The following is a 552714-nucleotide window of genomic DNA, read 5'->3' as shown; positions in this document are numbered from 1 at the left end:
AAAAATCTATGCCAAAATGTGAAGGACAAGAGGAAATAACATTAAACTGAGGCAAGGGATATTCAGATTAGCATTAGAAAAATTTTCTTCACTGTTAGGGTGGTCAGGCATTGGAATAGGTTTCCCAGGGAGGTGGTGGAGTCACCATCTCTGGAGGTGTTTAAGACACATCTGAATCTCGTGCTGGGTGATGTTGTTTAGAGGTTACAGTGACAGTGCTGATTTGATGATCGGACTGGATGATCTTGAAGGTCTTTTCCAGCCTTGATGATTCTATGATTCTATTCCTTTTGGTAAATTATTTCATCTGGGAAAAAATAATGGCAAACACTCTTACCATGTAGAAATACTTGCAAAGAGTTTAATCAAAAAGTTTATTTTTACTCAGGTAATTCATTGCTAGATTCATTAGGTAAAAGGTATGGAAAAGGAGTATTGTTTTTGTAAACTGAATTATGGGGACTGTTTTTGCCTGCTCTTACCTTCATTTCCATCATAAAGAAAGTGAAAACATATATTTTTAGTACATATATTGCTAGCATTTTTAGTCATATACTACAGGGACATACTCCTAACATGTACTTCAATTCAAACTACTTGGTTTGAAGTGTAAAATATTCATGGTGCCTGCAGACATTCCTTTTCGGAGCTTCCTTTTGCTGTGTATAAATAGAACTTAAACACATTACTAAACTTAAAATGTTATATATATTGTTACATGTTGTTATAAGTTAAAATTTTAAATATGTTATTAAACACTTCTATGTTTAGCTAACATGCTCTGTCAGTGCTGGTAGACTATGTAGTCTTTTTGATTCATTTAAGTTTAGATAGACAGATAGACAGACAGATAGATAGATAGATAAATAGATAGAGCTTAAAATTTTAGGAATAAACATGCTGTTGTGTTCCCACTTTGGCAAAGTGAGTAGATAAAAACATACTCAAAATATTTCTTTTCCACAATATCAAACTGCCTACACTAAAGGCAGGAGGGAGTAAATATGCATGGGTCTCTGAAAGAAAAATATGTCTTCATTTAGCATTTACAATGAATCTTTTAACCTCCCTCTAGAAAATGATTACCCTGCATTACATTCGTGTGGCATTAAGTTTGATGTTAGTATAAGTTTAATTAGAGGTAGCCATGAGGAAACTAATCTAGTGCCTATGAAGGGTACAGTCCTCTAGTCAGTTCAGTTCATTGAGGTGATCTGCAAAATCAGGCTCATCTGACATTTCTGGCCACTAGTTTTCAAGATCTTGAGATCTTGACTTAGTTTTTCCAGAAGAGAATATGCTTTATACTAGCTTGCAGAGTTTTGCACAAAATATGTGCTGTGAGGTTTTTCACTGTAGTGGTTTTCCAAAGAAGAACCGATGCATTGAAAAGTTTTTAAATTTTAAGCTACATGACTTTTGTTAATATCTCACTTTTTGGATCAGGGACAGAAGCTAGATTATCATTTGTGTATGCTAGCCATGGATACTAGAGAAGGTAAAAACATATGACAGAAGTATTCAGTTGAAAAATTTAGGTGGTACAATTTTATTTATTAAAAATGGATTCATATTAATATTTTACTAGAAATGGATGTACCACAGAACAAAACATCTAGGAAAGCAGGCTCAGTTCCTTGGTCAGCTGTTTCATGCAAGAGAAGTAACATAATAAATTGAACAAGTTTAGAAAGTATCATCACAGACATAATTCTTGAATTCCAATTCACCTAAATCCAAATATGTCAATATTGTATATTACATTATTCAGAATATGTATATGTATATTATTCAGAAAAGCTCAATTAAAATCATTGTCTTTTATTCCCCAATAAAAAAATTAGTTGTCAATTAATATTTTGAAGTTCATGATAATTCTAAGTCTTTAAAAAGCTTTTGTCTTTTAGGATTTAGACAAAAAAATTGGTACCTCAGGAACAACAATACAGACTTTTCTGTGAGATTTTTCCTTTAATACATTTTAAAAACAACCAAACATATAATTTGCATATAAAGCTTTACATAACTTTGACAGCAGGTATATTTCAGAGTAAATGGAGAACTGGGGAATTGTTAGTGAGAATGGATGATCACCAGGGAAAAGAAGAAAGTAGTGGAGACAGATATGAGCTGGTATGTTAAGAGGAATAAATGTGACTGGACTTGGGCAACTGCCAGGACTGTGATTGCTGCAAAGCCCCATGCACAAGGAGCAAACGAGAGGAGGAGGTTCATTACTCACCTCTTCATACCTTAAGTAAAAAAAATAATCAGCAACTCTGAAGAAGTTTTGTGTGACTCATCTATTAACTACTTCCAGTTTACAAAGCAAGTGGCAGCATAATTTTAATCCTAGTGGACATGTTACAGATAATCCAAGCAGTAAAAAAGACAAGACATTGCCTCAAAAGGACTCTCACTTTAAGTGCATTTGCATTGTTGCATACAAAAGAGCCAGATTATATACAAGAAGAATAAAATAGTAAGAATTCTAATCACATCTGAGGGAAACGTAAATGTGCTTTTTAGTCTCCCTTTTTGTTGTACATCCTTGTCTAATAGCATGTTCAGTGTCCAGCTAGTGGAATATCGTACATCAAGAATTATAAAAACTTTTGACTTAGAGTTGTTCATATATCATATGTATATAAGTGGTCATAAATGTTTGCAGGGTTATTTTGCTGTGACTATGTAAAACTTTTGTTAATACTACTTATTTTGTTCATGCTTATGTTTTCATATTGCTGCTGAAATCAAGCACAGAGTAAGAGAATTATGGGTTTGTTGGGGTCCTGGCTCACAGAAACATTCCTGATCAGGATGGCATTGCAGTTCCCTTGAAAATAATCCCTGTTTATGGGATTTAATTGTATGGCAGAATCTTTTAAGGATCCAAATTAAATATACTATTCCCTCAAGTCTAAAACAAGTAGTACTACTTGTAACTAATAGGGAGTGAAACAGTATGTGAATCAGGGCATCTTTGGAATTCAAAAGAATTTGTGTTCCTGTGTGCATTCTGACCATTGTGTTTTGGTGGAAGTGCTAAATCATTTAAATGCAAGGATCAAAAGATTGAAGTAACTCACCTAGAATTGTTTAATATTTATTAACATGCAGGTAGTGGATTGCTTAATTTGGAATACATCTAGAATATCTAATTTGTTTGTTTGTTTGTTTTCTGAGAGAGATGAGTGCTGGCAGCAATATAGTGGCACAATTTGAAAGGCTCTGTCACACTGAGACTTGTAAATGGAAACAACCATATAGTAGGTCATGGAACAACAAAAAAATCCCAAACAATTCCCATGAAGACAGAAAGCTAAATCTTTGTTTCAGTAGATGTTACTTTCCATTCTGTAATATTTTAATTTACATTCTATAATATTTACTTGTATGTGTTTCTAAGCCTAGGAATTTGGTGGTTTTGAAATCACTGCAATCCTATATCGATTGCTAATATGTTCTAAAAAGATATTTATTTACCCAGATGCTTTGGTGTATTAATTTACACTTATGCAGAACAGAAAAGTCATCCTGCAAATTAATGAAAAAAATTTAGTTAAATGGATGCTGCCTGTGGCTCATGAAGGTCCTAGGAAGGACGATTCTTTGAAGCTGAAAGGAAATTTTTAGGGACACTTGCATTTTAAGATTTTTTGGGTACAGAAGAAGCAAATCTTAAGCCCAGGGTTTCAATTTTGGTCAATATGCTAGATTTTTGCCTCAAAGAACAGCGGAATAGGTTCCTTATGGCAGGGGTTCCTCCAATGCATCAGAGATGTATGTCTGCAGCACAAGTCTTGATGCCAATTATCGAAGCTTCTTGCGCTATGGTTTGTGTGGATGTGGTATGGGAGTGCTCAAACAGGATTTCCTTTGGATGAAACTTGACTGGAAACTCCATTCCACCTTTTGATGATTGTTCAGTTCATCAGATTTTCACTAATCCACTGCTAGACTTTGATATAGAAATTTGGAGCATGTTTAATGCCATCACATTCTCATCACAGCTACACTCTCCCGGCCAACATTTACCCATGCAGGTATAACCATATCGTGTCTAGATTTCCACTTGCATCAAGTGCCTGCATTACCCACAATAAAATAAAACATGACCCAAATGGAGAAACTCACTCCTTGTATCCAGAAAGTCTTTAATTCTTAAACCTTCAGTTATTTCCTGGTATAAAATCCTGGAATTTAATGATATAATGCCAAAGGACACAGAATAGCAAGACATCATTTAACTTAGTGTATTGATTTCATGTAAACATAAATCAGGTGTTTTAGATTTGTTAAAGCACGTCTTCTAGTTCAGCAGTTGGCAAAAATCCCACAATGCATGAAAAAAACCCCAAACCAACCAACCAACAACAAAACAAAACAAACAAAAAAACAAAAAAGTCCCAAATCCTCAACAAAACCAATCAAAAGCCCAGTCTTGCTTTGATGAAAGCTAACCTGGAAAGGAAAACAATTTAGCCTTGTGACCATTTTTATAAAAATGTAGTCAGAAGGAGAGCATAGGATGAGAGGTTATTGAGTTATATTTGCTGCTTAAATCTTGTTTTATTGCCTTGAAATCTGCAAAGGGAAAAAAAAAGTAGAAGTAGTAGAAAAGGACTTAATATCATACAATTCTAGAAGTATATGTTCCTTTTGTGTATGATTGTGAAAAAAAACCCTGTAACTTTTTTCACCAGTTGTATCTTGCATGATAGAAAACTACAAGTTAAAGCCATATTCCTATTCTTTTTTATACTCATTAAAAAAATCCGCTTAGTTGCATATTTTAGAAATGTCTGAGCCTTTGAGTTCAAAATGAGGGGTGAGGCAGTTTCACAGGAAATTGCATTCTAACATCTTGAAATGCAATAGACCTAACCACAGGTTTTGTTTGCAAGGTGTAACTAAAGAAAGTTACTGCTTAATTCCTAGAGAATGGCATAGACCACAGATCAGTCTTCTCTCTGCCTAGTGACTTAGGCAAACACAAAAGACATCGCATGGAATTATCAAAAATTTAGTTGCTTGAAGCCTCCTTTGCACACCTACTTTACTGATTTTTTTTTTTAATTGTTAAAAGCATTTTATATTAGTAGGCTTGAATTATGTCTGAAAGAACAAGAATATAACCTAGGAGTTTTGCATATTAAACTTGATCTTTTAAAAACTTCTTTATTTTTTAAGGTTGCTATTTTCCACTGACACATCATATTTGGAAATGTGGCATATTTCCAGTTTTTTTGCCAGATGTACCAGTATTTTACCTTAAATACCCTCATTCAATTGCAGTATTAGCCATTTAAGGTAATAGCTGGTTGAATTCCACCCTACATTTGTTTTCTAATTGTGTGGCTAGGAACATTCCCTGTAGCTTGACCTAACCTTTATTGCTTTAGGTACTTTAATAATAATACAGTAGTGACTGCATTTATCTGCACGCCTTTTTTTAATTGCCAGTCCATCCGAATGGTTTAGTTATAGTTCCAAATCTGTCTTGAAGTGGTAGGCAATGGGAAGAAAGATAAGAGATCTAGAAAGGTTTTGTTCTCAAAGCACGCTGAACAAAACCTAGTGTTGTTAGCAAGAAAGCCTCATAAGCATAAGTAATTCCAGTACAAATATCTCCCCAAGATCCACCTAGACAATGAAGCTTTAACATCTGACTGCACAATGAAGTTGAAAAGCGATGTTCTATTCTCTTTAACTCAGTGTTCTATGTAGCTTCTTTGTGTTTCTCATCAATAATGCAGCCAGTTGCAGCTGTCTTCATGTTCCACCAAGCTCAACTATAAATTCATTCAAGCTTCAAAACCCCTTTTTATTCATACCTCTGACTTAGAACAATTAATGAATTAAGTTTTAATTGCTTATTTTATAAAAATCTTTGTCTTTTCCAGTGAAATATGTCTAACTTATTTTATTCTATTTACATTGAGAAACAAATGAACTAAAACAAACAAACAAAAAAATCAATCAATCCCAGAAAAACAAGAAGTATGCCTAAAGAGATCCAGGGAACCTGGTATTTACATATTGTGTGAAAAAACTTGTTGAATAAAGGGGCTCAATAATATAAATTTTAAGATGAAGCCAAGAGACAGAGGTGCAAATGAATGGTTTGTAAACTTTCTTGAGTTTAAATGAAATATTTAGAGAAAGATTATTCTATGAATCATCACTCTGACACGTACTGTTTCCCCAATCACTGTTCATTCTTCCAGAGCATTTATTTATGCATCATTCAAGTACCCTTTAACTATTGCTGCTAAAGTATCATTAAAATTTTATTTGTAGTTCAAAGGAGTTATTTTAAAAGTGTAGAACACAGCTACCATGGCCACAGCTAATAATGGGAAATTTAGCATTTAGTAATGAAAAATAAATGCATTCTGATTTTTAGAAATCAACCTGGATTCTGCTGTAATTGTAATTAAATCTATTGAACAAAAATGATTTTTTCATATACAGAGAAAAAAGAAAAAAATCTAAACAGAACACCACAGGCTTTACAGAAGTTCCTTGCAAGGACATATAGAATGTTACCAAAAATATGGCCGTTTTTTGTGGGCTTACTCAAGCTCCCAATCAAGCTCAATAGCAACATTCAGGTACAGAGTGCTTTGAACTGAGTGACTCAGAGACCTGAGGTCTCTTTCTTCTGCCTCAGATTCATCCACTGTTAGCTAACCTAGAGTTCTTTCTTCTCTGAATGTTTCTCTGCCAAAGACTTTCTAAAACCTTATCTTTCCAAAAAACATAATGGAGAATTTCCTTTTTACTACAATCCATCTTTTTGCCCTCACCTTTTCAGGTCAGTTCGTCTTTCTCCAGCTCTAGCCAGTCAGCTCCTGCTCTCCCAGAAAAGATGCAACCTACCTCAAAGCTCTTCACCTCTGTTGCTTCTACAACAGTCCTTCTACCTCATGAATTTATTTTATACAGGAGCTCTTGACAGTTCCAGCTAAGTTTTCCTAACCCTATTCTATTTTACATCTTCATTTAAATGCTGGCATCATATTCTTGGAAAATGAAGTTTTTCTTCTCATCTACCACCTCTTCAGAGACGTATCTCTGACTTCTGTTTCTAAGAGGGATGGAAAGTGCTTCTGAAGGATTTCAAGAGGGAATAAAAACACAACCACTGATAGCCGAAAATTTTGAGCAGAAATCAAAATATTTTGTGAGAATAAAATACTCCTCACCTGAATTGCTGTCTTGGCCCATTTCTTTCTTACTAGATGAGTTCTCTGGCCTCAGGGGAAGTATATTAACTATTAAATACTTACCTACCCAAAGTACTAGGCCATGTACAATGATTTCTCTTTTAATCACAATCCAGAGATGTGAAATGCATTTTTCTTTCTTTTTTAGTTCCTTTAGTTTTCCAATTGCTGCTCTCGTTCTTGCATAGATACCACCCTTTTATGAAGTAGTCGTGACTGCATTCTACAAGTAAACCATATGCTCATATTTCAATAGAATATTATGTTGCCTTTTTCTTTCTCTGGACAATTTTGAGATATAGTTTTTAACGCTTCCTCTCCCCTTTCATCCTTTTTCTGAGGTATTCTTTTATTTCTTTTAGATTTCAATGCAAGTTGAATTTCTTTTTCAAGTGGTTTACATTCTACTTTCAGGTTTACTTCTACTTCCATGTTAAAGTCACTCAGCTTTAAAATAATTTAAATACTCTGTAAAGAAACATTCTTCATTTTCACAGTTCTGTAAAAAGTAGTTCTGTATTTCTAAGCTTAAAAAAGTTTCAGATGCCTAATATATTTTTCAGTTACAATAAGCATTCTGAATACATGTGGCTTATGTCACTACAGATTTCTGAAAGGTTAATTCCACATTCATTCATAAAGTAGATCTCTACTTATATAGGAATAATATCACTATGTCAGTATACTAGAGTATTGTATGTGGACATAAAATGCAAACAATTTTTTTATGAACATAGCAAGCTGAAGTTCTATATTTTGTATTTCTCTCTCTATGATGAACTACATTCTCCATATTATTTCAATCTCTTTTTTTTCCAAGCTGTCATAATGCATTCCCATGGAATCATTTTGTCATGATTTCATCGTGGTTCATGTAGTATATTAGTTTTTAAAGAAAAATGAAACCCTATGTAAATGAAATTAAACCCTAATTAATTAAACCCTAAATTATTTTTTTCACATTTGGGATAATATTTTTAATATATTTTAATATTTTCTATACATATATATAAATTAGATTTCCAAGATTAGAATTTTAAAATGGAAATTCTTTAAGCACCATCTTGGTTTGTTAAGAAAATCAATATAAAAATTATTTCCCCGCCTTCAAAGTAGTGAGTCATTTTACTGGTTTTATATTTCACATGCAAAATTTTCTGGTAAGAAGTTTCAACTTACACTGAAAGGAGAGTGGGTTAATTTCATATCAGGATTTTTGGATAGGAGAGAGAAGTGTACGTATTTATCAGATTTTAAACAAGATGTTTAATTACTCTGTTATATTTAGGGGTATTCAATACATTACCTGAAAATTCAATAAAGGAAAAAGAACATGAATGAGTAACTGTTGCAAATTTGGTTACAAGTCACAAAAGCAGTTTCTTATGCTTCTTTTGACTATGTTGATAACCTTTTCCTGAAACAGGCCAGAGAACACGAGGTGAGGAACCCAGGCTTTTATTGTCATTCTGAAAGAGCCCTGCCCTCTAAGGGGATATCTGGATATTCATGGCTGGAGAAGATATCAGAGGTGACCAGATATGATGCTGATGACATTGTTCTTCATGTGTACTGCAGATCAAAGAAATTGTTGTGACAACTGAGTTAGTTCAGAGTACCCATGGCACCACCCTTCAATTATTACTATTTTCTGTATTTTTATTGGTGCATCCCAGAGCACTGTCAGGTGTTGACAGTTAAATACAAAGCTTGAAGTTATGTTCTTGGTTGAGGAAGGAGCATGAGGAATACCATGTCACACACTTTTGAGTTTATTTTGCTCTCATTTATTCATAAGCTTGAAGAGTGAGAAAGAGAAGAGTTTAGTAATTTTTTATTGGCTGCTATTTTGGCAAATGTGCAGGTGTGCAAACTAAGCTTTGTAGGCCTACCATTGAATGAAAAAAATAGCCTTTCATGTTGTTTCTAAGCACTGATGAAAGAGTAGTGAAGGACTCTTTAGCCTGTCCTTTGCCATTAGCACTAGTTGATGAAATACTCCTATGAACTCTCCTGCAGAATGGGTTTGGATATCTATATGCTGCCCTTATGAGCTGACACACTTTCACACAATTTGTGGAGGAGGCACGTGCACAAGCACATAGGATATATACAAAATGACAAGTTTCTTATATGTACCATTTGAAAACAGAAAGCCTGTAATGCACAAAGAGACAAAATACTTAAATCCTGGGCAAGCTCTTAATAGCACAGGTCATCACAAGTCAGCACAAGTTATGAAGAAGTCATAGGCTGAACCTATGACTCAACTATAGGGGTCAGAACAGTTGCTTTCTCTGTGGCCCTTGCACAGATTTGGCTACTGAAGAACAAGTGAGGGATAGATTATACAGAAAATAATTTATAACATAGTTGGTGGTATATTTTCCATATATTTCTTTATATTTGCCATTTTCCTGAATCACAAGAGTGAGTGATTTACAAAAAGTAAAGCAAATGAACAAGTTTTTCCAGGAAACTAGTGGCTTGTTTAACGTAGCACAAAATAAGTGTGAGGGATTTTGGACTGTTACCTGCAGAGATAAATTCATGGAAAAGAGGAAAGTTTGTTCAGTAAAAAAAGGAGCTTGAAAATGGACATTTCATGAAATCAACCTGAATATGTTTAAATTAGAAATGGAAATAAAATAGGTTAAGTTGGTAAGGTTAAAGGATGACCTTCAAATGGGAATAGCACACAGCAAAAAAACTAAACTATTAAAAGATAATTAATAACATTCTGATCAATTTGCATATGACAAGGTTGCAGGAAAATTACCACAAAATTCTTTTTTTTGATTGTATGTAACAAAAAGAATAACCTTTTTTGTTATTCTTAGCACCAGAAGATTTTGACTGTTACTTTAAGGCTATTTCCATTAGTGTCGTGTGTAATTGTTAATAAGTTCTGTTGTAAAAACAATTGGCTTCGTGTGTTGGGGAGATTTTGTGGTTTGTTTACTTGTTTATTTTCATTTATTTGTTTTTGTTATGGTTTGATGTAGTCTTTTTCTGCTACAAAAAAATGAAATTAGTGTTGAATCAGACCAAAGGGAAAACAAAAAAAATTTAAAAAGGGAACTAGGGAGAGATAATGAGAGCCTCTAATAAGCATCTGGAAAATTGAAAATATAATGAAAATAGTGGAAAAATTAAAACATATAATCTTTGCTTACACTCACAAAATATCAATACGTTTAAGCAGAAATATTTTGATTTCTGTTAAGAGCTCCATATATTTGTATATGCCTGCAAGCTATTTTGAATTGCTGACAGGTGTATTGAGATTCCTTATCCTTTAGTTTATAATCGAAGAACTAAATGGATATACTACATTAACCTCAGAGGGAATGCATTGATTGTGCAGATTTATGCCAATTACAAGGTGTTTAAATCATTAGAAGGATGGGAGCTTTTGTTAGTAGAGCAGAATTGTGAAGAGATATGCCAGCTCAATGCTAGCAAATTACTTTTTAATACGGTGTAGTGTAAAATAGATTCTATTTTGCAAGAAAACAGTCTGAGGAAACAAAACAATTTACTAATAGACTGCCGTGCCTTCTTTCTTACTTCTCAATATGTTCTAAGAATTTAGAAAATCCTAAAGACTTAGAGCCAATAAACTCACTTTATCTCTGTTGAGAACATATTCAGGAATAAAATCTAATTGAAAATCATGTTGGATGGTTTTATAAAATAGTTACATAACTTACTTTCTCTTTATAATTTGTTTGCAATCTATCTTTTGTTTTATGACCAGCCTGTTTGGCGTTTTTCATCAAACTATGAGAGTTACGCTGTTATTTTTCAGTGAGATAAAATGAGGACTACACATAGCTCAGCGGCAGGGTGAAGTAACGGATTGCTAAGTGATTCTTTCCTGCATTAAATATTCAGACTCAGTTATGTCTATTTCAGTAGGTACTGTGCAGAAGGCCTGATGATGGAATTATTTGCTATTGTTTTCTTTATCTCTGAGCTATGCAAGAGGTTATACAGTCAGAATAATAACAGTAAACAAAGAGATGTCTTGTCTCTCAATTGTAACACTCTAGGCTTAATACTGTACCCAGTACTGGCTTCACACTAGATCCTTGTGCTTCCCCTGTGCTGGAAAAAACTATTTACTGTGAGTCCATAAAACAGTTTGTGTTTCCCACAAAATGTCCAGCAGATTTGGTGAAATTTGTTTTTTCCCAGCAACTTCACCCAGGAGGAATAAAAAAAGCAGAGATAAAATAAAATGGCAGAGAGAAAGCCAGGATTTCTGTTCCAAATTAAAGGACAGTTACAATATGTAAGATTTTAGCTAGAGAGATTTTATTGAATGATCTTGTTACTTAAAAGAGATAATGGCTATATGGATAACTGAGAGTCATTGGATATCCAGCAACATAAGTTGTCATTTTTAGTTTTTATTAAAACTTATACTTAGGATACAGAATTCTAGCTGCAGTGAATATACAGATATTCAGGAGAAAAGTTTAATAGGGAAAGAAGATATCAGAAATACATCTGAGATAAATAATAACTACTTATTTTAAGCCTCACACAGTGAGCTGGTTACAAATGCCATGTGTCCTGAAGTGACAGTAACAAGCACCATTGTTAAATGCCTTGGTAAATGATTGGAAGTAAAATTTATCTTTTTTTTCATGTTTCAACAGCAAGACCCAAAAAAAATAATTTTTTTTGTTTAAGGATTAGATTGATTGGTGGAATGCCATGAAATATAACTTGGAATAATATTTCATTACTTGTGATGCCTACATTCTGTTTTTCATGTCTGTTTAAAGAGATAATTATATTGAAATGCAACAATTGACAAATATTTGTTGGATATATATATTGATCATTTCTGAAATATATTTTATTAATGCCAAATTTTGTTTTATCATAGTGATCTGCTGAGGAAAAAAATGCCCACAAGTTTCTTTAATAATTTTACTGTGACGGTTCTGTCCCTCAGAAAAAATTGCAGATTGGAATACCCAGATAGGAAAAAAAATGTCTGTTTCCTCAGTACTGTTTGTTTTATTGTTTCTGGCTCATGTCAATATAGATAACACCTCCATTTTCTCATGTTTAATTACCATATATGCATTACAACCTTCACTCACACTGCCGCTTCTGTATTGTAGTAACATAAGGACTGTATTTTAAGGGCTGTCTCTGATTTCTTATTTTTGTAACACATTATGTCTGTTTAGAAACTCTATTATACTTATTGCTACATATTTTTTCCATCTTTCATGGCTTTCAGTGATACATTGGAAGTTATTATAGAGGGGATTCTCCTGGAAATGCATGTACTTGACCACTGTCTCTTGATTCTAACTACCTGGGGCATGATTTTTTTAGATAAACCTCTCCTGATTGAAGGCCATTTTTTTTGTGGTGGAGGTGCTTGAAATTTGATGGTGTTTTTTTTTACCTGCTGAAACATGGAAAACTAGGGATCTCTGAGAGATTGAGAAATATATATTGAGAAAACTGAGAAATATAAACTAGACTGCGTAGACAGGATAGAGGCTATAACTTCTGCTATAACTTCTGAAACATAATCACTACAGCTAAATACAATTAATTCCTTATGATTAAACTGTATTATTCATAGAAATTTTGGGGTAAAAAATTATACTAGGAAATCCTAAGTCACTCTTTTTGTCATAGATCATGCAGCTTTACTTTGACCAGTCGGACCTTGGGAAAGAAAAATTGTTTGGCATTGCATATTTCTGTCCTTGTGAGTCCTGATCCTTCAGAAACTCATAATGTAAGCATTAAATTGATTTTTATCTTTTTTATACTTTTATAAAACTTTCTGGCATGTCTATGTAATTCTGTGCAAGATATATGACAGCAACTGGGACTGCCTGCAAAAACAGCAGCTGTTTAAACATCAAGTATCATGAGAGTACAAAAATTGTGTATTCAGAAGAGCTGACTAATGATTTGTGCAAATTTTCATGCTTTTGTGTTTTTGTGCTCTTTGAATGTAAATGGAAACACCAGCTGAAAAAGTTAAATAGGGAAAAGAGTAAACAGCTTTCATTTCTTAAAATAAACCTTGCTTTAATAATGTTTTTTGCCTTTAATGCTCTACTTTTTTGCCTTTCCTTTCTGCTGGATGCATCACATGTTCTACGTGATTACTTTACAGATTGAAAAAATTCATATTGACCATCATAATCATAAAATTAAAAACATTTGGAATGGGCATTGTATTTTTGTACAAAAGAAGTTATGGAGCTCTAGTTTAGCTTGTAGTGGGTAGTCTGTAATAATTGGTTGCTTCAGACAGTAGACAAGAGAGCCCCTGCAATGAAAGTGAATAGCAATTCTGTCTTACACTGGTGCTTCAAACTATAAATGAACATGTGGTTTTATTGTCAGAAGCTACAGAATATGTACATGTCAAATTGGTGCTACATCTGCTACAGAGGAGCAAAGCAGTGGTTGAATGAGGTTTGATCAGATTTTGAGGGATGGTATAGGGGTGTCTGATTTCTCAAGGTGTTTCTTTTGCTATTCTGGTATTCTTCAATTTTGTTAAATCAGGTCTTCCTTTTGATTTTATTTTTCACTGCTTTCTGTTCCCATAATCCACTTTTATGCGGTTTATGCATGTTCTGCAGAGCTCATTGAGTCAGAGGTTTTATCACCTCATGTTAGCACATCTCCCACAGACAGCCAACAGTCACTTGATGTTTCCTCCTACTTGTTGCAGACTTCAGACCATTTCATGTGGTTTTTTATCATCACTGAATTGGATCAAAGACAAGTATCCAATTCTTTATAGCAGACAAGTATCCAATTCTTTAACTTTTTAAAAAATTATATTTTTGTCTATTTGGTCAGTTTTTGTTACTGGGTTTTGGAGGCTTTCTAAAATGCTTTCTGTATAAAAATTCATCCCTTTGATTATGCAAAACAGATTGCAATTGGTAATGGCTACAAGAGATTTTAGGAAAAAACTGTCTTTATTTTAGCCTTATTTAGCTTTATTTAGTTGTATTTTAGTGATACTTCTATAGAGGCTGTTTGACCCATTTTAAACACCAGAGGCTAGTTTGTTGACCAATTCAATATAGAGCTGAAATAGTTCTTCATTCTCTAGATAAAATTATGGTGTAAGAACATGTTTTTCAGATTTTACTCCTCCTAGCTGCCCAGTGTGAATGTTTTTGCTGCTTGACAGATCAGGGCTTAGTTATATTTTCAGAGCCTAGGGCAGAGTGAAATGAACAGATAAAATAATAAAAAGTGCCATGCATTTTGCAAACAGAATGGATGGATGCCCATGGGAGCCTTGTTACTTAAAGCAATATTTTAGAACAATCCAGCGAATCCACATAAACTTCTAAAAACTCTAGTGTAACATGCAAAAATTCAGTAAGCAAATGCAAGGAGATACTAAACCACAAGTTCAGAAAAAAAGTCTATGCTATTGATATTGGAAAAAATTCAGAAGAGGGCCATGAAGCTGAATAAGAGACTGGAGCACCTTTCCTTCGGGAAAAGGCTGAAGACAGCTGGAACTGCTCACCTTAGAGAAGAGAAGGATCAAGAGGAATCTCATCAGTGTGTACAAATGTCTGAAGAGAGGCTGTAAAGAAGGCACAGCCAAGCTCTTTTCAGTGGTGTCCAGTGCCAGGAAAAGAGGCAATGGGAACAAAATGAGAAATGGGAGGGTCATTTTGAACATTGTCTGTGTTGCCCAGAGAAGTTTTGCATATCTCCTTTTTGAAAGTGCTCAAGGCCATGTTGCATGGGGCTTTGAGCAATCCAGTTTAGTGGGTGCCTGCCCAAGGCAGGGGGATTGAAACTGGTGATCTGTAAGATCTATTCCAACCCAGTTCATTCTGTGATTCAAAGATCATCATGCACTATTTTACTGGAAAGATGACTTTGAAACTGGCACAGGTTTCACAGATAAGTTGGGGAACCTCCCTCTATAAAGATATTCAAAAGCTGTCTGGAAGTCATCCTGAACAGGGGGTTAAAATGTGTATTCACAAAAAACATTTTAAAAAAAAAGTGGTTAAAATGGGTATTCACAAAAGGGGTTGAATGTGGTAGTTTGGCATTTTGGAAAAAAGTGGGAAATAGCCATGGAAGTGATTTCTCTGAGAGAGGCTGCTGGGAGTTTCTTCTCTGCTTGAGATCACGCCAATAGCTGGCCAGTTCTGAGAACTGACAGTATTTTGGACCACTGAAAAATAAAATCACCTTTGTGAATACCACCTTTTAAACCCAAGCCCAGGAACTTCTTGTTTGTTTCTTTCCAGCCTTGAAAGGTATCGGAGCTCTGTTGTGGCTGGCCCCGCTGCCCCATGGCCTGTGCGGCCCGGTGGGGGCTGGGCCGGAGCCCAGCAGTTCCCGGGCAGGGATGGGGACTGAGGGGGATTTCCCTGGCCCCCAGGCCAGGGCTGGGTTCTGCTGCGGCACCTCCCAGAAAACCCTCCAGGTCCCATTCCAGCAGGGTGGCTGAAGCCTTTCCCAGGGGAGCCCTGGCCCTAGGTTGAGCCAGGCCACGGCTCCTGACATCTCGCCCTTGCCATGGCTCGCACAGGCAGCTCCAGGCCGAATGCCGTCTGCTGCCTTTCCAGCGCTGCCAAGCTGAAATCCAACACCATGAATACCTGTCGTGGCTTGGGCCAGATTTCACCATTTCACTACACAGATGAGACCTGCAGACTTAATTCCTGCTACATGAGAAAGGAAAGTGGGAGTGATCAACATGTAAAGAGACAACATGAAACATCACGGTCAGTAAAAGAAAGAGTCAAGCCTCAGATGGAAGAAGAATGAGGAGATTCTTTAATAAGCTGAAATATTCTTTCGGTAGGACCATGGAGATGGACAATAATGTTCTGAAAAACTCCTTTAATTCATGAAAGAGTATTGGGAGGAATGAAGTATTCAAATTCTAAACCTGAACAAAGGTATCCATTGATGAAGCCAAGCAGATGGAGTAGCTGTGATCCCATGAGACGCTTGAACAGAGAGAGAGATGAAAATGAAGATGCTTTGCCCCAAGGGAGAGAAGAAGTAAACCTCTGTTCCCAGAGATGATGACAAAGACAAATGAAGAGAACTTTTGCCTTTGTATAACTCATCCTTAAATAAATATCCCTTGAGTTCATGGCCCATAAACACACCTCAGAGTGGTGTGAAAATTTGAGGAAAGCATGACGGCAGAATTTTTTTTCCAGGTGGCTGCCAGTCATGAAAATGAAAACCACAAGAAACTGTTTTCTTGTGGAGAACTCTTCTTGGAATGATGAGAGAAAACTCTCCCTACAGAGACTGATGAAAAGATTATTGTGCAGTTGGCACTGCTTTAACATCCCAGGTTTTGTCTCTACAGTGTTAGTTGGGAATAGAAAAAGTTCAGTGCAGGGAAAAAAACAGGTTTCTGGAGGTTTCATTCTGGTTTCTTATTTCTTGTAGTCCTGTTAATAAAGTTTCTTTATTCCTTTTAAGTTTTAAACCTGTTTTGCCCTTCTCCTAATCCGTATCTCACAGCAAGAAATGAGTAAGTACTCTGGTGATTTTAGCTAGAGCTGAAACCACCACACCCAGCCTGAGCAGGGTGTTTGAACCCTATGATCTCCAGAGGTCTCTTACTCAACCATTCTGTAATTTTTTGATTCTACTTCTAAATTATGTTTCTGTGTATCATTCATTCAGTGTCAGTATGCATACATTGTTAATATCTATAAAATTCTGTTCTGTCTTTTTATTTCGGAGGATCTCAGCTGAGAGATGATGGGCACTGATTTATCTAGCTCACAATTACTTTCTGAGTTTTTTTCAATTATGCAGAAAAAGAGCTGAAAAACCATACAGTAGAAACTGAGGGACTTATACATCTGTACTCAGTGTATTTGTTAGAGCTTTGTTCACATGCCCTGACCCTCCATCTGTCTTGTAACCAAACAGGGATGATCTATTATCATGACTGCTTTTACTTGCAAAGTAGCAGCATAAGGGGCCAACATTCTTCTCCTCAGTTCCCTTTGCTCCCTGAGTCTGGTGAACTTTGTAAGGTACAGATCAGTACAAATGTTGCTATTTTATGAGCAGTGGCATTTTAAAACTATTAATTTGTTAGGTAATTTTTTTAACTGCCAAGGTGCTAGAGGGAGGCTACAACATTCTTCATCTGCCTTCTCCCAGACTGGGAAATCAGGAGATATAAATAGAATTTCTGACTTTTTTTCATGGCAGGTTTAAATTCTTTCTCCCAATGATCTTTTCTGCTATTCATTAATTAATTTTTCCCTCACCGCTTCTTAAAAGGGAACCCTTCCACTTTCTTCATGTACATTTGATGGGAGATGAAGCATTTTTAGTTCAGGTAGATATTATTTATCTGTCATTACATAAACACACTCAAAATTATTTACCTTCCCAAATTCAATGATTAGAGCAATTTTCTTAGCTAATTGCCTATTTCCCCTGTGAGTATTGGTAACTATATGGCCTACAATATTTTTGAAGTCATAGCTCTAGCAGAAGACAGAAGAGTGTCCTGGGATGCATCTATAAAATAGGAAGCCTTTGACATTTCCTTTTTGCCCCTAATTGACTGATAGCCTCTAAAAAGGAGGCAGAGTGATTGATGTTTATGTGGCTTCTGCTGAGGCTTCAGAGTTTCTCCTCAATGAATACTTTATTTTCTGATCTTTCTGTATTTTTAGGGAAGATATTCCCTTCAGATGGAATGCAAACATCTGACACATAAAGGTTTGTCTCTCACATAACTGCACTCATTTTTCTTCATTTTTCCCAATGAGCAAAACTGTAGACAACTCTAGAGTCCTTCAGAATTTACTGGTGACTCTTGCTCTTTTTTCAAGGTCCTTTATACATGTTACCATCAAAAAAGAAAAAAGTGCTTCCAGTAACTGCTGCTTTTTATCTGAGAGGCTTCACAGAACTTCCACAAAATGCTAGTTCTCTTTCTCTCCAGGGGAAGCTTTGACTTCTGGCAAAGTGACTATAGCACAATGTAGTAGCATTTCAACTTCACTGCAGGGGAGGTGTGAGGAAAATTAATGTGCATTTTCTAAAATTAAGCCTGTTCTTTACATTTTCCCATTTCCTGGGCAAGTATAAGTTGCTGGCTTTATTCCTTGTCTATAAGATTAAAAAAATAAATCTAAATATAATTTCATTACAAGGAGAAATTTGGGGTGTTATCACAGTTTAAGTTTTTTTACATTTTGCCAGCAAAAAGCCATGGCATATATAGATATGTCAGTGTTAAAAAGGTGGTGTGATACAGCTACAAAGAACCTAGTTTTTCATAAACAAAAGTTGAGAGATGCAAGCCACACTAAAACTTTGGCAGAAGAAAAAGCTTAAATTATTTTTTCTCTTATGAAAATGCAAGAATTGCAAACAAATAGTAATGCATACTTCCTGTCATAGAAAAGATGTTATTAAATTGATTTTTTTGATGTATAAAAGTACATTTTGAGGAAAATTATAATATTTTTTGACCTCTACTAGCTGTTCAGCTGTTAGAAAATAAATACAAGGGAGAGTCATTTGTACTCCAAATAAAAAAGTTTCATATCACAGTGTCCACAGAAGAAGCAGTGGTCTTCATATTTTGTCAGAATCCGATATGTATTACATTGGGAAAAATAGATGGAGTTGTTCTGTTGACTCTATAAGATGTGTTTCTTATTCAGGATTAAACATTTATCAGAGTTATAGATATTGCCATATCCCAGCAGGTTAACTTGGTAGTGCTGCACTTCTGGCCAGTAAAAGTTCTGTAGTGAACAGAAGAATTCACTTTCAGTACTGCCAGAGGTACACAGTGTCCAGGGGAGAGGCTTTCTAAAAGTACTTTATTTATTTTTTAATAATGAATAAAATTAAGTCAAATCTTTCAGATAACTTGAAATAAATGAAAGAAGAAAGACTAAAAAGGACAAATGAAATAAGCTACTTGCTGGCAAAACTGGAATATAAACTTTGGGAAAATGAGACATTGTAGATGTAAATTTAGACTTCTGAATTTACATTTTAAGTTACATTTTGTCAGATCAACTGTGTAAAGGAAGTTCTGTCGAGTTAATGGAAACTGGAAAGAGTCTGACCCACTGACGTTAGGACTTGGAGACTGTAAAGTCTTTTCTTACTCGTTATATGTGTCCATAAATTATAGGTCATATAAATGCCTAGGGAGAGCATATGATCCTTTAATTACTAGAGCAGGTAAGCAATTCCACAAGATTGAGGATCCCAGAGTACATGTAAAGAATTATAAAAAGCATATAAAAAGCTAAGGTAAAGGAAGTACACTTACGTCTTAAGGCATCCTCTCCAAGTCATATACTGGATTCAGAGATAATTAATGCATTATGAAAACTCCTGCTGTAAAATGGTGAGAAAAACCATCCATTCAAATCATATTTTAACACATTACATTTTCCTTCTGTTACTATTATAATCATTATGAAGTTCAGGGTAAAATTTCAATGTCAGGTCTTGTCCTTTTTCATAACTCTTTTTTGCATATGTGTCTGGTATAAACATTGTCCCATTTCTAACTTGTGGATTTTTTCAAGCAGTGTTCTGCATTCACTGCTCTGAAAGACTCATACTCTTTTCTCTCCAGGAGAGAGACCTTGCTCATTCTCAATTAGCAACTGAGGACCACTCTGCAAATGAGATAACTTCATCTCTTCTCTCTCCACAATCTTTCTTTAAAAACTCATGATTTGATACTTCCTTTTTTTTAAAGTCGCAGATTTTTCCTCTACTGCCACCCAAACTGAGGGTGGGATTTATCTGTTAAATTACATCTGTTAATGTAATATAATGTAACATACAGTGTGAACACCTAATCTATTGATGTCTTTTATGTTACTTCCAAAAAGTCTTTTATTTGAAAATATTCTGACCAGAAAGTATTCCATTTTAATGGAGGAATTACTTCTGTTTTTTTGAATGCATTCTGTATATTTTCACTACTACAACTTTTCAAATTTTTGGTCTTAGATATTCAGTTATACAAAAAAAACCCAAAGAAACAAAAAAAACACAAAACAACCAAACAAAAAAAAGTCCCAAAGTGTTCTGTAAATATTGTAAAATAAAAGAGTTAATCTCTGTTATCCCATCAGAATATTACTTTCCAGCTTTTCTGTGTACAATCCAATATGTCTGCTTAAAAACTTGGACAGTTAAAATCCTCTTCACAAAGCACCTGAAGACTGATTCAACAACCTTATCATTAAATACATATATGCACATAAAATACATTTATAAACTATAAATATATAAATATATATGCAAATATATTTATATATTTTTTAAATGTAGCTAATGCTACAAAGATAAAGTTTTACTAAGGTATGTCCATTTTAATATTTAAAGGATCCTTAACATCTGTCATTGTCTGATACTAGAAAGATGTGATTGCAAATATGCTTTTTCAGCCCTTCAATTCTCAGAGCCTCTTATATGATTTTTGCAAACATTGTTGCAACAACTGATGGAAAGCCTCTCAGGCATTTTTTATGCTGTATTTTTGTTATCTGTGCTCGTTTTTGAGTGGGGCTATAAGAATGTGGCTCCAGTGAGCCTTTGTTTCTCCAGTCGTTGCATGGCAAACGGCTTTCTCTCTGAAGAAAGTGGAGCAGTCTGGCCGTCTCAGCTCTGTCTTCCTCAAGATAATTTGCAGGACCTACTCTCTATTGCTCAGTTTCCTTTACCCTAGTCTGTAAGGATTCCCTGGTGTTTTATTTCTGACAGCATTTCTTAATCTTTGTGCTTCCTAGACATTTCTTGTCAAAAGGATTCAGTCTCTCTTTATCTCTCTCATAATCATTGTGAGGCTGAAAAGAGTATTACACATGATCTAGTTGTGGGGGGAACGTAAGGGGTAATCTCTTACTGACTGCCAAGTTCCATTTTCCTCTTGGCTGGGTGACTTCCATCTTTATGAAAAGAGTCTTAAAAATGTTCCATGTAGTAGAAAGTTCAGAAAAGACTAATTTTAATTTGGCAATGCATGACATTGGTGTGGAGTAGTAATAATGGCATTTCTTTCCATTGCCATCCCACGACACTGTGCAGTGTGAAATGTTGCACCCTATCTATTACAATATTACACTTTCTCAAAGGGCTTAAAGAACATAATTTCCTAAATGTAAAAGATTATTTTGAAAATATGTGTAAAAATATCATCATGACCTATAAAATTGAAGCATAGTCACTGAAGACCAGAGTTCATAATTTCATGATTACACCAAAGTAACACTTATTCATCAGAAATCTAGCCTATTGCTAAGCTAATTTAGCTTGTAATTTTTAGGTAATGCATCCTCTATATCTGAATGTTTTTTGGATCAGAGACTATTTGTATATTTAATTGCTCTGGAAAAATATTCTTGCTTTTAGACAAAACATCAAGCAGCTATTTGATAAAAAAAAGAAAATCTCTTTTCTTGTCTCTTTTCTTGCCTCCTTCTAGAGACTTAGAAATCTTGGCTCCCAATGCTTATGAGTTTAGAAAGATGTGGGAACTTTATATGCAGGTCTTGCTTTCAGTAGGAAAGGTAATACAAGTTAATAAGCATTAAGTAAATTAGAAAAAGTAAGGTAGGTACCCATAACAACAAAGAATTAGCTTCCAGTCCTAAGTCTTAATGAAGATGAAATTGTTTCCAATGGTGTGCTAATATCTGAAGGAAACCACAGGATCTTCAATGAATTGTTGAATCACAATGAAATTGCAAATTGGTCTTTATTCACTTTGTTATTGAGTTTATATATATATATGTAGTATTTTGTTATTGAGTGTATATATATATATATATATGTAGTATTTTTGTCTTCCTTGTCATAAAATAAACCTTGGTTTCTAAAGAGACCACAGCCCCTGAGAGGAACCCCTCCTTGGATCTGTGTCTGAGGACTGCTCTTTATCCTCAGTGGTGCTGAGGAAAATTCGCACTATGAAGAGAATGAGAGACACGTGCAATGAAGGTACAGCTGTTTATATATCTATAAGGTTGCAGTGGTTTCCTGTGCAATCTGCCACAACTTTGTATCACTATCCACAGTACTTTGGGAGTGTTTATCTCCCAGACTGCATTTTCGTTCAGCATGACACAAGACTGGAGGCACCATCAGAGCATCCTGAGGTCCAATGGCTGCATCAGAGGTAGGAGCCAAGAGCCAGCACCACAACAGCTCAGAGAGGAGCAGGTCAGCTGAGGGTCCCAGCCTCAGGGGCTGGGTGGCATCCTCTTTGAGATTTTGAATTTGAGGATGGACATGGACCCATTGCAAGGCAAGGCAGGGCTGTGGGGAGCTAGAGAAGAGCACTTCTGTAACATTACTCAGGCAGAGGCTGACAGCTCTGGTGACTGACATGGGTTCTAAGAATCTAAGCAGGACAGGGGAAGCACAAGAAGGGAATTCTTTCCTGAATTTGTAGTTTAATGTACATTTGATGTAGTCTTTTTTAAACCAGATTGGTTTGGTTTATGTTGGTCATGAGTCTACTTTGATTGTATATCTGCAAATTGAAGGGGACCAAGAGCTTAGTAAAGCTTTCTGGGGAAGGGTATGTGAGTTCTTCCATGCCTTGACAAAACTAAATTCTTTCTTTGATTATTTGGAATTGTTAAAGGCTTTCACAGGTTTGAGAATACAAATATTCTAGATTCAACATGACGTGACATAATTACAAAAATATTTGACAATTTCAGTCTCAGTTGTTTTCTTGTTTATTTCCATCTACCAGCAGCAATGAGATTCCACTGATATCAGTGGAGAAGTGGTATTATGCATGGTATGATTCAGGTCAGTGTAAAGTCTCACTGGATTTTAGTGGTAATGCAGCTACCATAAATAATGCGTCTTTGTTACAGTAAACTGATCATAGGGCCAATTAAGGCTGAACTTCTGTGAAATAATATATTTACAGTCAGTAAGGTACTACTTGTTCTAATTATTTCATTACACAATTAGCAAGATACATTCTTCTCTAATTTTCTTATACTGAATCAGGTGATGGTTAATGGCAACAGCTAGACAGTAGTCTAGGTTATTGTCCAAAGCACAACTTAACGTGTGTTATAGAGGAAATCAAAAGAAAACCATCACTGCAAATGTGATCAGTGATATCTCCAATGTTCTGTTTCTTTCATTGTTGAATGCCGTAATTTATTGTTTCTTGATGAAAAAAACTTTGCAGTCATAACTAAGCAACCAAACAACCACACCCAATGGCTAGATAATAATTTTAAAAGATTTTAAATCATTTTATGTTCATACTTCCTTTAAAATACCTACTTGCTTATTAATGGTTCCTGTGTCCACAGAATTTTGTTAGTTCTTTCATAACTTTAAGACTATTAAATCCTTTTGCACTACTTTAGGAACAAAGACATAAAGGCTAATTTAAAAGAAATGCTATGAATTGTTATAAATACGCATTAATTGTCTGCACTACAATATAGGGAAACCCCATAAAGCAGAAAAAGACATAGAAACATGAAATAAATGTAAAATTAGAAGGTGAGCTTACTAAACTGGAAACACATACAAAAGAATTGTAACTATCAGCTCACTATTAGATGTATGTATATGCATGTATGTATTTAAACTATTTTAAAAATCTGTAAAGGAGCTTTGTACCTTTTCTATTACTTAATGAAATTTCTGTGCATTGCTTATTGGATTTATTAATAAGGGCTTGTCTTTGTCATGATAATGTCTCTGACTCCTTCTGACATGATGTTTTCGTTTTGCAAGTTAAAGATTGCATGCTTAATTAATTTTTATAATAGCTATGATAAGATAACCATTATACCTTTGGCAAAATGTCATTGGGAACATTTTCACTTAAAAACCAGAAATGTGAAGTGTTTCTTCGACATGTGAAGTAAATGTGACTTGTTTTTACCTTACTCTGTACTGACTTAAAAGAAAATTGTAAAGCCTTTATACTGCCTTACCTCCAATCTTGGGAGCAAGTTTGACTTCACAGAAAAAAATCTTTTGGACTCGTAGCACAAAAAAAATACTGGTCTCAACGTTTTTTAAAAGGCACTCTATTACTATTTAGTGGGAGTTAGTCATGTTCTAAATAAAGATTTTCAAGGTTTTTTCTTCTCTGCAATTGCTTTTGAGTTCTTATGGTTACTCAGATTCTGTGCAAATCAATCATTTTTCTGGATCTCTTTGTTCAAAGTTTTAGGCTTCCAAGATGAAAGAATTATTCATTAAGCAAAGATTATATACTTTTCTGCTTTTATTTTTTTATGCTCAGCAATGAGCTGAGGATATAGGCTACACGAATACAAATACATCTCTACCTAGTAACACTTAATTTCTTTATTTCTTCTCAAATTCTTGATTCGATATTTTCCTCTTTTTATAAAGAGTGAGAAATAGAAAAGCGCAGGCATGCAAAAGGACTTGTTGCTTGTTCATGTCACACTTGGTGTTGAAAAACTTTAATATTATTGAAACTTATTTTTTGAACCATCATCTTACTTAGGAACCTATTGTTTAGCAACTTAAGATTAAATATTGATTAAAAATATTTAAGACCTGTAAAAGTCTTAAATAAACCCCTTAGAATGGCTAAGAGTTTAAATGTAGTGTGATAATTTATATTAACTTATGCTTCTCAAAGACATCACAGAAAAGTTTTAAGCTGTTTCTGAAACATAGTGACATTCTAGTTTGGTTCAAGTTTTCAGAGAAATCTTCCCAAGCAAAGGGTAGTCAGGGAGAAAGCAGGAGAATTCTTCTTTGAAGCCTAAGAACTGGACAATTAAGTTTGGCAAATGCAATAAGCAAGGTAGGAGTTAGCAGTGTGGCTATGAACAAGAGGGATGGGATAAAATGGGGCATACCAGGGACGACAGCATTTGGCCAAGAGTAGTGTAGCAGGTGAAGAGAAGTCAGTGGGGTAAGGCAAAAGAACTGACATAGTCAGCAATGTTGTAGACTGGGAAATTGATTTTTTAGTCAGCATTCTGAAATAAAATGATTTGGGCAAAAGGTATGAATACAAGGGCAGTAGTCCAAAAGTTCACAAAAGAAAGATATAGGTGTTCCAATTCTATGTAAATCACTATATACAGCTGACCTAAATAGAAAACTTAGCAGTATAAAACTCTTAATGTGGATCTTTAATCACTGTCCTGTATTCCATGAGGGTATAAATTTCATCAGCATACATGAGGAAAACCCTTTAGGTAATTGCTTGCTCTCATATATATATATATATATATATATATATATATATATACATTTTTTTGTTGTTGTTTCAAGAGAAATCTGTACCTAATTAAACACTCCTGGTTTTAACATGTAGTACCAGAATAAAAATGCAACATTTTACAAATTATAAAATTCTTTTGCATATTTTTGTAACAGAAATGCTGTAATTGACAAGCAGGCTGTACCACAGGAGAAATTATTTACAGTGCCTGTGTGCGTTACAAAACGTTGGTCTGGTAGGGATGTGCATCATCACTTAACAGCTGAATGAAAATTTTGTTATACCGAGCAACTTAAAGTAGATGGTAAAAGACCCAAACCACACTTTTATATTATTGGTGCATGAAACTGAGAAAGGTCAAAACTTGGCTGCACAGCATTTGTTTGAGGGAAAGAAACATCAGTGAATGAACTACCCTGGTCAAAGCTATAAGCACATCTCTCTGAACATTCAGTGGAAGTGAAATATTTAGTGTCAGAGATTATGCTTTCACACCAGAAGCTGTCAGATGAACCCTTATATCCCATCTTGAGGCATCAATTGATAGATTTGGAGTAGTCCTAAAAGCCTCTTACAGTAAGACTTACTGAAAACACTTCTACTCTAGCTGACTAACCGTAAGTTAACACAGCAAGTAGCACAGTTTGTATCCATGATCCTTCCCAAAAGGGAACTTTGACATTTGTATATATTTTCATGTAGATCAACCAACTAAACTGGGTAATACCCACTTTCCACCCTGAGACATTCCATTTAAAGATTCAAATGTGTTTTATAACTCAGAGGTTGAAATTCATTCCTGGATCATGGATCAGCAGGAGATCATAGGAGAAAAGTTGTGGGTATATGGTATTTTAATTGCTAAAAAATGTACATTAATACTTTCATTCCAGTTTTCCCAGGGCTGTTAAATGAAAACTTATATTAAATAGAAGATTATTCTTTCTGAAACCCTGTTTTAGTTTCCAGTAATGTCTGTAAAAGATATTCTCTCCTTGAAGCCCACAAGAGTACTAGAATGTTGTTGACAATTCTGCCCCCACCCTCCAGATACGTTCGTAGCATATTGGGCATGGGGATGTATTCAATTTACTCTTAAGATACATAGTCCCATTTAGCCAACATTAGTCCCAACAGCCAAACCATCTGTTCAGGTGGGGAAAATAGGCTAAAAAAATCAGGGTGTTTCTTTGGCTTCTTGCTGAATGAGAGCTTCCCACTTATGTTCCCTTTTTTAATTTGGGAAAACAGGTACAGTATTTTCTAACAGAAATAGAAAAACTTTATTGACATAAAGTCTTATCATATTGGCATAAATCAATGAGAAAAACAAAAAAAAAGAACCTTTTGCTGTTCTACTTGATAGAGTTGTCATGGCAAGATTGGATCTATTTGATTTGTGGCTGAGATTTTCAGTTGCAGAATCTGGAGGACAGTGACTAAACTCTGCAATGGTATATGCAAATATGACTGAAAATGAGGACAACTGTAAAGATTTCAGGTAGAAGGTATTATGGCTTTAAAGATGGCATCAAAATTGGTGTCAGTACTCTGCTTCCCTCATAATTTCTTTATTTTTTGTTTTATTTTTTTCTTTCTGGTCCATCTGTTTAATTAATTCATACTTTTTTTACCTCTTCTCCTGCCAGGACCACTAAAAAGGCATTATTCAAAGCTTCAAAAGATCTTCATCTCTGCAAAATAAGTCTAGCATTTTCATTTGCAATGAAGATGCAAACTTTTCTCAGCTGGATTTTTGTGGCTCAGCATCAGTGAGTTTCTAATTAGGTAATGGGATTAGGTAAACCAATCTTACCTCAAAAGAGAGCACATTTAGAGCTAGGCCCACTTCCACGTGGCATTTTCCAGGTGGTTGGGGTTTTTTTCTGCTATTTTTTTTCTTACGTTTATAGAATTAAGGTCAATTTGTATTATTTTCAAATCTGTTTATTGAGGATATGGGGAACACTGATAATTTATTAAAACTGATGTTATCAAAATACCAAAGGATAGTGAAACCTAGAAATTATGAAGATCAAAAGCCACCCAAATTCTTTTAGGTAGGTGAAGGCATTCATGGACATGAAAAATGACCGTAATTTACATATTCTTTCTGATACGCATATTTATGACTATTTATCAGTCACCTCATAAGGTGAAAATTTAGCAGTCACCTATTTAAAAAGAGTACTCTTCTTGAAACTGGAGAGTAACCATACACAAAATAAAGGATGATTTAATGTCTCATCATTTAACACGTCATCTAACTGCTATTTTACAGTATATGAAAATAGATCCTCTCTTTGGACACATTCGGGGGAATTTTAAAAAATAATCCCACATATTATATTCTAGTATTGGCATGGGCTTTTAAATATCAGAACATATAATTTTTCTGAAAAGTAAAAGCTACATTTCTAACTACAATGGAAGGTATAGAGGAGGAAACTGATTCCACGCTTGCAGTCCTTTCTTGCCAATTTTCCCACCACATGGACCCAACTGAGTGTTGGAAATTGTGCCATTCCTATACTTCCTGTGTTTCCATTAATGATCTTGCTTCCATGTTCTCTTGTCAAATGAGGACACTATAGATGTATTCCTACCACTTAACTAACTCCATGTTTTCTTAGTTTTTTGAAAGTTTTGAAATGAAACTTCATGAATATCTGATTCTTGCTTCGTATGAGAGAACGACAGCAGGAAGCATCAGCTTTCTCCTCAGCCTTAAGTACCTAAGCTTCCCTATTCAAGGCTGTGTCCTTTAGCTGTCAACACTGAGTGGCTGAATATTGTGAGAGATGCTTATAGAGTAGCAGGGTGCTTTTTCCCTCCATTTGTTCACTCCATTGTTTGCTTGCTGAGTTGTTCCAGGCACTTTAACAGTGAGTCAGTGTCTTCTAAAGAACAGAAGGGCTCCTGGTATTTTTTTTTATGTGTTTTTTTTAATAAGATTGGAAGTTGTCTATAACACATGCTCTCTGCTCCTGTGTTAAAAAGTCTATATAAGCAGGTATCCTGAACCATTTTGCAAAGTGGTTGTGCAGAAGCTTTGAAGTGTTAGAGGAGCTTTGAAGTGTTACAGTGTTCAGCCAAAACAACAGTATATTCTTCTGCTAAAAAGACTTAGAATATCTTCTTTTTTCAATCTGTTCAAAGTTGTGAAGTATAAAATAGACATACTTTAAAATACTTGTGTTGGCTTTGTCCAAGCTGTACAGCAGAGATATTTCAGGGACTAAGAGCAGTACTGACATAATGAATTAAAGACAGGAGATCATCCTTTGTGTGGCCAGTAATGAAGAAAACTATTTAGAAATTCAAAGTGTCTTTAACATCCTCAAGTTATCTAACACATAGAAAATCAGTAAAACATACATAATTATCAGATGATGAAAAACATTAACTTGGTTTTGGTGGATCAGACTGAATTTTACATCAAAATCACAGGCACCATCATTTAAAAAGTTTCAACAGAATGGTAATTAATGAATTTGATATACAAAATAAAAAGCCTACTGAGTCAAACTAAGCTGAAGAGCATTGGGTGTGTCTATGAGGGGAAAAAAAACCCCACAAAATATTGCAGTCTTAAAGATTCAGCCAGGAAGAAAAAAACATGGGAGAGAGGAGTGTTCTGGAATTTAGTACATTCATAATATACCTTGCAACCATGAAACCAAAATTGTTTTGACTATGTATTCTACCCAAATATTTGTTTATTCAAACTACCTAAAATTGTCACAATAACATATTAAAATCCCCAGACCGAGCAAAATTACAGAGAGCTGATGAATTTCATTGTCATACAGATATTATTTGGAAGTAAAAAAGGCAGGCTTTCCACATTGAAGCTAATGTTTCTCTCTAATAGCAGGGATAATGGGATTGAAAAGCTCCTGATATAGCCATTGCCAAAAAATACTTGCTGTATAGCTCAGACTCTCTCTGGTACAATAGGTGCCAGTATGTGTTGATAAAAGATTAATCATATTTATATATAATTAACTGTTTGTGGAAAATACATCATACCAGATCTGACAGAATGAGAAGGGTGAGTCTGCCACAGTTCCATGTCCTCAGGTTCACCAGTTGCAAGGCTGAAGATGCATTCCTGGCAGACACATGTACACAGATTCAGCATGCATAAATAAACATGTACACCTTAGCTGGCCACAGAGATCACAGGCAGATGCACAAGGCACTCGTGCAAACCCAGAAAGCGCCAATTTACTCATCCTCCTCCCCAGCTTGGCTGAGCAAGGTGGAGCTCCAAGAGTGAGAATATATATGTGTGTACATACGTTATATATGTACAAATATTGGATACATTTGTATACTGGTCTGTACTTCTTCATCCACACATGAGCTGGATAGGATTCCTCAGGTCCCATAGCCAACTCAGAGGTGGTTCCATACATTAAATTTATAGCTCAAAGCCTTATGAGAATACTACAGTCTGCTAAGTGGCATGGATAAACAGTGACTTGATATACAGCAAATAGTTTTCAAATTACTGAAATTATTGCTGGAGACAAATGACATAATGCTTTCTGACAACAAAAAAATTAGTTCAAACCAATTGTTCAGATTTTTTGGTTATATTTTTTATACTCTTAGAATGCTGAATAATGGCACACATCAGACTTTAAATTTAAAATAAATTTCCCTGAACAGTCATTCTGTCTGCATTCATATTCCCATTATCTTGATCTGTGTTCATTACAAACTTGTAGTGCTGTTGCAGCAGGTCAATGTCTTGTGACAGCTTCTGTTTCACAGCTGCAGTTTCTTATTGATGAAAATAAACTTTTCTCTATACACAGATATCCATTTTGCTAAACTGAAGAGCAGTAAAATTCAATTTTCCCAAAAACTTCAGAAGCAGATTGTGTGTTTCATAGACAGGCACAATGGTTGCATTGCTTCAAGGGGAAAGGCTTGCAGTTGGAGATTGGTCACTTTTGTGGTGTTTGCTTGCTCTCAACAGGGAGATAGAAGGACATCTTTCAGATACTGCAACTCAGTAAGCTGCCATGTTTCCATGTAAGATGGAAACCTGAATCCAGAATCCCACTCTCAGTCTTTCTTCATCATTTCTTGACCAGACAAAAAAAAATGCTGTAGAGCTCTGTGGCTCTCTAATCGTCTTCTTATAACATCTGTGCAGCGTCAGGGTAATGGACTGGGGGCTCAGCAAGTTTAGACTGGAGAAGGAACAAAAGTGACTGGTGCTCTCTCCCTTCTCAGATGTTTCCTGACAGGATATGTGGGTTCTTAAATCCCATGGCCCACTTCTAGACAATCAACCAGCCAAACCTTTCCACTTAAACGTCTATTCAGGTTCTACTTCTTACTTCTCCTGGCACAGTTCATGCAAGTCAATATCTAGCTCTTGAAGTCATAACTTGAAAACCTTCTTCCTGAAATAATCATAAAAATAACATTCTATAAGAACTAACATGTTATGAGAATCAGAATGAGCAGGACCAATGGTATGGACAAGTCCCTTTGTACAGCAAATATGCATGGAAGAGATCTTCCAGTCTCGGTTTTCATCAGGGACTGAATACGTGCAGGCAAGCTGTTCAACACCACATTTCTGTCTATTTGATAGAGGCCAGCCCAATTATCCTGTAATTCTGCATATAGCCAACAACTGAGAACAGATGTGAAAGAACATCCTGAAAATAGAGTGCAGTGTATATCATATTTACATTGTCATAAAACTGCATGTGCAATCTTGTTTTCAAATAAAGATCTGTGAGTCTAATATCTTGTAATGTTACAGGGAAGATACATCAGATGATCTGGAATGTCCTGTTTATATGGACGAAATTTAAAAATGAAAAATAGAAGTAACCCTGGAACAAATAGAATATATGCTTTGCCTACATTCAAGTCCCAAGCACGAGTGAATATTGGAGATTACCATGATTTCATGCAAACTTAAATTTTTCTTTACCTGTATGAAGATCATAATTTCCTTTGTGAATGTTCTGTACAGATCAAGAATAATGAATAAAAAGTAAAATCAAACCACCTGACTAAGGAAAAAAAGGGGAATATTACTACCGAATTATTTATATTTTAGAGATATCTAACAAAAGATAGTTGACTTTATGTTGTATAAACACAGCAAGGTTTATATCTATTGTAAGATAAATAATAGGATAAGGGAAACTGAGTGTGAAGCACACAGAAACTCCTAATATTCCTTCACTACCTGTTGACTGTTGTTGCTGTGGTTTAATAGACTCTTTACAACACAAAGTGCAAGGTAGAAGAAAATTTTGGGACGTTGAATGAATATACAGGAGCTACTTTTGTAAATTTGTCTTTATTTTTTAATTCTTTTTAACTCCAAGAACTTAAAACCTGTGTTAACAGAGATTCTGAGTATAGACAAAAAGCAGAGGTCAATATGTGGTAGTTTTTCCACATTGAGTTCTCTGACCAATTGTCAGGAAAAGAAAATTAAAAAAAAATAGAAAGCCAGGTACCTCATAATAACTGTATTACTATATACAAATTAGTTAAATTAAATTTTCATTAAATTTAACAGTGTAAGAGAGCTGCGACTATAAGGTAAAGATAAATTCAATCCCTCTAGGCATCCTCTAAGCAAATGTTTGCAGTGGCTCATAATTTTAATTTTGTAAATTTGGACTGCCTCCGAAACAAGGGAATTTTCTGTATTTTTCACATGATTGTACTAGTCTATCCATAAAAAATAGAACTTTTTCCATAGGCCAAAATAAATACCCTACCTGTTAATGCCTCAACTCAAATCACATTGACATGTTTATAGTGTGTTATAAAAATGAGGCAAAATTGGATACTCTAACTGTATGTATGTGTGCACAGTAATATCAGCATTATAAACTAGCTTGTGTTTGCAATTAGAATGCTTCCTGTTAGTGGAAGTAGAATCATTGCTCTGCTCTGCTGAGCAGATAAGAGGATTTGCCACTAATCCACCAGTCCCTACCCTACTTCCCTACCCACTCACTTGTTACTATAAAGTACTTTCACCTGAGCCTGTTGGGATAACGCACTGGCTGAGATGCAAAAGATGTTCTGCAGGATGCAGTTTTTCCATATGTCTCATTGATCCCCCATACCTTCTGTTGAAAGTTAGATTCCCTCAAGACACCTGTGTCTGGCTGGAAAATATCTGGCTTTGAAACTAAGGAAAATGTCCGTAATGCCTCGTGTAAGGCTGAATGCCGGGGAGGAAAAGTGAACTAGATCATTCTGACAGCATGATAAATGCATTAAGCAGCATATCTTCAAGCTCTTCATAGTGATGAAATGCTATATTACTGAAGAAGGTAAAAATATGAAGGGTTTTCTCCTCTTCATCTTTTGATTAAAAATTTATTCAAAAGACTGCATGTGCCACGTATTGGGAAGCTCCCAGCTCTCCTCAAGCCTTACAATATCAGTGCCTTAAGGTAATTTTAAGGAACAAAAAGGAGCTGTGCTAATCATCAGAGCCGTGTTTTATTCAAAACCAGCAGGTATTAATCAGTTGGATTTGCTTAACAGGTGAATCTCATTAACATAACATGTGGGAACAATTTCATCTACTGATGTTTTCTGAATCAGGGATTTAGCTATAAAAGCCATTTTAGGTTTTTAATTATTTATTTATAGCATGCAGACAATCTCCATGTTGCTGTTACAGTTCATATTCTAAGAAGGCACTTTCTAAGTCATTATGGTTATCCTTTTAAAACTCCTGCCTTTTAATGTTTATAAGGAAATAACAGCATCAGGAACTTATTTTAAAAAGTTAGTATTATGTGTTTCCAGTGTGACTTGTTCTATAAACAGTTGAAATGCAGCATATAAGAAAGGGAGCGTTTTGTTTGTTTGTTTTTAATGTAGAGAAGTCTGATATGGCCTGAGAACTGAACCTGGAGCCATTCTGATAAGGTGATTCAAGGAAATCTCAATAAATGGCTATGGTAAATTTAAAGGTCTGCTAATTCAATTGTATGCTTCTTTGTATTTTGAATATAAGATAAAATGTAGCTGTGAAGAGAACTGAGAATGTATTCCCCTTTTAGCTATTTCAAAACCTGAACTGTTTTATTTGTTGTCTCACCTTTTGATATAAATTCCATTTAACATGCATTTAAAAAAGAAGTAGTGGTTTGGTTTTATACTTTTCAGAAAAAGTATAAGTGCTATCTTCTCTTTAAAAATGTGGAGGGACTGAATGGTAACACACAGATACTCTGGGAAGACAAACAAAACCACAGAACTATACAAATGCTTTAGTGGTAGAGATTAACACACAAGAAATGTTCTGCTTGAAGAATTAAATCAAGGGCAAATAAGGCAGAATAAATGTGCATCTTATTTTCATAAATCCTTATTGAAATGAGAAAGAATTACAAGAAGCTGGGAATGAAAAATGGAACTTTAAAACTGGATATTTTGGCAGAGCCAGCTGCTTCCTCCTTGTTCAAGTTTGTTGCATTCTTAGATGTAGGTGTTGCATTGTCTATTCAGACTAGAAGACTGAGAATTTTAACTGGATTAAACTGATTAGTATGCAATGTAAGATCAGGTTATTTTGGTATAATAAAAGTAAAATTTGTGGTAAACAAGTAGTTTATTTGGTGACTATGTCTGTGTTAACTCTACCCCACACAAAACCAGCACAGCTTCTGCAAAATTTTTTTTTATATGTAGTTTCTAGCACTTTTTTTGGTATATATAGCACATCCTTCAGATTTATATATACATTATTCTATTTATATATGATTTATAATGTTTTAATGCACATAACCTCATGCACTATATATTGCTTGTGATGTGAATACTTTGGATACTGTATAGATGTAATATGTATACAACATATATTACAATAAGGTAATGTGCATATATCTATATAATGTACACACTCATATAAATATCTTGATTGAAACGTGTATTTTAGAGTACGTTGCTATTCCCTAGATTTGGGTGCCTCAAATAAGGTTGTCTCATCTAACTGTAATAACCTGTGAGAAGTAGTGCCAGCTTTGGCACTGACAAATTTGATCTGGGGCCAAGAGTGTTTTCGAAATATAATTGTAAATAAATAGTCAGCTGGACAACAGGATCACGAATTTTTAAAACCTGATTTAATTTTGGTCTCACCTGCAGTTGCACTTAGGTTTTCTGAAGACTCTAAGTGTCCAAACCTTTTGACTAACTCCACGGGAATAATTTTAAAATACCTGACATAACATACCAATATGAAAATGTCTTCTCCTTTCTTTACCTAATTACTTGTTTAAATGCAAAGTAACTGATTGTTGTTTCTGTTGCAATGCAAGTCTTGAATTTCTGGGCAAAACTTTGCTCTACTAAATGCAATACAAAATGCTCTCTGTGTGAATGTTATTTAATTTTTAATTTTTTTTTGTTATCAGAGATGTAAATTTAGTACCAAAGAATTAAATCAGAAATAATGTGAAGAAGGGCAGGATTTTGTATGCATTGTTACACATTATGTGCCTAATACTGTGCTATAAAGCTTTCTGTCACAGTGACCTTCACATTCTGTCATACAAAAGGAATTATTCCACATAAGACAATGTAATTTCTTTCTGAGTTCCCTCCAGAATATCACATTCAGAACACTTTTCCAAATTTTTTGATTCTGAGTCATATTATTTTGAATATTTGCGTAAATCTTTGAAGTTACCGTGTCAGTATCTAAAGCTCCCTTTAAGTTTCCATTTCAGTCATGTTGATGCTGGGCAGTGCTGATATTCTTGTGATCAGCCTGCATTAGTTGCTTATAAAACATGTTTCCTCAAACATCTTATGTAATGAGGGTGCCCCTTGCATTGAATGTTCCTGGGGAAAGATTAACCAAAAATAGTTCTATTTTTTTTTTGTTTCTGCATACTGGATAATTTAAGGAAAACATTTCCATTTTCCAGGCACTGTGAAGCTGCAACTAGGGTTTGAAAAAAAATAGAATTAATCTTTTGAGCTTACTGTTAAAAAAATGAGTCCTAAGACTGAAAGAAATATTGTATTTTATGGACCAAGTAGAGTTTGAGAAGAAAACTTGCAAGACTCCAACCAGTGTTGAATATATTCTACGCTGTGTACTATGCTGGGAAGAGCCTTCTGTACATCATCACTTGTTTTCTTCATTTCACAGCCTTTTTGCCTAGTTGGGCATCTGGAAATTTTGTATGCTTACAGCTGTGCAGATAAAATCATTGCTTAACCTTTTATAGAGTCCTCTGAAATGACTTTTAACCTAATCACTTATGCCTATGTTCTTAAAGATATTTTGTCAGCAAATGCTAAAATAAAATACACTTAAATTCCTTTTTTTTAGAAGATTGTAAAAGACCTGTGCCTTCTCTGCCTTTGGACCCATCTAGAAAATGAACGTCGACATGTTACATCATCTCAGAAAAGCAGTCAGCTGGGAGTGAAGTTTTGGGTGGTTTTTTTAAGCTTCATTTAACAAAAGAGAGAATAAAATGGTCTAAGGCTTGCAAACTGAAAAGAGAGAAAAATTGGTAAAGTCACGATTAACTGAGCACTAGCCTTATGATGTACAGGACTGCTGCAGTCATGGAAATAAGTTTGCATCCTCATACTTATGCAGAAAGGAATAAGATCATGACAGTACTCTTCCTGAGTAGTTAATTTAAAAACTGTTTTCTCTGAAGCACTATTGCATGGAAGAATGGATATATATCATAACTGTACAGATATGGATAAATATGTGCACTTGGATCAAGTTTCTTTAGTGCCTATACTTGACACAGCTATGTGTGGAACAAGAGGAATATTATCTAAACAACTAAAATTGCTCCAGTGGACAGTTTACCTGCAGTTGACAACTGTAGCTTCAAAAACTGTGTATTTGAATTCTTGAGAAATGAAATGGATAAGTTTGTGTGAAATCTATAATCTATTATATTTTTTAAAAAATAATCTTTTTTACCATTATATTTTTTTACCATTATATTTTTGAATATGCAGAAATATTTATTCTTTGTTAAGTCATAGAAAAGACAAACCTTTGGCAAAGTTATGATGAATGTTTCCAAAGTTCTTTAATAAAGATACTCTGCTTTTCAAACAGCTAAGTATAAAATACATTAAATGGGAACATCCTTGTCAATGAAATGAATTATATTTTGTTTTCAATTATAATTCATCTTCTTTTAACCCAATATGAATTATGGGACTTGTTAACTTCTTTTAATTATATTCCTTAAGTAATTCTCTCCTAACTGTATGTGCAACAGATATAATCACAATACATATTGACTTAAATAGTTAAGAAAACTTTATTGTTTTGGTTTGCTTTTATGTTCCGTTTTTGGTAATGTGCTGCCAAAACCCCTAAAAATGAATATATCAAAGGACCAGATGTGATAGGGCACAGAGCAATTTATTCTGATGAAAGGTGTCCCTGCCCAAGGCTATGATGTTGTAAATGGATGATCTTTAGGGTCACTCCAATCCAAACAATTATATGACTCCTTGATTCTATTTATCTGAGTTTCTTCCATTTAGCTATAAGAAGTAATTGTCCACAGCTTTTTATAGGGTTATGAAGTACTAATGCATGTTCAGCTCCTTTTTGCAAAACCAAAATAATGTAGGTCTTTTACCTGTGGATATGAATGTCCTTTAAAATACAACTCTTACAAAATTGAAGCACCTCACCTTAAAATGCAATTCACTATAAAAAACTGTATCTTCTGCAAAATTTATTATAAAACAAAGTCCTTGAGGACACTTATTGGATTTTAAAAGCTTAGTGCAAGTAAGGACTTCACTCTCATCTCCATCTGTTCTCAAGACCTAAGACTTAAGCTAACTCCCATCTAATCCCATTTTCATGGAGCTTCATATTCTAAATTATTTTCTTCTTGGATATCAAAAAGATAAATGTTGACTTTTTAAAGTTTATTGCTATTCATGTCTGAATTCTGAGTTTGAGTTCCAGAAATAGAAACTATTAAAATTATACTAATTTATACTAAAAGAACATAAGAGGTGATGTATTACCAGCATGGATTCCTAATTACATAACCTTCACTTCAGGCTTACATATTCTTCAGCTGTGGTACCAAAGGTGTCTTTGACAGTACAGAAGGCAGCAAAATGATGGAGACTGTGAAATGTCTTATACTTTTTTTGTCAGTGGGATCCAAGAATTTCCAGAGCTTGGAGGGGGTTCTGCTTTCTATTTCCTGCATTTGCTTTAAGAAAATGGGATTTTTTTAATTTTTGTTTTTTGCCAGTGTAATTTTTATCAGCATGTACACTATTACCACCAATATTTTAAGGAAATAAGTTAGATTTTTTAGATGGGAAAAGAATATGTAAAAACAAATCTCCTCTATATGCTCAGAGTGAAGAACTTTCTTCTGAGTTTGATCACACTCCAAGTTTATCCAGCTTGGTAACCTCCTGGCTATATGACATGATTTCAACCATATTACTTTTAGGAAAACAGTCAGTGCTGGTGCCAGGAGCAGACAGCTTGAAGGTAGCCCTAGCACTGATTGAGACTATGAACAGTGGTACATTTGCAGCTGAGGCCTCTCTGAATGACCATATGGATTTAATGGGGCTCAGCAAGGAACAAGCTTGTCCTGTTTGGCACAGCTATATCAACTCACTGTAGATGTAACCAGGGGTGGCTTAAAGCAGTCCTGCCAGTTACCTCTAATGAGGTAATCCAAGCCAATCCTAATCTCATAAAATTTAAACTTGCTTTGTCCTTTCATTGATTCTATAAAAACTTTAAAAATTAATCATTCAATTCTATCCTTGCTCAGCTTCTAATATACAATTGGTATATGAGGGTTGAATGACTAATTTTATCTCTTTCCTTAAGATAACTTCATTCTCCTGGGTTTACAGCAAAGAAGAAATCATTCTGCTAGAGTCATCTTTTGTTTCAATCTTCTAATACTGCTTCTAGAAGCAATTCAGACATCTCCCACTTTCCCCACTGTAAATCCTCACTTCCTCTTTGACTTCCCCACACAGACTTCTCAGAAAAATTAACACACTGGTAAATTACATACTTGGAAAAACAGGATTTATGTTAACTTGACTTTCATCATTCTTCTCTATAGATTTATGATGGGAAAATTTCCTGTCTTTTCTGCATTCTGACAGATATAGAAAGAAAATCAGGTAAACATTTTTATAGTTAAAATACCTGACTTCTTAAACCAGAGGATTCCTAATTTTACCTTTATAGTATATTTTCTTGAACATATATTAAAAATAATCTTATCTGCTCATATGTAATCATCTAAAAGTTCATAAAATAATATTTAGGATAACATTGAAAAGACACCTTTTTTTTCTGTATAAAATATTCTCTTCTGGCTTTTTGGAGTATGACTGTTAATACACATCAGGGTACTCAAACCAGGACAGTAGCTTTGGCAGAAAAGGATAAAACTTGTCTTACTCCAAAAGAATTAAAAAACAGAACAGAAAAAGTACACTGGAGACAAGGAAACATGAAACAAACATTCTGGTTCTGGATACTATTAAAATGTGCCTTGACATTTGGAAAAAGCATGTAGAAAAAGCTTCACCTACCATTTTCCCTTTTTTTAAACAACAGGTTTTGCAGAGAGAAGAGCTCTTACCTGCAAAGTATGGGTTTTATTAGAACAGTAAAAGGCATGAGTAATACTTTGAAGAAGCTTAAAGTACCTACAAAAACTCAAGGTAAAACAGAACAGGAATAAAAGATTTTGTAAATAAGTCTTTCCAACCATGTTATTCTTTTGTGTGTGATTACTGTGAGGATGTGAGGGACAAAACAGGTAGCCCAGAGAAACTGAGGATGCCTCATCTCTGGCAGGGTGCACAGCCAGGTTGGATGAGGCTTTAAAAACCAGCTCTAGTGGAAGGTGTCCCTGTCTGTGGCAGAGGGGTTGGAACTAGATGGTCTTTAGGGTCCTTTCCAACCCAAACCATTCTATGTTTCTTCTCATGGGTTTATTCCCACTTTTACTGACTTTTGAATTGCAACAAATTTCAGTTTCTTCCATCTGCTTCTTTGCTGTACACAGGAAGACTTCCCAAGAGAGCAAATGACCACAAGGTAGTAAGAAAGTAGTTATGGAAAGTGCTCCTTGACATAAGGTATGGGAAACTGGTTGCCACTTATTCAATCTAACATGAATCTAAATAAAATAGTAAAATTGTTCCTGTTTACCACGAGGTTAAATTGGATATTTTCTTTTAAATAATTGCAGAAATATTTTCCCTGGATAAAAAAAATCCTCATGATTTTTGCTTCTCGAATTTACATCTATTTGGAAGGAATTTAACAAATAACTGCAAAAATAAAGATCAAATCACTAGAAAGGTTGTAACCAACTTTGTAGCTCTAGAGAAATTCAAATTTAAGTTTTACTTTCCACCCATTTGGTGCTCTATCTTCAGCACCTTCGTCTTCTTCAACCGAGTCTTGCAGAGGAACATCTCTGTGTAAGTAATTTATATCAAATGCTATTAGGTGATCGTTGGCTTGGAAGACTTTTTTTGTTGGGTCTTGCTCCTTTTTTTTGAGATTTTTATTTTTCTTTTTTAAAGGCTGATTATTAATATATTAAGCAATATTTTTATTATAATGTGGGATTGCTGGTATGATCAGTTTATGTCTACTCCTGTGTCTGTTTCTCCCAGAATCTGGCTATTCTTTGTAGAATGTTGACAAAGCAGATGATGATATCAATTTGAATGATTTAATATATCCAGTGCTGTAAAATAGCTTGACAGTCTTTCTGTTCTTCTTCTATTGGTTTTTCTTACATAAACCCTTGCAGGTGAAAACAAGGACACCTTTAATCATCCTTGAAGAGAGGATTTTTTTTTCCACAAAGTGTGGAATTTAGATTTAATTTTGAAAAGGGATATTGCTAACCAAATAGAAAAACCTTAGCTGTCATTGATCCTACTATAAACCTAAAAAATGTAGGCATTTTTTATTAAGTTCATTGAAAATCCAACCACATTAACCACTTTACAGTATCCTTTTATCTAATAATTTCTCCCTTTGGGTGACACACAGAGAAGATAATTATAAATCATAGCTATACATTTCAGATCTTCAAAATTATACTCACCTTAGAGTTCATTTTATTGCTTATCTATCCAAGCATGATGAATCTCCAAGACATAAGTTTAAGTACAGCTTTGGTTTTAAACAGTCTGAAAATAAATAATTCTGCAAATAATTAGGTGTTTGGAAGCCACTGACAGAGTAATCATGCCCTGTTGTAAAATAAAATATATCACATAGATCATATGACACTGGAGTGTTTGGAAAGGAAGATTGATCTCCATTTTAGTAAAAATGTGGTAAAGGACATTTTTCAATCTGTAAGCTTTTCGTGAGAAAACCCAAGCAATACCTCATTTCCAGTCCCTTCCCATTAGAAGTTCTTGGACTCCCTCTCTATCAGCAGCCTGTAGCATGCCAATTAAAATAACCCTTTAAAACATATTACATAGCAATAGAAAATAAAATATTGATTTTTATTTCTATAAAAAACCCTGTTGTTTCAAAACTGGAGAAGTTTTTGACAAATTTCACATAAAATTTGTAACTTTGACCTCTTTGTTTATTGCATATTTTCATATCACGTACTCTGTAAAACACTGAAAACCTTGACTCATTTATCTGTATGTTTCCTTATTAGATAAAATATAATATATAGTGTTTTTAAATTGTTTATGTATTCTACAGGAGATTACCTGTTTTAAACAATTATCAATTCTAAAGTAAACTTTTAAATACCTCTGGTTTCCTTCCTGGAGGTTACTTAAAACTAATGTAGTTCTGCAAGTCTTTCCCTAAAATGGTTATACTTCACAGAGAGAAACACTTCTCTTGATTATTACAAAACCTACCACTGAAATCCTACTGATTCCTTTTCTTGTGTGTTAAAATGTGTTGGACTAAAGAACCTAAGAATTGTACTTTCAAAAAAGGTTCCCTTTCAACTTGGATTTTCATTTCCTGTTGCTCATGTTGATCAGTTATTATGAGAATGAATAGGTGAACTTAAAAGCCTGTGCTAAAATTGTTTCCCTCCTTAGTACATCCATACAGGGAAAAAGCAAGAATAAGGGATTATTATTATGACCATCAAGTTAGCAGCTTTTAGTCTGGCCTTTCCTGATTGTAATCAAGCTCCTTATCCTGACAGAAAAAAAAAAAAAGAAAAAAAGAAAAAAGGCAAAACTGTGTACTGTCAAAGAAACAGTGGTTTTATGATTTTTTGCACATGATTTATTTATATGAAAGAAAATTTTATGATTTTGTGTTAATTATGTTACTTACTTTGGCCCTTTACTAAACTAGGCTGTTTACTGATTTACTGCAAGTCACTGTCTAAATCTATCAGATTATTTTAGGAATTTCATAGAAATCACATAGGCAAATCAGTTTTGTTGCTCCAGAAATGCTCTTCTCAAGAAATAGGGTTAAATGGGAAGTAGGAAGAAATTAATGCTGACATGAGCTCATATTCTTTGACAAAGCTTGATCACCATTTAATCATTTGACAAGCACAATTTTGCAATTTTTTCAGTCCAGATAGTAGCTTTCCTGGCTCATTCAGTTTAGCTTTCCCCTGTAAAGGCAAAGCATTAGTAAATAACACCACTCACTTTCTTCAGCCATTGAAGTAATAACATTTAATATTGAACATGTCAGCTTTCAGGGTCAGCCAGCTCTGTGGCTTTTGTAAAACATTGCTAAAGAACAGATGATATCAATAGATACTGTATTTGTAGACTTTTAAAACTGTTTTAAATATGATACTTGACAGTCATTAATTTGGGTTATTCTGCAGCCTTGACTCTAAATTGCAAGATCTGGAAATCATATACAGAAATAAGCATTAACCCTTCGTCACTGATGTAAGTAAAGTGCAGATAAAAGAGAAACAATACAATACTAGCATAAAAATAAATAACTTATATTTTCATTTTTTTTTCTTTTCACTTTGAGCAAGCCCTCCCTAACTCAGGACAATCTAGAAGTTTAGACTATGAGGCAATGTTGTCAATCCAGCCATTTCCTCGGTTCCAGAGGTCAGAGTCATGAAAGTAAACATACAGTTATCCTAATCAATCACTGTAAATAGTAAATCCTTGAGTAATAAATTGTGTCTATTCATTGTGTGATATTCTTCAATTTTTATTTCTTTAGGACAAGGACTTGTTAGTGACTGGAAGGAATGGCAGGTTGAAACCCTGATTGTCGTGTACATAATGTAAGTCAATTACAAAGTCAGCATAAAACAGTATGTGGTGGAACTTCAGGAGCTCAAATTCAAAAAGTAAAATATATGCATTCATAATTTTAAATTAAATTCCTTTCACAATATCTTTCCTAATGCCAGAAGTGATTAAATTGTTTGCCTAGTACCTCAGATACCAGATAATGTTTGATTACCTGTGAATTAAATGAAGAGTGAGTAAAAAGGGTTTTTGGGGAAAAGGGGTGGCCATATTCCCTATAGTGAAAGAAAGCAACAAAAAACCTCACTAGAACTGCCTTGACATGAATGTTTCTTAGAAATTCCTTATTTGGCAGGAACTCTTTATTTCTGGATTTCATTTTAGATCCTCATTCATCTTCTAATATTGCTATAAATGCAGCTACTGTAACTGTTACTTGACCACCTTGGGTAAGATTCTACATATATACACATGAACAGTTTCCTCTTTGAGGTTTTTGTTTTATAGTATTTATTCTTTTGGCCATGAATCAACTGAAATGTACTTATAACTTATTATTACTACAATATAGTAATAAGTAATAGCCTTTTATGATTTTTTTCTACACATGATCCATTTATATAAAAAAAAAATCCAATTTTTTTTTTAGTAATGTTACCTGAAACCTTATAACATGTAGAGCTGTCATATACAATACTCCTTTTTGTCCTGAATTATCAAAGTTGCTTGAGTGCAGATTAGCAGTATTTCAGTAAACTGAAAAAATATTTCATATTATTTTGTGTGTATATTTAGTACAATAAGGGAAATAATGCAAATTTTTTCTTAAATTTGATATTGATGAAGGAATGCATATTCAGTTTATCCAAAACCATTAGAAAAACACACTATGATAAAGATGGCTGAAAATATAAAACCCTCAGGAAAACAAACAATGTTTTGGAACTAGGTTTTATTCTGTTAGCAAATGAAATCTGTTAATATCTCATTCTTACTTGTAAGGTATTAAGCTGTCTTTCTCTCCCTTTTCTGTGGTTTCATCTTTTCCCCCTGTAAATGTCTTAGCACTTACCACACTTAGGATTCAGAGAATAAACTACAGAACTAGCAAAGCTTATCCTCTACCTGTTTTTAAAGTCTCTCTGCTAAGAATATGTAGACATATGATCAAAGATATCTCTTCTATCTTTGATGCATGAGCATAAATCCTGTAAAATTTGTAGGAATTATGTGCATACTAAGTGAAAACTACCCCTGTGGGGTAATAAAAAAGAGTCTGGTAAGATCAGTGGAGAGAAAAATGTCTGTGCCATACATTTAAACGGTTCTGAAATGTCTGGGGAAAAAAATATATCTCACTTCCTACAGAATATTGTGAATTCCCACATTATCAAACCCCATGTTTTTCTCCTTTAGGAAGGATTTCCTCATAATGGCTTGTCTCTGCAACTTCTCCAAGGGAGGTAATCTATATTTTGACTTTACGTCCAGATTTCTACATCACAGAAAATGAGGTCGTGAATCGTTCAGTGCCATCAATTTAATGTTTATTCTGCTTCTGTGGGAGACTTTCACTTTCCTATCTGCAGTAAGTTACTTACCAGTATAGCAGCTGTAATAAAAATAAGAGGGTTTTATTATATCTTTTTGATCTATCCATATCATGTACTATCTTTTGCCCTCATGTTGCTTTCTGAAGGCAAGCTATTTCATAGAAATGTTCAGCTTCACCATTTGTCAGAGCTTAAGGTTTCATTACCGAAAACTCAAAATAAAACTTGGAGATGACTTCTAACAAATAGAAACGTAGGTATCTTCTGGGTCATATGTTGGTTTTCAGTAGAAATATATAATGGGTTTCTTTTATTTCAGGATTTCTTTCCTTTTTTTTCCTTCAGTTGTTTACTGAAAAATACTTTATAGTATTATATGTGACACTGCTTTTCAAGAAAATTATTTTCTTTTGGCATTCTAACCTCATTCTACATTATTATTGCCTTATTTTGGCATTTATTTTGCATAATTCAACAGTACAGTCTGCAGCGGGTAAACTATATTTCAAGAAAAGAGAGCATCCAAATCCCTCTGCTGAGGGATGTTTTACAAGAATTAGACTGCAGGCTGCATTCTCTAAGTTAATACCAGGGAATGCAGAGCAATGAGTAATGGTGATCATAAAGATCTTCTAAACTTCTAAACTAGACTTCCCTGCTCTAAGTCAGAGCCTTATGCAGTCAATGCTGTCCACAATGGACAACTGCACGGTTTATGTCACAGAACTTCTGCATGTGTGTGGCTTTCCCAAGCTTCTCAGGCTGAAACTTCCCCATAGCCATCATCTGTTTGGTCCAACAGTCACAGGAGATGTCTTGTAGATGTTAGGCTGCTGATGTAGATAATTATGCTGCTGATGCTGCCCATTGGAGAGATACAGTGAGGAGTATCTGTAATATTTCACCTACATATGCTTATATACACCTACTACTGAGGTAATAAGGAAGGACACCTAAGAGCAATTTGGGTTTCTCATGCTAGTGACCTTCTTTGGAAAAAAATATAAGTATGTTATACTTATACATTCCTCCCTGGAAGAGAATGAGAGAGAACACGGAAATTAAATAATGTTCTTGTGAATTTTTTATCAGTCCTAAGCTAACCTTTCCACAGTATTTGCTTAGGCTTATAAGAACTAACCACACAGATTTGAAAGATATTTCCTCAAGGATGCAATCAAGGTAAGACTCAATCCTCCTGTGTCTGAGGACACAGCAGAATTCCACCAAGCTGCATCAAGGGCAGAGTGTTACAGAGATCAAGGTCAGCCAACAGCTGAGGATGACAATGAGGCAGACAAGGATGGAGACATGACTGCCAAACTCTGTCCCCACAGTCCCCCCCTGCTCATGGTGACCAAAGCAGGCCTTGAGAGTACCACACAGGTCTGTAGCAGTGCTGTGGCACAGCTTGGCCAGGACAAGGGACAAGAACTGCAGGGTAGGGCAGACCTTGCTTCTCATGGTTCATTCTGCACAGCTCTTTCCACACAGCTGTCTGACCTGGGGTCCCACAACTGCACCAAAATTTAGACTTAAGCCTAAGCAGCAAACCCCTGGGGGTTTGAAGGAAGAAGAAATTACACTCACGCTTAAAGTCATTTGGATTTCAAAAGTTACAACAGGATTTCATTTCAGTCATGTTGGTAGATACTGAAAAGAGAACTAAAACAAATGTATCATGTACTTCAGTTATACAGTTATAACTGTATAACCCAAACCAACCAGAAGGTGCTGGCAATTTTAGATAGTTTGTAGTGCTTGTTACCAGGAGACAGCAATTGATGGTGTGAGGGGGATGTGCTGCTCTGTTGTGTAAATAATAAAGGGAGAACTTTTCTGTAAAGTCAGCTCTGCAAGTCAAGCCTGAAAATTCTTACACAAATTTCTAAGTTACTAATTATAGAATTTAGCTGCTATGAGGGTATCTACCTTGTTGATTTGTATCATTAGGAAATAAATATACTTTGCTTTTGCATATTCTTTGTGCTACAAATTAATAGGTACAATGCAATTAAGATACTTGTTAAAGCTGCTGAAAACTTTGTGATTAAACTCAGGTTCAGACTGGGATATTTGGCAAAGTTTATATGAAATATAAATTTAGATAGGATTCACTGGCTCAAGGAAATAGGATGATCTCTTCAGGGCTGCATAACATTTTACTGTGTGACACTATTTTTTTCAACTCTGAGAAAGATGAGAACTTGTATGTTTTTTCTTTGCAAATCAAAAGATATATTTAAAAAAAAAATGTGTGTGGGGGGAGAATTTTGCCAGAGCTATTCTAAAAGGATGTTGAAATCCAAGTAATCTGCATACCTGTATAAAAGGAACAGCTGATATCATTGAATGTGTTTTTCAACTCATCTGCTTCAACGGATGAAACTGATTCCAGCCATGGACTTAGCTATGCACCACATGCAAATTCCCAAACAGGGGATTCAAGAACATTCATACAATATGAACCTGTTTTTCACAGTCCAGTGCGTTTATTGCTGAATAACAGATGTTAAAAGGAAATTTAGGCACTGAGGGCCAGGGCTGGATTAACAGCTCCCAAAACTGGCCTGTGCAGCCATGTTCCTGCCAAGTCAGTGAATGTATGATATGCATTTGGCTTGTGTTCAAGTCTTACTGTGTGAAAGCTAACAATCTGTGTCAATCAAAAGACTGATGGATTGAAAAATGGTGTGCAATTTTAATTTGATGAGAAGTTGGAGATAAATTTTGATGTCTGAAGTGTGCACTTACTGTTTTATGGCAATCTAACACTGAAGATGAGAGGATTAGAAAGAAAAATAAGAATGTGTTCAGGTATACTAAGGTAATTGGTGAGTCTGTACTTCTGTTAATTTCTTTATAAGCAATAATTAAATGTGGTAAATGCAGAAGTATATTCATACTCAGACTGGAAGGGAACACTGTCACAAAAAAAACCAGCCACCACTACTGTGCTTCCCATCATCAGCATTTTAATAGTAGACACAGAGTCTTGTTTAGAAACAGTTACATTTGAAAATTATTGCTAAAGTTTGTCACTTCAGGTGGTAAATTCTGTTACCTGTATTTAATGACCACTTTTGTGGTCCTTTATTGCATAACAACAGTAGAAAGGAATTTGCCTCTGCTGACACTTTTCTCTACCACTTCTCACAATTCTTCAGATTCCTCCTTTAGGACTTATTGACCTGGTTGGGAATATGCTTTCCAGTCTGTCTTAGCTACTTTCATTAGTGATCTGGGGTCATAATGTAGAACAATGAGAAGAATAACCCAAAACCTGTATGTATTGTCACTTTATACTGAGGAAAGGTGATTTTTTTTTTTTTTTTTTTTAGATTTTTTTTTTTAGATTTTTTAGATTTCCAGACAAAGGCAGTTTTAAGTATATTTCCATTTCTGTTAAGGCATAAAGGCTTAACTATGAATCTCTGGATCTTTTCAGTCAATTTTTATAGCACAGAAAGTGCTAACAGGTGACCATGTAATGCAACTAGTAGCTTTTTTAGGGGGGAGGTGTGGATGGAGGCAGATGGTTATGTTCTGGGAGGTGTAGAGAAAAGAAATCTATTAGGTAATTTTCTATGCCAATTCTTTTGCAATTACTGTAATGAGAAAAAAAGACCAAATTGCTTGGTATTGCAAACGTTTCCTTATTAAAAAAGTTCAGTGTTAACTATACAAGCAGTAATCCCACTCAAAATATTTGATAAGCTGTTTAACAGCAGTTTTAGAAAGACAGTAAGTATCCTTGGCTTGGCTTTTCCTTTCTGCTCATTCACCAACATATCAGCCAAATAATCATAACTCTGTTAATTCACACATCCAAATACTCGGGATAAGAGTCTATAGACAGAAAAAATTTTACAATGGCTCCAGCATAACTTAACTATACTGACCTAAGCAGTACTGTATTTGCATTTTTCAAATGCATACTTTAGTACAGGCAACAAATAATTAAAGTCGTTGATTACACTGTGATTTGTTGCAGTGATTTTTAAAAAGCCTGAGTTAAAATGTATTGATGTCCTGAAGAGGATCTGCATTATTTATTTTTACTATTCATCATTTTTAATATTCATCATTTTTAATAATGAAATGATTGTTCTTAATATAATTTAGAGGAAAATCTAAAAGAATAGTTTAAGTTATCTGCATCCCTTGCTTAGGTTAAGCAAGTTTAGATATTTGCTTTGTTTTGAAGTAGAACCCAGGTAGAGTTAGAATTCAGCTGTGAGGGTGTGAATTGCAACTTATTGATGTTATGGCCTCAGAAAGGACAATAATTGAGATACCTTAAACCTAATCTCCTGTATTTTAAGGCTAAAAATCCAGTCAATTGTATATTATTTCTTGGATAATTATGGAGCTTGAGTAGAGTATTTAAAATTCAGAATATAAAAAAGAATTCCTAGTGAAATTTTTGAAAATACTCATAAAATCTCATTCAAGAAACCAAACCAAACGAAATAGTCTTACCATGTTTTAAATGGTACTGTTCAGCCTCTTATAAACACAGGAAAAAACCTCAAGCAAACAAATTGATTTAAAACCTCCTTTCCTTTATAACACCATTTCCCTTGACTTTATACCGTCATTTTCTATAAGCAGGTATTCATGAAAAGAGAAACCAAAATTTTTACATTCTGAGTAGGTACTTTGTTATTAGTCTTCATATGCCAACTGTGCAAGAGTTTTCATCATTTCAAACGCTGTATGGATAAGTTTTGTAAAATCATTTCTCCAGAGGCTCACACAAAGGATTTAGATAAAAGCCTGAGTGGTCTGTTTAAACAAAGACAGTTCAGTGTAAGCTCTCCATGTAACGATTAAAAGATGTCCATCTGGGAGAGGAATAGTATCCTACAATTCTAAGAGGATGTTACTTTTGTAGCCAAGGCAAAGAATGTTTTAGTCAGGCTTTGAGTGTTTTTTTAAAGAGATATAAAAATTGGATAAAGATGCCTTAGAACAGTTCCTTACTCAGCTAAATTCCAAAATGGAAAAAGAGATGTTATACTGCACTCAGAAGGACATGCCTTATTTATTTAGTCTGCTTGGTATAAAAATATTGTTATCAAACTAGTAAAAAAAATAAGTTTAAAAACCCTAAAGCATACCACCAACTAATTTACTCAGTGTAGAAACTATAAGTTTCCATATCCTATTTAAAAGTAAATTCTAATTTTAATTTCTTGAAAGGAACCCATATTATTTATATGTACTTTAATATTAACATCATGTTACCCTAGTAACTAATATTTAGTTGTAAACATGTTATGAGCTATGGTGAACACTTTTTTTGAAGAACTATGCCCAGTATCTACTGAGGTACCCTGAAGATAGTCTAAGAAAGAGAACAATGGGAGCTATTAAGTTTTGGTAATGAGGGTTTTCTTTTTTGAAGGTTCCACATGTGACACTTTAAAAGAAACAAAATTCCCTTTTTGGTTAGTTCAGTATATGACTCAACATTAGAAGTCTATTCTTTAACATGATTTTATTGAGCATTTTACATTAGCTTTCATTACAGTGGGATTATTCAACTAATCTTCGGGTAATTAACCTCTATTTACCTCTGTAAACTTCTGCATTGGACTCATGAGCTGTCAATATTATCTCTCTCTAATCACAGTGCATCAGTGGATGAGCTATTTTATGACAAATGTTAAGTGTAAAAGTATGATGACTTAAATTTAGAGCTATCTAATCAGAAACAATACAAAGACAACTTTTCAAAGAAGTGTGCCCAGAGTTATTAAAAGGAGCTGATATTTGAAATAATTGCTTCTTTATGCACAAACCTGAAACTACAAAATAGCAAGTGCAGAAGTTTTCTATTAGTTTACACCATATCAATGGGGCTACAGAAAGCCAAATCAGTGACAACATTTAGAAATTAAGGGCCAGATTCACTAATCTAAATATGGTCCCCTATGTGCCACTCAGCTGATCGTGAGTGGGTGTGATGCAGAAAAAACTTTAAGCAAAGATCCCTGACATAAGGCAAACTAACCAGTTTGCCAGGACACTCGAAGAGGTGGGGTGGTGTAGGGTGTGTATGTGGGGGTGAGATGCTGCAGTGCTTCTCAACCCTTCTTTGCACTGGAAAATCTGGCAATCAGCTGATTAAGGGTCCACTGAAGATCCTGCAATGCTCTGTGAGCAAAGCTACTAAATAGGAGCTCTAAATGGTGCATAATCACAGCGGCAGCAGCTGCTTCTGGATCTCCCACTGAGCTGTGGGCACAGGCAAATATCATGTCGTAATTTGGTAGTTACTATTCTTTGTGGTTTAACTGTACTGGACATTGCATTACTCTCTCAGCATGAATTCCATTTCCCCGGTTGCTAATGTTTATTCTTGACACTTCAGTAGAATGTAATGTGCCTGAAAACATCTTAGACACAGTGTATTGCTCTTTTCTTGAACTGGTGTATCACTACTTTTTTTACTTTTTTTCTTTTTAAAGTATCACTCAACTGCATATGATCTGTTGATCTCCTCTCTGCCCTTCCTGAAATGGACCTGTATGGATTTTTTGGTGGTATTTCTGAAGAGCTAAAAGCTTTTTAAAGCTTCCCAGTATCTTAGGGAATTAACTTAGCTTTTTCAGTGCTTTTGAATACTTTTCTCCCTCCTGTGAAGGAAGGAAGAAGGAGAAATGGCATAAAATGGATTCTGGTATTTGAGTGCTATGAGAATTAGGGATCATTCTCTGCTTGCACAGGCTTCCTTACACCACCCTGTTGGGAAGGCAGCAGACACTGGTATCAAAGCTGATGTTGTTACAGCCTCAATTATTTCTCCCTTGTTTTTTGATTGCCTGTGGCTGCAAATCTTGTATATGATTTGATTTCATCTCATCTCACAGCTCTGAAACGCTGTGAGAGGGTTACTCCGAGTTTCAAGCACCTTTACTTGCATTTGAAAGTCATGTAGGTTTGACAAGAAGCCATTTTAAAGTAATGCTGTTAAAAACCTCTAAAACCCTGTGGATATTTAAGAAAGATTTACTATATTGGTTAAAACTAGAATTAAACTAATTCATATTGATATGAGCTAGATATAGTTTGAATCACGATGTCCATGCAAGGTTTTATTGTGGTTTAACAATGCATTACTAAGCTAATATAAAAAGTAAATTTGCTTAGGTTTAATTATAGAAGAAACATGGTTTAAAACCATATAAACTCTGAAGTTTAGGTTAGATGCCTTGATTCTCTATTGTTTTTTAGGTCACACTTTCCTCAGTCAATATATCAGCATATTCTTTAAATAGTCTACTTTACAAATTAGCATTGAGTAAATACTTTACGAAGAGTTCTTAGAAGTAATTACTGGCAAAGGGGTGATTTACAAAGAAAGCCATAGTGTAAGAATTCTTTGGAGCATGATAAGAAAGTTAACGTTTTTCCAGATAAATTATTTCATAAAAGCCTGTAGTTGGAAAATTAAGTCCTTTCTGCAATTTTTCTATTGCAGGGAATTATTTTAATTCTACAGAAAAATCATCAGCCAGCTGAAATTGCTTCTACTAGAGAAAAAATATCTTAATGATTTACAGTGTCTAACACTTAGCGAAGAATTAGCAGCACTATTTATCTAACAGCACCTCTATGTCATTTGCAATTCTAACATCTGTAATATTAATTTGCTTTGTTTCTCGGTGTTATCTCAAGCTTCCATTTAAAATCAGAAACTTCATTTCATATTTTTTTACCTTGAACTATTCTTGTTCTAAATTAGTCATCCATGTAGACTGAAATATGTGAGCAAACATCCCAAAAATAAACATATTTTTATGTTTATGTATTAACATAAAAATAAAATGAAAATATATTTAGGTGGTAAGAAATCCTTGTGAACGTGACTCCCTGTGAGAGTTTTATAAAAACCGATTTAAGTTGGGTGCCTTAGACTAGACCTCTCCAGGAGCTCCTCAGGTGGAAAAAGGAGCACCATTGCTGCTGGCAGAGAGAATGAAAAATGTGTAATGTGAGAGCAGTGAAATGACAGCCGCAGTTTGTTCCCACTAACTATAAATCTATGCAAATCTATAAGATGATGGCCTTTGGAGAAGTCCCTGTATTAGAATAGCTCCAAAGGTGCAAACAGCTTGTCAGGAAGCTTCCTTTTTCTGCAGGAGCCTTCAGTCTTGTGTTCTTCAGTGCTGTGTTATACAAAACCTGTTGTTTTGGGGTCTCATGTTACAAAACAAATATGTTATAATAAGATTTTCCCTTTCATCTGATTTTCACTTTCCTTAATTCCCAGACCAACCTGAGCAAATAATTTTAATGTAAAAAATGAATAGATGTCATTATTATCAGAAGGTAGAATTATACTTGAGGCCTGAATCAGGAATAAAGTCATTCATGCAGGCTGTAATCAGGAAAGGATAGGTGCTTTCCTGTGATGTGATGTTATTTAATCATTGGCTGTTACATCACCATTTCCCTGGCTGAGTCAGTTCTTTCTCTACTGAGGAACAGAGAAGGGCATGGGCATTTAAATGCAGAATCTTTTTTAATCTTCCAAGACATAGTGAGGCTGCGGGGAGCATGGAGTGCTGTGGGGAATCTCACACCCCTGCAGTCAGAACATGAAAGCAAGAAGGGCGTTTTTACTGCATGGGTGAGCAGGAAAAGATGATATCACCAGGAAAATTACTGTTACTATTTCTCTATGAGGAGGTAGCCACCTCCAGAAATGTATTATTGTCATAGTAGTCTATATTAAAATAATACCTGATTCAGAGGGAATTGCTGTCATTAATGAAGATTCTGAGAATCTAAAAAGTGGTAAAGCTGTAAATCCTACACAATAACTGCAGAATGGTCAGCTACTGTTATTTAATCAAACACATAATTTGTTTGAATATATTAGGCCATTCTAAATCCATTAGGTTTATTGTGGTTGCCTGTAATCTAGCTGATTTATAACTTAACTCTCAATTTAGCCTTGTTGTATTGTGTGGTATAAATCTACTGTGCTAAATAAGCATCAATTTGAAAGAAAGTCTCTAAAACCAGAATAAATGAAAATTAACATATATCTGCTGCTGGATATTACTTAATCTTACTTCTAGCTATTTCAAAATATCTGTTTAGTGATATCTCTCTTCATTTTAATCTGGGAAAAGATGAGTTTTCTACCTAAATCTTTTCTGTAGTCTCAGCTGCATGCAGCATTAAGTAGAAACCTCCTTTCCATATTAGTGGATCTGTTCATTTAAACTTCTGTCTTCAAGCTGTAACCATGTGGTAGTATGGGAAAATTAATTTTTTTCATGACTTTTAGCAATTAAAGAAAATAACAGCAAGGATTTTACATTAGTAATTAAGTGTCTCCCTGTATTTCCTCTGCTACAGAACTGCTACACATCTGAAAAAACATCTTGAAAGGAAAGTTCTTTATTCTTTTAATATTTTTTTGGTGTAATTTTCTCCAGTATGCCTTATTTTTCAAGGGATAACCAGGCAACGATTACAACTCATTTTCACAGGCTGATGCTAATCATAAATGCAACTAAACCCATTGGCTGCCTAAAAGAACAGAAATCCCCACAAATAAGAAAGGCACACAGAACTGCAGCCCTGTGAGAAGGCAAAGTTTGTGCTGCTGGAGGTTGGAAAATGAAAATTAGGGAGTGTGTAAGTAAAAGGAGTTGATGAGTATCAAAGAAACTATTGGTCTTTTTCAGTGTGTATTGAATACATATGTAATAAAATGTACTTTACACATTCTCATTGTGGCTTACCACTGAGTAATCTACACTTTGCTAAATTCTGGGTATTCTGCATACAACATAATTTACTGATAGTAAAGTTTAGCTGAACTTTAGCTGCAATCAAAGCTATACGAGGTTTTCACATTTTACCAGTCACTTCTTTTGACTAGGAATTTCTAATCTTTTTTTTTCGTGATAGCAGCCTAAATAACCACTTTTCTTTGCAGTCAGTCTTTAGATAAAACATTAGTGATATTTCACATCTTCTCTCCTTCCCTTTTTTGGTTCAAGTTGTTCAAGAGGGATTCCCCTAATAGCAGTCCTCTTCTCCTAATATGGCTATAAGAAACCCAACTTAGTAACTGCTTTGTGCTTTATACTGATGACAAATGAACTCATGTCTGAATGTCACCATCTGTACTTGTTTCTGCCTGGTCAGGATCATAAAAGAGCATTTAAATTGCAAATTTGCTCATGATTTCCTATCCCAAATATCCTGTATGAGTACAATAATGACTTTGTAAAATACCAAGAGGCAAATTACCCTTAAATCCTTATAAAACATTGTCAAGGAGGTGTAGCTCTACTATATGAAGACTTCCCCTGTGATTCCAGGGTGTTGGAATGACACTTTTTTCTTCTTTTTTTTTTTAACAGATTCACCAGACATGTCTATGTCATAGAGAAGTATATTCAATTTATATTGTGTCTACATTTCTTTGCTATTTTTATTAAAGGATTTGTTATATTATCAACATTGCTGTCATCTTATTATATCTTATTGACTTTCTCTCACAGTCTAGAAGTTGTTCAATAAAACTTGTCACTCTTTAAAAATTGTATTCTTCCAAGTATAGCATTTCGTTGAACCAGACAAAGTGAAAGAACAGCTCTATTTTTGATAGCACAGCAAACACATTGCACAAGAAAGACTGTATAAATCATCCAAGAAATTAAATAATGCTCTCTTTTAGTAGTTTTTTTAAATTTCCCTTCAGTTTGCCAGAAGAAAATATCCATAACTGTTCCTGTGCAAGCAGAGAGGTGCAGAAACAAATAAAACCCTTAACAGTGGTACTCTGTGTTATTTAATCAGCCTGAATGACACTGAGAGAAACAAGAAATTAAAAGCCACCATAAATGTATGAATTCTTAATTAAAAAATAATGATGAGGTTTATTAGCCAAAAATTTAGAAACTAAAATTCTTAATAATCCCATTTTATTTGCTGGGGACATTGGTCACCTTTATGCCTGTCCCCAGGCATGATATCCTGCCAGGACTTCAGTGGGAGCTCCTTGCTGGGCAGCAGCTTGCACACAGCACATCTAGTGCTCTGATATAAATTATTGCTATGTAATTTAAGTTCAAAAGTATATAAACAAGCAGAAGAGAGAAGAGACTAATTTTTTTTGTACTTGGGAGATGTGAGACCCTTCCTCCTTCAGCAGAAGTCTGGAACTTGAAACTCTCTTCAATAACTTTGAATTTCCCTTGCAAGGAACTGACTTTTCCATTGAAACTGAAAATCCTTTTTGGTACTTTACAACAAAGAAAATCCTCACTTGTACGTGAAAACTGAATGCACTCACCTCTTTCCCCTCCCACCTCCCCATCAAGAAACGTACTGGTTCAACAAGAGGTGGCTCAGTGTACTTCAATCACTGCTTGAGCACATATCCTACATGATATAGTCTAAAGGAAATCCAGGCCTGAGAATGAGACTATGAGCCATCTGCTCTTATTTGAAATACTCACAATGATTGTATAAACTATCTTTATACCCAGCAGAACAAAATGAGCACCCTAAGAAGGCTATTATTTCAGAAACATTTTAAAAGTACTCTTCATGATACCAACCTCTTCCTTTAAGTTTCTATTAATTTCCCTGAGGAGACCAGTGTGCTTTTCATTAGAAAATACATCCTTTCTCCTCATGTTGCCTCTGCAGGATATCCTGTCTTTAGACCTTGGAGCACACACTCACTTGTAGGCTCCCTTCAGGAAGGCTGCAATTGGGTCACCCCAAAGCTTCTCTTCTCCAGGCTGAACAAAGCCAATTCTCTCAGCCTTTCTCTCTAGGAGAGGTACTCCATCCCTCTGATTGTGGCCTCCTCTGGACTTGCTCCATCTGATCAATGTCCTTTCCATCCTTCCTGTGCTGGGGACCCAGAGCTGGGTTCAGCACTGCTGAATAGTGGGATCTGACCAGAGTGAAACAGGCTGGCAGAATCCCCTGCCTTGCCGTGGCCACATTGCTTTGGTTGCAGCCCAGGGTGCAGCTGGCTTTCTGGACAGTCAGCACACACTGGCAGATCATGTCCAGCCTCTCATCCCACAGCACCCCCAAGTCTTTCTCAGCAGGGCTGCTCTCCATCTGTGCATCCCCAGCCTGCACTGGTGCTGTTGTCCCAGCCCAGGTGCAGCACCTTGTGCTCGGCCTTGTTAAGCATTGTGAGGTTCCCTCTTCCTGAGCTTGTCCAGGTCCATCTGGATGGCATCCTATCCTTCAGCTGTGTCAGCTGCACCACTCAGTTTTGTGTCATCTGCAAATTTGCTGAGGGTGCCCTCCATCCCTTCATCTATGTAATTAACGAGGACATTAAATAACACTGGTCCCAATACAGACTTCTGAGGGATGCTATTTGTCACATTCTTAAAAATTAATCAGAAAAAAAGTTATCTTCTTCCATTTTTCTATAAACAGCAAAAAGATACTAGATTTTGAGGGAGACCAAAATTACCAAGTAATTTGAAGGGTCGGTAGTGACTGTTTTAGACTTCTAAAAATGTCATTATTTAAAAGTTATCTTGAATAACTTAAGGTGGAGCTGTGAAATTAAACAAAGTCTTTTATCTCAGGTATCAGTGAAGGCAACTGCTAAGCAACAAAGAATTCTGCCATGCCCTTCTCTTGCTCTCTTCCCTGATTAGTATTTTGCCATGAATTAAATAATTCAGGTAAAGTTGTTGTTATAAAGAAGGATCTTATATCCTTGTTGCTGGTAAATGCAAGAGGGTAAAAATAGGTTATCACCTTTGCATTAGGGCATATCTAATTATTTATACAGAATGTAACAAGGAGAAGAGGAGACTGAGAGCATCCACACCAGTTGCAAAGTATCCAGCGTGACTATTGCATTCACGGGAAGTGTACACCAGTGTTCATGTACTCATAAGAAATGGAAAAATTAATAAAGTTTTTCTAACTGAAGGTTTGATCCCCATACAGGGATCTTAGGATCTTAAGAGCTGGACTCAATGATCCTCATGAGTCCCTTCCAACACAGAATATTCTGTGCTTCGGTATCAAAGGCTGAAAATCAGCTCCAATTTTGTAATGCACGTGCAACTTCTACACAGGTACTATCATACACAGAACTCTCAAATTGAAGAAAAACATTCCAGTCTTGGGAAATATTTCTGATCCTGATAAAAAGCTTTTGGTAAAAGATTTAAAAATTCGCAATCTTGTGATTGCTAAGGCAATGATATTCAACAAACCTATGTCTCAGCTTCTCTGAGAATTAACCTATTTGTATTGAGAAATCTTGTAAGGAGTACCATGCCACTCACAGAAAACTACACAAACAGAAGTAGACTTTAAATAGTACAATTTTCTTCCAAAATATGGAAAATGTATAAAATAATGATATGTTAGCTGCAATAAATAGTATTTTAAATTATTTGTTTGTATTTAAGCATTAAGATTTTAATAAATTTTTCAAGAAATTTTGTTTCAGTGGCCTTCTAAAGGTATATTTGAAAGTTATTTTACTACAGTAATAAAATATTATGTAAAAGAATATGTGAAAGATAAACAGGATGTTGTAAGGCGAGCACATGATAACATTATATATAAAGTTTCAGTTGCTCATTAAATATAAAGTTACATTTAACATCAGCAAAGAATTAACATCTGTCTAGATGCTAGACCATCTAGTCTTTGATAATGGTATTGGTAGGGCAAAACCTTGAAATTCTAATGTTGTTTATAAACAAGCTATACACTATTACTCATGTGTAATATTTTTTTTAATTGACTTAAACCCATTTATGATTACCCTATATCTTTATAGGTTGCTTGCAATAATCTACAAATTTGTAACAATTTATTTCAAATTTATGTCTCTGGAAAGTTTAAAATCATTTATGTGTGAATAAGAATAAATGCTTTCTTAGTCTCTTCATGAAATAATACAGAATATGTATTTGAACATTAGCATTCCCTACTTCTGTTATAAAATAGGCCATGGCAGTTTTCTATGAAATCAGGATGTTTTTCTTTTTAAATGGGAAATTCATTTGGATCACTGAATGTATGTCTCTGAAACAATAGGAGAGGCTGGCTGTTTCCAAGCAAAGGTTTGTGGCATTCCTAGTATAATGCCAAGGAGATCTGTCACAGAAATGCTCAGAATAGTGGGGATTCTGCTTCTGAGAGAGGGAACGACCAATACAGATTTCTAAAAATGTCCTGTTTTCAGTGTGGCACGTATCTGAGTTTTGATGAATGTTTCAGGCTTCTTCCCAGATTTTACCAGGTCTGACTGCTGTTTCTATGTTGTACAATCCTTGGATGAGCTAGTGACTTTCACAGAACTGTGTCTGCTTGGGAAAAAAAACAAAGCAACATGTTCAACTGAGCTTGTGCCAAAAATTTTCATTCAAGATTCCTGAGAATTTTTATTCGTTACTGAATCTCTTCCTGTGCTTTCTGTTTGTCATAAAATATCAACATTTTTTAAAAGAGCTGCAAAATTTGCTACAGGGAATGTAGTACGTTGAGATTTCTAATGAACTATTGCAGTTAATCATTAGATTATTATTCAAAACAATCAAAAAAACTCTAAAAACAAAAAGAAAAGGGACATCAAATAATCTCCATATAACCATTTCAATTTTTCATCCTGGAAAAGAATCACGGGGAGCAGTGGTCCATGAAGTGATATTAATTATTAATTGTTGAAAAGTATTCTGTGATTATTCACAAATCAATAGATCCAAGTCTTCTGTTTGAAAATATGTGTGCAATTTAATTTGTAAGGTGAGGACACAAGTAATGCAAGTATTGCCTTTTACAATTTCAGTAAAGCTAATGTAAGGATAATAACTATATCAGAATGTGTTAACTGCTTCACTTATTTTAGCATAGGAGATAAGGAGATGATGTGGTAGATATAAGGGATTGTATTACGTGTAACAAACCATGTTATGCCTGAGAATTCATTCAATACAAGTTGTTGTATGCTATTAAAATGAAGAATTAAAAGAAGGACACCTTCTATCTGTCTCCTACATCAGTAAGTTTTAAAGGCACTTCTTTAAAATCCTTCTTTCCATTGTTCATAATGCTGACAATGCAACCAGCAGTCACAAGATAATTTTTTCCTTTGTTTGTTTAACACTGAGCAGAGTAGTACTCTGGTTAAAGATGGATAAGAGTGTACAAATTGCATTTCTTCCATTCCTTGTCTCCATAATTCTAAAATGAAGATCATAACCAAATACCTCCCTTTCTGTATCCTACAAATATATAAAATAAAATTAAAATTTATAAGCAAATAACACTGTGAAAATACTAATTTGCAGCTAGAGTATGTAAGATTTGAAGGTTGACCTGCTGCAGTTGTCTCCGTACTTTCTCTTTGCTCGCTCATATGTCTGTTGCTATCATCCAATACTTTTGTTTGTTTCTTGGTATAAACAAAATTCATCACATTATGACAGCATTGACAAAAACATTTGACCATATATTATGGTAGCTTAAGGCATTATAGTTGTCATTCTCGATAAGATAGCTTTTCATGTTTAAAAAGCAACAATTTATTTATATACATTTTGACACCTATTACATAAAGGCATTTACCTTTCTTTTCATTAGAAAAATTTCTTAAACTCTGACTCCCTTACTGTCTGTGTGTAACTTCTTTTCCATCACGTTTTTGAGTAAAGAAAAACTTTACTAGTTTTGTTTGTAATGCTGTACTATCACAACTGTGCCTTACTAGATCATCGGTCTTTGTTCTAGCAAACAAATAGCAATCCAGATGTTTTTCCATAGCAACTCTTTCATGCAAAACATGAAGAACAGCCAACATTTTGTTGTGGAAGATATGCAGCAGCTTGCATGGGTGATCATAGGTCAGTTTTCAGTCACACCTTTAATCTATTGTACTTTCCCATAATGAATTTAAGATTCCATAAGCTTGGTTTTTTTTATAGCTGATAAAATAGTTTTTTTCCCCAAATTATTTTTAGTTCCTAATACCAAATCACTACTTCCCCTTTTTAAAAACAAATTATTCTGGAACAGAATTGTATGACGTGACTCACTGCTAAATTTTATCTTCTCTAAGGTGGAGTGCTTTCAAAAAGAAATAGCTGAGAAGGTGTAATTACACATATTTTATTTTTAACCCATTTTCTTCTAATTTCTTTGCCTACACTTCTCTGCTCTGAATAAGCACTGTTGCTTCTATCTTTAATCTCTTTGATATCTAAATGTTAGAATATTTGACACAAGGGCTTAGAAAAAAATTCTTAATTAAGAGCTCTGTGAACAGTTTTGCTGAATGCTCTATTATGGTGCTCAAATGCTTTCTATCCACTTGTTAAATTCAAATACAACCCTTGCTCTTGAACTTTATTTACATGTTTGTTCTAATATTTTTGAAACATCATTAAAAAAGAAATTAAATCTTACATGGAAAATAGTATTTGGTCAATCTTTTTATTTAAATATAATTCCAAGCTTTTGGAGGTGTCAAATATTCGTTTGCTGGTGGATAATTTCTTTCATATGCATCTGCTTGCCATCAATCTTTGCTCTTCTACTTTCACTAATTTGAAGAGCTCCAGTGGTTTTCAAAGGCTGCTAAAGCCTACATCTGTGCACAGATAACAATGCAAAGATGCAAATTTTTAGCCTAAAATGAATTAATCTGCCTAATGGAAATGTTTATTGCTGTCTTTTAAGACTACAGTTGATTTAAACTTAGCTGTGATTTACAGAGGAGCTGACATTGACAAATGAGAGGATTTCTCTGGATAAACCATGGAGTAAAATCTTACCAACTACTGTTACCCATGTGTAGTAATATGGGAAATGTTTGCAGCTCCTTGCATAGAAAATGCATTTTTTTTACTCCAAGGATCTGTTTGGACAATAAATACGTCTAAAAGAAGGAAAAATAGTGATGTTTCAATGAGTCAATTCCTGTCTTGATATTTAATTTTTTAAGATTGAGTCATGAGATTATAGCAGTAAGGAAACTTCATAATTTTCTGGTTCTTTCTGCTTTTCTTATCTTTCAACTTCCTAAATCTCTACAATTAATGTTACTTGTGTTGATAATGAAGTGGTGCTTTCAAAGGATTGGCCACAGCTTTCAACACAGAATTGTTCCCAACAGAGATGTAATTCCTAAAATGTATGAGCCAAGAGCTGCTTTTCTGACTCACCTCTCAGTTATTTCAGTGTATCATTTAATAAAAGCAATTATATCTCTGTAAGAATTTTACAGATGAGACCTAAAGTCTTTCTAATGGTTTTCCAAAATGATATGTGCTTTTATCCGTTAACTATTTTATTATAACTGCTGAAACAGTTAACTAGGCTGCACCTAGACCAACATCCTTCAATAAAAGATGTCTTTGCTGTTACCTAAACTTCAACAGTTGTAACAAGAAAACCTTGGCATTTTTCTGGATTTATAAATAAAAGAATATACAGTCTGTCTTTCTGATGCTCACTTTGTGCTTGAGAAAAATTTGTTGCAGGAGATATAAATTCCACATCAGTTTCATTACTTTAGCTTGTGATCTCAAAGCCTTTGACTACCTGCACAAAAGAACTCCATTGCACAGCATTAATTTTATTTTAGTGTCTTCACATTATGCAAATGTTTGGGCTCTTGATATATATGTGCATATCAGTCTTATAACTGAATCTTGGAATTTCACAGTCAGAATGTATATGGAACATATATATATATATGTATAGGGAACAGGAACTTTTGTCTATTCTTTTGGTAAGACACAGTCTTTTCATATTTAGTATAATGCCATGTTTGTCATCATCCATACAGACTACAGGCAGTAGGTATTTGTATGTCTTTGGTGATGGTGTTTCCAAAATTTGTCCCCTTTGCAAGTTTATCTTGTTCTCAGTAGTCCTCTGGTTTGGTGGTTGTTGTTGTTGTTGTTATTTCTGGGGTGATTTATATTTTATTTTATATTTTATTTTATTTTTTATTTCAGTAAGTTTTTTGGTATGCTTAAATAGCAATGTGTGGGTAGATTTGCTTCTCAACCCTCCCAATTTTAAGAGTGGTGCTTGTTTTAATACATCTGACACCTTAGGTCCTAGGAGTCATCTTTAATTCACTCCTCACACTCTTCTCAGATAGTTAGAAATACTCCCTTGGAAAATATGATGGTTTTCACTCCATACAACATTTCTAGATTTCTTATTCTACTTTTCCTCCCTTCTGACCATAACACTGAACTACTTTCCAATGTCCAGTTTGAATTCCTCCAATGTGCCCTTCTTTTGGAATTTGAAATAGCTTTGCTTTACATGTAAAGTACTATGCAGTGGGTGGCTATACTGAATAAACAACTCTCTATATACTGTACATTACAAAAAGAAAACATGTTTGGTTTTTTTATTCCTTGCTGCTGGCTTTAAACCTTACCAAGTAATTACCTTAAATGTCTCCCAAGTGGTTATGATTTCAGAGTTGAAATTCTGCATAATTTTGTGACCTGCTGAACTCTACTTTCCCATCTTCCTATCTGCTTTAAAAGGTCCCTGACATGTTCCCATCAATGCTTCTAGTCTCTCCTGGCTAGCTTTGTTGCTTGAGTCTTGCATTTCTTCCGCATCTGTCACAACGTTTCCTTCCCTAATTTTCTGCATTGGTGAGCTGCCCATTTCTGCCTCACTAGTACCAAAAAAAAACCAGCTCAAGTGACTATCCCTTTTGTCCTGTGTACCTACATAGAGAACAGAATGATAAACCATTTCCTTCTAAGTAAATAGGATAGTGGGTTATTTGAACTGATTTTAATACACTGGAAAACTGACTAAATTATCTGTGTGTGTGAATGACTCAAATACCTGCCAAGTGTCTTAATTCCTCTTGGGGACATGGTTGTGTGCTTTTGCTTAATGTTTTATGCCTTGTGAAGAATAAATGAACAAAATTTTAAAAACCTGCAATTCCAATGGATGTTTTTATCTCATAGATGAAAAAAATCACATAGTGTTTAATATAAAGGATTTTTCATGTTTTCTCACACTTGTGGGGTTTATTTACTTGGATTTTTTTTTTACCCATTGCTAATGGGACATAGCTCCTGTATTGGTTCTATGCATGTAAACCTTCAGGGCACAGAAAGACTGTGCTACATATTAAAAATAAAGTAGATTTATAAGCCATACTTTCTCAGTGACAGCTTCCCTTTCAGGGGAAGAAATTATAGATTCACCTTCCCCAGTATTCTGGGTTCTATTTAGTTTGGAAGGTTAAATGCAAGGATGTAAATGAATGAAAGTGTAAGAGTGTGCTTCTTCTTTGGAGGGCTATTTTTGTCATCATTTTCAGTTGAGAGCAGTATGATTTAATGGCCTAAATTTGAGTTAGGGAAATGGGAATTTCAGCTGATAGCTAATGACTTGTGAAACTGACTTGAACAAATCTTTTATGATGTTCTCATGACAACTCTTGGATTTAACTGTGAGTAACATTAACAAGCGCTTTGGAAAGATGTCATCAGACTACTGACTGCGACTCTGAATGGAATCAGTAGACTTCACTTTACAGGTCTTTCTCTACTTATTAACTGCTGGCCAAAGTCTGGCTCTGAGATAAATAAAGCCATAAGGAGGTAGCCAAGAACATACAAAATATTTCTACCTTTGAAAAATTCCTGTGGACCTTACAGTCACCAAAGCTGCTACAGAGACAAAATGTACCCACCCCTGCTATGAAAAGTGGAGCTTGCAGAGATGTCTTCCTATCACTTGCAGAGTACTGCAGCTGTGGGATGTGACCTACAGTCCTTTTTGATTGCCTGCATTTTTCACTGAAAAATCAGCCTAAAGAGGAGTGTCTTCTATTCTAGCTCTTAATTTGTGGGAAGACATGCCACTAAAATAGAACTCTGACGTCAGAACAATAATGAACATTGTCCTTTATACCTGCATTTCATATTCCTTTGTTATAAATTCTTGATTTGTCACTGGAAAGTTCATATAAAAGGCAGTGTGAACCCTCCTTAATTTTGCATTTTTTTCTTGCCCTGCAGCTGTACTGAAAAATCACTATTCTACAATTAAAACCATTTTACTTGGTGGCACACTTCATGAGTCTGGTTGGTCTGTTGGCAAAAGTTTCTTGTATATGAACATGTAATTCCAGGTGAGTCATTACTCAGTTGGATGAAGCTCACAATTACGTGCAATATCCAGTGACAAAGCTCTTTGAGAATTTCTGGAAATGCATTAGGTATTTAGCTCTTAGCCAACATGACATAAGACTTTACTGGTTTGCAGTTTAGAGATTGGGTCTTAATTTCAGCTATGGTATAAGTGACGTTATGAAAAGTTACTAAGATACCTCTAAAACTATTACTATACTATTACTATACTATTACTATTACTATATTCAAGGGAAGGGATCTTATTATGAAAAAATGTAGATAATAAAAAATATAGTCTTGCATTTTTCAAAATCAAAATGTGAAGATTAAAAAAAATATGTATGATTTGTACTCAGAGTGAGTTAGGTTACACCTATTGAGGCTGGTTAAGTCATGCAGTACATATAAAAAATTATCTTCTACTTCTGGGTACAAACTGCTGCAAGAGTTCAGGTGTTTCTACAACTGCTGGGCAAGAATAGTGCTCTGAATGCCCAGGTGGAACTGGGGAATGCTTGAATGGAAGAATGGTTTCTTCCTTTTCTTTCTCCAGCGATTTTTTTGAGGAAGACTTAAGTCAGCATTTATATTTCACCCTGGCCAAATACACAACAGAGTGCCTGGAGAGCCAAAGTGGTTAACTATTTTCAGTTTCACAGTTTTAAGACAAGAGTTTCAGTGAAATCTATAACAATCTAAACTAAGCCCAGGCTGGTTTGCCTTGGGGTGATGGAGAGGCATGTGTTGAGTCTGGGTGTAGCCTAGACTTTCTGAAGAATATCTGTGTCCTTTAGATGAGATAAAATGCCAAGGCTATAAATGGAGATTCTGTGACAGTCTGACACTTTCAAAGACTGTATTTAAAAGTTTATTTAATGATTCCACAGTAAGTAGAAAAAAAAGCAATGGGAAATAATTAATTCTTTTGAAAGTGTGCAACCTATGCTGGCATTGAAGTTGGTTATAATTTGCCGCTTTGTTAACTCTTATTACATTTGCCTCAATCATTATATGGAAAGAGAGGAAATTCCTTTTGGATTACAAGAAGAAATAATTTAAGTAACTCAGACTTTTTTAGCTGAAATATTAAAAGTGCAAGATTTTTCACTGCAGGTAATTGTCAATTTAGGTTAAAACAGTCACCATTTTAATAATTAAGCTTTATAGCTGATATATGGAATGAATTAATGGCAGAAAATTTGAAAACTCAGTAAGAAATTATGCAAAGTCATTTATATGCAAATCCTTACCTATATGTAAGTTAGTATGTTCAGTCATTTCAGGCTCTGGCTTTTGAAATCACTGATCTGGAAATGTGATAGTAACCTTTTTCACTAGGACTGTTAGATATTCCATGCATTTCTGATATTGTTGTAAAATCTCTTTCCAGAGAAACAGATAAATAAATATTCCAGCTGTCTCCTGTCTTAGTTCCTGGGCATAAATTCATGAAGGAAAGAACAACACCTGTTCAATTTCTTCAACAGTGATGAATTTATGTGGCAGGACAGGATGTCTGTTTTAGTCCTGTGGTTCAGTACCATTTTTGTAGTTGACTTCTGGTCTTTCTGCTCCTGTTACTTTCAAGTAAAAATTACCTCAGCCCTATGAAAATGATTTTTATGGGCTAAACTCTGTGTGGAAACAGTACTTTGCAGCTGCTGTCATCCTAGACTTTTCTAAACAGTAGTTTTGCAAATGCTCTTACACTTAATGTTTAATATATTCTTTTTTATTTACTTAAAGTTAGAATGTGTGATACTTTCTATTTTGTATGCCCCGTAAAGGCGAACCAACATATAATCTTTAACTGAAAACACACAGGAATGCATTTATAGAAGACTGGATATGGAATTTTAAAATAAATATTTTTAATAAACTTCAAGTCTTTCTGAGGGGATTGCTGTTAAAAAACGATAATACTGTTGAACCAGGCATTTCAGCGTGCTTAGGACATAGCCTAAAATTTGTGAACAGAATGCTCTACTTCTGTCTAAATCTCATTTCAGTAAGGTATTTTGCAAAACTGATATAGGTATACTTGGGAGTATTTTTTTATTTGCTTAGACTCTGTGGATAATCTAAATAAAGCAACTGAGAATGATCTTGCTGTCTTTACCAGGACATGCAGGAATGATCAGCTAATAACCTCTGTGTCTCCAAAATGAAGAGGCTTGAAAGAAAATGAAGAATCCTGGAAATCTGGGTTCTAAAAGGAAGGTAAGAAAATGGATGCAATTTGAAAAAGGAGATAGAAAAAGACAAAGATGTGGATATTTATAGAAAATGATCTTCTGAGGAATCTGACTGTTAAATTTAGCCTGCAAAGTGTGAAGTGTAAAAGTTAAGGGATGGGTAGTCTCCTTTTCTCATTCTCCGGGGGAAAAACAACCAAAATAGAAATTAGTCTTTCATCTCATCTTTCCATCCCAGGTTAGACCAGGAGCCCACATTCTTTCTCTCTCTTAACCCAACATTACATTTTTAAAAAAATTACAAAGACCTGGGATTCATGTAATCCATATATGTGGCTCATATAGGGATTTATGAACCACATAGATGAGTTGGCAGGAAAAAAATATGTGCCCTTTGTTCTGATGGTGGATTTGTTGAAAAGGAGTTATCACTGTGAAAAGTTTTGGATCTGAAAAATCAACATCTTTTCACCTTCCAAGTTTCTAAGGTGACATAAATAGGACGTGCTTTTCAGCATGACTGGGCAAAAGACCATGCCACTGCATGATGTTTTTTCCTTGTGTTAAGTGCAATCAATAATGAGCTTTTAAAAATGCCTGTTGACAGAAGTGTGAAGGGAACATATCAATCAGCTTCTGAATATAATGGCTCTATGTTACCAGAAATTAAGTACAGTAAATATCAAGATCATTTAAATTAACTTGATTCATATTGCTTCTTAATACTAGGTTAAACCATGAGTACAATACAAACAGCATGCAAACTACAATTAAAAAAAAGGTCTATTTAATATACGTTTTTTTCTCTAGAATTTCCACCGACATCTATAAGAAAAAAATGCTATTTTTCAAACAAGCAGCAGGTATAAGTGGTCTGGATATCTTGATATTCAAGATAACATCCACACATGTCTGCAGGAATTATACTCAAATTTTTTGTATGTATCTAGCTGCTGAGAAGCCTTTCAGGTGCCATGTACCTTGTGGTTCTTGTGGAATAGTAGATATTTTGGATGTGTTTTGCACCAGGAGGTGCTGGCTCCTTATGCTGCAGGTAAGAAAAGACTCTGTAAAGTATTGTTCAGAATGGTAGATTTATGAGCTAATGCTACAGAGAAAGAAAAGTATGGCTAATTTTACACCTTAGATACTGAGAACTCTGAATAATGCATCATTGAATGGTTTAACTATGAGGGCACAGCACACCATGCAGACCCCATCCATAAAAAGCATGATCCAATATTGATTATTTGACCTGTTACTGCATTTTCTTACAAGAAAATCACTCAGTTCATCACTTCTACTGTCAGGCAGAAAGGGTGTTTGTATAAGAACTTCTTGATGCTCTTTTAGCTAAAAGCAAGGATACCAAGGTGGTGTAGTCATCTCTACCATGTGGGAGCAGCCTGCAGGCTCCTTTTGTAAAGACTGGCCAAGCTCATCCTGAAGACAGGGGCTGTGGAGTGCCCAACACAGCCTGAGGACCATGGGCAGTGCAGCCAGAGGTTCTCCCAGCAACTGCTGGGTGGTCATCACCACCTTGATGTACAATGGTCACCAGCCAGAGCATTGCAACACTTCAGAGGGAATCATCAGAGCCAAAAAAAAGATGTCACGGGAATGGAAGAGGGAGATTTGTGTTCATGACAAAAAATTCAGCTGTGGTGAAGAATTACAGGAATTGGATCATTTTTGTGGTAAGTCGATGAATTGTTTGGTGGTTAGAATATAATTTATCAGGGAGGAAGTCAAATAAAAAAGAATTAAAGACATGTTTTGCCCTAATATCTGTACATGAAATCCCCTGAAAGTACAAAGCTTCCCAGCACTTCTCTGTCCTAAAGTCTTGGTGATTCTGTCTCTCTGTATTATGAAAATATCCGTTGTATTAATAATAAAGTGTGGAATAAGATGTGAGTGGGAGTGTCAGTGTGTTGACAATGTCAAAACATGTAAGGAATCACTCTAACTTAGGCTATCTTTGTAGTCAGAATGGAATCAATCAGGGCATAAACCTTGGGATGGTTGGCTGCATAACCTAATAGTCCTTTGTATCTGAGAGGTGTTGTCTGATAATAAAGCTCTGAAGAATAAATATGCTTTCCTAAAATGTTGCTAAGATTGTGTGACTTTAGAAGGTCTATGTTTTTATTCTGAGTTCTCCCAATCACAGCCTGATTGAGAGCCATGTTGTTAGCTGTCTCCAGAAAAATTTCCTCCTACTGCAGTCTCTTTAAAAGCCAAGTCTATGACTACTTTAAAATGTTAAAACTTCTTGTAAGCAGTTTCTCAATCATTGTACAAATCCCGATTAAGATGTGAAGTGCACTTTGAAAGTAAAATTGCAACAAATGTGCAAGAAATGGACTTACTGAATGAATAAATTTCTAAATAATTATTGAAATATAAATATTTTTATACTTTTCCCTCACCAAAAAAACCCACAACTCAATTTTATTCTATTTCCTATTAGATTTAATTAAAATGTGATAGTTTCCTTCTGAACAGCTTAACCCTGAGGAAGAACTGCAAAAACAGCTGCAAGCAGTAATTTGTAAACTCAACAGCCATGCAATCAACTAAGAAACTATCAAATTACTTCTGGAATTAAAATCCCATCTATGGAATTTCAAGTAAACCAAATAAGTCTTAATGTTTATCATCTGTCAAACATTACTTTTAAGATAGTGACAGGTAATTCGTGAGAGAATTTTGACAGGAATTATAAAACAATTAATATTTCATTGCCCAACTGACTGCTGAGGGGAACAGATGACAATAGGGATGAGTTTAAATGAACAGTAAGCATCTTCATTTTTTCTGCTATAATCATGTATAGTTTTAGAAATGAGATCTCTGTTGCTACACTGGGTCTGAACGAATAACTTTTAAACTACAAAAACAGCCAAGTGGATAGAAAAAAAATTGAAGAGAGATGTTAAGAAAGGAAGGAATTGTAAACACACATATCTCAGTAGGTGTGTGCAACTCAGAATGATAGTTCTGTCCGAGTGAGACATCCTAGAGACTATTGGTGTAGAGGAAACTTCTTCAGCTTTATCAGGAACTTTCCTGTGATGCTTTTCATGAATGCTAAAGAAAGGATCAGATGTCAATTACAGTAAAATAAATCCTGAGTAATAAAAACTCTATTGGGGAACTGTATTTTGTGTGGGTTTTTTGCTGCTATTTCTAAAAACACCTACACTGCCTGAGTAACAAGACATGTAAGAAGCCCGTAAGAAAATGCAGCAAAAATTATGCTAAATCTATAACTGAGAAATGAATTCAGATATGATGGAATGAGAGAGCACATCTATATTTAATAATAATACCTAGAAGATTTTCTGTCTTAAACTATATCATAATTTGATAGAAAAAATGTATTCAGTCATTGTTTCTTTAAATATGGTATCTAATCCATAACTTATAGCATAGTCTCCATTTGTAAACTTCCAGACTTCCTGGACAGAGAGGAATACAAACATTAGAGCAAAGAATATAACATGAATTTAGTGCAGTAGCTGGAGTGATCAAGGATGTGAACAATGCAAAATGGAAGAACAAGCAAAAAGCCTGTTCTCAGGATTGAATTGTTCCTTCCTACTGCAGAAGCAATTTAAAGAATAAATAGCCACTTACCACCAGGAAGGTGATCTTTTTGTAACTTGTGCATGCAATGGAAAGGTGTCATATTCAAGGGATAGAACAACTGGAGCATAAGATTTTTTTCTAGCAGAGCTTGGGAGAAAGCAAGGATTAGAAATGCTGGGAATCAATTAATAGGAATACCATTAATCCAGCTGAAATGAGTGAGGACAGAGGATGGGCAAAATTAGGTTCAGAATATTATCCATGTTTTGTCCTGGGTGGTAGAATAAAGACCCTCAAAAAGTACTACAAGAAATTTAGGAGTCTTCAAATATTCAAGTTTAAACTTGTAGCTTCTATATTTAATTACTATATGGATGAGGGTATTGAGTCCTGCATTAGTAAATTTGCAGACAACACTAAGCTGGGAGCGTGTGTTGATCAATTGGAAGGTAAGAGGGCTCTGCAGAGAGACCTGGAACTGTTGGATGGATGGGCAGTCCAACAGGATGAAGTTTAATAAGTCCAAGTCCTGCATTTTGGGCACAACAACCCCCTGCAGTGCCACAGGCTGGGGACAGTGTGGCTGGACAGTGCCCAGGCAGAAAGGGACCTGGGGGTGCTGGTGACAGCCAACTGAACATGAGCCAGCAGTGTGCCCTGGGGGCCAGGAAGGACAATGGCCCCTGGCTTGTATCAGGAGTAGTGTGGCCAGCAGGAGCAGGGAGGGCATTTTTTCCCTGTACTCAGCACTGGTGAGGCCACAGCTGGAGTGCTGTGTCCAGTTCTGGCCCCTCAGTTTAGGAAGGATGTTGAGATGTTTGAGCGCATCCAGAGGAGGCAACGAGGCTGGTGAGGGGCTTGGAACACAAACCCTTTGAGGAGTGACTGGGGGAGCTGGAGTTGTTGAGCCTGGAGAAAAGGAGACTCAGGGATGACCTGATCACTCTCTACAGCTCCCTGAAAGGTGGGTGTAGGCAGGTGGGGGTTAGTCTCTCCTCCCAGACAATAACTGACAGAACGAGAGGACACAGTCTTAAGCTGGGCCAAGGGAAATATAGGTTGGATATTAGGAAAACGTTTTTCACAGGAAGAGTGATAAAGTAGTTGTATGACCTGCCCAGGGAGGTGGTGGAGTCACCATCCCTGGATGTGTTTAGAAAGACTGGCACTCAATGCCATGGTGTAGTTGAGGTGTTAGGGCGTGGGTTGGACTCAATGACCTTAAAGGCCTGTTCCAACCTAGTGATTCTGTGATTCTGTTATAAAAATTAAATAAATACAAACTTTCAAATTTTTGACTATAGTTGTGCTTTTGCACAAATTCTAATATGGTAGCATATTATATCTTATTTTCCTAAATTGTTTTCAAGTTCTTAACATTCTATGGGTTGGCTGTCCATTTAGAAAACAACTAGGTCTACCAAAACTTGGTAGCAACTTTCTACTACCTGGCTTAATAACTAAAGTATCTGGGGCTGGAAGAAGTTCCTGATGTAAACTTTTAGAATAATAAGGCTGATAATTTTGTCAAAACACCTTTTCCTTTGCAACTGAACTGGTTTTTTTTCTATTTTCATTTTTTTTTTTTAATGACACCTATTTGTACCCAGTTTTGCATATCATATTCCACAGTAGTATTTTAGTCTGTTACATTTGTATATCTAGCAAAACAGCTATTTGTGATAAATTTTCACTACAAAGTTAAGGTTCAGTTTCTTTGATCCTATAGGTTGTTTGGATTTTATGATACGTTGTTCCCACTGGTAGGTTTGTTAAGCAGTGATTTTTATCTTAAGAACACTCTTTTTTAATTAACTGACTGTAGGCTTGATTATTATTAAAATTATCTTTAAAAAATCTTGGTTATTTGAATTTTGGTCATCTAACACAAAGTTTTGTACAAAGACCACAGTCTTTGCTTTTCTGACATGATTTCTACAGAGGTATTTTCCTGTTGACAGAAAATCAAGCAACATTGTATATTCTTGAGGGACCACCTGATATACTCGACCATTTCTTGTTTAACAACATATCCAAGGCTACATAGGTCAGAATTGCAAGTATATTACCCCTTATAGGAAATCTTTTTCAAAAGATTAATATTTATTTGAAGCTTTAGTGTGAAAGTTCAGTCCTCAATGATAGTTTCTCTTTATAGATCCACTTCTGTTTGTAACATCTTTATTGTTCCCTACAGTTTCCTCAGGAGGAGAACTTGTAAGGGAGCTGCTGATCTCCCTGGTATCCTGGGAGGGAACATGTGGGAACAGTACAAAGCTTCATTAAGGGGGGTTCAGACTTTAAATTTAGGAAGCATTTCTTTACTGAGAGGATGGTAACTTACTCTTCAGGCTCCCTGGAGTGGTGGTCAACACCCAAAGACTGTCAGGGTTATAAAGGCCTTTGGATAATGCCCTTAACAACTTTCTTTAACTTTTGGTCATCCCTGAAAGGTATGACAGATGGATCAGATTGATGGTTTAGGTCCTTTCCACCTGAAATATTCTAATCAAGTCTAGTCTACCCTATTCGTATATTTTTCTGCAGTTCTGTTTAATAGTGTGGACACAAATGGTTTTCAGTGACCCTAAAGCCTGCTGACAGAATAGCCTGACTCCTGGTCTGTGATGATATCCTGTTTTGCTATCTAAACACAGTGACTTTTCTAAACTTATTCCTGATAAAACCTATAAAGGATTGCTTGAAGAATGCTAGCTCATCTGGATAAAAACTGCACATGGGGCAATCCTAAAAACTTAACACTGCGGATGATCAAGTCCCAGTGACAGGAAGTGTTCTCTGCAATTCTAATTTACTGATCTGAGCAAAGCTTTAAAGTGCTTGACTGCAGGTGTACTGGAGGCAACAATTCCATAAGATAAGCTCCCTCTCTTACACACTAAATTGAATCTGACCACTGATTTCCCAGTGTTAGCAGTGGGGATGGAGTTAAAAGGACATGAGAAGGAAAGGTACTGTGCCAAGCAGTCTTAGTGGGTGTGAGAAGCACACTGTGCTAAGGGACAGAGAATCAGTCTCCATCATACTGCTTGTCTTCCAGCTCTGATAGAGTCAGGACAAAGAAGATGTTAAGTATTTCCTATGAGGCATTTAGCTTTATGCAAGATCTGATATGTAAATCAAACATGACTTCTATCCTAGCACATACTGTTGATGTGTTTATTTGATTTAAATTAAAATTTCAGATAACTTCAGATAATAAAAGACTGACCTGGCTTTTATTTTTTTTTTCTCTGTTGTGTTTTGCTATATTTCTATAATGTTTTTTCATGTCTTATTTTGTTTTGATACTAAATACGCTTTTGAGAGCAGATTCTTTTACACATGAGGTGTGTATTATTTTAAGATCCTGATTCTGAGGGAGATTTTAAGACACCTGGGTGGTTGCTAAAAAATGCAGTGTGGATGATGACCCAAAGAATGGAGATTTGTGTCATAAAAATGCCTATTTGTCACAAAAACAGGACGTCAAATGATGTTCAGAAACATGCTTAGTTATTCAGTGATGGCACTGAAGTCTTCAGGCTGTTGATTCAGGTTATGCTACAGTGTGACTGTTGGTGTTTGGGGGGAGAATTCTCGTACAACTGAATAAGAAATGTGGAAGCATATATAGTTATGTATAGATGCATATATGCCCATAGGTATGTATCCTACAGCAATCAATCCTTTCTTTTATGCAAAGATGATTGACAGAAAAGAATAAAGCAACACTAAATAATTTAATGTATCATATAGTGTGGCAATTCTTAAATTTTGTTCCTTTCCCCTTCTTTTGCAATTTACAGGAAAATAAAATGTCTCCAGTTCCACCCATGCATAACCTTCCCTTGCAGGAACTGGACATTTTCAGTGGCTCTGCTCCCATAAGTGATTCGAAATACTCATGGGCAGCCTTTGCTCTGTAAAAGCCACTGGCTGATTCATTTCCTTGGCTGTATAAGTACTGATTGGCATTTTTAGTAAAACCTTTTTAGCTTAGCCTTTTTCCTATGATTTGTGATTTGGCCCAAAGAAAAAGTGTCCTAGTTTAGCTCTGACCTACTTCTAGTTAAATTGACAGCTTGCTCTTTGCATAGGTTTCTTTATTAAAATCAAAGAGTGCCCTCAAGCCACCAAGTTTTGAGGCAAACCCTAAAGCTGTCTTAATATCATTGATGGAGTTACAGGGTAATTTCAGATATGTAGCATTTCTAAAATATTTTACAGGACAGCAAACTGCAGCCAATTCAAAAAGCCAATATGCATATCATAAATATTAATATAGGAGCTATTCTCGATGGAAGGATATTCTTTGTAAGAACATCAATATAATATATGTTGTAACCTTTCTTTGAAATGCAAAGTTATCAAATATCCTTCATTAATCTGGGTGATTTTTTTCCTAGTGACCATGACTTTGAGAGTTGTTATAGTAGTTTTCCATAATCCAAGTTACTCCTTTTTTAAAAAAAGATCTAATTTATGTTTTACCCTTTCTTCAAAAAAATATAAAATATGATGATTTTCATATTCTAATTGTTTTATTCTAGGGTTTTAATTTTATATTGAGAAAAAAAAATATTCCTCCCATCTAGTTATTATTTTTCTTGTATGGTAGCAATGCTTTATTTTTTTGTTTCTTTTCTTTTTCATTTATTTTTTTTCTCTTCAGCATCCTCTCTACATGAAGTTTTATCACAAAAGAAACAAAGCAGTGTATAATGACCAGGTGGTTGCATGTAAGCATATTCTTGTATGTAAGGATTTTGCACTGCATAATTCAGGGGATTTTTGAATGCAGAGTGATTGGTGTGATATTTCCTTTAGTGAGCTCAGCCCTATTTATTATTTTTATCCTATAATTCGCTGTTAACAGCTGCATACTCCTTTTCCTCTTAAAGAGCAAGGAAAAAAAGCATTTTCTATGTTGGGTTTATTTTTCAACTCACTGTCTCAGCTGAAGTTGAATATTGAGGTGTCTCAGTTACTAGGTGGAGAGAAACCATCACTTTTTTGGATCACATAATGCTCAACATCTGTTCACCATTTTACCCTTTCAGAAATACTTCAAGTGGTGTAAAAGTATATTACCTATATGTTTGTAGGGTTTTATGCTTTTCTGTAAAAAACATAAATGCAAATATTGTGTCCACTTCTAAAAGTAAGGGGTTTCTTTTCTGATATTTCAGTAAATTAAACTGGGAAAAGGAAAGAGGAAAGGGAGATGTTATGCCCTGGAAGTGATGAGGTTTTATGGTCCTTAATTTCTAGGTAGGTTAATTAATTAGTCTTGCACTCAGAAAGCAAAGAAATTTTTCTCTTGACTAGTGACAAAATATTCTTGTTATGAAGAGTCTAGTAGTTCTAGGGAGACACAGAAGTTAAATCAGTTATTTTTAGAGCATTCAGGCACTTCTAGGCAGTCTGGATTTAGGCTTTGTTAAGCTGTGGATCCAGCTCTGGCCATGTCTTAAAAGGGTAAGTGAGGAGCAAGACACACACCAGCACCATGTATGACCCTGACAGAGAAGGGGTCCTTCCTAACGTGCAGGGGATGGCCTAATGTCTGATTTTAGTCACAGAGAGCAGGAACCAGTGGGTGTCCTGTGTGGGGGTGACCACTTTTTGCTGTGTTGAGTAGAACAGCAGGATTAGAAAACAGAGACACTGCTGCGTTCTGCCTCATGGAGGTTCCAGAGGGAGTAAAAGTCAACTTAAAGCACACCCTACAAGGAATGAATTTTAACTTCTAAAAAAGTTCAACTTACAGTTACAACAAGAGGTGCACTGATGTTGGTTGGTGTGCATTACCCTCCAGACTGTACTACCCATCTATTTTTCAATAGTTCTTGTGCCTACTATGTGGTGATGCAAATGCCATCTGGGCTTTTTAGGACTCTCTTCAGTTAAGAAAAAGAATTTGCAGCTTTTGAGATGACACAAGAAGGGTAAAAATGTTTTATTTATAATATTTTATGTTATTTTAACTTTCAATTACTTATTGATGACATTAGTATGGGCTGCATGCCAGGCACCCAACAAAGCTGCTGTATCACTCCCCTCTGCAAATGGACAGGGGAGAAAAAGTAGAATGAAAGGCTCATGAGTTGATAGGACAGGGAGAGATCACTCATGAATTACTAGAATGGGCAAAACAGACTTGAGGATATTAGTTGGTTAACAACCAAAATTAGATCAGGATTAGATAAAAAGTAAACCAAATCCTACAAACACCCTCCCCGCAGCGTCCCCTTCTTGCCAGGTTCTCCCTTGCAGTGGTGCAGGGAGACAGGGAATGGTCAGTTCATTACAGGTTGTTTCTGCTGTTTCTCTGGGAGAGGAGTTGTTGTTCCCCTCCTCCAGCATGGGGTCTCTCCCACAGGAGACAGTCCCCTACAGACTTCTCCAGTATGAGTCCATCCTATGGACAATGGTTCTTCAGAAACAGCTCCAAAGTGGGTCACTCTTCCATAGGCTGCAGTACTTCAAGAGCAGTCTTCTGCAATGTTGAACCCCTGGGGGGTCACAAGTCCTGCTAGGAAACCTGCTCCAGGGTGGGCTCCTCTCTCTGTAGTTCTGCAGGACCCTGCCAGGACCCAGCTCCAGCATGAGCTTCCCACCCATCCCAACCTCCTCTCAGGCATCCACCTGCTCCAGTATGGGTATCCTCTCTCCACAGACTGCAGCTGGATCTCTGCATCACTGTGATCCTCCACAGACTGCAGCTGGATCTCTGCATCCCTGTGATCCTCCACAGACTGCAGCTGGATCTCTGCATCCCTGTGATCCTCCACAGACTGCAGCTGGATCTCTGCATCCCTGTGATGCTCCATGGGCTGCAGGGGCACAGCTGCCTCACCATGGGCTGCACCATGGGCTGTAGGGGAACCTCAGCTCCAGTGCCTGGAGCACCTCCTGTCCTTCCTTCTCCAGTGACCATGGTGTCTCCTCACAGTTGTTCCTCTCACATATTCTCATCCCACTATTCTTTGAGTGCAATTACTTCTGTGCAACAACTTTTCTTCCTTGTATTTTATCACAGGGGTGCTACTACCATCACTGATGGGCTCAGCCTTGGCCAGCAGTGGATCCATCCTGGAGCTGGCTGACACTGGCTCTGACAGACACAGGGGAAGTTTCTGGCAGCCTCTCACAGAGGCCACCCTTGTAGCACCCCTGCCACCAAAACTGGACCACACAAACCAAATACATAGTGCCAGAAGCCAGGAAACATATTGCTGCTACTGTACTTGTTATGTACTAAAACAAAAACAGCTTCAGAAATATTTATAGTGTCAATTTTGGTTTTCTTAATGAATTCCACTCGCTCCAAGTTGTGAGAGTAAGGAAATGGTTCTATCTTTATTGTGCCATCTGTTCATGACAAGGGATGGAAAGGACTTGAGAATGCTGAGCTTTTGTTGTAAGTGTCAACCTAATGCTACCTTGGGGAAAAATATTTTGAAACTACCCTTGAAGTTACCTTGATGGTTAGAATTGTAACAAGAAAGTTACATGAGAGAACTGACAGGCTGCTGACCTGCTTTGCTGAAATAACAATGATCAGAGAAGCTATTTTCAGCGGTTAATTTAATTTTCTGTCAAGTATGAATAAGTACAGATGTTGAAGGTCAAAATCTGCGAGGAAGTCCTGATATACTGCTTGTGTCCAAAGATCCACCAGCAACTAGAGATCAAACTCATGTCTTTCTCTCTAATTGACAGCAGTCTCATACTGAAAACTTCCACTTATTTTCTGAACTTTGCAGATATGCATTTCAAACTTTTAGAACCAGTCATCTCTCTAAGGGCATGCAGTTTGCTGCATTATACAGTTACAGTATCTCTAAAGTGTTATTGTCTCCCTGGAAAAGAAATAAATGTTATATCTATATTGCTTAACAGCTCCACTAATCAAAAACTGTCAATAATCTCTCCCTTTTATTTCTAGTTTCCTTCAGAAATTCACTTTGATAATTTTTTTTTTTTTTTTTCTGTGGGAGGTTAGAAGACTTCCCATTTACACTTGTGAGGGTTAGGGGGGCTTTATTTTTTTTTTATACCACATTTTCCCCTTTGCATGTCATCATACTGATTAAGATCAGATGCAGAACCTTGCCATCAGATTGGCTTTATGAGCACTCAAGAACCTAGTCCTTTCTCTAACATCTTCTTTCCTCTTTCTTGTCCTCTGTCCTTCTCCTGTCCAATTTTGGCTCTATGTAACCTCTCATCTCAAAATTTCTTTGTTTATCAAAATGAAACTAAAACTTCAGATTATTTTACTGAATTTTTTTAATTTGTGACTTTTAATGTTAAATTTGGAAGCAGGTGACAGTGGCATCACCCTACATTTAAAAAAACATTTATTTTGTTGAACATAAGAAATATATTTGATAAAAACAAAATATTTTTTATCCATCAGTGCACCTAAAAGTAATGTGAATCTAATTTTCTGAATATTTTTCTTTGGATTTCATTTCTAAGAAAACATTGTGATCTAAACCTTATAAAACTTTTACTGTATCTCTACTTTTACTTCTTTGTTAAGTTATGCTAGTTTTCACTTTCATTTCAGTATGAACTAAATCCAGGTGTTTTTTAAGAGGGATCATATTTCATGTAATAACTGGACATTACAAGGTAGCTGAACTCAGGCAAATATATATTTCATTTTTCTGTTTACCATTTTTTAGCTTGTTTGTTGCAAGACCTCTGACCAGTTTTGCAAAACTGCTTGAAGACCAGCAAATGACATTGAATTTTATACAGCTTGAAACCTAAGCTCAAGAGATACTGCTCAGGTCTCCAAGATAGTTCTCATCATCAGAAAAAAAAAAAAAAAAGAATTAAAGTTTGTGTGGGAAATAGGTTGTTTTTTGAATAGTGCAATATCATAGAAGCAGACTTTACTCTTCTGTATTGCTTCATGCCCAGGAATTTTAATATACTTACATATATACATTTATTTATATCAATTTGTCACAGTGCATGTTTAATTTTTCTTCCTTTTTTCAGCATTTCCTCAGCCTCTCACATGTACCTACACACAGGTAAAAGAGAGCTAGAACTTTTGCTTAGGAGACAAAAAAAAATCTACTGAGCATCCTGTTTCTGATATGTATTTTATTTGGGAAATACAGGCTTTAGGGAAGGATGCCAAAGAAGCTTTTTGTCCTCCTTCTTGTTTCCTGGATTTGGACTCTAATTTTCATCTTGAGGCTGCAAACATACTTACAAATGAATGCCCAGAGATATGTTATTAACACTCCAGTCTTCATCTTATGTGTTACATGAGAATTGTTGAGTGTACATTGAATCAGTACTGAACATTCAGAGAAAGCTGCATTGGTAAGCTGCTCCAAGCCTGCACAAAGGTGAAAATAAATTTGGTTTCAAATACAATTATTTGTTCTAGGCAACAAACAACTACCTCCAAGGCTTTGCTTCCAAGGATGGGTTTACCTTTTTACGCTGGTTCGTCTCTGTCAAGCAAAGTAAGCTCCTTTTCTCTTGGAAGGAAGATTGTGCTGCAGGGTTCAATTACAGAACATCTTTGAGTCTCTAATTAAATTGTCTCCATTGTAATTATATGGCTTTTAAAAATAAATCTTGCAAATGTCTTTGAACATCTGTTAGAAGTTCAACATTTTATTAAGAGTTTAGCTGCAAATTTTTAGAGATTCTTAACAGTAGGAATTACATGCCTTATAAGAGATTAGGTTCAATGAGTAGTGCTGTGTTATACTTGATACAGGCTTGGTAAGATCACTGCAGGATGTACTTTTCTTTCTCATTCTTTCTATTGTCAAAATCATTTCAGGGATGACTTTGTTACAGTTTGTCCTGTAGACAGAAGGTGTCTCTTACTTGGGACACTATAATGGAATAGAAGCAGGCATATTTCCTCTGCAGTAGTGCTCTGTGACTAATATTTTTAAGCTAGAAAAAATTCCTTAAATAGCAAAAAGAAATAAATGTAAAGCCAAGCCCACATGCATAGGGTCCAAAGAAGACCCATCTAGTCTACAGTCCTGCTTCTGCTCCAGTCAATACCCAGTGTATTTCAAAAAACCCTGTGAGCATGAGCAGAACTTTTGCGCTCTCTGGTGATTTGGGTTGAAGAGCTTCATCAACAGAAAGTCTTTTGTGTCTGGCTTTTAAATTTAATCTGGTTAAGGTATATGAATTAGATTTCAACACATTTGGTGATGTACTGTGCCCCATTACCCACTTTGCAGTCCTTTTGCTCCAAAACATTTTTAGTATAAATTTTACATGCCACAAGAACTATTTCATTTTCTGAGCTTGTCAAAAACTCTTTATAGAATAGGCCTAGTGATTTGCTGCTGGTCATTTTATAAGTTTGCTTTAAAGACTTTTCTATTTAAATTTCAATCTGATAAAGATCTGTTCAGCATCTTGCCTGCAAATAAAAGCTTCTGGTATGGGAATATCTCCAAATTACAGCAGAGCAAACAAGGAAAACACGTTTCACTTAATATTCTAGTGTATATTACCTCTTCTGAATATTTTCTTTATACTTTGACTCTCTAGACTCTGCTCTGCTAGACATTTTTCCAATGCATTTCAAAAAGGATTTATCATTCATGATTTCCTTTACTTAGAAGCTGTTCCCCTCAGTCCTCTTTTTTATGTTTTCTTTTTCTTTTTTAATATTAGGCTAACTTACTTATTTTAATATAGAAAGTCTCATTATCTGATTCTCTTGTTTGAGTGAAGGAGGAGGAAAAACATGTCTATTTTCTATGTATACATGTGTATTTTCTATGTATATGTGTGTTTAGCTATATGTGTGAGGGCCATGAGGCATTGGAACAGGTTGCCCAGAGCAGCTGTGGATGCAGGCCAGGTTGGATGGGGCTCTGGGCACCCTGGTCTAGTGGAAGGAGTCCCTGTCATGGCAGGGAGTTGGAACTAGGTGCTCTTCAAGGTCCCTTCCAACACAAATCATTCTATGACTCTATGAAAGCATTTTACCCCAAGAATGTGTCATGATTTCTAACAAGCTTCCTTATCTCCATCATTAGTGATAGTGACAGCTTTCATACAAAGTCTTTTTCTGAGATGTGATTCCAACATCTGGGTATTTGTAAATATCTTTGGAGAATCCTGTGGAAAAGAAACTTCATTGAGAAACTAATCAGAAAACCTGCAAAGTAGTTACAATTCTTTGGCGGATTTTTCAAAGATTACAAGGAATTCAAAATTCCTGACAGTGAAAATATGGATGCTTTTGTATTTATTTCAGTTATAGTTTATTATATATCCACAGCTTAAAAGCTTGAGTAAAATAAAATAGAATTAAAGCTTTATGTCAAGATTGAAAGAAATTTGTTCTTCTTTACTGTCATTTAATAGATGCTATTGAATCAGAATGTGGAAGAATGAGTTGAATAATATGTATAGCAGATAGTTCATAACATCAGTCAATGCATAACAATGCTAAATACTTTATGGATAATACCATGAACTTAGCCAGTGAATGGTACTCAATTACATTCTGATGTGGGCTCTCTAATATAATTGTGTTTCTGCTATTAATGGTCTCTAAATTAATTACTATGCCACATTGACAGTCTACTGAGAGGTTCTTCTAGTGCCCCTTAGATTGAAATTTTTGCCAAAAGACTCACTTCCACAAGTATTTCTACATTGCAATATGTCACATATAAAAATTCTGTTATTGTTAAAATTCACTTTTATCAATATATTGCAAATATAATTCAAATCTTTAAAAATTGGGTGTTCTTTTACTGCATCTGACATGCTTAGCTATAAAACCACTTTTTTTTTTTTCAATACAGGGTTTTGCTCCTTTTTTTCTGCATGCATATTATTTTCTCATAAAGCAGAATTTAGAAATAATGTGTTATTTATGAGAAGTCAACATTTGCTGCCAAAGGTGTAAAACAAAACATTGGTCTTGTGGGAACAAGCTTACTTTCTTATTTTCCTATTTTGCCTTCAATTTCAGTCATTGCCATTTGGGAAAATCTTTGTCTTTGTAAAGAGAAAGATATTACTCAATAATCAGAACACATGTGATGTTCATAATTTTCTTTTTTATAATTTTTGTTTATAATTTGCTAAGTAGAAAGTATAGGTCTGAAAAGAAAATGTAATACATTCCTAGCTGAGTTTTCTGTAGTGGAAACAGCAATCCTGTGTTTTGCTGTTATGTATTCCTGGCTTAATGTAGTTTTTTCACAAAGATAATGAAGTCACTCAAATTTAATTAATGCAGAGGGCCAGTCAGGAAGTGTACTATTAAATGCTCTATTAAATATAAATGTGTGCTTATTTTTTTTTATAATTTTGTTAATGTGCTAAATGCAAGTTGAGGAAATTAGTTTATCAGCCTAGAGAATTCTGGTCTGAGTTTTCCCTGTTTTGATTGGTCATTATTTGGCATTTTTAAATATTTTTTAATATTGTCTGGTTTTCTCTGGAGTTTGTGAAAAGAATCATGACTGGACTGGACTTTCTCAAGTTGTATCTTACGTGGTTTCAGAATAAACTGGACAAGTGGAAGGAAAAATTCACCAAAACCTGTTTAACACAGTCATTACATGATTTATGCACTAATTGAGACACACCACTGGATGCAGAAGGGGAGTATTGCTCATTTGTATTTTACAATTCTGTCTACATATCTGCTATTTGTGACTTGAGACAGGAGAGTTTATTTGCTGAACCTTATTCTTCTATTAGGATTTCTACATGAAACTGTGGATAGCAATTATATAGACACTTTTGTGAAAGTGTTTTTGAATTCCTATTGTCTGGTGGAGGTTTATCTTTAAAGTAAACATCTGCTTCTTTACTTTTCTTGAGTCTTATTTAATTTACCTTTCTGAAAATTTGAAAATAGGCATAGAAACCAAACACAGCTGAAAGTAGCTAATTCTGCCTTATCTCAGATTCTTCTGTTGACGCAACACAGGAATATTTTATTTTTAAGAGAAAGAAATTCTGAGGAGTTAAAAAATCAGAAATATTTATATTTTTGAAAATGTAGTCATCTCATTTTTCCCTTTTTAGCATGGTAAGACACTTCCTATCTTGTTGACTTTATATTTTCTTTGATTTTTCAGCTAGTTTTAATATTTTTTTGATTTTGACTAGAAGTGAAGAAGTAAATTAATTTGTGTTCCTGAGTTATTTATACATAGATCCCATGTCTAATTCCAGATTTCTAATGCAAGTTCAGAGTTGATGTAAAATATTTGAAAAATCTTTTCTGTTATCTCTTCCCTTATTGTTCACGTGTACCAGGTCCTAGACATATTGGAATATACTTAGAGTGTTTTTATCTCCATAGGAAATTTTCAAAAACTGCATTTTTTAAAAAAGTTCCATTGGGGAGAATGAGAACAATCTTGTGGGAGGGGGGAGGTTTAGGGTTTTTCGTTTTTTTAATTAAATGTACTTATTTTCTGCTACAGATTATACTAAAAAAGAGACCTCTGTCCTAAAAAGGGTAGTTGAAATTTTGAGAACATAAAAAATATCAATATGAGGAACGGGACAGGGAGAATTTGGGGCCTGAATTGCTGTATTTCTTTCTTGCTTATCATCAAAGAAAATAAGATTTCTTTTCTTTTGTAATTTATAAAGATACACATTCTTTTGTTACCTATAGTCTTTGGTCTTTTCCTCCTTGATTATTTTGAAATTGACAGTATTTCTGAAAAAGAAAAGAACAAACAATTATCTCACTTTAAAAGAAATGCTCCAACAGAAAAACTCCTCTGAACTTCCACTAATTTAAATTCTTGCTTTGTACATTATTTTTTTCTGGATTACAAAATTACATCAAATGCTCTATTCAATTACTTAGTTTAGTCTCAAATGTTTTTTGAAAGCTCAGGATTGCTTCATGTTCAAAGACATGTCTAATAGCATTCTTACTCATATCTGTACAAATGTCTATGGGATATATCAGCATATTTGCTATTATCTGTGGGGGGAAAATGATGTAATGGTTCAATTCTTAACTTTAATTAACTTGGTTTAACATCCTACTTACTGTAATAATTTGAAGCACCTACTGCTCTAATCTTTCCCTGACACTGTACCGCCTCAGTAGTTGACAAAATTTTATCAATTGTATGCCCTGCTCTAACTGATAAAACCATCTACTCATTCTGATGCAGATGGATTATATAAACTCTCTCCTGAATATCTCAAGAATTCATGTCAGCATCTGGCTTGGAACTGTGGCAGGATTTTCAGCCCTGGCAAAGAATGTCAGGAACCCTCAAAGTACTAAGATACTTCACAAATGTATCTTTTTTAATATTTTGATGTCTTAATCAGCAGTGAGGCATCTGAATATGGTACCACTAAAAGCAACAAAAATGAAGCTTTGAAAAAGTTCCAGTTGAGACTTAATAATCTAAATTGAATGACTCTTTGCAATGACTCAAAATCAAGTAGTCACCCGAAATATAAAAATATTATCCTGTGAAACATGTAAAACACCTTGCTTATGGGCTTGATACTCTTTATTAGGTTTTTCTATGTAGTACTTTAGCAATGTTTTGGAGTCTGCATCTATGAAGTAATGTATATAAAATTATATTTCTCACACCAATTGGTATCATACAACAAACTCTGCTAAGTGCTTAGACTGTATTTTGAACAAAATTGTGATAGCTATTCCCCAGCATTCTGGTCCTCGTGTTCTTTGCCACAGATTTGACAAAATATATATATATATATATGTAACAGGAAGCTGATCATAGCCCCATTTGAGCTAGGTCTTCAGAAATATTTTCATGTTAAAATGGAAAAAAATATATTAGCCAGGGAATCTCATAGCCATACCCTTAGTGGCTTTGTCCAGTGATGCCTGTGACAATCTTCAATGTTTATAATATTATATAATGTTCAAGTAGGTCAGATCTGTGTGTGCAAGAATTTCCTGTGCAGGGTGCATGCTGCTTGCTCCAACTGAGTAATGCTGAACATCTGGGCAGAGTCATGATGTGATAGCCTGTTGCACAACAGATTCAGAAATGTTAAGCAGCAAGTAATCTCTGCCTCAGGAGAGTGGTGTTGATGTTGATAATATTGGTTTGCCTGAAGGAATTCACATGCTTTCTTAGACTTTGGTCCAACAAAGCTCGCATTTTATTCATGCGAGCAAAATTTCCTCACTGGAATATTCCAGTAGTAATCAGCAAACCTCATGGCAGTAAAAAGATAACAAACCCAACTAGTTATTATCCATAAAGAAATCTTTCCTGTTAAAATTCCTACAGTCAAGAGATGCTTTTAAATGTGTTTCCCTAAAGAGAGGGAGCTCAGGCTTACACAGTTGTGCTTTCTCTTCCTGTCGGTGTCTCCAGGTATCTTTTCCCTTACAGTTTTGAGTCCATTCACTCTGCTGGTTGAAATTAGCAACAAGGGCAAGAGGTCCTTGAGTATTACAGGCTTTATGGCTATAATCAGCCCAGTAGAAAAAAGATTAATGAGTCTGAGCTCATACTGAAACCTTTACTTCAATAAACATCAACTCTATACAGGCTGGACACCAAGAATAAAATATTTTTCTTGGTACCTGCCTAGCAGTCAGGTACAATCTTCAAGAAAATTATTCCTATTACAGAAAAACAATAATCATTCTTTTTCTTGCACACTGAAATACTCTGCCTAAACAATGGGCATTCTGTATGTTTCTAACAGCAAATATACTGAAAGAAATTTGATGTGTTCTAGTTTTATCAAAACTTCAAATATTCTTGCTTTCCAGAACTTTATTTGAAAAAAAAATTAAATACTGAATAGTTATTTTGCAGGTTGTAAGGAACCTCTGGATGTCCCAGTGGAGAACAGGACTCACAACCAAAAATCAAAAAGGACAGATTATCTTTAAACTTGTATAAATCAGCCAGATTTTGTACATGAGCTGAAACTGCAGGCCCCTGTAAACTTATGGAAAAGGAAAATGGAAGAATTAAAAAAAAGTGCTCTATTCCTCCAGGAGATGTGGGATTACCTTGTGATCCCAGTTATGCATGAAATGTGTGCCTGTCTTTTCTGATTTTATCCTGCCATAGAGTTAAGTAGGGACTACAGTAGAACTGGGAATTTTTTTTTTCAGTCTCATAAAATTTAAATAATTGGTATATTTATTTATTTATTTATTTATTTATTTATTTAGTCTTTATTTATTTATTTATTTATTTATTTATTTATTTATTTATTTATTTTTATATATATAAACTATTTTAGTTTATTTTATTCTTAGTCTAATTCTGAATTTTCTTTATCTTGATTTCTTACATTCCCTTGGCACTAAACTCTTCCTGAGCACATTCTGGAATATGCAATTTCAGAAACAGGTTCTTGGGGGACCTCTTGTATCATGCTTACAATAACATTTTCTCTAAAAACCTTGGATCTTGAAAAGACTTAATATATAATGTCATTTTTTCCTCATTTCTGTATCTACTGTTTTCTACTGAGTATAAAAGTCTACAGACAAGATTCCCAAAATCCAAAATTGTTCCTTGTCTTTGGAATATTTTTGTACTGAGCAGATAGACAAAAACCACAGTTATTGGTAACTATTTACTCTTGTCTTTCTACTGTGACTTGGGAACTTGACATTATCCTTTAGGATGAGGTTTCCTCAAACTGGCCAGGTCAGTATGGTTTGCTTTTTGAAATTTTTTTCTCCAATTCTACTGAGCTCACTTAGCTATTCTACGTTAAGCTACATCGTGCTTATGCAGTACAGCAAGTAATCATTTACTTGGAAGTACCTGAAACTTCTTCTTACATCTGCTTTAATGATTTTTCTTTTTAGTGCAGAATAGGAGTTTGAATGTATCTTTGAATTGCTCTCATAGCAATTAACATTTTCTTGAGAGGCTGAAACAATGACTTTTGGAAGCAAAATTAGCAGCTACTGGAATTCTTTTGTTCGTAGCCCATTATGCTGCTCATTCCAAAAAGTATTTTGTGTCACTGATTCACAGTGATTCATTATACCTGAGAAGACCTACTTGTTGTCCATATTTCTTAGCATTTAGATTTCACAAATACTGAATTTTGCTTTTAATCCTTCTTTCCAAAAGATTTGGCAGAAGAAAAGAAAGAACACAGCTCCATCTTTGCAGCAATCTGAGGAAAAATATGCAGACATTAAATTTGTGAAGAAAAGATTCTATTCAGCCTTCTAGTTTGGTTTCCTTTCTCTCAAAAACAAAAGCTATTTTAAAAAAGGGGGAAAGGGGGGAAAGCATAATTATTACAATAGAATAATTTGAAAAAGATCTTGAGAAGAACATTTCCCACTTCAGGAACTACTTGTGGCCTGTTTAAGTACATGACACATCTGTTTACCAACTCCTTCTATTCTTTCATTTCCAACAATGCTGCCAGAAGCCTAGCTTGTTCTCCATCGCCCTTCAATATGTAGCAAGTTTTATTTCACCTGATAAATAATTTATACGAAGCATAAGAAAATCTTTGTATGTGACTCAATGCCTGCTTTACCATTTCATTTGCTCAATGCCTGTTCAGGAGTATATTCATGGGCAGTTCCTCTGACTCAGAATTTTGGGAATATTTTTATTTCGCTGTGTTTTTTATTGTCAGGGGTTTTCTTTTTTAAATTTCAATTTTCTATTCTACTACTCCTTCTTCATTCTTCTCACTACAGGTGTTCCTTTTACTATTGCTCATTTTGTCCTTTTCCATTATTGCTGTAGCACTTCACAGTCTGAAGCTGTTGCTTTGGAGCTCTTTCTCAATCAAAATTTGCATATCCCAGAATTCACTCCATCTTGGATTGAAATCTATGTCTCACAATGAGTTTTATAATTACAGATAAGACTCATGAATTTTAGATAATTATAAACTTTTACAAAAAAGCACCTCTGTTTCAACATTAAGTGATGTCTCTTTCAGAAGTTTCATAGTTTTGGAAAAAACATACTTTGCTGTCTCAGCTAGACTTAGTTTCACACTGTTACAATTGCTTTATGTATAAAAATAACTCAGTAGTTCATCTCTTTGCTTCTTCTTTCTTAAATTCCATCCATGATTGAAGGTGTGAAGTGTGTTTAGTGAATTTTGCCTTTCAAATGGCTTTACATACTCCTGCTTTCTCACTACCAACTTTATCTTCCTCAAACCTCCCTTTTTATGTAATTCCTGTCCCTAAGTATTTCTGTGGATACCACTTCTTACAGAACAGGATTTTAGCTAGCCCTCTGGTAAGAAGAGATTTATTAGCATTGCAATTGTGAATTCAGTCATGGGTTGTAGCTTCCAGCAGATTCCCAGCATCCCTAGGAGAGGATCTGGTCATTTCTGTTAAGGCCATACTGTATTCTTTAAAACGTCATTGGCTGAACATAAGCCCCTCCAACAGTCTCTTTCTTGAAGGACACAACAGTCCTTCATCAGAGGCCACATCTGAATTTTAAGTTCTATGTACTGTACTGTCATCTCATGTAGTCATTCAAGAAGAGCAGAATGACTCAACTAGAAAAACCATACATATTGCAGGAGAGATTTTCTTTTACGGGAAGCCCTACAGCTTTTATGAGGAATATACAATTAATGCAAATTAGAAATTCAGCTGATTGTATTAATTTTTCTTATTAAAAATCTGTCACAATTTTGTTTTTTTTTCTTCCATAGATCTCAATATTCTTATTCCTACTTATAATGATATATAAGAAAAATTTATTGTGTGTTTAAAATATGGTTCTTTAATTAATTTTTTTTCTTGCAGACATAAACAAGTCATTTTGCTTTGTAAGGTGATCCCAACTTCATTTGACAGATCATTACTGAAGTTATGTTTCTTATAACTGAAAACCTCTCTTAAATTGCACTTTTTAAATTGAGATTGGAGATGGTGTCTTCCATCCTCTGTAGTCATGTATTGTCCTAAGGAGAAGAGAGCTATTACTCTTCATTTCTTGCTAGAGAAAGTGTAAAGAAACTGATAGAGTCAAAGTTTAGGAACTTTGTTTGTAACAGGGTAAACACTCCTTTGGTTGTGTGCTGTTTCTCAGTGTTTTATGAGCAGCAAGACTATCTTCATCTCAGATGTGTGGCAAGCACAAGATGCAGAAAAGGAGCAATGAGCTATGGAAAAGGCTGGTGAGCAACTCTAAGAAGGTCTCAGAGAGAAGTGGAGTGACTGCTGGTAAAGGATGGTCTCAGAGTATTGCTGTAAGTTGCACTTGCTTGGCTTTGCCTGAAAATTGAGAATTCATCATTCGCGGAAAAGAACTGGTTATGTAGGAGCAAAGACAGAGAATGAAGGCAGAGATAGCATCAATCTCTATACCTTGAAAAATAAGCAGTTTGAAATCAGTGTAGCAGGAGTCAAGTTCCAAGAAGACAGAGAACACTGAAATTGGGGATATTTGTGCAGTCTTAGGTAGTGCCTCGTGTCTTCCCCTGTTTACACTGGTTATATGTTATGATATACCAAGCAGTTGACATTTGTGTCCCTTCTTCCTCATGCTCAGAAAAGAGGATTTACGCCTCAGACTGCAAACTAGATAGAGTGCTGTTAATGAATAGATATTTCATGGCTCCTACATCTCATCTCTTGTTTTGTTTTCTTTTTTTTTTTCCCTTTTTCTATTTTCTATTTTATTTTATTCTATTTTATTGTGGGGTGAAAAACCTGTCTGTAAAACAATATTATTAAATCTGTCCACATGGATCATTACTCTGATATCTAAGCATTTCAAAACCATTATTTATCTTTATTATCTCTTCTCATAAGGGGCTTTTATGATGTGATTTACAACAGGAGAAATGCATCAGTGTAAAAAATGTTTGATATATTTATGATTTTCAATGCTGTACACAGTTTCTGATATACTCTGCAAAATGAGCACTTTAGCACTTTATGTATTCTAGCACTGCTTCTGTTGAGTGCTATTGCAGGCAGTAGTGTAGTTCTCAGCAGTTGTGCTGATTGGGTATTTGAGACTTGTATTGGACAAGAAGAAAGTGTAGAATGTAAAACTGACAAAGGTAAAAAGACCAGTGATATTTTTAGTAAGTTTTATATACTGTTTTATGTTTGCTTTCAAGATATGAAAATAAAAAGAAAGTTAAAATGAAACTAAATTTGACATTGAATTGAATTGGCAATGACATTTTCAAAATGCAGTATTTTCCATGTGACTATGAAGAGTGTTTGTCATACCTCTGGGGCCTTTTTGATCTTCAAAATGAAAAAATTATTTCTTTCACAAAAGTATTTCAATTGAGCCATTTTGCTTAGAATTTCCATTATTTCAAAAAAACCAAGCCCATACCTCAGAGTAAGGTAAACCACCAAAATAGATTATAGACATCAGTTAGGTGTAGTGAGTTTTTCACAGAGAAATTATTTTCTGACATACATGCAGAGGCAACTTCTTAAGCAATACTTTGAAATTTTATGAAAACAAAAGATGAGAAGTGGAAATATGTCCTTAGAGTTGAGCAGTGGGTATTAATAAATTTCCATTTTCCCACACCTACAGTAATCTTTCAGTAAGGGAGACTCTGACAAGGTGCAGACGTGCTGGTTGGTGGGACTCTACACAGCTGTGAGGGGTCTTCCAGTTTGCTGTGAGATGATGGCAGGTTAGGAAGTGCAGAGTTCCCTTTGACCACATTCTGGGGACAATCCTGCTGCTTACAGGACCATGACATGGCACATGCTGGGGTTATTGTCCTTCCTTAGATTGAGGACAATATCCTAGTATAAAGCTACAACACTCTCCATCTGACTGGCAGAAGGGGAGATCATGAGAATGTCATGAGCTGCTCACGCAGTTGATGCTGTCACATACAGGAGGAGAATCAACATCCAGAGCTGAGGCAAGCAAACCTTGCCTCACTGTGCAGATTCTCTCACTCTCAGGCCAAGGATGACCATCCCAAATCTCTCAGACAAGCATGAAATACTCATGTTGGGCTAACCACTGACCTCCCTGTCATTCAGACACCTCAGGTGTTCTACCAGCTGTGTTATGGACACAGCATGACTAAGGTTTGTGCCCACAGTTCATGTGGGGACCAACCCTCTCTTGGCTACCCATAAAAAAGTATTTTTCTGAATTTTTCTTTATTTTAAGACAGAGTTAAGAAACTTTTCAAGGAAACTCAAAGTTTGCTGCTATAACCCTGTAATAAATAATTTAAACCCAGGGATTCAGGAATTTTCAATTTGGTGAAAACAAGATAGGTCAAGATGTTTGAAAATCCTTATTCGGAATAGTTTTCTGACCTTTTCTTTCTGTCAAATTATAGCAAGTTTGCATTGATTATGTGTGAAACTGGATTCCCCCAGAACCCACACAGTTTGTTCTGGTCAGATTGTTAAATGGAACTTTGTTTAAAGGGACAGTTCCACGGTCCTGTAATTCAAAACAGAAAACTCCTTGATCATTTTGAAATACATTTTTTAAGATTTGTTTTATGTGGGCTAACATCATTCACAGAAGGTGGGCAGAGGTAACTGAAAAGCAGGATATTAGAAACATGACTCTTGTCCAGCCTAAATTATAGGTGACTCTGGTAACCTCTTTTATGATAATGTGAAGGACACAAATGTACCTATATCAAATTTATCTTTTATAAACAAATCCAGGCTGGCTTAGGTGATCATCTCAGGCTGGCCAGAGGTGAGATAACTGCAATCTGAAATAGGTATCGCTTCTTGAGCATGACACTAACCTGGCTGGTCACTCAGCCTGGGCCATTTAATACATGATGAGATGTCTATCCTACATCACAGAAATTTTGTGTTCCTGGACAGCTTGGTGCAAGGGCAATGCAAACTGGGGTCTTTGAAGAGAGATTGGTTCAACCTCACAAGGACTGCGGCAGTGATGTAATGAAAAACACATCTTGTCCTGGAGACCCAGTGCTATTGGTAAATGAGGATCCAAGTGCAATGAGCAATTAAGACATGCTCTCAATTCAAGTGCTGTTTTACAGTCTTACAAAAAATTGAGTATTTTAAAGTAAAATGCCAACATTTTCCCAGGTGATCTCAAAGCAAATGAAAACATAGGCCATTTTAGGAGGCTTAAACTCAGTTTTTCCATATTGCAGGCTGCTTTATCATGCACTTACCAGTGAACGTGTGCCATCACTGAAATGTAACATTTGCTGAGTGGTTTTCTTTTAAAAAACAATCCAAAATATAAATATGCATCTAGGGAAACAGAACTTGGAGTTAAAATATGAGTAGCTAAACATGAATTTTATTGTTTCCATAGATTTTCATATTCACTTATGAAATGAAAAATGACTTTTGCATTTGCAACACGCCTGCTAACTCATTACCTCTATCTTGCAATTAACTGCAGTGGGTAAAAGCTGGCTTTCCTATCAAGAAAATATACACTAATCCTCTTTCACTTTGTTGTACCAGTAAAGGATTTTTTCCCATGATCTTGTAGGATGCAGATACATCTCTGAATCCCTGAAAATACATTTGTTGGTGCCCTTGGAATACTCCAAGTTCTTCTTAGAGCTGAACTGCACAGTTTAATTATTTTTTGACATATCTCTCTTGGCCTTTTTGAGAGCTACTTTTAGGTGTTATAGTGTTGCATATGGAAGTACCTGCTTAGCCCTACCAGGGGACACTGTGTACTCTTTCTTATTTGCCCTGTCTTGACACATGATTGATACCCTCACTTACCAGCACACACACCACTGATACCTTTGAGCTTTTGATTTTTCTGAGCCTGAAGATCAAAAAGGATTATTGCTTCAAACTGAACTATGCCAGTACATATCAATAACCACTAATTATTAGCAAATTATTAAATGTTATTTCCTTCAATAGTTATATCTATACATAGCTATCTTTAGGCCTTTTGTTGCTGTAGTGATAAAGGATAAATCAGATAATCCAGGAAAGAAAAAAGAGGAAGGGATGCAAAATGTGAAAGTAATTAATATTTATTACTGAAATTCTCAAATGGATAACTTCTGCTATGTGACCTGCAATCTCTTTAAATGTATAAATAGGGAAATATCTTTATATTCCAAAAAAAAAATAAATCATATACTAACTAAAACAATAAAAGTAATAAACGCTCAGTGGAAATCTAAATATGTATTATGAAATTAATTTTTCTTATATGCAGCTTGTTCATAATTTAAATTCTTCCTCTTGTCCCCCAGTGATGTTACCATTTTTGGACTCTACATGTTATTTGTTTTGCCAGGAAAGTGTAGAAAGTTGCCTTGGAAGAACTTGCTGTGGTATAATAGAACACAGTGAAAGTAAAGATGTTTTGAGGAAAGAACGTGACTGAGGAAACTAGTTTTTCTCTTTATACCATATTTCTTCCCCACTTCCTCCCCCCACCCTTTTCTGCTGTGGAGGAGTGTTGTGTCAGAAAAACTCATGGCAAAGAAATAGGGAATATTGGAAGAGAAAAGGAGGAATAACAGCATATGGTGCTCTCCTGAGAAAGCATCTTTTTTTTTCCAAAGATCATCTTTTTCATTTATGATTGTCTAAAATGACAAGGGGTACAGGTTTCATATAGGATCACTAGAGCACTGGTGATTCCCAAATGCCCTTTGAATCCAGGAGTTATTCCAAGTTAATTCTGGGGAACAGCAAGCAAAATAGCTTTTCAGTCATGATTTATTTTGTTGCTTAAGCACTACAAATATCTCTCCTAAGAAACACACTGGTATTTTATTTGATTTAAATGAGAGACATTGGCACTGTTGGTGAGCCTACAGAGCATTTGAGCAAATTAGCACAGGGGTTACTGCATCCATATGTGTGTTGCTTTGGGGATTAGATGAATCTATTCAGTGAGTCAAATGCCTAGATTTAAATATCCCACAGATTCCAGGAGATTTGTGGGAGCTGTCTGTATTCAAAAAGGACATTTACCAAAGGAATAAAAAAAACCAAACCTGTGACAACCCAGCACATTTTAAATCTGAATCTGAATACGTGTTTCAACGCAATGTGATTCAATTCCTAACAGTACCATCGAGGCAAACTAAGATGCCATTTTCAGAAATAGTAAATTAATAAGTACACTCTGAGGATTTGTAACTCTCCAAAAACTTGCAAACTTCAAGTGTTTGGTCACAGTATCCAATGCCTTCTGCATCTTCTCAAAACTTTGGCAGACATTAATGTTCTTTTTCCCATTAATATCATGTAAACAAAAAGGAAAAAAAAATTGCTTTTCACTCTATTTTTTTTGAAAAGCTGATGTTCAAGAAAAAAAGTCAGAAGGGCATACAAGTGTTTCACCAATATTTTTACTTATAAAATACTCTGGTGAGGAATTTTACGCAAGGTTGAGATACCTAGGAAAAGAAGATCAGTATATGTCAACCAGCTCTTTTGTAAAATAAATTGAATGAATGAATGTCAAGTCTTATTGACTAATATTTTCAAAGGGCTGTCCTGAGTCAAAATCCTCTAAGTGTCCATGGACCTTAGTGCAGATGAACTTGAAGTTCTGGGCATGTTGGTGGTTTGGCCTTAAAGGGATAGCATTGTTGATGCTACTCAGTGAAAGAAAATCAATGAAACAGGTGGTTCTGTGTTCTCTGCATTATAACAACCTTTAGGTTACTGGAAACTAATGGAAAATTCATATTTTCCCTTGATTTCCCTTTTTCTTTTTATTTTTAAATTATATTTTGATTCTTGTCTTTCCATATGATTTTTTTTTTTGGTAGTATTTTATTTCAAAATTAAACAAAAAAAAATTCTTATGAAGCTTTTAAGTTTTGTCTTATGACCCTTCCAAAAACTAAATTAAAGTATTTTCATTTTTATTTCTCTCTTCAGGACTTAGACTAGGTTTTGACTTGAAGAGTTCTTTAAAATGTCTGTAGGTAAAACAGGTAAAACAGTTTCTCTAACACTCTTTACAATGATGTTAGAGAACCATATGTCACTGAACTAAATTAAATCTTGAACGTGTTAACATGAAATGGGTCAGCCCACTACCACAAAATCAAATTCTGAATTTTAAAATTTGTGGGTAGAGTTATAGGATGTAAATTGGTGCTAGTGGCAAGGCTAGAATTTGAGATTCTGTTAGTAATCAGTCAAACAGCCTAATGTGCTGCATTGTGTTGGCTTGGGCTGGGGTGGAGTTAATTTTTCTTCAGAGTAGTTGGTCTGGGTCTGTCCTTTGGGTTTGTGCTGGAAATGTTGATAACATAGGGACATTCTTGTCACTGATGAGCAGGACTTGCACAGAGCCAAGGCCTTTTCTTCTCCTCAAACCATCCTACAAGTGTGTGGGCTGGGAATGCACAAAGAGCTGGGAAGGGACACAGCTGGGACAGCTGACCCCAATGGACCACAGGGATACCCCTCACCATTTGTCATCATGCTCAGCATATTGAGCTGGGAGAAGAAAAGGGGAGGAGGGCAACATGGAAAGTGATCTCATTTGTCTTTCTAAGTCACTGTTACATGTGATGGAGCACTCTTTTCCTGGACATATCTGAACACCCACCTACCCATTGGCTTTTCTCACTTTTACACTTCTAATTCTCCCCACCATCCCACTAGTGGAGGAGTGAGTGGCTATGTGGTACTTAGCTGCCAACTGGGATTAAACCTTGACATAGATTCATGGTCATTTCAATCATTTACATCTGAAATCATGCAATTAATTTGTCTCTTTTTATTGACTTCTAATTTTGAAATGGAATAGTTGCTATTGCTTATATGCTTATATGGTTTTAATCCGCACTGGCTCCAAACATTTAATTTAAAAAAAGTTGTACATGTTCCAAATCCTCAGTGCTAGAAAGAGGACACAGTGTTCTTCAAATACATATGCATGTCAACAATAGAGCTCTTACAGCAAGGTCACTGTCAGTTGATTTAATGCTTAGACTCCAGTAGAAAGCACTTAGAAGTCCAACCATTACTGTATGACTCACTTGACACTGCAGATAGAGTGAACTTCTGCAGATATGCACGTTAGAACTCTGGTTGTCACTAACTTGTGACTGATAGCGTAAGATGGCTAAATGATTAACTTGATGTTTGCATGCCTTGAAAACAGATAATAGATCCATAAAATCTGGCAGTATATTCAAGGCAACACACATAAAATACATTAATGTGGCATTTAAGTTGATAAAAACTGTCAGCATTATAAAGGAATGCTTTTCCACATCTTCTACATCCTTCTGCAACTAAAAGTTTCAAGGTCTTATTTTTCACTGTTTGACCAAAGATCATGAACTTTCATGGCACCCACCTCATATGCTTAAGGCTTTCCTGTGAAAAAACTATGGCAAATTGAGAATCATTATCTGAAAAAGCTTAAAATTGGCTCAGTTCACTGTGCTGTGTTAATGCTACCAGCAACACAATTTATTTAAAAAAAGTCAATTTCAGCTTCAAAGACGACCATCATTCTAGAGGAGACTGCTCTAGTAGCAGAACGATTAAAATAACTTTTCTTGTATATCTACACTATTGTACAAATCTAAAAAGCCGATGCTACACTGATAGTAAGATTGACACTTGCCAGTTTCTCTTTGATATGGAGTTGTAGTTACAGGAAAAAAAGTATAAGCTTATGGCAGGAATTGTACAGGACCAAAATATATACCAAAAGTATTTGAAATAGAATTCTCAAATGATCTTATATCATGGGGAAAAAGTGATGCTAAAAGTCCTCAGGATTTTTGAGTGTTTTTGGTAAATGAGAATAGGGTTCTAATAGCTCATGTCCAGAGTCAGTTATCACATGGCAAAGGTTGCAACACTGTCTTTTAATAGGTTATGAGTAACTGATGTGGAAGAAAAGAGAAGTTTAATAAAGTTTAATAAAAATGAACTTAAAATTCTGTTTTACATCTCTCCCTGATCTGAACTTTTATGGGAGGAGTAACCAGTGCCATGAATGGATAGACACCTGGAATTGCTCCTCAAAAACCTTTTGCTTAAACCAGGTGAGTTGTATTAGTGCCTGTTTGATGAAGTTTCTTTAGGCAGAAGGACACGGTACAAACCCATCAGCATCGGTTATCTTCACTTCCCTACTACTCATTGACATAATTTCAGTGCTGTGGAGGAGACAAAACCATTAAATTTCTCAGCTCTTTAAAAACTGGTTGTCAAGAATTATTCAGGAACTTCTTTCCAATATGTTTTAATAAAAAAAAAGTGTAAAAAAATTGTAGGATATTTGGAAGGACTGAAAGGAATTCTGAAAGAAAACAAAATAAAGTTGCATAACTGTGGTTTTAAAAAGGAATTTAGTTAGATTGCATGATTCACATGAAACATTTGGAAGGCTTCCGCTGACAGCACCTTTTCCTCTGAGCTGACATCAACATAGAAGGAAGATCTCAGGTACACAATGCTCTCCACTTGTGGCAAACAGGAGACATAAGAGGTTTAGCTAAGAGAGTTTTGCTTTGCCCACCATTTCTGCAGTGTTACTTTGAAAGAAACTTTAACTCCATGAGACCTAAAAATCTCAAGCTGTGAAACTGAAATGAAGAAAAGTGTAAACTCCGTGTCAAGAACTGTATGATTTACATGATGCACTTTCTGGTGATGCTATGCACACAAATAAGACACCACAACAAAAAAACCTCACTGAACGATACCATGTTCTGCTCCTCATGTATAAACGTTAACTAAAGCTGAAATTTTATTCCTTGTAAGGTGGCAGAGCCAAGGAGTAGAACCAGAGTGTTTCTCATGGAGGTGAATATTCCCAGCTCACTGTTGGGATATATTCTTGGACAATACCATGAAATATTGCAATTACACAGATGATGATCAAGACAGCACAGATATTATCCAATAGGAAAGCTTTTGTGTTTGTTTTGGGGTTTTTCTCATGTTTCTCCATATAGACCTCTGACAGAGTGGCAAAGTTCTCTTTTAACATTTACAAGTTATCCCTCTTTCTCTTCTCTCTAGATTAAAAAAAACAAACCCAAACCACAAAAAAACCCCACTGATTAATGTATAATCTTTAATAATCTAATAATTTATTTGTAAATTCTTTAATATCACATACAAAAATATCTCAGCCTCTGAGAGATGTAAAATTTCTGCAATTTGCTCTTAAAAAAGATTATATTTTTTTTTTGTTCTGGACCCTGTTATTGATTATAGTATCTGCCAGGGAGATTAAACCTTCCTTCTGTGTTTACATATCAAAGGACTAGATTTTCACATCTTCCTGAAGAACTAATTAAAACCTTAATTCTTTTTAATGGTAATTATGTTTTAAAGCATTAAGGGCTAGCCTGTCTGTGATGATGTATGGATGATGTCTGTGATGATTGAAATTATCAGACACCTTCAGCAACTGTTATGCCATGAAAATACTAAACTTTCAAGAAGAGGGAAGTGCAGTTTTTTAAGATTTAACTAAATTCATACAGTGCATTTGCATTTATTATAACCACACTGAGAAATGTTAGTGGGAAACTGAATGATGTGCTTGAGTTTGGGTTTAATTTGGTTTGGTTTAGCTTGATTTATTTTTTTTTTTTTAGAGACCTTCTTTATTTTCTTAATTGTTCTTTGTTTGTCTGTTTATTCATTTATTAAAGTAAAATTCTTCAAGGTAAGACTTGTTTGCATTTTTGTTCAGGTATTCAGATGAAAAGAACATAGCAAATTATGATGAATTTGAAATGTATGCAACATAGCAGAAAATAATGGCACTCCCTAGGACTTGAAATCCGTGCAATTTATTTTAAAAAATAATGTTACTCTCTGAGACAAAAACAAAAGGTAAGACTTAGTATACAGTGTCCTTGTAGTATTAACCTAACAATATTTTTATATAATGTAACTGTCCCTATATTAGAAACAATGTCTCAGATTTTGAAGGTGTTATACTGAAGATTAATATTATCCTTTATCAAAGTGGGTTCAATAACCTTTATAGTTCCATATCATATATTGTGCCCAATTCAATGATTTTTTTTTCTCATCTATAAATCTAAGAAATCTTTCAGCTTTTCTTCATGCCTGATAAAAGCTTCAGGATTACATACATGTCTAATGAAACTATTGCCAATTTACAGAAATACATTAGAGGTTTATGCAGCTGTTATTTCAGTCTTTAATCTTGTTAAGCCATTGAACAGCTTTAGAACAGGAAGACCATTTTTCCAGTTGAAGCCTATTTTCTGCCTTTATGCTTTTTCTGGCCAAATAGAATTATCAGTCATTATCTCAAATCACTAAAAAATCACCTCTGGTCACACTACTCCTTGGCGAGGGATGTGTTTCTTTCTTTTAGTTGTGTGTTACTTATTTTCTTTTAGTTTCTGACAATGCTGGCAAGATTTCATTAGGGTAATAAGTGGTTTTAGTCTATCTACAGCTTGCTTTTGGTGTCAAAGGAACATTCAAAGTTTTGAAAGCTACATTTTGTTTTATTCTCTATGTATTTCATTGTTAAATGTCCTTTCAAGTCTCTCAGTTCACACCATGATCTGGATTTTCTAAAAAGCCTGAATGCCTCTAAAGATTCGGCATCTAGTTCCTTTTAACATTGTTTGAAAATCTCTATCTGAATCTAGTTTTGTCATTAGGAAACCTAATTAAGGGTTTCCTAATCAAGGGAATTTTCACTCTTTTGTTAGGTATCCAGCTATCCATAAACAGTTGCCTTTTTAGGCGACTTGCCCAGAGATGCCTTCATTTTAATCCTCCTTCACTTTGGATTGAATGTTTCACACCTCATTCCTTTGATAAACTCCATTCTGTGTGGTTTTTTGCTCCTCCTCATTTTTGCCACTCCCTTTATGGTGCTTTTAGGAATTTACTTGTCACAAAGTTCACTTGATATTATTTGCAATAATTATACAATTGTAAGTGTGAGCTTATGAAAATGAAATTTCTCTAGCTAGTGTTGGTATTTAGAATTAAGCAAATGAAATGTCTTCCATTTTTATTCTGACAAGCTGTATATTTAAACTTGGGATTTTTTTCAAAGTAGGCATATTTTTACTTGTGTCTAAATTAGAAATACAGCCCTAGTCTATTCCAAGATGTGCACAGCAAAACTGCCAAGGATGACTGAAAAGGTCACTGAGAGCTTTCTTGTATCTGTTAGCACTCGGGGATAAGTCAGCATTGATTTGTGTTTGCCAACAACCTCAGGTGACAAACTCAACAAGTGGAGCTGCCTTATTCCTGCTCTTGCTATATACTGAATCTTTTTCTGTGCTGCAATATGAGCTAGGGCAATGTAAAAATGATGAGAAATTGTCTCAAGTTCTCACATGAAAGCCTTTCCTTGCCCTTTGGCTGCCTCCACTAGCCATAGGTTTTTTTCCATCATCGAGTTGAAGAAAATGCCTTAATTCAATCATATTTTATTTTGTTAATAAATGTGGATCAGTGTATAATTTTATTTATTTTTTCTATCTGGTTAAGGTTTTTAAGGCCATTAAAAATTGTAATGTAGATGAAGAGTTAAAAACTGGAGAAATATTCTTTAGAGTTATAACTAACACCTAACAAGTTATTCTAGGTACAATTTGCTGTTCTGCTCAGGTGATGTCTGGGTGAGGAGAGGTGGAGCAGTAGCTGTTCAGGTTTCAGCAGTTCCTTAGAAATTCATCCATTTATTCTCCAACAGTGTGGGAAGATGGTGTTTCTGCAAAAATGTCGTTCCGATTGGGAACGGCTAGAAAGAACGACACTGGACTCTCAAGGGAGTCACAACACGAGAAATCCTTTAGTTTATTGCTTCAGGCCTGTCTTATAGACAGATACGTGGAAAGTACAGAAAAGAAACTCTTATTGGTTAACAAAGTGCTACATCACCATCATTGGTCAGGGGCACACAACTCCCCTGACTACCTCCTGCAAGGAGAACAAGAGGACAGACAAACAGCACCTGGCAGTTGTTTTCTGTCTCTGAGGATTGTTTTGAAATCCTCCTTTGAATTCCCAGGCTAGCTTCTCAGGCAGGACTGAGAGGCTATGGGCCTGCATTTTCTGCAGCTCCCTGCAGCCTGTTCCAAAGCTAGCATCCATACAAAAACACAACCATAAGCATGCAAGAGGAAGAGGAGAGAGCAGGAGTGATGCTGAGGCAGAGCATCAGCAGCTCCTGGTGTCCTTGGGAAGCTGCCATGGCTTGACAGCTCCTTCCCTTGTCAGCCTGCAGGAGGACTTTGCCTGTGTCCCTGTAGGCTGCAGGGTGCTTAGGTGAAGCTGACACACGGGGAAATGATCACAAGGGTGACTAAAGACCTGTCAGGTAAAGTGGTCAAGATTAATAGATATAGGCACTTAGGTCTGGCTGCAATAGTTAAGCATTCCTGGTCTGGTTTAGGTATCTTCCTTCAGGAAAATTCTTTTGAACAGAACAGGTTCTTTACAACAGAAAAACAGATATATTATCTCCAGGTAAATCTTTCTGAATACCACTCTTAAAATACACCCTAAATAAAATTCTAGTTGCATGCTTTTATTTATCCATGAATCTTTCTTTGGGCTTCAGTGCCACCAACACAGGGTTTACTTTTCCTCTCATTTATATTGATGGTCTTCATATATTATCTCTACTATATTAAATCCTATCTAGCTTTGATTTTCTTGCTGTCCTCAAGCTTCTGATAGCTAACAAAGCAAATAAAGATGAATAAATAAGATTGATTGATACTGAACATAACAGACCACCTTTGCTCTCTAGAATGGAAACTGAGCAGTGCAAACACTACAAATAGGCATTCAGAAAAGGCACTCTGGGAGGAGATGCTAACTTTGTCACAAATCTGTTAAATGCAATATCCAAAAGCAATGTATCAGTGTCATCTTCAACAGTCTTCAAGACTGTGATTTTGTGCTTTATAGATCTATGTGCCTGAATAAAAAAAAAATCAAATTATCATCCCCTGTATGTAAATTATAAGTAGTAAATGATGGTTCTTGCTAGCAAAATGACTAGAAAATTTGTATAGCTTATAAGCGTTTATTTCATAAATATCTTCTCACTTAGCTGCACCAACAACTTGCAACTCCCCAAGTATTTAGATATTTTGCTTTGGATAGTTACATTTTATTTGATCTATGATTCACAGGTATTATTTCTATACTTGTGCTGATGATTTAAACACTTAAAAGACGAGAAAAGGATGACTGTTGTTTCCAGTGGCAAAAGAAATAAAACCAGCTGCAATTTAATTTGAGCTGTGTACCTAATTCAGTTTACACTTCTGAGAAAATGGGATATAGCAAGGACACCTCCATAGCACCACAGCTTCTTCACTGCTGATGTGCTGCACACACACTCCCAAAGCTCCCAAAGGGACCCACAGTCAAACAAATGTCAAATCAACAAGAGAATTGGGTAGGAGCTCATGAAGGCTTCATGTCAGGGATGAGAGCAAATGGTATCTGATCTGACACAAAGTTACAGTGGCAAAGGCAATATCTAATCCAGCATCAAGCACGACAGAAAAAAGTTAACCTTTCAGTCATTTTTAATGTCTGAAGCACCTGGAAGGAGGGAACCAATGAAAACTGATGCACACTGATGCAAACCAAGTGCCAAGAAACTGCCAGCAGCTTTCCTCATGTCTACAGAGCCAATGTCACCTGACTCAAGAGTGGATCCACTGCTGGCCCAAGGCCAAGCCCATCAGGAGTTGTAGCGGTGCCTCTGGGGTAACAGAGTTTAAAAGGGACCCCCTACAACTGCATCCCTAGACAGGAGTGATAATATGTGAGAGAAACAACCCTGAAGACAACAAGGACTGTGAAGAAGGCAAGAAAGGAGGTGCTCCAGGACAACTCCACATAAGAGCAGGAGGATGCCTGAGGGAGGCTGTGACCCCATGGGAAGCCGGCGCTGGAGCAGGCTCCTGGCAGCACCTGTGGGCCCATGGAGAGAGCCCACACTGAATCAGGTTTGCTCCAGGACCTGTGACACCCTGAGGGAGCCACCCTGCAGCAGCCTGTTCCTGGAGGACAGCGTGCTGTGGAGGTGACCCACACTGGAGCGCCTTGTGAAGGACCCACTGGAGAAGCCCATGGAGGGCTGCCTCCTGTGGAGGGACCCCATGCTGGAGCAGGGAAGAGCATGAGGAGTCCTTTCCCAAGGAGGAAGGAGTGGTAGAACAAGGTGTGAGGAACTGGCCACAACCCCCATTCATTCCCCTCGGCCATCCCACTGCAGTGGGAGTGAGCAAGTGGCTGTGCAGGGCTCAGCTGCCTGTAAGGGCCAGTGAAGAACAGACAGGAAAAAAATTATGTCTTTTATTGCACCAATACATTTGCATCTGAAACATGTTTATATTCCTCTTTTTCTTTTTCAGTTTTTCTACTTTGTCATTGCTTCAGGTGCCAGAAGCAGCAGATAAAATGCTCTTATGGGTTCTATTAGTCTACCAATTCTCAGCAAAACTGTATTCAAAGGACTACCTGCACAAGAGATTCTACCTTTGATTACTAGTCCATAATTTGTTTTCTCTAAACTTCTCCCACTTCTTTTTAGACTGCTGTAAAGGCTTTATCATGCACATCCCTGTGTCAGAATTCCACAGATTAGCTATGAGCTATGAAGAATTTCTGTTTTGTTTGGTGACTCTTTTTTTAGCTACATTTCTTTGACCTCCTTTGGCTTTATTGGATTAGTCCTTCTTTTTCATTTTTTCAGTGTAACATATGACTTTACCAGGAAGTATTTTACCCCTTACTAGCTGTTTCTTTCTGCAATTTGAATAACCTTTATTAGTCTCTGTGAGTATCTCTCTAACTTTTTCCTGCTTCCTTTCTGAGATGGTTGTGGGGGTAGTAGAAATTGCAAAGAATACCCAAGATAGCTTTATACAATATCATAAAACACCATAATATTTCTTCTATTGTTTTTCTTTTCCTTTTTTAAATGTCTCCTTTTTTTTTTCTGCTCCTGAGTATTGAGCTGAAATTTACACTGACCTTTTCATTACAGGTCAATTCTAAAGATTTCATTCCTTTGTGGCAAAAGTAATCTCAGAGCTCATCACCTTATATGTAAAATTGAGATTATTTTTCCTCATGTGTATCACTGTGCATTTACCAACACTGATTTCATCTGCCATTTCATTATCACTTTATTTCTTCTGCAGTTCAGTTGCCCTTATTTTTATTGCCTTGAATAACTAAATATCACCAACAAATTTTGTCTTCTCAAAAGACTTCTTCTTCCTCCCTTTTTCCAGATGATTTATGAAAGTGTTGAAAAGTCCTGGAATGGCAAAGATCCTGTGTGACTCCACTTTATTTATTAGCTAATTAAATTTAAAAATCAACCATTAAAACTATATTAGGCTATTTTTGTATTTCCTTGTTGAATTTTCCCCTTTTAACAAAACAGGTGCTGAATTTTATTTTGGTGGTCATGTGTTCCTTAAATACCAATTTTTTAACAACTTTAAGTAGATATGAGCAGTCAAGGATATCATTTGACAGACTTCCTTGGACCATGAGAGGGGATTTTTTCTGCTTAGCTAGAGTCTTCATATTTTGTGTGGAGACGTTTTGCAGGTCCTCATGGTTCTCAAGAGATTTTATTGATGTGATATAAGTGGAAGCAATCACCAACAGTATAAGTAATAGAGATAGATAGTGTTAGCCTAGCATTTATTATGTGTTCTTATGTTTCCATATTGTGTTGTTGTGGACAATGTTCATGTGGATAGACTGATCTTAAATTTCAATGAAATTATTAGGAAAACTGGAATTATCTTCAGTTTATAAGAATAATTTTACTTTGAAGTATTATGCACCTGGCTTTCAATGCAATATTTGGCATTTTTGTTTGCACTAGATTAGATTATTATTGATTATAGTTTGATGCAAAATATTATTTTAAAATATATATTAAATTCATTAAATTGGGCAGTTTCCCAAACCTTCACATTAGTTCTCTCTGAAAAAGCTTTTCTGTTTGCAAGTGGAACATGTCAGATAATATCTGGAAATGAAGATTTAAGGGGGTCATAACCTTATTTGAACAATAGAAATAATTGCATCAGGCTAATGCTCTAGGAATTATAGAATCAATCACTTTTAACACTTTTTGAAATGTGCTTTCACACCAGTAGTGGGTGAGAGTGCTTTTAACGGGGGAAAAATGTAATGTCTGAAGAATCAAGGTTTTTTTTGGTTTTTATTGTTCTTGAGAAAAATTCATTTTAAGGTCACTGGGATTAATCCAAACAATTCCCTTGAATTCAGTCAAAGACATTGATGTCTTTTAACACTTTAGCAAAAACAGCAAAATAGAGAAACAGAAAAAAATTATGTTGAATGTAATATTTTCATTAAGATTGAAACATCCTACAGTAACATGCTGAACTCATCTAAATTTCAGAGAGGGAAGGTCATTATCTCTTTTTGGGGAGGGTTATGATATTGAAAGACTAGATTTAAAACTACATGCATGTTACTGGTGCTGATCTATGTTGCATCTTGTCCATGATTTATATTTTATACTAGTAAAACAAAGTAGTTTTTCATTATCTAAGTAGAATAGTCTGTTGTTTCAGGACAGAATTACTTAGGAATAATCATTATGCAGAGACAATTCAAATTCACTGAACTGACATGCATTTTATTTGCAGTGTTTTTTACACTCTTTTGATTTATAGGTTTGGGGTTTTTAAGCTGTTGGAATGTGTCCATATGTTCAGCAGAACACAAACTGTTTTCTATTCAGTTCTGTATCAATGGAACAGAATATTCAAAATATTTTCTAAACTCCTATAAACTTCAGAGTATAATTAAAAGTAGTAGAAGCTGCAGGAGATTTATAAGAAGACTTACAGTCCCAGATCATAATAAGACTAAAATTTTACTTATGGAGAAACTCAGGGAATTAATCCACAGAACTTTTAGAGGGTATCCCAAAGATTTTTAAGAATTTAAAACCAAGAAGTTTTACTTGTGTTTACATTTCTGTTGGTTTTGCTGTACTAAGCCAAACACCTTGTGTTTGGCTGAGACAATTATGCCACGAAGGCATCCTGTTTTGGCTTGAAGACATAAAGATCAGTAAAATTCAGAACTCTGATATCAGTGACACTTTGTTTTGATAAGCAGCCAAGTGCCATTTTAGCAATTTGTGCAACATTTGCTACTTGAATTTGCCATCAGCTTCTAAACACTCATTCTTGTCATGTCTTTTTTTCCATCAGACAGAACAGTACCTGATACTTTTAGTACCTGCTCTCTGAAGTCGTTATACGTTGCAGTCAACACACCTCTTAATATCTTTTTTGATAAGTTAGGTGGGGTGAGCTGTAGGTGTTATCTGCAGAAATACATTTTCTATCCAACAAGTAATATTTGTTACTCTCTTCTGTATTCTCTCCAGGTTTTCCATCTTATTTTACAGAATGTGGACTACAGAACTATATTATTCTGATATGTCTCACTTATACCACATACAAATAACCACTATCCCCTTCTTTAGACATCCAAGGTCATGTTGTCACTTTTTGCAGCAAAAATTGCATTGACAGTTTGTGTCAAATTGTCTACATACTGTACATGTGCCATTTTACTGGTTCAATCTTAATTCTGCCAATTAAGAAATCTGTTCCTTAGTATATAAATTTTTATTTTAAAAAGCTAAATTCATTTTGTTTGAGTCAGTTTGACCTAGATCCCTATTTTCTGCTACTTCAGTTGCTTTTACTTTGATAGATTTTATGGCATAAGTGTTTGTTTGATGCTTGCTTAGACACAGGTGATCAAAATGATAACTAAGACTCCGACTCAGAAAACTGTATATTTCAATCATTAGCTTTTTCAGAAAATAAAAACTAATTAGAGTATTTTCACAAATGCTATTAGTTATTCCAAATTTAAAAAATAACATATCAGTAGTTTTAAATCACAAGGTTATGGAAATCTTCATGTTTGCACATAAACCTTATCATTCTAACAGGAATCTTCAAGTTCCCAGAGAACATAGCAGTACAGCCAGCCTAACATACTGAGGCACTGGAAATTAAAAATAATAATAATTCACTGGTTAAATATGAGAAATAATTTAATTTCAAACACTTATTTATGTTGAAACAATTGTTAATGGCTTTAAACTGCTTTGTCCATTTCTTGCATTTTTTTTCACTAGCCTTTGTTAAAGAAAACAGGAAAGTGAGAAATATCCCATTTTTAAAAATTTTGCTCCCCTGTTCTGTTATTCATTCCTTTACTGACAGTAGCAAAGGGAAAAATAAAAATTAAGGCATAAATAGAGCAGTTCTATCACACATGTGATAATATTATAAAGATAAATTATCTTATATTATTGCAACCACTGTGGTCGCAATATTTATTTGAAAATTTCTGTAATTTTTCAAGCTTCTAATTTTGTTGGAAAAATAATAGACTCCATAAATGAGGTCAAATTTTAGCCAAATTTTATCAGATATATCTGAGGCAATGCTGAGCATTAGATAAATTTTAAGAGGGATTTGGACCCCTCACACCTGACAAACCCTGGAAAATTACTGCACTTTCTATTGTTTCAAAGAGCTGTTCTATTTTATTCCTCCTTCACTTGGCTCTGCATCCTCCATTTTGCCACCACTTTATTAAAATACCTCCATGCTCTTTAAAAAATGGCTTTGCTTAACCTCAGATTTAGACTTTTTTCACAATAAATAATCCTAAAAAGTTAGAGAAGCTTCCTAAATCACTGCATCTATTAGGGACTGTAGTGATTTCACCATACAGCCTTTGAATTCTCAATGAGATACTGTGAATGTCCAATCTCTCTATTTTAACTTTGATCTCCCTCAAAAATATTCACTCCTTAATCCAGTTTGTTAACATTATTTCTCAGGGTAAGAGTTATCTCAGGATGTGTCTTGGTGTGTCATTAAATGAAAATGGGCTTTTATACACATACATTTTATTCATATTCAGCCATTGAGGACAAAAGGAGGCTTATCAGGAAGGGAAGTATTTACAGAAGTCTCTGAGAGCCCAAGTAGACTGAACTGGGCCTGACTACAAATAATATAATATAGGAGGGTCTTTCTATAAGTATTGAGCAATGTTATTTTTGTTCATGGTAATGGAAGATACTTCACAAGCTTAGAGAAAGTTTGCATTCTGAACTGAATGGAGCCAAACCCTCAATATGAACTAAAGAAGAAAGTTTGTTTCCCTAATTTTCTAGCTGAACAGGTTTTACATACAGGATAATATTATATTAACAAATATATTGCATAGCCTATGCACCCAGACTTATTTTCTTCATTGCAAAGTGATGAAGTGGACAAGTGAAAGCCTGGGCTCTCTCAAGATGCCAAGGACGGCCATGGGCAATACTGTAAAGCTGAGTAATTGTGAGATTTCAGTTCACTGCAGTGGAGCAGGAGACAATACTAATAGCCTGTGCTCTGAGAGATAGTGCCTGCACTCTGGATCAGACTCCCTTGTCTAACAGAACATGATGAATTCAAGTACAGGACCTCCTGGCAGGAATCTCAGTGTCCCAACACAGCGCTACGAGGCTCTGTCATGCCAAGTGACACAACCTTGATACTTCTGTGTCTTAGCTCATCATATTTCCTATTTGAATTCTGAATTCCTTTTTATTAGTTGACCAGTTGACACTGTATATGAAACTCTGTTGACAAGCATATATGCTTGTAGATATTTAGTGATCAAATAAGCTGTTTCCAGCTATTTCTTTAGCTTCTCCTGTCTTGTAGAGTAACTGCAGTTCCCCTATTGCATTCATGGTGATGAACCTGACAAAAGTGTTTTACAGGCAGGCAATTGCCAAGTCAACCTTCAGATTAACACTTAAGATATTTCCTTTTATATAAAGTCTTCACACAGTAACATCAGTGGTGGTTTTTTGTTTGTTTATTGTTGTTTTCATTTGTTGTTGATTTTTTGTTTTGTTTCATTTTTGTTTTGTTTTGTTTCTATTTTTGGGGTTATTTTGGTTTTGGAGGTTTTTTCCCTAACTTTGGATTTTTGTAAATTACAAATTATTTTACATTAAATGCTACATAAAATTTTGGATATGTTAAGCTGAGGTTTCATGGAGGACTTCTGGGTTGTTAGTTTTTCATGGGCATTAAATAACTTTATGCTTGAATAGCTCAAACTCTACCTAAATGAGGGGAGTGTTAAAGTTGCACTGAAGTGGAACTTATATCTACTCTTATACTATTATACTTTGAGAATATCCAGCTCTACAGTGTATAGCAGAATGGGCAAACAATTTTATTTTCTAAGTTTTCGTCCATGCATATTACATAACACCGTAACTGTTGTAATTTTGTTATATTGAAATTATTAAGACCTCAATTGACAATGACAGCAGTTGATATGTCAAAGCTTGCCAAAAATAATTCAGACATTTTGAAATTCCTTCTAAAACATCAGCCTTATCCTTCTGCTATGTATTTTAATGACATTGAGGGTTTCTTGAAACATTTAATGCTATTTCATGATGGCTCCTTTAATCTCCTCTAGGTTCATCCTCAAACATAGAATCCCACAAATCTACCTGGTCACAATGAGATAATGCAAAGTATGCACAAATTATCTAAATCTAAGCATAAAACAACACTATAACCTTCTATAAAACCAGCTGTTGGGTAATACATACTGTATATTACAAAGTATATATGTAATATAAAAATTCTGTGACACTATAAGCCAATGTAATTCAGGGGACATTTTTATTTTGTAATGAAATGTCAAGAAAGAACTTAAGAACCTACAGAGAAAGAACTTTTGGTTCATTACTAGTTAATACTTAAAACACACAATCTTTTTCAAATTAAAATAGTATCTTTTTTAAAGGTATAATTTATAAGTGGCAGAAGGCTTAGAAATGAAGCACAATTTAAGAATAAATGTTTACTATCACCTGTCTTTGTATCAAAATTTCACTTTTGTACTTTGACTTTTTTTCCTTTTTCTGTCATGTCCACTGAAGCAAACATGTCTTAACTAGAAATGCATATATAAGAATAAATAATAGCCTACCCATGAACACAGCTCCATCCTGAGTTGTCCTTCAATGGAATTAAGGTGAGTTTAATAATATCATGTCCTCACATATCCCAGAAGTATACAATATTTTCTGGAAATAATTTAATTAATGAGAGTCAAATTAGAGGAATTAGATCACTTCAGAACAGATGCATATAGAGAGATGATTACTTAGAGACTGTCTGAGTTTCTACCTGTGGTTAATATAATTTTTTTTTCTCTTTTTGTTTTTCTGTCTCTATGATTTTCTCACTTATAAATTAGAATATGAAGATACTGCATCCCATACAAGGAAGATACCGTAGGATGAATTGTATTGAAATTATTCATTTCTTACTGTTCTGGAAGCTGCAACATCTAAGATGGACAAGTTTCAGATGTATTATCTTCCTTACTCACTGTAGATGATGTGTGACTTTTAAATAAAGAAAAAAAAAGATGTAAGATGATCTAAAAAAAACATTTCTTCATCAGCATCCATATTTTTTCCTTAAGAACTATGTACTGCAGTGTTTATGTTGATTTATTTATCTAGTTTATCTATTTGATCTAGTTTCTTGCAAAAGATAACCCATGCTTCAAGTCACAAAAGATGGGTTTCCAAGACTTTTTGTAGTAGAAGAATGACAAAACAACTTTGCAACAGGCTTTATGAAATGCCTCTCTTCTTCCCTGCTTATTTTTAAGTCTTGATTGAACACTGGCTTAAAATAAATTCTCCAATCATTGAAAACAGTTCATGTTATCTCTTGAATAATTCAATCAATATATTCCACTACCTATAAAATTAGTCAATCAGCAAAATATTTGTCAGTCTATTCAACTATAAAGTATTTTTATTCTAATCTTAAGTGATATGCAAAAAATTTTCTTCCACTTTAGATGTTGGTAGGTAGATGAAAGGAGCCTTCAATATGAAGTTTTCAAGAAAAGAATGTATGTGCTTGATGATTGAATAGTTCCTTTTAACCATAAAATTGCTCAGGGAGCTAGTATTTCTCTGCTCTAATGCAATCAATTTGAATGAAAAGGATTTTTCTATTAAAACAGAACTCTAAGCAAAACTTGCTAACCTGCAGAAATACATTTAGTTGGTACAAACTGTGCTGTAAATCTTCATCCAAACTTTTTAGCAATAGTTCAGTTAGAGTTCATTTTAAGTCAAAAACTATTATAAATATGGGTGGAGATAAGGACTGAAAAAAGGTTGTAAATTACAGAAATTTTACCTGTTGTAAAATACAGAAATTATATGATGGCTATATCTAATAAGAATAAGAACCTGATTTGATGTTTGCTTTCCTCACTCATGGACCCAGTAAGTGAGATTTTGTGATCAGGGAATTTTAGAACACGTGTGAAAAGTCCTGTATATACATAGGTCAGATTTCTTTCATATATGAATGCTAATGAATATTCATGAGTGGTAGCTGAATTTTCACACTGTATATGCTTTCACTCTATTAGGTGCAAAAAAAAAAATCTTGGTTTTGCTACAGCAAGACCTGAATCAAGACCCACTTTTTCTTTAGTCAGTTTTTCTGTAGTTGGTACTCAATCCAGATTTAACTTACTGTCCCACATGCCAGCAAAAGGTTCCTGTGTCTCTCCTAAGTTAGTGCATGTTTTTGTGAGCCCTATGCCTGTGCCTGCACACCTATATATAAAGATAAGGGCACTTTATCTGGTCCCAACCTTAAGCCTTCATTTTCTTGGGAAAGTACTGCAGATGTATATACATGTACTATTTTCCTGAGCTCAGGAAGTATTTTGTTTCACTTGGACACAGTATAGCCTTATAAATTGGGTTTTGTAGAAAATGCAGGATAGAAATTATTCATGTCTCTATGAAAATAGATACCTCTGACTAATAAAGCCAGAAGGAACTGTGAACTGCTTCATATGCTCTCTGCATGGTTCAGAGCTTTTCTTATAAACTGAGAATAATGATTTCCTACTTTGCTCTCCAGAAGAGCCTCACAGAGCTGAATGCCTGGAACACTGTTCATGTACTGGACCCTTCTCTTAAGACTACCAACACCAGAATCATTGCCCTTGTTTACTTTGCAGGGAGGCCTGCTTCTGCAGTAAACCTTAAGATGTCAGTCTGTTAACCATCCATTCAAAGGATGCATTCTAATGAACCTGCTCAGCCTGAATTATTCCTAGTGAGATGTCCAGGTGGGAGAGCTGGGCTGGATGCAGCATGCCAGCCTAATTCCTGCAGGTTGAGCATAGCTGAGGAGTCCTAGAAGGAAGAGGACTAGCTCATACTCAGCCTTACAACAAGAGTACAGGAAGGCAGACATACTGTAGATCCAGAAAAACCTTAACTTGGCCATTTTAATGCCACCAATGAGAGAACTTTAGCAGTTCTCTCCCAAGCTATTCTGCTGCCCAACTGAATAAACAGAAAATAACAAAAAATAACAATGTGGAACTGACGTGCGTTTGTCTGCTAGTCACCAGCTCTGCCTGTGCATTTCAAAAGCCTTGTCTGACCAGTGCTGACATATGGAGCTGCTCAGGGATGAATCATGAAGGAAACATATGGATTAAACATTTATGGCATTAAGATTCCATAGAAGCAGAAGGTGGCCTGTGTGGGCCCATAGGGATGATTCATAGAATCACCCCTATGTTTTCTTGAGGGTAAAAAGAAACTTCATCCCATTTAATGTCGTATTGGCCAGCTCACCACTGCTTTTATATCCATTTAAAAAGTTCATGATAAGATTGCATGGAGAAAAGCAGCATGACTTGGTAATTAAGGTGCAGTATTAGCTTGTTTAGCTTATGGCATTCCTTCAAACTGCACTGATCAAACCTCCCGTCTTTCCAGATGCAGAGCTACCAAAGCGATTTTATGCACAGCAAGGCTACAGATTTATGTACCTTCCCCAGGCTGTATTCCTATTACTGAAGTCATCCAGTCTCTCACTATTCAGTGTTTTTGAAAAGTCTGCTCAATATCTGATATTTAAAAAAAAAAGTTATGCAGGAAATTTGACTGGAAAACAAGTTTAGGATTCTGCTTTCCACTAAGGATGTTGAAATCTGAAAAGGTCAACCAAAATTAAGGCCAATGTTTTTTTACAGAGGAAGCAATCTACAAAGCCCACTTTCTCCTGCCATTGTGAAGTGGCTGAAATAAGGAAAGGGCAGTGTTAAATATGCTTTCTGCTCAGTTTGTCCTCCCTGCTTTCCTGCTGCTGGGGGACAAAATGCCAGGATGTATTAGAGTGGTTTACAACTGTCTCTGAATTGTTATTTCTGAGGAAAACTAAGCAGCTATTGACAGGGCAGCTAATAGCATCTGGAATTTTTGTAGCAAAAATCTTGTTTTCAAAAGACATTTCCTTTCACCCATGAGGAAAATCATAGCTGGCCATGACAAATTGGTGTAACAGATGTATTATAAATAGGAGTACAACACACATGGGTAATTCTTAGCCAGAAATTTCATGAAGCTCCTTTTATATTTCTATATGCACATAAGTTATATATAATTCATATTGTATATGGATGTGTGCATCTAATTCACAGGTTCTACTCACAATTCAGTCACATAACACAATGCACATTCATTATGCATGATGTGATAAATACATATCTGTCTCACACCTATGTGTTATCACCATCATTTTGGTTTAGCTTCGGTTTTTCTTTCAGACTCTTTCTTGTTGGTTTCAGTTTTTATTTCATCCAACCAAAATAAATTCCCTGAAAAGTTTAAGGATCAATAAATTAAGTAAAAATTCAGAATCCTTTTCAGCTAATTTATTCTTTTGACAAAAAAAAAAAAAAAAAAAAGCAAGAGGATTTTTTATAATTCCTTGACTTCAAAATGTTTTTGGGAGGATTCAGTTTAAGTCTTATAAGTTTGGGGTTTGGCTTTTTTTTTTAAGGTGGTCTTTTTTTTTTTTTAATAAGTAAATTAAACTTCCAGTGTGTTATTTTAGCTTGTATGCAACAAATTGTTCATCTCAGTTTTTACCAGCTACTCAAAAATCCTTTTTCTTTTTCTTTTTTAGCACAGTTTCCAAAGGATTAGTGCCAACCATGAAATAAGATCTACATATGGATGACAATTGTTAAATTCCTTTCAACAATCTTTTAGTCCTAGCCCTTTGCAAGGAGAAAAAATATACAACAATACAAAAATTCTTATATCACTTAGACATGGACTAGTATGAATTGTGAGTGTATAATTTAATTTTTTTGGAGGTGTGATTGTAGGTTCATCTATATAAAGGGTATATGAATTTCACTTTTTCAACAGAGAATGTAAGATGACAATCACGAGCAAAGAAAAGAGAAAAAATAAGTCCCCTATCTCATCCTATCATCTCTTTTCACAGACCTCTAAACACCAGCCAGTTTGAACTTGGACCCTGAAGCCATCAAGGAATCATAGCCATCATCTCCATCATATTGTTTACTCACAGCTAATTTAGGACAAACTTGTTGAAAACTATTTATTTGAATATTTATATAAATAATTAGTAATGGCTTAATTAAGTGTTAGCAATGTGTATTGCCAAGAGATGTCAATTTAATATTGTTTCCAAGTTTGAAGCAGGCCAAAGTTTTCAGTCTTTTAAACACTGTTATCACACTGATCTCTAATTCTCTTAACACAGATGTATATATTTGCATATATATACACATATATGTGTAATCACTTGCAATAAGTTGAAGAAAACTGTGATTATGAATCATGTTAGTAAACATTGCAAAGGAAAAGGGTGTTTTAGACTGAGTTTAAAATTCTAGAGATGTAGCTTCTGGTTAACTAGGAACACATGCAAAATGTGTGCAGGTCTCCTTGGGTAAGACTGCAAGTATCTAGGAAAATGCAGCCTAGTGATCTGTAGGTTTTTTGCAAATAAATAAGTGATGCCTTTCTAAAGATAGAATTAAGAAAAGTTTATTTGAAAAAAGAAGGAAATAATGAAAAAGTGCTTTAATATTAAATTTATTAATATATATATAATATAAATATATAATATTTATAATATAAATATAAATATATAATATTAAATTTATTAATATAATCAACAAGTCTTTTATGCAAAATTTTAGTTAAGTATAGTTTGGAAGAAGGGAAAATTGTATTGTTGATTGAAAAGAGGCAGTTCAAAGGTTTTAATATATAATTAACCAATTAGGTCTGATTTACATGGAAAATGCTCTTGTATAAAATCAATATGATAGTACCCACACAATCATGGTATTCATTCTGAGATTTCACTAACTGACTAGTTACCAGATAAGTCAAATCAAGACAGTGAGCTACAGATAGTGGCACAAACTACTCCTATATCTCATTTTTTATCTCTAAAGTAAGAGAGAAACTTACTCTAGCTCCAGAAATGAGAGATCAAAAAGTGTCAATATTAGGGTCAAAGAAGACTGAATTGCACAAGCTGTTCTTGTGTTTTTCCCTATGTATCTATCCTTGACCAATGCTGCAGTTACGACATTGGGACAATTGAGTCTTTGTTCTGATTCTTCTTCTCTTCTTTTGTTTGATAGCTAATATCTTCTGACTTGCAAATAAATAGTCTCATATTTCTGTGGGATTTAGCACCTTCTAGTAAAGAAATATTTGCATGTTGTTTGGGTATTTTTAATGTTCTATATGAACATTCACTTGAAAAATTTAGATCATTATTGTACAAATGTTTGCAAACTCATAAAAGCAGTCATAATTTGAGGATTACTTCCAGAGAAGTGAAAACAAACAAACAAACAATATAAACAAATAGAGGTTATTTTATGACTGGCAAAGTGTTCACTTCAGAAAATGTCATCATATTGATAAGAATATGTTTCCTCTGAGTCTGTTATGCTTTTCCACAATATGAATGGCCTCATCAGATCATGAAGCATATGCAGCTTTTTTCAAAATGTTAAAGGCTAGCCACATGAGCTTGACTTGTTTATGAAATCCAAACCTTAATTTATTTCTCAATAGATAAAAACAATAAAAACTTTCAAAAAATATATTTTGTGTGATATTTTCACTCTTGTACAAAATACAAGAATTCAGTTCGCCTTCCAAAAGGTCAGCAATAATTGCAATTCTAAACCATGCTGTTCTCATGCTCTTCTGCAATTATAAGTGAAAATTTATATTTTCACTAAGTGGCATAATCATAAAAAGTCACTACCTAACACAACAATAATAAAATAATGGATGAGGTTATAAAACTAGGAGTGCAGTAAACATGGTGAATTAATTTTCAGTTTGTTGGCTGTAAAAAAGTCTCTCTGAATCTTTCATTAAATATTACATCTGTTTATAAAATAATTTTTAAAACTATTATAAATAGTGGGTTTTTAGAAATATTTTCAGGTGGCAATCAAGCAGGCTGTATTTTACATTGATTTTCATGTTTAAGGTGGTAAGAAAAACATAACCATAAGGAGCAGTAAACTATTAAAGCTAATCTGAGGGAATGCAGCTAGCCATCAAGAACTGTATTACAGATGCTATTTGTATGAATGCATGAACACATTTTTCATCATTAAAAGAGTACTTTTATGTGGAAAGATTTAAGCAAACTACCTGGTGTTACTTCTATTCTTTCTCCAGCTGCTTGCTATATTGAACAATGGAGGTGACAGAGACATGCATTGAACAATACCATTAGTCTCCTACTACCTCCATGTTTAAAGTAATATTGCATTCTTTTTCAAACTCTTACAACTGAACAGACAATCTAGGTCATCATGCTTTATCTCAGATTATTTGAAATTGTCTGTTTTCTGAATTCAGTGTTTTCTAAGATGTGGTACTCAACCAGTTTATTTTATAAGCAAATGCACTGGTTAAACAGAAGGCTCCTTTTTAGAGTTTTGCAATATTGCTTTACAGTTTGTTGGGACAACAAAAAATGTATGACAACATTCAGCTCACTCCAGAATACACTTGAAAACTCACAGAATTTGGTGTTATAATGGACTGCTGTTTTGATTGTGCATATTTTTCACTCAGCAGTAGTGATACTGAAATTTGGGTTCTGACTGATTTTTGGCAATGGAATTGAGCAAAACAGATTGAATTAGATAAAGTGGTCTTGAAAAGAAATTGGCTGCTGATCTCTCTTCCATATTTTTTCCTGTATTCATTGTTCAGATTATTATTTTTTCCTATTCATATTAAAGAAAAGCCATTCATATCACTAAACACTCTGATTCTACTGTGATAAATGCCAGGTTTTAAACATTTCAGCCTTGTATCGGTAAAAGACGAATGAAAAGCTTGGCATTATCAATTGCTCATATCCCGCTTTAATTTATCAGCTCAGAGTGTATATAATAACATCATCTGGAATTAAAAGCCCAATATTTCACTGCTACTTAGTGTAACAAATAATCTATTATTTTATATAGGTGGCAGTAAACCCCAATGCCATAAATGGAGATGAATAATAAAGAGATAACATAATAATGATGAATAATAAAGAGATGATAATAAAGAGATAAACCTTCTTTGAAAGGTTTATTGTCTAAACACAAATTTTCAAGTGTCAGAATTCTGACTGATATACAGATGCCTCTTTCCAGTCTCCTGGCTACACCAGAAGAGCATAACCACCAGAACCCTCAAGAAGACTTTCTTCTGTGTAAGTTCTTCCTTTCTGCTGTTTGAACCATGCATTCCTAGTTTCCAGGGATGAGGTATGATTTGCAGCAAGAGGGACAGAGAGAGAGGATGAGTTGGCAGGCCTGGGAGAGCATCTGAGATCTTATTTTTGAGATCCTGTATGTTTGGAGGAAGGTATAACTTGGATTTAGTGCTTCTTCCTAATGCAGAGACACGTATATCATCAAGTGCCACTGGGAAAAAAAATACAGTTTTGCTTTTCTTACTTCAAAAAATTTACAGTTCTGAAATCCTGAAATAGCAATTAGAAGCCATGGATGGTAAGTTAGAGACAAAACTCACCTAAGCTTTTGTTTCAATGCTCAACCTCCTATTTGGTGGAGACTTCAGACTGTTTCAATGTGTGTTTTGTTATCACTGAGCTGTATTAAATGCAAAAAGTTAGTTTGTTATTAGAAAGATAGGGTTTTTCTTGTTTACATTTTCTGGAAGCTTCCCATTGGATTGTTTTGGGACATGGCTAAACAGCAATGCTTTCCATTGATCCTGTGAAATGTTCTGCAGCATGCAGCAAAAGACCTTGGAGAACCTTTCTGTCTCTTACCAGAAGCAGTTCCCAACCCTTGAAATTCCGCACCTTTGCATGTCATCCCACTGTTGGAACTATCTTTGAAGATGATCTTTGTCTGTGCTGGGAAGACTAACTCAGAAACAGTCTCATGCTGAATGTAATAAGCAATTGCTTTAATTGGTCCCACACATACAGGTTACAAGCATGAGGGATGCAGCTTCATGTGGAAATGCATGGCTTTCTGAAGGCCTCTCAAGACCTAGTCACTCACTGCAGTCACTCATCTTTCAGACACAGGCGAGTAGGGCATGGACACCTGACCCTGTGGCCTGACATGACTGAGTCTCCAAGTAGAGAGGGTGAGAATTAGAGAAGTATTAAGACAAAGAATTTGTGAAAATGGAAAAGGCACATAAAAGCTTTTGATTCCTTCTCTGTCACTGCCAAACTGTTGAGACCAGAGCCATCCAGGAAGCGAAATTTGCCAAAGACCCAGAGGCAGAGCTAGGGCATTCCTCAGAAATAGTCCAGCATAGGAAGATGCTGCATTCTGTGAGAGGCCTGCAGGCTTCCCACCTGATTTTCCACCTAGACACCTCTCACACACAGCTAGACATGCACAAGCTGCCACCAACGTCAGGAAAATGTGCTTGATGTGGGCAGTCCTTGCATAAAACACTAATACTTTTTGTGGAAGGCAACATCACAGAGTTATCGATCTACTGTTATTCTACAAGCACCTTTGAAGTTTTCTTTATGTCTTTGTTTTGCAATTTCAGTTGAAAAGGAGAAGCCTAGTTCTAGTTTTTTTTCCACATGGAGTGTATGATGGTGGTAGGGAGGGGAAGAAATATCTTTCCCTTGGTAAGATTTGTGTGATGGAGTGGGGAGAAGCAGGCCACTATAATTGCTGTTCTTTAAAGGCTGTAGCATTAAATAGCAGCCAGCACTTTCCTTTCTTTATACTTTATTGAGTAGATGAGATTCATTGATCTGCTTTCCCTCCCCTATTTTCTTTCTTTGTGAAGAATTCAATTCTACTTTATGTTCAGACATTACTTTTTCATGACTTTTAAAGTTTAGTGAGGTCTCTAGCCAGGTTCCATCTGCTACTGTATTCTCTGGAAAAGTACATTTCTCAGTCTTTTATTTACTGTCAGGTTTTACTCTGACTCTGTTTGGAAGATAGCTTTAGGAAATGGCTTGTATTTATTTCAAACAGTTCTGGTGATAGGGAAAGCTTTCAAGGGTTTACAGGTAAAAATGACCTTATACTTGGAATGCTGTTGTCTTGTACACTGTGGCAGTCCAGTGCCTAAACAAAACAAGCTCAAATATTGTCAAAAAAAAAGTCATTTTGAAAAGAGGGGTATTCTAAAAGAAATAAAGTTATTTGCTAAACCTAGAGACAAGGCTGCAGAGAAAAAGTTTGGGGTTAGAAGAGATATACTTCTGCCATGGAAAAAATCACTTCATTTAGAAAATGTCTCAAAACTGGACTGCTGCTAATAAACCTGTGGCTACAAACAAGGAACTGGCTTTAGAAGTTTGGGAAATAATATATGTAGAATTCTTACAGAGGAATTCAAACAGTCCTTCGAGTTTGAGTGCACATGCTTTGATTCATATTTTCTGATGACTTGCATGGTGCTTAATGTGAAACACTCATGTACTAAAAGCTATCGTTCTCTGTGCAGCTCTAATGCTTTTCAAGTAAATAACACCTCAAGGAGGAATACCTGAGAAATTCCTAATGACGCTAAAATGTCAGAGTTATGCTCCATGCCTTCTGTCAAATGTTGCAGAGAACAGTCTGAAGCTGCCTGCTGGAAATGATAATTGAATTGTCCCAAAAAAGGGATTTTTTGGAGTGGAGGCAAGGTATATTTTATGTTATGCATTCTTTATATTCTTTATATTCTATGTTCTTTACATAATCTTCATCATTTACCTTTAAAATGTTTAAATATACAAACCAAATACATACTTCTAATGGAAGAATGAGAAAAAAACAGGGCAGAATTTGTGTCACAGGAGGAAGGCTAGAGCAAGTGAGTGATATGAAGCATAAGCTGTATTTATAGTTTTGAAGATCTATTCCTTCAAACAATGCCCCTTCTGCTGTACAGAGGAAAAGTAGTTGACTGTGTAGAGTGAATGTATTTTCATATTTACAGATTACTTGACATTGTGTATTTCAGCAAGTAGTAAGTTTTCTTGCTGTACAAGTTTCACTTCATGTGTGACAACAATGGAATTGCTCTCAGGCACACCAAATTAAACTAGCAATAAAATCTGCAATAGCCTACTTTTATTGCACAGTGACATTACTGTGTTGTGTACCTTCAAAACTGATTTAAAGCCTAAAACTCAAAATGAAAAACATTTTTATTATAAGGAGGTTGGTAAATCCTTTGAGTGATTGTTGAATTTGTGTGGATTAAGCAACGCTATTACTCCAGGAAAATAATATTTTGGTGAAGAATGTCAAAGAAAAAAAAACATTTATTAGAATTTCATTGACCAGTGAAAAGCTGAAACCACATATACTCTTGCAAAAGAGATATTATCAAAGGTTATTTTAATATTTTGCTATTGAGTAATTCATAGTTACAAATCATATTTATGGTGGGTGGTGGGGCACTTCAACAGGTTGCCTAGAAAAGTTATAAAAGCCCCATCCCTGGAAGTGCTGAAGGCCAGGTTGGATGGGACTTTGAGCAACCTGGTCAAATGAAATATGTCCCAGCCATGACAGGGAGGTTGCAACTAGATGACCTCTAAGGTCTCTTTCAACCCAAACCATTCTATGATTCTGTGATTCTGTGTTGAGCTGTAGATCAATATTAGTCCTGTTACTTGTTACTTATGGTCTCCTTTTTCCTCAACATGGAACTTTTTTCCTTGCTGATACTAGAAGCACAAATTTCAAGTCCTTATAGCATTATATTAGACATGAAAATTCATGGTCAGATATACTCCACCTGTTCTTCTTCCTGTCTGGGCCTTATCTCACATGACCCCCAGCAGGAGCACACTGCTTGTCCTCCCTCCATAGAGACTGACCAGCTCTGCTCATTCTGCACAATGGAATTTCTCTGCAGACTTCCACATTCCATATCAAAACTCACTCTCTTGCTACTGACTTCTGAGCCCTCTAAAATCACACGCCCTCTAATATAAGAAAGATATCGGGTGCAGTAAGGAAAATTCACTAGTCTGAATACACAGGTTTTGCTTCACATAACCTGTATTATTAAATAGAACAATAACTTAAAACTATTTTTTGAGCTCTTGATCGGGTAGGTCTGATTGCTTTGGGTGAGTCAGATGCCTGTCTTAGCTACAGAAAATGTTTACATTTGCTGTTGTTCATGTTCATTTATCTGTGAGTAGAAGATAATAGGCAAATAACATCGGAAAAAGGAGCACAGTGATGGCTTCTGACCTGCAGAATAGCCACAAAATTCAGAAAAGGTTTTCCAGTGTTATTTAGAATGCTCTAGAAAAGTAGCTGCCTTTGAAAGTCATTTTTAGAGGCAGCTATTTCACCCCATTTTCTTCCAATTTTTCAATAGACAAGAAGCTCAACTATTTGTCTGTACAGCAACTTGTGAAGAGTACTCTTTCACATGACAGCACACAACTATTTACAGCGCAAGTTTAATTATCAAACATCTGGTTTCCATAGCAACAGAAGGGCATTTACTGTACAAAAATAGCTTGCACATTCGTTTCAAGGCTAATGCATATCTAAGATGCAAGCTTCTGGGCTGAATCACATCAAAGTTGTAGTGACAAATTACCATCTTTGCATATAATGTCACGCCAGAACCATCTAAAAACTGGTGTAACTTTGATGTGTGTTTTCAGTAAGGATTTTCTGTCTTTCAACCAAAGGTAGGATAAATAAATATGTAGAAAGAGAAGATTTCAGAAACTTTGCTTCTTGTTTTGCCTGTGGACAATTCCCTAAGAGTGGCAATTTGTGAGTTGTTTTATAATTATTAGTCCTCTATGGGGAACAAAAATTCAGTGAAAACCTTTTTTTTAAAGTTACACTCGAAATTTAGGCAGTCATTTTCCAAGCAAAATCACTGTTAAAGTATTTTTTATTCACAGCTAATTTTTTGCTGATGGAGGTTTGGTATCAGAATTGCTATTTTGCAGTGGCTTTTCATTGGTGATTGCTGTAGGGTGTATAGCCATAGAATACATTAAATTCAAATTCAGCAATTCTGAATTCAGCAGTTCTAAGCCTAGAAAAACACAGACTCTAGCTGCTCAGGCATTAACACTTGTTTATAATATTAAATGATTTAAAATTAAGGATGTAGTCCAAATAAACAAATTTTTCTGGTTTATACCGTGTATTAGGTCATGTTATATAACCAGAGGTGTCAGATCTGATCTTCAAATTCTATCAAGATATAACAATACACTTCTATAACGCAAACAAAAATTGGTCTTTTTCAGATTAGTATTGGTTACTTGTAATAACTGTATTTAGGATTTCAGCATTTGAATATATGTTTATGTCTAATAAACTTCTCTTCCTTTGTGAGTAATACAACACCATTTTGGTGGTGGTACTGTAGCAACAGTTTAACAGTTTAACTTTGCTTTCTCATCCACTTTTCTCTGTCACCCATACCTGAGCACAGAAAAATGTCATATTTTTAAATTTGTTCTATTGTTCAACACATGTGTACTCTAATGATCAGAGTAGAAAAAATAAGCATAGACTGCATTTTTGTCATGGAGAAAACTAAGCTGGTTGCTGTCTCCTGTTCAAGGTTTCCTGTGTACATGGTGTATTTGATCAAGGAGGCCAGGAGCATGAAATGAAGTGTCTTCGCTTTGCATCAACAGGTTCAGATAATTTTAGCTGCTGAAAGTTGCATGTAAGGGAAACAGTTAAAGTTCAAAAATGTTTAGTGCATTGCAGTCTAAAAGCAACATCTTTAAAGGCATCAGAAATTAACTGGAAATGAAACTGTTGGCAGTAGAGTAAAACATTCTCCTTGATATGCAAAAGAACAGCCATCTTTTAGACCTTGTGAAATAGATGGCAAAGGTCTACAGGCTCCAGGAACAGGTTTTAAAAATTCATATTGGAAGAAGGAAAATATGCTTCACATAGCAGTAACTGCAGCTGAAAAACTAACAACTGTTGTTTCTTTACTAAACAGAAGTACACCTTATCACAGGATATTGAGATGAATCATAAATCAGAATTCAGAAACAATATTTCACTCAACAAGAAATTCTCTTCCTAACAAACAAAGGAGCAAAAATATGAAGTCTGAGTACTAAGTACTTAACCTATCCATCCATCAAGGCTGCTAATACCACTGCTCTTCTGAATGGTAACAGTGCCTGGGCCTGGCTGGGATGAGTCTCAGCCATCAATGCCCATTCCATCTGCTGCCTTCACCAGACAGGAATGAGCTGACAGTCCTCACTGCCTTTCCCAATGAAATGGAGCTGTAGAGCTGAATGTCAGTTGCCTAGCTCCCACAGCTGGTGACAAAGATCAGATGGGACAAGTAGCAAAAATAGAGATTATTTAGAAGGCTGAAGTGCCCAGGAAACTCTCGTCTATTAGAGACATTCCAGAGCTTTAAAATTCAAAAGTTTCAACCTTTTGAAAGAGAATCAGACAAACTGAAAGTGATACAGGACAGATTTGTTCTCATGACAACAGTTTAATGGAAATGGAAAAGGAAATTAGCCCTTTCTTCTCATTAAGGAAGATTGAATCAGTGGATTAACTTCTAAATGCTGAAACTTTTAAGTAAACCAAATTTAACTGGAAAAGGAAGTAAGGTGATTATGCATTTGTTTATGAGCTTCATATATCCTTTTTTATATCTGCATGATGTTTATGATATGCTGTTTTGCAGCTGTTAATGACATGCTATTTTTAATAGGTTGGTTTTTGTAATAATTGTAGCAATTTGAAAAATATTTAATGTTTTGTTCATTAAAATGCCTTTTTTAGGATTATACCCCTGCCCAGTTGCTTTGTTCTTTACACTACAGGTTTTTCCATTGTTTCTTCTCTAACAGATAGAATCTGTCCTATAACTTATTTGTACTGATTTGTACTGATGAAGTGAGATACTAAAAATCTGATTTTCATCCTTCTTACATAATGAGTTCTCCAGGTCAAATTTTGCAGCACCAATATTTTTTTCTATTGCTTATTTCTACTAGATATCAAAGCTCCATTTTAATTTACTGTTCCTAGCTTAAATTTCTCTTTTTTCTTGTTTTGTTGTTGTTTCTAATGAGCTTGATGCCACTAAGATTAAAAGGGACGTTAAAAAAATGAGCTGTAAAACAACTTTGATCTCCTAAGGTGAAGCATATTTTTGTGCAATATTTTTTTCCTCTGAAGCATGTTAAGAGTTGAATTGATCTGGAGGGAAAAGAAAAAAAAAGAAAAACAGGTGGGTGAGAAAATGAAGAGGAAGAAAATGTGTGAACCTTTAAGAAAAATAAGACCTGCTTACTTTCAGCTTGTGTTACCAACTCTTTCCTACATTTTATTTAAAACATATAAAGAATTCAGACCGCCATTTTCCCAAATTCACTGAAGAAAAGAAGCTATTTTCCTGAGAAATTGATTAAGAATTTGGCATGCCAAAGCTTTTTTTTTCTCTTTGATATATGAAAATGTTTCCTTAATTGGGCTATGCTCGAGATTGTATATTCATTAAAAACTAGAAGAAAGGAAAGAAATCTACTTTGGATACAATCCAATCCATTGGATACAGATCCAAAAAATTTCCTGGTTTGTTAGAGACTAGTTAAAAGCTTTAAATTGTTTAAACAGTCACAACACCAAATAGCAACCTTAATCTAAGAATGGAATAAGCCATTCTAGAGATTGTGTACAGATGGACTAGGACTTTTTCAATCCTAAAAGGTTTAATACCAAAATTTAGCTGAGGATCGGAAGGCAACGTCAAACGAAAAATCCTGAGTGATAAACTGCCAAGGTGAGTGAACTACAAGGTTTCATACAAGGAGTAACGTGAGTCACAATGCACCAGTTTCAAAGTCACTGTCAGTTGCTCTGTTTTCAGTTTTGTGAACAAGGTTTGAGAAAGAGTTTTTAAAAAATCGCTGCTTGTCTTTTGTAACGACCCTGGAAAAGAGGGATTGTTGGGTTCTTTGCTTACTTGTTTGCTTTACATTGTCAGAAATTCTCCTCCTGTATGGAAGATAACAATTTTTACATGTTTAAAAGGACAGAAAGATTTTGGATTATGTTCATCATTTATCACAGCTTTACTTTCATTGTTGGTTGTAATTATTCATGAAGACACAAATAGAATTAGGCACCTGACTGTCCTTTGTGCCATTGAAAATCTCATCCTCTGTACAAAATTTAGTGTATACCAATTAATATTTCTCAGTTTGGTTTAGACTTTAGACTTAGTTATGTATTTTGCTTTTGGAAGAAAGGGCTGTTAGTTTTCTGAATATTTTTCTCGTTTTCAGAGACTAAAACAATATTTTTCATTTATTAGAGAGGATAAATAAGGATTTTTAGTTCTGTTCCAAATAGTGCTGCGTTAGTATAACAGCATTACATTTTCCCCCTCAAAGGGAATGTAGGTGTTTGCAAAATTTGGACCTTTCAAGTTAACACATCAGTGCCCCTCACATTGAAAGGGGAATCCACTAACAGACTGTACTTAGAGCTAGTAACAAATGAGGTTTATGTTTCTCTCATTGTCTCTTACTAGGGCACAGTTTTCCTGATCTTTTTACATGGCACAGTCCTTGACAAGTTTCAATATCCCCTAAAGTTAAATTGGGAAATTGTGCAAGCTTGACCAACTCTGATGATTCATAAGATTGCTCATATTGTCATAAAATAAGTTCTGATATGTTTCCAGAAAGGAGAAAGTAAATGATAGAGACACAGACCAATGTACAATTGCATCACTGGTCTTTGTGGTTGTAAAGCCAAAAAACAAGTCTGAAAAACAAGAAAAGTTCACCTCTCAAAGCTATTCCTTCTTTAAATTACAGGTCTCAGGAGCCTAAATCATGTTACTCTAATGCCCAGATCTGATATTAATGAATTGTTTATTGACCTCAGGACTGACTCAATGCCCTCTGGATGAGGCAAGGAAAGAGGAGGCAGATGACTGACAAGGACCATAATCTATTTCTGCACAAACATGGAAGAAGTCTCACGATTTGTCAGAAGATACGTTAACAGGAAAAGCTGGAAGCTGGTCAACACTACCCACAGCAAGGGGAATAAAGACTCTTGCTTTTTCTTTCCAAAGGTGCACTAACAGAGGTCTCAGGAAATTTCTTTGTTTGGAGAAGCTGCTGATTCTGTGATTTTTCTGGAAGAACTCTGTGTCCATGCAGTATCCAGCTGGACTCATGGAATCTCTGTTTCCCTTCTTAAATGATGCTTGTTATGAGCAGAGATATTAAAAAAAATGTGAAAGCCTAGTTGGAGAAAGGATCAGACAACTTATTAGAGATGAGAACAGATATCCATCTTATGTCAGAGGCTGAGGGATTCTCACATGTAAAATTCTGCAAATGTGATTCTTAGCTGAGATTGCCTTATCTGAGAAATGTTCATTTATCAGAGAGATATGCAGATATGTTTTAGCTCTATAGCTGAATAAGCATTTGTTTATCTTCCCCAATTCAGATAAAAACATAATTTAAAGATGAATCAAGCAAATATATAGAGGAGTTTTTATGCAACTTCCAAACAGCAATTTAATTTTATAACAACCAGCAGAGAGCAGTGCTACTTTGCAGTTTGAATGTGGTCACATTAAAATCTTGAAAGATTTTTCTGCAGAAACCTATCAACAGGCTAGCTAGACCTTTTTAAATATGCCTTTATAAAACTTATGATCTTATGTCAGTCATGAACTTTTACTAGTTTTCCTCTGAAATTAATCAGGAGAAACTGGAAATATTCTGACAAATAGGGGGAAGAAATTTCAGTTCTATTTCTAGAATTCTTTTTGCTTCACCAATATATTCAAATTTTCTCCTTATTCATTTAAGTGTTCTATTAAACTGCTGTGGGAAGATCAAAAAAAAAGAACACTCAAGTGTCAATTGGAACTAAGCAGTAAATAAGTATAACACATCTTATACATGTGCTTTCAATCACTCCTAGTACTGGGAATTTCTTATTTCCCCTCTGTTTGGATATAGTGAGAACATCTGAAGCTACATCATGAAATGGGGAGTGGAAGAGGAAAAAAATGCTTTTTGGAAAAAGAGAGAGCATTCATGGCAAACTTTTGTCTTTCATTCTTACATTCTGTAGAAAAGACAGATGAGATTGATCAGACATCCATGTAACACAGGTTTTTTGAGATATGTTTGTCCATAAAGTTACAGATTATCTGGAAAAATGTGTAAAAGGTGAAGACCAGCAGGTGTGATTTTCACTGGATCCTGCATGCAGAACCTAAATCTGAAGTAGTACCATAATTCTAGCCAATACAAATGGGCACGAAGAACAGGTTGCCAATCTGCCTGAACAGATTAAAAGCACTATATGTACTTAAAATCAAAAGCAACCAGTATCGTTAACCATATCTCCTTCTTGGGAGGTAAAATTCCCAGCTGAACATTGGATATTTTTTTTTTATTTATTTTTTTTCCTACTCTTCTGGAAAACTTGAACAGGATTTGATTTTTTGAAGAGTAGATTGGAATTTTTTTCATTTTTCTAATACTTTTAAAACATTTGTATGATCACTGACTTGCCATCATGTGTTATGATTCACAGGATTCTTTAACTATTGTGCTTATTTTCTTCTTGGGACATCACAAGGTACTTAGGAGACTTTTTATCCCAAAAGAATATCTAAGAATACCATGAATATTTTACACATTCTTAGTGACAATGTAATTGATTAAAAAAAGAATAAAAAATTAAATATAAAGCTTGTCTTACAGCTCTTGATCTGACTCCTTACTGTGAATGAGCAATGGAAAATCCTTTAGTTACAAAGTGAGGTACCCTAAACAGGCTGAAATCATCCTTACCATTTGTCACATTCAAATCTGTGTGACTTCAGCATTCATGTCAGTGCTCAGAGCACACCAGAAATCCAGTGATTTCTAACTCTAGCTTCTCCTTAAAAGAGTGTATTTGGTAATTGGTGGCATCCAGAGCATCAAAAAAGAATGATAAAGATAATCCCAAAGGATTATCAAACTAGAAATTAACTAGGTAGTATCCCCACTGTTAGAGGAATGTTAAACTGAAGGCTGGACTATAACTCATGCCTCCTGTTGTCTTAGCTAATACAGACTTGAAGATCTCTGAGTTCAGGTCAGAAGTTCTTTTATGCACCTGGTTATAAGTCTTCATCAAAGATATGCTTCCACAGAAGAATCTTGCAGGCAGTAAGTGATGGTTATAGCATATTTATCATTACTAAGGGATGCATTCTTTGGGTTCTACTTACAATGAAGCTTTGTATGAATTACTATCAAGGCTGTAACATTTTGCTTTTATATCATTGTGTGGTTGATAGTAAATCTTAATATCTTATTAAGCATAAAGCTTCCCTAAGAATTGAAAAGTGCTTCAGGGAGGTGCATATTTCCATGTAACAGCAGCAATTTTTTTGTCTTCTTGATTTGGTACTCAGTGCTAAATAATGAAGTTTGGAAAAGTGAAAAAATAATTGTATTTGTAAACAAGCAACAGGCACGTCTTTTATAAAAAACATGCTAATACCATTTAAACAGAGACTGGGCAAACAAGGTATTCCTTTGTAAATGATTAATCAAAACTATCAATGTTAGAGGCTTGGTAACAGTTAAAAAAAACAAAAATAAAACAACAGTGAAGTACTTCAAAGAGAAACATAACATTTGGGTTAGATGTATATTGCCTGACAGTATGTGATGTTCAACTAGAGACATCAAAGCTTTGAATAGAGCAACTGTTAAATCATTTGCCATGTGATCTGTTATGTGAATTCTCTGGCTGATAAAAAGTTGTGTAATTCTTTTTTTTTTTTTAATTTTAAATTATCTCTGATACATTGATGTAATTTTTTTTAATTTTTGTGAATATAGATATATATATGTAATACAGTTCTGCATTGCACTGTGGAATGAAGTATAAGGAATGATAGCAGCAGGAGCACAGTGGTGCAGAGACAGGGTAAGCCAAGGTCAGTTGTGGTCACTGCCCTGCAGTTGCAAACCTTTTCAGAAAGGGAATGGATCAAGCAAGATGATGAGTCAATAAGCTGTAAGGAAAGGGGAAAAAAAAAAGCAAGCAACATCCTCAGGGATATAGCTTGTTGCTACAAGCTTGTCAGTGAAACTTAAGCTGCATTCTGAGCCTGACCTGGGTGTTATATTGGATTCTACTTTCTTTGCCAACAAAATGGGCATGAAGGCCTTACAGATGCCTTTTTCAAATGTTCAAAATATTCTGCAGACATAAAACAAACGAGGTTTGTATTCCCGACACATCTGCTGTAGCCATGAATCTATAGTTCTGATGATCCTTCTTTTGTTCTTAAAAAAAATAATAATTCACAGCAAGACCATTAACTTAATCATGCCTGAGAACCTGAAATGTGACAATTTCTATTGAAGCTGATCAGAGGAAACGTGCTCCATGTTTCTATAATATCTGTGATGCTGCTACACTGTAGAAGGGCAGCTGCACAACAGGAGATGTTAGGTTTCCCAGTCTTTTGGCATTGTAGTAATTTAATTACCATTCAAAATTTAAGTTATTTTAACTCCTGACACTTTCTGATCACAACTTCTGTGACCTTAACATAAAGAACTGTACATTTAAGATTTCTCTGGTATAATAAGGCAAGTAAGGTCTGCGATAGGTCAGAAATTAAGTTGCATGAGTGTGTCCTACATTGTTGAGTTTGTTTTTTGTGTTTAGCTGCTTTGTATCTCTGGGGAAATATTTTAATTTGGATGTAAAGGACTTTCTGAAAATTCTACCATACACATCACTTTACTGGTTATTATTGCTTAGTTGTAACGCAGTCAACTTCTCAGTGAAAAGAAACTCTCATAACAATCACACTCTCTAGAAACCATTGGAGAAGGTCAGTGAAATCAGAAGATGCCCAAAGAAAGTAAACAGAAAGATTATTTCCTCAGATTCATTCATTGGCAATCTGAGGGCACCATATCCCTCTGACGAATTTATTCTGTGGTACCAGGTGCTGAAAAATAAACAGCAAGGCAGAAAATCCTTTGATACTGATAAAAGTGAAGAAGCAAAGTTTTTCTGTGCTTTTATATTTTAAATTTTTGAAGAAAATTTTAAGACTTGCCATCTCCAGGATTGTTCTACGAGATGGGAATTGATTTTCTGAAGAACTTTGACCCTGCAAGTATTAAACTTCATAGACAGTCTCTTACATGTCCATGGCAATTTAAGTCCATACATTCCTGAGTGAAAGAAGGACATGTAGCTTTGCTTAATACTTTTTTCTCACTGTTTACATTAAAATTAGCAAAATTCTTGCAACTTTGGTTTTTTTTTATTGTTATTATTTTTTTTCTCTTTAGCCTTCTCTTTTTTCAGATGTTCACAGTCTTCTTTGAGTTATTTGCTGGACCTGGAAATTCTCATACCTAAATCAGAATGTTTTTGAAAACAGAATTGATTAGATAAAATGCAATGGTTAATAAATGTTCTCTTCACAATAAACTAAGCCTCTGGAAAAGAATTAGGATGCTAATGGAAGTGGCCTTCATGTAGTGCTGGAAGTGAGAATGGTTTCAGGGTTTTGAGACAGCCAAGTTGAAACAATCTGAATCAGTTTCTCACAACACCCTGCTGTATTTTTTTTGGTTTTTTCTACTGTGGCATGATAGTTGTCCAGCCAAAGAAAACTGCATTAAAAATTATGAGACATGTCTCTGGACACAACCCCTCTCAAATTTAGCTGTCTAAACTGTACATAGTATAGCACTGTACTAGACTGAGCCTGGTTAGTTGCCTTAGGTACTTATTTAAATTGAATCAAATTAAATACATATACTCTTTCAGAGGGCAGTTCCTCTGGTCTCTCTGGGGACACCAGATGAATGGTATAGACTGGATGTCTACTGTTCAGATATTTCAAGTTTGTCTAAGTAAATTCAACTATTAATTATACAATTATGAACAGGCAGGTAGAAAAGGGTGCCCAAGACTTTAGCTTCACAAGGCGTGCAAACTTTGATGGAGACTGAGGTAAGTTAGGACAAAAGCCAAAACCATCAAACCATTGATTATGATATGCATCCCTGAAGAGTGATTATTCTTTTATTTATTTTTTTTTCTTTTTATTATGAACAAAAATGGCTTGCAGAGGCATAGTAAAAGGTACATTTATGCACTGGTAATGCTTTATAAATAATTAAACAAACTTTCACAAAACTGAGAGTTCTTCACTCATGAGTGGTTTAACTGTTTTCCTAGCTTTCTTACGTAGAATGTTAGGATTTTTTTCCTTATAGAAGAGGATGCCTGTAGCCAGGTAGACTGATAATCTTGCATGCATTGGTGTGGTACAGGGCACAGGGATACTCAGAATCAGACTTTCTAGCCATCCACAAGGGTATTAATATATGTTTTCTGTTGAATCCCTTCTCATCAATCTGTTATGAATGTCATTTATAAAACTTCAGAAGTAAACTCCATGCATGTATTTGTTCAGAATGCCGGAGGCAAAAATAAAGGTTCTGCAACCCCTTCCTCTTGCCCTGAATGCAGAGACTGTTACTCCATATCAAAATTAATGCAAAAAGCTAAGAGGGAAAAACCCCCAAACAACACAGATGTTAAAGAGCAAGAAGCAACCCATAGCCTAAATAGTATGAAAACAGAATTCCTACAATTGCTGAACTTTTGTCCAAGTAACATGCAGTTGCTTCTTTCTTGATATGCTTTTGATTATGGCAATGTGAACATAAAATTTTGCTTTGAAATATTAAGCTGTAACTGAACCCAAAGAAACACTCACATCACACCTTCCTATCCTACATTGAGCAGAATTTGAGGACACAATTTGAACACTAAATTTTTACAAGAGATACTCACTTAAAAATTTGTTTTCCTTAAGGCTTGTGCTGACTTCTTAAGGCAGCACAGATCAATCTGACTAAAAAAACTTCTTCTGAATTTGAAAAATGCAGCACAACACCTTTAGATTTTTTAAAAGAGCATTTGATAATATAAATCACATTTATATTATACTATATTATTACATACATTTACACACTTACATTTTACACATAAAGTAAATAGATACCGCAGGGTGATCATGGGCAATATTTAAGCTGGATGAGTTCCCTGTGATGGAAAATTGCAGACCATTTCCAGGAATGCAGCAAACAATTTGGAGGCAGTTTAAGAGGGAGTGAACTACTATGATACCACTCACAGAAAGAAAAGATGCTTTTTGGTATAGCCTCTCTCTCACCTGTTGACTCTAATGGTAGGAAATTAACCCCATTAAGAGCTTTTAGCATCGACTTTATCACCTGAAAACATTTTGTCTTTAGAAAACACAAAACCTGTTGTGAACCTTTGATTTTGTTATTCTGTGTGGCGAGAGCATGAATTCCAACACACTAAAATAAACATATTCATCAAACTTTAGTTTGTGACCAGTGCTGAAGAGCCTTTTAGCAAGAAGCTCTAGCATTGCACAGGTAAAGTGAACTGTGTATGTAGCCTTTATCACAGATGGCTACTTTTGCACTAGGTGGTTCAAATACTTGAAGTTTACTGTAAAACATGACTATCAGAAAGGTTTTATTAATTAATCCTAATTAATCTACAGTGAAAAGACAGAGAAATGGATGTCAGGATGGTGAAAAGTCATTCAGGATTCAATTAATTGTGGGTATCCATGAAAGGAGAGCTCTCTAGTAGCTGGTAGTAGACAGGGATTCTTACTGTGCCTTTCTCATCACCATACTTCTGGTTATTACTTCCTTCTTCTTTTCTCAGCCTTCTGTGTCCTAAACCAGCTTCTTTTGGACTTGCACCTCTCATTTCTACGCTGTACCCACAACCAAAAAGTCCCCTTAATACCCCTGTACTTTAGGTTGGTGAAGTCATCTTCACTTTCACAATAGATTTGCATGGTAATTAAGATCACCATTTAGACTTACAGCTTTCTCCTGTAAAATTAAATGCAAAGATCTCTCATCATGACATTCTGAAGGGACCAGTGTGCTGTAATTGATTCAACAAAAAAATTATAATACATCCACAGCCATACCTTGGCTAAGAAATTTGGGAGTTTCTATTTTTGAAACACTGCTCGCCTAAGAATAATTCTTCCAGATTGTGAATGCTGAGTTGGTAAGAGAATTTGGCCTTTATTGGTTTCATCTTAACATTCAACATACAAAAAATGTGCCTTCTCTACATGAGATAAAACAAAACAAAAATTTAAAATAAATTAAATAATTAAATTTGGCATATATAACTATTAAATCAAACAGCTGATCTCCTGTCTATATATATGCATAAAAAGTTCTACATTCAATTACTGCTCGAATCTCTGTTTTGTTAAGTTGTATCTCAAAAGGGCTGGAAATGCTTTTCAAAGTTACCTGAATTCAGATCTTCTAAACACTTTCTCCTCATTTGATTTTTTTCAATATTTAAGTAATAAGTAAACCACTTAAAAGCTAAACATTTCTTATTAGAATGATAAAAATAAAATATTTCTAATTAATGACATTTAAAAGTTCCTATGAATTAAAAATGAATGAACTTTTAGTTTTTCATTCTGGATCTAATTCAAGTCAGAATAGGTGTAAATAATTTTTTTCTGTACTATATCTAATTTTATTCATATCTTTATATTAACATCTAAAGTTCTTTTATCAGTTAAACTGTCATCCTTGTGTTGTGCAGTAGGCAAAGTGTATTAGGTATTGTACCCGAGTACTGTAAATAAAATGCTTTAATTGATTTTGTAGGTTCATTCCATTAGTAAATCAAACACTAAAAACCACATCAAGATCACCTTTGGCACATGGATAAAAGAGATATCACTACCCATAGCTGTCCACTTATTATGTGTTTTGAACAATAAGAATTCAGAGAACTGAGAACTGATATTTGTATTTTGTATAAACTCAATCTGCTTGGAACCAAGTAATTTTTAGCATAAATATCTGTATCTACTGATGTAGACATGTATTGCAATGCAACCTTTGTAAAATTGGTTTCTCACTTGCTTACATGTTTTTCTTACTTGTACAGGTCTATAATAAACTCCCCAATTTATCTAAAGGTTCAGTTATTCTATGATACATTGGTAATTGAAATTACTTTCTAGCACACCAATAGCATGGACTGTTGGTGCTCATTTTATATTTATGAAAGACTCCTGATTCACCCTTTTCCAGCCCACACATTCTTGTGTGTATTTGTTGATAGTTTAATAATGACAGACTGCTGTAAGAGGCAAATTAACTACCTGTGGGTCTGGCTCTGTAAGTCTGCATGCCGTGCAAGAAGCTCTTGGTTTGGGAAGACTGGGTCTGTTCTTTTGAGAGCCACTGAAAAATTATAGCTGAAAGAGAAGGAGAGGTACACAGCTGATGTTTACTTGTTGAGATGCTTCAGAGTTGGTGTCGATGTGAGGGTGCATGGGAGAATCCAGGAGACGGGTTAGTAGCAGTGGCTTGGGGATATTCTGGGTGACTATTTGGACTGCCTCATAGAAGACTGAAGTTAGGATTTTCATGATGGCCTTCTCCAAAATGCTCCCAGGAGCATTGGCATGAGGCATGGCAGCAAGGTTACACACCACAGTGCAGCAATGACAGGTATTTCACTACATTAGGAACTGAGAAGCTTCTTGAGACAGAAGGAACCCATAAGACAGACTTTATTCTGATCAAGGTGGAGACAGACTGCTGCCTACGAAAATTAAGAAGGTCATGCAAGATTATTTAAGCTAGGAACTGGAAAAATGCTGACAAGCATGGACAAGCACCTTGTTCAGATTGATTCAAGTTGGCAGTATAACCTGAATGATATGCATCATACCTCTGAAAAGGCCAGAAGGGAAATGAGCAGAAATAGAGAAGGCGAGTCAGTTTCCCTAAAATGTCAGCTGACTAGTCTGGGAAAGCTAAGCCAAGGGCAAAACTAACAAAAGCTGCCTTCTACAACAATTCTAGAAACCTTTAAAATATAAATTTTTTTGTTACAAACAGCAACCCTGACATTATAAACATCTCAGAGGTCTGGTGAAAGAATAATTAACAGGATACAGTGTTGCCAGGCTACAAGGTTTGAAGGATGAAAGAATGAAATGTACAGGTGAGGGAAAATTATGTGAAGAAGAATAAAAAGTTTAACGCCATAAAAATATCATGGGAAAAGAGAAACAAGAGAAAAACAAGAGAAAAAAAGAGAATCCTGTGTGGAAATCCGACACTCTAGTAATAATAATCAAAAAAGAAGTAATACAAGGATCATACTTTGGGCTTTTTAATGTGGAGGATCATAGTGCTAATATGTAATACTGCAAATGTAAAATAGGTTGCAACAGGATGAGATTTTCACTATACATTCACAGACTGTGCCATTGCTGCCTCAAGACAAGAGGCAGAGATAAGGCTGTTGTATGTGGTAAATGTCCACTTCCTAGAATAACTATCTTCACACTCTTATGAAAAGATGCCTTTTGGGCTTTGGTCCTGAGTAATATGCAGGGCCTAATTCAAATGGTATTAGTTGAAGAGCACTCCATAACTGCAGTCAGTATAAAATTAGGCTTAATATTTCAGTAGGAAAGAACACACCAAACAAATCCTGAAAACAGAGATTCAGTTTCAGGAAAAGGAATTACACAGAAATGAGGCTATTAGCAAGAATATCCCCAAAATTAATACTCCAAAAAGCCTGCAAGCAGCCTTGTGGCTGTTTGAAAATACTGCATTGGAAGCCCAGGAAAATTTCTTAGAAAAAAACCCAACATAACGACCCAGTAAAAGCCCTGTTTAGCTAAGCAGAAAGCTTAGACCCTACTCTATAGAAATGATTAACATTAAAAACCAGAATAGTTGTCAAAATGAGGAGAGCAGCAAAATCACAGCATATAATATGTACACAGGAACTTACAGAAAACATAAATTATTTAGGAAAGATACTCAAATGGATAATAAAAAGGTGTTTAAATAGCTTAGAAGCTGAAAGTCAGCTCATGAAACAGCTGGACCATCTGATGACAAAGTGTGTGAAAGTGGCATCTGAAGATAAAGTCACAGCAGAGAATATGAGATTTATTTTCTGTATATTTTTTTTTTACTGTTAAAGATGTTGGAAAGTTTCCAACAGGTGCTGCATTTTTTTGTAGCAGACTGGTTAGGGAAGCTGTATCAATTTGAGCTAAGTATACAGGAAGAATTTGACTACACAGAGTAAGTTAGATGACAGTAAGTCACCAGGATTAGCAGCCATTCATCCAAGAGCTGTGAAGGAACTCACATGTGAAATTGCAGACCTGCTAGCCAAAATGTGTAACCTATCCCCTGGTGCTGAGTCAGGGGCCTGGAATATTGCCATTGTAAGCTCCTTCCACGCAGGGCTTCTGAGGTGTTTACTGAGTTTGTCTTTCATCTGTGGTTAAAATGGAAGAGCCAGTATTAAAATATGAGATCAGTGAGCACATTGATAAATACAGATCGTAAAGAAAGAATCACAATGGCCTCTGGAAAGGGAAATCCTGCCTTGCTAATTTGTTCTCAGTACATGGTACATGGATGCATCTGTCAGGAAGGGAGCCAATGTTTCCCTGACCTCAAAAAATTCAGGTCCAGGTCACAGGAAAAAGGCACAGGTTGTTGAAGAAATATCAGAAAATGTGCAGGACTGACAGGATCACAATGAGTTCATCCTGCCTGAAGTCATGGACTCACAGCAGACCTGCCCACCTTCACACCTGCTGTGACAACCTTGCCTCCCTTTTGTCCCAGTTAGGAACTGGGAGGGGTTGTTTGCAGAGGTGTAGCTGCCCAGGTAGAGCAGTATGCCTCTATCCTGCTAGATGTTGAGCATAAGAATGAGTGTCCTGGGCCACTAGGTCAGATTTATTGACCTGCTCTCCCAGTGAAAGAGACCATCAAATTGGCGACTTAACAATTTTTTACATCCATCGATTCATCAGAGTTTTCACACAGTTCATAAGCAGGAATCTTCTCCCAGTAGGGAAATGAAAAACAACAGGTCAAGAGGCAGCCTTGAAACTCTCACTAATGAAAGTCAACAGTCTTGTTCCAAGATGCTGAAGAACTTTACCTAGACTTCTGCTCTCATTCATAGTGCATCAAGCGAATACCACAAAGCAGGGACTAATATCAATATATAGGTATCTCTATAGTATATTTATGTTCCATGTCAAGTGCTTTCTTCTTGTTGAGTATTTGACCCAATACGAAAATCAAAGGTGCTCTGTCACAGAATCACATTGGCCTGACCTGACTGAATTACATCTTCCAGCATGGACACCAGAAGATGGACTTCACTAGAATCTTGTGCTGTGGAGAGAACCCAGGAATTTGTGCCTCAGCTCTCCCTCAACAGGACCACTGTGACCCTCTTGACAAGTAAAGGGAACATCCTATACTTTGAGAATTCATGCCAGATGTTGGCATGGTCCTGGTCAAAGTTGTCTAAGAACATATCCAGGTCAAACTTGTCCCAGAGCACAGAACAAAATTCTGCAGACAGTCTCTCTGAGCATGGAGAAAAGCAACAAAGAGCTTCTGAGAACATGACCACAGTTCATGTCAGCTCCAGCTGGTCCTGGTTGTTCTCACCGGCCTTTGGGAGCCCATTCTACAGGTTGTGAAAACCAACACAAACAATGGTAGAGGAGAAGCCCATGCTAAAGGTCATTCCTTTTCATCCATCTGCTACACATCCATAAAAGTGTGTGAGTCCAAGAGGCAACAATGTGTTCCTTGGCATGCCCTCTTCTCAGAAGTGTAAAATTGCCTGCAAAGATCTTTGTCGTAGAAGTAATGGATGACTGAGCATATGGCAATACCTTACATCCAGATGTATTTCAGGGTCCAGAATTTTTTCCACTTCTCCTGATGTTCACTGAAGGTATATGGGTTGTTGCAAAGTGAAGCCAGGCACATCCCCAGTTCTCCAAATCCTTGCTCAACTGCTTTCTCACTCTGTCTTTCTGCTGAGGAAATCTTCTGGTTTTCCATCCATAGCTGCAACCAAAGAACTTGGTATTTTCCTCTCCTATACTTCTGCATCTCTAGGTTCAAGTGAGTCAGGAGACATTCCACCATTGTCAAGGAGCTTCTCCACTTACCACAGTCCCTGAAACATGTGGGGGTTTTTGTTTTATTTTTGTGATATCAGTTCTCTATCATCTCTTCAGGCAGGCAGTAGATGAACAGTCAACATCAATATTGGTTGTCTATTTTGAACAATGTGATGCAGTGAGGCAGATTCCCCAGTAATCCAGTCCTCTAGCTAACTGTGCCATTGGATGAAAAGAGCCTTGATATTATCCAGTTACTTGAAATCCCTATTAATTTCAGACAGACAAAGTAAATTCAAATGAGAATATTTATTTATATCATCTACAATTGGCAGTATCATGAAAAGTAATTATGAAATACAAGAATAAATATATTAAAAACCCCAATACATTAATCTATTACAGTGTGGTTAAATTTAAAATGTCTCTCACTCCCTCTCTTCTCCTCTTTCTCCCACTTTTTTCAATTTTTTCTCTCTTCAAGTGATACATCCTCATTTTGATAAGACCTCCTTATTATTTCTTAACTTACCTTAACCAAAGAAAAAACTCTTCCCACTTTGCCTAGCAAGATGATGCTCAATAAGATGCATGTGCAACCTGAAAGCCTGCTGAGGAAAAAAATCCCAAACTTTTCCCCTTGAACCATTATTCAGTTGTGTGAATGCACATTGCAGGCTCATCTCCAGCTTCTCCTCCACCAAAATCCCCAAGCGTTTCTCAGCAGGAGTGGTTTCAATCTGCTCATTCCCCAGCCTGAATTGATGCTGGGGATTGCCCCCACCCAGATGCAGGACCTTGGCCTTGTTGAACCTCATGACCTTCCCACTGACCCACTTGCTGAACATGTCCACATCACTCTGGATGCCAGCCTGTCCCTCTGATATGTCAGCTATGTCACTCAGCACATAGGTTCAGAAGTCATTATGTTTCCATAAATTAGGCCTGTTTCTGAAAGTCAGTGCCAGAACACACATAATTGAGCAATCACTTGTCTTTCCAAAAACTGATTTTGAAATTATTTTATTTTAAAAGAATAATAATTAGTTGGATACTGATGCCTTTCCAGGACTTAGAGAACATAAGTGATGAAAGAGTATTCAAAAGGATTACATTTTCCTGGGTTTCCATTTTGTCTCTCACTAGCATCTGATGTCTTGACGTGCTGAACGCTGCCTTGGGCAGACATTCTGGGATAAGCCACACAATTCTCATGAATCATCCATAAAAGTAATTGTTAGGAGAAAGACCCTATAAAATGGGATTTCAAAACAATGAAATTAAATTAAATTAAATTGAATAAATGTCTGTGAGAGAACAAACTTATCCTTGAGACTATTAGAATTTAAAGGGGTTTTTTTCTTATTATAAATATAATAGGACAGGAGATGGTGATACTGTTCCCTGCAAAATGAAGCTTGAAGAATACCATATGCAGACAATCAAAAAGAAGAATTTCACCAGCATCATCTTCCTGACTTTGTTTATAGGCTTGAGTTTATAAAATTCCATAACTGAGCATAAAATTCTGTAAGTTCTGTTTAAATGGGATCATTATTAAATAGGCAGTTAATCACCAACATTACAGAAACAAGTGGAAGTGAATATAATAGTTTTATGTACACAGTAGGCTGGGAATCCACGTACTCCATGGAATGGAGCTAGAGATGTGTCTGAAGGATAGTTGGCAACACAAATACAAAGGTACCAAGGAAGGAGATACAGAGATATGCAGATATCAGAAGTTAGAGATATGGGCAAATCTAAGCATTTCTTAATTGCAACAGGAGAAAAGTAAAACTGCTGGAAAGAATCCAAGAGGAAAAGTCTCTTTAGATAGCATCCCAGTTTGGCTGAGTAGACTTCTTTGTTAAAAAGAGTCAAACTGATGAAATGGAGGTGTTTTAAAACTGCTACCAAAATGGCTAACCAGTCTTCTGGGAGGAAGAAAAAAGAAGAGTTTGTAAATGCAGATGAAGAAAGAACAGGAAATACATTCAAAAGCTGTCATTTACTTTGTTGCCTGGAGACACTGTGAATCATCAGAAAAAATGGAGATAGGCTTACGGGGGTAGTACACTGTAAAGCATTTGTCCTTTATTCACGTTCATAACTTACATAAGTGGGTGCCTTTAAATTCTTTTTCTAGTACAGTTATTTAAAAATTTAGCTGCAGCTGGAAATAAGATGCAACTGTCTTAATGAAGTTCCCTTTCAGCATGGATTTAGAATATGAATAGCTTCAGAATTTACACAGCTTTGCAGGGTTCTACTGTTAATTTCTATGTTACTCAGGATTATGAGCATTATGCATTTAGTTTGTAATGAATGTGAACTATTCTCAAAAGAGTTACAATTATTCCTCTAAAAGATTTGGTGGCTACTCTCCAATTACTAGTGCATTAAAGTTCTTAGGCAATAAAAGCCCTTAATGTAAACAAATGATAAGTATTTTAACCAGTTACATTGCTATAGCAGCATTGTTTCCACACAGCTTTTAAGAATATTGCAGGATTTCCTCACATTGGGAATGGTAACAGGCTCCCACCCTGATATCTACTTTGTTGTTCTTCCCCCTGATTCTTGCCATAACCACTCAATGCTATTGTAACATCATCAGGCTCTGGACAATTGACACCTTCATGAATATACGGGGATAATCCACTGCATCTCCTCCCTTGCCTATCCCTGATGAAGAGTTTATAGCCAGTGATTTAGTCATCAGTTTATAGCCAGTTTACAGTCAGTGATTGCTGACTTTTGTGATACAAATAACCATCTCATAAGCTTCATCTTCATCTTTGAGTGCACTATATCACCCTGATAGGCAAGCAGAACAAAGATTGAGTGTACAGATAGTCTTGTTGGTGTTTTCTGTAAAAATCTGCGGAAATCACAACTCATAAATGATAAGTCGACATAATTTTATGAGAAAAATGTAACAGGTTTTTCAAATTGTTTTGAAGCTGCTCTAGTAACTCAGATAGAGAATCAATAAAGGTTTATTTCTGAGTAGAAGGTCAGTTGCAGTAGGATATTTCAGGTCAGCCATCTGCCCAGTATGACAAAGGAAAATGCTTTGAGCAGCACTCATATATCTTTTTCCCACTGCCAAGTCTGTAAGACCAGATTTGTATTTACAGCCAGGTCAATTGATATGAAGAAGTGCAGAGTCAGATTTACGCCTTGAGGGCAACTATATTATGTTTTATCCACCCCAAGGAAAGGAAAAATTAAGGAGGACAATATAAAACAAATGCTCAGTTTTAATGGAACACTGCTACCGGTGCCCAACTCATACACTTTGTGAGTTCCTCTACACAATTCAGCAGATCCACCTGCACATTACTGACAAATGAGTTTATCAGTAATGTCAGAATCATGGGTTCACATTTTGAGATGGGAATGCTCTCACTTGGTAGATCTTACTGGCTAAGAGGAAATAATACATTTATTATTCTTAGAATGGTTGCCAAAATATCAATTTGCATTCACTTAAGAAAAAAGCCAATTAATTTATATGTTAATTTTAACTATCAGTTCAAGGAAGCATACCCTGGAATGAGAAGCACACATGCCACAGAGTCACTACCATTTTATGCTTTAGGAATGGTGTCCTTCTTAGAGCTAAAAATTGGAAACTAAATACAGTCTTGTTATCGTTAGCCTCAAAAAGGAGCCTGAAGGTGTTAGAGATGGAACCAAAGCAGGGGGCCCTGAGACTGTGCCTGATACTCCTATTCACCCATTGTGTGATAGGATTGATAAATTATTTAATAACTGCTGCTTTTATTTGGCATTATGTCTTCATGGAGTGATATCCTGTAGCAGTGCATTCTGCTCTGGCTGAATATGTTTCATTTCCTTTGCACATGTCTTGCTGGCATGGAAGATAATAGAAAAATAAAACTGCTAGGGTTCTACCTCTTGCCAGTTTTGATAGAATTTAGGGAAAAAAATAGCAGAATTTACATGTAAAAACTTACATTATGTTCTTTCATCATGATGTAAACTGAAACAATTTATCCAACAAACAGTTCATTTTAATGTAATGCTAATTATGCTTCACCAAAATCCCCTTAAATCTTACACTGGTCTTAGAATGTATTGACTGTTTTTATGTTGTTATGAGGTTTTAAAACTTTGAGCTGGAGAGCTAGAAGTATTTTGAGAAACAGCAGATGAATGCCAGTCTTTGATCAACACTAAACATTTGTAGCCAGGAAAGAAGGGTAACAAGAAGGAAAAAGCTGAGAAATTTTAATGAAATTTGGTAGATTTGGCTTCCGTTTTCCATTTAAAGAAACTCATAATTTTAAGACATTAAAAATTAGAAATTAAAGACATTTAAGGCATTAAATAATCTTGCAAAGATTTTTAATTGTTATATCCAGAAGTTTTATTCATAAGAATACAGGTGAAGCAAAATAAAAGATAACAATATATTTCTCTGTCATTACCAGTGTGTGTACTGTGCTTTGAAAATACTTAGTATTATTGTACATATTAAGTCCAGAAATTTCAGCTATTTTACAATGGAGTTGAAAATAAAAAAAAAAAAGTGAAAGCAAATCTTCTAGTTATGAATAATTAAATAAATGTAAGCCCAGAAATATTTGACTGATTTTTAACAGAAAGTAAAACCTTCAATTTAAATTTATTTTTGTTAACTGCCATTTTCTGCCAGTTACAATTTCTGATGGTTTCAGTCTCAGCTTTTCTTCCTCCTTCTTCACCAGCTCTTGGAATGAATGGGTAGGTTTGGGTAAGAGCCTTGAGGATGAAAGGCTGAAAACAGTGCATTTCAATTTGGAGAAAAGCATCAATGTGAGAAACAACTGTAGAAGAACAGATGCTTCACATGCACTTTTTTGCACTTAAGTATCAATAGTAACTCTTCCCCCACTTCCTCCTCCTTTTTAAAATACTATTTATCAGCATCTATTTTTGGAAATAAAATACTTTCCTAAACTTCCAGTTCTTTGCTGTTTTTTGCTTAGGTATCCCCCTCATAGACTCCTGCAATGACAAGCAGTTACAGAAATCTATTCATTTTGGCTTTAAATATACAGAAAAAATGAAGTCTGACCACTTGGGGTCTCCAGTCCACCAGGTAAAGGACATCAATTACTTAAATAGCTATGACAGGAGCTAGTAAGAAATCAGGTTCATAAAATCATAGAGCAAGAGGCTATGCCCTCTCTTTCCAATTGCCAAGCAAACCTGACAGATTTCACTGAATGTGGCAGAATAATTATTAAGCTATTATTAATCCACTTTTATAACATAATTCTCATTAGTATGAAAGTTTTGAAGATAAAATGTAAGGATGAGAGAAGTCTACATATTTCACCCAGTAGGTATTAATTATCCTCAAACTGTATAGATTCCTGGCATTTACAGCGACAAATTCCTGAATTTTTTGTTCCAATCTGTTTAATATATGTAAATCTTGGATCTAAGCTCAAGGCTTTTAATGGATTGTTTGACTTGCCTCTTAAGTAAGAGTAAGAGACAATGTACAGTGTTGGGTTGTCTATTTTTTATCCTTAGGCTTATCTAATTTTCTGGGGTTTTCATTAACAGTATCATCATCCAGTCTGAAACTCAAGAATATAAACACCCTTAATGATAAACAACAATCCTTAAATAATGTATTTTCCACATGTATAAATCATGGAACATTTCTCAGTATAAGAGGATGATGCTCATGCATCTAGAATCTAAAATCTTTTCATGGCTTTCCTAATTCACCAATCTGCTTTCATTTATACTTTCACAGTAACCACACACTCACAGAAGAAAACAATGTCATCCTGCTGTTCACTCATTGTGTATGCTGCAGTCTCTGTTGGATTAACTTTCTACCCCTCAGTCAGAGTCTGTTTACTCTTCCCATTTTGTTAACTGGTTGTCACAGTAGACTCCCTTCTGCATTAGGCTCTTAGGCTTTATTGTAAATTTGAATACAATTAATAACTGAACAATAAGATATCTACCATAGACCATTAAAATCCATCAATGTGTATGTGAAAAATCGTGAGTGAAGCCAGTCACAAGTCACGTGACACTACCATTTTATCACTCTCAAAGACAAAAATCTTCCTTTTGTGTACCAGCATCACTGCTAAAGTTCTTAGTGTATCACTGACTCCATGAAATAGTGATATTAATATAAAAAACTTGAAATTACAATGATTTCATCTTCACCATGAGTATAGAACCAATAATTATTTGTAAAACACTAAGATAACAACACAAATTGTGTGTCTGTGGCAACCAGCTGACCATTAATCCTTTTCTGAACGATTTAGAGTTTTCAATTTAGGTGCCCAATTCTGGATTTTGTAGCTTTTCCCCTGTGATCAGAAGCTAAGTCTTATCTCCTGTGAATATGTATGGGGATCCTTCAGCATTTTGCTCCTGTATGTGAAATAGTTGTCTGTTTTGTGAGTGAACAGCTAGTCCTTGAAGAAAATAAAAACAATTATTTTTGTACAATATGTTTGGTAGTAAAAGCTTTTTCCTCTTTACCTCCATTTTTTCTTCTCTGAACAGGTAATAATTGAAGTATATATTTTCTTAAGACATTAATTGTATTTTTTTCTTCTTATTGGGATAGCTGAAAAAATATAAGAATTCCTTTGGTTTTGCATAAAAATCAATATGATCTTGAAATGTTTTTCACTTCCTTTTCTGCTGCCATTTTTGTAATTGTGATTCAGCACTCTTAAAGAAAAAAAACAGAACTAAAGAGACATTGGCCAGCTGTATCATATATTCTGAGCAGAATTTTCCTGTAACAAAAAAATTGTGAAAAAATCCAATAGCTTTAATTACTATTGAAAATGGTGCAACAATTTCTCTGCAGAATTCAGGCTGGGCCAGCCATCATTTTCAGATCTCTTTTTGTGTTTAGACTGTTGTACACTCACATCTGTGTTTAACAGGCAAAGGCAAACCAAAACAGGACTATGCAAATGACAAGCGCTGCTCCTGCATCCGCTCAGTTTCGGAAGCGTAAACCTAACCCTAAGTGGAGCAGTAAAATCAGGATTTTGCTGAGGCTCAGGTGCCCAGCCCAAGATGGTGACAAGAAGCAAGATACTGTGGGAGCAATGTTGGGCCAGTGCTGTGCTCTGTCCCTGGAGCTCTAGGCTTTAAGGCTTTGTACAGCCTAACCCCATGGTGAGAAATAAAATCAAGCTTTTTCTGAGGCTGTGGTAGTAAGCCTATGGTTGGTGCCAAGAAGCAAGAGGGAGCAATGTTGGGGCAGTGCTGTGATCCCCTTGCATGCCTTTTGTAGATGCAGTTTCCCAGCAGCTCTAGATTTGTGAGTTTCTAAGCTAACCTAAATGTTTCCCTAACCATAATCAATGAAGAACATCAGACTATTGTTGAGACAGAGGTTCACAGCCCACATTTGATGCCAAGGAGCAAGGTATAGGGAGAGCAATGTTGGGGCAGTACTGTGCTGCCTTTGGCATGCCTTTCACAGCTGCAGTGTGCCAGGAGCTCTGGGCTTTGTGGTTTATCTAAACCCTAAACCAATGCATAGGCCTAATCCTAAACAGAGCAGTAGAAGCAGCTTTTTTACTAGCCCAAGGAATGTGCCAAGGAGAATGGTGTGAAGGAAGAAGTATTTTGTTAGAGTATTGTTGTTATTAAATTAAATTAAATGGAGAGAAACCTGCCAAAATTATACTCACTGATATCTTATAATCCAGGAAGAAGTAAGCAAAGGGATGAAAGAAAAGAAGAACCTAAAGAAATTAAATGCTAAAATAAAAGAGAAAATTCTCAATCAAAGTGAAAACAATAAAAGCAAATGAGATGACATGAAGTGCAGGAAAACGGACCAAAGCTTACCCAAATGATCCCCAGTGAAATCTTGAAATCAGAAAACAAAGTGTAACAAACACTCTGGACAGAAGATATGAACAAATAAAATGCAACGGAAAACAAATAGAAAATTTGGAAATGGAGTGACTGTCACAAAATGGATTGAGATTAAATGAGGTACAGTGAAAAGGATTGAAACTTGCCATAATTATACTCATTGAAATGCTGAAATCAGGGAACAGAATTAAGTGAATGGACAGGTGAAGAGAGTGATTAAATGAAATGCTTAAAAAAAAGAAGAGAAAATTTTGAACCAGAAGTGAAAACAATAAAATGGCAGGGGATGGCAAGACATGCAGGGAAATGGACCAAGCCTTCCTGAATTGCTACTCTGAAATTGCAAGATTTCACTTCCTTTCATGAAAGGAAATGAAATCTTGAAGATATCAAAAAAGGTGAAACTAGTTTACCAGAGTGGACTTCTAATAAAATGAAATTCAGTTTAAAGAAATAAAAGATAATAGTGAAATGAAGTGGTTGTAATCAAATGTAATGGGATGACATGAAGTGCTCCCCTTTAAATGCCTTTTGTGATTGCAACATCCCTGGAGGTCTAGGCTTTATGGTTTTCTCAAGCCTAACCGCAAGCTTAAGCCTTAAACAAGGAAGAGCAGTAAAAGCAGCAATTTGCTGAGATGCAAAGCACAAGAGTGGTGCAAAACAGAAAGATGTGGAGGGAGCAATGTTGGGGCAGTGTCATGCTCCCTTGGCATGCCTTTCAAAGCTGCAGTGTGCCTGGAGCTCTGGGCTTTGTGGTTTTCTGAACCCTTACCTCAAGTGGAATCCTAACCCTAAGGGGAGCAGTAAAATCAGGCTTTGGCTGAGGCTTAGATGCCCAGCCTCTGGGTGATGACAGAAACAAGGTGTGCTATGCTCCACTTGGCACAGCTCTTGTAGTGCAGTGTCCCTGGGGCTCTCGGATTTGTGGTTTATTCAAGCCTAGTTGTAAGGGACCAGTAAAATAAGCAATTAGAAAAAGCACCTCAACATTAGCCAAACCCTGCATCACAGAGAAGTGGTGAAACCATGGAGCAATAAATCTCTGTTCCAAGGACACCTGCCCAAATTCATGGTTCTTCTCCACAGAATGTAAGATACTTGAACATGGAATATTTGAACATTAAATTTCCTTAAAACCCAAATCCCTACAAATAACACAGGAGTTGATTGACACCGTAAAACAAAGGACATTCTGGCACAATATATTGACTGTCATTGGGCTCTTTCCAGATCAATCCATATCACTTTACTGTTGTGCAGAATAGCAATATTTTGCTAAAAATTAAAGACCATCATGTACTAACCTGCCATAGATCTGACTGCCAACCAGAAGAAAAGCAAAATTCAGCCCCTTGATTGTAGTTTTGTAGCACGCAGGCTGGGACAAATAATACATCAAAGACTCACTAAGAGTACAGCTAAGAAACTATATGGTCTTTCATCTGGGAGCTATCAGACTATTCTGACATGCTGTATTACATTTGGAATAATTACTCACTCTAGCACAGAAAGATGGATAATGTAGAACCCGCTCAGGATATGGGAAGAAGAGGAATGATATAAACACAAAGCCAGTTTCTGCTTAGCAAGGACAAACAAAAAACTCAGGAAAAAGAAAGGCTTTGGTTGATGATATTTCTAATTCTATATTTCCTGCTCAGATACATTAGAGTAGAAATGGTTGCTGATTAGATACAGGAATATCAGCGGGAGTTACAGCTACTGCATAATACAGAGGACTTGGACAGTGACCTACAATGCTACTTCATCACCTGTGTTGAATCATCTCAGACAATATTAGCCACCCAAAAATTAGCTGCCTAATCTATGCTAGTGATGTGGATTCCTTCAATGGAGATAAATGAACCTCTTCAGTGCTACTATTCTCATCCCTAGGTAGGTATTCACAGTGCATAAGATGAATTGTCCTTTGGAGATGCTTCACTCTCTGTGAATTTATCTACATTATTATGATAGATCAGGTACCTACATGTTAGGTGGATGAAGTTGGATTTGATAAAATTCATGCTTATGCATTTGATAGTAATGGCATTTCTTCTGTTATTAGCACAAATCCATGAGGGTATATCTTACTATCTTACAAAAAGATACCTTGGGAACCAAGGCAGAGAAATTTGTGAGGAATAATTTAGCTTGAGAAGAAGACTGATTTCCTCTAGAGAAGAGGCTAAGCAGCCACTGACACAAAAATCTCTCCATCCCTACTGCAAGTCACAGCAATTATAAAAGAATGGGAGCAATACCTACCATCTGTGAGGTTTAATAACATCAAAAGATCTTCCATGCAAAAGTTATCATATAAAAGCATAATTTAGAGTACTAGCAATGTCTAGGGAAGCACATCTTATTATTACTGTTCTTTTTTCTCCACTCTTGAAAAAGTAGACACTTGAAATTCTTAGAACAGTATTTTATTCCTGTGCGCCATGAACTGTAATTTTTTATTTGGTTAACAATGCTAACTTACCTTTTCCAATAATAATTTATAGACAGCAAATTAAATAGTATAAAACTATTTTAATAATAATAATAACAAATTATTAATTAAAAAAATAAACCGTTTGAACAAATATGAAATGCCAGTTTAGCCCATCAAAACTGGCATCACGTGGCATCAAAAACTGATATTTTTTTTTCCACCAACAATTCAGAAACATTTCCTCCTAAGTGGTGGTGTTTCACTTTGTGAGCTTACATGCACATTGAACATAGAGGACTGAATCCCTTCCCTTTCACTTAAAACATAAAGTAGTAGATTAGTTGTTAAGAAAGCTGTTTAAGTCAATACTGATATTAGAGAATAAGAAAATGTAGGACTAGAACACTTCTTATGAAGCCAATAAGAAAGCTGTGGATATTATTTTTTCTGCAGAGTAAAAGAAAGAAGATAGCATTCAATAAAATCATACATGAAGCTTCTTTTAAGCACTTAAGAAAAATGGATGTAAAGAATGGTATGTCACAAAATGTAGGACACACAGAGTAACTTTAAAATGAGTGACTGTTACACACATTTTAAAGATATACAACTTTGATCAAGTTACATGTCAATATGACATGAGCAAAAAATCTTTTGCAGCATTTTTTAGAGTTGTTTAAAGATATCTTGAAAATTCTATTGTCATTGAAAGTTCATTTGAAATGTTCTTTTCCTCTCCATTACCCACTCCGTGGTGTTTTGACAGATTTTATATCTTTAGCTGTAGTACTGATTAAAACAAAGCTGTAATTTTGTAAAGTAATAAGATAAGCAAATACTATTCAAATTAAAGGGAGAAAAAGCAGTGCTAAGGGTGAGAGGAGATTCAATTTATTTCAAAGAACATGTTTTATAGTGCACAATTTGAAACAAAAATGTAGCACTTCCATGGAATTCAATCTTCTTTTTATATACTTTCAGAGAATTACCTGTTATCTGCATTAGGATCTTGGATATTTTGGATTTTGCTTTCCTTATAATGCCATTGCATTTTTTCATATTTCTAGAAAAGTAAATGTGCATTTTTAACAATGAAAAGGGTGATTTGGACAATAACATCACAATTTTTAAAGTACTCCTACAATTTAACTTTGAATTTGGTGGTAGTCCTGAAGTTATTTTGAATAACCTAATGCATTCTGAGGTCAAGAATCATTCAGGAAACTTCTGTTTCAGGGAATTAATTTAAAAGCTGGCTTTGGAAGAAGAAATACTATGATTAGTGTTTTTACTTTGTGAGTTTACTTCGGATGAACACAGGTGTATAATAGGCATAGTTTAAAAAACATTTCTACACAGACAAGCTGTTATAAGAAAAAAATAGGGTGATGATATTGTAATAGAGTCATAGAATCATGTAGGTTAGAAAAGACTTTTAAGATTATCAAGTGCAACCATTAACACAGCACTGCCAAGTCCACCCCTAAACCATGTCCCCAGGTGCCACATCTGCACATCTTTTAACATCTCCAGGGACGGTGACTCAACTACTTCTCTCAGTAGGTTGTTCCAATTCTTGTCCCTAATGACTGGGGAAAAGAATACTCACTGTATGACATTTGTTCCTCATCTGGCATGACCCTGAAGCATTTTCAGAACTAAGACTCATTAGTCATTAATCTCGTCTGCAGGTTATTAAATATCCCAGTTGCCAGAATTCATGATGATCAAAACATTTTCAAATGAAGAGAGAGTAGGAGAGGGTTTTTGTACTGCTGTGCTTGGCAATGACCTAAAGGTCTTAAAAATGAATTTTACTCTTAGAACAAATTCTTTTGGTAAACTTGGAAATGTGTTGCCTGTCTGTCCTAAAATTATCATAAGAAATAATAGTAGTTATGTCTAGAAAACTTGGCAGCTGCTGTGGCTGTCCTTAAAGGCATGAACACCTCACACCAAAGGGAACAGTTTTTATGTCAGTCATGACTCAGGGGTAGGCACTGATGAAACATGTAATTTTAATGTCCTGGTTCAAAAGAACACTTTAATTTACAACAGCGCTTAAATGTGTGCACTTGTCTGACAATTCATTCCTAGCTGGACTAAAGGAAATTAAGTGATAGACTTTTAGGAGGACACAGAAAATTTATTCACTTTAACAGCTGTTTAAATTACAATTACTTGATATTTTATTCCTCATTATTGCATCCAAACCTTGATGCTTCTGAAGAATTTGTGTTGTTAATAGATTTTTAAGTGGAAACTCCAGAAGTATTTTAGAGATTTTAATAAATATTTACAAGTGGCATGTTTGTGAATTGATGCAGAATATGCAGCATTCAGCACTCCAATGAACTTTAGTGGTTGGTTGAAAATCTGGGAATAATTCAAACTTTAAATGTCTAAAATAAATATCCTCTGATGGGACTTTTCCACTAAGGCTTTTTGACAGAGTAGCAGAAGTGTACCTCTTTATTTGTTATTTTGTGTACACCTACACAGTTCTCAAACTGGAGTTTAATTCTCTTACACAAATGGACTGCTTTTTATGAGGTAATGTACTAGATGTAATTATCATCCCAAGAGTTTTGTTCAGAGTATTGCAAATTTTTTAATGCCATCCTGTTCATCATTCAAGCAGTGAAAATACATATTCATATCATCATTAATATTTAGTTAAGCAAAAGGCTTGTCTACCTCTATTCTAGCTTGAAAACAAGGAAGCTCTAAGAAATTGCTTTTCTTTCCTTCTTGGTACCCTGCAATCCACAAATGGCTGCTTTCTTATTTTGCAGGATGTCACAGCTCTTCCTTTTTCCCATGGAAGCAATTTTTTTTCTGGTAGTAAAATATGATTATGACATCCAGACATATATCTCATGGCACTCTGACTCCAAGTCCCCAAATACCTGATTTCTTGAAGGATTATAGGTGTAGGATGAAGGAAGGTTGAGGAGAATAAGATTAACAACCATATTCAATTTCAGCAATTTACTTTCATGGACTTATTCCTGTAAGAGAATTAGAAATCAGGTCCCATAGACACAGAACCTGGCAGGCATTATGTGGAAATTTCCTGTTCTTGACCATTTAATTAATTCAATGGAGCTGATAATTCTAATTAATATCTTCTCTGGTTTTTTGAATATTCTGCTTCACCCATGGAGAGAAGAGATGATCTCTTTTTGCATCAATCCTGGAAATACTATTTGTTACTTTTAACTATGGATTTATTGCTAGATAGAGACACAAATTTGGAAGCCTTTCACATTTTGAAATTTCACCTCTGTTCTTAATTTCAGCCTGTCACCCAGTGAATTTATCAGTGTCATTTATGTCTTGTAGTTGTGAATTTTTATCAAAGCCTCTGGCATTGCCATAAAGAGTCCAATTAAAATATGTTCAGTGTATTTTGAAAATTTGACTTTGCTGCAGTTAAAAGAATGAATTACACTGACTCACCTGGAGCATTTAATAATTTATGTTTTAAAAGGGGTTGTTTATGTACTCTATTGAGTTTGATGCTAATGCATTTGAGGAAAAAAAAGAAACAATTTTGAGGATTTAAGGTTTAAGTTTTCAAAGTTACCTCTAATTCTAGGTATATAAATTAAGTGAAGTGACTAGATACTTATGTTAGTCAAGGACTCACATTCTGAGCTGCAGCTATTGCTTACCTATGACAATCAGGGCAAACCATCCAAAGGCATTCCCATAATCTGAGACTAAAAATTAAGCAGACAACAGCAAAACCAAAACACTAATATATATTTCAAAATCTGGGATGCAACCAAGACTCAGAAATACTGCTTACAAAATTCCGGTTTTTTAGGATTTATACTGCATGATTGGGCACTAATGCGAATAATGAATAGCGAGATAAAAAGATAGGGTTCTTGAAAACCTCATTTAAGCCCCTTTTCCAGTGAAAGGTTGGAGCAGATGATCTTTTGAGGTCACATCCAATCTGGACTGTCCAACAATTCCATGAGTAGTAGACTGCAAGAGGTAGCTGCAAATTTCAGGAAACACCAGGCACACTCATGATAGACTCTACACCATCTGCTGGATAATAGTATGTAACTGGGGAGTTAAATAATGATATGAACACTATGTGTATAGTCACCTTGGGGGAATCAAGTACTAGGAATAATTTGTGTTATTAAAGTTCCTAATATTCTTATTTGTATTAACACAGAGTTATTCGAACAGGAATAAGCATATATTCAACAGCCTCAGTGAGATGTGTAAATAAAATAAGTTTTTTTTTGAGGAAAACGATTCAATGACCTGGATCATAAAGATACATTATTCCAGTCATAGTGAAATATGTGGAATAGGAAAGCCTGCATGAAGAGTAAACACTCTTTGAAATGAAAGCTTAAGTCTGCTTGGGGTTCTTCAGCCTACTATGTATATCCTGCTCAGAAATAAAGGGAAAGAAAACCAAGATATTGTTTACTAGTGGCAATAGTACTAGTATTATTATTACTACTACTACTACTGATATAATTAGTACCATAATTATAATACAATGTATTATTATCATTATTCTTAATATCATCACTGTCATTATCATTATCATTAACATAATATCTTTAAGAGACTCAGAGCTGTAAAATATACTGGTTTGTGGTCTAAATAATCAGTTACAAAGCTTTTTATAATACTTTTATGGTGGCCACTGGGGCACATTGTGGATTATCCTTTGAAGCCACATCCTAAAGCGTATATATACCCACATACCCATCTCAGGAGCAGATCCTCAGTCAGGCTGTGGGGACTGGGAGCTGAAGTTGAACTATGAAAAGCTTGGCAGAGGGTCCTCTAGGAGCTTGAAGGAGTACAACTGTTATCCTAAGACACAGTTTTCTTTATTTGTGTGGGTTTTTTTTTTCATCTGTAATGTGCCAAGCTCTGTGCTATCTTCCAAAACAGTGGAGTGTTTATGCTGTGAACCAGGAGCCTGGAGGACTCTCCTGGTGCTGCGTGCAAGGACAGAGTACAGCCACAGCAACTGGACTTCTGTCACTTGTTTTCTCAACTTCCAAGTAGAAAGCACCTTCACAAAAAAACCCTGCTTAGACTTTGTTTTGGTAGGATCTCCTGCTTGATATCAACAGATAGTTTGGGAGTCAACTAATGCTCATATATCAGGACTGGGACCTAAAAACAAGAGCTGGAGAGAAAAGAAAATTATAGGCTGCTGGAAAGAGGGCAGATGATAGAGAATGTGCCTTTTCTCACTGTTCATTGATATTAATACACTGATAAAAATTCAAAGAAGGAACTATTGCAGTACTCTATTCTGTAAAAATATGAAGAAGCTTGGAAGAAGACCACGTCCTTCCAGAGCTCTTAGGCTCTGATATTCTACCAAATTAATGGTGTCCTGGTATTGGCTGGGGTAGAGTTAATTTTCTTCTTGGTAGCTGCTATGGTGCTATGTTTGAGATTTAATATGAGAATAATGTTGATAAGACAATGAAGTTTCAGTTGTTTGTAAGTACTGCTTGAGTCAAGGACTTTTCAGAATCTCTTACTCTGCCAGTGAAAAGGTAAGCTGTGAGGGAACATGGCCAAGACAGCTGATCTTAATTGGACAAAGGATTTTCTATACCATGGAGTGTCATGCTCAGTAAACAAAATGAGGGGAGTTTGCTGGGGATGATTGCTGTTAGGGAATGGGCTGGGCATGGGGCAGCAGTTGGCAAATTATTTTATTGTGCATCACTTGTCTGCTTTTTTTTTTCTTCCCCCGTCTTTCCTTTATACTGTTGTTACTATTGTTATTATTATTGTTATTATTGTTATTATCATAAGTATTATTGGTTTATTATTTTCTCCAAGGAGAAAAACTAATCAGAAAAATATAAGCAGGTGGTACATATTTAAAAAATGAGAAACATTGGAATAAAATGAGGTATGCGATATTTTATCAGTGCTCATGGTTGCTTTATGCTCATCTGGACTATACCTAAGTACTGACTTATCATTATTTCAGATTTTCATTCTATGGCATATCAGCTGCACATTACCTTACTTCACCTTGTCACCCAGATTGGCTCTCATTCTTGATTCATATATATCTTGCATACCACAGCATATTCATATCACTATTCTTCAGAGAGTGCTTTAATTGTGCTATTTCCCCCATCCCTTCTACACACAAAAGCTCTTGCCTTTCCTGGATAGACTGACTTTGTGCTAAAATTAAGACCAATGAGTCAAACTCTTTCCTGTTTGCTTGCTAGCAGAAGTCAAAATTTCTAATCAATCTGTTTCCTTAGGACTATTTTCAGGACACTTACTACCCTCATAGTAATTCTCTTTTATCTGAGCATCTATACACAGCAATAGATCACATCCATTCTTGTCAAAGAATTTCAAAATCCTCATATGATAAAAATGAAACATAGGTATGTGACAAGCAATCATAAAAGTTTCTGGAGAGAGAGGGGAAAAACTCCAAAAACACCGTTTTCCAAAATCTGAGTCTTTGTTAACTGGTTTGGAGGCCCACAGTTGAAGTGAGCTATTTGCATTGTTAGCAGACAGTAACATGGAATGTTACACAGATGATCAAGCATTCATGCTCTAAAGTCTTTCATACAAAGAAAATCATTATAATGTTACCAGAAAGAGATGTTACCAAATACGTTACCAAAAGTATTTGCTTTTTGCAACAAAAGGGGTTGTCTGTGAAAGGCCACGTGGTATTTCACACCTTTCATACATTTCATTCAACGCCTTCATTTTGGAAAACACTGATGTTTCATGTGCAACCCAGATGCTTTAGCTAAATACAGTATCCCGCACCAGGATAACGTCTTGTACAGGGACTCATTACCATGACAGTTTAAAACTGCTTGTAAAATTAGAGAGATGCAGAGAATGAGCCATAACCTACCCTGTGCTCAGATGCTGCCTTCTACACCTCAGTGCTGTCAGGATCATTTCTTCTTTCTTTGTGGAAGCCAATACTATCTTGAGATATATTCACCCTAACCTCCTTGGTGACTGTGTGGGCTCCTGGGCACAGAGAGGATGGTAGGCAGAAGTGAGATGAGAGCACCTGCATCCTGCAGACTGCCTTCTACCCTGGCACTCCACACTGAGTACCCATTATCACCAGAACAGCTGGATTGCTGGAGTAAGACAGGTGTAGCACAACACTCTGTTATGCCTTTTGTAGTCCTAATTGCTAGTTTCTGGAAAGAACAAAAAAGATTCTTATAGCTAAATAAATATGTATGGAAATCCCTTTACAGCTTTAGATGAGAAACTGAATAAAATGCTTTTCCACAGATCAGTAATGTCTGTAGATATGAGCTAGAAATTTATTTTTCAGCCTAATTGTCATGGTATTAAGTCTGTTATTTCTAACATCGCGATGAACTGGTGTGGACATTCCACTGGTGAGGATTTCTGAACTTAAAATTTCAAGCTCTCAGGGGCTGATTGCTCCCAAGGGAAAGTCTTTCGGGAGCTGCTCACTCTCAGGATTGTTTGTGTAAATAAGGTTTTACTTTCCCAAAACCAGACACAGATGCTCTGAGAGTGTTTTCTCTCTTGTCCCACCAATGGGATGTTATTCCTTCTACCAATCAGGGTAACCTGGATCAGAACACCTTATTTAAGGGATGAGGAAACCCTGAAATAAAGACTTCTTATAAAAAAAACTCTGTGGCTATGCATGATTTCTTGGAACCCTCACTATACTTCGTATCCTCTAGCAACAAACTGGTTTCTTACAATTGAGTGAAAGTCACTGTGCATTCACAACCCTCTATTTTCATAGCTGTCAAGGGAAAAATGAAGACTACTTGGTTTTGAAATCCTTAAGTGCTTTATTTTTACAAAACATCAGTTTATCAGATCACCTGATATCACATTCCCATCACATCCAAAGCTGTCCAGATTTGAGCTCATAGTTCAGTTCCAAGAAAGCCCCTCAGTATATTCAGTCACTTTGTGGGGCATCAAATGTTATGTCCTGTACTAAGGTTTTACACATCTTTGGGTAATTTGAAATTATTTTTTTTTTCTTGTGCTTTCAATTTTGGAAACTCAGAAAAAGTCTTTCCTGCTTAGCTTTAATTATAGTTGCTTGTCTTTCCAAAGAGGATGTTCAAGGACTTTGTTTAAAAATCATTGGTTATGTTCAATGGTATAATCATGTTTATTTTTGTTCTCTTCTTAATATAAGCCCAGAGCAAAGAAATGGGAGGTGGGCTTTTATGGTCTGGGAAATAGTAAAGTAATTTCTATTTTCACAAATAGAAATTCAAACCTCTTATGGATAATAGTTACAATGTTAACAGAGTCTACTGATGAGGTATTTTGCTTTCAAAGTTAGACATGTGAAATATAGCTGCAGTTGCAAGTAATCTGGGTTTTACTGTCAAGTAATTATTGCTCACCTTTTTTGGGAAATAATATTATCTCCTACATTTTTAATGGGATTTTTTTTTCTTCCTATTAAAGTTCTAACTGGTCTTGCTATCAACCTCTGATATGATCTGCTAGCTGTATAAATTGTGCAAAAAGTTAAAAGGAGGTTGGCAAGATGGATTGCTGTAAGGAATGGTTTTTCATATTGTAGGTACCTATGAATATTTAACATAACTTTGTATATGTATTTTTGGGTTTACTTCATGCCAGAAGTTCCAGGGACATGAATGTGAGATGATTACATTCAACTTCAAAAGTGAACCATTTGGTACCTTAAATGAGGTGACAGTTTGCTTAAATCTGACTTAAATCAGACTTAAATCTGACGACAGTTTGCCTTTTACTAAAAGTGAAATTTTAGCTCCAAATTAGTAAAATTTAGCTCCTGTAGCTCCAAATTTACAAATTTTGGTTGGTTTTCTTACCTTAATGATGCAAGCAATCGTGGTTCAGAAATGGTGTCACATGTCTTTAAAACTTCCTGTTGTATTGGACTTGCAGGATTGTATTTTCAAGCTCTTGGTAGGGCTTCATAAAAATCCACAAGAGGAAAATGCTACAAGAGGGCTTATCTTTTCATGCCAAAGACAATTACACTTTCCCATCCACCTCACTCTACTTGGTAGCTGGCTTCATATGATTTCTTCCATCCTTGTTGCAAAGAAGCTTATACACATTTATAACTAATGTCATCTACTTCTCTTTGGGATTGTATTGGCTGTTCAGCATCTGCAGAAAAACTTAGCTCCCTGTCTCAAAGTTGAATTCTCAATGACTCATTTATCTGACAGTTCTAATGTTGGCTGTAATGCAGCTATTGACAAGTCCCCAAGGAAGAAACACACCATTTGTGTTCTTACTTCCACCATCATTTTCCCAGAGGCAATGGATTCAAATCAAATCTTCTTTCTTCTTCCTTTAATTTGAAATACTCTCAAGGTGAGGATGACTGTACAGGGATCAGAATCATGACACAGCAGTCGTTTACTGGATTCTAATTATTAACGATTTTCACAGCTGTCATACAGTATCTCAGTTTTAATTGGTTGTACTAATAAAAGGAGTATTTCTGTGCACTGAGATGCAGACTATCCTCATATAATTTAGGCAGCCTGCTGTAAGCAGCCTTGTGGGTAAGTATTTAGAGACTGCTGCTTACTACAAAAAGCTTCCCAGAAATTAAAATAGTGCATTTGAAATTAAAATAGTGAATATGTTACATTATTAAAGTCATAAGCCATGCTCAGCCAACTAGCTCTGTGGCACTGGAGAAGTTTTAATCCATCAGACTGTGTTCTTTTTTAATTGTGTTCCACTTGAATTTGTTCAGAGACCTGTCCTAAAAGAGAAGACCATAGTTTATTTTTAAAAATTCTTAAACATGAGTGGTCACAGGAGTTGAAGATTTTGCACAGCTAATAAATTAATAAAAAGACTTTTCTGGATTTAATATTTTCTCCCATTTAGTTATTTGATTCCCTAATAAAGATGGAATGAGGTACTAATATAATAGCTTGAGATCCCAGTATGTCAGTTATCAAATCAGGTCAAAAAAGACATGAAATATAACAAGTAGTGATTAGAATGATGTGGCCTAAATCTAAAAGAATGTTGCACTGGTTGGGAGTTATCTTTCAAGTTTTAATTATATATCTAGATAGAAGATGCATGAGTTTTGATGAAAATAGCGTATGTATTGCTGGGATTTGGAAACCCTGCAAATAAACTATTTTTGGCAATTTTTAACAGATTAAGCAACATTACAGACTATTCTGAGCACCATTGGGATTTGAAACTAGATCAATTACTAATTATCATTCAGCAATGATTCTACCACCTTCTCTATTGTATGAAAATTAACATTGTGTTACTAAGAACATTTTAATGAACAGACTTCCATTCGAAATTTGTAATCTGATGAATCTGAAATGGTTTTTTTTTCAGTATGACTTATATATTCCAAGTTTCTCTGTAGCATTTTTCCCAAGTCCAAGCTTGTTGTAAATTATCAAAATCAAAAGAGCTACTAAAATAATATAAAAATTAATATATATGGCATAACAAATACAGATTCTTGGTCTTAAACCACTCTGATAATTCTTGGACTCTAAGGCCATTTGAGTACTTGTGGTTTAAAGTAAGTACACCTATCTTCAGCTGAACATTTCCTTTCTATGTCTTCTAGTCTGACTTCTACTGTCATAAGGAGAATTTGAGATCGGTATTTGCTTGAAAAATTCCCAGTGAGCCCAATGGGCTTAAGAAGATTGTCCAAGAATGGACAGCAGGACAAGAGTGGCTCAGCAGGACCCCAGATAATATCAGAGGCACAGAGACACATCCAGAATTACACCACCTTCTCCTACTCCCCTGTGTCCTCATCTCCAAGGGTGAGAAGGAGTGGGTGGGTGATCAGGCCAGGGGAAGCAGCATCACATCTGTGATCAGTGTCTGAGGGCTGGGATCCAGGCATGCAAAGATGCTCATCAGCTGTGCTGTTCAGACATTGCTTAAGTGCACTTGCTACAGGTCTCTGACAGCACTACTGCAGAGACATTTTTCTTTCTTTTAAAAAAAATAGAGCCAGTAAGATCTTGTAAATGCAACATCCATTTTATGAAGCTAAACCAAAAGACAGTAAAAGAAAAAGTCAGGGGTTTGGTTCATCTTATTTTCTCTTGGTGTAACTTCAGGATAATTCAGAAATCTTCTAAGAATAATATTATGTTGAATACTTTTTTTAAGGACCAAAAAGGTTTTATACATGTGTAGGGTTACTATGTAATTCATAGATTTCTTTTCTTTTGCATCTATGTGCATGAAAATTATGTATAGAGCTGCAATCATGTGCATGTCTGTCTGTGTGACTTGACTGGCTTTTATAATGATAGACATCAATATTACTCATTAGAAAAAGAATGTGCTCTGATAGCACACATATTGCTTAAAGCTGTTGGCAAAATGCATAATCAAAAAACCAACATTTTTCTCCTGGTGATATTATTTATTTATTGTTCCTATTGCATCTTCTACAGATACTGAGATACTGAATCATTTGTTTTATTATCTCTTTGTACTTTGCAAAACAAAAAATCCTTATCTACAGAGACTTCAATGGTATTCAAATTCTTTCTAAAAAGACATGGAATATATTGGTTTTTCTCTCATTTGTTGGACAACAGATATCACTTCTGACATCTGAATTAAAATTACTCTTTTAGGCAAAACAGCAGGACAACTTTAATTTTGTTAATATTTTGAAGAAAGAAGGAAAAAAGGCCAGATCATTTATAGTATATTAAAGAGAACATTAAAACGTGATTCTAGAGTAATATGTGATTCTAGAGTAATCTGCATGTTCAGTTCCTTTATCTGAGGGATGAATATTGGTACTATCACTGTTTTAAAGGTTTTGAATTGGTAATATCACAATGCTATTGTGATATATAGCATATATATATATATATATATTATATATATATAGAATATATAGCATTCATGCTATATATTCTTGCTATAGCTGTTTGAATTAATTTCCCTGTGCCTGTCAAATAGCAAATTAATAAATGCACATTGGTCATCATTAATAAGAAACTGGTACTTACTATATTTTCCAGAGCTCACAAAGTGAGCATTTCATCTTCTAAGCCTAAGGAATTGCTGCAGTTATTGCTTTGTGTGCCAGAAACTAACAGGTAATCTAACAGCTGGATTCGCCAACGCAAGTGACTCAGTTTATGTATGCATGTAGAGCTAAGACATAAAAATTTCTTTCAGAACTTGAGGAATAAAAAGTGTTACAAATTGCTAGACTTCTGTCTGTAAACCCTCCACAGATATTTATCAGTGCTCCCCACACAGAAGTCAGTAAACCAGGTCTTTAAATTACAGGAATGATTATAGCAGCTGCCATCCTGGCCGGAGGATAACTAATGTTGTCCCCTTCTGAAAGAAGAAGGTTACTCATGCCTTTCAGAAGCAGTTCCAAGGCAGAGCTGGCTAATATTTTTGTTTGCTTTACAGTGTTTTCAGTAAACTTTTAGGAAATAATATTGAGAACTAGAAGGTAGCAGCAGTTCTTCCGGATCTTCGCAGTTTGCCATTAAATAGAGATAAAATCTTATATACATTTCAAGTACATTTTTCTATAAGAAAAAAAATATTTACTCCCCACCCCACACGTCTTCCTTTTGTATTAATTTTCCCTGTTACCCAGCACTTGTTGGCAGAACTTGGACAGTGATATTTTACTGTTCTAGCTACAAACTCAGCCTGATCTAGGTCACTGATGCACAGAGCTTTCCGTTTTCATTTTTGTTCTCTGCTCATGGGAAACACATAAAGAGATTAAAGGGATAATGGGTCTGATTCAAAGCCCTTTGTGGGTAATAGCAGAGCTGACAACAATTCTGTTTCACAGCAGCTTCAGAGGTTTGGGGATTTGTTTTCAACCACTCCATAAAAAGTGGATACTTCTGCTAATTGAAATTCTTTTGAAACGTTCATTTTGACTGTAAAATGGGACCTTCTTGAAACAGGAGGCCTGTTGCATGAAGTCAGGGAAATGGTGAGGGTTTCATGTTAAGCCCCTCTTCCTGATAATGAGGGACCAGGTCTTTCATCCTCAAACTAAATAGATCAGAAAACCAATACTTCCTTCATCCAGACCATTAGGCAATTATGCATAAGTGGAGAATAATTTCCATTGACTCAAGTAGTCTTTGAATCAAAATCATAGAAGTAAATATGAGTTTCCCCTCTTAATTTTCAGCATGCCAAAAAAATATTACTGCAGCAATTTCTCAATATTCTTGGAGCAAAGTTTCTTTTCTTTACTCAGTCTTAAGTGCTGTAACACTAAAAACCACATTGCATATTGTTTGTAAGAGTACTATTTTTACTATAGGGAAATCTAATTGAAGTTTTTTAGTAAAATTTCTAATTGATAAAAGTCTTTCATAGAACTGACTAAGAGAAAAAGTAGCAATTTTAATTTTTCAGAGTTGATGAGCTTAGTGAGATTAATTTATGAACTCACAGAAATCAAGATGAGTTGCAATTCCAAATGAATATTCAGTTTGTAATCACAAAGAATTAATTATCATCTAAGACACACCTATATGGAACCACATCAGTGTCACTCATGATGAACAGATATTGCTTTTAAAAGCCATTTTATAAATACAAACCAGTTGTTAAAAATACTTAAAAATGCGTAATTGGAAGTTTTAAAAGAATAAGTAATTTTGTTTCCTTTTTTTTTTTTTTTTTTGATTCTGCTAATAGTTTGAGAAGTCTCAGTCTTGAGAATTGCTGTGATCTTGCAAGCACAACTCTCATTGTTGGTAAAGAGTGTGAAGAGTGTGCCCATAAGAGTTATCAGCCTAGATTTTCTTTTTTTATTTGTTTATACACAACTTTTGAAATCACAAGTCCACATATTCTCAGCATTTCCAACCTGATCTCCAGCTTGCCACTACGTGGAATTTTCATATTTTGGAAGACATTTGTGCATAGATGTACAATATAGAGAGTACATAATTGATGTGTGTGCTTTCAGCACTGAAACACTTATGAAATGTTTTATATAGATATCATCGGATATTTATGCTTCATGTTGTGCAAATTCTTTTAAGAAGTAATGGTTTGATTTATTATGTACATGTGAATTAAAGATGGTGAGAACAACACTAACCATTTAGCAATCAGTACTTCAGAGTTCTTTTGCAACTACAGCATTTTTCTGTATTCAGAAGAGTAGAGCCATGATTGCTGATTTTCAGGGACCTGTACTGTGTATGTTGCATGCATGCACAAGCTCCCCATGACCCTCTCCATCCACCATTAAAAAATTACCATAATTATTCCCAATTCTGTGAAGAGCTCTGTATTGTACTATTGCTCTTTCCTTCTTGGAGACTTAAACACAGCTGGATAGAATATGTAAATAAATGTTCATGTTTTCACACTCTGAATGAGCAACAGTGGACAGGAGAGATTCACTGACTACAATATTGGAAGAAAACAGCCTAAAGACAGCATCTGAGCTGTTACTATTTGAGCAGCATGGAGCTTAGTGAAGCCTGCAAAATACCTCAGGGTTAAAAGATCTTGGGGTGTCTTAAGACTTTAAGCCCCATTATCTAAGAGCTAGTGATATTAAGGAGGCTTGGGGGAATGCAGTTTCATGAAAGATCTTGGATTATTACTCAGGCTAGAAGATCAAGTTCGGGACAGTCAATGTGAATAAATCTGAGTTTTCCAGACAGATGTAAGAGCTTTTCTAAGATACTTTTTAACTCCAAATGTCAGCCTTCAGAGTCTCTCTCTCCAGGATCTTCATGTCTGGGTTGTAGTTTTAATAGGGTACTTAATCACAAGAGACTGTGGAGTATCTCCTAAGTGCTTTTCCTCTGTGATGCAGGAGCATTAAACCATTTCATGACCAAAAGAAGCCACAAGCAAAACCCGTAATTTAGACAAGAGAACCATAAAGACCAGACAGTGCCTTTCACCTGATGTATCAGAAACAACATGAAGAATAGGTTACATATGTGAAGCCCTCTCTTTTTATCACAAATAAGCTTTATAACGACAATTGCCATATTTCAGCTTAGACTCCTTTTTTTCCTCAGTATTCCAGTCTGTCAAAATGTGTCTCTTTCTCCATGAAATAGCTTCAGGTGAACAATCTTTTCTCACAGCAGAGAGAGAGAGGCAGCATGCTAATGTAAAGCCTCTAAAACTAATCAGCACAGGTGTTGAAAGCAAATTATTTGGCTATTGGCAACTGTACATCAACTCCTGTATGGGAGCTGCTGCACGAGGTTGTTCCAGCCTTCAGTTTGATACAAGGGCACAGAGAAGCTTTGATATAGATCAACACCCATCAATACTATCTTGGTTTCAGATGTCAATCAGTCATAATGCCTTGCATGAGCAGTACATAAACTGGTACATGGATTTTTTCTATAAAAAGAATTAGTATTTTATTTTTTTTTGGGGGGGGGGGAGGGAGGTGTTTGCTTGTTTCGATGTAATGCTTCTGTTGCAGAAAAGCCAATTTATCAAAAAATAACATTTATCAAATTTATAAATTTATCATTTTGGTGGAGAGCAACAGTGGTACCAACTCAGATTAACAGAATTGTGTTTTGAAGTAAGCATCAAAAGAAAGGGATATCATCAGAACAGAGAATACTTACATTTTTATCTTGATAGGAAAAAAATTCACTATACTGAATTAAAGAAGAAAACATAAACTTTTCCACCAATGTTAAGAGAGGTGTTAAGGCAGAATTTTTTATTTCTCTGGAAAATTTTGAGATATTTTATCAACAGCACAGCACTTCCTACCAAATAAAAACAAACTTTCTCCCCATTTCTTGGCCTACCTAACTTAAAAATTCCAAAAATATTTAATTTATAAAATGAATGTATTGTATATAGTTAAAACTTTGCTAGCTTTTTATCAAACTTCATGCAAATTCTCTGGTTTTACTTCTGTTTCTTTTACAAGCTATTAGTCAAAAATGGGAAACAAATGTTAACCCTAAATGTTAACTCAATATTTTCCTTTAAAATTAAGTAAAAGACAGAGTTAACACTTCTTTAAAGCATTCACAATAGTGAATAAAGCATTCACAATAAGCATAAAAATCTAACTCATTGGCTACTGCCACTTTGAAAAAAAAAGACAGGTATTCGTATTTATTTCATAGCCATGAAAACCTACCCATGATGGGTTTTCCTAAGGATTTGATAACTTTGTGATAGATCTGTGACCCATTTATACTTAGTCTCCAAGCAAAATATGCAATGAGAAATAAGATGCTTAGAGATGCATGCCTACTCTTCTCTTTCTTTTTAAAAGCTGAGACCCATGTTGAAGGCTAATTAACCTATAAAAACTACAGTGTTCAGCTATTACATACTGACAAGTGGTTTGTTTTCATCATGAGCAAGCTGCAATTAATATTTGAGTACATATTAAATTATGGCTATTTTCATCACATCTGCAGATAATACCAGATCATTTTTGATAGGTATTACTAAGGGAGAAACAGATTCAGAATATCCTTAACAGTAAATTTACTCTTTTGAAATAAATAAATAATTTAATTTGGTGCATTTAAATAAAACTTAGGGCTTTTTTCTCAGTCAACCTCTCTTATGAAAACACAGTCTAATAAAATAATTTAATATGTACAGAAGAGAATAAATAAATTATTTCTTCACACACATTTGTAGCAGAAGAAAGAAAAGTGCCTTTATGAGCTAATGAATAGCTACTGGGCACAAACCCAGAAAATTTGCAAAAGTCAGCAATTGAGGTTCAGATAGAAGTTCATCATCTGAACAAATTCCATGTCATCAAGGACAGAAAATAGGTTTTATTATGTTTTTATGAAAATGGGTTATTAAATGCAGTATTATTTTGTAATTTTTTTTTGCAATTCTGCATTTATTTTTCCTCCTTTTATAAAGAATTGGTAAAATGATTGTTCAAATTTGTATATACTACATTCATTTTGTTTCTTTCCTGTCTGCAAGTGTGACAAAGGCTTTCCTGCAATTGCCTGGGTCAGGGAAGTTTCCTCTTGGAGAGGGAAGATAATGTTAGTAGCAAGACCAGAGCACTGATATGGGACTCAAAGGATGCAGATGGCATTCTTAGTTTTAGCAGATCTCACTTATAACTTGAAAAAAAAAAAAGACATTTATTACATCCCTTATTTTATTTTTTTGAAAAAAAATTATTAAAAATATATAATACTTACAGAGAGATAACACTTGGAAGAGAGATTATTACCATAAAATACAAGTAGATGTGGATAATCCAGATTCATTCCTAGGTTTCAGTGCTTCTGAATGCCTCTCAGTAGGAACACTTCAAAGGTACCATGACAAAATGTTCTTCCCTGTATAAAAATTAGAAAAATTCTGTGCGTTTCTTATACTAATTAAAAAACCGTGATCATGACTTCTGAATGAGAAGCTGTGGGTAGTTTTTCCTGTGAGCAGAACAGTGCTGGAATTGCATAATGGCTTGCTTTGCCTTGGAATCAACAGCTCTTGGGAAATGCTGTATCAGAACTGAAGCTTCAGCTTGGTGCCTTCATGTTTTTGTAATGAGAGATAATCTGGCACACACATCTACAGAACAGAAAACCTTCATGATAGGGATGTCCGGGAGTAGATTTACTTCAGAAGTAAAGAGGTGCAGTACATGTGAACTGTATTTTCTGTTTGAATCATTCACAAGCACCCTGAGGGCACTCTCTCCTCATCTGTGAGCCTTTTTTCCCAGACTGACTTTGCAACTGACTTTGTCACTATACCAGCATGGTCCCCAGGGACCACCGAGGGTTTCAGCACCCTGACATCCTGCAGGAAGGTGTCCTGCAATGCATCTCCTACAAATCCCCCAGCTTTGATTCTGCAGCAGCACATCAAGGCAGAGGAGTCCCCGAGTGTGCTTCTTCCAAGGAATGGATATAGGACTCGTACAAAGCTCTGCTAGTTACATAATTTGTGTTACACTGAAGTTGACATTAGTTTACTGTGACTAGAAGTAGATTGCTTAAAAAGAAAAACAACAACCAAACCAAAAGTATGCTTTTAATCACATTTCTACTATTGTCCTTTATCTCCATTTTGGTGGCTGGTGTCCTTTCTGACAGACAGCTAAAGCAAGATGGCCTAAAGGCAGGGACAGGCTGTGCTGAGAAGAAAAGGCTGTGCAATATGAGATGAGGGCTGAGCAAAGACCAGCGTCACAGAGCTCTACAAGACTGGACTATTGGGAGCTGTGTGAGTAAGAATCACGTCTGTGTTCAGCAGATGGCATCAAGAGTGGCGGGAGAAGCACACGGTGATGTTGGGAATTATTTCACAGCTGTTGAGCTGCTAATCCATGTCTGGGAGAGGCAGGAAAACCCCCAAAATTTCAAGACTGATGGAAAAGCAATTCTTATTTATTCAGCAGCAAAGGATCTGGCAGTGAAGTCACACAGCTCTGACCTGGAGTCAGTTTCTGCAAGAAACCACAGAAAATGGTACAGCTAACAGAGCCCAGATGGTTTCCCTAGGGTTAGGTGCAGGTCATGCATACAACCCTCATGCATTGTGACAGAAAACCACTTAGTTTTTACAGGACATTCCAAATAGGCCAGGTTCTTACTTTTTCATATGCACTGAGTATCAGCACAGTTCAGCATACATACACTAACACGTTCCCCGCACCAAGAGACACCTACATCCCCTTCTCTGCACTACAGATACCATTTCTTGCACTTACAGCAAACGCTGAATTCATTCACAGAGCACCACACTGCTGCTGTGGAACTGAGGAGAAAAATCTGAGCTGAAGCAGCTGTCCTTTTTATTGAAGGTTTGGAGGGATGCTGTGGTAGCTCCAGGGTGGGAAGGCTTGCCTCATTCATCCATGGGCAGAACCACCCCTCCACTTCTTTGGCAGCCGTGGAAGCATCTTCTTTTTATCTCTTCTCCTTGGGAGCTACGAACGTGAAAAAAACCTGAGCCATTTGAAAGCATTTACTGATTAAATAGTCCTTGCTCTCTTCATCCTCCCACAGGCACACCCCTGGGCCAGGCTGGAGATGCTGGGCAGACCAAGTCCTAAAACCCATCTGCAAGGGATTATCTGTAAAGGGGAAAATTGTGTACTTAAGCCACACTTCACAAAGTGGCTTCAACTCTGGAGCTGAGACTTCCATCCACAAAAATTGCCTGAAGTATATACAAATGATCTTTAATGCCAGGAACATACCAATCTTTTTTATAAACTATAGCTGCACCCACATATATTTCAAACTACTTTAAACAATTAAATTATCTGAAGACCACATCCTAGATTTGAATTACACTGTCTCACCTTTTAACTCACATTTCAAAAATTGTGAAGATAAGAGAAATAAATTCTTTCCCATCCTTAGAAATCTTTTATATTTTAGTTTTCTTATGGAGACTTATAAATCCTACAGAATGTATGTTAGCTATTTTCAAATTATATTTTTATTAGTTATTTTTATTCCAAATGGAAAAAAACCCCACCATTTTCAAACTTTACAGTGTGCACAGTTGATTTTTAAATGCACATAGGAGTATTTTATCTCCTTTTGATGAAGAAATAGGATAAATGTGAGAATGAAACAATACTTTTTCTTGGTTGAGAATAAAACAGAAAAAGACAACTGATAATTTTCTTAGCTCCTACTATTTATGGCCTATGATTTGTTACTTGTCTCTTTTAATTTGTGATAGTTGATTCTAAAAAAATAATTAATAAGGCCGATTAATGCTGATAATTTCCTTGAGAGTAGTTACAATACTTTGTTAAAATTTTATCCAAATTCTCCTCTAGTTAAAAATACCCATTAATGAGATGCAAGCCATTTTTAGACCACTATAAATAATAACAGTACTGAACATGATATACAGGCTGAGCATAAAATTTAGGATTAACGAATTATATAAAGACTATGAATTTCCTAGTTTTGCTTGAGATTTTCTGCTGTTAGATTTCAATGTATATGGGTTTAAATTCTCCAAGCCTTGAGGTGATTTGAAAAGCCCAGAATTTCAAAGTAAAAAAGTCGTATGGAATTTATGGAATTGCTAATATCCTGTTTACATGTAAAAAGAGAGATTTTAATGTATAACTATATTTGGTTACAATCTGAACAAACCCCCATGTCTCTCTTTGGGCCCATGTGAGTGAAGTTTTAAGTGGATTGAGAAGAGCTTTGAGGAAAAAATCACGACAGCAAGGAATATTATGGAATATAGCTGCAGAATTTTTTTGCCACCTACAGACTGTAAAAGGCTATTTTGGTTTCCATCATTTCCCCAGTCATATTTTCAGATTACAAGCCATGGTGACAAATGACACATTATTTTATATAAGGGTGCCAGAAACCGGTAATTGGAGTATTTTTTTTGAAGCTTAGTTTAAACTAATTGTTTGGAAAAAAGGAGGGAATATGTCCATAGACTTTTTTTGACATAGCTTTGTGGACTATTATCAGTCTATGAATGGAAATGAAAAACAAACCAATATCATCAGAAATTGGGAATCCGTTCCTCTTTTGCACCCTGATATAGGAAGTACCAAGGTGCTTAGAGATGATCCTGTGATCTACTTTCTATGAAGTGTGACACCTCTCCTTGATGGCGTTACATTTACTACTCTGACTGCTGTCTTTTCCAAAAGTGGATATTGAAAATAGATTAATTCTGTTCTCACAGAATCAATTAATAGCCCATCAGCCATGATGTGTTCCCAGAGGTGGTAGGACTTGCGACAGGAATGGAAAATCTAATGTTGCAGTTATGTTGGACAAAAAACACTCTCTATTTCCCAAAGCATCTTAACATCTTATATATTCATGTTACTTGTCCACTACTCCTGGTAGTTTCTTTTCCTGTGCACTTTTACAAAGCCCGAGTTCTCCTATCTTTATTTCCCAGCACTTGCAGAATGGGGCTTATGTGTGACAGACATATGCACAAGTGTTTGACTGCCAAATGTCAGAATCCCTGCCCACAATAAAAGTGAGCTATACTTTCAGAAGAAAAAAAAAAAAAAAATACTGGATGCTGTAGTAATTTTGCAAAGTGAAGAAAAGACAAATGACCTCCTGTGGATAGGTAGTCAATACAGTTTTACATTACAAGGGTGTCACTTCTTTGGTGGGTAAAATTCTTCCTTTCATTCTCACAATTTTTAAACAATGACAATTTATCTTCATGCTTTGCCTCTATTTCTTCCCTTTTTAATGCTGTTCCTCCTTTGTCATGTCATCCTTGTTGGTGACTTGAGCGGTGTCAGTCTGCTGAAGCTGAAGAATCTAAAACAGAAGCCAATGAAGACAATCTACCATCAGCTTCTTCTGTGAAATTTCTTAATTCTCCATACTACACAAAAACAATTCTGGCTCACCCACTCTGACTATAAATGTTGCTTCACATTGTTGACTACATCTTAAGCTTACCTGACATCTGATTTCTGTATATGTAAACATTTTATGTTGTGTTTGTGCTGCCTGAAGTAAAAATATAACACAAATGTAACCTTCTAATTGTGTGTAAAACTGGAACACATGCTTATTTTACACAATGTGTTTGATAATTATAAAAAACACTGTACACTTTTTTCACCTGGTTTGGTAAACTTCAGCATATTCTTATGGCAATGAAACCTACAGCATACAAGTGTTTTAATACATGTAGGAATAGTTTGAAAGATATTGCACTAAAATATAACCGCTTCCTTTTGTGAAATGAAACTTTCTTTCTTGCTTGAGCTATCCATTCTTCATCATCACACAAAGAATGAAACTGGAGGTCTCCATGAAAGAATGACAGATCTTGCTACACGTGGGGAAACACGATATGTACTGATTAATCCATAGGTGACCTTGACAGTGAAAACTGAGAAAGTTTTCCCTGTTGGAATTTGAGTGTGGGATTGACTCTAGACAAAATAATTAAAAGATCATAAAATATTATTTGTGTCCACTTTGTTAAAAAACTTCTCTCTTGGGTGCTGAGTTTCTCAGCAGGGCATGAACAAAGAGGGTTACAGTTCCACTCCTGTCTTTGATTAATTTTTGGTTCATTACATTTCACTCATTTCAATTCTCAGACATGTATTTCAATCATCCCAGCCCTCACATAACGTATAGTTTTAATAATCTACTTTTTCAGTCTTGCCAGGAGAACCGTCAGTTCAACCTACTCAATCTTTCAATAGAGCCACAACAGGACAAATAGCTTGGTTAGTTTGTAGCTATTAAGAACTCTGACATCAATTCAATACTAAGAAACAAGGAAAGATAAAGATCTGTATCTCAAGATGAGAACTGAAGTACAAATCTGTTCAATTAGGCATGAAACTTATCACTGCATTTTCTAATGCGTTTATCAACCCAACAGCTTCATTCTTCAGAGCAACTCTCTTAGCTTTGCATTTAGCTTGCGTGAAGCTGTCATTTTAAATCTTTTCCCCCTTCAATAGCTCACTGCACATTATTCAAGGTAATATTTATAAAAGGAGCGAGTAAGGAACAGAAGCATTTTCGTGTGTGCCAGCTTGGTCGAATAAAAGTCCTTAACTGCAAGATGCCCGTGAAAACCACTTTTCATGATAAGAAGCCTAACGAAGTTGAAGCGAAAAAGGCTATCGGGGGAGCTACAGAAAAGCAAAGCTCAATCTCTTTTTAGCGGACTTTTAATTGCCACCACCCTCCCTGACATCCTCAGCCTAACTGCAGAGAAACTCTGCTTCCAAGAGCTGGAAGGGGCCCCAGAGGATGCGGGTGACACCATAGCTGCTCCCCTCACTCCGGATTTAGCAAAATCCCCGCGACGGCCGGGCTCTCCCCGGCACCGAGGAGGCGCAGAAGCTCCGCGGGATTCCCTGCCCGCAGCTCTCCGCAGCGCCGGCGGGCGGCGGGCCCGGCTGCCGGCAGCGCCGCGGGGAGCCCGCTGCCGAGGGGCGGCTCCGGCGGCGGCTCCCCTCGGGCTCTCTCCCGATGCTTTTTCCTGCTGCCTTAATTCTCCTCCTGCCTTCGCCGTGGCAGGTGTCGACTTCTGGCGGCCCCGTCCGCGGGGAGATGCGGCTTCCCCGCGGCGGCCGCCTGTGCGTATGGGGGTGTGTTCATACATGTACATACATACATGTGGTAGAGATATATATATATATGGGTGTGCCTTTGTAAGTGACTGATAGCTGCGTTAGAGCGCGGCGTTGCAGCGCTGTCCGACGGGAAGAGCCATGCCTGCGGGCACGGCGCTATGTGCACTGCTGGAAGCACCAGCGTGCGGACACAGGAGGGCGAGGATCACGCTGGGCTTTCGGGAGGCACAGGGCGGCTTGTCCCTCACTCCTTTCGCTCCCTTTGGGCTCTCCCCTAGTCCGAGGCAGCCCGAAAGAGCGGCGCTAGCTGCGCGCAGGTGGCGGTGGGCGCCGCCGAGCGCTGCTCTGGGTTAGAGGCTGGGAGACGGGGCGGGGAGAGGCAGCGCCGCTGCCGCGCCAAGCCAGCCAGGCAAAGTGATACCACCAGCACCAAATTTCTTCCCAATATGGGGGGGGTCGATGTACGTTCCCTCTGGCGAGCTGCCAGCCGAAACCCAGTCACACAGCTGGCAGAAAGGGCAGCCCGGGCAGTTGAGTAAAAGCGGAGGCTCAGTGAGGCAGAAGCGGGGCGGATAACTTTCCTGCCGGGCACGGGGTGAGCGGGCAGCCGCAGCTCCCTTAGGAGCGGTGAGGGCTCCGCGGGCTCTCCCGCGGCCCGGGGAATCACCGCCTTCCCCGGGCGGTCCGGCAGCTCCGGCGCCGCGGCCGGGACCGCGCCGTCCCTGCGCGCCCGGGGGTCGCGCTCACCCGGCGGTCCCAGCTGCCGCTGCCCGTGAGAAGCTGCTCCCGCCTCGCCGCCCGCTCGCCCCTCTCCGGCACGGGGGCCGGCCCGGGGGAGGGCTGCGCGTCACCGGATCTGCTGGCGCCGGCAGCGGGGCGGCGTTACGGAGCGCCCCGGGAGCGGCGGAGGGGCGGGCGGGGGTCCCGGGCGGGGCCGGCATCGCCGCGCCTGGCTGCGGCCGCGGTGGCGGCGCCGCGCCGCCTCGCCTCCCCTCGCCTCGCCGCGCCTCGCCTGGCCGCTCGCCGCCGCGGAGGGGCGGCGCTGCTCCCCGCACGCCCCCGCCCGGCGCCCCCGCTCCGTCTCCGGGAAGGGCGCGGGGAGCCCCACGCTCCCCCTCAGCGCGGCGGCGGAGTTCGAGCCGGCGGCGGCGGCGGCCGGGGTGCGATGCCGTGTTAGCCGGCGGCTCGCCCCGAGGTAGCGCCGGCGGGAAGGAGCGCGAGTTGCCGGGGCTGTGGCTGACACCATGGGCACCGGGCGGGGGGGCGAGGCGGCCGGGCTCCCTGCGCTCCTCGGCTGAGCCCGGGGATGTGCCGGCGCCCGGAGGAATTATTTTGGAACTAGCACGGAGCGGTGGGAGGAGGACGAGCGGCACAGCGCTTCACGGCTGCGAGGAGGTCGTCCGGCGGTGCTGTATAGGCAAGTAAGCGCTTGCTTCCTTTTCGCTGCGTTCCCTTCGTCTCCAGTGACTTTTTTTTTTTTTTGCAGCTGCTGGTCGCTTGCTCCCAGTTCGGAGGCAGGATGGTCGGCGGCGCCAGCAGCAGTTCTCGGGGGTTGAGGTGCGGGGGATTTGCAGGGGAGCCCCGCTCCAACTCCGCCGGAGTCCGCCGCGGGCATCCCGCTGGTGCGGTGCTCCGGTGCATAGTCGGGAAGGCAGCTCTGTGTCCCAGCGCTTCCCGCTTCTGCAACTGTAAGAGATGATGCCTTCTTACAGGCATCTCCTAATGTAAAATGCCTCCTCTTTGCTGAGTTCGTACTAAATCGCAGGAGTCCCTTAATTTCTTTCCATCGGTGTTTCTTGTGGGAGAGAGGCAAGATGCGTGTTAGCCTTTCGTACGCACTTATGGATTCAGATAGTGAACCCAGAGTTTTGATTTTTATGCCCTTAACTTTCTTGTGCCCTGCCTAGTGTATTTATTTGAGATGCTCTTGCTGTGAGGTTATGGTTTGTTCAGCCTTGTTTGTTTGCTTTTAAGCCTGTGGATATTTATTGCTATACTTGACGTGGCAATGAAACGAAAAGTTGACTGTAATTTATTTCAGTGTATAGAGGACAGGTTGCAGGCAGGGGACTAATTTTGCTCTCAGAGTAACTCCACTTCAAAGGAAGAGGCCCATGGGGCTGTAATCTCTAGCTGAAAACTCGGAGAGCTCAGAGCAGACCTGTCACGCTGCAAAGAACGAGTTCTCTTCACCTTCCAGCAGTGATAGCGTTTAAGCTAAGCTGCCTCCCTTCCCGTACCTGTGAAAAGACCTGACTCTGAAATGCAGGGAATAGAGATGTGAATTCTGGGCAGGTTTGGGAGAAAGGCAGAACTTTAGACAATGTTTAATTAAGTTTGCTCTTAGTGATTTCCTCAATGTCTTCTCTATGAGCCTGAAAACTGCAATCTGTTACAGTGACCTTGATGCATGTTGTATTCTAACATGAAAGCAGCATAGAATAAAAGTATTTACATAGATTTACAGCAAAGCTCTGATGTTTCGCTAGGAGCTCAGTCAGTTTTAGGTGGCAGTTTCAGCAGGGGCACTGGGCATGGTATGTGTGTTGGAAATAACTTGGAAAAATAACTTGCTGATAGTGACGAAAGTAAAAGTTGCAGTGTTGGAAACTTATGTTTCTGCAGAAATGCCATTGTGTGTGAAATGCCTGCTGAGTTTTTGATATTTCATTTTCTAATCAGTGAGACCTGTACTGAAAGGAGTGTGTGGGTGTGTGTGGCAATCTCAAGGCTTCCCAGGTTAATGCAGTTTGAGTTTTAAGCAGCAAGAGATCTTTCTTATGCACCAAAGTACACATTTTTACGTAGATGCAAGGTTGACATGATAAAATTAAAAGATGTTGGGATGTCAGTAGGGTGAACTGACTCAAGTTTATAGCTGAAATATAAACTAATCCTTTCCCATAATGGTGGAAGGTAAACTGGCTGAAGGGAGTGTCATTTGTTTCAGTGCAGTTTATGGAGAATGTTCTCATGGTTTGTTCATATTTCTGTCTCTCTGATGATGCTGTGAAACACAATTAGAATAACTACTGCTAGACAGTGGGATGCAAACCTATCCGTTACTTAAAACACTCAGCTGCCTCATACAACACTTATTGTGCCTCATATTGAAAAAAGTATAGTTTTTGGCAAAGTCTGCCTATGGTTCTATTGTAGTAATTCCTTCCTCTGTTGCAGAGTGGCAGGCTTTCACTAGGCATGTGCAAGGGAGAGCATGAAACACTGAAGCATGCACTGATCTGGAATTCATTTGGGCTATGTATTACATTCGAGGTTTCCACAATTAGCATAAGTGCTTATGCCTGATTATATGAATAAACGGGGTTTAAAAATTGTATTAGTTTTGTCACTTTTGATGCATATTGCAGACTCCTTTCTTTTTAGCCCTTCAAACTAATCAGATGCTATACTCGTTGCCTGGAGAGGAAGAAAACATAATTTAACGATTTATCATTTGGCTTTTGCAGTGTATTGTCCCATAGCTATGAGATAATCTGATGAAGGTCCCCATCACTGAATTAAAGAACATGGTGCTCTATACTTTCACTTACAGTCAGATTTTCCCTCTTTTACATGGCTAAAGAACTGAGTTTTCACAAGGTCTGAGAAAAAAAGAAATGTTGCTTTTTCTTTAAAACTCAGAAGGAAAGGGAAAGGTAAGACTTGAGGTCTTTAAAGACTCCATTAAAAACATCCACTTTTAAGATATTAATCAACCTCCTTTACCTTCACACATTTTATCTTTTACTCAGTACTTGTCAGAAAGCCTTCCTGCATGTTGATACTTTATTTTACAATGTGTATAGCTCTTAATTTTAAAAATTCAGGAGTGGCCAGCACACACTTCACTGTAAGGGAATTCTAGAATCACTGTAAGGGAATTCTAGAATATTATTTAATGTTCTGTATCCCACTTGGGTTGTATCATTTGAATTGAAGATTTCCAAAGTACACTATATTCAACTTTACAGTATGCATTTTTGTATTAATTCTATGTAAATTTCTTTACTAGAGAAGATTATTGACCTTGATTCAGAAATTTCAGGGCAAGCTCAGAAGTTATTTTTTTTTTTCCTAATTTTTTCATGTCTGCTCAGTCATGCTTTTTGGGCATAGCTTCCATGAACTGACCGAAAGCAAAATTAAAAACCACCAACAATTAAATGTGATTTTTCTAGTCAGCCCAACCCAGTTGAGTGTGTAATTTCTCTTTATTCACTTTAGGTTGAATATTAAGACATACAAACAAGAGCTGTAGTCTGCTCTCAGTTCTTCCCTCTGAAGTGCTCAAGTACCATTTCTTCATTCCTGTGTCCTTGTGCCTGAGCTGTCAGTATTTCTTTCTGGTAGTCATCACCAGGTCTGCTTGCATTCATTGTTTAAAAGCTAAAGAGTTGTTGTGAATGGTAAGAAACACCAAATGGATTTTGTCATGTTTCTTGGCCCTTCACATGGCTGTGCTTTCAGTTCATGTTTCCACAGAGAAGCAGAATGTGGTTGGGTTGAATCCCAACGTGAGTCTGCTACATCAACACGTACCTCTGGCAGTACGCTGTGACACTGGCTCAGCATGATTACACAGACAAACTTCTGCATTTGCTCAGAGTTTCATCTGCCATAATGGAGAGTCAGAAAGCCTTACTGTAGTTGTGGCCAACCTGGATTTTCTGCATTCCTGTTGCAGATCAAAGGAAAGAGAGAAAGCATACATTAGAAAAAGCCTCAAAACCCCAGAACTCTGAACAGGTCATGTCTCAAAGATACAGCTATAATCAACACCAGGGAATGCAATGGAGACACGTCCAGGGAAATTCACACACATATTTAATTATCCAAGGAGGAAATTATTATTCATCTTGAGAGATTTAGTAGGTGATGTGTCTACCACTGACGAAGAAGAGGAGCGATGTGATATGGAAACAAAGCTTTTTTCCACTGCACAATTCAGTTGTGGCTGTCACTGTGATTTGGGAATCTAAGCCTTATCTTCAGTAATTAGCTCAAATTGGCCAAAAGAGGTGGAACACTCTGTTGTATGATGAATCTGGTGCTGCAGCAGCCAAGCGCTTGGTTGTTTCCTGGGGATTTGCTCGCTTCAATTTATTAAAGTAATGAGTAGAGGAAAACTAATCAAGAAGAGTGTTTAGGATGAGATTAATTTTCTGATCTATTCTCTGGTTTATTTTTGGTAATGTTGGGCAAAACCATAAAAGTTGTCACTGTGATACTTATGTGAGAGTAGCAATAGTTTTGACTGACATATATAAATATATGTAATTTATTTATTTACCATAATTAAATAAACAAATGATCTATAAAATGGGATCAAGGTTTTGCACATGAGGCCAGAACATGGATAAATGATATGGCTGGACACAGTTTTCTGTACCACTCAGGCACTTCAGAGACAAGGAATGGTTGGTTTGTGAAAAGCTGTGCTGTATGTTCCACTGGGAAAAGCAGGAGGGCCCCCATGCCAGGAACTGAGCACAGAGGGTGGCAGTGGATGTTCCCAGTGTGGAATAAAACCTGGAGTAGGGTGAAAGTCCCACACTGATGCACACAAGGTGCTTTTCAACAGCCACTGAAATCCCTGTGTAAGATGTGGTTGATGTGAAGGCACTGATGCTTTACTGCTTTAGTACTGGCATGGATACTGTGTCTGTGAAAGAACATGGCTTCAGGGTGCTGTGGGTGCAATTGATTGATTGCTCAATTCCACAGGTGGTCTTTGATCTGCAACAGGGATGAATTTCAAACTTTTTTTCTCTATGAAGTTTGTTCCTGGCTCTTAGAATTGGGTGTTCATTGGTTGGTTGAGATTTTGGTTCAGAAATGTGCTTTTAAAGTTGCTAAACATCAAGCACTTCTGAAGTCCTCATTGCTTGAAGCTTCTGAGATAACACCAGATGAGGTGCAATTTATTCATCAGATTATTCTAAACTTTGGCTTTATGTTATTTTTTGTTCATTCTCAATGTGTACTTGGTTTCATGTTGAAGATGTTAGAAATGGTATATTTTAAGTAAATTTTATATTGCTTTTGGTCAAATTATTCAAATAGACTCAGATTTAAGTTTGAATAAAAGCAGTTTGAGTAAAACCAAACACATGCCTTTTCCCCTTCACTTTTTGTATTAAATTTATTTAAAAAACAGCTGACCATAAAGAAGTGAGAATGGGAGTGTTATTTATGACATTCATATTTCTTCTGCTTTCTGTCAAAAACTAAAGGGAACTTCATCGTCTTGTACAAATGACAGGCTATCATGAGTGATAGTAATCGTATCCTCTGATTCTTTCTTGGTGTAAAGACTATTTTGCTGTTTTTATTGAATTTAATGTAAAAATGTCATTGATTTCAACAGGTATAATACTAAGAACTTGAGAATATTTAAAAATCTCTATAAATTTAGATATTCATACTTAATGTAACTGGTAATATTTGCCTTAATATAAAGCACTGATTCTTAATTACAGAATTGTTTCTAAAATGATTTGCTGTTTTGCATTTGCTATGCTAAATATATCTTCATTCATAATTATGTGAGCCAGCTTTTTCTAGTTTCTCTATATGCCAAAATGTTTTGATTGACTCTTTTAACAGTTCTGAATAATGAACTGTATGCTTCAGCTTCAACAACACAAATGGACATTGATTTTCTTTGACTTGCTTTTGACCCCTAAGTAAGTAGAGTCATTAGAATTATGCTTGAAAGAGCTTTGCTCTGCCTCCTATCATTTTATATGTATTATACACAGGGTTTGGGAACTAATCTATGCTAATCAGACTTTTTTCAAGTGAAGGAGGAGGGGAAAATCATCAGCTCTACAGTTGTCTTGCTGCTCTAGGTTTCATCACTCACAGCTGTCTGCCTGTATCCATTACCAGTTGGTATTGCAGCTGTATGTCCCTGAATGCAGCAGAATGCACAAACAGTTCTCCTCAGGACTGTTTAATTAGTGATTAAATGGAAAACATTTAGGTGAAGTGTAAGAGTTTTGTCAGTGCAATGCAGTTGTTTTCAAAACACGCACTGATGCACGTGTGGAGATCCTCACTGAAGATGGGTTTTGAGTAAAAGTCAGCATGAGATCTGTGTCTCTACAGGTTTTAATGTCTGGAGTGCCTTCATTCTCATTCTGTGAGTTATGTGTTTTACTTTTTTTATGGAACAGATTTATGACACAGAATGTAAAGGTAAAATGTAAAAGATAAAAAGGTAAAACACAGAAGTAGTCTTTTCAAGGTCAGCTGGAGAAATGGATTCAAGAGCAAATTTGGTTTACAGTGCCAAGGAGCAGGTGTAGTTGACACATTAAGAATGGGGCAGGATAGGGCCCTTCCAGGGGTGCAGTTCCTGACAGGATTCCCTATCCCTAAACTGAACAACTCCATTACTCTAAATGCAAAAGTAGCCACTCTGCTGCTTTTTCAGCTGGAGCAACTTCTCTGTCAAATGCAGTGACATTTGTGAAGGAGTTTTATTGGAAGAAGCATACTGCAACTGTGCTAGAGGCGTTTCCAAGCAAAGTGTGTAGAAATCATGACAGCATCTGATGATGATCACCTCTCATTTTATTTAAGCTCACTGAGATAAGAAAGGACCTTCCTGGATAATTGAATGCACGAGGAGATAATTTCTTTCTACACTGTGTCATTAGTCTTTCAGCTAGTTAATTCTTAAGCATTTGTAGTAATCGTTCATCATATGCTCCTTTTCACAAGTTATTGTCTTATGCAGTTGTGGTGTTGTCTGGGCTGGTTCCTTGGGGTGTCTTAATTAAAGTTGCTTAGATTTCAGTTTATTAATCTGTGTTATTCATCAGCTTTCCTTTTCACTACATTAAATAACTTATTTAACCCCCAAAGGGAGAGCTGATCTTACTGATCAGTGATTATACGTTGTATTATCCTCCATCTTTTCAATGTTATTTATGTTTGTAAAGTTTTCTTGTTAATTTAGAAAAATTCTAAACCTTCAGATTTTTGGTAGGTGGAATAGAGTATTCATTGCATGCTTTGTTTAATGTAGACATCCATTGTTAACAGTGATTTGATATTTCTCACTACGCTCCCACCCTTTCATGTACATCTTGCTGCCTTTTTTTAACCTCTTTATGATGCTACAATACTTCTATCTGAAATGAAAATCCCAAAGTTAATCTCAAGCATTATTCCCTCATGTGATACATCTTATGCCCAGTTGATTGTTTTCTCAGATCTAAGATTCTGTAGTTTTTTGTGCTGTGCTTTTGTGTGTTTGTGTACAACTTTTTATTGAGATTAATATATAATTCTTTATAAACCCTGTATTTACTGAGTCCATGACTTTTGCTCTTTGAAACAAGACTTGATTATTGGTTTTACTGTTAACTTTTTATTATGATATATTAGCTGTATTTGTTCAACTGCAGGAAAAGTTATTTTTGCGGAAAAAGCCCCCAACATTTTGGGAAATGAAAAATAAAATATTTGGGCATCAGTTCCCTTTTGGAAAATTACAAGAACATTATCCATCATCTTCCTTTTAGTCTAAGGAGTTTTGAAAGACATAACATTTTCTCTGCTAGTTACTGCATGATGGTACTGACCACTATGTGTACACACACCTGTATGCCTTCTCTACAGGTTTTTGATGGCTGTGGAACTGTAAGCCTGAGATCACAAGTAGCTGGGGTCATAAAGGTCTAGCCAGACTGCATGAAAGAAGGCAGTAAAATATAGTGGGCTTGCTTTTTCATTCTTTATGCTGTGATAGAAAGAAGATATATATGACCCTTGAAAAGAGGAAAAGGTGAATAGCTGCATTTCTAGAGAAAGCACAGAGAGTACTGCAAGAAGGACAGAAGCAAGATATTTGATGAGAGAGCTTCTGTCTGTGTTTTTGAGGGGAAAGAGGTGATTTACAAGACTTCAATTGTTCAGTAATCTTCAGAATTGCATCCTTGAAATACCGGCAGAAGAGTTGTGAAGAGTTCTGCCAGAAAAGTATTCCCTTTCCGTATGAGAAATGTCTGGGTAAAGCTGTATTTGTGTCATTGCTCTCCAAAAGTTCTGTGAATTCCCCACATTTAAAGCAGGAACTCATGTACAAGAATTCAGTTGCATCCTTAGATGGACTGCTTCCTTCTGTAGGTGCCTCTCTGGATGTACTTGAGAAGCTCTGTTTTTTTGGCTATCTGAGGTTGGCCTCAAAGTGCAAAAGAATCAACAGGGAAAGCATTGAGGTTCTTGTGTTGCCTCATGTTAGGAGAGGTACAATAGTGGTATCATGGATGCCTCAGGATTTCTCAGGATTTCTCATTCTTTTTGCCCTGAAATACATGAAAATGCATGTACCTCTGTCTTAAGATGAATTCTGCCATAAATTTGGCTTCCTATACATGCCAGTTTTTAAAATAGACTCTACAGTGTTCAGAAGTCAATGGAAAATACTTGAGGTTATGAACCTCATTTCACAATTCTAGTATCTTTAGGAAAGTTGTCTGGGCACCTTACTTTCCAGCAGGTAGATCTGGAAAAAGCAGCTGGAAGCACCTCTAGGGCAACTCTAAAAATATAAAAATAAGATTCTGTGACTTCTAAATGCTAATTCTGCTTTAGAGAAAGTAGATGAGAAGGAGGCTGCTTTCATGGATCAAATGTCAATATTACTTGAGTTACAAAGCAATGCACGAGCTTAACTTACATCCCTCATTTTATGGCAATAGAATTGTCTTTTCTGGATAGCAAGAAGTATCTTAGATCTTCCTACTTAAAATATGTCTCTCTGGAGGCATTTAAAGTGCTGAAAAAACCTCTGCAAAAGAGCTTGCAAAACCCATGAAGTGCTTTGAAGTTCTGCAATTACGGCTAAATGTCACTTTCTGCAGGTTTATGCTGTGTAAGTAGCTGGAGATGCTATTGTGGGAAAATCTTTAAAAAACACACCTCATAGTAGTAAACTGTATTTATAAGTGTATAAACTGTCCCACTGTGTGTTTGAAAGCTGTGGTCAAAACCCATCTGTTTGTCAAAGCTTTTTGTTAGCTTGAAAACAAGGTTGAATTACATAAGTACCATCTTTTATTTGAAATATTTGCTTACCACCATGCATCTGAAATGCACTTCTATTTAGAAATCATGATAAACAACCTGAAAACATTCATTTAACTACCACAGTGTAATGCTAGACATCAAAATTATGGTCTCTAATACAAGCTTCTGTTTTCACAGTACTGGGGCCCATTTGGGGTGAAGATTAGGAACAGTGACTTTTTAGTTTCAGACTATGCAAATTCAGCATAGTGAGTGCTCTAGATTGGGAATAACTGTATGTACCAATGGCACATATCTAGGCAGCCTTCAGTTTAGGATAAGGATTCCTCTAGAGTCTGCAACTCAAATCTTCAGAATGCTGTTTAAAACTTTAAAATAATGGGAAATAAAAATCCATGAAGCAGTAATTTATAAAAATAACTTTGTGTGTTACATGCAGCAGATATCTAAAGTGAAGGGTACTGTTGCTCACAATCTATAGCTGCTGGAAAAGAGACACTGTATTGTTCTCTGTTTAGAGAAGTTGTTCTTGGGGTAATTCTCATGGCAGTTGTATTGCTGATTTCCATAGCAGCCTGCCTACAGTTTCTAGGAAGAAGAGTGCAGGTGTTTTGCAAGAGCAGGACAGGCATGATGTGTGACTGAATCAGCTCCTTCCTCAGCCATGGGGAGGATGTTCTTCCACTGCATGCTCAGTTTTAATCACTCTGGGAATCCTTTGATTTACTGAAATACTCAAGGCAGCTTTTGAAGTGTGAAATTATTGTATGATGGTCCCTTCTGTCTGACTAGCTACCCAGTGTGTAAGGCCTCCCTGAAGTGCTCCTGTTAAAAACTTGGTCATGATATCTCTGCTGCAGGTCGGTGAACATGCTGCAGGTGGTTCCTTGTGTCAAACCTCACATTTGGGGTGGGTGTTCTGCCCCAAAAAGCGTGGGCTCTGTTTGTCCTCGCGGCATTACTGATGTCTCTTCCTATCTCCCATGTTGCATGTTGTAGCACATCATGTCAGTTTCTCCTGTGTTTGCATTAGGTTTTTCCTGGCCATCTTCTTGGTTGGTGTCTCACAGGACAGCTTGTGATTAGTTATGGTTATTTATGAGATTCATAGTTCTGAGACTTACTTTTGGGAAGCCTGTGAGATCTTCAGCATAATAATCCTAAAATTGTGTGATACAGTGATATAAAAGTACATAATTCAGGGAAGAAGTGGTGCATGGGGAATTTTCTTTGTTGTTTGTGTGTACAGCAGTGAGCATATACAGTGCCTCTTTGAGATAAAGGTGGCATCATGATAGAAATTACATGATAGAAAAGACTTATCAACTCATCTGAAAAACTTAAGGAATAACATTTGTTCCTATGTCTTGTTAGTGATACATACATACAGGGAATATAATTCTTTTAAACATCCATTAGGCATGATTTTTTCAGCCAGTTTTTCCCTGAAGGGAAGACAAAATTGTTAATTTGAGAACAACTCATTCTGATACTTCTGAGGATGGTTCCTAGTTAGAGCTTCACACTTATGATTTCCATGTTACAGTATTTCTGTTGTATCCTTTCCTGGCTTCCAGCTTGGACACTGCATGTTTTACACATATTTGTGTGCAGAGTAGATAAATGTCTGTAGCAGATAAATATCGTATGTGTGTCAAATATGATATACTGTGTGATTTTCAGCCTGGATAGCCCTGGAATTTGAAAATTTGTAATAAAATCATCTTTGATCATGAGAGCAGCCACATTACATGGCTGGATTTTCTTGCAGCTTCTGTTACACCTATGTAAAGTGGAGAGTGGCCTGTGCTTGTACAGGGATTGACCCTCTTTTAAATAATCTTTCTCAGTCTGCATACCCTTTCTCAAATCTATTCAGAAGTACAAGTAAGGATCATCTTCCTGGCCTGTTAAATCTTCTCTTTACATGCCTCTGCTAGCTCTTCCTTCCTCACATCAAACCGAGTATCTCTTTTGTTTTCAAAGGTTTTCTTTAGTAAAGCCAAGCATTAGGTGCTGTATTTAGCAGCTTACTGAGGTTTTTGTTCTTACCACTGTCTGAATTGCCTGAAATTTCCACAATACATGTTTTTCTATCCCTTATGAAAGTAAAAACTCTCTAGTTGAAAATCTGCCTTTATAACATTCAGTTGTCATCTTAACTTCTACTAGGTTGCTTGCAGGAGGTTTCCATCTGGAACTGGTTTCAGGCCTAAATGAGAAGTTTTTTTCAGTGGATCATTTTCAATAGTTTTGTAAGAATAGCTTTATATAATTCAGTGAGATCTTAATGCCTATTTCTTTTAATAATGGAAATTCCCGTTTTCACATTTTTGTCCTGTTAATCCAGTAATAATATCTACTGTTTGTAGATTGCTGTGTATTAATATATCCTGGCTCAGGGCATGAAAATAGTGTTTCTTGTTCCAATAACTACACTTAACTACTTAATTTTAAACTATTTAACATACATTTCTTTGATGAAATTACAGATACTTGATGTGAATATTTTTAGACATCTGCCTTTAGGCAGTACATAACAGACAAGGGCAGATTACCTGGAAATTTACTTTCAGTTTGATAAGATATCCATGTTTTCTTTATGGAGGAATCTTCAGCATTTGGGGCAGTGGACTTAGATCTGTTTCCATTTGTTTAGCAACAGAAAATTCAAAGTGCCAAGATTTTAAAAATACAGGAAAAAGATTTAAGAATGAACAGCTTGATCAAGAGAAATTACACGTGCTAGTTTGAATCTTAGTGAATTAAAAAATGCAGTGAAATAGTGAAGAGACATCTTGCTCTTGAATCCACACTGTGAAGATGAGGTGTAGGGAGACACAAAAAGAAGACATGGGTTCTGGAGTTCCCTGGCTCCTCCTGAGTCACCATCATGCTCATGAAATGTTGGAGTGGGCAATGAGCTTTCCAATGAGTGGGCAGTGCTCGCTGACCTGCCTCCTCCTTGCCAAACAGATCTTGTTCTTTTGTTATACTCCATACTCTCTTCCTCAGAGAGGTTGCAGTCCAAGAATAACATAGCAACCAAGTGTAGTGCTGGAAGAAAGGAGTGGTGAACCTCTTCTAACTAAAGAGAGGTGAGTGGGTGTGGTTTGTAGGCTGGTCAGAAGCTGTGTGAACAACTTCACACAACGTTGTCTGTTTCAATTTTTTTTTCAAATTGTCTTATCTATACTGTAGAATTTTACCTCAAACTTTTCCTCTGTGTAATATTTTTGTTACTGAAGTTTAAGAAAATTTCAAAACTGTAAGTTTTAATTTAAACCTACTTTTTTCAGTTTGGCAATGCCAACTGTACAGAATAGGGCAGGGTCTTAACTGCGAACTGCAACTCTGAATTGGATTTAGTCTGTAATCATCACATAAATTTATGCACATTGCATAAATATCTTTTGGTTCATTTATCTCACTTAGCTGAAATTCACACTTTGTGCACACATGGTTAGTACTTGGCAACTTCATTAATGAATGGTTACATAAAGGTTTATTTCCAGTTGTTAGAGACAGTGGATGAATATAGTGTGTTAGATATTGATTTACATGTGGTTTTGGTTTCTCAGAATGTTTTGCATGATCTCATAGCAAATTATACTTGGTCACTACTTTCTCTGATGCATTACTTTTTGGAAGAGCATTACACAAAGCTGGAAAATAATTTGATTTGTTGTAGGAGCCTTTAAAGTGGATTTGCCTAAATCTGTTCTTGACATCAATTAAATTTATTATAAATTCATATTTGCTCATTTACCGGTCTCTGTCTTAACTAATACATTGTAAGGAAAAACACTTGGAAGTCTTAGAATTCATGTACTGTAATAGACAATTGAAGGGATCTCTCTGAAACCATTGTCTGTGAATAGAGCCAAAAATGATAAATAAATATTTTATTTTTCCACTACGACACTGTAAAAGGAAATAGTGGGTTATTATTTAGATAGCTAAAAATTCTCTAAATAAATTGCATTTTTGTTTGTGTTTAAAAAAACCACAGCTGAAAAGATGGGAAAGTAGCCCATGCTGCTTCTCAAATTCTGACTTAAAAAAATCTTTTCCTATGTTAGTATTTAATTTCAAAACTTCTGTGTGGGCAAATGGGCAAATCTGTATGTGAATTTGTTACAACATTACAGTTTTCCTGTTATCACAATAATTAAACTAAAACTGAAATATAGGAATAATTTGAATGGAAGTGGAAAGATATAACCTAGAGTGAAGCCAGCTAGAAAACACTGTCAAACCAGTTATGAACATTTGCTTTAGGATGATTTCACCGTCTTACTAAATACTCATGTTCTGGCAAGGCCTCTAATGTATGAGGCGTGTGCATGTAGGATGAATGGAAAGCACTGAGTAAATAGCATAGTAGTAGCAGTCTGAGTTATCCCTTTAAAGTAGAGAGAGAACTGCCCATACTGATTCTGTCTCTCCCACAGCACCTCGACAGCTACTCATTCTGCAAGATGAATCAGCAAGCAAGTGTATTAATTGCTGGTATGCGACATTAAACCACTTAAAATATGTGTTTTGCTTTCTTAGTATTCAACAGATGCCCATTAGGAAGAATTTGTCTCTGCTTTACTTTGAGGTGGTAGGTTATCTCTCAGGAATAAAAACTCACACCCCTGGTGGATGTGTTGATTGCCAGTTGGATTAATAATGGAGGCTGTGTTACCCAGCTATGTGTTTGCACACAACCTTTAGGAACTTTCACTGTCAGTACAGTTCCTTGTATGACACATTTTGCTGCAATTGAGGATGGGGAAGAGACTGCAGACACATAAAGGCTTCACACATACAAGTGCTGCCTACCCTTCACCCTTGTGTGGGTATATATGTGCAGCATGATAGCAGAAACTTCATTTTCCTAGGCAATCAAATTAAAAAGCCAGTCACCTCTATGCCAACATGTCCTTCGGTTTTCTGTTACTCTCTGGATGTTTGGCCCACTGTGTTGTATTTCAGAATACAATTGTGTGTTTATAGAAAACATATTGTGAGTCCTAGTTAAAGCTTATTTTGGCCAAAATGGTAATTATGATACAACTAGGAAAGGCAATTCATTAACATAGATGGGCATGTGAGACATAGGTTTCCATTAATTTGTCTGAGTACCTTTTAAATTATGTCTGGGGGACTCTGAAATTTACTTTAGTGTTCAACAAATGGCCCAAGAGAAACAGTGATCAGTGGCAGAAGGCATTTAGTAAAGAAACTGGATGGATGGATGAAAGGCTTCTTCTGCATAGTTCCAGGCTCTGCAGTTCATCATTATTCAATCACAAAGATTAGAGCAAATTAGAGCTTAGAAACTATGAACCAAGAGCTTCCCAACAAAATGTCCAAAGTCACAGGGGAGCCCTAACAAACTGATTCAAATGCACAGGGATAAATTCCAGAGCCCCTATTTGTGTTTAAATATTTATTACCATTTTAACATTTTATTTTCCTATGACATATGTCTCTTTCCCATGCCAGATTTCCAGTCTTTGAAAGAACAGTAAACATTTCTGTCTCTTGCAAAAAGAAGAATCGCTTCATACTCCTTCATTCCTGTGGCAGTGACAAGAGACTCTACTTTGAAACATTTTATTTACTGATTGGAATTGAAGTTTTTTTTCCACTAATGAGTATTTATTGTTTGGATTTGGTTTTATTTTCTTTTTTTCTTTTTTTTTATGTGAAACCTAGCCCTCCAAGGAACTTTATAACAAGATGTTTTTCCCCCTGCATTTTTGGTAGTAGGAGCAGTAGTTCCTAGAGTTACTTGGATCCTCCCATACTCATGCAGTGTTCTTGAAAATTGAATGCAGCATTCAGATACATTTTAAAACCATGCTAAACAAATTGCCCGTAGAACTGTGGGAAAAACATCTCGTTGCTGACAAAATTGACACAATTTGTAAACTGGCTTAATGCGTCTGTTGGTTTCTGTTCAAATTAAAGGTGTGAAATGTTTTTGTCTAGCAGAGTGTATTTTCTATAAAAAGACTAAAATTTCACGGTGATAAATTCTAGTAAAATTTTGCTCCTGGCAAAATATTGGTGCTTGCATGCTATGGATTCCCAGGAAGCTGTGAGCTTTAGGCTGAATTGGACTTGGGAGTACTGAAAAACATTTGTTCACAGGCATTTTTGGAAGTGCAAAACCATCTATGTCAGTGTAGCGTGTATTTCAAGGGCTTTTCATATCCTACAAAGACGGGAAATACCTTAATATATCTTAGAGGTTGGGGTAAAGAGCAAAAGAGAAATTTGACAGATACGCAATTCACCTTGGCTGTTTAAGTGCTGTGTAACAACCGAATGGAAATCTGTAGCGGAATGAAGTAAGTGGTCATGTGCACTCCTTCCATACATCCTAAGACTGCTAATCTGAAAGGCTAGTTCTGAACAAACAGCAGGATCAATATGCAGAAAACCTTGTAGACACATGCATGCAATTTAAAAAATAAATTTTTTTAGCAAGAAGACTATTTTAAAATTCGTGTGCAGTACTAAAACACAGTGGTGGATTTCCATCTCTCTTATGTCTTCACTTGAGTAAGCTGGTTTGCTGATAATATTAACTTCCTCAGTTTTTTTCATCCTCTTCTAGTGGATGTGTGCTTTATATTCAATATATTCAGGGTGCCTTATTTTCAACTAGACAGAAAAAAAAATAAAATTACTTAATCTGGTCGCATCAACCAAGCAGAAAACTGTTATGCTAAATCAACTTTCCTTTACCAGAGGTTGACAGATTAAATAGTGTCAACTGATAGATATTCTAAAGCTGGGGAACAAGTCAGACAAGTTTATATCACAAATGAAAATAATGAGCTATGTCTAATAAATTTGGAACTCAATGAAAAAAGATAAACTGAGTTCATTTGGTCTAAAGCCAAGAGCATTGCTACAGGGAGTGTATAATGCACTGTGATATAATTTCCAGTGGTAGCTTTATGAATAAGAGGATAGGACATATAGAACTATTCAGACAGTAAAAATTTATGTGTCTCTACTATTCATTGTGAGTAGTAGAATCTTCCACTCTTAAGAGACTCCCTTGATCAAAGTTCCTGTTTCTTCTCCTGTGTTGTGAATGCCTGGTGAACTTTTGGAAGCTGACAAGGATTTTTCTGGTAAACTGAGGGAATGCTGCCATCCAGGAAAGTCTTCTTTTATTGACTGCCGTCTTACTAAGCTTTTTTTTGTTTTGTTTTGTTTTTTGGTTTTTGTGGGGTTTGTTTGTTTGTTTTTTGTTGATTTTTTTTTTTAATCACAGAGCTGGACTTCATTTGCTTAATGAAGTGATGGGCCTTAGTAACTTTGGGCAGCATGGCGGAAGAAATGTGGAAGAAATTCCCCTTGCCACAGCTAGTGACCAGATGGTCTTTTCCTATAGATCTTCTACTCTGATAAACATTAAATCTCTGCTTTGCTCTTGTGAACCTTAAAAATGGTTGCTTAAGGAGGAACAGTGTTTGGGTATAAATCAGTCACAGTCATATGATCTCTTTATACACTAAGCTAATATTATCCTCAACTCACAATTAACAGTTCCTCTTATTTTATTCACCATATTTCCTGGTTATACTGTAAGTAGTCCTTTCAAAACTGCTCATCAGCCCAACTAAAGCACAGATGATAAGTTGTCTAATGTCTTTTTGTGTATTATTTGACATTCTGTTCTTGTAAATAATTTATTAGCAGAGAAATTGCAATGGAGGCTTGACTCTGGCTTCTTTCAGATGTTCATCTTGACAATTTATGATCTTTCACAAAATATTTATGTTCAGGAACAAAAATGGACCAAGAGACAGATTTGATATTGCATCAGTGGGTTCATTCCACTTTTACATGTTTTTCAGTAAAAGAGATTTGAATCCCAGCTAATCAAAGTTGAATCAGCTCAGATGAAATGTTAGGAAGCCGAAAGTTTTGAAGCAGCATGAAAGAGCTGGAGTGCAGTCAGTGAGGGAGGTTACCATTGAAGCTGTCTGGAAACTCGGTTTGTTACAAAGACTATGCAGTGTAACCTGTTTCATGTTTGTCCCTGATACTTCAATGTCTCAATCAGAACTCCCTACAGCCCATTTTAAAGGTATTGGGGATCTTTATCTGTTGCTTTGAACATTTTCACAGTTATTTTGGTCTCTATGAAGCAACGTGAAAAGAGTAAGTTGTGATGTAACTGAGAGATATTTTGAGATAATTTATTTCCATGTTGCAAACAGAAATTCACATTCTGTGGAGTGACAAAAAGGCCAATTGTCCTCCCAACCACCTTTACATTACTCAGTCTTTACATATAATACACATCAATAACTTTTTATTTATTTATTTATTTTTAATCTGACTCTTAAACTGAATTTTCAGTCTGTGGTTTGACTTCATCAAGATCAGGCTTTTGGAATTGCTGAATTCCCTAATTTTAGAGCTAAAAGGAAAAAAACAGAAGTTGATTCTGCATATAATTCACACCTGCTGAAATGCTGAAATATGTGGTTTAACATTGCATTCATTAAGCTGAATCTAAGTTGTCTGATGTGTTATGCAGCAGTGATGGTGATGCCCATATTGAATGGCTCTTAAGCTGCCTTGTGTCTGCAGAAGGCTGTCTGCATGGGAATTAATGTAATTCTTAAGTGAGATTTTAAACTAGCACATGTTAGGTTGGCCTTTATTCTCAGATATTTTGCTTTTGAAGTATCAGTTTATCCCTTCTCTGAGAAGAGCATAATTTGCTGCCTCTCACAGCGCTGTCATGCTGTACTGGTGGCATTGACACATCATGTCAGCCAACAGAGGTTAAAATAGATTCTCTTCCCCATATTAGCTGGTGAGTGAATGCATAAGTTAAAATAACCCCTCTTAGCTTTATTCTGGAAAATACTCTGAAATTCTAACAATGAGTGGAATAAGGTTGCCGGGATGTAGCATAAGATCATGGATAATCTGATTGACATTGATAAGCTCAGCAGTGAGTTGCTGAATCAGTACACCAAGTTCTGCTGCCTTAGTAATACTGTTGCTGTTTTACTTGCTATACTGGCTATATGCAGAGTGGTAATTTGACCCAGGCGGTTTTTATGGCTGTGCCTTTCCCGATCTCATTAGTGTGTTGTCTTTAGATTTCCTCTCCAAAGCTCTTGCTCTGCTCACACAGTGCAAAAACAGGTTGGAGTTTGAGTACACTACTCAGCCAGAGGAAATGTGCCCAAGACCTGTTCAAGGAGTGTTCCTGCTTGTCCTTTGTGACAGAGTGTTTTGTGATGTGTCAGTTTGTCTAGCAGAGAAGATAAGGTAAAGCTCCTTTGAAAAATAGAGACTTTTAAAAAATGTGTTAGCTTTGACAACGACCGAGTAGAATATGAGGAAATGTTTGCTGCTTCTGGAAACTCAGATAACTTCAGGAATTAAATGAAATGTTGAAATTATTTTTCCTGCATGTATATTTTAGCACATCAAGAGGTTTCTTTCTCAACACAAAACCTGTACCTGGACACACTCTTATGCCTTTTGTATTTCTGGTTTTCCTCCCTTTAAATTTATACCTATATCTTGGCAACCATACTTCATTTTTAAACAAAACATGTTTTATTGTCATTTTTGCAAAAGTTTTACCCGGTTTAGCCATCTATAGTTCTCCTGTGCATGCCTTGTCACAGGATGCCATTCCTGTCCTTGCAGAGAAACCACTTCCTGAGTCTGTTTCAGATAAACCTCATTCTTCCATGAGCGGTCTCTCCCTGGATGCTCACTGAAGCTGATCACCACACCTGTCCACTTCTAAGATTTTTCCTTCAGCATTCAGTGGTCACTTTGCAAAAAAAAAGAAATCCTAGGAAGAATTTAATAACACTGAAGGAGGTACAACAGCTGCCAATACATAAAATCTTGCCAATATTAATAAGCTCTTTATAAATGTCCACACGTCTTAGCAATTAATGCCAGCAGAAGATGTGTCTTAAAAAAAAAAATAAAAAAAATACAGTACAACCTCCACTTCTCCAACCCCCTTTATAAGTCCTCAGTTTTCCTCTGTTTCTATGCCAGGTGGCTTAATTTGACTGTCTTCAGATCCCAGAATTTTCCTTCTGGGAGAATTTTCCGTCTTCTTACTTTATTAGTCCCGTTTACAGGTAACATTGTTGAAGTTCCTCATTTTGTGTTTATTCATAGCCAAGAACAAGTTCCCAGGTCTTGTGTTCAGATACCCACATTTGCACAGCATGGCTCTGCACGTTTTGTGGTGTGGATTGAACTCAGATCATCTCCAGGCAAGAAACCCATGGAACAAGGCACAGTGTCTCTGGCATCTTGTGGGACCACATTCCAGTAATCACAGGAGACAGATTCTCTGTGCACATAAATAATGTGTGTTCAACAAGAAAATTACCATTGCATTTCAGTTACCAAATAAATCTTCCTGATATTATTATAGCATATTTATATTTTCCACAACTTTGTGAGTTTGGGGCTTTCTAAGCTTTGAAGCTCAACATCAAGAATAAACTTTGAAATTATATATTTGTATTCCTATTTGTTTTAATAGTTTTTCCATAGAAAAGGGGTGGAGTGTGTTCTGTTTAAGCATTTATTGCTTTGATTTTTGATCCTTTGCTTGCAAATAATCAGTATTCATCTGAGTACAGCACCAGAAAGGACACAGATATTAAAAAACAAAAAACAAAAAAAACCAAAAAAACCTTTTTTTCACTGTGACACTTTGAAAAGAAATAGAAATAACCTTTTATACTCATTTCAAACAAGATTTTTTTGTGTGTTTCTTGAAAATTTCTTCAAATATATTGCATGGTCAACCTTGTGAATTTGCATTTCTTTAGTTTTTGAAAGATTAAAATTTTTAGAAACCTTGTATCTATCTTTTGGGTGGGACTTAGCTCTACTGATGACAGCAGCATTTTTCAGCTCATATTTTTTCTTGTTTATGTAGGCATTTTTATGTTTATCCAGCTATGAAATGTATATTAGTAGTGCTTCAGACACATGAGAAGTTAGATTATGTGTTTTGACTAGTAGGAAAAAGCAAATAAAAATGATGGTTCTTATTTACAAAACTCTCACATTCCAATTTCTTTTGTCTATGCACCAGGAATAAAATTTGCTGAAGCAAAAGTTGTGTTACCATTTGCCAGAAATAAGGACATGTGTGATTTTCTTAGTGGGTGGGCTTTGACAGTACATCTGGGTCCATGCACCCTTTACTTTAGTTATTGAAGGATTTGGATAGGGCAAGAAGTGGTTTATCAGCTTCATGTTTGGTGGATGGGGGTATTTTAATCCTCTCTTTTTTTTTTTTTTTTTAAGAAAAGATAAAGTTATTAAGATTACAACTTCAGGTGTTTAAACCAGTCAATATATTTGTTTTTCAGTTTGTCTTTACATATCACGAGATGGTCCAATATCACAACATACCTTTATTCCACTGAGTGTTGCAGCATTCAATAAATAGGAATAACAGATGAATTGGAATTCTCATATATTTACAATATGATGAGTTGCAGCATTATTTACTATTACTGAAATAAGGCACAGAGCCACAGGGCAAATGGAACAGTGAAATAAAATAGTGAATCTGCACAAATACCGATCTAAATGTCATTTGATGAAAAAGTAACATTTGACTCTTGAATTCTAAGGTAGATTTGATTTACCTTTACTTGTGTGATATTTGCATACATAATGTGGCTGTATCTTATAGACCTGTTTTATAAGCACTTTATAAGCATTTGGTATGGTATGGGACATAAAATTGACTTCTTTATAAGTGGTTAACATTTGGATGCTTCTTGCACACTTTTTCTAGGGAATGGAGCAGTTCAGATAAATACTTCTATATTAAAGAAAATAAGTTTTAACTGATACATTCTAAAACCTTATTTTTACAGTTTCACTGTCTAGAAATTAGAAGTACAACTTGTGATATCTGAAGTGAGATATGCATTCCGAACTTGTCTTTTAATCCTTTATTGAACAGGTGGACAGTTTTGCTGGTCTGTCCTCATTTTTACTAGGTTATGGACAAGTTTTCAGTGTGAGAGCAAAATGCCTTTTTTTCCTTTTTCAGGTATTTTTAGAAAGTACCTGATAGTATCTGGTACTGGGAAGCAGACATTTTAGGATTAAAAGAGTCATGAACTCTGTATATGCATTATTGCCCCATAACCAAATGATAGGACATATGCTGTAGAATTTTTGGTATGTAAAGATGCCTGCTGCTGTAAACACTGTCTTTAAAGTATTGGAGCAAGCTGAAAATGCCAAACCAAAAGAAAAAAGACATTGGAATACCTAGTGGAATCCAAGGCAATAAATATTTACTTGTGAAGAAGCAAACTTGTGAACTGGAACCTGAAAGCTGGTTATAGTGAGGTGAGTGTTGGTCTCTTCATCCAGGTAACAAGTGATAGGACAAAAGGAAATGGCCTCAAGATTCACCAGGGGAGGTTTAGATTGGAGATTAGGAAAAAAAATTTCTTCACTGAAAGGTCTGTGAAGTATTGGAACACGCTGCCCAGGGAAGCTGGTGAGTCACCATCTCTGGGGGGTATTTCAAAGATGTGGAGACGTGGTGCTTAGGGACATGATTTAGTGGTGGACTTGACAGTGTTAGGTTTATAGTTGGACCTGATGACCTTTAAGGTCTTTTCCAACATAAATGATCCTAAGATTCTGTATTTCTATGGCTTAATATACTACAACGCTGAAGCATAACTTCAGTACACTGGGAACTTCAATTTTCTGAAGAGAATGAGTTAAGCCTATGTCAGATTGTCTGAGTAAGACAAATAGGAGAGCTGAAACATCTCTGAGTAATCCTTTATTGTTGCATGAACAGTTTTTGGTTTTCCTTTTTAATTACTGGTTTCTTTGGATGAATCAACTTGTTCAGTGTTGTTGAACACCTTTGCTGTTTTCTGTTGAATATTGAAGCTAAACAGTTTTATTTGTCTATGCTAGATTAACTTCAGATACTCGTTTCTTCCCTCAACTTCCCCGTCTTCCATTCACACAGAAAACGCTGTGAGAGTAAAGCCCAGGTTTAGTTGCAGGAACCTAGCACAAATATTGAGGCAGACTACAGCTAGAAACAAAAATGAAAAATCTGGACAGAATGGGTCAGTATCTGGAGAATAAAAGGCTAAGAGATAGACACAGTGAGGAAGAGTCCTGCAGAGGGGCTGAGACAGGGAGAACCAGGACAGGTCTGGCAGCAGGACTAAACTGGGAGGTAGCATCTACATGTGTGTTCCCATTAATGAGGGAGGCAAAACAGGTTTTTGCAATTAACTGACTGATTTAATAGTTAATCTGCCTCAGCTCCCTGTTCTCTAAGATATTGACAGGTATTGACTTCAATTACCTCACACAAGTAGTAATTAGCCTCTGTTTCAGTGTTGGCTCCTGAGGTATTTACTGCATGTGACTATATTGTAGTCAGGTGAATTTAAAAAGTGGATGCTCTGGTTTGCTGTGACACAGATGGATTTGTATCTATATTTAGTTGAGTGAATACTTTCTATTTGAAACATTTCTGTACTTAAATTCTCATATTAAAAGCTGAAAACCAGAGTTTTTTGAAAATTAATGGTACTGCACAGTTATAGTAGTTTTTTCCCCTCTATCCTTCTGAATTATAAGCATTTCAAAAACTAAAATTATTCCAGAATTGAGCTTTATAGGGAAAAATGGCCTAATACCATTTAGGAGAGCTCTGAGTTACAGTAAATAACTAAAGCTAGAACTTGTCTCATTTCAGGTGAGTATATGGAGACTAGCAAGCTTGCTCAGAGATTCCCTTGAAAGTAATATGCCAATTCAGGAAATAGAAATCAAATATATCCATTCACCAACAGAGTTCTTCATAGTCATGAATTGATTTTAATGTCAGTTCCAGTTTGCTGTGAAATTTTTGAAGCATTTCCCAACAGATGGGGCTTCAGTGATTTAGTTTTTGTTATCAACTGAAGTGCTCAGTTTTTCCTGGTAGCACTTATTCAACTGCTCTTGAGATTTGTTTCCTGCTGTTTTGAAGCCTGTCCTGTCTTGCTTTGGCTGAAAATGTTGCTCAGTTGAGTGGTGATTTTATGAGGAAAAAATGTGAGAGGGTAGTTGTAAGATTGACTTTCAGAAGTCTTGCAAACCTCTGGCACAGAGGTCTGCATGGGGTCCCTTAGTGACCAGAGGAAGCTTTCTCTGCATGAAGTATTTCTGTGTACATGCAGATTTTAAAGTTGACTTTACTAATTAGTCAGTAGAAATTTCTTTCTTGAGTCACACTTGCTGTTTTTGCTTCCTGTAGGACTTAACCCACCCAGAAATAATTGTACTTCTTGATGTAATTTGTAATACTTGATTAACTAAATGTTCAGAAGCTATAACACTTACATTTCTATGCCTTCAAAACTTGTTTATTTAATAGATATTTTTTAAATATAGCTTAACCTTCTCTGTTGAAAATTGAATATGTAGGCCTTTGCTTTTGCAATTTAGTATGTAGCCCTTTGCTTTTGAATCAGCATATTATTTTCTTCCATCTCCTTCATTAAATAATTGTTGGGAACTGTCAGTTTATGGACATTTAATTAAGTAATTTGTTTCTCATAATTAAATAATGAACCACAACAACCGACCAAGTAAACATGCTCAGAAATGATGTCTGAAATATTTTTCCATAAGTCTGACACCAATTCAATGGCTGTATCTCGGGTAATAAAACTGATTTATTATATTAGATAATTTGATCAGTCCAACCCAGTCAAGGATGGCTCTGATTGCTGCTGAAAGGGCTTAATTAGGATGGCATATGTTGTCATTAAGGCTTTGTTGGTCAACCATGGTTATTAAAAACCCTACTTTTCTTTAAGCTATTGATTTCTTTATTACAGTGGTATTCCACAGAATGACAATACAATAAACTGGCTTTCTGCTTCCATGAGATGAAATAGAAACTTAATCTTTATTTCAGGAAGGAGAGAAGAAAGAATAACCTCAGTTCTCATCTGAATGACTTTGTGTTGCCTGCTGCCTGCGTTCAGTGAATCCTGAATATGCTTCCAGTGGAGTAGCAAACATTTGATTTCAGCATTGTGCGAATGCATAAACATGCTCATGCCCATCAATCAACGGAATAAATGGAATATTTAAGATTTCTGTGTTGAAATTATCAGGGGAAAGGTAACTTATTTCTGACTGAAAATTCTTACTCATCATTGGAGTGCTTTGAGCATCCCTGTAACACAAAAGGCTGTTTGCCTCTCCTCCCATATCTCAGTTATTCTGCTCCAGTATAGTGGAGCAGGTCATCTTCCCTGTTACAAGAAAGTGCTCTTTAAGCTTCAGCACTGAATGGCATTTCACTTGCAATTTTTAATTTCATGAGGGCATTGGAAAGAGGAAAGGTGGAGCCATGACCTTCATTCTGCAAAGCTTCTCTGGTTAGGAAAGGGAATGGATGCTGCGATGCGTGAAAATGGGTGTTAATTTGCTGCCTTACAGACTGGCCTTTGTCCATATTGCTTTACTTAGTCCCTGAAACAAGGACAGGGCCAAGCCAAATCTCACCCTTTTGCTACCTTCATTTTTTCACCTGCTTTGCAATAGTTCTGTACGTCACTATATTTGCTTGAAGGCCTTACATCTTCAAACCATTTCCTTTTCTTCTTGACTTTGCAAATAAGCTTTTCAAGATGTGGAAACTGTTTGCAGCTTGCACCCAGCAACTACTTCCTATCCCATTCTACCCTGCAGAACAGCAGAATTACTGAAAGATGAGCTTTATGTTCAAGCATAGCTTTACTAGTTTGGCACACAGCTGTTTTGAAAGTTCATTATACTTCAAAGGAGCATAATATTACTTGAAATGTATGTTGCAAAATAGAGATGAAGCAAAACCTAACGTTTTCTGCATATTTAAAGAATATGGTGCTTTTAATGACTAAAAAATGTTAGGGCTGGATTGTAATGCAGAAAGTTGAGAGTCTTTAGGGAGATGTTTTGACTGTTGCAGAATGTAAGGAGGATCCATCAAGGACAGGTTTACAGAGAAGCATTTACGTTAATCAGTTTGTGCTTTGCTAGGGAAAAACACGGGGATTCAAGGGTGATGAAACACCATGAGACCATTGATAAGATTATGTTTTGAAAGGAGGTTTTTGCAGTGTTTCAGTTTATAGCTGGATTATGTTGCATGATTCAATAGTACATAAATAAAATATTTCAGGAAAGCTGTGGCATTAGTATCTTCTCCAAAAAGACAGAGATGATGATGATAAAATACCATTAGAGTAGGTAAAGGTGGGGATTTTTTATTTACTGTCATCTATGATGAAACAAAGAGATAAATAAGATTTTTAAGTCACGTAGGAAAGACTTACCTGCAATATTTTGTGAGAAAACTTGAAGTGTGAACTTTCACTAAGTGAGAACACTTTGCTCCATGTCTCCACAGGCAGTTCTCTGAATAGTGAATGAATTTCATAAGATTAATATAGATATAGGTTAGAGTTGTACAATTATTGGTTATTGACTGTTATTTATGCTTCAGTAAGGTTTTAAAATTCTCTGTTTCTGCAGATGAAAGATTATTTTGGGTTTTGATCAGATCTGAAAACCTTTCTGTAATTTTTGCTGACTCATCCACTCCATGAAAATCTGTTGTATGCCTGAAATGTTTAGTGAAATATCTTCTCCCGAAACGAAAAATATTTTGAAATAAATCATACATAAAAAAATGCAATACAGGCTGTCTTAAAAAGTCTTAAAGCTTATTTTAAAATTATCCTGGTGGAATATTATTTTTCTTGTCATGTTTGTTGAGAGTACAGTGATAACTGATACTTATTATTCAGTAGGACTGACAAATAACAATCAATCTGTGATTTCCTTTGATATATTTTTATTATGTTCAGAGCAAGAATCTTGCTCAGTGGCTGTAGCTACAATTTAATCAGTAGAGAATATAAATTGCTGCTTTGACAGCCTAATGATGTAGAAAACTCTGAGGAAGAAGTAGTCAATAAAGAGGTAGATGCTTACTGATCATACCTTTCCTCAAAGGAAAATCTTACTTGTATTGTGTTAGGTTTTGATTTTAATGGTGCAACAGATACCTTAAATGCTAACACAACTTGTCTATTAAAATAAATTAAAAAAAGTTTAACCAAGTAAATAATTTTTTACTTTGTATTACATGTATAATGGAAGAGATTTTCCATGCCCTTGAACTATTAGCAATGTAGTCAAAATGCTCTATTACTCATTCATGTAGTTTATGTTGTATAAAGCTAGACTTTTATTGTAAAGATACTACTTCTTTATTTTTAATTAATTTTTTAAAAAAAGTTAAATGCAAAACTAATTTTTCTTGGCTTTCTCAATAAGGACTAATATTCTTGCAGCTGACTTCAGCTTTCAACTTCATCAGAGATCTGCAATTTTTTTGGAAATAGAACTGTCTGACTGATTTTGTAGTTAATTTTCCTATTCAACATGTAAGAGGAGCATGGTGAATACTTTATCTCATAGTGTTTTTTTAAGAAGGTGTTTTGTTCTGCCTCAAACAAAACAGGGAGGAGTTTGGCTTCCAATTTCCGGGTGTCCTTTTTCAGCCTTTTCACATTTGGGAACAAAGGAGTGTTATTTTGAGAATTACAATGTTATTGCTAGAATGAAGTCAAGCAGAAATAAATAAAAAGTCTGTGAGAATCAGTACCTCTTTTCAACACAGTAGGAACTTGAAAATTTTTAGGTGTTGTAAGTAACTGGTAAGCTTCCCATTCCATAAGTATTACCAGAGACCAGGTGGGAATACAGTTGCAAGCACCAGTCAGGTGTCTGAAAGGTTAAACCAATGAACAATATTCTCAGTCCCCTTTTCGATGGCTTATCGAGAAAAATACACAATACAAGCAGTTACTCTGTCAAATACAAAACCCAAACCATATTTTTAGTCATTTTGTGTTGGGCACCATCTGGACTATATGTGATTTTAGGATTGCATTAAGACTTGGGGTTTTTCAGCTTCAGAATGATGGAAATCTAATCCACAGTTTTAAAGTAAGGCAGGTGAGAAAGCTTTACTCTGTTTCAGAAGCAACATAATTTATTGGTTATCCCTTAGCTAAATTTGTTCTTACTTCAAGAAATTGCACAGTTCCTACCATGAGTATATAGTATATATACAATTTTTATATATAGTGTTAAATGTTAACACTACACATGTATTCTTATACCATTACATATTGTGACTTCAGGGGGTATTTAGATGTCTAGATCAAGACCTCCTCTCAGACTCAGTGTATTGTAAGTGTAGATTTCTGCAGCAGTTTGGAGCACCTAAATTAGACTCATCCTTAATAAGCTCAGAAGAAATCTCTCTGTTGCCTTTCTAAAGAGGCTTAGAGTCTGTAATGATCCTGCTTAAGCATTTAGTATGCTTAATATTTGGTGATGTGAATACTACTGTATGTTTTCTTGAAAGTGTGCTGCTTAACTGATCTAACATACCAGATTAGGATTTGATACCTGAAGATAAATTTAGAGTGTGAGTAGGCTAGAAAGGTATCTCTTCACCTAATTTGTAAAGGCTGTCACTTAATTAGCCCTTCTTTAAAGCACACTGTGATTTCATGTGTCACAACTATTTGGGGATTTTATATGATGCTAAAGTAAATGTCATTACAACTGTGATTTGACAGGTTGTCTGTAAAATAAATCAATAAATGCTGTATTAGAAAGGGTATCATAATAAAAAGGTGCAAAACACAGAACAAAAAGGGAGAACACTCAACTGTATTTTTTTCCCCTGTTTGAAAAGCAAAGTACTTATACTTAGAGCAAGCTTAAAATGTTTTAAAAACAAGTCAGGTTTTAATACAACTGGAGAAGAATGGCACCAGAAGCAATTGGACATTTGAGTCAGACTAAAATACAGAATGGAAACCAGCAAGTGTGGAGGACACACTCATGGTTAAGTAACCAATTGCTAGGTATCATCGTGTCAAGCAAAACCCACCAGGCAGTGTTCCAATCTAATCTGTCAGCCTATGAATAGGTTCTTTGCAGGAATCATACAGTATAATTAAAGTTTAGGAAAGGTGTTTCAATCTGTGTCTCCTTAAATAATGATAATCCTCATTAAGGAAGGTGCTTAGCCCTCAAATTTGAATGCATGCATCTTTTTCAACAGTAAGGTCCCATTAAAACCAAAACTTCAAAACTAAAAAAAAAACTAAATCCCAAACAATACTTTTTTTAAGTTTGCATGAACACCCATATATATGCATGACAGGTTCAATTTGATTGTGCCAGATGATGTGCCATTGCTACTAGTACTGTGAAAAAAGTAGAACTCTGTTCTGTCTACCTGACTTGTAAATTGCTCACTCCTTAGTAATGCCAGTGACATTTCTGTTGCTACTCTGGGTAGAAATTAAATTCCCTGAAACATTTTGATGACAGAAGCCCTAACTTCTCTGAACTTCATTACCTCTGAAAACTTTCCACCTGTGTTTTGCACACAGTACCTCAAGCAGAAACCCTTGCTCTGTGTATGTTCATGTTGAGTGCTGGAAGGATATTGTCATAAACACGGTGCTGAAGGACTTCCCATGCTTTCTCTTCAGTGTTTCACCTATAGTGGGCATGCTAAGGCATATGGCTATTTAAAATCAAATATGGATTGCTTCCTATTAATGAGTAACAGAATACTGTTCACACTGATATTTTTTAGCTCTTTGAACATATGATTGGCTCAGAAGAATCAGACTAGGCTATCTAAACAAATTTAGTCTCCTTCCCTCTGGATGTTGCTACTTTGGCAAAGTCCGTGTGGGCCACATCCTTTCATGTTTTTGCAATGGGTAACTAATAGGTTTTATGTGCTCCCAATCTTAAAGAACAAGGTATGTAATGTACCCTCTCATACCTGCCAATTCCCATTCAATTTTGTGGGCACAAGGGTTCTCAAATGTTTATATGATTTATATTTATATATCACATTTCCATCCAGACTGCTGTTTGGGCCACCTGCCCTTACTTGGCAAATATATTTCAGGGGAATTGGAGCAACTGGCTCCTGAGGAATGTCTTTAGTTTATGGAGTTTTTTAGTAAAGGTTAGCAGCTGGAAATAAGGAAGAAAAAAACAGAGCAGAATGATTTTATGTATTGGTGAAGCATGAAGAAATTTACAGATCCCATGGTCTTGGCTCACCATGCAAGAAAACCTCTGACTATTTCCAAGCAGTGTAGTTGCTTTGAATGTTCTGTTCTGTGTACCCAGGTGAAAAACAGGAAAGCAGAGGTCCTGTGCTCATGCCTACCCAGAGACTTGTGATGAGTAGAAAAAGTTCTTGCCTTTAGAGAAGTTCAGGGCCAAGACTGGAGTACCCAGGTCGAAGTGCTACCCTTAGGCAGGACTCAGATGTGTCCAGGGTCAGGACTGAATTGTTTCCATCAGGACTGAGATGTGGCAGGATACTTAGACTTAAATGTGAAAAAATTTCTGCTGAATTACTGATAGATAACTGTTACAGAGCTCTTAACCTAAGATAGGTTCATGAAAGGACTGTGCTCAGGCTCCAAAGAAGGCTGTATTTGTAAAATATTTTAGTATTAAACATAAATTAAACTAATAAAAGTAATAATTAAGTTCTAATATCAGTCAATGTTAAATAAAAGGTATATTAATAATGCATTTTCTGTAGTTACATTTTATTTCATTTAATACATAAGGATTGTGTGTGTTGCTAAGTGTGTTTTCAAGTGACCTGAAGTGGTATCTGCTAAAGATGCTCACTTGAGTTTGTGGGTTCCTGTGGTGGTGGTTTGAGTTAGACTGTTATGTTCACCAGCATGGTAGGAGTACATGGAGAAAAAAAAGATTGTTTTGTAAAGACTTGTAAAATCAGTTGTGAGTGACAAAACTGATTTGGAGTGGGAGGACTCAAGGAAATGAGACTGGAAGAGTGGATGCCTCTCTTCCTTTCAATTAAGGCACCAGGAGCAATTTTCCTAAAACTCAGCCAACCAAGAAACAAAAAATGTCATACTAACTCCCACATTTCCATAAGAGAAGATATGCTTTACAAGCCCATGTAAATTTATTTATATTTGTATATTTGATGATTTTCTGGAGTTCTGTGAGTAGATAGAACTATACTCTAGATCTTATCAGATATAGAGATTACTGTATTTATAGTTTATTTTCCTTTTATTTATCTAGATTTATTTTATGTTGGCTAGTTACCAGTGTAATAGTGTAATTTTGTACAAGTGATTTGATATCCATGTTCGTCACTTTCTTGACTGATTTTAAGTAGGGAAAAAAAAAAATCCCTGTTTTACAAGCCATTCAGTGTGAAATACTTTAAGGAATGTAACAGATTAAAATCTTGCAGCTATAGTGGCAGCTATAGTGGTCATACGCATAACCTTGTTATAGCTGTGAACCACAGGAAGAGATGAGAATGTTTTGATATTTCCTCTATTTCTGAATTGGAAAACAATACAGGTACTGCATTATCAGAGTAATGGAAATTGACATAATACTTAGTTTTATATGTTAGGTATCTGTATTTACTGTCTTTGCTTGACTGTCTCAGAAAAGCAGAATTTGCAATAGAAGCCATGGAGAGATTCCTGTAGTGTTGACACTGTGTCTAGAATTTTTGTTCAACCCTGTGTTTGCTTAATAAAGATATGTTTGTGCATGCACTTCTCTCTATATAGATGCCTCTATGAATATAGTTTAAATATGTATTAAAATATGTATTTACAAGTAAAGTGATGTAACAATAAAACTATTTAAACATAATTAACCTGCTATTATTCTTGCCACAGAAAATATAATAAATTGTACAGCAAGTACCAAGTAGTAATAATTTTCAAATTTCTATGCTCTTTGAATTTTAAGAAACATTCTTTGAGTTCCTTTTCAGGTCCTTTCATGGTTTAGAATTGTAGTTTGGTTCTTATAGCTTTGTTATCTAGCTTTCCTTGTTCTTGGGTCTCACTTTTATGTAAGAAAGCAATTGTATCAATTTAGGTTCACTGAGCCTTGGTCTTTATTAAATATTATCATTACTGAGGAATAGCTTTGTGATCAATTTTTGAAATGCAGGTTCAAACTTTGCTGCTTCTGTTGTATGCTGCATTTAACTCTCCAAAGGAGAGGATACTTAAGGTGCATGTTGTATTGTTATGTTCTGCATCATAATCCAAAATTAGATTCAGTAAAATAGGCCACAAGTACCTTTCATATTTCTGATTCAATATTCCTTTCTCTGAACAGATTTTACTTTTTGTTTTTTTGGGGGTTGTTTGGCTTTTCTTCTGGCATAGGTGTTTGGTACACAGCTGAAGCCTGTAGCTTGTGGGCTTGGAGGCTTTTCACTGAAGCCCTTCATAGCTAACTTGTGGTAGCCTCATAATGTTCAGGTTGGAAGTTTCCTGCCTCTGGAGGGTGACTGAAGCCTGAGATCATTTCCTTAGTTTGCTATCTGCTGGAGAAAACTTTCCTTTATTCCCTGGAATTCAAGTCTACATTTTTAAGTGAGAACCCATGTTAAGGGATCAGTCTTTGGACAGATCTCAAGTGACCCGTTCAAGTACAGTAGTTTATTCCATGTTTGTTGTTGAGTGTAGAGGAAACCTCTAGTGAAACATTGGTTGGTGATTGTAACTCAAATGAAAATGGCAGATCAGAAGGTCTTGCTTGCTGTTACTAGGTCTGACTTGTTGGCACTTCTGTTGGTTCCAGCTGGTCTTGTTCACATTGCAAATTGTAGAGTCCTAAGAGGAAATAGGTGGTAGAATAATAGTCCTTGTTAAAAGAGAAAAGTGCCTTCTAAACACTGATTTAGTCTGGGAGAACAAGTACTAAAGTCCAGTTAAAAATAATACTGTTACTGACAGATGAAGCACAAGGTAAATCAAAGTTTCTCACATGCCTGTTGTATTCTTTAGAATCACTCTGAGTAGCTATTTGCAGTCATTTGGTGAATCATTATCATGACCTATTCACAATCCTTGCAAGGTTCTCAGTCATAACCATGGTAGATATCATAAGACCATGATGAAGTTTTTTGAGTTAAAATGATAAATATACACATTTTGTTAACCTTCTGCTTCAGATTTAAATCTGCTCTGTTAGTATTCACTAGGCATTCTCAGAGCTGTAGTAGAGACATCAGTATATATTCTCTCCTATACTAATATTAAATAAATATTTGCAAAGTCACTCCTACATTGGTAAACTTCTTGTGTGAGCTCCCTTCTGGTCTTTTGGCAGTGCTACAGCAACTATTCATCACTCTGTTTAGGATTTCCATTTTTATTCTACTGACATGTATTAACATTGTGTTATGATTTTAGGTGTTGACACTGTTTCTAAATTTATATGTTCCTGTTTTCTTTGCGATATCTGGAGTTGTAGAAACACCACATCATGCACAGTGATTGCCTAGCAAGTAGTCAGGGTGAACATTTAATTTATAGATTTATCCATTACATTTGCATAATTTAATAATTTAAGTATTTGGTTTATTGCTACCAAACTATGCATCCATAAATTATTTTTTGTAGGTAGTATTTATAATCCTTTAATAATTTAAATATTTGTATTAATGCCACTATTTAAGTATATTATTATTTTTATTGATTCAGTAGTTTCAGTGCTTGTGGTGCATATGGTGTCTAGACTGACTTTATATCACAGCCAGCTATGTTTTGATGATCAAATTTGGTTAAATACTTTCAGGTAGAAACACTTTCACTGAAAATGTCATTTTCAAAAGTTTTAAACTTGAAATATTATTTGAAAACTTCAGCAAAACTGTTTTTGCAATCCCCAGACTGTGAGAACATCATATTCTGTAAGAGAAAAAATCTCTAAAGCTTTTCAGCATAATTTGAGTATGATAATGTGTGTAAGATATGAAGTCTATGAAACTGTAGATTTTTTTTAGTAGAAATTATATGGTCTGTAAATGGAAACAGCTTCAAAATTATTTTTCTGGATTTTTTTACTGCTTTGTCTGTGAAATATATTGTTTGTTCTTTAATACTAGCTATTTATCAAGTCTTTCAGCCCTTGATCTAACCTTACGGCTGGGTGTATTTGCAAGGTGTGCAGAATTCAGTGATATCAACACAAATGACACATATACATTGTTAAATTGTTTGGAGACAAGTTTTATGTATTTTGTATTTCTAAAGTCCCAGTAACATGGCTGTAGTGCATGGCATGTACTCATCCATGCTACTGCAATGTAAATAAATAAAAATGGATAAGAATTATGTGTTTTCACTCAAATTCTTTTTTTTCTTAATTACTAATCATATGGATAGATCCCACAATAATCAGTTCTTTAAAAGTCTGGAGATCTGGTTTTTTTTGCAAGTAATCTCAGAAAAAAAAATCAAAATTTAAAAAAAAAAAACCAAAACTCTTTTTTTTTTTCTTCTTGGAAGATAACTTAAGCATATCATGGGTTAGGGTCTAGAAAGCAAGAAGGGGCCTCAGACCTCCAGTTTTGTAGGGTTTCAAAACTCCAGAAACTGCAGGAGTTTTAAAATGTCATGGAAAAAATGATCTAACTAGTGTAACAGACCTCTGATACCAAAATTTGAGTTTGTGTTGAAGCTTCATGAAACAGCAACACAAAAACTATCATACAATAGTCACGTTCCTGCCAAAGTATTACCAACACATCAGCAATCAATTACAGTCATCCACTGAGGTCAAAAGCACATGAGTAGTTTGTAGTTTGCAGTAGAATGTTTCCTGAGGATGAGCTGGTTCCATGAGTAATGATCCTGCTAATGGGATGGAACAGCATTATTGCAGAAAGAATACTTTTAGGTATTAATCATTAGCCTCTTACACATACACATACAGTACTCTAGTAAAAAAAGTCTTCATTTGTGATGACACACTGGATTGAAGTTTTCTCATGTTCTTTTGCTTGAACTGAATGTTTCAACACCTGTTTTTAACCTGTGCTTTTTTTTTGTGCAAAACACATAAACAAGATCTCACTTTAAGCAGGTTTAAATCTTGTGTTCTGCGGCATTTTAGAGGGAACAGGTTCTCCTTCCAGCACAATAGTTGACTGGATAGTAGTCTTTTCAATAGTAGATTGAAATAGTAGATTTCAAGAGTACAAAGTCACATGTAAGTGTAAAGGCCATTTAGTAAGAGAGATCTTACTGTTTTTTGTGCAGATTAATTGATCTGAAAATGAGGTGCAAAGCTAATGGGAAAAAACAACAGTGGAAAGCATTGAAAACAACCACAGTTGAAAAGAATACTGAAGAAAACGCATGTTATATAATCACTGTAGTGTCAAATTTATATTAAGAATTAATTCCAAAGAATTGTGAAGATTCAGTGAATTAAACCTACAGTAGGCAATATATCTTTCCAGACATAAACACATAATTTGCAAATTCCATGAATTTCCATGAGTTAAGATTGCACATAGCACTCCATTTTATAAACTAGTAACAAGAAGTTCTGTATGGAAATACACTGCCAATATTGCATGAATTAGATCTGCTGTGTAAATAATTTTCATTAACTGTTAGTGGAGAATCTGGTCAAAGAGCTTTAAGAGCAACATAACAGAGGGAGGGGTCTGTTTTGGAGAAAAACATCATGCAAAATCACTTGCCTAAACTAGCTTTTAACCAGCTCTCAGGTTTTCTCACTGATCATGCAGGAAGTCTTTACAGTCTTTTAGTACTGTGGACTTGTTTGAGAGAAAAAAAAGCATGTCTTTATTATGGAGAAAAAAAATTGTTCAAGGTAGTTTCTGGAACTGAGTAAAACCAAATATTGATGCACACTTCACAGAGAGGCAATATTAAAGAACAAAATCACGCATCTTGAAAACCACAATAAAAGCTTTCAGAGATTATTTGATAAATACAGAAAGGCTTATTTAAACATAAATGCTGACAAGTGATTAATTAGTGGAGTGTGTACAGCCAATGCAGATGTACACTGCAGAAAACCATCCTGACAGACAGATGTTGATGTACTAATCATTTAGTGTTGGTAAGTGATGATTAGAAAATTTGAAAGGGGGCCTTCACTACCAGAATTTGTCTGTCAACTCTGAGGTGCTGGGTTCTGCACTTGGGTCACAACAACCCTATGCAGCACTATAGGACTGGGGCAGAGTGGCTGGAAAGCTGCCCAGCATAAAAGGACCTGGGGATGCTGGTCAATAGCAGCTGAACGTGATCCAGGTGTGCCCGGGTGGCCAAGAAAGGCCGATGGCATCCTGGCCTGCATCAGCAATAGTGTGGCCAGCAGGATCAGGGCAGTGATTGTGCCCCTGTACTCAGCACTGCTGAGGTCACACCTTGAATATTGTGTGCAGTTGTGGGCCCCTCACTGCAAGAAAAACATTGAGGGGCTGGAAAGTGTCCAGAGAAGGGCAACAGAGCTGGGGAAGGGTCTGGAGCACCAATCTGAAGAACAGCAGCTGTAGGAGCTGGGGTTGTTTAGCCTGGAGAAAAGGAGGCTCAGGAAGGACCTCGCTCTCCACAAGTTCCTGAAAGGAAGTTATAGCTAGGTGAGGGTTGGTTTTCTGAGTAACAAGTGATAGGATGAGATGAAATGGCCTCAAATTGCACCAGGGGAGTTTAGATATTAGGAAAACTTTATACACCAAAAGGTTTGTGAAGCGTTGGAACAGGCTTCCCAGGGAAGTGGAATCACCATCCATGGATGTATTATTCAGAAGGCATGTGGATATGGCACTTTGGGGGTCTGGTGTAAGGGTGAACACAGTGCTGTTTGGTTTATAGTTTGACTCCATGATCTTTAAGGTCTTTCTCAACCTTAATGATTCTGTGATTCTAAGTATTGCTGCGTTTCTCAGAGCTAAGTATTGGTTCTGCCATGGAAGATGTAATAAGTAGGACAATCACACTTTTCAGGAACTCAGGCAAACACCTCTTACTTCAGATAGGAAAATACTGTCTGTACTGTGCTATGATTTCTTTTACTGTGTGATGAGTTTTATTGACATGTTAGAAGAAAAAGCTTTCTAGCATATAGGAAAGAATATATAGTATATAGAATAGCATATATACTATTCTAGTATACTAGAATTTATCAAGGAATAACTTAAAAGAGCTATTGAGCAGGAAAAAAAGAGTGAAGAACTTGATGGAGATTTGTTCTTTTTTATCCATTACTGTAATATTGTCTTGAAAAAAAATATATGTTTGAAGTGTTGTTAATTTGCATTAAACATACAAATATATAAAAATAGCTACCATACATTTATCAAGGTATTGCAGCAATATTTACTAAAAATGTGTAGTTCTTCCTATCTGTAAGTTTAACTGATCATCTGTTATCAAATAAAAAATCACTTTTAACACATGCATTCAGCACAATACACATCCAAGTTTGAGCAGCTACATGAGAGAGGCTACATCCACTTGCACGTTTTGGAAGGGCTTATAGTTTCTCCTAGCAAAGTTTGATAATATTTAATAAATTTGTATTTTAAAATGGAAATGACATTTCTGGATGGCAGACTTTATATTGAATTCTATTTGATCTTTTTAAATAGTTTTGATTTTTCTGTGTATTTTCCCTTCTGGTAATTAACAGCTGAGCTGTTAATTTCTCTCATGATTTGTTTTCAACCAGGTCTGCCCTGCACATCTCGCTAATACACTCATTAAAAAAATACTCCGAGTTGCAAGTGTAAACTGCACATAAAAGCCTTTTCAATTACTTTGCAAACAGGTTCAGGTTCTGTAAATATGTTTACCAAGCTGTACTGAAGTATGTTGAGAACTGCCTATTCTGAGTCGTTATAACTGGAATATTGTTTGTAGCTGAAAATTTGTGGTTTATGTCTTTTGTGTGGGAATAAAGGGCTTGCTTTTCCCTTTGCACTCTTACAAAATGCATGTTCCTGTATGAATCAAGAAGTATTGGTTTGGGATTTTTTTTCTGAAATTGACAGTTTTCAGAAACTCATTGCTTTGGCAGATCCAGTATTGTGTTTATGAAAATTATCAATGCCATAGGCTTGAGGTACAGTTGCAAAATATTAAAGCCACATAAACATAGTTAAGCTTCCATAATCAAGTGTCATTCTTAAAATAGTTGTTCGGTGTTTAAACTTTTTTTTAAATTTACCTAATGACATTTTTATTTAGAATTACAGAGCTATGTCACTATTTGCACTCTAAAAAAATTGTTTGTACAGAGATTATTATGTGTAAGTTTTAAATTGGTTAATGCCTCATAAAAGGTTGTTTTTTGGGGGGTACTTTGTAATATCATAGGACATTTCTGCAAATAATTGCTTTTTTCTGCTTCTTTCTTGCCTATCTCCAAGTGGACAGATTTTATTCATTTGAGTAATTTGGGAATTACACAAATCCTGTAATAACTTTTACTCTGGATCACAGTGTTGAAAGGTTTAATACATCCCCATACTAGGTAGTACAGTTGAGCTGCTATTTAATGGCTGTTATGCTGTGAATGATTTCAGATTCTGTGATGTCTGTCTGTAAAATAACAGGGCAGGAGCTGGAAGAGGATCTAGTTGTGGTTCCTCAGCTTTGCCTGGAGTCCTCATATTGTCCTTGATGAGCACTGACAGATGGGGATGGCTGGCTCTGTACTCCATCATATCCCTTAGGCTACATCTCCCCCTTGTTTTCTTCTGTGTTTCTGATCCTTCACTCTCCTCTTGTGCATACTGGAACCTATTCAGTGTTCAAGGTCTGAGAGGAGATACTGAAACTTCCATTGCTGGTCCTGCGCTTGGTAGGGCTTCTCCTTGCAGCTCTGTCCCCAGCACAAATGAAACAGAGCATGCAGGGGACAGCTGCTACAACTGATCAAAGCAATGTGGTGAAAGGTGCTGGTGCCAAGTTAGGGAGGCATGATGAGTTGTTCAGGAAACTTGGACACAGTAGGAAGTCCCTTAGAGAGAATTCGTTTTTTACATTAGCGCCAAATTTAGAATGTCTATAACACATATATGTGTATACCCTACATGCATGACTATTTCATATAGTCTAATTGATTAGTGGCTTCTGACTGTTCAAAGGAGTGGAAAACAGACTTTTGTGGAATGCAGGTAGAACTGAAAAGGGCTCAGGAGTGTGACAGCTTTCTTGGAGCCATTTTTAAAAGGAAGAATCATGCATAATAAAATTCAGTATTTTAGCTGTATGGAATAATGAAAAAAGTCTAGGTGGGAAGACAGCTCTGAAGATCATATGGTCCAACTTTCTGTTGAAAGCAGGGCTTGAGATTAGTCTATCAACAGCCCTGTCAAGCTGAGCCTTGAATATCTCCAGTGTGGCAGATTGCACCACTTGTCTGGCAGCCTGTTTCCAATGTTCAGTTGTTGAGGAATACGTTCTGTGCCAGTATCTCTGTAAGCAGCTGCTCTGGGAGCTGCAGGTTGAGCTCTGGGTGTTGAGAGCCCCAGGCGAGAGGCCGTGAAGTGACAGCTCTTTGCAGAATGAAGGGCACAGGGAGCTGTGGTCCAGCCAGGGGTTCGCGTACTCGGGGAACACGGCGGGAGCTGATGGCTCCAGACTTCGGTGCGCTTACACTGTGAGGTTATAAAAGCCTGGGGTTTCCTTTTTTGAGGGACCCTCCTCAGTAGCACCCAGCTTGAACTGTTATTTTGTTATTGCACCATGATTAAAGTGTTTTAAGCATCCAGACAACTGAAACTCTTCTGTGGAAAACGTTGTCTGAACGTTTGAGTGTGGGGGTGTGTAAGGAGCCAAGCAGGGCACCTGTCAGGTCACTGGAGGCTGCTCAGTGTGAAGGGGCCTTGATCCCAGCTCAGGTGGTCTGAGTGTGACTGCCAGAGTGTCTCCTGGATGGCTGGACAAGAAGGTTTCCATAAAACAGTGACCTTCCCATTGTGGGGTGTTTTTTTAAAAATAATGATGGTGGTGATGATGATGATGATAACAATAACAACAACAACAATAATAATAAGTATTAGTATTACTATTACTAGTACTATTAATATTAGTATTATAATAATATTATGAGGTTGGTATTTCCACTGTTTTTGTTTCTGCCTGTTGCTTCTGGTTGTGTCACTGTTGATTCTTATATATAGTGTGCTTCCATCTGTGCTATCAACTGACTTTAAGTATTAGAAGCTGTTTGTTATGTAGGCTGAATAAGCCAAAATGCTTTAACCATGTTTATTATGTCATGTTCTTCAATGCTTTACTCATCTTGGAGATTTCTACTTTGGTGGAGAAAATTTGGTGACCTCTGTTTTTTTCATTGTTGCTCTTGAACTGTGATTACCCAAGTAATGCCAAAAGAACATATTGAAATTGTGGACTACTAAATGCTGAAGATTGGGGAATCAAATATGATAGAATGAGCAGAAAGGAGAAATAACTTATAAATATGGTATTAATAGTACTTCAGAATGTGTACTTGTGTTGTGTTGTGTTGTTGTGTTTTGGACACAGTGCCTGTCCCCCATCCCCTCTCAGCTGATGTATAAATTATTGTGGTTTTTTTCTGTGCTTTTTAAGGAATCTTGTTAGGTTCTTGTTAAGGGGTATTTTCTCAGCATGTCATGGAACCGGTGTTAGCAGATCATTCCTACAGAGGATAGTGATCTTTCTGTTCTTAAAACTATGTGATAGTCATGGTGTTTTATTAAATCAGTACTCATGTAATTCAAACAAGCCTGGCTCCATGTCACCAGAACCTGTTACTCATCATCCAGATACTGCCTGAGCAACCTTGAAGGGCAGTGGATTGAAGTCTAGTCCTTTCTGATATTCTTGGAGAACTCTGCCCTTGGAGTTCCTGATAATGTGTGAATCCATGCTCCTTCAGAGAAACTAAATGCAGTGTCTTTTGACCAGGATAGAAGGCAGTATTTCCAAACAAGTTTGCCTAATATGATGTGGAAGAAGGTACTTCCAGCTCATAGTCTTTAGTAATGGGTTACTTGCCAGAGGGAAAGAAATAAAGTAAAATAGTCAAAATAATTTTATTAGCAAGCTGCTAATAAGTGTAATTGTGGTGGCTTGTATCTTATAGAAACCAATGTCTCTGTATGCTGTTGTATCATTTCTTTTTTGCTTGAAATGATCACAACATCTTTGTCAGCTCCACTGCCCATTTATTATTTGTGGGTAGTTCTTAAGAAAAACCCAACACTTTGTCTAACACTGTCTGTGGTCTGTGTAATATTAATTTTTCATGGGACATGACAGATACTAGGTGAGCATCTCTTGGTTAAAAACAAAATAAAAACCACCATCTTCTTTTACAATCACGGAAATCAACAGAAGAGTAGAACTGAACAGTTATAGTTCAAATTTTTCAGTCTTTTCTACATTACTGTAGTATTGTGTTCTAAGTGAAAACCACTGTAGAAATAACACACTATCTCTTTTTCATTGCTTCTCTTCCACAATATCCACGGAGTGCTTGGTTTCTTAATCAGTTGGTTTTCTTTGTTTATAATCATAGGGGAAAAAAAGTAGGATATATCTGCATTATGAGACTTTAGGTCCAGGTGACCAGCCTTTCTGGAGCAGGGGGGCTGTGTTCCTTCCTCAGTGCTGGGAACTTTGCAGAGCTTGGCTTCCAGAAACACACATCTTTACAATGAGCTAATTCAGCAGTATTTTCCTCTTCTATTTTCATATGAGTGAGAAAAGTACTGGAAGTATTTTCAGGGCTACCTCTGAATCCATCGTAATATAACAGAATGTTCAATCATTAATTATATTCCCTCTTCAAAATGCTTGTTTGTTTGTTCAGATAAGTCTGCCTGTCATCAGGACACAATACCAAATGGGGAAAAAAAACCCCAAACCCTAACAGATCTTATGTCACCTTAATATAATTGAAAATTCCCCAAACACTAAGAGATATGCTGAACAGTAACTTAGTTCTTGGAAAGGGTAAGACTTTAAAGTAGAGGGTAGGAATAATCTCTGGTCCCTTAGGCTAGAGGAGAAGCAGTTGGCAGCTTATTTTTGCTATGCCTCCTAGTCCAAAAAGATACTGTCTTAGAAAATTACTTGTAAGCTTAGATGTACACTTAAACCCACCAGGATTTCATTGTTCCTGTGTCTAAATTGTTATACCTGGGAGTGGTACCCATCTCTCATACCTTGGGATACACTCCTGTGTGTTATTACCTAGCTGTGTGCTGGGACAAGTTCCAGGTATGTGCTCCATTTTTCTCATGTGTCGTGATTCCCTTTGAAGACTTCTATGCATAAAGCAGGGAAGGAGCTAAAAGGTGTAATGCAGGTACCAGGGTTACTTAGTGCTCTGTAGAGTGCTTCTGCACCACAGTTTACATGTGCATAGTATTTGTAACCCATCTTTTATGGTATAATAAGATTTTCGTGAACACACAGTGAATGTGTGGGATCTCAAAGAATTAGGGACAGCTGAAATTCACTTATACTCTTGGCAAGATCACAATAGCAGTGAAGTATACAGATTCCAAAAGAAAGGGTATTTATTGTGGGCAGGAGAGAAATAATCTGACAACATCTAGGATTAGAAGCTGTCCCACTGTGAAAAAACTAGACAGTGTTTAAGATGAACTTCTGGAGCATTTTCATCCCCTACTGTTGTCAGGCAAGTCAGTGGAGCTAAGATGAATGAGGTGTTTGTGTAGTGAGCATTGTGTTCTTGTTGGTCCCACTGTTGTGAATACACATGCAAATAATTTTCTGCAGTCTAAATGGGGTGCAGCAGTACCTTTTATCTGTACCTTTTGGTGGGCATTTGGGTCTGTGATTTCTCCTGGTTTTCACTTTCATGAGACTGGATCTCAGTGCAGTTTTATGCCTCTAAAACAGGGAGCGGCACTTTGGTTACCCAGAGGTAGAGATGTACCCTTAGCAGAAGGTCCATCTTTGAAAGAGCTGGATAGTTTAAAAAGTTATTTCTGATCTGGAAAATCAACTTAATGCTGTGGCATCTATTAGTTATCATTACCACAAGTATTTCAAACCAGCAATCTTTGAGGTAACCACTGGATAGGAAGTTAAAGCAGGACCTTGCTTATTGTATAGGAAGGAAAAATGCCAGAAAGTGACTGGAATATATAGGTTTCCATACTATAAATACTGAGTATGATGATTTTAATCCCTTTCTAGTAAGTTGTTAATTTGTGAGAACTGAAAAATATGGCAGTCAAAATAGGCACAGCTGCCTTATCTGGAACTGTCTCCAGTTACTTCTGAACTCTGTTTCTGTAGCTGTCTAAGTCTGTGTGGATTTCAGTGACAGATGAAGATTTCTGGTTTAGACACAGGGAAAGCCATTATTGCATTGCTTTCATACTCAGTGATGATAACTTCACCCCATGTTGCTTTTCCAATTATTTTTCTGTTGGGTTGCACAGTGAGTCTATTTTATGAAGTTTGGGAAATCAACCCATAACATTTTCAGAATTTATCTGTTTTGCTTTCTGACAATCCACAGTAATCTTGTGGATAGCTATGATTGCTGTCTGTGGTGTGTAGCAGAGTCTTGCTGAGTATAATGCACAAGGGCTTTTTTTTTCTTTTCTTTTTACATGAATTTTGTAAGTATATAGGAGAAAAGAAAAAGTAATGGAGATCAATTATATGTATTTAAAACCAAAAAAACCACAAACAACAACAACAACAACCCCAAACCAGAAATGGCTTTATAATGTCAGTGTATTTTAAAATGGTCTACAGGTGGTATCTTGAATAATGATATATCATTTTGAGAGACCTGCTATCTCACTGTGCTTTGTACAGATGCATTCACCTTTTTCTGTCTGTCTAGGGAAAAAAATACTACTACTTTCCCAGAAACAGTGTTTCTAAATCAAATCAAACTTTCTGGAAATAATATGTAATATTTCAATCTTACACACAATTAGGCACTGAAATGCATACACTAGGTAAAATAATTCAAAGTCACATGCTCTGTCTCAAAACCACTGAGTAAACTATAAAGCTACATGTCTCTGTTTCATGGCTGTTCTCTTTGTCTCATCTGAAACAGAGCCAGAATGATTCACTTCTGAAGATAACTGATTGTTATGTGCTTCCATATATTTGAATGGGGAAGTATTGCAATAATTTTAAAAATTCTATGTTTTGTCCATATTCAAAAGAGATGCAGAGACATTTTGTAGACAGTATCTTCATTCTGTTGAATTGAAAGTTTCTCAATTACAGTTATATTGGAAAAAAAAAAACCCAAAAACCAAAACCTAAAAAAACTCAACCAAAAAACAAGCCACCCTCAAAACTAGGAAAAATTTGCACATGGTTTCATAACTTATTAAAAGAGAAATTTAAATTCAATTTATACATTTAAAAACTGAAGGAATAAGCAGCTATGATTCTTAGTAGCTATACACACCGTAGGATTATGTGGCACATGCATGATCACATTCTTAGTTAATTGCTCCCTAAATATATTTGATCATTTTTTGTCTCAAGAATTAGTGCTAAGGTTCCATTTAGAAAAATGGACTATCCTTGGCAGCAGCTAATCACAGATAATAAAATGGAAAATGCAGCAAAGTCATTAATAGACTCCTATGGCATGAAACATCCAAAGGTAAAAATACCAAATAGAAACCTTAACTTTGTAAATTATTGACTTAAGCCCTTAGACTTAAAGGATTATTAGAGGGTTATGAGGATTTAGAGATCTCTGTGATTATGTCTTCATTTTATCTAATGTGGCTTTAATTTATGATTTAGGAATTTAATTATTAATTAAATTTAATCTTGGGAGTTAATGCAAGTGTATCTTTAGTTCCATTTTGTTTCTTTTTTTTTTTTTTTTTTTACATTCTTTCCAATGTAACAATACTTCTTTGGTGCTGGAATACCTATTATTTACTGATATTATTTAATACTGATTCTATTATACAGTAGCTGTAGCCATGGATCTCTAATTGATACCTTACTACACTAAAAGACCTAATAAATTTAATAAACTATTTTCCTTTCCATATAGTAGGGCTGTTCATGAGTAGTCTGATGGTGGTTTTGTTTACATTTCTTTTCAAGCAAGAAGCTATTTAATTTTTCTTCTTTTACTTTCCTGTTTATTTTTACAGATGTTGTAGTTTACAAGAGACCAGCACTAAAGATCTGGCAGATTTATCCTAACAAAAAGGCGATTTGCACTAGTGAGGAAAAAAATAATTAGAGTGTGTATACAATCCCATAACATAGGATAGGCCTTAGAACAATATTGGTTATAACTGGTCCATTACCTTCCCTGAGAAAGAATGGATAAAAACACCCTTGTGTCTCATTGTCTCTGCTTATGGTCAGGCTTGCTTTGGTGCTTTAATATTTCATTAGTTGCTTTGTTTTGGTAGTGTGTTGTTTTTAACTGTGAGGCATATGAGTTGTTCAGCCCCCTGAACACCTCGTGGGAAAGGAGGGCACAAGCTCAGTTGCTTGCTGTTTTCATGATGTACTCAAAGAAAGCGAGTTGAAGCACATTGTGGCATGGAAATTGCACAGCAGAAATAAATATGTAAGGAGTACAAGACATTTGTGTCTGTGCTCTGGCTACCTTGCTATTCCTTTAGGCATCTTGTTACTAAATCCAGCTGCCCTCAAGTTTTATAACACAGTTAATTTGGTAATCAGCTTAAAGTCATATGAACAGACACACTGCATGTCACTGAGCATGAACATTTTCAGTAGCCTTTGCATAACTCCTCCTTAAGCAAATCAGGTTGTCCTGCTGGAATCTGAGATGTATCTGCTGTTTCTGGAGTTTCATCTTGAATATGGACTCCACAAGTTTGCTGTCATAGTTCCCATGCAGACATCTCAGGAGGAAAAGAGTTGATCCTTTGCCTCTTGGTTGGAATTTTTTAGTGCTCAGGTGCGGCACTCTATGTGTGTGTGTGACACTGTTCTTTCACTTTGCACTTAACAAATAACTTCTTTGTGTGTAGTTGGATTCTGATCTGTTCTAGGAAGAGGCTAAGATATCTGTTGTTCCATGCTGTCCAATATTCCTTTCAAGGACACAGAAAAAACTTCACCCCAAACCCATTTCTAGCAATGACCATAGTTCTTGAGGCGACCTTGCCCTACGATTTTTTGCTAGTAGTGGCAGCTGCTGCCTGCATCTACCATCTGCCCTTTCCTATAATCACCTGCTTATAATCTACTCATGCATCATTTCTCCTTAAAAACAAGAGCTTGTACTAGTACCCGTTGGAACCATCTCTTTCATTCTAGGCAGGAAAATAGTGCTGAGGAAAGGATAGAGCTTCCATGATGAGGATGGCCAGGGCAGTGCAGTTTAGGCATAAACACATGCTTAGATAGCAGTTGTCCTTAGTTTTAGAGAAGAGGCAGATTCCCATGTTTTCCTGCTAGAGGTTTGGTGATGGGAGGAGGAGGCATTTAAACAAAAATTCACTGTTTCTTTTCTCTACCTTAATAGCTTGGAGAAAGGTTTGAGGTTTTTATTTTTTGTTTGTGTGATTGTTTTTTTCTGGTTTCTTTTATCCTGAATCTTTTGTGTTTTCTTGACTGTATCTGCCTGCAGAAAATGAAGATTGTTCGCTTCATTGGTAGGGCCTGAGTGAGGCTTCAGAATCTCCATAAAATGTGACAAAACGTTATCTAATTACAGATCAATATGACCTCAGTAACTAATGAAATTTTATGGAACAGAATCGTACTAAAACCTCATTATCCTTGGGCCTGATGTAAGTAATTGAATATCCTGATTTGTTTTTGTGAGGGTCATACACCACAGGTAGGAGAAACTGTCAGTCTGCTCTCGAAAGGAATACTTGTGATCTGAAATATGCATAATGTGGTTTAAGCAGACTTACATCATCTGCAATTACATTTCTCATTCTATGCACTGAAAAAGAATTAGGCTGCTCTTTTTAAATGCAGGTTTTTTTAGAAAAAGTATGCTAAAAGGATACAGGCTTTTAATGAAGATTTCTAAGGTTATTTATCAACCTGTTTACTTTTATTCATTATGACCTGGCTTCAAACAATTATTGTTCTGTCTTGTCAAGTTCGTTGACTGCCTTTGTAATCACCTTGAAAATATAAGATATTTTAGTCCATCTTTAGAATGGACTCAAATGTGGCACATCACTCAGGACTGAAAGGATATTGTCAAAGGGACAAAATTGCTCATTTATTAATAAAGGAGATCTAGCTGTCTAGGAGGTACAGAAAATGACTGTTGGTTTCCATTCTCTCAACAAGAGAGTTTTATAAAAGAGCTGTCCTGCACCCTTGAGGTAATTAAAGAGGTTTAAAAAGGTTTGGAGAATGGCTCAAGAAAAGTTGTAGTCTTCAGAGTTTAACAGCTGCATTCGCTCCTTAGACTTCAGGTTCTTAATCCAAAAGGTTTTTAACCCAGGTAAGTGTTCATGGCTACTCAAGGTTTTATTTCAGCAGTTTTCCTATGTGTCTGGCATTGCTCACTGCCCTACCCCAAAGAGGATTGCAGGACTCTGTTATATTAATTCTCTTTCACATTCTCTACAGTCATTGATGGTAATGCAAGATAAAAATAGGCTGTAAAATCCATGCCAAATCTGAAAATGCCCCAAGATTAATGTCTTGGCAGAGGGATCTATCTTTTAGTTGTTCCAAAGAAATGAAGAGAAAAATAGGGCAAGGAAGGCAAGAGACCAGCACTAATGAGTAGGGAACTGCTGGTCAGACTAAAGGGAAGGAAGCAAATACATAAGCAGTGTAAACTAAGTTGAGGAAGGCCAAGGAAAAGCTGGAACTGAACCTAGCAAGGTGGATGCAGAAATTAACAGGAACTTTTACACGTCAAAGAAAACCAGTCAAAGAAGGTGTATGTGCAATAAACAACGCTGGAAAAGTTATAACTATGAAATGAGAAATGTGAGGTACCTGACAAGTTTTTTGCCTCAGGCTTCAATAGCAGTGTCTCTTTCTAGACTTCTTGGATGGGGCAACAGGATGGGGACTTGGGGAGCAAAGTCCTTTTCACTGTAAAAAAAAATCAGGTTCATAACTACCTGAGGAACCTGAATGTACATAAGGGACCCAATGAGATTTATCCCAGAATCCTAGGGAAATAGGCTGATACAAGCTGCCAAGGCACTCTCCATGGTATTTGAGAAGTTGTGACAGTCAGGCAAAGTCCCAGGTGACTGAAAAAAGGACGTCTTAAAAGATGTAGCCATCTTTTAAGAAGAGTAGAAGAGAGGGCCCTGGGAGCTACTGACCTGGATTGCTGAATCCAGCTCTGGGGTCCCCAGCATAGGAAGGACATGCATCTGTTGGAGCAAGACCAGAAGAGGACACCAGTATGATGAGAGGGATGGAGAACCTCTCCTCTGAAGATCAACTGAAAAAATTGAGATTGTTCAGCTTGGAAAAAGAGAAGACTTTGAAGTGACCTACTTGTAGCCTTCCAGCATTTGAAGGAAGCCTACAAGAAAGATGGAGACTGTTTACAAGGGCATTTGGTGACAGGACAAGGAGGAGTGGCTTCAAACTGAAAAAATGAGTTTAGAATAGATATTAGGAAAAAATTCCCTGTGAGGGTGGTAAGGCACTGCAACAGGTTGTCCAGAGAGGTTATGAAACATTTCCCATCCCTGGAAGTTCAAGGCCAGGCTGGATAAGGCTCTGAACAATGTGTTCTACTGGGAGATGTCCTTTCTCATTTTGGGGATGTTGGGACTAAATTATCTTTAAGGTCTCTTCCAACCCAAGCCATTCTATGGGTCTTTGATTCTTGTGTCTACATTGCTTTCGTCTCATCTTCCATATGTGCCTCAAATTTTTAGACAGTTGGTACTGTCTAAATTCTTTTTTTGATTTAAAATACTTTACCACTTGCATGTTACAATTTTTAGTTCTTTTTCATTCTTTTTCTCTGTTTCACTTAACATAATATGTCAAAAGGTTGTTCTTGGTAAGTGCTAAACAAACACTGAAGAAATGTTTATACTATGGCTGCTTTTTTGCAAGTAATGTGATAAATCCTGTAGCTACGTTGGTGTTCCAAGCCATCAATTAGTATAAAAACTGCCAAAACTCATTTTTGCTTTAGAAATATTAATCCTATATTTCTGGGATTTTGCCTCTGTCCCTGGGTTTATATAAAGGTGGCACAGAGCTGGTAAAATGCTGCTGCTCCCTGCCTATTGAGTTATCCTTACCTCTAAGTAATGGTGAGTCTCTCAGAATATAGTACCATGAAGACGTATCTTGAAGGCTCTCATTTCTCATTGCAAAATGAGAGATACTCTCAGTTCCTCGGTTCAATTTTCTCTTGGCTTCATTTTCAGCTTTTGCAGGCTTTCTTTAATGCACTTGTGCTGCCAGTTCCATAGCTGTTTAATATTTCAATTTATATCAGTATGAAAAAGTGGAATTTATCCTTTCATTATTCAGCACTTGTAGATATGATTATGTGCTTTGTTTCCACAAGGAGGGAAAAACACTGTGCTGAATCTGTCCTTTTGGTGGTAACAGAAATGTACAGGTGTTAGTGCATCAGTGAAAAACGATTCTGTACACACTTTTTGTATATACAGAATCGTTTAAAATGTGCACATGAATTAATGAAATTTGGATTTTGTGTGTGCAAACTATTATTTCACAGTCCAGTTTGTTTTCGTTTCAGATAAATAATACTTTGTTAGCTGATGACACTGTTGTATGCTACCAATTGCTCCATTCTGATGATGGATTCCAAGGATAAAATGCTCTGTGATTTCTGAGCTGAAAATAATAAACATGGATGTGCTGTCCCAGGATTTTCCACACAATGGAAGTTCTTCTGATATCAAACTTTTGCTTCATCACGTCTTATTTTCTGTGTTTTTCAGAACTGTGTACCAAAGTACAACTTAAGGGATATTTCTCTGTCCAAGGGCTGCCATTTACCTTCATAGGGATTGTGCACATTCAGTTTTCTTAGGGTAGTGATGGATTTTCAGTGTTCACATCCTTTGTAATAAATTAGTACTGCTGAATGTACACCTCTGCTATTAATGGATTTCCTGGTAAATTAAACTTTTTATCTGTAGTACAGATTATATTGGGTGAAACAAATTAATTGATTCCTTAAGTTTATGTTTATAGAAGAGAACAATTTATAAAAATATTTTTAGAGTAGGTGTTATAGACAGAAATCCTGGTACAGCTGTTAATAGGAGGGTGTTATTTAAATTGAATTTCAAGGGTGAAATATGCCTTTATAAATATTTGTGAAGCTTCTGAAACAAGTATTTTCTCGATTGTATAGTTTCTGGCAACCTGCATAATCAATTAAGGATGAAGAGAAAATGTATTTTTATCCATTTGGTTAAACAGAAATTCTGCTTGGTTTACTTAAGGTATCTGTTGTGGTAGTAGACCAACTTCCATGATGTAGGCAGTGTATGTGAAGTCTGTCTCATAAATTATGTCTTATGGGGAGAAAAAGGAAGAGAGTGAGGAAATGCAGACATTAAACACACATACTGAGACTTGTCCACAGTCTGATAGGCTTTATATCATGATAAAATGTAAGCAAACCTTTTATATTAGTGTTTTTTCCCTTATTTTTTTTTAAAGTTCCTGATACATATGTAGTGTTACCTTTGTATCATTGAACCAGTTTTAATCAGATTAATAGTGCTTTTGCATTATAATTGCTCCTGCCTGGAAGATGTTTTCACAACACTTGCCAGTGTATAAACAATAGCCATAGAAATCTATGTATTTTAAAAAATTTGTTTTAATGAATTTGTGATTTTTTTCTCATTTCTTGTTTTGTTTTGTTTTTTTTTTTTTTTAGTAGGATCTGACTCTATTTTTGTGCACTTGCTGCCTCCTCACTGGTGGGGCAGTGAAAGCAGTACAAAAGACCTTGAGGCTGTGCAAGGGCTTCTCAGCAGTAACAAAAACATCTCTGTGTTAGCAACACTGTTTTGAGCACAAATCCAAAGCATAGCCCCATAGCAGCCACTGTGTAGAAAATTAACTCTCTCCCATCCTAAATCATTAGAGATTGGAAGTCCCAAGGCCCGCAAGACTCCAGATAAGCTAAATCTATGATCAGAATGTGATCCGGCATCATTGTGGATTTCACTGAAACACCCTTCCTTTTTGTTGTCTTTAGTGAAAATTTTGGGCACACTGTACTTGCTAGTCTGAAACTGGAGTCAGATATGAAACACAAACAGCTGTTCAATCTGTAAAGGACTGATTTATGGTATGCAACTTTTTCTTAAGGGAAGAATGTCTACTGTTACTTAAGTGTCCATAGATCAGTGAACAGTCTCTACATTTAAAGAATAAAAAATATTATTAGGAATTTCCCCATTAAATAGACATTATTTTTTTAATATACCGTATCAATACAACATAATTACTGATGCTTTTTTCAGACATTTTAATAACTGCAAGGATCACTATTGGGTATTTTGCTTTGCTTCAGCTTGACAGTTTGATAGCATTTTTAGCCAATAATTCCTGCGTCAAACAAGTAATGGCAGATCAGTAAGGAGTGCTCCTTCTGGAAGGACACCAAATTTTGCTTCCAAGATTTAGAATGAAGACTGTATTGCATTCTTGATAAGATGATAGTTTCAGAGTTCAACATATATATTCTCATTTTTTTTATTTGAATCTGTTTGGCTTCAGTGTACAGACACTGTACGTTAAAACTTTATTGTTTATCAGATAATGATTATTTTACATTAAGGAAGTGAATTAATCTCAATTACATAGTCTCTAAATGTGCCTTATCTGCCTTCAGTTGGATCTGTATTGCACTGAGAAAGAGAGATAAAAATTGCTATCCACATATCACAGTTCCATAGTTTGAATGTTGTGACCTTAAAGTGTGCAATCACATTGTGTGGGTGCTGTTTAGGACCAGCTGTTTGTGACCAATTCAATTTCTTTAAGTGAGATAGATTACAGAAACAGCTGGCTATCACATTATTAGAGATTAAATCTTAAAGACACTGCAATTAAAATAATTATGTTATTGTTTCTTTCTGGCTGCAGAAATGCTTCTGGGGCTATGGAGATTAGTCTTGTTCACAATGACTATATATTTAGAAATGACTGACTTGTTTAAATGGTGGAAGAAAAATATGCAACTCTAGTATAACTTTAATAATAGAATCATTACTTGAAGTAATTTTTTCTTCTTTGTTTCCTATTTGACTGAGGAAGCTCACCGTCCTTGGAGTACCTTTAAAAGTCTATGCTCTGGGCAGGTGTAGAGCCATTGAGAACTCCAGTTCAGGAAGCTTAGGCTCTTCTCTGCTTCCCATAAAATGAATAAAATGCTGTGCAGAATTTGGATTCTATTATGAGGTTGTCAGTGCTATCTTGACCATCACATTGGTTTTAATTGATGTCAGACCTCAGGTAGTTTTACTAACAGTCATGAGGAAACATCTAAAGCTTACATAATCACTCAGCCACCATCCTTTTCTGTGCTACTCATGGGGATTGAGTCATCCCCCCAAAATAACCCTGCAGAGATATGTCTCTTGCATCCTCAGAATTCTTTGGGACAGCTGTGGTGTTTGATTTTTAAGTGAAAATATTAGATACACACCTCTCAATATGGATTGAGGCAGTTTTCTTTACAGGACCAGGCAATTTGCATTTCCCATAGGAGCTTTTTCTCCAGCTCTACCTCTTGTTTTATTTTTGGTACAGCCCAAGACAGTCTGTAGTGTGCTTTGGAGGGAGAAGGTGCAGGAAGAGTGTTTTCACTCTGGTTCCAGATAGTGAATAAATTATTTGATTGTTCCCTGGAGAGCAAAGCAGCATGGCCTGCCAGTGAGCTTCAAGCTGCCTGCAGGACCTTGGGAGTGAGACCAGATGGGCTGGGAACCTGCCCAAGCCCTGGCTCCCGTGTGCTGCTGCTCCCGCCAGCCTGCCTGCTGCGCCCCGAGCTCCCATCAAAGGCGTGTGAGGATCCTGCTCCAAGGCCGGCCCCTAAGGCAAGCCAGAGCTTGAGCCTATTTCTAACAGGCTAACTAGGCCCTGGGGTCTTCTGGCCATACTGAGTGCTTTCTGGAGCAGTAAAGGGAGAGATAAATCATTTATAGAGGTGAAAGCTGCTGCTTCTCTGGACTGGTAGGAGAGGCTGGTTCTAAAGCCCTTGTCAGTCGCAAGTGATCCTGAAAAGTGGTACAATGTCATGATTTCCTGTTCTGAATTCTGATGTGGGGATCTTATATGATAGTCTGGAGGGGAAACAGAAAGTAAAAAGGACAAAAAAATAATCTTGCCAGTAAAAGAGATGGCAAAGGCTTTTTGAATAACCATCATGATTTTTCAGATGCAAAATGTCAGCTTTCATTGTGTCTGTGTTACCAGGCATGCTTTAGCTTGACTGTTTAGATTAGAGTGTTTGTTGTAGCTCTGAACTGTGGCAGAAATATGGGATCAATGTTTAACTAGTGCACCTCTAATTCCTCATACGATGAAAGTAAAATGATAAGGTATGAAAGATATTTTACTAACTGCACCTATTTTCCCTTGCCATGCTAAAAGTCAGTCTTCAAGGCCATTCTCACTCATATGACCTCTGGTTGCAGCTGAGTTACCGAAGTACTTTGGTTAAGTTGGTACAATGATGTTCCTGGATGTTCAGAGAGAGTGGGAAGCCTTACCTTATTATCCAGAATGGAGACATGAGCACGGATGGTGGGCTGAAGATGTTTATCTGCATAGTCTGGCTATTTCTGTCTGGCTGCCCACGTATTTCCTTCCCACAGACTTTTGAAGATGGTTGTATTGGGTCTGGCTGAGGTGCTCATTTTCCCACAGCAGCCCTCACAGTGCTGTGCTTTGTACTGGTCGCTAGAAAGGTGTTGATAACACCCAGTGTTTTGGCCACTGCTGAACAGCACTGGCACAGCATCAGTGATGTGTCTCAACATTTACCCCTAGGCCCTTTCCCCAGATCAAGGGACTGAGGGTGGGCAAGATCCTTGGATGGGACACAACCAGACCCCAAATTAACCAAAGGGATATTGCTTACCATATGACATCAGCTCAGATGATATAAAAGCGAAGAGAGGGAAAATAAATGGGGTAGTATTTGTTATTTACAATGTTTGCCTTCCTGAATCAACCACTCTGCATGCTAAAGCCCTGCTTCCTGGGAAGTATCTGAACATCACTTGCTGATGGGAAGTAGAGAATAAACTTTTCTTTCCTCTTTGCCTATACACACACAAAATTTTTGCTCTCTTTTTAGTAAATTGCTTTATCTCAAACTATGAGCTGTTTTCCATCTTATTTTCTCTCTCCTGTCCAGCTGGGAAGGGGAGTGGTAGGACGGCTTGGAGGGCAGATGGTGTCCTGTCAAGGTCCACCCACCAGAACAGTGTATGCAAAATAGATAAAGCAACAGCTTAAGTAACTGTGACACCAAGTCAAATGATTGAACACCAAAATTTCAGAAAGTGCAATCAAAAAGAGTAGAGGCAGTATTTAATGATGGCATCAAAGCACATGGCAAATAAATGCTGGTTCCACAAGTCACAACAAAATTGCATGGGAATGCAGTAGTAGAGCTATTCTTAAAATTCTGCTGCTATTTCTGAAGATAGGGAACAGTTTTGCTCCAATTAGGCTAAAATGAAGTAGACGCCTAAGACAGTATGGTGAAAACTGTGGATATGTTCTGTAATTATCCAAGGATAGTCATATTTAATAATTATTGAGGTAAACAGTGGAAAATATTTGAAGTGCTCCTGTGCAAGAAGCCACATAACATATGGCCATCATCACCAAAGCACAGTTGAATGACTGTAGGAGGACTGTGAAAGACACATTTTGTTTCCTTCTAGGATAACATATTTTCTTTACATATATTCAGTCCTTTGGGTTTTTAGGGGACTTGGAGTCTGAATATCAAGTGTGGAGTGAGCAGTGAAAAGTCTTAGAGGCAGAAGGGTGCACTTGTATCATTTGCCATGAAGTGTTCAAAGGCTTGTTAGCACCAACATGGGTAATCTGGAGTGTAGCACATATGTGATGTACAGGGGCTTTATAGGGAGAAACCTTAGTGTTAATGTGGGCCTCAACTGATACATATGTGTGCTACAACAGAAAAAGTTAGACTGAACATGACATTGCCCTGATGTGATCAAGGACCATGTAAGTTTTTTGTGTGTCTTTTCCACTGTACCGTATAGCATGCAGAAGCATTCTGTAAGAATGTAAGAAATTTGGAACTATCAGGATCCTTGAAGGAGCTTGAGGGTCCATCTAATAAAGTGTGTAAACGAGATGCTCATTGCTAAAGTACTGCTGCATATATTGCACTGAGATTTGTCCTTGCTGATTTTTTTTTTAAACTAGTAAGAGTGTGATATTTACAGAATGGCTTTGAGTATAAACAGAAAAGCAGCAATATTTATACCAAGACCGGTGTTAAATATAACGAGGCTTTATGTTGTCTCTCTTTCCACCAGCTGATCTCCTTCAGCAATACATCCAGTGGATTTACAGTTGTATGCCATTCACTATTTACCCATCTCACCCACTCATGCACCTCTCTAAACCTGCCTCAAATCCCAACCTGCTGTGGCCTCATTCCCTCTCCAGGCAGGTACTTGGCTCCTGCTGAGGTGGTGTGTGTGCTGACCAGCCCACTGACCCTGGCAGTGACCTCAGTGGTGGTGTCTTGTCTCTTGTGTGAACAGCATCTCCTGTCTGGTTTTCTGTTCCAGAATAAACCAAAGCTCGGATACAAACCTAGGCATCCTTTTAGGCACCAAAAATTCCTTCAACAAAAAATTTCGTTTTGTTTTATGTATTGATAGCTTTTGGGAAGAGATTTTTCCAGCGCTGTTAAACACAGCCTGTTTCCTCAGAGAGCATAGATGCGGGGGTCTGAAGAAAATCTCTTTTTGATTATTTGGTAGTCTTTTGTGACACATGGAAGATTCAGTTTAAAAATGGCAATCATATAACCTGCTCAAAAGAAAAGAAAACATGAATGAAAACGCAAGGGAGCAGTACTTCACCTACCTTAAAAATGTGAATAGTCCTCTCTTGTTGGGTTCACCTCATTACAGATGGAGTTTATATTCTTTTTGATTTATGTTGGTTACTTTGGAAATAGACTTTTATGTATTCCCTTCCTTTTAGACGGGTTCCTTTCCTCCACCAGGTAAAACCTGAATTCTATTTTTCTGCAAATGCTGACAAGATAGGAAGTAGTTCATACTCAGGTGAGCCATTTTGCTCTTTATCCATGGTATCATGGTGTTCTTGCTAACCTGAAATACTATTGTAGGGCATGCTTATAATAAAGGAAGGAGTGCTCAGAACTCTTCCTGCAGTGACCTGTTGCATTTGGCAAATCTAATTAAAAAAGACTGTGAATGCCTTTTGTTGAGAGGCTCTCTTTTCTTTCAAAAGAACATGTTAATCAAGATGTGATGCTACTCATTTTTTGACAGAACTCTCTTCAGATGTTCCTGGTGTTGAAAGGGTTTTCCTGCTTTAATAATTTGCAGGCTTTGAAGGTTTTTCTCATCTCAGGTAGATGGAATGTCAGACATAATTTTTTTAACCAACTGGTTGGTTAGAATAAAAAAGAAATTTGTTGTCAACCTTTAATTTCAAACTCTTGTATAAACAGAAAAAGCTAAATCCAAAGGTTTCCAAGTTAAAATATTCTTGTTTTGTTTTAACTCTTTAAACAGAACATTGTAACAAAACTGTTCATGTTCCCTTGAAATCTGAATGTTAATTGTAGCACGCAGAATAAAGGAGTTCTAGTTTAGACTGTCTGATTTAAGTTAGGGTATTCTGTGCTACAAATTTCTGGTGATGGGGTACTAAGCAAGGCATAAGTAATTCTAGGTCACCAGGTTTGGCACTATGTGTGGCAATGAGTTCAGAGAAGCCCTCTCAAGATATGCCTCTGGAACCACAGCCATGTAATTCTTTATTCCTTGCTTAGGAAAAATGCTTAGGATGCAAGGCAAGGAATAAACGATACTTTAACTCTTGGGTATGGGACAGCTAGAAAACTTGTTCCAATTCCATGTTCTAGGTCCACTTTTTATAAAATAATGGAGATTAGGACCAAGCAAAACGAATAAAGAAAACCCAAAAGACTTTAAAAAATGACTTCTGGTAATTATCACTAAGCATTCTCTGCATCACTACGGAGAATTTAACAATATGAACACAGTAAATTCCATTAAAATCTTTCTGTTGTAGCATTTAGTAACCATAGTAATGATCAGAGTGTGAATTCCCTCATCATGGTAGTACTCTATGCTGGCAGTAGTATGATAGTAGATGTTGGCAGCTGCTGTTCAAACACACAGAAGATAAGCAGGGAGCTGGTGAAGGTTAGTTATTACATAGCTAATAACATTGCCAAGTCACCAAGCTTTGTGCTGCGACTCATGAGGTAGGACAGTGATTTCAGAGAAGTCTTCAGTCTCCTCAGTTCACATCTCTGGAGCCATAGCACAAGCCATGTAGATACAGAAGCTGCACATGTCCAGGAGGGAGGCAGTAGGTTTCCATAGTGAATGTAAATGCTGAACTGGTGTTTATCCACAACTAAGCTGCTTTAATGTTTTTACTCACTATAGAAGTTCTAAATGTCTTTCCATAAACAGTTACAACATGATTGTTCTTTGTCTTCATATTAAATCAGATTTTAAAGAATATATTCTGTGGGTTTTGACCATTCTTGTGTATCAGGATGAATTATTGGTGTATTTTTTTTCCACTGACTGAGCTGTGTCATTTCCAGCGCAGTTAATGATGCAGATCTTTAGCCCTGATAGAAAAGAACATGGAACAGCTGTCACCACATGGCTGGGTCTGTGCTCCCTGGTTCCTGGCAAGACCAGAAGAACAAAACTGCTGAGCTTATGCCTATTACCCATGACCCAGATGAGGTTAAAAGTGCTGCCAGTGATTGTGCTAGTAGCAGGGAGCTGAGGTGAAAAAGGAGTTGTCATAGAAACTCCAAGGGATGAAAATTCTAACTTTGTTTTTCACACTCAAATTTAAATTTCTGATCAGGCTTCCTGGTTAGATTTGACCTTTGGAAGAACCACTGTCTCTCTGTTTTACTGTACAGATAGCTGTAGGTTCTTTCCTATCTCCTGTAATCTTGTTTCACCTTTGAATTGTGGGTACCTGATGTGTGCTGCTCTCAAGGCTCCTTGAAAATGTCACAAAAAAAAGAACAAAAATACCTTGGCTAATCGCTGGTGCCTGCATATCCTGCCTTCCTATCTTTTCATTGTCCTTGTGTCTCAATGTGTTTTACATAAAAATGTTTCTGAAAACCAAGTACTTGACTAGGAAAAAGAGTAAGACAGCACATTTTTTCGGTAGTTTTGTAAATTTATCATGTCTGTTACTTTTCCAATGTGAAGTGCTGGGGTTTAGAGGAGAGAGAGCATTACAACAAGAGAAATGGAAATGCTACTTCAGTTCTGAAATGCTTGGTGTGGTTCAGCTTCAGTTGTTCTCACAGCCTCATATCCAGCTGCATGGAAACAGATAAGCATTCAAATTAAACACAAATACAGATTCTGTTCTTTAATATCTTTCCTTGAGTCCCTCATCTGTTTTCAGTGGTTCTGTGTCAAGGGGTGTATTTTTTTGTTCTTGTTTTCCTGTTGGTTTTTGATTTTTAATAAAATATGTAGCCTTCTTTGTTCTTCATTCAAGAGCAAATCTAAATAATTTCATCTTGAGGCGCTTGTCTGACAAGGCATTCATGTCTCACTTTTTACTGGACTGTTTTAAAATCTTACCCCCAAAGAATCCAAGTATTTACTACAGTTAGATTTTCTTTGTTTTGTTCTGGTGTCGTCCTGAAGGCTTTTTGGCTTTGAGGGATTTGTCAAGGTTAAAGAAAGGAAGAGTGATTTTCAGGCATTGTGTTGCACTATTTCTGAAGACACTGTGTGGATGTTTTTATTTGTCAGTTTTGTAACTGCTTTTGAAATCTCTCTTTACATTTTTCCTGAGAATCTGTATTAAAAGGCTGAGATAAACTGCATTACAATGAAATATTGTCAAGGTGGACTATTGGAAGCAAGAATAAATTAAAAGAAAAGTCTCAGTGTGTCTTGGGATAATGTTCACCTTGTAAAATTTTGCTTCTCTTTTGTCACTTTAAACTGATCAAATGTGCTGGTTAAAAAAGCTCCCTTAAACTTTCAAGCCTGGTGAAGTTGAAGAATTTGGTTATGAAAATGAATGACTATCTACAGATGGACAAAAAGATTTTGTGATGCAGATATTCTTTCACTGCCTTTCACTGTTGTCTCTGCTGTATTTCAAGGGTACAGATGATAAAGAAATCTTGCTCTTTACTGAGTATCACTGGGCTGTCTTGAGTCTTTTGGGGAAATGGAAATTTCTGCTTTCAGTAGAGGGATGTTTGATGCTGTGAATGCAAGTGGGAGTCTAAAATTACTAATGGGAATCTTTTGTGAATTACCCGTATTTATGTAGATAACATAGATGTGAGCTAAATCACATATCCTTAAAACTGTGGCTTGACATAGATTCTCAGATGAATGTGCACATAACTGCATAAAATGCCTGGAAAAGAAAGACTGTACTAGGATGCTGAAAGAAAATTACAGTGGAAGTAGTGGTGGTAGACTGAAATAACTCACCTCAGTGCTTTATACCCTGCATGCTCTCTTCATAGAAACAGTTACAAAATAAAAGTATCAAAACCTAATATTGTAGATGGCACTCTAGAGTTGAAACCTGGAAATCATTTAGTCTCAAAGAAGTTTTGAATTCTTCTGTGCTAATCCAAAGTAACAAAATATTCTGAGTTAGCCAGCCTCAGATGAAGATCTGTATATAGCAAGCTGCCTCACAGGCCTTTTGTTTTCTCCAGATCCCACTAAAGCTGAAAGTGGAATGAAAACAGCTGTTATTTTGTATTTAAGATTTTAATTTGTAGTCCCAAGGTGCAAAGGAAGATAAGAATTATGAAAAAAGAAAGAGATTTGGACTGCCCAGGAGATTTGTCTGAGTTTTGGGATTTACTGATTCATAGATACAAATGTAGTTGTAATTATCAGCTGTGTCAACTGATGTTTTTAATATCTATTTTGAGGATTCTAAATTAACACTTCACATTTTTCAGAGGACCGGCTTTCTAAATAAATATTTTTTTTCCATATTTACTTGAGCTACATGAACACTTTGAAAAGCTGTTTGAGGCAACTGTTTGAGCCTCACAGTCCAGATTAAAAATATTTGTGTTTTTATTTTTCCTCCTCTGTGAAAAGATGTTATTTTGCCAACATTTTGCAATTAGGTGAGTCCCTTGCCTTTTATTTTAAAATAAACTCATCTCTGAATAAAAGAATCTCTTTTATTCATAGATTTTATTCCTAGTTCATAATCAAAATATTTTCTCTCTGTGATAACCAGTTCTTTTCAAAACAGGTATCAAAGTGTGTTTGACTACAGATCAAGGTTCTTTCCATTTGTCAAATCTGATTTTTGTTGGAGTATGGGTAAAACTGGTATCAAGGTCATCATAAGTACAACTTTTACATTTCTCCTAAATTTTATGTATTTCTTCTTGGAATAGCTTTCCCATGACTATATATTCAGTTTTGATAGCAAATTGGCAGTTTGTGGAAGTTTTCTAGGCCATCAGGAAACCAGCTCTGCTCTGTCTTTTCAATGTTTATAGAAAGGTAAAATGTGTCAAAAGTCAGTGTATAGAATATTTTAATTTTGTCAAAAGGTTGAAAATTTAAAATATAATTTCATTTGTTTTCGAAAAACTGTTCAATGTCATGAATTTCTGGCATGCCTAGAATTCTTCCTTGATTTTTTTTCATTGCAATTAGTTTGTGTTTCTGGCTAACTCTGGAAAAAAATGAGTGTGTCTGTGGCGATGAATCAAGATTACTTGCTGGAATGCAGGCTCAAGAGAGCCGGAGGATAGTGGTGATTTCAGAGTGGTTATTAATGTGTTAATGAGTGAAACTCACAACTCATTTCATCTAAAACAAGGAAGACCTGTCAGATAGCAATGTATTTTTGTTTTTATGCTACTTGGGGAGAATTGGACATGTTAGTAGCAATGTGCTCTTTATACCTCCCATATTTTTTATGATATTTCATTCTTTATAGACAACTGAAAATTGGGGCAAAAACCATTACAAGCTTCTGTAAATGAATGATTTCTCAGTCTTGACAACCCAGAAGTGATCATTTGTCAATTTCTATGACTCAAAGTGCAAACGTAGCGGAATTTTCAAGTTACATTTTAGAATAGCTGCCATTTGGTATGGCACTCATGTCCCTTTAAATAATTCTTTTCCTTTTAGTACTAAATGCAAGATTCCAGTAAACTGTATATGCTAGATTATCCTGATGAAAAATGAATACATTAATATATGCATGTGAGCATGGGAGTGGATATAGTTGTGAGCTTCTATGTAGCCTGCATAACAGTCTATTCTTTAATATACAAATGAGAATCCAGATGATTATTTTTTTCTTCTCAAAACTATGAAAAAGACAATTTCAAAATTTAAGATTACATGAATTACATAGCTCATCTCCTGTATTTATACAAGGTCTGCAATTAATCCACGCACACTGAATTTCACTTTGCAGTAGTTAATTTCTTCTCTGAAGACCAATGCATGTAAATTTGAGGAATATTTTCCACTTCTTAAATGTGGTATCAGGAAAGCAAATTCTCTTTTTTTTTTAGAAACATGGTTTATAGAGACACATATATTTTTCTGTATTGGTAAAACTCAATATGAAAATATTTTCTGATATCTGACATCTGCATATGTTATGACAGTAAAAGTGGAAGTGGTTTTGCTTTAACTTACTTGAATGGAGGTCTGGAATCTTCATGCTAAGAGGTATTCAAAAATTGACTCAAGAAGGCTTTGAGCAAATTAGCTTATGTTAAAGTTGCATCTGACATTATAGCTGTCCCAGCTTTGAGTATAGGTTTACTAGTCCTCCAGACCCTCCCTTTCAGCATTTGTATGACTGTTGAAAAAGGAAAAAAAGGGGAAGGAAAACAAAACAAAACAAACCAAACCCCAAAAAACCACTTATAAAAAGCTTGAAAGGTTGCTCTGTGTTTACATTCAAGAGATTTTGGCTTTTTTAATGCCCTCTTTTTGACAAGTATATAAATCTTTGGGTTTAAAATGTACCGCAAAGTAAATGTTATTATTTTTAAGTCAGTTATTTTGTGATAGTTTTCCAAGAAAATAAGTCTTGCCTTTGGTGACTAGGTAAGCATTATCTCTGTAGCAAATACAATTCTTGAAATTAAATCACTCTTGATTTACTTGGAATTAGTAACCAAACATGCTACATAGGAGCACAGAAGGCATTGAAAATGTTTCTGATATTTTTGTGGTTAGAACAAACATGTAATACAGTCTCAACAGTTAGCTGAGACTGTATAAAACATGTTTGATATTAGGCATTGCAAAGATTTCAAAAGATGTGTCCTCAGGTGTCTGGGCAGGTACTGGTGATGCCTTGAGAAGGCTGACCTAGAACAAAGGCTAGACAAGAGTTAAGAATAAAGTAGGTAATTATTGAAAGGCCTTAAAGGATCCACCTTGGGCAGTACAACAGCCTGGCCAGGGCTACACCCAAGATGAACATAAAAATGGTCACGAAATGGATGACTGGTCACGGGGTCTCACATTTTTATAAGTTTTGGTCAATCTGCACATCAGGGTTAATTGTAAAATTAAAGCTTCAGGTTATGAAGTCCCATCCTTTGTGTTTTCTCTCTTCAGTACACCCTTGCTTTTGCTTTGGGCTTGAAACTTGTAATGATTGTCCTTGGTATCAAGCTAGAAAAGAAATTGTTGTGTCCACCCACTCTGTGAAGAGAGCTCACTAACACTTAACATGAAGCTCAAAACTACACATCTAGACAGTACAGAAACTGAAAAATATGAAAGCTAAAACTTAAGGCATCAGTGAGAGAAATGCAACAAGATTTTATTCTTCAAAAGCTGCAGGGGAGCAAAAAAATAACAAAAACTCCTTTGTTGAAATAAGGAGCGAAGGAAGCATGGTCTGTGGGAAAATGTCATCTGAGTGCTTATTTGAGTTGCCAGCCTGTGTGTATTTTGAATCTGGGTCCTGGAGAATTAAACAGGTCTAAATTTCTCTTCTGTGTCACTTGAAGTAGATAAATGAGTCTTTGATGTTAGGAACTGAGAGTCCCTGAGAAATGGGAGACATGGAAGCAGGGATCCTGCAGGGGTGATCTTCAGTAACCCTGCTGGAAGATGCTGTGATGACAAAGGAAGACAGCAGATACATTGGAGGTATTCTGTTGAAGTGGCAAACTGAGTTAGTAGATGCAGAAACTCATTTTTCTGCAGGTTGAGTTGGAGACATTATTACAAATAATGTCACGGATTCAAACTCAGTTGGAGCGCCACCAAAGGTCAACATGTGCTCAACTGTGATGCTGATGGCAATGCATCTGTGAAACTGATTCCAGCAGATGAGGAGAGGTGGACTGAAGAGGCAGGAGTGTTCTTACAAGGTGTATGTCTCAGTGCCATGAGTTGCTCAGATCCTGCATGCCAGTACTAACCAGTCAGCATAAGATAAAAAGAAATGAAATTTGAGTAAAAAGGACAAAATAATGGTATTGACAAGTCCCAGTTAAATAGGCCATGTAGGTAGACACATATCTCAAACCAAGTGTAACGTGCTGACGTGTGACCTTTGGTCAGGGGGAATCGTGAGGAGAAATCTCAGAACATTTACTATTTAATATAATGAAAAGAAAGAAATTGCATGTTACATTTAGTTAAAATCAACAGTCGGTGCAAAGTCTGCTAAGATTGAAGCCTTTTTCTTTTTGTAAGTGTGCCTACATAAGCCTATGGTATACAGGGTAGCTGTGCACATTGTATCTGTTGTTAAAAATCTGATTCAGTATTTCACTTTCCCCTTAGGAATTCAATATTACTATATTAATGATAGAAAAGAATAATTAATGGAAATGCCTTTGTGAACACTTAAAGAACTAGGGAGTCCTATTTTACTTTGTTTATACTTTTTGATGAAGAGATATATGCTCAAGTTATTACTTCTACGAGACAAATCCATAAAATTTAAGAAAAGCAATGATGCAACACAGATGAAGTGCAGAAATATAATGGAATTGCCAAAACTATATTCAGGAGATATTGTCCTTAATATAAAACTATTAATTTGGTAAATGAATAGAGGGGTTTACTCACTTCATTGAGCAGGAGACAAAAATTACAGAAAAAAGTCATTGTGAAACTGGGTCAATGGAGCTTTACAAAGATTAAAAATGAACAATAGAGCTGAATTAAAAGGAATGTTAGCTTCAGATTCTGATATGTACATCTGAATTTCTGCTTTAGCTCCTCATTTCCGACTACCTGACAACAAGGAGATAAGAGATGCAAAGGTATCTTTGAGACAGAACTTTTGAAATAACTTAGAGGACCATGAAAACTGGGGAGGGCATGATTTAAACAAAAACTAAAACCCTGAGCCAACTGAAACTTTACTAGTGTTTTTTACTAACTTTAGAAACTGTTAATCATAGTGGACTAAATCACACAGTCAGAATCACACAGGTGGAAGACCTTTAAGATCATTGAGTCTACCTTTTTGTGTAACACTGCCAAGTCCACCATTAGATGATGTCCCTAACTGCCACATCTGCACATCTCTAAAATGCCTTTGAGGATGGTGACTCAAACCACTTCCCTGGGCAGCCTCTTCCAATGCTTAGTAACCCTTTGGGTGGAGAAATTTTTCTTACTGTCCAATCTTAACCTCCTCTGGTGCCACTAAAATCTCCCCTGTTTACACTGAAGGCTGGAATGGGAGAACTGGAAGGTATTTAAGCAGTGAGGGTAATTAGGAGGGGAATTATAGAAACACCAAAGCTCTTGAGTACCTGCTGCTTTCTATGCAGTCATATTTGGTGCCAGAGCAGGGTTGACTGCATGTTAGTTCGGTGCACCAGTCTCATCTTCCCAATTCTGTTCACTAATATATAGAAACCAAGATACAGGCAGATAAAAGCGAGGCAAGAGAAAACTCCCAGGGCAGGGAAAGGGGTGTTTCATTAAAGGTGACCCAAGAGGCTGTTCCTGCCATCACTCAGAGTGCTCTGTGGGATTCTCTGCCTGAGGGTGCCTGTGTGGGGCCAGTCAGGGTTGGGCACCTCTGCCCTCTCCCAGCCATGTCCACTGGCTGTGCTGTCTTGGGTCAGCTCTGAGCCACAGGCACTGAGCTTTTTTTGGGGTACCTGTGTCAAGTACAGCTCTCTCAAGTACAGGTCTCTGTGTGTCGGTCAGTCAGGAGCTGCTTACTGGGTTTGCTATTCAGCACTTGGGTAGAAGCTATGTTTAAAAATATATCAAATAACTGCAGAGAAGCAGGGTTTAAACAAGCCAGTTTTGGTACAAGAAAAGATTTATTGAAAATTTAGGAAGTAAAAAAAGGGTGGGAGAGTGCAGTTCTGAAACATTTTTTTTAATGAGGGAAGGAACAAAGGACAGTTCAAGATGTGTTCGTACAATAGTCTGGAGCACACGGTGTGACTCTTGGGAATGGTCAGGGCCAGAAGTTGGACTCAATGATCCTTGTGCATCCCTTCCAACTCGGAATATTCTGTGATTCTCTGAAAAGCTCATGCTTTTGAGGTGGTGCTTGGGATAATAAGAGGCTGGACTTGATCTCACAGTGACTCCCTTCCATCCCTGTGACCTTTGCAACCTATGTGTGAAAACATGCTGTGCACGATGAATACTGGAGCAACCAAGCTGATAAAATAAATCATTAGTATTTCACTGCCTCTCTGGTGGCTGGAGAGAGTTTGTTCCAGAGGGGAGCCCAGCTGTGGGAGTGCATCTGTTCTGCCCAGTTGTGGACCTGGAGGCACCTAAATGTGCTGTATGAAAGGACAAGTAGTTTTTACTTGGGAATTTTTCTGTGCATAACTGATCTTAGAAGTGAGAGGCTTTTGAAAAGTCATCCTAATTTCTAAACATTCTGATTGAAAGAAAAGATTTTTATTTTGTAAATAATCATATTTCATTTGCCTAAATGGTAATTATTTTACCTGTTTGCTGTCTCTTCAACCTAGCTGCAAGATAGTATGCTTGGTGTGTTGTGTTTCATTGTTCCTTCTCCTCCAGGAGGTGAGAAAGTGCTAGTTTGTAAGGAGGTAGATGTTGCCAGCATTGGAACTGCTGTTTGAAGAATTTGTGGGAGGAAAAGAAAATGTGAAATAAAGATCCTTTTCTAGGAAGTTCTTCTGTTTTAGAAAAGATTGTAGGGAGTGACTGGTTTCTTTCCTATTAACAGAACTATGCTTTAGCTTCTCATATTTTTTCTGTGCCTATTGTCCTGGACAACAATCCCCATTTTTCAGTTTAATTAGCACTAAAAATCCTGCCAGTTTTGTTTAAAAGAAAAAAAAAAAATCTTGAAAATATATTTCATGTAAGGAGTGCAGATTCCATATTAATCACTTTATATTGACAAACTTTTCTCTCTGAGTGTGGATACGTGTTTTATGCACTTAGCTCCTCATTATTTTAATACAAGTTTCTACTTCAGTTTTTGAACTTATTTTTCTCTTTTGTTTTTCCCCATGCTAGACAGAAGATACATACAGTAACTTTGTAATATAATTATTTGGATTTACAGTTCCACTGTACTTCCAGATACATACAGTCATGAATGCATATCACAGTTTTCAAGAGAAAAAAAGTGAATTTTGAGAATGTTATGGTGTTTCTTTCAGACAAAGACAATAGCTCTCCTTAGCCTGATTCCATAATGGTGTTATGGTAATCTGATCATCAGACTGCCAAGGGAAAAGAGTCTTACAGAACCATGTTATGTGAGAACTAATGAGTAAGAAACTTCAGGGGATTGAGTTGCTTTTACAATTACAGGTAATTACAATGAATGAATTAATTACAATTAATTAGCGGCATAATTGGGATTCACGGACATAACAGTAATATGGTTATTTGTAAAACAATCACACAAAACAATCTTCTCCCCAAATCCATTTTAAAATCTGGCAATTATTTGGTTGGTATTATTAAGATTATACCCAGGCTTAATTTCTACCTTTAATCTCCAGTGTCCTCAAAGTATTAGAGGCTTTTTGATACACTGTGATCTCCCACACTGTAAGGTTAGAAAAAGCCATCGTGCTCATTTTGTGTTTATGTAAGGCCACAGATGCTCATAGTTAGCTGGTATTTCCTTGTTTCTAGAAATTCTTTGGTGAAGTTAGATAAATTGAACAGAGCTCAGTTACAAAGGAGTTGAATGTGGTGTATCTTACTGAATTCACTAGAAGATTTTATAGGAGGGGATTCACACCTTAATTCATTAAGATTTTATGAATTCTTTCAGGATACCAGGAAATTATAATAACAGAGCAGCAGGGTTAGCTTTGGGTGAAGTGATTTGGAGAATTAGAGGTGAGAGGTCTTAAGAAAACTTTATGTTCTAGATAAGATTTATACATGGTTTTTCTTCTTAAATACAATTAGAAAGTAGCAAGTTTTTTCTAAATGTGCCTTCTTAGACTGTGGTATTTACAATTCACCACATTCTCAGGTATCTGTGGGGAACTGTGATGTTATTGCAGTGTAGTGCAGCATTCTATAGTGGCTTTACAATGCTAAACCTGATTCTTACCAGACTAATTCTGCCATTTCCAGTTACAATATCAATAGCATTTAAAGCCTGTTGCTACTGCTGAGTACTTATCCAAATCTAATAATTAAATACCACGTGAGTTTCAGCATACTGAATTTACCTATTGATCCTCTTAAAAGGATATAAAAAATTACTAAGAAACTAAATGTAGTGTTGACTAATTAACTATTTGAACAACTTCAAGTCTTGTACTGCTGAAGAATATCCAGTGGTCTTTTAATAGTAGGTTACTGGTTTATTAATGAAAACCATTTTTGCTCTGGATTTTCTTTGTCATTGAATCAGAGAATGGTTTGGGTTGGAAGAGACCTTTAAAGACCATCTAGTCTTTTTGCCATGGTCAGGGGCACTCTCCTCTAGACCAGGTTGCTCAAAGCCCTATTAAAACTGGCCCTCAGCCTTGCCCAGGGGCCTTGCAAGCCTCACCCTCCTCACGGCATGTGGCAACTGCTGCTGCTGCTGGCATTGGCTTCCTGCTGCTTCTCAAACTAATGCTTTTCTCTGCTAACTGTATTGAACAGCTGGAAGTTTATAATAAGATCCAGCTAAAAGAATGTGACTTCTAAAGTCAGCAATAATATGACATTGTTATTAATAACAGCTCGTTCCCAAAGGTGTTCCTGCTCTTTTTCCAACAGAGAAAACTTTCAAAAACACATTTATTTCCAAATTTATCAACCAAATCTTTGTCATAGCTGTATATTACTCTTATTTGTTTAAAAGAAGAAAAATTAAAAATACGAATCTTCGTGGGAAAGAAAAAGTGACTAAATAATAGTGTCTTTTCTAATGAAGGACACCAGGTATTTTCTGCTTTTACACTTGCTGGTACTCATCCTCATATATAATGAGTAATTTCTAGAGGCAAATAATTGTGTTTAAGATATTTTATCATGGTGATTTTCAAAGAATTTATATCTCTCTTTTATTATAAAAAATCAAAAAGAAGGATGTTAAAAAACAACCACCTCTTCATGAGGCTGTAGTCTGAAACTAATACAATGTTGCCAAATGTTGGCTGAGGGTGTTTAATTTTTTATACATCAGAGTGCTCAAGCTCCCTAGAATGAGATGAAGTGTGTTAAATGCTGTGAGTGGAGATCATGCATCTATGCTACACATACAGCACCCCAAGAAAGTGAAATTTTTATGTTTACATCTATACTGAGTACCCTGTGATATGCCACTAGAAACTCATTTCAATACTCAGTTATTTTATCTTGCCTCTGGGAGCTTGGATTGTGGTCCACCATGCTCATTAATTTCTGGTGCTTTCATGGTTCCTTCAGCCCAGTGGAGCTTAGTGGTTGAGAAGTGCTTTATGCAATACTGTTTTTGTTGTTTAGAAGCCAAACTTCTGATTTGTATTAAAAAAATAATAAGCATGGCAGTAAAAGCAGAATATGAAAATAAAGCTGTTTCTTGAGCTATGATACTATTATTTGGATATAAATATTTTTCAGCATTTATATTTAATGCTCTGAAAAAAAAAAGCAAAGGAAAAACAAAACTTGGAAGTTAAATGCAAGCATCTCACAGCTGAAGTCATAGCATCTGTTCAACACAATTTTAGACTTTAAATTACGGATTTCTCTTTTTTTTCTTGCTTAGATTTGCCCCTGTAGAGAAAATTACTGCAACTTCATCCAGCTGTTATTCCAGAAATGGATAAATAAAGTCCTTCCCACTTGTTGAGCAAATGTCAAATTTATAGAGATCTGGGCTCACTTCACAGTGTATGTAAATCTGCAAAGAACTATTTTGACTTCTACTACCAAATATTTTTTATTAAAACAAATGAAATTTTTTTTTGTTCGTACAACAATACTTTGGCAGTTCTATCGGTGTATACTTATCCTAAGTTATAGTTCACAGGTGTTGCCTTACTGGAAAGAGATAAAAAGGGTTTTCTGCAGACCACATGGGAAGTTTGTGTAGCAGTAGGAAGTGGAAAGCACATCTCAGGACTGAAACTCCTTGTGCTGTGCAGTCTCCTTTGTCTCTGTGTAAGAAAGAAGGATGCCAGAAGGGATCTAGTGCCTATAGGCAAAGCAGATTATTTGATGTGTTATATTAACATCAGTCCCAGACATGGAATTTACCTCTGCAAAGATTATCTCAGGTATTTTTCCTGTATTGTTAGTCTCTTAGTTTACCTTCTGGCATCTAGTAATAGCTACTGAAGATTTTATCCCAAGATATCAGCGGTACTTTTCTCATGTTTTAAAGATTAAGCAACTCAAATCCCTGAATATATTTGGCATGTTAATTTTTTTGAGCCATGTAAAATTGCTAAATTTTTTCCAAGTTTATTTTTTAAATAATTTTGTCAACATGTAGGAAGTTCTTTTTTTCCTTCAAAGACTGTTTTTCTTATTTTGTAATTCTAAGATGATGTTTGGTTAGGATTATTTAAAAGGAAAATTAGATTGATAGCCTTTCAGATGTCAATCCTACGAAAAGTACTATCTTTGAAGTTTTCCCTGAGTGAAATCTCACCTCTTCCTAACACATTATTTGTTTTAAAAGATAAGTAATTTCATATCAAGCATTCTAAAGGTGAACTTGTTATTTTTAACTGCCAGGTTTTTCTAGGTCCTTTTCCATACTACAACAGTTTCTAACCTTAAGGCAAGATGGGGACAGATGCCTTTGAATGAGTAAGTAGGAATAGAGACTTAAATGTTCCTGTATGATCCTGCCAAGTGTATAACCTTATGCAGTTGGATAAGTCTGGGGGCCTTGAGGAAACATTAGTGCGTGGTAAATGTTAAGTTGATGCTGTGGCTCCAGAATATCTTCCTAGGCGAGGTGCCCAAAGGAGCTGAGGAGTGCTGGAGGGCTTTGCAGAGGGAGCCCAATGCCCACAGCGTGGGCTCCGGGATCCTGCCTGATCCTGCCTGAAGAAGCACCACTGCACCTGGGGCTTTAGCGGGGTGTGTGTGAAAGCTTCACAGCTGAAAATCTTCCCACTTAGCAGGTAATGCTGAGACGCTGAGTCTGACAAGATCTTCTGTGAGTGAAGAGGCGCTTGATCCTGTGAAGCTGAGGCTCAGCAGGAGACGCTGTGTTGAAGGCTGCAGCAGAGTGAGGCACTTTGCTCGTTCAGTGACAGGTGTGTTTTTCCTGTGTAAGAGGCAGCACTTGGGTCCCTAATGAGCTGGGAGCTCAGCTAGAGATTGTGTGAATCAAGAGCTCTTGTTTGTTGCACTGGCAGATGTTGTTTCTGCAAGCAGCAGACATGATTACTGTCTGGATGGCCTTAAGATGTGACAAGTGTTATCTCCCTGGAAATTTGTCATGCTTGACCCCAAGCAAAGACAGACTAAAGCCTGTCAAATAGGCATAGCCTACAGATGTGCTGGCTGCTTATCATCCAAAATCACGGGGAGTTTTTTATTAAAAACAGAGAAGAATGCGAAGCAGTTTGAATCTGAAATGCTCAGTTCAAGCTTAATCGTCTTCAGTTGTAATAAACCTGTGGAATAAGTGGGATTTTTAGGAATATAACTGCATGTTTATTTTCAGGAAAGGGATTTCAAAAAGGGAAAAAAGTTACAAATTAATTGAAATTCACCTGGCTGTTAAGTTTTGCATCATCCTTTTTCAGAGTTTCCTGAGAACTCTATGTTTCAACATACTATTTCTTTGCTTGGGAAAACCCCCAGATACCTAATTCTAGCTGTAGTTACTTTAATAAGGGAAGTTTCATATCTTCCAAGTGGTGTTGAAGATTCTGGCCACATATTTGAAGACGTTGGTTGAGCTATGGTGCACTTGTTTCTGGTTACATACTCATACCTAGAGGGAAAAAAAATACTGTAAGAAATAAGTATGTCAAAGAGAATATGGAGTTCCTGTTTTTCCTTTTAACTCACACAAATAACTTTAGTCTAGAAGGTCAGAAGTGACACACCATTTTTTAAACTACTATTTTTTAAACTACTATGACACCTGATAAGCTTTTATGGACAATAGGGTGCTTAGTTCTAGTCAGTTGTTAGTGTGGTGCTTGTGGTCCTGAACTCAGCAGTCACATGGAAGACACAAAGTCAAGTAATCTCTATTTCTTTTAAACAACAACAAAAAAGAAACCCAAAAAACCCCAAAACAAACTAACAAACAAAAACCAAAACAGAAGGACAGAAGGATGGGTAAGGGAAAGATGGTAAGCAAAAAGCTTGAGTAGCCCGCACAGTGATAAGAAGAGTGATGCATCTTGAATCTTGTAAAATGGTAATCCTCCTTCATTTCCTCTCTTTAACCTGTAATAGCCAAACTGAGATGGAAAGCACGTGTTTTCTGGCAGGGAGTAGATGCTGTGTTTTCAAGGCAGGCTGCTCTGCATCCTCAAGCCATGTCACAGAATTATATTTCTTTGTTACCTTAAAATATTTTAAAGTTTCCAGAAGTTCTGATGAAGGAAATAGGTTCCACAGTAAGAGTCAGTTAAGGCTAATGCTATTCCTTGAGATTCTGATTTTTTTTTCCTGTTTTCAGTTTAAGTGTAGATCTTCAGTGGCAGTATCAGAACTTTTACTTGGCTACTTCAGATCATCTGCCCTCTAGATAGAATTTTTCTTCTGAACACTTTATCTTCATATCACATACATTATTTGCACAGGAATCTTTACTCCTACTGATCAGAGGAGGAAAAGTGACAGTCTCTTTTAATTAGAATAGCAAATCATAACATTGCTTCTGAAGTATTTATATCTGGTTGTCATGAAATGGATATAGAAAAGTATTATCTCTCAGTATTTACTTCTATTGTAACTACTTAATAGTAGAGAGAGACTGACTTTCCATTGGAAAATTTAAACTTGAGAAGCTAGATGATAAAGGAAATGCTTGAGGTCTCCAAACTGTCCAACATATTAAACCATACTCAGTGATTTCTGTCACTTTTAAAGTAACAAGTATGTAGAAGAAATTTGGCTTGCACTGAATAAAATAATATAATATAGGCTTATCCTAGACAGAGATCTGAATGCCTTCCAAAATTGATGTCAAAATGTGAAGAATCCTTCCACAAAACCTTGTTTTGTGGTTGTACAGCAAATTCCATATAATTTTACATATTCATCATGTATATACACACACACATGCATATATATATATGTGTGTGTGTGTATATATATGTATGTATGTGTGTGTATCTTTATATCTATATATATAGATATATATATGTTTGTATCATGCTGGTAAACATTAAGAAGATGAAAGGTGATGACAGAATATCAGTGACTTAACCTTGCTGTCCACAGCCCAGATGAGCAGTAAATCCTGAGTGATGGTTAAAAAATCTCCCCTAATTAATCTAGAAACCTATTTAAAGACTGATTTTTAAAAATTTACAAGCTACTGGGAAAAACATTAAAGGCATGAGGCAGTAGACATAGTAGTGCACTACATATTGAAGCTGACATCTTCTGTTGCTACTGCCTTTATATGTGAAGGAAGGTAAATATGTTTTTCTTCAAACACCACCATGGGAATAACTATAGCAGCTGTCCAGTGATCACACTGCTAGAGGAAATAAGATGATTATTTTATTATGGTTGTCATACTAACAGCAGTAGACTGCAATGCACAAAACCTAAAAATAACTTCTTAAGGTGTAATAATTAAAGAAATATCAGCCTCTTGAGTTTAATGATGGTTGAATCTCGAAAGACTCATAGTACTAGGTTTGCTTTGTTGTTTGGGGTTGGTTTAAAATATTGTTAATTTGTTCTTGAGCTTCCTTGAACTTACCTGAATATATAAAACTAATATGTATTTCACACACAAATATATGTATTGGATGAAAATAGTACAGTTGATGATACAGAGAAAGGAAAAAAAAAAAAGACTTGTCTATATCCATAGACAGTGTGGGAGGAAAGATCTGGGCAGGGAAGAAGATACCACTTATCGAATACATTTACCTATAATTATGTCAGCCATAGAGGCAATAATGCATTGCTGTATCACAAAATAAAAGGGTATGTAATGAGTCTGTGTGGAAAAGAACCACCTAGGAGAAATGTTCTCTATTTCTGATTTGAGAGCTCTAGAAAGCACAGTGGGGTATTGGAATTGCCTGTGAAGTTCATTACAACGTCTTGTTTTACATAACAAAAAGGTAATTTTTTGCTCGTCTATTTGTTTAATATATCACAAGAATCTCTGAGAGGCAGAGACTTGAAAGACTCCCATAGTGCATTCAGCCTTATATAGAACCATGAAGTTAAATTATTATGCTGTATTAAATGCCACAGTTTCAAGTAATTTCTCAATACATTTGTAAGTTATGAGACTGGATTGTGTAATTAAACAACTGTCTAGGAGAATGAAAAGTTGTATGATTTGTTTTTTGTTGTAAAGACTTCTTGTAATGAAGCTTCTGTAAGACTATTCTCTAATAGTAGCTCTTAACATAGAACACAACAAAAAAAATTAATACCTGTCTGAGCTTAACAAAAATAAAGATTGTGTCCCCAAGAAGAAAACAGCAAAAGACTCATTATGTGTAGTAAAATTGATATAATGAGTCAAGACCAGACTATTGGCTAATGCTTTCTAATGTCTCTTGGGCACTGTCTCTGGATTTCAGTGTGACACTTAACCACTGTGATTTCCTTCTGCAAGCCTTACTTGAGATGCTATAATTGTTTAAAGAAAATTGCTGACCAAAAAGAGAGTCTCAGGGACTGATGTCTTAGAAGAACAGTGTTTTAGAGCAAATTGAAACTTTTTGACAAGAGCCCTAGGCTTTCTATTTCTGAGATACACAAAGTCTGTAAACAACTTACATATGCCACTTGCTTGTTGCCAGATGCTTACAGCCAGGTTAGTTGAGTCTCAAGAAGCTGAAGGGAAGAAAATGTATCCTGATTTTAAATTTTCTTTAGTCTGGGTTTTTTGCATGGATTGTTATTTTTCCCAATGCAATGGGAAGGCTGAGAGAAGGATTGGTTCATGTGAAGGTTATTAAAAAATGCCAGTATGATCCATTAGACCTTATTTCCTTTTGCTGTTTTCCATAATAAAGAAGCAAATACTGGAAAAAGCCCTAGTCTGCCTTATAGACCAGGAAAAGTGTCTATTATGATGAGTGTGGTAGACTTAAAAAAATAAATATATACATTTGTGTTTGGTTTTGTTTCACAGCACAGTGACAGAACACAACCTGATGATGGTTCTGGTTCTCAGAATTTGATCTACAACATTAAGCCTTAGTTACCTTTTGAAAAACCATGTGTTTTTTCGTGAAATGTTATAACCAGTGTATCCTGTGACTTCTCAGTGCCACTTTCCTGTGTTTGCTTGTACTAACCAACCAATCTCTGTTATAGCTTGCATAGAAAAGTGCATAGAAAGCTGCATTTGTAGAGCACATGTTCTGTATTTTTGTATGGCAGTACCTGACATCAAATCAGCATGAAATACACTTATTTCCTTGCAGCCTATTAATTTTTACTTTTATTAATTCACTTTGATGTAAGAAATATTAGTGAGCCAGAGTAAGGTTTAGAAGAGTTATTGGTAAATGAACAGTTTTTATGCTTAAATCTAGATTGTGCTTTGTATTTACATCTCTATAAAGAAATAAGCAACTTTCTTTCTTTGTGCCTTGTGACAGCCTTGTGAGCCATCTGTGAAATCTGCTGGAAGATTGCTTAGACATGTCTTTCCTTGCATCAGTCCTGAAGACAGTCACTTCTAAAAAGTGGTTGTTGTAAAGATCATTTATGTAATGCAACTCAGATTACTAACGTGTTTGAAATATGAACGAGTCTAATGCAACATAGTTTTGTAATTAAGCTCCTCTCAAAATTAAGCCTCACATAAACTAATTAGAAATTTTTGATGTAGTGAAGCTATATGTTTAACAACTTTGAAAGTTATGACTGAATGCTACTCTTGTAAATGAAAAAATATAAACAAAACTTAAAAATTGGGAGTGGGGAAGATATCTTGGGGTGTGTGCAAGAGATCTTTTGAAGTAAAATGTTATAATGATATCACAATGTTTTAAATCCAAATTCTTATATATCTTTTTCCTTCTAAGATCTGGTTGGTCTGACAGCCAATTTTTTTCAAAGGATTGTGGCTGATGTGATTGTGATGAGGATCTGGTGTATGGTATTGCATCAGTTCTGGGTTATAATACTGTGCATTTATGAGAGAAAAGGCACAACTCTGATTCTCATACTTTTGAGCCCTATCATACTTGGAACATTTCTAGCCTGTTTGCTTTATCTGAAAATATTTTTTTTAGTGCAAAACTAAAATATTATCCTTATTTTATGTGCAGGATTGTAGTACCAGCCGTGCTGATATGGATATAAACCACTGAATCCACCTGTTGAATCAAATCTTACTCTCAGCTCCATTTCCCTTTTTCTTTGACTGAATGCTCATGTTCTTTGCTGGGATATGATAGGAATTGTTTTGGAAACAGTTAAGAATTATAGATTGAAAGGCAAAAATTTGAAGTCATAACATTTCTTTCTTGTTAAAAATTCTATGTTTTGGCATTTGTGTGTTTAGTAAAATTAAAACAATTAAAGGTATTAATAACTTTAAGCTAGCTGCATTCCCTATTTTCTTATTTTTTATTTTTATTTTTTTTTAAATTGAATGGAGTGTTTTCTCCCAGGCTGTCCTCTCAGGTTTGGTGTATCAAGAGCACGTAGGAGGCATGGCTGGTCCTACCTGTGACTGTACCATTTGTTAGGAAGTTCCCCACATTTGAGAGCAAAGGGACGAAGTTTTTCGAGTACAGAATTGCTCTAATTGATGAGGGCTACAGGCAGGGAGAGCCAAGACCAACAATGGAAGTCAAGGAACATGTAAAGCTTCACCATCAGCTTAGAAGTTCTTAATTAAGGAAATTGCAGGACTCTTGCATAGTTTGGTTTTGCCTGGTTGTTGTATGATTGTTTGAAGTTGTTCTTGTGTTCACATAAGACTTTCTCAGATGCTTGTGCTGGTTAACTTAGACTGAGTGTCCAGTCTTTATTTAAGAGTAAAACATCTTAAAATAGCATGAAATTTTTTCAGATATTTTCATCTGTGATAATTAAAAAACAAATAAATTCTTACAAGGTAGGATAATAAAGAATCTATTAGAAGCACCCTTTCGTAAAAAAAAAAAAAAAAAAAAAAGCCTTTGAGGTGATTAACTGTATTAATTATTTCCAAAAATATTGTTACCCATTCCAAACCATGAATATTCATTATTTAATTTCTTTTTTTCAGAGATTCATTTATTTTTTTCATAGGTTATTTTGCATGCATTTTATTATTAGAGAAAGTCATGATATGAATTAATTTTTTGCCATTGTCAGTGTTTCTTCTCATTGTTTTTGCAAGCTGCAGATTGTGATGTTTCAAAAAAAGTCATGGCAATAGAAGCAATGAAGACAAGGAGTTTGATTACTCATACAATGAAACTTGATACACTTACAGAGAAAGTTATGTGCTGAGGCTGCTTGCAGTTGCTGGAATTTATACTCGATAGCTGAAAAGAGATCTTTCAGCCTTATATCCTATAATCTGGTCTGGCCAGTGCTCAGTCCTGGACACTACACTGCTTGAAAGCCAGACTGATTGTTTATGTGATAAATAATAACATTGGTTTGGGGTGATGATTCTTTTATTTTTTTTTAATCCTCCCTGAAGAGGTTAAGTACACAGTGGGCCACAGTAAAATTTTAGTGGTGATAAACTTCGTTAAGCTTTTTTGCCTCTCTCATTGCTAAGTGCCATTCTGTGATTCAGAAGGGTCCCTCTCCTAAATTCCATGGTTAGCCATTGTTGTAATTTTATTTTCATTTTAATCTGTTGTTTGTGCCATAGTCTGCTGCCATGAATCCCATCTAAAAACCAAAAAGCCAAAAACCAGCAAAACAACAAAAATCCTAAACAAAATCCCTGAGGTCTGAAAAGAATCCCCCAATCCCAGGGATTTTGGATCACAGTGGACTGTGGAGTTTGGAAAAATAGTGTGTGTTACGGGCTTTGTGAGGATATAAAACACATTTTGATGCTTGACCCTCTTGGACCAAACAGGTTTTCCAAAGTTTTTTGAGACTGAGAGATGCTTGAGTTAGATGATCAAGACTTCTGATGTCAATCTTCTGTTCCTAAATTTAAGATTTGAAAAACTTCAGCTTGGGTGGGATGTCTAGTTGTCCATATGGAACAGGATGTTATTTTCAATATATTGCCCTCAGGAACTGTTTTAACCAGCCTACATTTTGCAGTGTTGTCACTTAAATAAGAAAACAGGAACACGAATCAGAAAGTTTCTTAGATTTCTGGGTTCTGGATACAAGTGATCTTGGATACATTATATTCCTACACATGGAAACTTAAAGAAGAGCTTAATTTAAGTTTGTCCCCATATAAAGTCCTGTGTTTTATAAAAACCTGTGTTCCTTGAAACTCTTGTTTCTGGAAGAGAGGAGAAAATACCACCCATTAGACTTCATCTGACAATTAGAGTATCAAGATATAAAATTAGATGCTCAAAGCTGTTGTAAGACATTTTTGTAAGACTGGTTTTAATTTACAATTTCTGAACATTCCTTCAATTATAATAATAATAATAATAATACCTAAAGATTTATATTCCTTCTAATCATTCTATTACTACATCAAGTATCTGAAAATAAATTTTTCACTCCATTCCTTTCAATGGAGTGAAAGTAGGTTCCCAATATATACAAATTATTAGGCCTGTTAAAATTGCTGCCTTCTATAACAGAACTATGGGGAAAAACCCCAACTAATACTCAGGAGTTTGATGATTGTCAGATTTCCATTTTTAATATTTTTGGTGTTCATATGCAATCTCAGCTTGCTTTGCTTTCAGTTAACTGGAGGTAGGACCTCCCTAATCTTGGATTAAAGTAGCTACCAGATAAATTTTAAGTGCTGTATTTCACTTGTTACAATCAAAGGAAAAGGGTTTTCTTACCACGAGAGAGAGAGTTGGAAAACTCAGCCTTACTTCTCTTCATGCCAATATTTTCAAGGTTTGCCATGTTTCTAGAGTACATCTGTGGAGGTGTATTCTGATAGCTGATAGGAAAAGGAACTCTTTATTCTTTGTACTTTATTGCCATCCACCACATTTGGGTAAGCTTGAACTATTTCCAGTTAAAAATTAAAAACAAAAGAAAAAGAAGTGCAGCTATAATATATGTGTTTACACCCAAATTAACCAATCCTGTGCGAAGAAATCTTAGTTGCAATACTAACCAAGGAAATATAATTATTTAAAACATTTTTTGTGTATGTTGTGCATCCTTTTCTTTGTTGTATATTTTGACATGACTCATGACTGTGGAATCCAGCTCGGCTGTGTTTAAAAAGCATTTCATTGTGATAGAAGAATGGACAATGGAAAGGTGAACCTGTGTGATGAACTTTCATCAAGAATTTTCTTGCATTAAAATATCTTATAACTTAGAAAAACTGAGAATTTAAAGAGACATGACTTTTAAATTCTGTATGTAATGTGACTTTAATTTCTGCTGCAAATGAAACTTTTTGGTGAAATTCTGTCATATAGCTAAATGAAAAGGTAAAGTTAAACCTATGTTTTAAGAATGGACCTTAGAAAGCAATGTTGATTCAATCCCCTTGAACATTTAAATTGAACTGCTCTTACTTGAAAAATTTCATGTTATTTTAGAAAATTGCTGCTTATTTTGTATCTCTTCAAACAATATCTCCTTTTCCAGATTTTCGGGTTTACTTTCAGTATGTTTACTTACTGCTGGAAAGACATTGTCACTGGAAATCCAGTTGTCATACAAAGATGGGATAAAAAGGCTTAGTTCTCCAAGTGAATGGGCAAAAGAAGAATGTGTGACCTCTGGTCTGTATTTGACTGAAATCAGCCTGTGATGCAACTTAAAATCCTAAAATGAGGCTTTAAGTGTGAGCTTGTAGTAGGAAGCTGAAAGAAGGAATTGGTTTCCGTTGTGTTACGTTGTGTTACGTATGAGTTACACTTACTGAGTACAACATACAGAAATGCTGGGATGATTTAGCTTGGCTGAGCTCATAAATGACAGGGGAAAATTTGTGAGCTAAAAGTTTTGTGAGATATTGTCTAGTTCACATTTAAATAGCCTGAAGAGTTCAGTTCATGTCATATATTAATGCAAATGAGCATTTTTGTTAGACCACTAAGTACTATTGCAAGAAATAGCATGCTTTGGGACACATGGTCTTCCTCTTTAAATACAGCCAATTTCTAGCAAAAACATCTTAAAAGCAATGGTTGTTATTTTAGTCTAACTATGTTAGTAGTTGGATAGCTTAGGGGAAATAGCTTCTGTGATCTAGAGATGTATTAGCTGGAGATGGAGGTAACTGCCTTTGACTCACTGGGGCAGAAATAGAAATGGTTCTCAGTAGGGTAAGCAGGGAGATGTGACATTAAAGTCCATTTTTCTGTAAAATCACTGTGAAGACTTTGGTCAACAGCAAAAATAGCACCCTGAAAGCCCTAGCAGAAACCAAAGCAAGGCCACCGTAGCCTTCCATCCTGTGGTAGAATATGGGTAGGTAAATCATTAAACAGTTACATTTTCTAGGGAAGATAAGCATACCACTGAGTGAAATTTCCTGGTTCCATTTACTGTGTATTTCATATAAATTTACTGTATTGAATATTTTCCTTCATAAAAGGGGACTTACTAATTGTGAATTATTTTTGGAAGCTGTTTTATTTATCTGACATGTAACTCCATGGAAAACTGTATCAAACATTCAGAGGATGTAGATTAATACAGACTGCTGAACTGACTGATGATGAGCCTGCACATAAGCTTAAAAAAAATCCTTCCCTATCTCCATTCACTCTTCCTTTGTATTATGTCACATAGCTATACTTCTGGAATAGATGGTACCTGAATTTCTTAATAAAGTATCTAGAAAGAGCAATCCAATTTCCCAATATTCTTGCAGAATTTGATAGAAGCTAGAAATTATTTGATCATCTATTATATTTGAGATTATGGTGCCAGAATTTGTGGCATTTGTGGTTCAAAGGATAGATCCTTAGTCAACTGCTACCGTGTTCAGCTCTTACTACAATAGAAAGTGGTGTCAAATACAAACAATCTATGCCTTCAGGATATCATCACTTTCTGTAGGCTACTGTTTGTTTTTCAAATGATGTTTTTTTTCTTTATTAATAGCATATCAAAACTGTTGTGGACCTTTGATTTCAGTAAATAACATGTAGTGTATAACTCCATGTGTGAGAAAAAGTTAAAAAATAACTCAAACCAGGTTGAAATTAAGTTCACAGAAGTACTGGTATAAAATGCAACTTTCAGGTTTTTAAATGTTTTATGTTGGCCTTATTACTTCAATATCAAAATATCAAAATATTCACATTAATTGCTACATACTGCCATAGAGCAATTACCTTGAAATCAAGTAATTACAAAACTCTTAAACGCAAGCATGTCATTATCAAAAGATCATTGCAGTAGTTGCAGTTCCCAAGTACAGAAGAGTTAAATTTCTAGCTTATATTTCAGATTTTTTAACAAGTGATTTTTATGATGAGAGCAATGTAGTATATCCCAGATTGTTTAGTTACTTTGTGCTTTAGAAGATGCTGGGCTTGCAGGCTATGTATAGTAGCAAACAGGGCTAGAGTTTAGTTGTTGGCATGTTTCCTAAGATGCTTTGGCTTATACAATTAACACTTTCTCAAACAGTATTTAGGGACAACTTAGGACCTAAGGTGGGTCACTGGCAGTTTCTGATAACTGATGCAGATAAGGCTTCTCTGTTCTGAAATAGAAGGGATTTTTGCATGCATGCCAAAGCACTTACTCTCAGTGGCACAGAAGAGGCTCGGCACGTTTAATTTACCAGAGTTCATGTAACTGCAGAGTCCTCAACTGAAATGCTCCCAGAATCACAGAGGCTGAAAATTGCAATGAATGTAGAATTTCACTGTATCACGTTAAACAAAAATTGAAATGACGTTAATTATTTATTTTTTTTGTCATTATCATAAAGCAGAGAATTTTAAAGAAATTCACCTGGTTTCAAAAACCAAAGTTTAATTGGTGGTATTGTGCAGCAGGTGAAACATTATGGGCCTTTATATTTTTTATCTTTAAGAACTGCAATATTTTTACAAATCCAAGCAATGTAAAGATTGGTCACATTTATAGAAAATGGTTTATTCCATGTCAAATGAACCTGAAAGTTGGCAGGAAGGAAGAATAAGGAATAGTATATTAAAGCCATGAAAAAAAAAAAAAAAAAGAAAAGATATTATTTGAAGCAGAATTGCCTGAGGACCTTGCTTTGTGGCTTTTCTTTTTCTGTACCCAGGAAAGTTTTAATGATTATAAATTAAGTGTTTTATGTCCTTATTGTTACTGCAAACAAAGTACTATTTGAGGTGAAGGAATTTAAAGGTAAGGATTGTGGAGACTTCCTAGCATTTGATACATCTTGGCCAGGTTTCATGCCAGGTTTGGATTTGGACCATTAGATTTTTCTACCCCATAATATTTGACTGACTCGAATGTGTTTTAAATCATTGTAGATTGTTTCAATAGAGGAATATTACCTAAGCTCTGCAACTTTTAATAATTTTTTTCAACAGTGTCTTCAGGGAAATGAGTCTTGGAAACTGTTGATATTTCATAATTCCATTAATTCTTCTGGAATATAACTAATATTTGAATCAAAACAAGCAATAAAGTTGCAAGAGGAACATATAAATCCTGTGAATATAAATTAAAAAAGAAAAAAACCCATTATTTTTGCACCTCTTGCTGTTCCCTGGCAAGATTGCAGAGTTAAAACCATCATCAATTACAGTTCACAATTCACAGAGTAGGATTCCAGTAGAATTAGGATTTAACCCAGTGACAGAATTCCCATTGGCCTTATACATAGGATAGCTAACACCATCAGCTAAGCAGAGATGAGCTACTCTCATCTGAAGAACACCACGAGATTTTGTCTTCTTTGTAACCTTCTCACCCGAGCCTGTGCTAGGAGAGATTTCCAGTGGGTGTTAAAGGTAGCTTACAGAGGAGAGGGAGCTCAGGTTTGTGTATTTGCATGGTCTCATCTGTAGGGCCTAAGTGGCTTTGTGTGCATTCACCCGCAGGCCTTATCCAGTGGTCCTGGAAAAGTTATCTCAGCCACACCAACTAGCAGTATAAACAGAAAACTCATGGCTTCTGACATTAATTTTGTTTAATGCAAGTGTATTCTTGCAACATAATACAGGATTTAACTTGATTTCACTTGTTTAATCCATTCATTAAAGATTTTTTTAAGAAGAAATTGGTTTGGTTTGGGGTTTTTTTTTGGGTTGTTCTCTCCCCTCCTCTACCCTCAAAAGCCTGATTCAATAGTCTGTATTTATCACAAACTAACTGTTAAAGTGTAGAGACAGAGGTGCTTAAAATAAAGAACATCTTGAACTGCTAAATATTTGTTTGTGCTGAATTGGATTGAATGTAAGCTCCAAACAGTAATTAAAGTTGTTTAGTAAATTAATGATTTCTTGTGAAGGGGAGTAAGTTAATCATTGAGGAATTCAGCTCTATTCTATTCCAGAGTGCCAAAATGAGGGAAAAAAGAAATTTTGGAACAATTACTAGCAGAATTCTTTTTGTAGTGAAATGTTTGGAAGCCATCCATGAGCTGCTTTACATTTCTCACGTCTATGAACTCCTTTTAACTCAACTTAAAAAAAAAAAAAAGGTATCTTTAATAAAAATTGGAAAAGTGTTTGCATAAAGATGGGAAACTTGAATGTCAAGTTCTAGACAGTATAACTGCTGTCTCTAAATTGAGACTAAGGTATACACAGCAAAAGTATTTCTATTCTGTTTATGAGGTCTGATTGATTATAAAAAAATCATAACAACATATGCTAGAAGTCAGAGAAAGAAACTACAATAAAAATCTTGACAATTTTCCTTTTCCTCTTCTTTCTCTCCAAACGTTGGAAAGTCTTTTTTGTCCTTTTCTGTTCACACTAACCAAGCACAAACCAATGCATAGATGTGAGTGGAGATATTATGAAGAAACATTTTTATCTTTAACTTTAGATGTGCTAGATCAGAATTCTAACCAGTTTCATTCAGGAAATAAAAAAAAGAAAGTGCTTCAAAATTTTATGGCAGAGGAGAGGAGCAACTTAGGTTTTTTTTTTCAGCTTCCTAACTTTAAGCTACCTTAAAAATAATTTAGTAGTAAAAAATTCAAGAACAAATAAATAAACCAGCACTGTAAAGAAAGAAAATGCTATTTTCTAGCTTTATTTGTTGTGATTGATTTAGATGCCTAAGCTTTTTAAAGTGTGTTCATACCTCTGAAGTGTATAACTTAAATGCATTTCTCTTGTGTTGCCAGAATTTTAAGATGATTAGCACCTTGTGCACAGTAGAAATCTCAGGGTTTGAGGTAGCAAGTAAAGAGTTTAGCCACTGAAGGCATTCGATACCACAGCAAAAGCACTTTGAATGAATTCCCTGATGAACAATTCACAGAATGAAGATTGAGATGCAAAGGCCCACTGCTCCAGGGCTTCACCAGTATTAGAATGTTTCATCATATGCCATGCATTGCATGGCATGTGAAAAGACAAGGCTAAAACTAGTCTCACAAACATTCTATACTTAAAATCAAGCATTTGAGTAATTCAGTTGAGCTTTAGGAAACTAAAATGTTCTTAAAGCCAAGCATAAAAACAGTGGAAGAGGAAAACAGACTCTGATAATCTGAAAGAATTAATAAATATGATACACTAGCTATTAGATTGGATTTACGTAATTGTTTTATATGTGTGTTTCACTACATAAAGCTTGAGCAATTGGTGCTGTTTCTGGAAGTTTCCTGATTATGCTAAAATTGTATAAGCAAAATAATGTGATACCATAAATCAAGATGCAATAAATGGTTTGGCCTTTTTGTTTGCCATTTATAAATGTCTGGTTTGCATTTGCCATTAGAATCACAAATGGTACCTCAGGGCGCAAAAGGAATTAATGGAATTAAAACTTGCTTGTGTTGTGGAATCTCTCTCTCATATTTATTGTGTCAATTCTGCTTACTGCTGGGTGCAGAGTGATTTTCCTCAGCAGATGGAAAAGAGTTTTTCCTTACAAGTGGCACATTTAATAAGCAGATTAAGTTTTAGGTAGAACATTTGTGTATGGAAAGTTTAGAAATATAGATGATCAACCATGCCACAGCTTTGAAACTGTCACTATGAAAGGAAGCAGCATTATTATTTGAAACAAGGTGAATTAGAATTTAGATATAATTTTTCTGCTGTTGATAAAATTAGATAAGTAGAAGAAACATTTAAGTCAATACAACTAATGTCTGATCGCAGCTGTCATTTATGGACAAGAGGAGTTTAGTTATTCAGTGTGATAGAGCAGGTCCATCTGGTTCTTGTGGATTTTCAGAATTTATTTATCTAAGCCAAATCTCAGTTCACAAAGCCCAGAATTAGATCTTGGTTACTATGATGAAAGACACAATATAAAGATTTAAATGAATCATGGACACTGTATTTCTGTAGAGCAGAGAAAAAGGAGAAGAATGAGGTTTAAGACTGTTGATGTTTCATGCAGAAAGGGAGTGACTGAAAAGTTGAAGTCCTGAGCTAGAGGTGCCCTTATGTATTCTAAAAAGTCAGAGACTCTTCAGGAAAAGATAGCATAAGTCACAAATTGTGTAGAATGTTTTGACTCAGAAGTGGGCCCAGAATCTCCTGGTGTTTTCATCTTGTAGTTGCTGTTTATTGTCTTCTGGTGGTGCCTGCCCAGCTTCTGCAATGAAAACGTGGTTTATCTTGCTTCCGTGTAAAACTGGGGAATTGGATTCCAGCATAATTAACTCCTGTCAGCTCTATGTTCTGCTGGGGACTGTGGGGCGTACTGTGGCTTCAGCACATGGGCTTCCATCACACACTTGACAATGCTCTTCTTGGTCACTCATCAACTGTTATCAGAATCAGTGTGTGCAACTTGCTGTTCATACTGCAGTCAGAATTTCTTCTGCTAAGCTTTCTGCTATTCTGAAATTGTAATCCCTCTGGACATCTTATGAAGTGTATGTCTGATTCATCTGCTGGAGAGTTGTCTCTTGACTTTATAATTTGTAGTGGACACCTGCATTTTTGAAGTTGAGTGAAACCATGTCATGTTGGCTCATCTTAATCTCAAACTGAGATTAATTTGGCTTGAGGTCCTGTGTCTTTCAGAGGGAAAAAAACCCCCATCATCAGTGTCTACAGCATTGTAGCTGGGAATCTGGAACTCCTTGTAAAGTGGCTGTTTAATGCCAATGATAATTTCAAAGTTAATATTAGTTATACAGTGAAATACCATCCTGTAGGAATTTTGAACCTAAGTGTTAGGATTTAAGGAAAATCATATATTTCCAGTCTAGATGATTAGAATCATCAGTGATATCAAAAAATTGAAGGTTGCTTGTCAAGTAGTACAGAAAAAAATTGAACTTCTTAAGTTCAAAGAATTTTAAGACTCTGCAGTTTTTACTACATGTGGAATGAAATTGTGGAAATATATAAAAAATATTTCTTTTTTCTGAAATATCAGCTTCTGTGTGATCTTGACTATGCTACTTGTAAAAATTTGTAAGATAAATACATCAAGTAATGACAGGATTGGTTCTGATGACTTGGTTAAATTAAGACAGTCTTGTCACTTAAATGTTGTCAGGTTTAACAATGAAGTTGATGAGAGTATCTGAACTATATCTGGAAATTTTTCTGTATCTACAGAATTGAATGGCATTGCCTATATCAATCTAACAATAGTTCAGAATTTCATTTTAGAGTTAGAATTAAATAAATGTCGATAAATCCATCAGTCAGATTGTGCTTTCTTCACTTCACATGGAGTTCAAGTGTTGTCAATCATGTTTTAATTTCTGACTTATTTGTATGACATATGTGTATCTACAAGTACGTCCAGCAGGTTTTTTTTGTTTCTTTGACTCATGTCCCTTTGTTTCTTTTCCCAGTTAAGCATATTCCTTTCACCAGGGATATATATCTGTTGGCATGTTTTCTTCCTCCTTGGCCTTGAAAATTTATAACAATATGCACCCCAGACATTTTACACAAAATAATTTTCTCCTTTAAAATGTTCACGGACACTTAGCTGTATTGAGAATGTGAAGCATTACATCCAGTAAGATGTGTCAGATTCAAAATCCATACTGGCAGTACTGGTGTTGTACTCAAGTACAAGCTTCTTGTACTTAATGGAAAAAAAAATGCTAATGACATGAAGGAAACAGAGAATAATACAAATTAAAACTGGAACAAATGTTGCTTTGGGACAGATGGAGATGAAAATGATGTGTATAATTCAAAGCCAAAATAAATAAGAGAAAGCAATATGTGAACAAATGCTTAATCAGTCTGTGCTACTGAAAGCTCTTCTACCATTCTAAACTTTTTTGGGTTTTTGTTCTTTTGTGTACTTTTTCATATCACATCTGTATGGTTAGAATTTAAACTTTTGTGCTGTGAATCACCTTTTGGTAGGTTTAGAAATTGCATGTCACATGTTAGATGGTGTTGTAATCTAGATGATACATCTTAGTTGAGTCTCATTTTTTCTAAAATGCAGCTGAAAATTGACAAATGGAGTTGGGACCTCTACACAATTTTTAAATAAGTTAGTTTAATAATCTGGAAGATATTTTCGTGTTTCATGAATCTAAACTGAAATTATGGGATAATGCTGCAAAATTTCAGAAATGGCATAAATTTCTGCCTAGCTCAGTGCACAGTAAAATGTGGTAGGCATTATTAAAACTCATCTTAATTACTTTTTTAAAAAAACCCTCACAATGCTACTGAGATGTTGAGAGAACCTAAATTATACTCTAGTTCTGTGCAGGAGCGTTCCCCAAATGCTTATTTTTGCAATATGTTATTGTTACGTATTTTTCATTTGATTTTGCATTGCTTCTTTGTATGGTATCCTTGTTTGCCTTGATACTTTATTTTTTTGTTCTGTGTTTGCTTTTCATTCTTCTCTACAAAGCAAACAGCATGGAATATAGTAAACAAACTGGAGAAAAATGAATACTCTGAACATTTGTCTTGAATTATTGGAAAGCATGCAATTATATTTTTATTTATTTGCTTATTAAGAACCGAACAGAGAAGAGCCACATGTTCCCATATTTCTGATCAGCCCCAGGCTGTGCACCAGCTCTACAGGTTATATACTGCAGGAAATAATTCACAACTTCTGTGGCCAGTCTCTTCTTCTTTCACTCTATTTCAGTACCTTAATTTTTTATGTCTCTTTAGGTTCATGTCATGGCAACAGTTTCTCCCCGTGGCTTGAATGTATCTGTGGCAGATAAGTTTGTGTTAAACAGTGTGATCCTTACTTGTGGCTATTTGGATCAGATAGATGGTCTAAATTTCATTAGGATGCTGAATCTGTCAGCTTTGTGGGATCCTTGGGATTACTTGAAAATGATAAAACCAAAATTTATGTTCTCAGGGTAGGAAACGTTATGTCATAATTTCCACTGCTGAACATGAAATATTTCTGAAATATTGTTCAAACCCTTACAAGAATCTACTTTCATAAAATAATAGAAAAGGAAAGGAAAAAACTGCAAAATAAACAAAACAAAACAAACCTAAAAAATCAGGATCTTCAGGTACTTCAGGGTTATGAAAAATAACTGCTATGACTAAATTATGCCTTTACATTAAGGTTAGTGTCTTTTTCCAGAACACTTTACTAATTAATATAATAATAGGCCACAAGCCAAACTGAAAAAATAGTCAATTTTCCTGCTCCAAATATATTTCTCTTATGCAAATTTTTCCTTATATGAATATTCAAGATACATATGAATAGCTGCATATGCACATATAAACAGATTTATCTCTGTATATATGCCACCACACACAGAACAATTGCTGTACACCCATTTAGCACTCATTAGTATACGAGGATTTTGTTAATTCTGTACATGCTGTACAATGGTACAACAGTGCTTGCTTTCTAATGCATCTTAACTGGCATTGTCAGTCACACCCAGAAGATGTTGTCAAAGAGGATTTGATTCCTTCTACAGAATGTATCTAAGCTATGTGCAATGAATCACTCTTGGAGATGCTGATGCTTTTCTCTGAGCTCAGGAAGCTTTCTCTGAAAGGGAAGCTAAGGCTAGATGTCTACCTTTTAGGTGTTGAATCATGCATGGTAAATTCCACCATAAAAGCCCCACATCAGTTGTCTTGCCACCGTTCTGCTGACTATCTTCTGATTAAAGACTGATTGTACATTTGTCTGTTTTGATCACTGTAGTATAAAAATATCGCTCCATCTTCCAAGGAGGAAGCGTGACTTGTTTGTTAAGTGGGAGAGACAGCAGTGTCACAGAAATGACTGAAATCTTCAGAAGGGAACCTGCTGGTGAGGAGTAAAACAGCTGAGATGGCAGTTGGGTATTTTGTTTGTCTGACTGAAAGAAAAAAGTGGAAGCTCATGGGAATGACAGACCACTGTCAGTAGTGAATTGCTCTGAAAGAGGAGAAGAGACATTTTCTAACTTACTTGTCATGATGTCCTTGACTAGAAAAAGCATGTCATAAAAGAAAATGTTTAAAACTTTGAACATTTTTCTGTTAGTGTTTTAGTCAGTGATTATATTCTGTTGTAGAGAGATTTTGTGGTGGAAAAGGATCATTTTTGTCCTTCAATCTGTCAATCAAGAACCTTTCTCTATAGCAATGAGTGGTGGGGAGAACTTGATACAATCTTCAATATTTTAAAATATTTTTGGATGAGTAAAGATACTAGTTTTTCTTAGGAATTATTTGCTAGTTACTTGCATTACTTGATATAGATAAAAGGTGTGTTTAATATTAGAGAATCATTTAGTGATGTAGATAGCAGTTGTTCCTTGAAAATAATCTCAAAGTTTCATAATTTAGCAATTTGCTTAACCAGCTTCTTTAAGTCTTATCTGAGCATAACTTCTAACATTTCCATTTACCAAAGTAATTCTAAAAATATGAAAATACCGGGTGTACTTTATTTATCTCACACTAGGTTTTTTAATCTGCAGTAAATCAAGTATCCTTCTGACTCTGATATAGATTATGGTGAAAATCTACCATCCTTGCTGTAAATACGGTAACAAAACTGCTGTTGATTATATTGTGTTTGCATTTATTCCTTCTGGGAGCCTCACGTACTGTACTACCTATCAAGTAATGCATATGGTTGTGTTTTCATCTGAGTTAATAATTCATTCCAAACAACTTGTTTTTCCTTTCAGCTTTAATGGGCTAGTTATCTGTGCTTTACAGCCATGGTCAAGATAATTACTTTGAGTCCCTGCCACAAAGAGAAAAAACCCAGTGCACTGAGATGACCATGCTTACGGTGGTGCATAATGGGAGAGCCTGGGATTTTCTGACTTATTTGCCAATAGTGTGTTGTTTAAAGTGTTTCAGTGTATCACTGTTACAAGGAAAGGTTTCCTCCATGTCCTTCTTACTGATGTACCCATTCAGAGAAGAAAGAATTCAGCATTCATTTTCTCTCACCTTCAAGAACCGTGTAGGAAGTTGCAGAACCTTTTCTTGGGTGGATCCATCCATTGTGGTAAACCCATTAACTGTGATACAACAGAACAAGAATTCTAATCCAGAGAGAATGAAAGAGGATAGCAAAACACTGAGGCCTGGATTAGTCCTCTCTAATGCTAAAAGTTTGAGGGTGGTGTGTCTACTGACTACTCTGGGCTTCCCTGCAGTAGAAAGAGAGAGAGCATCCTCCACAGCACTCAACATCTGGATGGGCTTGACTGTGCTGCAGAAGTTCCTGTCTCTCCACTAACTTCCCAGCTCTCCACCAAAGGGAGCAGAAGGCAACATTCCTGTTATCCTATATGGCTGAGCACCCACTAGGCTTTTCTTGTAAAACCCTTGCAAGCAGAGTTCACAGCAAAACATAATTTTAGTGACCTTCAATACAGTCTGTTTCCAAAACATATCTGCTATTCCTTTTCCATAAATAATACATCTGTGGCTTGGGGCTCCTACATCATGTTAGCACTAATCATCAATTGCTTTATCATAAGAAGTATTAGTGCTGTTGTGTCAGTGGTGAAGGAGACAACGTGATGCAAATCTATCTTATGGCAGTCAAAATAATTATGAAGAGGAGCGCTACTGTGTTCCTGAGGATCAGTAGTCTACTGGAATAGTCTGTATTGCTAACAACAAAGTAGTCTTTAAAATCCAGTATTCCATTCAAAAAGCCCAAAGGAAAAAAAAGTGACAATTGGAATAACCTGCTTGAGCATCCATTCTACACACTTATAGGATAATGAGTCAGTTGTGTTCATCCTGGTTTAGTAATGAAATCTGAAATACCAAAGAAAATAGTGATCTGCACTCAACTGGTTAGTCATGCACAGAGTTCTCATTCTTGTTAACATACATGTACCCTATGCTTACTGTAGATTTGTATTAACCTGATTTTACTGTTTGGCTTTAATTGCTTCAAAGGCGTTGATGTAAAATCATTAAGAAATAGTGTAAAATAAACCTTCAAAATAATAAAAAAATATCTTCTCTTTCTCTTAATAAGCACCTTACTGACTGAGGGAATTCCTGCTCACAAGAGTAAATCAGGTGCTTTCTATCTCTGTAAATCCAGAAGAATTCATTAGTTGTGCAACTAGTCTGTGATAGAAGCATGTTAACCTTGGGCACTAGACCAGAGCTATCTTGAAGGAAAATGCAACATATGGGAAGACAGAAGAAAGTGTGTGCTGTGGGAGGTTCTTTTTATGAAATATGGAGTCTCTGTGAAAGCTGCCCAGAAAATTAGGAAAATGGAATTGATCCAAACACAAATAGATTAATAGACACACTTCAACTAGCAACAGAGTTGACAGACAAATTAGTTAGTAGTTGCTAAAATGAAAAATTCATCACACAATTTCCATCATGTATATTGTAACTGGCATGTAGTTTGAAAAATTGCTTCATAAAATTAAATTGGACTGTATAGATCTTGTATCTAGTTTAAATTAATTTAGATGGCTGTGTGGATCCAAGTGAAAGGTCAGTCCATGCTTCATTTTCTGCTTAACCCTGAGAAGTGACACCTTATGTGCACGGTATTTCTTTATTTGTACATCTGTTCCCTAGGTATTTCTCTGATATCCCACATATTCTGTAGCTAGCTACCTGTTAATTTTTGCTTAAAATAGATTTAAATTATATCAGTTTAAAATTCTGTAACAATTATATAGCAATCTCTTCTGAAATGTCAAAGGCAAAATATTTTTTCTCTTGTGCTGGTGGTAGGCTGTTAGTAAATTGAAAATGAACACGTGTAGGTAGAGTTGCCATGTGTTCATACGGGTATGGGGTGGTAGGAAACTTACTCTTTTGAGGTCACTGACCAAAATGCATGCTTAAATATTGTTTTGAAAGTTAAGGAACAAAGCAAGAATTTTTCAGGTGGAGTATCTTCACTGTGAGGAGGAATTCATTCATTGTATAAGGAGTGTTTGAGTTGGTGTGCATGAAGATCTTTTGCCCTAGAACATTTATATAAAAATATTTTGCCAAATCAAATTCAATTTCAGACCTAGAGTTGAAGGTGTCATAAAAGTATTAAGAAAAGTCAAGTCTGAATTATGAAACCAATATAATTTATAACAGAATATCACAAATCAAACTGACAAAGTGGTACTTGTTAGCAAAAATGTTCATGTATCAGGAACTTCTGTTGTGAAGTAGAATGCAGTGGGATGAGTGCAAGATATAAGATATAAGATATTATTTTCTCCGTTTATCTCTGGCTATGTTTCCTCAGAAAACTAGTAGACCAAGTCTGGCTGGGACAGAGTTAATTTTCTTCACAGCACTTGATATGGTGCTGTGTTTTAGATTTATGACCAAATGGTACTGATAGAACACTGGTGTTTTGGCTATTGCTCAACAGCATCAAGGTTTTCTGTCTTTGTCTCCACAGTGAATAGATTAGTGGGAGAAAGAACTGGGAGGGCACATTACTGGTCAGATGACTCAAACTAACCAGTGAGATATTTCATGCCATTGTGTCATGCTCAGCAAGAGAAAGAGGAAAAAAGGGTTTTAGTCCATCTTAGGACAGGCTGGCAATCTCTCCATGAGAAGTGGTTAATGATCAATTTTGCATCACTTGTTTTGTTTTGTTTTTCTCTTCTTAAACTTCTGTTTCACTTATTAAACAGGTTTTATGTCAATCCCCAAGTTTTCTAGCTTTTCCTTTCCTCTTCCTTCATCCCACTGTGGGTGGAAGAGAGCAAGGCTGTGTGGTTGTTTAGCTGCTTTCTGGGGTTAACACACAGCAGCTTGCTAGTCTAATAATTCACTTGCCTCTCTCCTATCCCACATGCTATTACGACCTAGGAACCATAGGGTTCAAAAGTGCTAAATGATCTGTGTGATATTCTTTACAAGTTGGGAAAGCGTATGTCTTATTTCTTACTCAGATTATGTGTAACGTATCACTCAGTTTTACTGTTTAGCCAGAAGTCTCAGATTTGAGGAAGCATTATGCTTTATTTTTTCAAAGCAACATTAGAAAATATGCCATTATTAGAAGATTTTATGCCTGAAAGCTGTTAGAATTGGTAGGTTTTGTTTGCTGGAACTTGCAGCATCTGGAGCTTGGGCTGTTCAGAGCATGGAAAACAGATTACTGACAAAATGGGGGAAGAAGATCCCCAAATGGTAGAGGACCTATCTGTACATTTCCTACTACAACCAACAAGGCTCTAAGTTGTCAGTGCAGCAGTTTCTTTCTGGGAGATGATAGAGGGACATCAGTGCATCAATAAGTGTGTGTGTTGATTTTCTCTTTTGCTAAGCACAGACTGTGTGCTCCGAAGTGCTCTCTGTGTTCAGAAGTAAATGATGTGCATTTTGGAGGCTCTGTTTCCATGCTTTTACCACCAGCAGTTACCTACTGCAAGACCTTGAACAGGCCAAGTTACTCAGATCAATTGATAGTCCTTGGAGTAACACCCAGAATTAAGTCCAGGATCTTAAAAAAAGATTAAAAGAAGAACAGGCAAAGGCCTGGGAGAGGTCTGATGAATTCAGAAGAGGAACTTTCAAGACATTTCTTGAGAATGGCTATTGACAGTCTATGTGACATCTGGAACAACTATCGTCTTCTGTTCTAGAGGAGCTTAGGTAAACCGGTGAGACCTTCCAACACTTGTCTTTTTATTGAAATTTTAAGTAATAGATCCAGACAACAAAAATGTTGAGCCATTTCCCCATGGGAACTGACAGTTGTATTTAAAACTCATTCTGTATTCCTGCTTTAGGGGACCACCTGTAGAACAATAGGTATTACAATGTTTAGCATAGAAAGAAGCAATTTTTTGAGTGTATGGTAGGCTGTGTCATGTTATAAGAAAACAGAAAACCATAAACACTTATAACCTCAGATTTTGAAAACAACTGTTTTCCATCACTAATAAGTTCAAAATTTTGCATAAATGCTTGCAACCTTATCTCGCTGTCTGCTGTTCATTTTGTAATTTGTGAGTGGGGAACAGACCTTATAGAACCTCTGTAGATGAAACTTCAGTATTTAATGCTTCTGCTTGTTTCATACAATAGCGCTGGTGGGGAGGTATTTGGCCCTTTTTGGGTCTACCTTCCACCAAATCAACCAGTAAGTATGTGACTGATTCTGCAATTTTTTATGTTATTTGATTCAAAGCTTTGTCTGAAAACTTTAGCTTTAATGTAAATATGATGTGGAGTTCCATACTGTAAAGGAGGTCTAAATGTATCCCTTCCCTTCCTTCTCAGAGGTGACTTTTAAGCATGATGTTATTTTGTTTATTTCTAAAATATGCAGTGGATAATACGAGAGACTTGTGTGTGCACAAAATCAATGTCCTGAGTGCCATTTCAGAAACATGAAAGCAGTATACTATTTTATAAATATTAGTTTCAAATATTAAAGAGAAAAAATTTCTATATTTTTAACTACCTGCAGTTAATTGTGTACTAAGAATTCGCATTATCCTCAGAAACATGGGGTTGAAGCTAAATTTTATCAGCTGTATCTGTTTACCATTTGTGACAGGTTTTCCTTTAAAAGTAAGGAAAAAACATTTTCCTGTATTTTATCGGCAGATTATTTACTTTAGTGGACTCCCTATTAATTGAAGGTGTTTGTATAATAGTTTTGTTAATAGTGGTTCTATTAAGGCAAGAGGGCAGATATAGGTTAATCCCTCAGTACAGTTTTAGTTTATACACTGCTTGCAGTAATGTGCATTTACTAAATGTCTTCTTCCTCTTCTGCATTTCCTTTCAGAACCCAACAAACACACTTTATGTTTTCACAATACAATGTTTCTTTGACTATTTAACTGCCTTGGCTATCTAGGCATTTCTAAAGTAAAAAACAAACAAACAAACAAACAAAAAAACCAAAAAACAAAACCACCAAAAACCCCACCCCAAAACCAAAAAAAACCCCAAACAACCAACCTGAAGTCCTCACTTTTCCTGGTATTTTCTTGCTTTTCACACTTGTGTGTGCTGAAGCTCACAACATTTAGAGATTAAGAAACAGAATAAGGAAATCAAATCAGTGAAAACTGGATTCCTGTTTTTTTTCCTCCTGGCCTTTCTCATATAGAAGTGATAAATGCTTGAAAAAGCAATTGGTTCATATGTGTATGTCAAAATCTTACAGGGCCAGAAGGAGTACAATAGGAGTAACATAATTTTACATTTATACTAGTTACAAAACTTCAGGATTTTCTTTTATTTTAAGAATCCTTGGATCCCAAGAACCTGAGAGTAGTTCAGATTTTGGATATCTTCTTTGTCTCTCAGAATTACTCTTTAGCATGAACAGTTTCAGACTTTATTGAGGGTGCTGTCTTTGAAGAACTTTTTCAGGTCAAAGCATTTGTTAATTATTTGCTTAATGGTACTATAAATTGCATCTAAGACTACTCTCGATGAAAACAGGTTGTGAATGAGCATTATGTTTTCCCTGAGGTCTTCAAGATGATCATGCTTTTCCTTTCCTTACACAATTAGGATCATGAAGTTTGCATCATGGACAGGTTTCTGGCTGGTAAGGGACGAGCAGCATGTAACTATACATTCCTTTGTGTTCTGCCTTGATTTGTGGTGCAAGCCACTGCTGTTTTATCCTTTCTGTGAAATAGGCATATATTCTCTCAGAACTGAAAGACCCAGTCCAAACTGGGTAGGTAGATATAGACGTAGATATAAGTGATACAGGAGAGGAAAAAAAATCTTTGAAGATGAAATTTGTAAAACCACCTGGTATGTAACAGATGTGGGATATACACCTTTCCTTCTCTGTTAGTTTTCTATTGTACACAAAGACAAATGTTTAGATAAAAGTCCTTAAAAGTCCTTAGAAGCAGGAAACAGGGTACTTCTAATAAGTAAAATTTGATTTAATGTAAGTATTAATAACACAAGAGACATGCAGTGGAGCTTATTAGTCCTTAGAAGCTTAGCCAAACAGATGGGTTCTGCATTTATACTAAAATGATACAAGTGGTATAAAACTCAAATGATTTATTGAGAAAAACATTAATACACTGAACCTCAAATTTAAGCACATCAGGAGCTCTGTCAAGGTTTAATTACTTTAGTTTATAAGAAATGAAGAGTTTAAACATTAATGTAGTTTTCACCATTTACTTACTTATAATAAACAAACCATGTTAAACCATGAGACCATTAGAGCCATGAACTGTTGAACATCCAATTAGAGAGGATAATTTCTAGTATTCTAGAAAGATTTGGGGGAATTTATTTTAATGAGAAACATAAAGCTTCTCAAGTGTGGTCCTTCCCTTCCCTTCCCTTCCCTTCCCTTCCCTTCCCTTCCCTTCCCTTCCCTTCCCTTCCCTTCCCTTCCCTTCCCTTCCCTTCCCTTCCCTTCCCTTCCCTTCCCTTCCCTTCCCTTCCCTTCCCTTCCCTTCCCTTCCCTTCCCTTCCCTTCCCTTCCCTTCCCTTCCCTTCCCTTCCCTTCCCTTCCCTTCCCTTCCCTTCCCTTCCCTTCCCTTCCCTTCCCTTCCCTTCCCTTCCCTTCCCTTCCCTTCCCTTCCCTTCCCTTCCCTTCCCTTCCCTTCCCTTCCCTTCCCTTCCCTTCCCTTCCCTTCCCTTCCCTTCCCTTCCCTTCCCTTCCCTTCCCTTCCCTTCCCTTCCCTTCCCTTCCCTTCCCTTCCCTTCCCTTCCCTTCCCTTCCCTTCCCTTCCCTTCCCTTCCCTTCCCTTCCCTTCCCTTCCCTTCCCTTCCCTTCCCTTCCCTTCCCTTCCCTTCCCTTCCCTTCCCTTCCCTTCCCTTCCCTTCCCTTCCCTTCCCTTCCCTTCCCTTCCCTTCCGTAACATTTTTTGAATGCTTATTTTCAAGACTGTGTAAACTATATTGAGATTCACACATGTGAAATTAGTTTCATGTCTTGTAGTTAAAAGAGTTATAAAGATCCATGGACCTTGAAGTGCTGTTGTACTTTTAACTGAGGATTACTGCCCAATTCAGAATAAGTTGTTATGATAGAGGAACAAGAAGTTCACTTTGTTTTTCAGTTGTCTTGCAATTACTTTGTGGGAACATGAAAAGCATTTTGCCCTACTTTTTGAATTCCACTGCTCTAAATAATTTTATGTGGTAAATATATCCACCATTACACTGTTGGAACTGAACAGAACTATTTTGAGTAGATGTATGAACACATAAGTAAATTGGATACTATATTTGTTCTTCCTAAACTGTCAGTGCTAATTAAGAAAGTACACTAACATTTCACTTCCTAATAAAGAAATCTCTTATGGCTGCTCTGGAGGACTTATTTAGCCATTTGTTTTGTTCTTTTTTTTTTACCATAAAGATAGTGTCAATGTACACAATGGAGTATTTTGAATGAAAAATTCCATGAATATGACTTAACAACTATTAACTGAGTTTTGTTCACAGGGTCAAAAGCATATTTTGAAAATTTTGTGCCGAAGTTGCTTGACTCTGCAAATTGATGAATATCCCACCTGAAGAATTTTAAAAAATCACTGATTTTTGAAAATTTGTGACTTTTTTCCTACAATTTTTGAGCAAAATTCTACACCTGAGAATTTACATAAGTAATTTTAAATTGACACAGATATATTTTGTCCCATGTACACCCATTCTAATGGTTTGATTTATTTTATTGACGGTTTTGTATAGTGATTTATTTAATATTTATTATTTAATATGTATCATTATTTTAATTTTATATGTATTATGATTATTAATTTTAATAATAATAGTAAATATTTATTTAATATGTATTATGATTTATTAGTACTTTTCCAACACTGCTTTTACTATGACACCAATTAAAATAATTAATTAGAAAATTTTCCTTTGATAGAAAACTGCAGCACTTTGCATTGTTGCTGTTGCTGTGACCGTGGGAAGAACAGTTTTCTGTCATGCAGACAAGCTCTTCAAACACCTTTAATTTTTCTCTGAAGTCCTTATGCTCATTCTTATTAGTAGAAGTGCCCTATTTATTCTATCTATCATCTGTCTATCTATCTATCTATCTATCTATCTATCTATCTATCTATCTATCTATCTAATCTATCTATCTCTGTTTTAGCATAATACTATATTCATCTTAGGGAGGGAGCTATGCCATGTTTTGATTCATCATGACTCCTATCCAACTGACATCTGAATGTGTTTGAAATTACTGAGAATCCATAGGATTAAAAGGTTCCTTAATATTACCAATATTACCATTTTTTCAAGTATCTGTTGTGTGTGGGTACTTCAGGTCAGTCATTTGTTCTGGAGAAGAATTCAGAAACCAGCAGACCTTTGCTTAAGTCTTTTGAAGATATTCTAAAATGTATCTAGCAGAGGTTACAGGTAGGTGTTTGCTGTTGTGCTTAGCTTGTGCAGTTCACATTTTTCAAACATATATTGAGTTTTCAATTATTTTCCTTTGTGCAGCAGAGGAAGGGCCTCTGCAGCACTTACTTTTAGTTCTTCTTTCAATGCATATTCTGCTATTATGTCTTTACTCTTCCATTTAATTAGTATTTGGCTGTTATTCAACAGCACACCGATTTACTGATAGATTGGGTTTGTTAGTGGTGTCTCAGAGTTTAGGAGTAGAGTCATAGTACAAAGGAATGGTTTGGGTTGAAATGGATCTTTAATGACCATCTAATTCCAGGCCCTCTCCCATGGGGAGGGACACCTTCTCTACACCAGGTTCCTCAAGGCCTCATCCATCAATGGTTTCATGATATAAATGTGATTAATAATCTTTTAAAATTTTACAGTTTAAATTTGATACCCAGAAAGATTCTTTCCTCCTTCTCTGCCTTTTATTACCTCTCCTAGCCTTTACTTTAATCTCTTTACTGTTACCCATAATTTTCATCTTCATGATCCCTTAATCTATATTTTTTTCCTCACTTCCTCTCTTGCTCTTTCCTTTCTTCACTTTGCACTTTTTATCCCTTTGATATATTAGGTATTTAAATTTCATATATCCTTTCATTTTTCTTTTTTTCCCATAAGCATATTATCCATGGTTTTCACCTAATTATAAAAATTAGGCAAAGGAATTTTTTTTCCCCTTTTTCTGTTAACATAGTAAGTTCATTCTTTCTCTTTGCCTTTGTGTTTTGTTTTGGTTTTTTTGCGTGTGTGTAAATGAAGGATTTCTCCGTCAGCCATGTTCTGAGATATCTGCAATCAGGCTTTCCTGTATTTTCCTCTTTAAAATGCATTCTTCTTGTTAAACATTGATTTTTTTGTTATTTCCTTATTCCTTTTCTGCTGTCTCAGGTATCTCTGTTGTAGTGCATGACTCTCATTGCTCACCCGCTTGCTCCCTTTCTGAGTTATCAGTTTTACGTTCCTTTCTTGGTTGTATTCCTCCTCTTTTGTTTTTTGTTTTATTTTTTTTATTCAGTTAGTCTCTTCATATCTATTCATCCCCTCTTTCCTCTCTGCTCATCTACCCATTCTGCCTTTCAGTGTACCAGTCTAACAAAAATACTGTTATTGAGTTATATTCTTCTAACCACATCAGTTCTCTCTTTAAATCCTTTTGTATTCCATCTTTTACCTTCAGTTTCTTTTCTATCCCTTCCAAACCTTGCTGTAGTTTCTGATCTGTGAACCTCAGCGTCATGCTCCAAATATCTTCTAATTATATGGTTCTTCACAGTTGTTTAGCTCCCAGTTAGCCTAAGATTTGGTCTCTATCAATTCTGTCTTTCATAACAGTGCCCCATTTCTTCTCCACTATGGGCTTTCCTGTTTTCTGAGCACCTAACTTCAGCCTCAGAAAAACAAGTCTCCTTCAGTCCCACTGAATCACAGAATACCATCTAACTTGTCTTCCCAGTAAGAAACTCATGCTATCTTTACTGAAGCTGTATGCCCTCCTGTGAAAGGTGCTCTGAGAGCTGATTGTAAAGGGCCATGTAAAAATGCAGTGTTGTATAAAAGGTAGTTAATATTACTATGAACTAATATTATTTCAGACAAATTTAGAAATCCTACTAAGATACTTACACTTTATGCTTTTCATCTCACTGTTTTTGACTCACCTTGTAATGTACTTTCTGCTTCACTAAAGGTATGATAATGAGGCATGAATAATTGAAATGAAAACCTCTTCAGAACCCCTTCTGATTGAATCTGTTGAGAATCATAATCACGGACTCCTGAAGTTACAGAAAACCAGCGTATTGGTGTGCAGCTAAGGTCTGGGCTCTGCGTGAGTTGCTTACCCAGCTGACAAGCTGTCCTTTGAATTAATCTAGTTTCACCAAAAGTATCTGGGGTACACTAATGGGCTGTAAAAGAAACCGATAATCTTGTGTATGCACGATGAAAGATCTTTATGGATAAAGTAATTAAATGACAATGGAATGACAGTAGTAGCTATTGGATGCATCTTGTGTACAGAAATATTTTGCCAAGGAGCAGAAAATCCACAAGAATAAGAAATCTTTATGTTTAATACACCCACAATTTTCTCTAAAGATGGATTTTTCCCTGTTGTAAATATTTATGTACTTTGATTGAATTTTGAAGCAATTAATTTCTGACTTTTGGGACAGTGTTTCACAACTCTAAATTTTTAAATTCTGATCACAAACAATTTTTTTGACAACTTTTATTTGGGAGGTTTATTTTGGACAGATGATTTCTTTCTCTGAATTATGGATATTACCAAGTTTTATAATATCTGCCTTTTTTCACTGAATAGTTATGTATGTAGATAATGGGAACTAGAAATATATTTAAAATATTAATAAGAAAACCAGGGCCTAAAAAGTTAAGAAATGGCAACACTAAGATTACCTGTGCAAAATCAATGCATTTTCTGATCTTTATTTGTGTGGATAAAACTTCTAATTTCATGATGAACTGTTGAAAACTAAAGTGTCTCATTGGATCTGACTTAAGATTTGACCTTATTGCTCTCTACAAGTACCTGAAAGGAGGCTCTAGCCAGGTTAGGGGTGGTCTCTTCTCCCAGGTAACAGGTAACAAGAGAAAATGGTCTCAAGTTGTGCTAGGGGAGGTTTAGATTGGATATTAGGAAGAATTTATTCATGGAAAGGGTTGTCAAGCATTGGATTGATTTGCATCAGTCCCTGCTGGCCAGGGAACTGGGTGAATCACCACCTCTGCAGGTGTTTAAAATCCATGTAGATGTGGCACCTGGGGACAGGGTTTAGTGGTCGATTTGGCAGTCCTGGGTTTATGCTTGGACTCGATGACAGAGGCCTTTTCCAGCCCAAACAATTCCATGATTCTATCATTCTAAGTCTTGCAAATCTGTGTGCTGTGTATTTCTGCTAAAATTAAGGCATGCCCATTTCCTGTGTAAATGCCTAAAGAAAAAAAGCATTTTTATTTATGGTTCTGATGTAAAACCCAATTTACTGATTGGTTCCCTGTGTTCCTGGATGTTATAATACATTATCTCGATTTCTAAGAACGTGCTTTTAGCATGAGGAAAATAATTTTCTCAGTTTCACTCTTAGAAAGACTGACATTTTTTATAGCTGAAATTTCATTGGAAAAAAAAAACAAGGGATATCCAAAAAGACCTACTACATTTTCTGTCTGCTGTATTCTCTGTGTTAAAATGAGTGCAAGTGCTCTGAATTATAATTGTATTCTGGGTTAACTTGGATTTAATACAGATCCTTCTGTTATAGGCAGACTTTTAAGCTAAGGACTGCAGCTCTGGACATTATCCAACTTTTGCAGTTAATTAGGGCTGTAGACAGTGTGCTAAATTTTGAATCTCTGTTGTATCTGTAGTACTGCTTCCCCTGTATCTGAAAGAGGTTTGGCTATTAGCAGGAGTCTGTTGACTGAGATTCTGTCCAGGAAACCTGAAATTATATCTGTGAGCTGAAGGATTAATTGAAAGAAATGGAGGTCTCTTGAGTCTTTCTTTCCAGCATAACATTGCACACTATCTTTTTTTTTATTTTTCCAGGACAGTATTTTTCTTTTATTTCCCATCATTACAGACAGGCACCTTGGTATCTTTTCCGTGTTAGGCCAGTCTTAAGACCGTCAGCCTTCCAGAAGCTACAGTTTTTCTGCTGTTCATTTCCTCTTTTGTCCTCTTTGTAATTGTTTTCTGGAAATTTAATTTTAAAGTTTATAATCCTTATGACCTGAGGTAGTTTTAAACAGTAATAGAAAACACATGCCATACATATTTTCAGTTCTGTTAGCATTCCTTAAGGACAATTTTTACACGACCACCCATTGTAGTAGGAGCTGTCTTCCCTTTCTGATATCTCACACACTATATTAAATTCCAGGTCAAATCATGGTGTGTTCTTAGATGTCACTTTTCTTCCTTCAGTCTTCATGAGAGTTATAGTTTGATCAGTCATGCCCCAGTCATACATTGTTCAATTACGTTTTTAAATTGACATTAATTTGATTCCTTTTTTGTTCAAGCATTTTTATATAAGTGGCATAATACTGTGTAGTGTCTAGTATAATATTAAGGCATTTTTTAACCTTTGTAATTAAGTTTTATATAAAGGAATATCAATTATGGAGAAAAAAAAAGATTCAGATGTGGAAAATGTAAGTTCAGATGTGGAAAAATCAAATAGTCGTAAAATACTGCCAGTGTGCCTTATTAAGTGCATCTGATACAGAAAATGCAGTTTAAGTTCAAAAGCATATCTTTTAAACACACATATTTTTTACATGTGGGAAACATGTAAAATACTTGACTATTCCACTATCAGTACAAAGTTCTATTTGCTAAATGTTAAACATTGTAGAGTTTTTCTATTCTCAGTGCTCAATACTCAATATACTTAATTGGTAGTTTCCAATTATCTATATCAGCAAATTACTGTTTTTCCAGTGGAGGAGAAGGTTTGTTGGATTTCCTTCCAGCCTTGCAAATTTTCACCCACAGTGACTACAGGACTGGTCTTAATTTCTATTGATCTTTACTGTGTATTTAATAGTAGGGTTTATGTTTTATTTTTGATTATCTAAGGTTATGATAGAGGCAGTTTTTTAAGGAGAGATACTATAAACCATGCTGTTAATTTAAAAACGCCCTAAAAGGGCAGCAGATGACTATGGAGCAACTCAAAAATTCTCATTTCCCTCTCAAATATCCTACAATGCTGAGACTACTCTATTTTTCAATTCAAGATTCTGATTAATTAATTAAAATTAATGGTTAGAAGAGAGAAGGGGGATGGAAGCCATAATTATAGCAGAGAAGCAAAACTTAGGAAGATTAGTTGCAAGGCAAATGTGTCAGATTAAAGCAGTACATTTTGAGTGAAAGGAAAAGCTGTGGGAAGTGAACAGACATATCTCATGGAGAATACTGAAAAAGCCAAAGGCTGAAATGTGAGCATTCAAAAACTGAACAGTTTCATTAAGGAAACAAGTGTATGGTTAAAGTCTAAAATAAGCATACTATTATTATTATTGATAACAAAGGAAGATTACATTTTTCTTCTATACTGTTGGAAGTTTTTATATATTTCACTTCAGGAAGCCTTATGTTAGTTGAATAAAATGGGGAAGAATGTTGGTAACTCTTGCCTTGAAAAAAAAAAAGTGCTTTGTAGGAAGTGAAAACATAAAGCCCTCTATGTCCATTATGTTTCTGCCCTGCTGTAATGCATCTCATAAAGCAAAGGCTTCCAATCTGTGTCTGTCTCCCTTCTGAAGTCAAGAAAAAAAAGTGTGAGAAATGGATATATATAAAAGTGTTAGGACATAGTGGCCAAGACAGAGGAATAAATATCATGCCTATAATTTTGGTTGTACAAATCTTTTTCTGTACTAGGAAAACCAGAGCTGTTTCATTTTTGTGAGAAATTCTCAAGTTTTACTGCAAGTTTAGTCACAATGACTTTTTCATCCTTTGACTGAGCTGCTGGATCTCAAAAGTAGCCTATAAGAAACTACAGTCCTCAGTGCTGTGGGTCCTTGTCTTTATGCTGAGATGAGCCTTAGTCATGTTGGTCTGGAAGATGTGTGTGATCAGATAAAAATGCAGCCATTGCTGCACTCTAGGGCTTGGTGTGGGAAGACCTGAGGGTAATGCTTATTTCCATACCATCCATCTTTAATCTTAGGAAAGATGAATAGAATAAATCAAAACAATATACTGGAAACCTGCACGTGATAGTTGAGCTCAGATGGATGAAAAGGACTAGTCTGGTAAGTAACTGCTTGTCAGGCATGAATCCTAATGTTGTACCTATGCAGTGTTTTATTTATGGGGTTTTTGTTTATTTGTTGTGGGTTTCTTGGTTGGTTGGTTGATTGGTGCAATCTTGTTTGTTTTGTTTTGCTTATTTTTTATTGGTTTTTTTTCTTTGTTTTTTTTAAACTTAATGGGTTAGAAAGGAATAGTCCGAGTACTTGGACTTTACACTTCTTTTGTGTCTGGAAAGAATTGTATCTTTTGAAGTAGCTGGTGTTGTGTAGGCATGTGGGATATAGAGAAGAGTGAAAATAGAAGTTGACCTTTGGTGTGCAGAAATAAAGAAGAAAATAAAAAAGTTTTGGGTTTTGTATCAGTTGATTATGGTAATCAAGTAAATGACAACTATCCTGAGGCAATAAGTTTTACTTTGAGAAAAGACTACTGCCAATGCCTAGTTACTGATTCTTTCCATGTACACTGATAGAGAAAACTGCAGACTAAATATATTACAAGATAATATGGTTTCCTTTGAATCAATGGATTTATTGAAGCCATTTGGGTTAAAATTTCCTGAAGCAAAGCTTATAGAATCCTTTCTGAGCTATTTAAGCAGAAAATCATTCTATTGACATCTTGGTCCTTCCATGTTCCTCTGGGGTCTCATGCTTTGTTCCACTTTATATACTTAATGCTCCTCTCATTGTCTGCATTTCCCACTTAGTTCATTTCTTTTGATGTGCCTCTTACGTCTTTAGGAGAAGTCTCTTCATATGTACTAAATTTTCACCTAAAATCTCCTTGAAAACTCACAGCTTTTGGGCTTATGCTAAGCTTCTGAGGTGACTGGACTGAGCAAAAGAACCTTGAGTGTGTAAGCTAGAAAATGCTTGGAGGACAATGGCTGCCATTCTCCAGCAGCTGCCCAACTGAAAAGAATACACAAACCTAAAAAATTTCATAAAGCAGCAGCCTTGGAAGAAATTCAGGTTGCAAGGCAGGAACCAAGTAAAGATACAGCACTGTAAAAAGATGGTGAGTTGGAGGAAAATGAATCCCAGGATTAGCAAGCTGCAGAATTTATGCTTAGTGAACTGGTAAAAACTAGTGAAGGAGGAAAATGAGAGCTATCAACAGCTGCAGAGTATGAGAAGCATAAGAAAATGAGAGGTGCAGGCAAATAGAATGGCTTGAACAATTACATTCTGGAGTGGAAAAGGTTGGAGACCTTTTTCAGTTCTTAAGTAGACAGACTCTGATTTGAAAATTGAAATAAAACAATCAAGAAAAGCTGTGAGAATCTGGTGTCTTCTGAAAAGTCATTTAAAGATTCCTGTGGCTAATGTGCAAATCTGAGATATTCTTTCCTAAAATGGTAGAAGAAAGATTCTGAAAAATTACCTAGATGACTGGCTTTATCATGATCCATATGTCTATATCTCTACAAGAGTTGCAAGGGAGGAAGTGCTTACTTGTGAAAAGGAGCATATGTCACAGTCTGCCCCAAATTAATTTGGACTAAAGTAAAAATTATAGAAAACAATTCTTTTTTTGAAAAGTGAAGTGAAAATGAGCTGCATTAGCAAATTGTGACCCACTGAAATCAACCATCTCAGTGGGTTTTATAAGTTTCATTAAGCAGTGCTTTCATACTTGTATTATAAGCAATTACAAATACACAATCTGTGATATTCTCTTGCCATACATTAATGGTTGGAGAAAGTGATTGTGAACAGTTGGTGAATACATTGTATTTTGGTTCTATTTTTTTGTATTCAAGTAGTTAAATTAGCAGAAAAAGGTATGTTTTCTGAGAAAATTTAGTATGAGTGTACTATATTGATGAAATTATTTTGAACCCAATATCTTAATTAGTTTGAGTCTTATTTCTTTATCCAATCACATTGTCTTTAAAATTTTTAAAGCTGTTACAACAGTGCACTAGTTATCACTTTCTACATAAGTTAATTTTAATGTTGGAAAACAAATGGAAGTTTGGAAGTGGTATTGGCAATCTTTAGCGTGTTTTTCTACTCTTGGTTTATCACAATACAAACCAAGCTTTCTGGACAGAAAGGTGTTCATATATGCTGGATAGTGAATATCATAAACCATAAAATAAGCTGAGTTAGAAGGGACTCATCAGGATCATCAAGACCAACTCTTGGCCCTGCACAGGAATGCCAAACATGACACAATGTGCCTGAGAGTGTTGTCCAAATGCATCCTGAGCTCAGACTAGTGCTGTGACCACTTCCCTGCTCACTAGTCACTTCCCCTGACTAGCTTAGTGCCGTTTCTTCAAGTTCTGTCAATAGTTATGAGAAAGAAGAGATTGATACCTGCCCCTCCTCTTCCTTTCTCAATGAAGTTGTAAATTGCAATGAGGTCTCCCCTCAGTCTTCTCCAGGCTAAACCAAGTGACCTCAGCCTCTCCTCATGTGACTTCCCCTTCCAGACCCTTTACCGTCCTCACGGCCCTCCTCTGGATGCTCTCCTAGAGCTTAATGTCTTTTTATATTGTGGCACCCAAAACTGCCCCCAGCACTCGAGATGAGCAGTGTGGGACAATCCCCTCCTTTGCCCAGCTGGCCATGCTGTGCCTGATGCCCCCCAGGACACGCTTGGCCCTCCTGGCTGCCAGGGCACTGCTGACTCATCTTCAACTTGCCACCAACCAGGACCCCCAGGTGCCTTTCTGCAGCGCTGCTCTTCAGCATCTTCCTCCCCAGTCTACTCTGACAACCAGGGTTGCCCAGGTGCAGAATCCTGCACTTGCCCTTAATTTGTTGAGTATTAAGTGCCCTTAATTTCTCTGCAGTGTCTCTCTGCCCTTGATGGTGTTGACAGCTCCTCACAGTTCAGCATTGTCAGGAAACTTCCTTAGTATTCCTTCAAGTCCTGCATGCATGTGGTTAATGAAGATGTTGAAAACAGCTGGGCCAAGGATGGAGCCCTGCAGGACCCCAGTAGTGTCTGGTCACTAGTCTGGTGCAATGCCATTCACTTTAATTTTAAACATTTTGTTCTCCCTACACTCAGACTCAGACTCTCACAGCAAACCCTGAGATCTGAATTCAGTGTATTACACAATTGTTAGGACTTTGCATGCAAGCCTTTGAGGGTGAGCAGCTTTTGCTGCTATTTGAACTAGCTGTTCAAAAATCCTAGAAAGCTGACCTGAATATTCCAGCTTCCAGGAAGAAAAAAGAATATTCACAACAGTTTTGAGTGGTTTACTGAAAACAGAAAGTGCTGCAAAGAACTAGTGATTTCAAGAGGATAAGCAGTAATCTGTGCTTCTCAAAAGCTTCATAAAATTTCTCAAGTTAATAGAGAAAATACAGAAATGGTGATGAGACTGAATGAATGAGTGTCATTTGTGAGGCAAGGCATAATAAATGTGTCTGGCAGCATATACTGGTAGGGCAAGCATTTTGAATTAGATTTGGGTAATGATGTGTAGTTGCTGATGAAATGAACGTATTCATTGAAAAAGCATAGCCAAAATGTAGAATAAAATCTGTAAAAAGACATTATAAATCCACTGTTTTCAGATCTATAAAATTAGGGAAGTTTTTTACTGCAAATGTTGTATTTATTCATTACTATGTAGGTGGACACTTAAATTGTACTATGTAGCACTCATTTATACAGTTATTGATACAATTTGTACCTGTAAATCTGTTCAAAGTGATCTGTTGGAATCTTTCATGATGCAGAAGTGTTGAGATAGTATCTGAGACCAAATTCAAGTATCTGCTTTGAGCCTCAGATTGGGAAATACTGCAAGATCAAACAAGACTTGAGAGTACCATAACAAAGCAAATTGTAATAATGAAATCAGAAATTAACTTAGAGCATGACTAAAAATTCAGACATAAGAAATATAAAATAAAACCAAACTAGTCAGGGTTGGATAAAGGAGAGGTTGAAAGAGCATAAATCCAAGCTGGATTTAAATAGAATTGTTGCAATCGATACTGAAAAAATTTTTTGTAACTCCTTCTGCTTGTGACAGTCTCTGTGAAAATAATTGCAATATCTAAATTAAAGTAATCAATCAAAGATTAATTATGTATCATCAGATAGTCTGCTGCTTGAAGTGTATGAATTTATTGTTATGCATGGGTTCTTGCCAGAACAACTTTCTTTTCTTGTATTAAAACATAAGTGAGAACTTGGGGTTTGCTCATGGAGAATTCCTGAAATCTAATTACCTTTTATTTTTACCTCCTAAAAGTGTTGATTTTTAATTGTTTAGCTGTCAATACATTTTTAAGTATGAGAATTCAAATGTATTCTAGAATTTACAGGTTTGGCTTTGATTTTTCTTTTTTTTTGTGTGTGTGTGTGTGTGTGTGTGTGTAGGAAGTTGAAGAAACAACACATGTACTTGAGGGTTTGGATGGGTTTTTTAATTGTGTTTCAGTCATGATAATTTGAATTTTCTTTCTGTTTGCCTTATCAGTCTGTTTGAGTCCTTGCAGGTAAGAGCAAAAAAAAAAATAAGGATTGCACTTCACCAATAAGATGCTTATTACTGGTTATGTATTCTGATGAATTTAAAGTTTTCTATATATAAGAAAGGCTAGCAGCATCACTGATGTTATGGAGGATTTGACTTTGTTTCCAATTATTCAGGAACTCTTCTTGCAAAGACTAAGCATGTAACTTTGTAAGTACAAGTTGTGTCACAAACACTGGCAAAAGACTGCACTGTGTCGAAACAAGCACTCTCAGCTCCAACATTTCAACATTTTTGCATTTTTGAGGAATGGTTCTTAAATCATAACAGAATTCTCCTAGTTTTGTTAAGCTGTTTAAAATAAAAAACAACCTATATGTTTGTCCATCAATACTGATTTAGCATAAATTCTCCATTTTGCTATCCTGTCCTTTATTTGTAAGAAAAAACAATGGATCCCTTGCTGAGAGTAGAGTGACTATTTTCATACCCTACACTTGAGCTCACACATACTCATGAATTCATAAAATAAAAGAAAACCCTGTGTAGAGATTCAGGTGCATGTCTGCATCCATTCCTTTTTTTTTTTTTTTTTTTCCTCTTTCTTAAATATTAAGATTCCTTCTGTTTTCTTACCTAGTTTTCATTATTTTTAACAAGCCAGTGGGCTATTTGTACCATATACTCTCTAATGTAACATTTACAATTTTAATGATAAATGATATCTTAGATAACTGTGAGAAAAGTGCTTCATATACTTCATACTGTCTCCCATCAGCATACTGTAACCATCTGATCTGACCTGGCAGACATGATAAAGATTTTATGTATTTTTGAGTATGTTTCCCTTGTAGTATTGAGTAATGTTTAGATTCTTTCTAGTAGGATAATTAGAGGGGTTTTTTTTGGAATTAGTGTAGCAGCACTAGTAATGAGCTGCTATTGAGTATCACTAAGAAAGCATTATTATATCTCTTATAATTTTCACTTAGAGTCTCAGTCACATATATCTATTATTGTTTCACTATTCACTTAGTGTCTCAATCATATATGTGAAATAATTGTTTCTTCACGTTTAGTCTCTATTGTAGGAAGAATTTCCTGTCTCCATTTAAGATCTATTGATCAGTGGCAACTGCATTATTTTCACTAAATTACTGGGGTTTGGGTTATCAAAACATTATTTCTTAAATGTATACAGGACTGAAGTAAACCACATCTATTCTCTGGAGAGTGCATTGCTAATGATGATGATGATGATAATAAATGCTAAACAGTATAATTTCTATTAACCCCCTAAGTCATCTGAAGCCAATTCAAGTCAAAGTAATTGGAAAAAGATCTATTTATTCAGAGTTTGAAACAGAATAGCTCAGCTCTGCATAAACAATGTAAATAAACATTCAGGAAAAAGTATTTATCAGAGTTTTCCATCTCAGAAGCTTTTGGAAGACTATCAGCAAGCCCATCATGAAAAGCCTAAAGATTCTTTTGAGGCACTGTATCAGGACTGGCTTCCAACTTGAGCTTCCCAGCTCTCAGTTTTGGAAAATTTGATTAAATTTTTGGTGGTCCATTAGCATTAGGAAGATCTATCCCTTGAAAATGCCAAAGGCTTTGATAATGTAATGTTAGTAACTTAAAAAGGCAGGAGGGGAAATGAAGTGGTTTAGGTCTCCTTGCTGAAAGTAAAGTAGACTCAGTGGTTAGGATCTAAATTTGGCATGTGTCCTGTAAGTTTCCTTTAGACGTCAGTATGAAAAAAGACAAGTCACAGTGATTATCTATTTGTTTTTTATATGTCTTTATTTTTATATCTTATAGTGGATTTATATTTTGTATTTTAAATTCAAGCATTAGTCCATGTTAAATCCCATTCTACATTTAGCCATTCAGTAGATGTTGTGGAAGCCTTGGGCAGAAACAAAAAAGGTCAAGTTTAAAGGTGGAGTCCATATTATTCCTTAATGCAATCTGAAGCATAGCATCATAGAACTACAGAATGGTCTGGGTTGAAAGAGATCTTTAAAGTTCATGTAGCTCCAACCCCCTGCCATGGTCAGTGACATCAGTTTGCTCAAAGCCCCATCCAGCCTGGCTTTGAACACTTCCAGAGATGGGACATCCTCAGCTTCTCTGGGAAACCTGTTCCAGTGTCTCACCACTGTCACAGTACAGAATTCCTTCTTTATATGTAATCTAAATCTACACTCCTTTAAAACCATTATCTGTTGTCCAATTACTGCAGACCCTGTAAAGTCTCTGTGTCTGCAGCACTGACTCCACTGTGGAGGAGATATGCCTGTGATATTTTATCTCATACACTCTTGGAGAAACATCCTATGGTTAACAAGGCAAGAGTTTATTGGGCTGCTTCCTAGAGTGACACAACACTGCACTATGAGATTAAATGTGCTCAAGCTTCAGGCATCCTCTAGGGCATCCTGTCATCCTATGGATTCAGTTTTCTCTTTTAAACACGCTTAGGGCTGAATCTTCACTAAACAGTAGCAGAAAGCAGCTAATGTTCTGTGTTGCTCTTCAATATATTTTTTTAAAAGTCCCTTGTTTCAAAATGTACTGCAAATTGCAAAATACTTGTCTTTGTTGGAGAATATCTGTAAGTAATGTGCATGTGCAGCAAGAATGAACCTTCTTGTGCACACCTACTGCAAATTTGTTTTGTTTTCGTTTATTCTGAAGTGTCTTATAAGGGTAATTTTTAGGAACGTTATAGTGATTTATCATGGCAGCCTCCCATGTATCCAGCAATAGAGATCTGTAGAAATGACGATTATTTAGGAAGAAAGGAGCTTAAAAAAAGACTTCTGAAACCTCTGGTGTGATCTTCATGCATTCTAAAGAGCTGATTTCTTGAGTCATCTCACAATGAGAATGCTTCTGACTATGTTTTTGGGTTAAGGGAATGCGTCAGACAGCTTTCTCTCATGATGTATAAAAAGCTAGCATCCAAACAAAAATTCTTTCTGACAAAAGCTGTGACTTGTGTCAAAAGTGAAAATTAAATGCCAGATAGATAATTCAATCTAAAATGACACTTTAGCCTTGAGGACACGCTGTTTTTTATTTTTTTTATTGTTCAGTCTGTAATTAAAAGCCAGACAATATCTCAATATCTGAATGTAGGGTGGTAGAGAAAGATGTACTACTATCTGTGAAATAAAAACATGCCAAGAAGTAGCTACTGATGAGTTCAGATTTTCATTAAATTTGGTTAATTCACAGGTGTTGTAAAGTTAAGAGAAAAGAATCTATCTGGGTAAAACTCTTAAATGAACACTTCTTTAAAATATGCATATGAAAATACATTTTTAATGTTTTCTGAATACATAATAAATTAGGAGGAAGATAAGTGGGAGATATATTTTCTAATGATTTTTATTGCTCAGGTTGTTTTTTTTTTTTTGATAGGATTGATTTTCATGGTTGTTCCAGTATAATCGAATTAAATTTAAAGGAAAAAAATCAAGCAGTAGTATCAAGTTAATCTCAGATATTTCCAAATTATGTTTGTTAAGCTTTCTGTTAAAAATCAAGCAGTACAATACTCTTTTTCAGAGAGGGGTTAGTAAAATAAGGGGAGAAGGAATCCAGCTAAACTAAGCAGGAAAAAACCTTTTAAAAATCACCAACTTAAACAATTATTGTGTCTATGCATTATTTGTACATCAGGTTATTTACTTAAAATGCTCATATGTAAAAACATTGACCAGAACAGTACACAGGCTGTGGAAGATTAGTTTGTTTTTTTTAAAGCTGCTAGGCCTAAATCCTTATGATTATCAGCTTTGTGTGAAAACTTAAATGCTGGGCTTTTAATCATACAGTTTTGAGCTCTAATGCAGCTGTAAGCCTTTCACAAATGCAGCTGCTGTAACAGTTCTAGACTGAAGCAATAACAGAGAAACACAGCATTCTTTTCCCACCAGCAGGTTCATTCTGTATTCACCATTTAAAAGAAACTCCAAGTCCATTCATTAAGAAATTGTAAGTCCACATCTTCTGCTAGATTATAAAGTTTTTCCTATGTGAAAACATTGTGTTAACAAGCTGTTATACTTAATTGGTATAGCAAAACTATATGTGCTACTCTGTTTGTAAAAGAAATACTAGATATATTACATTTCTAGGTTTCTGTGCAACACTCTCAGTATCCCATACAAGAAAGAAAATAAAGTATTGTTCACAAGGATGATGTTAGAATGGGTACAGGATGGATGGAAGGCAGGAAGGCAAGGAAGTGAGGAAGGAAGGAAGTGAGGAAGGAAGGAAGTGAGGAAGGAAGTGAGGAAGGAAGGAAGGAAGGAAGGAAGGAAGGAAGGAAGGAAGGAAGGAAGGAAGGAAGGAAGGAAGGAAGGAAGGAAGGAAGGAAGGAAGGAAGGAAGGAAGGAAGGAAGGAAGGAAGGAAGGAAGGAAGGAAGGAAGGAAGGAAGGAAGGAAGGAAGGAAGGAAGGAAGGAAGGAAGGAAGGAAGGAAGGAAGGAAGGAAAGGAAGGAAGGAAGGAAGGAAGGAAGGAAGGAAGGAAGGAAGGAAGGAAGGAAGGAAGGAAGGAAATTATAAAATAGGGTAATTTAACACGTTTCTTTACCTGTCTCTATGTATGGTATTTAAATAATGTTTATTGGCATCTCTGGGAAGTCTTGGTCATTAAAAACAGACTGACACATTTTCATTTTTGATTGTAGTAGTGTGGGCACAAACATAATGAAAAGAATGACGTATCTTAAGGGAAATGGGAGTAGGTTGAACATGCTTTCCAGGTCTATAATTAGGCTGAATTTGCAAAAAATTAAATCTGCCTAACTATGGTCAATAGTAACAGCATTTCTTAGGGATTTCAGATATTTAGAAACTTCAGAGCAAAATTTTTTATTTACTTTATGTCCTATTCCTGCTAAAATAGCTGAGAGAGGAGTGCTCTATGCTGGTTTGAGCTTACCAGAGCATTCCTAGCATAGCATTTTTTTTCAGTCTTCTATGCCTCCTCAAAAATATTTTTTATTCCACACATGGGCATAATCTGTATAAACACTGGCTGTATAATAGTTTTGATTGGAATGTCCCTTCCCTCTTAATTATTTTCGTTATTAATAGCTGTGCATGTGAAAAGTACAATGAACTATGTCATATCCAGGTAGTGCATGTTTTTTTCTATTGTCTTTTTGGCTGTTCAAAAAAACCTCAGTTTTCATTTTATGTGGCCAAATCTGTCAAGTAATTCATAGCTTAATTTAATACTAAATTATTAAATATTGTATTGTAAAAGCAATGCAAGTTTTGATTGCAGATGTTGATTGTGGGCCAAATTTAAAGCTGTAACAGAAGACTGGCTTCAGGCCAAATTCTCTACCACAGCTTAATGAAAACCAAAATGAAGATTTCCTGATACTTCTTTGGAGCTTCATTGCAGATGGCTAAACTTATCCTGTGTGATTAACTTCAACAGCCTCCTATCAAGCAGAATGGAATCTAGTAAAAATATGTATTTAGGACATATAAAAGTAAGAATCAGTACAGCTTAATTAGCTGTGCACCTACTTTATCCAATTAGTGTTATTGGAGCAGCATTTGCCAACAAGTTTCTCAGTGATTAAAATGCTGGATGCTATAATATTTGGCTCATGCTTCTCTAATGCTGGCAGTTCTTGTGGCAACCAGTGGTCACACGAAGTTCTTATGTCCATTGTCTAGGTGATATACACTCCTGGAAAGATCACAGCTTCAATATGCTGTTGTAAAATAAATAGAGATGGAGCTCTCTCATCCCCAAAGTAAACTCTGGATTTTGTTGTTATGACTTTCAGTGGTTGTACCACGGAAAAGGACCTCTTGAGTCCATGAGTCATAAAATGGTGCAAACCTTTCTATTGCATGTAGCAGAAATGCAGAGTCTGGAACTGGTCATAGATGAATGCCAAGGATTCTCTAAAGCATTGTCTTCTAGCATCACTTGCAAGATCTCCATGGCAAATAAAATCCTGGTGACTTAAAAAAAATAAACCTTGTTTTTTATTTTTTCTCTCTAAGTGATCATGTTTTTTTAAAGCTTCTTTAGATTTTAGACCTATCCTGTATATCAAAAAGAATTTGGGAATTGTAGACATTCTCACTCTGGTTTTACTTCAGTTCTTTATCTTTCTCGTAGAACTGTGTTGGTAGGTACTGAAAAAAAAGTCAAACAAGATGCAGTGGTCTGGCCTCCCTGCAATTTTATCCCAAACTTTCATGTAACTTTGACTACTTTATGAAGAAAAAGTTTTCTTTATAGAGATTTTTTGGATCTCTCAGCTGTAGCTTTCCCCACCTGCATTTCACAGACCTGATGCAAAAGTTTTATAAGAGCTTTGACACATTTATGTGGCCATCTAACAGACTGAGCTTAAGGTGAATGAAGAGGATCTACCCTGGGATAGTCATGTGTGCGAAAGATAATTTAGTGCGTAAGCCTCTTTTATGAAAACTTGAATGCTTAGGCAGTTAGGAAGGAATTTGGTGCCTGACAAAATCTTTCTATGCATTTAAAAATACAAGCATCTAGGTCATGTCTGTAATGACTTGGAGTTCTATGTTTCATATTCTGTTTTTCAGTAAGAAACAAATGCACTACCTTTTGTTTCTCCTCTTTAAAGGACCTTAAAATCCTTATCTAGGAATAGAGTTCGTACCCTTCATCAGTGGAGCTATTCATCCAGAAAGATACTAGTGAATGAAGAAATCTCTCTTGCACTGGATGATTTGCCTTAGGAAAGACATTAGAAATAAGCCAAATGGAAGCAGCAATATTATATTCAAATCAAAGCATCTGAGCAAATTCAAGTATCTTCTATGTGTATGTGTAAAGCTACAACATTCACAAATTAGATCTGCGTGTTTTAATATTATTATGCAATATGTTGTGAGGGAAATGTTTGCACTGCCTTTAATAGTATAGTTTTTGGTTATTTAAACTATAGATTCCAAAAATCCAATTTTCTTTTCACTGATTAGTAGTTTGATTTTAAAATTTGTTTTAATAAATTAAAAGCTCTGTAGTTGGTTTCACAATCAGACTGAGATTATTTAATGATAAAGTATAGTGGAATGAGAGTACAGGACCTAAGCTTCTCATATCTGGTAAGAAAATTTTAATGAGTCCGATAGTACATGTTTGAATTCTCAGTGCAGCAGCAGAATGCTTGTTTATTTGAGAACCATTTTAATGAGAAATTAAAAACACTACATTTACACTGTTACAAAAAAAATCCACATTTTGGGCCAATACAAAATTCAGAGTTCCTTCAGTTTAATCACTTCTGTTTCTACAAAATTAAGTTATCGTTCGTTATTTTGAATACTTAATGGTCTTGGTTATCTCAACCACATTTCAAACATAACCCAGATAGTATTTAAGTCCCAAATTCTTCATATCATTGAGTTTATAGAAAAGTATCTAATGAACTGCTTTTCTCTTTACTCAGGACTGCTAGTCATTCTTTACAATTAATCCCTTGTTGTTACAGTGGTCTGGCCTCTCTGCAGTTGTATCTCAGACTTTCACATAACTTTAATTGTGTTAAAAGCAAAGAAAAAAAGCAGAAAAAAAAATATATTTTAGCTTTCAGCTTTAGTTTTCTCATCTACAGTCCTGCTGCAAAAGTTGTATAAAAGTGTTTTGATGCATAATGGTTATGTGCCCATTTAGCAGAGTGAATCTTAAGATGCTTGAGGCATCCAGAGGGGAGCTAGCCTGAGGTAGTCGTGCATGAGAAAGCTACTTTAGTGCACAAGTACCTTTTTTGAAAACTTGTGGCCTGGAGGGCCAGTGGTATCATGGGGTGCATTGGAAAGAGTGTGGCCAGCAGGTTAAGGGAGGTGATCTGCTCCTTCAGCCCTGCTGTGTCCAGTTCTGGGATCCTCAGTACAAGAAAGATAAGGAGAGGGTTCAGTGGAGAGTCACAAGGATGATGCAGGGACAGGAGAATCTTTCTTATGATGAGACACTGTGTGAACTGGGCCTGTTCAGTCTGGAAAACTTTGAGGGGATTTCATTAATGCATAGAAAAGCAGGTGCCAAGGGGATGGTGCCAGCTCCTTTTTGGTGGCACCCAGCAACAGAATGAGGAACAATGGTCATAAACTAAAACACAAGAAGTTTGACCTCAGCATGAGGAAGAACATCTTTACATTGAGGGTGGCAGAGTACAGGATGTCCAAGCAGGTCATGGAGATGTTCAAAACCCACCTGGACAAGTTCCTGTGTAACCTGCTCTGAGTGACCCTGCCTTGGCAGGGGGATTGAACTAGATGATCTTCAGAGGTGCCTTCCAACCATAAAAGTGCTGTGATACTGTGATTCTGTGAGTATTACCTGAAAAATGGTCTAAGGTGTCTCAGACGTGTGGACACATCTGCAAGTGTTGGAATTCCACTGTGAATGAATGCCACAACGTTTTTGGAAGGTAGGTAAAGGTAGATTGTGAAAAGTTTTAGCAGGAGACAAAGATCTCTTAAAGTTCATTTTATGTGCTACAAGGAAAGTTTGGTGAAAAAAATATGACTGTGTGGTCAAAAATCTTTACTAAGGAGAACACATGTAAAATTACTCTTCTAGATATTGCAGTTTTATTGTACACTGAAGAAGTCCTAAATGCACTGAACATGGAAGAAAATGCAGCTTCACATTTGCATTGTACAAGATGAGCTGTTAATGTTGGATGCTGTTTTGGCAATCTCTAGTTTCTTGGACTGTTTACCTTTAATAGTTCACAGGTTAAATCTGTCTTTACCCATTGTGATTGCTATGTCTGGAGAGCAATCCTACAAGTAAATACAGCTTTTGATGTACCTTCTGTAATCTGCTCAGTTCTCTACCATTCTTGTACTGGTGCCATGCCAAATACTACTGAAAAAGCAAACATTTTAAGCTGTGCTTTAATACCTAAGTTGCTTGGTTGCTGTTAATTAATGTGTCACAAGGAAACCATAGTTGTTAAATACTAGGAAAAAAGAAAGTCTTTATACTAAATTATAACTATAATAAAATTACATGGAATTCTGTAATATATAGGCTGGACAACAGTGGACATTGCTCAGCTGTAAAGAAGCAATCAAAGGCTTTGCCAATCATATTCTTCTACATCTCTGATTAAATACCTTAAAAGTGGTGTTTACCATTTCTTCTTACACGTGCAACATTCTTCTGGTCTTTCTCTAAATCCCTAAGAAATTTTTTCTTCAGTTCTGATGTTTTTCATTTCTCATGACCAGAGTTAAACTCACCCCACTCTCTGGGCCAGGGCACTTCATGTTCAAGTGGCTTCCAGCAGCAATCTTTGATGCCAGTCTCTCTGGCAAAACTCAGGGGACGAAGGAATATTAAAATGAAGATCTGATCTGGAAAGAAATACTGAGCTCAAATTCAGAGCCTAACAAAATATAAAGTAAATAAAGCAGTCACACATGGAGCTGTACATGCTGTGGCAAGTGCAAGCCGAGGTAATGTGTTGGAAAGCTGAGCCATTTGAAAGAAGTAGTAGGAAGCTTAGTGGCTTGTGTGACTTCTCGAGAGCTTGTAACTGATAGCAGAATGTACCCAGCATGTGCAAGCTGGAGTACTATTCAGGAGAATTCATGTCAAAATGAATGACTTTACAGGAGATGATAAGAGCTTATAAGTGACTTGTCAGGTATATTAGTTGTGCTTCTGAAACAGGTTCATAAAACAATGTGGTCCCAGCAACACATATATTAGTGCCAGAAAAAATCAGCAATTAAGTAAAGGCAGGACTTGCAGGCACAATCCCATTCATGTTGACTGTTCAGATAAACCAAATAGATTTGTCTGTCAGTGAGCTGGCTAGCTATCAATACTTGCTGGGCACCAGATCCTTCAAGATCTGAGACAGCCATCAGGAGCTCACAGCCCGTGCCACAGTGGTTGGTGGGACCTGGGCAAGGCCACAAGCAATGTTGACCAAGCCCTCCAGACATATATAGGAAGCCCTTAAGATATGTCAACACCCAGGGCTACAAACAGGACATGGTCATGGCATGGCAGTTTGAATGCTAGGGCACAGGAAGGGTGATGAAGCTGGCAGCTTGACCAGGAAGCAGTGGTACCCACCTGGCTGAAAGCCATGACCTGGTTTAAGCTGTGTATACCATAACTGATGGAGCTGCCCAGGCTGAGCTCCTGGTGGGAACACACAGCTGCCCTAGTGCCAGCTGTGGGCTGTGCTCTGCCAGTACCAGCCAGCACCAGTGAGTACCCCTGTGGGAGGTGTGCCCAGCTGGTGCCAGTGGCATCCTGGCATTTTTCTGAAATAGTGTAGCCAGAGGGACCAGAACAGTGATTATTCTCCTGTGCTTGGTACTGGTGAGACCACATCTTGAATCCTGTGTCCAGTTTTGGGCTTCTCAGTTCAGGAAGAACATTGAGGTGCTGGAGCATGTCCAGAGAAGGATGACAGAGCTGGTGAAGGGTCTGGAGGAAAAGTCTGATGAGGAGTGGCTGAGGGAGCTGGGGGTTTTTAGTCTGGAGAAAAGGAGGCTCAGGGGAGACTTTATTGCTCTCTACAACCACCTGAAAGGAGGCTGTAGTGAAGTGGTGGTCAGTCTCTTCTCCCAGGTACTAAGTGAGAGGACAATGAAAATGTTCTCAAGTTGTTCCAGTGGAGGTAAAGATTAGATACGAGGAAAAATTTCTTCACTGAAGGGGTTGTCAAGCATCGGAACAGGCTGCCCCACGGGAAACAGTGACTCAGCCCAGGGTGAGTCACAGTCTCTGGAGTCATTTAAAAGGCCCGTGGATGTGCCACTTAGGGATGTGGTTTAGTAGTAGAATTGGAAGTGCTAGGCTGTGGTTGGATATCATGAACTTAAAGGTTTTCTAACTTTAATGATACTAGGATTATATGATATTAGGTTTTTTGTGGGAATGATATCTGGGCTATGATTTCCATCCTAGATAGTCCCCCGAAAAAATGGATCAATATTATGTCTATGGAGGTAGGGCAGTTCATCTGGATGGTGTTTTGGTCTGGGGGAGAAATATGAGAATAGGACTGGTTGTCCTAATTTGCTTTAAAAAGAGTTCTTCCTTTGCAAAGAACATGTTGTTGAGGACTTGTAAGTTTCTAAAAAAACCCGGAGAAAAAGCAGGCTTAATTTTGGTGTCTGTTTTTGTCCTTCCTTTCAAAATGTTGTCAGAAGAGGTGGAAATGAAAATAAAGATGGGTTAAATGGCATTGATCTGTCAGTGACTGGCCTTTCCATAATATATAGGTCTGATTTATTGAGTCAGTCAAAGTTGCTTATTAAGTAACCAATCCATTCTGCATTCACCCCTTTAAACCAAATCCAGCTCTCATAGATCAGGACCTTCCACATTGCACTCAGATAGGCAATCTAAGCCATTCATGGATCAGGACAGTGTGGCCTAAAATCCTTTTCTCCTTGATGCCTAGGATGTAACTCCTCACCATCTAATTTTGAGGTCCTTGTTTACTTCTTTATAACTCCTTTGACCAGATCCTCTGCAAGGTCTTTCTATTTCTGTGCCTGAAGGAGGGACCAACAAAAGACTTGGCAAACACTTAAAACTTTATTTTCTTGTCCTTTCCTTTGATGTTTTTAATGTTTTAAATATAGAGACATTAAGATCTGAAAAGTGTAGAGTCATGTGCAAATAGCCCTATATAATGACTGGGTGTATATATCTTTTCCTGTGACTTCAGCCCTTCTGTGATGGGTTGGTGTACATGATAGCAGTGGAGATTTTATGTGTCAGCAAGATATACAAGTGCAGAATGCGGCAAATCATCCTTCATTGTTCATCATCTTGTACTTCATCTGTACAGTAACTGACAGCTGTGGTGTTCTTACTGCAGCCTAGCCTCACAAATCCCCCCAAACTACATAGACCTTGTCTCCAAGAAGTTACTTAGGCAGAGATCTTCCTCTTTTATAATGTGTTTGTTTACGCTTTACTCCATACCTGCCTTTCATGTATTAGCCTGGTAATGACCTTTTCTTTTATTTGCATCTGCTGTTCCCTTGACCTTTTTTCCAGCCCAGGGATTGTTTTTCAACACAGGCAACAGTGCTCTTTTATTTGCTGATATGTGATCATAGGCTAGTAGTGGTAGTTTTTCTAATTCTCAAATAAAACAAACCTATTGGAAACAGTGGAATCCTTGCATGGGATAGCTGTAAAGTCTTCATATTATGTTGGTTTATGTTGCATCTTGTATCTGCAAATTTTCTGGTTTGATTTCATAAAACTTTTATGAACATCTTAAAAGACTACAGAAAAAACCCAAACACTAATTGCAATAAATTTCTTTTTGAAGTGAGGTTTACAAGTTATGGAAATTGTATGTAGTTTCTTAGCCTGTTTTCTTATTATTGAATAATATAACTTTCTTAGTTCAACTTCCAGTGAAATCATGGATGTTTATTTTCTCACTTTTTTGCCTTTACATCTTTTATGTTGTAGAAAGCACAACATCATTGCAGCTTGAGCAAAAGCATATTTTTGTTGAGTAGCTAAGAACATAGTCAGGATAAGGGTGTTAAGTAATATCCATGGTAAGAATAACTAGGTGAATTCCTAGGTGTGCAAATGCCCTTTTCATTTTTAGCTGAAAAGCAGAAATACAGCTGAAAGTGAGTAGGAATTAGGGGGGAACCAAACCAACCCAGAAAACCTGATTGTTTTTAACCTTTCCAGTTTTCTTTCTTTCCTTTTATTGCATTGTGGGAAATTGCATGTCTTTAAGTTTTGTGTCAAATCATGGATTGTTTATTCTCCTGTCTTCTCTCTAGAAGGAGAAATGCATGCAGTGGAGTAGGAGTTTTCTGCTTGAAGCTTTTTCTTTATAATGCATACATACTATGTTTCTTTATGTCAGAAAAAAAAAACTACACCCCATTTTCCTTAATTCCCCGATATTCTGGGCCATGTTGGTGCTCTCAAGAACTTTTTTTGGCATTGTATGGAAAAGCTGCAGTTCTCCAAGGAATTCTTTTAAGAATTATTCTTTCTTGAAAGGTAAAGTAATTTATTTCAGTCCTTATCTGGTGCTTTAGGAAACCATTTGTTCTCAATATCATTTTGGAGGTCCCAACATAAAGATGACAGCAAAGAACTTGAGTTTGTTACTGTACACTATAGAACTTACATTTAATCAGGTAGCCTGGTCAAGCTTCATATTTAATTACTTTTTATCTTTATATATGTATTAGGGAGTTTCCTAGGTACTCGAATATTCCCAATATCTCCAGGCAGTTCTTAACTGTATCATGGGAGGATAATGAGGTGAATAACAGATAAGAGTTTTATAAATGGGAAAATCTCTTAGTTGAGAGCAAGTACAAATCACTTTAAAAGTAACATATGAAAACTGAGCTTTAGCAAAAAACTCAACAGTCAATTGAACTAAGGCCTTAGTGTAATTTGTTATGGTGATCTTTCAGTTCAAGGAATTTTTCCTGTGGGATGACTTGTTCTTTGGGGGGGGAGGGGAGGAGGAGAATTAATTTTTGTTTCAAGTTTTGGATGCTCATTCTTCACCAGATTTTCTTCAAAGCATTTGGACCAGTTTGGTGGACCATAGTAGATGTATTGAGCAGGAGGGAGAGTGTTACTTGCCTGTTAGTACTTAAGACTATGCTATGACAGTACTTCCTCTGCAAGCAGCCTTTAATTTTTGAAAAGGATGAAAAAAATATTGCATGCAAGGGAGATCACAAATAAGAGGTCTTTTAAGCAGTTTGCCAGGAGCCTGTGTGTCCTTGTCATGAAGTACAACCTTACCTTATGGTCAACTTCACTGAAGCCTGCAGAGAGAAATGGAACAAGAGGATGGCCATTTGCCCTTTATTGACTAAAAGGAGAATGTCCCTGAAGAATCTGAAATTCACTTTTAGCTACCTCTGACCTAATGTACCATCTTTATCACATACATTTTTTTGCTAACCCCAGGTATGTTCATGTCTCCAAATGAATCTTCATCAGCTATGCGTACACGCTGAACTTTTCCACCTCAGAGCCTTTCTAAAAACTTCTGAAATCTTACATTCTGGTGAATGTAAAAATATATCTTGCCATTAACAGTTAAGATTTCAAACTGTGCCTGCTGCAAGCACTTCTGTTTGACTTCTGAAGACTATAATTTGAAAGTCTCAATGAAACTTTTCCTATTTACAGAAACTATAAAACATGTTGCACTTTTCCATTTAAAGCTTCAAGAAAACAACAGAGAATTTATAACATAAATTGCTAGTTTCTAAAGGTTCCATTTAATACTAATAATGTCATTCTGAAGCCTGAGCAACTCAGCTAAAGAGAAGCTATTTACAGCATACTGCTGTGATCGTGGTGACAAAATCCCACTGAGAGATGTGTTTGCACATTTTCTAAGTCACAGTTCTGTTTTGTTTCTACAACACATATTTTTTTTTCCTCCTCAATTCTTTCTAACATAAAAGAATGATAATTTAGTGTAAAAATAATCAATTACACAGTAGAAAATAATGGTCTGCAGTAAGGTTAAAGAGTGGTTCTGGCCATGTACACCATCTCTGTACCACAAATTGGACTCTTTATTGAATGTTATTATGTGATCTTGAAAGGTAAGAGAGCATTTATATTTGCTGGAGATTTATCAGAGCCTGTGTTTAAATTGGTTTAGCTTATAATGATATAAAAATTTTGTTGAATTACAGAACATCAAAATGTTTTTCTATTATCTTCAGCTTTCCCAGTGTTTCTTGACACTGTTCAGTTAATGTATCTACTAAGAACTACTCTCCCTGCCTCGAGTACTGGGTTTTGCTTTTGAAGCATGGGCCAAAAGTACTCAACGGTGTGTTGTAATGAGATCTGTTTCTGCAGTTCTTGTGCACATCATCCCATAGGAAAGATACACACTGCCTTCCACAAGCTGCAAGCAGGCCTGCTAAATCAGCAGATTTAATGGCCATGCTGTTCAAAAAGACAAAGGTGGTTCTGGTAGTCAGTGATTTCTTGATTGCTTGAGGTGCTTTGCACTGCTGTGTTTGAGAAATGTGCAGTTGAGTCAGCAATCTGACATCTTTGCTGTGTTTGGAAAGAATGAAAAGTAATCCTCCTTAGAAATTTTTGAATCTTGAATGAAATAAAAAGGAATTTTATGTGGTTTTTTTTTTTTGTTTTGGGGTCTATTTTGGATTATAGTATATAATTTTGATTCTGTCTTGAAAAAGGCCAAAATAGTAAAATAAATGCTGTCCAGTAATAGACAGAAAAGGTTTTACCTTGAGCTAAGACAAAAACAAGGTGAAGTACCACTTTCCAGATAAATGTGTGTATAGACATATGATGCATCTCTAAGATGGAACCTACTTACTTTGTACAATTGGTAGTAAAGTGGCTTAAAGAAAAAAAATTCAAGCTCTGCCACTCCATTATGAAAGGCCTAATATTGCTGAGAAGTTCCTGTGCATAGATTTAATTGATCCTTCTTCCTCATTTAAAAGAATAGGTACAAGTTAATAAGAAAAAAAAAAAAAAAACAAACCTCAAATTATAAATTCATCAAATATTTAAAAGATTTACTTGTATACTCATCTTTATTTTTTTTTTCAGTGTGATTATTATTTGACATTGGGTGAATTGTAAATTTTTTTTTTTAAAAAAAAGGAAAGTTCTTATCATTTTGAGAAACTAGATTTTATCACATTGGTAAAAGAGTAAGTATATGAGTAAGCATAATATTCCAGAAGAAGTAGCTGCCTGTTTTGTTTTATATACTGCTGTGTATGTTTATGTTGCTACTTAATTGCTTGGATGAGAAGATAATAAGTCCTTGTGCATACACAGTGTTTCTGTTGTAATCATTTGTAATTTACATTAGAATAAACTGGTAGAGAGGCACTTAGAAAGCCCTGAAAATATTTACACATCCTGCACTTTAAAAGTTTTAAATCAAGCAAAATATTTGCAGTTAATTAACAGACTTAAGTAACAGCCTTAGTAACAAGAATAGTCAACACCTTCAAAATGATTCTAGGATTTATGTCTTTTTGAATCCAGTGTGATCATCTGGCTTTCATTTTCTGACTAGTTCATCCTTTGTAAACTAAATTATGTTTTTAGAAAAATAATTTATGAAATAACAGATATCATCCCTTACTAAGAATAATTCTCATATATTAACTGTATTATCTAAACTGCTGTCCTCTCCTTGTTCCTGTCCTGTAATAGCAAATGTACCTTAGAGAACAGAGACTGTCTAGGACTGCCTGGATCAAAGATAATCTTGTGTAGACTTCAGCTCTGTAATGAATGAAATATATCACATGTAAAATAAAAATCCCAAGGATGAGATGATGAATAGGATTTCTGTAAGCAACTTTTGGACAGTGTGGAGAAGTTTTCAGTTAATTTTCCCTATCTTGTGCCCTAAAATATTTTGTATTCTTCAAAATGGATTGTGAAAGAACTAGCAACTGTTTTATGGTTTATCTAAATTAAAGCTAAGGTGATTGTGAGAAAAATGCCTATCACGTATTATTCTTTGGGACCTGAAAGAGACAAAGACTTTTTATTCCTTATTTTATAGTTTTTAGCAACATTGTAGTTGTAAAAAAAATTAATCCTTTATACCAAATACAGCTTTCCTGAGACAAAATAGTCTTCAAGTTGTATTAAGGCTATACTTGAGTAGAATTTTTTTAGATTGGATATTTTCTTAATATACATATCTGTGTGCTCATCTGGCTTTGCTATGAGAATGTGACTGTATTGAAAAGTTTTTTAAACTGAATTCAAGATAGAGCTGTGGTATGTTGTTAAACATAAGAACATGTTGTTAAGCATGTTCTTTTGGGGTGACTGTTTCTTGGTATAGACCTGCCTTGGACAGGTGAGCAGGGGTGGTGTGTGTGTGTGTGTAGTGGAAGATTCAGATTCAGGTATTTTTTCTGTGTGTGTGTGTGTGTAAAATTTAGGGTAGACATACAGCTTGATTCATTGGTTTGTCAGTTATCATCACAAGTGCAAGGCTGCTGAAAGATGGAAGTAAGGCATTTCTTTAGATGAATACTGTACTCAAAGGCTAATGGTGCTATGTGGAAAATGAGAATCAATTTTTACTCAATGATGTACCTGTCAAATAAAAGTATAAATGGAGTATCTCTTTCACCATCTATAGGTATAAACTTAAAATTCAAATCGTACCTGTAGGAAAATGAAATATATTTACATTTACATTGAACAGTTCTTAAAAGAAGGATGAGAAATGTCAGTACTTGTAATGTTTATTATTACCCATTTGGGTTAATATATTGTGATTAATTTAAACATCTCATTTTCCTACTGCATTTTGTGCTTTCCTTGGATCCTGATTATTTTCTTATTGTGCAGGAGAAAAAAGTGTACTCAAAGGTGATCTAACTTTGCCTGTGCTTGTTAGTTGAAGATGGTAATGAAAATCTGCTAATAAAACACCTGAAGATGAACCTGAAACAACACTGATACTTCTGTTCTGATTGGCTGGTTATATGTATATATTAACCTGCTAGATATTCATATGGACTGTGCATGAATCAAGTGTAGGACTGATTTCTTTTGGTAGCATATGTCTATCAGCAAAGTGACAGCAGAGCTTTCTGTGGTTGCTAATAAAACAGAGTACCCTTCCAGAGAAGTTAATCTACATTGCAAAACATTTTTGTAATTCCATAACATGGGACTATGATATAGGAGAGGAAAAAAGTTATGCTGATGACATAGTAGGAAAAAAATAAAAATAAAGCATTTTACTTGTTATGTAATTTTTTATTGCATCTATATTTAATAATCTGATATTTGAATTAACTTGTTATCAGTAGGGCATAATGACTGCACTGGCATGTTTTATTTGAGGATCTTTCCAGTCATTCCATTCAAAGTGGTTTGACATCCTCAATTAAATTAATATGTAGAAATAACGAAATAACAGGCCACTATGAAAACCATTTCATTTTTGATGAATCTCATTTATTCAAAATAGTCACTGAACCAATACTGAAAGTAGACATAGCTTCCACCTTGTAGCTGCCTACATGATGTAGGCTCCCTGTAGAGGTAGGTACTTAGGAAATTGAGAGGACCAGCCAGGTGGAAGTGGTTAGACCTACCCTATTTGCAGAATAATTGCTTTCTTTATAGGGTGCTTTGGATCCTTTCCAGATGATTAAACCCACAGCTGGGTATTTTAAGAATTGTGTCTGTATTTGCTGGACAAATAAGAATTTTTTTTTTTTTTTTTTTCATGAAATGTGGTGTTTCCATCACTTACTTTTGTTATTGATATTTTCAATATGCAGCACCACTAGTGATAAAGTCTAACTATATGGACTTTGTCATTCTGAAATTTTGTAGCAGACAGGCAACAGTCTACCACACTTAGTATCTAAAAGCTAAGGTCTTGGCTTTGTGTGTCACAGGTTTGGGTATGTCCTAGTGATGAGCTTCAACTGTATTTTTTAAGATTTTTTTTTTTTGTAATCTCTCTCAATATACCAGCCATAAAAATGCAGCAGTTAACAATCCCATTTAAAATCTAAGTACAAGATTTTGAACACAGGGGACCAGCTGAATTCCACTGTCAGTTCAGCTGGTATCTGAGACTCCTTTTCAAATTGCCTTTTGATGTGTACAGTATTGACATGTACTTTGCTCCTCCCATCCCTGCACAGCAGCTTCTCCCTTGAGGCCCATACAGCCAAATGTTCTTTGCATGGAAATACAGGTTCAGAGTGAAAGGGGAAGAGAGGGGGGAAAGGAGCATCTGCCTTTCTTGAGGAACTGAAAGCTGGTCATGATGCATATCTGGGATCATCCATCACCTCGAGCATCACTCACTGGCTGTGAAATCTCAAGCAGGAGAACTTATTGCCAGCCTATGGCATTATAAACAGAGGGAAGAAGAGGCCAACTGATCAGAATCCAGATTTGATACAATATTAAGTTGATGATCACCACTGACAATAAAGAAGTTGGTGTGTCCATCATATATCCTTAGTGTCAAACATTTTAAAATGCATGTCTGCAACCAGTTGGCGCACAGTAGTATTCCATTATGAGGAATTTTTAGTGGCTGAAGACAAAAGTCTTTCTTGGTCATGGTTAACTTAAGCAAACACTTATATGCCTTGAATAAAAACAAGCTAAAAGCAAGATAATTGAAACTAAAGAATTATTCTGCTTAAATGTAGGTTCTTTTTGTTTTCAGTTTTGATTCCCATGCTGCCAGGGTACTGTGACAATAATTTCCTAGATGGTATTTGTAAATAATTTAGTCTATCCTTGCAGTTTGAGGCAGGAATATTTTTAATTATTTATTACTTTGAACATATATATTTGGAATATGTCAAAGGAATGTAATTTCTACGGTTTGTGTTTACTTGAGTCAAGTTAATTATTTAACATTAGGTCCCCTATATACCTCCTCTCATACTGCAGCGTAATAGAGCCCTGTTTCCACTTTATTATGTTTTCATGGTTCAGTCTGGACTTCTAAACACCTGAGCCTGTGTTCATTACAAAACAGACATTTCTGTAGCTTTAGTCTGTTCTTAATTGTTCTCATGTTAGCGGAGATCTCCTCAGCTAGAAGAATATTTTCTGTAACTATTACCAGGAGCTAAGATCTTTAACTTTCTTCACCATGCTAATGATCTTCATCTGTATTGCTTCCTGCCTATGTTAGCCTTTTTCACTAGGAAATATGAAGATCATGTGTGGTGTTTCAAAGCAACTCAGATAATCCTCTTTAAAGTATGAATGTTAATATCTGTGAGACAGAATATAGTAGGATTTCATCAGAATAGTGATTTTACTATAATTCTACTTTGTAATGTATTTAATTCATAATCAGTTCCAGATTTTTTCTACCAGTATTTATTACTTTTGCAATATACAATAATTTATTAAGTTTTAAAGATTATTATACCTACAGTATTTGCATGGGATGTACATTATACCCATGCATTTCTTGGAAATTCATATCTAATGATGTTTACTATTCATTATTTACTTGATATTCCTATTATTTATTTGCAAAGGAATTACTTAATTTCTGTTAAATTGCTACTGGCTTATAAGGGGAGAGAACAATTTTCAAAGCATGGAAAACATTTGCTCATCTTAGACGTATTTATGCACTCATAGAATCCCCACACACATCTTCAGGGATGTGGAGATTCCCCACAGTGTCTCACACATTCTGTTTTCAAACTGAAAATGCTTCTAAACACTATGGTACATCAGGCCCTCAGAGAGACACGTGTTGAAATTACTTGTACATCATTAGTGTGTTTTTCTTTCCTGTCCTCTCTTTTCCCAATGCAAGTAAGTAGATGTAATTTAATCTATCTTGTCTATTCAGCTATTTTATTTACCATGTATTGTTTACCCAGTATGTCCCTCCATTAATAAACAGCTGTGTTCTTGATGGTGGAAGAAACATCTCTAGAAGATATTTCTGAGGGTCTGAGGGAGCTGCCTACTGCTGTCTTTTTTTGTTGATCGTAGAAAGAGTTGAGCCTACTGTGACTATGTACTGAAAAATTAGTTTGTATGTATCTGTTTTCCTTCAGAACCACATGCTACATAGTAATGGCTGTTTAGGGCGTGTTTCCTAAATCTGTTGGGCTGTAGTTTAGCACTTCTTGTTTCCTAAAGTTATTTTATTTTTGTCACTCATATGTCCAAGTAGGTCATGATGGCTGATTTTATGGCCCTTCACTTCTGATCCCAGTTACAAACTTTTTCACCGAAAAAAATTTACTCAAGGTTTTTTTTTTTTTTCAGTGTTTTGTTTGGTTGGGGTTTTTTTAAGTATTTATTTTTGTCTTTTTCTTAGTAAGTTACATTATTTAGATTTCTTGTACTGCATTTTTTTATTATGTCACCTGATACTCTTCTCTGGTTTATCTTTAATACATATAAATATATTCCAGTTTGAAATTAATTTTTCATAACATCTATTATGTTAATTATTTACTAATTATTGACTAATTATTTAATAATTATTTGGATCTTCCATAATAGTTTACTGTTATCTTTTTTCTTGATTATCAAGCTATTAGAATTCTCCATTAATTGTGTTTCTTTCACATTCTCTATCAAATTACTTTTTTTGAAGATAGTAGCAAAGCAATTTTTTCATGCTTTGTTCTTTTTCATTTTTCTAAATTACCTGTGCCCCACAGTATTCAGACCTCATTTAATCTCTCTTGTTACCATGCAACTGTCATGATGCTTTAGAACTGCCTTTATATTCATATACTGATGTATTTTACTTTAAAAGTTATTATTCTTCTCATTAATGTCCATTGTCTTTCAACTAATTACATCAGAAAATATTTTCCTAGCCCAGATGGCTTTTTTTATCTCTTATCAACTTCTTTACTGAAGCCTAATATGTCTTTCTTTTGGGATTTGTAAATGTCCACAGTTATTTTAAGCTTTTCCTACAAGCTCTCTTTAGCAAAGGCAAAACTAAGACTATTAAGGCTTAGCTGCAATCCATTGTATCTGTTCAGAAACTTCATTCTGTCCATATAAGCCAAGTTCAAGGGCACCTCGCTTAGCCTCAAATCTCCAAAATTTGCAATAAACATCGTAACTTCTTTCTGCCACTGAAATATGTTATGGTTTGGAAATGACAATAGATTTCTATAATAAAGTCTGCTTTTTGTGAGTAAAAGGAAAAGAGCTTTGCACAATACAAGGTGGATTTTTCAGCTGCGTTATAAAAACTTGTCTGTGTCGGTACTATTACCTGAGTCTGCACAGACTGCTGTTTTCTGAGAAATTCTGTCTGACTGTGTCTTGCAAGCAGCTCTACTTGCTGGATCCAAAAAGGTCATGTATATGAACTCAGAGGATGTTTGCACATCCTGTTTAAAATAGAACCTAAAACTTGAGCAAACACTTAGGTGCTGAAAGAACTGCCCAGACAGAAGATTTGGTGTCTTCTACCTGCTTCTGATGGCAGCAGAAGTTTGGAGTAAGCTGAGGAAGTATTTTGGATCTCTTTAAATTAGATCTCTATAAATTAGGTCTAAATGTTTTCATTTAAAACACAATATAAGTTTGTATTGAAGAGGAAGCTGAATCCAGTTCTGAACCCAGTAACATATCTTTTTATTTTCCTTATTTGTGGGATAAAAGTAGATAATCAGACAACAGAAGTGTAATACATGGACAAGGGCATGTCCATATATTTTTCATAAAGAGCCAGTTTAACAATGTAAAATTGATTGGCCTGAGCTTCTTAAAACAGAGAACTCTATAACTCTGCTCATGATGTTGTGCTCAGTTACAAGTCCTCCTGTCTGTAGCTGGGCCATGTTTGCCTTAGATTATAGACTCTGCTGTCCGGTACTACCAAATTGCTGGCACAACCCCACAACACAGACATAGCCTAAGATACAATTTTCTTTCCAGGGGCACTTCGGGACATGGATTATGAGTGGATTTGGTAGTGCTGTGTTAAAGATGACCTTAGAAGTCATTTCCAACCCAAATGATTTTATGATACTATGACTTTAATTGATGCTCATCAAGAACTAATAGTATTTGTCTTAAAATGTGTCTATAAAAACACACATGTTTTTTATGTCACTGTTCCTGAGATTAAATGTCTGGAAAGAACCTGATATAGTATATCAATACAAAGAAGCATTTGTACCACTATCAAAAGCTGTGGTCCATACAGCTACACAAAAACTGTGACTGTAAGAATTAGTGCTGCCTCACCAATGACTAAAAAAATACTGAAAGCTTTGAAAAAGAGAAACCAGAAGGAAAAGCACCTGTTGGACTAGGTAAACAATTCAGGACTGTTCGTTCCACTGATGTTTATCTGCAATTTACTTAGACATACTTGGTTCTTTAGATATTAATGGAGCTTCATTGTCAGCACGTCAGTTCCTCTTTAACACTACTTCTCTCTCCATCTCCACTTCAGAAAAAAATAGATGGGATGCTCATTTTATCCAGTTTATACTACAGAAAGGCAATAAACATCTTCTTTTTCATATGCCCTGGAAATGCTGCTATCCCAGTCTTCTTTCTTTTTGTATACTTTTGAATACCTGTGTACAAGATTCTTAAGCAAATATGTACAGGCTCCTTCTCTTTAACTGCTGCAATGAAAAAGGAAAAGGTTCGGCTTCTAAGACTTCGTTCATGTAATAATTAATACTAATGGTACTACTAATAGTAATTCTTGCTACTGCTTTTAAATTATTCAGCTACATATCTAAAATATCTGTAATATTCAGCCTGACAGAGGGAAAGAGTTCCTCTTTGTTTTCCTATACATGAAGTTTTCTTTTTCTCTTTTTAAATTTATGGAAATTCCTAGTTATAAAGGATAAGCTAAAGCTTCCCATTGCATGGAAACAAGATGAAGAAAAAACAGATACCTCTGAAAACATACAGAAAATCATCTAGTTTACTTTAGTTGGACTGACTATTTCAGAATTAAACCAGATTAACTGTATGCAAAGTGAAGCCTGGTAGGATTTAGGTATATTGGGGTGTGTCCCCAGGGTTTTTTACGGTCAGACAGATAGTGGGATTCAGACCTATCAGTATTAAGTGCCCTGTCATTTTTCTTGAGAGTCAATATCAGAATTGGTTTGTATCAACCAAGAGTCATTTGAATGGGGGAACAGTACTGAATGAAGCAGATTTATATTAAAATGCTTGCAATTCAATTTGCTTTCATTCTAATGTTTTCCCTGAGGATATTTTCAGCTCTAAGGGCAATAAAATCATAAGCTTAAGTATGACAGCTTGAAAATTACATAGAAGATAAGGTTCCTTGTAGAGGGGTCTGTTTTCAACTAACAAATCACACCTGTTTGCCTCTAGGTTGGTATCTAGATCTAGAAACTCAGATTTTACCATTTGTTTTACCCACAGCATTTTGTTCTTTACATCATTGGTATGAATTTGTCTCATGTCTTGGCAGTGTGCTCACCTTTTTTCTGCCTTGCCTGTGAAAGTCCTATTCACCCTTCAACTTTTGAACATGGAATCTCAGATCCAGGCAGCTGCTCAAAAGGGTCATCCTGAAACAGTGCCAGAGCAATTTTCTTATTTATCTCCTTTTCTCAATTCTGCTTTTGTTTGTCTGAGCTGTACTTAAGAAAGGGAGATTGTATGGGGAGTTGGTTGAGTTCAAAAAAGGAAGTCTGTGCATGAGTGGTAGAGTAGTAAAGTAAATTGGCAGTGTCATCACAGATGGGAGACAGCAGATACTGCTTCCAAGGTCTTAGTCTGCTGCTTGACAACAAAATAATGACTCACTAATGATAAAGAAAACATAGCTTTAAATGTCACTGATGATTGTTGTACTGTAAGGGTATTCCTATATGTGAATACCCAAATCTTGTTGCAGAAGGTCTGATAACACTGGATATTGGTACAGAGTATATGTAGGGCACGTATGTCCTTACTTTTGAAAGATGTAAGGGAGACTGTTGGTCAGAGTCCTAGTTACAGTACAAGTCCAATGGAGCTTGCATATCTAATTCACTTTGTCTGCTTTTTGTAAGCTCTCAGTCAGGAATATACACCTTTATTTCCTTCTCAGTTAAGAAAATTTCAGTTTCTTTTCTTTAGTGGAGATCTCATTGTGGTCTTCAACAGCCACAAGAGGGGCAAGTACCAATCTCTTTCCTCTTGGAAAAAGCCTGAAGGTGCTTCAGGGAAGTTTTAGGTTGGATGCCAGGAAAAGCTTTTCACCCAGAGGGTATCTGGGCACTGAAACAGGCTCCCCAGAGAAGTGGTCACAGCACCAAGCCTGTCTGAGTTTAAATGTATTTGGACAATACTCTCAGGCACTCTCTCAGATGTAATTCATGGGACTGTCCTGTGAAGGGTCAGGACTTGATGATCCTCACTGATCCCTTCCAACCTGGCTTATTATTTGATTCTATTTGTGTATGAGTTACTGCATGTGTTAGATAGAGACATAGTAGTAATTTTTATACACACTATGTTGAAAATAATTCTAACTTTTCCGATTCCTTGAATTTGTGAAACATGACCACTTCACAGTACTTTTCTACTTGGTATTTCTTTCATGTTTTACATCTGTCTCTGCCCACCAGTACAGGCTCAGATCAGACATCTTACTTCCGACTCTATTGATTTAGCTGCAATTAGGACTAAAGAAACTATCCAAAACTTTTTACTCCTATGGAGTGGAGAGAAACAGCTTTCTGCTTCAGCAAATGCTTATACATATTTATTGCCTAGCTTCTTTGTGGATGTTATGATGAGCTTGTTTATCAGGGAAAATGACTTGAAGTAGACTCAGATCTCAATATCTCTGATTCCAATTAGGAATTTAATAAATGCTGAAGCCTTTTAAATCTTCCACTTATTCATAATGTAGCATGACAATAAACAGCTGGTGACAGTGGAAAAATTCAACAGGAATCTACTATCTAGATTAATTTATTTTTTTTTAAAATTAGATTGCAGAGCCTGCATCTGTGACCGTGACATGTCTGACTTCAGAGAACTCATTATTACTTCCATTGTGCTCTAGCAGTTTTCATCCTTCACAGGCAGAGGCGGTGCAACTGCTTTGAAGAATTTCCATGCTCAAGGGAAGGATAAACATTCTTTTATGGCTTCATGCCCCAATAGGAGGACCAGGTCTTCTTAAACAGAAGAATAAAATTAAACAGTGTTAGAGAGACATATTTATCAGTGTTTCATTTCACCTTCCTACAGAAAGATTAACTGTTTTCATTCTTTAAAGATATTCTGGCTAAAATTCTTGGGAGGTTTCACAGCCCCCTGGACACATCTGAGGAGCTTCTCTGAGTTTTGCAGATCTGTCACAACTCCTGAGTTGTGTGTAGTAGTTGTTGAAGGACTGCTGAGTGTCAGGAAATGGCAGTGATTCCTGCACTGCGTGTTCCCTAGGCTTGCGCTGCCCAGTCACGGTGTTCAAGGCAGCATGATAGGCATTTCAAGGAGGCACAGACTTGCAGAACAAGCAGATATCAGAAGTGCATGGACAAGTCCTGCTGATCTCGAGGATTCCAGACCATCCAGTTGCTGGATGTATTAAATTTATCACAGAGACACTGAATTCATACATTCATACAAGAAAATAAATGCAGAAAATGCTGAATTTATGTAATCCAGCTGTTGCTCAGTGTATTTGCATATGATCCTGTGTGAGGAAAGATGGCAGTTTTTGACATTTGAATCAACTAAAATGTCTTAGATAACTATATACCATCTCCAGTAATTGTTTCCTCTATAAAATATTTTTGTCTGTTTTGCTGTAGGAAACAAACAGGAAGTGGTTACCTTTTTTTTTTTTTTTTTTTAATTCTTTCCCCCAATGGGTGTGAATTTACAGCAAACTAAGTCATTATCAAGATTATAAGTATTTTTAGCTTTTTAGCTGGGTGTTTACTGTATTGCTTTCTTATGTGATTAGAAAACGAAGAAGTAGAAATTTTGATGTGAAGTGTGCAAAAACCCATGATATTTTGGTCCTGATGACAAAAATGACAAATGACATTGCATTTTGGTCAATGACAGAATAAGTGTACTTTGGACATGGCCTGTGAGGACTGGGACTAATTTATAAATGTACAGATGGAGCCACACATCACGCTGCACTGCTCTTTAAACTTCTGCAGCATGGGTCCTGTCTTTTCAGTCTTTTTAAATGTCAGCCGTAAGTTTTTCATTCCTGTCTTGAGAGTTGTTTCATTGTAATATCAGATCCAGAGAATTCTAGACTTCTGCAGTTTTGAAGCACTTCATCCATCATACTGGCCAAAGATATTATAATGCTTGGCTTGATGCATATTAAAAACCCTCTTATGATGCTTATGATGCATCAGTGGATTTCTGCACTCCAGTTTTCTCAATTAAAGCATTGTCTTCAGAGTACAAAATTTGATGTACTTTTGATCATTTGGCCAATGATTATAGACTTTTTCTTACTGACAGTCATTTAGGAAAAAAAAAATATTTTTTAACAGAACAATTTTGTTTGTTATCATTATCTTTTTCTATAGATGCAATTTCCTAAGAAAAGATCATGAGTGGAAATAATCCAGGCATGCTGGTTTTGAAGGTTAAATGTTTTCAGGGGAGATCATAATTAGAGATACCATTTTCATAATTTTATGGTTTGACTTATTTTCCCTTTGAGCATTTCAGACTGTTGCGGGCTATGGGGACTTTCTGTCTACATCAGTAAATTAGAGCTATTTATGATGGTAAACATGAATTAAAATCCCTGTATATCTTAACAGAAGAATATTTCATCATCATCCCTAATGAAACACCGGTGATAAAACAAATAATTTGTACATTTGGAGTGTCACATGAAGCAGGCTTTTTTTCTGACATAATACACGTTTTCCCTCCAGCACTTTTTTTTTTTTTTTTTTACCAGTGCATGATTGCCAGCTCCTCAGCAAAACTTCTGCAGGTCTAGTAATGGAATTTTTTCTGAATCACAGTAAGAATTATCTCTGCTGGAGTTCAGCCCCGATAAATTCTGTCAGCACAATGTCTATCCCCCGTGAAAGTCCTGTTTCAAGGGTGAATTTTAGTCTTTTGGATAACATTTACATCTTGCAGCTAGCAAACTACTTGTACTTGAGCACCCTTGTGCATCCAAATCATGGCACTGGTGGAAGCCTGCCAATATTATGAAGACTAAAGTTTTTGCTAAATGTACATTTTATAATACCACTTAAGCGAAAGATAAGAGGCAGAGGTTTAATTAAATAGTTTATCATTGAAAAAAGCATGCCATACCTTAAAAATGTATTTGAATCTTGCTTTTTGTAGCTATTTTCCCTTTTTATGTGAATGAAACAACAGAAATGTAAACATGACCCATTAGAAATTACACATAGCAGTCATTCATCGCTGCTCTGCACTTTCCTGTTCTTTGTCACAATGGGCACAAAATGGACACAAATCGAAGCAAAAATCAATGAATCCCTGCCAAGAAGAAATACAAAGCACATGCTGAAGGTCTGATATTCATTACAAGCAATTTTATGTTTTCTTTAAAGAGATGGTCAGTGGCAACTTTCAATATTGTCCATAACACCAGTGGTAATAAATAAACTAAACAAATGAGTCCAAATGACCGCAACAGAAATTAAAGCTTGAATTTGTCCTTTTCACACATCTGTGTGTTTGCTTGTAGGAAATGAAACAGTTTTGAAGCTGGTGTCTGGGCTGCACCCAGTCTCAGTAGCTTTTGTGGCCGAAGCATTAACATTTTTTAAATTGCTTTTCAAAATGTTCTGTACCTTCCCAGTTCATTTTTTTGTTGGGTGTTTCTATATAAAAGCAACACTTTGGAGCACAACTGATTTGTTTTTCTTGTGTAGTTCCTGTTTAAATGCTAAATCTGCATGCACAACCTGTAAAGAGAGTGCATTAATATTTGATATTTAATTAATATATCCATGGACGTATTTTTGTGAATATAATGCTGGATTTGGTTTTGGTTTCTGCAGATAAAAAGGATATAGGATGAAGTTTAATTTACATGAAAATTAGCTTTTAAAGATGGTAATTTAGAAAAACATGTCAGAATGAACTTTGGGAGATCATCCTGTACAATCCTCCCCAAGACCATGAGATCAACATTATTTGAACCAATCTTAGAATACTTTTACTTAATAGGTTCTTAGAACAGAAGTTCATGGCTTCCTTACTTGATTTCTGTGAACTGCTCAATTGCTTCTACTCCTGGAGAATTCTTATGTGTAACTCAAGCCATCCTCACTATGAATTAGTTCTACATGTTTGTGTGTGTAAATGTATTTATGCGTGTGTATTTAAAAGTACATGTGCTTCCTTTTATCTATTCTGGGTTATATGGAGCTAAATTCACAGTCTATAGGTCATATTGAGTGTGTTTGATCATTTTTATTGCCTTCCACTCAGCTGTCTCCATCTGCTCCATGTTTGTTTCCTTGATGTATTGTACCCAAAACTATAAACAGTAGTCCACAGGAGGCTTTTTTAGTGCTTGAACAGACTGGATGGAACAAATGCTTCTTCATTGTAGTTATCTCAAGCCGTCCTCCATTGACAATGTGAGCTAGATAAACCTTATTTCAGCTGCTCCAAGAAGCTTGTTTCTGATATTAAAATGAAACTTTATTAGTAACTTGTGTTGGAGGACAGAATTACACATCAGTTTTGGAAGTAAAGATAACCTGCAAAAATAGTAAGTAATGTTACTGTCAATGATATTTCAGATGTTGCATCACTCTGAAGGTCACAACTTCAACACCCCCTACCCCACCCCAAACCCCCAAGCCACAACATTGCAGTGACAGCTGTGTTTGTACAATACACTGTGTATGTGTTCATGTCTGTGCTCACAAAACCACTGTACTAATCTGGCCAAGCTTGTTCTTCGTACATTCTCACAAATAGGTAAGTGAAAAATACAGCGAGCGTCTTTTGAAGGTAAGAAACAATGCAGTGCAGCTCCTGACCTTTCCTGGTCTCTTAGGATCAGTGGAGCATTGTGTTTAATACTGTCCATTTACTGAGATATTGATACATGGAACAATAAGGGATATTTATTCTTTTTTTGTGGAATGGATGGCTTAATCATGGATGTGGTTGTGTGAGTTGGAGTGCACCCTCAGTAACTTTTAATGCATAAAATGCTTCTCCCTTTATCTTACATTTTTATTTCTTTGGTGTGCTTTCTCATATGGATAAATATACTCTGCTGTAAAGGCAAACTCCTTTTTGGTAAATTGCTATAATATTTCTCAAAGAAAAAAAATATAATTAAGATATATACTAACTTGATGAGATTTTCAATAAAGTCAAATTTAAGTCCAGCATTAGAGTTTTGAATCTGTGTTGCTCTGATATTTTTGAATTTAGAAACCCAGACCACTATGCTAAGCTGCAAAGACCCTCTCTGTTTGACATTTCAAACTTATTGAAAAACCTAGACTGGTTTTATATATATTTATATATATAAATGTATTCCAAATCAGGCACATATAATCATGGTAACAGAGATAGCATTTTCTGTAAGTCTCTAAAACCTTTAAAAGCTTATGCCTGGGAAAAAAATGTGAGCTATGTTCTCTCTTACTTTATGCAGAATGTCTCATCTTCCATGTCTGTCTTTCAGGCATTCATTTAGCTGTTCTTACATGTTGTCAGATTGCTGTTCCTGTTTGATACTGCACTGATTTTGGTGGGACGCCTTTCAGACACAGTAGCCTATCAAATATTGATCAGTGCTGAGGATGTTCTACCTTCCCTGACAAAAACTACCTTAATAATACATTAGACACGAGATTGAGGCATTACTGAAATTGATCCTGTCACACTGTATTTCATTTAGACTAAACCTGCCTTTTAAAATTTGCTTTCATATTTTCATGCTTTTTCTGTGTGATTTTCTTTTACAGTGGATAACCTGCTATGTATGTTCTGTTCTAAAGCTCAGAATTACCATCCTCTGCTTAGTAGTGATGGCATTAATATGTATTGTGTGCAGTGGCAGAGAGCTGTGTTCAAGAACTGAAACACCTGTGGGTGTAGATAAAACAAAATAAAACAAAAAATAATTTTTAGTTCAGAGCTTTAAAAGTTCCAGGAAATTGTATGAAGGTAAAAACTTAATATTAGATTAATGCTAGTATTTCATAAGTCGTATCAAAAGCTGCTGGTTTCATATAGTGTGAATAAGGTTTGAAGCACTTTGCAAAAACAAAAGGCTGACAGGAAATTAAATTCTGAATAAGAAATAAATATCAAGAATATTATGTTGTGGTTTTTATTCATTGAAGAAAACCCCAATGAATTCTGATGATATTAGAATGGAATGAATGGGATTGAACATCTCTCACTTGACTAGTTTTATGTCTGCTAAAAGGTTATTATCATAACATAAAGTTGATAAACTTTTAATGTTTACAATATTTTAGAGCTTTTGCCCTAGTTAAAGCTTTCTCCATCAAAAGTGGTTGCGAAAGTGCAACGTGAAGAGGTGTCAGGAATTGCTCATACACTAAGAAGTTTAGAAGATACTCTATAGAGATTCAGTCATGAGTTTATCCTGTGGAAAGTGGTGCTCACTGGGGAAATCAGAAGGAAATTAATAACCATCTCACTTGTAAGTGGTAGCAATGGCTAATTGTGCCTTAACTAATAGTTGATTGAAAAAGAAAAAAACCAAAACCAACCCACACCTGAAGTGCAATCTGTTCCTTACTGAAAAATAAAATAAGAGAAAAAGCCTTAAAGTACTTTTGAAAGGGATACTTTGCAGAAAAAATTTCTTGTAAATTTGGGAAGAATGTGGTTTCAGCTAAGAAGAAGCTTTCTGTAAACAAGAGGTTATTTAGGGGGTAAGATATGTACAGTTTATATATCAAATCATTAAGTAGCTGGTGTCGTCAAAGTGCCTATACTGACCTACAGAAAGGCTTGGTGAACAGGAGAGGCCTTCATACAAAGTAGATAATGGCCCAAAAGTGAAGAGATACTGCTTTGGTGCCTTTGGATGGTGATGTAAGGTGGATGTAATTTGGGGTAATCATCATATGACTGATGGAATGTGAGAAAATTACTTTTTTCTTTTTAAGACTTAGAGCATTTTCCCTATCAGTTCCCCACAGCTTTCTTTTTTGTCTGCTATGATTGAGGCCTTCTGATTACTTCTATACATTTCTCCCCTAAAGATTTTGTTACTTATTACTGAAGTAAAGAAAGTGACGATGAAAATATTACAAAAGCTTAAGAGAGTTAGTTCTAAGGTATTGTTTGCTGATCCAAAATTTGCTTGAACTAACGTAATTATTTGGCCTCCAAAACTGAAGTAGAAAGGCAGGTAGAAATATTGTTTTTATTAACATTAACATTAACATATAAATATAGTTCAAACGTGTCTGACAGATTTCCCTAGTTTTGGCCCCAAAATGAAGGTTATAGTACAAATGATAAAACATCGTTTGTAAGGGTCACTTGAACATTTTTTCAATTTGTATTTAATCTTAAAAAATGGGGATAATATCTTTTAAATGAGTTCAGTTTGTGTTGAATTTGTGACTGAAGTAGACTCTAAGAATTTCAAAACCACATAGAAATCATTCAGTCTCCAAAGAGAAGCATATGTCAGCCTATAAATTAAAACAAACTCTTATAAACAACATTTTAGGGAAGTTGAATAATCATTAGTGGCCATAAAAATACAAAATACTGTTTCTTTTCTTCACAAGAGAAGATTTATTTTCTGCTATTACTTCATTTAATAATCTTAATTTGTGTATATTAAAAAATGTTGGTAAATTTAAATAATTTTGTTTTTATATTGTTACATTTCATCATTACATGAATCACAATGAATTACATTTTGTTTTGAAATCAGAACTTAGTCTTTTTGCTAAAGTGTTTCGGTGAGCAGGGTTCTTTTGATGGATTGTAACAGCTGCCCCATCAACTGCAGTAAAAAGAAGTGTCATGACTGACCATTATTTAAGTAAAGACATTAGTTAGATTTATATGCTTTCTATGAAGGTAAATGTTGATGCTAGTGGAATGTTGGTCACCCAGTGAAGAGCAAATGCAGACGGTTCTTCTCACAACAGTGGTCCCTGTAGCATGTTCTTACAATGTTGCTACAAGTGAAACTGTGGGCTTTGATATCATGACTGTACCATTGTATAAAACACTGATCTGTCTTTACAGGACCAGAACTTCAGGGGTGATTTCTTAGTGCTGTCAGTTACTATGGCTTTAGAGGTTCCACTGTGTGAAATTATAGTTAGACTCAACACCTTCTTGTTAATCAAGAATAATCTGATGAGAAACCTGAAATCCTTAGTGTCCTTGGAGATAATGGGAAAATTTCTACTTGAGTCATCAGAGGCAAAATCTCATATTCAAAACTCGGAACAAATAAAACATAGTTAGTGATAGTAAAAGATTCTTGGAATTGGTTAGAGTTGTGCAGAATTAATAAAAAGACAAAAGTGAGAAATAAAATATAGGGCAAGTTAGTTAATAGTTTCCACTTGTAAATTATGTAGGTTTTCTCATATGTGTATGATACTTGGTTATACATTTTGTCTTCACTGTTTAATTCCATCTGATTTCATGAAATGGACAGAAAATTATGAAATGTAGTCATTGCCAGAATAATATTCTTTCAAAGCATTGAACAGCTTCTAATACTTAAGATATAACTAATCCTTTCCATTTTCAGAGTAAATCTTACTGTTTTTGAAGATTAGAATGTAAAAAGAAATATCTGCCCACTCCTTTGAAATTCAGTATTAGACATTGCAGTATAAAACTTTAGAAGAGGCCATGTTTTCAGCAACATTGCTATAAAGACAGATTAACTTTATTTTTCATATTTAATGCTGTATTTGATACAAAACTTTAATATATAGCATGTATTTACAAAACAATATTCCACTGAGGTTTGGTTTTACTATACTCAGTCATTACTTCCCTTACCCAGTGAAATTGGTCAGCATATTGTAGTTGCCTCATGTAAGTTTTCATTTGTTAAACCATTTTTCTTCCTGTTGCTGATGCAAAGTTTTTGTAACAGCAGTCATAGAAGTCAGTGTTTTCATAGAAACAACTTGTCATCCAGTCACTTGTGCAACAGTTATTACAATCATTGCATCTCAGTAAGAAAATCTCACCCCAATCAGTTGCACAAAACTGAGTGTAAAAAGCGATTATCTATCACTCTAGGGTGACTGTGTCTGTGAGGAAAAGGGCAATGTGCTTGTGTAAATGAATCTAGGTGAACATTTGGAGGGAAAATGGAATTATTATGCAGCATTTACATTATGCTGAAGGCACCGAGTCTTCCTCCATAATTGCAGCCATAATTCCTGCTGCAGCAATATATAAAATTTTATGGCATATATGATACACATAATGAAAGGAAGAACTATTAAAATGATGATTTTGTAGCAAGCTGAATGATGTATAGCATAGCAAAAAAAAAAGTAAATAAGATTTGTAATTACTAAGTGCAATTTAAATAGTATTTGTTTGTTTTATTGAGTAAAGAAGGAGTAGTGAACTGTTTACAGTTTCTTACAGGCAGCATAAAGACATTTATTCCATAAGAAAACTGTATAAACAATATACTTTGTTATGCATTGTGATTGGGTCCTACAAGTCAAAATGAACTGGATCCATGGATCCATGCATGAGTCTTCCAGCTCATGCATGTTCCTCGTGCATCAGCTTAGGTAGGGTTAATATGTCCTCCACTGCCAAGAGGAAAGGGGCAGCCTTGGTGGCACATATGAGCAGTGTCTTGGTGTGGCCCCCTCTGTCCCTCTTTAAACACCCCCTTTCTTCCACTCCCATGACTTTGAACATCCTCTGTATGAGTCTGAGAGTGTCAAGAGGTGGCGGTTGTTGGGTTTGCACAGCCTTGTTTCAAGCTCTGGATCACCCATTTTGCTGCATTGTCCATGTGCTGAGGAGTTAGTGAGAGCCAAAGGAGGGCCAGCACATCTGTGTCTTGTGACAATGATCTCACCCCAAGGTTTTTATTAAAACCCAGCTGAATTAATGGCTTTTTGTGGCTGAAAAAGTGGGCTGAACCTGAACGAAATCCTGCTGTGTTTAATTTTCTTTACTTATCCCCTTTTATCTACAACAGATGAAAGCAAATAGATTATTGCTAATCTTAAATGGGATATTTGTCTGACAGTGGTAGAGCTGGTGGCCTTTTGCTGTTGGTTAGATGACTGTGAGTTAACAATAGGATGTTGAAAGAAGCAGCAAATTATCTACATTATCTGTTTCTGATATGCGTCAAAATGCATTGTTCATTCTAATGTTATTCAGTGCAACTATATCCTGAGATACTTCTGCACCAGCCATTCAGGCCTTTTGGAACTGGGATTTTGAAGCTTAATGTTACATGCAGATAGGTGTTTCTATTTAACGATTTGGAATTTATTTAGTGAAGGAAGAGTGAACAGATAAAGGAGGATATTCTTTACTGCACATTAACTGGCATTAGAGCTCATCACTGACTGAACTCCACAGTAGCCACTTGCAAAAATGTTTTAAATAATGGAATGATTTCTGTGTTAAATTATATATATTGGCCTTTTCTCTATTTTTTCCATAATTGGCTGAAGAAAACTCCATGATGTCTCTTAATGACTTTTTCAAAAGGCTTTTAATATACAAGGGCTGTATATGTTTCATTCAATTTTTGTACTATACCCGTCTTTGCACTTTCAGAGACTATGAATGGTCTTGCAGCACCTGATTTCTGTCTGGATTGGCAGGGTAAGATACAGTAAGTAGGTACCTGCTGAATGTGACTGACATCAATTGTTCTTTTCACCCAAGGATCGAGAAGAGACAGTTAGACCTTGTACTACTTATTGCTGTAGAGCAGAAGTGTGGATCTCTCACACACTGACATGTTTAACATTTCAACGGTTCAGATCTTCTCCCAGGAATTCTAATTCTGCTTCAGCAGGCTAGTCCTGACATGGTTTCATGAAATGTGAAAGGAGAGGCAGTGGAGAGAAAAAGGAGGAGTATTAGTCAATGCTTTAATTTAATGGCCCTCTGAATTTTAATCTCAAAGTAGGACACATTTCTGAGATCCTTTGTTCTATGTTTTAAAACAGTGTCTCTGAATGGAACTACCTGTGGGATTGCAGAACACAGAGTATAGTGGGGCTGAAGCATCAGTGTGTTTCTGACTTAAAAAGCATGAGAGCAATTTCTCAAACCTGTTGCATTTTTTAAATCACAGTCAGCTTTCTGCATGCTTTCTGAGAGTAGGAGGTCAGCTGCTGAGAATTACATGCATTCTTTTTAAAAAAAAAGATTGTAGAAAACTAATTTGGAGAATTGCCTAAATTCAAATAGCACTAATATATGGCAAGTGTGCATTAATTAAGGAAATTACGTCATATTAAATAAAAAAATCTATGAGCTATAGGTTTCATCCTGGATACATCTCATCCATCAAATGAGCTGCATATAGAGAAACATCTTCTTTTCCATGATACAAAGCAGATTATGATGTATCACTTAAACTTTTGTGGAGTTTCTTCCCTTTCTGTAGCAGAACTTTTCAGCATTTTACAGGGAAGTTTTCAAAATTCTTCCCACTTATATTTGGTCCAAGTTAGCTTGCATCACTCTGTAAGTACATAAATTAACATAGTCAATTTTTTTTTCTTTCTCTAGGGTTTGGGAAAGAGGCTATACAGTATTATTCTAGTGTCATTTTGTTTTCTGGTTTTGAACTACCTTTTGTTGGAAAATGATTATTTTATCTGAAATACTAAGAGGAAGAAGAAAAAATGTTCAGGCAGGTCTTTGAGAATACTAATTTACATGACCTGCAATTTTCATAAGGATGATAAATATGATACCTCATCTTTAGAATTTAGAAAGGAGAAAGCTATGGGATTTGAAGCTAGTCATATAGCAAATTCTTTCAGTCCAAATTTTTTAATATTTGTGTACATACATTAGGAAATTTCCAATACTGTAACCTAAGAATGGATGCTGTTGAGCCTTACCAAGTATGCCACTTCCAGCTTTCTTACATAACTTTCAAATATAAATAGATGGCAATTGAGTTTGGGAGGAACTCCAGCATAAATTAAAACCAAGGCCTAATATATTTTGTAAAAAGATAAGGGGGGAGACACAAAAAATTAAAAATACTAATAAGGATAATAATGGGGTTGTGGAGATGGTAAGACATCACAAGCAAAAGATTAGAAGTGAAAATGATAAATGAGTGCAGATATGTTATGTATTTATTATTAATTATCAACTTCTTGGTATTCTCAGCTCTATGCAATTTAGTGAAATTCATGACTTTCCCCCAGTGAACTGAGAAGTCAAACATCACATAGAAAATACAGTTAATTTTCACCTAATATAGAGATTAGTTGCTGCTTTGTTGTGGTCCACATATATTGGGTGAAAAAGTAATTCAGGAAGTATGTTGAATTTTTGTTCTTTTTGTGTAGGTTTTTGGGGTTTTTTTGAATGGCTTCTACTGAAAATGGAAGCTAAGCAAAGGAGGTCATAAAGGAGATGCCACATGATAAACTTCAATGAAGTCCAAAGGAATTACAGTTTTGAAGCATGTGGTCTTTTACCAATGACTGAAAATTCCTGCAGTCACTGCAAATAATCTCACCCCAGCAGCAGAGGCTCGTAAAGTATCTCTGACCTGAAAGTCACCTTTTATTTCTTTTCTGTCATCCATAAGCCTTAAAATAAAGGGTAAAATAAGGCTACAAAACAGCAACAGAAGAAAGGAATGTATAGGAAGTAGTCTCTAGACGAGAGGGGAGGGGAGGGGAGGTGCGGGAAGGGAAGGGATCTCTGCTGAATTCTTGTCTTAAAAGCATGAGGAGCTATTTTACATTTAAAAAAATCTGAGAATAGCAGTTACTTATATTTCTCCTATGTTTTTGTTTAACCACAACCTACCTGACTTATTGTGCAGAAGTGGTGTTGGGTGAACACACTTGCTTCCCCAGGAAATGGGGAAAAATGTTCCAAAGCCATATCAGAGCAGGCTTCTAGATGGAGTGGTGGGAGATATGCGCAGGAAGTGAAGGTGATTTGATAAGATGGACAGTGTAATGTGTTTTTGCAGTGACTACTGCAGGGTTGGTATCTTGAAGTTTTACAGGCAACTAGTCCAGGGAAAAAAGAATTCCTAAGGCAGCTAAATGTTGTCAAATACACTGAAAGAGACTGAAAAAATCCCACGATGTTGGAACTCTGTCTGGAAATTTTAGCCTGTTATTTGGACTTTATAATAATGGGATAGTTCTTTGGCCAAACATGGAAATCTTCTGTGTACACTGATACTAGACCACTATCGGGGTTTTTTTTTTTTTTTTTTTTTTTTTTACATTATTATTCATGCCCATATAGAAAGATGCCACAAAATCAGGGCACAGACATTGTCTTCATCACACTTGAACAGGAGTATTGTCTAGCTAAATGTAATCCAGAGACTTAAGAGAGCACATAAACTCTGTTTCTCCTCTTTTGAGGAAGGTCTGAAAATGCAAGCTTTATCTTCCTATCCTGTTCTTAAGAAAGTTATTGGATTGGCAGATCTTAAACTGTTTTTGAAAGGTTCACTGCTGTGCTAGGGTCCTCTTTAAAAATCATATACATAGCACTACTCTCAAACCTTGAGCAGGACTAGTCTGTTCACAAGTGGTTAAGAAGCACTTCCATTTATGTATATAATAAATAATGTGTTGAAGAAAATTTTCTAGATATTGTGTTTCATATTAATGGATGGCTTCAGTAGCAGGATGTAGTAATTGTCAAACAGTATTCTAAATCCTTTGATGAACCCTTCTTCAAATAAGATGTTCATATGTGTGTTCATATGACCTCACTTTGCCATAGCCAGCCAGGTGCATTGGGAATGGAGGGAGAATCCAGAAAGGGAAATGCCCAGCCTAGTAAATGGGAAATTTAAAAGAAATACATTCTTTAGATCCCAGATCATATAAATTTGGTTTACAAGATTTATTCCTTAAAAAGAAATCTAGATAGGCAGTTTTTTATAGGCTGTTCAGGGGGTTTCGCTAGATAATGTTGAAGTATGTTCAAAAGTACAGAGACGCTTCCCTTCCTCCTGTAATTGTTTTAAACTGAATTTAAATGATGGTCTGTAAAGGAAAAAGCTTGGGTTCTTGGTTGTCTCAGACTTTGTGCAGGCCATTATCCCAATCCCTGCAGGCATGAGCATGATCAGTTTCATGACCCCATTACATAGTGAGGGGTTTGCTTTTGAAAGTGAAGGAAGCACTGTTTTACAAGAAGTTTATGTACACCAAGATTAAGAAGGTGGCACATACTGTATTCTCAAACATTATGCCACAATTGTGACAGCAGATTGTTTATCACTTGGTTTTCCCCTAAGACAGTCTCTTTAAAATAGGAGAGAGAGACCATGAGACTTCATGTCTTAAGGATGATTTTTTTTTTTTAGTACTATTAAAAAGTAATCATGAAAGTTTTTTCTCCCATGATTTTTATAGATGTAAAAGCTTTTCTCAGTTTCTTCCACCACATTGTAAGAATCTAAAATACCTGTGAACCTTGATGGATATTTACTACTTGTCACTCCTTATCATCTTTCCCAAATCATGCTCATGTTCAAGTCGTAGGTTACAAGTTCTCACAGCAGTACTGTCAGACTCTCATGACATTTTATAGGTTTACTTTTAATGATTGTTAAAACTGCTTCTTGAAAACGCTACTATTTTTACAGAAGGCATTTAGTATTCAGAAGAAAAATAATAAAGAAAAAGAACCTGACTAGTTTTAACAGCAGGAAGATTACACATGAGAACATGGAGAAAACCATTTTTTTAGGCAGGGTTTGATGGCTGTAAAACCATGAGGAAATGCAACAACCTGGAAGTTGTGCTGTTTCTAGGAGAGGTAATATCAGCAACACACACACACACAAAATCGTAATTTTCAAAAGTGAAACATTTCCCAAAGAGTGAAACACTGTCTAATATCTTCTTTAGCATTCTAGTTTTCACCTACTTTAAAATCAGGATCAGTCAGCTATGCTTTATGAAGAATTAAAAATATGGTCAAGTATCACATGCAAGCATTAGAAAACACTTTTGAAGTTAGAACCATCAAAAAAGATTCCTTCTCAAGTCAGTATATTATACTTCACAATTTTTTTTCCCTGATAAAATTTCAAGCTCAGATAATGCTGCCTGATACCAGGATTTCTTAAGACCATTTTTTACTTGGGTGTATTTTTAATTAGCAAAAGAAGATACCTTTTGGGTTCTCTGAGTAGCAGAGTCCTTGAAATTAAGTTTACAGAACATGTGCTATGCCATCATTTCTCATTGTCATGTATATGTCTCAGATTTAACTTGTCTGCCTTTACTCTCAGTATGTCCTTGTAGTTTACCCTGGTGGCATTGCTGTCACTTACCCTGAAAGCAAGAGGCTAGTCTTTTCCCTGGGCTATGTGGTCGTCAACAGATTCTAAGAATAGTATTTTGTTCTACTGCATGATCTTAATTTAGCTGAACTTCCTGCCTTAATCATTCCTTTGTGACAGGTTTGCCAAATCTCAGCTCCTCAAACATGCCTTACAGCCCCACAACACCCATATTCATTTCCTGCTTCAGTGTCTTGTACTAACATTGACCAAATTTCTCTTTATTTAGTGTGTCACTGGACTTCTGTACAGAGCTTGTTCTCTTTACATATCTGTCTTTCACTTTAATATTTCTAAAATGATAAAGGATGCTTTTAAGCAATTGTGATTTAGATGGTACCCAAAACTGCACTGAAGTAATTTGTTTTCAGTAGGCATGTCACAAGCAATGAACTTTGATAGTTCTGGTAATCTCGTGTAAAGATTTCTAAAATAAAGCCCAGTTAGCATAGCCATGTGACTGAAAATGCAGGGAATTATTTCTTAATGCATCTCTGACCCTCTTTCCTCGATATTATTACTTATTGCCAGCTTATTCCTAAGATTTACATATACTTCTCCTTTTCCAGTTTCTACCTTTTGTTACCTAAGTCTGCTAGGAGGAAGGAGAGAGGGAGAAAAAAAAACAATATGTAAAGAAGTTAGGTTCTTCCATATGCCTAAAGTACTTTACTTCAGCTTACCAGTCATAATTAGCATATGGAATACTATTGATGCAAAAAAGTAAAATAAAATTATCTTAGAAAATAAATGTATGTAATGAGGAAATTAAATTAGTTTTAAAATATGTTTCCATTTACACCTCTCACATTTTTTCTTTCTTTGGTTTTCTTATTAACTATCTCTTTCCTCTTCTATCATGTTTCTCTCCTCCTGTTAAATACTTTTTCCTCTTTCATCAGTCTTGTTGGACTGGCGCTGTGTTGCTGTGTTACTTTTATTAATGAAGTCTCACGCTCTCTCAAATTTTGTTCCTACTTCCATTACTTTGGGGTAAGATGTATACTGAAAAAGAGCCCTATAGCTTCCAGTAGTTCCCCACAGGATGAGGGGATAGAGTCTTTAAACTATAACCTTTCCATTCCCTGAAATAGATTTTAAAGTTAACAAAGAAATTGTGACCTGAAGTCTGTCCTCTCCCCTAGTCTCTTGTCTGAAAGGCTTGGAAAGTAAAAAGGAAGAGCAAATCTCCTGCTTTGCTTTAGTGACTGTGTCTGAAGTGGAGAAGTCCTTTGGTACTGTTTAGTGCACCAATATAGATATCCGTGTACTACACTGGTGAATTTTGGTGATATAATTGGAATTTTTGAAATTTCAGTCCCTTTTGATTTCAAGACTTAAGCTTAAAGTCTTTCACATAGGTTAAACATTGAAAAATACTTGAATTAAATAAAGGTTTAAAAATTTAAGTCATCATTGCGTATGCAGTGTGACTCAGTTTCAGTTACACATTCACAATCTAAATTTTCCACCGGAACCCACTTCTAAAAAAAGTTCACGTAAAAAGTAACCTATAATGAGGCATCTTCTGATACTCTCAGGGGTAGACACTTCAGAGCTGTCATTTGAGCTAGTTACGTTCTGCCACTTTCTTGTGAGTTTCCAAAATATGAAGTTCCTAGGTCATGTTCATCATTATCAATGAAACTGGCTTCTGGCATTGAGGTAATTGTATAAAACAACCTACATCCATGGTTTTTAACTGTCTTTTCCTATGCAGTAGAGTGGCTGTGGGAAAACTATTAAAAGTCACCCTTTTACTAATTTCTGAGTCATGTAGCCTGTTGTTTTGGAGAGTATTACTTGTCATGGACTAAATCCATAGAAGAGTCTGTACTAGCAGCTTAAGAACAAGAACAATGAATTTGCTGGCATTGCTTAATTACTTTTGCTTAATTCTTAATTAGGATTGCTTAATTCTATGAAGAACAACTGGCGTAATACGACCATGCCTGTGGGATTTGGGTCTGATTTTGGGTCTGGCATTTCCCTAGAATCAATTTTTCTATGGTGGCTTCACAAACCTTCACGTTCACTGTGTTGAAGGTTGTTTTCTTCTTCTTCCTCAACCCTCAGTGTTCCCAAGGAAGCAAAAACTTCCTCAGTTTGATGTACCCTAACTCCTTTCTGCTGACCTACAAAGTTTTAGATTCCCTTCCCCATTCTTTTCACTTGTGGTAAAACCTTTTCATCATGACTTCAACATCTTCCAGTCTGCTTGAAAGTATAGTTCACATTCTCATTATATTTTTTCATCTACATTTAGTGGGAAGTGAAAAACAATCATAGAAGAAATTAGTGATATTAGTCCCACCTTTATTACCATTACCTTGCATTGTGAATGTGTCTGGGATTCTACAAAGAAAAATCCTCCTGATTTTCAATGCTCGACATCTTTGCTTTCAGTGAGCTCAAGAATGAATTAAGTAAAATCTGAACAGTAGTTAAAATTATATATAAAATTGTATAGAAAATGTAATAACTAAAATGAGTAATTCCCACAATGTGACCCATTAAAAAGGGGAACTACTTACAGCTATCCACCCATGTGTGCCCTGCACAGGTTTCATGGTGTGGCAACTCAGTGTTCTTGGATCAGCACAGTTTACCACTAGCCATTGTTTGTCTGAATCAACCTCTGCTTCTAAAAGTGGAGCACACCATTGTTGGTGTTTTTTTCTGACTTACTGTGAGAGCCTTGTAGCAGGATTAACACCCTGCAGGATAGGGATGTATGGACAACTGGGATGACCATTTCACAATCCCATTTCAAATCACTTCCATAAAAAAGGATTTTCAGTGAGGGGTGCTGCTCTCACAGGGATATTTTCTAATTAGCTGTAGAATATTTCTCACTGGCTACTTAACTTTAACTATACAGTGCTTTCAGTGCTGTGTTTTCCTATGTGGCATAATTTGCATACCTCAAATTCCCTTTTTATACGTTTTGACAATGTACTACTGCAGGAATAGTTTGACAGTAAATAAACTTGACTTGATGATATTACAACAGTGTTGCTACAAATGCCTGCTTTCTGGATTCCAGAGTAGTTAAAGAGGCTTTTGCTGCAATCATACAAAAACTCAAGTGGAAGATCTAATTATGTTGATTAATTTTGAGCCAAGTTGTTGGTGTTTGTTTTCTATAAGTACTGAATTCTTCTATATAGAAATATTTGCTCTTAAAAAAAAAAAAAAGAAAAAAAAAAAGTGAAATGTGGTGAAAGCTATAAAAAAAATGATCATGGTATGTCTATTAACTAGAATTTCCTAGTTCATGCACTGCATTATTCCTCTTTCCTTTGCTGGCAACCCTTTGAAATAGGTTACTGGGGTGTTTTGTTTTGTTTTAGGTTTTCTTTTCTTGTTTTTTTTTGTTTGTTTGTTTATTTGCTAGGGTTTTTTACCTTAACCTGAGGAAGTGGGTTTTTTTACTGGTAGCCTTTATGAGTGACTTTTCAGATATGGCAAAACTAGCAGCGACTGCAATAAACCTTGGTCTTTCTCTCTGTTGTAACTATGCTGTCCCAGGGATGATAAAACCAGTGCATAGGTTTTATTTATGACCACTAGAATTGTATTCATGCTTGTTGTAATAGGAATTCTCAGACAGGAATATTGCTGTTGATTACAGGACCTGGTAGTAGAAGCTAAGTTGCAGTTCAGACTTCTAAATCCCTCAAATTGTCAGTTAAACACATCGCTTTAAATATTTCTAATAATCGATATTTTTTCATTATTGACTTGATTATTTATGGGAAATCTGTAAGTTCATATTTTATAAAATGGAAGGAAAAAAACAGTAGTGGAGAAAATCAACAGCATTCAAGGATCAATGATCTGTCACAGTAAAGAGCAGTTTGTCTAAGCATCAGTGCAACACAGAGATGCCTTAAATAGGGATGCACTTTAAATAGGAAATCTGTACTCTTGCTCTTACAACCTCCAGGGTTTTTTTTTGTTCTCTGGTATTTAACCTAGGTGATTCTGATACCAGAGTGAAGTCATTTGAATTCAGTGTCTCTGCCAGGAGTGCTGTTTACCAAAAATAAGTACCTGGTTTCTTCTGTTTTTTCCAGCTTGCACTGACTCAGTTTTCTTCTATAGATTCCTAAACAGCCTCTGTGCCCATCTTCTTTACCATCTGGTAGCTTCCAGTCATATTGCTCAAACCTTCTTACATCTAATAGCCCAATTCTATTTCAGCAAAGAAACTGACTGTAGTTGCAAAATTTGTGATGGTGGCAATTTCTAAATAGAAAATAATTCCAAATAACAATATGAAAATATGCACTGAAAGATGAATTATGCCACTTATTTTAGTGGGCTGCTGTGACTCCTGTTGCCATCTCAGTGGGAAGAACTGATAAGGTCTAATGCCATTACAAATGTATTATGTTGTGATACATAGGTTGGTAATGTAAAATAGACAGTTTTTTGATTTTGTGATTATGAAATAGGAATATTCTTTTCAATGGTAGGAATAATTTCATAAAACCTAATGACAAAACAGTCTGAAAATATGTTGACCTTAGTCAACTAATTTCAATCCCATCAAAATAAGGAAAGGTCGTAATCAGATATTGGTTTGGCTGTGGGATTGGAAATATGTGATTTTTTATGCTTTTGTAAACTGGGCATAAAATACATACATATTGTTTTAATTCAATAATCTGTAATAAGTCTGATATCATGTCCTTTCTTCATTTAATCTGGTTTCAGTTTTCATTATTCATTGCATATTATTATTTTTATTTTTTTTAAGGAGGTTATACAGATTTTTAAAAGTTCTCAGTGAATGATTATTTTTTCATTAAGAACTACTATTAACTCTGGACGTGACACATCCTGATACATGCAGGTATAAATATATTTGTCAGGTGTTTATAAAGGATCTAAAAATCTCAGATAAGTGCTTCTCAAGTATTTACAACCATTAGTTTATTTTCTAACCTCCTTTAGGACACTGATAAAATGTTTTTGGCTTGTTTCTTTTAACTTAAGTTAAATCAAAAGATGTACTATAATGTGGAAAGTCTCACTGAATTTTTGGCATTAGGCATAATGCCAGAGGCATGAAATTTACATTTGAGTGTGAAACAATTGCCTTGGCAGAGGAGTGCCAGTATATCTTCTGTATGAAAATTTTGTGTTGAGAGATAATGGAGGGAAAATCCAGACTGCAGTGCCAAGTAATCAGAGAAGAACTTCTTTCTATCTCTGACAAAAGGCACTTTTATTTAGGCAAAACTGAGAAATTGTCTAAATCATGTCACAGTTCATGCAGCCTCCAGAGTAGTGAAGAATAAGGAGACATTCAGTACAAGCTTGGGCTCTGACGTGCACTATCCTCTTTGAAATCACGTACATAACTGTATTTAGACACATCTACTGAATCACCAAAGGGTAACATTGGAAAAGTGAGAAACCAGTCAAAAGATTTATTTTTTTGCCTAACAGCCTTCCAGACTTTGACCCAGAGCCAAACTTTCATGCTCCAGTTTTCCATAATGCATTTCACATAAAGACATGCAGCGACAGCCCATTGCCATTTAATACCACTGTTTTCAGATTATTCTCCTCTAATGCTGCTTTTCTTTCTGAAAGATTGTGTATTGTTCCATTTTTGGGGGTTTTGGGGTTTTGGTTTTTTTTTTTGCCATTTGCAATAGTTTTCTTTTGCCAAGCCAGAACAGACTGGGTGACTCGTTAGGTCATTTTGTGGGTGTTTGTTCTGGGGGACACTAAGTAATTGTTAATGCAAACAGCACTGAATAAACAAACAAGATGCATTCACTCAGTTAATACTGCCTTCTGGATCACTGAATATGGAAAAATTGTTGTTTATAGAGTGAATCATTAATTTGGCTTGTGTATTAAATAGGCTTGCCACTAAAATAATAAATTATGACTGGCAGATAAATACCATACTGGTTTTAACCAACCTAAAATGAATGAAACATTAAAAAACATGTTAGCTACTAATTGCCAACTTCAATTCTTTTGAAGCATGAGCTTTGCTAAGAGCTGGACATTTTGTTAAAAAGCTTTGTCAGGTAATTATTTTCCTCCCTGCCATAGAACTACACAGGTTTGCTGATTCCAAAGTTCATCTCAGTCCTTGTACTTTTTGGGTAGATTGAGGTACATAGAGCTTAGGGTCCTCCAGCTTTGTGAGCATCCTTCTTCTTACACTGATTACTAAAACTGTAATTCTGTGCAATGGATATACAGATCCCCCTTCCTGTATTGAACTTTGTGAGGAGGTATGAGGCTTGAATCTAAAGACTGATGCCAACTTGCTGAGAAATTTTTCAGCAAATGAATCCAATATGTAAATTACTAAAAATCATTATGTTAACTGAACATAAGTAACTCAGTGGTCAAACAAAATATAATTCAAATGTGCTGGAAAGCAATAACTGAATGAGGGTTTATTAATCTGCAGTTACTCAACTGCTCCTTTGATTTACTGTGGTGTCTGCATGCCTCTGACCATTCTTCCAGTACCAAACACCTTGTGGCAAGCTAGATGGAATGAATATGCATTCATGGAATTTGGTTTTGAAGTAACATTTCTCTTTTTCCAGAAATATTTTTATTTCCTGTAGAGCACAAAGTACTAGCTATGCTACATGTAAGAATAATTTCTAAATCTACTTTCCTATTTATAATAGAGAATGTTTGGGGTTTAGTTTTAATTATTGCCTAAAAAAAAAAGGGCTTTGCAGAGTTACAAATGTATGTATGTTTAATTTCCTAACACACAATAAATGACAGGTATGATTTTTTTCAGGCATTTTTGCAATGTAGAGCCCAAAATATTTTGGCAAGAATGGAGGCAGAAGGATTTCAAGAGGCAAACATTAGTAGTAAACTATTATAAGTAGTTGCTGATCAGTGATTTGTGCCTTTGAAATATGGTTGTAGTCTCTTTCCCCATTAGCAGTTCAGACATTTCTCAGAAAGTAAGAATTTCTTGTGATTTTTCTCCATCAAGTAAGACATATACAAGATGTATGCAATGATATCATATGCTAAATAAAACTGCACTTGATAATGTAATATTTTTCCATACACTTGTTTGTGCATACAGTATTGTATTCTTACTTTGCACCAGTAATGCTGAGAATTAAGTGTTTCCTACTATCAGTACTATTTCATTTGGCTTGTGGTATTTCCTACACTTCACAAAGTGTGTCTTCTTGATTTGTGCACACAAGAAATTTTCTTTTTGTTTGGTATCTTATTTCATTCTTGTATCCTGGAGTATTCAGTCATGGAATTACTTTGTGAAATTACATCTATTATACCACTGGAATATGACTTGATTTATTGTAAGAAGATCAGAGCATAGCTCAAGTGCTCAGTGCATTATCCTAAATGAAGCTTTGTCTCTGAGGGCTGCCATAGCCTTCATCTTTGCCATTATGCTTTAGCCATTGATTTCCCTTTAGAACACAAACGCCATAAAAATACTGCTTGGTAAATGTTTCTTCAGTATTGAATAACTGCTTTTTCTGCCAAGGGGGTGTCAAAGTCTCTTCTCAACCTGTCTGTCACACACTGTTCCTTTTACATGCATCAGCAGGGGTGAACTAAATAGGTCTGATAACTCATTTTTGGAGGAGATGCAGATTGCAAGTCAAGTTGAAAGGACAGCAAGTAACTTTTCAAAGCTTGCTTGTTTACGTATCTCTGATTGCAGTGGTACCCAGCCCCTTTAGAGAAAGGCACACTGCTTTCTGCAAACCAGGCTCTGTCCTGGAGCTGTTTCCTCTGCACCTCCTGAATTCAAAGCCACAGGCAGCTCCTTTCTCACATTCTGAAGCACAGTTTGTCCCAGAGCAGCCTAATGGTGGGGAGGGGCAAAAAAAAAAAAAAAATAGGCTGAAGGAAGCTCCTATGAGAGCTGGAAAGTTGCTCAGGTGAAAGTGGCTGTGATTTGGAGATGGGGTTGCAGAGATTAGCAAGAAGCTTATCACGGATATCTGTAAGCAGTGGGTTTCACAATTTATCATTTTGCAAATGTTTTATTTTTGCAATTACTTAGGTTTATATTTTCTTCCTTTTTTCATGTATTACAGGAGGATACAATTAGCAATCATTGGGGCTTTTACCACCATAAAATATAACATTTCTGTATGATGCATGATATGTATTCCTGTAATTTAATTATCTAGAGTGTTTATTTGGGGTATAAATGCTGGAAACAATGACATTTCTGAGATGATTTATGGGGTACTGCACTTTGTAATCAAACCTTCTGTGTGCTGTTTGTAAAATATCAAGTGTTATAAAATTGCTGATAGTCAGAAAAAGAACATTGATAATGGGCTTACATTCTCTGTGCAGCTGCAGATGAAAATCTGTAGGAAATAGAGGGGAGCAGAAGCAGTGGCAGCTGTATTGCAAAGATTAGTAACTGAGATGTTGCCTGCCTGAGAAACACATAAACTCTCTGCAAGGAGTTTTATTTTGTGTTGAGAATTATGTAGTTTCAGCTTTACATTTTAGACAATATTTTATTAGTAACAATTCTTTTTTTCCCTGTGATAATACAAGTATTTCTGAAGTAAGTAAATAAATGTATTATATCTAAAAACAAAGAATAAAAACAGAGTCATACTGAGTTGTAGAAATGAACAGGTTTAGATAAGGTTTAGATCAAAGAAGTGCTAAAACAGAAAGAAAGTGGAACTGTCATTGACTGTGGAACCAAAGTTACCCAAATCCAAACTTTGCAGAGCTTTTATTAAGGCAGAACATAACACAAAAGAATAAACTTTGACTGCGGTAGGAATTAGTGACCTGCCGTAACCAGGGCCGAAGAAGGGAGAGCACTGTTCATTACTACAGTTTATTTTTCAAAGATGCATGCTCTTATAGTTCCAGGAGGCTAAGAAGTCCTCAGAATATTTGGCCAAGGTGAGTAAAGTCTCTTTTCGACTTCAGTTTACTCAGCTGATAAAAGAGTTCATAAAGATTACAAGGAAACATACTTTGCAACACAATGACTGACCCACCAGAGAGAAAAGCTTTGAAACAGTAATAGTGACCTTGATTTTATGAGCATTTTTGATAGCAGAATTACAGATCAAGTTCATTGTTGGATCTTGGTGCTCATGTAAAGCTGATAAGGAAGGAATGTTGATGGGTCCTTTTTAAAATTTCTGAATTGTAACCTAGCCAACCTAGGCTATCTATGCTAGAAGTTAGTCTAGAGCACAGGCTGTGAACCAGGCAGAGCTCAATTAATAGAGAACATTAACCTTATATCTGTGCTGTTCAATAAAACTGCATTCAGGGCAGCAAAATAAATCAAGACACTTAATGAAAGTATTTTATTATTATTAAGTTTAATTGTAAGTATTATGACTTAAATTTTTGTACTATGTGAGGAATTAAAAATTTTATTTTAAACTTAAGCTAGTGATGCAAATTTTGTGTTGATCAAGTACTATACCTATACAAATAAAGGCAAAGACATAATTAACGCAAAATAACAATGAATGAAACTTTTGTTTTGCCCAGGACTGTTTTGTGTTTCCTGAAAATGTTACTGACTGGTGCATGAGTGGTTCTATTGCAGACCCAGCAGCAGGACACTTAGCAGCCTCTGCTAACATCCTGTCCCAGTGGCTTTACCACATAAATAAATGAATGCATAAGTGTCCACAGCAATGAACACACTTTAAGTAAAGGCCAGGCAAAGTAATAATCGCAGGATTTAGTGTGACATTTTGCCAGCACTCACTCGTACTCCTGACTTTTCTAACATTTGTTTTTCAACTCATAAATATTTCTGCAAAGTAGGCACACTGTTAAATGACAGCAGCTTCTGTGGAGAGATTAGGTACATTAATAAAATGTGAGACAAAAGATACTGGTGAGTGATGGATTTTAATTTGGGAAGAAAAGATAAAAAGGTTTTTTTAAAAGAGAGGAGAATGTTCTGGAGAGCAACACTTAATTGTCTCTGGTTTTGTTACTTTTGAGTATACTCTTACTTATGAAACAAAAATTGGAAAACACAAAAAAGAAATTTACACTTACAATAAGAAAAATATGTTTGAATGTCCTGTGAAAGGGAGGAAGTGGTGGAACACAAGCTTCCTTTGATTATATTCAATGAAACCAGGTTGTGTACTTTATAAGAACAGGAGCAACTTCTAACATCTTTCTAATCCTATTGCAACTTTGATCATTTTTCCTTTTAACCAATGGCTATAACTGGACCTAGCAAAGAGAGGAGCAGTTGCTTCTCTCAGATAACTTTTATGTTTTGCTATATCTTTTTCATTCTAATGAAATCTTTCTCTCCATTTTAGACAAATATCACTTGCTGTGTCATAGCACATGGATTTCAGGACCGCCTGTGAAGAGGTAGGATCAGATTTTTTTTTTCAAACAGTAGTAGAATGAAAATCACTGAATTCTTAATCTTTTTTATATGCAAGGTACCTTTTTTCCCCCTTTTTTATTTCCCCCTGAAGTTTTAGGAATTATATAGTCGATGTCATTCAGCTGATCAGTTCATGGTGGCAGATGGACTTTGTAGTAAAAGATGAAAGAATTTGCTCAAGTGTATTTATCACTAGATCTCACCTCTGTTCCCATTTACCTCTTTAGGCACAATGTAGGTGCAGGCAGATACATTTTGTGTGAGCTTTGCTCTTCTTGAATTGTTTATATCTGAAAGCCTGTGCATGGAGAAAAACAGTGGAGTCAGGAATCTGGTGCTGCTCAGCAGAATCAAGAGGGAAATGTAGAAGTATGGGAGGGAGGTGGGCGGGGAGAAGGGAAGCTGTGAAGATGACCGAAATGAAAAGCAATTCCATTCAGATTTAGTGAGGTAAGAGAGTAATTTTTGCCTAGAATTAGTTTCATAATGTCAATGCAAAGTACTTCAGTCTCCCTCCACTAGAGATGAGGGAAGTGCTTTCTGTGTTTATACTAATTTGCCTTAAAGAAAGCAAATAAAATGTATTTGTAGACATTAGCAAGGGCATCTTATTTACTCAGTGATTGTCTATGAACAATTGTTTTAATGTGATTTTAACAACTTCAGCAATTGAGACACAGTGAGAACAATTTACAGCAAATTATGTAATGATTTTAAAGCCTTATTATAATTAAAAAATAATGACAATTACCTGTAAACTGAAAACCACAAACAGCATTTAGGAAGGTAGGACTGGAAACAAGAAAACTGGCTACATCTTTAGGACCATGATCCCTTGAAAAAATACAGATGAAGGGATTGGAACAGCACTAAAATCAAGAACTAACTGCAGCTAAAACCAATTGTGACTTGAGAATTAGTTGGAATAAATTAGGGGAGAAGAGAAAATAAGCAGAATAAACACTTAATCATGACAGCATCTGAAAGGAGTAGTAGGGTCAGAAAGTAATATTAAAATGAACCTTGCCTTTGGGAAAGAATACTGTGATGTTTTTCCAGGATGGTATATATCAAGCTTTAATACCTCAGAAGATGCATGGTGTAAATTCTATAGCAGTATATCCCAGATTATTGGCATGGAAGAAAGCATTCTTATTAATCTTGAGGTTTAGCTTTTCAGATAGAATATTTTCAGTTGGAAGGAGCTTGCAATGATCATGTAGTCCCACCTCCTAACTGCTTCATGGCTGACCAAGAGTTAAAGCATGTTATTAGGGCATTTTGGTACTATTATTATTATTATTATTATTATTATTATTATTATTATTATTATTATTATTATTATTATTATTATTATTATTATTATTATTATTATTATTATTATCATCATTATCATCATTATCATCATTTATTTATTTATTTTTAATGCACTTATGCAGGTAAAGAGGAAGATAAGTATTATTTTCATAGTTTTTTATGTTATTCTTTAAACTCTGTAGACTCTTTAGGGGCAGTTAACTTCACTCTGTGTCCAGCAGATATAATAACAAGAGCAGCCACAGAAAGATGACTTGGCATATGTGTCCTGTCTTAGCCTTTACAGCACAAGTACTGTACAGACAGATCTGTTTCATTCCATATCTAGTTTCTAATGGGGGCATTCATTTCAAATTTAGCTCTTTAAAAATCAGCTGATTTGTGGAGCTTCCATGGTAGACAAGGGAAGGAGAGGATGATTCAACCCATCCTAAAAAAACTCCACAATCTGGAAATGGCAAAGAAAATCCTTTAACTGGCATTTAAATAAAATTAAATGAGGTGGATTCAACCCCAGTTTGTATGTTTTATGTAAAATGGGGTTTGTACCACAGAATCAGTGGTGTCACTTCCAAGACTATGGTCCATCTCTTTCCTTCCAAAAAGAAGTTAATAAAATACAGATTTTCAACCTACTTTCATCAAATGCCTGTGTCTAAATAAATAATCATCAGCCTTATGCTTGCACATGGTGTCATTTTTAACTAAAACCTTAACACTATGATTGTAATGCATCATCTGCTTTGATTTTTCTTTGAGGGAAAATACAATGAACTAGATCTGAAAGCCCAAGAGAGGGGAGGCTGCTGCAGCTCCATGTGCCCAAAAGAGTCATGAGGGTGAAGATGTATCCCCAGTAGGCATATGGAGGCAGAGCACACATGCATGTATCCATATATATTTTTATGTACATGATGGGCTACACAGATCCAATAGCAGCACACAGAGCACTCACAAACAGCACCAATGTCCTCATGCTATTCCCCTCTCTGGCTGAGCAGGATTGAGGTCCACTTATTAGGGTATATGTACATGTAGATGTATATACCTCACTCGCTCATGTTGTGAGTGCCTCCAGCAGTGGGGTTTAGACAGTTTGCCCAGTGTGCCCAGCACCTATCCCTGAATCCCAGTCTCCAGTCTCCCAGTCTGAGTTGGGCTCGGGTCATGGCCTGACAAACACACTGACTAGAAAACTGCATGTGACCAGTCACATTTTTTCCACCTTAAGTCTTTATTTTCAGGTACTCATTCCCTACCACAAAGCACTGAATCCCTTCCCCTGTCTTTGGTCCTCCCCTAAACATCCCATAATGGGTCCTGTGCAATCCAAAACTGCATTCCATTGTGTGCCCATGCTCCCAGGCACTGACCTCCACTTACTCCAAGAGGTGCTATGGCATTTTCTTACCATTATGGGTTTCACACAGACACTGGAGCTGAAGCTGTTCTAGGACAGCCCTGGCAGGGGACCCAGACTGGGTGTCCCTTTCTGAGTCCCTAATTTGGGTTCCCACCTGTTGTCGTGGTCCTGTAGTCCTTTGAGCTTTGACTGATGGAACTGGACAGGGATGGACTTTAAATATCGTCCAAGTATTAATTAATTACTTAATAAAATATTTCACTTGAGGTCAATATAAGGTGTAATCAGGTCAGGTATTTCAAGACACAATATATATCTTTCACCTATTGCTTTTAAGAAAATTTTCTTCATACCTTAAAGTTTGCCAGATTTGTCACCAAAATTTCATCTGTTACTTGAGCTTCTTATCCAAGTGGTGGTAGTGGCTTAAAAAATGACCATTGTGCCAGTACATCCTTAATTAGCTCGTGGTTCTATTCCATCTTATCACATCTTTGGCACTAGTTTAGTCACTTCAAGCCACAAACATTTTGCTGATGTCTTATTTATTTCAACTATTGATATGAAAGGTAAAGTAGCTGTAGACTTTGCACCAGGTATTTTTGTTTAATTGGTTCTCTAGTCAATGCATTTAAAACTTTCAGGCTTCATCCCTTATTGTATTAAATTCTCAGTCATGATACATATGTGGGAAAAATATCTCTATGCCAGAATAGTTGCTAAGAAGTTTTTAATAATGGCAATAACATCTTTTGTGAAGCATCTTGACTAATTGATCTTCCTCCTCCCCTTTTTGTTTCCTTTCACCTGCATATCCTGGTGCTGTAGCCACTACACTGCAGAAGAACTGAGCTTGCTCTCCCAAACTGGTGAATGCAGCTCAGATTCTTGTTGGCACTTCCATCCTTAGTAATGACAGTAAATGGTTTGAGCTGAGTTTCAATTAGCATAAAGCAAAAATTTTCCACATAGATGTACTGAGGCTAAAGCATGTTTTTCATGGTGTCTATGGCATACTAATTTTTTATTTTTCCTTAAATGACTTTTCATTCTAATTAGCTGCTGCTCTAGTGCACTGGAGGTCTCTGAGGGAACCTTAGTTCTTTCATAGTACTGGTGCTTTCATGCATCCCTAATTTCTTCTAGTGTCTACTAGTGAGATTTGGTTTGAGATTTGGGCACTGAAATGGTCTTGTCTCCTTACAGGTATCTGCATGTGCACTTTGTGCCTAAGTTCCTACAGCAGATCTGATTGGAGCAGTCAGGGTTATTATAATGTGAGATTAAACACAGATATGTAGACAGGTAGAGTTTGTTTTCAATCTCAAAATGACTTCTAGGATCTTAATGATTATTTTCTCCCCCAAGCACCTTATCTTCAAACTGTCTTGCCTTTCAAGGTACCTTAAAGTAGTTTTATTCTGCAAAAAATAACTTCCATGCTAGACAATGGAGACCTTACACACATACACGTATTTTTTTAAGGGAAACTATGTGTTATCTAAAGAGGTGACTTTTTAACTTTTTTTTGTCTGTGTGTGTGTTTGGCTTCTTTGTTTTCTGCTTGTGGGATTTTTTTTTCACTGTTTCATACTTTGTTATTCAGTATTCCATACTTTTTTTTCCCTCAGTGATCAGCAAATATATCCATTTTGTCTGCTCTGCTATTTAACAATTTCTAAACCATAAGACTATCCTGCTTCTCTCTTACCCTTTATCCCGAGCTTTTTGAACTTTACAAGAGCATAAATCACAGAGTCACTGGGTTCTTAAAATGCTCTCCTGTACTCACTTGACCTTATTCTATATTCTGAAAACTATCTCTTGGAAGATAACCTCAGTCTCTGACATAATACTGTCCTCTGCAGTGAAAGTATCCTTCTGTTGAAGTTGAAGACTTGGGATGATTATAATGCATTAGAACATTTTCCCCTGTTATTTTTTTCTTTTTAAGTTAGTATTTTCCTTGTACTTTATGAACAAGCTGCATTAGTAGTTTTTTAACTTTTTGAAATCTCATTCTTTACTTCTAATAGCTTGGCTTTTCCCCCCCTCTAATATAACATCAGACTTATTCAAGTTAATAAATACTGCATTCATTTTCCTGCTAACACTATATTCTTTTTTTTTTCACAGTAGTGTCCATTTTTTCTTTGAAGGATTAATTTGAATTGGTAAACTGTTTGTCCTCTGCTTTATGAATTCTATAAATATTCTTGAAGACTTCACAAGCTTTATAATTTGATGTGTTCTGTTATTCAAAGGTGTAGTGACCTCTATTTCAACATCTAGCTGGGGGGGGAGTGGGGGGGAACAAACTTTCCTGCAACAAAACGTTTTAAATTTTAAGCCATATTTAACTTTCTTGTGAATTTATTCCCTAAATATTGTTATATACTTTTATGGTCTATTTCTGATCAGCTTTGTACCATTTTTTGATTTACACATTTCAGACTAAGCTGCTGTTTTCCTTTCTTTATAAATCCTGTTAAATTAAAAGTGGGATTTCTAATACCATGGGTTTCTGTGATTTTTCTTAAATGGAGCTTCATCTCATGATTTAATCTCAAAATCACATGATGGAAAATGACTCGTAATTTACAATATCCGTTAGAATGTCCTGTAATAGGTGCAGTCAATTTGAAGAAAAATACATGTTCTCACAATAGTCTTCAATTTTATATTTCCTTACCTCTTGGGTTCAACTCCATAGTCACACTAAACTCATTGGCAATTCAGACATGACAGTGGCATCCTTACAGTGTCAGAAAAATAAAAAATTCACTCCAAAAAAGTATTTTAGCTTAGCAAGAAGCTCATATATATATGTATTTTTTTCCAAACGTTTAATTTATGTATGAAGCAAGGATTTTCTCTATAAGAATTCATTCACTCAATAAAATCACTTAGAAAGAGTACCACAATAAATGCTTACCTGGAAAATACCTGACAAATCAAATTAAAATAAGTTCAAGTCCAAATTCAGAATTTTTCTGCAGTACTTTCAGACTGGAGTGTAATTCATATGCAGGAATGGACTTGCTGTCCCTGGGATTGGAAAATGTTGGTATCTGATTGAAGAGGCTCTGAATGACAAGCTGAACACATCCTTGTGTGTCTGGGCTGCATTCCAATTTTTGACAATATAAGTGCTTTTCACTTAAGCTAGCAATACCTCCACAGAATGTGTAACTGGACTGTTTAAAAAACATCCCATATATGGTTCTGACACATATTCCTTCCTCTTGAATCCATTGCTATTAGCTCCTTAAATCCGATGCCATTACCTCCTTAAACCTCTGATTCAATTTCCTTTTTTATTATTATACTTACGATTATGAAGCAGTGACAGGCATATCTCCAAATATTCAGAGGTCAGCCTCAGTTCGAATAAGCACCCAAAAGGGTAGATATTAATCTGAAGGAGCTAGGTACACATTTAAGACAGTTTTGTAAGCCATTCTCCTTACTGCTATCATGTTCTTGATAGCAGAAATAAATTTCAGGGCTTAATACCAAATTGCAGAGGCTTACTTTATTTTAGGACATAATAGTCAAAGTAAAAACTAAAAATCCAGGTCACCTTGTATAGAAAATGTGCCAAGATTTTATGTTTTTTCCTCTTTCTTTCTTCAACTTGTTTGTGGACTAAACTATTCTGGGATATTTGTTGAAGTCTTCCTACTGACATAAAACTATGATAATCAAAGCTAAATAAATTGTTTTATTACTGTAGGGCCAAAGACATAGATGAAGGAGAAGATATAGACATGTCTTGAAAACTAATTATGAGTATTTTAAATTGCCTGAAAGATTGAGAAACTGTCTTTGAGAAAAAAACAAGGGAAATGTTTTAGAATTATTTTTCCTTGTCATAAATGACAAGTAAAAAAAAAAAAAAAAGACATGAAATGAAAAAAAAACCAACAAAAAAAACCACCCAGAAAATCTCCTAGCAGACTTTTATAGGCTAGATAAATTTATAAAAATATTTATTTTGGAAATTCTGCAGGAAATTCCCTTCTAAATCAACAGGTAACTTTAATGATGTTTCTCCTGCAGTATTTATTTTGATATGTGTTTTGTAGGTACTCTGCTTCTAGTATAAATGTAGAAACCGTAGCTTTCATGTGTATTTCCTCTGAAATGAATCCTTAAATATTTGTGAAGGCCATTTAACAAATGTGGAATGTGTGTTTTGGTACGTAAGAACTTCTAAATTCCTTTTAGGAAAGGAATCTTTAGGCCAGGTCTTTTACACAGTCCCTATGGACATTGTTCTGTAAGTCAGGCTATAATTTTTAAGTAAGCCTGTCTTTTTTGACTGCCTTGTTGCTAATAATGATCAGAGTTTGACCATATTCTCTGGAAAGCAGTCTGCCTTAAGGGCTCTGCCCACTTACACTGTTCTCTGATAGTGACCTGAAGCAGAAAGTTCACCACAGACTGGTGTGTCAAAGCAAAGAGAGATCAGTTTTCAGCCCCTCTTGTAATTATATTAGTTCAGGAACTGTAAGCAGTTTCCAGGGCATCAGCTCTTGCCACATTAATATTCTCATCTAAGTCAGCTTAAAACCATATTGAATGAGGTGACAGAGGCAGCCTTGTGTGGGTGCAGCATTCACTGCACCTGTTACTTAGGTACCACTACCTTCCTCCATCAATGCTTTTGCTTGAAGCCACAGGCTCCTCTCTCATATGGAAACTTTCTTTTTCACCTCTTTACAATGCTTCTATATGCATTCCTTAACACACCTTCTCAGCTTCATAAAAATGTGCAACTTGAAACACTGTTTTCTTCCCATCTTTGCAGCACAGGAGCCCAGCTCCATAAATATGATAATGTTCTTGGTGATTTGGGCTCAGTCAAGGTTTATTGCCTTAACAAACTGTTATCAGCTGAGCTTTGCTTCTCTCTGCATGTTTGCTGTGAGGTGATGCAGGGTATCACACATTTGAGCACAAGAGGATGCTTTGCATGGCCCAGCAGCTCAGCCAATGTGCTGTTTGTGTCTTATTGCTGTAAGACAGGAGCAGGGCTCACCCCTCTGCCAGTGACATGGGGAAGGCTTAAAGGGAAAAGTTTTAACACAGCCTCACATGGAATGTCTTAGAAATTGGTATCAGGAACAAAAGCATGTATCAGCCATAGCTCTGCACTCCCACACCTCTCACGCACATGCACACACACATGCACACCATCTAAGCTCCTCAAATATGAGAGAGGGCAGGGCTGTAGGTTATACAGCTGATCAGAAATTTTTTTTCTGGGCCACATGAATAAAACAGCAGTTTACATGAAAGTATATATACAGGTTGTCTTTCCTAATTTCCAGCTCTGGAACAGGAGCTCTTATCTTTATTTTACTCAGTTTGTGAAATACTTTGAAGGAGGTGGATGAGAGGAGCAAGAAAGTGGTTTCAACAGACAAAAATGAAACAATTAAATTCCAGTCTTTGTTCTCAAGGTCTTCTTTTGAAATTACCTAATGAAACTCAACTACATTCTTCTACTTAACATGGTTGTTAATGCAGCTGTCAGGTAGGAGAGAGAAGGAGGTAGTATAATTGAAGATTTAATTTTGAACAGTATTGTAAACTAGCTTTCATAAAACCCAACAACAGTAAAGTGGTTCATTACATTTTAGAATGTCTGACGTAAATAAGGTCCCTGAGTGTGTGTGATCAATCTTTCCAAGGGCCAAAATATTTTGCTGTACCCAAGCTTGATTTCCTTGTTCAGGCTGAATAAGCATAGCTCATATGCATTTAGAAACTGACTTGAATTTTAATTTTATTCTAATGTCTAATTGTTCCTGCTGTGGTTGCCTCTAATTCCTACAAGTAGCCCCTCAGCTTTTGCAGAAAGACTCCAGAGATTTTATAAGGTTACTGACTAAATCAGAAATGTGCAATCATGTAAGATTGCAGAGTTACTATACCCAGTGTATGAGAGGCAGAATTTATTCTACTGCCAGTTATCCAGGGAGGAGGAAAGGTATGTTGCAAACTTTTTTGCAGAAGAAAGTAATTTTCTAAGTGTTAGCCCCTTTGTTTGACCATAATTATTTACAATCCACATTGTTCAACTTCCCCTTTCACTTCACCACTCCAAGGAGAGAGGAGGCATCTTAGTGTGTAAAGAAGTTCAAAGGACATAACCATTCTTCATTTTGATATTGTAGCATTTTATGTATGATATGGGAGAATTTTTCAGTGTTACTGAAAACCTAACTCCTTCTGTGATCCTTTTATTTTATCTGTGCATGTTTCTCTCTTACCTTGTTCACAAAAAAAATAAAAACAAAACAAAACAACAAAAAAACCACCTTAATTTTAGAAAAATGGTGTAGGATGACTGTTGACCAGAGATTCAACTGACCTCAGTGAGTTCAATGCATGGAGCTCTTCATTTTTTCCTTCTTGTTACCTAGATCAAAAAGAATACAAGCAATGTCAGCGCCACTTTCAAATTCCTGGCAGAGTTATACACATTTGCTCCTGGCATCCAAGAAAAAACAATTTCCAAAGTTTGAGTGTTGAGTATGGAGCAGAAGTGACAGAACAGTTTGTCAGTGGAGAACATTGTATAAAGCTATTTAAAGATTGTCCTCGACCTTTCCACCTCTTTTAAAGCCTTGTGAGAGAGATTTAAACTTCTCTTTTGCTGGTGGCCTACTGTCAGTTCCATATTTGTGTTTGTTCTCTCCATGCTAGGGATGTAAGAGCACATTATGGGGAGATCTTCCAAATCCTCTTTTAAACTCTTGCCTGAGAAAGAGCCCTCAGATTCAGCCAGGTCAACCTTGGCACTTAAAGTTCAGAGAAATACTTTTCTTTTCTTTATCTCCTCTTAAGCCAACTTTTTACAGTTGGTGGATTGAAATCTGACCTCTCTGAAGACAGTGAAAGTTGTATTATTGGCACTGATGAGTCAGAGCTTTTCAATACTTTTTATATGTGAATTTTCTTCTGAGACACGTGTATATATCTATATCTCTATTTCTCTATATATCTCTATCTATCTATGCAAATACTTATGCTGGTAAACGACTTGTAAGGCTCAGATTAATTAATTCAGATTAATTAATTTCAGATTGTTTGTAATCAGATTTCTCATACAAAAAAATTGCTCTACCAGTGGGAATTTTGTCCATTGACAAAGTGTTACACAGAGTGCTATTGTCAACATAACCTTCAGGAAAAATAAATAATGATGGTACTTTGATGTGCCAACTTTTTCGGTGCTCACCCTCTTATGTATAATGTTCCAAAAGATAGTACAAGTAGGTACTACTGCAAAGGCACTGTTAATTACTGAAAAATAATTTTTATATATTGAAGAATCCTACAGAATTCCTGATCTTTAGCCATAAATGTAAAATACAAAAATGGAGCAAGAACTAAGTTACCACAGGGAGTTTAGTATTTTTTTTTTTATTTTCTCTTATTCTTAGCTCAGCATCCTCATTTGAAAAGGAACATTAAAAAGTTGAATAAATGTTGTATTCACAGACAAGGAATAAATAGCCCACAGCTGGGTTAATGCAGCTGTTGGTACTCATATCTGGGTAGTTTGGAGATGTCATTGTGTGTGTTTCTGTGTAAAAATGGTGTAGTATGTGGAGGATCAGCTTTTATTTTGTGTCTTATGGGGTGTCATAATTTAATGAAAAGACAGAACATAAGAGCACAGTTGATTTGAAGCAATTTGGAAAGAGTTTCACAAAATGATATCGGGTGAAACAGCACCTTATTATTGCAAAATCTGTTATTACAAAAACAGCCTTTACTGTTTACTAGGGTAACATTTGTTCTCTTGTAGTCTAAACACAGTGATCATTGAAAATAGTTTTGTTTATGATGACTGTACTTAGCTATCAAGTATTCTTATTCAATCACCACTTCTAACAATTCTAAGAGCTAACTGAATTTTTTTTTTCTTTATTCCCTCCTTAAAGACAAAGACAGGGGTTTGTTTGCTGCAGGATGGTAATCAGGAGCCTTTCAAAGTGCGACTGCACTTAGCCAAAGATATTTTGATGATCCAGGAGCAGGATGTGATCTGTGTGTCTGGTGAGCCTTTCTATTCTGGTGTAAGTAGTTTTTATTTCTTCTTTAAGATGTTTTTCACAAAGAAAAAGTGCTGTGTGTATGTGTGGGGGGGTGCATACACACATCTGTATGCATTTGCTCCCATGGATTGCTATTTAATTTTATACTGTTAACACTAAGTGTATTTAAATGTTTCTTTTAACATTAACAATAAATATTAGCAATACTCATCTAAAAAGCAGCAATAAGATAGTAAGTTTTATGCATGACTGCAGTACTGTTTCTCTTCACTCACCCTTGGGTATTGGAGCCACTGAATGTGGGAGGAATGACACGAGCAGTGGTTTTTGCAGGGCGTGCAGATACCTCAGCGTACGTAAGTGTCTGAGTGTTGTCTGTGGAATTGATGAGACACTTATGGCAGGGCTTTGCTGGTAGAGAAGTTACCATTTATCCTCTGCTGCTTGGGGTCCTTCCTGTGGTAGCCCAGCACTAGGCTTCAGCAGTGCTGTGAGGGTCCCCAACTTCAACAGCATATCATGTTAGCAGAGATGGAACACTGGGATATGGGGGTTTGTGTGTCACTGCTTTTACATGATGTGTCAGATTCCTTATTTAAGCATCATGTTGAATTTTGTGCATGAGAAACGACAATTATTTAGAAGATCTGTAAAATTTTATATAGAAAAATATTGTGGTGTTTAGAGCTATTGTAATGCAAAGTTTTTATTTAATATTAGGAGATAGGTACAAAAATAATAGAAAACATTTAGTATCCATTTCTAGAGACATTTTTATAGATGCTGTAATTATATTTTGTAGAGATATTTTTAAGATTTATGTGAAACTATCATAAACCTTCTGGTTTCCCTTTGAGAAAAGTTAGATAATCATAGAATTTTGTGTTAAATCTTGTGAGGCATAGTAGTGTGATATCTGTTTATAAAAATGTTTTGTTAATGCTCTTATGTGTTTTATTATTTAATTGCTGCTGTTGCCACATACTTGCATCTCTAAACACAAGTACAATAAAAAAGATGCAAAGCACAAATGAAAAATTAATTGCTAAAATGTTAACAGTGCAAAGAGTGTGAAAGATTAATGAAAAAATCTATCAAATTATCCTTCTCATGATTATGAATATCTCAAGGTGAATTCTTCAGAGCTTTTCTCTGAAACAAGAGGAACACATTGCTTACAGTCTCCAAAGAGTCTGGGTTTATTTGCATGACAAATCTGACCTTAGATTCTGACTGTTTTGTGCTGAAAAAATGCAGTTTGCTAATACAGGTCTGTATACTTTATATGGAATATAGATGCTCCTTTTACCAATCAGATTCCTCTGTTCCTCAATAGACAGGACATCCAGCAGTCAGGATAGAAAGAAGTTATGAATTAAAGCTCAAGCTGTAGTTGTTCAATTAGCAACATACACTGTGGCACCATTATTCCACCAACACTATTCTGACATTATTTATTAAAAGATTTTATCACTCAGAAATATGACTTTCATTATTCTGCTGCAGTATCTGTAATATCCTGCTGAACTTGTTATTTAAATGTCTTCATGAAATGCATATTAATTTTTTTCCCCTTTTTACAGCAAGGATTTCTCTTACAGTTTTCCTCTCCTTAGATTTGCAAAGGCTCTATAGAAAATAATGGATTATTTGCTTCCCCTGTTAAACATCCCCATGTTATTTGCATATTCAATGCATAACTCACTAATTTATTGATATTACTGTGTTGATGCAAAGTTTCTTTTTCCTGGAAGTGTCATTGTTAGAGGAGTGACTTTTGAACACTTTACCATGATTTCCTTTGGGTTTAAGACTAGGTTTGTTAGCAATAAATTCATTCCAACTAAGGATGATTGGCATTTCACAGAGAGGTAACTGTCCTTTTGTCACAGGTAATTTGAATAATCTGGAATCATGTGCCTTGATTGTATACTGTAATAACATAAATCCCACTGGCTTCCTTTTTTTTTTTCTTTTTCTTTTTTCTGTTTTCCCTTAGTTTTATTCCTGATTTATTAGGTTTAATTTGTTTGTTTGTTTGTTTGTTTTTCTTATGCTTTACTTATTTGGTTGATTTTGTTTTTTTCTTTCTGTCATTCTAGATAACTGACTGCATTTATCTTTCTTTTACCTGAATTCTACAAAGCAAGGGTTTTCATTAATAACTGACATTGAATACCTCAGAGAATAAACTCTAAGCATAAATATAAAATTTGTAACTGAGGAGCAGTAATATTGTTAAATTTTAAAGACAAGTAGCTATTATAAAAGTAATTTTTAATCTGTTTAAAAAAATCATCTTTAAGTAATTTGATTATAAGGTTTTGTTGTATCACTTCTGCACTGGTATGGAACGAAAGGCTGTGTTTCTAGTTCAGAACAGTATCTCTTCTGTTTGTTGAGTCTGAATCAATTTGCATGCTCCTCTGTGTAGGACAGACTTTAAACAGGCACTTAACGTTCCAGCAGCATCCAGATCTGCATCCTGCAGAATAATCTAAATAAAATCAATGGCTCCTTAGGAATGAAGTGCTGTTTAATGTGAGTGTGTGGGATAAGGACCCAGTTCTTAATTTGGAACATTTAGTTTTGGTGCTAAACAGTTCTAGTTTCCAAAACTAAAGAGGTGGAAAAAACCATTATTTCTTCTTTCATTGTATACAGTTTGAACTGAGAAAATAAAATGTATAAAAGATTATAAGCAAAATAAACAGTTCTATACACAAAAAAAATAAAGCCTCTGATTCTTTAGTGGGCTGAAAAAAAAATGATAAGCGTTAATGAGCGTCATGCAGCCCTTGTACCTATAGCAATTCCATACAGCATCAACCATCATTCAAATGATCATAAAGAACATCTAAATCTGAGCATCAGTTGCATCAATAAGTATTAAATATATTTATTTTTGTGTGCAATAAGGAAGTCTTGCTTTCCAAGACAAAGAAATATAGCAGGTTCAGCATCATGCTGCTAGCAGATATCCAATGTATAGCTGAGCTCCAGTGCAAATGACCGAAAATGGGATGAGAACACATTGTGAAACTCAAAGTGTAGAAGGAAGTGTTGTTACTAATACAAATCAAATCCGTGCCTGTAGAGAGGCTTTATATCATGGGAAGTGTGTGCCTCAGTTGGAGTAGCTCATGTTGGAAGATAAGACCACTGTCCTGTAGGTCAGGTACACCTTTTTCTCCCAGAGCAGCTACAAAGTGTCCCAAAAACAGCTGAACTAAACCATGTAGGAACCTCATCACTATTGATGGAAGAATTAGATAATATCTTCATATATTCTTTCAAGCATATTTCTTGAGTTACTTGAAATTATACTCACAAAAGGTTGCTTTATGATGTTCCATATAACAACGTGCGGCGAGGCAGCTCCCACGCTTTTTAGATTTTAGCCTGGACTAGCCAGGGTAGCCTAATGCTGAACTTGGTGACAGCTGTGATGGGAGAGGAGATAGCCTAAGGTATGGCATATCTGAAGTACATTTGTTCCTAGGAACGATTTTTGATATTGGCCATTCTAGAATCAATATTTTTATTTTAGAGTTAATCCTCACAGTTTCTGTCACCTTTCATGAATATCTGAAATTGAAGGAAAAAGATTATTGTGCTATATCAAGATAAGTAGTTTATCTGTCTAGGAAGCTGTGGATTTTCTTTAATAAAATTTGTTTATTAATTTTGTACTCAGAATTTTTTCTACACATAGAATCTATGTGCATGTGAGATCCATAAATTAAGGATATGACAATGTACCATCTGACAGGCTGGATGATTTCAATCAGCTACTCTTTTTTCTAAAGGAATCAAAATAAACTGCAAGCAGCTGGCAAATTGTTAGCTACCGGGATAGTTTGCATTTTTACAAAATTTTCTTAAATGTTCTTTTAAAGGGTCATAGATTTTACAAAATACTGCTAACTCACCTGATAGTAACACACAGATGAGCCACATTTCTTTCAAGTAATTTATTTCTATGTTGCTGTGCAGTAAACACATTAATTCATTAAACATTAATAAGTTCTTTTAGTGGTTTGATTTTTTTAATTAAGGATCTTTGGGGGAAATTTTTGTGAATGTCAGTCATAACTCAATACTAATAAAAAGGGAATGAAAGGGGCTTTTTTTTTAAATTGATAGAGCAACAGCTCTCAAAGTAGCATGGCATTTGTCCAAGCGTTTAACTGAGGTTGATACAATAGTGTCTAAATGTAGCCTATGAACTGTAATTGGTTTAACAATAAAGAAAAAACTATCAATAAACACCTTTACCAGGGCCAGGATGTAACACTGTTTCACATTTTTGCTCTGCAGCCAGATCTGTTTTCTGATATTATTAACCACACAGTCTTTTTTTTTTTTTACTGTAAACATAAAAATATATGATATTTCACTTTTAGAGTTGTCTTTATGCTATTGTGAAATCAAGTCCTGAAAGATTCATAAATATATACAAAGCCCATAAAATATTTTAAAAAATAGTTGTTAGAGATTGTTTATTTTTTTAGTTTCGTATAAAAAAGTAATTTAAATTAAAATCTTTACACAATAGAATGTTTTCCTTGATTTTTAAATTAAAATCTTTACACAATAGAATATTTTTCTTGATTTTTAAATTTCAATAACACAGTTATTATTAATTTTTAAGAATGAATTTAAATTCAGAACACATCACTTAATGATGACATGCCTGGGAAGTGACATGAAGTTATTACATTTTCTTTGCTTGAATATTTAGTTTTTTGAGACTTCCTGAGATTTAGTTTGTATTTGTTACGTTGGATCGTTCTCTTTTGAAAAATATGAACTTTCTTGTCATATATTTTAGTGTTGATAAAAGAACACTAATTCTTTGGTAATTAATGTTAGCAATTTTAATTAATAGAAATAGAAGAGAAAATTAAAAGCTTAAAATGGTAAATAATAGTTTTGACTTATTCTCTCTATTGTCTTCATTTACAATTTTGATTCTGAGGTGTGGCTGAATATTATAAACAATGCCAAGATGAAACTCCCTATCTTGGAGAGAATTGCAAATATGTGCACAGATAGGTCACCTTTCAAGCACTTTCCATTCTTGTTACCTTCACAAAGTAAGAATCTTTGGAGTTTTTTTATCTTGTTGGTATCTGTCAGCTATTCAGTGGAGTGAATCCATTTTTTTCACTGAAGTCGTCAAGTATCTATCAGATGGGGGTAACTTTCTTCCCCCTGCCAATCTGGACAGCTTTAAAGTGACAACCTGACAGATGTAAATATGATTATTTAGGCAAAGCCTAAGGCAGCTTATTTTTCTGCAGCTACTTAAAAGTAAAAAGCAAAGCAATCAGCTGAGGTTAAAAATGCCATTTATAATGCCAGATTTGAAAGAAAATAATATCTTTTCCTCATTGGAAAAAGGCTTTTCCTCCACAAGAAAGAAAAATAATGCAAATCAGAAAAAAGAGAACCCAAAACATTGATCAGTGGCAGTGTATTATGCAAGACAGTAGCTGGAAACTACGGAGAATGTTTGTTGCGAAACCTGGTGCGAGTTCAGATCCTGACCACAGGTTTATCGGTTTCTCTTTTATTTCCATATTAAGAAATGCAGTATTTCTGAAATGAATCAATTGTATGAGTAGAAATTTTATAAGCAGGTATTTAAGTGGATCTTTCAGCTTCCAAGAGTAGGCTGCAGGAGCGGGAATATTTTGAAGTAAGAACAAGTGATGGGTTGAGAGCTTTTTTTTTTTCATTGTAGTCACTGTTAACAGCCTACATGATACTGCTGTGTTTGCCATCCTCAGTCTCCAGCACAGCTGCAGGGGAAGGGAGATTTCCAGTCAAACAGGCCCTCCCTTACTGCCAACCTCCTCCAGTTGCATGAGGAACTGAAATAATGAGAAAAGATTCAAATGCCACATGATGGAAGTTGTTAGCAGATGAGCAAGTCTGCTGGCAAACCTTGTTAACACTGTTAATTCAAATTGGAAATGTGACTGACCTGTGTCCTGTGTCCTTTCCACTTAGAATGAGCATAAAGCTTGCCTATGTAAATTAATCCAAAGAAATGTCACTAAGAAATAGAAAGGCATTACCAGAAAGAGAATTTAAAACCTTGAAAATGTATGCAATAATTGAATAAAATTTTTGAAATTCCCATTTTCTTACTTCAAAAGGTAGTAGGATTACTAATAGCTGATAAGCTATATGAGAGTGTGACCTTGAATATATTATGGTATCAAAAGTTAACAGGTTGATCCATGAAGTTGCTGCCAACGTATTTATTTTATCTTTATACTATTACATTTTAAAATTTTTGTTCTAATATTTTCCTCCTTTTTTTCCTTCTACATGTTTCCATGTCCCTGTGCTATTGTAGAGTCCTCTCCATGTCTATTCCTTTTTTCCCACCTACTGTTTTGTGCTGCAAACCTTTCAGCTCTTTATCATGTTCTTCCATACATAAAATACCTTGGTCTCAGTTCTATCCTCAGGAAAGAGAGGTCTTGTTTTCTGTCTGTACCCAGACAAACTAATTCTTCATACCTTTACTCTTGTAAGATAAATATCCACACTCACCAGGTGAATAACCACACACTGGGAAAAAGGTTGAGAAATGGTATATTTAAATTTTACATGCTGTTATTTCAGTTTTGTGAAGATTTTTGAAGTTTCTTCATCCTTTTGTTCAACATGTATTTGACTTCTTTCATAGAGACACATAGAAACATTATTTAGATTATTGGATGCCATTAGATGACTGATTTATATTATACAAGACAGATAGTTTGAAAAGATTACTAACTAAATATTCTTTTTAAGAGTCAGTTAATCAATTATAAACTTTCTTTTACATCACATGTCAGTCAGTATGAAATAGTTGAATTTTTACTCTGCTCCAAGATGTAACTTAAAAATTAACATTAATTCTTGACTAAATATAAATAGTTAATTATTGCCTAGGATTCTCTGTTTTCCTTTCCTCCCTGTTTACTGTTGCTCTGTGCTCACATTGTCATTCTTCACTTCTGATCTCACTTATGATGACATTTATGTTCCCCAGAAGATCAGGTGGATTTTAAGGAGAAATTTTAGTAGCTCTTTAATGAAAGCCTCAAAAACATTGTTTCTGTTTCACTGCATAGTTCTGAGGAAGATTATTTTATTTTTTTTTTTTTTTAGCAAAACTCTACGCTGTCCTTTCCAGTCAATTTTCTGAGAGGCATGGAAAATGCTGAAAATATGTCAGCAGCTTCATGTTTTTCAATAAAATGATGACCACTTTTGTTCCATTCCAGGAAACAGCAAGAACACTACTCTGAATCTTGCTTTTTAAGGGTCTTAGGAGCTCTAACCTTCCCTCTGCTTGGTATAATGTAGATAACAAATGTGAAAATGGGACTACAGGCTCACTGAACACTGAACTAAGTATCTTTTCATCTGAACCGAGTTTTATTTTGTAAATTTGGAGATGAAGTTGCTTTTGGAATTTGCAAATTCAATCATAGAATATCGTGTGCCGCAAAAAGAGAGGAAAGCATAAAAATATTGATAGAGAATCAATGGAACATCAGTAATTTTAACCTAAACACTACAAATAGTCAATCAGGATACTTAGAGCACTTACTCACTTGTACATTTTTTTATTCCTTCCAGAGATCTTACTGTGTTTTATTAATGAATAATTGTAAATCGTTTTAAGAACTTAAAGCTATTAGACCAGAGAAAAGCATTTTATTATTATTATTGTTCATTCGAAATGGTAATTAAAGGCATCAGAAAAAATTAATTTACTTCATATTGCTGGTTAAACTTCTTTAGTGCATTAATCATTATAATAAAAATACATTACAATATAGTGCTTTGCAGACAATGTATATTCCATTCACCTGGGTTGAAAATGGCACCTAAAATTAAGCTTGGTTTGGGGTTTTTGAGGGTTACATAAAATAAGTCATGTGCAAATCAAAAAGTAAAACTTACTTGGACAAAGGAGTTTTCTGCCAAAACATTTCAGAGCAAGTATCTACCATCAAAATAAAGAAGCAAATCAAAAGGGAGGGATTCATCTTTCTCAAGTTAAATTTGACATCCTGACTCTATACTTGATGAAGTTGATTAACAGCTAATTTGGACACCTGCTTTGACCCACCAGGATTGAATGTGCTTATTTTTTCTTTATTGATTGCAAAAATAAACTTGCCTTGACCAACAGCTGATTAGAGCTGGGGCTCGATCCCAGTCCAAAATTCTGGTGTGTGAAATGTCTGATGCTTCTAACTGTTTTGGAAAAGATGTTTCACTATAAGGTTTATGTGGGGTTTTAAAGTGTAGACTAGTGGGTTATTGATGGTTTACTAAAGAAATATATAACTTGTATAGAATTCTGATTTGTACTTTTGAAGGTCATTTGCATGTTTGTTGTTGTTACCTAACTTGATGTAAAGAAAATGTAACTCTTCAGTTAAGCAAATTATTATTTCTTTATTGTAAGACTGAGAGGTGTGTTGAATTAGCCTGGATTAAATACAGTGCAGTGCCTTCACTGCACATAACACATCACTCAAGTGCATGTAGTTTGCAATATATTTTTGGAGTTTAATTCAGTTCAGTAACTCTTCAGTCCCAAAATTTTTAACATCAGCTTTCAATGGAGACAGAAAAGAAACTAGGAAAAAATAGTAGACAAAACCCTCTGATAAATTATGTTGTGCTGAAAAAGTGTCTTGAAGTTTTTCTGGTTTCCTTCCTTGCTTCTAAACAGTTTTGCCTATTTAGAAATCTTCTATGCTGGCATGCATTTTTTTTTCACATAAAAAAAGTAATGCTGAACTCCAATGTGAAATATTTCTAGTTTTCTTTCAGACAGCACTGGCAAACTCACAGAAGTCCCTGGATCAGGTGTTTTCAGGACTATCTTGAGTCTGCCTTTGCCTGAGTGAAAATCAAAAAATACATTTTACTGACTTTTTTTATGGGTACTTATGTTTGTGTTGGGCTAAGAAAGACAACAAAGACAGAAATATTCTGCAGTATCATTTTCTAATTAAATTTTTTTTTTAAAATGTAGCTTCAGCTTAAAATATGTTCAAATGCCAGTACTTACAGTGACTACTGACATATCATGAACTACAAATTTTATGAAGTTACATGTTTTTCACTAAGAATATTACTTTGTTTGAAACTGAATCTGTGTGTTATCCTTTATTCCATTCATGGTTGATGTAACACTAGCCAGTTCAAGCCATTTTAGTGAAAGGTTGCTATTTTTCAATGTCATCTCAGCACGAGTGTGTTCAATTTGATTTGAGCATGTGTAGCAAAAAATACCAGAATATGTTGACTAGAGTGTACAAGTCAAGCTCCTGTTCTTGACTCCTTGTTCAACACAAGCTGGAGGTGGAAATGAGATGAAGTTAACAGGAAAAATACAGCTCCCAGTGGAACCTCAGCTGAACGCTTTCTGTTCATTTATGTAAACTCAGCATAGACCACACATCAGACTGTAACCTATATCGGTTTATCCTGAAGATATTGTCAGTACCATTAACTGCATCTGATACTGTGACAGACAAAAGATTTTCTGAGTCCAGTTTGTGGCCTGAACCCAGTTTATGGGAACTGCATCATCCAAGTTACTATTTAGAGGTTTATGCTAAAAATAAAAAATGAAGTGTTTGGCTATTTAATAGCAAAACATGTACCTTTTTCTTGTAATAAATATTTGCAAGCATTTCACATTTTGCAAGCATTAGCCTAAATGAATAAATGGTAGTCTCATTTTCAGCAATCCATTTTGATTCTCAGTCCAAAATATTGGATGTGTTTACTCTTGCTCTTTCCACAGTTACACAGTTCATATTTGTCACAAACATGAAAAAAAAAGCCAAGGTGACTTGATTTTCACCAAATTTTTGCAATAACTGTTTTCCAAAACTTTTATGTGGTAGCACCTTAATTTTACTCTGTAAATAAAGGAATAAAAAAATACTTCTGTATATATTTCATCCTTTCTGTCACTGTTGCATTCCTCCTGATCTCTTCAAATCTGACTGACAATGGCAATCTATGCTGATTGTGCTGAAATAAATACAGTTAAATGTAACATACACACAGACTTATGCCATGTGATAGATATATAGGTAATTAAATGAGTATAAAATCCAGACCACATGTAGAGGACATTCAGAATCTATGAAATTGATATTTTTGGATCTGGATATATGGTATATCTGCTGCTACGTTATTTTGCCACTACCTAAATGTACTAATTCTAAATGGTATATGGTTATAAAGTCAACACACAGACTAGGAATAAAACAAAAAAGTCTGTTTTGTAAATGATCAAATCTGAGAGACAGACAGTAGTCTTTTTATAGAAGAAAATTTTTAGACAAGGAATATAAAATCAAATTAATATAATATAAAATATATTAAAAATAGAATTAAATTAAATTAAAAAGGCTGCTTTTAATAACTGTAGGTTATAGGCTACGATTTTGAAGCCATTGCTCTGAGATCAGCAGTGGCTGTTTTTTGTATTAGCTTCTGGTGCTTCTGGTTTATTTTATTTATTTATTTATTTTTAATTTGGATTGTTACTGTGCTTTAAAATGAATTCATGCAATGTGTGCACTTCTTAGTCTTAGGTCAAGATCAGTGAGTGGCCTCGGTATTCACAAGTTGTTTTCCTTTCAGATGAAGCTGAGTTGGGAAATGCACTGCAGGAGTGCACAAGTAGTGATCAGCCTGCTTGTGGGACCAATTTAGGACTAGTCAAGCCCTTAACCTCTGAAATGTGTGTGTTGTGCCATAATTGTCCAGCTCTAAAGTTCTCGTTTTTATGCATTGCAGTACTTGTTAGGATGGTGTGAATTGAACAAAATGTTTTAATGGGGTTTTTTTGAGACAGGATCTCTTCTTCCAGATTTTGTCTTTCTCCTGTGGAGCATAGATTTCATGGGATTTTCATTTCAGGAACTCAGAACTTCATTAAAACAACAAAAATCAATGTTGAAAAAGCTTCAATATTGAAGTATGAATATAGTTGTTCTGGCAGAAGACATTAAATCTGGCAAAAATTGATTTATTTTTTCCAGGAAAGAACAGTAACAATTAGAAGACAGACCGTAGGAGGATTTGGGTTAAGTATAAAGGTAAGATGGTTTTTTTGTCTATTTATTGCATATTTACCCAAAGTGTGTCTGTATATAATCAGTGTTACTGTTAATGAGTGCAAACTATTTAAGAGGACTAGAAACAAGACAGGGAACATATTCTTGTATGTTGGATACTGTTACTGCAGGCAACCAGAACTATGCTGCCCTATGGAATGGAAGGCAATCATTCCCTTAATATTCAAGCTGACCAACTCAGTAATAAGATTTGATATAAGAGTTGAGAAATGTTTTCAACTGTATAGACTGTACTCATGTTGAGCTTCTCTCTAATTTAAATAATTATTAATGAATGCTAAATTATAGTGGCAGGCACATGGAACAGCCAATAAGTTCATCATCAATTCTGCTACAAAGAATATCACATTAATCCACTGCAATTCATTAGTGGAACAGAAAGTGTAATTGTGTGCTCATATTGTTTATTTTTCTGCAGATCAAGCCCAGACAGTAATTTATCATATTACCATGTTTTTGCTTTTGTCAGTAAGATTTAAGAATGCATACAAGTGTAGGTGATTCTTTTTAGGGGAGAGAGGAAGGGTTAATAATTTTTGTCATTGTAATCTATGATTTTGAAAACCTTAGCTTTGAATCTGTGTGTCAACACAAGATTAATTTTATCTTCTTAAACACAGCAGTTCTCAGTCTCAAGATAGCAGTGGAAAAAGTGAAGTGTGCTTCACTTAAATGCAAGGAGGCCTAAATTATGCATATAAAGAGAAAGTATAGGTTTTGCTATGAACTTCTGCTAGTAATGACCTTATAACTGACTCATAAGAAGGATTAATGTGCATTTGTTGTCATTGATAAGAATATGACAGAATAGAAATATTAATTTTTTAAAATGTCTTAGTGTGCTTGCTGTTATCTTGTTGACCCATGAAGATCTCTGTTCAAGGAAAACTAATTGCTATTTTGTCACCAAAGTTTCTCATCAGTTTGGTTAAAAACACTCAAGTTTTTTTTCCTCCAGTATCATTATAGGTTGCAGTGCACTGAATAATGATGAAGTAATGAATGTCAGTGTAAAATCAAGTACATGGGTAAATGAGCTTTTATTTAGATGCTGCTAAGAAATAACTGGTTAAAGGACTAGATAATTGGAGAGCAAATCTCAAGAGTCAATAAACTTGATTTTACATGTGCTTCACAAGGAGTTATCATGTAGAATTAGCATCGCTGACAATCTCAAGATCACATTTTTTAAGTATTATATACATTTCATAAAATAAATTATAATTTAGAAATATAAATTAAATAGTGAATGTGCAATGATCTTTCTTAAATTAGTAAAGTTATTCTTAACTTTTTTGAGTAAGATATTTATTTTCTAGGATTATTTTCTGTTATAGGTGTTTTCATCAGAATTAACCGAAGTATTGGAAAGGTGAATATAAAAAGTCAGGTGTGAATAGAAAATCTTTGATTTTTTGAAATAACCAGCAATCAGATGATGAAATCCCTTCAAAAATGTCATTAAGAGCAGAGTTCTCTTCGAAAAAAGGAAACTCAAACTTGTTTGGATGGCATAGATTAGATAATGAAAATGACAGTGTTAATTCCATGGTCCAGGATGTTCTGTTTATGTGTTTCAGGTAGTATAATTTATAACTTTAAAATTATTTTTTTTCTAAAAAAAATCTATCTATGTGGGATCTTTATTACTAGTTCTACATTCTCACAAAGATTAACAAGCAGCTGGATAGCCAATACAATCTAAAAAAAAATTAAATAATCTATTATTATAATTTTAAACTATTGTAAGAAACAACTTAGAATGGGAACTTGCAGTAATTTTTCATTTTTGCTTTAGTAGGCAAACTAAAGTTTTTGAAGACTTACTGAAGTGGACTTATTTATGGCATGAACTGACATATCAGATTCAAATACTCTGAAAAGTGCCAGTTTTCTGTTTAAAATGTGTTGTTCAATCATGGTTTGCTTCTTGTGGATGAATAAAAGTTTGCTGCTATGTTTTTGTTTTATTTTTTAAGATTCCTGAACTTTAATAAAAACTTATATTTGTTATTAATTTTAAATAGGAATGTAACTATTTTGAGATTGTGCCAGAAAGTACAAGTTATCCTGAAGGAGTGAGAAGGACTGAGACCTCTCCTCCTTGTGTCAGTAACTTCCATAGCCCCTCAAACTACAATAGTTTCTGCTGTCTTACTACTCCCAGACTAATTAAAAATAGGGGTTATTTGGGGACTTGCTTTCTGGCTGTGCTGTATGTCAGAGGATGCTGTTTATCTGAGGTGTTAATTACAGCAGCACAGTGATTAATGACACTCCCTTTAGAATACTTGCTTGGGCTTTGTTATGAATTTGCCTAATTTTGGCAATCAGGTCTGGGGCATTATTGCATTTTTTTTTTTTTTTGTGCTGGCTTAAAACATCCATTTACTGTCAGAAATCTCACATGAAAAAGTCACCTTTCAACTTTCTCTTGAATAAATTTTGAAAATGTCTTATCCCACTGCAAGTATTTTGAGCTCCTGGAATTATTCTTCTTTCTGAAGAGCAGAGGACAAATTGTTAATAATTCCAAAATTAAAGTAATTATTTATTTTAACTTGTCTATGAGGGAACTCTTCTCTTCTCTTATAAACTGGGTATTCCAACTATATTTGTAAAAATCAGAGATTCAGATAACTGCTTAAAAAGAAAACTGATAAAAGGTTGTCTTTTGTTCAGGACCTAAATTTTAGCCCTTGAATAAGTAGGTTATAATCCACTCTCATAGGTTTTGAAAACCTGGTGTTTGGCTATATGTCTTAGCTGAGGTTAATGGTGAAACTGTGGTTGAATTTGAAGCAGACCTGCTCTGGTTTATTTTCTCTTTTCTGAAGCTTTCTGTTAAATGTTTGTGTGTAAAGGAATAACCGTGAATGTAGATGTAGAATTTAAGAAGTGTAATATTTCAGTCATTTATCACATCTCTGACAAGCTTGAGATGCAGAACCTTGACAAAAGATGCTCAGTGTATGATTTCTGAAAGAACATCCTGTTTTTCTATAATTGGAGTGTAGTGTTCCTGGAGAAATAGGCAGCAAAATTGATAGTTCATTAAACAAATTGAGGTTTTTGGTTACAGTCTGACTTCTGGCCACCAGGACTCGGTGCACTGCTATTATCCTGCGCCTGTTTTGATAATTCTTTTAAAATGGTGAACAGCATCACAGATCTTCTGAGATTCAGTTTGACATTCCAATATAATTAAATCAAAAAATTCAGTGTACAAAGACCTTAAAGCTGTTTTTGCTAATGGAAAAGCTTTCTTTTAGTATGAAGTCATAGTCCCCTACATTGTCTAACCCTGATGATAGTGAAGTCCAACAATTGGTCTGATCATTTATAAACTCTTTTTTTAAGAAAATAAAAAATTAATTTCCTTGTTATACTTAGAATCAAAAACCCCAGCCTTTGTCAATTAAAGTTACTGCTTTCAATTGCCCTATTTTTCATATGTCAAAAACTTCTGAAAAAAAAAAATCTTTTGGACATAAAAACTGGGATAAGAAAAAATCTTTGGGAGTGTATCATGTGACACTTTGAAAAGAGGTGTGGGTGACCTCTCAGCAGTAGTGGCCAACATCCAGTGACCTTCAAACAGCTGCCAGTGATTAGAGCTTCCTTTGCCTCTTCTAGCAGGATCACCTCCACAGGTGGGCAGCTGCTGTTACTCCAGGCTTATCCCTGCTTAAGGAAACAGGACAAAGAAAATTTACTTGACAAAGATCATTGTTAGAGTCTTGTAGAGGTCTGAGCCATTAAGTTTTCAATACCACTATTTGATGTATTTCTGTCCATCCTTTGGTCTGAGGTTGTAACTACATGTACGTACTAGAGGAAGAGAAAATTTAAAGCAGTGGAAAAGTTCCTTCTGTTCCCAGAGGTTTCTTCAGAAGAATGTCCCCTGAAAAAACAGATATTAGACATGTATACACTTCTTCCTCTACAGGACAATGTAGTATGGAGAAGTATTCTCAAGTATGGAGAATGCAGGATGCAAGGCTGGAGTGTCAAGCTGAAGCAGCATTCAACAAGATGTTGGCAGAATATATACAGTTTGCTACAGATGCTGACAGTGACTGGGTATTGATAGCTGATCAACTATTTGCTGTTTGCAGTTTGATTTTTTGTTTCTTAAAACAGCAGGCACTACATCCTTTTACTCATTTAAAAAGAAGCCTTTGTACAGGTCAGAGAGGAGATAATTCTCTCCAGTAGGACATCTACTGAAAGCTTCCTCAGATCTGTAGTGTAAATGTATTTAGGTAGATTCAATACAGTGGGTGAGTATTCAATCATGTTGTGTGCATTGCAGGCTGGCTTAGTAATAAAAATAATTTCTGACTTTAATTGACCTCCGGTCTAAGGAGTCAGAGAGGCCGTTTTAAACCTTACACTTCTTTTTTGGGCTTTAAATATCCTGGGTAGTGCAACATATGTGTAACATTGGAAGCTTAGGAAGAAGGAGACACAGCTATTTTTTTTCTGTTTGTTTGAAAAATTTTGATGAAATTATATTTGCATGTGACTAGAAAATTTGGAGGGTATAGGTTAAAACTTACAAATTTAGTGAGCTTGAACTCATTATCTGCAGTGGAGCCAACTTTTACTGTTGCTGCACTTCTGGTGAAAACTGCTGAAAAATATTCAACAAACTATAATGCTACAATTTATTTACCCTGAATACATCTCTCAGCCTAACTGAAATGATGGTAGCCTCTGGTTTTTGTGGAGTCAATACTCAGTCTGTGCTAGAAATACCAATATGTTCCATGCTTGTCAACACTCATCTCATGCAATGCCAGTAGAACTTTACCTGTGTATTTTTTACATATAATTGTTGTAATATTACTGAGATCCCTATTAAGTCATTGTTTTTAGAGCTATTTGCATTGCTAGCCACTAGCAAAAGGAACATTTATCCTATTTAACATTCTGCGGTTTCACAGGAAACTGATCTTTATTCCATTACAGAAAGAGGTGTTGAGTGCAGGGGTCTGTTCAGTTTCAAACACTTTGATATTGCATGAAGAAGGGATGTGTGCCATTCCTTAGGGATTGAAATACCTATGTCAGTCCTTTTCACAGCTTGGCACTGGATGCCTGGACCTAAAAAAGCCATAATTTCCAAAGTAAATTTGTCTGCTGAAGAGTAAGCAAACACTTAACCAGGATTCCTAGGCAAAACAATGTGGCAGACATTGGTTTCTGGTGACCTGAATTTGTACAGCTTGCAGTTGGGGGTATGCTTTGATGCTCTTGGCACAGGAAAAAGTATTTGTGTCTCTCTGTATATTTGCCTTTACCTTCCTTTGAATTTCCTTTTCATTTAAGATTTATTTGTATTACTTTGTTCGTAAGCACCATAAATGTTTTCAGTCCCAACAGGACAAATTGAATGAAGCAACAGCATTGAATTGTTGTTGAACTTTGAAGCTATCATCTGGTTTTCCTTTATTTTTCCCTGTTTATTGAACACCCACTGTTCCATTTCTTAATGTTTCTTTTTCTGTTCCTTGTTGCTTATGCCACTGCTTTCCTCACTCTTTGTGCTTGTGTGACAGACAGAAACAAATAAAGGCTGCTTTTGAGATGAAAAGTGCAAACCTTCTTACTTGTGCTTTTATTTACCTCCTTACCAGCGTGAAAACTAAGTGGTTGCAGTGTGGTTGCCATTGTTGGATGTCCATTCTGCTTTTATGGGACACATTTCATCCATTAGACTCTTCAGAATTCACAGAAACTGATGTCCTTTTTCTTCAAGTCTGATAGAGTTCTGAATTCACTCAGTGAGCTAATGATAGCAACTGAGAACTTCTTTATGTGAGACAATAAGGGATTAATCACAACCAAATATTCATTAAAAAAAGAGGAAGTGCAGAATCAGAGTTATTTGCTCAGTGTCTAAAATGTCTAAAAACTACATTTAAGAAAAAGGGTAAAATCTAAGCAAAAAGGTATTTTTAGTGACTGACGAAGATTGTAATTTATTTTGTTTTCAGGGTGGAGCAGAACATAATATTCCAGTGGTCATTTCTAAGATTTCCAAAGAACAAAGAGGTGGGTATTAGTTATCAGCTTATTGCACTAATTACATTAAGGTACCCTTTAAAGAAAGATATATTAAATCTTGAGATTCTTTACTCAATGTTAAATAAATACTATTTTCAAATTCTTTCTCTCCCATGTCTTTATGATCTCTCTCTTCCTCAGAAACTTTTTCCAGAAAAGTACAGAAGGGATATTTGGAATAGTTTTTAAAGTCTTCAACGTGTATATATATATATATATACATATATATATATATATATATATATATATATATATATTTAGGAAAGATTATTGCAAAGCATTATTTTTAATATGAGAAATAGGAAGGTATAAATAGAATGAAAATGATTAACAAATTTAACAAAAAGCAATGATTTAGTGGCTTTGACCTCCCAGTAGTTATTTTGTGGAAGATGTAGCAGATGAAATGTTTGGCTCTTAAATCATGGTAACACAGCAGGGGAATGCATGACTTTTTAACCTGGTTAGTCAGGTAGTATTGAGGCATAAAGTCTTGACCCATACTTATTTTTAATAATAGCAGAGCTGGTGCTGAGTTTCTGTATTTTTAACTGGCAACATTTTGAAATTATTGGAATGATACATGGATAATAGTTAAACAGCTCAAGATGTGCACAGTTTTGAGGAAGGTTATGAACCAGTGCTAATATGGGGTACTTAATATCTTTGTTATGTTTATATGTACTTGTGTAAAGCCAGAAAAACAAACTTGGGAACATTTCTCTCCATCTGTAATGCAATAATTCTAGAACTCAGCTTCTTCTCAACTAAAATGTGCCAGCATAAAAAAAAAAAGTCTTGTATTCACCCCCTCATATAAAGAGAGGTATGGAAGATTCAGCATATTGAGAGCCAAAAGCCAGCCCTGAAAGGCATATGTGAAAGCTGGATTAAAGGAGAATAAGGAGTAGCATGAAATGAGCCCCTAAGGAAGGCAATAAGGTTAACCTTAAGAAGTTATACTTCTGACTACATTGTTTTCAGTATACATGTAACTAATACATAAATATGTGGCATATTTTACATGCAGTAACTATTAAAATGATATTAAGCACTGCAGGAAGAATAAGAAAGATATACTTAAGTTTAATTGAGCACATAGAAGTGCAATTTTATTTCTGTAATAATTTTTTTTTGCTGCAGTAGCTGTTGCATTGTTTCTAGCCCCAATACCTAGCTGGGATATAATCTTCATTACTGCTTTCAATAAAAATACTGCGGATTTTTAGAGAGCTAGTTTTGAGGGACATCTCTTTTGTAGGAGACTGCTGTCTTGAGATGTGGAAAGTGTTATGCTCTGTTCCTGGACTAGAGAAAATGCTGTTTGACCCAAAGCCTATGCCTCGAAATAAATCAGAATGTCTGTTCTGCAATAATTTAACCATCCATTGTTAAATATAGCTCATAGGACCATTCCTTCAAGCACGGACTTGAGTATCATAATTTATGTCAATATTGGTTCCAGTTTTACAGCTCTTGTAAAAAAGTTTAGTTTTTGGATCAAGTGCAATACTAGCTTTTTCCAGACAGTATCTTCTGTGATAATATGGAATACCATAGGTAATAATCACAAGTAATCTGTTAATATCTCTTAGTTCTCATGTTGGGGGTTATTAATGCCTTTATAGACATTTAAATAATCTTTGTTATATTTCTGGTATAGTTATAAGGTGTATTTGAATGAGATAGCTCTGAAATAGAGCAAAGTGTTTAAAAATTGGAAGTGCAGAATTAGGTTTTATAAATGTCTTTGTGATGCAGCTTTGTTTTAAAAATCACATTCCGTTGGGCTGGTGAATTTTTTACAATATATTTATTTTCTAGCTCTTCAGTGTATGTAACCATTACCCATTATTTATAGTCCCTGGTATTTAGCAGAGTTTATCAAATATGCAGGATTTAAAGGGTCTTTTATCTTCAGTAAAAGCTTAAAATTTAAATTTGTTATTCATAAGTAGCTCTGGAGTCTCCCTGTTGCTTTTTTCCTCTCTGTAAGAAGTTATCTCTCACAGGCAAATAGGACCTAGACCTGCAGTCATTTTCTATTCAGAAAAAAATACACCACACCTTACTGGAATGGCCTGAAAGGTGCTAGTGACTGATGGATGAAGTTTCATAGTCGTGTGCTTGGGCTGAATTGCCTCTTTTGTTGTAACACTGATACACCAGCATTTTGGGTTTAAAAAAGAAAATGCAAGCAATTTATTTGGAAGTTGTATGTTGGGGTTTTTATCGTGTTTTTGTTTGAAATTGTAAAAGATAATGCAAAAGCATTAAATTAAATAAGAATTCATGTACACAAAGTGTTGGATGTTTTGTACAAAGTGAGTGAAAAATATGCTTTCTGTTTTCAGCGGAACTTTCAGGTTTGCTCTTTATAGGAGATGCAATTCTACAGGTGAGTAAAACTGCAAATTATTTTGTCTGTATTTTTCTGTAAAAGTGAAATGAAATCTATGCTTATGAAATGTAGAGTAAGTCTTCTCTTTATCTTTTTAATAACAGATTAATGGAATTAATGTGAGAAAATGCAGGCATGAAGAAGTGGTGAGCTTTTCTGTTTTTTAGTCTACTTTTTGTCTCTTGTAGTTGCTGAAATGATAGTGTGCAGTGATAGTAATGCAGTGGTATCAGCTGTCTTACTGTTATTCCTAACAAATATGACTGTACCTTCTAACATGATAAGCAACAAAGTGCAATCTTTTCTTCCTAAATCTGTCTAGTTGCTCTTCTCAGATAAGCTTTTCTATATTAAAGGTGATTGTTTTATTATGAAGACTTGAGCTGTACATATTCCATAATTTCTTCTTCCAGCTAATAGCTGTCAAATTTTAGCAGTGCTACACCTTTCTGGCTGTGTGGGGTCATTTTAATTTCAACAGCTGTAATTTGCACTATGTTGGAGATTTGTTGTTTTGTTACTTTTAATCCTATTTAAAAAGTTAGAGAAAACTATTCATCTGCCACTCATCCTCTGGCTGTTCCTTATGAGGGTGTTCGTCTCCTTTAGTTAAGGTGCTGTCATTTTGGGTAGAGAATAAAATTTTATTAAGGAGATTTCTTCTAGAGAAGAATTTTTTGAGTGGTCTGTAATAGGCTGGTTCCACTGGTGAATCAGCTTTGTTAAATGCATCATGTACCTTCATCATATTTGACTTTTTGACGCTTTTAAAATACTTTCAGAAGCAGAAAACTCTTTATTTCAATAAACAATGCCAGAAATTAGAATATTACCAAAGAAATTACCTTTAAATTCTGTTTAGCTCCATAGCATTTGTACCTGTATTTTTAAAACAACAATGTAGTGATATATTTGAAAGCTTATCTTTCTGAATCTTTGCCAATTCAAGGTCGCTCTTTGTGTTTCATCCAGCATTCTGCCATATGACAGATCATTGAACATGTGCTGTTCAGGTATAGAAGGCAGGATTTAATACAGGTGAAGTTCTGATGAACAAATTTAGTGCAGGCTGAAAGCTTAGATCACTGCACTGTTCTTCAGAGTGCTTTTGCACTCTTGTTTCCTTTTGGAAATCTGTACTGCAAATCCTACTTCATTCTTCAGACCCTTAACCATACCCCCTTCTGTATATAATAGCTAATAGTCATATTTATATTGCTTTTAAGTTCTGTCTGTGCAACACTGATCAGGTTGTAAATATTTTATAAGTTTGCTGGAGTTGATTTGTTTTATATGCATTAATATGGAATCTCAGTGGGATTTAAATGTTGGAATTTAAATGTTGGAATTACGAAACATGAGAAAGATATTACTAAAAGTGTAGCCTTGTACCCTTGAATACATGTTAAAAAATAATAAGGACATCAGGATTTTATTTTTATAAGGCATTCTCTTAACCCTCAAAATGATACATGAATCTGTTGGGTATTTCTGATAAAGTTGAAACCCATTCACAGGAAGAAAATAGATTTTGGAAAAGGTGAAAGGGGGGATTGACATAAAGTAGCAAGTGTTATGATGTTAAAATTTGATTTATACCTTGTTTATCTAACATAATCTGCTTTTTTAAACTCCTTGTAGATAATTCTCTATGAATGAAAAAAATGATATCTTACCAGTTTTGAATGTACATTTATGTATTTGCAAATGTTTTGGGAATTTAAAAAGCAAATAAATTTTAAATTAAACCCTCATTTTAATTCAGAATATTTTTTAAATATTTTTTAAATATTTTAAATATTTACAGCAAATATTGACTAATACTTAAATAGGATCAAATGTCCATATGACATTTTATAAAATAAAATATAAAATAAAATAATATATAAATATATAATATAAATTGAAAAAAAGCCAGAGTAAATGAACTCTGATAATCCCTTTTTTTTCCCAAAACATTCACTGTTATATGCTTAGTATTTATGGAGTAAATTTGTTGTAAAGCTACTATAGTAGTAATAATATATGTGGTTCTCCATTGTGTGGTAAGCTGTGGATTTAGGCTTAGTCATCAGTAAAGAGTAAGTTCATCAGCTGGTGTGCCAGCAGGAGTCATGGGTCTGCAGCACATCCTTTGCAGATTGACTTGTTCTAGGACTTCTGTCCTGTGGGGTCTTTATCAAATACAGGATCTCTAGCTCTAGTCTCAAGGCAATATAGAGAAAATAAGAAGCGTTTGGAGCCTGTTTGCTTGCAGCAGGGAGTTGAACAGGAGTTGAAACTTAATTTTCAATCCTTATTGCATTAAGGTATTTTTGAAATGGCTCTGCATGACATCTGAACTTGTCGCTTTGTTTCGTTCTGTTTTTTTTCTGTACCTAATTAAGGCTTAGCAGGTACAATGTTCTCTAAGGATATGTTAGTGTTTGGGTTGTCTTAATGTCTTAGAAAATATTCATTGTAAACCAGTGTGTAATTTTTTTCAGTGGGTAATGCTGAAGATACCTGTAGAAAATTCAGACTTGTATCTGCAGTGTGACTCTGATTAGCATTCGTTCTTTTCCTACATGCAAAACATGTTTCTGCTTGTGGAAACTTCTTAATCATATGTCATATCTTCATAGCTCTGCACTGAAAAAATCTGTGGCATAATCACTGCAGCCTATCATATGAAACTGATGATTAGTAGACTCTGGTATTTCATCTTGCTTTACTGATAACCATACTAGGTATATAAAATGTTTTGAGTTCCAAAATTAGGCATTTTAATCAAACTCATGGCATCTTTCATAGCAAGGAGAATCTTTCCCCAATGATCTTATTTAACGTTGTGGGCACTTTGTTGTCTTTAGTGTCTTTCATTACTTTTGATACACTAATTTAGATAGATAGATGGATAGATAGATAGATGGATAGATAGATAGATAGATAGATAGATAGATAGATAGATAGATGGACTAATATACTCTCATAAGGTTTAGTCAGTTCTTAGACCACTTTACTGGAAGCCTTTACATGGTTCCTTTGTGATTTTTTTTTTAGCTTTAGGTGAATCACTTAATCTTGAGTTTAGTTTTCTGCTTGTAGAAGGTGAAAATATTGTTCATACCATGAAAGCCCATGATGAGTTTCTATCAAAGACTGACTGTCAGCTTGTTGTTTCTCTTGGGTTGTAAAGAGCCCCAAATGAGTACAGCATAACATTGCTTCAGTCTTAGTGCTCTCATGTGGTAAAGACATGCTCTCTCTGGTGAATACTGGAGGAAGCTGCAGGAAAAAAAATAAACTAGCAATTATCTTAAAAAATATCTCTCAGCATCTCTCAAACTGGCAGTTTCCCCCCAAAATGAACTTCCGCAATATGAAGTTACATGTAGAAAAAGAGTCCATTATATCTGTTTAAATACACAACTTTGTGCTCTTTTTATTCAGGATGTTTTAATTATTCCTTTTTCAGTAGACTCTCCTTTAAATTTTGCAACAAGAATTTTAGAAGGCTGAAATTAGGATTACTCACAGACAGACATATGAGTTTCGGCTTTTGTCTAATTAATAAGGTCCAAACATGCATAGCTTGTCAATCCACACACCTGGTGGATGTGGTTATCCACCATAATAGATATGATCATTCTTAAGGCTGAAAATTAATGTATTTCTAGATTTTACCTCCATTAATTGTCCAAACATAAAGATGGATAGACAAGCACCAACATAATACTGTTGTGTGGATGTTTTTGGTGATTCTGAGTCTAGCCACATCACTAAAAGTGGACAAGATTTAGTAAGAGAGGGAGAGGCCCTTGAGCCACATCTGAGTGGCTATGAGTAGGAGAGTATGTCAGTTCAGTTGGATGCTACAAAAAACCTGTGTTGGATTTACTGTTCAGGGTTGTAGTGCACCAAATCATCTAGAGCCAAGGTAGAATCCTGTTTGAATGAAGGCTGATATGTTTAAGATTGTCTCTGTTCTTAATGTTGTGAATAAAACATCTCAGGTAGTATCAATAACTATAGTTACATATCTCTTTGGATATTAGCATCAGTTTTTTTCTTTTAGGAAATGGAAGAAATTAAATGATGTGAAGTAATTTCTTATTTCTTCTTTTTGGGGAACATTCAGGGAATGTTTCAAATGAAAACTGATAGCTCTCGTGTTGGTTAATGTGGCATTTGGACAATCCTTGAAAAGCAACAGGAAGAGCTCATGTAGTGGCAGGTAGCTATAAAGACAGAATAGATATTCAGGCTTTGGTGGACTTTATGTAAAGGTAACTACAATATGTAACACCGTGGTTCAATTCAGCCAGTGATTGTATTTTGAACAAGACACCATTTTTTTCCAGCAGAATGATCTGATGTGAGATGTCCTCAAGCACTGAACCTTTTGTTTCCCCCTTTTTTCAACATTCACAACAGGGTTGTAACTGCTGACTCTCCATGAGTCATTTATGTTACATGAAAATGACAGTGTAGAGATTGTTGTTGCTTAACTGCATTCATCTGCAGCTAATGCACATCTTACTCTGGCCTTTCTCTTTAAAACTATGGCCTCATTCAAACTGATTTTTAAAACTCCTTATGAATAGTTTTGGCAGTGTTTTGGTAAATGTTTTTAAGCAGAAGAATGAGCATATTGTATTTTTAAGACAGAACTGGAAACCAAATGATGTGAAATATCACTCCATCTTGACTTTGCAGATGTGTCTTTTGGTAAATTATGTTTTTATCCTATCTTTGTTTCTTTAACTATGAATCAGACACCTAAACTATTATCAGATTTAGCTCCCTGAATTCTATGAAGTACTTCTGAATCTGCTATAGAAAAGTACCCCTGCATTAATATTTTGGAGTTTCATGAAGTAACAACAGCAACCTGCAAACACAGATTGCCACTTTCTCATGTTGCAGAGATCCTGAGCTTTATAACTCACAGCACAGCCATTTAATCCTTTCTCCTCTAGACAGAATGGCAGCTTTAAATGTGGAAGCTGCACAGTCAGTGCTTCTAAGACTAAAATCAATCTAACTTCTGAATTTAAAAGTGAAATGTAAACTTTCTGTAAGTCCAATACTTTTTCTCTACAGCTGCTGTTTTCTATCTGAGACTTAGGTACTACTACTACTACTACTAATAATAATTTTATTATAAAATAATAGTAAACTGATGTCACCTTTAGTAACCTGGCATAACTGATGAAAATACCGCTTATTGAATATTCTAATGCTCATGAAATTTGAACTAATAATGATCTGTCATATATTTCAACACCGATTTGAAATAAGTGTCCATCAAGTTGAAAAGAGCCTAGCAGCTGTAAATAGTCTACTGTTTTCAGCTGTGTGGTGGAAATTCCTGGAATCTGGATATATCCTGGAACAGTGTTCTTAATATGTGCTTTTCTAATCTGGATTTAACTATGTTTTTTCAGTGTTTAAATATTTTTCTAATTGTGCCAAACTCAGGAAAAACTTGAATTTATTCAAGTACTATGATGTTATACATTTAAAATATGTTAATATGTTGCTAGTCTTCCTAGTTTATATTTTCATTTATTTTTCTCAAGATACCTGTAGATCTATTAGTTATTTTATTAAGATTTCATTTTTTAAAACTACTCATCATTACTGCTGAGTTTTAATAGAAGGGAGTAGAACATGCTGTCATGGCTAATACCAAGCCTACATGATTAATATTGTTATTTTCTTATTACATAGCTACAGTCCTCAAAGCAAAAAATCCATTAGGGTTTAGTGGGATAGAGTGAAAGATTGAATCACCAGCTATGGCACAGCATCCTTCAAATAACTGCCCTTGGTTCCTCCTTTGTCATACAGGTCTATTAATTCTGAAAGCCTGAGCTGCAAAGGAAGGAAACAGTTGAGGAGTGGATTTAAAGTGTGTACCATCAAATATGCTTTGTTTGTGACCTTGTTTACATTGATATTTTTTATTTTTACTGTAAAGGCTCAGGTTTCTCTGCTTCCTTAGGAAGCAAATAGAAATATTTTCATGTTTATTTGTACATGTGTGCACTTTACTCTCCAAAAGACTTTTTGAAACATTTCATTCTGCACTGCATCTCCCAGTTGTGGAGCTGCACCTCAATTAGACATTAGGTCAGGAACCCAGTGTTTTCCTTTCTGGCCACAGCCTTCAAAAGGCAGAAGAAGTAAACAGACACAAAACATTCCAACTTAATGTAGGAAGAATGAAAACTCCTGTGGGCATGGAAATTATCTTCTCTGATCACTATTAAGAAGATTTCATTTATTCATAAGGACTAGAAAATACTGTCCAACTAGCATCAGTTATATTTTTTTTTTAAACAGGTAACAACCATGTGATATAGACCGAAAGTAAATGTTCACCTCCAAAATTCAGCCTCTGTATATCTAATGGCTTGATGTGGACCTCAGAGAGCAGTGGGAAGAACAGAGCAGGTGAACTCATTTAACTAGCCAAGAGGAGTCTCAAGTAGGAGATGTGCTCGAAGAAGTGTAAATATGCACACACATCGTCTTCTGACAACTTTCCAGCAGTTAAAATACCTGCTTTAATTCAGAACAGTTGTCTTCTGACAACTTTCCAGCAGTTAAAATACCTGCTTTAATTCAGAAATGTCATTGTTTCTGGCTATAGTAAAATCAAATGGGTGCCAGGAAAAAAAACTTCTAATCCACGGGTTATCTAATACCTATACATATTTTTAGGTCTTTTTTTTCTCTACATTGGGTCTTTATCTTTTGACAGTTTGTTCGGTGGAGGAGGAAGAGGAAAGGAGAATGGACTCTATATAATTTTTCAATAGACTCCAGTGTTGGCCTGTTCCAGCCAGATACATGGAGGTTTCCAGATGGCCCACCCCATACTTCTCAACCACTAGTATGGTACAGTATGGTACTGGTGTTTTGGTATCTCTTTGTCAGCACTGGGCCTATTTCTGGATGTTTTTTTCTATTTGTTTTGCCCTGATAGTACTGATGTTGTTATACAAGTTCAGTTTGGTACTACCTGTTTCTTGTTAGATGTTTTGGAAGACTGTGGCCAGCAAAATAGCTGTAGTAGTAAGACTTTCACAGGTCACAAGAAGAATTTCTGTGCAGGTTTGGTTACTGAGGGAAGTTCTTCAGTAAAAGTTACAACAGTTACATGTTCTCTAGATTTTTGAGTGGAGACATGCAAGAGTTACCTCCCTGTGCTGTTAATACTTTTCTGAGCAAAATGGGAAAAGAGTCACTCCTCAGGCTGAATTGGCATTACCTAGATGATGACATGTATCTTTAAATATGATCTGGAAAATGTTCATAGCTCTATTCCACTTCACTTGCCCTTGTCAAGCCAGTAGTGATTGAGAGCATTTAAAAGATTTTAATTCTACTGACCTGTTAAAAGGAATGTCCAAGGGACTGTTCTACAATCAAAAAATTCCCATATTTAAGCACTGGCTTGCAGTAGGAAGTAATGAGGATGTTTCTAGATTTTCTGAAATGCCTTCCCTTCTTATACTCCCTTCTGAGTATGATATACTTACGTTGTAAATGGATAGACAGGCATGTTTCACAAAATCTCCACCATTTCTCAGACGTCTTGAGGTTATTTTGACATCTTTTGTTCAGTCATGTTTACATGGGAGGTCGAATACAAAGCATATTCAAAATCCCCTGTGCACTTCTGAATGAATCAGTGATTTCAGAGAAATGTTGATGAGAGCTAAAGTTTATAATAATGAATGTTAACTGATAAAATATTTTGTTTAAATAGTAATCACCATGAAAGATTACAAGTTTTCACAGATTTTTTAAAGCATCTTTCCATCAATCAATAAGTGAGGTTTTAGGGTAAAGCGAATCACCTGCACAACAATGGCAACAACAGATCTTTGAAACAAAGTTGTTTTGTTTTGTTTTGTTTTTTTCCAAGTAAAACACTGGGAGCTTTGGAAATTGAAAGCATTAAGACTTTAAATTTTTAATTTTACTTTTACAACTGCAGATTTTAGTATGCTAGGATCTTTATATCTCAACAGGGAAGTGCTGTCTTAATGGGGGCATGCTTTGTTGAGTCAAAGCATCTGTATTTAATGTTCATTAGATATCATGGAGTTATGTAGTATCAGCAGTGTTTTTCTTATTTTCTGAACTTTTATAGAAAATGAGAGCACAGAGAAATTTGTAAAAATAGAATCATTAAGGTTTGAAAGGCTTGGACTTTCTAAAAGTGAGGCTTATACTTTTTGGATTCATTTGTAATATTCTGGCATAATAACCTAGCAGCAATGTAATAGAATTATACAAATCATTCTGGTTTTCTTTTATTGTTGATGTTGCAAATTTTGTTTCAGAAAGCACATTCACTCTATATAATAGTCTATAAATTATTGTTTTTATAAGATTTTGTAGTCTCAAATGGTAATTAACTGCTGGCAAGAATGGATTTCTGTGGTGTTATTGCTTAATTAAGAAAATAAGAAAAGGTAAAATAAGGGTTGCAATTGGATAAGAAGCCTAATCAGTTTTGATTAATATATCAGATTTATGCTTAATTTTGAAAGTTACAAAGGCCTCATGCTATAAAATGATTAAAACTGTAATTCAGCACTTTTTTGTCATTGTGCTGAAATGCAAATTATCTTTTTTACTTCTTTGGAATTATATGCTAATCTTTTTTGTTTCCAAAATATCTATAAATGTTCTTCAGTTAATTAAAATACAGCATGAGTACCTCCAAATCCAGCTTTGCCAAGACCTCTAAAATTTAGACACTGATGAAAATGATCTTAAAAATGTTAAGGCAATACGATTTCTGAAATTTTCAAATTATAATTATATTGGATCCCAGTTCAGCAGAATACATATGTATTTGCATAAAATTATGGATTTACCTATTTTATTGAGTTGGGGATTTTCTTTTTTATTTTTGAACAACAAATTAATTTTCTCAACTTCAACCAGATGCAGTGCAATTAATCTGGGGCATAAAAACTGTCACTACATTAACTGGCATGAAAAGATATTACAGAATCACAGAATTCTTATGTTTTCTCAGCTGAGAACTTTTCCCACTGCGCACTTTCCCTGAAGTACTAAAATATCTTTCTCAGAGAGTAGATCCTGAGCAGCCAAGAAGCTTAGCAGAATTAACTGCTTATATTGATCTAAAACATTACTTCAAATATAAATTTGTACAAGATTTTTTTTTTTTTGTCATATTGAAGTTGATAACATTTAAAACTGAACAAATAGGAATAGGTTTGTATGGTAATATTTATTCAAATATAGAATTAGAATTTTATTTCAAACTCTTTAGGACCACTTTTTATTCATTTTTCATGAGCATTTATATTCTGGTGCTTGATTAGTGTGACCATTCATGAAAACTAAGTGTTAAGGTCATATTTGCCAACAGCAAATTTTATATTGAATATGTAAATGTGAAATTTACTACTTGCTGTGTGTTTGAACCCAGCCTTGCAATGGGATTAGTGTGAACAAACTCTTGTTTCTGAGAATGATCTTTCTTTTTTTCCCCTGACCTGGAGCTCTCCACAGTCACAGGCAAAATGTTCAAGCCATGCAACACTTGTATTGTTTTCAACAATCATAGACATATGTCTGTTCAAAATATGTCTTAAAATTTAAGACTTTACTTAAAAAATGCAGTGTCAACTGGATGTTTTTCACTCTTCAAGCATTAGGAACAGGAACAATAGCTGGCAGGTTATACAGTCTGGTAATGTGTATGCATTTTGAATACTACTAATGAGCCTTTCAAAAATTGCACACATAAAAATTTTACTGTCTTAGAAATTTCATATAGAATTCAACCAGGGGAACACTTTCTTTGCTGGTGAATTTGAATTGTGGCAACAAAATGACTAAAAGAGCAGGAGATTCTTCTGTATTTCATAGATTATTAAGGAGATTTGTTGTTTTATTGGTAATCAGGGTTAAAAAACTCAAACCAGTCAAGATGATTACTATAATAAGAAAAAAAAGTGCATTATGATCAACTATGAAAAGAAAGAACTCCAAAATCTTTAAATGAATAATTTTATTAGAATTATTTCTTCCTGTTGAGGAGTACACATTACCTGAAAAATGTGGAGACCTTAATTCCAAGTTATTTTCTAGTTTCTGTCACAGTTGATTAGGAAAAAACATTTCTACTTTTTACTTTATTTTGATTTTTACCCTTACTTAAAAAATAAAAAAAAAAGTTTTTGAAAAAGCAAAACTTCTGTATGAAGCTTTTTTTTTTAGTATGTCTTCCAGAAAAAGAAAAATGCATACCCATTCATAAGAGGGTTTCTAGTGATCTTTTTTCCAGTTGTAACTGGGTAAGTCTAGGAATCATGCAGATAAATGGAAAATAGTGTTTTATTCTGTAAATATTGCTGATTATTTCTCTTTATGTAACATGGGTAATGTCTTTAATCTTTTGCTATATTTTGTATTTTATGTGACTTCTGTATGGAGAGGGGAGAGTCATAAGTGCTAGGTCATTCTTCTAAGGTTTTCCTGGATAATTGGCTTTTGGTTTTGAGAGATTGTGTACAATGTTTTTCTTCAGTTCAGCTCATGATTATGTACTGGATTATGTTATTTTCTCTTACACTGATAGATCATGCATTATATACTCTATTTTTTTCTAGACTAGTCATTGCATTATCATGCATTGTATGATATAGCTCTTGCAGGCAAAATATTAATATTCTACATAACTGATTCTAATATTATTACCAGTTGTGCTACTTTTCACATTTCATTTATTAGTAATTTAATTATTGAAGCTCTGGCCTGTATACTACACAGAGTCTGTCTTTTTGGGGCAGCTCTTAGCACCTGAAAGTCCTATTCCCATACAGTCTGTCATTTTTTTTGCAGATTGATGGATGGTAATCAAAAGCTGGCTTAAACAGATGTTGGGGAAATTTACTTGGTTTATATTATATGGGATGGGATATTTAGTTGGTGTATATTACACATACCTTAAATAATCTTCTGTTTTACATCCAAGAGAATGTGTCTTATTAAATTTCTCTGCTTTCATTTAAAGATGGTTTTATTGATATCTTACTATCTGAAACTCTTATTAGAGAATTGCACCACCAAGGACTGGTTGGTAGCCTACAAATAATTAGTAAATTACAGTTCTGGCTTATTCTCAACACTATATTATATTGGACTAGAATCCAATGAAATTATCCTATTTGTATGAGTAATAAAGATTGATTCCACAAGGGTTTTGTGCAGATATGATGAGTAGGAAGAATTTCTACATATTATCTCTGTACTAAAATATAGCCTGCTTAAAAGAAAATAAAAAAAAAATCTTTTAATTTTAATGTCATACATCTTTAAAGGTAAAGGTGTAAAATCTCTGGAGCCTGTTTAAAACGTGTTCCAGGTGCTACAGATATTGATTGCTCCATAACTAATTGAAAGGAAAAAAAACCAAACCACATTGTCAGCATAGAATACCATCATGGTTGCTTTCCAATTATGATGAAGTCCAAAAACCTTGTGTCTTAAATAAGAAATCCTCTGTAGATTGATGGGAAAGCCTATCATTCATCATAGTGGCACATCACTGCACACTCAAAGCTGTGCAAGCTGTGTAGAAGTCAATAGGTGCTATTACATTATATTATTATTATTATTATTATTATTATTATTATTATTATTATTATTGCTTAATTTCTGGGCTATACTGATGAGTTTACTGACATATCTACAATTGTAATGAAAGTGTGTTGTATGTGAAGATGAAACATACATGTAAATCAAACTAATTGAAATCAGAATTGGGCTTATGGATTATAACATTTGATTAATGGTGGAGTTGAGTAGGTTACCTAAATAAAAGTGGTGATTTTATAAGTCTCATAGAGTTGTAATATACAGTTAGAAAACTACCTTGAAGATTTTTATTGTCCAAAAGTATTCAAGTTTCCTATTTAACAAGAAAAAAATTGTAAATTACATGCTGCTTAATTTCAACTGCACTGTGAGAAATTCTATTGGTATTTCTGTTGTTTTCAGTGTTTTTAAGAGATTTGTCTTGTTTCTCTTAGCCAGTTGCTTTGAAAGCCATTACATATCTAATTCAAAAATATGTGTTCATGAATTAGCTTTGACAGAGAGAAGGTGCCCAGCAGCCGAATACATAATCACATTTAAAAAGTGGAATATCTGTGAGTGTTTTAAGTGGAGAACTCTGTAAAACTGTGGAACTACCAAGTTCATTTACTGTAGCTGAATAATCCTGGAGAAGTGGGGCCATTCATGGAGTACATAATGTGAAAACAAAGATAGGCAGCCCTGAACTCTGGCATTCACTACAAATAGATATACCGAAAAAGCTCATAAAGCTTGGAAAGAGTTTGGCTTGAGGCCTTCTAGTTCTTTTCGGGCTTTTTTTGGTGTTTTCATAGGTATTTACTTGTCCTGAATAGCTGCCTATCATGTAGAGCTGAATGGCTGTTAAATGCATCTCTGTGTATTTCTTCTATGGACCACAGGCCTACACCAATAGTAGTCCATAGGTTGAGAATCATTAACAGGACCCATTGTTTGATATTAAAATGAACATTTGCATTAGAATCAACTGCCAGCTTTGATGAGTCAAAGAATATACTGGCAGATCATGGTAAATAATGTATTATAGTTGGAATCTATTTAAGAAGTTGTTAATTTTCATATTTCAGAATATGGTATGAAATGTTTCAGTTCAAGGACCCGTGATGTCCCATATGACCTATGAGTCAGGGCCTCCAGCATGTGCTCTCAGTTTTGGAAAACATAACATTTTTTAAAGTTCCAACTCCTTGATTTGGAGTAATGGCTTTCTAATTATTTAATATGAACTGTGATGACCAGTACATGCAGCTTTCAGTGAAACAGAATTCAAAATTAGGGTATATAACTTAAGAATGCAAATTATAGAATATCTTTATGTGTGATATTATTAATACTAAGATTAATTAAAGAAAAACAGGAAAAAGCTGCAGACTTTTCTTTTAATAATTTTTTTTGTTTGCATTGATACCTTTTGCTAAGGCATTCCTATATTACTTTTCAAAACATAATCACACAACTAAGCAATAATTAGTTGCCCTGTATTCCGACTGAAAGAGTAATAAACATTTTCATGTTGACTGTGGAGCATAAGAAAGGCTAGAGATTTCCAGAAAGGTGCTGTCAGATCTTTTAGACAGATTTGGAAGTGCTTCATTCCACAAATGTTAGACTTAAAAGTTTGAAACCATATTCTTTTTTTCCCAACTTGATCTTAAATAGATCACTGAAGAAACAGTAATAATGTTTTATTTTTTAAGTGCATTGAAGAAAGAACTGACAGGAGTCTATGTCCCCTGTGTGATCTATATTTGATCTTCTATTGTTTGGTGGATATTTTTTATTTTGTAGGTTAATTATGTTCTCAATAATTTTTTATTAAATTAATCTATTTTTCCTAACTTCTCATTACACTTATTCATATCGCTTGCATCTGATTATTTTAGTCATTTCTGTGAAGGAAATTCTGTATGTGTCTCTCAGTGTTAGCTAATATAAGTGGCCTACTTGGCATGTAGGCTTGAAAGATGATGAGATCTATTTTTAAAAAAGGATCACTTAGTTTTCTGCTAATGCTTTCTACAGCAGTCTCGAGGTTGCATGTTCTGGTACTTCTGTAACTAAAGCCCATGAGCCTGTGAAAACAGATAGAGCAAGGATCAATGAAGGAAGCCTGAATATACCTACAGGATGACTGGTATAATTCTGTACATCTGAGAAACAACCTAATGGTCTAGCTTAAACACATGCTGTCAGCTGGGATCAAGAGTAATTTTACTTCTAAGTGGCCAGCCTGATGGGACTTGTTGAAAAGCATGAAACCCTGAATCTCTGTGTATGTTACTCTGAAATGACCTTTTGTGTAGTGCCTTAGTAGCTGGTGCATTCACTAAGCACAAGCACTGCTTCAGTTCCATTGCTGTGTCATCTTGCAGGTCCATTAACCTCTATCTGCACTTTTCAGAATAATTCCTTAGTGGTGGGCACTAGAGGGTGTCTTTGCTGTAGGTTCTTATGTTACTGCATCCCCCTGCACTTTTTCAAAACAGTGCTAGTAGCAGGAAACAGAAGCAGAGGAGAGCTCAGAATAGAAAGGCATGTCTTCCTGTATTCTTGGGAAGTGCACCTGTCCCCTTGTTTGAGATAGCCCCTGACACCTTGAAAATTAAACCTTCTAATCTTGTTTTCATAGTTTTTAGCCATGTTCCCAGGAAAGTAAGTATAAACACAGATGTTTATACATTCTTTCCAAGAAGCGTCTTTTGATGGACATTTCGCATGACCAGTGTGGTTGGGAAGGTGGTAACCTAACTATCCAATCCCTGGTCGTTGTTCAGAATCTATAAATACTGGAGCCACAAAAATAAACTCCTCCTTTTCCCTATCATGCATTGAACCGTGTCCGTGTGAACCATTCCGTGTCCTATAGCGACAAGCCCCCAGTTCTAGTGTGAATTTGAATTTGAATTTGAGTCTAAATATCTAACATGGGTTTTGGAGCCAGACAGCTAAAACTTAACAATTGTGATAGTGTCAAACTATAGTCTGAAGTGTACTTTCAGTTGTGCAGTCTGAGTAGGAATTTCTGCCATAAAATGGAAGTATATTGGAAAGAGAAGTTTTCTGAAGGAAAAAAAGCTTTGATACCTCTTGATATTATATTTTGTGATTCACTTCAATTGTTGGCAAATACTGTGATAACTATTAGATAATAGGAATTAAAAACTCACTATGCACTAATGTGTTCTTAATAATTCTGTATTAACTATATGGCTTTTACTAAATAAAGCAGTTGATTTTTAAAATAAACTCAAATTCAAGGCAGTTGTGTGCATGAAACCCTGTAGCTTTTGACCTCTGTGTGATTGTGTTAAAATGTGTGCTGTGTTATCTGCTGATGGACTTGATATTCGTGCATTGTGTAACTGTAGAGTGGCTAGAAAGGAGTCTTCTACCCCTTTTTTTTTTTTTTCTGTTTTCCCAAAATTTATAAAGCTCAAGCTATTCACCAGTAAATTTATTTTTTCTTTAAAAAATGAAGAGTGAAATTTGCTCCAGTTCAAGAGAACACACATCTTGGGATAAGTGCCCTGTTTTAAATCCTTACCACTTTATTGGTGGGTAAATTTCACTGGTAATTTGAGAGGGGATTTATAATCTTTTTCAGGAAAGAATACGTAGTGAAGTCAGAGGGACTTCATGCTTCATTGCTTTCCTGAATATATGGAAAGAGACTTCAGCATATGCTCAAATGTTTTCTTGAACTGGGAATTTAAAATAAAATTAAAAGGCAATATCATTGTAGACATTATTAAAAATTCAGATTACTGCTGTTACTATGCAGATATTTTCTTCAGCAATATCACACATTACCATAAAATTTACTTTTTCAAATAACCCCCAAATAACAGTCATTACAGTAATTGCATAGAAATATAGTCACTGTTGCTCCAGAAACACTGACTCTTTTAATGTCAACATTTCACACAGCTACTGGGCTTTTTGCTTATCTCACTTCATTCATGAACACCCTAACTTGATGTTAGGCTGTTTGTGGTAGAAGTAAATTAATTCTTGGTCCCACTGGTAGTAAGGTTGTATATTGCATAAGAAAGTTTATTGCCAATATTTAATGTTTCTGTTTGTGTAGTTCTCTTCACATGAACGTATTCTGAATTTTATATATATATATATATATATATATATATATGATTTTTAAAACAGCAGCAGGAATTTAATATATATATATCAATAGTGTTGATGAGGAGATGTTAGTATTTTTCAGTGTCATGGCTTCTTTCTTTTACAGGCATGGCTTTGTTAGATGCTGAGCACCAACAATGAATAGCTGGTATTACTCATTAGCTGAAATTAAAAAATAAAGCTAAATAAAGTAATAAAAGCAGTACGAAATAGCTTTCCATTATTTAATCCATACAACTTCTATATCAACATACTATTATTAATTTTTAACTAGAAAAATTAAAACTTAGGTAAATTCATATGCCTAAAATCTAAGGCTTCACAGAATATTTCAAAAATATTAACAAAAAACCCCCAAAAACATGCATCTTGAATGATCTGTATAGCCTCTGGAAATAAAACAGCTCATTACCTTTTAATGATACAAACAATAAGCAAATCTTTTAATGGTGTCTGGTCATGCATTTTCTTCAATTTAAGATGCATTGCTTTAGAAATTGACAGATCTCTTCTGAAGGGAGTTTCTCCATGGCATACAATGGGAATATATAACCTAGTTAAAAATAGGAAATATTATGTCTACTATTGAACTAAGTTTTTGTCATACAAATATTCCCTGGATTTAGCACTGGGAATTTTTCTCACCTTCACCAAACACTTCATATATGATAAAAAGTTGGAAGGGACCCATCAAGAACATCAAGTCCAGCTCCTGTGCAAGACACCCCAAGAGTCACACCATGTGCCTCAGGGTGTTATCCAAACACTTCTTGAATTCTGTCAGGCTTGGTGCTGTGACCACTTCCCTGGGGAGCCTGTTCCAGTGTTCAACCACTGTCTGGGTGTAAAACCTTTTCCTGATATCCAAACTAAACCTCCCCTGACTCAGTTTCAGCTGTTTCCTTGAGTTCTGTCACTGGTCTTGGGAATTAAGCAATTGATACCAGCCTCGCCTCTTCCTGTCCTGAGGGTGTTGAAGAACACAGTGAGGTCTCCCCTCTGTCTCCTCATCTTCAGGCTGAACACACCAAGTGACTTCAGCCACCTCAGCCAAGATTTTACCTCCAGACCCTTCACGAGCCTCATGGCTCTCATTTAGACACTCTCTAATAGCTTGCTGTCTTTTTTAAATGGTGGTGTTCTCCAGTGCCTCCAGCACTCCAGGTGAGGCTGCGCCAGTGCAGAGCAGAGCGGGACAATCCCATCCCTTGCCTGTCTGGAAATGCTGTGCCCAGGATACAGAGTTGGCCCTCCTGGCTGCCAGGGCACTGCTGACTCATGTTCAACTTGCCAGTGACCAGGATTGCAAAATCTTTTAAATATTTTTATTTTATGCAAATTTAGAAATGGCTTCTCTATTAGCAGTAATGAACTGAAAATCTTTTTACTTATATAGCTATGTTTCAGAAACATAGCTTTTTTTGTTAACCATTTATAACAAAATTTTGTTAACCATTATTTTGTTAACCATTTATACACAGCGGGAATGAGGCCCTAATTTAAATTCAGTACTGATACAGACTGTTATTTGTGGCTAGCATTATCTTTAGTAATTTGATTGTTCATTTCTTATGTAAAGTAAAAGCAAAGAACGTGTAATAACAGTAAAGCTTTCAACTGAAAGCTAGAAGAATACAATGAAGTAATTAAAATTCTCATTTTCTTCACCTAACCTTATTTCCCAGAATGGCTTTGTTAATAACTAGAAAGTAAGCAAAATGGGATCAATAACTCATCTGCTCTTTGTTGTAATCATTACCTAGTAGTTTTCTCTTTTAATCTTTTATCTCTCTTTAGTCTTTATTCTACATGTCAAAATTCTGGATTATTTGCTTCATACACTCCAAAATACAGTTCACTGATACAAGTATTGCTGATTTCAACTAAAATGTGTTCCAGCTTACAGTTTTCATCCTGTGAGATAAAGAGGTTTGAGGGAGAGAGGGGTTAGAGAAAAAGGTCACAGTAGGCTACTAATGGCCTGTTACAGGCTTTACAAAGCAATATATTATCAAGTGAAATCATGTAGACTCTTGGAAGAACGATTTAGGGCAGTTACTGTCTCAGCTTTTTTCACAGATGATATCCACTTATTCTTATCTTAAAAGGTGACTTTATAAATTAAACATAGTCATGCTGTAACTTCTTCACTTATTTATTCTCTGTTCCTGAGCAAAAATAAATACTTTTTTTTTTTTAACAGCAGAAAGTAGCTGTATTTTCCTGAACTTTTTCTAGTCTGTCGAAGCAATAGAGTACATACCTGTAAATTTCTGCTTTGGCTCTGACTACTCTGAACTGTATGACTGCTACATAAGAGAGGAAAAGAATGAATTTTCTAGGGAGGCTGAGAATATAGGATGTTTTCTCTGGTTGAATTCAGGACTTTGGAGTTTTGGTCTACTTTTCTGCACAAGTCATCTTTCTAGGAAATAATTGCCACTTACAAATTTAAGATAGAAAATGCTTCAGAAATGGGAACTGCTCATCAAAGAGACTCGTGTTTCAACCTAAATGATTCTATGATTCTGTGTTACAGATGAAGCTTTTGGCATGAAGTTAGTTAAATCTGTTTTGATGTTTCTGTGTTTATTTGCGCACATACATATAAATACATACTAAACTGCAAAATGTGCATTGGCAACCACTGTGCTATTTTAAACAATAAAGACCCTAAAATTTCAGTTACTGAATTAAATATTCTGTCATCATATTGTCAGCCCTCTGTGGCAACCAGCATGGAGTAGGAAATACGGTGTTTCAAGGCAAAGTTGACATTTTTTCCCGAAGAATTACTTTAAGTTAACAGCATAATGCAGTGATTCCATGTGAAAGCATCCCAATATGGTGATACACATGCATATAAATAAATCTGTTGAGTAGGTTATTGACAGGCATAATTAAAGAATAGCAATACTTCATACATTTTTTACAAGGCTTTCTCACAAGCAGCAGCATGATGGAAGGGTTACCTGTGTGTTATCCAGCTACACAGGAGAAAGGGAGCAGATATGTGCTAGTTTAAAATGTTTGCCTAATGTCTCACTGTGTAGCAGCTCTCTGAATGTGGCTGCCTGTGAGCTGGCTCTCTGCACACTATGAACACAGTCACTCAAAGAGAGGCATGGTGCAATCTTCTGTCATTGTAAGCCCAAATTAAATCAACCCTTGAAGAGTTTTGAAGTTATAGGGCCAGAACAGGAAATGGTTGTTCTCTGAAACAGATCTGATTCTTCTTGGCTCTCATGTTATAAGCCAATTCAGATGTTCCTCCTCAGCTATTTAATACAGCATTTTGCTTAGTTGCTTTTGTGCCTCCTTACGGCCACTCTTGGGAGGTGCCTGGAGTCCCTCACTCTGCTGTGTATCTGCAGCTGTACCCCAAAAAAGCTGAAGATGAACAAAAGCCAAAGGGGAAACTATGGGAGAGCACATGAAGGCTAAAAGTATTCACAGCTGGATAGGTGCTTTGCTCATTCTGTGTCCAAAATGCAAGCTGCCCTTTGGCAAGACCTAAGCCTGTGCTTATCTAAGATTTAAGGCTTAAAATAGGTTCTTTGCCTCTGTGTCTATGATGAAGATTAGGTCTCTCATCCATGCTATAGTGCTTAAGCTAAATTTAACTCTGAGTGTTGGAACGACTTGCTCATAGAATTATGGCACAGCTGTGGAAACTACTGTTGTTTTGGTTGAGGATTTATAAGACTAAATTCATATGCATAAAGAAAATATGTATTTATTTTTTTAAAATAAACACATGCTAGGGAGGATGATTCCACACCTGAAAGAAGGAATTACATAGCTGAATGGAGCAAGTTTTTCAATAGCACAGGTCAAAGCCAGTACTCATATAGGAGGCTAATGCCCCCCTCACCACATTAACTGCATGTGTGGCTAGAAACACAATTGACAAGCACATAGCAAGTTTTATGTCTCGGTTTCTTCTCAAAAAAATGTAATTGCAATCATCTGCTAAGCAGTTATAGTCTGCTATGGGAAAGCTGTATGGTGCTACTTACATTTCCTAATGCATTTTGGCCATAAATTTATTTCAAGGTGTCTGCCTATATTTCTTTTCCAGGTACAGGTCCTTCGCAACGCAGGGGAAGAGGTGACCCTAACTGTGTCCTTTCTGAAAAGAGCACCTGCTTTTCTCAAACTGCCACTGAATGAAGACTGTGCATGTAAGCCTTTATTACTTGGCCAAAAGAACCCTCAATTCAATACCCATGAACACTTGCAGCTTCTGAAACTACCATGCATTAAGAGTGATTGACAGCAGCTTTTACAATCATCCTTACTGCCTAAATATGAGTCCATTTGCCAGGGCTTGTGTTAACATTGACCTCAAGAGAAAAATTGCTATCTATGGTTGAAAAACAGATAACCAGGCATTTGGCTGGTGTGAATCAGTAAAGTTGCAGGAAAAACAGTAGAATTACATTAGTTTGCAATAGCTCACATCCACATGCAGAGTATTTAAAATCAATTTTTCAGGCAGCATCAGCTAGTATTTTAGTCCCAGAGAATTTTTTCTAGTAAATGTGAAAATGAGATTTTGTGTATATATTTAGAGGACTTAATTTTGCTGTTTAAAATTCAGAGGCTTTGGTGGTGATGTCTGTCTACCTAAGAATAAATTACTCTGGAATGGTAAGTATTTTGTTTTAGTCCAAACTGAGTTGTAGTGAACTAGACCCATGAGAGTCGTATGAAGACAGCTGTCTTCCTTTAATTATATTAAATTGTAAGTGTGGATGCATAATTATAGACAATTGCAGCATATCTAAGCATATTTATATATCAGCCTGTGCCTTTTGCAGCCTCTGCTTTCCTTCTGCTTTTTGCTCCCTAAGAGTGAACTAAATTGCTCAAGTTTTAAGCAAGAAAACAATAAATATTTGATTTCAATACTTCTAGCCTTTGATTTTAAATTAGCAGGAATAATCTAAATAATGAAATAACATTTTATACAAACATTTGATGGAATATTGTCTTTTCCTCTTGTCTATGTATTAACTTTAAATGAAACAAGAAAAAAACCAGAACACTCTATTCTAAAATAATAATGTGTCCCAGTACCTCTGTCCCTTTTATGAAAGGCTGTGTGTCGTGGTTTTAAACCAGTAATTAAAAATTATTTACTTCTTGCTGTGAGATATGGATTAGAACAAGAGCAAAACAGGCTTAAAACTTAAAAAGAATAAAGACAGTTTATTAACAAACTACAAGAATAAGAACACCAGAATAAATTTCCAGAAAACCCTTTTATCTCCCACTACTTGACCGTTTCTTTGTACACGTGACAACATAGAGACAAAAAAAACTTTAGAACTTTGGTGTTTAAAACAGTCCCAATTCTTGCTAGAGTCTTTTTATCAGTTTTTGTAGAGAAACAGAAGTCTCTTTCTGCTAACTTATGGAGTTTCTCACAAGAAAACTATTTCTGTTATAGTTTTCTATTGCTCTGATGTCAGCTGCCTGGAAATCTGTCATCAGTTCTTCTCCTCTCATTTCACATCACTCTGAGGTGTGTATGGGCCATGAGTCTATGGATGTCATTTTAAGGATAAGTCATTCAAAGGCAAAAGTCTTCTTCATCTGTCTCTGTGAGCTTTCCTTGAAAACAGTTTTCTCATTGCCCCCAAGGCTTCAAAATCTTCGCTTTACTCAGTTCCAGCAACTCACTGTATCACAAGTACTCTCTCTTTTGCTCAAAATTTACACTTTAAACACTCTGTTCCTCCCAATACTGTGTCATGAATTGAAGGAGTCTTTTTCAACTACTATTGTCCATCTCCATAGCTTTAACAGAAAGATATTTCAGCTGTAAAGCATCTCCTTATTCTCTCTTTCCTATTTAAAACTTAACTCTTTTCTTCACTGTTTTTGGTGGTTTTATGATGTCTTCTCTATGTTGATTTCTCTCTCTCTCTCTGTCTTTCTGGGAAAAAGGAGTAATCTGTACGTTTATCCAGGTAATAAAAGAATTAAAAGCTTTAAAAAAGCTGCAAGAGTTCATGGTGTCAGGTTTCAGTCCAGCAGCAGCAGAAACTGAAAACTAAACTAAGCTGGCCAGCTCTGCTTTCTTTTCCTCCCCCCACTTCCCTTGCGGCCTTGTCCGGCCTAGGTGGGGGGGGAGGGCGGGGAAGAAGAGGCCACGACAGAGCCTTGTTACCTTCTCAAAAGCCAGAAACAAAAGAGGACCAGAGTGCTCTGATTTTACATCTTAAGGAGGTGTTTACAAGTTGACTTTACTTTTTAATGGTCAAAACTGCTTAGACATTCTTAGAAATGACTGATAATTGGTCAGGAGGAAAGACTCCCATCAGCCACCAGCAGTTTCAACTTCCTTAGCTCTCAAAGCTATCTTAAAGGTAAAGCCACCCCATGACACTGTGGTACCACAGAGTAGCCTGCGTGATGCACAGGAATGTGCATTTGCATGGATCCTATCATGTCACTCTTGAGGTGTAGCACTGTAATTTCTTAAACCATTACAAGAACATTCAGAACTGTAAACTCCACTGAGAGTAACAAAATGGTTATCTGATGAGTTCCTTCAAGTAAAAACCAACAGAGAAGGTACACACTTCCCTTTTATTATCAAATTTGAAAGAAATGTGTGATTTTTCTTGTCAAACAGACATTAACTTTTTTTTTTAATCAAAGCACTGGGAAAGTTGTTCTTGAGCTATTTAGCTTACAAAGACATTCCACTCAAGCCAGAAGACTGGTATTGGCTGAATGGAGAAAGTAAATTAATGCTGTATATGATAGAAGTTATTAGGGTATGGGGAGAATGGATACATACACATACAAATTTGAAATATGTCATCATAGATGAATAAAGAATTTTCTTGTGAATTTGTGTTTGTATTTGTCTTAGGTGCCCCCAGTGACCAAAGCAGTGGCACATCCTCTCCCCTCTGTGACAGTGGTTTGCATCTCAACTACCACCCCAACAACACGGTAAGAGCTTGAATCTCCTCAGTGGAATTAAACAGAGGAATATTTATAGTATAATAACTAATTGGAAGTACAAATAAAGGACATTAACAGGGAGGAGCTCTAGCTAACTCAGGAGACAGACAGTTCTGTAGAAGGAAAAAAAAATAGCCAGAAATTATGGCTGGGAATTAAACTGTCACAAATTATTACAGCTGAGATTATACCTTGATACATGTGATTGCTGTTTACATGGGCATTAGGGACTTTGCAAAAGTTTTCCTTCTATTTTTTTTTCTCTGCATAGGAATTAAAATTCCTAAAATTAAAATATATCTATTTATAAAAAAGGAAGAAAAGTTTTTGAGAATATTTTCCATTACTACTATTGCATGCATTATCTAAAGTTTTTGGCAAAAGATGATTAGGTGCCTATTTTTAAGGTGAGAGTGTTTTACTTCTGGTAATGTGTACTTAAAATCTTACCTGAAGTGGGATAACACTATGGAACAGAATGTCTCTGGGACAAAATGCTACAGATGTCTGATCAGATATTTACTAAAAGATGCCTCTGAAGTGCAACAAGGGACTTAAATTTTTTTTTTAGCCAGAAAATGCAAAATTTTCTTTATTTTATTTCCTTTATTTTATATAATTTGAGGGTTTTTGTTGAGTATTTGGCTTTGTGATAGATGAAAATAGAAAAACCACAGAAAAAATAAACCAGTATAGATTATAATTTAAAAAACAAATATTTAAAAACCTGAAATGTAAGCCATGCTGAGCAGCCACTTCTAAATTTCATCTTGTTTTATTGTACTTTCATGTTTTTCTATTAAAGGTTTTAAATAGCAGCCCACAGATTTAAATATCAATACCACAGATTTAAACACAATCATCATCTGGAAAACCCTTCAGAAATATACAAATTTTAGGAAGTGGAAGTTATAAATAGATAACATCAATAAAATATATATCAAATAACAATAAAAATAGATGTAATTTGCACAGCATCAACAAAAGCAGACCTTTCTCATGTATCTATATAGATATGAATGTATGTATGTAAAAATTCTGTGGCAGTAGATCCTAGGCTGATTTATTCAACTAGCTGCTGTAATTCTAATTTTGCTTTTATGATAAAAACATGCTTTTATTTGTGAATTCTTTTTTGCAGGTGTCAAAGCTTATCTAGATGAGCTCTAGTTTCCATTTGAACTAGAAATAGCTCAAATAGAAAGAATTAACTGAAATAATTAACTGAAACCAAGTGTTCTTCTTTCCATTTAAATAATATAATCTAGTATCATGAGTCTGTAATTCACCCTAAATTAAATTTTCTAGCGATGACCAAGATGTGGTTCTTATATGTCCCCTTGTCATGGGAACAGAGTTCTTCATAAAACCAAAGGAGCCCTCAATATGAATTCCTAAGTTACATACAACTTTTATGCCACAGCTCTTCCTTTTTCTCAGAATATTTTCAAGAAGGAGTTCTGTCAGCAGTGTAAACATGTGATCGGTGAGCAACTGGCTCATGGTTGGACACAAAGAGTTATGGTGAACAGAGTGAATTTAGGCTGGTGAATGGTCACTAGTGGGGTTCTGCAGGGCTGTATCTCACACACAGCGCTCATCAACATTTTGATCAGTGACTTGGGTTCAGGACTCAAAGGGATACTAAATAAGTTTGCAGTTGATACAAAAATTTGGACGAACTTTTAACTCCCTCAAAGACAGAGAGGCTTTACAGAGACCTTGACAAGTCTGAGGGCTGAGCAGCCACCAACACTCTGAATTTTAACAAGGGCAAGAGCTGGATTCTGCACCTGGGAGAAGGCAACCCTGGGTGCACACACAGAGTGGGGAATGAGAAGCTGGTAAGCAATGTCACAGAAAGGGACCTGGGGTCCTGGTCACTGGCAAGTTGAAGATGAGTCAGCAGTACTCTGCCAGCCAGGAGGGCCAAGCGTGTCCTGGGGGGCATCAGGCACAGCATGGCCAGCTGGGCAAAGGAGGGGATTGTCCTGCTCTGCTCTGCACTGGGGCAGCCTCACCTAGAGTGCTGGGGGCAGTTCTGGGCACCACAATATAATACAAATACAAAGGTCTTAGCTCCAAAGGAGGTCAACGAAGATGGTGAAGGGTCTGGAGGAGAAGCTGTATGAGGAGACACTGATGTCACTTGGTCTGTTCAGCCTCGAGAAGAGGAGACTGAGGGGAGACCTCGGGGAAGAGGATAGGTAGACCCTGATCTCTTCTGTGTGGGTACCAGTGACAGGGCCCAGGGGAATGTTGTGACTGCAAGGTTTAGGTTGGATGTTAGAAAAAGGTTCTTTGCTTAGAGGATGGTTGAGTACTGGGACAGGCTTCCCAGGGAAGTGGTCACAGCATCAGCCTGACAGAGGGCAAGAAGAGTTTGAAAAAAATTCTCAGGAACAGTGAGATTATTAGGGATGTCCTGTGCAGTGCCAAGAGTTGGACTTGATGAACCTTGTGGGTCTTGTCCAACTCACATTCCATGATTCTGTGACTTACAGTCATAGTCTTGTTTCCTACTTTATAGTCTTGCTGATTCATATGAAGGAGACTTCTGACTCAGAACTTGAAGTAGAAAAGACTGGTTTTGGTCTTTTGTCAACAGTTCACAGTGTTATGTAGTCTAAAGATAGGGTTAACATTTTTCTTGTAGCCATATTTAGGCCTACAGTTTGTATCTGAACTTTTACTGCATTTCATCTTTTCCCCTAGTTTAATCACAGGTGAAGAAAGGTTCCCAAAATCAGAGAGAAAACATTAAAAATTCAAGATGTTCAAAACAACAACCTAGTGTAGTCTTCCTAGCCAATAATTTATTTATTTTTATTGGATCTATGGAATTTTTCACCAGAGATTCAGTGTTTTAAATAAGTGAACTACCTATGAAAAGCCTGCTGCTCAGCTAACATGATATTTACTGTGATATTTTGTTTCATATACATAAAAGATATATGAACATATATGTAAAAGTAAAGTTCAAATTTGTAAAGCTTTATAATTCCATAGATCTTACACAACATGCACGCTCTAGAAAAATAGAAGGTATACTTATTTTTTGTAATATTTATTTTATAGAAGATACCAGTATAAAAAAATATGAAGTTTGAGTTTAAAAAGAATGTAAATCAGCAGGTTTAATTTTACTTATATATTGATATACTGTCACTTGTTACTTGGGAGAAGAGGCCAAATCCCACCTGGCTACGGCCTCATTTCAAGTGATGGTGGAGAGCAATAAGGTCTCCCCTGAGCCTTCCTTTCTCCAGGCTAAACAACCTCCCTCGGCTGCTCCTCAGAGACCCGTTTCCATCCAGACCCTTTTCTGGACATGCCCCAAAACCTCAATGTCCTTGTTGGAGTGAAGGGCACAAAACTGAACATGGCACTCAAGGTGAGGTCTCACCGGTGCTCAGTACAGAGGGACAATCACTGACTGCCCTGCTCCTGCTGGCCACACTATTGCTGATCCAGGCAAGGATGCCATTGGCCTTCTTGGCCACCAGGGCACAGATGGCTCATGTTCAGCTGCTGTTGACCAGCACCCCCATGTCCTTTCTCATTGGGCATGTTTCCAGCCACTTTGCCCCCAGCCTGTGGTGCTGCCTGGGGTTGTTGTGACCAAAGTGCAGGACCTGGAACTTTTTCATGTGAATCTCAGACAATTGGCCTCAGTCCTTTTATTCAGCCTGTCCAGACCCCTGTGCAGCGTCTTCCTACCCTACAGGAGATCTACTGACACTCCTACCCAAACTTGAAGTCATCTGTCAGCTCAGAGTGCACTTCATCTTCCCTTCTTCCAGATCATCAGTATTAAATATTAAATAGTTCTGGCCCCAACACTGAGCCCTAGACAGCACCAGTCATGACTGTCCACCAGCTGCATGTATCTCCATTCACCACCACTCTGGGCCCATCCAGCCAGCCAGATTTTTACACAGTGAACTGTGCACCCATTGAAGCCATGAGCAGCCAGTTTCTCCAGGAAAATGCTGTTCCAAGGGCTTTACTAAAGTCCAGGTGACAAATTCTAGAGCCTTTCCCTTGTCCGCTAGATTGGTCATCTGTTCATAAACGAGGATCAGGCTGGTCAGGCAGGATGTGCCTTACATAAACCTGCGCTGGCTGACCTGATTCCCTGGTTGTCCTCTATGTGGTGTGGGATGGCACTCACAGTGATCTGCTCCATGGCCTACCCCAGGTCAGACTGACAGGCCTGTAGTTCCCCAGATACTCCTTCTTGCCTGTTCTGTAGATGAGCATCATATTTGCCAATTTCCTTCAACTGAGACCCTGCTGGTTAGCCAGGACTGCTGGTAAATGATGGAAAGTGACTTCCTGATCACTTTTCTTCAGTGGATCCCATCTGGCCACGTGGACCTGTGTGTGCCTAAATGCTGCAGCAGATCACTGACCACTTCCCCTGGTATTATGGTGGCTTCACTCAGCTCCTAATCCCTGTCTCCCCGCTCAGAGGTTTGCTACCAGGCAAATAATTGGTCTTACTATTAAAGACTGTAGTAAAGAAGGCATTAAATACCTCTGCTTTTTCCTCGTCCTTTGTTGCTATAAGAAGGCACTTAGAAGAATCATGCTCTTTCAGAAAATTAACATCATCATTAGCACTACTTTATAAAGCATTTTATTAAGAGGGGTTGTATTTTTAGAAACAGATGTTGATAATTTAACTTTTTATAAGCATTTCTCATGCAAATCTATATTCTTGAAAAATACTGGTCAAATTAGACTCTAGGTATTTATATACTCATTCTTTTAGATATGATCATAAACATGATAAAGTTCAGTCTTAATATAAGCCATGTCTTCTGTAAGTAGGTAAAATTATTCATCAAAAGCATGTAGTTTTGACAATTTTGACAATTTTCATCACATGTTAAATTCATTCCCAATTACCAGGTTTTGAGGTGATATCATTAGAGAAGATATGTATGTAAATGTGTACAGAGCCACAGGAAACAACTGAATTATGGTTATATTGTGAATAATTTAGAGATCCTATTCAGAATCTTTGCAGTGCTCCCTAATAACTAATGACAAATGATTTAGGAAAAATGAAACACTGCCAAATTAAATATAGAGTCTTTGAAGTCTATCTCATTCTTTCCAAATCTGCTGAGTACTTACAGTGATGTTTAAAACTGAGAAGGACCTTTTAATGTTTTTCAGGATACATTATCATGTTCCTCATGGCCAGCATCCCCAGGACTTAGGTGGGAGAAAAGGTGGTGTGATCTTCGATTAATTCCACTTCTTCATTCACGATTTTCCCAGTACCTTCCAGGATCAGATTTGTGCAGGTAAAGAAGTTCTGAAGGTTGAAACTTGACTTCTTGGTTGACAGATGCATGCCCTAGGGAGTTGCCTTGTTGGAGAAATTGCATTATTATTTCCACGGCAGCTGACAGAGACATGAAATATAGGAGCTTTCATAAAGGTCCTTCTAGGTCCACCTTGGCTCATATTCTCCTCTGACATCAGCTGGGACCAGGTATGTAGGGAGATGATGGGTGACCTTTCTACTTGCATCTACGGCTCAGCATATTTTGCAGTTTGAGATGAAACACACATCATCTTGTTTAATAGCTGCTAATGCACCTGTCCTCAAAAGCTTCTTTCTAAGTTGCTTTTTTTTTTATGCTGTTGATTTTTACAATGCATTATGGTATTGAGCTCTGCAATGTGATAGTATTTTTAAAATGTGTTTCCTTTTGTTTGTGTTAGATACATCATCTGATACCTACACTGGGTGAAATAATCTTTTTTGAGAGCAGCAAGGACTGACTGCCCTATGGGGAAGATAAGCCAAGAGGTGGCAGTGAGGCTGGACAAAGCATTGCCTATGCAGGCAAAGATCCTATCCCTCTGCTTCCCATGGAGGGACAGAGAAGGCTTAGGGACAGTCTTCAGAGGAGTCCGTCATGGTCAGATGGGACTCAATTTAGGCTGGGAGGCCAGTCTAGAAGTCCAAATCAGTGGGATACATGTCCAGGCACAGAAGTAGCTGCAAGCATACTCAGACAAGGACCATAAGCAAGAGCCTGAGCTCATAAGTATCTCCCAGATCTTGTACTTCTTTGCTTTATGTTTATAGCTACAGTAGGGACTTTTTTGTTGTTGCTTCCATATAGCTAAAGTCATTTTTTCCTGTGTTTTACTTTGCATGTGTTAACACTGCCAATTTGTTACAATCACTGGGATAGCTGTCCAAAGCTCAGAGTCAGGTTTAACTTTATTGCATCATTGTGATGGGTTGACCATGGCTGGCTGCCATGTCAACCAAGCTTCTCTATCCCTCCCCTTCTCAATGGGATGGAGGGGAAGGAAATAGTATGTAAATAATCTGGTGAGTGAAGATAAAGGCAGCTTAATAAAGAAAAAGCAAAGGCCACACATGGAAGCAAAAAACCCAAAATATTTGTTCTCAACTTCCCATCAGCAGTTGATGTTCAGTCACGTCCTGGGAAGTAGGGCTTTGGTACATGCAGTAGTTGCTCTGGAAGACAAGTGTCATAATTAATGTGCCCTCCCTCACTTCCTTTTCCCTAGCTTTCATTGCTGAGCAGATGTTATATGGTATAGAATATCCCTTTGATCAGTTTGGGTCAGCTGTCCTGGCTATTTGCCCTCCCAAGATTTTGTTTCCCCAGCCTATTGGTGAGGAGAGAATGCTGGAGCAACAGCTTTGATGCTGTGCCAGCACTGCTTAGCAGTATCCTAAACTTTGTTTCGTTATCAATATCTTTCTAGCTACCAATGCAAAGCACAATATATGAGGGCTGCTGTGGGAAAATTAAAATTCATCTCAGAAAGACCCAATACAGACCAAGAACTTGACCTTGTTTAATTTAATACTATCCTAATAAATCAGAAGAAATTAGGAGGGAAGACAAAAATATTCTGTAACGATTACTGTTTGTAAAGCAATGAAATAGAAATGAAAGCAACTACAAAATCCAACAAGGCAAGTATATAAGACCATACTTGTTAAAAGTTTTAATTGTCTAGCTATTGTATGGATTCATCATCTGTGTAAGACTGAACTTCTCATACTGAAATACTCCTGTGAGCTCTAGTATGTAAAGACTTTATCTGTAGGAAAGCTGTGTACTGGTACAGAGCAGGTTACTCTGTAATTTATTCTTCTAATCTATCCCCTAGAAGTGGATTTATGAAACCCTGAGAAACTGGGGGAAGAGAATCTGTTTGGCATTTTTGTGGAGTTAATTTTATTTCTTATTGGTACTCAGTAAACACTTGGAAGTTGCACAAATGTTGTCCACTGCCTCAGTTGGTTCTTAGAGCTGTTGTTAGAATTACACTGCCTAGGTCTACCAGCCATTTCTCCTATTCACAGAGCTGAAATTAATGCATGTGAGGCAATAGTTGTTGTAGAACGTTGTGGAGCTAAAGCCAGCCAGCAGCTTTTGACCAGTAAGAGCAGGATCATATTTACTTGGCTGCATGAACCTTGGTCTGTTGAGGAGCAATGGCTGGCCCAGGGAGGCAAGGTGTAAACCACAGGCTACAAAGGCTTCTTGGCTGTGCTGAACTGGAGCAGGATAAAGTCACCAGAGAGGCTGGAGGTGTTTTACTAAATTCTGTGAAAGCTTTCAGCTCTGTCTTTAACAAAGTATCTTTAACAATGAAGCATAAAGCACCCAAAATCATAGCAGTCAAATCTGAGATCTGTCCTGCTGTATACTTCAGATAAGGTATTGAATTGAATAGAACTGCTTATATGGAGAATTAGCACATAAGCAGCTGTACATGGATCTAGAGTTTTAAAATTCAGTCATCTGCATCAATAAAAAAAGCTTAATGTTCATATTATAGAATTTGTACATAACAAAGGAAGTGTCTTAGGTAGTAATGATATTCCTGAGATTTGAATTTCTAGAAAGTAAAAGTGTATTAATATGAAACATAATACCTGAACTTGTACTCAAACCTTGAAAAACTACTCTGATATTTTTTTTCCTTGTGTCCTTCTATTCTGTCTAACATGAAGAAGTAAGTCTTAAAAAAACCCAGATACGCAGGATGCATACGAGAGAGGAAGTGGGTTTTTCTTAAGGCACACAACCAACATTTTATGTTGCTAGCAAAACAGCTTATTTTAAATTGCTGTAAACATTTTTAAATGTTGCTCCCTCTCAGAATTTGTTATGAGAGAAAGGTAGATACTTTTTATAAGAGACTGCTAGAAACTACAACATAAAAGAAAGGATATTAAAAATAATATAAGGAAGCAACATGAAATGAAAGCTAATTCATTACATTTTCCATGGTTAGCATTTACAAGCCTGTTTTCACTATGTAAAGCCTAATAACTTTTTGTATTTCAGAGTTTTATATGGAAATATATTGTTCTCATATACAATATTAAATCTCATAGTCATGTTGTAGCTTTTCCAGTGGAATGGCTGAGATACATAAATTCTGGAGGGTATTCATACAGAATTCTAGAAGACACTCAGGTTAATCATGCAAAGCTTATTAGCTTCAAATATGGGTTTTGTGTTCCAGAAGGCCCAGAACCTGAAACATTTAGATAAATAAGTGTTTATCCATTGTAAAATTTTTTTGTGTATTATAAAGTGATTAATCTACTATTTGTTCCATTTAGTACAAAACATCTATTTAATACATTATGTTTTCAGGTCTGCATGGTATTATGGACTTGGGCTAATAGACTTATTCAAGAAAATACTATTATAATTATCTAAGGCTATCTACTTCCAAGACACATTCAAAAGTAATTTTTAGGTGACCATGTATCATACTATTGATATTTGGTATTGATACTTGGGTAATAACAGTATGGATGAATTATTTTTACTTGCACAGATCAAATTCCTAGGAACAGCAGGAACAATCTGATACCCCAAAATGCACCAGGTTCACTGTGTTTGTAGGTAAGGGAAATTTCTGCTTGAGGATTGAATCTGGAACATATTGAGGTTTTTGTACTTGTATTAATGTTGCACATTAATAGATCTCTTGGATCCCTGCTCTGATTTATGATAGACTGTGCAGAAACAAAGCAAGTCCTGAAATTAGTGCTACTTCTCTAAAAGAGATCAACAATTTTAAGTCCATGCTATGTACTTCCTGTGAGGATTTAAAAATTTATTCTGGAAAAAATTGCTATTTATATTTATATACATCTAAAATAAAAGGTAGAATAAATAAATACTAGCAACATTACCTGAAGACTTTTTTTAATAAACCTTCCTCAAAACTTTACCAGAATTGTTGTGAAAATGAGTCTCTGAAAGAAGTCTGTCTTGGTTAGTGTTTTTGTGAATTTAAAGAAAAATCTTTACCCCTGGGAAAGACAACTAAACTGGTGGGTTTAAATAAACCACAGAACCCTATGAGATCGTGTCAATATAAGCCTCATGATTCTGCAAAAGCTGGTTCTCGTGCTAGAACAGTCAAAGCAAAGGCATGGCTCTAGCTCATTTTTATTGCTTCTCCTGAGTGAAGAAACAGTCTGTTCTCAACATGGATGGAGTGAAGATAAATATTAACCCTACATTCTCTACAGATAGAATAAAATTTTAAGAGGTGAAAGACCCAAAAAAACCAGCTTTTCAAAATTGATATCTGTCTTCAGATGCCAGAAACTGTCATTAGTGACACTCAGTTTTACCCTAAAGATAACAGGCACTTTGCTTGAGCCATTCTCAAAGAATCTGAATGATGTATTTAAACTATGAATTGATCATTGACAGTTGGGTTTGTAGCAGAAAGTCAGCAGTGGAACTTGGTATTCTCTGCATATTCAGTAATCTCCTAATCTGGGATACGCATTATTATTGACGTTTTTTGGTTTTGAAGGCGGAGACCTGTGAGCCTTACAAGAGCTTTTAGCAAGAAAGGCTATTAACTGAAGAAATTAGGTCAGTTACTGCTTTAGCATCTGAAAAATTTTCTCTTGTTCTATAATTGCTCAGTGCCTGCTAGTGGAAAATCAGTCTATAATGTGTTATAGATTTATGTACATGTGCCTGGATTGGTGCTGGGGGTAGAGGCAGAGGTAGGAGTGTATTTTGTTAATGATCCTGTATTCAGAAATGCAATTGGAAAAATCATTAATGCTACCTGATCAATTTTGACTTCTCCAAGTTTTCAATTGGTAGTTTAGAAGAGAAACAAAATTTTATAAGCTTGAGCAACCAATAAGGGGCTGCTCCAGACAGTAATGCAACTGTGTTTAGAGACTGTATAATAAAAGTAAAACAAAGGTGTTGAGAAAAAGATGCTGGTATTCACTTAATTTACCAACTTATTGCCTATGGTTTACAATGTACTTTCCTTCTCTATAGCCTGTTGTATTAAAATATTAAGTCTTAGATATGCATCAGCTCTTTCACTTGTTCAGCTTCTGAAGCTGTACAGCCTGATGGTCAAGGATCTGTAGAGCTGGTCTATGGAATATTTTTATAGTCTTATGGAAGCTTAATATTGTCTGAATTGAGCTTTTATCATAATTTTTTAATATGGCAAGTATTTATAAAACAGGAAAACCAGTATTTTATTGGTGTTTACTGGCTGACCTTCATTGTAATTGAAAGAAAAGCATTTCTACAAGTATTGTTAAAATGATATGCTAGAAGTGATAAAATTTTCTTCTGACCTGATCTGTTATGATATGTCTACAGGCAAAATGCGTTCCAAGTAATTGCTGTGGATGGGGTTTGCAGTGGAATAATTCAGTGTCTCTCTGCTGAAGACTGTATTGACTGGCTACAAGCAATAGCAAGTAACATTTCCAACCTCACAAAGCACAATGTAAGTATGGATCCAAGTAAGCCAGAAGGTTTCCCAATCATATTTGATTGTAACTGTCATAAAAGCCTAATGGGTTCACACACAGAATTATCTGCATATAAACAATGCTTGAGGCTGTCTGAGAGAAGTCAACTCAGGTTTGTCGTCAAATCAGACTCTGTGAGAAGTCATTGAATGGGAAAATATTCTTCCCTACAGTCATATAGTTCACTTCATCGCTATCAGAGTTACTCACTTCTTAGCAATACCAATTAGGATTAGAAGCAAAGACCAGACACACAGGAGGAAGTCATGTGTGATACAGGAACACATTTGAAATACAAAAATTCTGTACTTTCTTCATAGTACATCTCTACAGAAAGTGGAATAACCAGGTCTGAATTAGAATTTAGGTCTGTCTAGGTATAATTTATCATGATGGGAAAGGCAAGGTGCTTCTGTGTTGTAGATTACAAACGTTCATTATCAGCAGTGATTAAATGCATGTATTCTTTGTGAACTGCACTCTTTGAGCTTGTGGCATAGATACCACTTTTTATTGAAGCTGGAATAAATGTTATGTAAAAGCTTTAGTAAATACTAAGTTCAATTGAGAGGTCTTCTGGACCTGCCTGGGGTGTGTTTACATTTAAAAATGAACATGTGGTTCGTTCATATCATTCAATAACATGCATGATACCTTCCCTGGTTTTCCTCAAAAACAGAGAACACATGGGGAACTCCATTATTTTGAACTGAGTTATAACAAGGAAGCCCTTGAGGATTTAATTTATATTTCCTTAAATCTGCTTTAGCTTCCCAAATCTGTCTCTGAATTTGCTTTTGTTTCAAATATAGGGAACACATTGAAGGAAGTTGTATTTTATGAAGATTTATAATCAAGATGCAAAACTGTGTTCCATCTGGCAGCAATATGTAAAAGTCATTGTATTATAAAAACATGACAGACATGAATTCATCTGCCATCTGCAAGCTTCCATGCAGTACCAGCGAACTTTATGGCTATTTATTCATCCTTAAAATGCTGTTGCTATGTAGAACCTTTCTTGTCTCACTAGGCATCCTGACAATTGAGACTTCTGGGTTTTTTTCTCTTTCCATCTCTGCTTCAATCTACTAGTGGTTCTTGCTACTTAAATCAGTGGAGTTTTTTGCTTGTAACAATAGACAGAGGCACCCAAATTTTACAGGTGTTTTGAAGCACTTCAGCTCTGATGAGACTATAATTTTAATTACTTAGCATAACTTGAAATTTGGCAACTTGAAATTTGGCAATGCAACGTTATTACATGATTTTTTTTTCTCAGTACAGTTTATAATTCTACACTAGTTTCCATAAAATAGAGAAAGAATTTATCTAATGTTTTATAAGAGGTAAATAGCTTAAAGTATCCAGCCCTTATGTCAATCTTTGTACTTGCTTTATCCCAAAGACATCCTGTAAAGTAGCTGTGAGAATTAGGTCTTATGATAGTTATCCATGAATCTATTTTTAGAATTGTCCTATTTGTTCATAGCTCTTATGAATTTATGGAAAACAATGACACTCTCCTTCCTGTAACATACTTTTCTTTTAAATTGTCAGTTGCCAGAAAGAATTAGTTATTTGACAGCATATGTGATAAGTGAATATAAGAAACCTTAGGAACACAGAGGGGGGAAAAAACCCAAAGTGTTGAACAGAAGAATGATTAGATGTGATTAGAGGTCCCTGTAGTTTCTTTCTTTACAAGATGGTTATTGACATGCACATACTGTTGATGTTAGCATTTTTCCTATCTGAGAGAGGCATTTACTCACAGTCATTCTCCCTTACTGTGTTACCCAGTGCCAAAGAAACAGAGAGAGTTAAAGAATTTATTTAATTCTTTGGGCAAATTGACGAATTTTTTGTTTCAGTTCACTTCTCATTCCTCTCTAGAGGTTACAGAATATAATTTGTTTCATTTAAATACCATGTAGCTCATAGAAATATTTGCTTACATAATGTTTCTCATATCTATCTACCTTTTGAAAAAGAAGGAAACAAAGAATCAGAAAAAAAGGACTGTAACAGCTAGATTGTTTATTAAAGAATTTCCTTTACCCTTGAATCAAATTTGGGCTCTGTACATTTTGGGAGGATTTCTCTTGCCTAACTTTAGATGTCTTAAAGCAGAAAGTCCAGAGTGAATCTTATTATTTACTGTTGACATCCATTTTATAATGAAATCAAATCCCTCAGGACATGTCTGTCTTTCCTTTGACTGGTAGAGGACCCTAGGGTGGTGAGTTCAAACTTGACACCTAAGGAGGTAGATATATATCCTGATATCCTGTCACTGGTGTCTTTGAGGGGCCAAAGCAAGTTTCTCTGAATAAATCTCCCAAAGAAATGCCTGGATATTTTTGTAAAAACATAAAAAAAAAAAAAAGAAAGAAGGCGGCATACTAGTCTCAGTCAGAAAATCTGAATTATTTCACTTTTTCACACACAAACTGGCTGAAAAAAATTATCTGAAGGTTCAAACTCCAAAAATGTGAACAATTCCTACGTTTCCACATGTATCTACTAGTTGTGAATATGGGTCTCTGGCTCCAAAATACCTTGTCAAAACTATAATCAATTTATTTTTTTGTAAGGATACTGTCAAAAAACTCTTCTCTCATGATCTAACTTGTCCATATCTGACACAAACATGATGTGACTGAATTGCAGCATCAGCAGTATAGCCAATATCTACCAAGGAGATAACAGAAATACAGAAGTAGAAGCAAAACCAAAATGCCTTGACATGATCACCATTTTTAAAAGACAACGTTGCTGACTGAATAAAGTCTGGAAGATGATGTTTGCAATTGTTATTATGCAAAAAGACAGTTAAAATCTTAATGAAGAGATATAGAAAATTATATTTTGCCTATTAAGAAGAGATTAAAAAAAATCCATGTGCTGACTGATGTAGTTTACTGCATTTCAGATTTTCTTTAAGAGACAAACCTCAGGTATGCACTCTTTTTCTTCATTTTCAGAAGGTCAACACAAGCATCCTCCAGCGTTTTAAGGATACTGAGAGTGATACTGCTACTTTTAATTTCTTTTGTCCCAAGAAACACACTCTCATATGATGTGAAATACATTAAAATTACACAACACGAATGGGCTTGTATACTGGAATGCAACCAATATGCATACTTTATAAATGCACTGTTGGAAGTGACTTAATATCACACTGTAATTGAAGAGGTGATGAATTTATAAGGATCATTCATTTCTGAAGATGGATTCCTCTCCAACTTGAGTCACTTGACTTGGATCTATGCTAAAAAATAACCAGTTTTATCAATAGCCTCAAAAACCAGAAGGGTTATATTAAACCTGAGGTTTAGTCTAAGCAATCCCAATACTGAAGTTCATGTGCTGAAATCTGAATATGCTAAATTGAATCTGGGCTTGGGAACTCTAATTCCTCTACGAACTGATGAGGTTCTACATCTTTTTGTTGCCAATTTGGATGGCTGGCCAAAGCCATTTAAAAAGGGAACAAGCTGCTGCTTCTTTTCTTGCTAATGCTCCAAGTAGGAATTTTCAATTCAGTTGTTCAATTCAGCTATGAACTATTTGCCTATCCATGAACTTTTAAATTGTATTCATTTGGGTGATAATTGATACTGATTTATAGTCTTTAACATCTCTTTTATTAAATAATTTTAGGATGACAGTATCTAATTGGTCATGTAGCTTTTAAAGAAATTGCACTCTGGAAGAATCTAAGAAAATAATCCAAAATCATGTGCTCTATAAAGAACTACCAGTTGCCAATACACCCCTAATTTATGCACTGCAATTGTCAGGAAACTTAAAGGCAAATTTTTTAATGGCTTTAGTACAGTGAGTGTCAGACATTTTGGGTCTTTTTAATAAAAGAATAATAAAAAAAATACATTTGAGTTAGCAACTTCTAGCATATAGCTTCATAGAACCTTTGGGGATTTATCCTCACAGTTTGGTATTTGTCACTTGTCCATTGCTTTCTCTGTGGCAGATTTTTCAATAGCGAGGGCAATAATATATCTTTACCCTTTCCTCTTCCATAATTTCTGTGAAAGACACTGCAACAGTTACACATTTATGCTTTTTACCTTGAAGCCAGCACTTGACAGCAAAGAAACAACATGAACTTCATCAGACAAAAATGACAGGCATCTGAGGTAAAGTTTCTAAACTTTAGATGGCAAAAAGTTTTAAGATTATCTTGAGAATCCACAAGTTATTACAAGATTTAGTTCACAGTAACTTCACTTTATCCCATTATATTGAATTTTTCTGGGTAAAATAACACATTTGTGAAATTAATGAGGCAAACATAGTTTATGATAGAAGCATAGCAATAGCATGAAACCTAGGATTGAGAGATCTACAAACTGAGTATTGGCCCAATGGGTGTGTTTTCCAGAACCTAAGCCTTTGTTTTGAACAGAGTTGAATTGGTATGCTTAAAAAGTGCTTTTTAAAAATAAGGAAACTGCTTCTAAGAGAAAAAAAAAAAAAGTTTCACTTTCAGTAGAAAAGAAGAAAATGATAATGCCTTACCTTTACAATGCTGAAATCTGGGTACAGGGATACTTTGAGTCACTAGGTAGAAGAGGAGGCAAAAAGTAAAAACAGGAGAAAAGAACTGATTAATACAACCTGTTCTACTTGTAGGAAGAATAAAATATCACAGGACTACAATCAGTGTCAGTAATTTATTGAAAGAAATTAGTAAAACATGTTTCATTTTTTTTCTAGTGGATGCTACCACCAGTTAAAACATACTGCGGAATGTTTTATTACATGAATAAATCAATATCACTCACGTGAAGTAAACTCATATTTTAGTTTTTTAATTACAATACAATGGTTAACCATTAGAATGCTCTAATATTAGTAATTTTTGAGTTTTCAGGGATTATATGCTCTTAAATGTCCTGTGATATGTGTATTACAATAATATTTATCTTTTTTTGGTTACTCAGCTATGCGTGTTTGAAGAAAATCAAAAAATACCAGCATTAGTATCAAACCTCTTACATTAAATTCTGTAGTAGAGCAAAAATCGAATACTGACAGTAATTTAAAAGTTGAAAGCATTATAAAATGAAGGCCAAAAAAAGAGAGAATTATAAGAAGTCTATAAATTATTACTAATGCAATATTTTTACATACATGATTTAGATTTCCCAAGACACAAATACTCAGATAAAATGCTTAGACATTATTAAGTAAATATACATTCAACACTTTTTTAGGCAGTATTAGCCATTCAGGTGGCCACAGTGTTCTGACACTTTGAGGTTTTTTTCTGCATTCCATTCTCAACCTTGTAAAGGGAAGATGACACAGATAGTCATTCCAGTACTGATATTGAGGTCTCTCTTGGAAAATTTAAAAACCAGAACTGAATACACATGTAACATACTGCTGCCATTTTTGTCCATGTCTGATTCTCTTAAGGAATATTGATCTACGTGAATAGCTTTAGTCAATGCAGCATCAGGATTGCATAACATAAATCATCCCTATTTTTCCTCACTTTTTTTTAATGTAGGCTGTTACGAGCTGCACAATTAAAAACACATTTGTTTCCAGGTCACTTTTATCCAGTCTTACATATGGCCTCGTCTGATATTTACTTATATTTTTGGCAATTTGAGGTGTGTCTTATTTTACAAACTTTTTGTTTGTATCTTGCTTAAATAATTGTGGATCATTTTATACCCTCTTAAATGTATGGACTGAGCTGCAAAGAAATTTAAGTCTTGCCAAACTGTATTGCTGTTTCTCCAGTTTCATCTGCATTTCTATAATGTACCTGAGTATAAAGGACAATGAGGCAAGTAGGAAAACAGTGCAAGAAAAGAATATTTCTTTGATAAATATTTCTTCAAAATGTTTATTTCTGAATTATCTGGGAAATTTGTGACAAGAAACTTCTGTCTTCATAGTTGGAGTATTTGTTAGGACACACTGATTATGGTGACGGCACTCATCATAAAGACATGCAGTCTTGCAGTATTGCTTTGGAATATACAGTGTAGACTTCAAGTACTCATGATAGGTTTTCAAAATAAATTGAATTTTCTTTCTGTGCTTCTCCAAAATGTTACAATTATTCATGCTATTTTTAATAATGTCTTTTTTGTTTTGCTGTATACAAGTACACAACTTTTGCAGTGCTCAATAATATCTGATAAAAATAAAAACATCTGTATTAGTATTATATAGAACTCTACAATACAATTAAAGACAAATAATGTCCCTAGAGAAAATACAATAAAAAGCTCTTCTTTTTAAATTTATTTTTTAATGTAAATCTTAAACAAACAAACCAAACATTCTTGCAGAGAGAATATTTTTTGAGTTTTATATATGATTTTCTCAGTAAAGATTCCCTGCACTTTGATTCATCCACTTTAGTATGGAATCAAATTAAATGTTAGCCTTGTGCTACTATTTGATTTAAAGCAAAACGTCAATATTATAATAGTATTTAAATTAAAGCAAAACATCAATATTCAATATGTTCTTTATTCTCTGAAGATTTATGTGAAGCTCTGAGACTCTTTCTCCTCCCTCATTCTATTATTACTGAAGGCTTAAGTTAACACATTACAATAAAAAGTAAGATCTCTTTAGTTATAGGACACTTTGGAGGGATGCCACACTTGGTCTCAAAGTTCCACCCTGGCAAAAAGCAACAAGAAGCCTGTCACTTAGTGAAACAAACCCAACACCAAACAACTCTTGATTGATTTTAAGCGGCAAAAACAATGATGACCAGAGTAAATGAAATTGTAGTCTAACTGGGAATACAGGTAAGCCATTTGGGGGTTTGCAGAGAGGTAACACATGGAAGAAGAAAGGACTCATTATAAGTTGCCCTTTCATGCCAAAATGCCAAGCTGCCCTTTCAGTAGCAGCTGGAGACTTCCAGCTACTGTAACCTAGTTTTTGTTGCGCAAAAAAATGTCCAGTATTCCACAATTGGTTTATTTTCGTTGAGAATGTTTTAAAAGCGTTGTTGAATCACAAACTGCTGTTGATAGTGTGAAGTGGGAGGCTGGGAAATAATAAGCTCTCTTTTTGTATTCCTCCTCTTTGCTATCTTAAAAAATGCACAACAAACACAAATACAATTATTCATATTTAAAGCAATGTTATCTTGTTTTGACATCCATTTCTCTTACTTTTAAAATATATTTTTAAAAGGTGGCTACGTCAGGAGTTTTGCCTTTCTTCCACAACAAGAGAATTAAAAGATAAAAAGAATGAAAGAATTTTAAATGCACTCAAAAAGCTATAAACCACCTCAGGGTATACATTATTAGCAGCCTAATGTGTTGAAAGCACTTTCTCCATTTGGTTTTCTTGCTTCATAAAGTGCCACAGAGAGCAAGTGAATTCAAGTAGTGCACAACTTATATTTGCCTGCAGAAAAGAATGCAGTCAGAGGCAGAGGTGTGGGGTAGAAGAAAGGGATTCCAGCCATTCCAGGGCAGGTTTTAAAGGTTAGAGCAGATAAGCCCAGATAGGCAAAACAGCAAATGATCACTAAGCTGCAGAGGAAGTGAGCCTCAAATACTTGGGGCTTTGTTTCTCTACTAACAAAAGGTATGAAACTGTGACAAGTTCTTTATCTCCTAAAAATACCTGGAATAGCTGAGTGGCTGAGTGTGGGGAAGTCTGAAGTGTCTGAAATCCTAGCTGTGTTGATCACCTGTGTGGACACCAGCATGATTGCAGGTGTTTTGTTGGTTTTTCTCACCAGTTTGTTTATTTCAGAGAATGACATCATTACATCCAAAACTTGTTTCAGGCTGTCATTGAGGTCATGAAGTCAGGCTTGAAAAACTGAGAACGACGCACCTTGTTTCATTCTCATTTCCCAGGGCAAGCTACTCTCTGACTTACTGTGCTAAAAAGCTATTAATTTCCTTTGAAAACTACTAACTTTTTGAACAGTTTATAATGAGTGTGTGAAGGTTTCAGCTTTTCTTCTTTTTCTTCTAATTGTTTACAGTTTTTTTAACAATTTTGCAGGCTATAAAAAGGCATTTCCTAATGATACCGATCAGGAACTGTAGTACAGTAAATCAGAGGGAATTTTTTTTACTGCATTTATGAAATCACTTGATACAGCTTTTGCCTAAATCTATAAAAATTATATGAAATAATTTTTTTTTTGCTCTGTCTCTTTCTGAAATAAAGCCTGCAATCCTTCACTATATGGAATAATGTCTCAGAAGTTATTAATCGCATATATTTGATGAATATTAAAATGAATATACATTTTTATATTTGATGCATGTAATCACGTAATTCTTATTCCCCAATTTTGCTTTTTTTATGAGCCAATTACCAGTTATGTTTGGGTAGTTTGTCAAGAAAGCACTTTATGTGCTGAAGAGTACATAACAGGATCCTAAATTCTATTTTTATATGAGACCTCCTGTGATAGGAAAGGCAGTCACTAATTTTTAGACACACAGAATGAATAAATAATAAAATACTACTGGAAAGGAGGCAAGCAGGCAGTTAAAGAATGCCTGCCTGTCCATCTCACCTGTGACTATTTAATGGTTCAGTGTCATAAAATACAACATAAAATGGAACTGGGGGATAATATGATTTGTGTTAATCCTTATACTTACTTTTAGCTGTATTAGCAGAAAGGTGATGTAAGGTCAATGTAGATACACAATTCAGCTTATCAGCATGATAATTCTAATTTTATTCATAAGGCAACTTTTTAAAAGTTAGAAGGCAAACCTAAGTTGTATTTCTAATTACTGACAGATGTTCTACTTCTCTTCCAGTGTGATGCATTGAAATCACACAAACAGTAAAAATTGTTTGCTTAGCCCACTGTTCCCATTATCCACTGACCATTCAAATAATATATCACATTGTTCAGAGATAGATTTAAATATGTACAATGAATCTATGTAGATGTGATATATTTGCATGTTTCATTAGTTTCCTGATTGTACAGATGAGAAATCTTAATAAAAAAACAGAGTAAAATAGTATATGTCCAAATTCCAAAAATGTTTATATGTCTGTGGTGAACAAACACACAAGTGCTGTTTACTCCAGGGAAAAATCTGTTACCTGCCTAGGAGAAAATATTGTTTTCACTGTGTTTATTTCCTAAAGCAATTTTGTAAAGTGATAAAAAGGATGAAAAATTTCCCGTGGTGTGTCAACATGCTGGTGCTTCTCACATAATTCAGTCAATTTAACATTGTTAAAGGAGTTTCAGCAGTTCTTCCTCTCTGGTATCTGATTGTCAAGGAACTTGACTCCTCTTTTTATAACTATTTTCTGCTTTAGCTGATCTAAGTAATATGACAGAAATGGTAGCTCTTTGTCCCTAAAAAGCAAGATCCTCTCCACCCAGTCTCCCAGTATAAAAAAGGGATATTAAAAAAAGTCTTTAAGACTTGAAGGAAGTGAGCTCATCCACCTAACATAGGCAGTTACTTCTATCCCATTAACCATATAAAGACTGCAGATATCTCCAGAGGGTAATTCCATCTCCTTGAATTAAATACTTACCTCTCCCACTTCTAATAGGAAATGGCAAGAGTGCACTTTTGCATAATAGCCTACGGGTTGGTAAAGTCACCCTGACATGAGAGACAGGAGCTCTCCGTGCTACTCAGCCTGCAGCCTGATGCCATCTGCCGCACTGCTGGCCAGAGGATCTCTGGAGAGAGCACAGGGCTCAGGCTTCTCCTTCCAGAGGATCTTTTCTGTGCTATCCACAGAGCCACACATAAACTTCTTGCCAGTGCTGTTGACAGGAGACAGGAGGCTCGCCCATACTGTCTGGTGGGGTTCATCCAGCAGGAGTATTGCCCAAGTGCAGCAGATAAATGCTTTCCTCCTGCAGCCTGAGTACTGTATCTCCCATATCCTGGTGGGTACTCTGATATTACCCACCATGACCAAATTGGACATTCATTCCCTATACTGCAGCGTAGATTTTATTTTTGCAGATTTTTTAACCTTAGTTCTCTGATTTTATAAACAGTGAAGTCCCACAGACAGTTGTTTCAGCACAACTGAAAGGCTGGGTACATAGTGTAGATACACAAGCAAGATGAGGAAAGTCCACACAAATTTCTGCAGCCAAGTTTTCCATGAAAGAGAAAGATCAGCAAAAACAGGTCTCATGTAGGTGTCTTGAACTTAGCAGCTGGGGATTTTCTGTACTTGTGAATGTTGTACTCAGATAAGCCTTCTTTCCCTTGTCTGTCTTCCTTTGCAATTCCCAGAAGTTTTAAATAAACTAATGAGAATGTCTCTCAGGTTTCGAGAAGAAATTAAAATCCATGCTTCTTGAGATTCTCTTTCCTCATAGGAAGTGTTCCGTACCATTTTGGAGTCCTGAGACTTCTTAATTTCTGGCTTAATTTGTGTGAAAAAAATAGCTTTGGGGAAGTCAGATTGATGCAAAATGTTTTGGTCTGCATGAGCAATGGACTCATTCATTGCTGAATAAAGGGTGTAAATAAAAATATTTGTTGCTTTTCTTTTCCTCTTTTCATTCCCATTAATTTGGCTGGTGATTTCCCTTCCCAGGTGCATATGTACCTGGGGAAATTGTAGCCTTTTTATAGCTTTATTATTGCATAGGGAAGATACAAGTTTTACTGGGTATTCTTAAATATATATTTGTTTAATATTTCTTCACTGGAATACTAGCCTACAGCAGCTGTGTAGATTTAGAACTCCTAGCATCCATTGCTCTGTTTTACTATTTTGTTCAGAAAGGAAAAAATGTTTCTCTTCTCATGTATGCATTATGAAAAAGATAAATTGAGGGTTCCCATTCATGGAGAAGGAGGGAGTTAATCAAAACATTATGGAAGCAAAATGATTGAATAACTTAAACTCTCTCCAGAATATAAAAAAAAAAAAAAAAAAAAAAAAAAAAAAAAAAAAGTAAAGTTTAATGCTCAAAACCTTTAGTAAGGTGCATTTTATTGGTAAATGTCCACAGGATTGTGAAAATAATTTTAATAAGGACCCTTCACAAAGAAAGGTTCTGCCAAAGACACAGAAAGACCTGACGTTCAGATACCTGTTCTACTGTTTCAGATCCCATTTTGTGTATTAATGTTATTAGTCGCTTCCATGAAGAGTTCTGAGGTGTTGAAATGAGTTTTCTCATTTCTCAGTGAGATACTTCAGATATCTGCAAAGAAAGTCATGGAAATGCAACTACAAAAATGAAAAAAAATAATCTATGAAACAAGTCAAATGTGAAACAAAAAAATATGAAGTGCCTTAGCTTTATATTTATTAAATTAAATACAAGTGACCAATGACATCAATGTTTGGGCTTTCACCTGTACATATTTTTCTGTGATAAAGATGTTACAGGGAGTGAATATATTATTTTTACCAATTATTTAGTTCTATGCCCAGGCAAAAAAAACCAAAAACCCACTGGTGGCTTCTCAAACTTACATTTAAATAGTATGTTCATTCCATTAAAATGTATTTCTCATTTTGTAACTATAGAAATATTAATTTTAAAGGGTTTCTGTTTTTAACATCATAAATAGAGTGTTTCACAGGAAGAAACGTGCCTTAGGCTGACATAACCCCTATGGAGTCATGGAGCTAACATTCCTTTCCAGTTTCTCTTTAAATAATTTATAAGTCACAGAGCGTAAGCATGTTTGATATCAGAATTATTTCCTTTTGCACCAAATTAACATAAATGGATCTTTATATTGCTGTATAAACATAAACTATATTTTAAAATGTTATAGCAGGCCAAGTCCTAAGAGGCTGTTGACAAGCTGTTTTAAACAGATTATTTTTAAAGTCATGTGCTTAACGAGATAGTCAGTATACCTCTCCAGATTATTTAGCAATGTGTCTGCACCTTAATTAAGCTAACTACTCTTGCTGCAGCAGTGTGGCTATTAGTTCATTCATTTACGAAACAGCAACCATAAACAGCATTTTCATCTCAAAAATACAATAAGCAGCAGTCACGAAAATGGAGTATGCAATGTGACTAAAAAAAAGAGTAGTCCCTGTTGTTCAAATAGGAAGTAGAACTTTAGAACATCCAGGCTTGCAGATGGCTCTGCCAGTAAATTAATTTTCCATTTACATGGCTGGATAGATTGTATGCCAAACCTAGCTTAAAGCAATTATAGCAGTCTGACCTCTATTTAGTTTCTGATCCAAAATCCACTTCACTTTACCTTTGTAAGTTCATAGACCAAACCAAAATAAATCACATCTTGTTTGTTTTATGCTTACATTTTTTTAAAACCCGTTTAAAAATAGACTCATGGAAACTTCCTACTTCTGGTTATAATACAACTCAGTCATTACAGTGGGGTGACTTAGGAGGCAGTTTGCATCTTTACCAGGTCATCAGCAAATGATAAAGAAACAAACTTGCCTCATTCCTGGTCTGTGTAGCTTCACTGGCCATGTTTGGTTTATGTTGTCAAACTACAACTCTGAGGCATGCTTTTTTTTTCCCTTTAGATTTGAATAGACAACCCTTTAGCTCCAGAAATGTTACCCTTTCAGCTTGAAAAAAGATTTTGTTGGGTTTGTTTGTTTTTGTGGGTTTTTGTTGTTGTTGTTTTTTTGGTTTTTTTTCGCATGTTGCATCTTCTATCCCAAGCACTAGAAGATTAGAAAAGTTCATATGAATAAAGGGATTGTTTTCAACAGTGCCAATCTTTTTATCAGCCTTTCATCATCTTCTTACTAGCTCTTTGTATTCTCTGTATTGTCTCTATCTCTGTGTTTACTCCTGTTATTTCATTAGTATTTCCTGTTGAGCACAAAGGAGTCTACCAGTACATATAGTGTTACCAGTGCTAAATAACTTCTTTTACATTTTCACATATGAATACTTTTATAATCAAAATTCACTAGATAGCCATATTTTCTGTAAGATGCTTGTTCTACTGGTCCACTGGAAAGAAAAGGAAGTGTCATGGCTAAATGATTAACTCTTTAGTATCCCAAAACAGAGGAAATCAGTAGTTCAGTAGAATTTGTAATTAAGAGTGGGCTTGGGAAGTATCCCTTGTCTACATAGAACCAGAAACGATAGGACAAGATGAGATCTCAGCTGGCAAGCAGTAAGACTGCAAATAATTTTGACATATACCATTGATAACAGAGAGGAGAAGAAAAGGGTAGGCTGACTCCATTTTGAAAATAAACTTATTGGCAGACAGTGACAATAAAAGAAAGGTATTGAATGCTCTTTTTAATCAGAATTTACTCAAAAGGTCAGTTGTAAACAAATTATTGTCACCATTAATAAGTGTGACACAATCTTGAATAAAGTCAGATCATCTTAGAAATCAGAGAGGGTATTAGGTATGCATTAGTGAGAAGCATTTTAGATATATGCATTCCAAATACATCCTCATTACTTAAAACTTACAAGAGATTGAGCTCCTGTTCTAAATCCATTTGCTAAGTACAGGAAATTTCTAGATTAAATAAACTGCAGTAAAGTAGGAGCTATAAATTTTGTGTGGCACAGAACAGCCAGTGCATATGGTTTCAGAGTAAAAACTCACTTCATATAGCTGTATGTTTTCCAGTTCTGACCAGCTCGAAACTAAATCTTCTGCAAATTGTAATGAGTGTTTTAACATCCGCCTAATTCCTGCTAAGAACAGTTAGTACTCAGAGTGAAAGAGTTATTCTGTATTTGATGGAATTGCTGCCTTCATATATTGCTGGGATTCTCTTCTTGGGCTTTGAGCTGATGCTCTCACAGCTTTATGAATAGGCATGACAGTGTAATAGTCATAGTAATTCGGATATTTAGTTGTTTTTTTCAGTTCTAATTTCTTAAAATAACACACCATTTTCATATATAATACTATTTTAAGTGTTTTTGTAATATTGTCAAGTTTATGCAGTTAATTTTCTCATTGTGGCAATATATAATAATGTAATCACATACAATTTTACTTACTACGCAGCATCTGTTTTTGTTACAGCTTGATATATGCATTTCACTTTTAAATGATAGCTTTTATGTTCCACTTATGCTATTATCTTCATCATTATACCTTTGTTGAATAATTTGTTTCCTCATTTTTCTTTTAACTATAGAGCTGGAGTAATTTTCTCAGTAACCGTGCACATGCCTTTTTCTTTCAGGAAAGATAAAGTCCATAATAGACAGCTAGAACATCACTAAAATAATGAGAGAAATCATTGTGGAAAAAGAAAGAATATTTTTTTAATTGATTCCAGTAATTTAAGTGTCATGAGGATGATTCTTCCTCTGATACTGCTTATAATGTTGAAACTTAGAGAAATGTACACATCTTGGTATCTTGAAAATGTGGGATAATATTATTTGTATTTATTAGCTTATGACATTATAGAATCTTAGAATATCATGTTGGAAGGGGACCTCAAGGATCATCTGATCTAGTCTTTCTTGCCAAAGGCACAGTCTAGACAAGATGCCCAGAATCCCATTCCTGTGAATCTTAAAAGTATCCAAAGTTGAGGAGTCCACCACTTCCCTGGGGAGGTTATTCCAATGACTGATTGTTCTCATTGTCAAAAATTTTCCTGTTGTGTTCAATTGGGATCTCCATGGCAGTATCTGGTATTCACTGCCCCTGTGTTTTCCCTATGACTTTCTTGTAAAAAGAGAGTCTCCATCTTCTTTGTAGTCACCTTTTAAATACTGGTAATATATAGTAATAAGGTCTCCCCTAACCCCTCTGTTTTCAAGGCTGAACAATCCCAGTACTTTTAGCCTTTACTTATGGCAAGCTTTCCAGTCCTTTCATTGTCTTTGTGGCCCTTCTATGGACCCTCTCTAAGTCATGTTTGAACTACAAGAAATACTGATAGAGCAATTGATTGACTAAACAATCTCCTTTACTGCTGAAATGCAATTAGACAGGGAGTTGCTGTTCTGAAATCTGTCCAAAATGCACACTAAAGAAAAAGTCGTCTATAAATTTTCTTTTAACATCCTCAGTGCCTGTCTTAGCCTTTTTTATTGCCAATAAATTGGAAATTTATGAAGGGTTGGAGAAAATCCCACTGATCTTAACTATTACACCTCTCACTATTTAAGGATTACAAGATCGTATCAAAAACAAGAAAAATACACCACCTACTATTAGCGTCAGTTTAACAATATTGTTAAAATTAAATGGTTCTTTAACACACTTCTCAAAGAAGAAGGAAAAGAAGTCTGAGCTTGAAAATTAATTCATCTGTGCAAAAACCTTTACCCTACTCTTTTTTCTCCCTTGACATCTTCTACCCCTTGGCCTACCTTTCATCCGTTGTCCCACTGACACACAGCTCTTTACACTTATATATTGACCAGTGCTTGAGCATTCCTGTTTCAGAAACACCAGAAGATACTTGAGGAAACCCATATTTACAGAGATTTTTGCTTTCTATTTTATAATGAATTCTTAGTCGTGAGGTGAAATTGGAGATCAGTAGAGAGAGCTGTATTCCTTAGAAGGGAATGAAATTCAAGACTTTTTAAGTTAATGCATCAGCAGCTTGTTAAGAGAAAGGTTAAGGAGAGTCCAATCTTTCCTATTTATGACAATCTGGAAGCTTTATTGCAAAAGACTTTCTCATTAAAAGTCAGCTCAGGGTATAACTGAATACAGTGCTAGAGTGAGTCCATGATTAATCTGAATACAGAGTAGAGTGAGGCCTGTTCTGTGTCACGAGGAGGGGCAGGGTGTATTTTATAAAATATGAGGACATGTCTTTTAAATATACAAGCACTACAAAGTAATTTTGTAGTGTTTCAAGTAAAATTTAAAATGATCTGTTATACAGATGAATGGGGAGCTTCCAGCAGAAATAGGTACTGAAAAACTCAGGAGTTTATACCAATCTTACAGTGACATATGAAATTTCTTTTGTAATATAAAATTTAGCAATTGTGTTACTACCAAGTTTATTATCATGTGAACCTAATTCTCAACAACTATTTCACATTATGTCAAGCAAATAATCTAAGTAATGTAATAACAAGTGATTTTTTAGCTTATAAGTAGTTTATCTGGTGCTGTCAGCCAAATTGTCTCATAAATATTGCTGTTATTCCTGAGAGCTTCAAGACAATAGAATAGTGTAATTCTCTTAGACAGAAGAAGTGAAATGTGACATAATACTGCAAAGACAAGGTGTTTTTATAATTTTATCTTTAATCCACTCAAACTAAAGTAAATGAATGGGTTGATTATGGAGTGGATGATATAATACCTATAAACACTACAGAAAACCTCTTTAGCTTTGTTGCCTCAGGTAAAGGCATTTGTCTATGCTACTGGCAACTGGCCAACGTAATGAATTTTGACAGCAGGAATTAATTTAGACTGGTATGTTGTGGTGTAAGTATTAAATGTATTTTAAAAATCACTGGCTACATTTCTATAGGTTCTGTCAAGACAGTTGTCTCATGTTATGTATAATTGTATATGATGCGATGGTATGAAATTCCTCATTTCTTCTGTTATTTTACTACCCATTTTGTCATATTAAATGCTGGACTGTGAACTGCAAATGTTATCTGTAAAAAAACTGAGGAATCCTGAAACAGTGCAAACTTGTCAAACTGTGAACTCTTCATGAGAAAGGTCAGTAAACTGCCTATAGACTGAGGACAAATGAGCAAAATAGGTTTAGTTACAGTCTTCAATAAACTGCTTTATTCTATTTCAGTACAGTCAGAATGAAAAGACCAGGTTGGAAAGAGGGACCTAAAAGGTAAGGAGCCATTTGACTCACTAAAGAAGTGGCTCAAAAGCTGTGGATAGGACTTTTAGGGGGAAGGAATACAAGGAGAGAGATGAGCTTCAGCAAACATATAATTAACATATAATTAACATATAATTAATATATAATTAACATATAATTCAGCAAACCTCTGATGAAAATCTAACTTGACTTGTGACATATTTTTCTTCCAATACTGACTAACATTTCAAGTGGAAGCTTCAGCTAGGAACCAAAACTATAGATGTCTAAATCTGAATCCTAAACTGAATTTGTAGGAGTTATGGTTTGCAGCTCCCTTCCCAAAGAAGGCTGAGGAGGGAGGAAGATGCCTCAGCTGTAACGTATGTGCTGGTGAAATCACTTAAGAAGTAGGTAGAGAAATTGCAAAGGAAAGCTGACAGAGAGAGTGAAATCTGGAATGGGGGTGTGGAGAAGGTGATTGGTAATAAGCCAGGAAGATCTACAATAGCACCTACTGTGAATGAGGAAAACCTAGCTAACAAGACATTTCAACTTCCAGATTTTCTTCACAGGGAAATGATCCCTTCTCAGGCAGTGATGAATTAAAATGCTGCCCACAGGAGCTGAAGCTTCAAGCCTAATGACAGAGTGGATTAAAAATAAAACGGAAGCCTTGCAGGCTGAAAAAGCTGTGAGATTAAAGATCATTTTTCCCATGAGGAAAAGATGTATTGGTTGGTCATGAGTGACTCACTCCTGTGTGTGATGAAAACTTTGCTCTAGCATCTAGACCTAATATTGTGGGAAGTCTTCTGTCTACCAAGAGCTTAAATCTGAGGGCTATTGCCAAAGCCATCTAGTCAAATGACAATTAGCTGGGACTGCTCATTCATGCAGGCATGACTGATTTCAGTGTCATTAAGCAGATAAAAAGTGACTACAAGACTCTTGGAGGAAAGCTGAGGGGATCAGAGCTGTTGTAATGTGCTAGTCAGTTCTCCTGGTCATTCAGGAAAAATGTGTGTCACTCAGTGCCCATATGCAAAAGTAGCCTCCCAAAGTCGGCTCTGGCTTCTTTGACAATAGCATGAATTTACAAGAAAATACAGAGTGAAATGGAACTGGCTTTGACTGAAAAGAAGAATAATGTTTCAGCTTAAGAAAAACTACACAAAGGGCAAGCAGTTTCTTCTTTGGTTCTGTGATGGATTACATAAGAAGCAAAGGGATTAAACTGCAACTGGAAGGAGTCTGGCTCAATATAAGGAGAACTTCCAATGCTAAGTAGAGGTGTATTTGCTAATAGATTGACTTATGAGGCATTAAGAGACTCATCATGGCAGGACTTTACAAATGGGTTCGACAAACAGCTTGGATCGATTGAGTTGCTTTTCAGCCATATGTTGCCGTTCTTTTGTATTGTCATAGAATGAGCAAATTTGTATCAGTGCTTGCAACTTGCATTCAGAAATACTAGGATAAGAAAAACTGTGGACACTATTAAAGTTTTTTCCCTGTTCCTTTGTCATTCTGTGAAAAACTCTAAAAGTAAATACTGTACAGTGGGCATTATATTGTCTAAATGTTAAGTTGTAATGAAATGGCAAGTGAAAAGGAAAATTGAAGTTGGGCTTGTCTATATTATTTAATTGCCTTGAAAAATCAAGAGGTAATGAAATCTGGTATTTTCAACTAGGGGAAACACATAGATGAATTTTTAATATTTTAATTTAACAGTTTAAATTTGGTTTCTGCTGGAAAAATGACATGACTTCCTTACTCTGTAGTGATAAGTAACACCAGTTTTTTATTCTTCATGTGTTGGTACTGCAGTACTCATATTCCAGTGAACAACTACTGTTATGATATGTCACAATTATCCAGTTGCATTTCATTATCTGAAGCAAGGATTCTGGTGTCTCCTTCTGAGTCAGGGTTTTTTCATATCTTTTCAATTTTTATTGTTCATAGTCCTTCTAATACATCTTCAATACAGACATATGCTTCTTTCTTTCAGCTGGAACCATAATAGCTTCTTCAGGCACTGGATTTAATTTGTTTTCAGTGTCTCTAATAGTATGCATTCTGCTGTTGGTATTTTTTTTATGGAGATTCACAGTTATAAAACTGTGTTTGTAGCACATGTATCTTCTTTAAAGAGGCACAACAGCAGCATTGTCATTAAGGTAACATCCATTTTAAAGAATGGCTGTTAAATATTTCAGGATTAAGTGGCACCATTCATCTGTCAAGTACAAAAATCACAACACTTTTTAAAAAAGAAAATTTTGATTTGAATAAAATTAATTGCAGACCTTTTATTGGCACTTCACAGATGTTTGAAGAGCAGGTTTTGTGCTTTTGTCCTTAGGGCTCCCACTGTATTTCTGTGTAATAGGCACAAATCTGACAAAATTTCTTTTGATACCGATCCATTATTTCTGTGCTTGTAGTATTAAATGGAACACTGAATCCCTTTGAGTGAGAAAGGTTTGATAATATGCAGGTTTGTGTTCACATTTCGGATGGCTGTTTGTGCTTTGATAGTGCTTTTACATGTCCAAAACAAATAATAACTGTCAATATCCAAATATTTTCTTGCGAAAGTTCAGCATCTCACTTAGGAATGATTTGCATTCATCTGCTTCTGTTTTTGGAGGTGCACTCCTGACTTTTACTAGCCATAATTACACATTTTAGTGTCCCCAAAAGTATTTATTAAATACCTGCATTTATTGGAACTCACCAAAACATGGGAGCTCTCTGCCTGTTTTGTACTGCTGGCTAATACAAAGGCAGTCAGTAGAATTTAAAAGGAACTTTGTAGAGTTCTGCTTTCCAGGTGAGATCTCAAGACTATCTCAGGCCTCTCTTCCTCTACTTCTATATGGAAGTTTCCATATAGGGTTTTCCATATGGATTAGGATGATCCATGAGAACTGTTATACTGTACCAAAATAAAGATCCATCTAGTCATGTGCCTGGTGATAAAAAAAGGAATAGTTAAATTTCCTTTTGTCTTTCCAGCCATCTGCTACTTTAGGACTTCTTCAGACAGCTGGATAGGGACTTCCTGAATAATGTCTACAGTGTCCTCATTGTCTATAAACTTTACAAATATTTGATCTCTTTTTGTAATTTTTTTTGCTCCCAAGAGAGATTTTATAACATTGATTATATAAGCTGAAACATATCATCTTGGTTCTCACTTTTGTTCTCATCTAGGAACCATAGTGAGGATGACTCAGCCTGCAGGTATCTATAGGAACAGACTCAAAAGCAGAGGTCATGCTTGTGCTTATGCATTATTCAGTGTTGAATCAAGCCTCTCCTCTCTGTAACTGTTTGCATATTCTGGAGATTTTCCCTTTCTTCCTTCAAGGAAGTTGATGCTGAGTTCCTTCAGGCTGAGTGTGTTTGCAATCCAGTGTGTCTAGTCTTGAGAAAAATCCAACTAGGACATGAAAATGCTAGAAATTATGGAAGTGAACACAATCTTTTATCCTTTGAACCATTCAGCTGGTAAAATGTGATCATCACACAGCAGAGAATGGTGCCATCACTGATAGGTCAAGAAGCAGATGTGAATTAAATATTTCCTATGCTACCATATTTTCCAGAACATACTGACTGATCATTTTGCGTAACTTGGCTTATATGGATTTTTAGTGTGAACTCTAAAGTCTACTGCAGCTTGTAAAATCAGTACCAAGAATTGCTATATTTGTTCTGTAGGCAATTATACATATATTTGAATGCATTCACCGATATATGATGTGTTTTGTGGGGGCTGTTGCATGCTTCTTTCAAATCTTCTCTGATTCTTTCAATGCACATATACTCTTGGACAACAAAAAAATCTTACCACAACTTAACTATCCCATTGGGTAAACAAACTCCAGCAAGGATGGAAAGTAAGACTAGCCAACTAGTAATTTCAAGTGTTATGTACTCTTTGTTATTCATTAACATAAGACTATCACAGAATGGACTCATGTTTTCTTCCAGATTTTGATGATCTGGCTTCCTGTTTGGAATCACTTAACATCCCAATGACACAAGCTGTATTGTTACTCGTCTTCATCTCTATGCATGAGATGAAGAACTATGTAAGGAATTTACATTCTTTTCAAGCTATGCTATTTTAATTAGCTGTTAATGAATGTGAGTCAGTAGTTGTGTAATGCAAACAATTGATAGAGAAGGATACAGAGTCTAAATTGTTCAGGGAAATCCATATAAATTACAACAAGCATAGATTAAAATAATAAAAGGTTCTTTTTAAGTTGGAAAATTACTGTGACTGTCAAAATTATATATCTATGGACTGCAAGAAAATGGGAGATCAAATCATATGTGAAAGTTTGGAAGTATCTTATTTACTGCCTAAGTCAGCAAAATGCACTGGTGCCTGTTTGTTTCAAATGTTGCCCTTCAGTCTTGGCTGTTCCCCTAGGTACTCCAGGGCAATGGTATCTGTCAGGATCTCTGCCCTAACAACTAACAGCTTCTCTGTTATTCTTTCATGCAGAGGACGAGATGTATTACCTGAATCTTAATTGTCTATTAATCATCTTTCCCATTATCCCTTTAGAATTTTGAATCTAGTTTACAGTATAGTTTATTTTGAAACAGGATCAAAGCAAGTGTGGTCCACGTGGAGTTTTCAAGCATCTGATTGCTTCTATTTAAATTTTTAAGGATTGGAGAAACCTGATATCTCTTGATCTTACTACTCTTAAGTGTCCTTGGTGCTCAAGTGTGCTTGGTGATATCCTTATCATCTCATGGGGATCCTGTGATAAAATTGAAATAGCAAATTTCATTAATATAAATAGGTAAGAAAGGTCAAAAACCCCCCTAATAAATAGTAGTTTTCAAATTACACTTTAAAATCCTCCTATAGAAACTGAAAATACTTCTTGCTGTACTATTTGCCCCAAGAGGCTCTGAAACAGTATATCTCAGCAGAGTGAACAGTTCAATTCAGCTTTAATTGAATATGAAAATTTAAATCCCAGTTTTTATGAGCTTAATCAGCTGCATTTCAGCAGAGGGCAACAATGATAGGCTACAATTCTTGCAAAAAACGTAATAGCACGGAACAATATTCTTCTGCATTTCTGCTTCTCTGCCACAAAGAATTTTAAATAATAAAATTTTAAAAGCCCCAAACATTTGCAATCATTGTGCTCACCTGAAGCCAAGGCCTGCTCATTTGTGTACCTGCTGAGAAGTGCTGTGTTCCATGTTCTTGTTTGTTTCCTCTGCAGAGCAGTCACAGCCAGCACTGTGAAAATATCCATCTGTGGTTGCAACATTTAGTGCACAAAAATGACTGAATTTGGCCATGAGACGTTTTTCATTATGTTCCACTTCATATCATCTCCCTGCCCAGTATTCTTCATGTCTGTGATGTCCAAACATACTGTGAGATGAATTTTTGGAACATATCTGGTAAAATGTATTTGTACCATAAACAATCAGTTATGTTTTGAACTAATCTTCTTTGAGAGCTTTCACTAAAATATATTTTTCCCATCTCTGAAAGTTTTCAAAACCAGAACTCTGGATGGAACTCTGAAAAACCTCATCTAGTAAAAGGTGTCCCTGACCATGGTAGGGGTTGGAACTAGATGATCTTTAATATTGCTTCTCATCTAAACCATTCTATATTTATATGTTTCCATTATTGGTCTTGTATTATCACCAATAACCTATTTGATTGTCAGATGCCAGATACTTCAGTGACCTTCTTTTTGACTCCTCCTTCCTCCTTCCACCTTGAATTGATCATCAGTTCCCAAATTACTTTCTCTATGGTATTCTTAGGTTTTTTTTTAACTAATTTGCGTTCATGGAAATTGAATCAGACTAGAATATCATCCCTCAGCACCTGTTTTGTTATGCTTGAAGTGGAAACTGGTAGTTCTTGCTACCTTCAAATCAGCCTACATTGTGTTCAGAGAAGGGTTTGTTTTCTAGCTGCTTCTTCTTCTGTCTCCTTTTGTCCCATTCCTGATTTTTAATTGCTCTGTATAAACACATCTTTCTAAAGAATATTCTCAGAATGCCCCATTTTTTTTAGTATCGTATCTTGCTGGTGTGTTTTATTTAGAAATATTACATTCTTTTATATTTGCAGTGTATTGTATTGGTGTCCTGTGATGAAAACAAATTTAATTTTATTTAATTGCATCAGTTACATAGTGCTGTGTGCTATAATTGTGCTCAATAACACATAGTAGTACAATGAGTTAAGTGGAGTTATGGAAGACTGAAGCAACATTTCTCTTTTAGATAACCAGTAACAGAGATTTATTTTTTTTTCTCTTTTCATTTCTGTTAAATATTTACTTTTAGGTTTTAATTACCAAATATTTTAGATCTGGAAATTAAATTTTACTCAATGTACATTGTAACATGCTGGGAAGAACATATACATGCTGCCTAATTGTAGAACATTTTTATTCTGTAATGTCCAATATTTATGCACGTGAATGATAAACATGTAGCTGTTCCTAAAATTAATCATACTTAACAATTTTTAGTTTCAGATAGACTTGAACAACTATAATGCAGTTTTCAGGTTTCTGTAAAAGAAATAAAATAATGCATTTCAAGAAATCTCCATTTTACCTGAAAGATAAACGTAGTTGATAAAACAACCATGTAATGTAGATGCTTAGATTGTACTTCAGAAAATGAGCTGTCAATTTTTGAATGATAAAATTATATTTCAAATATATATTTACATTTCAGAAGAACATTCACAGTACACAATAAACCTAATGTACTTTGTTAAAGAAAAGAAAGTAATCTCTGTGTTTGGAGTAAACAAAAACAATCTTAAATTATTTAACATGTAACTTGCCGCCAAGTAGATATTTTCAGTATTTTGTTTAGAAAAGCAAAATTTCTTTTTCTTAACATTGTTCTTCGAGAACTTTAAATTTTCAGGCTATTAGGTGTAGCCTTTGCTTAGATGAAAATACATGGTTTTGACAAGGACTTTAATAGTCTCTACTAGCACAAACAGGGATTTAGCATGCTGGAGTAATTAACATTTCATTTAGGAATAAATCCCAGAAGTCTTCAAAATATTTTTATGTCAAAAATGTGTGATTTATCTGATTTTTATTTTAAAAAATCACATAAGTTAGTTGGTATCTTGTATAGATTAATGTTTTACAATTTCTGTATCCATTGAATGTCCGTGTTCCTCTAATGCTTCTCCTTAACTAACATTGAGGAAAGGAAGAAGCTGAGGCTGATGCACATGCAAGAAGGCTAGAGATGTTCTTCTGACACTTTTGATGCAGGATACGTTTGAAAACTGCTTGCCAGCATATTCTTGACAGTGGGAATTATCCTTTGATAGCAAAACTGTAGGATGTCAGTGACAAATTTGTTCAGATTTTGCATGAGGAATTCAAAGAATTCAAAGAGCTTGCCATTGCAGCCTGGTTCTGAAGTCTGCAAAATACATTGCCATTCACATCTCTGCATGTAGTTGTTTAGGGACAATATTGTAAACCCTGGAGGAAATTCAATGGTGATTCTTCTTTTCTTCTAAAAATATGTTGCAGGTTGGTTGAAGCAGTTTAATGTTATACTGTGGTTTCAGGGATTTCCAGATAATTCAGATACATTCTATATAGATACCTAGCTGGCAGTATCTTTAATTTAAATATGTTTTTATTCTAGGTATTAGGTATCTGTCATGAATGTGCATTTTAGATTTTCTAGGTTGTCAAAGGCTTTCAGAACTTATGCTTAAAAAACAACATTTTTCTTCTAGTAATGGTAGGAATGGGTATGTTCTACACATAATTCTCTTTGTATTGGACACTTCTGTGTCATAAAGCTGGCAATATTTGTTCAGATGGAGTCCATGAACTTCAGGGCTAAATAGAAGCTCATAATGAAATAGGTGTCACAGACTAGTTTTCTCTTTACTTTTCACCTAGGCATATTATTGTCTGTTTTAAGAAAAAATCGAACAATTATCACAACTGATTTTACATACTTGATTTTGCACCTAGGATTTCCAAAGCTATTTCAGCCCAAATCTTCATCATTCCTTAAGGAAAGGAACTTGCTTTGAGTTTAATGACTTTGGTGGTGGGCAGTAAGTTGCTCTGAAATAATTTTATTTAGAGTTAAATATTCTAGCTTATTTTATATCTTCTAATAAGAAAAAAAAAAAAAAAAGAAAAAAAGAAAAAAAGAAAAAATCATAGTGTTTCAGAATTTAGAAATAATTTTGCATGCATGCACCTCTCCTGGATTCTAAACAGCAGAATGAACCACAAAGTGACCACAGAAATATCCCACTGTTCAACTGAGCTTGCCAAAGGTATTTTCTATTTTGCAAGCATAATTTGGATGGGAGAATCTAATATATGTGTCTAAAATACAATTTTTTTTTGGTTTTGTTTTTCCTTCTAGTGACTGAGTATTAATCTATTTTTTTATTCATTTTTATAGATTAAAAAAATCAACAGGAATTTTCCCGTAAACCAGCAGGTAAGAAAAATAACATTCGGGGTTTTTTAAATTTATAATTCTAATTCTCACTTGAACTGTCTTTAATTGTGTGATAGCTATTCATTATTCAACCTGAAGAATTGTCAGTAGATTTTCTTTAGAGAGAACCTTGGTGATTTTAATTTCTCAACTCAAAGGGAATTGGATTGTTTCATCAAAGTAAGAATATACCTAATCTTTTCAAATTAACCTATTTGATGCAGGTATATATACTTTTATTTAGATTGTGTTTTACCAATTTTACTATAAAAGGGGAATGTTATCATTATCATCTACAGAATTAGCCAGAATAAATCAGTGTTACAGAATTCTAAAAATGTATGGTCTTTTGGTGTGGGGTTTTTTTTTGTGGTTTTTGTTTTTGGTTTTTTTTTTCTTTTTTTTCTATTGACAGATGAAGGCATAACAAATTACTATTTGCACAACTATGTAATTCAAGTATGAATAAAAATTACCAGGATAAAACTCAGTACACTGTGCAGTTAATGAAGTATATGTTGTGTATGACAACTATTAATTATATAATGACAATCTCCTTTTAAGAAACCTGTTAAGGGGAAACAGAGTAACCTGATTCATAAGGAAAGAACTGCTTCCTAGTAGAAGGAGAGAAATATATATTGGACTGACCTGTAAGCTCACCTTCAAAAGGACAGATTTGAGGAAGAAAAGTGCTTTCATCTGCCTTACACAAAATCTTCAGTTAGTCAATGTATTTCTCAGTTGCCTTTCTCTAGTCCAACTTTATTTATATGGAATTGTGCTGAGTGTAACACACAAAGGAGGCAGATGCTTCTATTTTATTTTCTGTTTTCTTCTTGAGAAAATCCACAAATGTAAAAAGTTAATGAAAAGAGTATAATACTACTAATATTAACAATAATAACTATATGGGTAAGTATACATTAAGCTACAATATATCAAGTTAACATTTGCTTTTTGAATTTTAATATTTTTCATATAACATTAAATGCAGAGAGTGCAAAGATATGCTCCTATCCCAAAAGAAGGAAGAAGATACTGGCTAGTGAACAAAAAGCAGTTAGCTGGCTCCCTTTTCACTACTATGATTCACCCTGAACTTACCTCTTTGCCTTTATTACTGTAAAAAAAATAGACCAAAAAAATTATAAACAACAGTTATAATGTTCCACCACTCTAACATATAATTCAGGAATCTCTGCTGTTATGGAACTCTCAGCACACAGGGTCAACAAGGCATTTTATTCCTCATTAGAACTCTTGTGGAAAGCAAAAATACCTTTCCTGGCTTTAATAGCTTTTTGGCCATGTTATCTGTTAGGACAGCCTGCAATTATAATGCATTCATCTCTCATCAACACCAATCATTATACTCCAAGGGAATTACTCTGGAGCACTTCAAGAAACTCAGTCAAAAGGTCAAAATAGAAAGAGAGGCTGATTTGATGGGCAGTGAGACTGGTAAGATCTTGTTGCCTGTGAAATACTGGAGAAGAAAAAGGTTTCTTTATCTGTGGATGTCTGACATTTTATGGAACATTGAATTCAAAAGCAGATTTCCTTTTGGGCTTACCTTATGTAGAGAGGGTTGCAGTTTTTTAGCATAAAAGAAGTTAGGAAAAAAATCACCATATTTAAGTGAAATAATTAAATAATATTTTTGAGTAGAGCTGGAAAAGGCTACACAAAGGTTAATTTCTGTCTTTATGTGCAGCAAATGTTAACGTGGTATGCAGGGAAGAAACAGGATTTTTACTTATTATATAAACACATATTTTATCTAAAAATTAAAATATCATCTCAAATACTCTTGCCATCTTGATTTCTTTTAAATAAAATTAATTTTTGTCTAAGGGGTTGAACAGCTAGTTTTAACTTCTTTCTGCAAGCACATCATGAACTTGAAAGCTGTCTTCATCCTATCATGCTTTTTTAAAAAAAGAGGTGTGCATATTTAATTTCACTTAAAAAATACCCACAGGTTTTTTTAATGAGCACTAGTAGATTAATTGAAGGTTATTTTCACTTAGAATTTATATATATATATATATATATATATATATATATGTGGATTTTAATTAGTTAAGTAAAGAGGGAAGGCAGTTGTCAAACTGGAATCCAGGAACCAACCCTTAGGATTCCTTCATGAAAATATTCTTGATATGGAGAAGACAATAGGAGCACAGACAGACTTGTTAGCATTACAGTGATGAAAAAAATGTACCTGCATAGGTGTGTAAGATGCTGCAACTCCAGTAGTGTTATCCAAACATCTCACTGTTGCAGCAAGTTAAAAAGATAAAAGTAATTAGAAAAGACTTCTTGTCTGCACATAATGTGTCAGCTTTCCTTTAACTCAGTAATTGTGAAAATAGATTTGTCTGGAAAATCGTTAGAAAGATAAGATACATTAATTAAAATTTAAAGATCAAATATGATGAGTATTGATAAGAAGGTGGTTATTATATGGACAGCATGAAACAATAAGAAGTTCTCAGAATGGTGGTAGTACATTTAATAATGGTGGAAAGATGATGCAAAAAATTCTGGAAGAAGACCCCACAGGCAAAAAAAATATTTTTGAAGAAGATTGTGGGAAAGGAGTGAAATTAAGTTTCCTCTCTGGGTTAACAGCAACAAAAGAACACTTGAAATGGTAAAAAATAGAAAATCAATTGTGTTTTTTATATTGGAACTGTATGTGTTGGATGTAAATAGTCACATTTAAGAATATAATAGCAAGTAGCTAAGAAAAAAAAAAATAATTTTGGACTCAAAATGTACTGCACATTTCAAATCTGCACTAAAAATTATGATGTTGTAGACAAAATTTCCATAAATTCAGAGAATAAATTATATAGACCTCATAGCAGAGACTCACAAAGAATGGAATATTTCAATGCTTCAGCCAGAGACTTCTCTAGCTGATCAGCCAAGATGGGAGTGGAATGATGGGCATGTTTCCTTTTCTTGGAACTCCTGACCTCTGCTGAGCTGTTACACTGATTACAGCAAATGTCAGCTCCTGTGAGAGCCATCATTAGGCAGGTGAGTTTTGAAAGGCAGCACTGACTCCCTGCTAAGGCTTTCCGTGGTGGTGTAATGAGGACAAGCACTGCCCATTCCTTTTCAATTCCGAATCTTTTCATTTTCCACCATGGATTTGCAAATGTGCTGGTCTCGGCTGGAAATCGACCTGATGGCATCTAGAGAAATGAGCATTAAGACAGTCCTTATAAAGCCTTCTGATCCTTTTCAGGGTGAGAAACCAAACGCTAGAGATTTTACTACACATTATAACTCTCATTTGCTGTTTGGGATTCATTGGGATTTGACTTTTACTGGTTGCCATGCCAGGAGGATGAATTGACAACATCTGGCTTAGGTACACAGTGGAATTCTAGGCTTAAATCTAAATCTTAGGCTGGCCTGCAGTTCACCTCTTCCTGTCGCTACAGAACAATTGGTAAATTGCAGCTGGGAAAGTCATAACTTTCTGACTCCCATTTTAACTTATTTCACTCAACAAGGCAGTGGTACAAAACAGATATTGCACGTGGCAAATTCAAGGAGTAGATTTTTCATTTCATGGATTATGGCTATGTTCACGTACATGTTCACAAATGTGATAAATGGACATTTGGTTCTCTACTACATGGGCAACAGTCAAGTCTCAAGGTTTCACTTGAAACAGATAAAAATACCATGTCAGAGCAGTGTATTTTAATTTTTTTTTCCTATATTGTATGTTTCATCTCTGTTAGGACGAATACAATGACTGTGACCCTCCACTTTTCATACAGTGAATTCACAAGGAAAGTATAGTGGAGAGGAATGCTATAATCCTTTTCATTGAACACTATTTCTCTTCTTTCTACATGTAGCATGAGAATTTTTGTGATACTTGTATCTCCAGAAGATAGGAATTTTTCATTAAATAATTTTGGCTTTTAAGGATAATGTGTCACTCTAGAATTCTTCTGCTTTATTGGAAAGGAATTGGTATCTGGTCTATTCAAAGTTGACAGTTTATAACAAGAATCATGTGAGAATTTGAAGGAGCGTTTAACTGTCTTTAATTCAGTTTTAAAACAAGATCATGGCATAATTAACTGATGCCATGCTAAGGCCAGAAACTGGGGTATCACTGTGCAGTCAAGAGCCCTGGTTTTTTTCAGACATTTTACATTCTTGATGGCCAAGAATGGGGTGATAGGATACATCTGATGGCATTCACAAATATACATGGCTATGCCCATTTGATTTTACTTCTTATATAATGTAATAAAAACAACTGTACACAGATGTACCAGATCGGCTATGCTGCATCACCTCATATTCCTCTTTAATAGGGTGTTGTGAAGTTTTATTAAAGTTCTACAGTTAGAACAATCTTATTTAAAATCTTATTTAAATCTTATTTAAAATTCTAGAAGTTTGACTCGGTGAGTTTATTTAATAAAACCAAACTTATATGTACTATATAAAAGTGAGTACACACAAATGTCATGGTGACTGTCTTGTCTGTCAATCAAGCCAGTGTTCTTTGCTGCAGATGTGATGCATCTCTGTTGCATCTGAAAATGTGAATTCCATCCCTCAGGTGAATTGATAGGACAACATCTGTTCTACTGATAAAAACCTGTATGAAATGCAACACATACCTTTCTTTTTTTATTACTAATTGCAGAGTAATAGGCTCCATTGCTATTGTTTTGGTAATTTGAAAATGCAGTGATTAAACAGAGAGTTCTTCTGAAATCTGACATGTCCTCAAAAGAAATCAAGTCAGGTCTAGAAGTACATTAAAATCAGTGATTTTGTTCCCCCTCCTTAGTGTAATTTGTTTTCTGTTTTCTTTTTTTTTTCTTCCTAATTTTGCATGTCTGTTGAATTAATTATTTTCCAATATTCTGTTCTGTGGTACCTCAGAGTAGCCATCCTGCAGCTCTTGACTGACAGTTACTGAACTTTCAGATCCAATGATACATCTGCTCTGTCACCATCTGTTGTCACAGTCAGGATTTGATCAGGTTTATTTTGAAGGAAAATCTCTGGAATGAAGCTTCCATTGTTAAATGATTATAGAAACACACAGGGGAAGCTGAGTTCTTGCTGTTAAATTAAGCAGAAGTGCACAATAGGGTGTAAATTGTGTTGAGCTAATTCCCTGCCATTGTCAGCCATCTATGGTACTCAGCATGGATTATTGCTATATAACATACACCCTTGAAAGGCTTATGTTGCTTATTGATACTTTATTGAGCTTTCTGTAAAATAAACTGAATATCTCTTCCTATATATTTCTGTCTATATTGAAAATTTTCTGTGGTTGACATGAAATGCTTTCCCTGAGCAGTTTCTGTAATTGTTTAAGATACTTCTGAGGCAGTCTCTGTTATAAAAGCTATGCTTCTTGTGGCCAATAAAAGATTTTTCTTCCTTTTACATTGTAATCTAGAATAGTTTTTGAACTTCAGAGCATGAAAAAATTTTAGAAGGGCAATACACACGGTAGATTGTTAAAGATTTTAGGCTGAGGAAACCATGTTGACTTTTGAGAGGAAGGTCAGACAGCTTCCTGAAGCTAGTCGATTACCTGATGAGCTAGATTCATGTTGTGAGTCACTTGATGCAGTTATTGGGTAGCAGTGCTGCTGTCCTAGGGCTTCATACCTTATAGCTCATGAGAGGATGGAAGTAATTTGGACACCTGCTGGAAATGTAAATGATACAAGAGAGTGATTAGGTCAAGTTCTTATTTAAATCTCAAAATATAACTCTCAAGCTGTGCATCAAATAATTTCTGCATGTCCAGCAAATTCAATTTTGCCTCAAGTAGAATTTCATCCTCATTTACATATTTTTCTCATTTATTTTCTTGTATTTTTTTTTCTAGTACTAACTCATTAGTGTAACAAGTATTACCTTTTTCTGTCCCCATCTGCAATTTTAACATCTCTTCCTGAAAATTCCTTTCAGTAAGAGTAGTGTTTCCTGACAAAATTCAATGACCAGATCTGTGTTGGCTGTGTGTTCATACTTCAGTCAATACAGGGGTGAATGTGCTGTATCTCCACTAAAAGTTTAAATAGGACAGGTGAATGATGGGGGTTCTAGATGCCTTGCTCAATTCTAGACCTTTCAAATTGAGTGAAATAAACAGGCATGTCCCACAGCTACACAATAAATTGATAAGTAGATAAAAGAATAATTACTGTTGGGTTTGGGAAGAAGAGTTACAGTTACTGTACATTAGTGCTCTAAAGTAAGCAGATAAATATATAAATAAACAAGTGCATTTGTATTAAAAATTTATATATTTATGCCTATCTTTGGATGGCAAATATGGCTTAAATATATTTAAATGGTAAGTGAACAGCCTGATCTACTGCTTTTGAGATAAAGGTACTCTTAGCAGATCCCTCACCTTGTTTGTACACTCTTGGGTGTGGATTCAGGCTCTATCTGATCCCACAGGTCATGTTTGACTTTCTGTATAATGCCACAGCTTCAACAGGAGTCATATACCTCAACTTTTAGGTTTCTAGTTAAATTAGAAGATGAAAGGTGCAGGTCTGACCCACTGACTTTGTGAGTACTGTAATTTCTAGGTTACAATAATAAGCTTTCCCTTGTAACAGGGTGCTACCTTTTGTAACAGGGTGATCTTAATATCTTAATAAAAGTTGATCCTGTCTGAATGCATCCTGAGGTGTTCTGAATCAGGACGCCCTAGCAGATGTAATGAAATGAATAATTGCTTCCTGTTCTGTCATAACAGTGTGACATGAACAAATACTTGTTCTCCCCAGAAGCATAATTCTGTATCTATGATGAGGTCAGACAGTGAGAAGCCACTGAGTTTAAGTAACAGTCAAAGGCATTGCTTTTATTGGGTCATTTTACCCTGTCTTCTATTTATATGCATGACATGATTCAATCCCACTTTAAGTCTCTGAACGTGTTTGGATCTGATATATTGCCATTTACCCAAGAAATGGGATATGTAACATAAAGAGGACAGTGGAAGGGATGCTTGCAATTTAAAAGACAGATTTTCTGCAGGACTTGGATATTTATGATGTCTAAGACTGGAAACAAATAGCAAACATTATACCAAGAAAGGACCTTTCATTCTATTAGAATGAATGTTTCCATCTTTTTCATGTACCTTTTCATTGGATGAGATAGCTACTATCCAAAAAGGCCAACAAAGCAGGAGGACAGGAAACAGTTTTCAGCATTCTTGATTGGAAATGGATGCCTTAATGATGCATATGTCCTGTAGAGGTTTCTGAAAAGTGGTAACCAAGAGAGAGAATAAGAAAATGTGAGAAACAGAGCCATCATCTTGAGCCTGTCTGAGTTCAAGAAACATTTGGACGATGCAGTCAGGCTCATGATGCTATTCTTAGGGGTGTTCTGTGCCAGGGCCAGGAGCTGGACTTGATGATCCTGGTGGATCTTTTTCAACTCAGCACAGTCTATGATGCTATAGATGCTATGATGCTATCTAAATGCTTTATTGTAATGTCTCTTTTTTGCATCAAGTGAGTATAAAAGTTCTCAGAATAATATTTAGAAGGAAGGTGTTCAGTAAGCCTATACACACATAACTCCTTGGGGAATTGTGTCATCTGAAGAAATTAATTGGAATCAATGAAGCATACTTTAACTATAGATTTTCTATTGTAGGACCATGTGGGACTCAAAAAGGCATAAATAAAGTATATTTAATTACAGTTTACTTCAAGAGGAGAAGTGACTAACATTTCATTTTTCTCGTTACTTATTTTACATTTGTGCAGATGATTGGTGTTTCAAATCATAATTTCTGATAGGAAAAATATTTATTCTCTTGAGCTTCTAAGAACAGTGGTTAAACAGAGCTCTGTGGACTGCAGGTGATCATTGTCTTTTCTCTCTCATCTCAATAATAGTCCATAGCACCAGTGACAGAGTTGCTACATGAATTTCATAAAATAGTTAATTTATATAACAGTATGAAGCAATTGACAATTTATAGGTTACCTACAAATGAAGAAGGAAAAATTAACACTGAGAAGTATTAATCACTAAAAATGTGTGAAGGAAAACTGTGAAAAAAATATTTTAAAATTGTAGCTAATTGCAAATGCAGAAACATCTCCTAGAAATACATAGTATTACAACACTTTTTTTGTCTTTTCAAAGAGTTATATGTCCTGGTAAGAAGAGACTGTTCAGTGAGGAATATCTGTTATATAAAATATCTGTTATTAGCATATTAGAAAATATTTGCTTTCAATCTTAGTGTTTTTGTAAGTAAAACTTGGTAAGTCTGTCATATTTTATGACACAGCAAATAGAGATTTACCAGTGTCAGGTCAAGAAACTATACTCAGGAGCTGACAAGTGACAAAATTATTTATTTATTTATTCATTTAACAAGAAACATTTTTTGTTGTTGGAGTATCTCTCAGCAGTGCTGGGAAACGGACAAACAATAAAAAAAAAGGTCTACTTATATAGAATGTGCAGGTCTGAAGGTCTGAGGAGGTGTAAATAGGCAGGTAATTCTGTGCCTGGCCTTCTTGCTCTAAAACAGGTCTCCACCTTGATGGCTCTGGCAGTAAGTGCTGAGTTACCAGAGTCACCCAAGACAACTCAAGAGTACCCACAAAGTCCAGCAGGATCAAGATACAGTAGTGTACAGTTTCTAGCTGCTTTCTGCAAATATACATCCAGAAGTCCTGCTGCTTCCCATTATTTGTTTAACAGCCTACTGTTTGCAGCACGCACTTACTACAAGCAATAGTCACTCATCACTCCAGCCCATTGCTCCCACATGCCTGCCCTGATGGCAGTGGGTGGAATAATGCAGCCGCCTCTTCTTCCCCTCCTGCTGAAGTAGGCTGCTGTTCAAAACCAAACCCAGACAGTGGGAAAGAAGAGGATCTGATCCTATTATGCAAATAGCATTCAGACCTCTGAGACTGCAAAAAGAAAGCTTGAAAGAGAAGATGCTCTCTGTGAGAGGAGTGACTTCTGGCTAAGTATTAATCATGAGTTTACATCCATCAATTGTTAAATAATGTTCCTGCAGGTCATGGTTTGCACTTCACAGGGCCTTGAATTATTCTGCCAGGATCTCTTCTTCAATCAGATGGATTGCGCTCTCAGAGGAGCTTTTATGTTATCTTTCTATGGGTGAAGGGGCTTGCTTGTCCCTCTGTAGAACTCTGTGCACAGACAAAGAGCCTCAATATCTTACACTGAAATTTTGGCTTCATTCAGGAGGCAATCTTAATTTTACGGGTTACATCCCTCCATTTCTCATGATAGTGGGACACTGTGTTAAAAACAAAAACTTATATGAGTGGAAGAAAGCTCTGATACTGCAAAATGAGTCTCATTTGGACTGAGCTTTTCCAAGGAAAAATCTTGGCATATGACCAGCTATAGAATCCTCAGGATAGCCTAGGTTCAGTCTAAACATCAGGAGAATGGAAACTGTCTATATTATAACAAAACCAAAAACCCATCTTGTTAATAAATAAGATATGGAAAGAAGCATGAAAATAATAGCATGGAGAACATACTGAATATTGTATTCTTCATCTAATCAGCCCCTAAGATTTTTTTAGCTTGCAATGGGAGTATTTTAGCAGTAGCTATCCTCTACTTTGCCTCACTTTCAGAATGAGACTGTAGTCTGCTACTCTTTCTCAGCATATTTGTATTTTAATACCACTGTTTACAAACTGATATTTAAGGTTATTTTGGAGTAGCTTCATTGTTCCTTTTTTCTTCATAATCCAAGAAGAATTTTATTTACTTTAAGAATGTGTAAGAACAAGTTGCATATCATTACTTTGGTCCTTTACTAGCAACTTTATTCTTGTCTCATCTGACTTCCCAACTCCCTTTTCCCTTCCTCTTCAGTCTCTGTAGGGTATCAGGGTCCTTCACAAATCATAACCTTTTCTCCACCTGTTTGCAATTGAGAAGGGTTGATAGGAATCATCTTTCATTGCTGCTTGTGAGCAATGTCTTCAATCTCAAGGGTACTTTACCTGCAAGCAATCTGTACTAAAAATTACTTTAGAGAGTGTATTTTAAGGATGAAATCTCCAGTGAGAAACTTGATACACTGCCCCTCTGAAAATTAGGGTACATAAAAAGTGGGGACGTTTAGAAAAATCCTAGGCAGCCACAGATGGATTATGAAATGTGAACTATCACATATGATTTGTATATAATAATGAAATAATGTGAAACTATAATAAAAACAATGCTGAAGCTGTTTTGCTTAGAGTATTAAGTCAAGACTACTTTAAAATAGATTCCAAGACAGATATGGCTGCTTTGGGGTCAAAGACTCTCAGAATAATTTATATTGGGTGAGTTTTTGTAGGTCATCTGGTCAGAGTCCTGCTCAGAGGATGGCCTACATAAATCAGATTGCTCTGGACTTTCCCCCATCGGTTTGTGACTATATTTAAGAATGGGGATTTTCATAGCATCTCTCACCAAGAGAAGTAATAGAGTATTTTAAAAATACTGAAATACATCAGTGGTGCTTTGCTACATAAATTCTTTGCTGTATTATGAAACCAACATACTGAGTAAATCTCTAGATCTATCAAAGTATCTACTCTGGATTTTAACTGCAGAGTATTTATTTGTTTTTTATAAAAACAGCTTATTTTTCAGGCTTTTGTGATTGAAAGTTCAGATTCTGAAGGCAGATGAAAGAGAAATCAGTGAGCTATAATATTATCTCTATTCAGCTATAGTAGAATAGAAACTTTAGTTTCTATTGTAGTAGAAACTTTGGGACCAGTTTGTTTAAATACAGGTTTAATCTGTTCAGCTGTTATTTTTTTCAAAAGTAGTCTTCATTTCTTTTATATATATATATTTGAAATACATGTTGAATTAAAGGAAGTGTATAAATGGTGTTAATTTTTTTTTAATTAAAAAATAATTACTTCTGTTATCTGTATATGTTAAATTTATGGATTAATTTACAATTTATTATTACATTATGTTATTTGAACTGAAGTATATACTGAAGTTTTACTGCATTATTCATTTTATATAAATCAAGAAGAATTATTTTAATTTTCTATTTTGAAATTAAGCTTAATTAGACCTATTGCTTAATGATCTTGAAAACTCTGAAATCATTAGACAAAAGATTATTTTCCATAGCTAATAAAAGATAAATTTACTTTAGGGAGTGTTCTTTATTGATTTGATGAAAAATTTATACCACCTCTTGGTTTTATGTTTTTTCTTCCCTGTTAGATAGGCAATGGTAACATTGATTTGGCCAAGACATTGTGCAGATGCAGCAAAATTTCTCATCTGCAGGTTTCTAATTCTATAGGAGAACTGCGTGGCCTTCAGTTTTTTCTCACTAATCCTCCACTAGAAAGACTTCTTTGTTACTTTGCCTCTATACACTGATTGCTGGAGATAAAATGACCAAGAAGTTAAATAAGAAAATTCAAGAATAACTTTGCTTCAAAGCGACAGCTGTCCCCATGAGCAGTTGTAAATACTGACTACACCACACACCAACAGTGCCATGCATCACTTACCATCATGTTTCTGATTGCAGTAGCCATTAGTCATTGAAGGATTCTATGATATTGTGGCTTTTTAATTGACTCTAATTAAAAGTGCTTTATTATTTGCATTTCTGTTAACGTGAAACTTGTGTTCAGGTAATGGTTTACTTGGTTGAAATAGTGGAGTCATTCCCCTGGTGCTGTGAGCTCTTAAAAATTAGCAGCTTTCCTTGAACTTTCATAAATTGGTTTTTAATTACAAAAAAAAACTTATCTACTTACCAGTTGACCTTTCCTAGACCTTCTTTCTCAAAGCAAAATAATGTTGTTGGTAAGGAAAAAAAACCAAACTAACCCATGTCTACTTCTTCAGTCATTCTCTCTTTTTTCAAAATATTTCATTAACTGAACATGGATTATGAAACCTGAAAACCAGTGGATTTATGCAGAAAACCGATTGTACTTTTAAAAGTAAGATTTCACCTCTTGATGACTTTTTTCTTCTTTCATATTGAGTGCTTGAAAAAAATACTGTGTTTCTGAAAGGCAATGTAATACTGGTCTAAAACTTTTCAATTATTGGAGATTTTATTTATTTTTATTATTCTAGTAGTTTATAAGTAGTAATTGTGTTCTCCGAGAACCCTGAGAAAGTCTTAGAGACAGTTTCATCTTGCAGAAGTCTTTTTATTTTGATAATCAGATAGGATTGAAAATAATTGCTTCTTAGTAGCAATAGTCAAAGAAATTTTGCAAGCATTAATAGCTTCAGTTGCCATTTAACTTATTGGAATGAAAATTAAAACAAGTACCCATGAATTGCTTTACTCTGTTGAATTTTGATGTTGATTCCATGCAGTATTTAAATAAAATATTATAAGTCTAAAAAGGTTTTTGTATATTTACATATATATGTGAACTAATAATTTTCAAGCTTTGTTCTCACAAAGGTATAAAAATATTTCTAAGTCAGGTCTTGTGAAGTCATTAATACCAAAAAAAGGATTTTTCTCATGCATGCTTATCTTGCTGTGCAAACAGCAACACCAGAGACTTTAAAGACAGCTTTAAGTATACATTGATTATTTGCAGGTTTATTCTGCCTTTGTGAGCACTTTGAAGTGTAGACATCTAATTCTGTAGAAATGTAATTCTGATGTTATGCAAACTCAAAACATTTATTACTAAAATTCATTACACACAACCTATTCCCCATCATCTGTATTTTCTGTATACTCAGTCATTTGGGGTTTTTCCATGTGTATTGTTACCATCTCCTTTGGACTGAGTTCAGTAAGCTCAGGATGTGAGCAAGGCAGCTACATGAGCAGTATGATCTCACAGAGACAGCCACATAGTCTAAATTGCACTAGTCCTGTCCAAGTTCTGCTTACCAGTCTTTTTCAGAGAAACAATAAAAGAAAATAAAAAATTATCTATAGCCAGTCACTGAAATGTAATCTAAAGGTGCTCCTAGGACAAGTTAAAAATGTTATTAAATGTTTCTGTAAATATTTAATTTGCCCTGGTACTTAAAAAAGAAAAATATGTCAGTTGTTTGCTCAGTGGCACCATCAAAAATCTGAAAGACACTGTCTGGTGACTTGTAATATTCTGATCTTTTTTCTTCATTCAGCATCTTTCAGTAGATGATTCATTTCATCTTTCACCCTGAGGAGAACAAGATGGATTGTGATATGTTGTTCATCATAAGGAAGAGGTCATGCCCTCCAGCTTGATTATTTGAAATAATTTTGTTTGACCTATTTTTATTTTAGGGCATGAAAAATACATGCTGTGTACATTTGGAAGACGAAAAAAAATGCCATTAATCAAAAGATAAGTCCTAAACCCAGTCAAGCTACTAGGCTTAAAAATAAATGATGTTTACTTTCTTGTCACCTGAGTGCTGAGCTTGCTGTATTTCACTGTTATCTATTTTAAACCCTCAAAATTTCCCAGAAATTTCATCCTGGATTAAAATTTGCAGCCTTTCTTGTGTCCTCCTAAATTCAGTAGGTAAAAAATGAGCAGGTAGGAATTCAAATATGACCATATATCAAAGATTTTATTTTTTTTTTTTTCTCTTAGACAATAAAGCAGAACCCTGTTGGTTGCAGTTACGCAACATGAAAAGGAGGGGGGAATGATGACAGCCTAATATGTAGTAATTTTTTAGTCAGGAAATATGTGAGACCTGCACATTTTCAAAGTGTTTTCTGAGAGCTGCTCTGTGGAGAGTAGCAGAAGAGATCTGAAGCCTGTCAGGTCAGCTGTAAAATGCATCTGATGTCATCAGGGCTGAGTCTCCTCGGTGGTAAATGTGGTAATCAATTGAATCTGCTCAGGGATATGCTAAATTGCTTGGAAGGTGAGTTATGTGGTGGAAGAAGTCTACAAGAAAGAGAAGGCTCATTCAAGTGAGGAAGGCAGATTACTTTAGATAACACAATATTTTTTTCATATTCTAGCTACCATATCTATTTAGCAGGAAAATGCTTAATGCTATATAAAATGTACATATCCCTGGTGCATTTTTGGGGAGTTTACCACATGCTGGCTAGCTACTCTAGCTCATTTTTTATCTTTTTTAATTACCCAGTCAATATCCTGGAAGACAGGACTAGTGTGAGCTATTTTTGTACCGATTCCTACTCATAATTTCACACACTCCTGAAATTAGTATAGATTGGTATCTAATACTGCAGTTTGCATCCAAATCCATCTTTGTAATAACAGCTGCATAAGGTCTTTCTTGGAAAAAGTCTGTGCTTTCTAAATGCTAATCACCTCTATTAAAATGAACAAATTCAAATTGTAATGAATTTTAAATATGCATAATTGTGCATTGACTTGAATAATTTAAGAGAGGCAAAAAATCCCAACTTCTAATGTTGACATTTTGACAAAGGCACAAAGTTGCCCAATTAAGGTTCAAATTAACTTTGTCGTTAGAAGAATTTATTTCAATAAACAGCTACTTAGAAGTCTTAAATAAGTAAAATGAGTGTTTTGAAATAAGCTGTGTCTATTAATATGTAGCACTGGATGAAAAACCGGATGGGTGAGACAAAATATTTCTCTGGATTAGTAGATTATAACAAGAAGAAGAAACCTGGAAAAGCAATACGCAGTTCCTTACCTGTTTGGAAAACTATCCTGTATCCACATGTAGCCATCATTTTTCAAACCTGTGGAGGGAGTAAAGGTAATAAGAGGTCAATATAATCCTGATTTATAGCAAGATCTGGTATTGGTCTCATTGGGAATGTCCAAAGTTTTCCCATGGGATGCTGTTGGATATAACATAAATTGCCTGAAGGTTTTTCAAACAGCACTGTTAATTTTGGACAGAGCTCTGTGTAGGTCCAGGCAAGTTTTGTTACTGTAAGCATCTGTCTTTGCTCTGATTTTGATTTTGTTTGCTAAGAAAGTAAATGTACTCTGTTTTCAGTCTTTGATACCAGTTTTCATTTTAAAGCAAAAAAATCATCCTCCATAATGAAGAAATATTTCCTGTTTTCTCTGACACTTTAAGACCTGATAATATTTCCTCAATTTTTGTGGGGTCATTTCAAAAATAGAACAAGACAAAGCCAAATGGAAAAACCTTTACTCAGCCTTGGTCTGGTAGCAAGAAGACAATATAAGTTCTTACACAGAAGAAAATTAAGATGTGAGATACAATCCAAGTGCAATCTCAGATTGAATAATCTGTTTGTAGTTAAATGGTTCAAAAATATGAAGGTGATCATTAGAGCTGTTAGTGATAGCTCTAAAGTTTTAGTGGACTTTTTTTTTTTAATGAGGAAGAAAAAAATAATTCACCCAAATTGTAAAAAAACTATGTAAAGTCTATCAGGCTTTTTACAAACCTAAAATATGAAAAATAGGATAGGAGACATTTTAACTGAATTTATAATAGGGAAAAAATTTTCTAGCATCCATTCAAAATTCTGTGTGGTTAGTTGACTTTCAACATTTTCTTTTACTCAGTGTAAAAATCCTAAGCCTTTCCCTAAGCTAATTCCTAAGCAGAACTTTTTTTCCAATGATTGCATTCTGACCACCCTTTTTCTTCCATTTTTTTCCCACATTTCCATTGTGGTTTTTAGTGTTTTTCTACTAGCAATTGACTATCATGAATTTTTAGACCACTCAGAAAATGATTTTTAAAAGTACAGAAAAATGTATATTAAAACCAGGGTAGAGAGTGTTATCTGAGTTTTTCATTGCTCATTACTTCCCTCTATGTTGTCTGACATATTTATTTGTCTTCTGATTCCATGTGCATCCTGTTGCCCTACAGCAGAGTTTCACATAGTGAGTGTATCAGACTTGCAAGATAAAAAGCTGTCAGTGCATCTGTTCTGATCTTTCAATTGCCTCACAAATTTTCTTGCATTTTTGTCTTATTATTCTTCCTACAATATAATAAAATCTGTGTAAAAACTCTGAAAAGTCTCTCTGGTAGTCAAGGCTATTTAAGTCATTTTTTTAGCAATATATTGGACTGATATAAAATATGGTAATTTATCTTTCTTGATTAGGATGTCTGTGTGATTTAAGAACATATTAAATTACAAGATTATGGATTTTTGACTGAAGAAATTGTCCTGTTTCATTTATCATTTCAATATAGATTTTTTTAAACTGTCCATGATTTAACTCATAAACCATAATGACTTATTGAATCTTTGTTACTGAATCAGCAGCCTCTAAGTTAACTAATTTGTGTCACCATTTGATTTTGAAGAATGAGCTGCTTGAAGTAAGTTAGAAACCAGGACTGAAAAAATTATTTTTCAAGTGGAATGTGAATCATAAATAAAATCTCTTTTCACCACCTCTGCCACATTTGTTGATAACAGTCAACAGTTTTGTAGGGACTCAAAAAAATGATAAGATAAAAACTAACTAGATTTTTGAACTTATAAAGGAGCATGCTATGAACTGTCTATGATTAACATTTATATCCGTTCATCGTGTATCTGATCCTCTAAGCATTTTTTTAAGAAATCAAATTTCTAGAATTTCTGGAATTTCTGGAATTTCTTGGGGTGCCATATATGCCAAATCCACATGTGCAGCTACACTGAGATATGGTCCAGAACTATTAAGACATATATCTTGTTCATCCAATATTTCAGTTCATATATAAGCATGAACTATTAATTTTTTAAGTTACAATGCCTTTCCAGTAAGTAAGTTTCTCTAAGTTCTTATAGGTCAAAGCTTTTTTAGAAGTCAGAAGGTGTCCCAGTAGCAGGAATGTTTCAAAAATGTCACCTATTTTACCTCAGAAGTGAAAATTTTCAAGTTTCTCACCTTCATTGCAATTGCAATATTTAATTTCACACATTTAGTATGTTTAGATAAACTGAGATCACTTTAGGAACTTAAAATTTATCATAGTTCTCATTCAGAGTTATCTATTAAAAGAGTTGGGAAGTATTTGTTTCGTTTTGCCTTGTTTTCCAGAATATAACCTGTACTATTTTAATCCACACATGTGGATATGCACATGTACTCAAACAAATTTGTGTATGTTCCTAATTATAATCATACAGCCTTTGCTTGACAGTTCCTCTCTGTGTTGAAGAGTAGGTATTGAGTCTGCAGGAGAAATGCTTTTCTGTTAATAAAACTTCTGGCACAGCAGGTTGTCTGGAAAATCAATCTAATTTTTCCTCATGATCTACAGAAGCAAGGGAGAAATATCTAAGGGACCAATTACCTTAAATTTCATGGCTACTTTAGTATTGAGTCAATCAAATATGGAATACCAATACATCTGCACAGCATGGGTGACTGTATCCTGTTATCTTGATGAATAGTCGGTGTAGAAATATGAAAGACAAAAACACTAAGGAGGGATTACATACAGTGTTACAGTGATATTAAATATCATCAGGCAAGATGATATCTTACTGTGTGTCCAATTTTAATGAAAAAAATCAAGATGAAACCAAATTAATTCAATTGAATTAATTTTGAAGCATAGATGTCTCAATACCTGGAAATTAGAGATCATGCATTTTCTTCCAGTTATAGACGGAAAAATGTGCCAAAATTCTGCGCATGGTGGTACAATTGGTTCATACTTAAATACCTGTTCTGTGTAATCCATCTCAGTCACTGAGATCTAGAGACTGCAATCAAGTCAGAGGGATGAGGATCTTATTTATGGATAGCATATGAAAAAGCAGAAATGAAAGAAATTTGAATTAACATTTAATTGAAATAATTAAAAACTTTTGTTACTTTACCAGTCAATTATTTGTTTGGGTTTCTTTTTCCTTTTGAATAGTTCTTCATTCAGGAACTAATGAGATTTCAGAGAACATGGCTTTTTAGTTATTGCATAACAACACAGTGTTTAGCACTCTTTTTGATGGTTGAATATTGTGATACAGACCTGTCTTCTTTTTGACTTTTATAAACGTGTTTAGTCACCAAACGAGCAGATATTTCAACACATGTTCTTCATTGAACCTGAGACGGTATGACAGTTTTAGTGTTTGATATTGACAAAATAATTAAGTACTGAGGTGTCACTGTAGTATGAGAAAAATGGACCTTCTCCCTGTCTCTGGTTATAGACCATAGAATATCCAATAAACTGTGAAAGAGACTAGTAGTGTTGATTTCATACAAGGGGATTTTGAAAAAGCCAATCATTTCCAGTGTGTTACAATTAAAAAAAAAAAATACCTTCTCCCCCATCCCCCCCAAAATATAAAGGAGAGAGAAAAAGAAAAACAATAGATTCACTATTTCTTGTAATGCATATTCTGTGAAGAAATGTTGCTAAAAATTCTCTGCCCAAAAGAAAAGAAATAATCTAGTGTAAATTCCTTTTCAAAAAGTACACAGCATTCAAAATCTGGGATGATAAAACATGCAGTAAAAACATTAATTTTAGGCACATTCATACCATTGGTACACTTACTGACTTATTGACTTTTTTACCTTTTCCTTACATAATTATTACCATTTTCCTTACATGATTATTACTGACATTTAAGACAGAGAATGTCCCATATTTGCTTTGTTAGTGTAGAAATCGGTTTCACAGAGACATTTAAAAATAGATCTATCCCATTAGCAGCACTGTATGAAATATGGGTTGAACTATTTTTCATAGCAGTAGTGTACCTGTGCACACTGTATTTTATTACTAATGGCATGGTTATTAATCAAATGTTCCATGATGTCTACTCCCTATTCAGTGGTTCTCCAGAAGTTGTCATAGTGGTGACTCATATTATTCTACTCTTTAAGGATTTGATTTAAATAACTCAGACTTAATAGGATAGGTAGGAAATTACATCTTACTTGATGTAAGAGTTGGAATAAGTTCTAGTTCAAGCATGTGTGTCAGAAGATCTGCAGGTAGTGGTAAGAGTCTGCAGCATTCTGGTTACTTCTTAGCTGTAGACGAAATCTATTCAAAATAGTGACGGAAAACAGTCTGTTAATCTCCTATTTCTAAGCAAAAAGGTTCAAAACTCATACACGAGAGATTTTCAGAGAGTAAAAAAAAAATTGACATTAATTGGAACTGAAATTTGCAAGATCATATTGTTTAATGTGTAACTGTGAACTTGCACGTGAGCATCTATGTTGCTATGTAATAGCAGTTGATTGACTCAGGATTCCTGAGTTCACTTGCATTAAATTTCACTGACATCATCAGTCAGCAAATATGCAGAATACACCTTTAACACCCCTGGAGTATGTGGTTTAGGTTTTTTGTTGTTGCTAGTACAATAAGTATTTCTTGTCACGTTTTTGCATTTTCCTGACAGGCATCCTTTATATAAACTGCCAGTGTACTGTATTGTGTCTGGGGTTCAAGGTTTGCAGCTATGTTAAATTTGACAAACATCAGTTTATGCACGTGAAATACTTTGCAACACAACAGAATTTCTGAGAAATTCTCAACACTGTTGATTTTTTTGTCAGATAGTCTACATGGGCTGGACGGAAGAACGGGAACAAGACTCCCTTCAGGACCGAATGTACACACCAAAGTTTCTAGCACTGAGGGGATCTTCCCTGTATAAATTTATAGCACCTCCAGTAAGTATGCTCCTCACATTTAGTGGGAATAAATGTTAAGGAATAAAATAATGTCACGTAACGTGTACAAGTCTTTAACAAAGAGATATCTCTCATTGGGCTACTAGGACTGCAACTAACGGCATTGAAAAGTTCCAAAGGGTGTGGTATAGAAGTGATAGAAAACAGCTCTTCATCAGATGATTTGGTATCTAGCAAGAATTTATTTTCCCCCACTTGAATGAACACTTAGAAAAATAAAAGAGAAATCTGCTCATGTTAAAAGGGAGCTTTTAATTTTCCCATGGCAGACAGAACAGGCCCAAAGCAAGATGGTTAGATTTAAACTGAACAATCATTCTAGTGAAACTTCTGAGATTTGGGAAAACATCAAAGTTTTTCACATGCTGTGGAGATGGCAATATATTTCTATTTAGATTCTGTCCTGAATGTAAGTTTTTGCTGCTTAAGAGCACTAAAAAGAAGGTAGGGAATCAAATGAAAATGTTTAAGTTAAATATCTGAATTGGAATCTCACTGGAAACACTGGGTAAAATTTTAACGTTCATCTTATATTCAGTAATTTACTTTCTTACAATGTTACGGTACATCTAAGCTGCAGTAAAAATCCTCTAGCTAACTTTTAAGCCAGTTGCTAAGGAGACAGTCGCAGTCCCATGCCTGCAGCAGGAAGAGTCATGTGGATTAATTTTTCCTGTTTATTGGGTGACCTTTCTGACTGCTGCTAAACCCTGTGTTTGTCAGATCCAGGCTGTAGCTCCTTCCTGCCTGAAACAGAATCATCGAATAGTTCGCGTTGAAAGGGAACATTAAAGGTCATCTAGTACAACCTCCCTACAGCAAGCAGGGACATCTCCAAGTGGAGCAGGTTTCTCAGAGCCTGTCTAACCTGGTCTTCAGTGTTTTCAGAGATGGGGCATCTGTTACCTCTTGAACCTCTTCCTGAGGTAGTTCAAAGCCATCTTGCAAATCTTTAGATTGATCATCAGTAACTACTGGTGTTTGTTTAGCAAAACGTTTAAAAACATGTGAAAGACATGGGGAATGGAAGTAAGTAGGAGCTGAAAGCTTCATGGGTTCAATGTTTTTAGACCAGGATCTTGGCTCTCTCAGTCTATTAGTGGAAGCTTGGCTTTTTTTGGTGGATATTTTTCAGGATCAGATTAAAATGTCAGATTATGCTAACAAGCACCTTAATTCAAAACCAGCTCTCCTGTCTTTGCCAGACCTACTTGAGCATTTGCTGCCTGTCAAATAAAACCAACTCCATTCTGGGTACTAGACAGAATCAGAATAAATGATGAGAAATCCTGTTCAATACAAAACAGGAAGATTATTCTTTTTTAAGAACTATGGAAGTTCTTAATGGAAGAGACCACAAGCCTCTTTACTGAAGAATCATGAATTTATAAGAACAATATACTTATAGAGGGTAAATGTCTGATGGGCAGTGATTAATGGATGTGAAAGGAACATGTTCACATGGTGATGTAAGGAAAATTTTGTCAAGCTGCTATTGTATAAGGCAAGAAATCCATCCTCTGGTTTTTGTAGCTCTTGTTTCAGCTCAGCTGCAAGCACAAAATGAATTTGTAATGTCAGATTCTGGTTCCCAATCTAAAATAGAAAAACTGTTCAAATGCAGAGAAAAATATTTTCTCTTCATGAAGTAGGAGGGAAGCAGAATGATAACCATGCTTTTTTTAGGACAGAGGAAGAATTCCTACAGAGCTGCCTTAAAGACTTAGAATGTTTGGGTTAGAAGGGACCTTAAAGGTCATCCAGTTCCAAAATGTAATGTATATAGTTCCACACGTCTAAATTCCTATTTTCTATATGCAAACTTTTCACACATACAATTATGTTTGCTATTCTGCAAGTTTGTCTCTTCCAGGGATTAGAAATTATTGTGAACAAAGTTTCAATGACAGTTTCAGAGCTTCTTTTTAAGAGATGTATAAAGTGTAGTTAAAATAAAAACTGTTTTAATTACATGTGAAGTATAAACTACTTGGACAAAGTTGTTTTCTGAGATGTCAGAAAAGAGATGTCCTGCAAACTTTCTAAACCAGAAAATCAAACAAAAGTATTTCCCCAGTCTCTGCCAAAATCTAACACATTAGGGAAGCACATGTTTAAATGATGTCTATCAACAGCCTCCCCCTGCCTCTTTTTTTATCTGTTTGATCAATAGTACTTCTACTTCAGATAAAAGAGCAATCCTAGTGTTTCTTATTTGCATTTTGAAATTTTTAAAGACAATTACTCCTATAGTATTATTTTTTCTATTATTTCCTGATACATTTCCTTCTTTAGAAATATTAATTGTATCAAGTCTGGTAGGTTTCAATATTGTCTGATTTATAATTTGAAATTTACTCGAGAAAGAGCCACTAACACCCTTTCTTTTTCTACTCAATATTTTAAATTAAAACATCAAAAGTGACTGGTGCAGCAATTTCTATGGGCATCTTAATTCTCCAATTGCTTTTGCTTTGCACATGTCTTTACACAGAAAGCGTTTTGGTTTGACCTGAAAAGAAGTCCCTTTACAGGTACAAACAAAAGCAGGAAACCAGGGCAGAAGAGGGAGCACTTATATTTTCCCCCAAAGTATGGAGCCTATTGTAAATTTTTAAGCATAGCTCCAAATGACTTTGTTCTTCAGGAGCAACAGTAATGACTTTTCCTCATAGCACAGTATGACTTCACCTGGTGTGACGGGGTGTTGTGGGCTCAGTGGGGCTGTAGCAAGACTCCTCTCCCCATTTTTCTGTTCATGGTGAGAAATTTATCTTTATGTCCGTAGGAGAAAGAGTAACTTTGCGGTTTAATACCCTCAGTTCAATAAGATAGTAAAGACTGCATTTGACAATGACTTCAAATAAAGAAAATCCTAATAGAAGAGTAACTATGGCACTGTCTTTTCGAACTTTTCCTTCCTGCCTGTGATTTCCCTAAAGGACTTTCCATTACAGTAATGTTTATAACTAAAAATGAGTTAGGGATAGAATTTTCTCATACAACATCAAAATAATTTTGATCTATTAATGATTATTTTCTGTTTAGATAAGAGGTAAATTGACCTCATAGAATATTTTGTTCCTTGGGCTCTGGAAACTATTTTATTAAACATTTTTCAAAAAATTCATCTTGAATCTTGTAGAAACAGTAACATATGTTTTCATCAACCTCTTCATTGTGCCTAATAAATTTAATGATACAGCTGTCTTCCTTTGGATATGGGCCACTGTCCAAAGTGTCTTACCATTAAGATGATTATTCTTTCATTCATAACCTAAATTTCATTCTAGTTTGTGCTTTCCTCTGTATTTTGAAGCTTTAAATATTGTCCTGTTTTCTGCTTGCATTTTCTTTGGAAATTTTAGACACTGTTCTGATATTGCCTTAACTCTTCCTTTACTGAGTATATTCATCTACCCCTTTCTGTCTCATTTAAGTCTTAACACCTACCCTTCCATGTTTTAATTCTTTTATATATGCATTTTTTCTGTGTAAAACAGTTGCCTAAAATATTAAAAAATAAACAGTTAAAAACAGTTGTGAAATCCCAAAACAAAGAGGAAACAAAAAGGAGGAAACAATCTATTCTTCAAATCTTAGTTTGTTAGAATTTAGGAGTAGATTAATCTTGGTAAGAAAAAAAGAAAGTGAATATCTGCCTGTGTTGTTTCTTGCTTTGTTTTTTTCCCCCTGGATTTCAAGGCATGTGGGGTAAGTGTTTGGGACATTCCAAGGTTGGAGACTGGTTTTGTGAACTTGCAGACACTGTAGGTGGCTGGGAGCAAATAGTGGCATGCAGTTACAAGGAGGAAAGTGGTGAGAATCATGTTTTCTAGTAGACAGGGCCCTGGCTCTGTGAGATGAATTCAAGGGCTGTATCCTCTCAGGATCTCACTGCAACCCCTGCAAGTTCCCAGGGGAGGTTTCGTTTTGCAGAGAGCAGTCTGCATGCAAAGGAGCTGCATTGTAAGGACAGGGAAGATTTCTCCTAAGCATTGCCTGGATGGAACAGTCTGCTCCCTGCTAGTTGTTCCTTTGAGGCAGTGCTTGGCCTTTCTGAATTTATTTTAATCAATGTAAATAGTTTAGGGATTTTTTTTTTTTTCTTAATAAACTTAATTCTTGAAACCAACAAAAATAACTTTTTTTTCTGTTTATTTTGTGTTTTGTTTGTTTTTTAAAGGTCACAACCTGGGATTGGACACGAGCTGAGAAAACATTTTCAGTTTATGAGATAATGTGCAAAATTCTCAAGGTATGATAAGAAAATATAAAATAAATTACCACTTTGACAGACAAAAGCATAACACTAACTACCTTGCAAAAAGAGATCTATTTTTTCCCTTTAAAGTGAAATATCAAAAGTCCTGATGTCAGTAGATACAGAATCAAACTAGAAGGCATGGGAAAAATTGGAAATAAACTGCTTTTGACTAGAAAAGTACCTATTTCTCCATAATGCTGTATGGGATTTACAGCTCCACTTTAATGTCACATTTAACTAGTGTAGCATTTCTTTACCTAACTGAGGACCTAAAGAAGCAGTGATCAGTTTGGTCGCTTTCAAATATGTTGATGGAACTAATAGCAGCTGCAATGTATGATTTCACTAGGACTGAGAGCAGAATCTTTGAAATATGCAATACTATTTTGAAAAGTTTTGTCCTATTTTTTCCATTTTCTTCAGTCTTCCTGGAGTGTAATAAAAGGGAAGAGATAATGATACATGTTTAGAAAGTTAAAATTATGAGTAGCAAATTAAATAAGACTAATATTGTACATAGTTTTTAATTTTTAATTGTGAATTAAATCAGAATTATTTTATGTGGTCTTCTCTCTGTTTTAAAAACAGTGAAAAACAGATGCTCAAAATTTCTTAAATGAGAAGGAAAAGAGATGCCTTCTTCTATTCCTTTGAAGTGCTTTCTGGTTTATGTTGGTTTTGGGGGGCTTGGGGGCCAAATTATGTAAAAGATAATTTTAACATTTCTCTAGTTTTATCTAGGCAGAGACAGACTAGTGTCAACAAGAAATATGAAAATACTATGCTTCTAAAATATTTTTCCCACTGGAAAGACCTTTTACTGATATAAATGATACATTTCTCAGGTTTTGTAGGTCACATAGGTGCGCTACATTTTCCTTAGGGAGGCAGATTAAAGTTGGAATGGCTCAATAAAATTCAGAAACTTTTTGCACTTGAGACTTCAATAGAAAAAAAATAATCAAAAAAACCAACCCCAAGACCAAATATATAGTCTGAAAAAATCCACCTTCCTAGCAATCTGAACAGAGAAGTGAAAAGTTTACTTTTGCCACTGTTGGCTGTGAGGTTTGGGGTCTTATCAAGGAGTAGAACATGCCAAATGGAACACATCCCATCACTGTGGCATGTCCTTCAGTTACTGAGTGCCTGCAAATATTGGCTCCTTGGAAGTGCTCATGCTGGGAGCTGAGTAACAGGACAAGTTCACTCAGTGAAGGCATTGCACTGAGGGTGTAAATGAACAATGCTCCAAGAACACGGTCAGCCTTTGGAAAGGTTGAAAAATGCCACTTCTTACGTGCACTTTTTTTCCCCCATTCTCTTTGGTAACCTCTGCTTCAGGCCTTGGGCTTAATGCAATAAGCACCAAGGTAGCTCTTTGTCAGAGAACTGAGCACTTTGGAGCTAGGGTGACTCTTCCTTATCACTTATCCAAAGATTTTTTTTTTACTTTTTGAATAGAAATCTCTGGAATGCGTGCTGTATAATTTTCTGTAATTTCAAGGTCCTTCTTCTTTTAGCCATTTGCATTTGTTGATGCTCTTCTTAAGTCACTTGCAATTTTAGGCATTTTTCTTTTCCCCTCTTTTTTCTATGTCTCCTATTCTTGTATAGCAATACATTGTTTTTTTTGTTCTTTTTTTTTAATTTCTCAGCCATGTAGCAGAAGTTATTACAGCCAAGGAGACAGTTCACAAAGCAGTAAAACCTAAACCAGTGCCTTCCTGGCACTGATGTGTGGAAGCACATAAAAAAGTACGAATGTGCTGGTTTTTTTTTATCATCCAACCCTCCAAACTATCTGGGAAGATTTTCCAGCCTCAGTCTGTATTAACAGAGAAGCAATTCCAGCATAAGTAATAGAAAAATATAATTTATATGTTTCTTTACCACTTTATTGATATTCAGTTATTCATTTATTGTCTGTAAATATGGTCAGGCTTATAAAATGCTGAAATGTTCCAAGCAAGTTCTTTAGCTGACAAAAACCTGTAAATAATAAAAACTGGAAGTGGAAAAATCATTGCAGTGGAATTGCAGGTTCTGACATTGGAGCATTAATCTTCACCATGTTCTAGTTTTCTACAGCAGGTGCTATAGAACTTAGCTATGGTTTCACTAAATATAAAAGCAAATAAAACCAAGAAAAACAGCTTCCCATTACACTACTATATTGAACATCTGTAGAAACTCAAGGTTTGTTCAACTTTTATGCCAGCATCTTAAAAGTCTCCATTTAAGTAATGACTGGTTTTTGGACCCATTGGAACAAGCCCCATGGATATTACTGAATCAGAGGCCACATAAAAAAAAAAAAAAAATTACTGTGGGGTTTTGTGATTACCTTCAAACTTTTTCCCTTTTATAGTACCTCAAATGCTACTTTTGTTATAAATCTATTTGGCTTGGCGAATGACACAGCTTTTCTGGCTAATATTCACTTCAAGTAGAAGGAATTGCAAGTGGGCTGTGCTAAACTTTGCATGAGATAGCTGAGTGAGTTGTGCTTTAGAGTTAAGTGTTACCACATAATTTACTAAGCAAAGTGTATCTCTATTACATGGCTTGCTTGCATTTGAATGAGATATTTAAAAAAAATCGTCCACATTTAGACTTATATTCATCAGCTGTCACTCAAGGTAGCTGGTATTTTCTCCTGTGTATATTGGCAATTTCAATGACTGTCCCTTGTGCCACAGGGACAGGACTTAACATGTCTGTATCTATTTTTTCTCCATTTTTCACTTAAATGTAACTAAAATTCTGATGAATTTAAACAGTCTAGATTAGAGAGAGATTTACTGTACCAAGTTTCTCTTTTTAAATAGAATTGTAATTTTCCTTAGTTTGAGAGATTTCTCTGTTTCTCTTCATGACAGAAGCACTAGAGTGGAGAAAATGAACTACCAGATCCTACTGAATGTTCATTAATATTTTAGTGTTTCAGGATAAGAGAATAATTCCTCTTCTGGTAACAATAAAAATATTGAAACAGTAAACAAATATTAATATCTACCCACAATACTTTGTCTACTACAAAGTACTTAACTGATTTAAACTTCAGGAAAAGTATATAGTCCAAAGATGTTAAATAAAACCTAAAACTTGTCTTCCACCATGACCAATATTTTCTTTATATTTACTTGCATGTGTTTAGTGTTCTTTTTCATCTAGCATCCATTCCAAAGACTGATTCCTTTCACAAAAAATATAGAAGATTGGGATGCCATTTTCAATTGTCACAATGGCCTTAGTCTCGAGCAGCTACAAGGCAGGATGTTCTGTACCTTGTTCAGAGATATCAGAGATTATTACGTGGTTTATAGCTAGTGGATTCATATTTATTACTCATCAAATAAATCTATTTTGTTGTAACTGTATACTTTTTTTCTTTTACTTTCTGCATCAGATTACAAAGAAAAGGAAGAGAAAGCAAGGCATTGAGTCTGAATTCTAATTTGATTAGGACCTCCTAAATAACCAGGAAGACCCTTAAAATTTGAAACATGAAAATATGCTTTAAAAAGCAGTCTTTTCACTGTGTGAAAAAGAGTTTTATTGACAAAAATTCTGCAAAATATCATTGAGCCTCTAATTCAGTATTTACAGTTTTATATAGTAAACAAATAAAAATTTAAAAAACCCCGAACTCTCAAAACCACTTTCATACACTACCATAAAAAAATGTAATATAAAAAAAGTTCTGTATAAAGTTTACAAACTACCAAATAAAAATACTTACCACATAAATATAAAGCTCTTCATTGTCAAGATTTCGAGGATGAAATAATATTTTTTGACATGAAACCTAAGTAAAGCAAGCTGAGTACAAAAATCCCTTTTTATTTAATTGGTTTAAATTATTCATTATGAAATAATGGCAAACAGCAGTGGGCTTTGCTTGATGTAAAAGGAGCATTTATGGAGATGCAAATAACTTACCTGGGGGCATAAATTGGCAAGCATATGAAATAATTGATTAAAAATTCAATAGATCTGTTGATTAAGGGGTGGAAGCAGAGAGTAAAGGCACTGAAGAACTCCTTAAGCCTAAAATTAAGCAGGTAAAAAGAAAATTAGTAGAAATCAAAGTTAGGCAAGTTAAAATGGCAAAGAAGGTAGGAACTGTAAAAGCTGTGCTGATTAGTCAACTAAAGGTACCAGTAAAAAGTTGATAGCATTTAAGGCACTCTTTTTTTTTTTTTTTTTTTTCAACACAAGTTTATTCAGACTAATGCCAATGGGACAGTGACACAAGCATGTGGATGAAAAATCTGTGATCTGTGTTAAGAAATTTGTCAGGCAAGATAATGTAATGATACCACTTTTGACATGAAAATGTATCTATGAGTCATTTTCAAAACAACTGCTGGAAGAATTTTCTATCAATAAATATTTCTAATTTATTCTCCCAGAAGCTTGTTTCACCTTATCCTTTATTTTTGGGAGTAAAGCCCTCCTAACAGCCAACTAATTTTTATGTTGCAATTGAAAAATATTCAATATTCTAGAAATGCAGGTAATTCTGTCACTACAGAAAGGCAGGTGGCCTTATCCTTTTCAGTATTTCAAAGCTGATTTAAATGTATATGTCTTTTTTGGTACCTCTTGATACACAATTTTAACATATGTGTTTTGAGAATCTGTGCATGTGTAAGTGTGTATAATTTAACAAGATTTAAATACCTTAGATAAATTTGTCAATAGTTTAAATATTTAAACAATTTTTCTGTATAGGGAATAGAAGAAAGTTTGTTACATTTTTTCAGTTAAATTATGAAGAGTAACATAAGAAATTGCACTTCTCTTTTCTTTTTGCTTCAGTAACTTTTGTTCTTCAGCTCATCCAAAAATCTCCATTTAATCATGAGAAAATGCTTTCTATAGTTCAGTCACCTACATTCTATCTTCAGTGTCACGCAAAAATATTTGGAGATTCACAGTTAGAGCATACTTTATCAGCATAAAACAGGAAACATATTCAATTGTCAGATCAGCTCTGAAATGAAATGTGAGGATAACTGTGGAAGGCAGTCTATGCTGGCAACATGTCAGGGTAGTGAATCATTGGTGTTTATAGTTAGTACCATTCACATCAGTGCAGCTATAATTTTCTTTCTATTTTAATCAGGACCAACTTGGTGTCTCAGAAGACTTGTGATTCCTTCCTTATTTTAGCTGTTAGTATGTGTAAAATCCTTAAACGTAGTTATGTTAATTTTTCCCACTTAAATTGCCTGTAATTATGCTGTCCATTTCCAGGAAGTCAAGTATGGGAAAAGGATGATATAAAAAGGATGGGAAACTACTGACAATATTAATGTATTCAGGTAAATTTTAAAAATAATGCCAATAGAGACATAAACATATTAAGTGCAGGTAGAGAACGTATTTTGAGGTCTATCATTCATATGGATTGCTCAATGGTGAGACTTGCATCCTGATGTGATTCCACTAAAACACTTCGCACTCAAGAATGCTTAAGAGGCAGAAGTAATGAATCCCTTTTTTATGAATAGGCGCATGCTGCCTCCAAAGAATGTTAGATTTTCAGCTGCGGTTTAGCCAGGTGCCAGTTCTTGGAAAAAATGCTAAACTGTTGAGTATATGAGTTGAAAGCAATTGAAGTGATTTTCAGTCTTTGGTTTGCCTTCTATCCTACATTTAAGAGTATCTAATGTTTCCACAGAAAAGAGGGTCTGTTTCCCCTATAAATAGAATTATAGTTGTCTTCTAAGATAAAAAATATAGTAATGCTTAGAAATATCCCCATGATGTGTTAGCATCAAAGCTAACACTAGGCTGGCTTCAGTTAGGCCATAAAAAAAGCTTCTTCACTGAAATAGAGCTCCTAAAAAGCCATCAAATTTGCACCACTGGGTCTTTTTAGGTGTGAGCTGGTGTGTAGCTGCTCCTACCATGCATAGAGATAGGCACTAGGTGGCTGTGTCTCTGGCCAGATCATACATGTTTCTTGTGATTCTGTATGTGATTTCAATTTGTTTCTCCTCCACATGTACATAGGTATATAAACCCTAATTCATGTTAATCTGGATAAATTTAATGGGCCCTGTGTGTTAAAGGTGTTGTTACCATTGCTCTGTAGCACCATCTGAGTCTTCTCTGAAAGCAAAGAGGCAGTGTTACTACGTGCATGACAACTACCATTCTCAAAAGGCTCGTTCATATTTGTGTTTGGTTCAGAAAGGAAGGATAAACAATATTTGAAATTAAGTAAGGCTTTTCATGTTTCCCATTAACTTTAGAGAGATTTCTCACTTTTTATTAACTCCCCCCCCCACACCCTTGCCTTTTTCTGACATTTCTTATGTAATATTGATATAAACTGTCACGTTTTGGCTGAAAAATAAATTACTTGAGTTGGACTGGGGCTGCCAATCTCAGAGTCTGATCCTTCTTCCTGGAAGAAATAACAAGATAAACACACAGAGGAAAACAAAAAGAATAACAGATACAGAAAATAAATTTTTAAATGACTTCTGCAACCTTTCTGTTTCAGAAATTTTATTCTGTTGCCTGTCTAGTTATGAGACTGACAGCGCTGTTGCAACATCCTTGAAAAGCAAAGCCAAATTAACGTTTAATGTAAAGCAAAGGGAATGCTGATAAAGAGCAGAGGTGAGGTGTGAAATATAAATATTGGGTAAGGATACTTGGCAAAGACAAGTATATATCTTAAATCCAAGATACTTGAGATTTATCTGCAGCTTGAGAAGTTTCTCTCCTAGATTAGACTTAATCTAATCAGAGCATTTCTAAAGATTGGAGTGATTCACAATTGCATTAACTAATACACACTGCCTCTTCAATTATAGTAGATTTTTTGTGTGACATTCTTTTCTAATTTATCAATTTTCTCTTATTTTGTGGTCATGGACTTTAATTATTCGTGGTTTTTCCTATCTTTATTTCTGGCTGTTGCAATACTTAAAGTTAGCTTGAGATGCTGCAGTTTTATTGCGCAAAGAATTTGTGACTCTAGGAATTAATGCAACAGTGATAATTTTGTATTTTTCACCGGAACTGTGTCCCAATCCTTATATGAAATACATCATTCCTGTCTCAGGGGCTACTATTCAAAACTTCATTTGGTGCATTCTCTTCTCAGTGGAGGACTAAATGTTGATTACTCTCAACAGCCAGATCCAGAAGTGAAACCAAAAATATTAATTTCTAAAAAAATCTTTATCTTCTTGTTTTATGATAGGACTTTTTTTTACCACAGTCCCTTTTTAATTTTTTTCTTAGCACTATTAGCAAGTACATGTAAAATTAATTTTTTTACACATTTGCTTATACAAATTTTCTGACATACTGATGTTCAACACAAATGCTTTTTACTGTGCTACTCTAATGTACTCTCTTCTTGACATAATGTATTGACAAGCTATTTGAGTAAGAAATTCTGTCCAAAAAAGAAAGGAAGCTAAATAAGAGTATGCAGGCAAGTAGAGAATTCTTTTATTATAATAAATAAGCAGTTAGGTGGTTAATTTTCCAAACTTTTATTAAATCAAGTTTAATGCTTTTCCTTCCAATGTTTTTGTCCTTCATGAGGAAGATCTCTAAAAGATCTTTTCCTGCCTTTAAAACAAAGACATCTAAACTTGGGGAAAAAAAAATTAACACAAAACCTGACAAAAGTGAGAATGAAAAGAACTTTTCTTCTATGTAATTCTTTTGTCCAATTCTACTGTTGAGTCAGGTGATTTTTCTCTTATTGAAGACGTGCATAGACAATTCAAGGAAATGCAGAGTATCCTGTTCTCACATACTGTGTTCAGTAGGACAGCTCCTAACAGCAGAAAATATAGGGAAGGTTGTCTTCCTGTATGCCATGGGGATGCAGCATGCTCAGTATGAAATCTTCAAAATGGTAACAGGCAAATTTTGCCCAGAACAACTAAGTTTTTTAGGTAGATCTTAACTTTCCTTCCCAAGGGCAGCAAAAGTGTCCCTGTCCCTGAATCAGCCATTGCTAGTCCAAAGAACAGAAGTCCCAAAGCATCCCAAAAAGCAGATTTGGGGACCAATGCTTCTTTGTTTATTTCTTTCTTTTTAACTGGGACAATCCAATTTAATTCCTTTTTCAAATTTATTTTACAGAACTGATTTAGCTGTTTTAACTATAATGTACAATGCAACAATATCCTCAGGCAGACAACTAACATGGGAAAAAAAAATCAGCTGCAATTATTTAAATTTGAGAAACTACTTTAAAAAGGAGTCAGAATGGAAAGATAGGACCACATTGCTATCCATTATCATTATATTTATTCTTATAGGATCTGTTCTTAAACTTAGTTTCCAGTAAATAATGTCTCAAAGTTTGGAGAGGTAAAATACCTCAGTAACTCTCTAAAGAGATGATCAGTGCATTTTTTAGTATCTGTTTGTAATTATATTTATCCCTGATTTCTCTGTAACAGAAAATAACCACCTCTCTGGAAAGTATTAGAATAATTTATTTCTTCAAAAGATTAGTCAATTTTATAAACATTTTGAAAATTTTCCTCATATGGCAAAAAAATAAACAAGTTTCTCAGTAGAGTTCATTAAGAAATAGGCACAATTATGGCACTGACTCAGAGGAAACCTCTTTTCAGACTCTTGCTCTGATTCAAGACTCTGCCTTTTCCTATTCTGTCTTTTAATCAGGCAGAATAGGAAAGTGATCCAAGCTTACTGCTGACCCTAATGGAATACAGGGAATGAACCTTTCTATTTCTCTCCAGCCATCAGACAGATCTTTCTAATGGAAGTTTAATTGAAAGTAAAATTTATCCTGCAATTATAAACAGTTTTCCCTTTCAGTAAATGTACTTTTTGTAGAATCTGAACATCAAAATATATTATGTTCAGTTTTAGTTTGGCTGCAATTCTATGTTTACTTAAATATGTGTATATATACACCTGCAATTTCAATGGTTTTTTTATACTTCGTAGTAACAAAATTCAGAAGTGTCCAAATAGGATTAGCTATGTACAAACACATGCCTGCATAGATATTTTTCATTTATTACTTGAGTAATGAGGATATGTTGGAGAAGCTGTATCTGTTTTTCACTCTGGACTGAATCTGTTCCCTGCTGCCTGTAAATGCTATTAGAACCATCACCATAGCAACTAATGGTGATGCTCAAGCAAAGTGTTCCCAAAATTCCAGCTGAAGAAGTAGATCATTATATGCCCTTAGAAAGAAGGGTGTATGTTTATATAGCCAAATTTGATAGGTGAAAGGAGACACAAACAGTAAAACAATCAGGGCACTGATGCCAGCAAGTGTAAAGGCATGGTGTGATTCATTTTTACAGTTGCTTTGGAGTTATTGCACAAGAAAATGCTTTTTATCTTCAGGGAATTTAGGTGCTAGGTTTGAATCTTGTTTATGATAGGACAGATTCCTTTTGGCAGAACTGCTTAAACTATTCAACAAAGAAAACAGGTTTTGCTTGTTTTCTCAGTCACGTATTTTGAAGAACTGTTATAATTAATGTGAGAGATGTGAATACTTACCTCATTTTAATAGCTGAAATAGAATTTTCTTGAAAGTTAAGGTCTATTTTGTCAGTGTAGGATGGTTTTGAACATCTTACATGAATTGTTGTTCATGTCAAAAACTGCTCGACAGTGTCACTAGCATTTATTTACATTTCCATGGCAAAATATATAGGCTGCTCTATATATTACATTTCAATTCATAGGTAAATCAGACTTTCAGAAAATTCTTGAGCACCTCCTGGGTGAAAATCATGCCATGAGGATGAAGGTGGTAAATACGGTTTTGTTTTCTGTTGCAGAGAGCTTTGTAGAATAAAAGAACTCAGCTCCCATTGACCCTCACAAGAGGTGAGGGCCTCTTGCAATTTAGCAGATTTAAATAATAGCCAAAATATGATTATTCAATGTACTCATCATACTTAAAATGAAACAACACAAGTAATAAAAAAGAAGTAGTGCTGCTTCTGGAAAGAGCAGTCTTTCAAAAGAGAAGAGATTACCCCTGCAGAAGAGAAGGCAAAGTCACTATTTAGTGATAAAGAAGCATTCTGCCTTGATTTGGAAGGACCTGCCTAATGAGCCATGCTTAGTTCCCATGGACAAATTTATTACTCTCACTTAACATGGATATCATTATTAATTAGTCAAGCAGGAGTCATACTGTCCTGTCAGCAGAGATGCTGGATTACCCTGAAGCTGGGAGTTAGCCAATGTCTTTTGTCACAGCCCATCTTTCAGCAGGACCACATTCCCTCTAGTGAGAATTAGCAAACTGCTAAAAGTTTTGTGTGTGTTTCTCTTCAGAGAGTTTTAATAAATCACAACAAGAACATCAGGGCAAACAGTACAACTAATCATTATCAGTATAAAAGAGTGCTTAAAAAATCAACATGAAATTGGCTCATGTCCATCACTGACTAGTAAATGAGTTGTAAATAATACAGGGTCATAGCAGATTCTTAAATGAGTAGAATAACATTTATATTTTAGTTGAAGTAGTGGTTTGATAAAAATTAATTAAGGAAGATTCCTGCTTCATCCAGAGCTGGTTTTCAGACTCCTGACAAGTTGGGGTTTTTTAAATTTTTGGACTTTTGGACAAATGTCATTGTATTCCTAAAACAAAACAAATCAAAACTAAACAAAACAAAACAAAGCAATAACAAACAAAACAAAACCCAAAAAAACCCGCTTTAAATTCCTGCCTTTATAAGGACATTTGGAAAGCTATATTTTAGCTTTACCTACATATTGTTTTGTCTAGTAATCTACTGTACAAATTATTACATTCTATAAACCTAGAATACAGATTTTAAAGCTTGAGAAGAGATGTAAAACTAAAGATCTTGCAGAAAAAGCATAAAAAGTTGCAGAAGCAGTACTAAAGGGAACCTTGCACATAACTATTTTTATGAGCAGGATGGAATACCACTAATTAGGAAAGGAATATGTACGTTAGCAATTTTAGAAAAGCTAAAATACATCATTTAAATGTATTTGACTTACACTTCTCTTATCATGGACCTAACTACAGGTGTTAATATCAAAATCACAAGTGTATACATTAAAGCTAATCACAAATTTAAATTATTATTTGGCTAAATTATTATTTCTGGGGAAATGTTGAATTTTGTTTTCATTCTGAATAGGAACTTCACAGAAAGTCCAATAATGAATGAGTCCATTATGCATGTTGTTTGTCACAATATAATGCAGTAGTTGAAATATTCTAAACTTTTTATATGCAAAACACTGAGGGGAAATGCTACCTAGTACTAATTAGGTCTTTCCTAATACAAAGCATGCTCTCATCTTCATACATAAGTAGCAAAACCATGGATAATTATTGTAGATCCCATTTAGCTCTTTTTTCATCCTCTAGGTTTGATTTAATGCTTAGTAAAATCTAGTACAATTATTACTGGCAATGTTGATAATAAAATACATAGGTTTTTATTTAATCACTTCAAAGCCTCCAGAGATTTTTGCAATTTTGAAACGCTTTTTAGCAGAGATCAATCTCAGTAAAACTTCTAACATTTTTTTTTAATCAAAATCTACACAATAACTCTTCTCTTTTTCCTAGACAGCATATTCTTCTCAATAAGAGACAAAACGGCCTGTAAGACTGGAAGAGTCTAAAGGTGTAATTTAAAAGCATCAAACTAAATAGAGATATGCATTCTGGAACTGAACTATGCACTAAGCTCTCTCCCATTTGAAAATGGGTTATTACTCCAGTTATTTTAAAGCCAATGATTCCTGTGATCACACATAATCATGTTTCAGAAAAGCTTTAAGAGCCTGCATTACGAATAATTACTTACTCTCTACTAATTCTTGTCAATAATAGGTAAAGATGAGTTCAAAATATTTTTAGTTTCTCCTTTGGTTGTAGCTATGAAGAACTAAAACCTTCCCCAGGGAATACATGTACCTTACACATGAGTCTTGGCACACCCCATGCTGGACAGGTCCTTTGGGGTGTGGCCCAACAGGCCCATTCAGTCAGGTTTAGCTCTGGAAGCACAGGGAGTTCAAAACTCAATTTAAGATCTGTTAGACAAGAAGTGCTGTTATTCTAAAAGAAGTAGCTTTTCTACCCTGGAGGAGTGAGGGTTTTCCAGTGCTTTTGCTCATCTAGAATTGAGGTTGTTCAGCCTGGAAGAGAGAAGGCTTCAGGGTGATCTTATCCTTTCAGTATCTAAGGAAATGTTATAAGAAAAAAGGAGAGGGGCTTTTTTCAAGAGCATGTAGTGACAAAACAAGGCAGAATGGCTTCAAACTAAAAGAGAGTAGTTTTAGATTAGATGTTAGGAAGAAATTCTTTGTTGTGGGGGTAGTGAGGCACTGGAACAAGTAGTCCAGAGAATTTATGGATGTCCCATCCCTGGAAGTGTTCAAGGCCAGACTGGATGGGCTCTGAGTAACATGATCAAGTGAAAGGTTTCAGTGCCTATGGCCATAAGGGGTTGGAGCTGGATGATCTCTAAGGTCCCTTCCAACCCAAACCACTCTATAATGCTGTGTTTTGTTACTACACATATCCACAAGGTTAAACATTTGTCACAGTGCTGCTGCTCTGTGTGCTTTGGCTGTGTGTGCAATGGAGCATAGATGTCATTAGCAACAACCTGGATATTATAACCTCTCTCTTGAATTCTGCTCAGGACATACTGTGAACAGAACTGACACTTCAGTTTGAAAAGAAGGGCCTTAAGGAAAAGGAGAAAAAAAAGGGGGAAAAAAGATATACCAGAAAAGTGACAAAAGGTGTTTCTGATAGGACATAGACTATTATTTAGCTACACCTAACTAGTTCAACTACACATCCTTGTTAATATTTGGAAGAAAAATCTGGAAGAAGATTATTTCTTTTTTTTGGAAATGCTGACTTTTAAGATCAAACGTGTTCATGCTGATTTCTTCGTACGTGACTTAACACTGTAGAGCTACTTTAGCTTAGCACTTGATGGAAGTAGTTAGGAGATTTTTCCACAGTGACTGGTCATTTTAAAATCCTAGCAGCTTGTTTTTGTCATGGTGATTGCAAAGAGAGGGCATGATGCCTCCATAGCCAATTCATCTAGAAATTGTAAAGCAGTCTTCAACCAGAAGCATTCATGAATGTATGCTGTACTGGCTTTCTTGAACAGTTCTGTCACATTTCTACTGAATGAGGAGAAAGGGGAAAGTAGTGCTTGCTCTCCCATGGCCTGCTTGTATACCTGGGAATGATAGTTTCAAACAGGTTCCTTTTTTATGTATTTTATTCTCAATCAACTTTGGGTTCCTGTTTCTCTGCCCCAGGGAGATCTGACTTGAGCAATGTAAGCTGCTCTTCCAGCTTGTACCAGCTGGTTGTGCTCCCCTCAGTCTATTCAAGTTGTGTATAAGCAGAAGGCAATACTGTCCTACGAGTCTCCTTTACTGAACTTAACTGCCCTTTGCTATGGGGTAGCTTTGTGGAAATTGCATGCAGGCTACTTATACCCAAATCTCCAGATGTATTGGCAAGGACAGCTGGTGAGCTTATGACTTGTAGAAGCTTCCTTGATGTAGCAGGGACTAAATTAATTAAACCTGGTTCTGCAAACCTATTTTTCACAAGAACAAATTACATGCCAGAATTTTAGCATAAAACGTCCTTTATATTACATAAATAAATTTAAGAAAAATAATTGAAAACATTTTAATGAATTGTTTTCCTGATTAACTTGTTTATTCTTTGGTTTAGTACCAATTAAAAACGCCATCAATCTTTAGTTTTTTAATATTTATGACCTGATATCCATTGTGTGATGTTATGTTGAAAGTAAAGCCAAAAGTAATTTTCTCCTTCAGGACCAAAGCCAGCAGCCTAGCCATGGGCAGCCACTATAGTCTCTACCATCAGAATCCATTTAAAGACTAATTGTATGTTGAATTTTGTAAGTCACCAGAAGTATGAACTTGTTTTCTCTAGCCTCTATAAGAAAATAGAACATACGGACTTTTCATACTTAAAATAAATATATTCCTTTAACCAACCTTCAAGAGTAGGGTGTGTAAGTCAAATAGGTCAGAGAAGCTGATATTTGTGTTCCTCATGTGAATAGAAAGTGAAAAACTTTCATAGAATGTATCTAATATAAAAGCGTATAGTTGATATATATATATATATGTAGATATAGATATAGATACAGATATATAGATATATAACATTTTTAAGAAGTTATTTGTTAAAATACTTAAAATTACTGCCTGAGATATGCTGTTCTGTGCCATTCTGAATATAGGCATCAATTTAAAATTCATTGAAATGTCATTGTCTAGATCAAACCCCTGATTTTCAGTTCCTCAGTGACTGTGGTTACTCATGTTATTTAAGATGCCACTTAAAAATGCTGGGTTTGAGGCATAAATGTTTGCAATTAAAAATATTAATTGATGTATGCCAGATTATATAACTTCAGGTTTTCATCAGGACAGTGATCTACTGGACCGTCGGAAACATTGCTTCAGTGTCCAGTCTGAATCTGGAGAAGATCTTTACTTTTCTGTGGAACTAGAGTCTGACCTAACACTATGGGAAAAAGCCTTCCAAACAGCAACTTTTTTAGAAGTTGAGCGGATACAGGTGAGAACAACTGCCTTGGTGATCATCTTTTGGTACATTAACAAATTAGGCTGATATGAAATAATGATATAATTGAAGAAATTTTATGACCTTCTGCAGCTCTCAAGTTATTATTCTTTTATGTAAGTGCTTTTGCTGTTCCCAAACATTTTGCAATCCAGCCTTCAGAAGAGGTCACGTGAAATACAAGCTTTGAGTTATTATGACAATGTGATACATATTTGTTCACTGAAGTTCACAGACAGCCAAGGAAAAATAATCTGTGGATCAGGGACAAAATCCAGCTGTTTAGATATTCTTACTGGCTTACATACTACCTTTCTTTGTTACTGAATAACACAAGAGAGCCTTACAGGAATTAAGTTGTCCTTGTAATGCCAGGAATGAGAGTATATTGAGTGAAGTACTTATGAGATACAAACAAGAAAAAAATTGTACCTCAGACACATTATTCTTTCTTAACATATTTCTTTTCCTTGTGTATTTACTGTCAGATGACAGTGCAGAGATGGGCAACATTCAAATACAGATTACTAGTGACTTTTTATAGCAAAATTACATATCACAGTTTAAAGATAACTTCTTCTCACATGACCCAAAAGTAATGATTTTTGACTTGAAAAAGGAGAACCACAATTATAATTCACCTAATCCAAATTGTAATATTAATTTTCTAATAATGAAATATATTTCATGTGGTTAGAGCAGCTTTGGTTGGTGTTGGCAGGAGTTATACACACCTACCCAAGCCATATTAGCATACTGTGCAAATATTGGCTCACACATTGTCTGTGTCCTCCTGGGAATGCAAGCACTGGCATGTTTTTATTCAGACAAAGTGTTAGTTAGTTATATATTAGCCCTTTTCTGACCTGTGAACCACCTCATGCAGATGGACTGAATTGGTCTATACTAATGAAGATCCAATTTGCAAAAACTACACTGCTGTCAGTTTTAATGCGCTGTACCTTTGTTGCATGAGGAGTCAGGGGAGGTTCAGCTTCCTCTTTTAAATTCATATATGCTGTTACTTTTTATAGAAATTTTAAGCTGTACTTGCATGCTAGAAGATCCAAGACTAGGTTTTCTGTGTAAAACTTGCAATAATACTTGTCCTCTGCCACTAAATATTCAAGAGGTTTTGTCTTTCTTATATAATTCCCTGCAACATACTTAATAGAAGCACTGCTGTGCCATCCATAAAAGAATATGTGGCAATTTTTTTGGAATAACTTTTAACTCAGAAGCCACCTCATCATATTTGTTCTATTTTCAAGTTAATTCATATTGTAGCATTCCTAGTTTAGATTTTTCTTTTGGGTTTTAGAGCTACATTTATTGAAAATTGCCATCATGCTTCTCAAAAATAATTTCCTTTATAATCTTAACCTCAGATTCATCTTAGTCTTTTCACCTTTTTTTTCTCTCTCCTGATGTTCAGTGTAGCAATTAAGAATTCAAAGTAATGATTTCCTGATTGATTGATTGATTGATTATAGTATATCTGTGAAAGTGGACAAACAGGCTTCTCATGATAGAATATTATTGTCGCACTTTTATTTTAATATCACACTTTTTATTTTGCATGTTTTTCTTTATTTTCTGTATCTTGATTTGGAAAAAAAAAATGAGTATTTTTAATATAATTTGGTTTGGCCTCTTGATATTTCTTTCAGTAACCATTACTGCTTTCATCTACCAACCTGCAGATGCAGATAAAATCTGGTGGTATAATTTGTTTCCAACAAATTCTTTCATTGCTCTGTGAGAATAAAAAAGGTGAAAGGTTCCAAATTAAGATATCAACTGTACATCCTTACTGAAATTTTGGCTTATGCATTCATGTTGATATGAATATTCATATTTAATGTGAATGCTAATCCAGTAGGTTTGTCTTACAATAAAATAATATAATTTTGAAACTATAACTTCAGTTTAAAACTACCATTTAAAATTATTCAACTGCATTGTGTGCTACTCCATAATCATAAGTAGTAACTCTTACTCAATGGCTATAATCTCCAGAAGAGGTTAATCAGGAGCCAATTCTAATCTAATTGCAAAGAATATATAACAAATTCAAATATTTTTAAAATGCATTACCATAAATAAATAATGAATTTTGTTTCAACCTTATTCATAGCTTCTGCCAGAGGTATATCTAAACCAAAAATTAAACAGTTTGTTTTTCTTAGAAAAGAAATGTATTAGAGGAGGCATAGTCAAATTGATAATAATTTAGCAATAATATGGTACAATGATACAGTGGTGTCATTTTGGTGTGTAACAATCACTCTTTAATTAGTTTTGTAATGTGGTAAGTGGTGTTAATACATTTTCATAATTACCTATTAAAAAAAAATTAGTCAAAATGAAAATCCTTTTTCCTTACTTTCTCACAGCATTGTTGCATGAAGAATCTGAGACTACTATAACTTGCATAATAATGTGCAATTATATATGGCTGTTACATTCCCTTTGTGTTCCTGATACTTTAAGCTAATATTTTCACCTCTTCCATCATGATTTTTTTTCTTGCTGTCCTTGCTTGCATTGCAGTTTTTTGTTCTCTAATGTAAGGATTATTATGTAAGCTGTTTCATGTTGCACTACCTTAACGTATGTTTTCATTGAAGTTGAATCTGAGTTTAAACATCTGAATTAAGTCTTAGATTTAGAGTTTACTTTGTTTCAGCTTCAGAGATGGCTTGTGTGAAGTTCAGAATATATTGTTCTTTCCATAATTTAAGCTATGTGTGTTGAAGAAATAGTTTCTAAGGAAGAACTTCGAGTTGTCTCCTTCAGCCTCTGCCTGACCCATTGAATTATTAATAAACCAAAGTTAACATTCTGTATTCTGTGGAAGAACAGCAAGTGACTGCTGAAATGTGTTCTGCTTCTTTTGGGAAGGGGATGGTTCATATCTTATGAGGTTTTCTTGAGTTCTTGTGAAAAATCAGCAACCAAAGCCAAACATCCATAGTATATGTTATTCATAGTAACTTTTAAAGTTTAAAAATGTTAAATGCATAAGAAATTTTAAATTACCTCATATCTTGTTAACAATTTGCCTGTTTTCTCCAAATATCTTAATTAAAAGGCAATTTAAAGAAAATAAAGATGAGGAAAGTCATATGAGAGTTATCTAGTGTCTGAAAGTTCACTCTTACCTGTCACCAGAATCATGTGCAAGTGGATACACCACCTGCAAAAACCAAGGGATATTCTTCTCCAGGAAAACTAAATTCACACAGTCCAGAAATCTTTTCGTTGTTTTCACATTTTCTGTTCTCTAAATTGTTTTGAACATCATAGTCCGAGGGCGTGGAGTGGTCTTTTATATAAGTAAAAAGTAACTAAATGTTCAGCTGCTACTAATGACCTGCATTTTCTTCCTGCAAATAACTACACTGAGCTGAACTAGATTATGTTCCTCCGCACACTGTGCACTGCCTTTTTGTAGAAATACCCTTCAGACTTGCAAGCAGGTTGCTTTTTCAGTGCAGCCTTGAACCAAGACTGGTGTGTCCTGTTTCTCATAAATCCCGAGTTCCCAGTGAGGCTAATTAAGCAGGAGCAGTGCTGGGCTCAGGCAGAGGAGCTGTGCCAGCTCAGCGCGGTGCTGCAGTGCACACTGTAGGTTGGCTTCTGGTGTTGGGGTGGGAGGTTAGATAACTTTAGATGACAATACGTATTTTAAACCTGATACACATTTTCCTTGCCAAATTTAATTTCCAGTAAAGGCTCTAAGGCTGTTCCAGATCTTAAACGTTTACAAATTAAAATGTAATTTACATCTCTAAGATGTTTGCGAGGTAATTCTACAAAACCGTACATTTTTTGCTTTGCTGCAAAACTTGAAAATTTTTGCATATGTGACTTAATTAACTTTGAGTAACTGTGAAATATATCACTTTACACTTTTTTCTTCTGCTAATGAGATAGTATAAAAGGCAATATCCTCTTCTTTATCAACACTGATTTACAATCAAATTTTACACATTCGTAACAGTCTTATGGTGTAGCTGATCAAAGAAAAAAAAAGAAAAAGCCACTTTTATTTGTTAATATAATCACTAAGTATGAAGTTTTCAATTTTCCTTCATTGCATTTTCTATTTAGAAGCTGTTAATGGACTTTCCAGCTTCTTGTGTTCTGAGGAAGACCATCTAGAATCCAAGATCCCACCCAAAGAATATATAAGTAAAGGCATGTGATTTATCCTTGATAATCAAAATGCCAGAAATAATCATGGGTTCTTCTGTAATACTTACAATTCTTAACCCACATCGTTCCCATGTTTGCAATTTCTATTTTGATTTTGCTGACACATGGAAATCTTTGTTCTCGTTTCATAATTTTAGTGGCTACAGCAATATTTGAAGAATGTATCTGTATTTTATTTAACCTGGAGGATAAAATGTCTATAAAAAAATGAATAATTTCTTTAAAGAACTTCCATCTGATTTGGAAATGTTTTATTTTTTTTTTACATATTTTATGATGAAAAGGACAAGTCTGTTGTTTTGTACCTGAAGTCAGCACAGCAGTAGTTTTGATGCTGAAAATTTCACTTATAAATGTCTCACAGTGTGTATTAAGTGTGATGTTTTGGAAGTAAATAGAAGTATATATTTAAAAACTATACAATGATAAAGTCTTTGAGAAGTCCTAGGTTTCTCATAGAAAGCTTTAAGATATATTGGTCCGCCATCTGAACCAAAATAAAGTTATTTCAGATAATTCCATTAGCTGCTAAATAGTACAGAATACTAACTTTTCCCCTGAGATTTAGGACTACAGAAAACCACAAGAAATGGTGTACCAAAGAGATACTTCACATAGGCTTTTTTTTTTTTTTTTTTCTTGAAAAGATAAAAAGAATATATTAATCATAAAATTTGTTACTGTGTACAAAAAGAAAATAAGAAGGTTTGAAAATAATAAAATTTTCCTTTTAGGAAATGTTATTAGTAAGCCACTGAGGCAATTCTGACCCTCTTTCATTTTTCCCTAATGGAAGCAAAGCCTGTTTTCATATGACTTAGACAACTTCATCACTAATAAAAATCCTTTTATTTGAAATACACTGACAAAAAAAAATTGATGTAGTTACACACAAATTATTTATTTCTGATAATAATTTTGAGATACATAAACATTAGAATAAAGACTCAGAAGCAGTAGTACTAGAAAGAAAATTAAGAAATGTCTTCTGTGGTAACTACCTTCTCTGATTTTTCTTTTACAGTGCAAGACATATGCCTGTGTTTTAGAGAGTCATCTTATGGGACTTACCATCGACTTCAGCATGGGCTTTGTGTGTTTTGATGCTGCCACAAAGGTAAAGTTTGAAGAATTTCTTCCATCACACTGTTATTATTCCTCATTATTTCTAATATTTTGAGACAAGTAGTACATCCTTTAAATGTCCTTCTCTTTGTTATAGAAACAGATCATCTCTTGTCAAATCTCTCATGTTTTAGTCTAAATTCAGGACTGGTTTCTAATTATGTGAGAAGTAGTATTCTACTATGTGCTTGTTATTGGAAAGTCAATAATGATACTTGTCTGAAACAAGCATCAGATCTTTATTCTTTAATTTCACATGAAAGCCCACACTGCTTCAGCTTGATGGTTTGTTTTGGTGGTGTGTCCTTGGTTTTGAGAAAAGATCATTTTCTTGGTCTCAGTCTCACCTGTGAACTTGAAAATAATCTTCTCTTTTCTGTGGAAAGGACTGTGTGCTATTACAGCAATTCCACAATTCCCAGTTTATATTTTAGCTGTTATTGTTCAGGTATGTGTAAAAGATAAATCAACCATAGTCTACACGTCTCACCCATCAGCTTTTCCTTTCAGCCATAACAAAACTCAGTACAACTGATGAAAGAGTTTTCTTTATCAAGCAAACAGTATGGAATCAATTCTCATATTATATTATTGCACATCCAAGTCTCAGTAAAATCATTGTGACACTGAGTCTGTCATATGTTGACATTTGCACTAATTGCTGGCAAGTTCTCAGGCTTTACTGCTTGACACTGCTGTTAATGGTAGAATCTTTCTTATGAGTGAACTCCCTTTCTGAGTTCCACTTCTCTTCAATACCTACTTTCCTTTGAGATGCTGCAACACTGCCACCACCAATAGCTGAAAATGCCCTTTTGACTGCAGAATTTGTTCCTATGCTCTGTCTTAAGTCAACCCTTCCCACTTCATTACTCCACTAATCCAAACACTTTTATTCTTCCCACTCCATTGTTTGTTTGAGCAAAGTGATGAATTTTAAATTCAAGCACTTATGTTACCTTGTTTCTTTTTGTAAAGCAGTCTTGTATAATTCATCAGTGAAATGTGACTATCAGTTTAGAAGCTATTACACAAAAAAATCAGTACAACAGAATTAAAATGCAGTATCTAAAAAAAAAAAAGCAGTTTCCCCCACCCTCAATAATATTTTTTATATATATATATATATAAAAGTATAGTAAAGAATTTATTTTGTATACCTAACCTAAAGGTACCCTTTTAGTTTGAACCCATTACTTCTTATATGTACAGTATTGTTTGTTAGAATAAAGCATTACACTGTGAATAAAATAAAAGGACATTGTTTCATTAGGTAATCAGGTATTAGACAGTGTGAGATAAGGACAGCAACTGTGTTAGAAAAGAAAAGAAACAATAGAAAGCAACATAATCTGTTGCCCAGTGACTGCTACATTTTAAATTGTCAAACAAGCCATAAGGTGAAATGTCTAAGTGTGTCAACCATGTTTTAGTGGGTGCTCAAACAGGAAAAGCATTACCTAGTCTCCATTATTTTATGGAAAGGTGGAGGCTGTAATGCTCTTAGTCAAAAATTTATTCAGATGTCTTTATTATGATAATGACAAGTGTAAATTGTGTCTATGCTGGCAGTGTACTTCAACAATATTGTTAATCTCATATATACTGAAATGCAAACTAGACCTTTATAAGACATAAGCTAAAAATGTTATTTTCCACCTAATGAAGCAAAATCTGTTTTCCAAAAAAGAAATGTGAAAAAACAATGTGAAATGGAAACTGGTTTTCAGGACAAGGAAAACATGAATAAGATTTTAATTAAATCATTCATATCTTAGCAATATTTACATGTGCATTTGTGAATTAAGGGTGTTCAAAAATCCTAGCCAGTGTCCTATGAATTAACATAGTATTAAAAACAAAAACATTATTTAAAATTTCATACCATTCATGAAAACTATAGTTACATATAATTCTTTATAAGTTGTAAGATTTTTTACAATTTCTATTTGAAAAATCAGTACAAATTATTATCTTTTCACTTCCAATGACAGGGTATCCACAGCTCCTTGGGGCATCCTGGTCCAGTGTCTCACCACCCTGATCATATAAGACTTCTTTCTTTTGTCCAGTCTGAACTCTATCTTCTTCCACTTTAAAAACATTGTCCCTTGTCTTGGCACTGTAGGCCTTGATAGAAACTCTTTCTCAATTCTTATAAGCACCTTCTTTAGGTATTGAAAGGCAGCAATAAGTTCTCCCTGGAGCCTCTCTTCTCCAGGTTCAACAGCCCCAAATCTTTAAGCCTGCATTCATGAAAGAGGTGCTCCAACCCTCTGATCATCTTAGTGGTCCTCCTGCTGTACATGTTCTCTTCTGGTATGACCTGCTGCTCATACCAAATTCAACCACTCTTTTTTATGTAAAGATTAACTTAAAGCCAGATTTCATAGACTTCAGAGGTCAGTGTCAGATTGAACAATTCATTCTGTATTTCTCTCAGAATAGCTCAGAAAGTAACCCTGCAGATGCAAGATATTTTAATAAATTCACAGAAGATCTTGGACAAGTATCTGGAGGAGAAAGCTGCTGAATATCATTAAATGTTTTTGTATTCCTATTTATTACATTTTCATGTTTCCCAGAACACAACAATCTTCAAAAACAAAGAAGTTTTGCAAACAAAATAGTTTCTGAGAAGTCCTGTCTTATATTTTGTTACAGTGGTATCTTCAGTAAATCTTCAGGCAATGTCAGCCTTAATACTGTGCTTATGGTATTTTAAGTTTTCTTTCTTAATTACTAATTAATTGACTGTGATTTGTCTTTGTAAGTGCATAATTGCTAATAAACTGAAATGAAGGAAGCCAAGTTATTTAACTCATGATTTTAACAGTTATTCAGTTATTAAAATGTTCCAGTTATTTAAGCAATGCAAGAATATTTAAATTCTTTCTTCTTCTCACATTTTGAGTAACTGAGCAGATTTTGTTCAACATGCCTGTCAAATTGCAGTCAAAATTTCACAAATGTTCTAAACCCCAAAATCACCCCCAGTGTTCATGAACAAGTGAATAGGGGGTAATGGCTCTCATTATGTTTATGGTTTCCAGAGAAAAGTCTTACAACCCTGTGTTGGCTTGTTTCCTTGTTTGCTGTCATTAAATCCTTAAATAATACTTAACTATGTAAATTGAAATTAGTGGTTAAAAACTGATGTCTGTGATAAATGTATTTCAAGTCAAACATCATAATTAGATAAAAGCATTGTTTCTGTGTCTGCACAGACCCATGATAAATATGAATACACAAAGTATTAAACTGAGTTATTCAGAAAAAATCTATACTGTGATGTAATTATGACAGTGTTGGCATAAATCATAGCTGTTTCTGCTGCATATTCTCTGCTTTCTCCTATTAATTTTCTGACTGATAACTCAGAGAGTCAACAGTAGTTTGTCATTTAGAGTATTTTGGTGTGATGCTTAATAACAAGCCATTGTAATTTCCTGAAAGGAGAATGAACAGTTTTTAAGACTACCTGGTTAAAGCAGATTAGGCCAACATTTCAGAAAATTAGCTCTCAACTCAGGTATGTAGCTTGAAAACTACCAAACAGAATTTTTGACATGAAGAAATCTTTCTCCTTGCACCCTAAAAAGTAGTGACAAGTATCTTTGTGCCCTTGTTCTTTTGTAGCACTTTCCAGAGCCAGAGCTCCAGTGAAACGTGTCATCTTTTATTAGCAACCTATGGTTTAAAGGAAACCGTGACACAAAGTGTTGGCCCAAGCCAATACTGGCATATGTTTATTTTGATTATTTTTGTGGTCTAGTCCTACATGTGTGGTATTTATAAGCCTGGAGTCAAAAAGCCACCTGTCTCCTGTGTTGGCATACACAGAAACATAATTCTAATAAGGAGTTTCCTCAAAGCATCTTTCCACAGGGGAATTTTTCCAAAAAATGTCTACCAGCTTTAACAAATTTTATTTGCTTTATTTGAAGTGCAGGATGTCAAATAGAATCCCCTCACTGAACTTCCCTCTTTCTTCATTGCTGGCATTCTGTGAAAAATGACTTTTACTAATCTTTGTGAATGCCAATTAGCTATTTTCTTTTCATTCTGCCTTAATCACATTTTCCAGGTTCTGCTTAGTTACTCCTTGCACTACAAGGTGTCTTAGCATACAGCATCTACTCCAGACATAATTTTTCATTACAGATGTTCCATATGCTAAATGTTTTATTCATTAAGTTTTAAAATATGAAAATTCTAAAAAGATGCAAAAAGTTCTGTGGCAGTTCTTAGAAGTTGCATATCAAATTTTATCCTAGGTCATTATTGTAATATTGTGCTTCAGTGTTTACTGGGGAAAACTATTTTTTCAAGTCCTGCCCTACTATATCCCAGCATTCACGTCCTGAATTTGTCTAACATTAGCTAGTATATAGACATCAATGTTTAAATGAACAAATGTAACTCTTTTATGAGCAGTTTCTGTTAGGTATGGACATACATAGATATGATGATGAACATTTATAAATAAGATTTGCAGCCACAGTATTAATTATTAAGTATGGAGAGTGATAGATTAAACAGAATAACAAGGCATGTACAGAAGTTAATCTAACTACTATTCTGAAAGTGATCCAATGTATAAAACTACTTACATGCCATTCAATAGCTGATTCTTAATGTGCTTCCATAAAAAATATATTGGTGGATGCACATGGAAATATGTATATTATATATATTTCTGTTTTACTGACATATTCATTAAAATAGTTTTCTATAATGTGCACATTTGCATCATCAATTCTAATAATAATATATGTATGTGTTTGTATGAATATACATTGCTATATACCTACCTGAGCAAAGTGCTGTGTCTGTACTCCATCATATTTACTGCTCATTAAAACAGAAGTCAAAAATATGTATTTGTCAGAAGAGAAAAGAAATTATCCCTTGTAGGATTGAAAATAAATAAAGGTGCTGCTGAATTATATGGTGGTGCTAGAGCAGAGTAAGAAAAAGCTCCATAATGGCCCACAAGGTGCCTATCAACAAACATCAGTGTACCTGTCCTGTGTTCTCTTACAGAAACCGTGAGCATTTCTCCAAAAAAAGAGAATACACCATGAACAACAAATAGCACTGCAAATATCTTTAATTTGGTTTTGGTACAAGAAAACTACTAAATCACACAGCTCAGTATTTGTCTTAATTTCTTTAGGAATGATCTGCCATGTTTTCTAGGGATACATACCTTGTCTGTCCCTTTATGCAACTAATACATATACAGCATATAAAAGCCTTCTTGATATTCCAATTTCAGTACTAGGAAAGGCAGAAAGAAACCAGGCTCACTGGAAGATAGTGATTTAATGATGTAACTCTTGTGAAAAAATATTTATTCCATGCCTCAAAGCTGAAATGGTGAACAAATAGCTACTGTAACTTTAATATAAGCCATCATGCATGCTTCATGCAGTTTTATGTTCTGTGGCTAGAAACAAATATTGTTAGGTTGTCCATCAGTACCAAGCAAATACACTGTAGTCTTTTAGCATTCTATATAATTTCAGTAATGGACAAGAACAGTTATTTCATAAAGGCTGACTTTCATGCTTTTTTCCTTTGTCTCATTTTTGTTCTTTATCCTCTGTGTCCTCCCCTGTCTTTCCCTTTACAGTTATAAAGCTGCAGCAGCTCACAAAGTAAATTGCCTTGGACCATAATTCTTTGGTAGTAAGACATTCTCCAGAGATCAGTAACACAGCAGAACTGAGCATGAACAAGATCTTAATCCTACTCAGTTCCCTACCGCCACTATAACTCTGGACAAAGTGTCACTTGGCAAGAATGAAATCTTTCTCAATTAGCTATGAGACAAACAGACAAATTAAGGTGTTTCCCAAGTGCCTGAAGACTCAATTACTTTTATTCTTAGAAACAAGGACCTAGAGGGCTTCTGCTCTTGATTTAGTTTGACTTGTAGGAGTATCATGTATTTTAGTTAGACGACAAACAGCATTAGCTTGAAAGGTGCCCATTGAAGTTTAACATAGTTCTGTAACATTTATCACATATAAAAAAAAAAAATGCCTTAAAAATCTAAAAGAATAATCCTATCAGTCAGAGTTTCAAGAAAAATGGAGGCAGTGTTGGAAAAGTACAGCTATAGGTTTTTGAAGATGTAATGGAAAAGACAACAAAGGGATTTGATGAAACTAGAACTTGAAAAGTGATCTCTGACATCCTTTCCTTAATAAAGATGGTTTCTTTGTTTATTCCACCGTTTACAGGTGGTATGGGATGTAGCTGTCTAATCATTATGAAACACTGACAGACTTAGGTATTTGCCAAGCATCCTACTGAAGGCCAAACTTCTTTTACATGATAAAACCTGTATTATTTGTGTCAGTGGAATGACAATATGCGTATGATTTCCATAGATCATGTATATGATATAGACACATATATATACATATATATACATATCTATGTATGTCAGTACTCTACTGAACAGTAGAGCCCTATGATTCACACTCTGTGCCTGAGAGCACTATATAACTTGAGCTCTGTCTAGCTTGGCTGTGACCACTTGCCTGGGGAGCCTGCTCCAGTGCCCAGCCACCCTTGGGGTGAAGAACCTTTTTTTAATGTCCAACCTAGAACTCCCCTGACACAACTTCAGGCCATTCCCTCACTGTCACTGATCACTACAGAGAAGAGATCAGTGTCTGCCCCATCCTCTTTCCCTCACACGGAAGTTGTAGTTTCCTTGATGATGAGGTCTTCCCTTAGTTTCTTCTCCTCCAAATGACCTCTTCTGCTCCTCATGTGGCTTCACTGGTAGTGAAATGATGCCATTGTAGTATGTGGTGCAAACACTATTGCTCAAGTTTATGAAGTGTAAATAGTCTTTCTGCAAGAAGATATTTGGTTCACAGTGGATATTTCGACTACAGAATAGACAAAACTATTAAATAATAAATTGAAGGTAGTTCATTGTTGAATCCACAGGACACAAATTAAATATGTTCTGGTTGGAGATTCTTATGTTGTCAAAATACAGATTTTCCTTCCTAGTGACAATGAATAGGAAAGAATTCCCTCTGTATCCTAAATGATGTATCCATCCCTCAGCCATGGACTAGTCAGACATTCACATTTTTATGAATATTCCTTAGAGCATGGTAAGTAAAAATACAGTCACCTATTCTGTGTTTGTTTGATAATCTAGTCTCTATTTAGGATTCGAACTCCTTGACCCAAAACAAAACAAAAGCTCTAATGAATGTTCCTAGTCACAACCTAAACAAAGATAGTTATAGTTATGATGTATTTTCATATTTCTGATATCATTATTATGTCTGATGTCTGTGATTTTGTTTGATGTTTTTGTTTGATGTCATCTCACCAAAATTGTGTGTGGGTTAGTCCAAGATTCTGGGAATGAATAGCAACCTGACATATAATATAAATGTGAAAGTATTTTCTAAGGTGCCTTATAGAATATATGTGTTCTAGATCTAGCACTATTGCTAAGAATAGACACCATATGATTTTCTTCATTTGTGAGGTATAAAAGTAAAAAAAAAAAAAAAAGATTTTCTTCCATGTGTCATTTATATGTTGCATTTATGTACCAACTATAAAATAAAAATACGCAAGCAGAGAGCGTCCCTTTTTAATTATAGCAGGATAACTAGTGGAAGATAATAGGCAGTAATTTGTTTGCAAAGACTAGCACAAATGAGTCCTAGATGATTACTTATAAATAAAATATTTCTCATTAAAAATTATTGGTGAAAAATCTTGGTCCCAGATACGTCACAGGAAAAAAAATCCTGTTAATTTCAGTGAATACAGGATTTTGCTTTTTGATGATTTGTTATTACAATAATTTAATAGCATCTCAAGAGGAGTCTTAAATCTAATTTGTCAGCTTGTCTGCAGTTTATTTGTTTGCATTGCATTCTGGTATTCTTTGAAGTTAATTTTATTAAATTGTGTAAAATGCAAAAAAGCAGCCTAAGCAATATATGAATAATAATTGGGAAAAGGATTTATATATTATTGGTTGTTTTAAATTTTGGTTTTGATACATACTGTATTTGTTCAAAGAGTTTGTCTTCTTACAGTGCATATTTCAAGGCATGGAATAATTATGTCAGATTTTCTGTGATCACACTGGGAGTATGCAAATTGTGGCACTGGTGGTATTTTCAGTGTATGCCTTGGTCCCCACTTGCTGAATTGGACTGCTTACCATTGTTCCTAAATTCTATCTCATTAAATGAGATAGAATTTTCAAGGCAATAAATAGTGTATACTGAGTTTTCTTCATCTTCCATCAAGGCATCATAAAGCCATGTGCCATTGAAAGGCGTGTCAGGATTCTCACGAGTAGCTGATGCCTCTGTCTACAAGAGAATCTTTTTTAATTCAGATACAATTTGTGCTTTAAAAGGAATTGACATCTGGTCCACCTGTCAAATCTATTTTAGAGCAAAGAAAAACTTATTGCTTCCTATAGATAGTGTATATACACCTGTAAAATATTCTCAGTGATGCAGGTTATGCACAATTACTGAGGGAAGTAATTAATTGCTGAGGTTGGTTTTGTCAGCTAAAAGTAGCCCTATGAGTGTTGAGCTCAGTACCACTGCACCTTCAAACCAGTATGTACTTCTGCTTATATTTCATAATTCCTGAAAACTGATTTAAAAATATTTTATGTGACACACATTTAGGTGTTTGATAATTTTCAAAAAAGCCACCATGTTTTACAAATGTACTTATTGGTTAAAGTCAGTATGTATACATATAAATATATTTGTACAAAATTATAACAGTCTTTGTTAACTTTCTGAGGCAATCATTTAACAAATGATTCTGAGGAATTCTGATATTCAAAAACATGAAAAAATAACAACACTGACAATGATGTAGATGACTATTCCCAAGGATACCTATGCCTAATGCAGGAGAATGAGCTTTTAAAATTAGAATTTGGAAGGGTCACCAAAGTGAACACTGTAACACTGAAGTCAGCCCACAGGATGATGAAAGATAACACATGAAACTCTCTCTCTCTTGTGTTAATGTCACTGCTGTAGTTGCACATCTGTGTGAAACTGGTGCCCAGGTGAGTGGGTCTGGTCTCTCCTTTCTTACTTTGGCACTATGAAGTAGTCATTGAAAAAGGATAGGTCTGGTCCCTGTTCACTGCATATGCATTTTGCAGCAGTGCAAATGAAAAGAAGAGCCACGCTCAGAACATATGCAGCCAGAAGAATTGATCCAGTGACCTCCACAAGGTACTTTAAGAGCGATTTGACTGTGGTCACAACCTTCTGCATCCCTTATTACATGTGCACATGCAAGTTATGCAGTTCTGGCTACACAGGACAGCACTTCAGTGTCTTTGGTAGGAGAAAGGATTTAAATGGGTCTTACTGGGCATATGATTGACTAATTTACCCAATTTTTTTCTATCTAGGATTCGAACATCTAGTTTAAGTGGTTTAAGCTATCTGTTACACTTGTTATGTATAATAATATATATTTAATTATAGTATATTGAAGTAGACATACATCCACAGTCTACCACAATGAACCAGTTCTCCCTATTTTAAACCAGGATGTAGGATTTATTATTCAGAGATTCTCTAGAAAAAGTAGCCAGGGTGACTAACTTTAAATACTTTGTATTCCTGACTTAGTAACTTCAAGCTCACATTTCCCTATTCTTATTTTCGCAAATGACTGTTCCCTCAAGTGGACAACTTTGAGGGAAAGTGTGTGCAATTTGTTGAAGACCACTCAAAAGGAGCAGATAATTCTTTCATATGGGAAACATTTCATGCATTGTCAATAGCATTTCTACTCCTTACACTTTAGATGAAGAGTATTTAATTGTCTCTGCAGAGACTGTCAGTTCTAGGAGCTTGTTTTAATATATTGATGTTGAAGTGCAGTTTTGTTGGGATTAGTTCTCTCCACACTATATACCTGATTTTGCTGTGCTAAGTAAGAACCTTTGCTGAATCGGAGTCTCCAAAACAAATGTTATGCATAAATTGAAGTGTGCTCCTGAGTCATGCCTGTGGTTTGGTGTGACTGTCATTCTTTTTCCTCTGAATGGAAATGAAGTGCATGGCAAAACTGCATGGAAATGTCAAAGTACCTCAGTTCAATACGTCCTTCATCTTCATTCAAACTTAATCTGACTGGGAATAAGGCCAGGTACCCTGGGATTTTGCCTGCACATCTAAGGGTCCTTGTTAATGCTGCATCTCTCTCTTGGCCTCTCTATATATCATCAGAGAAGAGAAAGATGATAGCTCATTGCTTTGATTGTTTTCTCCAGAGATAAAGAGAGAATCACTGCCCTTTATATTTCTCATCCAGGAAATGACATGCTTAAGTAGATTTGCTGTCCCTGCAGAAAGGCAATGGTCTTGATCTTCTGACAAGATTTGTTGAAATTGTAAATCTGTAAAAAAAAAAAAAAAAAAAAAGGAGTTTACAAAGAATGTAGGAATATAGCCACCTGAATGATGTTATATACTGGATTATTTTGCTTTGTTTTGTTTTTACCTCACTATCTGTACAATATAAATAAACATCTTTGAACAATGTCAAAGGAATTTCACACACATAGGAATGAGGGAATCTATTCTATTTTCTGTATCACAGATTGGTGCTCAGGAGGACAACATTTGAAACAAATAGGATTCATTTTCACATAAACTGCCAAACTCCTCTAATTTATGTGAAACTGAATGTCCTTAACTCTGTTATGGCAAATGGGAACTCACCTGTCACATACACCCAGAGAATGAAAGTGGTGCTGAGACTAGGGTTCTTTTTTTTATCTATCTGGAAGGAACAACTATATATAAGAGAAAATTTGGGAGAAAAATTCTAGCACTTGTTTTATGTATAGTGCACAGTTAAAATGCTGTCACTGAGGTTTCTTTTCTTGTCAGGTTGCTAAGACAAACACAACAAACTTTATCCAGCTTGGTGCAGGGTAGAGATTTTTGCCAGTCATTGACATGAAGGGACCAACACATCCTGAAGCAGGGGGGCCTGCATAGATTTAGGACAGCTAAAAATTTGACCACCCCCATATTCTGTTTAATTCCCAGTAGATAGTAAATCATTCATAGATAAAGACTAGGGGCACAGATGGAAGTGTCATCCTACACCACTGAGAGGAAGCAATTTACAAACCCTTAGACAAAAGGATTGCCTTAAGTTTCTGTGTTGTCTGATGCCTGTGAAATTAGTGTTCATAAAAGTAGTGGAACAATGTAAATGATGATGACCTAATTATGTGAAATACTGTTGGAATCACAAGGAAAAGTTTTAACAATGTGAAATATCTGGAGGATGGGGGTTATCTTTAAATGAGGTTGAAAAGACAACAAAAATAGTTCTTTTCCATTTCTAAACAAAATAGTTTAAAATTGTTTTTTTCTACATAGATCCTCACTAGATATGCTTTTAAAGAGATGCTTTTCTAGACAGCTGTAAATTTTATTAATTGCATATTTTTTTGGTAAAATATTATGTCTTTTTCAACATATTAATTCAAGTAATTCATAATTACTTGAAAGACCACTGATATGGTTAGAATTATTTGCTCAAATTCCTAACTAGAGCTCTCATAAATAAACTCAAAATATGTTCTCATTAAACAGCTTTCTTTTGTTACTTTATCCTTTAAAAATAGACATTTTAGTATGTCTATTTTTTTAAATATAATTTTTATATTTTAGTATAATATGCCCTTTATGTTAATTCTAGATATTTTTTAGTATGGAAAGAAGGCGCTTGTATGTCAGATCAGTACTTCAGATAGAGCAGGGAATCCACAGATGATCAGTGGAAAAAAAATCCTTTTCTTTTTTGTTTAATTGGTATTAAAAATAGATAAAGGAATTTCAGGGTAAATTTCACAAATGTACTCTGACAGGTGTTATTCAAGCACTGCCAAAATATAATGTAGCTATATGATTAAAGGAACATCTGACCACAGAATACTAGATTTATTTAGTTATGTACCATAAAGATCTTTCCTTGGTATTTGTATTTCCAGGTATTTCTAATACAATTTTCAATGACAACTACATTGACTTGCTTGTGTGTGATTTTTTATATTTTGGTTTGTTTGGTTTTTTTTTCCCTTTAGGCTGTGCTTTGGAGGTACAAGTTTTCTCAGCTCAAAGGTTCTTCAGATGATGGGAAGAGCAAAATCAAATTTTTGTTCCAAAACCAAGATACTAAACAAATCGAAGCAAAGGTAAAAACAATATATTGTTTGTATAAAGGCAATATACAATTTTCAAAGCAGCTAGGGGAGTGGAGGAGTGTAATAGACTAAGTTACTTGGAAATATTAGAATGATTCACAAGGAATGTAAAGGAAACCAATGAACTTGAAGAAAACTGAACAAATTATTTTTATCTAGTTAAAAATCTCTTGAAAGTTGTAATTAGATCTAAAAATAATAAAATACAGGATTTATGGGATATATGGGTTTAGGCATGTTTTCCAACTCTTCTCCTTGTCATTGTGATAAAGCTGAGAGGTTGAGTACCCTGTTTTTCACCCTATAATTGTATCATGAAGAAATGGTGGAAAGTATATCCTTAAATCAACCTGGGAGAAAAACTCAGCAAAGGTTGAAAATCTGTTTTTATTTCTCAGGGAAAAAAACCCCTTGTGCATTAAATACATAGCTTGCAACAAGACAGAAGCTTACTGTCTGTGTCTAATGCAAAATCAGACAAGTTCTATTTCCAGTTGTGCTTTTGATTCAAGAGTTAATTAATGAAAACAGTAGCCATGAGAGATTTAAGATTATTTCTATTTATGTCTTTTGAGAATAAGGACATTTACTGTCGCAGCATGAAAAGTGATCTCCCCATGTCTGTGATGGTTGGAACAGCCTGAGAGTCTGGCTCAAAGTTCTTTTTTGACTAGAATCCAAATTTTACTGTAAAGATAAAAATTATTTTCTTGTTGATGTCTAAGCTTTGCTTTTAAGGCATTTACTATACTGTTTTTCCTGACCATGTCAGAGACCAGACTGATGAATGAATGTCAGAACAAAATTGTTCCATGAGAAAAAAGGAAATGGTTAAATAAATTGTCTATAAGTACTAAATATGTAGAGCATTATAGAATATGTAAAGAAAAAAATGCATTGTTTTGGGGATAGTTATGTGTTTAAATGCCCATAGTTACATTCTGCTTCTTCCTCCATGACTCTTTATGGTTGATGTTAATTATTTTCTACCCAGCAGCTATTTACTTGATTTTGAGTGTTTTTACTCACTAAAATAAAGGTATGTAAGAGTTCCCATTAAATCAACAGCAATAAAATGTGGACACCATGGTTTTGATACCTCTGCTGCACCTCAAAGATAAATATTTTCTTATTTCTGATTTCCTTCAGAGTTATTTTTAGTAGTACAGAAGTTTTTTTCAGCTCTAATAAGACAATACAGTTAACCTAATGTCATGAGGATCATTTTCTCTTAAGAAAGTAATTGACCACTTTTATTCTATACTTATGTACAGATGAAGGATTAAAGTCATCATTATTTTTCTAATATCTGTCTGCTATTGCTGTCATATTTACACATGATTTTAACACTAACAAAAATAAATAGGATTCCAGGAATGGCACACTGTTGGGGTCTTTGGAAATTTAGCAGGCTTTTATTCTATTTTTTTTTATTTGTTTTTTTAACTGGTAAAATGAGAATATATTTTTCATACTGAATTACATGAAAAAAATAAAACCAAATAATAAAATATAGATTTTGGAAAAAAAATGTTGTTTTTTTTAAAAATTGTTTTAAAGTATAATAAATTAAATTAAATTTTAAATTAAATTAAAATTTAAAATGTTTTGAAGTATATCTGTCATATAAATCACTTAGAGATACATAAGTATGTTGGACATATATAAGCCTTAGTGGTATCCTGGTGCCTTTATTGTACCTATTGCTATTTCCACTCAAATTGAGTTCTAGAAAATTGTGCCAAACTTTTATTAAGATAGAAATGCTACCTTACACTTTATGAAGCCAGAATATTCTACAAACTGCTATCATGCTTATTAATATGCCGTCATGTTCCCTGGTTGCTGCTCTTTTCTATAAATTTAAAATTTCACATTACTCAACTTGGAAATAAAAATCTGTTAATTTTAATTCATTTTCATGGTGATCAATGCACATAAACTAAATGCAAAGATGTCAGGTTATATTCTCTTTGGAAGGTGCTGTGGCATTTATAATGAGCACTACTATCCATTCTGATTTGTTTACATATTAAGTATGTTGCTTAGTCTAAGAAATGTAGATAAATGTGTCTGTAAAATAAATGTGAAGGTTCTCAGGTCATATATTTTCAACACTGTTTGGCTTACAACTTTGTGGATAACCCCCTTCTTTATCCTTTAAACCTTTCATAGATCTAAAACACTATTCATCATAAGGAGAGGTGGAACAATCTAGCCTCTGTTTTTTTGCTTTACTTTCCTAGGTTAGAGGTATAGCTATTTGCAGAACTGTTGAGTCATTAGGAAATGTTAATCAGATTTTCAGAAATATTTTGAATGCCAGATTTCATGAATACTGTATGCAGACTTCATTTGAAATCAGAGGATGGAAATTTTGTAAAACATCTGTTAAAGGCTGCAATGAATATTCATGCCACAACTATCATCACCTGTTAGATGCAGCTCTGTTTTGCAGCTGGCCTGGAGACCCACTGCTGTAACATTTTCTTTATGATTCTATTATTTCTTTCTTGAGTTATAATACATGGGGAATAATCAGAATGTAGTGAAAGGAGGACTCAGCAGTGAAAAAAAAAAAATAAATTTGAGGAGCCATTGCACCCTTGTATTAGGGCTCTTCCCTAATTCCCAAGCAGCAATGTGGAAGCAGGGCATAACAGGTAACTTTCCAGACACCACAAACTGTGTTCAGTTTTGGGCTACTCACTAAAAGAAAGACATTAAGGTGGTGGAGCAAGTCCAGAAAAGAGCAATAGAGCTGGTGAACGGTCTGAAACACAAGTCTGATAAGGAGCAACTGATGGAGCTGGGGTTGTCCAGCCTGTAGAAAAGGAGGTTCAGGAGGAATCTCATTGCTCTCTACAACTGCCTGAAAGGAGATAGTAGCCAGGTGGGGTCAGTCTGTTCTCATAAGTAACAAGCAATCAGGCAAGATGAAATGGCCTCAATTTGCACCAGGGGAGATATAGGTTGGATACTAGGAAAAATATCTTCTCCAGGAGGGCTGTCAATCATGGGAACAGGCTGCTCAGGGAAGTGGCAGAATCACCATCCTAAGTGGGATGGTGTAGATATGGAGATGTGGCACTTGGGAACTGGTTTAGTAGTGGATTTGGCAGTGCTGGATTAAACACTGGAATCAATAAATGTCCTTTCTAACCTAAATGATTCTATGATTCTGTATAATAGCTTCACAGAAAAATTTGAGTTACCAAAATCCAAATTCTTCCTGTCTTCCTTCATTTATAATGCAGAACATTTTGTGTACCTCATGCTTTCCCAGATATGTGTGATATGGCATGTTGAACCTATGTGATAATACCCTTTACCTTTAGAACACTTATTCATGCTCTGCTGAATCAAGACTGTCAAAATGCTCAGCTATTGAGTTTTGATCAAAAAATTAATTTGTTATTATTCTAGAAATGCATTCCAACTTGTAGATATACATTGCTTGGGTATGCATATGCAGTATAATTTTTATCCATACCATCTTCATAATTTTCCAGAATCTCCTCTGTATTCTGGTGGCATATGCAGAGATATCAGTGTTAATGTTTGAAAAATCTAAGGAAAATACGTTTTGGGATAAAGTCCAGTACTACATACATTCATCAGTTAGGTTTGTTGTTGGTTTTTGTTTTGGTTTGGGTTTTTTGTTGTGTTTTTGATAAAAACACTTTCCACCAGCATTTATATTCCTATGAGAAAGAAAGTCCTTCACTGACATTGAAAAACTAATATTTTTATAATATTGTCAAAATTTTTGATAGTGTACTTCATGCCTGACTTAAAAAATTCAATATGGCATGCTTTGAGACATACAGCATGTGCTATGGATTTAATTACTGTTTAACTTATTTCCCAGTATAGTTCTTTTCAGCTTTAAAATAATTTTAGGTATTTATAAATTTCAAATACTGTCTTTTTTTTCTGTAGAGACATTGTGCTCATGCTTTTGTTTGGCTTCTCTAAGTTAAATCATGTTAATATAAAGATATATACTGTAGAATAGAGGAAGTGTTTCCTTATGGATTTATTCCTTATAGTTCCAGTCTAAAAATCTGAATAATAATTTCCATAGGTTGCACCAGTGGGTCTATGGCAGGGTGCCTTAAAGCAAACACCTAACTTAAAAGGTATCTTTGGCAAGGTCTAAGTGGTTTCTGACAAGAGAACCACTTAAGGGCAACATTAATCACTGATACCCCCTTAGACATTCCAATCTGTAGGTTATTTCCCAGCTGTCACTCATCAGGAGATATTGCACAAGTTTGCTTAGAGAGACAAATTTCTTTTACGAGTGAGAGCTAAAAAATAGACCTGTGAGTTTGACAGAATGTGTAGCCAATGTGTCCCTGTATTTGTTCTTAATGAGCTGTTTGGCTTGGGTAAAAAAGAAACTAAGCACAGAAGGGCAAAGCTTTCTCTGCGTATGTAAGGCCCAAAAGAGATTCACTTAGACCTTCCTATCTAGTTACTTTTCTGTTCACCTGTTTGTTTAGTTGTAGATTAATGAGTGTCTCAATAGTATCACAGCAGCTTCCAGGGGTGATACACAGTCTGGGGACTGTAATAAACTCAGAGTGCTGTGATCTTCAATTTCACCTAAGTATTAGATTTTTCTGGCAAATAAGAAGAGTACCTTAAATCTTCAAGAGTTCCAGTTACAAGGTATAAACATATGCCTCCAAACATAGGAGTAAGTGATATGTATAAAAATCATCATCTTATTACATTACTGAATTTTCACCAAACTGGAAACCGAGGATCTCTGTCCTTGGTAAAACATGTATGACTCAAAAGCTACACTTCAGTCTGTGCTTTCACCTCCCCCAGCTTGCAGAATAACAGTTGTCTCAGAAAACTCAGGCAAGGCCACACTGCTGTGCTGCATCAGGTGAACTTTTGTTCACAGATTGGCTGAACTCCTAAACTGAGCAGTACAAAACTGAAGTGGGTGCAAAAAGAAGTTTATCAAGATGGAGGTCATCAATTGTCTTCATCTATTTGCATGTGGAAAATCAAAGAAGGCACAGATGTAGTATCAGCAAAGGAAGAAGTTAAACTTCAAGGATTTCACATTAATCTCATTATTAATTAATTACCTTAGTATTAATTAATTCCAATTAATTTTGCTTGAAATTATCTTGTATAACATCTAATCTAAATATCCTGAATGACTACGGATCACATTACTATGAACAAAATACCCACTTTCTACTGTTTCAAGGTGACTTGATGGGTGCTTGCATCATTTTCCAGACTGACATTTCTGCTCAAGTCTGTTCTCCAAAATGCAATTTTAAATTAATTCTTGCTCTTAGCCTTGAGGGTTTTTCTTTGAGCATCACAGTGCTCTTCACATTTAGAATATCATCTTTAAATGGGTTATAAGTATACATCCTTAAGATTTTTATAGAATGATTGCTCAGTTGCAGCTACTGAATTGTTGAGTTCAGGTTTCTGACTTGTGTTGGTTGGTGTGGTTCAGTTTATAGTTTCCCCATGTCTTGCATACGAATTATTTGTCTAAATATATATTTTAGATCAGATTCTATGCAAGTATAGAGAGACCATGTAACTCCGCTTTTGATGAACAAATATCTTCTCATATCAGCAGTTTATATATGGATGAAAGAGAAGACTTTTTAAAATATACCATGGGTATTTTAAAACATACAATTGCTGGATTTTGTAAATGTATAATTTATGTAGTTGTTTCATATTACATAATATATGTATAATATAATGGAATAAGAGATTTTTGGGGTTTGTTTTTTTTTGTTGTGGTTTTTTTAGTTTTTTTTTTTGGAAAACTGTTTTCTCTTTCCTTCTCTGTCTTTTCAACCCAGACTTCCTTTGTGAAAGGTTACTAGAATTCCAGTGTGCTTCTGACCTTCTCAATGGCTGCATCTTTCTCACATGCCTTTTTGCCCATTTACGTTGTCCTCAGCAGGAACTGCATATGTTCAGGTTAATAATCTAGAAGTGTCTGGTATAATGACAGCAATGTAGGGTGAGAGAAGTTTAGTCAAGAGATAGCTTAGAAAGACAATCTGAAGACCAGAGGGTACATTGATATTCCTGGGAGAGTAGGGTCTTAGCTGAGGTGTACAGGCAGCAGTCTGGAAATTGTAATAATAGTAAATTGTGTATTTGTGCATGGGCAAGTAGGTGTGGCTTAAATTAGTATTTCTTTGCTTTTTGGAGGATTCAGAGCATGTGACTTTCCCTACTGGTATCATCTTCAATGGCTTAACTGCATATTTTTTCAGGTGTCTTAGGGTTGGTCTGTTTGTCCATTTGAAACTTCATCTGGACTGTGTGCAATACACACTACCCTGCCTAGAGGAAAGTGTCTTCAGACAAAAGTGTGGCTGAGGACAAAGTGTGTAGTGAAACAACCAGGGTGGCTGAGGGTGCACAAGAGCCTGTGGGCACCCCTGGAAGTAGTGCCAACCCGGAGGCACCTGAAAGTGCAAGTTCCCAGCAGAAGTGATGGCATGTTCTGTCTGTAAGCAGCTCTACATGGAGTCATATGTTTGTTAAGATTTCTTGTGTTTATGCTAACCTGCCTGAAAAGTGTTGTTCCTGATAGATCCTGTTCCCATCAATCAGGCTTCTGGGAACTGAGTTGCAGCCTTTAATCAGGCATACCAGTCAGCCTACTGTGCTTCACATTGCTTTTGTTTCCAGTTAAAAATGCATGTCCTCATATGAGCACATTCCTTGAAATAGGAATAGTGTTTCATTGCAACTAATATCCCAGCATTTGCTGACCTATTAGTGCTCTTTTTTGCAATCAAGGTAGTTTTCATGTGGTCATTACTATTGATAATAGTTATCAAATGGGACCTTCAGAGACTGTTCTGTTGCCTCACCCATTTCCCTTGATGGTAAATTGAGCAGAGAATATTCCTGATGTGTTACTATTGCAGAAACACCTGTGATAACTCATGATAATAATTACACTCATGCACTGTAAAAATTCACTGTCCAGTAGCTGTAATTATGATAGTAACAATGTTCAGCTTGTAGTGTTAGCTAATTGACTTGAACAATTCTCAAACTGTAATATTTGTTTTAATATGGTTATCTTGTTGAGACATAGGGGAAAATATAGTCACTCTACAGATAATACCTGCAATTGATATTAAAAATATTTCATGGTTCCACTAAATATTTATTCCCTTATCTTAGGCTTCAGCTGTTCTTTTGTAGTACTAAAAGGGTAAATAAATATATTAATGAAATGAAGTTAACTTCATTAAGTAGCTTAGTTGCAACTCATAGTTGTTATTCTGAAATAGCTTCCATAAATCTTTGTTTCCTCATCTTTGAATGCTCATTGTTTTCTTATTTATAATACATTTTCTTATTTTGAAATTGGAGGGAGGAAAAAAATCCACTTTGACATAGTGATAAAATTGCCCTTCTCTCTGGGTTTAAAACTGAAAATGTCTGTCAGTGGATTTTTTTTATTTTTTTTTCTTACATAGACATAGCTGGCAGGTTTGTGAAATTTGGCATAAAATTTATCTTCTTTATTGAGAATTGGTCATGAGGGGAGTTTAAAGAACCTCATGGGATCAGTTTATTTCTGAGTATGTCTGAAGGACTTCTGCTGAGGCTGTAGGAAACCTGAACGAAGTTTCACCCATGCAGTACATCACTGCACACTCTGCTCATCCAGCTGTCTGCTTTCACACTGTGTCCCTCACCCATGAGGGATTTGTGAATGTCTGCATGTATTCCACAAAGCAATGTCTTCCAGGAAATCTCAAGAGGCAGAAAATTGCTGTTTGATGTCATTTTGAGAGGTTTAGGAGTTTTTGTAGAATTTACAACATTTTTCAATATTCTCCTAGAACAGATAAAGAGCAAAAACCTGGCACTACATAGCTTGGAAATATCAATACTAGAGAGTAAGACAAGTAGAATATACCACAGATATTAATTATTGGTTTCACATTGCAGTGAAAAAATCTGTATGGGAAGTGAATCAAAGCAGAAAGATGTAAACTCTGTACTACTTTTATATGTATTGAAGTACCTCAATAATTGTTTTCAAGTACAGTAGATATTTATTGATTAAATACCAGCTTCAGAAACACATACTGAAGATAAGGTAAAAAAAATTGATTAGATAAAGTCAATTAGACATAAAGGAGTCCATTTATATATGTAAAAAAATTTAGTTTTTATTTGTTTCCTCTGTAGTGGTGTCTAACAAAGTCCCAGTTAGTCTAATCACATGCTGAGGGGGCTATAAAGAAATGTAAATTAAAGCAGAAGAAAAAGGAATTTGTATAATATTCCTAATAAATTTAAAACATAGAATATATTCCTTTTTTTGACCCAATAACAGATCTCAATTACCACTATGTGATAGTAGCACATTTTGAAAATACATCCTCTTTTTTTTAATATATATTTTAAAGAATCACGTAAGGAAATAGCTGTTTAATAGTGTGATTTATTAGCTGATTAATAGTGTGAGGAGGTGTGATGAACAAATGTAATGAATGTGGACCTCACCATTATTAATTTTCATGGGTACATTGGTTAAATGGTAGTACTCCAGAGGTGTGCAGACTGTTGCAGTGCAGCCATAAAGTTTCTATCTAAATTAACCTGCAAAAGTGCCAGATTTATATTGACCTGAGGCAAAATAAAAATAATATAGTGTCACTTTCTTTCCCCTTTAGCTAGTAGGATCTCATATTTCTATGGAGGAACTTAATCCAGAAATTTGTCCATCTTAGCCTCCAAGCAATTTTTTTACAGAATGTTCCATTGTCAATGTCTAGGTCGCTATAATGGAGAATTGTAAGGTACATTAGCAGAATTACATCAAGCTATTAAAATTGTTGCTGCTGCAATAGTGGTTCATTCCTGGTTATATGTTTGTGGGGTGTTCTTCTGTTTCATGTTTAATCTTTTTTTTTTTTTCTTTTTTTTTTTCACTTCCAGGAGCTGGAGTTTTCTAACCTGTTTGCAGTCCTTCACTGTATTCACTCGTTCTTTGCAGCCAAAGTGGCTTGTTTGGACCCTTTGTATGTAGGCAGCCAAGCCACAGCTTCTGCTGCTCCCACAACTTCTGGTACTAGCAAATTAAAGTATACTACTTGACATCCCCCATGACAGCACTGCCACTTAACAAGACATAAAAATGTATAAATATTCATAAGATTTAGACCTTTGGTGAACCATGTATGTGGAAACCAATCCTGGAGGCAAGACATCTTGCAGCATCAGCAGATAAATGGTCACGTGGGATCCTAATTTCATCTCGGTTCTGCAAGACATCAGTAAATAATCCTAGTCTAAACCCCAGAATAGGATGGATATGCTTTTAGTATTATCTATTTGTACTTACATAGTGCTTTAAGCAAACATTGGAAGCAAAGGAATAAATGGCGAAACGAAGCACTTGAGTATTTAATAAAATTTTCAAATTGCTGTAATAATACACAAATAGAATTGTCATTTTCCTCTTTTCAGATGTTTTTATGACAATATACTAAACGCTGAGTATGAACATAATGCCCTATCATTATATTATAAATGAGAGCAAGCATATAGTACATGGTGACAAAGGAGATAAGCATGAAAAGACGTTTGTGTAAGTACCTCCTCAAATAAGAAAGCACTTTAAGCACTGTTGTAAATCCATATTTGTGTTTGTACATTGAGTCATGCTACTTTTTCCATTTTTTTCTCTTCACCTAACAGTAACAACAGCAAACATATAGCCATACTGGTCTGATAGCTTGAAAACAAAACAAAACAAACAAGCCACAAAAAGAAAAAACACTTTTTCATGGATAAGTCACTCTTCTTCAAGTAAAAATAATGGCATATGAATTTAATTTTGATTTTAAATTAAGTGCAAGTACAAAAAATAGTGTGTCATCTATTTATTCCCTCTTTTTTTTTATTTTGGTTAAGAATTAAATACTGTGAATCTAATAGTCTTTGTCCACAAGATTTTGAAATAGTTTCAGACAACCCACCTAACACATTGTTTCCATGGTTAACCATGATTTCACATCATAGGTAGAACTTGTGTTCCATTCAAACTCTCAACAAATTGACATTTTACATTATGCTTGAAAAATTATTTTACCCTTTGACTTCTTAATAAGTTATATATATATATTGATAGTAAAAGACAGGAATCACTTGAATAAGCTCTGAAGAATACATTATACATATATACATATAATGCATAATTTCTTTGTTTTTTAAGACCATTACATTGCTCTGGATCAAGTACTAGTTTCAGAGTATCATTTAATGATGAAATATAAAGGACTTTTAAATTTAAAATGAATAACTTTGTTTAATTGCAATTTTGCAATATAATTTAATTTTGCGCTTAGACATACACCAGTGAAGATGATGGTAAAAAGGTATTCATTTTCTATAGTAGATTTTGGGGTTTCTATTTATTGTATTGAAATCAAAACTACCTTTTTTTTTCCCATCCACTTAAAGTTGTTAGTAGAACTTAGGAGACAGGGCCACTATCTTCCTTGTTTAGCAGAAAGACTAATTCTATCACATCCTTTTCTATGAGTTAAGATGACTAATACTTCAAAAGTGAAGCCAGAGGAGAGCTCATCCCAACGGGAACAATTCAAAATGCAAGGCAGGGACAAAAGATGACTGAAATGTAGAAGCAAATCATGTCTGTCTTTTTTTTTTGCTTTGCATTAGAAATATTTGGATTTACATGTGTGAGAGTAACATTGTTTTGAAGCATAGCTGATCTAATTTTATACTAGTTCCAAATAATCTAAAAATATTTGGGGAAGGGGAACTTTTTTATCGCTTTCAAATGTCTTCTGGTACACACATACTTCCTAATAGTACACCTCCAAGGGCTACACATTTATTTTCCATCCTAAATTCAGTGGAATGATGTACCAATCCAGCAATTAAATAGTCTAAGTGGCATCAAAACCCAGCATTTTCATATACATATCATGAACTTTTTTTTATAAGAATTGTCCCTAAATAAGGGAGTCACATCTGAACCAGAGATAAAACTACCATGGCTGTCCGTAGGATCTCAAGTCTGGGACACAGACACCAGATATTTTGAATCTAAAGCTATAACAGTTTAAGAGGTTTAACAATGGTGACTCAGGCACTGCCCTTGTCTAGAAAGCATATGCTGGAAACACAAATTTTGTCAGAGCATTGACAGCGCTGAAAAGAGAAGGCTGGTATCTTTTAATGACAGTTCTCAGTGCTCCCAAATAATCTTCTCCATTTCAGTGCATTGCTGTGGCACTCAGCTGTCACAACAGTGTGGCCATGTGCTGCCACCCCTGCTGGCAACAGGAGAATCTGAAACAGGTCAGCTACCGGTTGGATGTTTTTCCTTCAGCTGTTCATGAGATGTGCAGTTGCATCACTGAATCTGAGGGGTGCTTAAGAGACATATGTGGCATAACATTTACCCAGACCAGCACAAAGTATGTCATTGCAAATTTCTGTAGGTGAAGGAATTCCATTACATGAAAACCCCCCACAAAGAATTTAAACAAAAATTCACATTGTGCAGAATGGAATGAATGACATGAAATTCTGGGACTCTGCCTGGGTATTTGGAAGATCTCTGTCAAGAATTCTGTTTGTAGAACATCTGTGCATTCATCACTGAGGCTTTTGAAATTGCTCATTAAATACAGATAATTTGAGAAACACATTAGCCTGTAAATTGTTTTGGTTTTTTTATTGTTGTTTTTCTAAGGAGGCAAACTGGTGGGGCTTCATCAATACTTTTGATTTCAAGACAAAAAGTGTTATTGAAAGAATATAAGATGTCATAGCTTTGACTGCAGGTCAGTGTTGATTTGTAAATACAGCAGGCATTTGTTCAGTGACCTCACAGAATACTGAGAGGTAACTGCATCCAACCTTGCCCTTGTGGAACAACTTGGTCCGAAATTCAGTCTTGAACCAAAGAGGCAAAATTTTAAATTCTGCATTATAACAAGTTTTAAAATACCAAGATAAAATTTACAAACATATTAAATGGCTACATTTTGCTTTTAAATACCTACATTTAAAGCATAGTGAACTCCATATGCATATGTCAAAACTCAGCCTTCATGTTGCAGCCTGTCATTTCACACATAACATATAATGAGTACAAGTGCTTTTTAAGTCAACACAGCCCATCAACAATGAAAAAACAGAACTATAATGAGCCATCAGCTTTTGCTAAAAATCTGTATGCAAGTGAAGGCAAATATTTTAACAGGAGTAAAAAAACCAGTCCATAGAATAATATGTAATTTGTTCTCTTTATGTCATGATATTTTCAAGTACATTTAATAAAGAAAATTCTTTTTAGTACTGTGCCTATTGAAGTGATGTTATATAGTATACCAAAAATTACTCTTAAGTAAAAGTAAATATATTTGGGTTGATTTGGTTTGCTTTTTGATGGGAATTTTGGATTATGTGATCTTCACAGAGCTAATCATATGCTAGGTTATAATGTTAGCATAGTTTTATTATGGAAGTGTTACCAATATGAATACATTTATTCTTGATTTCATCAGTAAATGAGTATGTTTCATTTTATACATATTTTTTTAAAAAAATAACAGATTTTCAAAAGAGCTTTGAATTCCAGTAGCACAAAGGCACCTTTGAAATCAAAATCAGACTATTTTTTGGCTGTTGGCCATTTTATTATATTAATTAAGTGCATCAAGAACTTTGTGGAGAAGAGCTAGTTGTAAGTAGGCTATTTTTTTAAACCAGTCATTTATAGTTTTGTCTATTCAAACTAGAATTCTTAAGAATTCAAACCAATAATATAAAATATCAATATGCTTTGAGAAAAGAATCATGAAAAATCTTGTTCTCTAAATTAGTTCTTGATTCCACAAAATTTTATTTATTTATTTTAAATGCAGAGACTTACCAGAACACCTCAAAGTGCATGGTTAAACATGTGTGGTTGTCAACACCGCAGCCTGTTACTTCAAATATGATTTGGTTTATTCAATGCCTTAAGTTTCTTGTATCAGACAAAATGTTAAAAAAGGCTTGAGGTCTTGAGAATGTACAACTGTTGCCCATAGAAATTCAGATCACCTTTCATTCTTTCTTGGCAATTACAAGAAAGCTTTTGGAAATTTTATTAACATTGAAAGCACTTGCATTTCACTTTCTATTTCTTTATGCGGTGCTTTAGTCTCTGAAAAAAATCTAAGGTCTGAAAAAAGTTAAAGCTGATTTTAAAAAGTTGTGTCTCAGGCAATTATTAGTCTGAGCTTTACTCACATCTCTGATTGGTTCAGTATGATGGAAGCATGAAAGACTCACTCAAGTTCCCAAAATTTAAGTACCTGTCTCAGATGCCTGAGGTTGCACTTCAGGCGCTTCAAAAGGGAAACACAAGGTGGGAATATAGTTTAAGATCTCTGCAGATGCACATGTTTGTGTCTCTCTTTGTTTCTCTAAGGAACTAGAGATACTTCTATTTTAGTGTTTTTATTTTATCAGGAATGTGGTTTTTAAGCCAGGCTCCTGCCTACAGCCACCCATGCAATTCTTCTTATGACAGAGCAATCTTCAAGCACATGACCTGTTTCTTTCAGGATTTCACGAAGTGAGCATCCCAGGTCCTGGTGCTGATGGGTTTTCAGACCATGCAGCCCAGCTGAAATGAGTCCAGAGGGAAGAACCCTCTGAGATGCTATCAGCAGGACTGCCAGGTCCTGGTGCCAGCCATTTCTGTGGCTGTGGCAGCTGCTGCTCGTGCACCGTGGAAAATAGTTAAAAAGCTGAGCTTCACAGTGTATCCCCTGGAGCTTAGTGCCTGAAGGGGGATGCTGTGCTGCTGCAAGGGGCGGAATGAAGCTGAAAATGCTGATGCTGCCCAGGCAGGTTATTCTGCATCACTTTTTCCCTCACCACACCAGGACAGTATTGGCTGCAAACAGGCTACTGCATGCTGGTTAGCCCTCTTCCTTGTTCATCTTTCTCCCCATCTGCCACAAACACACACCTGAATATTGGCTCTGGGGTCCCCAAGCACACTTCCATGTTCCCTCAATCCTGTAGCTCAGACAGATGCAAATCTGTACCTAGCTACATAATGGAGCCTCTAAACCTTGTACATGGCCAGGGGAAAGTGTTAAGGATTCTGGCAAGAGCATAAGAGTGCTTGAGTGATTGATTAACTTTCAGGTTATAGCAAATAAAGTCATATCTGTGCTTAAGTGCTTTCCTGACTTGGAGGGCTGTTAAGTGGAATTATTTTATTTTTCTGGAGTAAGTTCTATAGTGTCAACACATTTCTATTTGCTTGGCTCAATTTTCAGGAAGTTTAGAAGAGACAGTAGTTCATATCCTCTTGGAATCATAAAGAAAAAAAACATTGGAATACTAGAATAATAAGAAATTTCTTTTCAGATTCTGTATATTATTACAGTACATTGCATAATCTATTGAAATATATTGAACAATGTAAAACAAATGCTTTCATTTACATTTCCTTGTCAGTTTTTTCCATGCTGTGGTAAACATGCCTTCCACTTTCACCAACTTTTTCCACAGGAATCCCAGCTATCTGTTATAGAAATTATTTTGCTATTCAGTATATACTAATATATAATGCTGTGTGTATATATGTGTGTGTGGGGGCGGTGTGTGTGTGCGTGTGTCTATATATTAGTATATACTAATGGAATATATTCAGTATATATTAATGAAAGTTACATATTAGGCACAACTGTAAAAGAGAAACATACATCCATGAAGCTTTATATTTAAAAACTTACAATACTATAAAGAAACATATGTATATTAGTTGAAGAAATGGCTATTTTTGCAGGGTATGCACAATCTGGATATATGATAATAAATTGATTAACATTAACAGATTTATTATTTCATACCTCCAGGAATTTAGGGGTTTTTTTAATTATTCTTATCCCTTTAGCATATTTGCAAACTATGTCATAAATTTTACTTTGTTATGGATTAAAATGACTGAAAAAATGTAATAGAAAGTGCTATATATTTTATAAATATTAAAAATATTAAGAAAAGCGATTCAAATTATTTATTTCATTTTTAGTTAAGGTTTTGTGATTGTTTGTAATATGTATTTGTGACAAGCATAAGTCACCTAGTTGTTTAAGCTCATTAATGTACCACTAATAAAATGCTATCTTCTGTTTTGTTTTCGTTATGCTTCTTTTTGTAATGGAACATAGCAGAAAAAATAGAAAATAAATACTTTTTTAACTAATCTTTTGCATTCAGTCATACAGTGTATGAGTTTTATATTGTTGAAAGGCAAGCCTGGGAAATCAAGAAAATATTTAGAGAACCTGGGGTGGTAAAGTTATTTCCCAACAACAGTTTATTTAATAGAAATAACGATAATTCCTTGCTAGTGTGATCATTTCTACAAAGTCTGTCATCTACTTAATGCCTATGATTTTGGAAATATCCCACTCTTCCCTGGCTATGAAGCTCAACCTACAACTATCACCCAGCCATCAGATTATTTTACCATTGACATTTAAGTTCTTGGATGGTTGGAATCAACCTAGGCCCAATATTGCAGTGCCTGAAGGTATTTTTGGTGTATCTTTGAAACCAAACAGCTTTCAAATGATGCTGCAACTACTAGAGCAAAACCAACTTGGACGTGTTTAATTTTTATTGTCTTTTTCCCTGACTGAGGGAAGAGATGCTGGAAGATGGGGAGTCCCTGCTTTTATTTAGGCACCTTTGTACCTTTTCAGCAATTTAGGGTGGGAGTCTGCAGTGCACGTTGCACATGCACATTTTTGATGCCTTTTTTGTGCTCCCAGCATGGGAAAGCCAGGTAAGCTCCCTTACAACAGTGCTGCTGTCACCTTTCTCTCTCAGCCCTTCCAAAAGCATCTTGGTCCTGAGGCTGGGGTTGGCTTCCTCAGCTCTGTACCCAAGGAAATCTTTGGTGACCACAGCCCTTTCAGCATCTTGAAGAGAAGGAAAAAATATGAAGTAATTTTAAGTGTGATGAATACTTTGTGTAAAAAAACTTCTCAGCCCTCATTCCCTGAAGTGATTAGGCTGCTGTGGGTTAGCAAACATACATAGCTCTGCCACATCAGTTAGGTTCCTTTGTCTCAAGTTTGTTTTTACAGCACATTGAAGTGAAAGGGCAGAAAAAATGAGAGGAGTGAGTGCTTTAAAAAAAGAGGTGAAGAGAAACATAGAATATTAGTTAGGAATACCTTGGAAGTAGGTATATTACAAATATACAGGAATTCTCTTATAGACACCATTTTCTTTTGCCCATTAAATACGAACTATTTTATGTACATATAATACGAACTGTATTAAGAGCATGGAATCACATATGACTGAAATGTTTGTTTATTCTGGAAATACCTATCTTCTTCTGAATTAACATTTTTAATCTCACATTTTTTATGTCTTCCCCACAGATTTGGCCTCAAACGAAAACTCTTGTAATCAAAATTTCCTAAGATAATGTCCTTGAATAACATTATTTAAATTCATGGTTTTTTACATTCCACAACTAGTATACTTTCAATCCAAGCCCTACAACAGTTTATTCTTGCAACATTTGAAATTAATTATGATATATTTATCTGTGCATCTGACCAATAACAGCTGACAAAGTATAATATTTGTGTCTTTTAAATGATAAATTTGTAGTTGTCTAGTGTTTATTTTTCAGGATTTTGACAGAAGTTATTCTTACGTTTACCTATCAAGTAGTGGTATTTTTTTTAAGTATTCTTCAAACACAATCCTCTTTATAAACTGAAAATTATATACTTTTAATTTTCTAACCAAAAGCAAAATAATTTATTCTCTGTAGTGCTATGGTTGTCATTGTTATGTATTTGTTCAGAAAAGTGAAGGATTTCACCCTACAGCAAGTACTGGCATTTGTTTGCTATGTGCTTTGTGTACTTTGCATGCACACTCTTGTCACCACTGAGCAGGCCTTTTTCCCAGCCATGTACAGCACAGATTTCAACCAGACCTGGATCAGGACTCCTTAACACTGTGAGAGCAAAATTTTACCAGCCTGAAAATGCTTCCTCAGCAGTCTGGAGATGATTTAAAACTTGAGGCTATAATCAGAGGTTTATTCTTTTTCCTAAAGTACACAGCATAGATGCAGCACCAGCTGGAAGAGGGTGTGTGGGAGCACTGGCACTCCATGCTCCCTGGTTTGGCTTTGCAGAATTGTGAGCATAGAAGGTAGTAATGTTTTTGTGTTTCTGGATTGCCTAAGGTGCAACCTGAAACTTTTTAAGACTTATTTTCTTCAGGGTGGAGGATGAGAAAGATTTTTTCTAGGTACTGAGATTGTCATGTGAATCTGCCTCTAGAAACAGAGGCTTTAAAAAAAGTTTAAGAAAAAAAAAAAAAGCTCCATCAAGTACCATCAGCTGCAGGTAGAGGGAAGAAACTAGAGGGAAAGAGGGAAAGTACTTATGCAGACAGATCCAAACTCAAACTTTTCTCTTTTGAACAGATACAAAATCCTTTTAGCTAGATGTCTTTATTCTTTTTCTTATTTTGCTTCAAGAGTCCAGTGAGGGGAAGCAAAAGGTCACAGAAAAGTCAAACCCCTTAACTGAGACAAAGAAGCAAGATAGTGGTCTTTGCACTGCAGCTCCACCAAGTGCAGCAGACTCCTGTCAGGGCAAGATCACAAATAACTTAGGTTCTCTTCACACCAGAAGACAAATATTTGAAAGAAGTGTGAAGATGAGGTCTTTCATCATTTCACAAGAAGCAGGAGCTCAGGCTGTACTTAAGATGGGAACTGAAAAGCACAATGAGAACTCATGTCTGGGCAGTTCGTGTGGCTTCAAGCAGCTTCACATTGGGCATGCACAACTCTCTTCCCTGACAGAAAGTTTGAGGGCCCCAGTGCTGAAGTATTAGAGAGATCTGAGCTGTCTGAGATTAGGGCAACCTTGTGACTTCTATGAAGGACCAAGGGGCTCATGAGATGGCAGGAAAGTGTTCAGAGGAATATTAATTTGGGAAGAACTGCCTGAGCCACTGAATCTTATCCAATCTCCTCAGGCAGCAATGTCATATAACCACTTTCACAAATGTTTAAACTTAATTTTAACAGTAATTAAGCTTTTTGGCCCTCTTCCTCTAGTTGGAAAGCCTTCTGGAATCTCACTGCTCTGATGGTTTGAAGCTGTCTTCCAATTTCCAGCCTAAACCTATTTGTAACTAGTTTCTATCTATTTGACTTCGTGCCAGTGTTATCCTCTAGTTTAAATATTTTTTTTTTTTCCCAGCCCTAGTGTCAGTCCCCCGTTTTCCCTCCTCCCCTTGATATATTTATAGCAAGCAATCATATGCCCTGACAGCTTTCCTTGTGCCTGAATGCACAAGCCAAGGCTCACACAGAAGATGTCGATGCAGTGCAGTGAAATTTGGTGCAGAGTCCTGAGCTATTGCTGACTCCAGCTGATCTGTCTACCTGTTGTGCTGCAGCAACACCAGCTCAGGGCCAGAAGCAGTTCATCCACTTTAATGCACTTTGAGATAATAAATACAGCCCATCAGCACCACACTGTGATGTACTGCTTCTAGAGCAGATAAAGTCCATGGCAGCTCAGGGCTTTCAGCGCTGCTCTTCTTCATTGCTCAGTGCAGACATTCGCTAATCAGGCTCCCTGGCTTGTGTCCATCCCATCCTAATGGGATGCAGTCTTACTCTAAATCACTTCCAAATTTTACCTTCCAAATTTTCCCAGACTGTGACTAGTTCTGCACCTTATGCCATGGTCCAGATATGGTGTCCCTTATGTCCTGCCCTATGGCCATAATATTTGTCACTGTCTGCAAGGACTGTGACTGGTAGCATGAGTTATTTCTGTGACTACATCACACTGGTGACTCACAGGCATCCTGTGCAAAGCTAGTATATCATGAAGCTACTTGCTCTTCCAGTCTTGTGATCAGCTCTCAGCTCATCAGTAATGAGGATGGGGTACAGGAACAGCTCCGTTTATCACCCAGAACATAAACTAGGACGTTTTCTTTTTTTTCCCCTACGTTATGGGGAAGGGGAGGGATCAAGAAATGAGCCATCATTTTAAGAGTTAGCTTTCTGTGAGACAGCTCCAAAGGGTACCAGGGAAAAGATGCATATTTGGATGCAAATTCTTTTTCTTGGAGGCAGGTTAGAGGATTTATATGCTAGTTCTACCCTTTCCACATCTTTTGACTTCCAGCCATGACTAAATAGAAGGAAATAAAAAGCCCTGAAAAGGGCAAAGGAGAAAGAATGAAAGGCTCATAGGAAACCTTTTCTTTATGGTCTTTGAGAGGTAAAATATCTCTAGAATTTATCAAGTTTTGTTCCATCTTTGCAATCAGACAATTTATTTCTGAGTGGGTTTTTTTTTAACCCCTGCAGTTGAATTATATTTCAGCAGCCTTGGTTAGCACAGAACTCCAATGACAAAACTAACACTGTATTCTATAGACCTCTTTTTGTTTGATCCACAGAAATCACATTTTTCAAAGCCCATTCTCACTTTATGTAAGCAGAGCTCTTGGAACACAAATAACACTATAAAGAATTTTAAATCTTCAGTGGGTGGGGTAATTTTTTGTTGTTCTGTTTTCTTTTTAAATACAAAAGGTGAAGTTCAGTGAATCACTGGAGTTTCCTTTTTTTTTCCCCCTGTATATAAATGAAATACTGTGAGTCCATTTATTTGGACTGCTCTGTGATCAGCTTCAAGGACTTTTTAAAAGAGAACTGCAAATTAGTACAAAATGAAAAAAAGTTATTTGCAAATATCAACTTCAGCCAGGGGTCATGGAGTTATCTAAGGTATTGAAAGCTTGTGCAAAAACCCATTTGTTTTAATGAACAGGATTAGATTTTAAGTTTATATACATATTCAGTGTTACCTTTAAACTATGAGTTATAAGCTGTTCCTATAGAGAAAAAAACCAACTCATGATACATAAAATGTCAGACTGCCTCATAGTAAACATAAATTTGGCAAAACTTAAATCACATACAGTGTGGTGGCTGTATTGCAAAGAAGACAGATGACTGTTTAAAGTGGTCTTTCACCCCTTGCCAGTTGGCTGCTGAGAGGATTTGCAGCTGAGCCCATGAGCAGGCTCATGATAAGTCTGTAGTCCATGGGTACAAGCTGCTCAAAGGAAGGCAGGCCTGTTACTCTGTCCTTCACAAAACGACCTGTGTTAATCTGATCCTTTCTAATCTCAGTGAGGGAGGCTTCTGTCTTCCATTATTTTATGGGAAAAAAATGCTGGCCTGTTGATATAAACAACACCAAGTAAAGATGAGAGGAAATCAGTGTCAGGCTAGTTCAGGAGGACATCTTTTCTGAACTCCCATGCCCCAGGTGAGAGGATTAACAAATAAAAGAGTATAATATCCATTTTTTTTCTAATTACAAAGTTATTTTTATGATTCCCCAGGTTTATGACAGATAGTGCTTAACCCTGAGCTTAGGAACATCAGTAGTCTTCATTCAATTGATGAATGAGAGGAGCAGAAGAGGATCTTTTAATAAATTCTTTGCTGCTTAATGCTAAGCTTTAAATATGATTAAAATTCATATTATTTTATGTGATTCCTGTCTATGTGACTTGAATAAAGCATTCTGTGTTTTCTTATATAGCAATGTTATAATTAGAATAATTTATTTATTATATTGCTTTCATGATTCTTCCACATTTTTCCCTCATATATCTGTTAGCTCCCAATTCTGTTCTCCCACAAGTTTTATGAGATGGCTTCAGTAGTTTCAGTATTTCCATTCACTTTTTTGAAAAGATGCTACATTCAGCTTAGATTGGTTTAATTACATATTCTGAATAGTGCTTAAGAAAGGAAGTGGGGGAGGCAAGGAGGAAGATAGAGTGTGTTTCAGTACAAACAGATAAAATGATTGATGCTCTCTGTAAAATTATAAATCATAATTCTTGATTTTAAAAAATTTATACATTGTCAATGTGACTACAGTTTCTTTCATGAGCTATGACACTTTTTGTATATGCTAAGTAATTTTTTTCCCTCAGATTACAGATGTATTTATCTATGTTGAATAAACTCTGCAAAGTATTGTCGTGTGAAGTTTGCTAAAGGTAAAGTATTCTGAGGCCATGTGTGACAACCTGAGACCAAATGAAGCCACAAAATTATTGTTATTCACCTTATTTCTAATGCTTGCTTTGCCACAGTTATTAAATTTTGTGTGAACATGTAATCAGAAAAATGTATGTGGGTTGTGGAAGGAAACTTGAGATGCTTTAATCCAAGAGCTGTGTGCTTTCTTATGATCCACTTAATTGCAGTACTGAATGGCCAGATGAAGGTCCTAAGTTCCTTAAAAAAAAAGAAGCTGCAAATGTCATGCTTTCAGAATCTCTGCAGGCAATGTCTCTGGTTTGTGTGTGCTCTCTCAAACAGCCCCTGAGCCTTAGTACTTAAGGTATGATATTTTCATGGAAGTATTTCCCTACAGCTATTTAAACTGATGACACCATTTGTTAATATTTTTCAGCAGTAACTCTACCTGGAGCATGAACCTCTTTTAACACTGGGTTGTTTGTTTTAGTGTCATTGTTGTTTTTTCCTAACGCCTTGCTCTTTTCAACAGTTTAATACCCAAGGATCTCAGAACAGATAACCATTTTGACTGGAAACAGACTGCAAACAAAAAGCTTCTATAGCTAGTATATTGATAATGTGCCTAGGATTATAGTCTAAAATCCTCTACTTAATCCTATTCACATGTTTAGAATTGATCTGTCAAGTATCTTTGAGACAACAGAATTAAAGAGTTCCCAGACCTGTTTCAGATAATGGCCTCCACATTTTTCATGAAGAAAATTACTCAAGAAGAAAGAAACCAAATACCAATTTTTTCTAACATCTGGCAAAAACCATAGCATAAAAAACATTATTCACTTTAAAACACTAACAACAACTTTTCCCTTTATTTTTAAAACAGCTCTGTGATGGTCATAATTAAAAATAAACATTTTGTTTACAGAACTGCAGGTCATTCCCTCAGGTCCTGTCACTGGTCACCACAGGAAAGAGATCAGTGTCTGCCCCTCCTCTTCCTCTCAGAAGGAGTTCAGTATCTTTCTTACATTGCAGTGCCCAAAACTATGCTCAATATTCGAGGTGAGGCTGCCCCAGTGTAGAGCAGAGTGGGACAATCCCCTCCTTTGCCCAGCTGGCCATGCTGTGCCTGATGCCCCCCAGGACAAGGTTGTCCCCCCTGGCTGCCAGGGCACTGCTGGCTTATATTTAGCTTGCCACCAACCAGGACCCCAAGGTGCCTTGACTGAGCTTTGGTCTTACTCCAGAAAACAATTTTTAATGTCCTTGTCCCTAATTATTTGATGACGGTATTTTTTTAAAGTGCAAACTAATTCTGGCCTTATTTTATGTCTGACATTACTTTACTGTTGACCACTGCCTCAGATGTTTCCTAACATTGTAAATACATGACCTAATGGGCCCAAAGTTTAGATCTTTTCAGGTCATCCTTTTCATGAGTACTCCAAGCTGATGTTCACATTATTTCTGTAAATGTGATGCCAGAAGTATGGCCACATAATGACAATAAAAGGTTTGATGTACATTATGCAGTAAATATTCCCATAGTTTTTCCCTTACAGCCTTTTCTTCCTTCTCAGGTAGCTCAGCTGACTCCTTGATATTGTAGCTTTCAGTGGAGCAGAAGATAAATTAATCAAAAAAATGCTTAGAAGGCAAATAGGAAATAGAAAATTTTAGGCAACATAAAGAGATCGTGTTAGCCAGGGAAGTTCTTACTCTGTGGGAAGATGGCAGTTTCCTAGATGTTAGCAAATCTAAAGGCAAATAATTTCATCCCAAATCCAACATTATTATCAAACCAAAGTGTTTTATTTTGATATAACCAAAATGTTTTATAAAAGGTAGGGGCTGCAAGTTAAAAAAAATAATATATATGCCAATTTTCTAATTTCATGCCTTTCCAAATTACAGCAGTTGAAGATGTCCCTGGTCATTCCATGGCACAGTAGGTCATGAGAAGGCAGAAATTATTCCACTCAAACTACTAAATTTCTGTATGCATCTGGGCAGATTCTTTCCAGTCTGGATATCAAGTCATAGCCACAGACATTGTTCCTTTAAATAACACAAAGGCGTCTTCGTTGTTTTGTTTTTGTTGGCAGACTTTTATACCCCCTCAGGCTAAACCAATTCCATAAGCTGGCAGAGGCCAGAGGCATCAGATCTAATAGTTCTGACATTATCTCTTAATGACCCTTTTGCGGGCTATCATGAGTCATCTATTTTCTGCTTGACCCATTGAAGACAATTCCAAGAGGCACTTAAGTCAAAGTATTTGTATAGAAACCACTAGGTCAGTTTACAGAATTATCAAATTATTTCAGAGTAGCTCTAGGTGAGTCACAGCAGCAACAATGCATTGATGAGTCCAGCAGAAATCAATAAGTCTCTGCATCTGCTCAGCAATCTGTATAAATTGTCATTGTAGACATCAGAACCGGGGCCAAAATTCAAAATTATATGTAAAGATTTATTTTAGTCTTACATGCGATCTCGAAAATGTAATAGTTCATCAATCTTTTAGAGGTCAGTGAGAGTCAAACAAGGGTAGTAGTTATAGGACAAGATCCTAAAGGTTTGTTTAGCATACAGCACTATCTCCCTAAACAGTCAGGATGGGTTGCTATCTCATATAAGGGGCAGTATGAGGAGTGGTTGAGAGAAGAGTTTGGATCTTTTCTTTCTCCTCATAAAGTATAATTGTAAATTTTGAAACCACCAAAACTGAAGTAATATATTAAAACTGCTGCTCCTTAGCAAAAAAGAAATGCTCCCTGAGCTGGGAATGCAAGGCTACCATTATGTAAAAAACAGTTATTCTCTTCTGCCTCTAGTGCTCGGTGGTGTGGATGTTGTCAAGTAAAGCCTCTAACGTTATTAATGAGCACTTGTGGTAGAATACTGATAAATCTTATTGTAGTACAGTCTCCATGGTTTTAGATATATGGATATAGGGAACAGCATATATAATAACAACCTGGTATGAAAACAATTGTCATGTTTTACTATGGTCTTTGGCAAACTGTGTAAGTGAGCAAGAAAATTTCTATAGTATTTTCATCAAGGCTACAAAAGTTGATCCCAAAAGACAGGTTCTCAAACTAAGGATCTCAGCTTCAACCTGAAAAAAATATGTAGGATCATAAACCTCAAATCAATTGCATTTTATTTTGGGAGAAAATCAATTTAACTAGCTAAGTATATCATGGGATCACATATTGGTAATGTAGCAATAAAAATTACTTGTAAGTTCATTATTACCAGAAAATGCCAGAGCACCACTTTTATAACAATAAAAATGAGTCTGCCAATTTATAAAGACAGTCCTGTAAAATTACTTGTTTTTCTTTTTCTTTCTTTTTGTAATTTTTTTTAAGAAAAATATCACCAGATCTAGACAGTAGAATTTCATGATAATACATTTGATATACACATTATATCAAAATGCACATGTATGCTATATCAAAATGTTATGTCAAAATGTAAGCAAACATAATAGTTGATGTGACTTCATATATTGTCACATCTCCTTGGTAAAAAGAGAACATGTCAATTCTTATGACTTCAAGGGAATTCAATTCTCTTCAAGTTTTCAGTACTTAGAATAAATCCCTCTGGTTTTCTATACATTTGTTATGAAGTGATATAAAGCAGGTATCTAGTATAGATGGCAGGGTATTCAGCCAACATAGTTTCTTAGTGAAAAGTGATGCTGGTGATGTAAGCAAAGTGAAGCAAGGGAATATTCCTGGGCACTGGGACTGAGCAACTTTCACTGCTTAATTATTATGTCCTACTTACATTGTTGAATGATTGATTAAAATGGTCCTTGGAACACACTTAGCCCGGGCTGTCTCCAAAGCAGTTCCAGGTGGGATTACAGAGTGTGCACTGATCAGGGCCATTCACCACAAGGAGACAGAATGTCATCATCCTGTTCTGGAGAGTGAAAGAGTATAGTGATATGTGTGAGGGCTACTCAATGCCAGCTTGTCTCAATTCCAGAAGACAATATTGCACATGTTTAATTTAGTAGGATAGATGTAGCCTTGGAGACCTTTTCCTGTGTATTAACAGAAAATCACCTCAGAAATCAAAGGCTTAATTAGAACCAAGGCATTAGTTTAATTTATCCCTGTCTACTGGTATTTTAATGTGTCTGCTGCAGTAAACCTGTGCCTGCCTTGTCCGTTTTGCATTTCAAATGTGACTGCTACTGTCAAGGCTCACAGTATGTCTTCTCTTATGGAAACATTGGGTCAGACCTTTCTTATGGGGAATTATATAAGTTTGAGTTTTGTCTCTCCTGCTGCTTAAGGGGCATGAAACATTAAATCCACCTGGGTATATCAAATTAGAAGGGTCTGTTTCACTCTTCTGGAAGATGGAACAGCCTATGTCATCTGTCTGGGAGTAGTTTCAGGAAAGTCTTCTATCCCATTGAGACAGAAGTTAAATAACAGCATAGATGGCTCTGATAAGTGTGCCATTTTACCAGATTTGGGATATGATGTAACAATAATGCAATCACAGTAAACTTTATAAACAATTTTTTTGCCCTGGTCCCATTGGAAGATTATCACAGTATTTTAATTACTCATCTAGGGACATAAGTAAATTCACTGGAAATATGAAGCAAAATTCAATCACATTAGTTTTTCTCAGAGTACAAAACAATTTTATGATATTTGTAATCATATTAAAACGTTATTAGCAACTCTATTGTATATCTTCTCTTGCTTAAGTTGTTAAAAACATGCAATAATTTAAGAGCTTACTCAACAGCTGCCCAAGACTACCTCTTGGTCTGAGTCTAGAGGAGGGTCACCAGGATGGATGGAGCATCTCTCCTATGAAGAAAGCTGAGAGCCTGGAGAAGACCCTGAGAAGACCTTAGAGCAGCCTTCCAGTGCCTAAAGAGGGCCATTATGCATTCTGGAAATGTAATGTGGAAGGAGAGCGAGTACCTAAATCACCTACACATGCCACTGTCTTATGGTGTGTTACAGGTATTTTCATTTGAGAATGGCTAAGGTTAGCTTTAACATCACAGCAGGCTTGTGGCTAAATTAATTTCTCAAGTGTCTCGAAATCTCAGGAGCAAATTAAAAGCTTCAAGCTATCATCGACTTAACTTAAATATTTTTTGTGTGTTCAAAGCAAACCTGAATGGGAATAGTTATTCAAGTGATTATCGAAGTCCTCATAATCGAAACTATAAATGAACATGACTAAGAAATAAATCGATGTATAAGTGAAAAGTGCTCTAGTAATTCTGACATAACTTTGCATGCTTGGTTCAGAGGCTATGAACTCCACTACTTTCATGTAGGATTTTGTCTTAATTTCTACTTACTTTCTGGAGGAGAGGTACACAGTGGTTTGTGGAAAAAACATAGACATAAAAAATAAAAATAAAACTAATGGGCTAGGGAAATTAGGCTTTTACACAGTAGATGGTTTTTAAATTTTTATGGTGCTCACAATAAGCTAGAGCTCTCATAAACTCTTATAGGGAGGGTGCTGCTGTTACCAGTCCCCAGGGGCAGCAAGAGTGGGAGCGCTAAAAGAGAATGTCTTTTGGCAGCAGCAGCCCATGGAGACTTTCCCTTTCCATGGCAGAGCCATAGTGTCACAAATGCCAAAATGTTGGAGGAGACAAAATAATCTTCTGCCACTCTGCAATTCAAAGCCTTTTTTGAAGTTACCTGCAACTAGCAGATAAATACTGAGCAATGGGAATGCAATGTATCCACTCTCTATCTATTGTCCCCACCTCTCCAAGGCAGATTGAAAAGCACTTAAGTGTGATTAGCATAGATTCCAAGCTCATTTAGAGTGACTGACAGGTAGAAAGACAGGTTCTATCTGCTTTTGCTCTAGGAGAGCATTTATTCATTAGTATACTTCATTAATTAATAAGTTGTATTGCTTCTTTCCCCCATCTATTCCTAAACCCCTTTGCCTGGGAACTAAACCACATCTTCTTCCTTTATGCCACCTTCAATCAAAGCAGCTAAGGCAGCAAATCTCAAATGTTTGAGCTGTGAAGTAAAAAAGGGTGGACACAAGTGTGTAAATTTATTTTATTTCCCCTTTTCTGCAATGTGCTTTAATGTATGCTCTGAACTAAAGAATAGATTCACTTCCCTTTTGTCAAAATTATATCAGCCTTAAGGATGCAATGACATTTACCAGTTTCTCTCCTGAATATCTGAGCTACAAACCATATGTGAAAAGTACTGTGGCAGCTCCATTAGTGAGGACTCTAACTGGTATCTTTAAGATGTTTAATGGTAATTATGGTGGTACAATTAAAGGAAAATATTAAATTATTAATAGGTTTGAAGATGTGTCTACTATAAGAGCTCAGCTTCTGCAAAATTTCCATGACTACTTGCAACAATTGAACATCATTTTTCGGGTCAATTTGAATGCTCATGTTAATACCACTCTTTATAAATGATAAGCTTTAAACACAGAGTAAGTACAAAGGAACATGTTTCATATGAATCTGAAAAATAGTCACAGAGTCTGCAACATAAGTCACAAAATCAGGACAAGTCTGGTGTTCCATATGATATTCCAAATAAAACATTTATTTTTTGTTAAAGGATGCTCAGTTCTAAGGTTTTTTAACTGAGTTAAATAACTTAACCACCTGTGAAAAACCCTCACAGAACTTTCCTTTACCATGTCAGTATTAAACAAATAATAGAGCAGGAAAGAAAGAAGATAGAAAATGTATTTCACAAATATATGAAGACAAAGGTAATTTATTGCAATGTAAATTAAAAATTAAATCAGTTAACAATGGAATTGTCCCGAAAAGTTCACATAATATCTGTTGATGGGCATGTTTTCCAAAGGGAAGCACAACTATTTTGACATATTAACATTGCTGCTTTATGAATCAAGTATCAGACAAGTATACTTTTAATCCCTTTTTGAGATAGGATCTAACACTCAATTATGAAACATTATATACTACTGAACCTACATCAATGTCCAATTTACCTTTGAAACTTGAGACATTCTTGGTCATTATGTTCTGCCTCATCCTGTTGTGCAATTATTCATTGTTCAGACTTTTAAAAGAAGACATTATTTAGTTCATTGAGATCTTGTTGATCAGTCCTATCTCTTTAAAGTGTAAGACAGAGTAAAATCTCCCAATTTATCTTCTCTAATACATATTACTTACATGTATTTTCAGCTTTTTCATTCTTCTTCATTACATTCATAGGTAGTAATCACAAGTTTCCATACTTTAAAAATAAGGAAAATAAAACTTTCAGACTCCAAAAAACCTTCTTGTCAAAAGACCAGTATTGATATTGTAGTACTAATCACACTTAAATGCTACTCTATTTAATTATATTTTCACTCATTGCTTTTGTACAGAGGTCTCCTGTCTTAATCAAAGCACAAAATGAACAGTGATTAACGAACAGCTAGCTATTTGATATTTTCTTTTTTACTCATCATTCAAAGTCTAATTCACATCTTATTTATTGCATGCTCTTAAAATCCACTCTGAAGAGAGAATTAATAAATCTCCTGGGGTTTCCAATGTTTCCCATTACTACAATACCTGAGTACTGCTAAAATAATAACCCATTAGTTTTCATAAGATACTGAAAGACCACTAGGAACTGCACATTTTTAGACATCAGACTGAAGACAGGGTGATTAGAAATGAAAGTTGTCCACTCTCGCTGGGTGTCAGTCTTTCAGGACAATTTAATAATTTCCACACTGCAAGTGCTCAGGGCAGAACTCTCTCACATCAGTCCCAAGTACACACACTTAGTAAATTCATAAGCAAGCCACTCTGACCTAATTTTAGAAACCCAAAAAAGACCTTGCTCTTAATACAAGAAAGGGTTGCATAGGTTTCAGTGGCCTTGAAAGAAAGCTATCAAAGGCAGAAAAAATTCAGTTCTTCACTCAGAATTCATTTGCTTCAAAGATAAGACCATTCTTTCTTTGCCAGCAAGGTTATCTCATATGTGCCATTTCATTCCACAGCTACAGCAGAAGAGGCATCATCTGTGCAGACAGCTTCATTTCCTAAACAGCACTGTTTTACTGCCATGGGGTGAAGCCTAGCAGAAAGTACTGCTCAGCAAGTGACATCTTGACTGCATGTGCCCAGCTACAACTTATTAGATGATCCTTCTAAGTGCTGGGAAAAAAAGTGTGAGCACAGATAATTGTCATGGGAGAGACTTCCCCCAAAAAGTTTAATCATATCTTGTCTGCTTTAAGGTTTGAGATTTTCACAAAAAGAAACAGAGAAGCACAGACTAACTCTCAGTGACTTTACATCCATCTAACGTGCTTAGGGCAGGACACCAGAAGGTGACAGTGAGCCAGGTAACAGCAGTTCATTGGCTTTAGGTGCAAAGAAAATTGAAGAAACTGGCCTGGGGCGACAAGATGAACAAATAATTTAATAAGATGCTCTGTTTTCCCTGATATTAATTATTCTGACTACATTTCTGAAAAGTGTATCCTCCTCTGAATCTCATCTAATGTAGCAGAACTGTATGAAAAGCTCAAAGTATTTATGAGGTCTTATCATATATTCCTGTAGCTATTAAAATTTTGCCTGTATAATTCTCTGACCTATTCATTTTGCTAATTTTTTTAACTGCATTCTGCATTTTTTGCTTAGCTGTCTGCTGTGATATTCAAAATTAGCCCTTAAGAATTGTTTAGGGAACACCCTTCCAAGAAGAATATTCTCTTTTTTTGAAATTCCCTGCTAGCAGTTTTACTACCCAGAAGGCATTTCTTTCTTCTTTGCTAATATATACAAGGGTTCTGACCACAAATCCCCAAATTCCCTTGATTTCCCTTATAGCTGCACATCATTAGAAAAGCCTTTTCCATATCTTGATCATTCTCTTGTCTTATCCCAATGTTTTAATTTTTTACTGACTGACAAAAATTTTTGAATTAGGATCAATTTACCTGAAATAATTCCTATCAAGAGCAATATATAAGAGAGGTCTCATTTATTCTTGGGGGGAGGGTAATTTTTTTTTTATTTTCTGGAGTTTTTTGGTGTTTATTTTTTCAACATGTTTGGAATTACTAAAAATTATATGCTTCTTTATCAAGAAATTCTAACATTAATATTTTTTAACTTTTAAACTATGAACAGCCACTTCATGAGCATCTGGTGTAGAAACAGAAAACTGAGAGGGCACTAAAGAGAACAATTCAGGAAGGGCCTGCAATTAGTACCATCCTTTATTGCCATTAGAGAGCACAATAGGAACATACAGATTTGAAAATCTTCATGAAATACAGTCTTGAATCCTGATAATTCTGCACATTGGAATAATAAAAATGGCAGAGCACCCGTACTTCCAGGGTATGAACATTAGTGTCACAAAATTGTCTAATTAAACCTACTAGGAAACATTTTGGTTTGAGCATTTGGAGGGTAAACACATCCCTGTTGCTCACAAAACCTCAGGATCCTAGAAATTTTAGTCCATATTCAAGCTGTAAAACTCAGCAGGGCTTCACAGCTTCCAGGAAAACATACCAGGTTTCAAGTGTAGCTTAATTATATCCAGACTCCATAATGGGACGGGTCAAGATGCATCACCTTTCCCCATCTGTTCCCACCTTCTCCCTACCTGATGTCCTAGTTTCCACTGAAAATAAATCAAGGTATGTTACAGAAAGAAAGATCTAGCAGGTCCGTGCTCAAAGTAATAAGAGAACAGGAATTAAACTTGAAAAACAGCATTAAGTAAATTTGGGTGGAGAAATTAAGTTGGTAACTTCATGTTTGGAAGCTCTGGCACTGAGCACTTTTATCAAACTTATCTTCCAGAGTTGCAGCAATCAGTAATCTGGTGCTCAACTCTTAGCTGCCTCAGCACCTAACTGAAGTTCCCTGGGCTCTTCTTTTATATGTAATAGGAATATGTGAATAAGGTTAAAGCATAAAGTTTTCATACTGTTATTTAGTCAGATGAAAGTATATCATTGCCTAATTAGGTTGTGACTCTCTAAGTTGCCATGTTAATTCCTGTATGAATAGAAGAACACAAAAAGAAGACCTTTCAGGACTATGTAGGGAAAATATGCGTCTTAGGGGATAGGAATCTGGGAATTCTTAAACAAAACTAGAATATCTCTAGATGTCTGTTCTTGAAGATCAACTTTGTTATGGACTGCATTTCTTTTTGTCTCTTTAAAAATCATCTCTGTTTCCATGGAAACAAAAAGAAAGCAGAAAGATCAGGTAAATTTGATAGAGGGAAAGAAAGCTGTTTGTATAGTAGTTATGTAAGTATGGTAGAAGCAAGCAAATAAATCAATTTTATAACAGTAGGCAAATCATAATTATGACCCCAGAATAATATTCAGAAGATAATCCTAACTAAGGAGAGCAAGAAAAAGTCTTTGTGACAATAGGACTATAAACCAAATCTGATTGAGAGTGTTCACCTCAACTGGACCTAGACAAACTGCTTTTAATTTCATGATTTGAAGAACAAAGTATCTCCTAGTATTCTGCAGTTTTGTTTACTACCATGTAAACCACTTGCACAGTCATAGCTAAGGAGAGGAATTACTTATTTAGATATACTATTGCAATAAGCTATAGGGTTGCTTCTATTCCATTCCTAATCCATCAAGCAGATATCTTTATGCAGAAGCTCTGGGCATTCATATTTGCCCAGTGACTTGCTGAACAGAACTCAGTTCCTGCTAATTTTCTTTGTGTTTTTTGGCAGAACAAAAGTCTCCTTTTGAGCTTTCCATCCCCATGAACTGCTCTATGCACACACCCACCCCAGTACATTACTTTGCTGACCTTCAAGCAGCCATTAGGTCTCCCAGAGATCCATGGTCTCCCATTATCATCCAAGGAGATGAAGTAGATGAAATCAAAATTGTCAAAATTGTCAGAATGACCAACACAGTTGGTCACTGATGAAAGTCAGTGAAGAAATACATGGAAAGAGTAACACACAATAAAATAATGCAGGGTTCAAGTGTGTGATTCAGCAGTGCTGGCTTTTCCTGACATTTTTCTGCAGCACACGGTATCCCTGTACATTTTGAACATCAGAAAGAACAGCATTTAATTTGGTAGGTCCACTTGAAACACCTGTTAAGTAAGTTTGTCAGTGAGCGCCATGAGTACCGAAGTGGGACTCTGAACAAATTTGATCCTTAAAAGGCTCTTGACAATTTTCCCCAGAGGCAGATTTTTTATTCCTTGAATTAGCATAAAATTATGGTCTTGGTAAAACCTAGCTGCTGTGTCAAGTTGCTCTCCTAATGTAGACTGCTGTGCAGTGCGACTGTGTGTTAAATGGCTTTCACACTTGGACAAGCAGAGTTTAACTTCCCTCTTATGTTGGTCTGATAATTTCCAGTTTGACATGTGGAAAATTCCATACACGTGGCATAGATGGGTTAGGCTTGTGAAATCAATTCATCTTTTTTTCCAGCCCTTACTTAACAAAAAGTTATGGGCAAGCTGCTAACAGCAATTAAACAAGGATTCGAATCCTTCAGATGCTTCTCAAAAACTCTGGCAAGTAAACAATTGTTTATCTTTAATTAGTTTATTTTATTTATGAATAGAAGAATGCACTTAATTGAGGATATACCATAAATCTCTTTCTGTACCTTTTTGTAGAAATTATAGACTTTTTTAGTAGAAGAAATAGTATTTTTTAAAATCCTTTCTCAGCCCTAACAAATGATAATATGTTACAAGATTGATATAGTCTATATATTCACTGCTATCCAGGTGGCATCCTCATTTTAGTCCATATATAAAAACATGTTCTTGCATGCTCTCTGGGTATTAAAATTAGATTTTTTATCCTGGATATTGCAACTGACAGTTTCCAAGGGCAAAAATTATATAATGTAAGAAATTGCCCGTTCTTTGAAAATGAAATGCAATTCTCAGTCAGTGAAGCTGAGACAGAAAAGTAAAATCCCTGGAAAATTGTATTTTACAATAGTTTATTTCATTGTTGTGCCCTTCAACAACAAAAGTGAAGTTATCAGTGAAATGTCTTACATCATTACAATTTTTTTCTCTTTGACAAGTACTTTCCACACCCCTGAAATGCATTAGCAGTAATTACATTCCTTAATTACAAAGCATCTTTCATTGTCAAATATACTAAAAGAAGTAAACAATGGTTTTCAACATTACCCATTCTATCTCAACATTTTAATTGAATTAGCTGATGAACATGATGTTCCATATATCTAATGGGCAAAAATCCTTCTGCTGTGCAGCAGAGTTGAGAAGACTGGTGAAAAATTACGTCCCCTGTCTGCTCTACCTCCCAGCTCAAACAAAGGAATAATAGAATCAGAAATATGTGTGCTTAACAGCTACATGTAAGAACTCTCAAGGTACCTATCTTTCAGTGGGCTTGTTGCTGTTCTGGACATAGGTGTCCTTTGGAGTTTTCTAGTTCCTCGAGCATAGTCACATCTAGGCACATCACAGGGCTGGAGGAAGGAAAGAAAAAGTGATTGCATGATGGGAGAAAGCAAAGCCAGTTTCCTTTGTGTGGATCCTGAGTGAGTCATATGATGCTACAGGAGGCAGCTACCAAACAACCAGCAAATCCTGGAACCACATCTGAAAGTTGGGTATCTCATTTTGAGTAAAAATACTAGGAGTGCAGCTGTAATCATATTGTTTCTTGTATGGGTTTTATTATTTCTCTCTGGCTACATCATTTTCCCCGCTTACCACAACATCAGCCTTGAAACAAAATGTTCCGTTTTTTCATCTTAAAGGCCTTCACTAAATAAATTAGAGATATAAGTTCTGATGTCTCTGGGCAGACACAGGACTTTGATTCAGGTCATACAATTTACTGGACACGTAAAAGTTCCAGGCTATCAGGAAGTCATACAAACAATGTATTGCTTCATTCAGTTCTTGTTTTGGCTCAGCAAGTCCACAGTTAGTTAGTCCTAACTATCATTAGGCTATGAGGTGAAGTAATTTAATCCATGAAGCCTTGTTTGGGTTTTACATGGGGCCAACAAATTGTGAGCTTACTATTTGTAGTAGCCAAAGCTAAAATACTTAAAAATACACCAAGAATCTTTCATGCAAATAGTGTGCAAACACCTAAATGGCATTTACCTTATTAATGTCCCTGATGAAAGAGAAACAAATGCCAGATGAGGAGCATTTCAAATAGCTAATTATTCTTTGGAATCACAAGTGCATGTAATATAACATTTCCAGAATGTCATATAGAATGTTATTGTTTTCTACTACAATAATGGAGTGTCTGAAAATGAATTGCTGGAAAGAGTTATTTATCTCCAACAAGTTCAAGATTGTCCACTGTTTAAATTCATATCTGCGTGTTCTCTTGTGGAATTACTAAATCTGTGTGTAATGTCAGGTTTTCTGTATGCTAGATGGGAGAATTTTGCTCTGCTAAATAGAAATCTTTATATATTTAACAAAGTGTCACAGCAAATCAGAAAAGATGGAAGACAGAACATCTAAAATCCCACTTCTATTCTGAACTTATGTGACTATAGAGAACTGGAAACTGTTTTCCACAACTTGTACTTATAGTGCATAAATCTTTCTGGACTTCAATACTTGGAAGTCATCCCTTTGAGATATACCATGTAGATGGTTAAATTGTCCTCCAAGGAAGTTCAGGGATTTTTAAATACTGAGTACTGGATTTCTAGTTATCAGAGCCTTGTATTTCAAATGAAAAGGTACTAAGTATTCTAATAATTCCAATAAATGTCATGATTCTCCATGCATGTTGAACTGGGTGATTAACTGCAATGATATCTTACTGATCTCAGATAAGGTTCTATCAGTAAAGGAAGAAGAGAATGAAGGGAACCAAAGTATTTTTCTTCTCATAATCTAACCACTAATTGTAGTAACATTTTCTTCATATGCAGAGACAGATCACTGTTGAGAACACAGTTCCATCATTCAAGATGGAAATACAGATCTTTACTTCCTTTTCCCTGCAGCTTCTCAGTTTTCACTGTCTAGACCTACCCTCTAGATGGATGTCAGAGGAAATTCTTGCATTGTGAATACCTGGCTGTGCACCTGGTTCCACCAGAAACTTTGCCAGGCTAACCAGTGATCTGCCTATGTTGCACACCAATACCTCAACAGCTCATTTTTTTTTCCATCTTCTGGATATTGCCATCTCCAAAAAACATAGATTGGATCAGTGTGTCACTTTTCAGAAGTGAAGAAGGTCACACAAATATTGCCAGATAGCTAGAGAATTTGGGATTTACTTTGTTTTTCTGGAAATGTGCATACTTTTGGGAGAAACTGCCAATAGTTTAGCTGTGCTTACTGTCTGTTAATGAGTCAATGACCATACATTGCCAGTTTTCAAAGCAACAATAAAATAAAATAAAATGTGATAAATCTTCCCATTACCTTTTCTGGATAATGGCATAGCATTGTTGCTTTGGAGAGGCGATATGGATGATCCTTTACAGATAACAAGGTGGTGGATATTTACAACCATTGTTAATTTTAGACAATTTATTTTCTGGCTAAGGAGACTACTGTAGGCTTTGTTTCAGCATCTCTCACAACATTATGCTGAAGTCAAAAGCAGAAATATGGTAAAACTTTAGTGAGGCACTGACAATCAATATGATTCACATGTGACAATTATCTAGAGAGAGGTAGGTCAGGAATTAATTGCATAAACCATTTGACGATGCTTTTAATGTAAATGTTTTCAATAATTAGTCATGTTATGACAACATTGCATCCTGACTCATTATAAAATTAAGATTATCTCTCTCTGCACACACACATGTAGACATATATAATTTCATCACCTAGTTAATGATAAGTAAAATACTCAGGGCAGGCCCTAACTAGCAACAGAGACCCAGACAATGGAACCTGAGCAAAAGTGATTATGAAGTATCAGATATTGTATTCTTTAAGAAAAGAAGAAGTGAAAACAGAAAGATGAAAATCAATAAATTTGAGGAAGACAAACTTCAATAAACTTTAAAAGTTGGCAGCCTCTCAGCTGAAAATCTTTTCAAAAGGGAAAAGAGAACTGGCAGGTTCTTAGAGAAATGATACTGAGGTCACAAGTGCCCACCCTATTAATGCAGAAGAAAAATAGGCAGTGGGTAGGTGATGAACTGGACTAAACCATGACTTCTTTAACTTGAGAGAAAGAACATATTCAAGAAGTAAGATTATTGTGGCAGAAAAGAGGTCAAATGTGAATGTACATAATGGAAATATAGAGGAAAAGTAAATTGCTTAAATGTTCGTGTTTATAAGTTTGTAGGAATGGTATAATCTCTAATGGTGATATGAAGGAAGCTTTATGATATTTTTTTCATTAATCCTTAATAAAATGATCAGTTTGGATCAATTGAGTTATCTAATGAATTCCCCCATTAAAAGTTGAGGAGCTCAGCCTTCAGTAAAGAAGATCATATAAGCATAGTGAGTGCTTGGATAAGATGCTTTTAAATGAAGATGTCTGTAAAAATCCCATCCCAAGATATGCAGAAATAGCTTCTGAGTTCTTATAAGCCTTGTGGGATATCTTTGAGATCTCACATAGATCAGGTCCCAGGAGAATGGAAGAACTTTTCTTTATTTGAAGAGTGGAAATGGATGAACATTTATTTCTTTATTTGAAGACAGGAAAAGGAGGAATTATAGGCCCACCAACACTCAGTACTACTACAAATGATAAAAAACCTAATTGTGTGTCACTGGAAAGAAAGGAAATGAGTAGGAGACAAGAAGGATTTATCAAAAGCAACATATGTCAAACCAATTTCATTTCCTTCTGTGACAGGGCAGCAGACCCCATGCACAGGGAATAACCAGTGGATGTCATCTATCTTGAATTTAGGAGAGATCTTGACAGGGTTTCATGACATCATTTTAAGTAAGTCATTTTGTTTCTAAAGAAAAAGATTGGAAAACTGTTCTTAGAGAATAACAGAATAACAAAATAACATTGAGGTTGGAAGGTACTTTTTGAAGTCATCTAACCCTCCCCATGAATCTTCCCTGCTACCTCCCACTCCATGCTCATGCAGAATCAGCTAGAACAGATTGCCCAGAGCCCTGTGTAGTGAAATATTTAGTACCTCCAGAGGCAGAGACTGTAAACCTCCCTGGGAAATATTTTCCAGTGTCTAGTTTCTCTCACATACCTTTTGTTCAGATGGTGTTTTGTGTCTTAATTTGTATCTGTTGCCTCTTGTCCTGTCAATGAGTGCTATTGAGAAGTCTGGTTCCCTCTTCTTCAGTGCCTCCCATCAGATCTATAAATACAAAAGGCTCTCTCTGAGTTTTCTGTCATCCAGGCTGTAAACAGAATGTGAAAGAAGCTCCAGTTCCTTCACCACCTTTGTGATCCTTTGCTGGACTACTCACATCACAGATGTGTTCATGTTGCAGCAGCACTTCTCTAATTTTGTGTCTACATAGAAACACACAAAATTGAGTTCTGAGATCTGTGTCAGTAACATTGCAGTATTAATCTCAGGTAAGGGGAAAGATAAGAGAAACTGTCAGGAGAGTAGTTGATGGAAACATTATTTTCCTTATCTTATTTCTGTATTATTCCATTGCCTTTAAAAGTTAAAGCTCTTTAGAGAGCTCTTAACTCTCTTACACAACATGTATTCAAAACTATTTTGCGACATTCCCCATTCCACTGTGCACAATCCTATCATATATTTAAAGATGTTTAAGACTATCTCCCATTCGATAAAATCCAAAACAAATACCTTTTACTTATATAGAACTAAAACCCCAAATCTGGACCATACAATTAAAGCATTATTCAAGTCCAAGTTGTTTTTTTTTAATTGCTACAAATAAATGTGCAGAAAAAAATCACTTTGTTCCATGACCTTTGTTCCAGTCCAGAAGAAGCTCTAAATTTACTCCAACTCATATATAAGTTTATTAGAAATATATCTGGAATAAGATCATTTCTTTGGGCCAAATTAATTTTCTCTGTTAGAAGATGTAATTTTATTATAAAGAATTAGTACACATTTGCTTAGAGATTAAGAGAATTTAGGATTAAAATATGCAGGCCAAGCTTCTAAAAACTTTTATTGGTAAGATGTTTCTTAGAACCATTTTCAGACATTACATGAGCACTTGGTTGGTTATATCTGTCTCATTGATAATTAATGGAAAATAAGAGTCAAGGGATAATAAATTAACAGAAAATATCACTTGCATCACTTTCAGAAGTTTTATCTTGCTTCTTTATCTGTTATTTAAAAATATAAAGATTATAGAAATTCTTTGTGATTAGCAAAGTTAGGGATAAATTATATTTAGAAGTGAAATTTAAAAGGAATAATTTTCCCTCTGCTTGAGTACTATAGTATACTCTGCATTTAAAAGGGTCTATAAAAATAGATTTTAATTCTATTGGCATCACAACACAACAGTATCAGCTGCCTGATTTCTAAACAGTGGTATTACTTATAATAAATGCAAAATTCAAACAGAAGAAGGAAGTGCACGACATGTGGAAAAAGGAACAGGTTGCTTGGGCGTAACACAAGAATGCTGTTGGAATGTGCAAAGATGTGACAAGGAAGGATAAAGTCCATTTTGAATTAAATCCCTCAAAGGGTATCAAGGACAATAAGAATGAGGATTTCAGAGAAAGACAATATCATTAGAGCTTTTAAAAAGGACATGGAAGAGGGCACAGGAAAGTACAGGCCAATCAGCCTCACCTTCACTCCTGGAAAGGTGATGGGGAAGATCATTTTGGAGGCCACCTTTAAGTGTGTGGAGCAAAAGATGATTATCAGGAGTAGTCAGCATGGATTTTCAAGGAGAAATCATGCTTGACCATTCTCTAACCCTCTATGATGGCACAACTGGTTGAGTGCATGAGACAAGACCAGTATAGACTTGGCTCCAGCAAGGCTTTTGACACTGTCTCCCATAATACCCTCACAGGCAAACTCAGGAAGCATGGGTTAGATGAGAGGATGGTGAAGTGGATTGAGAACCAGCTGACTGGCCGAACTCAGAGGGTTGTGACCAGCAGGGCAGAGTTTAGCTGGAGTCCTGTAGCTAGTGGTCCTCCTCAGGGGATTGCACTGGGTGCAGTTGTCATCAAATGCTATCAATGACCTGGATGAAATGACAAAATGTACCCTCAACAAGGTGGCTGATGACAGGAGACTTGGAGGAGTGGCTGATGCACCAGAAGGCAGTGCTGCCACCCAGCAAGACCCGGACAGGCTGGACAGCAGGGTGCAGAGGAACCTAGTGAAGTTCAACAAAGTGCAGGATCCTGAACAACCCCCCACACCAGGACAGGTCCAAAGCAGCTCTTTGGAGGAAGACATGGGGGTCCTGATGGACAAGAAGTCACTATGAGCTAGTAGTGACAAAGACAAGGGATTGGAGAGTATCCCAAGGAGAGCTATGAAGATAATGAGGGGACTAAAGCATCTCTCTTTTGAGGAGATGCTGAGAGAGCTGGGTCTGTTTAGTCTTGAGAAGACTGGGAGGGGATCATATCAATCATATCAATGTCTACAAATACGTTAAAGGCAGCTGTCAGTAGGATGGGAACAGAATCAATAGGATGGGAACAGTCTTTTAAGTGGTGCCCAGTGACAGGAAAATTAACAAGTACACACTGAAGCAGAGGAAGTTCTCTCTAAATATGAAGACAAACACATTTACTTTGAGTATGACAGAGCACTGCAACAGGCTATTCAAAACCCATCCAGACATGAGCCTCTGCAACCTGCTTTAACAGTGAGGTTAGACTAGATGACCGCCAAAGGTCCCTTTCAACCCCAACCATTCTGTCATTCTAAAGTGTTGATAAATTTTCAAAATATTTATTTTTTACTTATGTATTTGAATTTTAAAGCCTTTGACTCTTGACAGAATAGCGACATGTAGGTGTTGCCTTAATTTCTGAGATAGTTTTGTCTTTGATCCCATATTTTTGTCATTACAGCTGAGTTCAGTTACTGATACTGACACCATAGGAGGCCTTCTACAAGCTACTTGTTATTTTTAGAAAACTCTTTTTCAAACAAGGAAAGGAATAAGCAATAACACAAATGGATCCTTATTAAAAGGTGGCAGATCTGTGAACATGCACTGAGCCAGACTGTAAGCTGTGTAACGGTTGTAACTAAATGCATAGCTACAATTGAACTTTGCCTGTTGTGTGTTCACCAAACAAATTGTTATTGACTAGTTGAATGTCTGCAGTGGTCAGACAGACTGATTAAATTTATAGAGATTTTGGGTCTTGTTTTGCAAAGGGTCTAAATCGGCATGATTTTGTAGGATTAAATTATATTTTTTTAATAAATACAGGATATTTTCAGCCTTCAGAGCTCGTGTGGCATGTACAGTAAACGTGATGTAAGAAGTTATAAGGAAAATGTGTGCATATGAAAAACACTCTTTGCGCTAATTAGTTTTTGATGATTGACATCTGCTGCTATTTTTGTACTAGTCATTTTTCTAGGGTTCAGTTTCTCTCCTCTATATATATATCTCAAAAATTATCTTCATATCCTCCTCTTCCATTATACTTTACTGATTCCTATTCCCCCTTATTACATGGTTCTTAACAAAATTAATATTTCTTAAATAAAGAGATGCATTAAAGACAAAAATATAAGTAGCACTTTGATTTTATTACTAGGCTAACCCAAGTAGTGTATCTATTTTTTTTCATAGGGAACAGAAGCCAATTTTCCTGCTGAATTAAAGGAGAAAGAAGATCAATCTGCTGGAAAAGGCTATAAAATGCTAGTTATTCTCTAAAATAAGCAGTAATGGCTGCTGCTGTTTTCCATTCACATTGAGGAAACACATACTTACAGGCCAGATTATTGTTATTTTACATCAAATGAAACTACAAAGAAAGAATAAATTTGTAAGGAAAATGTCTCCAAGTGTTCTTGGGCAGAGTGTCATTGCTGCACTGTGTGAGTGAAAATAAGTCTCCTGAGGTTCTGGGAGTTTTTAACAGGGAAATTGCTATACTTTTTTCGTTTTTTATTCAAGTATAGCTTCAACTGTAACATTCCTCTGCTTTTTATCAGCTTGACTTAGAGAGGGGAAAATAAGGAAACAGAAGGTGTGTGTACAATTATCTTTCAAAGAAAATATCCCTTGAAATACTCCTTCAGACTGCAGTGTGAAAAGTTACACATCTGAAAGAATGCTTCAATTCGATCCAAAAATTTTAAAGTACATACATGAAACATTTTTAATAGTGTGTCTGCTGTAAAACAATAAATATTGCATTTCTAAATGATTGTATTATTAATACCTAATGAAATGGCCATTGGTATATATAGTATGTTGGTATATATAGTTAGAAAGCCTGTTCATAACTTTATATTAATCTGTGAGTGACTATGAGAGCTGAAGTGAAAATGCTCTTTAATTTATCTAAAAAGACAGTTTTTCTCCAAGAAAACTAAACAAAGACAAAAATCTCGTAGTGTTGGCAGTAAGAAGAAAATTTGTGCTTTTCAATAATTAATCTAAAAAGGAAATAAATATGTCAGTTCAAATATTAAATTAAAATACAGACCAATAGATATCATAAAATAAAATCTTATTTTTGCCTATTTTTTTAGATTTTTCAGCTAATGTCAAGCAGATATTTAACACAGGGCACTCTAAGTTCATTTAACATTACAGGCACTGACATTCTCTACTGCCTGGATGACAGCAGGCTATGAAGAAAAGCTCATCTAAATATGGACTACCTCCATGTATAAAAAGCTTTATACAAACTTCCTTAAACACAAAGTTTAAAATAGTACCTCTCTGTTTTTGCAGTTGTGTAACAGAATAATGGCATGAACATAAATGAGAATTATTTAATATTCCTGAAATTTGCTACTACAAGGCTGTTTGTGTAAGCCTGAATCATAAGTGTCTGGGAATGATTCTGAAGTACACAACTTTTCATCTTTATCAGTTTAGATCTAGGTAACATCAAAATGACTGGAAATTGCTTGATGTACATTGTGAGTTGCTGATTTTTATGCCAGGCCATGCCTAGTTATTTAGGTGTCCACTTCCAAGTCTGTTTTTCATCCATCTGATCACCTCAAGGGGGAAAAAACAGAAGAAAATTGTTGCATTAGCATTGAACAAGCAACAATTTCAGTTTTTACATTAGTAACACACAGTAATATCAGTAAATATTTATTTCTTAGCACTGTGACTTTGTTTTGAGAACCCACAGCTAATTAGTGGAGTTATATTACAAAATCCTAGTCCAGGTAGCCTTACAACCTTAAATTTGGCAGCTGGTCTAGTTTTGCTCTGCAGATTCAAAAGATAAGCCTTATGTTGCTGTAAAGCAACACCTAAGTGCTGAACAAGATGATTAGATATTCATCAGACTAATGTATCATCAGACTAAGGTATTCATCAGCCTATTTATTCTAATAGCAACATAAATTAGCATGTTATAAGGGAAAGCAATCTTCTACCATTAATAAACTCAGTCTTCCATATCAAAGAAATAAAATTAAAGAGACCATTAGTTGATTTCAGGTACTTAAAAAAGACATTTTATTGCTTTTATTTGATTGAAATAATAATGACCTGACACCACACAAAGAATGTGGGCATCCCAACACTTTACTTAATTTACTATACAATGATGCTCTCAGTAAAATTATCAGAGATGAAAATAGCTTCTACAAAAAATCCCCAAAACATCAACTGCAACAACAAACCAAAAAAATCCAAACAAAAAACCCTCAAAAAACCAAATGGAGAAGAACCCAAACAAAAAACCACAAAACCCCACAATTCCTCCAATAAAACAAACAAACAAACAAACAAACATAATACCAGAACCAATGCTGGAAACCAAAAAATAGAAACTTCGACACATGCTGAAGGATTCAATCTGCAGCCTTGGAAAGAACTTAGTTTGATGCAGTGATGAAGGTACACAGATATTGGGTAGAGAAATTATAAACTTATATCCCTATAATTATAAAGTAAGAATATGCTTAGAGTAGGTAAGAAATTATATTAGGTAAAATAGTTTGGGGTTTAAACTGTAATAGTGTGACTTATAGAGTAGGTTAGAGATCTAGAAACTATAATAAAGGTGTGTGACCTGTCAGCTTAGTGGCTAAAAGAGAGACACAGTGCAGCAAAATTAAATGAAGGTGATAAGTTAATAAGTGAAAACAAGCTTCATGTCAGCTGCCTGTTGGGCTAGAATGTTATATATTGCCATGCAAAGAAGAAACTCCTGCCTTCCTTGAGCTATGGCTGATTGCTGCTCTTCTAAACCTCATGCCTTGAGACTGATATCTTATCTGGCTACTTGAGCAATAAATCATTTCAAAGCAAGGTGGTTCCATCCCTCGTTCTTCATCTCAACAAACCAAAAATCCCCACACCCCAAAGCAAACAAAAAAATTGCTAAAAAGTAATTTTAAAGGAGGAGTTTAAAGGAGACACCTTCTCAAAAGCCAGAAGGAAACATGAGTAAAGAAGAGCAAAGCAATAAGGTGGGAAGGTTGCAGAGACCATTGGGACTGTGACTGTCACAAAAGGAAATGAAAATAGAAATGTAAACCAGGATAAGACTATGTGAAAATTTTAAAAATAAAGATGTGCCAGAAAAAAAAATGCATTACATTGAGACAACAGCCATCCAGAATGAGATTTCTGAAAAGAATAATAGAGTTAAAATAAAGGAAGAGAGATTATGCAGCATTTTGAGTACAGAAGTTGACATTCTTGGAAATTGAATGGAAAATTATGCTAATCAAACTCCTTGAGGAGATAACTGACTCAATCCTAACAAAAATCTGAATCCATTCTATAACTGGTATCGAGATTTAAACTTGAACTGCATTCAACTGATTTTTGTTAGAAGCCATTCAGTGTTAATGCATGCACTTATGCACTCTGGAAGAATATTCCAGTGGAAGCAATGAGTGAACTGTTGCCTGTTTCCCTTGGTTATTTTACTTAGAGAGTTCATCTATTTCAAAATATACTGAACAACCCATGAGTAAAACTACATATTACTGAACAGTTGCTTTTTAATATTCTGATTTCCCATTTTATCATGTACTGTGCAGGACTCAAGTTACTTATGACCTCAAGTGCTTCATCAGAATTTATCAGCATTAAAAAGCAGAGCTGTGATGTTTGGAATGGGTCTTGGATCCTCAGTATAGATCTGACCTATGTTATATGGTGCAAGATTAACACTGTGATAGCTTTTAGGATATTTCATCTGCATCATGAGACTCCTGCATACATTAATTCACAGGGCATCTTTCATCATCTGAATTACACTACCACATTATCACTGAGCAGTTTTGCTCATCAAAGTTGTTCTAATTATATTTCTATTTTAATATGATTTTTCAGTAACCATGATGTATGTTAAAGAGAGTCCAGTTGAGAGATTGCCCTATTTAAGTGCATTTGCTACCGCAAGTGCTTGCAATTGCAAGTTTATTTTGTAAGCATCCTTGGCTGAGGCTATACATGTTTTGGATTTGAAGATGTTGATGACTTTTCAGGCAGCTAAATTTACATAAGATCATAAAAATTTACATAAGATTGTCAAATTTACATAAGATCATCATCATATGCAGACCATCTCAACCCATAGATTCAAAGCCCTCATGAGTCACAAAGTTTGTAATAAAGTTTGGATTCTGCTCACAGTATTTCTTCCTAGATTTGCTATTCAACAAAATTTATATCATTTGTACTGTACCCAGAAGAGAAGGCTGATTGATTTTCTGTTCAGGTCTCTACAACTTCATCAGTCAAATAGACCGGAATAACTTTGTCTACCTTTCCAGGCAGTTTTCAGTTAAGGAATGCCCTGATGATTATCGCATGATGACTGATTTCATTTCCTTGCTCACAGATGAAATCTGATAACATGTTTGAAATCTGTTTTTTAGGCTCCTCAAGTAGAGAATACTGAGCTTTCTTACCAGCTTGTGCAAATCTTACACTTTGACATTTTCTATTTATTTGTTAGCTTCCACAGCTGCAGAGACACCCAGTGATCTTGAAAACTGATCAATTATTTGAAACAGTTAGTAATTATCTTGCACTGACTGTATACCAAATGATTATCATTATGCTTATTATATTAATGACTAACCCATTTTTAACAAAAGCATTGTGTGACACTTAATATAAGCCATTTATTGGCATTGCATCAGAAATTTAATTTTCTGACACTAGACCATACACAGCTTTAAATTCATCAGAAACAAGTTGAAAGCTTTTTTGTCAGCTGAAAACTGGGGTCATTCAGGTGTCTTTTTAAACAATTGTCTTCCATAAGATTTTATTGTCCATTATTTGGAATAAAAATGTTTTGATTCCCCTGCAGAAAAGCTGTACTTTATTTCCTAGGATTGTTTAGCATTCTGGATTGCTGGGCAGATAATCTGAAGACTGGATGGGAACTACAAATATTGTGTACAGAAACGAGACAGACCTGTCAAAAATATAATGACAGACAAAAAACCTCATACTGAATCACTTGGTGTTTTGGGCTTTTTTTTTCTGCTTCTTAGTTCAACACAGTTGTAAAAAAAACACAGCAAACCCAAACCCACAAATCCACACCACATTTGGCTTGCTCTTACTGTGCTTTTTAAAATCATAGTTAGTAGATCCCTTTTAAACCCTATATTTAGTGGATATATTAAAGCACTGAATTTTGCCACCCCAAAACAATGGTTGCCTTTTTACATCATGGCAATAAACTATGAAAGTAAACTATGGAAGTTTTGAAAACCTCTTGGACCTCTCTTTAGCCATTATTTATAGGATAAATATATAGCATATTAACAGTAATATACTGTTAATAGTACACTATTATTTAGCATACTATACAGCAGAAAAAGGTCTCCTGAAACTTTTCCATCTATATAGGTATATATAATCTCCACACATCTTTTTAAACTTATATCACCACTTTAGCATTTTCAATTTGTTTTTTGTATTCATCCTTCAATAATTGCAATCGTCTTTAGGGAAAAAAAAAACCCCATACATTTAAGTTCCTTTTTTACAGTATAATATAGCTCAAACCTAGCACTAAGTGTTTGCAGCAGTGTGTGTGGAACTGACATAAAAGAAAGTTATATATTTGGAAGAGTATTTTATATTCATGGGGGTTGTATTTATTACCTTTCTCTTACTTGAATGAAATAACCTTCTGCTCTGCATCTTAATTTTAAAAGGAGGGCAGAATCTTGAACAAAAACTGATATATGACACATTTTATCTAAAATGTAGCTCTGAGAGTCTCTGGCTGGTGGGTATGTCTTTGAATCCTTTAATTCTTTCCTTAGATCTTTTTTTTTCGCTGAGAGGGAACACTTAATCTTTCCTTTCACTGAGAGGGAACACTTAGCTATCGGCAACATCATGCCACCTATCCAAATATCAGCAATGAAACAGACAAATGGAAACAAATCAGACAGTGAATAACTCTTTATTCATATGGGCCTGATGCCATGCTCTGGTCAGCCTGTGCAGAATTTTCAGTGTCCTTCCATCTGTCCTTATCCTGAAAGACATCCCAACTCTGAATCCAGAGGACCAACTCCTACAAAACTTCTTTCCATGTATCTAGACAGGGAGTGAGTTATGTTTTGATGGAACCATTTAAATCAATATCATCTATTTGCCCACATTTTATATTTCCATCTTTGTGCAAAATATCTCTGTTTTAGGGCTGTTTCTATTTCAGAACTGAAATACGATTCAGTGTACGTAGGAGCTTGTGAGAAAGCAACAATAAGATCATCAAATATTATTTTAAGATAGTGCAGTTTTAATTTAATTGAATTGCTAGTGTAAATATATTACAAACTATAGAAATAACATTCCTTCTAATGTAGTTTATATTATTTCCTCATTCCAAATCTACAATCATCCACCTTCTAAGGAAACTCATGGTTTCTTCCTGTGCAGTTCTAAGCTCTCTAAACTGCCATTTGCATTGCTGAGAATTAAAAGCTTTCCACACCTAAGAAAACTGAGTGGGTACTGTTTCTGTAGGTTTGCCTTAATTCTACTCTTTTGAGTTAGTGTGACTTCACTGCTAGTATGCTAAATGCTTATTCTCATGGAAGTAGGAAGTTAAGTTGTCTTGGCTGAGTTCATGATAAGAAAATCAGTACCACAAGGTCTTTAATTGTTTAGAAATATTGAAAATTACAAGGTGAGATGAAGCATTTAGACCAGTGTTCACATGAAAATCAGTTTCTACATTCTCAAAATAAATTATGCTTCATCATGTACTCCCCTAAATAGCAATTACTTGGATAGACCTGCTCTAACTGTTACTTTTATATTTTTAATTTTTTTTCATTTTTAAATTTTTGAAATATTCAGATGTATCATTCTGTGAACAGCACACTGGGAATTATCACTTCCTCTCTCCTCTCTCTTTTTATTTTTTTTTTTATTATTTTTTTTTCCCAGGCAAGGTTTATATGGTTAAATTTTTTTTGGTATTTGGACTCCATTTAAACACACAGCATACTTAAGGTATGATATTTTGATATCAGGACTACCCATTTGAATTTTTTTCAGGGTTTTCATTTTAAATTTCTAGGTTTTGATTCTTTTTATGCTGTGATTGAAAAATATCCAAACAAATGGCAAATCAAGCATTTAGTAGTGTTATTGCATTTAGAAAGACCAAGGTGGTAAGAAGCATTTTTCTAAGGAACCAGCTGATCCAGCTGTACAGTTGCAAAAGTGAGCAATTTTCAGGCCCACTAACTTTCAACAGGTCTGGACAGACAGGTCAAATAAGCAGCTGTGTATAAATTGAGAAAAGCATCAAGCCTCTCCACAACAGAGACAGGGGTTAGCATCTCCTTGACAACCAGAGGTGAGATGTCAAAAATGGAGAGGTATTTTTTATGATTATTTTTTACTACTAACTGTAGGTCTAAGTTCTGCAGGTTTATGTAAGAAATTATTGTGGTAAACAGCAATTTCACTGGTTAAGTGTCTTTGTGCAAATTCAAATTTCTGAATACAAATAATATGCTTATGTAGGATCCATGAAAACTAGCAGGGAAATCCTGCCATTTGCACATTTTCCCAGAAAGCAACTTATTAAGGAGAGAAACACACAAAGAACAATTAAACACTGATTTTCATACAACAGCTATGCCTTCTAACTCAAACCTCAAAATCTGAATCTTTAAGGGAGAGCTGCAGGGCAGCCTCAGTAGACAAAATGATGAGTAGAATTCTATGAAATGTTAAAAATATTGTTTCTAAAATGAAAAGCATTTAACACATGTTAAGTGTTAAAATATAATGTAAAAGATGCTGAGACTGAAGACATCACAAGTCCAGTTTCTCACATGCTGCTAAAATTTCATTCTCTGATAAATACAAAGCTTTTTTCCACACCCCTGCTGAACTTGTCATCTTTTTGCTTGTTTATATCCCATTATGCCATGTTATCACTAGATAATTTTCTATCAAAAAAGGGTATAATGGATCAACATAATTCTCAGGTTAATGTTCCCAGCCTGATTTTGGATTGGCTTGATTATTTCTCTGCCTGTCAGAACCAGTGTGTTGCTCATCACAGTAATTAGTCCATTTTTCCAAACATATCAATTGCTCAACGGAAAAACTCTTTCCTAATGCAAACCTTACCTTGATTATATTTTCAGATATGTCAAAGCATACATTCAGTTTGCTTAAACATTTCCAACTAAAATGCCACTATGGTCATGCAGTTCAGTGGATCATCTGAATGACAGAGTAGTGAAAGGCAAATTTTTAAAGAAATCAGCATAAAGCAGACAAAAAATTGTACATAGTAGATATACATGCTGAAAATGAGCTATGAACAAGCTGGTGTTGTTCCTTTAAGAGCATCTTGCAAGTCTTGTGACTAGTTTGATGAGAAACATTGGATATGAACAATCAGCTTCAGTCAAAAGAGTGTGAATGGTAGGAATTCACACATGAATAAAAAGGAAAACATCCTTACATTGTTGTATACATTTAGATTATATCCAGCCCTGAGTATTTGTATTCTGTCCCTCTACTTCAAATGGTGAAAAGGTATATAAAGGGTTAGAAATGATGGTTGAGGGGCTGAGGTGACAGCAGTACTAGGAGACACTAAATAGACTATGACACCACATCTCAGAAAAGAAATAACTGGAAGATGGCATTAGGGAGAGTTTACGTAGAAGGATGAAAACAAATAGAGAATTATTCTTCTAACCATAAAAGAACACAGGAAATGAAAGGGTCAGACAGCATGCTGGAAACACATAAAAGATAGTTTTTTCAAACAGAAAGCAGTCAACAGCTGAAGTCCTTGCCAAGATATTTACAGTCCAAAAGCATAAATAGGTTCATAAAAGATTAGATAAATGCATGGGAAAATTACCCTAGAAACTGCTATTAAAAGCAGATCTTTTGGCTGAGGCAGTCCCTAAGCTGCAAATTGCAAGGATTTTTCATTTCTCTGCTGTTAAAAGGAGGTTTTCCTTAAGCAGTGCTGACCCCATTCAGAAGGAGGATTCTGGGAAAGATGGATCTTTAATCTGACCTAAGGCATCTATACATATGTACTTACACTGTCCTGAAAATCTCCAGCTCAATATAAAACCATAATTTCAGCAAGTACTTTGATGCTCTGTCAAGCTCTAAACATTTTGCTAAAGTATTACCTTCTACAGTAGCATTTCACCTTTTGTGCTGCAGAGTATATTCCCTTTTTCCATCTCTATTTTTGTCTGAGATACAGTTTACTCTAAAGCAGAGGTTATGGCTCCATTAATACATAGGTCAGTTTTATTTAAATGGCAACAGTGAGCCATGACAGGTGAACAGGGTGTTGTAACTGGGTCCTTCTACTCAGTAGGGTACACATTTCTGTTGAAACCTATCAGTAAGTGTCATGATATCAAATAAGAAAGAATGACATCTAGCAGCCATCCTCATTAAATGCAAAAACAAAGACATCAAATATAAGTGGACAGTTTCTCCACTGCAGGATTTTATAAATTGAGTAGCACACTATTGAAAGGGGAGGGGGAGGGAAAGCTGTCAGTAAATGACTTTTCATATATGTATATATATAAAGAATACCTCATATTTTGCAGAGGGAGACTATTTGAGTTATGAATTAAATGGAGGCAGTATTCCACCAACTCCTAGCACTCCTAGCACAAGAGGGCTAAAATAGATGTCCCAAAATTCAGCTGGGTCTCTCTACTTAATGAAAGAAGAGATCTGCCTTGATCTGCTCCAGTGCTGTATTGTCTGGGATCATGATTACTTTTGGTCACCAATTACAGGTATCTGTCCTGAGCCAAGAGTCATCATGCAGTTTCATTATTTCCCCTTCAGTTTTCCTTTTTTCCCCCAATCTCCACCCTAATTTCTAAGAAAAAAAAGAGAAAAGTATATTTTCCTACTTGTGTCCAAATAACATTTTTTTGATAGTCAAGACATTTCTGAATGCAGGGCAAGTGGTGTTTTTTTGGTTTTTTTGGGAAGGGAAGGGAAGGGAAGGGAAGGGAAGGGAAGGGAAGGGAAGGGAAGGGAAGGGAAGGGAAGGGAAGGGAAGGGAAGGGAAGGGAAGGGAAGGGAAGGGAAGGGAAGGGAAGGGAAGGGAAGGGAAGGGAAGGGAAGGGAAGGGAAGGGAAGGGAAGGGAAGGGAAGGGAAGGGAAGGGAAGGGAAGGGAAGGGAAGGGAAGGGAAGGGAAGGGAAGGGAAGGGAAGGGAAGGGAAGGGAAGGGAAGGGAAGGGAAGAAAATTTTTACTAAACCCATTGCACAGTGGTAACAAATGTAGGGAGCTTTTACTGTTGCAGTGCACAATACACTAAATTGCAGTTGAAGCAAGTTAGAATGTGCCATTAGTCAGGAATTGTCCATTTTTGTGTGAGGGGAATGCATTTTGTTTGATGTCTCTCTCCCTCACCTATCTTACAGAGGCTTGTGTTGCTCATGGGGTCCCAGAACAGCTGTTTGTGCTTAAGTCAATCACCACAGTCTGTGCCATGCAAATTGAAGTAAATAATCAAAGAGAAAAAGGGAGCTGAGTGCTGAAAACTTGAATACAAGTTTCTTCTGAGTGTGTCACTTCTGAAATGGCTCATGGTCTCTTTGGCAGTGTGGGCACTTTTCATGGTTTGTCCAGTCTATGACTTTTTGAGCAGTTAAGGTTAAGATTTCACTGGAACACACTAAAAATGCAGTTATTGTATTTAGGATATTTTTAAATTTTTTTTTAAATGTGGAGGAAGAGAAGATATCCCAAGAAATCACAATATCAAAGGATCACATTGTTAGAGAGAAGAGGAAAATATTTAGCTTTCCACTTTCTTTTCAGTGTCAATGACAACTGTCTTTTAAACACTAGGTAATACTTCTACCATATTCTAGGTAAACAAATAAGAAAGAAAATTTAAGTAATTAAATATGTCTAGCAGGAAAAAAAATTAAAAGTGGTTTCATCTGTGCAACTCAATTTAAATTAGCATATTAAAACATCACAGTACCTCTCAAGATTACCTGTACTTTCAGAGAAATAAATTTATTTCTCTACACTACAGAAAATGCATGTTGTATTTTCAACTAACATTTACTTTACTCAAGGCCCATTTTGCAAGGTTAGTGAAAGCCATGTAACCACTTAACATGCAAGTCATTAAAGCCCAAATAGCTTGTCATTGTCTGCCCAGAGTCTGTGAAGAAGCACAATCCAGGTAATTTCTGAAGCCTCTTCACAGGGCTAGTATATAAAACTGAATAGATCAAGAGTGATCCTTGATTCCTATAAAGAAGTTGGGTAACACGAGGACAACAGATTTATTAAAAATGAACTCTGGGAAAACACACAGAGAACTAGGACGGGTAAGAAGTGTGAAGACCTTCCTTTAGCACTTCATAGTCCCTTACATCTTTCTAACTATTGACAACCAAGTTGAGGCCAGCATGATTCTTTGAGCTCTGACACAAAAAACTGTTTTATTTATGAAAAAAATTTAGCATGCAATTCTAAGTAAAATAAAGGCCAAAAAAAAAAATAGAAATAGAGGATACTCTGCATGTTCTTATCAAATTCTGTGGGAAAATGAAATTAATTTTGGATTTTTTTTTAATTTTACATGATGAGAAAAAAATTGCCCAAGTCAGCATAAGATATTAAGGATCCTTCTGTCTCAGAGAAGAAGGATAAATGCAGTAAAAGCAATAATCTCAAGGGACTGGTACTTTTTGAAAAAGCAATTCACATTACATGTTTTCCAATAAAAAGCATTAGGATTTCCTTCTGCTGTAAGCAGGAGCATGCAGGAACAATCCCAGGCAAAGAGCTACGAGCAACTGCTCTGTTTTACTGGTGTGTGAAGGTAAACAAGAGTTCCTAACCAGGTAGTTCTCCCTGAAGTGCATCCTCTGCTTTCCCAAGGGGAGGCTGCCATTCCTGCTGCCATCTGGTGGCTTGTATTCCGTGCAGCTGCCTCGGTTCAAACTTCATTCAAAAAGGAGCATCTCTCATTTGCTGTTTGCAAACCGCTTCAGCCAAGGTGTCTGAGCATTGGTTGCTACAAAATATTTGCTTTTACAAGTAACAGTTGACCGATTTCTTGACAATTCTCTAATACTTGACATATCTCTATTTTTTTTTTTTTTTAAATTACTTATTGGAGGAGAAGGCTGAAGAAAAACACTGAAGAAGAAAATTAACACTTTATTGAGATAGCTGTGTTGGTAGCACTACTAATCTACTGAACTAATGAGGAAAGTGAGGATAACAAGGATTAAGCATATAGTGGATTAAACAATGCAGAAAACTCCATTTAAAAGGATCAAAAAATAATAGGGACAAAAACTACAAAATAAGTATGTTACCGGAGTCCTAGCATAGTCAAGGACAGCCTGAGTCTGTAGGGTCATAAAGTACAGTTTTTTCTGTGGGGATTTATCAATCCAGTCTGCAATTAGTCTTCTGTAAAATGGTTTTGTAAGTATTCTACAGGACATAGACATCTAAACATGAGCAATAATATGCAGAAAAAATAATCTTTTATTCTGGTTGCACATATTTATTACTCCAGTGATAGTCTTACAAAGTTGTCTGAAGAGTTTTGGTAGCTAAAAAATATACACATTAAAAATATTTACCTCTGTATTTGCAATTGAAATAGAAAATTAATAGCTTTTATCTATTTTAGTCTGATTTTAGTAAGACGTCTCCTCAAGAAAGTATGTTCCATAAATTAATTTATTTCTGATTTACCCTGGACAAGGAAAGGTGTAAATGAAACTATTAACTCAATGTGAAACCTTGGCTAGAAAATGGGTGAAGATTATTTTTATATTGATGTTTTGGAAGTGCATACTGCCCAAGCAGTTTATTCACACAAGGCAAAGCCCTAGTATTCTGAATGTTACTATGAAATCAACAGCAGTTGCTCATGTTGCTGGAATAGGTGAAAAACAACCCTCTTCGAGGGTATTAGGATAATTTAAATTGAAACAGCCTGTCTGTACTGCTGTATCATTATGAAGCAAACTTTAACAAAGCAGCCTGTAGTTATCAAGCACTGTTCAAGCTCAACATTTTGAAAAAGTGTAACTTGGCAACCTCATGTTCAATTTCCTCATAGAGCTGTGAGCATCAGCATGTATCTATCTACCAACCACATTCCTTGAGTAAATGCAGCAGAAGATAATCTCCTGTGTTTAACTGGGGGAAATTAAAGCACAAGCTTTTCATTCTGCCTCAAGACTGTTTCAGATGATTGGTTACAAACTGGTTGTCAATAGATTAAATCTATAACTACTGGGATCATACCAACAGTGTGCAAAATAGTGTATTTGCTCTGTTTTTTTAAAGACAAGCATTTTTATCTATGAATATCTGCAAACAAGTTGTAAAGGTTTAGAAAAAAAATTATGGGGGATGTTTTTTTCTTCCCTAAGTATCATGAAAAAATGGTAATCAAATGCTGTTTATGCAGGAGACATTGCCACCTTGAAAAATATTTTCTTTTTCACTTAGAGAAAAAATGCTCTTTGGGAATGAGACTGAGCATTACACTAATGAACAGGTAACTGTCAGTAACTATTTCTGTACAGTTATCTGAGAACTTCAGATTAAATTCACAGAAGTGCCTCTGTAAATGGTAGAGCATGAATTAAAGGTTGTGAAAAATTAATTTCCTTCAAAATATATAATTTCACAGATTAAATTTGTACTTTAATTTCCTCTGAATTTAGTCCTATATTCTAAATGAGGACATATTTTGACGTCGTTACTTATGAAATTTGTCATCAATTTTTGTTTGCTTTTAAGACCTTTGTTTGTCCTCTGCTTTCATGAGGCTCACGAATTTTCTCCTTCCCTTCCCTGAACCTCTTATTCTCCTAAATTCAGTGAAATAATTATAAATACAAATAGAACATGTGTCAGACAATATTTCTTCAGGAGGTGAAGTGAGTTATTGTGACACACACTGACAGGTAGGAGTTATTTTGTGTTAGCCATAGTTAAGATCCCTAGTATAAAAGGATGAAATTGATATAAACTATTCTCTTACCTTCTATTAGAAGCACATGGCAGTGGGTTTTGAATAAGGGGTAGGGTGAAAGCAGAGAGAGAAGAGATGTGAGAGAAAAAGATGGAGAAAGGAAGAAAGGAAGAAAGAAGGATTCACATTCCCGGACCCAGTGTCCATCAAGGTGATGGGGAGTTAAGGGTCCTGAGGATGCCATCTGTGTTGCATGGGTGTGTTTTTTTTTATTGACAAGTTTCCTCTGCCCTGGAGCTACATTCCTGACTTTCTATGCAAGCTAGTTATCATATACACTTCCTTCTTACAGACATTTCTGGAAAAAGGTCAGAGTGCTTTTAGAGGCTTTGGTCATCTTGATATCTCATAATGTATTTGTCTTTGCTCAGCAGGCCATACCTGCTTCTTGACTTCACTCTTGCACTTGAACTCTGCCATGTTGTGCTTGTCTCCAAGAGCCAGAACAATGACAGAACAATTTTGTCCCAGAAAAATGCTTCCCTACCTCCCTATGGTCCCCTTCTCCAGCAACATCCTGCTCTTTTTCCCAGCATGTTCTTCCCAACAATCCTCAGTTCATAATCCACGGCTATCCAAGTACAAGTGTTTGACACATATACATTTGACCCTTGTCATCTGAACTTCTATGACCACTGGCTTCTTTTCTCAGCAGAGCTATAGCTCTTGCTCTAATTATATACTACTAATATTATTATTTTAGTATTATTATTATTATAATACTATATTATTATACTACAATTATATAAAACTTTATAATAACTTTTTCTTTTTCTTTTTCTTTTTCTTTTCCTTTTTCTTTTTTCTTTTTCTTTTTCTTTTTCTTTTTCTTTTTCTTTTTCTTTTTCTTTTTCTTTTTCTTTTTCTTTTTCTTTTTCTTTTTCTTTTTCTTTTTCTTTTTCTTTTTCTTTTTCTTTTTCTTTTTCTTTTTCTTTTTCTTTTTCTTTTTCTTTTTCTTTTTCTTCTTTTCCTTCTTCTTCTTCTTTTTCTTTTTCTTTTTCTTCTTCTTCTTCTTCTTCTTCTCCTTATCATCATCATCATCATCATCATCACTATTATTATTATTATTATCTTATCTTTATCTTTATCTTTATCTTTATCTTTATCTTTATCTTTATCTTTATCTTTATCTTTATCTTTATCTTTATCTTTATCTTTATCTTTATCTTTATCTTTATCTTTATTGAGTTCTTACTCAAATATAATTTTTGTAAGGCACCACCTTGATTTTCCATGACATCAAACCTCATGGAAAACTCCACTTATCTCAGTACCAAACACCTCCACTGCCAGTGGCTCACCAGCTCTTGCACAATGTGTTAACAGCAGATGGCATAAAAAACTGTCAGGGACTAGGAACACTGAACCAGACACCATAGTCCATGTCTCATATTCTCTGGCATAAAAGGAATTGGTGTTATTACAAGAAAAGGGTGATTTAAGAGTTTGTGCCATGAGTCCAGCTCTATGCTGGGAGCAAAGCATTTAGAGAAGCTTTTTCTCATGAAAGCTTTATTTTTGCAGGTACTGAGGCAGCTTGCCTGGGAGACATACCATAATTATTGGGCAGACCAGTTGTGTACCTCATGAGGATAGAAGAAATTAATATTATGGTCCAATGTCTGAAAACCTGGGACATGGCCTGGCAAGAGAGCTGTTCATTATGTGACTGGCTGCCCTCAGTCTGGGTCCATCTGTTCTTTCTCCATCCTCCTGTGAGCCCTAGAGCTCCCACTGTTTTCAATGGCAGTTGATTATGGGCTACTTGATGGCTGTGCAGCTTTAAAGAGCCCATGTAACACTGGTGCCATAATCTGGGATCCATTAAAAACACATGGCAGTGGTGGTGTTTCTCTATAAAAAATTAAGAAATTAGATGGTCTCTTTTTTTGGAGTGGTTTGTGTGACTTTCAGTTATACACAGACACACTGTATATTTTATTTATTGTATCACTATTGAAGAAACAGATGATCTATGAGTAACTCAGACAGTCAGCCTCTAGTATTCAGCTTCTGATCATTTCAGATAGTTCATGGCATTTTCTGTGTTTGGCAATAAAAAGAAAGGTTGTCAGAAAGAAAAAAAATCCAGCATCCTTTTTGCTCTTGTTTTCATTAAATAAAACAAAAAGTTACAGTTATGGTGAAGGACTCTATTTCTCCTTGAGAATGAAATGTGTTCTAGTCTGTTCTTTTACACCCTATGCAGACTGAGGAAAGGCAAGAAGTCCCAGAAAATAAAAAATCCTAATGCACTCAATTAATGTTTCTTGCCAAATTTTAGCAGGTAAAATTAAGTTACTGTTCTTTTGTTTATTTTTAATCTTATTGCTAGAAACTCTGAATGTAAATAAAAAATAAAAGACAAGTGCCTTTCAACAAGTCTCATCAGGTGTTTAAATTTATGTCCGTTTACCATTTTTTATGTTTAAAGAAGATTTCTGTGCATCAGTTATTTGACAAATATGCATTTAAAGACGGATTTTTTTTACATCTGTTATACATTATTAAAAGATATTACCCTGAAATCTTGAATCACCAGTAATCTTTGGGCATTTTCTCAGGGTGATCTTAACCCTTCTTATCAGTTTTCATAAAGAAGTGCTAAACTATAATGGAGTTGATTTTCAGACTGTGCTGAACATGAGAGCCAGTAATAGGTGCAAGATACTTGTGATTTGGGTCATTGCTATAATTATTTTAGCAACATAATTAAGTCTCAATCAACTGCAGTCACTAAGTACTGTAGTAAACAGTGCAGTACAAATAACTGCTGAAAGTAATTTAGATAATGCTTCTTGCTAAATTCCACTTTCACTCTCAAGCTTGCTAATAAAAAGGTATTTTCCTGGGAGGCTTGCTTTGAAAACTATTTCATTCTTTCTACTCTTCAAATACAATAAAATTAAACCTTATCTATAGTCAAGCTTTTAGAGCTTGCAAGAGTTATTATTTGTGCTTACAATAAAAGTCAGTAAAAATGGTAAGCATACATAGAGCAAAAACCAAAAATAATTAACTTCTGCAACCCAAATTTTTTCAATTGTTTGTTTCAAAGATTGCCCCTCAAATACCTCTCTTTTCAATCTTTCTCTCATATGCCTGCATTAAGCTGATCAGAAGGTTGAAATTCAGCCTTCAAGAATGCCTCACAGTGGGAAGAACTTAGCATTTGATCTTTTCCTCTGTTCCATGCTGTGTGGAAAGTGTTCCATTTTATAATGTAAAATGGTGTTTAAATAATGAAAATCTGTGTGCAATCTCAGAGAAAAAGCAAAAAAAAAAAACAACAACCAGACCAACCAATACAGTTTTGAATTCTAGTCAAGAAAAAGAAAGTATTTACTTTCTTTTTACCGATCCTTTGCTCCACACAGTTTCTTTGGGAATATTTTCACTATATGAATAATCATATCTCAGCAGATTGGACAAATGGAGGTGCTTTACATATCTTTATGGAAACAGCACTCTTTCACTTTTAAAGTTATGTTTTCAAAACTTACTATGCCTGCATGTGTAAGTGTAGGATACATATATCTAAATAAGGCTGAAAGACCATTGATAAATATCACGATGAAAACCATTTTTGTATTTTTAACCATATTTTATATTATTCATGTCAAGCACAAGAAAACTTGTTCCCTTATGCTTTTCAGAGAAATTAGTTCATTCTTCAATTTCATCCAGTGTCAACCTAATAGAAGAGGAGGAGAGTCTGTTCTGCTCTACTGATAATTTCATGACTTACAGAGCCAGTATTTTTCTTTCCAAAGTTGTGTGTAGTTTAACTGGCATAAAAAAAAAAAAAAAAAAAAAAAAGTTTTAAATAGTTCTGTTATGCTATTACCAGTATTCTTTTGCATTGTGACTCAAAACCTGAAAGAAAAATGTATCATCTTGGATATCAGTTAGCCAGTGTTAACAAAAATCATATTTAGATGATTGAATTTAATATGGTTGCAGAGAGATAGAAAACAATAAATGTGTCAAGACAGCATTTCTAACGCTACAATCAGTGTTCACAACTGGGGTTGAAGTCTGTTTCTGGGTTCAAGGGTCTCAATTTCTTTCTGCACCTTTAGCTTTCCTCCTCAGGTGAGGTTTTTTCTATGTCAGAGGCAAAGACATCTGTTGAAGGAAGTCAAAGGTGTATTCTGTGACTGAAAATAAAAAATATTTTGTTTCAGAAGAATATTAACTTACTCTGTCAATGCAAATAACAGATTTTTTTGTTAGTTGCAAGAAACAAAATGCATTTTATTGACTAGAACTCTTCAGAATGGAACATGAACAGCAATGTGTATGAAAGCAGGGTCTCCACTGTGGAGAGCAAAGCACAAATTAAAAAAAAAGTAATCTCCCTCTTTATAATTCTGTTCCACTGTATTTGATTAATTAGAAGATCCCTCCTCCCTTTCTTCTCTCAAATTGTTATGTCAAGGGAATGTGATATTAATTGAAAATTCTTCTTTCCCCTCAGGTATCCAAATGTTCATATGGCAGGATTAATCCTTCCTGTTAATTTGAGCACTAATAAAAGTTACAGTTTTTATTTATTGCTCAGTTTAATAATTAATTTTCCCCATCTGCTGTTTGACAACACTGGGCTACACTGAGATGGTAATCATAAATATTAAAGGTTGATGGATTTCAGCCAATTTATGCCAAAGTTAAATTTGCCCTGTGCAGAAGCATGATACCATTTTTGCTGGAAATGCTATTACCCTATGTAAACAGTGGAAAGTAGGGCATGTTTTCTGGCTTCATAAAAAAATTACTGAGATCAATGCTGAAAATCAACCCAAGTGGAGTTCAGTACAGAAAAAAATGTACCCTACCATTTTTTTCATGGACTCAAAGAACAAGATAGATGCCTATTTTATCTCTGAAAAACCTTTTTCTCAGTGCTAATTGCAAGGAGCCTCATCTCTGCTGAAACCAAATTAGGTCAGTTGAACTGAGAACAATATTATCTGCTCCAGGGAAAATGTAAGCTTACGGCTTTATGGATAGATACAGACTATATGTATAGATACATTTCCTTCCATATCTATAGAGAAATAGAAAAACAGGGCTTACAAATGCATATATGTGCACAACCAAAGTTAAACCTACTTCCAAAATGACACAAGATCCTTATTTTTCACTTTGTACATCTGGGGTAGCTTGTAAATGATGAGAAAACTCTATTTCAGTTAATTATAGATGTTGCTTTTGAATTTGATGTTACTTTCAAATCCAGACTGCATTTGACTTTGCTGAAAGGCAAATAAACTAATGTAGTAGGCCAGTTTGTTTTACTAGTAACACAGTGTAAACACATGTAAATGATGTTGGTAACACCAACATTAAAAAAAATTCTGAAAATGAAGACCAAACTGATATTCTTCTTTATTTACTCAAAAGTAGAAAGTTAATTATTCTTGGATGAATATAGCTCTTTGTAAATAACCTCTATGCAGAGAATTTTCTTTTTGATTAACTAATTTAATCAAAATCAGGGACCAAAACAAAATAACTTACCACAGACTGCAGTCTAGATTGATAGCATTACCACAGATAGAATATTATTTTGGTTGTGCTTTGAATTTCAGAAAACTGAGAGCTTTTATATTCAAATCTCATGCTTTTTTTGTTGTTTGTTAGTTTTTTCAAATAGCAATTTACCTTTTTCTTACACACTTCCCCCACCAAAAAAAAGAAGAAAAAAACAAGAAAATGGTAGAGGAGTGAGAAAGAATTTACTTAACTTTCTACAGAGAAGAAAATATAAGACTGAACAGGAATTCTATTTGCTATTCTACCTGTGTTATTACTCTATTAATCTTAAATAATAACTTCTTAATATATATTTTGGTTAAATTAATGTCATAATTATTTCAGGGGAAAATTGGTTTTACTCTATAAAGTTTAACTTCCAGTACTTAAAATTTCTATGTATTTACCTACAGTTTGTGAAGGAATTATACCAAACTTTAGAAAGCATTATACTGTGCAAGTATTGAACCAGTTGTGTTGTGAGAGGGATCTAAGCCAAAGTACTCATTCAGGAATCAACTACTTTGGCATAGAGTGGTAGTACTGAACTAGCCTTTGGACTTCCTTCAACTTCTTCAGAGCCAAAATCAACTCCAAAGGGAAACAAGATGTATGGAATAGAGAAAACTGATTCTCTGTCTTGACAGTGGAGAAAGCCAAAATAATCCTTTGAATTTTCCATGAAAAGAAATCAAAATAAATAAAAAATAAGACTAAAATTGAACTTCCATCTCTTTGTAAATCCTTGAATTCTGAGATTTTGATAGATGATATAGCAAGAGCCCTTTACTTTTTAGCCCTTTTCTATAATGAATTTATTTTTATTATATGCAGAACTTAACATATAAAATATATGGGTATTTTTCACACTTTTAAATCTGCATTTTATCCATAAAATTATTTTCTTTCAGTGACATGATGAGTGACTTTACCTAATATCCTCTTACTAAAATTTATCTACATCCAATAATTAAGGGGTTCTGTCTATATCTTAAAAAAGGAAAAAAAAAGGAAAAAAGAAAAAAAAAACCCAAAATTTTATACAGGAAGACATTCAAAAGAAGGCATTTCCTTCAATTGTATGTGCACAGTGGAGGAGTACAGGTTTCCTGTCTTTTTATTCTAGCTCAATAACTGACAAGAAGCAGAGCATCTTTCCAAGGCAATTTATCTGATCATAGTCACCTGCAACCTAGAGGTTAATTCTATGAATTTCACAGCAAAATTGTCTGTGTATATTTTTATAAAATGTTTACTAAGAATTAGAAATGAAACCTCATTGGCTCAAGTGCAGTAGGAAAGACAGGTAGAAGAACCTGACATGGCATGTCAGATGCTAATCTTTGATATTAAGCTGACAGGAAAGTATCAAAACATTCTGCTGTGAAGGTACAGAGATTTGTTTAAGAAGCAAATACTTCTAAGGATCTGATAATATCACTACTTACATGCCATGTTTTGAAAACACAAAGAATCTTGGCATCTACCACTCTTCCTGGCACCTCAGGGAATATTTGTTTGCTGCATGCTATAAACACATGAGATAAGAAACTATGCAATTATACACAAGAAAGATCCTTCCAGTACTCAGGGGCGAATGAGCTGGGATGCTGGGTAATGCTTTTAAACTTATCTCTGTTTAACTGTGGATATGTGAGATCTATTTGTGTTGCTAAGTTGTAACAAGTGTTTTAAGGGAACTCTATTGATAGCTCAGACTAAAGATGACATAATTTTGCACCTCACATAACATTCAAATTGGACAGCAAATGATCAGAGGAAAACCTGGGCAGCAAGTAATACTGATGAAGAGCAAACTGGTTTATGAGTGTGGTAATAAAAATGTGTCACAGAATTACAGAAACACAGAATAAACTGAGTTGGAAGGGAGCCATAAAGATCACTGAGTCCAGCTCCTGGCTCTGCACAGTGTAATTTCCAGTAATATCATGTACCCAAGAGTGTTGTCCAAATGCTTCTTGAACTCTGTCAGGCTTAGTGCTGTGACCACTACCCTGGAGACCCTCTTTCTCTGCCCAACCACCCACTGGGTGAAGAACCTTTTCCAAATATCCAGTCTAAACATCCTCTGACACTTCTTCAGGCCATTTTCTCAGGTCCTGTCACTGGTCACCACAGAGAACAGATTCTGTCCCTCCTCTTTCCCTCATGAAGAAGTTTCAGACTACAATGAGGCATTGTGTAAGTCTCCTCTTCTTCAGGCTGAGCTTGGGGTCACCAAGTGACCTCAACCTCTCTTTATATGACTTTTCCTCAAGGACCTTCCTCATCTTTGTTGCCCTCCTTTGGACGCTCTCTAACAGTTTAATAACATCCTTATATTGTGGTGCCAAAAACTGCCCCCAGCACTCGAGGTGAGGCCACACCAGAGCAGGGTGGGACAATGCTTGATGCTCCCCAGGACATGCTAGGCCCTCTTGGCTGCCAGGACACTGCTGATTCATGGTCAACGGGCCATCAGCCAGGGCCACTGGTCCCTTCCTGCGGAGCTGCTCTCCAGACTCTTACTTTCCAGTCTGTGCATACATCCAGGGTTGCCCCATCCCAGGTACAACATCCAACACTTTGATTTTTTAACGTCATGCAGTTGGTGTTTCCCCAGTCCTTTGATTTGCTGAGATCTCTCTGCAGGGTCTCCCTGCCCTTGAGAGAGTCAACAGCTCCTCCCAGTTTTGTCTCTGCACTTGTTACTATCCCTTCCAGTCCTGCATCCAAGGCTTTGATGAGCATGTTCAAGAGCACAGGCTAGAATGGAGCCTTGTGGAACCTCCCTAGTGATGGGTCACCAGTTTGATGTCACCCATTCCCTATAACCCTTTGTGCCCAGCCTGTGAGCCAGTTCCTCACCCATCACATGCTGCGTTTATCCAGTTTTGTGCTGGATGTTTTGTTCAGAAGGAACCTGTAAGTGACAGTATAGAAGGCTCAACTGAAATCCTAAAGGATTACATCAACAAATTTCCTTTGATCACCTAAGTAGGCTACCTGGTCATAAAAGGAAATCAGGTTTGCTAAAACAGGACTTTCCTCTCACAAAAGTTGCTGACTGTGACCAATGACTGTGTTGTCTTTCAATCTTTTAATATCTCCCGGAATAATCTCCTCCAAGGAAAGAGAGGAAAGCTTCAGTAGTTTCAGTGTTTCCTACACTCACACTGCCTGTAGAATTTAAGAAATGCCTTTATAAGAAGGCAAAAATAAATACTCCATATGGCTCACTATATTTAATGATTACATCTAGACTTGGAAGATTACATGGCATTTTTCTTTTACATCATTTCAGAAATTAAAGTAGGGAACACACTAATCCAAACCAGAATTTACTGGACACTAGAAACTGAATACAAGCTTCTCTGTTTTCTCCTCTGGGGAAAGATTTGCATGTCCCAAACGTATTGCTGCAGAGCTGAGCTGTGTCATATACTCCACAGGGCAGGAGAATAACATCAGTGTTCTTTTGCTTCTTTCTTAATTAAACTGTAATGGTTTCCATGAAAATTACATTGTTTCAAAGGAAAACATTCCCTGCCTGTAATATTCTAGCTCCCACAAGTCTACAGACCCTTTTAGCTTATCTTGGTAACTGATTAATTTGACATACAAAACTGAATGTGCTAAGTAGTGGTAGTTCGTATGTACTGGTTACATATGTAATGCTTAAAGTTAAATAGGAGCTTTCTGTCCAATATTGGAAGCTCATCAGTTCCAAGTTAAAGAGAAACAAATACTTAAATGATTACATGATATAAAATGTATACTTAATATATTACATATTTATATATGTGTACTTATGATACTAATTTATATAATTTCAACTACTTTCTGTCAAATACTTAACATTTTCTGACTATACAATGGCTTAAATTCTATAGTATTTTTAATTTATTTTTTATATTTAAAGATGGACATATTCAGTGTAAGCCCAAAAAGAAGTCTAGTCTGTGCTCTTAGATTTGCGTAGGTTGGAGAGGAGAGGAGAGGAGAGGAGAGGAGAGGAGAGGAGAGGAGAGGAGAGGAGAGGAGAGGAGAGGAGAGGAGAGGAGAGGAGAGGAGAGGAGAGGAGAGGAGAGGAGAGGAGAGGAGAGGAGAGGACACATAAATCAGATGAGACTTAACAATGACCATCTAGTCCAATATATGTATAGGGCTGAACAAAAATTTAAGCACATTATTTGGGATATTATCCAAATGTCTCTTAAACCCTGACAGGCTTGGTGCATCAATCACTATCCTAGGAAGTCTGTTTCATTTTATAACCAACCTCCCAGTAAAGAAGTGCTCCCTAATATCCATGGAGAGGACTTCTATGACAGGTAATGCAAACAATAACAATATTACAGCTGATGTGGTCTGTGTCTACACCATCTGCCTTCTACAGCAAAACTCTGAATTTCTCCCAGAGAAATTAATAAAAGAAAAAATATTTTCTTAGTATTTAAAATCAAAATCAAAAACAAAAAGCAAAACCCAAAAGAACCCCTAAAAAATTCAGATTCATGTCAATGAGAAATTAAGATTTTTTTCATTTTTTTTTACCACATTTATCAAGGGAGTTTATAACAAAATAAATTAAATGAATTAATATATTAGTTTGGTCACAACAAGTAAAATGCCAACATATAATTTTTTTTATTTTTTTTTTTTTAATGGGAAAGGAATCATATTAGAATCAGAGTCTTTAGTTTTCCTAACTAGGAAAATCTGTCCATTTGACTGGATGTGACCTAATAGTTCCAAAGATGCTACAACATTTCTCTTTCCCCATTAATATCCTCATCACTACCACTGATTAAATTTCTTTTAATAATTTATTATTAAAAGGCTGCTGTACAATAGACTTTGTTGACCCCAGATTGTGACTTGAGTTCTTTTTTTAATTATTCTCTGAGTTTTCAATTTTATTATGATTAGAAAACCTGAAGTGAAATCTAGCAAATATAGGCAACTGCTTGTTACACTAAAGAATATTTACAAACAAGGCCATGAAATCAGATGCAGAAGAATTCAACAGTATTTCCATGGATCTACATTGCTCACCGGGATTTCATTAAAAATTTATAGAAATGCATGCATTTATATGAACTTGTCTATAATCTTTCACTAAAATATATATGCATTTTTAGTTGATTTCAGGGCTGTTGGAGAAGAAGTTTGAAACAACAAACAAACAGTATCTCATGTGTAATCTTCCCTAAACTCTCAACACAGCTGGTTATATGACATTTCATAATGTCACACAAGTCAATTGTTCTTTTTTAAAAATGGTAATAGGATGACTTTTAATCTCAGATCCTTTCCTACATTTTCCCATTTACATTATTTCCATCTGCTGTTACAGTCTGTTTTCCATTCTAAGGCAATATGTTGATATTTCTCAGTGATGTTCCCAGAATGTTAGTAAAGAGCTTGCACTGTACTTTAATTTGGGTTTCCTCCTGCTTGTCTTGTATTCTTTACACATACAAAGGTCTTCCTAGTCAGAAGTTTGAATGCCTGATGAATGGAGATTAAACCTTTTGTCTGTGTGCAATGAGTGGAATTTGAGCACTGAGTAACAGCTCCAGCATGCTGGATATGGTTTCTTCATCATTAGTTTGTGGTTGCAATTCTACATTTACAGATATTTTGTGGGGCTTTCTCTTTTTCTGATTGCACTGTGTATGCTGGAACACATTGGACAGTTCAGGAAAGAACAATAAAGGAAACAATCATTTTTTATGTTTCATGTTTTCCATAATGAATATACTGGGGATTATATGGAGATTATGTCTAAGAAAAGTCTTATATAAATAACTGAAGCAAGACAGCAACACTATGCATTAAGTTGTTGGCCCTCTTATGGAATCAGGTCTTTTGGAGAAAAAAAAAAACCAAAAACTAGACCTTCAACAAATTCATCCTACTCATAATAATATCTAATAAAAAATTAAAAAAAAAATTCAAGGCTAGGTTGGATGGGGCTCCAAGCAACATAGTCTAGTGGGAGGAGCTCCTTTTCCATGGCAGGGGGATTGGAACTAGATGGTATCTAAAGTCCCTTCCAATCCAAATGACTCTATGATTCTATGTAATGCAGTACCTTTGCTGTGCAAACAGGTTCCTGTTGGTCAAAACAAATATCAGAACAGAGAAAAGAAAGTTGTACTGTAAATACAGCCAACACGCATTGAGTAGAAGGCTGTACATGCATCATGCCAGAAAACTAATGATGGTAAAGTATCAAGAGTATTGAACTTGAACTACAGTTCAAGTTTCAAAAAAATTTTAGGCAGAGCACACTATTGCTGCTCACAAAAATAGCTGGAGGGAAAGGCTGAGGTTTTCTTAAGTGGGAAAAAATTACTTGTGAAGAACTTATGTGAAACCAGTAGTTACAAACTAGCCAGAGTAGAGATTCTCTGGAGATCAGGAAAATGCTAATTAATTTTAATCATTATATGATATTATTATTTGTAGTAGCAAAAGTAGGTTGGTTCACAAGTTCCCTCTGAAGTCACATTCCTCTGCCATTTGTTGGCTAACAAAACCAGGATAAAACTGCAGAAACTAGCATAGTGCACTCAAGTTATATATTTTTTCATTTTCTTAAGGAAGGGCTTGTTATAATAGCAGTTTGGACTTGTTTCAGACATCACTGAAATGTCACAATGTAGTTGAAGAGAGGTCTAAAGTATTAAATGTCTGATTTTTAGGGTAGTGGAAACCCTGGAGAGACAGAAAACTGATTTAAAGAAAAAAGATTTTTGAGAAGTGACTGTTGAGCTACCTCAGGTATGGAAATCTCAGATATTAAGCATATCTGGAGTGCAGCTATGATCTTAATACATAGGTGTCTAAATATTGCAGGAGCACAGCATTTCATCTCACAATCCAGGATGCAAGCTTAGATTCTTTACTATCTAAATAGACCTCACACTGCTATCAGTTAATTGAACTACTACACAAGCAGAGACAGGAAATTAAATGTTCATTGCTCTAATCCAAGTTGATAAGACCTCATGTTTAAGGGAAACTTAAATAAGGAACACAGAAAGAACGAGCTGTAATATTTATAATTTAGGTATATAAAAATATGGATTGGAATCACGTTATTTTTTCCTTGTCAATATATATGAGTGATTTTTTTTTAAGTTAATTGATTAGATTTACTGACCTAAAAAAATAATTAAAAAAAAAAAGTATCAAAATACTGTTGAAACCTGGGCAACAATTTAAGAAATTCAAGGTCTAACTATGTCGCTAATATTTTTTTGTGTCTAGTGGAAATTTAATACACAATATGTTACAATGATAGCAGAAAAAAATTAGAATAATTATTTCTATTGAGTTACATATTGATTATTGAAAATTATTTAGGCCTGACTCTTTTTAAGACTTCAGATTTTCTTGCTTATTATTATGATGGCATAAATTTTGAGTTAGTAATGTTGTGTGTTAAGCCAGTAATTTTAATCATGAAGCATAATCTGCATCCTAAATCTTTAAATTATATATTGTAGTTTGTTTATATTTTAAATTAAAGATTGCACATAATTTTATGGAATTACCAATGTTATAGCGTCTGCTGTATGGTGCCCTGAAGATGCCTCATTTGCAGAGGTGTCTATTAATGCATGTTTCATTTGGTTTTTAAATTTTTAAATTCTACCTAGTTGTCAACTCAGAGTCTGAGAAGGCCAGTGTCCTACAAAATTCCTTTTAGGTTTGAATCCAGGCTTTTTAAGCATGTATTGTTCAAATTCCTTTAAATTTCTGTTGTACCTCAGTACACGGATATGTGGAGATGATTAATGATTTCAGATCAGGAAATATGAATTGAAAATTATTCCACATAAGGTTTCCAGCTACAGCGTTCAGGGTAGATGCCCAAAGAGTGGCGTTTTAGTGGTTAAAAAACAGAAGGAAAAAAAAAAAGGTGATGTGCCCAGCTATTCAGAAAATAGTTGATCTCATTAATAATATAGGTTCTTCATGTCCTTTCCCATATGATGTTACTTTTCCTCATATTCTATCAATGAAAACCAAAATACTTTGATAGAGTCTTTAAGTGTTTGGTAAAAAGCGAAAATTGCATTATTCTTTATGAGAAAGAGGTTTGCACAAGCCAGAAATAGTTCTAACACCAAATGACTCTGCCCATTGCTTCACTCATCAGGTGCACACAACCTCTTTTCACATTGCATCTGAAAGTTAGGGCAAAAAATGTCTTCTCTTTAATTTCTTTTATGCTCCTTGAGTCTGAATTGAATGTATTAAAACCACTTCAATAATTTAAAAATTATCTACAAAGAATCATCATAAGGTGAAAATAAGCTTATCATTTTCAAGAGCAAAGAGAATGGAAAGGAGATGGTTCAGTTCTTTCATGAAATGAAGACTGAGAGTAAAATTATACCCTTATTTATATAGGTAAATGCTATTGTCATGGTGTCACATTCTCAGTTACACATGTATTGTCACTGCCTGTGAGGAGATTTTCATGTGGCAATTATTTTTTAAAATCAAATAATCATAATACCTTAGAAATTTCAGACCCAGAGATCGTCAGATGTGTTAGACTGCATCAAGATCTGATAAAACTACAAAAATTTGCAAAAGTTAGAAATCTCCTAGGAAAAGATGAATGTTATATGACTAAGTACTAGGGGTATGATATATGATATGATATGATTGATATGATATGATACAATGTGTTGGTTTTGGGAGGGATCTAATGTATCTTCATTCACTCTAAAAGTAATTTCAAAATCTTCCTTAAACAGAACGCCTCTCATAATTTGCAGTGAAGAAGAGTAATTATTTGGGGTTTGTTTTCATTTTTCTTCAAAATGGTTAAGTGATAGAGAAAGAGGCCTAACACAGTTCCCATTTACAGAAAAAAAGGAATGAAGGAATCAGGATATTATGTGATTTTAACCCAAGGCATTATTCTTTTACTGTAATGCCCTACCCTACGTTAGACGTTATAGTTGATGTTTGGAAATCTTCCTCCTCAAATCACACTTACGCTTTAGAGAAAAGATATTAAACACTTATTTTCAAACTGTTCTCCAAATTGATCACATTATTGAATGAGAAAGCATCTTGAAACAGGAAGATTTAAAGTTTGTTGAATAACAAGAAGACAAGAGTGAAATTAAGAAGAGATTATTGAGCGAATTTTATAGCAGACATTTTGATGAAGGCCTGTGTGTCTACACAGTAGACAGTGAATACTTCTGGCCAAAGTGTTGAGGGGCTTCCTCAAGTTATGAGTTACTGTTATGGGGTTAAAAAAAAAAAAAGAATTTATAAACTTTGGGAGGAAATTAAATATCTTCACTGCATATTTTAAATTTTACATAGTAACTATCTACTGCAAAGCCAATATGACGAACTAATAGTTTCCTGGAGACATTTTGTTTTGTCTCACTTCATTACTCAGTTCCCTGCTCAATGTTCAGCTTCTCCTACTGAGTCACTAATTGCCCAAGGTGTGGACAGTCTTATACAGAAATAAATTAGTTTGACTTATTTTTCCACTTGATTTTATTTTTCTTCTTTAGTGCTGAATGGTAGCAAAAGAAATGATCTTTTTAAAACCTCCAGTGTTCATCTCCAATGTTTAGTTCTTAGTCACATTTCATACTTATGCTTCATAGTAAATGAAATAATTTAATTTCAAGAGATTATGTAATTGGTTAGGACAGAGATTGAAGATCTGCTCATGAACAATTTGTCAGCAATAACATTACAGAAAAAGTATTTAGGAGCAATTCATAAAGTTGTGCTAACTGAACAATATTTTGGATGCTCATTTTGTCATCAAAAAGTAATTAAATAAGCAGTCAGTTAGATTATAATACCTTCCTGCTTAACACTGAACTTCCCACAAGCAAGAAAAGAGTGATATTTATTCTTATGTGTAACAATAAGAATCTTAAGTGGTCTCACTTCTTGCTTTGGATTTCTTTCATTCTATGTATAAATAGTAGTTTCTTCCCAGAGATACATAGAAAAAGAAAAGTATTCATACAAATACCTGTTTGCATAGACACCATGAATTGGAAGAAAGGTCAAAGAGTTTCAAGTTCTAATGTCTACAGTAAAGTTTAATGACAAAATAGGTCAATTCAAGTATTAGTCAAACAGAAGGTTCTCACTTGTGTGCAAGAAATATATTTTTTTAACAAGTATAGAACACAACCAGTTGAAGTTAATGGCTTCAAAAAATCCTCTAAATAACAATAAGAAAATATTTTAGATCCTATTTAATGGTGTAAAATTTTGGAGCAGTAGCTGGTCCGTGGTTTGAGTCTTAGCTGAAACCAAAAAGGATATTTTACCAAATTCTACTTATTTAGTAAATTGGATTCAAATCAATGTAAAAAGTAAATTGATATAAAAAGTAAATTAATGTAAAAAGTAAATTTTATAGGAATGATACCTCAACTCCCAAATCTGATAATGTGTGTAAAATGCCATGAAAAAAGGAAAATACTGGTTTAATTAGAATTTGGAGATGACACCCAGGTAAGGGGATGCTAAGGGGCTTTTTATGATCGTGATACACACTTGTATAACTTGTGTTATACAGTTGTTCTTCATTTAATGTCTCACAGAAAATAGTATTTCCCATATTCAACACTCAGCAAAAAACACATTTTTCCTGGTCATCTGTTTACCTAGGAGTGAATTTACACTGTGGCAGATTAATGGCAAAGCAAACTCTGGAACACTGGGGCTGGTCTCTGTCCAAGCGTGTTTATCTCCACAAGGGTTTATTGAAAATTTAGCACTCAGCTGGCTTTGTGCAGAGATAAAGCATTGGGCTGGCAATGTTTGCTACAGGAGTATCAACAATGTGCCACAACTAAATTGACTTTAAGTGAGAAGACATAACATACTTTAGAGATTCTGCCATCAAGCATTCATTATTTTGACAACCCAGTTTTTCTTTATTCAGGATAAGAGGGCTTCATTTTATTTTGTAATACATGCAGTATAATGGGGTTTTTTGTTGGTCTTTACCCAGTTTGTTTCCTGCAATATTATAGCCATCTGACAAGTGTCAGTAAAAACTGACATAACATGTTGTCAGACTGCTCCCTGGGGAGCTGTTAATTATTGTTATAAAAAAAGTCTGCCAGCTCTGTTTTCTATTGCTTATTCTACAGATGTTAAGAACTATCAGTCTCCATTCTTCAGAGAAGACTCCTTGGAACTAAATTGTAATTTCTGAAGTATTTAAGTATGTACAAAATAGTTATGGATGAAAAACTGTTTGAAAATAGTGTTTTTTATGTGGTCAACTTAATCAAGCAAAGCCATAATAAGGAATCCTATTATTTCTATACCAAGATTAAACTAGCAACAGGACGTTCCTTAGAAGATATCCTTTGTGGTAAAAGTACCTGAGTCACATGTAACATATTCATTTCAATGAGAGAAAATAAAAATATTTTGTCTTTTTAAACCTCCGTGCTTGAGAAATCTTTAATTTATGACTCATTCATCTTCACACATACTCCAAAGATTCTCAGTCTATGCCCTGACAACACAGAATTAATAGTAAACTTGGTCCTCTGAAGTTCACAGACAATATGTAATAGGAAAATTTTTCATTAATCTGGTTGCTTTTAAAGAGCTGCTCCATCTATCTAGTTCAGTCAGATGAGTGTTAGAACTCATTAAAGTTTGTTATGGGAAAGGTGCATCTTTTTCAACTCTTTGTCCCATGAAAACCATCTCCTATTTGCTCTTGGACTCCCATGGTCCAAGTCATTGAGTTCTGTGTTTCACTCCCATCAGAAATTCCACCACACTCTTAAAAATTACCTAAAAACTAATAATTAATGTCTTCCTAAAATTAATACATTTTCTGTAAGAGTCTTTACTCTGTTAAATTATATAAATATGTGTGTCATAGCAACTAACCTTTTAGAAATAAACAGTGGCCATTATAACTGAGAAACTTGCTTAAGTTTTATTCCTCTGTGTTTTACAGTAGGTCAGATTAAAGATTTATGGTCTTTTATAACCTTCTAAAGAAGAAAGGAATCACTCTGTGCTTTGGTCTGTGTATCTGCTAGGATTCTTTCATAGGAAATCAGTGAAGTGGTTTCCATGAATAGAGATGAAGTTCGGAGTAGCTCATCTGTGCCTATGCTGGTGCTCCTGGGTATGAGTTCTGTGTCAGAAGCATAAGCCAGAGCTGATTGGAACGGGGAAAATCTGCCCCTTTGCATTATTACTTCTCCCAAATACAGAAGTGTAATCTCTTTTCCCACTGCACTTTAATCCCCTCTGCAAGCCTGAACAAGTTAAACTCATTTCAGAGTGACTGGTTAAGATCATTAGATATTTACAAATATTTTTTTTGTACAATAATTTATATTTATTGTATAATAATAATTGAGTACAAGATAGTACAAGAATTCAAATTTTTCCCTCAGTATTGCAAAATTTTTTGTCATTTATAATATTCACTAATTATTTGAGCATGAACAAAATTAATTAATGATAGTAATGATACGTAATTATTTGCATCATTAATCACAGAACTTACTGATTATATCTTATTGAGTAGAGGGAAGGGAAGGTGCGGGAAGGTGCAGGAAGGGAAGGGAAGGAAATAGTTAATGAGTATTATTAATTTTATTATACATGTTTAAAAGAAGAATATTTTCAGGTTGAATATTTAATTTCCATTTATGTTTCCCAGTGCTCTTAATGGTGAGTTTTACTGAATATTTTTTTTTTTTGTCCAGTAGAATAATAAAATGCTAGTTCAAAAATTAAAACAATACTCTCTCCTTCCTCTTTTTTTTTTTTTTTTTTTTTTTTTCTAGAGGAGTAGAAACATCTCCTAATTCGGTAAGATGTGTAGTCTTTGCTTTTACATTTTGCTAGTTTTTAAACTGTTTTCTCACAGGTTTTGAAAGAGATTAACTTATTTGCTTGTGTCCAAGCATAACACTGAATAAGTGTTAGAAGTTGCTCCCATCTCCAAATCCTAAGTAAAGCTGGAGAAAATTATTAAATTTGGCATGTACTCCCTGAAGGACACAATCAATGTGATCTAGTACAGACAAAAAGAAACTAATCCTACAGACTAAGATGCAGTTCCAAAAGGGCAGAAAGGAGGAGAATTTCAGCATCACAGTAAAGAACAGAGATCCTTAAAAATCACTTCTTTGCTTTGTTATATTGGAAAGAATGAAAACTGCACATGCTAGCAGTTTAAAATGGCTGTTTTCCAGACATGGAAAGGGTCAAAGCATGGACAAATCCAGTTTATTTTTTCAAATCAGAGCATAGTCACAATACAGCTCAGCCAACACCTCTAGTTAGGTCCCTACTTGTAAATCCACAAAATCCTAGGACTGATACAGGCTCTTATATCTTACAGCATGTTGGAGGGGTCATGTACAAAGCAGAGCTGCTGTTGTTGCTTCTCAGTGACAATTTTTCTTGTAACATTCTGGAGGCTGAATGCAGAACATGAAACACTTTATTTCAGATCCCACATTTGTCTCAGTAGGTTCAAAGTCATTTGTACCACCATGGAGGGTGTATTAGCATGGTGAGTTTTCTATAGGGAGGGTGCTACAAGCATGACCTCTGTGAGAAGAGACCAAGGATACAGATACCAGACAAAGCCAGTTTCAGCTGGCTCCAAAAGAGACCCACTGCTGTCTAAAGACAATCTATCATGTTGGTTATGCCTCTGGTAACATATTTAATAAGGGGTATGTTAATTAAGAATGAAAACATGTTCAAGAAAAGCTAATATGCTAATCTCTTTGCTGTGACTGAGGCTAGTGTTCTTTAAGCAAAAAAAAAGTTTTTATTGTGAAGCTACTAACATTATCAACAAGCACTGTGCAGAAGCTGTTTGAGAGAGGGGTGAGAAAAATGTGGGAGAAACGACTCAGCAGACATCAAGATCAATGAAGAAGGAAGGGGAGAAGGTGGCTGCAGGTGCCATTGCAGCTTGTGGAGAAGGTCATGGTGAAGTAAGTTGAAGCAGCCCATGAAGGAGCATTGCAGAAGGTGTCCATGCCACAGCCTGCAGCGGGTCCAGAGGAGATTCATGTGCCCTGAGGGAAAATACAGTCTGTGGAGATCCCACTGAGGAGCAGACTCCTAGTGAGAGCTGTAGGCCAAGGAGAGGACCCCATGCAAGAACAGGTTTCCTGGAAGGACCTGTGACCCACAGGTGACCCACAGTGGAAAACTGCGGGATGGAGCTTTCCTGCAGAACTGTATGCCATGGAAAGTACCCATGATGTAGAAGTTTGTGGGACTGTATCCTGTGGGAGGGACAGATGACTTTTGCTTTTGGATCTATGTGATAATACTTCACAGTATTAGTCTGAACATCTATTTTTATCCTTAAAATGCAAACTAGTGCACTAAGGATTTTTATGTGATTGAGGTTAGTTTTCTTTAAGAAAATAAAAGTACATTTAGTATTTTTAAGCTACTAACATAATTGAAGAACTTCAAAATCCCTCTTCTTCGGCCAAAACCGAACCAATATTAGAAAATATTATGACAGCTAGATGTGTACAATTCCACAATACAATCTGCATTTAAATGGACACTTTTAGACATGGTATAATGAAAAGTATTTTAATGTTATGATGGCTTAGTTCTATAGACCTTTCTTTATCTACATACCAGTTTCCCTTTTTGAATTCAGGTCTACTTGATGGGTTCAGATGTATCTAACTGGAAGATTTCCTTGCTGTCTCTGCTATGTATTAGCTGCAAGTTTTAATACCCGCTGGTTGCCACAGAAGTTATCAATATTTAATATTCTTGAAAAAGATGTTATTATGGGTAAATAACATCTGGAGTAAACACCAAAAGTGCACAAAAATATAAATGAAAGCATATGCAAATCTG

General features: G+C 35.5%; 1 protein-coding gene and 2 long non-coding RNA genes across 7 annotated transcripts; all 3 read left to right on the top strand.

Annotated features, from left to right (window-relative positions):
- Positions 1–33157: 33157 nt before the first annotated feature.
- Positions 33158–36661, top strand: LOC147655453 (uncharacterized). The gene is made up of 2 exons (XR_015279274.1): positions 33158–33303; positions 33400–36661. It is a non-coding gene; the product is annotated as an uncharacterized LOC147655453 (long non-coding RNA).
- Positions 36662–173372: 136711 nt separating this feature from the next.
- SNTG1 (syntrophin gamma 1) lies at positions 173373–489154 on the top strand. Of its 5 annotated transcripts, none has more exons than XR_015286694.1 (19): positions 173614–173703; positions 331853–331907; positions 342568–342702; positions 353772–353828; positions 359870–359927; positions 362294–362337; positions 362445–362486; positions 369092–369238; positions 382202–382304; positions 385010–385092; positions 390292–390422; positions 395793–395922; positions 421184–421222; positions 440755–440871; positions 445079–445150; positions 459640–459803; positions 465055–465147; positions 477310–477420; positions 486409–487767. XR_015286694.1 is itself a non-coding variant. In XM_086888371.1 (19 exons), the coding sequence occupies exons 2-19, from the start codon at positions 331881–331883 to the stop codon at positions 486565–486567; spliced, it is 1701 nt and encodes a 566-aa protein (XP_086744497.1). In that variant the 5' UTR covers positions 173614–173703; positions 331853–331880; the 3' UTR covers positions 486568–489154. The 5 variants fall into 5 exon arrangements, 4 of the variants coding, with proteins under 4 accessions (XP_086744506.1, XP_086744497.1, XP_086744509.1 ...); XM_086888371.1 differs by having other exon boundaries at positions 459651–459803; positions 486409–489154; XM_086888376.1 differs by having other exon boundaries at positions 173636–173699; positions 459651–459803; positions 486409–489154.
- LOC147655452 (uncharacterized) lies at positions 195680–201129 on the top strand. Its single transcript, XR_015279242.1, has 2 exons — positions 195680–196112; positions 197322–201129. It is a non-coding gene; the product is annotated as an uncharacterized LOC147655452 (long non-coding RNA).
- Positions 489155–552714: the final 63560 nt, after the last annotated feature.

The sequence above is a fragment of the Cyanistes caeruleus genome, chromosome 1 (genome assembly GCF_971803275.1).
Source record: "Cyanistes caeruleus chromosome 1, bCyaCae1.hap1.1, whole genome shotgun sequence".
NCBI lineage: Eukaryota > Metazoa > Chordata > Aves > Passeriformes > Paridae > Cyanistes > Cyanistes caeruleus.
Note: the sequence above shows the minus strand (reverse complement) of the source record. Positions and strands in the feature narration are given on the sequence as shown.

What these genes read in the sequence shown, in the direction of transcription:
- SNTG1 (XM_086888371.1), top strand. Translation starts at nt 331,881, where the DNA reads ATGGATTTCAGGACCGCCTGTGAAGAG. An exon ending in GATTTCCAAAGAACAAAGAG is followed by an intron (nt 359,928 to 362,293) that starts GTGGGTATTAGT and finishes TTCTGTTTTCAG; the next exon opens with CGGAACTTTCAGGTTTGCTC. An exon ending in AATGCAGGCATGAAGAAGTG is followed by an intron (nt 362,487 to 369,091) that starts GTGAGCTTTTCT and finishes ATCTTTTGACAG; the next exon opens with TTTGTTCGGTGGAGGAGGAA.